General features: G+C 39.8%; 4 protein-coding genes and 3 long non-coding RNA genes across 9 annotated transcripts; 4 read left to right on the top strand and 3 right to left on the bottom strand.

The window, feature by feature from the left end:
* Positions 1-60,015: 60,015 nt before the first annotated feature.
* On the bottom strand, positions 60,016-67,008 carry LOC127472581 (maestro heat-like repeat-containing protein family member 7). Its single transcript, XM_051791005.1, has 15 exons — positions 65,506-67,008; positions 65,202-65,266; positions 64,677-65,087; positions 64,361-64,509; positions 63,983-64,130; positions 63,550-63,737; positions 63,325-63,462; positions 62,932-63,046; positions 62,624-62,761; positions 62,115-62,291; positions 61,828-61,983; positions 61,568-61,669; positions 61,074-61,176; positions 60,890-60,946; positions 60,016-60,591 (listed from the first exon to the last, which is right to left on the bottom strand). The coding sequence occupies exons 1-15, from the start codon at positions 65,618-65,620 to the stop codon at positions 60,386-60,388; spliced, it is 2,268 nt and encodes a 755-aa protein (XP_051646965.1). The 5' UTR covers positions 65,621-67,008; the 3' UTR covers positions 60,016-60,385.
* Positions 67,009-69,217: 2,209 nt separating this feature from the next.
* Positions 69,218-75,068, bottom strand: LOC127472577 (uncharacterized). Its single transcript, XR_007905064.1, has 3 exons — positions 74,733-75,068; positions 70,676-70,738; positions 69,218-69,338 (listed from the first exon to the last, which is right to left on the bottom strand). It is a non-coding gene; the product is annotated as an uncharacterized LOC127472577 (long non-coding RNA).
* A 21,748-nt stretch (positions 75,069-96,816) lies between these two features.
* Positions 96,817-230,011, bottom strand: LOC127472633 (uncharacterized). 2 transcript variants are annotated; one of them, XR_007905095.1, is made up of 4 exons: positions 229,800-230,011; positions 107,453-107,541; positions 106,194-106,314; positions 96,817-97,006 (listed from the first exon to the last, which is right to left on the bottom strand). It is a non-coding gene; the product is annotated as an uncharacterized LOC127472633 (long non-coding RNA). The 2 variants fall into 2 exon arrangements; XR_007905094.1 differs by lacking the exon at positions 96,817-97,006 and having other exon boundaries at positions 105,979-106,314.
* Positions 230,007-231,749, top strand: LOC127472634 (uncharacterized). Its single transcript, XR_007905096.1, has 3 exons — positions 230,007-230,071; positions 230,766-230,881; positions 231,648-231,749. It is a non-coding gene; the product is annotated as an uncharacterized LOC127472634 (long non-coding RNA).
* A 2,289-nt stretch (positions 231,750-234,038) lies between these two features.
* On the top strand, positions 234,039-245,227 carry ZC3H15 (zinc finger CCCH-type containing 15). 2 transcript variants are annotated; one of them, XM_051791139.1, is made up of 11 exons: positions 234,039-234,262; positions 236,803-236,904; positions 239,026-239,137; positions 240,742-240,894; positions 241,293-241,384; positions 242,073-242,255; positions 242,950-243,096; positions 243,291-243,395; positions 243,620-243,746; positions 244,057-244,152; positions 244,431-245,227. In XM_051791139.1, the coding sequence occupies exons 1-11, from the start codon at positions 234,185-234,187 to the stop codon at positions 244,622-244,624; spliced, it is 1,389 nt and encodes a 462-aa protein (XP_051647099.1). In that variant the 5' UTR covers positions 234,039-234,184; the 3' UTR covers positions 244,625-245,227. The 2 variants fall into 2 exon arrangements, with proteins under 2 accessions (XP_051647099.1, XP_051647100.1); XM_051791140.1 differs by lacking the exon at positions 244,057-244,152 and having other exon boundaries at positions 234,041-234,262.
* A 12,377-nt stretch (positions 245,228-257,604) lies between these two features.
* Positions 257,605-303,027, top strand: ITGAV (integrin subunit alpha V). Its single transcript, XM_051791142.1, has 30 exons — positions 257,605-258,540; positions 261,985-262,112; positions 273,315-273,406; positions 273,889-274,003; positions 275,220-275,281; positions 276,798-276,843; positions 278,664-278,789; positions 279,476-279,520; positions 279,676-279,719; positions 279,807-279,863; positions 280,269-280,321; positions 280,707-280,909; positions 282,960-283,151; positions 283,273-283,318; positions 283,897-283,998; positions 284,248-284,306; positions 285,299-285,453; positions 286,754-286,891; positions 287,614-287,681; positions 288,809-288,956; positions 289,650-289,742; positions 290,769-290,848; positions 291,957-292,037; positions 292,393-292,498; positions 293,342-293,500; positions 294,400-294,513; positions 295,753-295,866; positions 295,960-296,067; positions 297,085-297,207; positions 297,557-303,027. Exons 1-30 carry the CDS (start codon positions 258,173-258,175, stop codon positions 297,650-297,652), a joined length of 3,321 nt encoding a protein of 1,106 aa, XP_051647102.1. The 5' UTR covers positions 257,605-258,172; the 3' UTR covers positions 297,653-303,027.
* Positions 303,028-305,907: 2,880 nt separating this feature from the next.
* Positions 305,908-335,806, top strand: FAM171B (family with sequence similarity 171 member B). Its single transcript, XM_051791135.1, has 8 exons — positions 305,908-306,229; positions 326,224-326,457; positions 327,161-327,253; positions 327,548-327,706; positions 329,495-329,662; positions 333,286-333,402; positions 333,945-334,068; positions 334,339-335,806. The coding sequence occupies exons 1-8, from the start codon at positions 306,061-306,063 to the stop codon at positions 335,672-335,674; spliced, it is 2,400 nt and encodes a 799-aa protein (XP_051647095.1). The 5' UTR covers positions 305,908-306,060; the 3' UTR covers positions 335,675-335,806.
* Positions 335,807-467,167: the final 131,361 nt, after the last annotated feature.

The raw sequence follows: 467,167 nt of genomic DNA, 5'->3' as shown, positions 1-467,167 counted from the left end.
GTTTAATTCACAATGTTTAGCAGCTGGCACCTACACAGACAGAGTTTGTGTACAGCCAGAGGAGAAGAGTGCAAAGCAGAAGCTTCAAAAAAATACATCATGGGCCTGCTCACCACCCACAGTTTTACTCAGCAAAGCTCAGCTGCTGCTCCCCATGGCTTGTTAATGAAGACACAGCTGATAAAACATTCCACCTAAGCAGGAAATGGGAGCTCTTAAAACAAGTTAATGAGAACAATGTGAAAGACTAACTCACAGACTACACTGGAGGTGGAACAACTAGAAAACCAAACAATACCTGTGAAGTTTCAGGAAAGCAAGAGGATCAAAAATTGATTTTTGGCAGTTCCATGCAGTGGTAACACAGTGCACCTCTACTTAGCTCAAATATTAGAATAATCCACTTAACTGGAGCAAACCCGACAAACATCCCTCCCTGAGCCACTTATTTTTGTCTAGCAAAATTTGTCTTACAAAGGCTACAAAAATTATGCTCAGATACCCTAAAATCAGTTGGGTTCTTATTCTGTTCTGTCAGGGAGACTGGTGATTATTTGTATGCTCTTCTGACAGTGACCTCTGTGAAGAAGCTGACTGTATGACCAGCAAATCTTGGTAATTTGGGGGGAGTAAATGAGGCTTCCAGAGCCAAGTAACTTTAGAAGCAAAAGTCAAGGGATTTGGTGTCTGGAGCTCAGCTGACCAATGGCAAGGCAGTGCTGACTTTCTCCTGAGGCAATAATATAGGCCACAGATTAAACTAATGCATGAGACAATGCTACTGGCTCCTTCTTGCTCCCTAGAAATCAAGCAAAATAAATGAACTTGTTTTGTACCCCCTGGAGCACGTTCCAGATAAGTAAGTGACAGACAGTGCCAGTGCAAGGAAAGCAGGTTGAGTTGACGTGGAATTAATCTTTAAATGAAGTGGATATAGAATCCCTTTCCTTCCTAAGCACCATTTGTCAGCAGTAGTCACTGGTATAACCAGGGGTAACCAGGCCATAAAGAAGCTTTGAGTTCTTAGGGGAAGCATTTCATCAGACAATCTCACAGCAGTTCACTCCACTTCTGCCTTGCACTTAAATGTGCATTTAGGACAGTGCTACATTCATTATAATTTCTAAGCCAGTATGGAAAGTGATTTCACAGCAGGAAGAAAACTGTGGAATCTGCAATCCAGTGCAGCAACACATTGAGCTGCTGGTGCCTCCCCCCCCCCCACCCCATAATAATATCTCATTTCCTTTTATGCTCTAAGGTTGAACAAGAACAGATGTGAGATGTTGTGATCACTGCTTTTTCTGCAAGGAGAATAGTTTAACGGTTCTGTATGGCAGGCAACAGCTTCCCATGTTTATTTCTTTGTTCTTCTCAAGGTTGCAAACTACCTAAGCCAAAAAAAAAAATGCATTTTGATGTCTACAGCATTCTTCACAGCATTTTGGTTTGCACCGATTAGCAAAAGCAGCAAGTTTTTATCTTGATTTTTTTAAGTGTAAATTGGAGCATTGGCAGCATAGGAAACTCCATGGGCAGACAAGTAAGCTTTGGGGCTTTTTAATATTAATAATTTTAATATTAATAAAGAAGCCTGCAAAAGTTTTGAGCCACACAGGATGTAAAAGATTGAAAGCACATTTCAAATGAGGACAGTAACAAAACCACTTCTAGACTAAATGAATAAATTGAAACAAAGCAGGATGTGTGTGTGTGTGTCGGAAGGGGTCCTTTAAGCTGTCACTGCAGGAAACCTCTGAAAAGGGAACACAGAAGGATAATACAGACTCAAATAGCACTTTTCTGGCATCAGTCACATCAGTTGTGCTGCTTATTTTATCTTAGAGAGGAAGAACCAGCCATAAGGACATTCACCCATGTGTGTTTTTTTTTAGAGTTACACACATCTCCAAGCCCACCTTCCAAGACTGGATGAAACTTCTAGTTCAGTGTATTAACATCTCTGTCTCTGCCAATTACTACAGGCAATACCCAGCACCTTAAAACCTGCTCATATCAGTATTACCTTGAACACTGAACACTTGCATTGTGTCTCATTTTATCTGCAAAAGCACAAAAGCTCCAATCTAGACTTGCATGCTTCGCCCATTCCCAAGGTTTGTTTCATTAAACTTCAGGCACACGGTGTAAATATGAGCTGCACCCTCACTGACAGCCCCCTGGGGGTAAATCTCAGCGTCCAGAGGGCAGAAACAAAGATCTCACTCATCATAACTCAGCGCAGAAAGCACCAAACCTGGCTGTGCAATGCTGGTTCTCAGTGCCTCGTTTCAGAGCTGAATTGAGACAATCACAGTCAATAAAATACAAAGTACAAGGGCAGAACACCCTTGACTTTGTGCCCTCTCTCTCCCAACAGCTGACTTGCTAGGAAGCTCTGCTCATGCTGAAGGCTGTTATCCCTTTATCTAGGCACAGGAATCACATCTACGGGATTGTCAGCTTTACTTTTAAATGCATTTGTCATTCTCAGTAATCAGGACAAAATTATGAATTGTGAAATGTTTCTAACAGCATGTTTCTGTTTTCAATTTACTTGATAACAGTGACTTCAGTTTAATTTAGTACAGCCGAAGTTACATCTCAGATTCCCTCTCAGTGACTAAAGTCACGCTGCTTCTGCCCTGATTGCCCATCCATATTCTCCACCACAGCACTGCACTTCTAGCACGTTCTTTTTCTTGTGTCACATTGATTTACAGCTTACTTTGGGAAATGCTCACACTTCAACATTTTGATTAAATTACGATTCAGATATATTCCTCACCCAGAAATTCTCTTGGCTTCAGTAGGAATTTGCATGTGTAAGGAATGCAGAAGTAAACCACATTCATAACCAACACGAAGAAAAATATCACAGCCCTTCTACTGGCCATTTGCCTTATTTTTATCCAATTCTAACAGAATAAATTGATGGAAATTTTTTATTTTTTTATCAGTTCACTGAAGTTCTGTTAAGTGCAATCTTGCACATTTGAATAGTTTCATTAAGTGTTTGGGGGAATATCACACAAATACATTCATTTTCTCTAGAAGTGTAAAGGATTATCTTTTCTGTTCTACTGTTTTGCACAACTGTTTATAATAACAATATATTTCATTGTATTGTCCTATTTATGACATCTCTTTGTTCTTTCTGTGTTCTTTTGAGAAAAATACCTTCATACAATTTTTACTTTTACATACATTGAATTTGGTTTGTGTGTACATTCCAGGGGGACCTTTGCCCTTCATGACTCAGACTTGATGGAGTTTTGTTTTCCTTCAAGATAGACAGCATGCAGTCATTCAGCCAACAATCAGTAACAGAATTAAAGGCAAGAATAATTAAAAACTCACATGAAAATAAATGGAATAATTGACATCTCATAGGAACACTTTGGATTTGCTTTCCCTGAAATTTTTTCTGATTAGAAATCTCTCCTTGTCACCTCCTCTCTCTAGAGATTTTAGATTTGTGTGAGCAGATACAGATATTTGTGCATGCAAGTGGGAAAAGTGGGAGTATAGTGGTCTCTGCATCCGTATTATTCACCCAGCATGCCCAATGATAAGTTATCTGATTTCAGTACAACACTTCACAGAGGTTTTGGCTGTTTAAAGTCACGTGTATTTTCCTATTTTCATGCATACCAAAAGCACTGTATCCAAAAGAGAGCACTGACAGTTTATGTCTCCATTCTCTTGCTATTTTATATTCTCATAATTTATTGCTCACGTGAAGCACGAGGATGCAATTCTGAGGATGGAAAAGGGTAAAGGAGGGCAAGTTACATTTCTGTAGAAGAGCTATTATCATGCTATGTGCCAAATCCCAGTCAAATGGAATCCCCTCTCCACTTTCTGATGTGGGCAGGCAGTGACTGGCATTCACTGCCCCAGCCACATCAGCTGCTCGGTGGGTGCTGCTGGGCCTTTCTGGCTGTTCAGACAGCTGATGCCTTCAAAGTAATTAACACCATTTTCCTAAATACCAGGGAGGATTTAAAAACTCAGTTGGCCGCAAGCACCATGGGTTTGATGAGCAGAACTCAGCTTTGAGGCAGAAATTCCACAAACGCACCGCTAATCTATTTTTCCTTTTGTTTTATCTTCCTGTAAAGAATTTCATAGCACCAGATGCTGTTTTCTTTTTTTTTTTCTACAAAATTCCACTGAAAATTCTTTTGATATATCTGAGCTTTCTGCCAAAGCCTCAGAAACAGATGAGAAGATTTTAACTGCAAAACCTCAAGAATTATTCCAAGAAAACATTTCAAAGAAGAGCGATATCTTTTCTTACTCTTTTTTGAAAAACAGGAAAGCCTAACACATTCCTCTCCTTTCTTTCATCCATTTTACTAGCTGGAGTAGTTCAACTCAAGGACTTAAAAAAAAGTGTGAAGTTCAGCTGGGAAAAGATCAGACACAACTTCTCAGTGTGTCTTAGAAGTCTGAGGTTTGGTGAACGAAGCTAACACCAGGTACCACAGCCCAGCCCTCCGAGTTGCTCAGTGCTCATTCTGAAGATCTCCTTTCTACTTCTTCCAATTGTTTCAAAATTTATTTCCTTATTCATTCCGTTCTGATGAAAGGCTCTGCAGAGCATTTAGAAGCAAAATGCCTCTAAAACGCTCCCAGGGTTTCATTTATAAACAGCTGGAAAATGAGCTAAACTGTGAATTGCATGTGCACTCTGCAGGGACCGAAATTTTAAAGTGACAGCTGAGGCAGTTCAGGGAAAACAGGAAAGTAGCCATGAATAATGGAATTAGATGAGATGCAGTCAAACCTCTCATTCAATTTCTACCTTTAAATCACTAAAATTATTTCTAGCAATAATAGTATAGGAAGTCATATGCTGTTTCAGCAATCCATTCATATTTAATTAAACTTATAAAGTATAAGCCCCAAGTTATCATTTTTGCCTTTTTGATTCAGGCTAAGGTTCATTTATTTTAACACCTTTGGGAGTTTTGCCAGTTAATAATTGAAGAGGTCATTTTGTTATGAGCTGCTTCTTGGTTTTCCATCCTATGTATGTATGTGTTTATTTAGTTTATAGTGAAGGGAATTTTCCAATTTCTGAAGGGCTACCAGAAGGCAGAGCCAGTGCCAGCTCTGGGTTGTTGCAAAACAGTGAGGGTCTCAACTCATAATTTAAAACACAAGGAGAGACACTGTGCAGATCACTGGATTCAGGTACCTGTGTGCTCATCTTTGATTTGTTTGCTAAAACGTGGTTCTGCAACTGCTGTGTCATAACCCATCAACATCTGCAGGGAAGTTGTTGCTAGCAAGGCACCATCCCTGCAGGATTTGCAGTCAGCAAGCAAAGCCCAGTCATGCTCTATGCTCATGAATCCCTTCTGTTTTTTTTTCCCCCAGGGCTTTCTAAAACAATGTATTTCTAAACCAATACCTCTAATAGCAAGATGCAGCAAAAGATTTTTTCAAAACACAAAATGTCATGCTACCAAAAAAAAAAACCAAACCAAAAAAGCATAGAGATTTTTTTCAAGGACAGGACAGGGGAAGGAGAGGAGGAAAGAAACAGCCACTATTTTAATTTGCTTCATAATGTCTTCTGATAGCAGGAAATATGTTGTGAGAAACCCTATAAATACATTCAACACCTAGAAGATAATATGGGCCACCTCATTTCCTACTTACAAGAAAGAGGGGCCACATCAATAACTTGAGCAGCAAAATCAGCAGAACTTCCCACTCTTCTGCCTGTTACTATAAAACAGGATTTATGTGGCAAAGTAATGGCTCTAGTAAATACGTTTCCTCAGCAATATCAATAAAACCACAGCCACAGTTGTGTTCTAGAAAGGCCTCTGACTGTGCATAGTGGCCATTTCTCATTTCCATCTTTGGACACGCAGGCTTCCCCACCTGATTGCAACACACCACTACAGGATATTGAAAAATTCATTGCAACACTCCTCATTTGCTAATAGATGTGAATAAATTAATACAACACAGAAATTCTTAATGTTTGGAAGACTTGGGGATAAATGATCTTTTGCTTGGTCCTACTCTGTGTTACTCGGGAGTTCTGATACCCAATAATCTGAAATCACAAGGCTTTCACTTAAATCTGATATCTTGGCTTATTTGCATTAAAATAATTTAAAAAAAACCACCTTTTGGGACCATCAAATGTACCTTTTCCTTTCACCAAAACATTCAGGAACATAAAATCTACCAGCAAAGTGCACATGTGGAATGGTCACTGGTGCCAACACACTCTCCACTTTCCCTTTTAATGACATATTCATGAACCTACTCATTGAAAAAAAAATGATTTTTTATCTTTTTTTTTTTTTTTGCCTACTTTCTTTCAAGCACAATGGCTTTTGGCTGTCTTTCCATCTCCAGTAGACACACCAAGATCTGCCAAACCCAAACCTTTGATTTGGATAAAACATTTATTCCTCCACCAGTGGCATTTGAACCACAGCCACCACCAATCGTGCTATAGGGTATAAACATGAGGAACAGCAAGAGGCTTTAATTGCTACACACCAATTACAAGGCACTTCTCACTCCAGCTTTGCAACCCATGATGTTTGACTTCTTTTGGAGGTGACACTTTGGGATTTATCTAATATGCTGTTGGAACAATCACAGACTGTTCGACTTCTTTGGAATATATTAGTCGATGCTGCTGCTAAATTAAATTCCCCACAGGGATTTTTAACTGCCACACTAAAATGTACAAAGGAATTTTTTTTTTCTAGCAACAGTGACTACAGTAATGACTGTTAAATTTCGTTTTGATAATGACAGATGTTACAAAGACAAAATAGGAATGCTTAATGAGATTTTGGGTGCCATTTTCCCAATTTCACATACGCAACATATTTTGAAATTTGGTAGTAATAAAACTGTTTCCTACAACAGGATACTGCTTTTCTTATTTAGATAAATTTTCTATGTTGCATCAGAATCTGTCAATAAGTTGCTCCAATTCAGAGCCTTTTGCTTGAAGCATTATGAAAATCTTTACCTTCTTGTGGTAATATATAATCCTAATACATGGAGCAGTAGATGAATGTAAGATTAGAAGAAGGGAATTTATACAAATCCCTGGCTAGATACAATTTGTTCTCACTCTGTCGCTATTTTATGCGTGGTTATAGAAATGTGTTTGAGTAAAATGACAAAGCATTCTATTTTGATACAACAAGGGATAAAAACACTTCATTTTTTTGACTTAGAAGTGCAATTTCCTTTTTCAAAAGAGTGGAACACCTACCTAGTGTAGGAGGAGAGATCACAAAGTTCCAAAAAGACAAATCCTGAACACACTGAATAAAACAAGCAAATAAATAATTAATTAAATTTGAATTCTGATTATATTTAGAAATATAACAATAGAGATATAGGTACCAAGGGTTTTTAATTTATTTTTTTATAGTTAAATGCTTTTAAAACCTTATCCCTTACCTTTTGCCCCTCCTTGTCCATTTCCATCTCTTTTACCAGAACTAAAACACTCTAGCTTACCAGGATTTTAAGAAATTCCACTCATGGAATAGATTTTGGAAGCTACTGAAATCAGCAGCCTGCCTGAATGCTCCCCAAAGTGTTAGCAATTCCTTAAAGCAGATGCTGAAGGTTCCATGTGTTTTAAATTACAACATATTGTTTGATTCCCACAGAGTTTAATTTGCCAAATCCCACCCAGGTCGTTGCATCTGTGTCATCAGAACAGAGCCCACTCCTCACTCCTGTCTGCCAACGAAGGAGGGGTGTCCCAGTCACCCCAGGAGCACGGGTGTCACTGCTCAGGTGGACTGAGTCACACTTAAAAATAGGAGTGAGAATGTTTACCCTTACATGCATAGAGCTGATAGAGAAGAACAGGAAATTAAGGACTCTGAAGACCCTTATATATGTTTTGAATATTGAATTCACATCACCTCTTTTTGAATCTATGAATTTCTGGCTGAATAGTTCTGTCTACTGTGCTTCCCTCCTGAAATGCAAGCAGCATAAGGTTTTTAAAAACAGTATTCCCAAAAGAAATTGCTGGGTTCTATCCACATCCTCAAGTGCTGTTTTCCCTACACAGTAGCTCCGGAATCTGATACAGGGAGTATGAGGAGAGATCACAAACTAATGGCAGCCATTTGAGTATCCTCTGAATTATTAATAAATGAGATCTATGGAAGCCATTTAGAATGTCTCATTAAGCTGATTAACTCCCTATTTCATGAGCAAACACTGGGTGTTCTAGCAGAATGGAAGGTAGGAACTAGTAGATAAATAACCATTATTGGAATAGCAGAGATTTTTTTTAGTGCAATTGCAAGCTAGACAGAAAGTGTTACTTGAAAGACTCAGGAAGGACTTTCAAAAATTGGTGTGACAGAAAATTTGCATGAACTGGTTAAAAAAAAAAAAACCCAAAGATAATCTGATTACATAAGAAATGCTTGTGACAATGCAGTAAATAAAGAACACTATCTAATTTGTTCAGGCCCTAAAATATTGCAGCTGCAAATTAAAGCTACAGGTATATCACTAGTTCTGCTGAGGACTTAATAACAATGCTTAGGCACAAGTGTAGCCCTGAGGGAATAAACCTGCTCCATCCAAACTGGGAGAACTACTGACAAGAGGGGATGCTTCACTTTGCATTTTGTGATTTGTGTTTGCCTGTGTAGTTTCAGCATTATCTTACCACATTTTTTATTACATTTTAACTGGTTAAAGAAATAAACCTCATACACAAAAAAATCAGACTACATCTTTGCAGACTTTATGAGATTTTTCTAAACTACTTTCATCTCATTTGTCAATTCAAATGTGAACTGGTTGAAGAGGAATTAGCCATTTTATGGTGTACTGGAATTAAATTAATGACAGTTATTTGGTGATATAAAATTAATGCATTTTAATCAGCTAATATTAGTGCATCTATTTACATGCAATTCCTTTCCTCAAGTATTAAATGCAGAGTAAAGAAATAGCAGATTACAATTTTGCAAACAGTAGCATTCTGTATCACAGAATATATGTTCCTCTAATCTTGGAAAATTTCATTACTACAGCAATTTATTTTTTTCTGAGTTCGAGAAATTATTTTAGAGGAATCCAGAAAGAGAACATCAGTGTAAGAAATCAGTGATGTTCTGTGGCCCCGTTTGCTTAGCAGCTTTTCCCAGGCTAATTGGAATTTACATTACATTTCCTGACATCATCCATGAGAGCCCCTTAAAATTCTTCCAAAACCTGCACCAGCACACTGGGGGTGCTATAAAATGGGTTACAGATACCCAAAACAAGTGCTACTCTCATTACTTGAAACCAACACAAAACAAGTCTCATATCAACAACGATGATAAATAGACTATAGATTCTTACACAGTGAGAAGAACTAGTCCTAAGAATTTAGAACACTCATGAAGATTTGTAATAATTAGCTATTCAATTATTATAAAATTAGACAATAATTGCTATACAATTGCCCTTAAATTACATATATATGCACACACCAAAGTTATTATACTCTTCTAATATATCAGTATAAATATTTACTCTTCATTGGCTTTTTAAGCCCTGCAAGTTAACATGAAGTAGTCTAAATTTTAAAGATACGTCATTTTTTGCTAATTTCTGTTTGATCATACAGAGATCACCAAATGAGAGTAAGATCCCACTTGGTCATAGGCTAGCCTGTCCAGGCCATTCAGGGAAGTGGAGGAATCACCATTCCTGGAAGTGTTCAAACAACACCTGCATGTGGCACTTGGGAACGGGGTTTAGTGGTTCTGTGTTAATGTCTGCACTTCATGATCTTAGAGGTCTTTTCCAACCTTAATGATTCTCTGAATCTATGATCTTACCTCAGCTGCCTTAGCTGCTAACTGCTGAAACCGATTTTCAAAGGCAGGGTTTGGTTTTTTTGCTCCTTAAAATAAATCCCCAGATTCATCCTCTTTTGGATAAATAAAAAGCTGCACCTACTTTCAGTAGGGATCAGTGCAAGGGAAGTTTGTCTCTTGCAGAAGGCAGGTCCCCTCCAGCTGTATTTATGAATGAGTCTCCAAATTATTGCTTTTATTGTCCCTGATGAGCACTACTTTGCATTCCAGTTTCTGTTATTTATAGCCCAATGCCTGAGGGAGTAAGTACAAACAACATATGGAAGATCTACCAACTCATGCATAATACTTCAGCTTGACTTGTGCTTCCATGGGGATTTAGGTACTAATACTGAATTACTTCGTTATTGGTCTGGAACTCTCTGAAGGCAATCCTCATTTTTCAAACCATGTGATATTTATTCGATAAGGAGGAAGCAAAAGAAAGGAGCACAAGCACAAATGAACTTGTTTAGTTGGTTAAGAAGCTACACAGCACTAAATGGTTTACTGATATAATTGTGATGACTTTGGTGTTATCTTGCTCAGCACACAGACTATGAATTTGACATAGTTTTGGGACCTCCTGAGAAGCAACACTGGCAAGGCTATTAACTGTTTAAGCCAGAAATCTCTCCTCTCATTCTCAATAAAAGAGAATTAATACTCTCAGTTGAAGGCATAAAGTATATTCTGTCAAAGAGAATATACTTTATTGTATGCTCCTTTAACAGCCAACAGTGTTCTCCAAGATATTTCAAATATCAAGTTTGTTTGAGTTAAAACATGGCCTTTTCTGAAAAGCTGTTTCAGAAATGTATTTATCTCTTACTATAGTTATTTAAAATATCTATGTGTATCCTGCATTTGTAAATAAAAAGTCTCAAATCCTACATTTGATTCCTAGTATTTTTCAAATAGAAACGGGAAGCAGCTTTGAAACCTTTTTACCCCATTTTAAACAGATTAAGGATCATATTCTCTAATATTTTGATATTTCTCCCTCTCTGTCTTTCCGTAAGATGTATGATATGACCAATACCTGATGCTGTCTCACAGCTGAAGGCTAATCTTTCCTCTAGGGTATCATAAGATCACTGTGGCTTATTTATAAAATGGAAACTGTACTCAGAAACTGTACAAATGCAATGTACTTAACCTCTTGCTCTTTCCCTCCCTTCCTCTCTCCCTCCCCTCAAAACTTGATCACAGGCAACTATTCAATATATTTTTGAACTACCCCCCATTTTTCCTGAGGTCACTGAAGCCATTATTCCTTCTTGGCAATCATATTTTACAATTTGTCAACCATTTTACTCCCTTTACGATGGGAACTTTTATTTGTTCGCTTAAGAACAAACGCTGACAGATAAACACAGAGGTTAATGTGCTGCTGGTAAGTACAGCTCTGCTAACAAAGGGGTTCTTCAAGCTTAGACAAAGCCCTGGTTCTGATAAAATGCATATTTCAGTGTTTGTCCTTATGCTTCACCATATGTCCTTGCTGCAATGATGCTGAGTAATACAGCTACCACATTAGTTGATATGGTTGCTACTTTAATGGATTGAACAAAGAGAATCTGATCACCTCAAATTAAATATGGGCATTTCTGCCCATATGGTATTTTGCAGGGCTATACACTGACTGCAAACACAGTCACTGTCATAAAATAAAACTAAAAATCCTAGAGAGACTATTTATCTAAATACCAGCCAATACTGTCTCTGACAAATGAAGTGGAACTTCAGGCATAAGGCAACTTTGCAATCAGGTTTCAGTGTCGGGGGAAAACTTATTTTGTAATGTTTTATATGGCTGCAAAAACAACAAAAATGTATTTTAATAATTTCTTGAAACGATGGCTTCATTTTTACGATGAATATATCTGAATACTAAATGTATACCAAAATATATGAAGTATGAAACACAATGCTTGCAAAATGCCAAAATTATTCTCTTGTCATATAAACAACTTTGTAGTTACACAGTGATTATTTTTCTTTTTAACTTATTTTGTTATTAATTTGTGAAATTCACTGCCACAATTTGTTTTGGATACCAGAAATGTAAATGAAAGAAAATCCACTGGGGACTAGGCTATTAATATACACAAACCAGTGCAAGAAACCCCAGATGAGAGGACATACCAGCTAAACCATCATTCAGATACTCACTCCAACATTATTTTCCCTCTCCAAGTATCAGTTATGGTCTGGTGTTGAAGAAAGTGTAACTTATGATTAAGAGTCTCAACTTCTCCGTTTCCATTTCTTCATAGTAATTGGCAAAAAAAAGGGAGCTCAAGGGGACAGCTTCCTAACAAGAGCAGTTATAAACACATCTTAAATATCTACATGTCTTTGCAAGGAGCTTTTTCTCCAACACTGCTCAGATTTAAATCTCTGTACTGTCTTTTGTAATGTACTTATTAGTAATTTCCAAAGATATTTGCTAAGAATGGTATTTATTTTTTACTCCTTAAAGTTTTTTGTTATATAATCATATAAGAATGTAATTTTTTTAAATGAAAACTCTAAGGATAGATCATTGGGAATACTGAATTTAAAAGAGAATTTTCAAATCTGATAAATTATCTAAATTACAATGCTGATTAATTGTGTTCCTCCTTTTACAGTCCAGATTAAGCTTGCAAAGAGGAACTGCATCTTGGTTTGAGTCTGTAACCCTCTCCCCAGTCCTTGAAATGCAATGAGAGCCAGGAGTAGTAGAGAAATTTGGTATAGTCCTACCCTTAGACAGTGATTCAATTTTCCAAAGAAGAAAAATTGCTCTTCTGTGAAACTCTTATGCCAATATTACAGAGTGGATAAGAGTTTAAAGACCAGGAGGAATACAGAGTATCACATGTGGCCATTAACAACACAGCACTGTAGACAACTGTCTTGTTTAACACTTAGGAAATTTTTTTTTGCTAATAATTATCAATGTCAGTTCTTTATTGTCAAGACATAAAATTCAGGTTCTATTTGGGGGGGAAATCAGAGGCCAGCAAGAGGAAAAAGAAAATGTTTATGAGACTCAACTAAAATATAAGCATACTGCTTATTAATTTAAGATGAATTGATTCAGACAGTTCTCCTGATAAATGCAAGAAACTGGAAACCACATTTTAAAGCAACTATTTTCTAGAAACTTATTTCAAATAATAGTATTAAGTACCAGTTCAGGAACTGGCAGAAAATTTGTCAGATGGCAAGACTTCATTGATGACATTTTCTGTAGAGATTTCATTTAGCACTCAGAATCCAGATAAATACAGGAGGCTATTGCTTTGGGGTGTGAAGGAAGATTTCTTTTTGTGACACTGTCAACCCTGTTCTTTCCAACCCTTCCCACACTGAAAAATAGGACACAAGGCAGCAACAGGATCCTGTTTCGGAGAGCTGTCCTAGAGAAAAATGAACATGATCTCTGCAGCTACAAGAAATTAATGCATTCTTTAGCCATTTGTGGTTCTTAGACAGGAAAATTTGGCATTTTTGTTTTGACAAATCCAGAAGTAAAAATAATTTTAAAAAATCTTTCTTGCCTTTTGGCCATCCACTTCGTAACATAACATTCTCTGTCAGCTCATGGATATGCTGCTCAAAGATGAGCAAAGCTTCATCGACATTTTTATTGCCATAAAATCTCCCAACTGCCGCCCTAAAGTACAGATCTGATCACAGGTTTGCAGGAAACAAGAGAAGAATGGGACAGACACTTGAGACAGGGCAGTGGGAACACGAAAGAGGAGCCTGCAGAACTGCATTTCTTTGCTCCTGTCATTCTTGAGGCTGGGACCAACCACAGACTCACAGGCCCTTGTGGCTCTCTTTGATTTTTGGGGAGGTAAAAACTTCCTGCTCTCTAGAGTGCATTTCTTCATACAAAAGACCTGCCAAGGCAACGAGGGCTTGGGAATGTTCTGCAGAGCAGAGCCCACAGCCAGGTGGAAAGGGGAGCTGCTGAAGGGGGTGCAGAGAGGTCTGGCAGGGACAGGCAGAGCCTGAAGGCCATCCTCTGTTTAAGGTGATGCCCTCTGAGATCTCACCTCTCCACTGCAAAATATTATCACATCACTGTTGAATATAAAACGTTGTTGCTGCTGTTAAAGGCAAGAAAGCCAGAAAGACAAATTGTTAAAAATATTTAGTGGCTTCTAAAGGAGCTAAATCAATGGGAGTGAGAGAAAGGCAGCCCATGGTCCCATCAGCCAGAACCTGGCTGGATACAGCACGTCCCCAGCAGCAACAGCTGCCCTCAGTGGGCAAGAGGAAACAAACTCTTGCTCTTTTTAGGAGATGCATTTGCTCTTTTAGGGGAGACATTTCAGGTCCTGCCTCAGGACACCTTCCAGCAGCTGTGCTGGTTAGAAAGGCAGGCTCCAGCACACAAACCTCAGAAACATTCACTAAAAAGATATCACATAGAAGAGCTGACTAAAGAGAAAAGCTTTCAGACAGATAAAATTAATGGAAAATTGCAGTAAAATCTACATGAAGGGATGATTATTTTGGACATAATCTGACTGAGCAACTTGAATTTTATCTTTGACTTGTTTGAGGGAGGTTTCCTGTGCTCCTTTATCTGCTTTCACCTCTCTGATAAACACAAAGAGTATACAAGGAACAAAATAAAAGCAATAGTATGTTGTAGGACTTTATGCTATCTTTTGAGTGTTTACTTTGCAAACAAATCATGGTTACATCACAACACACTTTCATCAGCGCCAGAATATAATTTTATTCAGTTGTTAAATTCAGTAATAATATCAAAGTGTACTAAATCTCATTTCTTTAAAACATATAAGAGGACTTAATTCATTTCAAAAGTCAGACAGGCTTTTGAATGCTTGCAGCTCATGTTACTGAAACCATCATCCCCAATTCCAAATCACAGTCATATTCTGTTCACAGCTACTCCCCATTTGCAATCCCATAACTCAGTGACTCAGGTGGAAGCATTTAATGTTTTCCTAGCTAGCCTAACAACGTCAGTCCATTGTTCTTGTTTCAACAGGGAGAGGGGCCTATGAGAAATATTAAGTGACCTGAGTGGTATGAAAGGCAAAAGATAAATGCAAGTACTTCTTGAAAGATACGCCATGAAACAGTCATTGAACTAGAGAAGGAGTTGTGTCATGTTTTTTTCACTTAAACAGAGGAACAACACAGAACTGAGGTCTAAATTTCAGATGTATCAAAATGGTACAAATCCCTGTTTTTGAAGAACAAATCCTTGAGACACTCTCCTGAGGTCCCTTCTGACCCTACACACGTGATCCCCTAAGTTTTGAGCCAAGAGTCCTTCTGGAGCATGTAAAGACAAAAGGAAGGGTTAGGAGTCACAGTCATGACTCTATGTTATTGAGGTATGTCCAAGTTTGGAGGTGATAGAAAGGCAAAATAATTAGTTTGCACAGTTCAATGTCCAAAGAACATGACAGATGAAAGGAGCTTTCAAACCTCTCCTTCCTCATTGACTTTGATTCCTTTATACTTTAGCAGTTCATAGAGAGACTTACAAGGAGAACTGGATACCTATTGACAGCTGAGACTTGAATTATTAAGGTGAACTGAAAAGAAATGCCCTTGTTTCCTGCACCAGTGAACATCCCAAATGTGGCATCTCTTTTATTAGTGATGAAACTGCTCTGTTATTCTCTCCATTCCACAGTTTTCTGAATGTTGAAGATAGCAATTTCAATGGCAGCCAAGGACACTGAATACATTGTATTTCAGAGACAAAAGTTCCATTGTGATTGTTCACTGGTATTTCTACCCTGGAAAATTACAATGCCACAACCCATACTAAAGTTAATAAACTACCTATTATAACACTGATGTATGCTGCTGCATATTTATTAATCCCATCTGCAATAGTGAAATATAAGATGCCATAGGATAAAATAAAAAAGTCTCAGGACATTCACTAATCAAACCAACAAAATTAATTAAAAGTTAGTAAACTAGCAGCATTGGGAATATGATTCTAATCCTATTGTCCTAAGAAGATATTTGCTTTGCTATGAAACTACCACAAACATTGCCATTGTATCTGTAGCTTGAATATATTATGAGTGTCTTGGTATGAATCTACTCTGTTACGTGAACAGAACTTTCATTTTTTTTCTTCCCTAGTGGGTGGGGGGTTTTTTGTATATATGTAGAGTCATTAAAAAAAAAACACCCCAAAACATTTATGTATTCACTTCATCCAGCCAAAGTCAGAGGTATCAGAACAGATCAACAAAGCAATCATTGAACACAGACCAAAAAAACCCACGAAGATTAAGCAATTAGAAAAAAAGAATATTTGGAAACTGTATAAGGCAATGATGGACAGCAAACTCCTTATATTCTCCTGTGTAGCTCAGCACACTGTACTACACTAATTATAATTACCAGTGTATGACCAGCCTGTTTTTCTATTCCATTCTAGTCCGTAAAGCTGACTGATTTTGTCAGTTCCAACTGACTGAAGCTATTTTCTGACCTCTTGAAAATGTCTCTTCTATAGTCTTCAGATAACACATGCGGAACACTTGTCTTCAATAATTAGTTATTTTAGGGGAGTAAATGGGCAAGAATCCATCCAAGAATTCCAAATTCACTGCTTTAGTGCTTCACAGCATCCAAATGTATTTTTAAATGATAATTCCAAGTACAGCATTTTATATCTTTGATATTAATGCAATTTGTACTGTTGACAAGTTTATGCTCTATCATGCAAAAATCCGCTTCTTTTTGAGCCCATGGCCAAGTGATAAATTGGACAGTCCTTCTAAAATAAATTGATCATCCACATTTGACCATCACAGTGGCCCCAGAAATCATTGTAACATATCTCTGTGCAACTTCAAGCAGTGCCCATTTTCTACAATCAGCAAGTCAGAGATGTGTTTTACATGTTCCATTCACAGTAGCCTTTTCTAACATTCCCTGAGCTCCTCCAAAATGAAGAAAAAAAAAAAAGAATTCAAGAAACTGAAGAAAACCTGAAGCTGTTGAGTTAGGAAAAAGGATTCCATCTTGTATCACTAATGGATATGCCAGGAATAAACAATTAATTAATTTTAAATGACTTTGTTTGGGAACACAGGGAGTTTGACAGCATCTGAAAAAGTTACTGGTTTCCCTGACAGCCTTGAATTCACTTTCAGGTCTTTCATTTTTTGTCTCTTAGGACTTTCAAAATCTTACATTTACGGAAATAAAAGCGTGCATAAAGCATTTATAAAAGTATGATACACTTGCTTAAAAAATTCATTGCTTTTTTCAACTTAGCATCTGTAGGCAAAAAGCAAACGTCTGACAAACATGGTCAAGGGGAGGAACAACAACTAGAATCAGCTTTCAGTAAGTTAGCAATTTCCTTCTTTATATCTCAGCTAGACACCAGTTAGATGAAACATTATAACGTGCCAAACGCTGTAATCGAGGAAAATAGCTTTTTACATTTTTATCATTTTTGTCCTTCAAGGAAAGCACCTGTGATCCACTCAGAGTCCCAGAGGGGACCTCTACCTGACACAGCTTTGAAGAGCAATCAGGTATCGCTCTTTAAAAGGAGGTTTTAACGTGGTCAAAACCAAAGGGAATCCCAAAGGGACGACATTCCATTAGCACACCACCCTCAGCCCCAGTTCATGCTGAACTCAAATAAAACACGATTTTTAAAATCACCTCAAATAAAATGTGGCGTCAAATAAAACACCATACCTAGTTTAGTTTTAATTGTCTGACTTATATATCAAGTTTAAGAAAATAAAATTCCCTCTTCAATTTTTTCCAATGCTAAGAGAAAAGAAATAGGATTTCTAGTGTACCTGTAGGAATTATCAGGACTCTTCTAAAGATAACTAACGTTCTTAGGCAGTCATCACACACATTCATGAATCTGGAAATGAACTCTACATTACAACTCTATACAGCATCACCAACAGACTGCAAGATGTGAAGGGCTCAGGATCACTTATTTTGAGTTAAAAAAAGAAAATACACCTCCATTCTAGTTATTGATACTGCCAAGGTCAAGAACTGAGTATACAAGTAATTATATACTTATATAGTATAAAAGAGTTTATTGTAAGCACATCTGAAAATCAAGTACAACAAAACTATTCAAATATTGTACAAGGAATTGGAAAAAAGTAAGTTTACTAAATGTTCCTTTTTTTCCCCTGACTTGAAAATAGGTATCTTCACTACAGAAATAAACTAGTCCACAGTCTCCTTCTGTACCATAACAGTAAGAACAGCAACTTACTGTGAAATGCAAATAAATGTTGCATATTTTTGTCCCCATGTATTCCAAAAACTGGATTACATTAGTGAGTATTCATCAAATACATTTTAATTAAAAAATTTCCTATTACTCTACATTATTTTAAATATCTCTAATAATCAAATGCTCCAGTATGTTATACATGCTCCAGCATGTATAATGCACTCCCAATGTTAAAATCTCTTTACACTTCATTAATATTGTGACCATGTGACATTTGCTTTTCTTGGCAGCAGAATCACATTTCAAATTATTTTTTCAAGACTCTGCTAGATACATCCTAATGCCACTTGCCATAGACACAGGATTACACACTTTATGCCTCCTTTTTCAGTTACATACATAAAATAATTGACTAAATAATGTAAAAAAGATTCTTTCTCCCAAGTATTACATGTATGTTCTCATTTCACTTTTTGAAAAGCACTGTTCCTTTGGCTGTGCAGCTTCAGGGACAGCATCTCGTTTGGAAATGGCACAAAATCACTCCCTCCAGTGAGATTGGACCAAAGGAAACAGGGTCAGAGATAGAGCTGGTTACACCAGGGCTCGTTCTATCAGCAAATCAGCAGCTCCACATGTGTGATACCTCAAAGATCTCTTTCGAACTATTTATAAGAGTTCACCCCCATTTAGTCTCTGCCTCACAATCCACTGACCCATTTGCTGCTGAAAACATGACCCACCATGGCAGCAAAATCCCAGCTGCCCATAAGGGACTCAGCCAAAATAAAGCAGGTTTCTACCGAAAACTAATTTATATACAATGAGGCAGTGTAGCTATTTTGGAGGTGTTTTCATTTATTGATAATTAATTTTGGTTTAATCGGGAGTAATAAGTACCTTAAATTGGTGCAAGCAGAAATTAAGACAAACTATATGTTAGTCCTTTCAGATTTAGTCAAGTTTAGTCAAAACTTGACCTGCAAGTGCTCAGAAGCACCAAGGAGGTTATATTTTCCATGCAGCCAACAGCTCTAATGTCACATTAACAGTCACAGTTTTCTGAGAGCTCAGCTTCTCTATTACTATTTGAAAATGTAGTCTGCATACTTCTATTTTCCACGTTTTATTTAATGCTAAGAATTCTTTTCTTGGGACTGTTGGTTTTCGTTGTCAGAGGTGGCCTTGACTGACTGTTAATTGGAGATTTCACCAGCATGACTATAAGAGCACTTCTCCATAAGAAAGGACCCAAGAAAACACAGTCCAAATATAATTACAAAGAAAGAAAAGGGATTGTTAAGAAGAAAGCCTTAGGAATCCTCATCTACTCCAATTGTGTTTTCTAGGTCATTGACATCACCCTACTGTTTTGACACCCATTCAACACACTGATTTCAAAACCTTCCTTGACTGATTTTTCTATTCAGCACAAAAGCACATAAGACCACGACCTGAGTGGGCAGTTAACTTCTCAAAATACTTGTTTTGCACCTAACTCTCAGAAACACTTTTTAAAACTATTTTTTATAAAAAAAAAAATCAAAAAGTTTAATTTAAAACATTTCTTCCCTCCAAATTCTTGCAAGAACATTAGGTGAAAACAGGACTATTACCTTTCATTACATTCAACAAGAGATCTAGTTGTAATAAAAAACATTTTATGTCCCTTGACTTTCTCATAAAACAGTATTTATGGAGCTTATTTGTACAGTACAGTTGCCTATTCCATTCACATTCCTGTATCGTCTACATTATTATAGTTTCTAAATACTTAATAGACTAAGATACAACAAAATTTTGCTGTACCTAGAAAAAAAGAGATAATTCATTCACCACAAAATTCAGTTCATGCCTGTCTTTTGTTAACTGCTTCTAGCAATTCCTTTTTCCAATTGAGCCATCGCCCAGAAACATCTATTGCAACAGATAAGAAAATGATAAGTTTTAATTATAATAGTTGCTTGCATACATCTTTTTTTGGACAGTGCCATGCAGGACTGATAAAGTTTTTCCCCTTTCTAAGATAGCACTTTCAATAGGATATAGCAGTTTAAGGAAAACTGACTGGAAAGAGAAGCTTCTCAAGAGCCTGAAGAAATTTTCTGTTCCATTATGACCATGTCTCTTTTCATGATGCATTACTGGTGTTTATTTCCAGCCTCTCTGTGTAGTGAAACCCAAACACATTTGAAGAGGTTGGAACCAGTAATATTGTGTGAATATTACCAAACAGTAGTGATCCCACTGCCAAAATCAGTGCACAGTGATTGCTTCCGTGTTTAATTCCCTGGTATGTGGACAGAGACCTTGTTGGGATCCTTGAGAACCAAAGATCCCTGTGGATTGTTGCAGGGGGTGATGACTCTCACACACTTGGGGTAGACATGACTTTGACCAGAGAATGTGACCTGCTTTTTGAATTGCCTGTGGGAATCCTACAGAGGCCATCCTGCAGAGTCTTCACCCCCAGCGTGCCCCAAACTCTGTCACATCGGGTATTTGAACTTTTTCTCATTGCTGAAAGTCTGCTGAAATTTTCAAAACCAGATACTTTTTAAACTACACTAGTCAGCTTATTGTCCTCAGGCCACCACAGTTCCAACAACATCCCTACATAAAATATATGGGACGTTTGCCTTTGCTTTCTACTGGATGAATGCTGCTAGATCTACACATTCAAATAAATATGTTTTACTGGAGACACCTTTTTAGCATTTCAGGTCCCAAGACAAAATGCAATATTATCTTTCCTGTGGAAGGACAATTCATCAGCTAATACAGAGCTCCATAAAATGAGCAGAAGATGCAAGACACCAATTCTCCTCTATTCTTCACCTAAAGCACACAACAGCACAGTAAGCATTCTGTTCTGTCTCTCCTCACTGAAACAGTACTGAGACAGGCCCATTTAATTAGAGCAGAAAGGAGGTTTTTTACCCTGAAAAACCTTCAGCCTCACAGCACATGTTCACCTGCCTTCATTTCAATTTTCTGACAGCAAGAGTCATTGGATTTATTTCACTGAATTGCAGTAGTTCACTAGTGAATTATACTACCATTTTAAAGTGATCATATTTTCCAGGCAGATAATAGCACAATCATTAGATATGTCCAACTCCTCATTTATCAGCATCTTATTCAGGTAACTCTGAAGAGAGGAAGGTATATTAAGAACCGAGGAAAAATTAAAATACTTACATTTATAGAGAAAATAAATTCCTGCCATATCTTTGACGTGAATATCATAATACTTTTGTTTCAGACATCTAGCCAATAAAACTTACAAATCTCTGGGAAATTTTGAAACCTCCAAAGCTCAGTTGGCTTAAGGCTCTCAGGACAGGAAGAGTTATCGACAACATCCGAGTTTAAATTCCACTCCACAATGTAACAGAGGAAAACAAGTGGGAGAACGTGGGATGTAATATCTAAATATCTGCACACACCCTACCTCGTTTGCAGGGGCTGCTGCTGCTACCAGGCAATAGAAACCTCACAAATTACAGCAGAATTCATGACAGGCTGGGGGGCAGGAAGCAGGAGATGATGCTTAATTACTCCCCAGAGTAATAAAATAGCAGAGCAATAAAGTAGATCGTGTAACTTCTCACCCTGCCTTTTCCATCACTGTTGCCACAATTACTATCCCATTTTCTACTGCTGCTTCAAACAAATGTAGAGTTGCACTTCAGTTCACATTAACTTCTCTCTCTAGTACAGGAAGATGTATTTTTTGGAGCCTTATCTAAAGTTTCAGCACTCTGATTATTAAAGAAAACACGTGGTTAAGTGCACACATATTGAAAATACGACAAACCTTGACCAAACCCATGTGAAATATTTTTAAGGCCCTCAGAAGAGCCAGGTTGAGTCCGGGAATGTATCCTTTGTACTTAACTTTTCCAGTGCCAGGTTGCTGCTGCTGTCACTAAGATCTCACCACCTTTATTCCCTCATTCATTCATTCTCCAGCAAGAACTGCAACCATGCAGAGTGACAGTGGACATCGTGCCACTCAAAAGGATGTTCTGGTAATTCTCTAGTTGCTCTGGTCTAAGCAACAGGCAATTCAAATGTAATGGGTATTCCAGTTAGATTTTGAATTTAGGGAAAGTTTGTCTCACTATCAGGGGTTTCTAGAAAAACTTGTATTCATAGTAACACATTCAAGGATTTCACTCTTAAAGGTTAAACTCATGAATGAAAAAATTCTGCTAATGAAATACCAGAGTCCAGAACTTCCAATAATTTTGACATTTTATACTCTCCTGAATGTAGTACACTTTGCAAAACTGTTTATTTCACTGAGTTAGGAAAGCCAGATATAAGAATTTGCAGGTGCCATGCTAAGCCAGCTGCTTTACCTGGCTTTTAAACTTCTGCAAGAGCAATCACAATGAAGAGATCGAGGAATACTTGTTTGATTTCAAACTTTTTTATAAAACAATAGCAAAAATTGGTCACGTGGGCAGCAGTGGAAGACAGTGAAAGAAGAAGCACGGCTTAGCCCAAAGTAGAAATGACAGTGTCTTTACTTAGAAAAGTCCATATTAAATTGTCATACAAAAGCATTTAAGAGTATTCATTTGTAAACAATGATTTTGTCACATATAGCCCTGCAACAGCTGTAAATATTCCAGGTAAGTAAAAACTAAATAACAACATTTTAAAGTAATTCCAGCAGGTGACACGTCACTGAGTAACGGCGAGGGCTGCACACACTGCTCTGATGTTCTGCCAGGTTGGCTGAGGGCACCTCAGCACTTGCAGCTCTGGACAAATTCTACATGAGAACACTGGGAATAAGCAAAGCACTGCCAGATGTAGCGAGGTTTTTTTAGCAGAAAGGGAACTTGGGGTTCCCTGGATGGGCTTTGTTTTTTCTACTGCGTAAAGATCTGCCAGTCAGGTAATTTTATGGGATGCCTTTGCAGATGGGGGAGAGAATTCAGAGTCAGCACAGCTGCCTAAAAGTTAAGAGCAAGAAAATCTCTTCTTTTTGCTTCCTATGCAGAGGTAGATCAAACATATTTCAAAACAAGCATCGTGGGTTAATAACCATTTGTTGTCACCCTAAGCATAGTTTTCTGTCAAGCACACAGAGATGGGATTGGTGGTGACAGAACTAGTGCTCAGATTCACAGTTTATGTCTCTCTGTCACCTGGAACAGAGACTTTCAATAAATGCTTGGAGAATGAGTATAACTGGCTCTTTTTAGTTTTAGTTTCTTTGCAAATGTTTTATCGGTAACTCTTTGAAAATAAAGTTGCTTAACTATGATTCAAGGGAAATGGAAACCATTTAGATCTAATGGAAAAATAAGTTTAAGTGTACTCAGGTGAGGAAAAAGAACTGTTGAAGTTGAGTCTACAGATTAATCAGCTTACTTTCCCCTAATAGATCTTTTCCCCCCGGGTGCTTTGCTCCTACCATTTAACCCATTCCTGCTAAAGAACCTTTGAGAAGCGAAGGCTGTGGAGCCGCTGCTGTCCAAAGCCTTCCATCAAGGGGTGTTGATACTTGCTGAGATTTGAAGCCTAGATCGTGATTGGGGTTATTGTGTTGTCTTGGTCTAGCACTGCAACAGTGTTTTACTCAAAAGGAGCTTCCAAAACACAGGGATACCTTTCGGTTACTGCTCGACTGAGTCGGCTGTGAATCGGTGACCGAAGAATGAAGTGCTTCGAGCCCATGTCCAATTGCATGAGCCTCCAGCCTTCCAGAACTGTTGGTGCTCACCTTTAGAGACAGCAGATTAGGCTCACTTGCAGTGCCTCACCATCTGCCACTGCATTACTTAATGGGTGATCTTTCCATCCTGCTCGCATCAAAATAAAACAGAAAGTCAAGCTTGCCTCAAACGCTGTGCTGTGCACATACCACCCAAAATATCTGACTGAAGAAACACACTGGTGTGTGAAAAACCTGCCATCTGAAAAGTAAGTTGTGCTCCACACATTTTGCTGGTAAAAGTCACCTGAAGTACTAGAAAACTGGACACTTAATCAAAATGAAGAAGTTATAATAACTACAGAAATTAATTATTTTAGAAAATAATAATTCCTTTCCTCAGTAGTATTACTATGTAAAATCTTACTTATTCATGACTAGCCTATAGAAAGCTCTTACTCTAGAAAACATTATTACTAGACATATACATTAAAAATAGTTTAAATCAACACTTACTAAATTAAAAATACACATCTTAGGCAGTACCTCACCAGAGTGTATGAAAACTGCTTTTTCTATTTACCACTTCCTTTTTAAAGTAGCATATTTTTGTATTGTTGATAACTAGTTTTAACTATTAGATCATTATTAGATTAATTATTAGACGTACAGTTGATCAAAGTAGCTACACTGTACCACAGTAATATTCTAGAATGATTTTGTTAAATGAAATCAGGTCACATTTGTCTGTCACCAGACCAGGCATGGACTGGGTTTTATTTCTCCTTGCTTTTAGATAACTGGCAAAAAATTTTATAACTACCACCTTTGTGGAGTGGCAACGACACCTCAGAGTCAAAAATGATGATTTATTTTTTTAACTTATTTTTAAGAGTATGTGCATAGGGGAAATGTGATTTTCCTCCAGAGATTTATTTTCAGAGAGGGAAAAAGGATTGGCTGATAACACACACTTTTTTATCTGCCCAACTCCAGAAAAAAAACTTCAAAGATCACCTTCCTGTACAGTTTTATGGGAGATGGTCTTTTTTCACTCTATTTTCATATGAAAATGTGACAACAGTAATTCCGTATGCATGAGAGTTTGATGCTGCAGAGAGATAGATGCTGAGAAGCTGTTTATCCAAACTGACTTAATACCTATAATGGTCAAACTGTATGTAAGCAAAACACAGGAAAAAATAAAACAATTAAAGATTTCATTATTCACAGCATAGAAGCTTTTTCCAGGCATGTATTGGGTCTGACAAGGCCAAGAACAAAGTCTGCTTTTCTGTCCTCTCTAAGCAGTTTCTTACTACCAGATCAAAGGCAGACCTCAGCTTTAATGCTCCACAGGAGACAGGAACCTCATTCTGTAGGAGCACAGCACACAAAGGTCACCTGGATTCATCTGACACACCAGAATGCAGAGGGGTGAGGACAAGGGGACCCAGACAGACAGCACTAAAGCTCTGGACAAGTGTCAGGTGGGACGTAACACAACAGTGTCATCGAGCATTTAACTCAAACTGCTGACTCCTGAAAAAAAAAACAAACAAACCATAAACTGGCACACCTTCAGGGGGATTTATTTACCAGGCAATTTTTTTTTCCTAACAAAAATAAATTAAAAAAAAAAAAACAATCTACACAACCCCCAAAAACATAAATCAAGACCAACTAAGTTTCACACTGCCAAGCTCCTCTGCTTCTTAGGATGTACAATGTGTTGTAAACTTCATAAAATCATAGAATCTCCTGAGTTGGAAGGGGTTCCATAAAGGTCATCGAGGTCAACTCCCAGCCCTGTGCAGGACCATCCCCAAGAATCCCACCACGTGTCTGAGAGCATTGTCCAAATGCTCCTTGAACTCTGCCAGGCTTGGTGCTGTGACCACTGCCCTGGGGAGGCTGTTCCAGTGCCCAACCACCCTCTGAGCGAAGCAGCTTTTTGTAATATCCAACCTAAACCTTCCCCCCGTGACAATTTCAGGCCATTTCCTCAGGTTCTGTCACTCGTCACCAGGGAGAAGAGATTGTTCCCTGCCCCTCCTCTTCCTCTCATGAGGAATCTGCAGCCCACAGTGAGGTCTCCCCTCCACCTCCAGGCTGCAAAAGCCAAGTGACCTCAGCTGTTCTGCAGATGGTGTCCCTTCTGGACCCTTGGACACCACGTGGATGTAACATTTTCACATGTGGCACCCAGAACTGCACACAGCACTGGAGGCTGCACCAAACAAAACATGTGCTGCAAGTCAGTCCCCCAAGGCTCGTTGGAGGCTGAAGATTCACGGGCAGTTTCTCAGGGCAAAGAGCACTGTGGCGAATTTTAACTGACCTCCTTGTGTGAGGAGTGAGTTGGGCTTTTTTGTAGCAGCTTTCAGAGGCCACATCCATTTCTCAGACACCAGGCATTTAAGAGAGACTAAACTAGCCTGCCTCATGCACCTCTCCAACTTTTGTCCTTAATACATCTGCTGCAGGGAGGCATAACAATTTTTTGTTGATGTTAAAATTTTACTTGCTGCAGGAGGGAAAAACCTGAAACACTGTCCCTCTTAAAAGTAAAAGCAAACAAAAGAATTTGTAATTACACAGTTCCTTGATATGATTCCTTCCTGGGAGCCTCCACTCATCTACTACTCTGCATCAGACTAAGCTCTGTCTCTCTCATCTTTTTAGGTCTGGATAAAACCCACTTGTCATAAGAATGCATTTGAAGTATGAACTTACATTCAAATATATTTAAAATATTAATATAGAGCAACACATTCAGACTGTAAATACTCGCTAGTGAGTTTGTGTTATTATATAATCACCATTTATTATAAAACTATGTTTTGCACATTGCACAAAGCACAGTACAAGTACTACACTTTGTACAGTCAAGTACAACTGCTGTAAGACAAAAAAAAAAAAGGAATGAGCACCTTCCAAACTACTTTAGTGCCCCTTAGTCCTTTACCACTGTAATAACTTACAGGGGTTTTTATTCATTTCAAAGAAAGTGGATTCAAAACTGAGTTTTCAAAATAATTCCATCTTACATGTGATATAAAAATCTACTGCTTTTTCAGTAGATTCAGCCACAATTTGGAGAGCTTTATAACACACCTGTAGAAAGTTCTATTATTGCTAATATCTTTCAAGAATATTACATGTGAGTAGGAATTGCCCAACACACTAATCAAGAGCTTCCCTACACGATTATTTTCTCAAGAGCCTGTATTTCAGTACAAATCCCCAATATCCGAGCTCCAAGAAGACATCTTCCAAAATAATTTGCTTTAATCGCAGCACTAACAGCAGTTCCTGGAAATGAACCACTTTGTGTTATCTCCGAATAACCTTATGCATCCAACCTTTTAATCACTTTTGCACGAGATAATTGTTCCTGCTGTAAGTTAATTGGCCAATTATGCCTAATGACATGGTACCTTAAGAATAAAACATTGATTCTTGTTTTCTTAGCCCGCTATTTGTTGGTAATTTGAGTTTCTGTGAGTTACTGGCATTCTATAACACATTTTATGTAAGTCAATTTTTAATGATTTGACAGAGAATACTATGGATCACAGGACTAGAAGGAACCTGAAGAAGTTGTGTCCCCCTGCCCCAGGGGAAATGCTTCTTTGTTTCTGCCGTTCCTGGCAGGTATTCTAGTCAGACCAGACACTGTTCAGTGGCCTCTAATGAGAATGCCTTTACACTGCTCTGAACAGTTTGCCCACTACCCATGCCATTAAAGCATTTTTCCTAATTCTAAATTAATGTTTTCTTATTCCACAGCCGTGGGAAAGACACCTTTCTGCTCCACAGCAGCCTGTCACGTGCTCGAGACTGCTACAGACGTGTTTGAAGCCAAACAGTGGAAGTTATTCCTTGCAGTAAGACTATCTAGATATCAGTCATTCCCATTTCTTTTCTATGGAATGGTTACTCTCTGCCATGCCCTGGCTGAGAGCTGTGCCATAGGGGAGAGATTGTTTCATGATGACATTTATGGGTTGGTTGGTTTTTTTTAAATATTATTATTATTCACTACAGCCAGCTATATAACATATGGAGCTATATAGTACCTGTAATAAGCTATTTTACTTGGTGATGAAAACTTACTTATGAAGTCAACCAGGGCCACAGTTTGTAGCAGGTCAGCCTACAGAAAGCAAGAGTATTAGACTGAGTACTGTCACTTGTGCTGGGGGTATTGCATGTTGTTGTGGTCTGACATTTATCTGTACTTGGAGCCAGAGAAGCAGCTCTGCCCCAGGTTCAGTGCACAGCACTGGAAAAATCTCTGGCTGACTGAAGGGGAGCATTAGCTTAGCTGGGTTGCTGCGTGCAGTGCTATAAACCCCACCAGAACCTGTCTGTGACAACCTGTGTCCTGGCCAAGCAGGGACCAGCTGCAGTGACCCCATCTCTCTGATTGGGTTTTGCAGCCATGTAGGATTTTGTAAAACTGATGCCTCCACACTGACAACATATTGACAAGGAATTCAATTTTTTCATGATTATTATTCTGAGAAAAAAAAAAAAAATCTTACTTTCTTCCCAGTTCTCACACACCAGCAGAGATCATGCTGCTGTAACAAAATGGATCATAGGAAACTGTGAGCTGGTCTAAATTGGCAATGACATTACAGCTGGCCCAGCTCTATTACTATTTTTGATGAAAACCTGAGAAAGATTTGTACAGACTTCCAAAACTCAGAGCAGAAGTACCAGTAGCTTATAAAACAAGCAGTACAAGCACACGCACTCAGCCAAAGATGAATGGGTCACCACCCACTGTCACTAAAACCAAAACATTTATGGCAATGGTTTAACAGGCAACATGTTTCATGGTTTTCCAGAACCTACACAAATTATGAAGCATTAAATTTCTGTATCCAGTTTTATTGTCTGCAAAATGATGTAAGAAAGAAGGGGGACCTGTCAAAAAGTAAAGATACTACTATGCCCATTGTGGTAATACTGAGTCTTACATGTTGAACTGCATCATCTCCTGAAAAAAGGACTTGGTTTTGAACTGCCAAGGTTTTATATTCCAGCTGAAAAGCTGAGCTCTCTTCTAAAGAATTTTCCAAACTTTCTAGTGACTATGAGTCAACAGTTTTATAAAAGGAATCTGAACCCTGAAAAGCAAATTTATTTGGATGTACTCAACAGAGCCTCAAGTGAACCATAAAATTTTATTCATTAGACTCACTGACATAATTTAAAACACTTCATCCAGATAAATTTCATGTCAAGCACAGTTTGTTTTGTACCCATGTGAAAAGTCCAGTCAGCAGAAGTTCAAATGGGATTTAATAGAATGAGCCAAGTTATTTTATGATGGCTGGCAAGAAAACTAACAAAACCTTCAGCAAGCACGTTTCTTAATCTAAGCAAGAGATCCCTATGCATTAATAAGAAAACAGGTATCCCTCTAACATGTACCAATACATTCACCCCACAAACCCTGAATGAGGTTTGAGGTCCTCTGTGCTAGTCCCACACAGTTAGTGGGCAACTCTCCAATTCCAGAAACTTGCCCACCCTGCCACAGTGCCCTCACTTACTGCCTCATCCCTGTAGGGGCTTTATGCCCATTTTATGAGTGTATCAAAATTCTGAATCCTCTAGACGTTTATTTACTGAGCCACCATCCATATTTTGGGTGTACAACTTGATCTTTAATCCCAGGTTCTGCTGGAATTCTAAGTACCAGCAGAGAGACCAGGGCATGCTCAGAAGTAAACATCTTAATCACTGGAGTGAATATACTGAGACTGCTTTTTTCAGGACAATTCTAACACCGTACAAGCAATTTGGGAAAGACTGGCAGTCAACTCCTCCTGAGCTCACACCTCACAAGAGGTGGAATGTGAGGAAGGACAAGGAATGAGACATTTTTTTCTTTGTGTGCTCTCTGTGACAAACAGTGTGAAGTGGGGACAGAAGCCATGGGCAGAGTGCAATACTTGCTTTCCTGGACACAGGCAGAACTCCCAAGCGAAACCCAGAAGGCTCTAACATTATTTTAGAAAGCTCTCTTATCTCTTGTCCTCTGTCATTGTATTGAAAGCGCTGTCAGCTTTAATAATTTCGGACAAAGCTTATCTTTTCCCACACACTCCTTCTCCCATGTGCTCCCTGAAGAACTATTAGGCAAGTTCTGGAAAACTTTTATTAAAAACACTCCTAGAAGTGTTTGTGAAGGCCACTTCACTGAGCAGGTTGGGCCTTGGAGTGTCTGCACAGATTTAGTGTCTACCCAGCGATTTAATACAATTCCAGACTTAGTGAAAGGTCTGACAGTGCTCTAAGGAGTGGGGTTGTAGAATGCATTCTTGGCAAAAGGCCATAAAACCTGCCTTAATTACGGAGACTGACAACCCTTCTTTACTTCTCTCCTGACATTCCATGCTGGACCTCAAAAGCACTACTCAGTAGGACTGTCAGCAAAACTAAGACATTTCTGTGAAGATTTTCCTCTTAGGGAAAATTCAGGTTTCTGCAATAAAATTTTCAGCTTTCTGTATGTTACTCATACATTTGCTTATTTAAATTAATCATTTTAACACTTGGTATTCAATTTTCAGTCTACAACTCTACTTATGCAGTGTATATTACAGAAAAAATCCCGTAAGAAATGCATTTCTCAATGCAACAGCAGTGCTTGAGATAACATTCTAAGATATGTACATTCTTATCAAATTGGTCCATAGTATTTCCATATCTTACATGAGTTTTATTGCCAGGGACAAAAACTAAGAAATATAAAAAAGTGAACACCTGTGAATTTTCCCTGATAATAACTACTTCAAAAACAGAGTACAGTTCTTGGGAAAGGCAAATACTATCATCAAGACACTAGTGATGGAAACATTGAGCTCCTCAGTTCTCAAGATCATTTTGAAATAAAGCAACATGGTCAAAAGACAGACTTTTTACCCTGATTTACCCTGTGAATTCTTCAGGCTTCATATGAATACATGCAAGACTCAGCTTCATCAGTCCACAGCTGAGATGCAGAAAAAGTCTGTATGTCTCGAGTCATGATCATACACACAATTTTGTCTGCATGAGCTCTTGGAAAAGTAATTTTTGTGCTCTCATTCAGATTCACGGTTCAAGTCTGGCAAGACAACGAGCTTTTCTGTGAGTCTGCATATTAGTCCTCCAGGGTCTAGATGGTGTGGTATTCTTTAGCAATCAGGTGTCTAGAGATTAATTAGGAAGAGAAAGCACTCTTCTGTATCGAATCCAAACCAAAAACAAAAACACAAACCCCTGGTTCTCAAAAATTACAATTGGAAACACAGTGATGTTTTCTACACAGTCAGCCAGTTGGAATCAGTGGAATCCTTTCCTCTCCGTTTGCTACATCTCCACATTCCCAGGCAGGCATAGAACAGACTTGGCTGTCTCAGAAATAAGCGCTGTGCATTTGAGCCTCAATAGTCACCTTTTTTCCAACCTGCTGTCAAATTTCAGACCACGAACTACATGTAAATCTCTCAGTATTCCAGCTCTTTTGAGAAGAATGGGCAGTACAAAATATTTACGTATTCCATATCAAGAGAAGGAATTGGCACTGTCTTGGATTGTTTTTCCCCTCAGTAGAAATATAAAACAAAGTCTAAAAAGAAAGAAAACTACACAGTTGTGAGGACCAACAGAAATCTGTGTTACCAGGCAGTAGGAAACAAAAGACAATTTATAATCGTGGCACCGTACACACTTAAATACGTAATTGATTCACATTTGCACATCTTGAATTAAATGAACATTTAGAAAACCATTCCCAGCCTCACTATTAACACCATAATAGCAAGTATGTTGTAGAGAAGATGATCGGGTTTAGAATAAAAACCAGAAATTTACAGAGATAGAAAACAGAGCTGGACAAGTAAGAATATGATTTCTTGCTGTACTCCCTCCATCTCAGAAAGGAAACAAGGGGATTAAAAAGCAAGAAACACTTAGTAAAGGAAAATGAAAAAGTGAGGGGTTCATTTGTTTGATGGGTATATATACAGCACATGACAGTACAACAAATTATTTTACTGTACCCAGAGGTCACCAGCACATTCTTTACCTTTTCTCACAAGAATGCAAAGAATGTAAAAATAAAACACAACTATAAACAAACAAAACCAAAATTAATTTTAAGTGTGCTATGCAATCCCTGGAGTGTAATGGACAGTGAGAAGAGCAAGCATACAATAGCTTTAAAAATTACCACATATTTACACACACATGCAACATTGTGTGTTTGAAGTATCCAAAGAAACTCTAGGTTAGACATAAAATTATGAGGAATTTAAATTCTCATGCTTCATGAGCATAAGACTTGTACTAATTGCTGTGGTTAGAAAAAAAGTAGACCCAGGAGGCAGTAATTGGATTTAATCCATTACAAAGTTTTATAGTAATTTTCTCTCTGAGGTATTTGACACTGGACAAACTACAAGAGCAGGCAAACCAATAGTCTGCTGTAATGCAAAGCTTATATTCCTTCAGCAAAGGAGTTTAAAATGATCCTGATACTGAACTTATCAACTAATCGTCCTTGTTAAAATGAAAGAAAACTATTTTGCATTGCATTTGTATAGAATATTGTATTTATGGACATAAAAATCACCATAAAACCAACACAGATTAAGTAACATCTGCAGTCTGGTATGAGTCCATCATGAGCACATCTGAAAGGGATGTGCTTTCAGATACATAAATCTAAAAAAAAAACATAAAAGCTTTCCAAGGATGCATAAACCCTGGAACCAACTGAAGAGACACAAATCTTTGGGGCAATTGAGGCCCCCCCAAATAAAAAATTTGAAATTTCCAAAAATATTGCAATATGTTTTTAGTTTTTCCCCACTTTATCCTGGACCAAACCATCTGCAGGAGTTGACACAGTTAAATGAGTGGTTTCACTTCACTCAAGAAACACTTTGGGGGAGGTATTCACTGACCAAAAAAATGCACGCTGATCAAAAAATCATGATAAGTTAGAGCTGCTGTGTCATGAAGACGTGAAAAAAACCATATTTAAACCACGCTTATTTAAACCAGAACATAAATAATAGGAAGTATGGATTGCACTCACAAAAAATATTTTGGTAATTTCTAGGTAGTCACTTTTCTCCAGTTTGCCTCAATGAACTCCTTCCTCGTATAGAGGGGTTTTTTTTTCATACAAACTTACACAAAGTCATTTTTTCCAGTCACCTCCATAACAGCTCTCCACAGCATTGCTATAAAACAGCTTGTACTTCTGCTGAGGGCTGGGGCTGAAATTCTGGACCTTGGAATCCACAAGCATTTCTGCAAACAACTCACTGTGCTCCAGATTTCAGCTCTTGCAGAGACAACAGCTCTCCTGGACTCGGAAGAGCCTCTGTTTACTCAATCCAAACTTTTAATAGTTTTTACTTCTCCAAAGTCCTCCAAAGTTCAGTTAACAGGATCAGAGTTATTTTACTTCTACTGCACACATCCTTCATCAGAGAAAAGCTATGAAGAGGACATCCTAAATAACACTCAAAGGGCACTGAAATGTACATTATTTATCTTTAGCTAACGAAAAAAGTATAGCAGGAAAATGAAACTCAAGTCTTGAAAACAGGGAAATTATCTTTTAAATCTCCTCCTGATACGTTAAATATTCTTTTTTTTCTGAAAGAGCAACACAAATGTTCTAATCTAACCCAAAAATAGACCAGTTTAACTGAATGAATCCCCGAGTCAGTGACACACACAAATCTCTACATGTAAACCTCCACTAGAGGGCACAAGGACAGCTTGGAGAAAATCGCTTTATGTGCTCGGAGAAATCCTGCTTTGCTTCCAGTTTAGCTCCACAGGCATCAGCCCTCACAGAGGACTTGGTCTGAGCCCCGACTCACTCTCCTGATAACACCCTTAAAATTCATTACACACAAGTTACATATTGTTCTCTCCCTTCTGATGCAGAAACCTTTTGCTATGAGAGTTACCATCAAGTAACAATCTGCACCCCAGTTACAAAAATCACAAGGAAGAGGAATAAAAAAATAAAATGCCAATAAACCTTCAACCAGACTGATATGAAAACGAGCCCATAATTACTTCTACCACTCACAATACTTTTTTAACATATTTCTATGAGGTAAGGTCCACCAATTATTATTTAGATTGAGAAAAGTAAACCAAACTATCTCTTCTAATCTCACATCATATACAAGTGTAACGGCTTTGCAAATTTTGGACTCATTCAGAACGTGTGACTCTGAATTTTTACTTGACTTTAACTACCAAATTCTCACCCCTGCTGCTACAATACCTGATCTGAGCCCTGAACAAAAACAAAACAGAGAAACTTAACTTACACAGGAGTTCAATGGCAGAATGTTTTAAATATTTAAGAGCAATTTGAATAGGTACTAGTCATCTTAATAGCACAATTTATAAATGCTTGCCAGGAAAGGAGACCTTCTCATGATAAATGCTTCTATTAGAATTCAGTAATGAATTAATTTTTAATAAGGTAATGATCTTGTTAGCATTAAAGGTGACTTCCCTTTCTTTTTTACATTAAAAAAAACAGGCCAAAATTCTGCAAGTAGTTAACCTCTAATTGTTAGGTATAAAGAATTATGATTTTTCACACAGTCTAAAGCTTGTGTCTGCAGCATGGCAGACATACCACAGAAACAAAGAAAATGGATAATTTAAGCATGCAAATCGGGTTCAACTCACTGGAATGAGTTACTTTAGAGATTTATTTCAGCTGAGGAACAAGTCTTAGTTTTCACATTAAGTTCAAAACACAGTTACTTTTTAAGACATTTTCCATAACTGTGCCTTAGCATTACAATTTTTGAAATATTTTTAATAGTCTACATTTTAAAGGTTTCATAAGTATATTGCTATATGTGTGATAATATATTCAAATTCTACATCAACTTATTATGTATTTATATCATTAGTTTTTAATTATGGCTTAAGTTATTGGTTTCATAATGTTGGTATGATAATTACAAGTCAATATTTTCTTTCATATTTTAGTCTACCTTTTCTAAATAGTACAAATTACAACCCCGAAAACCATAAATCAATTAAAATCTAGATTGATTAATGAATTTTGCTGGGAACAGAAAGGAAATTCTCTCTCTGCAAAATGTAGAAGATTGAAGTATTTAAGCGTGTGGCAATAACCAGAAGAAAGTGGGGAATCACACAAGGACTTTGAAATATATAGCAAACTTTGCTGCAGTGTGTGCCAAAAATCAAAGACATTCACTCCAAATGGAGAAATTAATTCATGAACATTTGCTGTTCATAAGTTGATAGAAAGGCACTCCAGTGGTGTAATATAAAATAAACAATCCAGACTGGAATATTTTAGAAATATGCGTGAATTTGTATTTCCTATTGTTTGAGGAAAAGATAGAGGTGTAGGGAGAGAGAAGAGCTTGAAAGCATTTTCACAAGGCTTTCATTTAGATTAGAATACAGCAAAATATCACTGGGAGAATTTTGAGGTGCCAAATGTCACAAGTCTACAGGTACTGAATTAATTAGCCTGATATATAAATGACTAAATAACTCAAGAAGAATTTACACATATTATTTAATAACTTTTAAAATATACACATATGTGCATACATGGATATATATATATATATATAAATACACACAGGGGTTTTCAAAAAGTGGAGGCTTTCTGACCTTTGTCACATTATTATGTACACATAGTTCTGTTGCAAATATACACATTTTACCTAAACCTCAAGGGAAAAAAATTGAGAATTGAACTGACATTTGCTGCATAATAAAATGTCTAGGTTCTATTTTGAGGTTTTTTTTCCTTTCAAAAATCATTGTAGGTCCTAGGGAAAACGTAGGTGCTGTATTTGAGCTTGCACAGCTCTCAGTCTGAATAAATAAAAAGAGGGAAAAAACCAAGAAGCAAGGGCACACACTAACCGGGGTTTTTAAAATTCCTGGGATTTAATTTTCTTTAAGTTAATTCCAAATCAGATTGCCACTGATTTTTTAAAGACATGCTGTTGCTTCCAGATGTAACTACACTTCTGACAGATTCACAGCCTTATTATTTTCATGCTAGAGAAAAATGCTGATTCAGAGTTTCTAAGCAGATGACTGATGGGTTTAAGCTGCTTTATTTATTGTGAAGGGCTAAATTTGTTGGGGTTTTTTTGGTTTGCCTTTTTTGTTTAGCCATGTATTAATCTCTCTTTATGTTTTTTAATAAATTCTATGGGTTAATCTTGGTTTTACAGTCAATCCTGTGAGTTACATGACACTTTACTGCCTTCAGACTTTTCTTTCCTATCACTTGGGTTTTTCCTCCTGGCAAATTATGTGAAAAACCTTCAGAGAAGTACAGACATATTTAATGGTGCTTCATATATAATAAAAATATAAGTTATTTATGTTGCCTATATTCACCATTATAGTATGTTTAAAATTGATTAATATTTATTCAATAAAAATATTCAATTAAAAATGTACTCAGTGGAAGGACAAGTATAAACCAAGTAGGTAACATACAGTCACACAGGTTTTGTGGCTCATTTCCTACCAAGCCTCTCATCCTGTTACTTAGACCTCGAGAAACACATGCTTTGATTTATAAACATAATATTAATGTGTACATAATAAATTGATCTGAGGTACTTACTTGGATCTGAAAGCTCACATTTTCAAAATCATTTTCGTAGAAAAAACCCCTTTGTGAACACGAATGGGACACAGCAGCCTTGTTTGTGACAGAAAACAGCAACCAGCACGAACATTAAATTAATGCATAACACTTGCTGAACTCTAGCTCGTTTAACTGTCACGTTTCACCTGAAGGCAGCAGGGCAAGGACTGATTAAAGCAGCTCAGGATCTGGCCTGGTGGGTAGAGAAAACCCCTGCCCTTAGAGAGGACATTGAGAAAATGTTTCCAGCTCCCCCCACAGAGCTTGTGGAGCTAAACCAAAGTCTCGTCTCTTAGCCCGGACCCCAATTTCTTTCTATTTGTTTTAGAATTCATAAAGAATAGCCTCTTGTTTTTATCTCCCCTTTCTCTGAATAATGAGTTGTTTGCAGATTATCAGGGAAGAGAAGGTCCCGTTTGCCACTGTCCATGGGACACCCTGTCACATCTTCCACTTCACTGCTTTACACCGTATTTCATATGGACAAAAAATGAACTTCAATGGGGAAAAAGCAGAAAGCAAGAACAAATATTTGAACAAAGTGATAAATGCTGGAGAAATAGAAATGTGGACACTTAAATGTATGTCAAGCTTTTCATCTTTGCTTTACAGTAGAAATAGCATAGGAGGGTGTGGCTGCACTACTTGAGAAGACACACATCAAAATATTTTTGACAAATTCAATAAGCTGTTAAACAAGACTAAAATGCTAAGGAACTAGATGAGCTGTAAGGAAGAAATATGTCAATATGGCAGGAGACATGAGCTGGGTTATGTAAGAAGGGGATGACCACTTGCTTCTCTTTTCCTCCTGTGAAGAAGCAACAGAACTAATATAAAAGATAGATAATGGAAGAAATGTAACTTCCCAAACCAAATCTCTTGTCACCAGCAGGACAGAGCCCATCCTACTATCAGTGAACCAGTAACAAAGCAGGAGAAAATTTAATTTTCTTCTAAGGGACAAAGCAGTATATCTATTGGACCAAATGTAGGAACCTGCACGTTTGCTGAACTGCAGAACCCCAAGTGTGCATGTTGTTTCTAAATACTCATTTACACATTCATTGAAGGTATGATTGTCCAGAAGGATCAATGCTCTCATCATTTTTATGTCAGATTCTGTTTTCCTCCTAAAGCACCAGTTTCTAAATATACATATATATATATTTATACTGTCACTACCATTCATACAACAAGCTTTAGCCGGATTCTTTTTTTTAAAAAAAACAGGTAACTGCCTTTCAGATGCCTTTAAAGACACAGATAATAATTCCTTCCAAAGACTGCCTCTGATTTAAAGCACTGCGAAGGAACTGCAGTTTGGCTTGTCAAGAAATAATCCTGTTCCTTAACAATTTGCAGAAAAATGTTTATCCCAACACAAAAAGCACGCAGCTACAACTCTTCTGTCTTCTGCCAGCAGGAGAGCTACACAGATAGTTTTTCTTATATGAAAGCAAGAGAAGCTGGATGAGAAAACTGGGAAAATGAAAGAAGAAAATAACAACCAGAGCAAAAATATGAAATCTCTGCCCTGCTGACCTCGGTGCAGCCCAAATTGACTTCAGTGTGGTCAGAGTTTCACAGTCATCTGGCGAGGCTGAACTCTGAGTGCTCAGTGTCAGGAGCCATCACAGCCAGGGAGCCAATTCCAGGGTGTCACTTGCCCTCCTCCTCTCTTTAACAAGCATCCACTTTTGTTTCTCTCAGACTATTTTAATTCAAGGTCACCTTTTGCCGGCGTCTTTTCATCTGACACAAATCCATAACTTTCTAATCAAGGCTCCCATCTCTTCCAGACCTCCTTTTCCAGCCAGCACTGCCTGCCTTGTAAATCAATGAGACACTCAGTTCCCAATCAGCTTCTCTCTTCCCAGCTTGCCTTCGGTGTCTGACCTTATTGTAACCATCCATCTGGGTTAAATCTCCACTCTTGCACCACTACTGCTCACCTGCTAAATTAATCCTGCCATCCTATATCCATGCTGCCTGAATTTAATAATATGAAACATTTTAGAAGTCCCATTTGCATCAATGTAAATACTTTTAAATTGCCTGACTAAACCACTGCAGAGATTGGATAAATAGAGCTTTGAGGATGGGGCAAAAGCTAAAGGAGGAGGAAAAAGCCCCTCTTTGACATGATAATAATTTCAAATTAAATGCAATCTTTGGGAAACAGATTTGGGGGTAAATGTGAAAATATTGAAATTATCAATTTAATGCAGAATAACAATTTAAAAAATTGTAAATGACACTAATTCATGTCAGAATGGGGAAAGAAGGAGTAAATTAATGTAGCAATATTATGCAAGACACCCTTCATAAACCTGAATAAAATACTAAGTCAGGAAGATACTGACTTACAGGACCAGAAAACTGGAGGGCTATTGATATATCCAGGATCCTTAGTAGGTAAAAGTGTTATTCTGATGGAAGACGTATCTGGAAGGAGAGGAGGCGGTTCAAGTTAGGTCCAGGAAATACTGCAAAGTTTATTTCACTGAACTTTAAAAGCTTTTAATATCAGCAGGTTTCTATCAGCAATATTTTATGAATAACTTCTCAATCAGTGTGTATTGCTCAGCTGGTGAAAGGAATCCTAATTCCTAACTGCTGGAAGGAATCCTAATTTCAAAAGCACACGTTTCATCAGTGTGTAAAACAAATAAACTTATTATGGCTATTTCTGCGCCCCAAAATAAATATGCCTATCCACACAGGAGTACAGGATAACAAATATTTACTGTTGTACACACACTCTGATACTTGTACCAGCCTAAGACAAAAAGCCTCCAGCTAAAGCAAATCCACCATCAGTTGCTGAGATAAGAAGTTTGCGGGACATGGAACGCAATCTACATCATGTCACACTCATTCCTTGATTCCCAGCATAAAGAAGTGGATTTTGTGCACAAAACTGCCTGTAACCAAGGCAGAGGTAAGAGCTGATATCCACACACCCAGCCAGATGCTGTGCTCTCCTCTGGCCTTCTTCCTAAGTGCACTGAAGTTTAGATGAGTGAAAAAGAAACGTGAAATCGGTACAGTGCTCGTGAAAAGTGTCATAAAAATTCTTGTTTAAAGATGACTTCAGGTAGAATAAATATATAACTTTAAGGAAAAAAAAAAATCCAGCATTTTTCAAAACAGTTTTTCAGCTTTCCTGTGTCTATTTTTAGTTCACTACATTTACCCCAGTAATGCCACATTTGAGTGTGCATTAGCAGTTTGATAACAAGCTAAGCATGGAGCACGGGTGGGTGGCAGCCCATGGAAGGGTAAAGGAGGTCTGTGAGATACACTCAGTATTGAACAGTGAAAAATAGCAGATGGTTATAAAGGAATGCACTGAATATGCAATGATCAACACTGTCAGAGCTTAAGTACATTTTCAGCACATCAATTAAAATATACTAATTAAAATCGTATAGTGAGAAATAATGCTAAATAGAAAAACACATCATGTAACAAAAGAATTGATCATATAGTTATAGAGAGGAGTGATTGCCAAATTTCTCTGACCTCAAGCTGCCCCACAGCTGCATAGACCATGTGCTGGTTGTTTCTGAGAACACGCATTGCTTGTCATCCTCACTGATTAATGGAAATTACAGTGACAAATCCTGAATCTGAAGCTTACTGAAAGGTGACACCTAATCAATATATTTGCATTCCTTCACAAGCAAGGACAAGGAGCAGTATGATACTCTGAACTTATGCAAGAATAAATAGTATTGGTTATAAGTATAAGAGCAATCTATCACTCCTACTTATTTTCCCTGTCAGCTGCCTGCCAACATTTTTTCAAGTTGGAACCAGCATCCCAGACATGGTGCACTGCCTGAATTGCAGGAACAATGTGAATGGGTATCAGGTTATAAATTGCTGCTGTAGTCCCATATGGCACATAATCCTCCTGCAAGGCCAAACAATGAACCACTGGATTTCACATGGCTCTTTTATGAGGCAACAGAATCAGCAAGTTTGAAACAAGCAGCTCCTATAAGACATGAAGCAAAGCAAACTCAGCAAAAGGGAGCTCTAATACAGCTCTCTGATTGTAGCCTGCTACTCAATTATGAATCCATCTTTACCTGAAAATTGCCACTAAAGCCAAAATAACCAACAGCAAGGACCTTTTTAGTACTGCTGCAACCTGAACCATAAAACTCATACAAAAAATCCACTACCCCACTCAGTGTGAGTAATAGAGCCAATGCATCTCCTGCTTGTGATAAGGGACAAAAATTGAACTTGAGGGACTATTGACCATCAGGCCTCTGTGCTCCAAAAATCCTTGAAGCAGACATTTTTCAAAGCATCAGCAAGGCAGAGAGGATCTCTGATTTCAAAGCTGAGTGAGCACTGTCTGCAGCTCATCGTTAGTCTGCTCCCAGGATTGAGAGCAGCAGTCACTGCTCTGCTGCTCAGGGATCTCCCAGTAAGCCACAAGGAAGAGATGTGGGAGCATGAAGATTTCCACCCAATAATCCCTGTCACTGAGAGAGAAAACAAAACTGTACAACAAATTATGTACTTCTATCCAACTTTTAATGCACAGAGTTGCATTAAAAATACAAGATGCTCATGGAAGGGAAATGGGCACATCTGACTACACCAGGAGTTCCTTCCCTCACCCAGCCCCAGTCACCATAATTAAGCACCACTATGATGATTCAGGGTTGAAACCTGCACTTTTAAACTCATTCTTCATCCTGAATTCGCAATAAATTTTTCTGTCCCTTGAGATTGTCGATAAGAGAAACAAAAATTGAACACAGAACATCCCACTGGTATTAACCTGATGGTAACAAAAGTGTCCCAGCAGCACCTGCAGCAGCTGACACTACTGCTTGGCCCTTTTTATTTCCATAGTCACAGGTGGGGAGGTATCCAGCTTACTTTTGGAAAAGATGGAATTCACCTGTCCATTTCCCAACTGTAAATTCAAAGACCAGGATTTCTGTCCTTTCATCTGCTTCAACTTCAGAGGGAAACATTAAAAATGCTTCAAAATGTTACTTCACTAAAAGAGATGTCAAAACAGATGCATCCCGTTATAGTGTGAGCGAGAACATTCCATTCCTTATTTCCTGTCACTTTGGCAACACTTCTAACCTCACTGAAGGTTGCTAGAAGAAACCAAATATTTGGGCAGTGCTTGCAAATATAAAGTGCAAAAAGAAGCAACAACAAACTTAAACTCTCTTCCCCACTCTCATGACTTTAACAGCTGTACACAGATCAAATCACAAGGTACAGATTTAATTGATTCCTAAAAGCACATTTCACTGCTTTCTGGCAGGAAACCATTTTTAGTTGGTCATCATAAGAAGGCACCACCACCATGGCTGTCCCTATGCTGCAGAGGGTCTGCAATTTCTTTTGTTTCCAATTGAAAATATTCTTAACCCATCAACCTGAAACATCATCCTGAAACTGCTGCTGGCACAGATGTGCCATGGGAGTCTGAATAATAAATTTGAGTAGGAACCCATCTGTCACTCTAGGTCTAAAAGCAAGTGTTGCCCAACATTTCCAGTGGCTCTTGATGCTCCCCTGGGACTGTGTGAGCTCTGCTCACCAGCTGAGGTAGTTTTAAGCCCTCTAATAGATGCCTTCCCTTCATACCAGTTATTAATCATTAACTTCACTTGGGAGATGACAATGTCTAAACTGCCTCCAATAAAGTGTGTGACAGTAACCAGCTGGAATGTTTGAGGGATTACTGAACACGCACAGAGATCCTCCAAACCCATCACTCGTGGTATATCATTCACTTGGGAATATCAGACTTTTACACTGTCTCCCTCTAACATTTAAAATATTCACAAGCTTGAATAAATAATCTGTTGTCAAAAACATGAAAAAAGTACTAGAAAATTTATAGCTCAGCATGAGAACTGGGGACCATTGCTAAGGACTGAAGCAACTATATATTCTTCTTGACTTCTTAACTCACTTTAGAGAAGTGAATTATCTTGACAAACACATAATGAAGTAATTCAATGTGTTCTCTTTATGCAGTCTGGCTCTTACTTCCAAAGAGTGCATTAGATATAGCTACATTTCTCAAATATTAATCACCATTTTTGTCAGTCAGAGGTAGCTCAGTTCAGGTTTAAATGGGGATTATTTTCCCTAGACTGCTGTTTTTAAATTATTTATACAGACTGAAGAGATTTCCATTAAAATATTTGATGTTTCCATGTAAATTTTCTAAATGTGAAATAGTATATTGATCATTGTGCAACACATTTCAGGGACCAGACATAGCAAAGAACAGCTACTACAAAAAGAAATGCTGAACCTGTCCTCTAATTCTAGGTTATAAACAGATGGCACGATGGGGAACTCTGGTGAAGTGCCAGTGGCATTGAAGAAGTTAAATGTAATAAAGCTGCTTTAGCTGGATAGGAAGCTGCATTCCAGAACTACATATTTCAAAAGAGGAGAGACTGGGAGAACTGCAGATCTTGCATTGCATGGGATATTAGGAAAAAAAAAAAAAAAAACAACAAAAAACCAAACCACAACAAGCCCTCAAACAAACTCTTCTTTAAAAATTTTCTCTGGTCCTTATATAAGCTCTCAAATTCAAAATAGAATTTGATTTAGGAATGATGCAGAGTATTATTTTTTAACACAAGGGGAAGAGCTCTGTGTGTTTTTTTGCTGACTATGACCAGAAATGGCAACTGAGAGCTCCAGCTTTCTTCTGGGCTGGCAGCTTCCACAAGTGCAGTGATTCTGCTTTCAGTGTAAACAGGTATGACAATTTTTTCTCTCTTTTGGCAACTAATTAACCAACTGCTTTTTTCTTGAAGTCACTGAAACATCCCTTAATTAAGTTAATTTAAAACTTGCCTAATTGACCTGAGGTATTAACACCACTGCACCTGTAGAAACTGCATAATTAATTATTAGGTGCTTGGAGCTGTGATGGACTCTCTTCTCACACTAAAAGATACAAAGTGTGATGGTGCTTGTTTGCCTGCCTTTTGAGAAGGTTTTGGATAAATACAGACTGATATAAGTCTGGTGTTCAGAGTGTGGGATTTGCAGGAAAACAGCACCATCATTCCCAAACTAAACTGGCAGCTTGTTGCCTGATTCCTTTAGAGCCATTTAGGTTTGTTTGCTTGGTGGCTGGGTCCCGAATCTCCACAGAAGCAGAGGAAGGGAAAACTATTTTCAGCGGAAATAGCCCTGAATGGTAAAGTCAACAAGGATTTCTAAAACTAAACCCCACCTTAAAAACTCGCCTTCTCCCAAGAACCATGCTGTCCTTTTAGCTGTAACGTCAGCCATCCAAGAAGGGTCGAGGATTTCACTTTAATTGCTTTACCAGAATCTTTTAATAGCAATTAAAATTTTACCTTAATACATCTTTAGATTACAAGTCCCTTCTTTTTCCCCCACTCACCATCATGATTTTTGCTGTCTATCCCCAAATCCTCATGCTACATCACCACCAAGATGGGTTACAAACAAATCAGTTCAAAGTGAACCTCCTAACAAGTCATTGCTTCCTCAGCTTCACTGGCAGGCAGCTATCATTGTGCTATAAGGTTTTGTCTTTGCAAAATAATGATTCTTCTTCGGTCTGAGCATGGAAAACAAGAAAAAATGCACCTTTAACAAGGAGGAAGCCAGTACACATTTCTAACTGAAGAGCCCTAAGTACATCCTATGTTTGTTCAGAGGGATAGATCCTTATCAGATTGCAATTATTTGGAATATATAAAAATCCATCTGAACTAATGCAATTCCAGCCACCACTGCTCCCTTTTCACTTCTTTCTCCACAGTTCTGTTTTTCTGGATTTCACCCAGAGGTACTGAAAAGTAAAATAAAACCCAGAATATATTAAAAGAGACCTGTTCCTTCCTACACCAGAGTGCATTTGAAGACCACTGATAAGTCTCTCAAACATTTGACTTTCAGTAGTAGGAGAAAGATAAATGTTGTCCATGCCTTCAATATAAAAACAGAAAGAGATGGATTTAGTCTCAGTCTGTAAGACAATCAGAGCAATATCAGCACCTAAATAGGCACAGACTTTGGTATTTTATTTAATGTACATCCAGTAGGAGAAGGTGACTTCCACATGACAAACTTCAAGCGCCCTTGCAGCCTGTGAGGGGCATCACTGACTGCATCTGCAGATCTGGGACACAGTACCTGTTTCCCTGGGTTTTGGAATGCTGGAAAAAACTACATGGAGATGGTGGAGGGGGAAGAAAGATGTGGCAGATTGACCTGGTGCAGCATTTTCCCTTGCAGAGTTTCCCCCTTGGAAGTCAGAGACAGGAGGCAAAGCATAAAAGAACACACCCAGCTCTAACACCAGTGCCAGTCTGATATCCTACAGGCCTACAAAGCTAAAGATAAGGACAGCAAACCCCTGCAGACTTTGGAAACTTTACAGATAACACAGCCTGGAAGGTTGGGGGTGTGCACATTTCTAACTGGCCTCCATCACAGTGCAAGTCCATATCACAAACATGGCAACTGCCTTTATATATGATTAGTCCCAAGATAAAGATTCCCTTAATAAAAAGTAAAATGGCTTGATTTAACTTACAGGGCAGCATATAGTCCTGAACTCTTTTATACTAGAAAATATTACTCAAGGTCCTTGTCCTAGTTAGGACAGCTGAGACCAGTTCATCACTGGATGGGTGTAACCCAAAACTGTGTACTCTATAGCCTTCCATGCCATTTCCCAGAAACTGTTATCAATGAACCATTTACACTATGTGCACATAGAGCCTGACTCCTCAGGCTATAAACTAGGTGTTAAGAGGCCTGTGAGATAGGAGGATGCTCTTGTCCTCACATCCATTAAGGAAACCCCCGCCCTGAGGGAGGTACTGAGCATTCCTGCCTGAACTAGAGGATACATAATCTTGGAGTCTTGGGACCTTTTTAACCACTCGTGGGATCCAGAGGGAGACTGCAGATCACCGCTCTCAGCCAGACTGCAGACCACCACTCTCAACCAGACTGCAACCACCACCCTCAACTGGACTGCAATCACCACTTTTGACCAGACTGCCCCAGCACTCTCACCAACAGCTTTTCCCCTCTCCTTTTCCTTTGGACTCAGGGGGCCCAAAGAACACCACTCTGTTCATGCCCCAGGGTGCTGGGTTATATATTTGGGTTTTGTGGGTTAAAACCAATTGTTTGTCTATATAGTCGTACTTATTGTATTATTTTATTAAATTGTTATTCTGACTTATAATCTCTCTTTTGAGTTGAGTTCATTTCCCCTGCTGGTTTACCTTTAAACCAGACCAGTCCTATGCATCAATCTTTATATGAAAGATGCTGTAATTTAATGCAGAATGCTCAGAATATTGATATATCTTCTCTCTGCCATTTGGTCTAAAGAGAAGTACATCAAGACTCCTTTGCACTGTAAAATGTAAAGTCTATCTCTGGACAGATCCTTTGGAAAAGTCACAGTCGTTTTCCTTAAACTTCCCATCACTCGAAAACCAAAACCACCTTCACATTATCTGCAAAGCTTAAATATTGTGTTTGCCTGAAAGCAACATGTACTCTCATGCCTTTTTTATATACAGTAATTTTATTAAGGGGATTTATTTTCAAAGGCAATTGAACGAGGCAATTGAAAGGCTCCCAGAGGAATAATGAGCAGCAGTGAATCTTGGTGGATGAAGGAATTATTTCCTATTTATTTTCCTATTACATGTTCACATCAGAAATATGCCCAGGAATGATCAAGTAGGAAACAACCACAATCTCCAGGATAAAATGATAACAATAACTGGCACAGAGAACCAGAGACTTACTAATAGGTGTTTTGGTAAGATAATCAAAGTGAAGTTGAATCTGCATGGTGAAAGAAAATCTCTGTTTAAGAAATGGGAAAAAAGCACCAGTATATTTGAAAAAAAAAATATGACTGTGCAAATAATGTTCAAAGTGGGATATATAAGCAAATACTTTTTTGGAAAAAAAAAAAACCTGAAAAGAGTTCACATCAAAAGAAGCCACAGAGAACATATCTGAGGTGAAAAGCAAAAACTGAAAAAATTTATTTGTTCCTAAGAAGTGGTGTCTGCAACTGCAAATTAAGGAGAAGTGACCTACAGCTGGAATGCTATCCATGCTTCCCCCAGAGAACTCGAGAAATGCAAGGAACAGGGGGCAAAAAACCCACGTTAATGGAACAAAATACTGGTCTGTGAATGTAATGAAGTAATACACCAAACGAGAATTGTGGAGATCGTGAAAAACATCCCTGAAAATATTAAAAAATGAATTGAACATTCTCTCTGTATTATTAAGGTGAGGAAAATAAAACCAAACAATGCCGTTTTGAGGAGAAATCAAACCTGAGCTGAAAGAAAAATCTGCATTTGGCAAACAAGGGAAAGAACCAAACAAGACTGTATGGTCTAGATTTTCAAGGAAAAAGTAAGGGAGAGAAAAAGAGAAATGTTATTGGCAGACAAAGGGACTAAAGAAAGAAAAAGTGTTTTGTTTTGTTTTTTCTCTTGTTAAGTGTCAAGAGAAAAACAGAATTGTAAAATTAACAAATTGTTGCTAAGGACTAGACCTCACAGGTATTGCACACGGATCAGGAAAGACAGCACGGAAAGATTAACACCCTCAGGGAAATAAAGACAAATGTGCAAGTGAGGAGGTCACTATTTTATGAAATCTGTTTTTAGATATAAGTGGGCAGGAAAATGATTTAATGCATTAGGCACTGGAGAAGTTATTACCTGAATCAACAATGATAACAGCAGTAAAACCTCCAAAACTGCAGTATTTTTTGCAGCTGTTGCTAAGGGAATACATAGAAATGTTGAACTGGACTTAAATTTGGTGGTTTTTTTTTTAATGGCATCTAAGTCAAGTAATAATTCCACCATCTATTTTATATAAAAGCTAAGAAAGGTTCAAGAGGCTTCCAGGAATAAAGAACAGCAAATAGATTAACTAAAACCAGCAGGGGATGATCTCCTCATTCTCTGAATCTCCTTTGATCTTCCTTAGATAGTGGCCAAATATCTGGAGACTCAAACATCTAGAGGGCCACAGCACTTTGTTCATATTTCTGCTACAAGCCCTTCCAGGTATATTCCACTTGTCTTTTTTCACAGATTTCCAAAAAATAAATAGAATGGAAAAATTATTCTTTAATGCATTCAGTTAACTTTCAAAGACTTCAAAAGGGGTCCCAGGATCACTTTAATTCTGAAGCAAATAACTAGATGCTTCCACAAAATCCAAAGTTTAGTCCTGTTTCAACCTTGTGATTTCAGCGGACAGCACAAACAAGAAATCAGTGAAAATGATCAGTAAATCATTAAATCAGTAAATAAAATAATCAGTAAAATTAATCAGTAAAATAAATAATTAAATTATAAACTGTTTCAAGCGACAGTGAAAAGATAAAATGCAAATAAAATTATGAAAAAGCGTTCATGGATAATTTACCTTTGGACCCTGATCCGAATCTCGTCTAAACCAACAGGAGTATTTCTGCTGGTCACAGTGGACTTCATGTGCACCTCAAAATGGGATTTCCTAAGCTGTAGGCAAAAGAAAAAAATAGTAAGACGTAAGTATTCTGTGGGAGGAAAGAAGATGGAAGAACTATGCTGATATGTTTAAGAACAGGCAGAGTTAATCCATCTGACACAAACTATAGTCAGCAACCAATTTTAATAGATGCAGATGCAGTTTGAGTTTTAGAGACAAAAACCAAACTTGTGACAATCGTGTTTCTGGTCCAAGTCCCTCAATTTCTCTAAACTGTAATTTGTTATTTAAAGAAACAAGAACTTCTTTCATCTTCAGCTGAAAGTAATATTCAGTTTTTAAACGGACAGTGAAAGATTCAGATGAGAGGATAGAGTTTGAAACCTATGCTCATCAGAAACCCACTGAAAGCTGCCCATAAAGTCTCCTTCAGATTTCACCATGTTTTCAATGACTTCTTAACCAGATTGTAGGAAATTTGCTCCTGAGTAGAGCAGGGCACCATTTCAAGTTGCAGTAGCCACGAGGACTCCACTGCTGCTCTGCAGTGGTCTGGCAGGGTGGAAGGAACCGTGAAAGCTGTGTGTGACTTCAGGTTCTGCTTAAGGAAGGGGAAAGCAACATGGCAAGCACATTTTTGAATTCTTTTGGTTCCTGGAATAACGGAACATTATCTCTTTATTTCTATATTCAATTGCTCCAAAAAGTTTTGCTCAGCTATTGGAAACACTACAGCTTCCAGAGTTTAACTGTTTGAGGTAGAGAGAGAGTTAATGGAGAAGCAACTGTGCTGCTGGAGGTTGAAATAAAAGACAATTTTGAGAAACCATGCTGCTATGACCACATATCTATGATCACATAACTCAGTGCACACCATGGCAATTATCTTGTAAAAAGCTAGGGGAGGGTAAATAAATAATTTTTTTTTTTTGCTAAGTCTCTTAATGCTCAAAATTTGCAGTTTGAGCCTGTTTAGAGCTGCAACACAAGTTGTGCATCTATTTGTAGTAAGTTAATGAGTGAGCAGAGCTCCCAGTTACCACGGGCTTAATTCCAGTATTATTTCTGTAGAAGAAATAAAGACTTCATCAGACAAAGACATGCATAAAGAAGAATGCTTAATATTTCATTCCTTTTCATTTTTATTTCTTTCGGTGCTACAGTGATCAGAGAATGTAGTTAATAGTGGAATATGTTCAGGTAATAGCAATCAGTTCAGAGCACTTCAGGAAGTTGCTGCCCTCGACAGCTCATTCTGTGCAGACCTGTCATCCACTGCAGAGCAAAATGAAATGATTTTGCATGTGTTTCTTGCAGGGACAGACTGCTGCATCTCTGTAGCCACAAGCTAAAAATTCAATATATTTCCACTTTTTCCAGTCTTTAAGCACAATGCATAACACATCATTAAAATATTGCTAATATTAAAACTGATCCTATAATAATTATTTGTTCCCACAGAGGTTGTGGCAGGCACAAAGGCCAAATCACTTAACTTAGTCATGTAGAACAAGCGTTGTGTTTCTGCCAAGAGTGTCGGCACCTCTGACCCTCTGCCCTCTCTGCTGGTAAAAATGACAGATGTAGAAGGCTCAAAGACTTGCCTGCTAAGCAGTGACTTTCCATTAGCGTGACCGAAAAGTTTCCTTAGCTTTTTTCTCTTCCACAGAAGCATCTACTTCAGCTTAATAACACAGTAGGACAGTCACAGAAAGCACGTTCAGAATTCCCTGGTTATCCAGTATTTGGGGGGTCCCACTGAACCAGCCATGTTACTGTTGCAGAACTCCTGCTTGACTACAGACTGCATTTGATTTGAGAAATTAAACACTGGTGGCAAATTAAACGTTCTATCCGGGAAATTAAACATTTTAAACGCTGAACTGGTTCTTTTAAAAATGATTTAAGGGAGTGGTCCAATGGAGAGGGGAGGAGTACGGTACTAAAAGACACATCAATACTGAAAGCAGAGAGAAGCAGTGCATGAATTGAAGTGCATTTGTTCAGGAAATAATTAGTTGCCTTTTTCCCTCCTCTCATGGTGCCAGAGAAAAATTTCTCTTAAAAAAAAAAAAAGACACAGGCTGACATGTCTCTGGAACTGGGGAAGCCCAGGCTGGAAGGGCACGGCAGGATCTGCTGCAGGAATTCCAGACATCCATCCAAACCTGGCTCAGATCTGCTACTGGATAAATAGCAAACCTCTGCTTCTCTTTCCTACGTTCATTTCTAAGTAGAAGTCAAGAATTATTAATGGTGATATCTTAACATAAAGATGACACTTCTCCAAAGTGCATCTGACAACCCTAAAGTCATCCAAGTCTCTCCCTGCTGAGAAAAGCAGCTTCTGAACACCCGTCTCAAAGATCTTCATGATGATCATTGTCCTGTGCAGGCAGAAACTCAACTTTAAATTCTGTGTTAATATTTGAGCTGAATTGATATTAAATTAAGATTAATTCTGAGGTATTAAATATGTATGAATAAAACAACAAGGAAATCAAGTTCAAGAAACACATGAAGTTTTCAGGGTCTGACTCTCACTCCACTTAACATTATATCAGTTTTTGCAATCAAATTGTTTATTTTCTCCAGAGAATCCTGTGCCCCATTACACTGTATATCAGCCACTCCAAGTCTGATGAACAAGACATATATTTCAGTGAGGGGTTTTATTTTAACTCTTATTTTTGTTTTCCTTCTCCAAATGCTATTTCCAAAGGTTCCTATCCATGTTATTAGACAAAAAAATACTGAAGTCTCGTCTCAGTGAGGCAAGAGACATTTTTTCCCTTGTTTGAATCCCCCAGTTCTTTCTCATAAAGCTTTCATAAGATGAGAAACTGTTATTTGTTATTTGTTACAGTAAATGGTAAATTAGCATTCCAGTAAGACTTTCAAATTTAAACAGATCATCTTTGATTTCTGCAGTTAAAGTATTCATTAACTGCCATTTTACCAACTGGAAATTAGAAGCAATTATATATATATATGCAAATAGTCACAGAGTAGGGACATTTCTCCATTTAAAGCAGTTATTTACTGTTGGCATGAAACAATGCAACCTGTTCCTGTGCTCTGGTTATGTCCCTGGCACCATTAGCAATTATGGCAGCTATTGCAATTCTTTCAGCACACTATCTCCTATAAATCAAGTTGTAGCACACTATAGGACTTCTTAGAATAAGTAACACTACATAAAGCTAAGGCTCAGCTTTGAGAAGCACCTAATCCCTCATCTCACTTTATTTTTATCAGCAGAGCCACTGCCTTCAGCAGCAGCTGCAAAAGCCCCGCTCTGTTACATATGTGAAGCCAGGTAAAACCTGGCAAGTGAATTTAGTAGAGCAACGTGAGGATTAGAGAGAGTTAAACACAAGACACGAGCTTTGAGCAAGGCATAGAAAACTTAGCATTAAGAAATAGCAGAGGCAATAAATTCACTGGAATACAGGACACTCTGACACGAGGGAACATGGGCATGAACGGGGAGAACTAGAAATGTTAGCACACACAAAAAAGGACATATGGAAGAAAACAAAGGCAGATAAGAAAAGAGACAAGCCAAGAAACCAGGAACTTCTGCCAGACATTGGAAATCCCTGCCAAATGCACAAGGAAACTACCCAAATTAGGGAAGGTTCAAAAGTTTATGAGGAGGATGATGAAAGGACATTGGGTTCATGATGAAGGAAGACCAGAACTACCACCGAAGTTCTCCCCAAATTGAAGACCACGCCTCCAACTCCGCCTGTTATGAATATTAAAAACAGATGTTGCAATGTAATGAATATTCATAATATGTGATGCAATTGCTTGGCAAAAAGTGTATAAAAGCTCAAATTGTAAGTTCCTCATTGAAGCAGTTTTGTCCAGGGCGACCTGGCTGCTTCCCGGCCGTGAAAATAAATACCTCCTGCTTATAGACTGAAAACTCTGAGCAGTTCCTCTACGCCCTCTTTGGGGCATAAATTTGGCATCATATGCAAGATGTGGATCAGCGATTTGAATCCTCAGACTCCGGAGTTTCACACATTCCCAGGGACTGATGATCAGAGTTACCACATACAGACCCAAAAGCTGAGCCAGCACTGCCTTGCATGGAGCAGGTTTCTTACACTTCTTCTGGATCCACTTTAGAATTGACTTTAACAATCATCACAATTATTTTACTGTTGAATACTCTACAATCTACAGACCCCAGGGTCCAAGGCTGTGTAGCCAAGGGAATTACAAATACTAAATTGCTTCAGATTTCTTCTGAAACAGAGAGAAGCAGTGTTACCATCAGTTTGTTGCTCGCTTTAACTACTCTGCACTGACACTTAAACAAGTCCCATATTTACAATTAATAATTAATAAAATACAATTCTAAGTGCGTCACTGCAAAGATGGTAATTTCATTACAGTGAAATACTAAGATTCCAGCCTGCTATATTAATCAATATGGTTGCCTTGGTTGCACAAAGATAATTAAAATTTAATTGAAATTCACTAAGAGTAAGATTAGGTATATTTCAATAAAGAGGATAAAAGATTAATATTTTATTCATCACGGATAACATTTTTAAAGCATCTTACAAAAAAACCAAAACAAACAGTCACAAAAAAAAAAAAAAGAGTGGAATGCAAGTTTTTTCTGGATCTTGGTTCTTAAGGAGTAATGCAAGAGGTATGAAGATAAAATTCTGTACCTAGATACTCAGTTTTTACTTCATGCTCAGCAGAAGAGTTTTTTGCTTATCACTACAGATGACCTCCTGTCCCTGTGAGTACCTGGCAGCAATGTTCTGGGGAGCAAGAAGAGACAAAACAAAGCAAGGAAGAAGACATGTCCGTGTTGCTAATGATTAGGATCAAATTCCACACTTGCTTAACCTGCCTGACTTCAGCAGGTATGTGCAGCATTAAAAGCTTCATTATTATTTTTCTGAGGTAATCACCTCGGGTTTGAGTCCATAGGTAAAGAAAAGACAGCATCAAATTCAAGTGATGTTCCCATTAACACAATTTTGATAGGAAACAGTAGGGAAAGCACTCTCAAAGCACTGAGTGCAATTTCTGCCACAGCACTACCTGTAACTGGAATTATATATACCCTTCCAAATCTCACACTTGACTTGGAAAATTTACCCTCAATTGTTCACAGCGAGCAGAAACTACTGATAATACCTGCTACTTCAGCTCATCCAAAAGTTACCAGTGGAAGGGGGATTTTAAACCACTTGCACTAAGGGTCCTTGGTGAAAGAAGTGCATGCCAGCTGTCAGGCACACGGATTCTATAACAACTGTGCCAACTGGTTCCTCAGAAATGCTCTTGGAAAAAAATATTGTCACTCGCAAACAGATCAAAATAGCTCTAAATAACATTTTAAAATATTGATTGATTTTGAAATCATAAAAAAAAAAAAAAAAAAAAAAACCCAAACCAAAAACCTAGAACCTTACCCCAGAGTTCAGATGGTAAAAAATAATACAGAAAACTACCATGGTACACATCTGGGATACACTATCCCTAGTAGGAATGGGAACAGATGTCTGAAGTTTGCAACAGCAACTGCTATTCCCGTGCCAGTGCCTGGTGCAATCATGCCTGGCCTGATAATGTACTTCGTGTGCTTTCTGTGCTGCACACGCTGAAAAAAATGATACAGAAGGAGCAAAACAACAACAGACAGGAGGAAGGAAATGGAGAACAGAACTTCTGTTGTCTCTTTTCCTGCTGGGAAACGACCTTCTGCCTTTAAACCATGCATCTCATCAAGCACATCCCAGTTTCTTGTGGGACATGGGAAGAAGAACTTTCTTTTCCTTTATGGCTGCAAAGGTTTCTCAATAACAGAATTAATAAAATCAGATCTATGATAAACTGTTGAAGAGACTAAATAAAAGTCTCTTAAATAATACCTGAAAGGATCTATTACACGTTTAAATAATTAAAGAGTTCAAATAATTTCGGTTGAGAGGTTATGTAAAATGTCTTATTTCAGAGACAAACATTCGGACACCTGATCAGTGTCTTTTTGGAATTAAAGGAATAAAGGAGGGTTAAAGAAATTACAATTATCAACTGGCAAGCTTTAGCAAGCAGATTTCAGTACATTATATATAATTCAGGGAAAACTGCAATACACGGATGGAAAAGATCGTCTTTGTTTTTTAAAAATCAGATTGTAAATATTTCACTGGGGTTTATTTTCTGTGTTGATTGTGTGGTGTTCAAGTATCCATTGCATTATATTTTTTGAGGCACTAGTGGACACCAGCAATAAAAAAAAACACTCCTACTTACAGCAATTTTGCCTTATCCATGTGGAAGCTAGACAGTTTATTTCAAGATAATTGTCATAAAATGTGCCAAATGAAAACCATGGAAAAACACAAGAAAAACATATACTTCAGTGAGCAGAAAAACCAACTAAAACAAGAAGCTCAATCTAAATAAACAACTCAAGGTATTTAGTCAGTTTTCAGCAGTTTTAGCAGATAAAGACTTTAAGAGCCATGCATGCATCCAAGCACCCCTTCCAATCCAAACTATGTAGTTTTATTTTACTGAGACCACAAAAAAATGACTTTTCCTTCAGATTTTTATGTATCCTAATTTAATGTTACAGTACCTTATTAATTTCACTATTAAACTAGTACTGCTAATTTATTTGAGATTTATGTTGACTGATTTTACAGTAAGAAGAAAAAAAACAGTATTAAAAGGAAAAAAAGAGAGATATATTTAAAAGCTGCACAAAAACCACGAGTCTGAATTGTGCAAGAAAACCCACATTAAGTTTCTTCTGAGCTGCTGATCAGTTAAATTATTTACTGATTTCAAATATATAACATAGAACAGAAAAACATATTTAACATTAACTCTGAACATGTACATAGAGAATGGCCATGGCACATCTGCCTTTCAGCAGGGATATAAAGAAATGGTAAGGGTTCTTTCATTACTATTATTTCCCTGTCTTGCAGAGTCAGCAAGGTCTCAATTCCTTAAGTGCTATTAAATTTTTTAAGTAGACAAAATGCCCTGATTCTCAAATCAACTCATTATTCAGAACCAGTAAGTCTAATAAGAATGAAATGCCCCGGAGTATTTGACAATTCCCTTGCCAAAAGAAACTCAAAAAATTAAAATATCACTTAAAAATTTCTCCCATAATTAAGTGAAAATCATTTTCCATTTCTTCCCCCAAGCCCATAAAATTATTATATCCCAAAGAAACTTTAAGGAGTGATATTCATTCATTTCTTTTGGTCTTGTTGCATCTCATAGCTGTGCACAAGGATAAGGATTATTGCATCTCTTGAATATGCATTTCCACTGATACTGTTGCCTGACTTGTTATATCTGAAGAGCTAGAATATTTTAATTTGTGATTATATTATGTCTAGGGTATTAGTCCCAAAGTTCTTCAGTTCTAGGATAATTCTAAATTGTGCTAAGCCTCCCATTTGAGTAATTCCTGTAGAGAGCATTATCTCTTCATTCTAGCCTATGCAGTCATGATGGGCACATGTCTAACTAGGTGAAGTTGTAAACTCTTCCAGTATGTAACATTCACATCTCTGGTAGCTTTATCCCAGCTTCAATCCATTCCTCATTCCTAAAGTCACATTTAGAAGTATCCCTAATATTCAGAAAATGACAATTAAAATCAGATTATACAGCAGAGTTATGGGAAAAGAGAAAGCATGGCACTTAATTTAAATATTTTCCATATTCATGCAGGAATTGCAGAAATATATAAAACCCCAGAATAAACAGATTCTCAGGTAAAGCTCCTACCCAATCTGTCAGACACTAGAAGCAGGGAAGGAGGAGTACCTGCAAATGCAGTTTATCAATAGTATGAGATTTAAAGGAATTCAAAACTTTATATTTGAAAATACAGCAGTCTGCCTGAAATTAAAGGGGTTTTCGATTGAAAAAAAACAAAGAAGCAAACTTTAGAAGCAAACAATTTTTTGCCTAATAAGTGAAGAAATACATTTAACCCAAAGATTTCTCAGCAGGACTAAAAAGATGCAAAGGAACTCTGGTAAAGAGACATGAACCAAGTGTTTGTGATTTGTTGGGAGTTTTTTTGTTGTTTTGTGGGGGGTTTAAGGAATTTAAAGCAAATTACTGAGCTTGACCCACACCTCATACTCCCAGAATTCCAGGGAAACATAAACAAGAGTTTTTCCTCTGTGATTTCCAGATAATTTGGCTGCTGCTCCAGTTAATAGAAAAACATCTCTCTTCATTCTCTTTAGGACTTCCAGTCACAATGGTCTGTTATCAACTTCTCAGGGTGACACTTACCAATGACTTCATTCACAGGGAGCATTTGGCTTTTCTAGTTCATCAATCTTTTGAGTAATTACTGCATTCTCTAAGCCAGGTTACCTCAATACAATTGCCTCAGGTTTCTATTTCACATTCTTAAGAAAATTAGAAAATTCGAAGAGTTTATAAAAATAGGACCCAGTCAAAACATTTAGAACTTCATCACAGTTTGGGTACAACTGATAGGAACAGAATTTAGATTTAATCTAGATTAATCAGCCAGCTAGGATTGTCAACAAAAAGGGACTACATATATCAGATGGAAATACAACGTGATTTTCATTGTCTGAAGCAAACAGAAGCAGCCCAGGAGTGCCATGGCCTCAGGCATGAGGACAGAGTTCCTAACACACACCATGCTCTTCATGGACTCTGCTAATGCTCCCTAATGTGTCACTGAAATTTTGAAGCTCCTGAATTTTAGAGTATTACTCAAGCTTTCTGTTACAATCTCATTCCATGTGAAGTCTTAAAGCCCTTGATCATGGTAATTCACCTGAAGCTCAGCCTTTCTTTCAAAATTAGCTGACTTATTAGGCAGCAAGGCAACCTTTGATAAGAAAACTCAGGAAGTTCAACACAGAAGTGCAAAATATATTCCAAACGAATTATTGCTGCCTCCAGTGAGTTAATATCGTATATGATTTATTCTAAAGCTGGAAAAGGCAGAATTTCATCTGCCTTTTTAAACCAATTTTCTACTGAATAACAATATCTGGAGCTGGCAGCTGAATGAACTGTCACTTTGAGCTCCCCCCACCCGGCACAGCCGATGACAATCTCGCTCTCGCAGGTGAGCCACTTGTCAGCTCTACTGTCAAGACACTCCGAGATGCTAACGCAGGGAAACAATTATTAATGAATCATTTGAACCTTGTTTCTCGTTCCTCCCCCTCTGCTGAGCTCAGCGAGTTCTGTTCCTTGCCTTTACAGCTGCACAATGACATAGAACCACAGAGCGCGATGGGCCAATACAGGGAGAATCTGGAGCCCCTTCAGCAGCTGGGGATGTATTAGGCATTGACACGACATAGGGTGGAATATAGCAGTTTAAACCAAAAACATCTTTTATATCAGGTGTGAATAACCTGAAGTCAACCTTAAGGACACCCTGACACATCTGCTGAAGGCGACACTGGAGGGATGACAGCGCAAGCCAAGTTTTGTCTTATTCATCTGAAACTGTGAGCAAGGATTCACTGCTAACCGTTGTAAATTAGCTATTAATGAGGTCTATTAGAAGCCATTCGTGGTTCTCTGTCTGCAAGCTGCACCAAACCTTAGCATAAGATTAATACGTTTTCCAGATTCCTTAACTGAAAGCACATTGCGTTTAAATTCTAATTGCTGTACTCCACGTAAAACTTACGCAGTTGTTTTACATGTGTCACATGCCAAGAGAATAACAGTGTGCAGAAGAAAGGCAAAACCAGTCTGGCATATGTTTCCTGCATCTCACTGAAGTACCATTTTCCTGGGCACTGCCTGAGGCAACAATCACCGACAAAGCTCTGTGCAGACATTGAAATAAGAAAAATTAATGGTCACAGCCACTTTCTCAACATCAGACAGATCAACTAAGCAAACCTGACTCACATTACTTTCTCCTTTTGCTCTGACCCAGTGATTTAGGATTCACATCAAAGAACATCGATCAAAATAAAGAACTTGCTGTTTTGCCACTAACATGTATTTGATCCACGAATTCACAATTCTTTTTAGAAGGTAGTGATGGAAATTTCAAATGTTCTATAGGAAATACCTTCTCAAACGTCCTCAAGTTTTTAAAACACCGCAGCTGTAATCAATTTTGGTACACAAACCCTTATTTCATCACCAAGACAATCAAGTAACTATTACTTGCTGTCAAGTCCTAAACACGTGCACACATTGAAGGGTATTATAAAGTCAGTTAACTGGCTGATTACAGATGTGTGGGTTTATTTCAGGTTTTAAGTAATTCTTTACTTAATGTTTCCACCTTACAGGGATTTTTAGAGTGACTGCAGATAAATTTTTTGTTGGGCTACAGAAGTTGCTATGGAAGTTGTCTTTTCATTAGTCCAGCACACAGATGGTAGACAGGTAGGTAGCCTGGAAAGCACAAAATGCTCTGACATTTGGTCAGTTTTTCAGAAATATCTGGGGGATTTGGTTGTTGGCTTTCGTGTTTGTTTGGATTTTTTCCTTTATCTAGTTTACATCTACAAAAAGTAGTATGTCTAAAATCTTTCACTGGAAATAACAAAACCATTATGAGAAACACAAAACCACACAGCACTGAGAATATTTTACACAAATTGCAAGGATTAGTGAAGGAAAACTGAACTCAACTTTTAACCAAACCAATAATAGGTTCCATTTTAAAAAATGCTATTCATTTTAATGTGTTCAGCATTAATTTGCTTGTAATTTTACAGTGTTGGTATGAGACACTATGAGCTATTTGAGTTTCTGCAGATGTTTTCTGTCTGAATTTCTAAACTTGAAATCCTCATCATGCTGCTAGTGACATTCCTACCACTCTAGAGATACCAACACTAAGACACGTCTGCGTATGCCTGTTGAAAATCTAGGGCTGAAAAAAGAGAACAACAGCATTTATCCAAAAGAAAGAAAGCCTATAAGCTTTGGTTGTTAGGTGAAGTTAGTAGGCCAACCTGGGGAACTCACGGTGAGCAAGAGCCTTCTGGTGTGGCACACTTTCTCTGGGAGGAATCTTCGTCCCTATGCAATTTTGGCAGTCAGACTGCCAATTCCAGCGCACTGCTCCTGCAAGTGAACAACTGCCTTTTCACCGAGGAAAGAAAGCCCTCAGCCTCCATCTCTCCTGTGCAGTGTGTGGGCCACTCTTGGCACTCCATGGACACAGAGAGCTTTCTGTGCTGGCACCTTTTATCTGGGAGGAATTTTCGTCCGTATGCAATTTTGGGAATCAGACAGCCAATTCCAGCTCAGGGCTCCTGCAAGTGAACGACTGCGGTTCCACCCAGGAAAGAAATCCCTTACCCTCCGTCTCTCCTGTGCAGTGTGTGGGCCACTCTTGGCACTCCAAGGACACAGAGAGCTTTCTGTGCTGGCATCTTTTGTCTGGCAGCAATCTTTGTCTGTATGCAATTTTGGGAATCAGCCCTGCCCCTGCCCCTTCCCCTGGCCGGCAGCACCAAGCAGATGTGCCCCGTTGTCCTCCCTGTCCCCAGCCAGGCCAGTCGGGCCCCCTTGAGGGTGTGCCCACCCTCCAGCCCAGGCTCCAGGCCTTCTGCTGCAGGCATGGGAGATGCCCCGGGCGAGCGCCACAGCAGCCGGCTGGCAGGGAACCGGGAGGCTGCCTGGGGGCTGCTTATGGCCTCTGCCCCCCAGTTGCTCAGCCCTACCCACAGCCTGTCCCCTCAGGGCCTCCTCTGCCCAGCCTGTCCCCTCGCAGCCTCCTGCCACCCACCCCCTCACGCATTGCCCTCGCTGCTTCCCACTCCCTTGTCCCGGCAGGGCCTCCGCAGCCCCTCAGCCCTTCAGGGCCTCCCAGCGCCCCGTCCCCTCAGGCTCTCCCCCAGACCCCACAACCAGCCCGGCAGCGGCGCAGCCCTGAAGGAGCTCCACGGGAGCTGGCTCAGGAGGCACCTCCCAGCCCTCAGCAAGCCAGACAGCAACACACGGGCAGGCCACAGATGCTGCTTCCCGGCTGGCACAGGGCCTGTGGCCACCTCCCAGGACCAGCTTCTCAGGGAGCCCCACAGCTCCAGGCTCTGCCCATCCGCTCTGCTCCAAGTGTTGAGGCTCCAGCAGAAGCCCCCAAGGCCAAGGGCCTTTGGGGCACTTTCCCCTTCCCCACTGCACCTTTGGGCAAGTGTTGTGGAGCACAAGGGCCCTTTTTCCCCTCTTCCCAGACGCCCCAACGACACCGGGCACCAAAAAAAACTCCCGAGCCTCTGTGTATGCTAAGAGGGATTTCATTGTCTCAAGTTGGGGTAACAGGAACTGGTTGCATGGAGGGGTCTGTCCTGCAGGTTCAGGTGGTCCCATCAGACAGGGTTCCCAGGATCAGTTCTCCGCTGACCTCCGGCAGCTGCCCCACAGAGGAGTCTCCCTATTCTAGACATTCTGGAGCTGATCTTCAAACTGCTGGAATCTGGAGAAGACTGAGGTCTTTGGACAGCTCTTAGGATTTCCTGGGTTTGAAGTGCCAGGCTTTTGACAGCAGCGCTGTCGGGAGTCATGCCTTCAATAACTGGAAGAGAAAAGAACAGAGCCAAGCTCAGAGAGCAGATCTCTGGCGAGCCAAGAAGCCCCTCCTGGCAGGGCCATGCCACCCAGCTCTTGCCATGGCCAGGAGGGAGCAGGGCCCAACGGGATCAGCCAGCAGGTGCTGGCCACCAATACCCCCCGTGCCCCTGGAATCTCCCTCTGCTCTGCCCAAGCCGTTCCTCATCCGGGCAGGGAGCAGAGCCCTGCGCAGCCAGGGCAGGATTGCAGCTCCCTGCCCCGGGCTCTGTGCTCCCCTCACCAGCCCCACTGCCCTCACTCACCGTCAATGACGATCTGCAGCTCTTCCCGCTGTCCCTTCAGGTACCTGCCGGCGATCCCTGGGAACACAGACCCTGTCAGGGCCCCAGCGGCACAGCTCCCCCCCGGGGCGCTGCCGGCTCGGCCACGCACCCTCCTGCCCTGGCAGGGCTGAGCCAGCGGGGCGGGAGGGACCTTGTGGCTCACCGATGAACCTGAGGGCCGCCTCTCGCACGGACTCCTGGGGGCTCTCCAGGTACGGCAGGGCCTGGTGCAGGTACTCGGCCGCTCTTCTCTTGTCCTTTTCCAGCTGGAGAGAGCAGCAGGGCACAGAGGGAAGGGTTGGCTGGGGCTCTGCCCCTTGGCCGGGCGCTGCCTGCGCCCAGCACTGGCCTCCCCTGCCCGCACAGCCCTGAGGCCCGGGCAGCAGCCGCAGGGGCCGGCTTTGGAGGGAGCAGAGGGCTGGCTGCTCCCCGGCAGCCGCGGGGCCGCCCTGCCCCACAGCCCAGCTGGGCCGGGGCTCCAGCGGCACCCTGGCTCGGGGGCAGAGCAGCCTGCAGAGGAGCCCGCACGCCCCAGGCAAGGCAGCAGCGGGTGGGGCGCAGGCTGCTGTCCCACGGGCGGCTGCAGCAGTGGGCAGGGGCACAGTGCCGGCCCCGCACTCTGGGCATCGGGGACTGCGGCTTTGGGGTCGTCCTTACCAGGCACTCACTGAACCTCCAAGGCTGCTCTGTCTTCAGCAGCTTCACGAGATCCCTCCTCTTCAGCAACCACGCTGCACAAAGCAGCGCTTTCCGAGACGCCTGCAGAGCAACAGAGACCAGGACATGGCACTGCAGCCCAGGGCACGGGACCCGTGTCCCTGGACCAAGGCCAGGAGGAGACTGGAGCCTTGGAGGTGCCAGGGCAGGAGACAGCCCAGCCTCCTGCCGTGGGGACACCAGACCCTGCAAGTTCTCACTTCTGCCACGTCCTGGTTCTCATCATGCCAGTGGAAAAAAAGTGGGAGCAGGCTGAAGATGATGTGTGTCTTCAGGGGTTGTTTACTCTCCTCCACTCCCAACTCCATCACCTTTCGGAAGAGGTCAATGGAGAGCACTTGCACGTGGATGTTGTCCTGATGGAAAGGAAGTGGAAAAGACCTCAGCACCGGCTGCTCCAGGCCCACCGGGGCACAAGCCTGCAAATCCACAGGCCACAGTTTCCTGGCAGCACCCAGCGCCTGGGGTGGGGGGCACAGAGCCTTACGTGGCCAAAGAGTGGCTGGAGCACCTCAGCCAGCCGCAGGGCAGTGGGGGTGGAGATTGGGATGTCTCTGTCCTGGACTTGATTGATGAATACAGAGAGGGCCGCCCAGACCAACTCTCCGTCTGTATCCCACAGTACTTCCACGAGGCTTCGTGTCAGGCTCCGCATGCCGTCAGCCTGTGTGGAACACAATGCTGTGGAATCCTAGAATATCCCGAGTTGGAAGTGACCCACAAGGATCACTGAGTCCAGCTCCTGGCCCTGCACAGGACCATGCCCAACAATCCCATCGTGTCCCTGAGAGTGTTGTCCTTGAGCTCTGGCAGCCTTGGGGCTGTGACCTCTTCCCAGCGGGGCCTGTTCCAGTGCCAGACCACCCTTCACCTCTGAGTGAAGAACCTTTCCCTACTCCCCAAGCTAAACCTCCCCTTGGCCCAGCCAAGCCCAAGCGATTGCGCTCCCCAGCCCCAGGCTGCCGGCACAGCTTCAACCAATTGCCCCCTCCTCACCATCCCAGGAGCCTTGCTCAGCACCACGAGGCCTCTCAGCACCAGGCGACGCATCTCTGTGCACTGGCTCCACAGGCGCCTGGAAAGGATCTCCAGGACGCTGTCACTCCACTCAGTCATGTTTGGGCAGTCCAGGACCTGAAAGGCACGGAGCAGTGACGGGATACCCGGCTGGCAGGAGCCCAGACCCGCACACGGCTGGGCCCAGGCAGCAGCACAGGGCACGGCACCGTCCCCGGCAGCTGCGGCTGCGAGAGGGCAGAGAGGTGGAGGGGGGTCAGCAAGGCAGCGCTCGCCATCAGGCTCACCTCCACAAGGAACGCCATGGCAGGAAGCTCCCAGCAGGTCTTCTCCCTGCTGAGCAGCCTCAGCAGGCAGCGGGCAATCGGGTAATACAAGGGGCTCGAGGCACGGCGCATCTCCCTGCCCGGGGGAAACAGGCACCATCAACCCTGAGCCGGGTGGGCCAACCTCTCCCAGGACTCACTGACAGAGTCCTGGTCTTTCCCCACCAGTCTGGGAGGGGATGAGGGTGCTCTGGGAGGCGGCTCCTCCTGTGCCCCCACCTCTCCCAGCCTTTGCCACTCTGCTCGGCCATCCCTGGGTGACAAGGTCCTCTGGCCCACGACCACGGGCACTGCGTGGGGTGCCCCGTGCAGAGGGCAGAAAGGACAGGGGCAGCGGGGACAAGGGGGTCTCACCTGGCCAGCAGACCCACTGCGTAGTGGTGAGTGTCAGCCCTGAGGAGAGTGTCCCAGCCACGCTTCCGTTCCATTGAAACCATGACATCTTCACACCCCAGATGACAAAGTAGGGCCTTCATGGTCAGCACTGCAAACCTGGGTGCAGAGCAAAGCCCGGGTCATGCTGGGAGCCCTGAGCAGCCCTGAGGGCATGAGAGGGTCAGGAGGACTGGGACTGAGCACCTCTTGGAGTTTGTTGGAAGGTCGTATTCCTTCTGGCATTCCTTCCACAAGGTGTCAACTTGCTCTGGCATCTGCTCTGGGCTGATGGAAATCTGGAAGAGCAGGTCCACGAGGAGACGGGGGGAATACTTTTTCAATGGCTCTGTGCACTGGAGCACCTGGAGAATCTCCCAAATCACCCTGGTTGCCTGCAGAAGATAAAGCACCCGGACACAGCTGTCAGTGCCCAGATGTCCATGTGAAAGGGCCCAAGTGTGGGAGGGAGAGGCCAGGGAAGATGCGGGGGCAGCCCCCAGCCTGGTGCCCCTGAACCCGCCCCTAAGCCAGGTTTCCAGCCCGGCGCCTGAGGCAGGGAGATGCAGTGCTCGGGGAGGATGGAGAGCTGCTGGAGAAGCGACCTGTGGGCAAGTAAAGTCCAGTTCCAGAAACTCACAGCCAGGGCAAGGACATATGTTTTTTCCCCGTCGGAGGTGGACATGCTGAGCCGTGGCCAGTTCTGCATCACACGGAGCAGCGCTGCCAGCACCTTCGCCACTGTCCTTCCCGATGAGGCGATGGTCTTCCACAGGGTTGCAGCAGCTCTGTGGGGCCAGAGTTCTGTGTCAGGGGGGTGCTGGCCAAAGTGCCTTGAGGAGCAGGGAGGGACCATGGCAGCAGGATGGAGGCTGACATGGCAGGGCTGGGAAACAGAGGCTCCAGATGGTCCTGGAACTCTCCATCCCTCTGGCAGACCATGTGGGACGGGATGGACAGGGTGATGTGCTCTGAAGGCTGGTGAACCCCGAGCCGTGAAGGCAGGGAGGCCCTGTACCTGTCACACGATGGGGCACAGCGCAGGAGGGTGAACACAGCATCAGCAGGGTGTTCATCAGTCACCCTCAGAAATTCTGCCAGCAGCTTCTCGTCTGGAGTCGCGCTGGCTGTCAGTCTCTGGTGCACATTCCTGACGAAGGCTGGCACCTGGAGGAGGCATGGGGGAAGAGCTGCCAACTTGCCCAGCTTCCCTGACGAGTGCTTCCCTTCCCACCACACTGTGCTGGCCTCAAAGGCTGAGAGGGCCCAGGGGAGCTGGCTTGAGGGGCCACAAGCCCCTGGAGTGGCTTGAGCCTTGGGCACAGGCTACTTACTTGCTCTGGACTGGAGACACCATTCTCAAAAATCTCTGGAGTGGGAGCATAATTCACACTCTCCCTGGGCACGAGGTCAGTGTCTGCAGTGCCCTCGGTCATTGCAGTGTCGGCCTCAGCACTGAGATCGGGTGGTGCAGCGCCAGAGTTTGTGGGTTCATCGCTCAACGGGATGTCAGAGATTGCAGTGCCATTGATGGATGGGCTGTCAGTGTCTGTTGTAGCATCAGGGTCAGACTTTGTTGCGTGAACAGTAGGTGGGGTATCACAATTTCCTGTGCCATCAGTCAGTGTGGTGGTGACATCGGGGTCTGCCTCGAGCTCAGTCAGGCTGGGGTCAGGCTGTGCCATGACCTCGCTTGGTCTGGCTGTGGTCCTTTTACGCCGAATGCCCAAGAATTTCAGAAAGCTCTGCAGAAGAACGGAGAGCAGGGAAGAGCGGGATGTGCCATGGAGAGCTCTGACAGCGGTGCCAGGCAGAGCAGGGACAGCAGGTCCAGCCCAGGAGGCCGTGGCTGCAGGTACCTGTGCTGCCCTGCGGAAGCGGCCACGGGCACGGTCCTGTTCCTGTGTCTGGTCCTGTCCTGGATCTGGCAAAGAGCGAGCGCGGTCAGAGCTGAGGGGCTGCGGGACAGGCCGGAGAACACGGCCCAGCCCTGCGCTCCACAGGCAGGGCCAGCCCCGCCATGCCCAGTGCATGGAGCTGCAAGGGATCAGCCCCGGGCCCTCCTTCCCCCTCCCTTTCCCTGGCCATGTCCACAGGGGACGGGGTGGGATGAGGCAGAGCCGGCTGCAGCCACCAGCCCTGTGGCCCAGTTGTGCCACTCACCTTCCTGCAGGGGATGCAACTGCTCCATATTCTCCAGGTGCTGGGATGGGGCAGCTCCAGGGCCTTTCTTCTTCATCCGAAAGGGACTGAGCAGGCTCAGGTGTCTTCCCGCCATCCCACAGTCTGGCCTTGAAGGCACCTGCAAGAGAGAGACACCTCGGAAGATCTCCGGGTTACCAAGTCCGGCAGGCTGCCCTCGAGGCCACCTACCACAGGGATTGGAGACTCCGGAAAATTTCCGGGTCCCCAGTCCTGCGGTCTGGCCTCGAGGGCACCTGAAAGAGAGAAAAGCCTAACAAACGGTATGGGTCAGTGAGTCCTGCAGTCTGGGCTCAAGGACACCTGAAAGACAGAAAAGCCTAGCAAACACTAGGGGTTAGCAAGTGCTGCAGTGCGGCCTCAAGGGCAGCTGCCGCAGGGACTGGGGACACCTCGCAAAAGCTCCGTGTCACCAAGTCCCGCGGTCTGGCCTCGAGGGCACTCGCAGCACAAAAACGCCACCAAAACGCTCCGGGTTAGCAAGGAACGAGTTGGCTGCACGGGGGCTCCGCACAGCACCGCTCTGTCCCGTCTGTCCCGTCGCCGGCTCCGAGGAGCACTGAGGCGTGGCCACCTCACCACCACTACTAAGTCATCACGTGTCACAAAGGGCCCGGTGACACCCTGCCCCGTGCCATCCCACCGTGTCACAAAGGGCCCTGTGACACACTGCCACGTGCCCTGGGGCCTCCCCTAGCCCGGCCAACGTGCCCCAGGCGGGAAGGAGTCCATTCTCCAAAGCATCCAAGACAGCTAGACAAGGACTTTAGGCACAGCTGAAAAACTAAGCAAACCCTCCCCTGCTGTGCCTGCCCATGGCAGCAGAAGGAGCCCCCTCGGCTGCCGAGGCAGCAGCGGGAAGGCCACGGGGCCTCCACACGAGCTGGCACGGGTTCCTTGGGAGAAGTGCCGGCTGGTGGCCCTCCCGAACACGGGGCTGTGACACACAGAAGGAACGTGGGGGCGAGGGCACCAATGCTGCTCCCACCCCATTGCCCGGGGCTGCACCAAAATCAGCAGCTCTGGCAAGTCCTCGCCCAAGGAGACCTGCCACCGCCCCCAGTCCTGGCAGGGCTGGTGCCCGTCTCCTGCCCCACACAGCTGTGTGCCCGGGGCACTTCTCTGCCCCAGGGCAGCCAAAGCCAACGGGCACTGATGTCTGTGCTCTTGCAGGGGGCTGCTGGGAGTGGCAGCTGGAGCAATTGGTGGCCCTGCTCGGCAGCTGTCAGAAGGCAGAAACACATTCTCCTTGTGGGAATGATTTTTTTCAGGCAAGTGATGAGCTGCAGCACAAAACTCCCCTCAGTTGCTGAGTTTTGCAGGAAGATTAGATTGATCAGACATCCTGTCAAGTTTCCTTGTGTTCTTTGGACTTTTTTCTTGCATTCTACAAAATAAAAGCTGCCCAGTCTGATGTTCAAAGCTCCAGTTGCTGTGTGTATGGTTGTGACTCCCAGCTGATAGCCAGGGCATTGGGGAAAGTGGAGGGGACAGGGATGCAAACCTGTTCCCTGTCTCTGATTAAGGTGCCAGCCTCCTGAAGGAGCAGCCAAGACAAGTGCTGGCAGCAGACGTCTTTTGCCGGTTGCTGCTCCCACGTGGACACAGGGCACACGTGTTGCCACGGGTGCAGAACACTTGATACAAGAGCAATGGGGGGCCATGCACTGGCAGGGAATGGGCTCCAGCAAGGCCAAAGTAGGATCCTCCAGCAGCAAAACCTGAGCTTGTGAACTGGGCCATCATTGCAGCAGACAGCACAGCACTGACTTCCCTCCATCCTGCAACCTGAGCCAGAGGAGGCCTTGCTTCAGCTTCTGCTGCTTCTTCCTTCCACTCCAGAAAGGCCTGCGTTTTGAGTTCAGAATCCCTGGTCCCCTTGGCTGTGCGCCTCTAGCCCTTCTGCTGCAGGCATGGGAGATGCCCCGGGCGAGCGCCACAGCAGCCGGCTGGCAGGGAACCGGGAGGCTGCCTGGGGGCTGCTTATGGCCTCTGCCCCCCAGTTGCTCAGCCCTACCCACAGCCTGTCCCCTCAGGGCCTCCTCTGCCCAGCCTGTCCCCTCGCAGCCTCCTGCCACCCACCCCCTCACGCATTCCCCTCGCTGCTTCCCACTCCCTTGTCCCGGCAGGGCCTCCACAGCCCCTCAGCCCTTCAGGGCCTCCCAGCGCCCCGTCCCCTCAGGCTCTCCCCCAGACCCCACAACCGGCCCGGCAGCGGCGCAGCCCTGAAGGAGCTCCACGGGAGCTGGCTCAGGAGGCACCTCCCAGCCCTCAGCAAGCCAGACAGCAACACACGGGCAGGCCACAGATGCTGCTTCCCGGCTGGCACAGGGCTTGTGGTCGCCGCCCAGGACCAGCTTCTCAGGGAGCCCCACAGCTCCAGGCTCTGCCCATCCGCTCTGCTCCAAGTGTTGAGGCTCCAGCAGAACCCTCCAAGGCCAAGGGCCTTTGGGGCACTTTCCCCTTCCCCACTGCACCTTTGGGCAAGTGTTGTGGAGCACAAGGGCCCTTTTTCCCCTCTTCCCAGATGCCCCGACGACACCGGGCACCAAAAACAACTCCTGAGCCTCTGCGTATGCTAAGAGGGATTTCATTGTCTCAAGTTGGGGTAACAGGAACTGGTTGCATGGAGGGGTCTGTCCCGCAGGCTCAGCTGGTCCCATCAGACAGGGTTCCCAGGATCAGTTCTCCGTTGACCTCCGGCAGCTGCCCCACAGAGGAGCCGCCCTATTCTGTGCATTCTGGAGCTGATCTTCAAACTGCTGGAATCTGGAGAAGACTGAGGTCTTTGGACAGTTCTTAGGATTTCCTGGGTTTGAAGTGCCAGGCTTTTGACAGCAGCGCTGTCGGGAGTCATGCCTTCAATAACTGGAAGAGAAAAGAACAGAGCCAAGCTCAGAGAGCAGATCTCTGGCGAGCCAAGAAGCCCCTCCTGGCAGGACCATCCCACCCAGCTCTTGCCATGGCCAGGAGGGAGCAGGGCCCAACGGGATCAGCCAGCAGGTGCTGGCCACCAATACCCCCCGTGCCCCTGGAATCTCTCTCTGCTCTGCCCAAGCCGTTCCTCATCTCTGCAGGGAGCAGAGCCCTGCGCAGCCAGGGCAGGATTGCAGCTCCCTGCCCCGGGCTCTGTGCTCCCCTCACCAGCCCCACTGCCCTCACTCACCGTCAATGACGATCTGCAGCTCTTCCCGCTGTCCCTTCAGGTACCTGCCGGCGATCCCTGGGAACACAGACCCTGTCAGGGCCCCAGCGGCACAGCTCCCCCCCGGGGCGCTGCCGGCCCGGCCACGCACCCTCCTGCCCTGGCAGGGCTGAGCCCGGGGCCTTCCCGCCTCGGGACGCCCCAGGGCTGGGCTGGCACAGGGCGGCAGCCACCAGGGCACTCGGGGCTCCCCAGCACATCCCTGGGCTGCATCCTGCTGCCATTGCAGCAGCCGGGGCTGGGGCCGAGCTGCAGCGGGGCGGGGAGGGACCTTGTGGCTCACCCATGAACCTGAGGGCCGCCTCTCGCAGGGGCTCCTGTGGGCTCTCCAGGTACGGCAGGGCCTGGTGCAGGTACTCGGCCGCTCTTCTCTTGTCCTTTTCCAGTTGCAGAGAGAGGCAGGGCTGGAGGGAAGGGTTGGCTGGGGCTCTGCCCCATGGCTGGGAGCTGTCTCTCCCGTGCAGTGTGTGGGCCACTCTTGGCACTCCATTGACACAGAGACATTCTTCTGCTGTCACCTTTTGTCTGGGAGGAATCTTCATCTATATGCAATTTTGGCAGTCAGACTGCCAATTCCAGTGCACTGCTCCTCCAAGTGAAGGACAGCAATTACACCCTGGAAAAAAGTCCTTACCCTCTGTTTCTCCTGTGCAGTGTGTGGGCCACTCTTGGCACTCCATGGACACAGAGAGCTTTCTGTGCTGGCACCCTTTGTCTGGGAGGAATCTTCATCCGTATGCAATTTTGGGAATCATACTGCCAATTCCAGCTCAGGGCTCCTGCATGCGAACGACTGCTTTTCCAACCAGGAAAGAAAACCCTTATCCTCCGTCTCTCCTGTGTGCTGTGTGGGCCACTCTTGGCAGTCTGACTGCCAAAATGGCATATGGACGAAGATTCCTGCCAGAGAAACGGTGACAGCACAAGAATCTCTCTATGTCCATGGAGTGCCAACTCCTATGCATTGCTTTAAGCAAAGAACTGCCTTTCCACTTAGGAAACAAAGCCCTTACCCTCTGTCTCTCCTGTGCAGTGTTTGGGCCACTCTTGGCGCTCCATCTGCTCTTGTCTTTTACTGTAGAGTCACCCTAGTGCACTATGTCCTCAGTCAGGCCTCTAAATTTTGTACCATTAATGAAGAGTCTTCATAGTCCTCTTCCCATGTATGTTCAGCCCAACTTCCATCTGAAGCTTTAATGAAAGATGCAATCACAGGCATCATCTTTTCATAAATTTTCATTGTCTTTTCTCGTGCATGAGCTTTAACTTTGAACACAATTGCGATTTTTACTTCGAAATGGAAATTAGTCTCACTTTCCCTACAGGAATCCATCTGAAATGGGTTCCCTGTTTCTTTGCTTGTTTTGAAATTTCAATAAAATATCTTGAAGAAGGCATAAGACTAGCAAAATAAAGAGGTCAATTATCTCAAGGTTGCGAACCAAACAACGAATTTTGGCAGGAATCCATCTTTATGTGAACAGCAGATTTCTCTGAATTCATCTCTTCTTTTTTAAATCAGGAGCAAAGCAAAATGAAAGGAGTTATATGACATAATGCCAGTAAATTAAGGACATTTTTATTGAATAACATCTTTTCAAGTTAAATGCACAGAAACATCCTTTTTGTGGGACATTTATGTGCTTTACATAAATGGGTGACTAGCAGAATGCTGTAACTATTGTAAGGTAGAGTTTTCTGTAATTACCAATTCTATGCCGTTTAGATTTGGGTTTTTTTCATAAAAGATATAAAGATATTACCATAAATTTCATGAACCATGTATTTATAGCCAAAAAATAATAGAAAAAGGACAGTCTCCCTTCTGGTAAGAAAAAAACACCAAAAAAAATTAATGAACAACAGTGAAACAGTTCTAGTTGCCAAAAAATTCTTAGACTCAGGAAGAATTGTGATTTTTCTTACCTTGAGCTTGCAGAGACCACCTCAGGGAGGAGTGCTGAAGGAAGTCTTGTGATGCCTGCAGAACTTGATGGAAAATTGGGGATTGTCAAAGGAGAAAGCCACACTTTCCTATCGAATTCTCTTTTAAACAATCCTTTTCTAGGTCCAAGTGCATTATTTCAGGGACCCAAAGCTAGGCCTGGGAAAGGTGTAAGCTATGTTTTATAGGACTATTGCATCTATTTCAGAACCTGCAAATGTGGTAAACCAGAAGTTTTGTGGGGAAATTAATGAATTCTATATTCTCATTTCAGTCTTTAATTCATGATGTTCACCAACAGCACATTTTGTTTAGGGCTAAACTCGGTGGTGCTTGAGCTGAGTTTGACCATCAGTGAAGTGGTTGGGAGGCAGAAGGAGGAGGGTTTGAAGGTATATTTTTACCTGTGCACTGAAAGAGATGATGTTTTAGTGGAACAGAATTAGTGTGTATGGTATGTCCTTGCTGCCCAGTTGATCACCACCCACTCTCCATGCTGAATGCATATATGCTTTCACACAGAGAGCGTTTTGAATTCCTGATCCCAACACTGAGTTGCTGTTGCAACTGTCTGGCCAAGAGTGCATCATTTAGCAGCTGGATTGATAAAGACATGATCAGGTTCAAAGCAAGACAGGACTGCACATGTTGAAACACACTTTGTGTGAACAGAAGACTGCAGGACCATTGTAAACAAGCCAGACGCTTTGCCACCAGAGATCAGTCTTTCTGTCTGTCACCAGGGAAGGAGCAAAGGGAAATTTAGCCAAAAGAATACAAGAAAATCTTCCAGATTTCCATAAAAAACATCTCACATGGATAATATATTATTTTTTACTTTGTTTTCCTGGGGGAAAACAAAGGATGAGACCTGTAGAAACACTCATCCAGCATTCATCAGTCTTTATTGCATGTTATTCAACCCTTAGTTTAAATACTTTGACACCTTAATATGCTTTATAAAGAACAATAAGGATTAAGCAAAACAATAACTGCTAGGTGCTCAATTGACCAGCATTCACTCTGAGCAATAACTGGCTGGAGTTCTTTGGGAAAAGCAGTTGTGATTATGTAATGAAAGATGATTACAACTCAAGCACAGGGGAATGGATTTGTTTGCAGAGATACCAAATGTCAGAACTAAGATCAATCCCTGGGGGACACCACCAGCTGGATGCAGCACCATTCACCACCACCCTCTGGGCCCGGCCCTCCAGCCAGTTCCTGACCTAGCACAGTGCCCCATCCAAGCCATGGGCTGCCAGTTTTTTCAGGAATATGCTGTGGGAGACGGTGTCAAAGGCTTTGCTGAAGTCCAACCTGGCCTTGAACGCTTCCAGGAATGGGACAACCTGGGGTCACAACCTGTGCTAGCGTCTCATCACTCTCACAGTCAAGAACTTCTAAACTTTATCAGTTTAAAACCATTATTAAATATACATTTACATTAATAAATATATAGAAGATATATTTCATAGTTACTACGTAACACTTCCAGCATTTGCGGAAAGACACCCACAGAGCAGAGGAGCTCCCAGCAGATCTCACTTGAGCAATCTGCTCCCCTGACATCCATCAGAGTAAGAAGTGACCATCCCCTCCCAGAGCTGGAAAAGTGCACAATTTTCTAAAGATTTTCCAAAACATATAACCTTGTCGTCAAAAAACCTCTTAATTTTTCACAGACAGAACAAGGCTCTTAAGTTTCTGTAAGCTTGATCACTTCAAGGGACCTCAGTTCAGGAAACCATCTGATGACAACCAAGTATAAAGTATATTAATTATGAAAAACAGCCACAAAATTTGAATGGAGGATATATATATATGTATATATATATAAGTCAAGTGCCTTAATTTCACTTTAAAAATCAAAACTGCTTTTAAAGAAATTTAGTTTAATAAACTACATTTAAAAAACAACTACTGGACAATACTTCTTCCCTTCCTTAAATATCATTCTTTGACCCTTGGAGAAAGGCTTTAAAGCAGCAAAGAGCTAGTTAAGCAGCAACTTAATCAAGAGTTCAAATCAATAGGACAGGCAGAGACTGATTTCAAAAATGTCAGACGAGGGAAGACAGGGACCCTCAATATGAGAATCAGCAAGCTTCGTTTATTGATCATTGCTAACAGCTTAATATATGCTTTATAATTAGTTCATACATATTGCAAAAGCTCATTATTGGTTCTGCTTAAATGTTGATCTCACCTCTTATGTTGACACTTAGATGTTAATTCTGTCTCTCACTCCCTTCCTTTGTTGACACAGGTGGTACTCATTTGCTTTTTGTTTTGCTAATCGCAATGTCCTGTTTACCAGCCAGCTAACACGGTACGAGGGCAATGTAACCTTGCTATCTAAGATGTTCCCACGGCCTAGGCAAGCCGTGTTCTATAGCCAATTCCCTACACAAAAACTATTTTAAAACTAAATTAAAAAGCAGTTGCATTGCCAATTGACAAGTTTAGAAAGGTTTCCTTAGCAATTGTTGAGATTAAAAAGTAATGAACTGTGGAGAGAGCAGACAGAGCACGGGGTTCAGGGGAGGAAACCTGTGTGAATTTGCACTTGAAATTTGTTGGTTTTTAACGAATAGGATCACATCTCAAGGACCTGCAGAAACCATTCTAGCCTTAGAAAAGGAAAAGCTTCCTGGATGTTTTTCATTACAGCAAGTGCCTATGAAGCCCTCAGCAGTGCCAAAGTCCAAAACAACAGCAGCAGAGGGAGATTAAAAGAACTGCAGGGATGGTTTCTTGAGCACAGGGTGGGCTCCCCAAAGCCAGACCTTCATCCACAGCACTCAGAAGGTAGAAAAACAAGGATATGACAAAGCCTTAACTGGGGAACTGGTTACCAAGGGTTTATAGGGAAAGAACAGGCTCTGGAAAACAGGACCTGGAAGGTGAGAGAAGGAAATAGAGCGGCAGTGGAGGCATCTTGAAATTCCTCTCATGAAGAAACAGCTTTCCATGTCAGCTGGGGGGAGATTTAGAAGTAATGGGGGGAAATTGCAGCAAGAGGAGACTTCTTTACAGCACTAAAGTGCTGGGACAAATTCACTACAGAAACTGAGAAATCTCTACCAGCAGCTCCTTGCAAAGAGGTCAGGCATCCACCCATCACAGCAAAGCCAGGCCCAGGGAACTGGGCCAGGCAACTTCTCCAAGTCAATCCCAGCCGTATTTTCCGACACTTGCACAAAACTTCATTGTGCATTAACACAGCAAAGGCTTTCCCTCAGCTTATCAGGCCTTGGGACACCTCAGATTGAGATGTAAACCCAGCTTGTATCACTTCGCTGTGCTCAGACTCTCCCCCCGACCATTGAGCCCCCCTAATGTAGCTATGCTGAGCAACCAACAACTTGTCCAAGCCATGGGGTTATTTCACAGCCTGTTTTAAGCAGCAGGAAGGAGAAAAAAAAGGAAGACAAAAAGGAGGCTGGCTTTGCTGCTCTCCTGGAAAATGCAGCCTGGCAGCCTCCACACAATAAGACATAAAGAGCACAGACAGCATCTTGCAAATGGGGGGCTCATGAGCCTCTCCGAAGGGCTGGTGGGGAGTAGCTCTTTTTACATATCTCATCCCTGCTGTACACTGTTTTCCTCCACACAGATAGCACAATCTCTGTGTTCTCAAATTCCTAAGAAATTGCCCAAAAAAGAGGCTGGGAAGAGAGCATTTCTGACTGCCAAACCCAGCTCTAGGTGAGCTGTCTTTAAAAGGGCTGGGCCAAGACCAGACCTGTGCATAAAAAAAATAAGACTCACAAATAAAATAGCTCCAAACCTTTCAAAGGCCAATATTCACTGAGCATGTTCAGCCTTTTTCTTAATATTGTTTGTTTTTTAAACAGGTAACAGCAGCACCATATACTTCCCTGGTGATAGGGAATATTTGCACAGTGTTACGCCTGTTATCTCATGACATTTATATGATGAGCTCTAGGGGCAGAGTCAAAGCTCAGGTGCTCAAGATACCTTCCCAACAAAAACTGTTGCACAGCAAAGTATCAAAGAACACATCCCACCTACCTCAGAGGCACATGCCATGGGGAAGCAGGTGGAAGAGGCAGACATTTTGGGAATGATAAGAGCTCCTTGGATGATCCATGGTCCCACACAGTGCAGCGGGACGAGTCAGGGTGAGCCAGTACAGGCAGTGCCCTCTCCACCACGGTCTCTCCAGAAGCATTTGAGGCTTTCCCGCTCCATCAGCACCTTCCAACTCAGCAGTGGCACAAAGGAGTTTTGGGTCCATCCAGAAACAGCAGCTATGGAGCAAACAGAGGAGTCACCACAGCTACAGCACAGGCTGAAAAACCCAGCCAGCCTGGAGGCAGAGCTTAAATAAGCTCCTGAGCCCAGGGGTGTGGGTGGAGACCACAGGTGAGGCTCCTTAGGGCCCTTAAAGCCCATTAGGGCCCTCAGGTCTACATTGGCCACACCTGGGTCCTCTTGACCACATACCACCTGTCCCATACAACCCCAGGGCACCTGGACTGTACTGTTCCTACCCATCTGACAGAGACTGGAGGGAAGGCTCCCTTTGCACAAAAGCATGGATTTTAGCAGGAAGAGAGCCTGCACACATTTGAAAGCACACAAATTAGAATAGCACTGAGGAAGGACCCATCAAGCACACCTGAACAAAGACAAAATACTTTTTCGTGGTTGTATTCACCTGTAATTTCTCTAATAAAGCTTGAAATAAAATTTGGAGGACAGCAAAGGCAGAAGGTTAAAACACAAGGGGGAATCTCTCCATTCAGGGATTTTGGAGACTTTTAAGTGCCACCAGTACAATTTTGTGGGAACTGCTCACGTCCCTTCAGTTTTTCTTTTGGAGGGAAGGATTGATGCAGCTTGTTGGCAGAGTCAGTTCTTTCCCTACCACTGCAATGGCAAAAAGGGAGGTGGCAAAGATGCTGGGGGGGAGGCATGATAGGCAGGCTTTGCAGCTGAAGGTCACATAAAGGGGAAGAAAGTAATAGAGGAGAAAAAACCTTAATTAAATTCAGTCAGATGATGCATCCCTTTATCATGTACAGACTCGTACGCTCCGGAGCCTGCAAACCCCTTCCTGTGGCCCTGGAAACCTTCCTTCACCACTCAAAGCCAAGACCTCCAGCAGCAAAAACCAAGGGGCTGAGGCCAAACCAAGAACTGGTTTGATGCAGCAGATCCATTCTTGGATCACAAGCCCAGTCCTGCCTCAGCACACAGCTGAGCTGACACGGTCCCGACTCCGACATCCCGGACACTGGACTAGGATCCATCAGTGGCTGCAGATGAAAGGCAAAGAGGACCATGAGAAAAAACCACAGAGGATCACAAGGCACAGGAAAGCTGATCTGGGGCAGGAATTAAGAGACTTGAGTAGAAGCTGGAAGGAGAGACGTCTGAAAATGAGGAGCAAAGTATGGCACAACACTCAGCAGAGAACAAGCCATCCTCCCCTTCCAGCACCAAGAGCTCATGGTGAGGAAAAGAAATTGGAATGAGTGGAAAAGAGCTGGAGCTGAGGTGGCTGTGACAGATAGACAGGCAGACCTGCTTTCACAAGCTTCTGGTTCACGGTAGAAAAGACGAGTGGCACTGAACAGAATGTAAAGCCACTATAGGTTGTTATAACATATCATCTGCTGTGTTTAGCAGAACTGAAGAATTTCAACTGCTAGTTTTGTGTTGTTGAATGTTTTGCAGCAAAACCATCCTCCTGGCTTTGAGGGAAGCAAGGGATGGGGTATCCCCTGATTCCCTTGGCAGTTTGCTCCATGGTGAATCATCCTCACTGCTAGGAGGACCTGCTGCCAATTGTCCTGTTAGGAGTGTTCCTCGGGAGAATGACTGTTTCCTTTCTTTTCCTTTGCTACTTTGCCATTGCCTTTTTTAACTGAGTCATCCCATAAAGGCACCATAGCAGGGCCTGCTATGTACACAGTTATCTCCTGCTTCCCCCTCTGGCTGCATATTTAAATAGTGAGGGGTTTTTTCTATTTACTTCAAGGTCTTTCCTAAAAACTCCTGAATAATAAAAGGCTGGAACAGGTGTCTAACTAAACACTACCAAGAAAAAAGAATGAGAAAGCAATGGAACTCGAAGGGAGCCTTTGAATCCGGAATTGGTCAGACTGCCAATTCCAGAGCAGAGATGCTACAAGCAAATGACTGTGTATCCACCCAGGAAAGAAAGCTCTTAGCCTCTGTTTCTCCTGTGCAGTGTGTGGGCCATACTTGGCACTCCATTGACAGAGACAGCTTTCTGTGCTGGCATCTTTGGTCTGGGAGGAATCTTCATCCATATGGAATTTTGGGAGTTGGACTGGCACTTGCAGGCAGGGCTGAACAAAGGGTACAGCAGCCCTTCTCCCCAGCCAAGAAAGCCTGCAACCTTTGGCTCTCTGGTGCACTTGGTGGACCAGCCTGGGCACTCCGTGGGCAGCAAGAGCTTTCTGTGGTGGCACCTTTTTCCTGGAAGGAATCCTCATTTGTATCGGTTTTGGGGAGGTGGGACCAGCTATTGCAGGGCAGGGCTGAAAAAAGGCAACAGCAGCCCTTTGCCCCAGGCCAGAAAGCCTGTGAGCTTTGGCTTTCAGGTGCAGGTGGTGGGGCAGCCTGGGCACTCCGTAGGCAGCAAGAGCTTTTTGTGATGGCACCTTTTCCCTGGGAGGAATCTTCATTTGTACTGAATTTTGAGAGTGTGACTGGCAGTTTCAACGAAGGGTAGACAAAAGAAAGCAAACAGCCCCCCTTATGTCCAGGATAGAAAGCCTGCAACCTTTGGCTCTCTGGTGCAGTTGGTGGGTCAGCCTGGGCACTCTGTGAGCAGCAAGAGCTTTCTGTGGTGGCACCTTTTGTCTTGGAAGAATCTTCATTCGTATGCAATTTTGGAAGTGGGTCCTGCACTTACAGCAGCACAAGGCTGAAAAAAAGCCAACAACAGCCCTTATCCCCAGCAAAGAAAGTCTCCAACCTTTGGCTTTCTGGTGCACTTGGTGGGCCAGTCTGGGCACTCCATGGGCAGCAAGAGTTTTCTGTGGTGGCACCTTTTGTCTGGGAGTAATCGTCGTCCGTATGAAATTTTGGGAGTGGGACTGGCAGTTGCAGCCCAGGGCTGAAAAATCAAACAACAGCCCTTCTGCCCAGCAAAGAAAGCCTGGAATCTCTGGCTTTCTGGTGTATTTCGTGGGCCAGCCTGGGCAGTCCATGGGAGGCAAGATCTTTCTGCTGTGGTACCTTTTGTCTGGTGATGCCAAAAAAATTCTTCATGAAGAGCTGCTCAGAGACTTTTTTATCTTTAAGCAGTAAGATATTTGTTTATTCAACTTTGAGAGCAAGCCAGCTCACAGTGGACAAACTTCCCTGACCTGATAGTGCAAAACCAAGTCATTTTATACCCATTAGATGCTTGGTTACATCAACTAACTTACATGTTAATAAGTTGGGTAGTCTCTAGGTGTAGTCTTTCCAGTCCTGTGCAGTCTTCTACTGACAGGTCTTCTCCTCAAGCCTTCACTCCTCTGGTGGTCGCCATGGATGTCTTCCTCTATTTGACCTCTTCAATCAGGTGACCTGAATTCTTCAAGCTTGCAAAATCCTTGCCCTGGGCCTTCTATGTCTTGTTCAAACATCTAGTTTACCTAATTTATTACCATGTGTATACTACTCCTCCTCTTTCTATATTAAGCCCTTTGGTCCAGTGAGCAGAACGAACATGATATTACCCAGTGATCCTAAAATGTTCTTCTAGGAAAACAGGTATTGGGCTTTCTTACCAGGCCAAGATATCTCAGTTAACTCTTTTAGGCCTGGCTCCCGTTTCACTGAGAGGAATCTTCATCTGTATGGAATTTTGGGAGTTTCAGCACAGGGCTGGAAAAAAGCAAACAGCAGCCCTTATCCCCGGGAAGGAAAACCTGCAACCTTTGGCTTTCTGGTGCAGTTGGTGGGCCAGCCTGGGCACTCCATGGGCAGCAAGAGCTTTCTGTCCTGGCACCTTTGGTCTGGGAGGAATCTTGGTCTGTATGGAATTTTGGGAGTCGGACCTGCTTCTTATGAGAATTTATAACGGCTGAGACTTGCTTGTCTGGTCACCAGTGGGAATGCTTATTTCCTCTGCACAGTTGCTTAAGGTCATAAAAGTTGTCGGATGCAGTATTATAGAAATATATTTTTTTTCCTCCCTATTTTGATTTTGGTGACAGTGGGCACTTAATTTAAAATTCTTAATTAACAGGTGGGGATTTGATTACATAATTGTCAGCTCTTTTAAAAGAAATCAACCAAAAAATGCATTACTTTTTCCCCTTCTTGCATAGACCATATTCTACCAGTCACTTGTAACTGTAGAAATCTGTAGTCTGAATGTTTAAGTCAGGTGTACTAATTTCACTGTCAGACAAGACCTTTCATCAATGAAATTCAAGTTTCTCCCAAGGTAAGGAAAGGTTTCAGAACTCAGAATTGAAATATCCAGTACTCTTATAAGTGAAAAAATCAGCAGCCTTTTCATTTTTTGTATCCTACACCTGTTGTAGAAAAGAGGAATCATCTAAGCTTAATGGGAAGAACTCAGAGGCAACAGAATTTTCTTTAGACATCCCAAAATGATCACCTTTAAGATAAGATCCACCTGACAATTAGATTTTCCCCCACTCTTTGGAAATGCTAGTAGAATTCTAATATATATAAAATGCAATATGTAAATTAATTAAGAGAAGGTTCTTACTATATTTTACAATTAATTAAGTCAGAGTTGTAGGCTCCCCTAGGTACAAAGTTAGGAACAGATGGTCATCTTTTCACCTCAAAAGAAAACTGTTGTTTGATAATGAAATCTTGATCACCTACCATCTGTCTGCTAATGATTAGGAGCAACAGGATCATCTGTCTGAAGAGAAGTGCATCTTGGACAACTTTGAGGGCTCTGATGATCTCAGTTCACAAAGTCAATTAGACAGCAAATATTAGAAAGGTTATTGGTGAACTCAAGGTCTTAATTTCTTCTGTCAGGTTTTGAATCTTTGCTGAGATCCTAACTGAAAAATATACATATATTAAAATATTTCATTTGCTGTGACTCTGTAGCCACAATTTCACAAAGTTTTGGCTTCCCAGAGACAACGTGAAACTTGAGCAACTCTGCAACAATAAGCAAACTGATCAAACATGTTGATTTCAAAGCTAATATTTGAAATATCAAGGCCTGTAGCTGGCCCTTAATCAGCCACGCATTTCACATGGAAGGGCTTGTCCCCCACCTAGCTGTTTCTTTGAGGTAATCCCTGCTTGCAGTTGCTACAGGAACACAAAAATACCCAACTGCAGCGGTGTAACCTTACACAGGGAAAACTCCTCTCTCTCAGCGGAACACAGAAGATGGTTTTAAAACAAAGCTCTTGTACACACTACATCTATAAAGGGCAAGACTTCTGCTCTGATTTTCCCGTGGAGTTCAGAAACTTTCACACGATTTGAGCTTAACAAAGGCCAAAGAGTCGTTTCTGTGGATGCACAGGACATAGAGTCTTCGCTTCTGAGGCTGGCTGGCATCGCTGCCAGCAACAGCCCCCGAGCCTTCCTGCCGTGCCCGGCTCTCTCCAGGTTACCATCCTGCCCCTGTCCCTGCCCAAGGCTCGCTGGAGCCCAGAAGTGGCACAGCCAGAGCGTGGCAGACGAGCAGTTGTCCCCTTGGCCCTCCTTCTGGGCCGTGGCACACACAGGGCTGAGAGCAAACACGCCGTCGAGTTCTGCCGTCTGCCATCCATCCCTCTCCCTCCAGGGATCTGGGAGGGATTCTCTCCAGATGTGATGCAGAGCTGTGTTTGTGCCCTAAAGGGATGTTCCTGGACAGTCAGAAGCATCAGTACTTTTGCTTGTCGTGTTACTCCTCACATGCCAGATGTTTGACAAGGACAAATTTACCCTCATACATTTTGAATTCTCTTTCTGCACAGTACCTTCCCATTTTAGAAGTGTATCTATAATAGCAGGCTTCCCATACAAGCAAGACAGCAGTCTCTCAAGAGATTGCACAATTACCAAGTACTTCTCCTTTACCAGATACAGAAAGGGATGCTTTTTTTCTGAAAAAAAGTGCTACAGGATATAATATTTCTATTTCTCTAAATGCACCAGAGCAGATTCTGATGTATCGGCAGGTACAGCAGAAGGATTTGTTTTGGTTTGGTTTTGGGTGTAAAGTTATGTGTTCATTTCATCTGAGCATTGGATTTTCCATACTGCAGTTCTAGGGGTGGCTACAGTTTTAACATTTGATACATCTCGTTTACAGTCTTATTTTTGCTTGTGTCTTAGAAGGCAAACCAGTACAAATAACTGTATCTTTTTTCTATTATTTTCAGCAACGCAGGAACTGAAATCTGCCCATTACCTTTTTTTTAACCACACTGTGCTATATTCCAAAGAGAAACATGATACCTGTCCTTAAGGTTTCAGAAAATAGTTCATTTGGTTACTCTCTTCTGAACCAGTTAATCAATATTCTCCAATAACACTGATCATCTCCAATAAAGCCATTCTCCCACCTGAAGGAAAACTGGCCCCTATTTCTGCCCTCTCTAGGTATTTATATTTTCTAAGAGTGTGCATACTGTTCCCCTTTTAGTGCACTTTGCCTCTCAGACTCCTGGCACTCTTCCCAGCAGCCTTGCTTTCCCATTTGAAGTGGTACACTTGAGTGTTTTCCTTCCATTTCTCCTGCCTTAAGTTGAGGATACATTTCACCACGAGCCTTTTCTTATTGCAGAAGAAAGACTTGTCTCCCAAATCCCCAAACACCATTTCAAATACTCATGGGGTGACTCTGTTTCAGCAGCTTTGGGCTGAAAACCTTCCTCTGTGAAAGATTTTTTCTTTCTTTTTTTTCCCCTCTTCAGGCTTTCTGTTCCTCTTGGCTCATCATACATAATCCCACCACATTTCTCTAGAGTGGACTGTCAGCTCTCATCCCAACTAGTTACCCCCAAAATATATGAGATAAACTCCGGTTAATTAAGTGAAGTGTCTGGAAAAAAAATAACACAACAGTGATTGACCTTTGCTGATTTTTTTTTCCTTAAGTTTCAACAGTTTTTCCAGGAACTATCTTAGGCCTCATCTATTCAGAGCATAAAACACTAGAGATATCCTCCAATAACAATGGTGATAGATGATAATAAGACTGATAACTCATCACATTTCTTCTTACTGGGTAGATTTCATGTATCTAATTATGTAAATTCACAGTGGAGAAAATCCTGGTAGGCAGGGTAGTTGTAGAGTGGCAAATGTCCTCCAACATAACAATTATTAATGCCTATGGAATTGCAGGTTATATTCTTACTAATATAAATGTCAACCTTCAGAGGGAAGACATATAAAGCTATTTATGGCTTCTTCTGAAAGCTATTCAAGGTTTTAATACCTAAAGACAAATAGTGACATATCAATACCTAATAAAATAAGCAAAAAATATATTGAAATATTATACTGTATATTAAAAAATTCAGTGATTTAAAAGAACTCTACCACAAATAAGCTATAGAGTAAATTTCCAAGGAATAAGAGGTAGTTGAATTCTTTTTATACACAGTCTTTATTCTGTGTATTAATTCACATTTACATAGACCATTTGCCTTTCACATACCTTTGGAATGTCTTTTAATGACTATTTGAATCATCTCGCCATCTTTAAATAATTAAAAAATAGTATATTAAGTGACAAGCGTGGAATCTAGCTCTGTTATTTTACATTTCTCCCTCAAGGCACGACCACCAGCTTTATGTGATAGAAAAAACATGACCTTTCCCTTCTACTTCTCCCCCATTTTCAGCTATGTACTCTCGTGCCAAACTGTAACTAAGAGCAAGAAATTAGAGACATTTACTATATTTCAAAATATTTTTCCACATATCTTCAAACGCTTTGGGCTGCAAGGCATTCCTTAATTCTGCCTTATGGAAGTGCAAAATATGGAAGTGCAAAATATTTTATGTAAAACTGCCTGGAATGGAGAAGTATTAAAGTTGCTTAACTTGGGAGGTTTAAGGACGTGAGGCTTAAAAGCAGCATTAAAACTCATTACACTCAGCAGAGTGGCTAAAACCAGCAGATTGTTGGGTGCAGAACCACTATTTCAAGTCTAAAATGCAAACAGCAACTTCTCATGCTGATTACAATTATTAGTTCATTTTTTTGCTGTAAACTTGCCCTCTGTCACCAGCATGAATTTGCTGGGGTTCAGTCTCTGGCAGCTTCTCTCCCGTCCCCCACAACTGCTCCAGGTTTTACCCTTCCCCAACACCCATCAAACATGATCCAGACAAACAAAGATTATTACTCACATGAGAGAAAAAAATAAGATTTTCATACTATGTTTGATCCAGAGCTGACCCATTTCTGTGGCTTTTGGATCAAGCACCTTTACCACCTTTTAATTTTCTGTGACATTAACGGAGTTTGGAACCTGAGACTTCCTGTTACCAAGATGACAAACAACAATAAGTTCTTCTTGATTAGTTTTTCATTTTTTTCCCCCAGTATTCAGCTACAAGTCTACATATCCAACATAGTGGAACTAACTCCCTCTTAAACAGACGAAAAAAAAACAACAAAAAACCAAACCAACCAAACAAAAAAACCTCAAAACCAAAACCCAAACCAAATCAAACCCACAAAAACCCAAAACCCTAAACAAAGCAAAACAGAAAAAGTCCCAAAGAATAATTACAGTTATCATGACATTTGAAAGCTCTGATGTGAACACACATCCTGTCACACAGTAATAAAAAGGTTCAGACTCTTTGAGAAGAGAAGGTTCTCTTCTCAGTGGTCAGGACAAGGTCATGGGCCATTATGTCGTAGATTTTAAGAAACACCTCAGAAATAAATCGCAAAGGTAAATAATCAGTACACCCCATATACTTTTACTCCTTTAGGTCTTTAATCCATAGATGGTTAAGTGTCAATTTAACAGCATCTTGGTAAAGAAACAAGAACATACCAACTGCAGCTTCAGGAAATGCAGAGTTATCTTGCACTGTAAACTTTTGAACAAGGGCACAGCTTTTATATATTCCTCAAGTTATTGGTTCTATTGCTTTAAAAACAAATTAGAGCCAGAAAAGTCAGGCCTATATCTCCTGCACAAGTGTTCTACTTACAGTGATAAATAATTCCTGAAACTCAAAGGCAGTCACCAAATGCTGCCCCACAATACCCATCTGTGTCTGTACAGCAAGACAGACTCTGAAAAGTATCTCCAGGCAACAGCATGTGGAAAGACCTCTCTCTCTCAGGACTCTCCCAACCATCCTTGCTGAGATTAATTAGTTACCTAAGACTGCTTATGATTAAATACTGCAAAATTAGGTTTATGTAGTACATTTTCCAAAATATATAGGATAACAAGTCCAACCCCAAAGAATAGAATTCCTTATTTCTGCAGGGGTCTGACTTGAGTCTTACTGGGGATACACAGTTATTTTATTAAATTTTGGGTTTTTCATAGCAAATGTTTTATTCTGCTGAACAGGGATACATTAACCCAACGTGCCCTGTTAAAACAGTGACTGCACAGCTTGGATGCTGCCCTGCCCCAGCAGCCACACCAGCCTGGTGGCACCAACTCTGCCAGTGAGCAGGTGGCACACACCATAAACACAGCCCAGGGCACGTGTAGCTTTCTAAAATTATTATTAAAGGAAACATCCACACAAATGCTCCGTTGCTTACACACACAGAAACCCAATGGCCTTTCAGGAACTCGGTTTTATTTCGCCTTTTTTTAATGCACAGAGTGAAATTTGGGAGGGGAAAATGGAACATGGGAAAAGGGACGTATGATTCTGCTTATCCACATATACAGCCATGCATATGGAGTTACATCCTCCTCCTGTTAACCCCTGGGCAGCCAGGAGCACTTCAAAAGGTACCTAGAGTAAGTTTGGGAATGACAGCTGACTGGGTATAGGATCTTCTGGAGCACAAATACTCTTTGGCAACAACACCTGACAGGCAGACCCACCACCATTTCTGGTGAACAAGGTGACAGAAAAACTGGTAACTGAACAAATATCAACACCTACTCTTTACAACAAGTGATTTTCATATATTCTTAAAGAAGGTGAATTGTCTGAGCTTTTCCAGTATATTGAACACACTGAAATAATTTTAAATCACCCTATCAGAAAAGCAACAAAGTCTTCATCTCTATTTTCTAATGAACACCACCACCAGTATCTTCAAAGGAAGACTGCCTTATGCCTATGGCCATACTGCCATTTTTAGCCTAATTTTCTACACATTTAATTTTTTGTTTTCTTCTTTTGCTGTTCATTTTCACTCTGTTCTGTGGTGCCATTTAGTCTTGCCTTTGCCATTACTGTTTTTAACTTCTTACCAGATTTTTCAAGGTATCTCAGTCCTTATCAACCCAAAACACTCCTGCTCATTTCACTTATCTCTGGCAGTTGTTTCAGTCCAGCAGTGCTAAAATTTGAGAACATCCAGAAATGAGTTATAGTGTTGTTTCCTGAGGTGGTCAAGCATGTTAAAGAACGTGCCTGCCCATCACTACCAAGAAAATTAGTTGGACTCTTATCACCTTAATTCTAATACATATTTATTCACAAAAAAAACCACCCAGTGCATGTTATTGGCATAGGAATTGTGGCAGGCTGGCTGTGTCAGCAGGGAGAGCACAGGCTGTTTGTAGTCAGAGGTGAGGGTCACTGAAATTATAGACAGGCAGAAAAAGGTTGCATCATGCAAGCTACTGCTCCTACCTTTATACAAGTGGGAAGGTTGTGAAAAAGGCCTAAAGCATCTTGGCCTCTGAGACTTGTTCTCTCACATCCAGCTAAAGAAGTTACAGCTTTTAACTTCTCATGTGTTCCCTTTGCAGGAAGTCATATTTTTACAAGCACTAAAAAAAACCCCAAAACCAAACAACAAACATTCAAAAAGAAAATCAGAACAAAACAGACAGAAACACTTGAATGAGTAATGAACAATAAACACCTGGAGAGATGGCACAATCTAAATAAATTGATGTAAAATTCTGTATCACTCGTTCAATTTTTCTCTCTCCTTCCTCTGATTAAGTGAGAAATATCACAGTCACTTCTGTTCATCAGAATTAATCCTCTTCTGCTTTTTCCTCAAGATTTTTCCCTTCCTCTCCCTTGCACAGAGTGAGTTTGCTAGTCTGAATGGAGCAGCATGAAAAGAAAGCTCTGTATACGCTGGTATCAGCTCCAGTGGATATCAGTGAACTCGATACCAGCTTCGATGGACTTCAGAAGTTTGCCCACACCCCCCATGTGTGCCAACACAAAGCACAGAAAGCAGCAGCATAAAAACAAGAGCAACATGCCCGAGGGCTGGAAAACCAAGGGAAGCCAAGGAGGCAACTGCAGGTACACAGGTGGCAGCAGCAGTGTGGAACACCAGCCTCCCACTGCCTGTACATCCACACAGTCCCCTCCTCACCAGTTGAAGGAGACTTTGGGAATCCCATTCCACAGAACGACTGCTAGAACAGGACAAACAGAAGTTGTTTGGTGTGCCAAAACAGGCTTCAGAAGAGCCTGGAATACTAATATCAATTAATTTTCCATCTATGTGCTTCTCAGCTTTAAAACCCTAACACATTAAAAGGTTTATTACTGAAAATAGTGAAAATCCACTCGTTGAAATGATCGAGTACATGAAACTCCTGCTGTGCTCGAACGCTATGGCATCAAAATTAATTTTACAACTGTTTTTGAATCTGCTTGTTATAATTACATAAAAGTACATGCTGTGACCTATTTTCATGCTAATCTCTTAGAGTAAGTAATTCCTCTGTGATTTGACATGAGGTTATGAAAGATATAGGGGGTGGGTGGGGAAATAGGATGGGGTTTGTTCATGTGCTCGAGTTCCCTACTCAGAGGTGAGCTCTATCTGCATTGTCATGAGATATTTCCTCCCATAAACTTGAAGCCATTTACCTGTTGAGTGCACAGTCTTTAATAGTGATTACACAATTTAGTGTCTTTCCTGAAAGCTGAATTACCACGTTGTTTATGATGTAGGCTTAAGACTGCCTGGTGAAAGGTTTATGGATTGTTATTTATAACTCTTCTCGATCTTTCAGAAATGCCTAGAGCAGCATTATGAAGGATAATGCCATTCTGAAGAGGACAAAACTGAGCACAGGAAAGTAGCAAAATTAATTAGGTGGTAATGCTTTTCCAAAGAAATTGCCCTTTTTCCTTGTCAGACATCTAAACCAAAAGTTACGGGGAGAAGCAAGTTTCATTTTAAAAAGTTTTTCTACCACAAATGCTATTCTTTAACAAATACCATTAATTTTAGAAATTTTAGGCTCAAAAGAAACCAAGATATCTTATTTATCCTGAAAAATTGTTGCAAGAGGTGTTGCTTAATAGTTTGCTTACATCAGTTCATGTTTTTTGTTCTGCAGAAATTATCAGGCCCTTTGGCATCTTGGTAATTCCATTCAGAAGATCTGGAAGATAAAATGGAATAAGCAAGAGGAGGACATGCACAAGTGTGTGTGTGATACATTGCACAGAGGACAACAGGAGAAGGAAGAGAAGGAAATCAATAGGGGGGAAAGAATAGGAAGAGGGCAAGCTAAAAAGATCAGTGGCAAGGAGCCAGGGAACAAGAACCCTTGTAAAGTAACCCTTGAAAGAAGAACAAAGATAACAGTAATTTGGTAAAAAAAATTCAAAAATTCCATCGGGCAAAGATTCCTCCCAAACAAAAGGTGCCACACCAGGAAGGTCTTGCTGCCTGTGGAGTGCCCAGGCTGGCCCACCAACTGCACCAGGAAGCCAAAGCTTTCAGGCTTTCTTTCCTGGGGAAATGTAACAGTAATTTGGTAAAGAAAAAAATAAGTTGTTAAGATTTTACGGTAGAAATATTTCAGCTTAAACATAATGGAAACAAAACACAATGAATCAAAAGTATCTAAGATGCAAAACAACAACAACAAAAAATGAAAACAGTCCAAAAAAAAACCCACAGAGGAGCAAAATAAGTTAAAAGATGTCATAACGAATACATCTGTGTTAAGGAAGTTTCACATGAGGAATCAAGGTTTTTTTTGTGTTTTAAATGCATCTAGACCAGGGTGTGCTTCTGAACTGGCTACCAGAAGTGGATCTGAAGGGAGATCCAAGTCCACAGTTTGATTACACACCACACATTTAATGCTAAAGGCTTCTGAGCACAGCAAAAGGCTTCAGTCATGATCAGTGCTCCCAACTTCAGTGGAGCAATTGCACAGTCAGGCATTTTACAGGATGCCTCGGAAGAATTTGGGGTCTGTAGTGCCAAGTCCATAGGAATGGCTGAGAAAAAAGGCAAGTATTATAGACTTAATAGCTGGTTACTTTGAAGATCCCACTTAGGTATAATACCCACTGATTGCTGACTAAAAGGCTTCTGAAATGCCAGGAGCACTGAGAAGCAACAATGAATGAAGGAAGAAATAAAGATTTCACTGCTCTGGGAAATTACGCCTCCGTTTGAGTGCTTTGTTGATTATATAAGAATATTTCTGGGTTGTTAAGAAAGAGAACTAAACATCTGATGGGTGTGTGTGGGGATGTGGTGCTCCATCCCCACCTTCTGTGGTGTTATCATCTTTGGCAGAGCCAGTGTGAAGATTCCTAAGTGCTACCTTATGCCTTTTGGTCCGTTCCTGGATCCAGCCCAGGCTCCCTAATTTCCCTTGCATTAGCTTGCTCCTTCAGGCAGAGCTAATGGCACTGGAGGTGATCCATCATTCCCACTGTGCTTGGAGAGTGGGAGGGAACATCTGAACTAGTAAATGCCTGTCTCCTGCTCCTCTTCATCACAGCACATGCCAAATGGGAGCAGTTCTGCTCATAGCTGGAAAATTGCAGTCTCTGATATTGTTAGGAGATTATTTATGGCAGATTTCCTTCCACCTGTGATGCTAATTGTGAACATTTAGAGCCATCATTCAGTGCAGCTACAAGGGATCACCAAGTAATGAGGTGACACGCAGGCAGTTGGGCACCCACACTGATACCTTTGCACTTCTTATCCACGAACTCGTGGCTTACAAGGGCTCAACAAAAACCAAAAGTTTTAGGGGCAGCTTACTGATCTGAATATGGTTTTGATCCAACACTACATGGTATCCTTCATTCTGTGAATCCAATTACAAAGGTGGTCTTGCTAAATACTGCAAAATATTGAGTCTTCCCTGACTCGTGATTATCATTTGTACCCTAGTCATAAGGCAGCTGCCTTTATGAAATTTAGCTGTTGTATTTTTTTCTTTTCTTATATTTTACCTTTGCACACAGGCAGGTAGCTACCTGCAGTGTATTTATTCTGGTTTTATCTTTAGTTTCAAACTTCACAGAAGAGCCTTAAGCATTATGCATTGCTGTGCTTATTTTTATTTATTTATAAATTTGCTGTTTCCACGTGTAGACAACTGCCTGATGATTAAAGGTATTAGAGCAGACCTAGCAGTATTTTTCTAATCATATTAGTCAGCACTGTGAGCTTTCAATCCCATTACCAAGACCACACAGGGATTCTGCTGCTTATCTTTTGTGAGCAATAAAGCAGCTGGGAAATCACCCCTCCGGTGTCCAAAATGATTTACCTGCAATTCACCAGTGGTGGTGAACACAACTGTTCCACATCCCTTGACTCTTATAGATGACACAGGTAAACAGAGCAGAGTTTGTGCTTTAGGTTCTCTCCTTCTTCCTATTTATGTCTTTGATTCAAAAAACAATATTGTCGCAGAATGGAGGAATTTGCTTTCCCGTGCCCTGGATCTCGGTGCAAGCAGCACTTGAGATAATAAATTGGACAACTAAATAAAGTATTGACTATTGTGTCAGAACACTAGAAAAAAAAGGGTTATTTCCCTTCATCGGTCTAGAAAGGATGTACCCTTAATATCCCTGAATTACAAAAGAGGAGGACTCTTTTCAAATCAGAGAATAAACAGTTGAATTTATCGTGAGCTGTTTAATGTAAGACAACTGTGTATTAGTAAAATACACGTGGAAGCTCTAAGAACCAGCATGGCTAATATAAAGTGTTGCAGCACTGAGAGCAGTGCTGTATTATAAATATTCATTCAAACAGTAATTTATTACAGTTACTTCACAACTGCAGGAAACATGTATTCAGAAAACCTCAAATGTTTTAATAAATAATGAAGGCAAACAACTTAAGCACCATAAAAATGTATGGGATGCACTGACTTTGTTACCTACTGACAAACACAGAGTGACACAGAATACTCCTGTGCTTTAAAAATTAATTCTTAATGACCACTATAGTCCCAGGGCAACTGCATCTGTTTTTCTTTGTACTCACTGCAGTCTGTGATTCCCTTCTTGGAAAACATATGGAGCTGTACATCACACTCCAGCTATAACTTCTTCCCTTGCTGCAGCTCCTGTACAAGTTTTCCTCACACAGTCCACCTCAGCTGATCACTAAGTGACTCACAGATGCTCCCTGTCACCCATAATTGGTTTTATGAGCTCACATTCTGTAGGACTGAACTTCTCCTCATGGCTACTCCCCTCCAGATCCTTCTGTTTTCCCTATGGAATATTCTAATCCTGTTCTATACTGATTATCCCCTCCTGACTTTAAAAGGACATTTTGACTAGCATAGACTAATTTCATGGTCTAAGATCAGCAATGAAAGCCAGATAAGACTAGCTCTAAAACAGCTCACTGAGGTGATCCAGCAGTAACATTCTTGCCATCTCTTAAATGCCCTTTTTGGCTCTGTTTCAGAACTCTCTAACATGCTCTTCATGCACTTCACTATTTTGTTTTACACAAGTCTTCATTATTTTGTACTACACAAATCTTCACTGCCACACTAACCCTTCCTCCAGAACAACAACAGTGTTCTCCTGAAAGCCCATGGGCAGCCAACCAAAAGACTGAATTTCTGTCCAAGTGGTAGTTTTTCAGTGCTCTCAGGGGCTCTTTTAAATCAGAACAGAAGCACATTTACCTAAGTTTTACTTATGAAACCTTAAGAACATGGCAAATAAAAACGGTGAGGATATGGTCTGTCAGAAACACCAAAACACAGGAGGGGTTTGGGTTGGGATTTTGGGGGAGTGGAGGGGCTGGGGTTTCTGTGTTTGCAACTGCTCCATAAATCTGGAGAGAGGTCTGCAACAATAAGGCACTAAGAACAAAACCCAGGCTGGAGCTGACAGTGCAGGACAAAATCTTGGAGCCACAGTGCAATCTGGGCCTTTAGATCTGTCACCTTCCTACCACTGCTCCAGAACAGCCTCCTTCCTTTTCAACAGCATCCTCTACGGTGTAGCATCTTACATATATTTATGTGTACATATATATATATATTTATGCATATTTGCTTTGTGTTGCCTGGATTATTTAAATTTGAACATAGACTGTGAGTTTTTTTATACTCCACTCATCTGGATACCAAGTCAGACTTAAAACAACTTGCTCCTTGACCTTCTTTGTATATTCTGAACAATACCTATCCAGTTGCCACAAAACAGAAGCACTAAATTCTTTGAGCTTTTTTCCACTAGAAAGGTGATATTTTCTATGTTTGTTCATATTTCCATTAGTAATATGGAAATATTACTTTAGTAATATTCTTAGTAATCAAGCACAATATTCACTTGCTTTGTGGCAAAGTCAATATTTTTATACTGAAAAAGTGTCCCATTTCTTCTTGTTTTTTTGTTTTAAAGTACTTTTAAGGCAGCTGCCAAGTCTGTAAATATGCTGTTTTCCATGATGTATGTAATTGTTGATCTTAAAAGGATTCCCTTACGGCTTTCTCGAGAACACTTGGTTTTAAGATACTCCCTCCATCTCCTTTATCTCTCTCTTATTATGTGAAATTATCAGTCCACATTATTTCACAATAATCCATAAATACATATGCACCACATATACAGAAGATTGTACTTACACCTCCAAAATCAAGACAGCTAAACTTCATTAATCACTGATTACCTTCTCATGGGTTACACCAGTGCAAATATCGTTTAGCTCTAAATAATATGGTGCCACTGATACTCATGAATGAGAAAAACACAAAGGTTTGTAACAACTGAGAAGCAAAAGAATCCCAAACTCTCAACAACATATAAAAGACAATGGAAGTCTTCCTGAAAAGCTCCGACAGGAACATGATGTAATTTGACCATTTCAAAACTGAAAGCCCAAGGTGACTGTGGTCATTGATAAATCCAAAGAACATATGTCTATCTATCATTTTTGGTATTCTGAACTTCTTTTTAATCAGAATTTTTTCATACTAAAGTTATATGACACCACTGCTTTCTGTAGAGTTTTCTTTCCTTCGGGATAAAACATGGATTATTTATAACCTCTTCAAATGTGTGCAGGAACTGCACCATCAAGCACTGGAAGCAGACTCTCAAACAAGCTCAGCTGTTCCAGACTTGTGTCCCTTCTTTTTCTGCTTTTGGCATCATTTATTCTTTAACACAGACAAGCAAGAATGTATTACTATTTTTCCATCAGATACTCTGACATTCCTAGCTGGGAATCTCATGCCTTATGTTTCCACTAGAAAATACAACATGTGCCATGTCAACTAGCAAGTTATAAATATTTACAGATTTAATTTAAATATTTGAAATAGCTAAAAGTGTTTTCAGGTTGTTTTGAAAGTAAAGATTTACAGTTGATTTTTTTGATGGGAGGGAACACACCATCGAGAGGTAACATTATGGATATTTGGAGCATTGCTATTAAATTTCTCAGTAAATTGCATTGCCAATAATAATTATTAATAGAATTGATTCCCAAATCTTAGTCCATGTGGACACAATTGATCTTAACTGAAGGCAGCAATTATTTATAATTTCTAAAAACTATCAAAGTATTGCAGTTCTACTGTCTTGTTCATTTGAACTACTCAGGCTAAAGGTTATTTCACTCCTCACTAAACAGTGAAGAACTTTTGCAAAGTTGGAAGAAATTAGAGAAATCAGAAATTAGAAAAACTAAGGTATAATGGAAGGATTAAGTTCTCATTCCTTCTCAGGTTATGGACTCTTCAAGTAACCACAAAACAGCAAGTAACTTACTCAAAAAGCTTGGTGACCAGTTGGTTTGTTTGGATACAGGTACTGTGTTACCCAACAAACCAAATATTGCCAACCCCAAAACAGATTAATGGCATTCATGGGATATATCAACACAGTAAAAATTCTTAATTAAAATTAAAAAAGGTGAAGGTAGTATTTAAAGTTAAACCTTTACCAATAGTAAGTTAAATATAGAGCAAACCACACCTGAGAAGGGCAACAGTGTACATGCACACATAATATCCATACACATGCTCAGACACCATCAAAATAGGAGCTTTAGACTGATAATTATAACAATTTCAAAATCTCAGTGACATTAATATGTATATTGGAGTTTTTAAGAGATCTCACCTCCTTGAGCCTCTGTATTATACACAAAAATAATAATGACCTCTACTTCCTCGTGGGACAACTCAACAGAAATTCAATTAGACCAGTCACTCTTCCATTAATGTAAAACTAATGAATTGGGATCTTACAGCCAAATTCTGTCACTAACTCTGCTTTTTCAGCAACTTGTCCTGTAAGTGCAGATGCTTAAAAAGGCAAAATGACAAATTACCACCTTGTCCCACTTGCAAACTTTTAGCATTAACATCCATGCTGCCAAGGGAACATTGTTCACAGGGGGCTTGCCAGGCACACTCACTTCCAACACCAGCCTTGACATCTTTCCAGACTTTCAATCCCAGGAACACTAATGAGGCTGTTGCAGTCCCAGTCACAAAGAGGGCCAGGACAGTGGCAGTATGTGCTTTCCAACAACTCCACGACCAAATCAAAATCCACACTAGAAACAGTGGGTAGGAAAGAATCATATCAAGAAATACCCTTATATTATCCTTTTCCCCTTGAAAACTTTGTCCTGGATAAATGAGCACTGTAGACACTTGTAAAGAGTTTCCACACATCCAGAACCCGGGCTGGAATAGTCCATGTAAGCTGTACAGTTGGAACAGCTGGCCAGGATGTGTTCCACATGTACTTCAGCTGTGCCAGGAGGATGCAACGTGCCTGAAGCACAGCCCATCAGATCAGTGCACACAACCCCAGTCCTGCCCAGCTGAGGCACTCTGGAGCCAATACACAGCAAGTTATGGTTTGGTAATTCATCCCCCCCTTTGAGCACATTTGGAGCCAGCATCAAAACCACTTAGAAACTACCCATAATACTCACAAGTGTTTGCCTCTCTACCTCACTGAGACCTCAATTATTTTTTATTTCTTCTCTCCACGGTCAAGAAAGCAATTTCAGTTTATTTAGTATTTGAATATAAGAACAGTAATAAAAGCAAAGTCACAGGATTATCAAAGTGATGTTTCCAGCAAGGATCTAACAGGAGAAATAGGCCATATGGGTGGCCAAGGACATGGCTGTAGGCTCAGGCAGGAACAGGCAAGTGAGAAGCCAACTTGAAAATGGACAAGTCTGGCATGTCCTCCAAGGGGAATGAACATCTCATTCTGTTCAGAACCTTGACAGGCAAATGCTTTGCCCACACTGCCTGTCCTTCTGACACCTGCTGGGCTGGGAGTGTGTTCCACTCACTGATCTCAGCACTTCACATGCCTGCAGGAAATCACATTGCTGAGGAGATCCCAGGACATTTTGATTTCAGTGTTATTTCTATTATATCTTGCAGGTGGAAAAATTTGAAAAGCTCAATTGCAATCTCACTGTTCCTTTCCCAGGATTTTGTGCATGCATGGTCTGAAAAAAGAAAAAAAAAAAGCCCAGCAAATCTCTGCTTCTCAGCAGTGGGGCAACTTTCCGAAAGGTCTGTGCAACAGCTCTGGTTGTATTTTGTCATCTCCTCTCTTGCTTGGTACCACACAACTACTGTGGTCCTGTTACACAGTATTAGAGGAATTTTTCTGCAAGAGGTGAACATGTTTTTAGTCTTGGGGGGAGAAAAAAAAAAAAAAGAAGGTATAATCCAAGTTTTCATCAAGATGTTGCCAGCCACAAGTTTCCTGTTTTCATCTCTCCAGCTCAAAACAGGTCACAAAGCAGAAATATTTCTAGGAAACTGTTACCATTTTGTTTGGGCTGTAAGAAAGCACCGTTCCATGCTGCTTGTGACCAGCTTTCTTCACAGGATCAAACCAAATAAATTGCAGTAATATATATAACAAAGCAGCATTGGCCTCTCTGAGAAACACGTTCTTGCAAGGCTTAAAACTTGCAGCAGCTGCTGAGCTGCTCTAGCATGAGCTGCTGCCATGCCTGACCTTGGCAGAGATTAAAGATTGTAAAAGAAACGAAAGTAGATGGTAAAACAGGTTTAGAAATATGAAGAGGTTATGTTACTTTTTTCACTCCTGAATTTATTCCAGCATTTGAATAGATTAGCATAGAGCACAAGCTATTGTGCTGGCCCCTAAGCAGGCAGAAGCTGAGGAAGTAATGTAAATTACCTGCCACTGAAAGAGAAAATTATTTAATGCCTTAAGAACACTTCACATGATTTCAGAACCCACCACTGTCTCTGCTGTATGATAATGAGAGTTCAGCTCCAGGGAGTGGCAGTTTTTTCACAGAAAGTGCTTTATTAAGTTATTATAGCCCTTCACCTGAGTTTCCTTTATTTTTAGGGATAAAGATTTTTTTTTTATTTGGGGCAAGGATCATCAGTAATGTTGTTTTGTTCAACATTATGTAAAATGCATTTGCCATTATCTGTTTTCAACAGGTGAATTCAAAAGGCCAACGGAAGCAAGTGAAGTGTTTTCAGTCTGTTGATCACTTCAAGACAAACTGGAAAACTGCCTGGATTCAACCTGATGGCAGATGTATTTATTCTCTATTTGCTTGTTCCAACACAGCAAAACAGGAGCTGATGTGCTGCTTGCATTTCTGCCTGGGGGACAGAGGCTTTCCATTGTACTTAATGGACCATCTACAAACAGAAAATTAATTTGGCAAGAACTCACTGATGCTGTGGCAGTCAGAGGAGTACAGTCCATTTTGAAAGTAATTAATCCAGCCAACAGAGAAATAAAATATTAGTTGTTTGGAGCATGAGAACTTTGACACATGGAAAGCAAGAGAAACAAAGCCCTTTGGAAAGATCTGAGCTGCAGAGGGACGTGTCACATTTTGGAAATGGTGCACACAGCAGAGTAGTTAACATTTCCAGGAATGGAGCAGGGATGAAACATCAGTGAAATAATATGCACCTAAATCTGTTTAAAGCTGTGTTGTCTAGCAAAGTCCCTTCTCTGTAGCTGCCAACACACTTGTGTTCCCTGACAAAAACGAGGGGCGTGTTTCTCTCAAAAAGACCCAGTTGATGAACTACTGGAATCATTTTGCTTTCTCACTCATACCTGGGGATTTCCTTCCTGTTTTTCTGTGGTCACCAAGAGCACAGGGAACCCTCTGATAAAGAGCAGTAGCACATTCCACTTCTCTCTGTATCCACGGCTCCGTGGAATGGATAGATCCTTGATGCCAGGATTTTCAGGCATTTGAAACCCTGGATTCACAGCACTGCAGAGAATTTCACTGGCAGTTCCTTCCTGAAGGGATGCACATGTTTCCAGCAAAAATGGATTTCAAAGTCAGGTATGAGTCACACTGATTATACATCCAGGTCTAGAAGCTGAATTTGCTTAAGCAGTGACTGGACATTAATGTATAATGAGGTGAACAGTGGGAATACTGATGGCTTTCTAGTCTATTCAAACAGTGGCATGGTGAAACTTCAGTCAAAATTATATTCTACAGAGTTTTCTCTGATGTGTTTCTAAAAAGCCATCTTGAACACAACTATAAAAATAATTTTACCAAGAGGTAAAAATCAGCATACACAAAACTACAGAACACTGAAGTGCCAGATAGAGGAAGAGGTGCATGGATAGATAGCCAGCCACCTGAATTTGTCCTGCTTCCATCAGAACCTTCAACTCTGCTCTGAAAAACAAGCATAGAAGGTGGGTTTAACATCCAAAAAACCTTAGGGTCATATTTTCTCCCATTTTAGTCATCAAACACACTCTCAGCAATTCTGTGTGTTGACTCCCTCTACATTGACCCTTTAATTTGGCTGAGAAGGAGGTGAAAACAGCACTTAATGAACTCATGGAAGCAAGGAATAAAAGCAGTTTGGCACCTTGCACATCCCATGCTTCAGCTTGAGCAAAGTTCCACCTGAGGGCTAGAAACAAATTCAACAGTGAAACTGTTGGTATTTTTTGGCCTATAACATCTTCACTACTGGTAATGATACATCAGCCATAAGGTCATAAATTCATTTTATAGAGTCAAGCTTGGATGGTAAGCCAATCTATTTATTTCAAATAGAGCAAAAGCGAAAATTGTCATCGAAACATAAATGGACAAGTAACAAAGACATCTCAAAGAAATTTTTTTTCCTCTTAGTGTCATGCAAAACTGTATTTTAATATGATCTCTGATCTCTCACAACCAGTGCAAAATAAGCAGCTCTTTAGGAAACAGTTTGATTCCCCAGAGAGACACACTGGCTAAAAATAACCTCTTGGTCAAGCAGAACATGGATTAGCAGCTCAGTTTTTCTTTGCTAGGCTACTACATATACTTTGATGAAAGTAGCAACTTGGAACTTTTAGAATTAATTTATATATATAGACAAGAGCATTTTCCCCTCGAGGTAGATGCAGTGAGACACCATGAATTCATCAAGAGGCTCTCTCTGCTCCTCACTCTATACGCTGTGGTTTCTCATTACCCTCTGAAGACAGGCATGTCTTCCCTCATTAAAAAGTGGCAGAAAATTACAAAATAACAGTCTAACTTCTAATGAACAACTTGCATCCACAGCCAGCTGAAGGAAAGAGATTACAAAGCAACTTTGGGAACAACAGCCGTTAAATCAACCTAACATTGATTCGTCCTTTTTGCGATGAAAATTCATCACAATCGGATTTATGGCGACGTAAAAGTCAGAGTCAATCACTTAACAGGATTCTAAAAATCTGCTAAAAGATCACTACTCAGAAGCCAAGATAGAAAAAAATAACCTCTGAACTTCCATCTCATGGATTGTCTAACGAATTTAAACTGTCAGTGAGGGTGTGAAGCAGCACAGGCACAGATGAACAGATTTGGCTTCCATGGGAGTAGAGGAAAACTCATTTGCAGAGGGTACATTTGTAAAATAAGTAGACAGCGTGTATCCTAATTGTATAAATCTAAAATAATAGCCCAATGAATGGGAGACAATAGTGCACAGTTTACATGACAGATTTCTTCATCATCCAAGTGCCAAAGCGCCTCAAGAAAACGGTGGTGGCATTAAATAAGGATATATTGCTCTTACTGAGCTGCTAATAAACAGCATGATGAAATGGCAGTTTGTCCAGTTCTGAGACTCACACTTATAAGCCACAATGCTTACAAATGGAAGAAAACCAAAGCATTTCATATATTCTGTGGCTGTCACCTCCAGCAATAAATGAACACAGGCACTCTGCCTGGAGATGCTCAGACACGGCTCTCCCTACATGAGAAATAAAAATGTGGTTTTTTATATAAATAGGTGTATCGTGAAGTTGTAAGATATCCAAGTTCCAAGACCTGAACTTGGGTGTCAGGGTCTCTTTCAGTGGGATAAGGGAAATGAGAAACTTCTTAAAATTAAATCTTTTCAGGCCATTTTGTACACGAGGTTCTTCTTCTCTTTGGGCCAAGAACAAAGGAAGATCCATCACCTTTGACAGGGGATGGCTTGCAGCCAGTTGGGATAAAGGGAAAGCCCCTTCTCCGAGAAAAGAAACCTTTTTAGGTAAAAATGAATACATAAAAACTTATCTGAAAAGGGTGGGGATTTTGTGAAACTATAAAATGTATGGAATTAAAATTGAAGGTGTCTTTTTCCCTGGAAACTCGGTGTGAGAAAGACCCAACGTGTTGAATAAATTCTTCCTTGTTTCTTTGTTCCCTGAGTTTATGCCATCTTTCTAAACTTAAAGAGAGGGATATTTCCCACACCTAGACTGAAGGGGAAAGCTTCTGCAGGGACACAGAAATGCACAGATGTACAACTGAGAAACATTTTGGGATGTGGACCTTAAAACACTAAGGTCCTAATCCTGATGGGTATCTCAGCAATGCCTGAAGGGTTTGTCTGAGAGCATGATGGAGTTTTGGCAATTAAGCATTTCTACAATATTTTGGACAAAATCTATGGTAATTATAAGAGGACTGGCAAGGCTGGAGTGAGGAAGGGAAAGGGAAATCCAAGTTTCCTCTTTTATTTTCCTAAGCAGAGCCAAGAACCTAATTTGCTTTTCCTACTGCTGCCGACAGTTGCTGATTTTTCCTGGTTCATTTTGTACTCTGCTCCTTAACAGATTGTTAAAACCCAAAGACGGCAACCAAAAACCATAAACAACAACAAACAGCAAACAAAACAAAAAACCCACCAAACCTAAACAAAACACCCACATCACAACCCAAAACCCCCCTAACTAACCAACACTCAGGAATTCCAGAAGAGTGTGTTTGTCAGGGAAGTGAGACAGGGCACACCCGGGACTTTCAGTCAAACTAAAGCTCTTCTCACAAACAAGAGCACTAGAATTAGGGAAGCAATTATTACATTTACTGATAAGTGCTCTGCTTATTAGAAATCTGAACAAAGGCAGGTGTAGGCCCATGTCTTCAGCCACCCCAGAAATGTCTAGAAATAGGGTCAAAAAAATCCTAGAGAGAACCAAACTGCCAGAAACTTACCCCACTTCAGCTGTACATATTCCCTAGGGAGATAATGTTGATTATCAATATTATCTGGGCTGAATATAGAGTACAATACAGTGGAGAGGACAGGGTTTATAAATTTCTGGGGTTTGCTTCTTTAATTTTTGCCCGGCTTTATTTAAATATTAAACCTCTTGGCAAACAAACATTTTAATAAAAATAGCCTCCTCATTAAATCTTCCTTGTGCATATATTATTTAAACCCCACTCCTCTTTCTACTTAATTATGCAATGACTTATCCATACAAATTCTATCCAAAAACATCCAAGCCTAGAAAAATCTCATTTTGTTAGAAAAATTGGAATTTGAATTTTTTTTTTTTTAAGCTAACAATTTAATTCTGAAAAGCTTAACTTCCTACAAGCATTTTATCAGGCAAGGAGGGGAGAAATCACCCAAGCATGGTGCCAAGTGAATTAATATTTTTAATTAAAATTTTATCATCTAAAAAGATTGAGGGCTTATTAACGAATTCAAACATGTTTATGGGATGGATTTTGATTGTGTGTGTATTTGCTCTTTCTCAGCTGATGAGCAAATGAATCTAATATAAAATTAAAGTCTTCATTATTACTGCATTTCTTTCCCTAGTCAGCATTCTGCTTCTCCCTTTCTCCAGGTCAGGGCCAATACCTACTGATAACACAGAAACCCAGAGAGTTGCTGGTTTGGGTAAGTGTGGCCACAAGGGAGATCCTGCTCAGGAAATATTTCAGCTTCATGTGTCTTCCTGAACATTATCAGCAACAATATGAGAGGGGGAAGAACTTGGACAGCAGTTTGGACTTTGTTTTCTCATACAGAGCTTTCAGGACCTTCCCATCTAGGCACTGAATGGAAGCACAACCCCCAAAACACACAGATATGGACAGGGCTCATCTTAGAACAGTAATTTTTTTTTTCTCTCATTTTTGGATTTAAAGGTCAAGTCACCCAAAAAGCCAAACAAAAGTAGAATTTATTAGGGAAAGACTCTCTTCGTTTAACCTCTTATGGGGTGAACAGGCTATTTTCAAAAGGCAGCTTCACCTTTTCTACCATTCCATCATCTCACTGGTAAGGCAGAAATGTGCCAAATCAACACCTGCCAGAGCCCCTGGTGGTACCACTGAAGGTACAGATTTCTCACCTCAGAATAAAATAATAGGTGGCAGTGGGTGCAGAGTGAGTTTGCAGACAGAAACACCCTCTGAAACCACAGCAAGCATGGAGGTTTGTTGAAATCTGCTGGAGGCAGGAGACAAACTGTAGAGTTTTTAAAGACTGGCACGTGTCAGAGTAACATATACATTTAGCAAGAGATTTTGCTTTTTTCTTCTTCTTGAGCACCCAAGGTACAGCTCATATCTTATCTGAGCAGTGAATGAAATGGAGACACTTCTGTCCCAAGCATCCTGACACATAACCTGGGGTGAGTTGCAGAAACATCCTTGCAAACCTTGCACTCCCCGAGGGCTGAGACTGTCCCTGCTGCCCTGGAGCACCCCACACACAAGAACTGGCAACAACCTGTACCAGAGAGAGCAGCTCCTTTAGGGCAGGAAGCTCAAACTTCTCAGATTAACCTAAGAAATAAAACTAAAACAGACCCTGGAAAGAAGCACCTTTCACTTCCATAATAAAAACAGTGTTAGATAACCACACTGTATAATACAGATGAATGAATTCCTAACTTGGTCTATTCTTTCTGCCAAGAAGCTCAATACACCAAAATTTAGAAGCTATTACTTGAATTGTACCCAAAAGAGCCATAACAGCATATCAAAAGTCCCTATCCAAATAAGCTCCTGGATATAAACAAAAAGTATTTCAGCAAAAGTATAGGCAGTATGTTACAAAACTTTTTTTCATGAGCTTTTGTTCATTGGGCTTTGTTTGTTTTGGTTTTTTTTAACTTATCTCTTCATTTTTTGTTAGAGTTTGAGGAACTTGCTTAAAGACAAGGATGCAAAGTCTTGGTATTCAGGTCTGTGGCAGGCACTTACAGATTATTCAGTTTTTCTCCTTTTAACCAACATTGCCAAAGAAAGAGTAGTAAACTCAAGATAGTGTTTAGATTTGTTTTTTTTAAAAAGTAGTGCTAATTAATGAACACATATAAACTTGAATATAATTGGCAAGAGCAACTAGGAAGGATGTTTTTTCAGTTTCCATCCCTCATGACTTAGAAGCATCCTCAAGAGCAAGCAGAGGCTGTTTTATATCCCAGGTATTTATCCAGATCATTAATAGCATTCTGAAGATCAATACCTGTGAAATCACAGAACATTTAATTTCTTACTTAACTTGCCTGAACCAGTGTCACTGCAATAATTCAGACGCACAACAAAGAGGAGAATATAATCTTATCTCTGGCTCCACAGCTCCAGGTAACTAAATTCTGTGCAAAATAAATTCGCTACAGCTGTTTCTACAAGTTCACAATATGCCTGGTGATTGTCTTTTTTTCTTTTTCCATAACACCAGTATTAAGCACCTGATCCAAATCCCACATAAGTCGATGGAGTTCTTTGTGTTTACATCGATAGATTTGGAGCGAAATTCCGTGTCAGGTTCTTGCTGTTATCTCTGCAAACAAGTGCAGAGCTTAGGTAGGAAGAAAATAAATTTCTTTCCTCCTGAATTCAGAACAGTGGGCAAACCACAACACTGCTGGTAGACTGTCTTTTTTTTTCTTCCAGTTCACTCCAACTGTTGTAGTCCAACAGAAAATCCTCGAGATCGGCGTGAGCGCCGAAACCCCAGAAGAAATCAAAGCAAGGCAGTGAGCTGTCTCTGAACTCAGCTCAGCTACACAGAGCTGAGCAAGGTAAAGCCCTTTAGAACAGTATAAACAAGTTAAGTCCAGAGGATAACATAGGTAAAAAAAAAAAAAAAAAAATTATAAAGCAGCCCGATGAGCCCTGTGTTTCCTGAGAGTAACCCACAAAGCAAATGAGAAATGCTGGCTGGAAAGGACCTCTGCCAACGCAATTTATGTTGACAGAACCTCCAGATCTTGGATTGGGGTTTTTTCTAACATCAGACATTACTAGTAGTTTCCTATTTAATAATTTTAGGCACACAAAATCCAAGAGCATTGTACCAAAACACATAGATAAGATACACACAAACTCCTCTGACTCCCTCTGAACCATTTAAACAGTGACTATAAAACTCCCTGTGCTAAAGGCAGGTCTACTTTTGTATATATAGAAATCGTATCTCAAACCCCACATTTTTGAAGTTCTTTCACAAAGAGTCCTCAGATAATTGTGTATCAAACGACCCTCACGCTCAAACCAACCTGGCAATCAGGCCCAGAGCTGGGAAACAGAACAACAGAAAAGGATCAAAAAAGAGAAAAATCAGCAATGAGGGTAACAGGCAGGAGTAAAATATTGGTACAAACCCAACCCAACCCACCCCACACCCTCTCTGGGGTATGTTTCTTCCTTTACTGATGTACCTTGGTATGATACTACCTTACTTTGCTCTCACTGTTTTATTCTTGCCTTTGCTTTATTCCCTCCCAAGTATTAAATTGTTTCCAAGGAATGCAAAGAAACTCTCTCCAAAAAATCAAACTTGATGGATGAAAAGGAGAAATGTAATATGATACTGTAAGAGGAGATAAAGTAGGTTTGACAATTTGGGAAACAAAACGTGTAATCAAGAGAAGTGATGCAGAGGCAGAATCTTAGCTGACTTAATAAAAGAATATACCATATTTTAAGAAATCATTTTAGGAGGAAAGCAGCAGGTGGTGTCAAGTAATACCAATTTACTGAGAGCATCCTGTGCTTTTTAATAAACTAGTGCCTTACCAGCAGCAAAATCATTCAGATGAGAACAAATGGTATTGTGGAAAATAAGCCAGACTTGACAGTTTTATATTAAAACAAAAAATAAATAATGCATTAGGAAGAAAAGGAAATTACCAGGAGTTGAGGACATTTGATTAATATATTTTATGGTCCACTTATATCATGGTCAAGTCCATAATATTTTCTGTGAATTTCTGAGATTGCTTTATAGCTTTCTAGTGAGAAGCCCACAGGATTCAATACAACACCTGCAGAAATTTCCAGAAGATTTTCACAGGCAATCTCAAAGATAGCTAAAAAGTTTGGTTTCAGTCCATTAAAATTTGGGTTTAAGTTAGTTTTAAGCCAATTTAAAAGACCGTTTAACCACTGGAGGTTGCTTGAATTTGCACTCCCACACGGAAGGAATTTTATCTTAACACAAATGCCCCCAGATGAAGCCTAAACCTTCCTGTTTCAGTGAAGTGACTTACCAGGATGGTGAGCAGTAACTGGATGACTAAGAACAGAAATGAAGTTGTCTCACCTTTATCTGCTACGTTGCCATAAAAGCTACTGCTTAGACACATCTGATGTAAGGTAAAAACAGTTAACAATTTAATGACTAACAATTAAAACCCACAAGATCAATAGCTAAGTTTATCCAATCCCTTCCATCCTGCTTAGAAATTAATAAACACACCCAAAAAGGAAACCTCAGCTCCTGCCACTTCCTCCCCCCCTTTGGGACCAGGTGCAGCAGCCAACAGTGACTTACCATTGATTAATCCTTCAAAACAATTATCACTGAACAGTTTGGGAAAGGTCTAACAGGTGGGAAATATAAATTGCTTACTGAGGTTTTGGAGGGCATTTGGACCCTTCAAAGCTGTCTGCTGTTACCTGTCACCTAGCACTAAAAAGATCAAAATCAGAATAGTGTAATAAATACATTATACATTTATCTTGCATCTGTTTGGGTTTTTTTAAGATTAACAGAACGATATGATAGGTTAGGATTATTGATTGACCCTCTAGGCAGGAAAAAAAAGCCACAGACATGGCCAATGGTTTGGCCAACGCATCAAGAAAAACATTACTGTGATTTGTATGTGTCCTTCCACTGGCAAAGCACTTGCTGAATATACAAAGACATAATGCGTATTTACTTACCCCTCAAATAAATTAACAGTAAGCACTTCACCAGGCCTTTTAGGTCTTGGCTGGCTCTCCCCTTCACGATATATTGCTGCACATTAGCATGGACTTGCTGAGTTTTCCAAAGAAGAGGAAAATTTTCTCGTTTGTCACCCAAGCTCCCCCCAGAGTACTCACACTGGCTGCTGACTCAAAGGGCAAGTGCAGGTGATTTCTCACACATCACTTGTTCTCGCTGTTCATCACCCCCCTCCCAGTTTCCTCAGGGCCTCCAGCCAAGGGTCCAAAGCAGAGAGAACTGAAGGACTGGGGGGATGGCACGTGGTGAACACCAGGGCTCAGCGTGAGGGAGAAACATCAACAGTCAGGGGAAATGCTGACTGCTGAGAGACAAGTGAAACCAGGAAATAAAAACTTGGCAAAGGTATAAAGAACTGTGGGAAATATCCCTCTTTTTAAATTTAGAAAGATGGCATAAACTCGGGGAACAAAGAAACAAGGAAGAATTTATTCAACGCGTTGGGTCTTTCTCGCACCGAGTTTCCAGGGGAAAAGACACTTTAATTCCATGCATTTTATAGTTTCACAAAATCCCCACCCTTTTCAGATAAATTTAACATATTCATTTTTGCCTAAAAAGGTTTCTTTTCTCTGAAAAGGGGCTTTCCCTTTCTTTCGATTGGCTGCTGGGCATCCTCTGTCAAAAATGATGGATCTTCCTTTGTTCTCAGCCCAGAGAGAGAAGAAATCCTGGTGTGCAAAAATTCTCACATGATCCAAAAAAATTCTAGTTTTTAGGAACTTTTAGGTTTCCCTTATCCAGCTAAAAAAGCCCCTGATACCCAGTCTGGGACTTGAATATCTTAATACTTCACCATATGCCTGTAAAAACCCATATTTTTATTTCTCACAGAACCACGCAAGGCAGAGGAAAAAAAGGTGCAAGAAGTGATATTTCAGAGGATTTTACTCGAAGTGAGGCAGCAACAGAGTTTAGCAGTGCAGAATAAGGGTTTGCATACTTCTGGTTTGTTTGATGTGCAGTATTTGACTGCTTTTGAAAGCCATATTAAATATTTTACTCCATGAAAAATCTTAATCTACAACCTCTCCCAAATCTGGTTTGTGATATGGCTGATGGGAGTTGCCAGCAAGTTAAATGGCTACATAACTTCACTGCTTCACTTGTGTTCAACAAGTAGTTGCATTCAAAACCCACAAATATTTGTAAATAATATCTTGCAGTTTCAGGACATTTGCTATGTGATAATATAAGGAGAAAGGCAGCTTTGTTAATATAATTCTGTCTGATAGAAACCTTTTATGTTAATGGATTCTCTCCAAGTTTTGATAAAATACTATTCACATGAAAAACCACTGAAAACATACAACAAGAAATGAAGTAGGAACAGGTCTCCACTGACTGAGAAAATAGCTGTAGCTGAATGATTTTAATTATATGTATAGTTAATAATGTGTATTAATACATAATAATACAGATGATCACTGTGTAGGAATGAAAAGCACACACATCATGTATTTATTTTAATGATCCCACTCTCATCTATTACTTTTACATGCCCCAAATTCAACACATTTTTCACAGTTCAACAGTGACTCTTAGCAAACTGTTGCTTTAAAAACACTTAAGCAGTACAGACTTATCACATGTGATATTTTCCTATGATGAATCTGAGTCACTTCTCTACATGTTATCCACATTCTACCAACAGGGAGGAAACTCAAATCTATGAAGTCTCTGCTGTATTTCTCTGCAAGGATCTATAACAAAGAAAGCTTTGTTAGAATCACACCAGTCAATAAGTTAATTAATGCAGACTACTGGAAAAGTAAGGGGAGAAGAGCTTGATGAAATGGGGAGTCATAATGACTGTAAAATTATCCTTCTCTCCCATTTAACCACCCTCAAGTCATATTCCCTTCTCTAGGATTGCTCAGAGCACAACCACAGATGCAATGTGGCTTCTGGGTCCCCTTTGCTGCCATTCTGGACCAGAAAAAAAGTAAAGTTCTATGTAACAACATCCAGGGGGAGTGGGATGTGGTGGTGTCCACAGTGCTGATTCCACCACCCTTCCTCACTATCAAGTCAAGATCTGCTGTGCTCTGTTACATGAAACACTTTATTATTCATTTAGAAACACACAAAAGTTTGGCTTCAACGAGAACTTCTGATATTCCATTATTCATTTTCTGATCTGTTCTGATATTATGTAACACCAAGAAAATCATTAAATTAAAAAAAAAATGTCAGTTCACATTCTTTGCTCCAAATTGATTCTCTTCAGTAATTTCTAATCTGATGCTTCAGAGGTGAAATGAGCCATATTAAATGTCTATACGTGTCTGGTATAGACAAGATGTCTCCAGAGGCTCAGACAAACAAGCTGAACCCAGTGCACTCACAGCTGGCACAAGTGCTGCATCTTTACTCTGAAACATGGAACTTGTTGTCTGAGGAGGAAGAAAAAAATGAACTTTTCCAAGAACTAAAACTTCTTGACAGAAGACAGACTACCTTTTGCTGAAGGTCAGGGGGTTATATGTTGTCGTTCCCCCATCCCGACCCCAGATTTAAACTCTGTTCTCAAACATATCAGTGTTCGAGGATGATATGTACAAAAAAAGAGACTGCAAGCATGAATTCCTTCTGATAATTATATAGTACAGCAAAAAACACAGGAGCAATTTGGAAATTCGTCAATTATGTTTTTATTGAACCTAAATATATATCTGTGTGTGTGTGTATATACAAATATATATATGTGTGTATACACAAATGTGTGTGTATATACAAATATATATTTGTACATATACAAATATATTTTTTATATACACACAAATATATATATATACAAATACATATATATAAATGGATGGTGTAAGAGTCCACACTCACCCACTTGTTTCTTGTGCTAATTTTTAAGGTATTTTCCCAGTAGGATCAGAAAGCACCCAGTGCAAAGAGGGATCATTCTGGACTTGGCACTGTGAAAATCCATTAGTTGGAAAGCTTTAAAAAGGTTTCAAAAATACTACAAGGCTTCACAAACTCCAAAGTGCACTCTTGGTCACCCTTCTTGATACATGGACATGCCTAATACACAGACTCAAAACACACCTGTGTGGAAATCCTTAAAATATCTGCACCATGTTAAAAGGAAAACAAAGCCCACATAGATCAGTTCTGTGGACAAGAAACAGCTCCATCAAATTCTGTTTGCTTTTGCATTTGGTCTCATCTCAAAGCTCAGTGGCTTCACTGTGATATATCTGCCTTCTACTAAAGCCCTTTATCTGGGCCCCAGCACATCACTAAAGCTCCAGGGGACTGTTTGTTTGTATTGTTTTTCCTTTGTAAGAGGTTTTTTTTGATTTCTTTTTGCCTTTGCTTAAAAAAAATAAATAAATTATTATTTCTTTCTATACAACAACATGTGTGAGAGTACCAGTTTCAAACATGATTTTTGGAACTTGTGAATTCCTACCAACCAAGAGTGGCAGCTTGGATGTAAATCTGCTTCCAAGCTGTGTATCAGAGCTGACTCTTCAAGTTGAAATCTGTAAATACAGCTAAAATATACAAGCCAATTACTTTTTTAGGCAAGTTATCAAGTAGCTGTAGAAGTAAAATCAAATCAGATAACCTGCTGCATCTGAATTACCAGCAATGTTCTCTCTTGCTTATGAGACTCTAAATATTCATTAATTCTGAGCAATTAGCAATAATGAAATGAAAGTCTGTGAAGCTGAAGTTTAGAATTAGGTATGTCAGAACTCAGTAAAAGATACATGAATTCACGTCTGCACATTTTCTCTCAAGAACCCTTCACAAGCACCACTGTGACAAATTATTTACTACACATGTCTGGGGATCAGGGCACAAAGGCTGAAGGAGCTCCCAAAGCAAATGTTTGTCCTGGACACAGGATGGTGACAGCTCTGCATCTCAGTGGGTTCAACTCAAAGTACAAGAACTCAACTCTCCATTCCCAGTGTGCTCAGGGTTGCTAATACACTATGCCAAAAAAAAAGTAGCAAAAACCAATTAATTAGCCAGGAACCATTTGTTTATATATCCTGTTTAAGCCAAATAAGCCTCTGGATCTTACTTGCATAAATTCCCCATTACTTGGGTCTGTCTGAATTGTAAAGTATGATCAGTCTCTCTTTCAAAAGTATCAATAAATGCAAATACAGCCCATGAACAATTTGCTGCACTTTTAGAATAAGGTGTAATCCAACCTTCCATAAGTATCTGCTATTAAGGCATCAGTGACATGACAGATTGTGATTCATCAGGATCATAGATTTCCACAACTTGTAGTGCATAAAGTAACAAAACCAGGAAAGGGAAACCAGAACCAAAACACATAATTCGGTGTACAGCACTGATTTTCCTCAACCTGCCTTATACAAAGGAATTTAAGATTCTTTTAGGCAATTTTATCTTTTCTAATAAACTAATGCAACTTCATAAAAGATTTTCATTATTGCCATGACCTAAATTAATGACAACTTAGGTATGTGACCATCCAATTTTACCCCCAGAAGCATCTCACCTGCAAGAGAACTATTTTTACCAATGTTGATATTAAGAACACAAAACTGTGAAAACTCTTGAACTTCTAAATTTCTCCTTGGAATTGGAAATATATTGGGACTACTTATGTAATTTAGTGCTACCAATAAGAACACTAACGAGAAGTCCCCCAGGAGATGTTAGGGAATAATTTCAAACACTGAACCCTTTGAATAATCAAATTTCTTTTCCTAATCATCAGAGGCACCTCTACTTCTACAGAAAGACTTGTTATATTCAACTTGGAGCTTAATTAGAAAGTAGGTTACCAAGGGCAAAAGCTTCTGGAGGTATTATAATTTTTCTCTTAACTTTCAGTGATTTGATACGATCCATGATAGTTTAATCAAGAAACATTGCAAATTGGGAAAAATATTCTTTGCAATGATATGAAGAGACCACCCTCTGATTCAGGCCATTTTTACAGACATAGCAGTGTGTCACATCTACCAAGTTTATCACTTAGTGTTCCAAGTGATGGAATTAGATGCCTTCCCAAGACCTTCATCTTCTCAATTTCTTAATAAAGGTTTAGGGAACACACCACCTGCTTCCAGGTGACTACAGTTCCTCCACAACCACAGACTTCTGCTGACTGAGTCAGTCACTTGGTGGCTTCTTCCAGGCAACACACAACAGCTTCTCCTTGAAGAAGCAAAGGTTTGTTTTATGTTTTCTATTTCCACATTCCCAAGTGAAAATATCTAAGCACAATGCTTTGCTTCTCTGGATATTTTACTACCTTCAGTCTTTACACTCTAACCTCTTTCAGTTTGTGTAGTTTCTCTGCACTAGTGATTCTGTATTTTTTCCATAACTTAGAGAGAGACAGGTAGATAGATAGACAGATAGATGTATAGTGACATGGTAAAGTAATTTTTTGGTACAGAACACCTGCTTAAGCATTCTCTGGGTCAGGTCTTTTCATAACATGAAAATACAAAATTTATGCCTGTCTGAGCTGACTCTTTGTCACACTGTATAAAGTATCACTGAGGGAAACACAGTCCAGCATTTTCCTTCCAAATTAGGCTTCTTTAAACAGTTATAAAGTTAAAAAATACATGATAGCTTCCACAGGACTAATAGTTCAAACAATACAATTTATGTTTCATTGAGATACTTCAGAAATTAATTCATTGAATCAATTATTGTTTAGATTGAAGCATAAAACATATGGTCCTTCAATGATTTACTGAACTATTCTTCTGCACTTTTGCTTTGGGGGGAAAAAAAAATCATATCAGAATTTTAACCAAGATAATTTAGAAAATTGAAATGGAAGTTGGAATTGAGCACTAGCTAAAATGCCAGTAACACAGTGAGCCAAGTCCAATTTAAAACTCACCAATCAAAAGCAAAAACTATAAATTAAGGCACCTCCCTCTCTTCTACCCCACTCCTTTCACTGACATCTGCTAGGGAAAATCAATCCTAGCAGAGAGTAGGGTGAAAAAAGTGCTTTTATGACTTGGTCAAGAAACTCTTCCATATTTTTTTTGTAGAGACTCCCGACCCTACAAACGTGTCCCTGATATGCTGATGATGAATGGATGAAAATCCACTGCAGGTTGCACCACCAGCCATTGGTCAGCTGAGCTCCAGACACCAAATCCCTTGACTTTTGCTTCTAAAGTTACTTGGCTCTGGAAGTCTCATTTACTCCCCCCAAATTACCAAGATTTGCTGGTCATACAGTCAGCTTCTTTGCAGAGGTCCCTGTCAGAAGAGCATACAAATAATCACCAGTCTCCCTGACAGAATAGAATAAGAACCCAACTGATTTTTAGGGTATCTGACCATAATTTTTGTAACCTTTGTAAGACAAATTTTGCTAGACAAAAATAAGTGGCTCAGGGAGGGATGTTTGTCGGGTTTGCTCCAGTTCAGTGGATTATTCTAATATTTAAGCTAAGTAGAGGTGTACTGTGTTACCACTGCATGGAACTGCCAAAAATCAATTTTTGATCCTCTTGCTTTCCTGAAACTTCACGGGTATTGTTTGGTTTTCTAGTTGTTCCACCTCCAGTGTAGTCTGTGAGTTAGTCTTTCACGTTGTTCTCATTAACTTGTTTTAAGAGCTCCCATTTCCTGCTTAGGTGGAATGTTTTACCAGCTGTGTCTTCATTAACAAGCCATGGGGAGCAGCAGCTGAGCTTTGCTGAGTAAAACTGTGGGTGGTGAGCAGGCCCATGATGTATTTTTTTGAAGCTTCTGCTTTGCACTCTTCTCCTCTGGCTGTACACAAACTCTGTCTGTGTAGGTGCCAGCTGCTAAACACTGTGAATTAAACCTTGCCCTGTAAATTTTTCCATGAGCTCTATAGGCAGAATAGTCTAAGAAAAAGACACAAAGAGCAAAAAGAAGCATCAGTTCAGCACGTGTCCCCTTTGTGTGTTTACTGGTTCAGGCTGTTGGATTACAAATAGCTCGACACACACAGGCAGCCAAACCAACTTTGAAACCCATTACAAGTCCCTGAAGTCACTGGCTTTTATATAAATTTTCCCTTCTCTGGTGAGTGCGATGGATTGGTGTGCTGGGCTCTGCACAGCCCCACATGCCTGCCTGGCAAAAGGGTTAAATAGGTAATGGATGTTATTCATACAGAAAACTTGTAATTCTTCCCAGAGAAAAAGGAAAACCAAAGCAAACTAACTCTGCTCTGCAGGGATGTTTAACTTTTCTTCTCTGGCTGCTTATCCAAGTCTGAAACAATCCACTTTTACCTCAGGGCAATGCATTATTGAAGAGAGAGCACGGTGTGGGTTAAAAGCTGTGAGACTGCCTTAGAGGAGGCTGATTGGCTTGAACCTTTTAGAGCCATGAATTTTGGAGACACCACTGGAGATTTACTTCCATTTGAAAGCTCAGCTTAGAAAGAAGCCTGTTTCAGTCCTGGGGATATTTAATCTGGGATATTTTGGAGCTTTAGGTAGTTTCTGAATCTGGCAGAAGAGCTGTGTGTCCTCCTCCCACCACATCCCCCCTGGTTTTTTTGGGGGGATGAAGATTCATGTGGTTGTCAGTACCTATGCAGTAGACAACACAAACTTCTCATGAAAAAGTTACCTTACAAATGTATCACTAAAAATTCTGTATGAATTAGATATTACTGCTGTACAGGAACACTTCATCTGGCCTAGAAACCACTCCAGCAATGCCTCACCAACTGTGATCTCCAGCCAGCTGCACCAAACACCAAGTGGGGATCAGTGGTCACTGTTTGGTCATTGCCAAAAATTTGGCACCAAGGTTTTGGCATTTAAAAGGAACAACGGTTTGGAAAAAGCATTTCCTAAGTGGGTTATGAGCACACACAGTTTTTTTAAGCGGATTAAGAACCAAGTTTGTGCCAATTCAGAGGGATGCAATACAGAGCTGGACTGCACACGGGTACAGAAAAGGCAAGGGTGATTAGGTTACACATATATGTACTTTGCTATGCCAATTTAATCATCAGAAAATGTGAGAAAAAGGCTCGTTTTTCATTGGGAAATTTCCACGAGGAAATCTTTTCACTACCTAACTAATGAAAACAGCAAGTAAAGTATTAAAAAGCCTAAGGAAAACCTCCTATATTACTGAAAATACTGCAAATCTTGTTATCAAAGTCACTACTGCTCATGTAACTCAAAGCATCTTCTGCTCAGACAGTTTTTCAAAGAGAGTAGTAATAAAGGATTTAGAGATAAGCAAAAAATAAAAGACCTTAGGGTTTACCAAAATGAAAATAAATGCAACTGCAAGACAGAGACACGTCAAAGTGCTTCCAGAATGCTCCTGACTGAGGAATAAAAATAAAGAAAGAAATAATATTGGTACAGTGTTTCTCTTTTCTTTACCAATTTCTGCTTATTACTAAGTGCCAGTTACTCTCACATATCAAAACTTTGAACAGTTTAGGATTTTCATCTTTGGGTTCCTTTTTTCGTTTTGTCTTTGCATCAGTGAAGTCACAAAACAAATTATCCCCTCCCCTAACAAGAACCAAGGACTCATTCCACTGATGGAGAAGCCTTTCTGCAGATACCACTATTTTCATCTGTATTGATTTCATTCCAAAACCCTTTTAAAACTGTATCAGTGCACAGTCCTAACAACATTTCTCAGAGATACCAGTGTGAAATTAGAGAAGGTATCCAAGAGAGTATTGAAGGAGCAGTTCAAGTTACCAGTGTTATCAAGATTCCTTTAAAATATTAAACTAGTCTAAAATGGAATTTCTCATTATCTCTCCCAGTTAACCCTCAGTTGGATTTAAACTTTTTTTTCCATTACAATTATCTAGTGACTAAGAAAAAAAAGGGACTCATAAATCTATAGTAAAATTTTGGTCCTGTTTTCACAGGTTTAAGGAGTTTAGACCGAGGTGATCCTTGGCCACACTTCTGTTCCTCGCTCTTCTCCTTGGGAGAATGCTGACTAAAACCATTTTAGAAGATGCCTAGAAAGTGGTCAGATGAGTTTTACATGCCTTATAGTTTGTATACACTCGAGCCAGTGTGCACACCAGCCACAAAATGAGTGTTAGCCAAAGACTGGGACAGGTTTGCTCAGAGATGTTTGTAAGATCTGTGCAGATATTCAACACCCAGATAGGGTCAGTCCTGGAATTCAGCTCTAGCTGACCCTGCTGGGGCCTAGGGGTTGAACCAGATTATCCCAGGAACATCTTTCCAAGCTCAATGATTCTGCAAATCAGGAATTACCTTAATGAGGCAGGAGAAAAAATTGTGCCCATTTCCTCATTAAAAAACAGGAATTAGACAGGAATTCTCTCTGTTCTGGAATAGTCTTGTTTAAAATCCTGTTAAATCAACAGCAGGAACAATCCTAAGTCTTACTTTCCTGTTAAACTTCCAGTGGTTAAAAACCATCAGTGGACCAAAGGTTAGATTTCTCATGTGTTTGTAGAAGCTGATATAGACTAATAAATCTAATAATCCACATTTAGGTTGCAGAACTGTCCAAAAAGATTGATATCACTTTGAATATTTGTTTTCCTTTCATTCAGTAAAGCAATAGCTAATGGGTATAGTTACTTAGTAGCCTTTCTTAAAGATAACCAGTTTTAATATTATTTAAGGATCCAGTACATCATGTTTCAACCCAGCTTGGATCTTGAGAAGCTTCAGAAAAATCAGAGTGTTGGCTCCAGTTTCTGAATGGTGGACAAATAATCTCTATTTGCTATTCAGAGAGTTTAGTATTGAAGAAATACCGGATTCAAAACCAGCCTGGGAATGGAAGATTTCTCTTTTGCCCCCACAGAACGAGTATAACACTTCCTTCTTGTGCAAGTTTTATAGCCAAAATAATATCCTGAGTCACTGCACAAAATTACCATGCAAGGGATCTCACACAGCATTGCTCATGGGCAACATCCTTGTGTGCAATCCCTGAGAACATACAGAGTACCCTAAAAACCACCACCCAGCACAACTTCAGGTCACCACCAGTTTTCTATAATTGCTCATTAATTGTGTAGTTGCAGACACTCGTGTAGTGGTTCCAAATAAAGCAACAGGAACTACTGCAATCCAAGCACAAAAATAATTTCTTAGTCACAGAAATTGGTTTTCTAATACTTATCTAGAAATCAGATGTTTCAAATATGGTTTGGGTTTTTTTTGGTATAGTCATTGTAAGAGCCATAAAATTTTTTACAAAAAGAAAAGCAAAAGAAACCACCAAACCCCACATTGACTCTTGGGACACAGAAACAGAGAATTTGTCTATTCAGTAGATTAAAATCCACAAAGCAGCAAAAGAGCCTGTACTTATAATATTCACCACCTCTTTCTCATCTTCACCTTATCTCCTCCAAAAGCCTTGGGATAAGAACTGATAGAAGGAATAACAGCCAAATATTTCCTTTCTAATGTCTTTTTCATACATTTTTGCTTGTGTATGCATATACTGCTTATGTATATATACATATAAATTTCCAATTCATTTCCATGATCACTGCAAAATCTTCTCCATACACTGTAGTCCAATGAAGTATTAAGTGTGCAAAATAGCAAAAATAAATAGCAACACTTGAAATGGATCTATCTGTGCTCATCTGAATCCCTGCACTTCCTACTGATCTGCAAATATGCAGTACAGGAGCAATCTTTACCCCTAGTTCAGCACTGGCTGCCTAAAAATTGCCATGGTAATCCTGAATCCTTACAAAAGCACCAGCCTAGATGTTTATGCGTCTGTTATATGCAATGTACATCGCTTGAAATCTGAATACTTAAATTCTGAACCAAAATAAGACTTGCTGAAGTATATAGGAAAATATGCTGCAGCCAAGCAACCTATTTCAGAACTGCAGTGAATATATTGTCTCGTTCTCCTCACAAGGAAAAAAACCCAAAAAAACCAGATGAGAAGCAACGTAATCTAATCTTGACAACGAGACTGATTGGTTCAAAAATATTAACAGTATAAAACCGGCATTACAGTTGCAGCTTTCCGTGGCTGAATTCTTTCTCTGGTGACAAGAGCACCACCTACAGACTTAGAAAATCGTCCTTTCATCGTGTTTGCCCTTAAAAACAGCAGTTGAGCTTTTTTGTCTTGGAAACTGCAGGATGTTCCAGCTGTCACAAACTGATGCTTAACAACAGTGCAGTAATTGGGTGGAATTTATATCAACAAAAGGTTTGGCCCTATTTCCTTAAGTACAGTTAAACGTTTTGAGTGTTTGAGCTCCAGCAAAAAAAAAAAAAGTGTGTTGATCAAGCCTGTGACATCTGGCTTGAAAAGGACAGAAAAGTGACAGTGTTAAACATGTTCTGCTAATACTAAAAAATCCATCAGTACAAGTCCATTTTCCTTGAAATGCCAGTCTTTTCACTTTATAAATCAACTACAGAATTTTCTATTTCTACAAAATATATCAAGACCCCACGTGGCTGCAAAATTTAATTTAGATTAAACAAAAGTGGTGAATTAGGGAGAAAAAAAAAAAAAAGTCAAGCAAACTGGTTTTCCAGTAATCTAATGGACACACATTAATGATGTTAACTTAATCCTAATTACCACAGTAATTTTCTACTTTGGAAAAAGTTTGAAGTAAACCATATGAGAGCACTCTTCAGAAAAATTATTCTCTGTAATTATTTCTAAAAACCTTATTTTGAAAGAGTAAATCCCAATTAGCACTAGGCCTAGGCAAGTGTAGTTTTAATTTTGTGCCTATTTACAGGGAGTTGGTAACATCTGTTGCAATACACTTTATATTTGCATCTAAGCCACATAACAGAGCATGAAGTTTCCCCATCTCAGCTGTGTGTCATGATATAAGGAGAAAAACTCTCAGATCTTTGTCTTTTTCCTGTCAAAACAACGCGATATTAACATCAAAAAAGTGTCTGATGCCTTTCTTAGCTGCTAAGAAAAACCACATGTAAAATCCTCTAGTGGTTTTCTTCTTTTGGAAGAACAAATTTAAAAAAAACCACTCAATTTTTTCTCATCAGTCATCTGAGTAAACTCATCAAGACCAGACTGCTTAAGTGCAAATTTTAGGCAAAGAGATTTGCAAAGCTACAGCAAATCAGCACTAGAGTTACCAGGCTCTTAAGTGATTAACAAAATATGATATTTCCTGCACCCAATAAACCCAGTTTCCCTGATTTATTCCACTAGGATAAGAAGGTTCAGTGCTTTTTGTACTCTGAATAAGTTTCTCTAAGTCATCAGTGTTCATTCACTGCTCTTCAAGACTGTATGTAACCAAAAAAAGGAATTATACTTGACCACAAAGCCTTCCTTAGAAGACTATGAACAAAACTCAGGGGTTCAGCCACAGGTAGATCTTCAGGATCAAGACTGTCTTTCACCCATAAGCACCTCAAGATGCTTTTGCAAATGCACAGGTGTTGAATTTTGGTCACTGCTGAAGAGTTTGACCCCCACTAAGCGGGAAATGCAGGAAAGCAAAATAAAAGGAGAGTTGTTGTGGCACGTGTAAGTCCCTACCTGTGGTCACATAATGTTTTATGGAAGACCAAACACTTCAGACATCATAACCAGACCAACAGAGGAATAGAAAAAAGCAAAGATCACTTGGCCTACTTGACAGCATCAGCACACCAGGTAAATGTCCATGGTCTCCTCTGGCCCTGCTCCAGCCCCTCCATGTCCTTCCTGAGCTGAGGGCCCAGAACTGGACACAGCACTCCAGAGGTGGCCTCACCAGTGCTGAGTCCAGGGCAAGAATCACTTCCTTGGACCTGTTGGCCACACTGTTACTGATCCAGGCCAGGATCCATTGGCCTTCTTGGCCAAAAATAAAAGAGTAGCTCTGAAGATATTATTCAAAGCTCCTCCACCTTCTGAGACAGGGAGGTGACATCACTGGTAAATTTGAGAGGAACAAAGACCTCTGAGGTATGCAAAGACACCTCATAACAGCAATTAAGGGCTTGTATAATAGAAACCAGGAAGGTTTGGGAGCCAAAAGCCAGGAAGGTTTGGGAGCCAAAAGCCAGGAAGGTTTGGGAGCCAAAAGCCAGGAAGGTTTGGGAGCCAAAAGCCAGGAAGGTTTGGGAGCCAAAAGCCAGGAAGGTCTGGAAGCCAAAAGCCAGGAAGGTCTGGAAGCCAAAAGCCAGGAAGGTTTGGAAGCCAAAAGCCAGGAGGCTGAATAGCAGATGATGTAGATAAAATGACTAGTTTGGAAAGTCACCCTTGCAGCAGTAACCCTGCCAGAAATGGGCAGGAAAGTGTGAATGAAGAAGGATGGAGTTATGAAATAACGGGATTCTGGCCGAGAGTATCAATTGTATGAACTGAGGGGTCAGGGTAGGGTATAGAGGTGGTTATGCAGGAAGAATGTGAGAGACCTACAGATGGCCCTGCAGGTGACATGCCAGGCAAGTCCCTGTCAAAGGGCCACGATTCCTACACTGAATAGTTGCAAGATTCCTCACAGCTTGAATCAAGCTGTTGCTTCACCCATACACCCTGTGAAAACCCAGAGAATTCAAACAGTTCCCATAAAATACTGTATTAGACTTTCAACTGATTTCATGTAATTTCGTATTAAAGAGCAATTCAACTTTTCAGGTTGTTTTATTAACTTAAGGACACAACTACTAAATTTAAGTACTGAAGAATTCATGAGAGGCCACTGGAGCCTGCACTGAGATTCCAGTTCTGAGTAAGAAAATACCAGCTTTCTGATTTGTTCAAATTAATTAGCAGTAACTTCATAATAAATCTATGCAAGCAACACTAAATTTGTGAAAATAACTGCCTGGCAGTGAGAGTGACTGTCTAATGAGACTTCAATAGAGAAAGCTCAAAAGCAATGTCAGAAGCTAATAGAGTCTCTTATAAGCAGAAAAGCCAAGGTGGAAGAAAGGGTTTTAATTACTTTACTCTTTTACAAGGTAGACATCTCTGATGATGAAAAATGCCAAGAGAGGAAAACCACCACACTTTTATATTTAATTCCACCCCATCCCATTTATACTGGGGATTGTTTCCACAACCATTGGAAGAAAATACCCTTTTTCCAATCTAAGCAGGAGAAACACTTTTCTTCCCTAAGCCAGGCACACACTGAAGGCAGCTATTAGATTTTCCTTTGATGGATTTTGCTCATTTATTTAATCCACCAAGGGTTAGTGGGGTAGTTGCAGGAAGTACATTTGGCAACAACCGAGTTGTGATTATCCCAGTCCTGACTTTCTGCCTTCACCTGCTCAGGCAGCAAACAAAAGAGATTGAATCTGGACCACTGCACAGCAGGACCCTGTAAAACACTGCAAGACCTGTGTGTGTGCTTATATTCAGCAGGACTTTTTTTTAAAGAGGTGATGAAATTTCTTTTTAATACAGCGTCATGGACGTGGTCTGATTTTTGGCACGGATGGAAATAAATTGCCAGCAATGTCAGAAGTCAAAAAGAGCACACAATTCAATGTCATTTCCAAATCAATGAAAAGCATTTCAAGTTCTCTAACTGTCAAGGTTTTTCTTTATCACTTGTCACTAAACATATATATATATGTATATGAAATATAAATATTTCTTTATCTCTTGTCACCATAATATATATATATATATATATTTCTTTATCATTGGTCACACATGTATTTTATAGAGAGATATACATATATGTCAGCTCTGTATTTCAGGAACACTGTGATTCTGGGTTTTCTTCTGGATTTCATGAAATTATTGGTGTGAAAAATTCACCTATTGTCTTTCAGTTCTAGATAGTTACTTTCAGAATCTAGTGGATAGTTCCAAGCAGAAGCAGAAGTTGCTGTTTGGAACTTCGTGTTAGTGCCATGCACAAAGTATAATTCTGAATAATTCTGAATACAGATGGAGCAAAAAGCCTCTAATCATCAGAGGAGAAACAGAAATGGTAGAAAAATGGACACATTGCTGTTGATAAAGACAGCACAATTTTTTCAGAAAGGTTTGTACTTCCCTAGATCAGCCTGGGGTTTGTCTTTTGAGTGTTTCTCGTGGTTCCAGCTGTCTTTTCACCAGGATTACTTGCAAGGTAGAGCATTGCTAACATGGTTGTTAGATTAATCTGACCTAGTTAGACAGGCAACTAGAGGAAATCTCAAACTTAAGAAAAAAAATCCCACCATCCCATGGCCATTTTGCCAAACTTACTGAGCTTTTCTTCCAGAAATGTTAAAATTTTGGACAAAGGTCACACCGTTATAAGACAGATATAACAATAAGTGTTGCAATATAATTTGGAACAATTAAAAATAAAATAACACACAAAAAAACCCCAATCTATTTTACACTAGGCTGGTCAGGATATTTAACAAAGAATTCCTATGTACCACAACTCAGAGTGCCATAAAATTGAAGGAAAATTAAATAATGTCTCTGTGCTTCAAGTAACAAAGAAAGCAGATTTAGAATTCTATTTGTCAGGCAAAGTAATCAGCAGTGGAATGTGAAATGCATAAAGACTGTAAGAATTCAGTGAATTTACAATTTAAAACAGGTGTTTCCACCTTTGATGGCATAAACAAGTAGCTACTTAGCAATTTTTGTTCAAATCAAGTAAATCAGCATTTTTTCTTTGCTTGGTTTGAATCAGAAAAAAAAAAAGCAGCTAAACTAATAGGTAAAGTTCTTCTTGAAGCTTGAAAACTTAATTATTCTGAAAGATGTTCAGCCTTCAGAGAAGACTAAGAACAAACCCAACAAAATCTCAGCAGATTCCAAGGAGAGGTTTTCCTGTTGGATGTTTTTTTGGTTTTTTTTTTTTGTTTGGGATCAGGGTGTTTATTTGGAGTTTTTCTAAGCTTTTTTCAATGAAGTCAGTTCAGAAGACTGAGATCACACCCAAGTACTGGCCACAATGTACAAAACTGTGTTCAACCTCATCTTGAAATGTCATTCAAATAAGTTTTACCTTCTGGGGGCTGTTTCTAATAATTTTGACCATGGAAACAGCAAAAACGGTGTCAAAAACAACAAAAGGGGGGTTTTTTTATTATGACTATCTCAGCTGAAAGCATTTTAAATTAGACCTCTGGCTTAAAGAGCATTTGCAAACCAAAAAAAAAAAAAAAATCAGCTAGCAGGACTGAGCTGTAAAACACAATACTGGCTGAAGTGATTATTAAAATAAAGCACTGTACCAAAGCATCTTATCTGTGGCTGCAGAATAATTGCTTATCCAAACCAGATATTTTCCTCCTAATACTTGTAGAGGCTGCACGAAGGATGCAAGTAAATTGGGAAAAGCAGTGAATCCAGGCAAACTGATGTGGGCAGGGGTGGATGTATTCCAAGAGCAGATGAGGGCACTGCTTCCAGCCCACAGCCCCTTTTCAGGACTCTGACACAGCACACAGAAAGTCACTGCTCTAAATAAAAAAAGCAAGAGGAATGGCTTTTAATTTTGGTGAAATACTTGTTTGGGCAGTGTTTGCTGCCATGGGATTGTCCAGTCTCCACTGGTGTTTAGTCACTGGCAACAAATGGAAACATGAGAGTAAATAAACTCAGTTTTATTTCTTTTTTTTTTTTAATCTAACGTGTTCAGACATTCAGCTTTTCCATTACTGCTGTCAATCTAGCTGAGGGAGCTAGAGAGACCCTCCAATGAAAATGTTTATTAAACATCTCAACATAAAAACATGGGACATCACATCTGTCCAGCACTATATTATATAGAAATTGTATAGCAAAAGTACTACATTAAATCAAGTCTGTACCCCTGCCAAGGATTATCAGCAGAGAGATGCTGCTGGCTCAACAAGATTAGGTCATTTTCTAATAGTGTAAATAATATGAATATACTTACTATTACACTAGAACTTTTCTGTTTGTTTTTTAAACAATTCTAAATAAATTTCCTTTCAAAAGCAATTATGATCCTGAAGGGTACATAATGTCCATCTACCCACCAGCTTTGTATCCATTAGACTTCAACTAAATTGATACATTTCAAATTGAATGAATTTACAATTTGAAACAGGTTTTTCCATCTTTGATGGCATAAACAAGTAGCAACTTCGCAATTTTTGTTCCAATCAAGTAAATCAGCACTTTTTCTTTGCTTGGTTTGAATCAGAAAAAAAAGCAGTTAAACTAATAGGTAAAGTTCTTCTTGAAGCTTGAAAACTTAATTTTGCATCCATCATAATTTTGGGGTACTGAAACGGTAAGATTTTATTATACTAAGCTTGGTGTATATAAATAAGTCATCTGTTTGTCAGGAAAAAAATCGGATTAATTTGTAACCTCTGTATTTAAAGCATAAGCAAATCTCAAGCTGATGAAATTTTTTTGAGCTACCCTAAAAAAATACATACAGTGATACAATATCCCAGTAACAGTAAGGAAAGGTGCACAGAGTCTTGAACAATGTAAGATTGTGATTTGCAAGTGCATAAAAAAATTGACTTACTACTGAACAACCAGATACACAATTTAAGAATTCAGTTGGATTGGTGTAACAGTCCATGTCATCCTTCCTGCTGCCAGCTGGGAAACATCTGGAGCACATGTTTGAGCAGCAGGCACTAAAGCCTGTGTGCAGGTTTGACCAGTCCTAGGAATGTGCACAAATCCAGGCTGTGCTCAAAGGTGAGAGGGAAATGCTCTTCCCTCCTGAGAAAACATTCCACTGCCCTAAAAACACATGGAATTTACACAGGCATTAGTGGAGGCATCACTCCATCAGGCTTGGAATCCTCCTTGCTAAGGAGTCAGTGTGTCAGCTCTGAATGCTGGCTTAAAAGCTCTGCCTTAAATACTAAGAGCTGCTTAAAGAGGAGAATTTCCCCTGAGTCAAGAGAATTCTCCCCTCCCCTGCTATGTTTGTTATGCAAGAAAAAGGAAACTAAACTCCCTGGTTTACTTCTACTTTCTTCCTTGACTTTTGTTATGATGTTCAAGAAAAGAAAGTTGCTTGGACAATGAGGAAAACAAAGCACAGTGTTGGAAGGAACAGTATTTGCCTTGTCACTAAGGCTTGCAGGGAACAGAATATTATTGTTCACAAAGTGCAGAAAACCAGCTTTGCTTTGGGAACTTGAAAAGGGAGTGGATGGAGGGAAGCTGACAAGTTTAGTAGCCTGAAACCCTATCCAAGACAGTGACTTTGCCTGGCAAAAGCTGCACAGAAATACTGCCCCTTTGGATATTTGAAACTAAAATTGAGAGGAGAGAAAGAAGGTCAGTTTAGGGATTCAAATATTTCTGTGCAACAAATAAAGATGAAAGATTTCACTTTGCCTCAGGAGCTGTGCACCCGATGAAACTTTTGGGACTCCCAGGAGTGTAAGAATGGAAGCCCCCAGCTCTGCCTGGGAGAGATGAGCACATATAGCACCAACACAACACAGGCACTTCTGAGATGTCCAGGTCACTTCAAACACTTCAAATTTGCCTTCTCCAAGTGCCAAGCTCAGTAATATTCTGAGCAAAACACACCAGAGATCAGAATGCAATTGAACCCTCTCTGTCACTCTGACACCCCAAACATTAGACCCACACACCAGAAAAATTAAACAACTCAGACTCTGACCTTTTAGCACCTTTCATAAAACATTCTGAAACAGTCTCAGTCTCTGGGTCTCAGTGAAAAAGCAAAACTCACATCATGGGAAGGGAACAGCTTTTTCATTTAGCCCAGTGGGGAATGGAAATTTTCTGGAAATTTGAAAATTACCACCAAGCCCTGAATGTTTGTGCACAGCCCCAGTGTAACACACCCAGTTACTCTGCAAAGTCACCTGGCCACAAACCTCAGCCTCCAACAAATGAGGTGCAACTCAGCTATGATGGTTCTTCTGTAACCATCTTCATAACACAACAGTTAATTAAGAACAAGTTATGTTGCCTGGTGTTAAAAAATGGATAGCAACTACATGCAGTAACTGCTTTAGATTTCAGACTTGTACTGCATAAAACACTGCCCCCCCAAAAAGCCTTACAAGGTAGTTTTAATGAATCTTTCATGGTTCAATAAACTATTGTATTAGGTCACTCTCCTGATGAAGCAATGTTCCAATCTCATTATATTTATTCAGAAAGGAATAAGCTACTAGTGTTATTGGATTTCTTATAATTAGTTAAAAAGCAATTTAAAAAAAAAAAAAGGGGGTTGTGAAAAGTAATATTGTGCTGTATTTAAGTAAAATACAGTGCACACAACAACCATTCCTTGCCATCCTGCAGCTGGGATGTGCTTTAAAAGCCTCAGAGCAAGCCAGCATCTTTCTTTTACATCCTTCCCCCTCCTGTCATCTCTATTTTTCCAAACAGCAAACCTGAGAATGAGCTCTAATGGCCTGAAAGCTCTGAAGGAAAAGCATCAGGAGGTCCTTATAGCTGAGGGTAATTAATAGAAAGTGAGCCAGGTGCTTTGTACAGGGGATAAAGTAAGAGCTCAGTCAAAATAGCCAGCCTCAATCCCAACACTGCCTCCTACAGAAATTAATTCTGAGAGCTGTGGGAGTTTGAAACAAACCTGTGAGGGCTAAAAAGACCTAATGCCATCATCTCAGCATGGAGGGAAAGATTGAAAGGTACTTCAGAGGAAGGGTTACAAGTCCCTGGGTATGGACAATATTTTTCCCCTGTGATCTTTATGAAAAAAGAGCAGCACAAATAGCACCAAATGCCTTCACAGCTGGAACATCTGTGACCAAGGGGTTGGTACAAATTTATAATCTTACATGGCCATATGAATCCAACTATAATTGACAGACAGGGCTGTAATGACAAAGCTCTCCTGATTTTCCCTGGGACCGGAGCTTCTCAGGCTTGAAGTACGAAATTGTGCTCAAAGAGCATGAGATTTCTCAAGCATTCACAGAGCTAAAGTGTCCTCACATTTTATAATCTATACCTGATTTTTCATATGAGCCCAAGGGCAGCCTGCACAAGTTGATATAAATGCATCTGAGGAAGGTTAATAAATACACAGGCACTCATTGAGTCCCTGCTTCAAAATAGCTGAAGTCTGGAAAAGCCTTAAAAAGTACCAAAAATGCTTCTCCTGCTCCTGGGCAAAAATCTGCTGGTGAGTACTGCTAGAAATGAGCTCACTGAACACTATGGAATTCTCTCCAGTTCTTGTTTCCATGAGATACAATCTAAGCAATGGTAAGTCCTTGTACACAGGTGATAAAGCAGCATGTCTATAGACCAAGAAATGCTATTTTACACACCTACAGCTTTTTATTCAGCACACTTAAGGCATTTAAAGTCTTAAAGTGAAGCATGAACTATATATTAGTCAAAGTAAACAGCATGAAAACACAATTGATGGGAGCCAAAACCTTCTCAGATTTTAAAGACCTCTCCTCCCCATACTCAGGTTTTCTCTAGACTCAAGATCACTCCAGTATCACTTCCTAGAGACTTTATTCCATCTCTATATCTGCCAGAATTTTTCATCCCCTTTAAAATATGTTTTCCAGAAAAATATTTCTCCTAAACATTTGAAAGACACACTTTATCAGAAAAACAGTAGGTCTGCTAAGGAATTCACAAGCATAACTACAAACCTCTTTCAGCTGTGATCAACACATCGGTATCCATACATTTCAAAAGTGAAAAAGGTCTTTTATTTACTGGGTAAAAGCTTTTTTTGTATAAAAGCCAACAAAAAAACATGCTGTCATAAGGCTGATAGATAAATTTGTCTCTTGCTTTGTGGAGCAAAGCCTTTGTGTTGTAGTTCCACGAGAGATTCAGGGAACACACTAATACTGCACAGAGACACAGAGGGACCTGCCTTCCCTGTGTCCTGGATTCCTGCACCTGCTTCACACTCTGATAAACACCTTTGAAGAAAAGAATTTATGTTGAATATTTCTCAGAACTTCTTGGTAACACCACAGCTAAATTCCAAGAGGAAACAAAAAATTTTTAACTGGCTTGGATTTATATGTGAAACAGGGGCACAAAACCAGGGAAGGGTGAAAAGTCCTGTTCCAAAGCAGCTGTGCTTTTGCAAGGCCCAAATGAAGGAAGGCACACAAATATTTTCAGGAAGACTGAGTATGGAATGCAAGTACTTGGAGGTGGCAGAAGTTTTGATCTCTCATTCTTGCCCATGCTCAGGGACCCCCAGCACCACATCAGTCTTAAAATGGAACTATTGCTTCTCACAGAATAACCATTCCAGAGAGATTATTCTGCAATATTTCACAGGAATTTTTCTAAGGAGTCTGCAAAGCAGTATCTCTTTTCTACTATATTACATTCATTGATTGAAATTTTAATTGTTATTAATGCAAAAATATTTATTAACAAAACCTCTTCTCCTTAATTTCTCTGTCCCTCTCAGACCTGACAAGAGCTACATAAGTAAGCACAGGAGTGCTCCCCTTCAGTGCACACTGACAAGTCAGATGTGATGGGCTCATCCTCAAACAGGGGATTAAAACAAGATAAAATTCAGAGTAGGCAGCTAAGCAGTTTGATTCCAGCTATTGAGCAGCTTCCATAAAAGAAAGGGTTAAGTAGATGAGGGCACTTCAATTTGGAGAAGAGGTGGCTGAAGTAAAGGTAAAAAATCAGGCAGCTGTGAATGCAGGCACTGCACAGGGAAGGGAAATGGCAAGCAATTATTCACTGTCTTTTATACAAAAATGTGGAAACCTCAACCTAAACCAGCAGACTGAAGATGAAAAATGAAACCAAGATTCTTCACAATCTGGGGATTGCACTGGGGGGACCTGTGGATGATCTTGCATTCCAGGTCCATAATCATGGACTGTTCCACAGCCAAGAGAATAAAGTGGAAATATCCTTAACTAGATTTAGTACAGCCTTGCAGCTTCATTGTGTTCAGAGACACGTTCACCACACAGGTAAAGTCCACCAGAAAGCCACATATACCACATCATGGAGCAACTAGTTTGATTTTAAGCCATTTTAGTTCCTTTGCAATGACCCAAACAGAAATATGCCAGTATGGTGGGGGGTTTTCTCCTGATGTGCCTTATCTTCCTTGAAATTAAATGTATTTTCAAATCTTTTTAACAGAAGGGTTAATTATTACTTCTACCACTGTTAAAGAAAAAAAAAAATGAAATTGTTTCAACTATTTTATTAACAATAACTAAAACAAGATCTTCCTCAAATGAAGTAGAAACTTGTGAGGGTTATTAGTTAGGACAAAGGGTCTCAGACTTCTGCTTTTCTTCCCAAGTAGTTCACTTTTCCCTGAAGCCAAGCAGCCCCATAATTCTGCTGAACAGCTAGCACAGGAACTGTTTGATATATAGGGGTGCTTGACCTCATCACTTACACCACATACATACCCAGGCTGCTGCAATTATAAACAGGGTTATTTTTAAAAGTTTGCTTAATATTCCAAATTTGTGATTTACCTGCAGGAGCAGTAACATGGACTGTGTAGTTCAGCATGTTCCTGTACTAATTCAGCTCACATACATCCCTGCCATTCACCCAGGGAATGCAGTGATTAGGCAGCTTTCCAGCAAACAGTCCTTAAAACAGTTCATAAAAATTCCATTTGGAAAAAAAAGTTTTATTTCTTGCTCGTGAATTTGATAAGATACTGCAAATAACTGCTTAGGGATATATTTTCAGTCCAACAAATGAGTTAAAGTCCCTTTCCACAAACACCATCGCTGCTTTTTGCAGTTTAAAACACCACAAAGTAGTTCTCGTGTACACACAAGATGCAATTAAATTTGGGTGCTGTTTTTCGTAAACACACATCTACAAAACTCTAAAAACATGCAGTGGAAAAGGTGAAAATATCCATAAAGCAGTCCACAAAAGGCAGCTTTCCAAGCAGGAACCTGCTGCCATTATCTGAATCAGAACCTGTCCAGACCAAAGACTGTTGTTGATAATCAGAACCCGTATATTCTTTTGACATTCCACCCCTTAATGCAAAGCTTCCAGAAGTGACCAGAACCAGCCCATTTATAGGTTACAAAGAAATCAAAGAAATCCTAAATTTTAGGCACAGTAATTCTTAAACTTAGTGCACCAGTTTGTTATCCACAAATGGAAAGCACTTAGCTTTGTTTTAACAGCATCCTATAAAAGACAATATTTGATTGTGACATTTATTGTCTAAAAGTGTTTTGGTCAAAATCAAAGTAAAACTCAATAATTGTGATCCTTTTTTATGATAATAGCTGATACTTATCATGCAATAAACTCTTGCTTTCTCCTACTTTTATTTTCTAAAAAAAGGCAACATAAACCAAAACTCAATGCAACCTCACATGTTCAACCTCCAATTTTTCTTTGTTTTGGGAAAAGGTTTTCTAACTGCTTCATTGAAAGCACCTTAAAAAAACCAAATGCATCTTTCTAGTTTAATAGAGTAATAAACTGCATATGAGAAGAGCAAATGAAAAGGAAAATGAGTTTTCACAATAAAGTGCTACTGAAAGCCTTGCTACAAACTGCATGAGAAGTTAAAATAAAAAGATTGAATAATTCTGCTGCTTTTACTTTGACCACAGCCTTAACACTTAGGACATGGAAACCACTGCCACTTTAGAGTCAATCTATTTCCAAGTGGATCCAAAATGTCATGGTTCTCCAATGGTCTGTGCACAAGCATTAATCTACCCACACTCCATCAGAGGAATCTTGTAGTCCATAATATTTTACATTCTTACATAATGACTATAATTCAGAACCTTGCAAGCCGGTTTCCTAAGATAAATTAACATGACAAAAGTATTCAGCCTCCCTTTTCTAAGGGTAAATGCAAAGCAGTTTGTAGCTCAGTGTAGTTTAAATACTCCAAACGCTGATGGTTTGCAAGATGATTACAGTCTGCCCTAGCAGAGGAGTGGAGTCTACTTCAAATTAATTGGTCTAAACATCTAATAAAGTAATTATGTTGGGTAAATTACACTGTACATGGAGTTACACAATCTATTAGATTATAAAGGCAACAGTCTGAAACCCTCAGCAGGTTCAGAGCTAAATGGTGCTCCAGCTGATGAACTTGGATGAGGTTGCTGTGGCCCTTCTACCATCACAGCCACAAGAAGTCCAGATGGGCCATGCCAGGAGTCATGTTAACCATTTCATAAAGCAGCAGGTAAGAAGGGAGACATGGGAATTTGCTGTTTGTATCTCCTTTCAACTGGCAGAAGTGTTGCATGCTTCAAAAATAAACTCACTTTTCTATGACATCATTCCACTTGAATATTGACACTTTTCTTAAACACAACACTGTGTACATGAGTGTACAATTTAACTTCTCCTTTCACAGAAGCAGTTCCCAGCTTTAGATATTTTCCTTTGTTGTTTCCTCAGATGATAATTCTAGAATCCTTTTTCATTTTCATGCCATTTCCATGGCTTAATTCTTCAGTGTGGGGAAGTGCCCCTTCTCAGTTCCATGAAGCTACAATTACAGCAGTCAAGACTCTGTGAATTGCCCAGTATATACTGCTTTTTTCCCTTCCTTACTTGTGATTAGATTTTTAAAACACTGAATTTGAACTCACTAACAAGTCAAGTTAATTTAATTGATATATAAATAGGTAAAAAGCTGAGTTAAGCTCACTACAGAGGGTTTGACACTTCAGGAGGACTAGAACCCAACCTAGGTTTCATTTTCTGTTTGGCTGCTTTTGAAAGAGAAGGAATTTGGAAAGTGATACATTTATTTAGGATTCTTACCATGGACCTTGCAGGGCAGTGTAACTACAGAGGTGTGGCCTTGTATTAAACAACCTAATCCTGCTGATGATTTAACTGCATTCCAGCATCAATCCAACAGAACTGACATTCGGCCCCAGCAGTGCAATGGAGTGACAAGAGCAGGAAAATGCAGCATTACCAACGTAGAAAAGAGTAAATACCATCCAAATCTTACTATTTCCTTGGTAAGGTCACAAGTAATGAGACAGTGAAAGCAAACACATTATGAGATGCAACCCATTTTCCTCCGGGTGGGTCATGTGCTGATTCAGTTCAGGTCTGAAGGCACGGTTTTTCCACTATTGCAGTTAGATTCCATCTGACATCCGACTTTAAATGGAAAATAGAGGACAAGCAGGGTAAATACAGGTAAAAAAATAAAACTTTCAATATCTGCCTACACCATATTATCAGATTTCCCTCAAAACCATAGGGAACAACACCCAGGAGAAACATGTTTGGATCAACGGAACCTGGATGGACTGTCCCAGTTGATTGATACACTCTGCTGACACAGATGCCATGAAAGGTTTAGCAGCATAGTGTCTAAAATTCAAGCCATCAGAGTTCCATCCAGCTTTGGGAACTGACCTTCTGCTTGTATCATCCATTTCTTCCTTTTCCAATTGGGTTGCCAAGTGGCAGGCACTGCAGCATCACCAAATAAATGCAGCTGCAGCACTGATCAGCCTGACTGAAAGAGCTTTCCAACTGAGCCATCAGGCACTCCAAATGAAAAGCCAGGGCTAGCCTTCTCAGCAGTCTGTTTGGAGTGGTCAGACCCAAAATTACTCATCAGAAGTGTTCCCTCCAGGGTCTGAGTTTGTTTAAATACATTGGAATATATATATAGATAGAGCAAATGAATCACAGTAAACCTGTGGTGGAGCACTCAGAACTCAGAGGGGACTTTCATCTTAGTCACCACCCTTTAGTTGTTTGGTTTTCTTCCCTTAACCTTCATTCTTGGCCTCTTCTCCCAGCTTTCCACCACCAACTGTGATGGAGAGCCACACTAACCAATCCAAATAACCATTTGTGATAAATGATTCTTTTAAGATGGGATAAATCTATACTCAGAATTCCTTAAAAAAAACCCCAGATCCAAACCCCAGAGTAATTAAACCAGACAATACAATATTATTACTATGAATTAATGCCTACAGCCATGGGTCATTTTTGGTATTACTGAACATGGAAGAGGAAATATCAACCCAGCCTCCTGGTCTATACTGTAAGACTGCTTGTTATAAATCACATTTTTCCACTGTTGTATTCAACACATGCATCAATATCCAATAGACAGTTCCTTAAGTCACAGACACACCCACAAAAACTGCTTATTGATTAACATTGCACAAACACATTGCAAAAAAAAAAAAACAACCTAAAGAAACTTTACAGGAGAGAAAATGAGGACTTAATAGGGGTTTAACATTAAAGATCCAGTCTTCAAAATAACAGATACTGATTTTAAAGTGAGGTTAGCTTTTTAAATGTTAAGAGCATAAAACTGAAGAATTAATTGAATTTACTGTCAGTTGAACGTTGCTAATGTAAATTACAGATAACTGTATTGGGTCATTCTTGACTGAATTAAATGCTATCCATCATTATGACATTACTAAAGGCTTTTAAAAATTCTATTGTTCAATGCAGTCAACTTCAAATTAAACTATGTGCATTCAGTCAGTGTCTTGAGCAATGACGATGCAAATAAGTCTTAAGGTGATAGTAGGGATTTATACCTCAAAACTTCTGATGTGAAATTTAAAGGAGCTGGAATTTGAAAAGCAAGTGAAGTGTTACTGCATTTTGCCCACAAATCTCTCAGTTCCTTTTTGATTTACCACTGGTCACCAATCACAGAGAAGCTCCCTGAAAGTACCAATCCCTTTTGAGACCAACCAGCGTTTTCAGCCTGATTTAAAATCCACTGAATACAATGAAAATTACTTCTGTCAGCTTCAGTGAGGCCTTCCAGGACCTTGAAGTGCTCAGCAGCTACAAGAAGTAAGACTGAGAGGGCTCTGAATAAACTTCCATGATGCTCAGCATATCTGGCAAACAAACATCTCTTAAAAAAGGTGCTTCAGCATGGCAGCCTCTGCTCTGAGAAAACTTACTGTACAATGGGAATAGCAAAACCTGTAAAATTAGGAATTTTATATATAGCTGTAAAGTATGGAAAAGTTAAGGAGTAAAAAAAAGTTAAAATTTAACTTATGTGTGTATGTGAAAACACATGTTACCTGACACATCTGACACATACACACAGATATTCATATACTAAAAAAGCCAGCAATGACTTCTCAAAACTCTCCCTGGGGAATGTCAGGCAGCAGTCATTTGAGCCAGACTGGTGCTCACACATTCTCTTGGCTCTGGGCACTCTGGGTCATGCCCATTTCTTTTACCCCTTCCCTTGTCATGTAAGTGAACATGGCACTGACATTTGTTCTCTGGCAAAGTCACTGGTTCCCTCTGTGTTGGTAGAATTACTCTATCACGTATGATATCCTGTGTTCAATTTTTCAGCAATTGTCATTAATAGTATCTATGCCTATGTCACATGTCTAGTGATACCTCTGCCCATCACACTGGAAGATCATGATATCCTTAGAAGAAACTTCCTCTCTAAACCCTTGAAAAGATGTTCCTGATACAGTCAGTAGAATCAGAAAACATCAGATAATTAGAGTAGGAATTCACCTCCACAATTTAATCACAGTACATCCTCACCCCTCTCAGTCTGAAGGATTTAAGAATTGAAAAGCCTGCTTTTTTCCAACTCTATTAGTCCTTGACCATGTAATTTCCATCTCCTAGAGTGGCCACTGACAGCTTTTCAACACAAAGTATGTTAAGCAATCATCAACCTGTTTAAGTTTGATTGGTGAACACTGTCACTGAATATTAACAAGAATTAGACATAATTAATTTTGCCCAGGGGCAGGTAACATTCCTTATCACAATTCCCTTAGCCCCCCCCGTTTTTAAGTGTGACTTCCACCATAAATCAAACACACAGCAAATTCCTGCAAGTGAAGGGTTCAGAGCTCTCCCCTTTGCCTTCAGGGAAGGAGGAGGCTGGGAAAGCACAGATGTGTTTCCTGAGGATCAGACACACTGTACACAAACACTGAAGAGACACGTTAGTCCTCTGAACCCCTGTGAAATCCTGGAGCTCAAGGCACAGTGCACTAGTGGATTCCGTGGATTGTGCAATATTTGCTTGAGGATGTGTCTCTAGAGGACGGATCTGCCTCCAGAGGACGGATGTGTCACTGGCTCCTGCAGGAGGAACTGTCAGACCCTCCCTGCATTCATCAGCTTGCAATTTTCACACCTTCCAGTGGCTGATCTGCCAAACGGATCAGCCACTCATCTAATGGATATAAGCCACTAATATCCACAGATTGCTCAAAACACTTGTCAGGCAGCTCCTTCAGTATTACTGAAGTGCTGTTCAATTGTGTTCAGTGATCATTTCATCACTGAACTGACATTTCAACAGGACAGTGGCTTGTGCAGTGCAGACTTTTTGACTTTCTTCAGTTGTTTGTTAGATCAAGTGTCCAATCTATCCAAATCAAACACAGAAATGCTTTTGAAAGATTGCATTTCTCTCCAGAGATCAGGTTGGGATCAGATCAGCTGCAAAGCTACTGGTATTCAGATCTGAAACTTTTCAACTGAAGATAATTTGTTTTGCCAAAGACAAGGAGTAAGTACAACAAATTGTTTATATATATCTATATATTTATCTCCCAAGGTTGGCAGGTATCCCCCCCAAATCATTCTGATGAAACCTGTGCCAAACAAATACTGCCCTTCCTTTGTCCTCCTGCAAATTGCTGCACCTCAGGCAAATGTGGAGATGGGTAACTAAAAAACTTCACATTGTATTTTTTTAACCTTCCATTAGCAAGTGTAAATGTTTTTTGTATGTCCCCAATTACGTACAAGGCGACAGAAATTCACTTGAGGAAATATTTCAATGCACACTGAATAGAATTGCATTCCAGAAGCTTGGATTCTTAGTGTCTATTTCTGTTATCTCATGTGAAGAACTCTGCAGGAAAGAACACACTCAGTAGTATTTGAGATTCTGCTTTCAAGAATTCCATCATTAAAGGGAATTATTTATCTGCTATTTTCTACAACTTCCTAAAGCCATATAGTTTATACCACACACTGATATTATTTAGACTGAGAAGGACTATTTTCAACATCAAAATTGTGTAGTCATCTCAATTTAGTCCACTTACTTAGTCCCTTTAAACTCACATTAAAAGAATATTTAAATCCATAGAGAAAGAATTTTAAATGCAAAAACTGTGACAAATACGTTGTTACAAATGTACAACAAAAGCTTAGCCAGCCATGAACATATGCATTATTTGTCTCCCTTAGCTTAACTATGTAACTTAATAAACACAAAACTGGCATCAAAATTAAGGAAAACATTGTGTGTGAATGTTGTTGAAAGATGGGTGACAAAGTAAACAAATCTAAGTAAAGCAAGAAAAAGGATAATTGGAAATATTAAAAGACAGCAGACTTCAAAAGTGTTGCTAATGGTATGTTGCTACTGGAAATTATCAGCTCTGTTTTTAAGGAAATATTTCATGGTTTTGTAATATCTATATATCAGGAATTCAGACAAGAAATTTTGAATGAAATTTATTCTATCTTGGTAATGTCAGAAGGTGGAAGACAGTAAAAAAATAAAATGGAAAATCCACAAAATCAAATATGCAAAAAACCAATATTAACATTTAGATATTAATAACAAATATTAGTTTTCATTAAGAACTTGGAGGTACCATTAGGCAATATTTTTTATTTAACCCTGATGGGAAATTAAAACAACTTTTAATGAACTCTTGCAAAACAGTTGAACCAATCAAACTATGCAGTTCTCTGAGCACAGATAAGCAGGGTGTGGAAAATATAAAATTACTGATCTCCTGAGGGCCATCAGGAGCATGAAGAGCTGTGACAAACCTTTAGCAAGCAGAGGACACAGTTCTGGGGTTAATGGCAGACCAAGTCTAAACCACAAAAGTCATAGAGCTCTGCTAACTAGGCAATCAATTAAGCCCTGATTTCTGAATTTACGCATAAATTTACAGAAAATACAACTCCCAGAGATATTCCCCTTCTTTAAAAAGGTATATATATATAAAGATGTGCAAAACCTATACACAGAGCCTCATGCCCAGTCCAGTCACACCAACTTTGGCCTGGACATACCACCAACAGGTAATTTTAGGATACATCCAATTCACCCTCAAAACGAGCACGAGAGAAATCAAAAAATCTGGTTGAACTTCCAGCATTCCTTGAATATTAGAGGACTGAACTGTTTTCCAACCTAAGATCAGCCACTGTGTGAAAATGGAGAGCGACATTCCTCCTAGCTGGAAGAAAGCCTGTTTATATTTAGTTTCCACGGAACTGTGATGTTGAAAGAACATTTATTCCCCCAGACGTGAACAGCTCCCCACCTCGAACGATCTGTTCAGCTTTTCAAAGGAGGGTATGATAATTTTTTTTGACAGAGCACTAAATAACCTGGAGAAGTCAGTGCATCAGCAGCACGGGACTGTTATTGCCTCTGACACCTGACTCTGGCAGAGGCATTCCATACAATTTAATCAGGAATAACTAACCCACCCTTCTACTGACTACAGCTGACAGTCAGCTCTGCCAGCTGGATCCATCATCTCCACACAGCTTGGGGATGGAGCCGTGGCACCACATTGGAAAGAAGATCAGCAGCACTGTGACACTGGATTTGTACAGCCAGAGCGACGTGAGTGGTGAGGTACGAGCCAAACCCATCAGAGAACTTAAATTGCTGTGGAAAAAGTAGTAACTGAGGCTACAAAACCCAGCAGGTTTGTAGACCAGGACTGATTTCAAAGAGTTAGCTTGAAAAGCCACCCTGCTGCCTGATTAGAGACCCTGTGAGCAACTTCCCCTGTGCAAAAGGCACAGAGTGATGAGAGCATGTGACAGCACAGCCTCCTGTTTACAGGGATTTTCTGCACTGAATTCATTAAGATTATACAAAACAAAAAAAATCAACTTTTTTTTTTATTTCAAACAATTCACTCTGAAAACTCTTTTCCAGCACCTCAGTTACTAAAACAAAGAACTAAATTGTACTCTAAAAGTATTTAGAAATGTATTCTAAAATGTATTTAAGTTTAAATGACACACAAAGAAAGCATTCCCCAACAGGCAACGTGTTCTTGTAGCTTGGTGGCTCTTTAGTCACTCTATCAGTTGGCTATTTCCAGTACCAGGACAAACCCTTCCAAATTACACCAGCAGACCCCTGGGATAACATGCACAGGCAGATCTACAAGGTGATGCACAAATGGGAGTGACATCATGCAAAAATTACTGTGCTGGTCTTTGGACTGCTTTATTCCTGCAAAGAGAACTGTCAGAACTCATTCCTATGTCTCTGCACCCATCCTCATAGCACATCTCTTACCCATGTTTTTCCTCTAGTCCATGGGTTATACTCTGAACCATTATCCCAGAGAACTGAGAGCTGACACATTTGACAGAAGCAGAGTGTGACTCTGCCATGTTTTCAGTGGACTTCAGGGGGGGAAATGATTGGCAACTCCATTAACATGCTACATTCCAGTGCTCCCAGGCTCCCAAGCTGTTTTGTTAATTTAGGCATCATTCAGCCTGAATAAAGTTGGAAGCCAATATAATTTCTAATACAGTTAAAGAAAGAAGTAGACATTTCTACCAATGCTAGAAAATTCCAGCATTCCACTTATCTACCTAAAATCAGACAGTTACAAATACTCTCCACAGGTATCTCCTATTACAGAGGGAGGAAAAAAGACTCCTTAAAAATGCTACTGGGATTACAAGGGACAGAGCACTCAGAGGAGCTCCTCCCCACGTGCTTTGCACGATATCAGAGCTGGACTCAGAGCCCTGGTGCCACTACCGCAGTTTTAAATATTTGATTTTAAATATTATATCACATAGATAACATGTTTCTGGCATACACTGGTTGAAGACATAGATTAAAATAATTAAAATATATTAAAAATAGAGCAAAGATGATTCTGTTGTATTTCTATCTAATGCCTGACGTGGCTTGTGACACGAGGGTTATCAAGAAAGAGAGGAACTAAACTTTGCTTTTCTCTCTCTGTTGCAGAAAACTGATTACCAGTTACAAAAAAGAAAAAGATCAGCTATTCCAACACAAGCAGAATATTGTCTCTTCCTCATGGAAGCACCTGGCTGTCACTCCCACTGGCACCTATGGAAAGCCCCCTTTGTGCCACCACCTGAAGGTCCCAGGCTGCCAGCACCAGGAGCTGCAGCACTGTGCTGGGACAATCACAAACATCAAAGGGAGCTCAAGTTAAAAGCCTGCCAGCTACAGGGTGATAGCTCCCATTAAATAAGGAATTTTTCCACGGCCATTTAGAATCCTGTAATGGCTCACAGGGGGATTAACAGAACAAGAGCAAAAAAGGTATCGAGTTAGAGGTCTCTCTGATTTACTGGACTTTTCAGTGAGGTTCATAAGAAAATTGTTCTGTGCAGAAGATCACAGAGCAGCTTAAGTCAAGATAAAAGGAAAACCTGAGAGAACATTTCCTTTTCAAAGGCAGGCAGCTGTATGTGGCAAGTGGAGCACAAGTCTGGGTATTACACTGTAATCACATTAACTGTCGGATGCAGGAAACCTTTTTTGCAGGTGCAGCTTTTACATTTTCTCCTTTGGATCCTTATAGTTTTTCATCATCAATAGTATGTAATAATCAGATGTTGCAATAGGAATAATGTTTTGAAGAGTCATTGCAAAGGGTAAACATTTAGAAAAGGCCCACATGTTACATATTCAGCATGTCATCACAAAACACACATAAATGCAATATAAACTAGTATATTATCAGATAGGCTTCCAATCAACTCTTGAGTTTAATATTACAACACTATCTTTTTTTGGTACAAGAAGGGGTGCATTCATTGTGCCTTATGATTTTCACATCAGTATTTTTTGGTGTGTAACTTTGATCATTTAAGCTTAAAACTAAACACACATTAGAAGGAAATACTACTTACAGAGAGTATGAAATAGTGTAATTAAAGAAAAATTGCTGCAGACAGGAAAAGGACTGCACTTGGTCCCAGTAGCTACAAGTCATCTCTACTTAGATCTAAAAATCACTGATACAATTCAAGTCCAGGTGATTTCACTAAATTTCAAAAAAACCCCCAAACCTGTTATCAGAAATGCAAACTAAACTTCTGACACCCAACTAATTCTGTCCCCTTCAATGTGAGGCACAGAAGCAGATCCCAGGGGCTGGCACAGCAGCAGGGATTGTGTGTCCAGTTAATCATCACTTCCAACTGAAACACAACAGCACAGCAGGACCAACAGAGACCTTCAAGGTCTCATTCAACTGGTTTTGGATGGAAAAAAAAAAAAGCTCAGATCTGTTGAATTTTGTTCTGGTAAGGTTTGTATGCAGGAAAGGAAAATAAAGTTCTACCAGAGGACAGTCATTTCACAGACTTTAAGGGAGAAACAGATAAACAACTGAACGAAAATTCCACGGATCTGCTATATCAATATCCACACTAAGGTCCATTTCATCAACACACACTTTTGCACTGGTGCCTTTCAGTGCTAATAAGTACAGAAAGAACCAACATATCTTTCATTCAACAACATTTTCTCCTGAGCTGCAGAGGAGAAGCTGCCACTGTAACAGGAAGGACTAAAATGCATTCTGGCACACCAGGGTGGGTACCAGCCTGTTTTAAAGGCACCTGAAACTGTGGCATGTTATGTGAGTCTGAAAACATCTGCTGACATGGACACAGGAGACTGAGACCTACCCTGAGACTACAGAAGTTTTCCTCAGTGCTTTAAGCAGGAATAAGGAATGCTGCAAAATCTTTGGAAATAACTTTTGAGTGTTTGTAAACTGCTGCTCAGCGTGCTGAAACCACAGCTTTTTAAAGTGCTTCAAATTTTCTCAGTTACAAAACTCTTCTGAATCAATGAAAAACAGTTATTGCATCTTGATTTGGCCCTTTTACACTGTTTTGTTTTATCTCAACCATTCCTACTTTATTTCGCTCCATAATTGTGAATATAAACAGCTCTAATCTATTTAATGAGTCATCATTGTGTTATTTTTCAAGTTAATTCTGTGTTTTTCCAGTTCTCCAGGAGATTTTCCTGTAGGCTACAGAACACTGAATGTTCTAACACCAGATAAGTGAAGCAATAATTGAATATTAGTCTAAATGCTTGTGGGCAGGGTACTTAGGGACATGAAAAAAAAAGAATCTATGAGCAAAAAAGATGAAAAATGTTTTATCATTGTGCAAAGCCAGAAAAAAACCCCATTAAAATGGCTACTAATGGGAAAGGATTTTTTGGGGGGGTTTAGTGCAGCCATTTAAATTGAATTTCACTCATCTCTGATACTTCCCCTACTTGTATGTGTGTTTTCCAATTTTCCAAAACAGTGCAATAAGAGGTTGGTTCACAGACACTCCATTCAAGGATGTGCATGAAAAAAATTGATCAGATCTCTAAATCCCAGAGATTTAGTCCTCAGCCCTGCAGTAAAGTACAGCTGGGAAAACCTGGGGCTCAGGTGAAGCCTGTGACAGTTAATGAAGCTCCTCAAACTTCTTTATTAGTATGGCTTTCAAAGTACTAATTTCACATTAGACTGAAAATTTGGCACTGTGCTCGAGGATTTAATTCCATATTCAAAAGCATTTAGTAATAAACTAAGTATTACTCTTCCCTTTCAAAATATTGGTGACTAATTAATGCTCACAGTTTGGATTCAGCCAGCAGGGAAATGAACACAGCTAAATGCAATCTTTCAAATTAACAGGCCATCTCTATAAACTATAAAATCATTCCTTAAACAGAACTACTGTTTTATTACTACTGGGATCTTAGGTTCATTATGTTCTCATAATGCTCTCAAACATATCTATTAATCTGCATAATCACAACTGGCAAGAATTAATTTCAAACAGATGCAATAAGTTGCTTATTCATTCTTGATTTCAGCAACAATTTTCACTACAGATATTTATACTTCAGAGAACATTTCCAATGCATAATGAAAAACTATGTCTTATTCCTGACATCACAAGTGTAGTTCCTTACACAAATATCAAATACAACTTAAAAAAATTAAGTGAACTAGGCAGCTCTCCAAGCCCCAAAGCCCACAAAACTCAGTGTTTCCACTGAATTGACATTAAAAAAAAAAAAAAGTCTTAAAATTCTCTAAGCTTAGAGGTTCAAGTTTTCAGAGAAGTTTCCCTCTGAAGTGTCCAGGTTATTTTCCTACCCACACACACAGCAGTGCACCCTTTAAAGTTGAAGTGAATCATCCTTTGCTCTTATAGCAGGAGACAGGATTGTAAATTCTGAGGTGTTTGCATGACAACGAATGGAATCCTGCTATTCTCACGGGGAATTTTTACAGTCCAGGTCTCAGTTGAGAAAAGATGCTTTTCTGGGGGGGTTGAAGGGGGTTTGTGGCTTTTTTTTCCAACCCTGAATTCAGTTTAGCTGAGCCAAGCTCAGAAACAGCCGCAGGAAAAAGTGAAAAGCTTGGAATGCCTGAGGTCATTCTCATGTGAGCTGCAAAACACTTTGTGTCCAAAGCTCTATATTGTGTTATTCCCTAATTTCCTCCTCAAATCAAGGACAAATACCAGGAGCATTTTGGCTTTTCTTTCCCCTCCCTTACCAAAATGCATTTATTTATATCTATTGCACACTAGGCACTTATGCTGGTACAGGAGTTGAAGCACAATGACAGTGGGATGGATGAAAGGGGCTGTACAAACCCTTGATGTCTATGGACATATAAAGGGTTTTGAACACAACATTTAAAGGGGAAGAGAGTGGACAAGGGAAATATGTTCACACTGGCAGTATCCAAGTGAAACTCAGGTTATTTGTGCCCAAATCCAACTTACTTTTGCCAGTTTTGATAGGGCCACTTGCACAGTCAAATACTTATGGACACTTACTAACAAACCATCAGTAAATGATAACACTGCAAAGACAGAATTCAGCTGAAAAGGCAATATAACTCTCCCCCTTTAGTGCACAAAAATAAAAACCACATGTTGTCGTTGTGAGAAAAATGTGAATATCGACTTCAAAACCCACCACAACCTGATAGCTCTCCTGCCTGAACTCTTTCCATCACTCTGAACACTCCAGACAAATCGTTTCTGTCTTGGCATTCTTTCTGCTTTACTTTCTGGGCTGAGAAAAGCCCCCGGCGTTTTTGCAGGATGCTCTTTTCCAGAGGCCCAACTGAATTAGTTCCTGTTATTGGCAATGTTTCCACGATGTGAACCGTGGTTGGGAGTTAACCAAGGTCTTATAACGAGAATATTTTTTTTTTCTGTGTAGTCTACTTGCCTAGTTATTATTTCAGCACGTCAGTTTACATTGAGGAGAAAATATAAGGGAATAAGGATACACTGAAACAAGGAACTGAGTAATGGGGTGGGGGAATGAAGTCAGAGCTGAAAAATGAACATATAATTACTGACTGCAAAAGGATCAAGCAGGGATTACTTTTCTACTCCTCCCTCCCCCCATATTTCAATTCATGACTAAAAAAAAAAAAAACCCAAACAAGTAAATATTAGGTGCTGTATCTGTATGACAGAGATATGTTAATCCTTAGTTAATCCTTGCCATCGCCTGCAAACAGTTTAATGAATTGATAAAACAATAATAGAGTTCCTAGAGCATCTTCTGTAACACAGACTTCAGAAGTGGCTCATAAATATTGAAAAGCTTTACATTTACACTGATAGCTAGGAAAAAACAAATCAAAAAAATCCATTTAGCATCAGTCCAGAGGATCAGAACCAGATTCTTCACCTCCTGACACAAAACAGAATGTGACACACAAATCAGTTTGTGACTGATTTAAACAGAAAATCCAGGTGTTTCTTGCAAAGCTGTATCAGTATTGTGTGGTGCTGTTGGTTGTTGTCTACCCTGATCCCACCAGCTATTTCTGCAGTCTGTCAATTCAACCCCTCCTTTTATGAGCTGTATAAAATTAGCAAAGTTGAACCATGATCAAAGTTGAAGCCATAGCTATACATGCCCTTTTAATTTTCCTCTGACGGTTTAGTGTACATAACTTGTGCTATTTCCTAAATTTAGTTTCAAATTTTGAAGGATTTTTGCTTTAGCTATTGCCTTCACCTCAATTTTACAATTCCTCACAGATATTTTCCCCCTTCTAGGTAAAGCACTTATGCATTTCTTTAAGTATCTATGCGTTTAATACTTAAATATTTAATTATTCTCATCTTTGTGTTTAGCAGTCTTTTTTGAATAACACCCTTGCTCAGGCCTGGTTTTTGGTTCTAGGGTCATAGTATAAATTTTGTTTTCACTATAGTAAATGTAATTGTATTATTGAATATACTTAGGACTATTGTTATTCTGCTACAGAAAACACAGCATATCAGAGAAACCACGCATTACATATGTCAAAGTGCTTTAACAGTCATTCACTAACAACTTGGTCTCTTTCTTAAAAAACAATAAATATGCATTTCATACATTCAAAGCCACTTCCCCTCCTTTCCAAGGGCACAGATGTAGCTGTAACAAGCAATCACATGGTACTGGCAAAGGTTTATCCCAAACCTCACACAAAGCAATCAGCTCCAGCTCTCCCCCAAAAAAAAAAAAAGAAAGAAAAATCATTCTGTTCAATGCAAAATGAACTGAGGTCAGAGGGAAGATGACACTTCCACTATAATAAATAAATCATTACTCTTATTAGATTTCTCTTTACAGGAGACAGAAGGCATACATAATCTGGCACATTCTTTGAATGCTGTACCAAGAGGCCTTCCCAGTTGTCAGTCAGGGTACAAAACAGCTCTCCAGAGACATTACAGAAGGTAAATTGTTTAATAATTTATCAGCTGCTGCTGATATGAGGGACTTCAGCACACTGAGTCTTATTATTACTTCTTGTTGCTGAGAAGCTTTTATCTGTTCTCGAGCTGGGACAGTTCTCATCTGCCATCACTTCTATGACTAAATTAGCTAAACTAAACAGGATCACCTCACTCTTGATGAGCATCTTAAATGGGAGCTGAACAAATGCCTGCAATTTAAAAACTGAGCTGCCAAAGGTATGAACAGACCGACAGGCAGGTGGGTATTTGGGGTGTTTTGGAAGGGACAGGACAAACTCTTCTCCTACAGGGAGAGCTCAGGAAGCTCACTCCCAAAATTAACGAGCTGGCAGGGGACTGCAAACTGCTGGAATATTCTCTTTCAACTTTAATCTTAGCAGAAGAATGCACTAGGGAACAACCACAGGGCATCATCCCCCAACATTAATAAGCACACCAGGCCACACATGCATAGAGACTGCAGTTGCTATAAACAATAGATATGAATTTCCTGTCAGCTCCTTATGAGATCCTCAAGTCCATCTTCCCTGCAAGCTACAAAATGCCTTTTTCAATGAGTTGACAGCAAGATATACAAGAGTCATTCATCTTTGAACTGAGTCTGGAACTGCTCAATTCCATTTTTTTCCAGCTGTATAAAAGAGACTGATCTTTCCTGCATTTTTAGGTTACTGTTCTGTACAGTCAGCACTCGTGGCTCTGGTCCTCAATGTTCTTGGTCTCCAGAGTCAAGGCAATGAGACTTGGGAGCTCCTTTACAAGGGAAGTTTGAGATAAAACAGTTCTTTTCAGCTTTGTGCATAAAAAGTTTGTAAAGGAGCTCCCAAGTCTCATTGCCTTGTCTCTGGAGACCAAGAACATTGAGGACCAGAGCCACCAGTGCTGACTTACAGTAAACTCGTAGCTCATATAGGATATAAATTAATGAATTTGTCTACTAAAAGTTTAAATTTAAAACTAGTATAATTTGTTAGTCTTCCACTCTCTACAGTAACCTGGATTCTCCAATAAAACACGTGCATCTTGTTATTCCTGTTACTCCCAAGAGATGTTCACCTGTTCATGGTGGATCCAGGTCAGCTGCAGCCTTCCTACACTAACATCCCACAGAAGCTTTAAGAACAGTAAAGGAAGGGGAAGGCAGGTGCCCAGAGTTTTCAGTTTCATACTCAAGGTCCAAAATATCCAGCTTCTTATACAACTCTCAGTAGGTAACTTCCATCACAGTTGACATTTTAGTTCCCTAAAAGTTTAGGGAATTGGAAGATCTCCCAAACAAGATGAAAAAAGGTGAGTGAATTTTGACCATGCTGCCTACTAAATGCAGTATCAAAAAAAAAAAAAGGAGCATAGGACTTCCTGAATATTCACCTGAAGCTTGGCAGTGATTGCTCTTTTAAAGATCATTTCCTTGATGCTGTCCCAGAATATGTCAGTACCTAAACTTAGCAGTCTTATTTCAAAAAAGGGGGTTACTGTACATTCTCTACCTGGTTTGCAAGTAACTGTGACCATACTGGGATTAAGAAGCATCAAAGTGTCTTGTCCCAGCTATACTGACAGCAAATGGCTTTCAATTTCCTATATATAAATCTTTGATTAAGTTGTTACATTAAATATTTGGATGTTTTTAAACTCAGGCATTAAGAGACCAAATCAATGTCTTATCACTGGAGTACTGAATTTCTCAGAACTGTGATGGTGGCACTTCACTAAAAGCCATTCTAGTTATTGTACAAATAACCCAGACACAAGATATCCACCTCTGCCCTGACCTTCCACTTTATGAATAATAAGCATATCACTGTGCTCAGCAAAGCAGAACTTCATGGACTTATTGCCATGCCTTTGACTGTTCCTGTGCCCTCGTGTTATGTAGGAAAAAAAAAAAAAGAGACAAAGATCTGTTTAAGGAAACAAACTGCAACACATTAGGCTTATGATCCCATCTTTGGAAGTTAAGATCATCATTAGGTGACTGTTGTATAAGCAGAACTAAAAGTGTTTTATTTGGTCAGATTTAAGCCTTCATTTCCAAAGTTTTAATGTAAAACAGCAATTATAGCATGATTAAGACACCAAATACAAGTAAACACCGTACAGACAACATTTTTTAAATGGGAAAGCAGATATTTTAGGATTAATTTAATAAAGAAACCTCTAATTAGAGAAACAATAAATCTGCATGTATTCTCTCCACTATTCCAGCTGCTGTTTACTATCTCTGCCATGCCTTTCTATGCCCAAATAAGAAGGAGATTTAAATTCTAGTCAGTATAAGAATGTATTCAAGAAAACAAGAAAGAAGTTCTGTTTTCTGGCTAATTGTTGTGATTTGCAAGACTTCAAAAGCTGCACTTCTTATTTACCTCAGTTTTTCAGGAATGTAGATTGCTGATAGGTTCTTTTTCTCTAGAAAGCCTTTAAGTTTCCAGCACTGCACTTTGGAAATCACCCCACATGTCTAATGGAGACAGGGAAAAGTGTTTACCAGCAGAGATGGCATCTCCTGGCTCGATCAGAGGAGAAGTAAAACAAAACCCAAAAGCAACAGCCCAAAATAAGAGGACAGACACCAAAGTAATGCTAATCTGTGTCAGACTGAGCTCTTGAACATCTTGAAAATACATCACCAGCCTTCTGTTTGCCATTTTTGCTCTTCACTGCTAGCAAAAACATGTAAAAATGAGTTATAGGTAAGTGACAACATTCACTTAAGAGCAGCACTTCAAGTTCTCTTTGGAAGGAACAAGGAAAGACACATCTTTTGTCAGCTGTGTGACTGAGCCACAGTGTGATGGCTCACAGACAGTCAAAGCAAGGCAAACAGAAAACCCACTTGTGCACCTGGTAACGTGGCACAGTCACAGAATACACCCAACACTGGAGCAGCAATTTAATTTCCTTGGTTTATCCCCTTCCCTTCTGTGCCTGGTTGTCCTTGTTTTATAGGCCTTTCCAGCCTTCACTCCTCCATGGAAATCCAATACACTGCAAGCCTTCCTCGGTCTGTTTTTCATTCCCAACTCAGACATGAATGACCTGTTCTTTCCAACAGCTTTCACCTGCCCAACTCCAGCCCTCTGGCAGAAAATTCCATCTTTCTCTAACTTTTCCCTCGGCCTAGGAAATATTGCTGCTACATTCAATGGGAAGACTCTGCATTTCAGTGTGTAGACTGGCTATGGAGCTATTGACCAATGCTTAAAAAGCCATTAAAAGCAAGACCCCCCCAAAAAACAACAACAACAAAAACAAAACAAAAAATTAAAGACTTGAAAATTTGTGCCTCTATTTCCCAGCCTCCTAATTTCTCACTACAAGTGTTTTGCTCTCCAGTTGCATTTTAAAGCCACTCCATACAAGACAAACTATTTGTTGCAAAGTATGAACAAAACAAAGTGCTATAGCACATAGCATGTGACTAATTTAAATTTTAAAGACTGTATCTTCTATAAACAAGAGTCTATTAGGTATCTTCCCTTCTGCCTTTAAGAAAAGATTTCAGGACAGTCAACTTCTGGACATGATGTGATATTTTAAGAACTGAGGTTTTTCAGTATACATTAGTGTAACTGCTCAGCCCCTAGGTTTGCTGCTAAATAAATACTCCTGCCTATTAAAATTATTTCATCACTATCGATCCTCAACTTTGGCTTCTCAGACTGTTATATTTTAGTACATTTGAAGTGTGAGTTCTGAAAACACAAGTCAGTACAGATGTGTTTAAACCACTTGAAAACACTCAAGAAGTTACCAAAGTTCACACTCCTCAAATGTCACCTAAAGCACTAATTAAAATTCCTTTCCAGAGGAGTTGAAGAAACACTGTTATACAATGGCACCTACCCCTGATTTGCTAAAAGTAGGGGATGAATTTCAACCTCTATAATCTAATGCTGACAGTGAGGTTACACAACAAAAAGGTAAAATGTGCAAAGATCACAAATAAATTGCTGAAGTTCAGAGTGGGTAAGTTGGATTGAAAACTGGCAGAACTTCTGGATTCAAAGGGTTGCACAAAGGCCAGTCAGTGGAGCAGCCAAGGGGGCAACTCTGCAGCCAAATGGTTCATGATGGTAGGCCTGATGGTAGGATCAGGAATATCTTAGCCAGTCTGGAAACACCAGAGCAGAAGGAGCAGTGGATAGATCTGATGGCTGTGCTGCCCTTCAAAGCCACTTTTACAGGCTGGAGGAATGGGCAGACAGGAACCCTGTGAACTGAGAGATGTGGAAATACAAAGCACTGCACCAGAGAAAGAACAACCCCCTCCATCAGCACGTGAGTGTCAAAGTCCCAGACCCTGGAGATATTCAAATCCCAACCGGACACAGCACTGAACCACCTGCTCCAGCTGACCTGCTCCAAGCAGGGTGGTTGGACTGAACCACCTCCAGCAGTGCCTTCTAACCACAGCCCTTCTGATTATACAGGCATTTAATGCTTTTGGACACAAGTGTGGGCACTACCACATTTTTTTCATTATAGTCCAATTGGATATAAAATATGGATTTTCTGTCTTTCACAGAAGTCCAACAAAAACCAGACTAGCTCATTTGTCACATGTCTGATATAGCACATCTTCAAGTTCAGCAACACGATCCTACAGTTATTCAAGCAGCATATTATGTACCAGTGAGGCTTTTTCACATGCATTTTAGAGAACATGAACAGGAAAACATTCCACTGCTAAACCATTTTTTCAGGGCTAAGTGTATTCTTAATATTTTTTGGTGAGAATGCCATTACACCTCTCTTTCCTGTTACTTCTATGAGGGCCCTCAGGGAGTCTCTTTGCTAAGAAACCCTGAGGCACATCCCTCCATCGAGCTCTGTCTGCATCTCTGCCTCCTGAAAGGGTCACACAGCTTGTTCTTGCTGCTCCACCCAGCTCCTTGCATACAGGATACTACCTGCACAAAGGTGAAGCAATCTTGTTCCTCAAACACATAAAAAAAATAATTGGAAATACCCGAGAAAGATACCTTCCTTCAAACACCCATGGCTTTATGTGGCAGTCAAGATCCATCTCACAGCAATGACTGACATCCACAGAAGAGAGAAACAAACCTGTCTCTTCATAATCTACAGTTTGACTTGTTGATTTGGCATTCTGTTCTCAGCTCACACTGTATCTGTGCCACATCTGAAACTTGTCTCTTCTCCCTTATCCATTTTTTCCTCACAGCCCTAATCATAGATGACCCCTTGTACCTTGACTACCTACCAGTGGACAGGCAATTCATATTTACTTTAATCATTCTGCAAAGCTGGGATGCCCTGGTCTGTGTCCAAGAATAAACTGTAAGCAGAGCAGTGGCTGAACAGATATCACTTCTTTTAAAAGCATATTTAGGAAAAACGCAGACTTCTGATCCATTAAATGTGCATATAAATGAAACAAAACAGACTAATGAGATTAGGCAATGAAATTTTCATGAGAATAGCACATTCTGACTAGATTCCATGTGCTAATTAAGGCTACATTCTGAACCTATATGCTCCATCAATTTTATAGTGAATTAATTGCTTGGACAACTCGAGTATTTCTCATACATACTCCATGGTACGTGTCCGAAATGCAGACTTTAAAGTCAGCAGGGACTTTGAATAACTAAGCTTAAAGAACTGGCTGCCTCTGTCCCACCCCTAAAATTCTCAGCCACCTCAATTCCCATCCCAGCAGTGCTCCTTTTTAAACCCCTCATGTCCAAGGTATGGGGGTCCATCCCTATCCCAGGGGTGGGAGACAGGCACAGGGCTGATGCTCAGCCCGGGGTATTTGCCTAGTTCCACCAGTTATTCGGATTGTTACAAACTGAGAAGTGTTTGAAACAAGCACAAGTGGAAAAAAAGCAATTTTGTGCCATCACACAAAAGACAAGACAGGCTTTTTACGTCAGTCCTTTGACCTGAGCAGCCCATACACCTTCCTTTGCTCATTTCTGCTGCGCTCTGCACGCGAGCCCTGGAATTCAGGCAACTTGGGCCTCTGACAGGAAGAATGAACTTGCACAACTACTCAGGGCTGTGTTTCCCTGGAGGAGGCAATTTGATGCAATTTGTTAACAGCCAGAAGAGTGCTTTAATGGACAATTTACTTCAAATGACTGCAGCTGTTTTCAAATAAAGGAACAGAGCCAAAGGATTAAAAGCGGTTCTACTCACGCCAATATAATTCTCAATGATTAATGAACAAAATATAACCTTTGCTATTTCCCCCTTTTACTCAAAAGCAATAAAAGTAATTAAAAGTCTTTCTCTCACTTCTGTGATTTGCTATAGCTGATGTTCAATCGACACCCAACTGCTTGGGGAAAATTTCTGTGGGTGGTGTCAACAAAATACATGTACACGTTTAGAATTTATTGCTTAAATCTTAGATGCAAAGCCAGACATTTCCACTTCAGTCATAGCTCAAAAAACATCACTGAAAACTTCTCTGAAATTCCACCAAAACCAACCACACAGCCAGAAAACCCCCCAAAACCAACCACACAGCCAGAAAACCCCCCAAAACCAACCACACAGCCAGAAAACCCCCCAAAACCAACCACACAGCCAGAAAACCCCCCAAAACCAACCACACAGCCAGAAAACCCCCCAAAACCAACCACACAGCCAGAAAACCCCCCAAAACCAACCACACAGCCAGAAAACCCCCCAAAACCAACCACACAGCCAGAAAACCCCCCAAAACCAACCACACAGCCAGAAAACCCCCCAAAACCAACCAACCAATCAAACAAAAAAACAAGCAACACAAAAATCCAAGCAAGCTAAACTAAACAGGGGGAAAAAATAAATAAATAAATAAAAAAAAAAACACACCAAGAAAAAAATCCCCAAACACATACAAACAAAAATCCCATACCAAAACCCTAATCTGGTCCTAGTAGAGCTCAGTCTCACATGTGATACTTGGCTATGGTACAATATGGTTGGAGCATACAAAATAAAAGTAAAATAAATGCTGCCATATGAATATCATTTGTTTTGAAGACCTTTCTTTGCCTTCATAATTTCTCTTTGTTGAAAAGTTAAGAATGATAATGGTTTTTAACAGCAAATGCAGAGAGGTCAGAACTGGAGCATCTCATCATTCCACAGGGAGTATTTGATAGTTCAAGTTAGTGAAGGAAGCAGATGTGGCTAAACACAGAAGACACAGGGAACCACTGGATTTGAAAATTATTCCCCCCCACACACACACACACACCATGCAATCCCACCCTTCAATCCAATTTTAGTCACCCCTTGGAATATTTAGGCATATTCATCTGCAACCACAGAAGAAACAATTCAGCTTGATATTCTCTTTAAAGGTTCCAACTACAGTTTTCACTATTTCTCATCCTGGAAAGCTCTTGTGTACTGGAACAGCCTCACTGCACGTGTTTATACTTTCCCAGGACTGGCAACTCTGGGATCAGGGGCTCTTTGGTAGTACCAAAACATTTGGTGTCCTTGAATTTTGTCTTCACCTGATCAAATACCTGCCCAGCATTTAACAGAGAGGTTGATTAGGCACATAATTAATTCTCACTTTTACCCACAAATTTATTTTCAGATGTTCCCAGTATTGCAGGAAGTAGAATACACATGGCAGTGTGCCTGAAAAATGGGAGCTGTGAGACTGGAATGTCATTTTTGTTGACTACTGTCACTCCTCAATCAAACTCAAGAGCTTCCATTGGGCTTATGAATTAATTTGAAGAAAGGTGCTTTTTTTCTTATTATTTATTATGCTTATTACTGACTTGCCACCAGGATACCTTTTTTTAAATTCCAAAAACAATCCACCTGGAGGCGCTCAGAAGAAAAATTGCCTTTCAAATGCATTAAGTACAGCAAAACACTGCTCAATCACAGTTTATAAATCCCTGTGCACAGTACAAGGATATAATCTGGCTTCAGGCACGCAGGAAATCATTGCCCACAACAGCACAACCCCCGAAGCTCAGTGCTCTGGCCATCTGTTCAAAGCACTGCTTTCAACTCTTCAAATTTGTGATGGTCAGGCAGTTATAAGGGGCCAGTTAACACTGGTTTTTTTTAGTGAAAAGTGCCAGTCAATTTGTAGTTAAATGTTAAAAAAATAATAATAATAAAAAGCCATAGTTAATGAATCCTGTCCTGTCACAATCAGGAGGACCTTGAATAAAAGAACCAAGTAGAACCTAACCAGCTTCTGTGCAAGTAGATTTGTCCACATTACACTGCATCTAGTTGGGTAACTGCATAGCAGCCACTAACACCCCAAACACATCAAATTTACATCAGATAAAGGACTTTTCTCTTTAGTATTATATAAACACAAAGTTGTTGGTCTGAAAGCATCTCTGAACATTTACACTTAATGTAAAATACCCTAAATGCACCATCCTTAAAGCAACAGGCAGCATCAGGTGACACTCCATCAGCCACTCACAGTTACAGAAAGAACTATTGGCTCCACTCTCCATTTCAGAAGAGAAATTTCCAGGTTATTAAGCAAATTCAATGTTATAGCAAAGCTAAAACCCATCTAAGAGTTCAGTTTCCATTTCAAAGTATTCATAGTTTTGATCCACCTGTAGAATAATAAAAACACTTTGCTTGAAAGTCGGAAAAATAGTTATTATCTCACTGTCTCACGCTACTTCCAGAAATTAAAGGCTTTTACAAAGTGCAATAACCTGATTACTCAGTAAAAACACAGGCCTTGGGATTCAGCAAGTCTTTCTCCAAAAGCTCCATGGTTTAAAGTCATATTTCCTAAGGAAATACCAGCTACTACCTCTCTCCCCACTATTCAATACTGAGTTTGCCAATTCCAAAATTCAGCACATGGACAGAGGTTTTAGGGGCATGAAATTTGTGCAAAACAGATACCTGTGAAGGGAAAAGGCCTTACAGCTTTTCAGCCAGCAGTAAATCCACAGCTCAGTATTGTCATAATTTGAAGGAGCAAGGTTTAGGACACAACTGTCCTAACTTGAGGATCATTTCTTTCCTTACTCTTTGGAGGTTCAGTTTTCCCATAGAATTTATTCATTTCCTCTTTTCAGCATTAATGCTACAAGAGAATTAACTGGTGCAGCATTTCTAGAGCAGCAGGAATTAGATGAAAACAATAATAAAAAACGTTATCAAATGAGATCTTCAGAAAAGTCCCTGGATCAAGTCAGCTTATTGATATCAGACACACTTTAAATAAGCATTCCAACTTCTATATAGTCATGGAAAGTATTTGTTCCAAATTGCAAAGTCACTGTCTACACGTTGTGTCCAAGTAAAATCAAAGAACACCAGGATACCTTCCAAAATCATCTTCCATCAAGAGGAAAGCAAACCAAAGTTAACTTGTCACAAAACAGAGCAGTCAGAACTACATAAACTCCCTAGAGAGCCAGGAAGGCATCACTAACAGCATCCCTTGTTCACAGGAGGAAAAAAATAAAATAAATTCCTTATTTTTCACAAATGCAGACATTTGGTGGACCAATGGACTACTATATTTCAACCTGAATGATGAAACAACTTATCTCCACAATATTGTGGGTTTTTTGTCTTATAGCAAAAAAAATAACACTCAAATGTCACTGTTTGTGTCGTAGAACCGACAGATTCACTTTGACCTGTGCATTCAAATTAAGATTGGGTAAAAATGTGTAACTATTACCTGGGATGTGTTCAAAGTATCAGAGAACTCTGATGCTTCAATTCTCACAGTAGAGATGGATTTATACACATGCTCAACCCCCACAGAGTTTTTTTGCAAAATATCAAGTACTTTACCAAACTGAAACTCTAAATTGTCTTTTCATCCTGTCATGAAAATCGTCACATCCAACATTTCCTACAATCAGATTCTCTCTTACTAGCTTAACCATATGCTTATTTTCCCCACTGTCACCTTTAACAGGATGATTTCATAGATAGTAGTTGGATACAAAAAAAAAAAAATCAGCTTAAGTTGTTCTTTAGACTGAATGAAAAACAACTGATCCAAGTTCAACAATGGCAGTGTGGGAAGCACAGTGGTGTTCTTGCACTTTCCAATAATAAATCACTATATAAATCACTTTTTTTTTTTCAGACTTATCTGGCACAACAAATGGCTACGAATTAAATCAAACCCATATGGTAGAGGATAAAGGGCAGAGCACAAGATGAATTTTATTATACAGAACCATATGCTGCACTCAAAGTCTGTGATGACTTCCCATTTCTCCACAGAAGATGACTACAAATCAGCCCTGGGGATGGCAGAGCTCTGCTAAACTCTACCATCCAATGATCTTGAGCACAGTTAATACTGTATATTCCTTTATGCCACAGCATCAGAGGGTGCAGTATCATCTGGGCTGTGCATCACCTGTGTACTGTCATGGACAGGCATTTTTAGTGCTGTCACTTCTTCAAGTGGCAGTTTGACAACACCTAAAGCAAAACTGGATAACCCATTCCAGGACCAGGGCTCCTTAGAGTTGCCCACATGGGTTGTAGAGCATTTATTCTACAATACTGGTCCTCAAGTAATATTTAGTATCAACCAATTCAGCTGGAATGCAAACAGATTTTCACCAATGAAACCAAAGCTGACACAACCTCAAAGCTTTGAGATTACTGCTCCTGACAAGAAAATAAAACAAAATCCTTACAACTGACAGCACTTGAGCTGGACCATTATCCACAATGCTATTATGAGGAATCTGTCTCTGCCATTGCAACCAGTTGGCTCCAGGGAAGCACAACAAATATAATAAAATCCAGGTCTTGTCTCTCTACTTCATTGTTCTTGTCCTTCAATCATTTACCCGAACATGGGTTAACAATACTGGAAACATTAAAGCTTGGATCTAGAAAAGCCCCCCTCCACCCCCCACTGACCTTTATCCCTACCTTGCCAACACTAATTCTTTTAGTCTTTCCATATGAAATCAAGGTTTTAATTACATGGCATCTTAAACCAAACAGTTGGATATCACAGCCCAGTCAACTTCCAGCAATCTCCATTCTATCAACAATCAAGTTTCACAGGGCTTAGAGAACTAAGGATGCTCTCTTTTATCAACTGTATTTGTTTGCAAGTGCACTTGCACTAGGGAAAGCAAAGATATAGTTCTTTTCCTACAGCTTCTTAAAGAAAAAAATTGAGAGGAAGAATATACTCCTTGTGAAGGACTTTCTTAGGAAATTGTGTAACTGAATAGGCAGATTCCTTCATAATTTCAGAACACTTGATTTCAGTTTCTGTGTCTTTCACTCAAAAAACGTTCAGCTTCATGTGAAAAAGAAAGAGCTTGTTTTTGCTGCTCTGAGAAACTGCATGGATATCCAAGGTATTTTGAGAATTACTGTATTTTTAACCAGATCTCAGAAAATACTCAGCAATTGCTGGAAAACTGTTCAATTGGAAATCCAGGTAATGTTACTGAGTTTGCTCAGGAGCCACCAGCACTCCCCTGACTGTACCTCGTGTTACCTGCTTACTCTGGGACTGCTTGTACAGCAGGTACAAGTTTTGGAAGTGCTCCTTCTGCTGCAGCCAGCACCATGCCAAGGACACAGAAGCTCTCAGGAATTAGAGCCATGTACAGCAAATTAACAGCATCAGTGATCCCCTGGACTCTGCTGTACTCGTGTCCATGCCTCATTCAACCCTGAACATGGTCAAGGTATCAAAAAATCATCAGCAACCACATCCACCTTGAGGCTGAGCTAACCACCTGCACAGGGAGCCAGGAATGGTACAGTTAGGTTGAAGCAAGGGGTTTTATGGTGTCTTATTTTTTTGAAATGGTGCTCTAGTTTGGGAACCTCTGTCTCGATGACACCAGAAAACCTGTTAAAATTGAATATGGCAGCCACAACAAGGATTCATCTTATTCATGTCTTAATTTTCAAAGCTGCAAAGATCAGACTTTGGACAGCTTTCCTAAGCAACACTTAGAGGCACAAGCCAAAGGGGGGGGTACAGCTTACAGAAAACATTCAAAATAACTTTACAGCAGCTTTACCAGGACCCAAGGTAACAAATCCAGTTACAGCAACAGGTTCACTAAGAAACATGAGCAAGCATTCAAGGGTTGAAGTAGAGCTTCACAGCTGTGTGCAGCTACAATGGTTACTGCCAACCAAACTAGGGCAAACATGACCATAATAAATATGCCCAGAAATGTCCATATACAGTTACAATTTTCATTACAGTCTATAATTCCAGGAAGTATGAAGTTAATGCCAAAAAGCAGGAAACTAGATCATGAAGCTTCTTTCTATAAGGAGATGTGAGTAATTCCCAATTATGGAAGACTTGCATTTCTTCAACTCAGATACAAAAAACCCCTTCCAACTTGGTTTTATCATACTAAGCAAAAGCAGCACTATAAACAGGTGAAAATAACTTTAAATCCACTGACTCCTAGAACCACACTAGCTTAGCACCAGTAAAGTTAGAGCAGACCTGGGAGAGAGACAGAGAGGAGAACAATCACTGAACAGGGAAACAAGGTTGGTGATGCACAACCCTGCCCTGAAGTACCCAGCTCTCATCCCCATCTTGTTCCTGGGAAGGGCTCACAGAGCTTTTCTCCAGTGAATTCTTTGACAGCTCCCAGGTATCATTGCCGTGGTGTTACTGAGTGACAGTGCATTCCCTTCCAAAATTTCTCTTCTTTTGACATCCCCCGAGCAGTCTTGAAAGGGCTGTTTGTAACCCAGACCTGGTCTGTTCTTCCACTGCCCAACAAACCCTTGACTTTTAACAAGAGGACCCGAGGAACGGGAGATGAAGGAAACACAGTCCAACATTCAGCCTTTAGAGTTTGCTTCGCAACGGACAGATGTGAGAAAAAGGTGGAAAAGTAGTTCCAGATTCATAATCACTTCAGTTAAAAAGAATTGAAACCTCCCCATCTCTTCCACCAAATCCTGGGCTTATATTTTCAAAGGGTAAATCCAAACATATACATGTCTTGCATCACCTTTTATTTTACTGCACGTCAGATACACTCTCCAGACCACAGAAGCAGCTTCACTGAACTCAAATGATCTAGACACTAATTGCCTACCCTGGGAACAAATACCTGAGGTGCTGCAGAACTTCTGTGTGTGCATTGATTATTTGTGGGTTGGAGATACTGTTATTGAGTTTATTTTTACGCCTTTTTAGTTTCGAGTTCATTTCACAGTTCTCTTTTGATATATTGATTTTGATGTCATTTAGAGACTACAAACTAAAGGTCTGGGACCAGACAGCTAAATACGATAGCAATTATTTCGCTCCCTTTATGAAGAAGTTTTTAAGAAAATAAGCACTTCATCGTGAAAATAAGCTTTCATTGCCCTCATCTCTATTGGTATCTCTAAGTGGCATTCACTTGAACTTAATTTTAGAACAATATCTCTATGTAAGAAGTCCTTAACTTTAGCAAACAATTTTACTCTAAGTACGCAGAATATTGGCCAGAATCTCACAGAGAATCGATGTTGCTGCACAAAAGGAGCTGAAATTGTGTGTGCATGTGTATGTCTACATGATTGGGATTAAATGCTCCGCTGCAAAGTAGTTCTCTTTCCTGCAGCTTGGTATTCCAGAGATTTAAAAAAACAACCACCAACACTCCACAATAAAACTGCTTTGATGTCAGGCAACGAGGTTACCTCTAAACAAAAAAGGAGAGCTTGCCCACAGCAGCCTGACACCACCCAGTGCAGCAGCAACACCAGCAACAAAAATGAGCCAACTACGTGAGGGGAACATACTGAGCTGGGGAGGTAAAACTATTGCTGGGAATTAAACAAGTTATCCACAGTCAAACCATTCCTGCTTCCTACACAGAGACTACAACACTAGAGGTACATGAACAATTACAGAACAACACAGAATCCTTTCCAATGGATTTCCAGTTTTAAGAAATAAAAATACTAAGGAGAAACAGAAATACAGGAGAGCTGATTGTTAAAACTGGAAATTCATGCTCGAACTGAAGCTGTTTTCAAAGAAGTATCGTAGTAATTTCTATTTTAATGGTATCTAAAAATACATTGTGTTTCCATTGGACAGTGCCACTGGGCACATCCTGTGAAAAACGTTTCACAGGAGTGCTCACAGCAGAGGTCGTACCTCAAGGTAAAGCATTTGCACTACCCATGGAAAAGGCACTTTCCAGAAGGAAAAAGTGAAGGTTATTTTGTTGGCCCCCCCCCCACCACCCCCTTCTTGAGCCAGAGCCATTTACCATTTTTACTTCACTTGACCAGTTGTCACCATTGCCAACTGTTTGCTGAAGAACAGCTAATTTTATTTAGCTAAAGCAAACTCCTACAAGGCAAAACCCTCCCTGATTTTGGTGCAATCGAAGGAATCAGTAACAAGCTTTGATCTCTCAGCCTGCCTAATATTTCCTGTCTCCATCCCTCAACTGTAGTGGGTTTTTTGTGAGTTTGTGGCACTGCTACACACCGTGCCACACTGCCTCCCTAGTACCACGTTTTACCCAGGAAATACTTGAAAAATGCCATGGTAAGTATGTCCAAGAACCAGTTTAAGAAGGAAGGGAGACTGCATTGAGCAAATCATCTTCCTCCTCCTAAATTCAATTCCATCATCTCCTCTTAATTGGAATAAAATACAAAGATAATTTGACAAGCAACCATCTTGGGAAGAACATTTATGCAAACAACAGAATTCATATATTTAAGGGTTTCTGTTCCTGGTTAAACAATTAGTAATGCAAATAGTGACAGGCAAGGGGTGGATATTCACCTTTCTAGACTTTCAAAATACTGTCCAATCTGCCAAAACATGAGCAAGCACAGAAAGAGGAACAAAAACCATCTTCCCAGTTCCTGTAATTCTTGACTCTGCCCTGAATCAGACAGTGCTTTGAGCACTTCAGAAGCACAGTAAAGATTATCATTCACCATTCAGGATTCTCAGAGCCTAATTGTTCCAACACAGTAAAATGCATCTGACAACAAAAGCTTCCCAGATTCTACAAAGACTAAAATCAACATTACTAGAAAACAAACAAACAAACAAACCAACCAAAACTAAAACCACACCTTTAACCCTCTAGAACTTTCCCATGACTCCCAACACACTTCACACAGGTCACTGAGCAAGTAGCAGTCACACAGGTCACTGAGCAAGTAGCAGTAATCACCATATTTTATAGTTACCTTAGAGCTGTATGTCATCTTATTGCCTATGAAGAGTTAGTGACAGGTTTTATATTTTGTCTTGCACCTGTAATTAAGGGTAACAATTCTTCTAAAAAAACAACCAACATGCAAACAAACCTTTACCAATCTCAATGAACGAACAGATCATGCCCTAATGCAAAGTGTAGTAGCAAAGATACCTGCAAAGCTTTGTTTGTTCACTGCAATAAAGTGGAGTAGCAGACAAGTGTGCTGGCAATGGGGCAAAGTGCCCTGCTTATATTCCTGTACTCCAAGTTCTCTCAGGAGAGGCCTAAAAACTCAACAAACAGAAGATCACAATATACAAGTAAGCTTGTTCCAGTCCCCCCTGCAGGATCTGTGTGTTGCCAACCTGAACCCTCAATTACCCTAAGAACAATTTAGTAATCAGTTACCCTATCCAAAGGCAGGTGGTTTATTTTTGCCTATTTGAGAGCAGACTAGCAAGAATTGCCTGACTGGCAAGCAGTGTCCCAAAAGCATTCTTATTTCATGCCAAGGACACATGCACCAATCCTACAAGAGTCCCAACCTAGAAAAGTTTGATTATACTGTTTTGAAATGCATAGAGGGGAAAAAAAAATAACTTGATGTTGCACAATACTCCAACTTTTGGAGGTATCCTGCACTCTCAGGGTGGGGGAAACAGGTATAAGCAATGACCCACAGCCTAAGCCCAGTCCAGCTCACCCTGGAGCAGCTCCCACACATCCAGCTGCATTTTTTTTCCAAGGAGACTGTTGCTACAGAATCAAAAAAAGTATAATTCACAAAGACCAGTGACTAAGCACACTGTTCTCAGACATTTTCAGCATCCATCCATAGAAAACTGCTCTGCCAATTGGCTCTCTTCAGTTGCAATAAAAGCCAGTAATGCAGAACTGGAAGTCAAAACGGCTCAAGAAAAGCAACTGCAGCTGCACATGTTCATGTTATGAGCCCTACCATTAACACCTGGGAAGTATTACACAGGAAATCCAGCAGAACACAACCATATTTTAAAATAGCTATATTCCATTTAGCAACACTACTAAAACCCATTCTAGCCATCCACTGCAAGACCTGATTCTTCCTTTGGAAGAGGAACCCCAATCTGGCAGCTCAGTGCTCTCTCTTCCAAGACACATTCCTTCAGAAAACTGCAGGATTAAAGCCTGTCCATCCCTCCAACACAGAGGGTGGAAGAACAAAAGATTCAGTGTTTCCATCGTTCCCACAGGTTCTGTCATGCAAGTATGACAAAATATATCTCTTGTCTGCAGTTTTCTCATTTAAGATTTCGTTTGTTTAATAAATCTTTCCTTGGAGGAGCAGTCTCACATCAGCACTGGATTTAGAATACTTTAAGTGAATTTATAAACCATGTTTCAGTAGCTGCTTTTACAGCAGGGATTTCAGAGGAGACCAGAGCAGACTAAAGGCACCCAGAATGGTGTTTTGTAGCTGAGGTCATTCACTGATTCCCATGATCCAGGGTCCCAATGTCAGGCTGCACCTGATGTTCCTTCCCACCCAGGGGAAACCACACAAGCCAAGATCCCTCTTAAGATCTTTTAGTACCATTTTAATACATATTTATGTACACACACACTCAGGGAAAATAACAAGTGTGGCTGCACCAGAACCACAAAACTCACTGTTTGGAGTTTACTGCAGTTTCCTCAATCTTTGACAATTAAAAAAAAAAATAGGAAAACACAGTAGTAGGAGGAAAACGTGCATTTATCCTGCTCAGCATCCAAATTCATAGTGACAGCATGGACTTTGCCACTTATTCCTAATGCTAATCTATGCACATACAAGGATTTACTAGTTATATCTGCAAAACAGTTAAACAAAAGTCCACAAAATAAAACATACCCAGTAATTTACATGTTGATTTTCATCTCTGTTTGTGTTGTCCTCTCACGATACATAATTTCAACTGTCAAATACACCTTTTCAAATGTATTAGTGGAACATCCCTCAGTCCAGAGTCCATGCTTACTTCTTGCTGGGAGTCACAGCTGAGTAAACAGCCAAAATTGTATCAGGTCACTTTAACTAACCCATTTCAAGTCAACTGTGGTTCCTGTCTTTCAGTGCTGGGAAGAAAAAGCATTCATGGCTGAGTTTCAGAATATATAAATACTTATGTAAAGCAACGTTTTCAGCTCCAGGAGTGTGTTCATTAGGAGACAGTGAAGCATCTCCAGTAACTAAGAGATGGGCTGTTCAAAATCTGAGCCATTTTAAGTTAATATTAAAAAAAAAGTAGACAGCAACATGCTATATGTCCTGGCTCTTAAGCACTGCATTGACCATAAAAACCATATTTAGCAGGAAAATTCTTCTCTCTCATGGTTTGCTTGAAATTTGCTGTTTCTACAAGTGTTCCAGCTTGTTCTCACTCACTGTAACACCCTCAGGTTGAAATGCAAGTGGGGTGTGACTCTTCCATAAGCCAGTTTATTCATACATCTGCCAAACTGACTGCAGTGATGTTGTGACTGTTCACATACTTTACAGCCTGAACACCAAAATGCTAAATAATTAAGAAAGGCTCCAATGAATTAGAAACATTCAGAATGATTTGTAAAAACTATTTCAAAAATACATAATAAATAACTAAAATAATCAATGCAAATATTTGTTGATGCTCTTAGTACCATCTTGATGCCTAAACCCCTTTGAAAAGACCAGTTTGAACTTTTTTTAACACCTTAACAAAATGCCTTTTCCAAACACAGGAATTACTTTACCCTTTCAAGGTATGAACTCGGGTTCTGCATTTCACTGGTGCTTGGACAGACTCAAATGCACCCTCTGTCCTTACACATCAAGCAAAGCATTGCAAGTCTCTGCAAAGTTTATTTCTCCTGACTGGTTGTTCTCTCATTCCTTGCATTGTGGCAACAGGACAATGGCACAGGAACCCACAGGATACCTTTGGAGCAGCCCTCAGCCCTTGGCTACTGGCTAACCACGGGACCCTGGCAAATCTCAGCTCCAGCATTTCCTAAATACCCTCAGTACACTGATCTAGAGGGAATTCCCAAAACACGGGAAATTTCCTCTAACACCAGTGAGCACTCGCCAGAGTGAGCGTTCAGACAGCTATGACCAATTAAAAAAATAATCAAGGGATCGCTGAAATCAATCATTCTTACACTCTCCATCTCATCTGCTGACAAAATTACGAAAAGCAAAGCCTTTAAATTGCTGTTATGTACCAAAACCAATGAAGATGCACAAGACCCTGTGTTGTGTTGCTGTAATTTCCTCATGCAGCAAGGGGAGGACAAATTGGGAAAAGCAAACTCTTTGTCATAGTGTGGTTTCATGCTCAGAGGAAAACCATTCAGGGTGAGACTGAATTCACGTGATAACGAACTTGTACTTTCCTTTGTTCCCACAATTTGTCCCTTCCATCACCTTCTTCCTCCCTTGAAATAACAATCCTTTTGTTCAGGCAACATTTCCACTTTCTGTATGATAAACACTTCCAAAATAACTTTGAATATCTGAGGAGTTAAAGTTGTTGAACACTGGAGCCAGGAGGAAAACAAATTAAACAAATTAGTTTAAACCCAGTGTGCTTCTGAAAATCTTTCCTTTGGCTTTCCACAGCTCCATCTGCATGGTGATCTCTGTAGACTCACATACAGATTTAAACTTGACATTATCTAACGTATCTTGGGAAAAATCCTGCACAGCAAATTGAATTTTAGAAGTAGTAGTGCATCCAATAAGGAACTAATGCATTATATTTATTTCAATTGCAGCAGAAAAACGTTAAGGATAATAAACTTATTTGGAACTTACATTCTTTAGCCTTCATTTGAATACATATCTTACATTTTAATGTTACAGTGTTAGAATTTTTTTTAAGTCTAGCTTTTGTGAATAAACAAACTACTCCAGTCAATTCGGTGAGTGAGGGGAAAACAGCAGAAAAACCCATAAACATCCTGTACCCAACCTATGGCTCGTTCAATTCTAGCAGAGGTCACTGCTTTCACTGAGAATAGCAAAATCAACCCTTATTAAAAGTGAGTGCAGACGACTTCCACTTAGAATTTAGTTTCAGTCCGGTTGCTTGCCACTTTAATTCAGCCCTTGCTCCCGCTCTGTGATATGCAAATATCTCTCCTCTGAGCCCCCACGGCCAAGGCAGGGTTTGAAAATAATCCGAGAGAACAGTGTGCGATTCAAGGGCCTGACAGCGAGCCCAGAAACGCTGTTTTGTGCTCAAGGGAACCGTGCACAGACCATCTGCTGCCTCCGTGATTCCCCGACGCCTGTCACAGGGAGTAGGGGGGAAAAGGCTCGGGAGGGAAGCAGAGGGATCATCCCTGAGAGGGGAAGGAGAACCTGGAATCCAGCAGTGCCTCGGCTACAGAGCACTGGGATCATCAGATCCATGTCATAGAATGTTGGAAGGGATGTCCAAGATCCTCAAGTTCTTGTTCTACTACCGCTGCAGTCACTAGACCATGGCACTGATGCCACATCCAGTCTCATCTTAAAAACCTCCAGGGATGGAGAATCCACCACTTCCCTGGGCAGCCCATTCCAATGGCTGATCACCCTCTCTGGAAAGGAATTCTAATATCCAACCTAACCCTCCCCTGGCACAGCTGAAGACTGAGCTCTCTTGTCTTGTTGATCGTTGCCTGGGAAAAGAGACCAACCCCCCCTGGCTCCCCCCTCCTGTCAGGGAGTTGCAGAGAGTGAGGAGGTCTCCCCTGAGCCTCCTCTTCTCCAGGCTGAGCCCCCCCAGCTCCCTCAGCCTCTCCTCACAGTACTTGTGCTCCAGTCCCTTCCCCAGCCTCGTTGCCCTTCTCTGGCCCTGCTCCAGCCCCTCCATGTCCTTCCTGAGCTGAGGGCCCAGAACTGGACACAGCACTCCAGGGGTGGCCTCACCAGTGCTGAGTACAGGGGAAGAATCACTTCCCTGCTCCTTTTGGCCACCCTGTTCCTGAGCCAGGCCAGGATGCCTGTGTCAAGGGCTGTGACCTGTCCTCTGGGACATGGTCCCTTTAGGAATTACCCCACTGTGCTGTTGTGTCACCAGAGCAGCATCACACATTAAGATACAGAGTGATTTCGGCTTATAGGATCAGACAGCACAGAATCAGAGAAAAATAGAGATATCAGGGGAAAATACAGTTACTGGAAACACAGTAGGCTTGGGTTTGATTTTTTTTTTTAGTATTTTAAGAAGGTCTACGTAAGGACGAGCTCGTTCTGCTTTATAACCTTGTGCCTTACCCCTTTCTCCTCTCTCCCTCAAGAAATGAAAAATGACATTGCCCACAGAATCCAAGAATTGTTACCCAATTGCCTTTGTTAAGGCCATCAAAATGCTATAATTCACAATTCTAATGGTTATCACAGTATATCCCAAAGAAAGAGGTGTTGGGATTCCACTCTGCACACAGACTAAAGGATGTTTTTCAAGTCCAGGAGCACCAAGTTCAGAGAATTGTTATTCTTCTTAGAAATAACAATTCCTCTTGTTATTCCTTCTAGGAAAGGAATCCTTTTTCTGTAGTAGTGGGGTTTTGTGAAAAATCTGGAACACTGAATGTCAAAACCACTGCAGTGTTCTCATCCGTGTTTTATCAGAGAGAAACAGGTAAGTGAAATTTAAATGAAAGCAGAAAAAGAAAATAAATTCCTTCAGGATTATATTTCACATGAAAGATACATAGATTTCTTTAAAGCATCCCCACTCTTCAACACATTCTATTATTTCTTCTACGTGATACATCCTTGAGCCCAACATGTTCTACTGATTCCTAAACTCTGTTTATAAGAAGGATGCCAATCCTCCCCTGTGCACACATGCTCTGATAAGGATTTTAAAGCTGTTGCCTATTTTATTGTTCAGTTTGGAGATTTTAACCAGTGATCTGATATTAGATTAACTAATATTTTAGATTAGTTATATTAGATTAACTAATATATTAACTAATTAACTAATCTAATATATTAGATTAACTAATATTTCTCTAGAAAACCTGCCTAACTTTGATCAGCCTGTCATGGAGATAAACAGGACATATCTCGAAGTTTAAACTCCTCTCCCTTCCTTATACTTTCAATCCTCTGTCCAAAGCAATGACAGATATACTCCAAGGAAGAGAATAATCCTTCCTTTTACATCTTGATTTTACAGGGGCAATACTTTTTTCCAATTTCCTTCTTTAAATAAAAATCACTTCTGTTAATCTTCTCCCCAATACAGGTCGATGAAGCAAATACTGTTAAAGAGGAGAAAACAAGTTTGAACTATTCAGATTTGAACATCAAAGGGTTGCAAGAAGTGGAATGCAGCTATGAAAGAAAAATACAGCCTCCTAACCCATTTTATACACAGCGGGACCAGAGTAAAATTCAAGTTCTTGTCTCTCCTACAATAGTTGTGACAACAGGTGATCTCTGGTGCCACAGTAAGGTTCTCCCCACCCCCAAATGGAAGCACTGGACAGAAGTAAACAAAAAAAAAGAACAAAGTAGACAGCCTAATTTCCTAATTTATCCATTTCGATCAATTTTCTTGTACATGTCACATTTGTGACACTAAAATTGATGATCCACAATGAAAGAAAAATACATCTTTCCAGAACTACTACAAATATGCTTTGATTGAACTAAAACCACCAGGTCTTTAAACACAGCAGTACTGGAAATTTTTTTCCTGAACCTTCCAGCAGCTATAAAGTTTAGGTCAATAATATACTTCAGTTAGGGAGAAAGCCAACTACAGTAACCTGGGCAAGCCTGGTATTTACCTGCCAATCCCATGTGTGGACTGCAGTGTTGCCAGCTCCCCATCCTAAAACACTGTCTTTCCTTTGCATTGACACCCAGACTTTTCCAGAGCCCAAAAGTTATTATATCAAGTAAAAAGGCAAGATAGATCCAGCACAAGATGCTTTGGAAAAACACCTCCCGTCCATTTAACTATTTGTCATGATGTTTGCCAACAGATTTCACCAGTCCCTAAATGTTTGGTTCATAAGTAAACAGAAGCAGAGGGAGATGTAAACATTTCTCATGAATATGTTTAATTCCCTGTTTCAGGCACATCCCTCATTTGGTTAGTTTGAGCTCTCTGCACTTCAGGTGACCTCCTGCACATTTATAGAGACTCAAATACTCCTTTCCTTCTCCCCTTTCTCTGCCCTCTTTCACCCCCCATACACACAAGCACACTGCTGTACGCACCAGATTAAAAATTAAAATGTCCTGGAGTAAAAACAGGTCCTTGCAGTCTGAAATTTCATCCTTCCAAATAAAAATACATGAGAACACTGCAGTGGTTTTGACATTCAGTGTTCCGGATTTCCCACAAAACCCCACTGCTACAGAAAAAGGATTCCTTTCCTAGAAGGAATAACAAGAATTGCTATTTCTAAGAGGAATAACAGTTCTCTGAACTTGGTGCTCCTGGGCTTGAAAAACATCCTTAAGTCTGTGTGCAGAGTGGAATCCCAACACCTCTTTTTTTGAGATATACTGTGATAAGCATTGGAATTCTGAATTCTAATATTTCAAGTTCTGTTCAGTTTAACAAAGGCCATCCTAAACTGGGTGTTTGAAACACTTTTTTTTTTCCCCCCAGAAATTGAAGGCAGATAATGTATTCTTCTTGTAAGGTTTTTAAAAAAAGACTTTTTGAGCCAAACTGAATCTTCTCATGATATTTGCATGAGAAATAAATCACCACAGCTCTGACCTGTTGAGTGTGCTACATAAAGGACAGGCTTTCCATCAGAAATGTATCACAGATGGCATTTGAACAGGCAGAAATAACTCTGCTTGCTCACAAGCATTTTAGAGAGTGATGCTTGTTATTTCTTTTTGAAGAAGTCATGCAGCTTTCATGAACAAGTTACTTCAGCCTGCAAAGTAACCTCTGAGTAAAATACTGTGAAGTAAGGGACATACTACAAAGAAACATTAAAAACCACTTGCACATAAAAAAATAAAGTGAAAATCACCTATTAGAAAGGATAGACAGGAGTCAGGAAAAAAAAAGGGAACTTATAGAAAAATCTGTTTGCTTAAATAATTAAATGTGTTTCAATACAAAAACCTATTTCTATGTTTCCAATTGTCTAAATATTTGTCCAGTTATTAATCCAAATATGGAAACAAACCAAAGCACTGCACTTCAAATCCTTTCAGTCTGCTCCTTTATCCCTGGAGCTGCCTTCTTGAAATAAGAGTCCAAAATGAAATCTCTCAGTTCCTACTGACAACTCATTTCTTCAGAATATCTTTAAACTGAATGAGACAAACCCCATGGAACAGAATATATTACCAGATCCAGAAAGTTATCTTGAATCCTTTGAAAGCATCGAGATTAAACCTTTTTTAATATCAAAGTTCAAGTCTGTAACAAAAGGTATCATTTTCTACTGGACATTTAAGGGATATTTGGTAGCTAAGTCTTTCCAGGTCTGGAAAATCTAATGTTTTTAAATATATTCCTTCAATAGATTTGTCCATAGTTTGGACAAAACAATAAGTGCATGTTGTCTCTTTAATCAACAGGTAAACACAATGATTTGAAGAGTATCAGGACAATTCTGAAAACAGAAGTCCACACATCCTTCAGTCCTTCTCTTTAAGGAAAAGAGTGGAACTGTAAATTGTCAGGAGAGAAATTTGCTCAGCCTCAAAGTTGTCACAAGTTCTCTGCTGCATCACTGCAGTGCCCTCAGCTCACAAACCAACAGGCCTTCAAGTATTTTTAGCTGCACTTTAGCACAGGTGGGAAAAATAGTGCTTTTGTAGGCAAAGCTTAAGTCAGAAGTTCTGAAACACTTTCAGAGACATATACCTAAAACCCCCCAAATTAAAGCAATGGGGAAAACTCCTATACTGTAGGGAGTGTACCCTCTACAAACACACCCCTGCACATTAACAAGGGGAAAGGAAATAAGGTTGAGAGAACACTGCAAGGACTGGAAAGCAATAGATCCCTATAAATTGTTTTAGTTCTAGCATGAAGTTTTTCACTTCTATAATAGTGTCTTGCTTCGTGCCTGAATTCCCCAAGGGACAAACCAAACCACCTGAGAAAAGTCAAAAAACCAGTCTGTTTTTTCAAAACCCAGTAGGAAGTGATTTAATTGTTTCCATGACTAAGCAAAACAATCCACATTATTCATTACCAGTCGTCACCTTTTCCCCATTTCCTAGTGAAACCAAAGGAGATGGATATAATCTCAAAGAGAGGAGTTATCATCCAGCATCGAACTTGGGCTGACATGAGGTCTGCAATGATTATTCAAAGCTGCAGTGATCGATACCACAGCCCAAGTGTCTAATCCAGAGGGCACTAAAATATCCTGTTACAGTGTATCTGAAGGATCACATCTGAGCTTCAGAGGAGATCAATACCGAGGGAGAGAAAAGGGAAAATTCTCAGCCAATAGAAGCTGCAAATAAAACCCTCTCTAAGCAGCTTCAGCTTTCCATTTTACATGGAAACTCTTTTACTTAAGTTTTACGTTTCCAGATGAAGACACAGGCTTGTGTTATGGAAGACAATCCCATCACAACCATCCACCACTCTACATGAAAGTATCTTTTTGCAGATGAGTGTCTACACATTTTACACACAAACAATTGCAGGTAAACACGGAATAAAGTCAATCCAGTTCAGTCTGGAGTGGAGAAGGAAACACAGACACAGTCAGCTGGCAATACTTAAAAGCTCAACACTAAAGAGAGTCGTATTTTGTCAACCCAGTGAAGAACCTCTACTTGCAGAAGATACAGCATTTTGTTCAGTGTTACAAAGCACTGGGTTTTTTCTGCTGATTTAGCAGATGTGCCATTCTCTATTTTTAATGCAAAGATAAAGCTCATGAGTCACCTCAAAATCTGCAACCGCTTTTCTTTGCTTTCTCCTTTCCAAAGTGGCAAACATTTCAAATTCAGCTCTAATACAAAGAATACTCTGTGCCCTAACACCTGTCTGTTCCCATTTAGTGTGTCAAGGTATGAAAATGGAACAACAGCATTTAAAAAACAAATTGGCCTCCAGGACACAAATATTGAGAATAGGCTAATTTTTACTGTTATGACTTCACAACAAATCACTTCTTTATCTAATGAAAAAATAAAACGAAAAAGGAAAATAGTAGTACCCTCAAACTAGACTGATTTACTTGCCAAGTCAGTCACTGAGTGATCTTTGAGTTAAAAAAGGAACTTTTACCTAAACAGCATATTCACACCCTCCTATGTACAAGGATTGACTCATTTGCAGATCTTCTCCTTTACTGCTATCTGGAAACTTTTTCTATTCCACTACTGGCTAAAATTATTTTTACATCTTTAAGTATATCTGATATCACAGTACTACTTCATTAGGTTAAAAGTAGGAGTAGGACTTGTCTGGCCTCCTTTTAATAAATTTATTCAATTAATTATTTATTTTCCTCTGGAAAAAAAAATCCCATTCAACAAAATCCTTCCTCAGTCCCACACCTATAACTTCCCCTCAGGTCCTTTGCAGCTCCATCCTCTGATGCCTCAACTCCCTGCTCCCAGTTCACCTCCCACCCCACTGTAGGAAACCATCACTTGTCTGATTCCCCAATTACTGTCCATTTTCCAACATCTGCTCCTGCTTAGCATTCACTGCTAACCCTTTCTTGTTTGGTTTGTGTCACTTGTTTTGCTCACTCCTTTTCCCACCACACTGTCAGGCTCTCACACTTGCTGCTTTCTCTCTCCCCATGTCTGGACTCCAGGAGGATTCCTCTACCTAGGGTGCCACTCAACCTTCCTGTCACATCAGCATGTCACCAGAAAAGCCACCTATCATCAGTGTAGATGACTTATTCCACCAGCAAGACATGAAGGAATAGAGTTACTTTATGATTTCTAAATATACATGTGACAGATTTGATGATTTTTCTACCTCGTCCTTCTCCAGAGGGGAACCTCTGATTATGAAGGACTGAACATTCTTCTCTGTTCAGAAGAGTGTGAGCCTACTGCAGGCACAGTCCATCATTTCAATGGTATATTTAATTAAAAAAAAAAGCATAAAGTGTTCCCCACCATCAATGCACATCACTGACCATCAGCAAAAACATATTGCAGGAACAACAGCATCAAAGTTGCAGGCACTTTCAAACCTGATTCTGCATCCTGGCCATGTGATTGACACTTTACACAGGGCATCAACTGTTAAAATACCAATAAATCTGAATCAAAATCTCCCAGCTGGCCTTTCCCAGTAGCCAGGAATAAAAGTTTGTGCAGTACATGAGTGAAACTGGATGACTTCTCTGTGCTGAGAATGATGGTCACAAATCACATCTCACTGCTTTCCTGTATTACAGAAAGAAGACAGTACTATAAGTTCCAGCTTATTTAGAACCTGGTTTTCTCTGCCTTCAGGAAAGATCCAGAAGGAACCCACTGCAGAAATTTAGCAAGTGCAAGAAATGGTAACTGCTGCTAGAAATATCAATTACCATCTTCAAACAAGGTCTCCCAAGTCAAGTACTAAAAGTTTCTTCCTCAGATTTCATGGCATATTTTTCTAAATTCATTTTGACGTGGACAGACACAATTATTCCCTTGCAGTGGACATGCCTAATGCCAGTGTGATGGTGACAGGTGGATCACTCTGACCAGTTATGGCCATTTCCAGAGGCAAAATGTTACAAAATGACCAACTTATTTTGTGTGCCTGCTCCAGGCCACTGCCCAAAGTGAACAACTGAGAAACCAGGCATGGCACCCCCTGCCATTCCAAGTCAAACCAGCTTAGAGAGGACAAACAGCACATGATAGAGGACTTACAAAGTCTAGCACATCTTTTTCTTTACTCTAAGCCCTTTCCCAGCAAGCTACAATTAGTTCTGAAATGCCCTTCAAGCTATTGATGTAACCAGCCAGGCATTCCAGATTGATGGGGACTCCATAATTAGAGCTGTACAGGCTCTAAGGCAAGCTCAGTTTTAACTCCAGCAGGCAAACAAGGAGAACACAAGCCTTGGTAGCTCCTTTTACCTTCTGTATTCAAGAGTCATGGGAGTTTGCATAAACAGATAAACACCCTTCAAGTTAAAACAGAAAAAATGAAGATTTTTGAGGGGAAAAAAAAAATTGTGCAACATATTTTGCAAAAACAAAGAATGTGCTGAGTTTTATTCAGAAAATATTAAAGGTTTCCTTTAAAGTCATCATAAATTAAAGTGTTAAACAACTTTGGAAATCTGTAGGGAAAGTTCTCAGGTGTCCCTGAGATTTTGACAGAGTTGTTCTATCATTGCATAATTTCCCCCCCCAAGATTTAATCTTTTCCTTACGTATATGGGAAAGAAGAGATAAGCTTCAATAGAAGTCGGAAGTCCCACTATAAATTAGTCAAGAGTTTAAAGGCTGAGTTGCTACTCATGGATATCCAGGCACAAAGCATATGAGGTTGGTAAACTGGAGGTCTGACATCCAAGAAATCAAGATTTCTGAGTGGTTTTTCACATGCATCTCAGTGGAAAAGCAAATATGCTGTATTAAAAATAATAATTAAAAAATCCAAATAGCATATAACAGAGACTTGCTTTGAACTTTCCAAAAGATGACAAATTGTTGCAAAAAAACGTGGCAAGCACTGAATACCTACCAAAAAAAATGCTTAGGAAGGTTTACAAAGTCCTAAATACAGCATTATTCTGCCTTCCTGCTTTAGAGCTAAAGACAGACTTAAAAAGAGTCAAAGAGTCCATTTGACATATCCAGCCTAATTGCACTGAATTATAGTACTGAATTATAGCCATTTTTCAGCAGCCAAGGACCCAGAAATGGAATGAATTTCCTGATGTGAGATGTTCAGTAATCTCTCCTCATTTAAGCAGTTCCACAGTCTATGTTTTTGTTATTTCTGCTGTGTATTCCATAGAGCACTTTGCTTCCAAAGGATCACAGAGAGAGCTCTAAAAGCAGTATTTCTGACAAGAAAAGGGAGGAAAACACAAACACAAAGCCTGTTTCAGGTGCTCCCAAGCAGGGACAGGCTCTGACAGACACTTCAGTTGGTTGCCTTGAGCACAAAAACGTGCAGGGGAAGAGATCCCAAAGCTCTCAGGACTAAGGCAGCAAGTGTTAAACAACCAAAAGCTTCCCCACGAGACCTGAGGGCAAGGTATTTTTCAGCTTAGACCACACAATGAAAAAGAAATTCCTCAAGCTATCCTAACTAATGGGAATAGAGTGAAAATTCAACACCTTGCCCAGAAAAGACAAAGAACAAGTATCTTAGATTTTCAGCCCCTATCAAGTACGTACAAATATCTTCCAACACATCCTTTGCCTCTTCAAACTCATTCTGTGGTAAAATCTTGATTGCTACAAGGTCACACTTCATGTATTTCAGGGTTTTACCTCACATAAAAGAGCCAGATCTTTCTCACTTGCAATGATTTGCCCCACTGGAGGGTACAGAACTACAGACAGCAGTAAAATTAACCAGATTTGGCTGCATACAACAGCCCCAACAGGTTTGTTATTTCTAGTTATCAGAAGTTTGTTTAGTTTGATAACCTGATAAAAATATTTCATGGCACTGGATAAAGTACCTTTACAGACCAGCTTAATTCATAATAATTCCTTTAGATATTTTCTCATTATTAGAATTTCCTGGTAATTTCCATTAACCAGTCACCTGGAGATACCCTGTTACAGCTATAACCACAGAAATACCTCCCTTATCCTGCTGTCAAGATACACAAACTCACTGCTTGGCTTCCTACTCTGCTTTGGTGCCACTAAACCCCTCATCCTCTTCTCCCAGAAAAGAAAACCTAACCTGTTGACATATCAAATTTGACCCCTCACAAGCCACACCTATTCAGCCTCTGGGAGCAAGATGGCACTTCAGTTTCTCAGAATTATTTTGTTTAATTCATCAAGATGATTTAAAAGACTTGAAAATAAATAGATTATTTGTGTTAGAGTACTATTTAGTAACTACTTGTTAACTGAGAGTTAGACCTGATTTTTTCCCCCATGATTCCCAAGGGATACACCCCTTTAGTAGTGCTCAAAGATCCACAGCCCAACAAGAAGTTTTCCTCAATGAGAAAATGTTGCCCCTCCAGAGATACTCATGGGAGGTAATGGAGATGTTTAAGGTGATAAGGAAATACTCCTTGACCCTGGAGAGCACTGAAAAGCAGCCAGGTAAAAAGCAGGCTCCCTTCAGAGCATGAAAACCACGAGCCAAGCCCATGTGATGCTCCTTTCAGTGGCATTCCAGACAGATCATGGTACCCACAGTGACAAGGTGCAAAATTCCTTTGCAACTTAGATGGAGTTTTTGCAATCCAAAATAAAAGCCAAGAGTCAGTTCCAGATCCAAAATGTTGCTCATTGATTTCTTCCCTAATGTCTCCTAAGCTGGGGCTTCAGTGAGTGTTTCCAAAATTTTCCCTGCAATTTCTGAAGCACATTTAGAGTGCAGTGCCTACATCAATGATCTTTTTCTAAGTGACAGACTTATAAGATCTTCTGAGAAAACCCATATCATGGGCCAATCTGTGTGCAACTGTTCCCTCCTAAATCAAAAGCTGAGAGCCACTGTCCTCCCAGCAACCCTCCTGCCCAGTGGGTTTAGTTTTTAAGCAGAGATATTCACCCCTAGCTCTTCACTTTCCTCTTTAGATTCTTTTTTTTTCCATTAGGAATGGGAGATCATTTTTATGCAAATCAAAGATCCAAAGGAGTATTTAAATTTCCAACACTTCCATTTGTACAACAGGTACAAAGAGAGCAATACATCCCCCAAATGTGTAGAGATATCCTGCTGTGCTGCTGTTCAATCATTCTCCAGTTTTGCCTCAAATAACACAAGGAAGAGTATTCCCAACAAGTTCAACTTCATCACAAGTAAAAGTTGTCCTATTCCTTCCTATAATGAACTCTGGATCCCTGGTGAGTAACTTACATTTAACTGGCAACATTCTGGGTTGCTTATATGAACTGCAACAGCCTGAACAGCTTGAACCTCAATAAAATGTGCAGTAAATGACTGAGCTAATTTAACCTCATTAATCCTCGAACCAATGGAATAATTTGATGTCCATGCAGCAGCTTGTGCACAGCCTCCAACATAAACATGGCCCTGTAGGAAATCAAGCCCAGAGATGTGCTGCAGCCCCACTGTTGGGGTTCTCACGGTTGGGAAAACTTGATTTTCCCGTGATTCCCGAGCCCCAGCACCAGCTGCATCTCATGAGTCACACGCTTTGTTTGGGCTTGTTAACGGCCAAAGTGCTTTTTCCAAACTGGAACTACCCTGAAATCCCCCCGTGCAGCAATTTCAGAGAAGAGACTGTTTTATCTGTAAACTATTTACTTTGAGTTTCAACATTAATGCAGTAAGCATTACCAGGAAAGGAAAACACTCCAAACCAAGCAGGATTGGCACTTTTAGGTGGGGAATTAGTTGGATTTAGCTCCCTAATAGTCACTAATTACAGCAGCATTTGAACAAGTTAGTCTTTGAAGCAGTTCGAAAACTGCTTAGTTCCAAAGAATGTAAGGTCCCCCAAAATATTGATCAACATCTATTTTCAGAGAGACATTTAAAAGTACTCTTTGTACTGTTTGTTCTCAGAATTACTGCTGAAAGCCAGGTATTTTACTTCATTAAATACAACACATTTAAAACAAGATCAGAGCCTAATAGCAAAACACATCCCCCACAAAACACTGCTGTGTGGACTTGGGTGGCAAAATGAGGACAGCTTCTAAACACAGAAAAATAAATCAAGAGGGGAAATATTTCTAAGCACATAAACATTAATTTCGTTACCACATACAAGAACTTGACTTTTGAAGGAACTTGGTCTTCATTTTTAGGTCCTGTGACCTTTTATTGGGCTTGGCCAATCGGGAGTGTGAGGCAAAACCATTTGTGTAAGCACCACCCTCAGATGAGCAATTGTATGCAGATATACAAACTGATGTTCGCTCTACATCGAATGTTTTGGAAATAGTTTTTGTGGAAGAGGCTCTGCTTTAGAAATATTTGTTTCCCAGGCTTTGCATGTGATCTTTCTGAATCAAAAACACTGAACTTGACAAGGCTTGGAAAGATTAACAGGCAAAGCTCTTCTAAAACTACTAAGGTTTTGGATTGCTTCCTCAGAAATCAATTTAAATGTATTCTCCATAATAGCTAACCAGCAAAATGAGTGAATTACATAATTAAATCATGTTTAAGAAAAGTTTTAGTAGTGTACTTTCTTCCTGTCACTATACTACTACCTGGTTTATAGGTTGCTATTAGAGACAAAAAGAAAGTACAATATTTATTTGCCTAATTTAATTTCCTTATGGGCATGCATTGCCCAGAAGATTCAGTCCAAACTCTCTAGTCTGCCTTCTATCAGTGAATATCAAACACCGAAACAACATAATACCAATACAACCCCCCAATATAAAGTATCTGCTGTTCTTTCTTCATCAGCCACTTGATACTTCATGGAACAGGAGAGCTTTGTCTTTCCTTCTAACACTTTGACAAGGCAGGTTAAGTGTTTTAAAGAGAATTCTGAACTCACTACCATCTGCAAACACACAAAGAAAGAATTCTCCAGAATAGATGTCAAAAAACTGGAATAATAAAATTGAGGTCTAAATGGAAGTTAAAAAAAAAAAAAAAAAAGCCTTTCTCCACCAGGTTCAGGTTCATCTGCAAGTAAATCCTCTTGTGGCAGGTAGTTTTAAATAGTTATTTTACTCACAAATTCTCCTGTAACAAGTTTTTCTTGGAAGTGAAACAAACAATGTCTACTTACAAACATAACTCTCCATAACTGACCAGACAAAAGAGCACTACATTCCAAATTACTACAGAAAACAGGCTGCTTTTTTTAGAAAGATGATTTAATATGAAAACAATTTGGACAGTAACTTTACTCAGGAGTGATAGAATCAGCCATGTATCTTGTGAATGGGAAACTTCTGAGGAGACAAGTTTCCCCTTGGAGGGGAATGAAATAAAACAATTTACCTTTTCCAACCACAATGCAGGCTCTTGTGCAAAGTTCATCCAAAAAACTTGGAGCATAAATCAAAGGCATGGATCTGGTTCTCACATCCACCTGATTGCCCAAGAGATTTTGTCATAATCCTTGTATTGCAGTCACTGGGTTTCCTAAATATTCATTTCCTTCACATCTATCTCGTGCATCTACTTGTAACTCATTTGGGGGATTTTGCTCTGGTTTCTAATGGTTTATTTGTTTTTCAACAAGGCCATAGAACTTCAACATGGTATTCAGGAAAACTAGTTTTGATGCCATTTTTACATCAGAACCCACATTTTCAATACTCTTTGTCTGTTTGTCCACATAACAGAAGGACCCTAAAAGCCATAAACCCATTACTTCAGTAGCCTTATGGAGGAGTAATTCAACTAATTCTTGCAAAATAAACCACCAGCTTACAAAAAAAATGGGAAAAAGAGTCTTCACTGGATTAATCATCACAGTTATACAAATACTGTGCTCCCATTAACATCATGTCTACTGGAAAAGCACCTTGCCCTGTAAAAGAGCAACACTGAAGGTCAAAGGCTTTAAGAGAAAAGTATGAATTTAGTGGTAAAGAATCTTCTCTACACTCATCTCATAAATATTTGTTATTTCAATAACAAAGCATAACATTTCATTACAGGTGGTAGGGTAATATAGCACAGACTCAGAGATACAGAGCAACTTCTGCAGTGGAATTCTTAGTTAAATTTATAGCCATGTATTTTTACTAAACCTAAAGAACTGCAGGTATTGAGCAGACTTCTGTGCTGCACTAAAAACTGCTCACCTTCAGTTAAGTGACAGCCACGTCCTACAACTCCTGCAGTCTGTCCTGCCTCTTTGTCCACTAATAATCACTGCCTAAATGGTGTCACCACTTCAGGATGATGCAGAGCTCAGGTATTACTGATTAATTAGTGACAAAAACCACCTGCCCCCTTCAGAAGATGAGACACTCATTTACAGTCACAACTGTGACTGAGCTGTTTCATACTCCAGCTGAAATGTTATTCTGTGCAAAGGAAAAAAACATTCCTTACTCTGACATAGCAAAGCTGATTTGTGTTTTGAATTCCAAAATTCAACAATATTACTGCAGTATGAGAACCTGTGGGCTAAGCTGTCCCACACACAAACAAGCACTGCTGACTTTTTTAACTGGTTTGCTTTTTGTAGAAAGCATTTGATGAGAAGACACTGCATCTGCAAGCTTTACACAGTACTGTGGACTAACACACATTATTAGTAATACAATACCTTGATTAGTCATTATTAGTAAGCACATCTCTCCAGTTCCTCACTGAAGTTATTAGCCCAAATTATTTGACTTCAAAACTACCCGATTGCATTTCAGCTAACTTAATTCTTTTAAAGGTTTGTAAATTCCTCCTGATCAAACTTTAAGAGATTCAAAGTTTCGACTTGAATTTTCAAGTCTTATAACTTATTTTTAACAACAGAAGTGGGCCAGTGACTTCCTCCATTCCAGCATCAGTTGAAGTGTGATTAACATCTTTTCCAACTGGTCCAACAGAGCTTCAAAACAAACCAAGCATATGCCATGAGGGTTCATTGTTCTACTTGGATTAGAGGTAAAATTTTGGTCCTTTTGAAATGATCAGGAGGGTTTAATCACTCAGTTGAAGCATTAGGTCTTAAATACAAGTTTCACAAGTGTTTGCTACCATTTCCTATTAAAACTTCCCAACACCCTGCCAACCTCTTTCAAACTTGCAGTTTTTCATTGCACAGTTGTCAAATCTTCCCCTGATTTCTGAACTCCCATTAAAATACTTCCTCAGCTTCGAGAAAAAAGCAGGATAATTCATTTTTAGTTTTGGGACTGGCCCCATTATACTTTTGGGACTCCCCCCCCCTATTATACTTTTGGGACTCCCCCCCCCATTATACTTTTGGGACTCCCCCCCCCATTATACTTTTGGGACTCCCCCCCCCATTATACTTTTGGGACTCCCCCCCCTATTATACTTTTGGGACTCCCCCCCCCTATTATACTTTTGGGACTCCCCCCCCATTATACTTTTGGGACTCCCCCCCCATTATACTTTTGGGACTCCCCCCCCTATTATACTTTTGGGACTCCCCCCTTAATCATCAAAGCTGCTATTCACTTTCAATAATGACATATATGCTGGAAAGTCTGTCAGTCACATCTGGGAACTAATATTTTACATATCATAGAAAATCAAGATGTAAAATTAACTGCTGTATTGTCTATATTTATGCACATGAACATGCATGACACTGGGCATAAAAAGGGCAAATTTCTGGCTGCTCAGTGTTCTCTGTACAACTTCCTTACAAAGTCTTAATGTAGGACAGCAGTGGAGTTTGAAACCAACTGTGTAGTGGCTTTAAGGAATAAGATGTTTTTGCAATCCAGCTAAACACTAGATCCAGATTTGTAAAATCCAAAGCATTTCAGAGAAGAGCAGCTGCACAGCAGAGACTGCAAGTAACCAAAGGGCAACATCTTCTCATTGACCCTTCCATGAGGGAACCAAAACCCAGTAACTGCTGTGTGTGGGATGGAACTTGATTTATCCAGGAAGTGTTTTAAATGCCCAGAGTGCTTGATATCTACGTTCACTTTAAGAAGGGGAAGCATTGGGAGCAAAGTCCCTCCTGGATTTCATGTGGAATTGCAAATCCCTCTATTTGGTTGTAGATTATTTTGTGTTTGATAAGTTGACTAATTTGTGAGTTTTCACCTTTCATTCCCCTGTTCCTCCTGCATTCAGTTTATTGTCAGAAAGGGTAGAAAGCAGTTTCTTCTCAAAGTACCATTGCTATAGCAGAAAATTATTTTAAATGCTGGCTCTATTGAGCATCCCAGCAATTGTCCTATCCCAGAGACTGACCTTATCTGGAAATGTCTTTCCCTTTAAGCTCTGAGAATGATTTATTCCTTTTTAATTAAAGTTTTGCCTCTGAGCAGCTCAGTTTGTGGACATCAGAGAGTTGAGGCTGTTCCAACAACTCACTTGCTTTGTTCTTTGCATTATCTGAGGATTGGCTTCATTTTGCAGGATATTTAAATCCATCACTCACCACAGAATCTCAAAGCACTGATTTAAATAACCACCTGAAACAAGGAATTCAGGAAAGGACACAAAGGGCAACAGAGACAACACTTGAAGCAGTTTCTGACCAGTGACATTTGGTCTTTCTTGCTCAGTGCTGGATATTTCTCATGGGACTTTCTGTACCAACAGTCACTGCTCAGGTGAGAACAAACACACTTTTGAGTGTCATTAATATACTGATCTGCAAACATCTAAAGTATATATTGATCCACAGTCTGGCTTGAGAATAACAGCCCGTGGACCAGAAAAAGCACTTAATTACCAAGACTATTTCTAGTCAATGGTGTACATGCAAACAAAAACTGAAAGGTTTGATTAAACTCATTTTACTGTCATTCTTCAAAGGTGAACTAAAAGCCCCTTGGTTCATTTGAAAGCACAGGGATAAGTGTGCTTGCATTTAAACTGTCATAGGATCACAACAAAGGTTGCCAGAGGCACTGAGAAAACATCAACTCATGAAGGATAAAACTTGAGGAATCTCAAGTTCAAGACACTGGCAGAAATGGTTTATCTAGTTCTGCTCCAGGAGGCTCATTTGCAAAAGTTTTGATCACAAAATGAGTCACAAATTGGTTTTTTACCTCACTATTGCTGATTCCTAGGTATCATAATATTAATGGTACCTTATCAACTTCTGCTTTTCCTCAAGGTGCATAAATCACTGTAAAATCTCTTCATCTTATTTTCCAGAAATATGGAAGGCCAGTCCTCAGACATTTTAACAGGAATCTTTCCATTGCAGGGCTGCACACTTCATTTTAATGCAAACAACACATTCATCAGAACATTTTACCTCCTGATACAAAGCCAGATGAATTCTCCAAAGAGAGAACCAACTCCCCAAATTCTATACCTGATATATATTGACAGCTTGCAGATGGGCGTGATCAGTTTGTACTATTGCCCTTTATAAGGGTTTTTGGAACATCCCAGTGAATCCAAAAGGAAGCAAAGCAACTTTTCTAAAACAGCTGAATCAACTCTCACAGAAGATATTTCTTCGTGCAGAAATCCAAATAATTTGTAAAAACAGGCAATGAGATTAATTTTATGCATAGTTTTGGAGCACAAACTACCACTGATACCTTGGGGACCTGCCTTCAGTGACTCTTACTTCAAACACAGTTGAAATATTTCTCTTCACTAAGTGTTACTGTCAGTCAGTGCCCACTGATACTCCAAAACATGAAGTTCTCAGGATTACTTGGCACTGTTCTTTCCTTCCCACAGCTATACATGGAACTGAGATAGCTTTTACACAGCAGAAATATTCTCTTATCTCCCCAAAGAAGTACCTCTCATAATGAAGGAAAAGGTGCCAAACTGCTCTCAATATGCAGGAAGGAAGAAGAAACCAGCACAGGTCCCTAAAAAACTTTTCCACACCAGCTCTGGGAGATCAAAGAGCCATTCTTTTTTTGCAGAAACACAATATGCAACCAAATGGCATGAACAAGGTGATCTTTTCAGCCAGAGAAGGCAAACTTTGTGAATACTGGGTGGAGATGTTCAGGCAGACCTTTTGAATAAGAAGTAGAAATTGTATGGCAAATATCACCACTACACACACTTTCAGATTAGGGCATTCACAGAGACAATTTAACAGAAAAATATATTTGAAATACTATTAAGCACAACCTTTAGCTCTAGACAAATTGCCCAAGGTACCAAGACAGGGCTCAATTCAAGTGATTTTGAGTGAAAAACTCCTTTGAATGAAGCACATAAGAGGCTTGACCTCAATTTCCCATTTCACAAGGCAGGTTATTTTTCAGAACATCAAATAACCAACCAAAATACGGGTCATTTGTTTGGCCAGACTATGTTTAGTGAATGAAATCCAACAGCTCAATTACAGCTTAGCAAACTCAAACCATTTAATCCTAAAATCCTAAATCATGTTGGACACCTATGAACTGCAAAACTGCAGAAGGTCATGCACCCTCTTCTGATCCTTGGCCACTTGCAAAAGGAAAGGATTTGCAGAAAGTACCCATGGAAAAGTCCAAAATTTTGAGCATTTTTTTCTTTTATAAGCACATCATTGTCTCTGCTGTCTCACTGGTGACAGTAAGTTTACTTTGGTCAACAAGTTTTCTGAAACAAGCAAAAAAACCAAGTTATGACAACTTTTTAAAGTTTCACTTAATGTTTATCTGGTAATTAAATCTATTTTGCTATTTTAGGACAATAAACTCTTAGACCTGCCACTTTTCTCTTCATAGCATTCAGAATGACAGCAACCACCTTATTTTTACATTTATTATATGTAAATGGACACAAGTAGTGAGGACCCAGAGTTTTGACATTGTTGAACTTACTGCTGTAGCCAGAAGGGGTTCACCAATTTAATTAGATCCCTCCTAAAAAAGCTCCCAAGCTTTCAGATCCCTCCTAAAAAGGCTCCCAGGCTTTCAGATCCCTCCTAAAAAGGCTTCCAGGCTTTCAGATCCCTCCTAAAAAGGCTCCCAGGCTTTCAGATCCCTCCTAAAAAGGCTCCCAAGCTGTCAGATCCCTCCTAAAAAGGCTCCCAAGCTTTCAGATCCCTCCTAAAAAAGCTCCCAAGCTTTCAGATCCCTCCTAAAAAGGCTCCCAAGCTTTCAGATCCCTCCTAACAAAGCTCCCAAGCTTTCAGATCCCTCCTAAAAAAGCTCCCAAGCTTTCAGATCCCTCCTAAAAAGGCTCCCAAGCTTTCAGATCCCTCCTAAAAAAGTTCCCAAGCTTTCAGATCCCTCCTAAAAAAGCTCCCAAGCTTTCAGATCCCTCCTGAAAAAGCTCCCAAGCTTTCAGATCCCTCCTAAAAAAGCTCCCAAGCTTTCAACACGTTGGACATAAGGAAATGTCACATTTTCTTCATTTCACGGCACAACCACCTCAACCCAAAGTATCTTTACCCACAAATTGCTTGGTCATTGCATTACAACTTTCAAGTGCAACTTGTTCCCATCAAGTACAGAGTTTAAAGAGTGTTTGGGTGGGATTTTCCTTAACCCCAAACACAAAGTGCACACTGTCAGTACATTTTATGAGCGGGGTGTTGTTGGTCATGGAAAACAACAGGCCCCTATAATTGTACTCAGGCTGAAAGCAATTCTCTTCCTTTGGGAAGGGGATTATTGGCAGCAACACCGAGGATCACTGCAACAAAGACAAAAGGTGCTGACAAGGAGAGGTAGCAGGTTCCCATAACTGAACAATTCCTCCACACCACCAGCTCTTACTTGGAGTTATTTATTCTACAGCACAAAGAATAACAAGCAAACTTGAAAGTACCCTGGTTAAGGTCTGATACAGAATGGTGCTTGCCAAAAATCCATTCAGCAGAGACTTTAAACACAGAACAACAGTACATAGTTGTTAAGTGTAACAACTCCTTAACGTAACTGAAAGAAACTATTTTGCCCTTCTGTTTTGTCTTGCACAGTTTCAGAGTTACAGAAATGAGAAAAAGTGATAAGAAAAGCAAAACAGAAGTTTTCAGAACAGTTCCCACAGCTCCCTTTCTCCCACCAACTTGTGGTTCAAGTCTCTCCAGACTGTTTCAGAGCTGCAGATCTGTGGCATTTTGTTAGAGATTTACTGACTTTTCTCAGCTGTCTGTTCCATTAGATGTGACATAATTTATCCCAGGAAGATTTTCACCTCACAAGGATTTTCTTTCTAAGGATGTTCTCATAAATCTGCTTAGTAGCTGGAATGATTGTGCTTAGTGGTTACACTGATGATCAAAAGGAAAGCAAGACAGGATTAAGACTTATTGGCCAGTTTTAAGTTTGTCTTCTCTGTTTTCAAGCAAAAATTAGGAGGTTTTTGGTCAAAAAGTCAAGAAAAATAAAATAAGAAACTGTCCAAGTACAGACAGCCCAAACAAGAGATTACACTCAAACTAAATTTTTAGGCCAGGTAATTCATGCCACTCTCTCTGAGATTATGCAAGACAGGGCAAGTTCTAATAACTAAGGGGGAATGAGGAGGAAGGAGGGATAGTTTTTCCTGTTACATCATGGTCAGAAACCCCCACAAGCATGGATCACAACGTTTGCACCCCATCTCACAGAGGAGCAAGGCAGTACAGAGCGACAAGTTGCTGCCCCACAGCCCACGTTGCACTGGATCAGCATTTATGAATTAAAGTGCTGGAACTGCTTTCTTGGTTGAAGGTGTGTATTGTTCACAGTGAAGTGGGAAGCAGCATGGTCCATTCAACTCCAGTAGAACAGCAGGCAACCCTACAAACTAATATCCTGAGGCTTATTTGTCTTAGCATCACAACAAGGCACATTTGATATGCTGCCCCTTTGGTGACTCGGTTAAAGCACCTTTTTTTGCTGCTAGGAGTCCCCTGGCTCTGCAGGCAGCAGGCCCTGGAATCAAGTGTCTGGGGAGAGTTACACAATCAAAGATAGTTGGGCCATGTGACACTTTAAATCAAAACAGGCTGGGTGCCACATAAGGAACACTCCCAGCCAACTGCTCACAAGGTTGCAAGAGATTCACAGAAGCTTAGTCAACAATTTCAAGGTAATAAACAAACCCAAGGGAAAAAAAAAAAATCACCATGATTGAACAAGTCAAACAGTAAATATGAGATGTATTGAGTAGTGATTATTTATCTAGTCTTTCTATTATGATTCACCATGTTTTTAGTTATACACATCCAGAGAAAACACAGCCAGTTTACTGTGCATTCCTTGGCCCAGCTTCTCAGCTCATGTTAAGCAGCTTATTCTCTCTGACTTCAGCAGAGCTATTATGAATTTCACCAACTGTCTGATCCTCCTTTATTATTATTCTTGTTTCGTACTTTACAAGGTGATTTTTTTTTTTTTGCTTAATGTTTGCTGTTCAGAACAACCTCCAGAAAGCACAAAAGTCTAAAGGTGAGTTTGGTGCATTTTTCCCTGGGCCTTTCGTTTTTGGAGACAGCAAGGGAACCATGAAGGACAAAGTAAAAGGAAACCAAATTGGATGGGCATTATTGACTGAATGGGAACTGGCATCTTGATTTCAGTGGCAGCAAATTGACCTCTTTTGTTTCACTCCTTGCAGTAAAATGTGCTGGAATTTTGCTTCGAACAGGGAGAGCTGAAACACCCATTCCAGTAGCATCACTTCCAATGGCATTTTCCTTCCTCATTTTCCCAGTACAATGCAATTTCTGAAGCAGTGGCTTGCTGTCCAGCCAGCTTATGAAGCACATTTGCTAAGGAAGACCACAGGATCCAAATGGAAATAAAAGTTGCCACCAGCCACCCAAAATCCAACTGAATTCTCTCAAGTAGTCTCTCTAAGGGAAAAATCACACTTTTCTGCAAGTTTTTTTTGCAAAAAAAATAAATCACAATCCTACTTCCAAGCGCTTGCTGCTGTTACATTAATGCCCCAATACTTCTGTGATTTCCTCAGTTCACATCATTGCTTGCCCCCAAACATCACAGCCATTGATTTCTACCCCATGGAAAAAGTGTTTCAGTTCTAATGGAAAAGAATAACTGGGATAATTGTACTTCTCTACCTCTGGGTTTATATGAGCTATATCTGTAACAAACTGCTTAAAACTGCCTGAGATGAGTGGTTGTTCAAGTAATTATACTTGGACAGACCCCAGCTTACACTGAATAATTGCATTCATTACATGAAAAGTGCAATATATCCAATTACTACATAAGGAAACAAAAAGGTAAAATCCACTGATCCACATTTATCTTGCTCTAAAATGATGCTTATGTTCCCAGGACAAACCAAATAGTATCAGTGCCTGGGTGTAACCATCATCTCCCACAGAAACTTGTAACCTTCCACTTGATACATGATATAAATGTATTTTTGTGCAATCCAAAACTAAGAACACATTCAGAAGCAGTCTAGCCCTGACGGAGCAAATCTATCCAACTAGTTTGGTTACTGTACATAAATCACTTCAAAAAAAAAAATCCATTTTTGAAAACTGCACTGAAAAATCCTGTGTATAAATCTGAGCAATATCTTTTGTAATCAGCATTATTTCCTCCTGTTCCCCAAATAAACAAAAGCACCCCAAACAAACAAAAGCACCCCAAACAAACAAAAGCACCCCAAACAAACAAAAGCACCCCAAACAAACAAAAGCACCCCAAACAAACAAAAGCACCCCAAACAAACAAAAGCACCCCAAACAAACAAAAGCACCCCAAACAAACAAAAGCACCCCAAACAAACAAAAGCACCCCAAACAAACAAAAGCACCCCAAACAAACAAAAGCACCCCAAACAAACAAAAGCACCCCAAACAAACAAAAGCACAAAAAAATTCAATAGAGAATGCAATTAAGACCAATTAGACAAGTTTACTGTGGAAAGTGCCGACTTCCCAGTGCAGAATAATACCCAGAATAATTCACTAAATTGGGACTTGAGTAAAGTCCAGCTGCATTAGTGGCATAACAAAAACATCTGCCAGAATTTAAAAGTTAGAGGTTTTTGCAAAGTCGCCAGAAATGGCAAGTAGTTCTACTATAGCTCTACGTAGGCTCTAATAACTGAAGTTTTATTCCAGCAAATCTCTGATACTATTTAAAAAATTCTTTTTTCTTTTTTTTAAACCTCAAACACAAGGATCTCTCACTCATCTGTTTCTCAAGTAACAGGAGAGCTACAAAGCCACACGGGTGTCCTTGTGCCTCTTTTTAAGGGCAACACCCAGCCAGGAGCCTCAGCACAAATGATGTATTCTGGAGAAAAAAATAGCACTTGTTTTGCAGAAGTATCAATACAGCCCCAGAAATGCAATGTAATCTCTGACAGATGTTATGTTTTGAATGCTTTCATATAACTTCACGTTTCAACTGGTAGAATATTAACAGGACCTACGCAGTCATTGCTTCACTTAACCTTTAAAACAACAACTACAGCAACTATTGACCTTGAGTCACACAGACCCACTTTGTAGTCCTCAAGTTCCTTTGACAAGAAACAAAATGGTAATACAGGAAACTAGAGGCAAAATGTAATCATTGACACACGACAAAGAGCAGGAAAGTACTTCTCAGAAAATAGGATACAATATAAAACCCTCATGTGGAGGCAGCAACTAACAGCAATCCAGGTTGGATATGCCCACGTTGGGAAGGAAAGGTTGCTAGCAGAGAAAAAGATAAAAATCAGAAGTGATGAGTTTCCCGCCTCTCCAAAGTTTCTCTGTCCTCCTTTGAAAGCTTTTGTTGAAGTTAAAGTTCCTGAGAAGCTTTAGCTCAGGTTGCCATCCTCCAGTGACGTGAAAAGGCCAGAATTACACTGCCATGCTCAGAGTGCCCAGAGCCACATCCCCTTCTTAGGGTAAGGTGATAGAAGGGCTGCACAACAGGAGAAAAAAAAAAAAAAAAAAAACCACAAAAACAACAAAAAAACACACCTGATGGTTTCCTGGACCAGGAGCACCTGGGAAGACATTCCCAGAAACTGATAAGAGGATTAAAGGAGGAAAGGATTGATATGGAGAGAACAGGGCCTTTTTCACAAAAATGAAAACAGAAAAACAAACCTTGGGCCTCTGCCAGCTATCACCCCAAAATTAGTTTATTAACTATAGCCACTCAAACTGCCTATGAAAAAAGGTATAAAAAGAGATTGGATCTGAGGAAAAATTGGGGAGCAGCTCTGTGGAGGTGACTGATGAGATACCTCCTTGGGACGCCTTGGGGTGAGAGTGATCACTTTACACACACACACACAAAGTTAATTTTTGCTTCCTAGTACTTTAAAGTTTTTATTTATCCTCTGTAAGTCGCTTTTGCTTTAGCATGTGTACCTATGCTTTGCCTTATTACTACTTAGTTTGTGGGTTTTTTTGCAGTTAGACCTCACACCAGGCACAACAAACCCCACAAATTACTATTAATAAACATGTTACTTTGTGAACTGTTAGAGTGAGTCTGTTTTTAGGTGCTGAAAGTTTTGTCAATGGCAAAATAACTCCCAGGAGAAACTTGCTGAGGGGTTTCCCTATTGCTATACAAAGGTATCAAATGTCCTGTCCATCTCAGTGAACCTGTTAAGCAAAGCGGCTCCTCTTAATGAGACATTAACAGACTGTGGTGGACATTAAAAGGCTTTGACCTCCTTGTGGGGAACACTGATAGACAAACATTAAATTAATAAAAGTTGGACAAAAAAAAATTCTTCTTTTGTGCCCCTTTTAACGTGACAGTGTCTGGTTTGGTTATTTTCTTCAGCACCTTTGCCATCAGGGTGCCCAACACAAGTGTTGTAACCCCTGCCACACAAGTAGAGGTGCTCTGAGAAGGTTCTGAGAGCACATGCCCAACAGCAAAGCTCCTGTAATGCAAGCTCAGCCTGCATTTCCCAGCTGGAACGTCGACCTGTTGTCTTGTATCCACCAGAGAATTACAGAAACGAGAGGAAAAAAAAAGGAAACAGAACAATTGATGTCTTTTTCTCTTCTCCCCTGCCTTGTTACTCCTGAATCATAGGTCTCAAGTTCTTAAAATGAATTGCAAGAGCTTCTAATTTGCACTGCAGAGCACAGCAGCCACGGAATCTACCTGCACTCTCTCCTTATTACAGTTCCCTGCTTTTAAATGAATATACCAACAAATCTCAAATAAGCAGCTTGCACTTCCCTGTAGGGATCTTTGGCTGTGTCTTACTTTCTCTTAGTTAGCTGCATAGACCCCTTTGTGTCCCTCAGTGCAAGCAGAGAGACACAAAACACTAGCAAAGAGAAAACAAACCAGCAGCAAGAGGTCTTACTCTCTTCTCCCTCTCTCTCCCTTCCCTCCCCCCAAAGTCATCTAAAGTCATTGAAACATTTATCAGCCATTACAATTCATTTATCAGTTCATTACATCGGCAAGCAAAGAAAATAAATCTGCATTTTGGGTGATTTTGACCAGACAGCTTTTAAGGAAGAAAATAAAACAGCCAATAGCACATGAAGTTTTTTTTAGATGCTTGATTTTCCTCAGCGTGCCATTTTGTCCTTCTCTTCCAAACACTAATGCTCAAAGTCACTTGTGCACATCAAGAGAGCTACAGGACAACACATGACATCCTCTGTTCTGGTGGTTAATATTCTGAAGTGCCTCCTCACACCATAATGCATTTCTGAGGCTAATGATTGCATAGGTCATAAAATACAGAACCTGCTCAACCTGGAGGTCAATAGATGCCTTTGTAGCCACATTTTTGCCACGTCACATGGTACATACCCCTTGTGTTCACCCTGCCATGAAGTGACAGCCACCCCTCTGAATCTGTCATTACCACAAAGTGTCAAGACCCAAGAGCTGAACCAAGCTGCTGGAAAATGACCTTCAATTCACCATTACAGGCAGAGAGGGCAGTGTGCATGGGCAGGAGTATTTTTCAAGGGCAAGAGAGATTGTCTTATCCTCCATGTCAAGGTTATTATTAAGCCATCCTACATTCATCAGATAAACAAAAAATTAACACTTTCAGACACAGTATTGTAAAATAATAGCTTTGGAGTCATCAAACTCTACCAGGCACAATATCTGTGACTTTTTAGGGATCATCCTCCTGGCACAAATGCCAGCTGCTTTCTCACCCAACCTGAGGAGGACTCTGAAGAACATTTTACCCTCCCTTTGGAGGGGGATTTTACTGCAAGCAACAATTTCCATCTTGAAACACTAAGTCGTTTGCTGCATCTTCCTGTCTTTGCTTTATGAGAAATTATTACTCGGCTCCAGGTGCCCAAGAGGAATGGTTTCGTTTCCCTTAAATTACCGCTATTAAAAGGTTGGTGGCGGCACACAGGAGATGGGTACACATAAAACAGACTTGATATCAGGTGATTAGCCCGCTGGTGGGACCGTGTGAGCCCACTTATCCAGGCAGCTTGTCAGAGAGCTCGCATTTCTGTTTGGAGCAGCACAGAGGCAGCGCTGTGAGCGACAGCCAGGCCAGAACCTGGAGTCATGTCCCGGCTCTTGGCAGCCTAAAGACAAAGCTTCAAAGCGCTGCCGTTCGTAGAGCACAGCAAGAAATTTGGTGGGATTAGGAAAGAGATAAAAAACGTGTGAGAGGTTTGTTGCCGCTGTTTCTCGCACGCATTGCTTGAACGAGGCTGACATCTCCTGGCAAGCTGCGGTCTGACTGCTTTGGTGCTGCCCATGGGCTTTGGGGCTGGAAGGAAGCAGAGAAGTACCAGCACCCCAGCACGGAGACACCCACACCACTACAGACACCCAACAGAGAGCCAAAGGCGACAGCTGCTGGAACAGGCTGGCCAAAGAATTCACAACAGGTTAAATTTCAAGTGATCAGCAGTACGAGGTGAAGCAGACCCCCTTCTAAACATCTGCTTGTCCCCTCCTACTAGTCATTTAGGTTTGAGACCTCTGAAATATGGGGTTTACAGATTTATTTCATCAAGCAGAACTGAGGATTAGCTTACTGGCAACAGGACTGCCACAAACCCCAACTTTATTCCTACACAGAGCCCTATTCAAGTTTTGCCTGACATGCATATCACAGACTCAGGATCTCCAGGAAACCCATTCATTTGCTTATTAAACTGTGAACAAGATCCAAATGGAAGGATGAGGAGACAATCTCAGTACTTGGCAGCCACGGAATCACAGAACAGCTGAGATGGGAAGGAAGCTCTGGAGATCACACAGCACAAACCCCTGCTCAGATAAAAAGCAGAGCACAGGTATATGCTTAAGAGCAATACCCCACCCCAACCAAAACTGGTGAATATTGCCTAGTTGGTATGTGCAAATTCCTTTTTTTTCAAATACTTAATTAGGACTTCCTGTGCAGTTTGTACTTTTGAAGTTTGAATTGATAATTTTCTACCTTAAGTTATACACATGTTACCGAAGTTCAACTGTGAGCAGCAGTGCAAAAGGATATAACAGTTTCACTCCTGTTTTGACCCTCATGGAGCAATGGAATGATTTGATTAAAATGAAGTTTGAAGTGGAAAAAAAGGTCTCAGAATAAATGTGATGGAAGAGTAATCTTAGGCAAAAGGCTGGTCATCTTAAAAAAAGCTAATCTGAATCAAAACCTCCATGCTCAATAGCAGGTCTTCTCTGGAGGCACATGCACGAAATGAGAGCTGCCACTGGGATTTAAAACATGCTGGAATAGTGGAAAAATACACGGGATAGACATGTGGTATCTGGTTTTACCCAGGTTTGCCATTGCAATGCAAGTAAAAGACCAGCTAAAGCAGGGGGAAAAACTTCCCTCTGGATCAAGGCATAAGTCACCTGTGTAAAGTCACACGTCACTACTCCCTCAATATTTGTTTTTATCACAGGTGTTGCATCCTTTTCTACAATGATAAAGATAAACAGCAAATTATCTCAGAACTGAGAAGCAAGTTAAAGGTTTTCCCTTCTGTGTTCCAAAATCACCTCTCTCACAGAGGTATCAACGTGGCTTTTGTGGTAGCCAAGCATTATGAAAAGCTGTCCCAAACTCTTCAGTCAGTGTCTAACTGAGCATGGCAGCATAATCTCCCAAGGCCAACTTCAGAAAGTGATAAAAAAAGAAATCTTTCTGAAAACTGTGCTGTTTAAACTATAACCTTAATGAATGGTAGTTGACAGCCCACAAGCTTTTTTTCCCCACGGTGAAACTCCATTTACATTCCAACCACCATTGTCCCATTTCTGAGCTAGAAATGCAGCAGAAGAAACACTTTGCATCAGCTCAAGGCTGATTGTTCAGTCAAAAAAAGGAAGAGATTTCCATCAACACTCAAACAGTGTGAAATTTGGAACACTTAACAGCTAGCAGGTATGCAGAACATGATAAAGAAATCTGCACAAAATAAAAACCCCACAACTTATTAGCAACTTCTTTACCTACAAACTTCAAGCAGCAAACCAAATCCAGTTGGCAACAGACACAGAGGAACATGAAGCAGTTCATAAAAGCAAATTCCTGTCTTTCAAGAACATTAACAGCATAATAAGGGCCAGCTAAAGGTAAAAGCACTTGGCTGTACCTTGATCTTTAATCACTGGTCTTGCCAGGAGCATATTTAAGCCAGTTGTATCAGAGTAAAAAGTTATAACAGAGGCTGCACACCAGGCACAAGCAGATGTCTTTGCAATACAGAAAAACCCAGAGGAGGAAGTTCTTACACCCTCCAGTTCAGTTCCTGCTAGTGCCAACTGACCATTTATCCCATTCACACCCACGTGGAAACAGAAGAGTTTTCCACCAGCATTCATTGTATTCCCCACGTCCATCCCTGCTGTTTCAAAACTGAGTTGCCACTATCCTCAAGAGCCTACATTTTTTTTTTTAATATCCTCTGGAAAAACTCCTATAACCCAGAGCACAAGGGAGTACCGTGCTTATAGAATGATCCTTATGATCATTCTAAACCACTCCTTTCCTTAACTTCTGGATTTCCCTTTGGCTTAACTTCTCTTGCTATTCTAAATTATCACTGTCCAATACTTTGGAGAACTCTAGCTACAGAGCAGTTAAGTGAGGAACAACTTTTGATTCCTTTAAAAAAAAAGTAACTATTACTCTGAAAGTATTGTTTGCTGATTTTGGGGTGGGTTCCCCCCCCCCCCAATTTTCATTACTAAGGAACCCTGGAAGCATTTCTAACTGTGTTCTAACTCCCTCAAAGAGTTCATGCAGAAGTCACAGTGGATGCTGGCAGTTTTTTTAGGCACTTAGAAATTTGAAAGTGACTGCTGATTAGGCAAAAGCCATGTCTTTCAGGACTCTGATCAGAACTACAGCAAGAACCAGGATCCAGAGAAGGAAAATTAATCTTTTCACAACAGCATTTTTTTTTTCAAGCAGCCTAAGCATTTAGCAGCAGCACTTCCAAAAATAGAGTAATACAGGACTGCATGGAAAAGATTGTTCAGGAGGTTGGTAATTGGATGCAAAGCATTAGATCACCAATGACTCAAACACAATCCAGCACAGTGCTGACCTTTAGTAGTTACTATTAGGAAGCCTAAGAAAATAAAAGCTGATGATCTCATTCCAGTCTTTAGCAAGATGGTATCAATTCCACAAAAGCACAGACACATTTGGAATTAATTGTCACTCTTGTTGTCAATCACCATCGAGTTCATGGATTATGTGAGGCTCTAGTCTACTCAGACACTCTCTACACTATTTAAAAGGTACATTTTTCTCCTTTAAAACAACTACAAAATATAAACCATCCTCAGACAGACAGCAAGGCCAGATAGTTCAGCATTCCTCCTACAGTTAAGCAGCAGCAGAGTTCCTTCACCCAATGAATGCACTGATTTGACTCAGTTCCATAAATTGTGTTGGGGGGCTGGTTTTTGTTTTGCTTGTTGAAGAGGCCAGAGGAAACCAAAGGAAGTAATTTGGCAAAAACAACACTCACTCCTGTTTCCAGACACAGAAAGATTCAGAGAGATAAAATTCAGGAAGAACAACTCCAGTACTCAAACCCTTTTCATGACCCAAAATTCGTGTCATCATTAGTGCACTAAGCCATTATTTTGGAATACGGGGAATTTCTATCCATCTCATTTCTCCTCTCATTCAAAACCAAACAGCAACTAAACCATTCTCTTCTGTTGCACGAGTTAAATGTGCCCAGGAGCATTTTTATACTTTGCTTTTCAACCTCTGACATTTAGGATGTTTTGATTTGTTGCTGAACCTAGGGTGGAGATGGAATGTTCTCAAGGATGAGAGAAATCAGGGGTCTGGAAACTGAAAAATACAAAATCAGTGCTTAGGAGGGAAAATAGGCTGCCCAAAATATTTAATATCCTTGTAGAACTTAACACTTCTTACGTTACAGACAAGTGATGCAACAAACGCACACAGGACTTGACCCAGAGCACACAGACAAGGAGGAGCAGCACAGAAAGGACACGTCATGGAAACATTTAACTCTGCTACTGGAGTCACAGTCTGCAGCTGAAATCACTAAGAGGCAGGGAGGGTGCCAAAAATCACTGTATTGCTCTGATGAGAGCCCAGAGTCTGTTGAGCACCACTTGGGCACCATTACCAACTCCAGTAAATAGTGATTCTCTCTCCCAGTGTAAGCAGTGGCTGTTGGGGTTCAGAGTCATTGTTTACACACAACACTGTCCTTTCTAAATATTTATTAGCTTTCAAGCTCAAACATTACTCTCCTTATTTTCCCATACCACTAATGAGCTGGATTTAGGACAGATAGTGGCATAACAGTCTCTCCTGTTATCTGGAAATACTGTTGTTTCAACTACAGAGGCTGCAGGAAAACTTGTTCTGAAAGTGTTAATAAAACATCAGGTCCATCAGTAACCCAGAGACCTCTTTCTCCAGATAAACTGCACTCTGACCAAATGCACCCTTCCTTGCCATAACTATAGAGAAATGCCACACAAACTTCATGTGGCTTTGTACACATCACCAAAATATTCAAGAGCCACTGCAAACAATTTAAGTGAATTTATTGTCTAACGTCATCCTTCATATAATGAGGACAAACTTATCACCATCTTAAGAAGGCCTGTCTCAGAAATGGACCCCAAAGGCAAGGCTTACAGAGCTCACAATCAACAAAAAAAGGTTGTTTTATAGAGTTTTACAAAGGCCTTGTAAAGCTTGTGGGTTATATTTTAAGACAATACAATCAGTGACAATAAAACCAATTGAAGTGGCCATAAGCAGTTAAGCACAGTCTACCAGTCAGAATTACAATTTATTCTGGGGGTTTATATGAAAGCAGCATGAAACAATATTTGTGTAATTAGTCACAAGGATCTTTTGGTCTTGGCTCAATCAAGAACAGCTAAACACTCACTAATGCTCTGCTGCTTTGGCTCTGATGCCACCCATCCTAACTATCCTCATTTATCCTTACCCTGGATAAGACAGTCTGACTGATTACAAGTGCAGTTTAACTCATTAGTACCATCTCTGGAAGTAGCCTGCGTGCCTGCTTTTAATGATCAGAAGAAAATACCATTCTACTTCAAAGACACATCACATAATGATCTGCATTTCTGGATTCCATCTATAAACTAATTATTTGTTTGATGCTCTAAGCAATTAGTTCTTATTGCTTGAGATGCTATTCTACCTGGGGGAAATTAGTTTCTTTATCCTAACTTCTCTGTCCCTTTGATAGGGGGCTTCTATTTATATGTTATTTTTTGTAGAAGTACATGGAGTTTGCTGTTTGAGGAGGTTTTGTTACTTTTGTGTCCTTAACAGCAATTTTAAAACATTTCCATCTAAGAGGTATCATACAATGATATGGGAATTTAAAGGTTAAAAAATATCTGCTTTAACTATTTGCTTCTGATACTGCTCCATTTTTTTGACTTTGGTTTTTACTTTCAGCTGTAGCTTCCTTTGAAGTTAGACCTAATTCCATTGAAGGGTGGGGGAACAGCTATTCCAACTTAAAAATTTGCTTAGTATTGATAGTTCTCATTACCATTAAAACAAAACACACGAGATGCAGTATTTTCCCTTCTCCCATCACTCATGAAATCCAGTAGTCCCCTAAACAACATTCCTTTGTCCATTCAAAAGGCTCTTGCAGGCCACAGGGGCATTTTCTGCTGCTCCTAACTCCAGGATGCCTTTGTGTGTTCCAAATATTCCCAACATTTAATGCTTTTAAATGTTCCAAGTTCCATATTTGTATTTAAAGTTAATTTCAATTTCTTGAATACAGAGAGTTTACCAGTTCACACATCCCTGTATCTCCAAGCTCTATTAAAAGCAGTGGAATTCAACAGGTTTAAAATAAACAGACACCAAGCCACAAAACATTGTGTGTCACATCTCCAGAAAGTTCCAGTGTTTCGTTATTTTCTTTCACAAAAATGACAGAAGGTAGAACTGAGACTCTCTTGAACTGTAAAAGAACAAACAAATCTCTAATTCCTTCACACCTGCAGACTGTGCCAACACAAATCACAGTTCAGATCCTCACTCATGTCAGTAAATACAAGATCACACAAATCAAACACTTTCAAAAGACATTTGCTTATTGTGCAAGTTGTTATGTATATGCAAGGGTGAGTTAGAACTCTTGTGTTCCTAGTACAGCACTATAAATTCCTTTTAAAATTCAACAGTCATCACAAGACACAGAAAAAGTTAAGACAGTGACTTTTAAAAACCCTTTCACCCTGCAGTTAACATGGATTTGCAAGCAACTGTATTTCCTGAGTTTAAACTAGCAAGGATGGTCCATATTTACTACCCTTGGGGAAAAAATACGTGGGACTAAAACATCCTCCAGGGAATTACTAATTGCTCTTGACAGGCCCAGTTCAGAGCACCACTGAACTGAGCCCAGTCTGAAGGGAATCACCACAGCCTGAGTGGATTTGGGAGGCAAACCCAAGTCTGTTGGAGCAGCATCAAACTGCAGCTGCTTCCAATGGACACACTGCTAGAACTGTTCTGGAGGAGGTGACTGGAACACACAAACTTCTCAGGCATCCAGATTAAATTCCCTGCTAAAGTATGAGTCAAAAACCTTTGCTAGGAGTCAAATGAGAAAGTATCACTCAGCTCAAGAGAGTATCACTCAGCTCAAGTACATCATGTTCCTTTCCACACCTTCCTTGCAACAGCTGCACTCTTTAAAGTCCATTTCTGTATTCATGTCTAATTTACACCCACATCAGCTCTCTTGACCTTTTTTGCAAGTACAGACAGGTGAATACAGCATGACAGAGATGCTGCAGGAGCTGTGGGATTGTGTACATTCATACACACATTTTCCAGCAAGATGTCCAAAAATTCCTTTTACTGGCAGGAACCTAACATCCTTATCACCTGTATAATATGTTTGCACATTACACAATTACTGCTTGTGAGTGTGCACATAAAAATAACCTAGAGAAAAATAAATGGGTAAGGCAAAGTCAAGAAGCAAAGTCAAGAATCTTTGTATCATTTTTGAGAAAGTGATAGGAAACAGCTGGACCACATAGCTCCTTGTCAAAAACTTATTCCAAGCTTCCCATAGTCCCTCTCTAAAGCACACATTTGTAAAGCAGGGAAGCACATTTGTGGGATATGCACTACACCTGCTCCAGCTGAGTTTTTTGTCTCACTGAAGTTGTAGAGCAGCTCAGTTGAAAAATCATTAACACAATAACAGCCAGGAGACTGATGGACCCACAACCAAGGCCTTGTTGTTCTGCAGAGCTGGAAATTGTGAACTGCCTGCTACCTTTCACTTTTAATCTTCTCTGCACTTCCCAGTGCAAACACAGCTGAGCTGTCTTCAGTTATCAGTGTCATCTTTGCCCTTCTTCCAAAACATAATGGGAACATTATTCCTGCCCCACCTGAACCTGCTTAAAGCAATGTTGCTCCTCGGCAGCTTTCTTAAAACTGCTTGCAGACTGATCCCCATTTATCCAGTCTTTGCTCTAAAGAAACAAAACCCATAAGATTACATCTTTCTAGTAGCACGAGGTTTATATAATTTTCAGTGCTTAAGAGCAGCAACTGAGTACTGCAGCATCTTCCACCTTGCCCATCTCCCTCTCGTGCTCTTAGCAAGGCCTCCTCTGCAGATATAACCTGCTCCTACAGGACAGTTAAACAACAGCTGGCCCAAGACAGAAATTAGAAATAAAAAGCTAAATTTGGGTCCACAAGTCAGAGAACCTGGTCTTCTTGCCTGTGCTCCACAACTGTTCCATATCCACAACACCACCAACCCTCCTCAGCTGGTTTTAGATGCACAGTCTCACATTTAACTGCTGGCCACCAGGAGGATTTAAAGGAATTCAGGCACACCTTCTCCAGTAAGCACTTGAACAAAAATAACCTGGATTATCAATCACAGGCTCCAAAGATGCCATAAGTGATCTTGGTCAGCACTGTGCCCTGAAGGCTCCTGCAGGAAGGGAGCAGTTCAGCAGCAATAGGATTTCACCTCTTGCACATTATTTGGAAATATCTGTTTACATCAATGGGGGGATAACCCTTAGCAACACCAAAATCCCACACCCTTCATCCCATTTCTTATTTTCAGTGTTTTTCTAACAGTTCTTTAGGTGGCCCATCCCCAGCATAAAACCTGTCTCCCAGAAATGCAAGACTAATATTTTAAAATTACACCCACACTTGCCTTCATACCAAATTGCCTTATATTCAGTATGGCAGATGAAATTCTGATGGATTTGAAATAAAATCATTGTCTGCACAAACTGTAATAAAACACATTGGTGCTAGGAGAGGCTTCAACACCCCCAAAATAAAGTATGTCACCACCCTGACACACATAATACCTTGATTCCACTCAAGTCTTCCCTAATGTTACCAGACATGTTTCAAGCTCTGCAGTATGAGATGCTACTTCAATGTGAACATTCCAGTGCACTACTAATTGCTTAAGCTGTGACTGAATTTCAATCACAATTGAACCTGACAGTTCTCAATCCTTAATTTTCTCATTAATATTTCCATAGAGGCAAACAGAAAACAAGGTCCAACCAACTTGGACCTGCAGTAAAGAAAAACACTGGAAATAGTTCAATAAACCACAGGTTACCTTCAGGACTTCTATATAAGCATTCCCACTTGGATCAGCCAGGGAAGTATATTAATTCTAGACCTCTGGAAAAAGGTACCAATTAAAATGCCTACCATTGCAGCCACCAGGTTTCTCATGTTTTTGTGGCTGTTTCCTGAACTGCAGCGCAAGGAAGAGTTGGCATCCTTAATTTACAAGCTGCAAGCAAACTTGGAAGATGTTATTTTCCACTGGCAATATTGGCTGTTCAATTTGCCCTCTTCATATCTCCTTCCTTCTTCAACACCTTTCCCCACAGAGGAAAAAAAAAATCCCCCAAGTACTCTTCAGAGAAGAGAGACCAAATCACAGACACTTCACAGAAGGAAGTTTGAACGACTAAAACTGTTCTTTGCAAGTTTTGTAAAAGCTGTTTGATGCCATTCCATATATATTGATAGTGACATTTTTCATGGGCCACGGGAAACTTCTGCATTTCTCCCCCCACACCTGAAGCCCAGCAGAGGGGTTCTGCTCTCTCTGCCAACATCCTTGGGAGCAACAGACTCTGCAGCACTGTTTTTAAGAATAAAAGACAGCCACATGCACAGCATGTGCTGGTTTGCCTTTGTATTTTATAATCAAGACTTCCATTCTTCTGATGATCAATTTGAAGTGTGTATATATCTCCATATAAGAAGGATATGTAATTAAAGAGTGCCAGCTTTAGCCCCACAAAGCCACTGAAACTTTAATTTCTCTCACAAAGGAAAAAAAGAATCCAATGAGATATCACCATTTCCTTCCCTCCTGGATACAGATCCCTTCACACAGATTTGGCACATACAGTTGCTTTAAGAGGACAAGGTGGAGCAATTTTGTCAGTGGAGCAAATTAAAAAAAAACTGTAACCAAGAAGCTTTATTCCAAACCCAATTCTCCTCTGGCTCACAAAAGGTCTGTCTGATTCCTTGCTTTGCCAACACCATCTGGGCACCTCTGCTCAGGTTTTTTCACTTTCTCCCAATAGCACACTGAGTTTGAGTAAAAAAAAAAAAAAAAATATCCACAGCCCAGATCTCTTGGCCATCAAATCTGTAACATATACTGCCCTCACTAAATACATTAATAATTAAAGATACAGTTATGTGAAACTCTCCTACTTTTAGCAGAAAAAAATTAACTCAGCAAGACTTCAAATGAAGATAAAGCTCTTGCAATAGCACATTGCATCTCTTTGTTCATGACAGTCCCACTGTCGTCAGAAGTTTGGAGAATTCCTGTCAAAGCAGCAACGTGTTTTAGGCCAAATGATCAACAGTGTTGTGCTCCAGCCCAGGGCAGGACTGACACCCAAATAGTGACCTTTAGCAAGTTACCAGAACCCAGCAGTCTGCAGCTGGCTCCTCTCAGGCAATTCCCTAAAGAACCCTGGCTTCCAAATCCTGCACCTGTCAGAGCCAAGCTCATGCACCCTGGGATCTGCACATATGAACAAAAGGACTAAGTGGCAGTGCTCAAATCCTGTGCACTTGCTCAGCTATAATAAAGATTTCCCAAGGGAACTTCGTGCCAGTTCTGAGTTGACTCAAAAAGTCAGGGAAAACTGGAATCCACAAGTATTTCAACAATTAAGTTTTCTTCTGGAATAGTATCAACCATATGAATCATAGAATATAGAACATTTTCATCATTTTACATAAAAAAATCCAGCCACTAATAAAGGGACCTTAACACTTGGATAAAGCATTTACTAGCTCAAGGAATAAAATGGTCAAGGTTTCTCTCAAAGGGAGAAAAACAAGTGTAGGTGGGAAATTGTAGCCACAGTGTCCTGTGTCACATTTTACATCTTGAAGAAGAAATAATGGGGATGTTATGCCAAGTATTTATCAAAACAAAGCCTGTAGTGGCCTGTGAGGATAAAGGGTCACACTTCTCAAACCCCAGCTTGTCAGTAAATCGTGACTTTTTAAAACTGAACTCAGGGACACCGGGCAAGAGGAGAATTTGGGAGCTGTAGCTACACTGTCTCATTTCTAACGTGTGAAACCTGTTTTGGTGGCTGTATCCAGCAATACTCATTTCTCAGTGCATGCATTTGTAAATGCTTGGGTTCATTATGCTGGGTGATCCCAAGTGACTCTGCAGAAGAACTTCTGCCTTGCAGAGGCAGCAGGTGAGCAAAGTGTAGAGGCCACAAAGAATGGAAGGGGAGAAACTGGAAAAACCCTGGCTAATAATAACAGTTCAGTTCACCCACTCATGTATGCAGATACAGCCAAGTCAACAGAAGCTGAATGAACAATTTCAAAGTAGAATTGAGCAAAACTAAAAGAAAAAAAATAATTCTATCTCTGAAATTAAAATACAAATTTCACATGCATATGACTCTGAACATTTTAGAAGAATGAAAATAATTGAATGTTGAAGGGCGAGGAGAAGAGTCCGTAGCATTGACTCAAGATTATTTTTTTCTCTTCTTGAAGCAATGGGAAAAAACCCTCTTCAATTAAAATAATTATTTTCTTTAGGACTCCTCAATTGCACTAAGTAGTAACCTTTCTAAAACTGCACAATGACAAACTTGATTAAAATAACCTTGGGACAGAAAATCCAGAGATATGTATGAGCACAGTTCAACTGATCTTCAGAGGTTCCTCTTCTTCAGAATTTGGTTTATATTTGACCATATGTACACATCTATTTGAAGACCTGACTTAAATCTCTAGTACAAGTTCTACTTTTCAGAGTTCTCTGTTACATGCCCATTTCACACTTGGCTTGCTATAGGAAGTAACAAAGAGAGTATTGTTGAGCCACCAATATAAATAGGAAAAGACCAAGAACTCTTTCTTTAAAGAAGTGTTCTCAAATGACACCAGGAGCCTCCTGAAATCCTAGAGACAATCAAGTTCTGTGAAATACACTGTTGATAAATCTCACAGATCAGATAAGATAGAATTTTACATCAATCTCAGTTTTCCATAATATATTCCCTTTGTTGAGACAGGGCAGGGCACCCATTGGAATTTGCATCTTGCAAAACAAAGATGACTTAAATTAGTGCAACTAGCACAACAAAACACCTTTTAAACTTCCACTCAAGAGGAAAGAGTAAGTTTCCCCTCACAAAGAGTGTAGCTTGAGGGCATCAAGAGGATTTCTTGGGCTTGGGGGACAGGGCCAGGGGGAGGTTGCTTGTTTGTTATTAAACTTTGTGGAGCTCCTCATCTGGATCCCCAGCTATCCAGAACTGACACGAGTGTCACCTGTCTCATCTCAACAGCTCTCATCCCCTTTTTTGGCTTCTCTTGAGACAGGCAACAGTACTTGTTACCACTAAAGGAAAAAGTGCTGTCTGGTAACTCTGAAAACACAGTCTCAAAAGGGAGAAAAAACCCTTAGTTTTATACTTCAAAAAACACATTTTTTCTGCCTCAAATAATGCTTAGTGTATTTTCAACTCCTCAATGCTTACAAGCAAAGCTTAGGAATTAAACACATTAATGTTACATGTTCAAGCACTTTTCTAACTCGAGCCAAAATATATATAAAAAAAATCATTTATATTTACTGCAAGAAGTCTCAGTTTTCAATGTGAGAAGGCACGTTCTCAACAAACAGATGATGGAAGAGTCAACACTACTGAAGACAGTGAAAGCAGGCTGCCAAACCACCTTCTCTCCTCTGAGGACATGCACTGTTCCATCAGTACATATCTAGTTCTCACATTCAGAGCAGAAGATCCAGGCCCAACAAGGTCCATGGCACATCTTTGTGGCAGACACATTGTTTATGTCTGTCACATAATGTCATTAAACACGAACTCTTACTTGCAGGAATAAAAACTTATCTAATTGAATCTACTCATTTAGTTGCAACCAAGAGGGAAAACAGGAACAAATAGCTTGAAATTGTATCAGTTCCAAGCTTTTATTAATTATCAGGCAGGTGCTGACAGCAAGAGAAGAGGTGACAATAGGACTTTCAGTAGCAAAAGAGCAATGCTTAATATAATTATTGCATTAAAACAAAAGTTAAAATACAGGAAAATTATGTATATTTAGTAATTTGACAACAGACATCCAGCTGCAGATTCCTTTTTGCATGTGGCTGAATTGAATGCACCCTTAGCACGTACAAAAAGCCTTGTGAAATGAGAGGTGCTAACATTTTCTAACAAATTGGTTGGCATCACAGAACAGGATTCTTTTTGTTACTCGAGAAAAGAACATGCTCTTGGTGCGATTGATTTCACACATAAAAGGCAACGGTTTGAAAGACCAACATTGCTATTTTTGGCCAGTTAGCAGAAACCCATTTCCAAGGCTGATAGCGGCTCTGACAATTAATTACAACTAAAGATCAAGCGTGTCAAATCCCTGTGCAATCCCTAGACATGAATTAGAATGACTCCCAAGGGCCTCCATAGAGTTCAGAGGAACTATTCCCTCTTTTTCCAGCCCATCTTTCAGTGTGTCTGAGCTGCAAAGATTATCAGCAGGAATGTTTTGTGGAATAAGATAAAGGTGAACAGAGCCAGGAGATCAAAAATCTCCTCGATTTATGTACAACAGACTTGTAACTGGTAAATAACTGCTCAGTTATATGAGGAAAAAAAAATACATTTTTCTATATAGGCGTATTGCAAAGTTGTAAGATATCCAAGTTCCAAAAGCTGGACTTGAGTATCAGTGTCTTTTTTGGCCAGATGAGGGAAATACAAAAGTTCTTGAAAATTAAAATCTTTTAGGGCCAAAAGGTTTCTTTTCTCTCTCTGGGCTAAGAACAAAGGAAGGTCCATCATCTTTGACAGGGGATGCCTTGCAGCCAATCAGAATAAAGGGAAAGCCCCTTTTCAGAGAAAAGAAACCTTTTTAGGCAAAAATGAATATATTAAACTTACCTGAAAAAGGGTGGGATTTTGTGAAACTATAAAATATATAAGATGTAAGCCCAAAGGGTCTTTTTTCCCCCAGAAGTGCAGTGAGAGAAAGACCCAGAGCACCAAATAAATTCTTCCCTGTTTCTTTGTTCCCTGAGTTTTGTATCATCTTTCTAAATTTAAAAGAGGGATTTCCCCCACAGTTAGGTGCCTACACGTATTACAGCCAGGTGAGTGGTGGGGAAAGATATTCACAGATGAGATTAAGACAGATTGCAGTGGAAATTGCAGTTGTACCCACCCGCATCTGCCAACTTCCTTTTCCACAACCGCGCAAAGCATTTCATAAAGGCGCCTCAGGAATTTGTGCAGCACGGTACAGGTGTACAAATACATGAAGGATAAAAATAAAAAAATATCAGAACTTTTATGCCACACCCCAGTTCAGTTTGATATAAGTCAGGGTAAGAGCTGAAAGAGGTTTTGTTGTGAGCTCACAGCCCCAAAAGGAGGGCTACTACATCAAGTGTGCAGCCTCCACTCCTTCAACAGGCTGAGCTCATTAACACATCTCAACAATTACTGCACAATTTGCATAATATCGATTGAAAGAATAAGAAATCAATTGAAATTGTTTGCTGTCGTGGATTCTTTTTCACCAAAACGTTCACTGCAGTAGGTTGGCACAGCAATGACTTGAAGTTTTCCACAATATCACAAAGTAACTGATTCTTCTGGGAAAACAAAGTGGATTCTGATGGGCTTTGGAGGCTTCTTGGAAAGTGAGACACTTGGCAATTTTGATCTGGCAATCTCCAGATTTCCTAAGACTGGAGAGAAGGTTTGAAATGTGTTTGGACTCTGATTAAATGCAGCAATCAATGCAGTAAAAAAGATAGTAGAAGAGCTTTTAAATAGACAAACTGTGACAGTGTCTACTTATTTTCTCCCATCCTTCCTCCCTTGAGTCAGGCACTTATAAAAAAAAATACCTTAGGAAACTTGTGCTTACTGCTATGAAGGCATACTGACTTTTTGACACTGATAATTCCAGTCAGCGTGGAAAATACGAGACAAAATAGAAAATCTGGGTTCTGAAAGGAGACATTAACCAAGACGTTCTTGAACTTTTAAAAATAAAATGCTCAAGAAATGAGTCCCTCACCCATCCCCAAAACAAACACAACAGGAAGGGCAATTTCTTATTCATTTCTAGTTTTGCATTCTCCTCTCCCTTTATTTATTTTAAAAGCAAGCCCTGCATTTTCGGACGCTGCCTTTTCCAGCAAGGTAGCTGAACAAATAACTCCAGTTTACAAGCCTTTAGTAGCAGGGTAAATTCTCTTTTCTCTGCTTTACCCAACAGCCCAACCTTCTGAAGAGGCACCAAAGCAGGGCACAGCTGTAGAACTGCATTTTACATTTGAGAGTCAACTCTGTGACTCTTCAGTACTGGTGGGAGGAGCCTCCCCACTCAGGGTCAATTAACAGGCATGTGTCTACTCATTAGGAGAAAGGAGAAAAGCACAGGATGACTTGCTCATCCCTGATGTCTTTCAGAAGTTGGAGGGTGTGAGAAGCTAAGTCTCAAATTATAATTGAATAGGAGTTTACTATATGGAAAAAGCAAACAGCTGGCTGGGTGACAGAAAGGAGGACTGATTCCCCAAATCTGTACACCTACTACAGTGTACATTTGGCATTTATTTTAGCTACTTCATGCCTATTAATTGTATCATATACATATACATTTTACAGCTAAGTATTTAATATATGGGTTTTCTTACAGCTAAAGATAAATGGTTATCTCTACAACCAGTCATAATTCATGCATTCTTGGATGAACAGGTGCCTAAAAAGATTTAAAGTTCTACCATATTTTATTCTTAGGATAGCAGGGAGGTTTAGGACTTGCTGACCTTGCAAGGGTCTGTTTTATTTCCTTATGGGGGTGTAATTAAGTTTCACAATCCGTTTGTTTTATTTTGATGTAGTCATCCATTTGTTTCACAAATCACAGCTATCCATCACAGAGGGAAAGCCAGGAGAGAAAAAAATGGGCCAGCAATGTTTTTAAGTGCCTGCATCAGTGCCCAGTTCCAGCCTGACAACAGAAGTTTTTAAGGCACAGTGACACATTAAAGCATTAGTGCATTCCTAGAACTACATTACTGTGTTATTATGGAATAGTGACTCCTCAGGTTTCCTAATGATCTATACTAAAGAGTTGAAATGCTGCTTTTGGAGAACAGTTAAAGTACACATGACTCTAAAACATGAAGGAACTGCTGAGCCACACCAGCCTCCAAAACACCTGCTGTACAGGAGGGGAAAAACCCACATCCAAAGTGTGCACATAAGAACATCCCCTCCCCAAAACAAACCAGCACTCCAGCAGCTCTGGCTTGCTCCCATCCTCCAAAGGACACGTTTTACACAGAAGATGGTTCATTGAGATGGTCCTAAAGTGTCCACAAGGTACAAGTCAGTGCTTATATGAAGGAGACTTGGATTTATAAGAGCTGTTTCCAACCAAGAACATCAATCCTTCATGGCTTGCTGAGTCAGGACCCCACAGTCCCATGTAAAATCTGCAGGGGTTAGCTTTTGTTTTCCTCTCCCCACCCTGGAGCCACTCGCTGTTTAATGGGGGCTCTGATACAAGAACCTGTGCCAAAAAGAGGAGCTAATTCTGGAACAATCTTTTATTGGCAATTTCACGTGATCCAAAGCCAGCCCTGAAACAGGAAATGCCTTCTAAGCCAAGCAGTTAGTTTGATTTCCCCAGGTGTCATTTCCACAGCTAAGCAAAGGTTTCTAGCAGGAATTATGAAGTGATAAGTTCTGGCAACTGCTTGAAGTGTTCATCAGCTTTGTAAGCAAACCCACAGTCTGTTGGAAGATATTCTAACAGGCACTAAGCAAGGAAAATAAATAACCTGTCTTCACATCCCTGATGGTATTTACAGCAGAGAGCATGGTCTACATTAAAGTTTATAACACTCCTACTGAAAGACTGTAGATTGAAGGAGGAAGTGGTTCCAAGCAAAAAAGGTAACAAAAAGGACATATACTGAAGACTGATCACTTGCTACACGGTGAAAAATATAACAGGCAGTTTAAACTACTTTAAAATTGCTTCATTTAACAGATTGCCACATGAAACTGTTGCCACTGTGCCAAACAAACAAACACATCACACCTGGTAAGCCTGCTTGGGAGATAGCAATTACAGATGGATTAAAGGACAACCAGCTAAATAGTTTACAGCCAAGTACCTTACTATGCTATTTCATTTTAAACATTCTGTTAGAAAAAAAATACTTGACGCAAAATATAAACACTCCAGATGAAGGAAATTTAAAAAAAAATAATCAAAACCCCAACCACTTATTTCTCTGACCATAGTTTCTCAAATTAGGAATTCCTCTCTCTTCCTACTGCTGCACCTTTTTCTATGTTGAAATCAAAGTTCAAAGGCCAGACAAGAGATGAAATTAAAAACAGAAGATACTGAAAGCTGCATCTTTTGCTCATGTAATTTGATGGTATGTGACTATCAAGCAGCAGATGATGTTTTGGCCCAGAATCCAAAACAATTAAGGTGTATTTTGCTGCTAATTAGAAGGCAGGTCAGAAAAATCAACAGCAAGAGGGGTGAAAATTCTGTTGCATCTTGGGGAGCTCCCTTAGAGTTAAAATTGCTTTAAAGGCTTCACCTTCCCACCTTGATGCAGGTGATCAGTGTCCCCTTAAAGAGAGTTGTATTTTTAGATTATCAATTTCTATGCAATCATTTTTTATATATAAACTTCCTTCCTTCCAAAAACAAACAAACAAACAAAAAAAAAAAACCCAAAAAACAAAAACCAAAAAACCACCAACTTTTAAGAATGCTGAAAGTTAAGACAGCCCACTTTGGATCAATCCTTTACAAAGAAATACTAGAAGAGAAATATGCTCAGTTTATAAATGGGGTTTGTACCTTGGTTTTATCCTGAACAGAGTGCTTGCTACTTTCCCCAAAGATAGCACAAACAAACACTAAGCACGGTCAACAGCTGAAAATCCTCCCCAAACTGAAGACCAGTGTTTCACTGCAGGTAACCTAGATGACTAAAGCCCTTGTAAACACAAAACCTTTGAGCTGCCTTTGTTTGATATTTCTTTATCAAAACACCATCTATCCTTGTCCTGAAGAGCCACTCAAGGAGCTGCTATTGATTCATTGAGAGGATCAAGGTTGCAGTAACCAAATTTCAGTGTCCCACAGTAAATTTTTCAGTTTATCATGTCATTCCTAATTGATAGCCCATCATCTCTCAAATAGACCTTCTCCTCTTGTTTCTCTTGTCTGAATACACCCTAGGAACATGGGAAGTTCAAGGAGAAGTTGGGCTGTTTCCCAGGAGCACAATCCTTTGAGAGGTACCCTGTGGGCACAAACTGCCTCAGGAAGTCCCTGAGCTGCAGCAATTGGACACTGTCACAGTTCTTGGGAATTACCTGGCTTTTCTGGTGTTACACTTTCCCTGAAGTATCTGCTGGGGTTCAGTGCCAAGGCCAGAACACTGTTTGAGGTGGAGCCTGGATGGGACTCAGCAGGACACTGGTGTTTATTGGGGACCAAAACTCACCCATCCAATACAACGCAACACACTGCCAGCTCAACACCAGGTGAAAGCCAACCTACTGCACCCTGTCCAAGAGGGATCCCTACAAAACACCAAATTCCAAGTCCTTGCAGGATGTGGCATTTCATTTCTCCAGCACATACAGCATTTTTAGGAAAAAAGGTAACTAAGGGAAGGAGATGCTCACTGTCTCACCCACCCCCTCCAAACCCAAGATCCACCACCCATCCTCCTTAAAACCTTGGTGGGTTTCACTACAGTCAACATTAAAATATGCTCTGTGAGATAAGTAATTATTTTGCTTACTCTTGATTAACATCTAGCTTTAGGCATTACCTTTAATTTCCACACCACGAAATTCTTGAGAGAGTTTTTAGGCAAAAATACACACTCAGCCACATCTCCTAAGTGACTCCCTGGGCTCTTTTAATAGGAGACAAAGGTGGGGTTCAGGGAACTTGTTACATTTCTAGGTGTAGGAGGACTTTAAATTAAAGAGAGGCTTTTCCCCCTGAGAGATAGGTTTTAGTTCTGTATAAATTCAGTTACAAGAAAACATTCCATTTTATAGTCTCAGAGTAAGAAAACGCCTTTATGCAAGGAAAAAAAAATGCTTTTAATCACAAGAAGACAGGTCATAAATATGAGCCAATTTTGTTTCGTAGAAAACAAACAAAAACTGTAATTACAAGTGAGAGATGAGCCCCGAGCTTTTTTCACCAGTTAGTGTTTTACTTCCCACACTATTCATGAAGCACTCCAAGCATTCTTCAGCCAAGCACCTGCCAAACAATAACCCCCAGAAACAGAGCCATTCAGAATGCAAACACACAATTGTATCATTTATATGTGCTTGGCTACAAGGAGTACAGGCAATATCAAAGGCTTTCTCCAATTCTGGATAAATATGCACAAGGCAGAACTCTGGCACATGTTTATTCATAGCAATAAAACCCACAAATAATCCCCAACCAACAGCATAAGTGGGCATATAAGAACTTAATATTTACTGAGTCTCCTGGCCATAAACCTGCCCAGGAAAGACAGCAAGAAAAACTTCATACCTGTAGAGCAGCCTAAACTCAAAAGGATTGAAAAATATACCACATGGACTTACACCACCACAACAACCAAGTCAAAAAAAAAAAAAAAGAAAAGACAAACATCTCTGCCGTGAATTTTCTACAGCAGCTCACACATTTTGTTTTGCCCTGCTTTATGAACCACTTCTTCCTAAAGAACCATTTCCAGTTCAAGCCCACTGTTTTTGACAGATCAGCTACAATCATTTCTTCCATAAAACAACAAGAGTCGTATCGAATTTTACTCAGCCACAAAGACAGAAAAACTCATGTATAATTACCTTACACTCCTTCTATGAGGCTCTTCTCCCACAAAGCACAGAGGTGGCAGAGCTGAAGCACCTCTGGAACTTTCTGCTGTTCTGAAGGCACTTGTTCCAACTGCAGGTGTTCCCACTTCATAACCAAACCAGCTTGATTGATTATCACCTGTGCCTCATTTGTTTCAACATGAGGTTTTCCTGCCAAGCAACACTTTCTCCAAATTTTAGCCCTGGGGGGGGGGGGCTCGAGCAAAATTATATACAAAGAGAGAATAAATATGTATACTCTTTACAAATTTAGATAAATATTCATAATTTGCATAACACAATTATAAATTTTAGCCCTCTAGGGCCTAAAATGAAATGGAGAATGAGTAGAAAGGCAGGGCAGGCATGGTCTGACCAAGAACTGAAACCAGCTCATGGCCACCCAGGAGATTGAAAAAATTTCCCTCAAACATAAAGATCTCACAAGCAAAATAGAAGTTTGCAAAGAACCTGATAGAAACACTTTGTATAATTACACCTGCATGTGCTCTGTTTAAGTAACTAACGTGTTAAAAACCTTTCTTTTTATCTTCACAAAGACTAATTGTGGAGAGAAAAGACAAGAACACATGGAAACACAGAAAGTCTGTGGGAGACAAACCTTTTGGGGATCCCAAAGATAGCAGCACAATTACTAAGTGAGCTCATCAAGACTCAGCTGCCAAAAGCACCTGGGGAAGCACCAAAGGTGTTGCTTTTGGAAGCCACAGCCCGGGGCTGTCCCTCCCAGGCATAATATGGGACAGCTGCAACTACTTTAGAGGAGCATCTGAAGATGACAGACCCATAAGGAACATGATTCTGCTTCAAGAAGATTCAGCTCTTAATGGATTGGTAAAAAGAAATGTGCGTGTGTTTGCAGATTTTACACATAATATTTGCTTGAATAACCCCCCAAAAGTGTTTTTCATTAAAATTTGTCATCTGATACAACGAAGAAGATGTCATTAAAAAAAAAAAAAAATCTATTTTTCTTTCAAAAGTGAAATATGCCCTGATGTTTTAGGGAAAAAGCCTGCCCCTTTCCAAGTACATACTGTGGGGGTTTTTTATGGTAAACTGAAGGAGCACACAATGATAAATGACAAAGTGAAAAGTATATACATGTATTTTACTTGTAGTAAGCAGATGTCACTCAACTTAGGCTTTCAACTTAAACAATTCTGTTGACCTTTGCTAAGGCTGTAACCCACGTGAAACTCTCATTTTACATGACACAAAACATTTCTCGTGAATCAGTATTCAACAGACCCTTACAAGTCCTACTTCCCTGCAAGTTCACCCCCAGTAAGGGTAATAAATAACTAAAGGGAACATACAATGTACAACACACACACCTTGAGAGGGATGGAAGGGCAATTTGTCCTTCCTGCTCGAGAAGATCAATGGTGATGACCTGGAAAATACCACGGATTTGCAGATCAGGGCAATTTACCACAGCTCCTACTTTTTTGCCAAGAAACAAGGAGTCCCAATGAACTGGTCAGAGAGTTTAAAGCTCCTGCCTTGCCAGTCCAGGCTTCTGAAACACCAGCTGGAAACCCCGGGAGGAGGGAGGCCACTGGCAGCAGCCACTGCAGCTTTTCAGATGCCTTTGCAGTGATTTGTTCAGCGTGGCCACACTCCACAATCTCCTTCCAGAGAGATTCCCTTTAGGTACCAATCCAGACATGATGATGAAGGGGCTCATTCTCTACCACAGTAAGAATGAATCAGGGAACTTCACTGTGCTAATGGTTCATGTGCTCCCATCACTTGAAACAGCTCCCACAAGACCTCGACAGAGAATTTGCTTGAACCACCAGGTGGTCAAACTACATAAATCTTCAAATATTGTCCTTTCTAGTGTATTTTTTTCATCATCCTACCCTTGTGAAATCTGCCTGTGCTGCAGATTATCTGGCCTGAACAATACTGCTATTCCTCTTCCCTATTCTTAGCTCACAGAGCTCATTCTCATCTCTCTCCATGCTCTGCTCCAAAATGTGTTCAAATCAAAAGCTCTCATTTTTTTCCCTCTTTCCCTCAATTGTGTTTAATTATGCTGCTTTTTTTTCTTTGAAGTTAAGGGGAAGAGTCTTATTTATTTCAGGCAAGATTAAGCCTGGCCTTCTCCTTCAAGTGTTCCACCTCACTGTGTCTTCAAACACATTTTTCCATAGGGACAGGGGTGCATCCAAATTAAAGATTAATAAAAAGGAATTATTAATTGAAGAAATAGGATAGCATTTTTTAGAATCACCAACCTTCGATACACTAATTAAAACAACAAAAGAAATAATGAATTGTCTCGGATCTAAAATAGAGACTTTTACACTAAACAAATAGGAATAACTTTCTCAAATGCTGGGTAAACAGTCAGATATACTTTAAAACACAAAAATGTTTCCAGTGCTCTAAAATGAAGCTGAGTGAACTTCAATGAGTGAAACGAGAGTGGGCATTATTTGCACCTTTTAAGTATGCAAAGTATTGCAGTCCTATTCTCATCTTAGTGTTTAAAAATAAGGAGAATACCTAGTTTTATGTGACTTGCCTGCTGGGGAATTACTCTTTTCACACTGCAAGTCGGGAATTACTGTTCACTTTGACAGACCTGCCCCTGATTGCACCCTGAGGATGTGCCCTCAGTCCAGCTCGTGGCACTGGCAAGATAAATGTGTGGAATGAGAGTAGGGGCAAAACACTAATAAATGTTGCTTAGCTCAAAGAGATGCAGTCACACCCTTTCAATACCACCTGATGTGTTCTCGACAATATTATGAGGCAATTAACGTCTCTGTGTATTGACTGATGGAGGAGAAGGATGATAAGTTCCAGGAGGCAGCTGTCTGAAACAGGAGATGCTGATGAATTACCCTGCAACAATTCATTATTAAGACATCCAGGTCTTCTTGTGCACCACAAAGTCAGAGGGGAGCAGGAGACAACAAAAAAGTGGTGTAAATATTACTCAGACTAAAGAGTTTGCAGCTACAGACACGGAGGAACATGCACCCAGGGACAAGAACTCCTTAGGAAAATTAGACTGGACAATTTGCTTTTGAGAGACAAGCATGCTGAGGATCTCCATGCCACGTGGTGGATGTATCAGCAGATGCAGCAGGAGCCCCTACACTGGAATGCTCAGTATTTCCCAGGTCTACCTGCTTCCCACATGGAACAGTCACCACACGCCCAACTGTACAAACAAGGAGCCAGACTCCACAGCCTCAGGCTCGTATCTCATGCTGCCAAACTGCAGCAAATGGACATGGAAATATATAAAGCCTGGATCCACCTCTGGAAATAAAAGATCTGCGTGTTAATACTGATGTTAGTTGACTAAATGTAATTTAAAGCAGATTGTCAGCCTGGTATCGCATACAAATCTCTTTCCAGGCGTATACAAAGACAATGTGTCTCACAGCACTTCTTGCTTTCTTTTTTTCTCTCTCTCTGGATCATACGAATGACATCTTTCATTGCTACCACCCAATTGTTGCCCCTTTTGTGGATTATTCCCTAAAAAGTTGAAGTATTAGAGCAATGGGCTACAGCCCAGTACCCAGTTTGAATTTTGACCTATTTTACAAAGGGAATTTATGACAGTGACACTCCTCAGGAAATCATGTTTTAAATTTCACTGACACTTCTCACTAACAAAACAGCACCTCTATTTTACCAGTGATTCTAAAATATAAAATTTCCACAAAACCTTATTTTTTTTTTCCTTATTGGTGTCAGAGTGCTTTCCTCAAAGTCTTTCTGGGTTAAAAATTAATTGGCTGACTGTGTCTAACAGACCCAATGTATTAGTAATGTAGCAAGTGAAGAGAATATTGCATATGTTGTTTCATCAGCTGCAGCAGGTACCTTGCACTGGCCAGGAAAATAAAACTGGTAATGACTGAGGAATTATAATACATTAAAAACTTCCAGGGACATCCAAGGTAAATAAGTTGCAGTTACCTGGGCAAACACTGCTCCTGCAGCAGGTCATTCCACAGAGCCTTTCATGATGTCCACATAATCAGCAAGGAATTACAGCAAGTTATGTGCCTGTTCCCTTGAACCCTTACCACCATAACACCTGAAGTTAGTCCCAAATTATGTAGACTCTTCTCCCTCCATTTCAAGAGACACTAGAAATTAGACACTGTAGCTTCTAAATAAAACAGCAAACAACTTTGTATCCACAAAAATCTATAACACAGAATTATTTATGTTTAAAAAGCAAATAACAGTGCAATTCCACAAGGCTCGTATCTCCTCACAATGCCAATTTTCTGGAAAAACACTTTGCACTGTATGTCATCAATTAAACAAAAAAATGAAAAAGAAAATTACCTAAAAGCCAAAGTTTTTAGATAGATAGATATATCTAAGACTTCTCATTGTGTTTAATCATAACCCTTTTATTTATCCCATGAGTGCTTATCAGTGCCCACACAAAACTAATTTTCAGGCCGCCTTCTGTTATTTTCATCAGTCTGAAAGGGTTCTGATTCTGGGTAACCACCAAATTTAAACTGCAGGAATTTTGCAATGAAATCAAGAAATTATTACAATACAGGTGATCTCAGTTTTCATGAACCTTACTCTGCTTTGCATTCCAAAATGCAGCAGGTAACTATTTATGGCAACAGCAGCTACATAACATGGTTGATAAAACCTCATATGCAACAGCTATTACAGAATTTCATCACACTCTTCCCCAAAACTTTCACAATACCTTCCTAAGTATCAAAAATACTTTTAATTGAGCACACCAAGGAAGTAATCAACAATTTCACTTCACACATTGAATTTCTGGATCATTTGCTCGAGAATATGGAAAGGCTCCTAAAACATACCCCAAGGAAAGAGACCAGATTTCTTATTAGTGCAAATGTAGAAGAAATGCATGGCCATGTGCAGAGTTATTCCTCCCAGCTCCAGTCATTCACGTGTTCCTCTGCCAGCTTTAGGTTCATGACTTGTTTGATGCCCCAACTGATTTCTTGTAAATGCCTTTTTCTCCTTGTGGTGCCCAGAGAGCTTCTTGTCAGTTAAATAACTCGCTCATCTGTGTGACATTCCCCACAGGATTTTGATGGCCTAGAAGGATTATCGGTATTCTGTGACAACCCCATTCCTTGACAGATCCATTTCCTAGTCTATGATGCATCCAATAAAATCACATTTCAGGAGCCTCCATTTCTTATGTAATCCACTATTCCTTTTTTAATTCATCAGTGTAAACATCTACTGTTTGAGTAAACATCTACATATGGTTGAGTGTACAAAATACATTATTTATCAACATGCACAGTTTTTTCATACCAATGTTTTCTGAAAGTAAAACGTCACATATTAGTAAGTAGCATCTTCCCAAATTTACTTGCTGTACCCTGGAGTCAATTGGAGAAAAATCCCTTATTTGCCTCACTATTTCCACCACTATCAGCACAGCCACAAGCCACAGAACAGCAAAGCAGAAGTCACTGGTACACAGAAGATGCCCCCAACTTGGCAAAGAGCTGTTAAAATGTTTCCCCTCTGCCCCGGTTGCTTTACAATTTTTTTCCACCAAAACAGAGATGTTCAACTCAAGAGTCAAATCTTAAACACAAAATGCACAATTGTTCAAGTAATAGCAAAGTAAAAAATCACCCATAGCATGATTACTTGTATAACTTTCTAAGCTGCTATGTAGCAATTAAAGAATTAGCCTATAATAATTACCTACAGAAGGTTTTATATTGTTTGAATAACACAGCACAGGCCAGACTCAACAGTCACTAAGTAATGACAAAGTTACTTAGATAACTCCTGAGCAATTACCATAAATCAGAGCTGCACCACAACTTCTAAAAACAGAGAAACATTCATGATATTTGGGTGTTACGAATTTCCTGGCTAACCTTGAGCAAAGGTCAATCATACAGAATTTTGTTATCCATACATATAACATATATATATTATAGGGTATTATTACAGGGATTTTAAGTAGTGAATGCAGAGAGCATCTGGTTAATAGCTCAGCTTTATAAGAGGTATTATTCAAGAATATTCTTGCTATTTTTAACCTATTTGGAGTCTCTATGCCATAGCTGTGTTGAGAATCCCTTCACAGGTGACTTTTGCAAATAAATAATCTAGACACACAGAACCAGATGTAATCAGAAAGGGAAAATACATAGACCTGACATACATATATATGCTTTCTGCTGCTTTCAGATGTTATTTCTATCAGATTTGGAGAGAAACTCAGCAATTAAGGAAGAAACACTACTTCAGTTTTCATAATGTTAAAGCTTATTCACACATATGCATACTCAACTCTTTTAACAGAACTATTCAATCTGCCCTTTGCATCTTGAATATATAATTGCTGGCTCTTTTCACGTAGTCACTTAGATGAAGAGGGGTTTTTTTTTCCCCCCCTCAGCAAGATATCAAAGTCTCACAATCACATGAATCTCTCATTCATGTACAATGGATTCGTCATTTACAAAACCAAATAAAAACAATTGCTCCTTCAAAATGGAAATTCAGGATAACTTACTGTCATATATTCCAACAGTAAATGAAATAGATTGTTTTAAATAGTAATTAATTTAGAAAGTCAAGTGGCTTTAAAAGAAGAACCCACTTAAGCTTCAAAGCAATCCACACAAAAATGCAAGAAGCTTAATAGACTGACTGATTATTAATTCCATAATGCCAAGCTATGATCAGGATGTTATGACAACCTACACAGTGTTAACTGTAATTTGCAGTCAATATTTCCTCCTTCAAATCCTTAATTTCATGTTGCATCATTCTTTTAACTCACCTAGTGCAAGTCATGGGAAATTCCTCATCAGCTACACCTCCTAAACTCCAGGCACAAGAGGAATGTTGAAGAGGGTTTAAGAAGCTAGTCCCAGGCCTAAGCAATTAGTGCAAGACAAAGCATCCAATCTGCTGATCTTAAATAGGTAAATTCAGACAACTCAACAAGAAGTGCTCCTGAATGCTGAAAATTTGGTTTTCTCCAAAACTGAAATGAGAAATGGAGCCTGAGTGATAAATAGAATCTAAATATGTTATTTTCCCAGTGTAGTTCAGTATGCCTTATACTTAAAAGTACTCACTCTATGTAGCTTTTATGAACTGAAATAACGATTAATTTCTTAGACCTTACTTGGTAAAAGAAGCAGAGTTTGTACAAGCCAAATAAAATTGAATAGGCCCCCCAAAAAATACTAAAATATGCTAACACATATTAATTGGCAAAGGAGAATATTTGTACCACCTGGCTCTCCATCTTTCCCTCAGCAATTCAGGTCACATGTTAATAAAATTGCCACTGTCTGTTCACAGGTCTGAGGAGGCAATTCAGGGGTGCACCATCAGCAACTGCTGCTGTCTTGGGTATCCCAGGGCACCTCCAGTTTTTTCATAATAGGCAACATTTTAATTATTATATTTACCACTTAGTTCCTAGCACATTTTTAACATGACCCTTTGCCAAGCTATGTAGAATCTTGAGAAACTTTGCCTTTTAATAAGCTGTTGCTTGTAAAGATTTTGCCATTTCTGCTGACAGAAGAGGCTTCCAACCTATTTTGCACAAAGACTTCATCACTTAGTTTGACAAATGAGATACGAATGCAGTTGGAAGAGTGTACCACTCTTAAGTGCTTGGTGACCAAGATCTCTATTGGGACAACATCAGGGGCTGTCAAAAATAGCTGAAGTTTATATTAAGGCAACACATTATTATTTTCCAGCTCAAAACTGCTCTCTCCAACAGAACCAGACCTGAAGTATTTGCACATCAGGAGTTTATCAGCAATACAAGCTTTGGTATGGACCATGCTCATGAGAAAATACCTTTGAAAAAATGCAAGTGGGTTTTTTTTAAAGGGATTTTTGAGTTCAAGGTGGTGTTCATTGGAGTATTTTAATATACATACATGAATGTATATCTCAAATATGCAATCCAAGGTCATGCAGTTCAGACAGCGTCTAATTTTCTGTACTGATTTCAATATTTAGTTAAAGAATATGATTGAGTTATTTACAAATTTTCCTTTCTGAAGTCATGGAGCATACTTAAATAATTATCAAAAAAAGATGCTGGTCCATCATCATCATACCTATTCTATTTTTCCTATGGGTTACCCAAGTCATCCATACTTCTAGAAGTTCTAAACTACAGTAATTAAGAGAGAAGAGAGTGGATAGGATCTTTCAGGTTTGATCCAATGAGAACTGTAAGGTTTACTTTGAAGGCTATGAATTATTCTGCCTCCAAATCGACTTCAGAATGATTCATATTGATTTTAGGGAATGTGCTTCAGCTTATAAAAATTTACAATTTTGAATCCATTTAATTTTTCAACATGATTAGTTTATCAAGCATCAAACAATACAAGTCCAAACTGAAAGAAACCCACATTTTGATTAACTAAAATCTCATTACTCTTACTGCAATGGGCACAAACTTATAAGCCAGCAAACCCCTCCAATTTCCATGAACTTGACTGAATACCACGCCAACTTTGCACAGGATAAAAATCTTGAAAGAATTCTACAGTGTTTGACTAAGTGCTCAGGTCTCAATCTTGCTTTTAAAAACACTTCAAGAAAACTGTACTTTAACTGCTGTTTGCCTCATCACCTCATGCCACACAAATCAGTGTAACCTTTTCATTTCCCCAGGATACAGGAAATATTATCATTATTAAAATTAATTGTTGGACACGCTTTAGGAAGGTTAAAGAATACTCTGTTGCCTTTTAACTGCAATAGTCTGAAGCATGAAAAGCAAACAGAAATCAAAGAGCAGCACTAAAGGAGAGTAAACAAAGCTAATCTCATTTATGAATCAAAAATAGCTTATTTACTATTATAAGAATGGTTCCTATCAATTAGTTGTGCTTACTTGATACTTAACAGAACAGATGTTAATAAAACTAAGCAAAATAATGCCTCTGATCAAAGCTTGCAGCATCATACTCTTCAAATAGTTATATTTGGGGGTTTTTTTCCTCTTTTATTCCTGCCAATTATCTTTCACCCTGGTCCTCCTTCCACCTCTGACCATCATTCATCACATATTGTTTTATACTCCATTTCATGTACCATAAGAGAACACAGTGCATTCACCAGCAGGTGGTCAGATTTAAAGTGCTCCATGGAAAGACTCTAAAAACCAAAAGCTTAAAAAAAAAAAAAAGAAAAATACATCCTTTCTTCTGGAACCAGCAGAACCAGAAAAAAAGCACATGTGCTTTCCTCACTCCCATTCTGACAGTACTTCTGATCTCACCATCAAAATCAAGTTGTTCCTTCTGCTCTTTTCCCCAAAACACATCAAAAAACCCCACCCCAACATCATCCAGCTCAACTCTGCAATGACAAGTACAGTGACAGAGTAGGGCTACCTGAGCCTAAAAATGGCAAAACCTTAATCCTGCACTAAGCCCTCCACAAAAACTGGCACATCCTTTCAGATGCAAAATGAAAACCTGAACTGCATGAAACTAAAAGTATTTCTTCTCTCCCCTTGAGCACACAGCAGGGGATGTTCTGCTCTGCACCCATCTGTTCAGCCAGTTAAATATCAAGGGTTTCTAGCCTTTACTGGCATGTGTCATTAACTTTAGGGGGTGGGATGTTAAAGACATGCTCTATTTTACCACTAACCAATTTTAAAGGCATGTTTTCTTCCCCTTTAGATCTACCTTGCACCTTCAGCTTGATTTTGACAAGCAAGACAGAGTCTTAAGAGAGAAAAAAGAAAAAAAAAAATCAACCAGAAACTTCCAAAGCTCAATGTGACCTCTGCAGATCACATCCTGTTTTACCAGCTGCTTCATCAACATCTGTGCACACAAGAATGTGGAAGCCCTAAGAGGCACTGAAGGACACACCTACTGCTAATTTTGATTCTGCTGTAGTACAAATTCATTAGGAGGTTTGAGGGGGACAAAAACAACAAAAAAGTATGGAATAAACAGTCTATAAAAGTATATTAATACCTCTAATGTGGAAAAAAAATTACATATGGGCTAATAAAAGCCCTCTTATTCCCTCTGTAACACCTCCCCATGACTTGGCCATCTGTACATTGATGTATGAGTAAAAATACTGGAATGTGCTGTGCCAAGGGACCTGTAGATTTGCAGTAGCTGCTTACAACAGCCCCATGTGGAGAACACCCCTTGGACAACCTTCAGCCCTGCACAGGCAGCCAAAGCTCAGGATTTCTCCCTTCAGCTCTTCCAGAGTCACTTTTGGTTGGTAAAGTCAGAGTATTTTTCCCAGCTGTCTTTTGACCTAAAACAACATGTGAAAAGAAGCAAGGATAGTTTGAAGGGAAGAGAACTTGGAATGATCTTTCCTTCCTGAAGATGCTACTACTTGCCCACTCAGCTCAAAATATGCAAACTTGTCAAGCATTTTTCTTTCACCCCTCCTTTTTTTTTTCTCCTGGAATAAGCTACACATATTCTTGAGAAAATAATTTGAAGATTATGGTTTGTATGGGATAAGTATAAAACACATTTTCTAGTACAAAACTTATAAAACTTCAGATTTTTTTCTAAATTCAAAAATATCTATTGGAAACTTACTCTGTAGAGAATGTATGACATTCTCTTCTTAGAATGCAAACTTCCATGAAAAAGTGTTTACAAATACTTTAAATTGCTCTAAACAGGAGACTATAATAATTCTTTTTGGTTTAGAGTCACAGCAAAATGATTTTTACTAGGAAATCAACCTCTGTACAGGCTTGAACTGAGTCTTTCACCAAGGCAAGTGGTGAGAGAGGGTTACTGTAAATCAAGGTCTAACCTTGGGCTGTATTATGCAAACCACAGGCCATCAGGAGCATCTCTAATTTCAGTACCTGTGCCCAAATAGTCCTCCTGGGATTTCTGACTCACTCAGAATATACAAGGACTAGAGCCAAGCAGGGAAAGTTCCTGATAACCATCTGTTTTTGAAACAGGAGCAAAGTGGTCCTTTTACATCTTTCCACAGTAGTTCTCTTTTTACCCAGCCTGAGTTATCCCACGTTACACAGAATTTCTAACTTTGGGGTTGAAATTAGAGCTGCAAAATCCTGAAATCCAGGGATGCACTGTGTCCTTACCAGCACAGAGAAACATCAAAAGCTAGCGCCCTTTGTGCCAAATTAAAGGGTTTGAGTACAGAGATCTAACAACAGAAGAGTTGAACTGTGCTAAAACAAACAAACAAAAAAATGAAGTGTATTTGCAACCCAGGGGTTGGAAATTATTCATTAACATAAGAAGTCCCCAGCCCTTGATACTGTTTTGACTTTCGTCTCTTTTGATCTTAATGTGAAACACTTTATAACATCAAAATGGTGTTATATATCAGAACTTTTTTTTAATTGTAATGCCAGCACTCATAATAATTATAAGTTGCTTTTCAAACCATCTTTGAGAAGAAAAGCATATTAAAGTTATCCTAATAAATCCACTGGAGGATTATTGTTGCACTGGAATATCAAAGAATTGAAGATGCATTGAAGATTTATTGTCATAAACATTGATGTGTTAATGATATTAATCTGAAACTGGGTGTTCTTCCTTTGATTAGATGCTATACATCAGCCTGACAGCCCTAATAATTTCTGCTTGGACTGATAAATGAAATCAATTTTGTTCCATTATTCAGTATGACTGCAAGTTAATACAGAAATAAAATTATTTCCTTATAAATTTTAAATTACAAACTGCAGAGGTGCAAACACAGTACAGCTGTTTCTTTACTTCAGTGTGCCCGTGCTATGAAGTGGATTAAGCAGTGTGGGCCCTTGCTGATTCCTCATTTATCCTTCATAAAAAATCCTAGCAAACTAAGCTTTATATTGAAAACAGTTAAGCAAAAAGAGAGCTATATGCAAATAAACCCCCTTAATCCATTCCACATTTCCTCCTGCATACCAAACCTTGCAAAGCAGGCATGAAAACACTCACACCTGGGCAGGAGGCACTGGTGCTGAGAAATGCAGCCTTTCACTTGCCCACCAGTATAAGTTAATAAAACTCTTTAAACAGCTTCCTCAGTATTTTTCAGTCTTCAAATATCCATTTAAATAATATCCACCAAGAATCCACACCCAAACAGAAGTGGCACAGCAATAACAAATGAAAAACTGACTCTCTGAAGGAGAATTTAATTCATAGCGTGCAAGATAATCCAAACGAAGCTAAAAGCAATGACTAAAAATAGGCATTATTTTTTCTTCTCATCCAAAGCTGATGAGACCAGCATGACCTCCACAGGCTCCAGTGTTCAGTGTAAGATACAGTGACATTCCTGAGCTGGATTCACAGATGGATTTTGACCAGAAGCAGGGCAGGTGTGGCAGTGGCTGTTCAGTCACACACATACCACGTGCTTGAGGTGCAAGGCAAGCACAGATTGTGCTGCAGGATGTCATGCCATGAGATTTGTAACGAAGCAAAGGAAATCTGGAACTGGGGGCCTCTCTGATTTACAAGGTTCATTTCCCACAGCAGCATCCAGGCAGGTTAGTCAACTCAAGCACGTTCCTTTCAATAATGGAATAGAATAACATGCTGGCAGAACTGGCTGGAAATACTTAATTTCTCCCTCTTTCATAAGGGTGTTTAATGTGACTTCTAAATAACCCTGCTGAGAAAGGCATTCTTTCCATACATAAATTATATATTACAGGGAGAAGAAAAAAAAAAAACATTTTTAGAAAGCAACACCCCCTTAAACTATATTAGCTTTTTGCCATCAGCCTTTGAAATTCCTGTTCAACAGAAGCTTAACAGCATGGAAGAGCCTAAAAATGCATAGGGCAAAACCTTAGTCCTATGCTAAGCCCTTTACAAAAACTGGCACATTCTTTCAGATGCAAAATGATAACCTGAACTGCATGAAAATAAAAGTATTTTTTCTCTCTCCAGGTAATTCCATACTCAGAATTAAATCTGAAAATAAACAAGGGAGGACCCAAAATTTCAGATTCATACATTTCACGAAGTTCAATTTTCCAACTCAAGCAAAGACAGATTCTCTAAGTCCCTCAGCCACTGGAATGGGCTGCCCAGGGAAGTGGTGGATTCTCCATCCCTGGAGGTGGTACATGAAACAGTACTGACCAAATAGAAGTGTTTAAATCATCTTATATATAATATTTACAAATATTTTTCATTAGAAGAGACCAGAATCCCTCTGTCCTGCTTCTGAGAGCAAAAAAGTTCACACTTAATATAGCCTGCAGCATAAGAGTAACCACAGAATTTTCTTTTAAAGTTTATTTCATTTATATTATCACTGATAATAATACAATACTCTCATTAACTGCAACTCATAGAAATCAATATAAGCTGCTTAAATTAACATGAACATTGTTTTATGCTAGTTTAAAGAAAACAACGCTGAAGAACTTCACAGACTCTGTTTAGGTGATATCAGTAGATCCTTCTTGCCAGTAGGCAGGTATAAAACTTGCCTGGGTCTGGTTTAGCTGTGATATACTTCTGTAAATAACATAGCAGGAACAGAATTTGCCTTAAAAAAAAAAGTCTTTGGTTTATATTTTCTAGAAATGACTCCTGGCCTTCCTCAGAAGTTCTTCCACACTCCCTAAATGCCACCAGAAATGTGAGACACCTGCTCTACAGCTGGCCTATTCAGGAAGGTATGATGGATTTTCCAGAGAACACATTCAAATAGTCTTTGCTAAATACAGCAGGATTTCTGACCACAACTCCTATTAACTCAGGTGAAAAATAAAAGAAAATGTTGCAGGTTTATACATTATTACAAATTCTGGTTTTTAAGGCTCTCTTAGGATCAGAGTTTTCCCAAGAATGCTCAGTCATTCTCCTGCAGCAACAGCCTTTTGAACTCCCCCTCAGTCACTCTGAACCAGCCATGGTTCATCATGGAACTAAAAAAACCCCTGGTAGCAACAATGAAAACTCATCCAAAACCCCACACTTCTCATCCTACTGCCAACTTCCTCTCAATCTCTTCATTACTTTCTGGACAATCCTCTATCAACTTGGTTTTCTTTTTCTGTATTAAGGGAAACAGGAATGGCTCCTCCTTCATTTGGAGCATCTTAAGAGCTAATTTCATTAGAACAACTCAATTTTTATTGTTACTCCAATCTCATAATATATAACTCAATTGATATATATTGCCTCTCCATTGGAATAAATTTGCTGTCACCACTGATCCGACCATTCCACTTTACAAACATCAAAATAGGGCCAATGGTAGATCTACTTGATTTATTGTTCTAATATTGAGAAGAAAGATGAGTCAGTTTAAAAGCTGACTGCTGGAAAACTAATGTTCCTATGATGCTAAGTGAATGGAAGAGAGACCTCACTTGAAAGGAGGTGACTGGTTAACTGGCTTCTCTAATTCACACTTCCAAAGAAGCCCCTTCTGACAAATGCTCCAAAATAAAACACATTTTAAATGAGAGCCCCGTGGCTTATTCCAGTGTTCACATGCACATGAAAACTTTCTATTCACATTAGGAAAAAGGAAATATAAACACATTGGGAGGAAGTGTTAATATTTCCCTTTCTTTTCCTACACAGGGACTCCACATGGCATTCCAAGAAACACTTCAAGGGTGGCCATGTGCCAGTTTTCCTTCTCCTATCACTGGAATCCTTTTACTGACAGCTCAAAGTACCCAGGGCCTGCAGAGCCACCTTGCACTGGCCTTCAACTTCCCTCACAGAAGTCACAGAAGTTTCCTTCCTTACAGAAAGGTGTTGGTTTGCTGCCTTTCCAGGAGTCCCATCTCTCCTTCCTGGCAGCACCTTGTTTTTTATGGTTCAAACAGAGGCATTACTGAAGGTGGAGGAAATCAAGTGCCCTCTACCAACAAGTAGGATAAAACCAAACCCAACTCTGCCTCCTTTCTCCTTCACAACCAGACCCAGGTGCAGCACTGCTGATACAAAAAACAGACTCAAACTTCATGTAATCACACCAAAGACTTGAGGAAACTCCAGAATGAAGAAAAAGAAATGTTTTGAGTCCATTGCACAGACTCTGATTTCTTATACACTCAAAACATGGGAACATCAGGAATCTCACACAAAACCAGCAGACTCCAGTAGGGTACTTAGGGCAGTTCTCAAGCCAGCCTGAACACTAAGAGAGTCAGTCACCCTTTTTTTTAGGGCAATAAAACTTGGAACTTACACACACAACAGCATCCTGCTCTGCAGAATTTTCTGACAGAAGCTGTCCGCAAAGTTGGAGACAAATTTTTGAATAATTTCATTTTCTATGTGCAGTATGAAATAGTCCTGCTGCACTCCAGAAAAGAAAAGCATTCAAGAGAGCCACTTATGCCATACAGGGGAGAAGTAAAACATTATGCACCTTAACCCATTCTGGTGCTATCAATTGCCTTGCAATTAAGCAATGATTCTTCTTTCTTCACTTTTCTACACCTTCTGCACTCTGGATAAATACTAACTCTCAGAGAGGTGCTCTGCTGGCCTTGGCAAACAATCCTGACAGACACCCACTTCTGTGAGCTCTTCCTAGCCAGCTCTTAACACATTTAATATGGGATAAGGACCAGAGGTGTTTCACTTTTCTAAGTTAGGAAATCATGTGGTATTTAGACTTCACAAATATTTATCAAATAGTTTTTTCACCTAAGTCCGTGGTGCTCATTAAAATGCCTTCCTTGCAACATTCAATGCTGTTAATACCTCCAAGCCAAACACCACTGACACTGGATCAATATTCTGAAAGGGTTTGGTTTTGCTGTCACAAATGACACTTAAACCAGAGGTCTCAAAAAAATATACAGTACCAGGAGATGACAAACATAGTCTGTAAAACATGAACCTTAGATAAAAGCAGCTATTTCAGTCTTAAGACTGATTAAAAATTTTAACTCTGTCCAAAATTCCTCCTCATTTATTTATTCTTTCATGCTTAGGCAATGTTATTCTCAAATAATTTTGAATTTATAACACACAATTCAGAGACACTACAATATTCTAGGATTCTTCAGTATGAACAGCACAAGCCCAGAGAATCCAAACCCAAATTAATATATACAGCAAACACCCTTAGAGCACTCAGCCTTTGTTGGGAAGAGGCAGAAACATGAGACAAAGGGCACAGAACGCTTCCCAGAGCCCAAACCTTGGAGTGGCAGCACCACCCAGTACAGAACCTCGGAGAAGATTCAGGCTACAACAGGATTCTTCCAGACAGGGAGTTGATACTCCACTAGTGCAAACCTAGGAAGAAGCTGTCCTTTCTTTTCAGTCCCTCATTCCCGGTGTGAAAAGACATTTTTTTGAAAGCTAACATTTATTGTAAAAATTCATAGACGTGTGTATGGCAGCCCTACGACTTTTCAGCGATTTGTGAACCCTTGTGATCACTGTAAACGAGCAGAGTTTGACCATACAAGGGACACCCTTTTCTGGAAGGTGTACTTGTAATGTGAGGCAACTGTGACACCTGATGGCTGTTCCTGTAATGACCCAAGCACGAGCAGCTTAAATGCTCTTTGGATCCCTGTGAATTAACTTACACTCTCACACACCTTGCACAGTCCCCTGATGCTCGAACAAAATCAGCTCAGGGTCCTTTTGCTGAAGCTTTAAGTTCCATGATCCTTTCTGTATATCGAACATATAGGACAGCCAAGACTCACCAGTTTTTCAGCACAGAATTAAAATGCCTCTCCTCCCAATTCCAGCATCTCTTTCCACATCAAGTTTTGCCTGATCTGGCACTGCTCCTTCTGCAGGACTCTGTTCTTGAGCAAAACTGCAACGGCTCCTCTGAAAAATTCTGACATTTCCTCCCCACCCTGAATAGCTGCACAATTACCAGGGGAAAGGTAAAGTAATAGTTACTGGGACACATATTCTGTTGTCAAAACTGAGTCCTGTGCCTGGAGAGCTCCTCCTAGGAAAGCTGGCATCCACTCAGTCTTGCTTTCAAAAAGGTTTCATTAGATTTGTATACAAATAAAAGCAAAACAATGCATTTCACAGAACCGTAGATGAACAGAGTCTCACAGCTTCCCAGAACGCCACATCATTCTAAATCCTCCCATTTCATGGGCACAAAGGACTGAAAGCAGACTGCTTTTAAAGGCAACTACCTGCCCCGTGCATCATAAAGTAACCACTGAGAAAAACCATTCTAAGGAACAGCTAAAATCCAGGGAAAAAAACCCTTGAACAGCACAAGACATATCTAATTTAAACAGATGTTTTAGGCTCTAAGACCCAGCAGAAATTACCAGAACTGTAAGTTACCAACCCTGGAGTGATTTCACCAACACACCTCCCTTGAATTACCTTCAGCAATTGTGTGGCTGAGAAACAGCTGTTGGTAGACACAAAAATAATTCTACTACTTGTGTAGCAAGACATGTTCTTTCCCCACAGTGCTTTGCTTAATGATCCAATTAGTGTTGATACCACTGGACTACACCTTCCTAAAACAAATCCTGATTAACTGGAGAATAACTTCTTCCTACAGCCATCTAGGTTTAGACTTGAGCACATATGTGACAATTCATCACAAACCTTCCCAGTGGGGAAATTCAGTGTTCATTTAATGGGAAGAAGGTACATCAAAGATATTAATATTATTTAAGCATACTTAAATCCATACTTCTCATTTCTGCTGTGGGTTGATGAACAGAACCAGATGATGGCAAACAATGACAGGACTAAGACTAAATAGCTTTATATATGTCTTGCCTATTTGTTGCTCGAGCCTCTTTCAAGGATCCTCCTGCACGTCTCAGAAACAGCATGAAAATAACAAATGCTATTAATTGCAATGCATCCTAGCCTGGAATGCCCTTATGACAGAAGTCAAGCTTGTCTAGACCCAGCAACATCTTTTTAGAGGATTTCATTCCAGCTGAAAGAATACTTATTTCCACCTACAGGAATGCTAAAAAAATCATTTGAGAGAAAAATAATCACAGAAGTAGCAGAAATGTCATTCATTGAGTGCATTACATCGTGAAAGCAAGTTTCTAAACCACCATTTTTGATAGACACACTGCTACTGCAATAAATATAACATTACTGTAACAATGGAGAGAGTATTCTAACAATTATGGCTCCTTCTAATTGCCCAACATTTTGGCATAATGTAGAAACAAACCCTCCTTCCCCTTTCCTTCAGTCCTGTTCCAGGTGCAATACATTAAGTTCCAAGAATATGTCACATGACAAAATTCACCAGGGAATAAAGTGTAGGTTCATATCTGTTTGGATCTTCCCTGTTAAACTTTGCTCTGGATCCTGGTCTCTGAAATTCCTTTGTTGAACTCCCGTTACTTTCATTATGTAACCAGAAACTATCTGCTTTTTTCTCTCTGTCTCCTTCCTGGTATAAAAAGACCTTGTCCTAAAGCTAAAAATCATGTTAAAAATTCACATACACGTGTATGGCAACCATATGACTTTTCAGAAACTCAACTTGCAAATTGTGAACACTTGTGATCACTTTGCAAATGGCAGCAGAGTTTGTACAAGGGACACCAGTTTCTGGGACATGGTCTTGAAACGTGGGACAATTATGACACCTTATTGCTGGTCCTGTAATGAGGTCCAACATTTTAAGGGTAAACAGGTAGAAAAAGCAGAGACTTAGGAGTTTTAAATCCTGGTGAGGTCACAGTGCAGAAGTAACTCACCCACTGCCACAGCCTTGTTTGCAGAAGGGGCTCCCCAGGGCAGGAGATCCCATTTTGTGCCTGGAGAGCCTTCTCAGAGCTCCCTTCACGTTCAGCCACGAGGCTGCTCTGAGGAATGCCCAGCACAAGTGGTTGGCAACAGGCTGGCACCCCAAACATTCCGTGACCCCACTGCTACCATAACAACAGGCTGGCACCCCAAACATTCCATGACCCCACTGCTACCAGAACAACAGGCTGGCACCCCAAACATTCCATAACCCCACTGCTACCAGAACAACAGGCTGGCACCCCAAACATTCCATGACCCCACTGCTACCATAGCAACAGGCTGGCACCCCAAACATTCCATGACCCCACTGCTACCATAGCAACAGGCTGGCACCCCAAACATTCCATGACCCCACTGCTACCAGAACAACAGGCTGGCACCCCAAACATTCCATAACCCCACTGCTACCAGAACAACAGGCTGGCACCCCAAACATTCCATGACCCCACTGCTACCATAGCAACAGGCTGGCACCCCAAACATTCCATGACCCCACTGCTACCATAGCAACAGGCTGGCACCCCAAACATTCCATGACCCCACTGCTACCAGAACAACAGGCTGGCACCCCAAACATTCCATGACCCCACTGCTACCAGAACAACAGGCTGGCACCCCAAACATTCCATAACCCCACTGCTACCAGAACAACAGGCTGGCACCCCAAACATTCCATGACCCCACTGCTACCATAGCAACAGGCTGGCACCCCAAACATTCCATGACCCCACTGCTACCATAGCAACAGGCTGGCACCCCAAACATTCCATGACCCCACTGCTACCAGAACAACAGGCTGGCACCCCAAACATTCCAGTCATCCACTGCTACCATAACAACAGGCTGGTACCCCAAACATTCCATGACCCCACTGCTACCATAGCAATAGGCTGGCACCCCAAACATCCCATGACCCCACTGCTACCATAACAACAGGCTGGCACCCCAAACATTCCCAGCAGCGCTGCCTCCTGGGAACCAAATGGTGAATCCATGGTTACCACAGGAACAGCCTCTCACCAGAAAGCAAAAATCAAGACTCAGTCAAAACACACCCTTCTCATCCTGCTGCCAACTTCCTCTCAACCTCATCATTACTTTCTGGACATTCCTCTACCAACTTGGTTTCATCTTTCTGTATTAAAGGGAAAGGGGAGGGCTCCTCAATTGTTTGCAGCATCTTCACAGCTGATTTCAGTACAACGACTCATGATTGTTACCTCAACCTCATAACATAGAACACTATGTAAAATGGTCTCTCCACTGGAATAAATTTTCTGTCACCACTGATCAGCCTATTGCACTTTACAACTGTCAGAACAGGACCAACGTTAGATCTACTTATTCTCTCGTTCTGATGCTGAGACAAATGAAGAGTCAGCTTAAAAACTTATTGCTGGAAAATTAACGTTCTTACAACATTAAATAAAAAGAAAAGACAGATTGCAGCTCACTCAGGAATGTCATTGCTGGGTTACTGGTTCACCTAATTCACACTCTCAAAGAAGCTCACGAGTGCTCCCCAATAAAACACGTTTTAAAAATGAGAGCCCTGTGGCTTATTCCAGTGCTTAAATGCATCTGAAAACCTTCTAATCACAACTCAAGAAAGAAGTATAAAGACATTGATAGAGATTGTGCCTATTTCCCTTTTTTCCCCATCCAGCTCAGAACAGGTCCATATACACACAGCATGTACACATATGCAGCAAGCTCTAACTACTGGATATGATTTATGAGTCTATCGAAGTAAATATAGAATTTTATTACCATTTTAAATTGGCTCCAAGCCACCTAAATTCATTCCAACTGGATGTAAAGCTAAAGAGAGTGCAGAACACTCAATATTAATGTATGTCTATGTTGGAAAACGTGAGATGTTTCTCCTTTTCTCAAACGAGTCCACAGCATTACTGGAATAATTCTGAGCTCTAGCAAACCATTGCCTTTATATTTCCATGTACAAGGATTTGGGCTTTGTTAATGGAGATACTTCAGTTTAATTCTGTTTTTCTTCATTTACAGCTAAAATATTTCTATGAAGATCAAATCTCTTTCAGATGCCATTTATTCCCATCTTGAATCCAAATCACTCACATATAACTAACTTACAATATCCACATTTAACTGGAAAACAAGTTTACTGTATTTCTACTATAAATGATACCTTTTTCCCACCTGCAATTTAGTTTCAAATACAGACTTTAATTTTTGCTCAAATTTCCAGCCTTGACAAAGCAGAGTTTCATTTGTACTCTGGATTCCCATCTTATGTCTATCCATAGAGTGTAAAAGTAAATATATAATGCATTCAGCTCCCCCGACTTTTTTTATACATTAGAATGAAAAGGAAAAGCCACCAAAACACCCCAGACTCCAAAAGCACTGAGAAGTAAGAAAACCTTTTGCATTAGCACAGCTCACTAAATGGTCCAGTTATTCCACATAGCAACTGCATCTTGCCCATTTACCAAACTGGTCATTTTTGTCATGCATAATATATTCATCAATACATAATTATTTCCAGTTGAACAGTGAAAATACTCAGAGAGGTGCTCTGCTGGCCTTGGCAGATGATCCTATTTCCCCACAGCACCCACTTCTGTGAGCAATTCTTAGCCAGCTCTTAACACATTTAATATGGAATAAAAGACCAGAGGAGTTTCACCTTTCTAAGTTAGGAAATCACAAGGTATTTAGACCTTTTGAACATTTGCAAAACACTATTTTAACCTTTAAAGATCAGAATTTTCAACTTGTGTTGTCAGTGTTCATTAAAATCCTTTCTTTGCAGCATCCAATGCTGTTAATATTGCTAATATCCATCAGCTTATAAAGGACAGTCCTACAAAGAGCTTCTAAGCCAAACACCACTGAGACTGAACCAACAACATTCTGAAGGGGTTTGATTTTGCTGTTGCAAATAACACTTAAATCAGATGTTTCAAAAAAATCTACAGTACCAGGCAGCTGAAAAACATGGTCTTGGAGATGTGAACCTTAGCCAAAAACATTCATTTCAGTCTTAAAATTGATTCGTGTTTTAAACCCCTATTCAAAATGCCTCCCCATTTGTTTATTCTTTCATGTTTAGGGAATGTTACCCTCAAATAATATTGTGAATTTATAACATTCAGTTCCGCAGAGAGATTACAATGTTTTAGGATTCCTCTGTAAGGACAGTGCAAGCCCCAAGAATCCAAACCCAAATTAATATATTTATAGAGAGAACCCTTAGAGCACTCAGCCTTGTTTGGGAAGTGGTACAAGAACAATACACAAAGGGCACAGCACACTTCCCAGAACCCAAACCTTGGAATGGTAACACCTTCCAGTACAGAACCTCTCAGAAGATCCAGGTTATAACAGGTTTATCCCAGACAGAATGCCAGTCTTATCCCAAGGATGCCACCATAATGCAAATCCAGGGAAAACCACGCTACTGCCTCTGGAGACACCTTCCCTCTGCACTCCTGTACTGCCACTGGTCCTCTCCCAGGAACAAAATATTAAGTTCCAAGAACATGGCACATGAAAAAAAAAATCCATCAGGGAGTAAAATGCAGCTTTGGATCCTCCTCCTAAACTTCTCTCCTAACACTACAGTCTTTGTAGAACTCTCACTACTTTTGTTATGCTACAAGAAGCTCTCCACTTTCTTCTCTGTCCCTCATTCCTGGTGCGAAAAGGGCCTTTTTTTAAGCTAAAACCAGTTTTTAAAATTCGTATACGTGTGTGTGGCAACCACATGACTTTTCAGGAATGTGACTTGCGACTCATGAGCCCCTGTGATCACTCTAGAAATGACAACAGTTTAAAGCAACACCATTTTCAGCGACACCTTCTTGGACCGTGGGGCAATTGTGACACCTTATGGCCGTTCCTGTAACAGCCTTCAACGTTTTAAGGGTGAACAGATTGAAAACTAGAAAGTTAATAGTTTGAAATCTTGGTTTGGTCACAGGGTACGAGTGCCTCACCCACCACCACAGCTCTGTCTCCAGAAGGGGTTCTCCAGGGCAGGAGATCCCACCAAGACCATTTTGTGCCTGGGAGCCTCCCCAGGGCTTCCTCCACACTCAGCCACGAGGCTACTCTGGGGAGTGCCCAGCACATCTGGTCAGTAGTGGAGTGTCACCCCAAACATTCCAGTCACCCACTGTAACCATAGCAACAGGCTGTCACCTGAATATTCCCATAGTAACAAAAACGTGTGGGTACCTGGTACATCCTGGGCTCCTCAGCATGGACTGTGGGAGTTCATTCCAGCCTTTCCTCAGGCTTCCCCATAAGCAAAAAGAGATTATCCATAAATTAACATGTAGAAAGTCACCACAATACTCACTCTCCACTAAATTTCTAACGGGAATCACAGGCTGCTGCCCCAAGAACACTATTTATACCCTGCCTTTCCCTCAGGCTGTGAATTTACCCATAATGTTATGCAGGTGGCTCCCACCATCAGCCAGAATGCCTCCAGCTGACTTAACCAATTAAGTGAGGTTTTAGCTTATAAAACCCTTCACTGGAAGCTGGGCCAGCTTAGGAAAAGGTGGTATGGCTTGAAGAGGTCTCTGTACCTTTTTAGGCTATGTTAGAGAGGGCTTCTTGAAAGGAGAGGAAACAGCGTCATGTTGTCTTTGTCAGGCTTTATGTAACAGGTTTGAACTTTTACTCAGTTTCACAGGATAATTTAGGTTGGAAAAGGTGCTCGAGATCAACAAGTCCAACCCCAAACGATGCACCAAAGAGCCACATTTTAACTGTGTGCTTTTTAAGTCTCTCCAGGAATGCTCACTCTGCTTCCCTGGGCAACCTGTTCCACTAAAGAAATTCTTCCTAATATCCAATATAAACCTTCCCTGGCACAACTTTAGTCTGTTTGCTTTTGTCCCTGTTAGCTGGGAGAAGACATGAACCCCCAGCTGACTGCAACCTCCTTTCAGGTAGTTGCAGAGAGGGATAAGGTCCCTCCGAGCCTCTTTTTTCCAGGCTAAACACTCCCCCTTTGGAGAAATTCTGTCAGTGGGCTAGAGCCCTAAAATATTCTTTAAGCACAAATGTGAGAATGGGCAGCTGGGGAGATGAAGGTTAAATGAGTGTCCTTGCTGGTGGGGGGGTGGTGCATTCCACAAAGGCAAAAGAAATACTCAGATGACAAAGAGTTACAGCTCTACAGCTGGTTTCTGACAGAGAAGGAAGGATCTGAAACCTGCTCCTTGTTCTGATTTGGATGCAAACAGCAGTTCTTTGGCTGTGCTTCTGTAGGTTCATCATGGCTTAATTTTCTCACTTGGAATAAATAAATAAATACATGGCTAGATTTTTATTTGTGGGAGAAGAACAGTACTTTGTGTTAAACCAGGTTTATTTTTTTAATTGTGGCAGATGCAAACGTACCATAGTGACACACGACGTTAGTGAAGTACAATGGGCTCTTGGACTGCCTGCAAACACCTTGAAGTTAATTATTCACTTGTCATTCATTCAGTTATTCATAAAGCAATTCATGTTCATTAGAACCAGAGTAATTGTTGAGGTATGGCAAAGAAAGTGGCAAAAACTCAAGGAGCTTGAGTTATGCTAAGCCTGATATTTCTAAAGTTATTTAGGATTTTTAAATTAAATACTGTAGGTATTTCTCACTTGTGTTTGCTCATAATTCTAGCCTCAACTTGTTCTAAATCTAATGCTGGATGTAGGTTAAAACATGGTTGCATAAATTCCTAGAAACTGGAAATAAAATACATACTTTAGGCTTAGATGGATTAATATTTTAATTATGTGTTTTATTTATGATAATCCTCATTTCCACTGTTTTTTTTCAGATCACAATGAGAGGAAGCAACAGCATGGGAATAATTTTTCCTTTGAGTTGGAAGATACAATGAATTATACCACAAAGAAAATATTTTTCACAAGAGATTCAGACATTACAGCCTGGCTGCTCATACAGTGGGCTCACAGTGACATTAAGGAGGGTGTGACTGACTTAAGGCAGCAAGTTGTCCCAACAGCTCAAACCAAATGGTCTCATTTCTAGACTGAATTCCACCTGTGTTAGGTTCCCACCACTGCGTGCTACCATGTATTTGCTGATGGATCAAGGAATCATTAGTTATTAGAGATCTCATCCAATGTAATCAAGCAGGGATGTTAACCAGTTAACCTCTTATACCTTCCATTGCCTCATGCTTCTTTGTGATTCTGAGCTTAAACATGAAATCTGGAGTTGTTCTCTGGTATCCTGCAGACTACACAGATCCCAAACTGAAGAACCAAAACATTCCATCCTTTCTGAGCATACAAGCAGCGACATGTGTGACAAATGGCTGTTACAGTTATCTAGCTGTGAAAATTAGGATATTTTATTGAACTCGTTGGATCTTTCGTGCTGCAGATCTGTGAGTGCTGAAAGTCTTGTAGGAACAGCTCACTGTTTGCTTACAGAACAGTCTGGTTTTTACCTCCGGCCCATGGGATAATTTTAAAAACATGCCTTATTATTAAAATATTTTTGGATGCAGATTGTACCAGAAACTGTCAAACTTAGTGAAAAACAGAAGCTTTACTCAATCTACAAAGTATGAAACTACATCCATCACAGCAAGACTGAAGCACCTTACTCAAAATGAGAAAAGGGCATTTGTGCTATAGTGGTTGAAACAGATGGACCTTAAAAATCTGTCATCAGCAACTAATATTTTGATATTGGAACATTTTTCAGAAATCAAAAGTTGGCAAATCTGGATATGTCCCATTACACATCCCACTTGTTTTCTTCCAAAGCATTTTTCTTCTAGTATCCAGGTACCACTCTCAAGCAGCAAACATAGGACTAAAGTTTTGCATTTCTTCCTGTTGCAGAAACTCCTATACCTGTGGGAATGAAAGAGCCATGAAAGGCCATCTCATAGAACCAAAGTGAAAATTACACTTGTGGAATGCTCACAGAACGTGCATCCAAGCCATAGCATGAGAAAGCAGCAGTGCACATCAAGGCTAAGAAATCCCATGGGACTTATGTACCAGATCGTGATCCTCCTTAGCCATTTGGAGTCAATCTGGGCTTGTTTCACCCCTTCTGCAGAAAGATTTGTGCCATCCTTGGTGAAACCCAAACCCAGTCTTGGCTTTTTGTGAGGAAATGGAGAGGAGAGATGTAAAGCTCGTCTCCGCTCAGGCTGACAGCCCGTTTCACACCCTCAAACCTGACCCACGTCTCCTAAAGCACAGCTCCCCTCTGCACACAGCTAGGCTGCTTATTGCCAGGGAATGGCTCCTGGGCACAGTTCCCTGGGCTGCAGTAGCTCATGTTCACACACCAGGGCTCCCTGCACTACCAATTCCCCTCCCGTTATTCCCTGGTGAGCCTGTCAGAGCACCCAGCACACAATCGGAGCTCAGCACTGTGGCTGCCTCCGAGCCTGTCCTAGGGAAAGACTTAGCCCTCAGAGGGAAAACACATCACGGAATACTGCAAGCTGGAAGGGATCCACAAGAATCGTCAGGGTTGGAAGGGACCTCTGCAGATCACCCTGTCCAACTGCCCTGCCAGGGCACGGCCACCTGGAATCATGGAATCATAGAATCATGGAATCATAGAATCATGGAATCAGCTGGGTTGGAAGGGACCTCCGAGATCATCAAGTCCAACCCTTGATCCACTACCGCCGGGGTTCCCAGACCATGGCGCTCAGTGCCACATCCAGTCTTGTCTTAAACCTCCGGGGACGGAGAATCCACCCCTTCCCTGGGCGGGTTTGGAATGTCTCCAAGACAGGGACACTCCACGACCTCTCTAGGCAGTTTGTTCCAGCGCTCTGCAATCCTCGGCGCAAAGTTCTTCCTTGTGTTGAGGTCAAACTTGTTGTGTTTTAATTTACGGCGATAAACATGGATCATGAAGCCCCTGAACAGGACCGTCCCCAGCAATCCCAGCCCGTGCCCGAGGGCGCTGCCCAGACGCCCCCTGAGCTCTGCCAGGCTCGGTGCCAAGCCCGCGGCCCGGGCAGGATATATTGACCGCTTGGCTGTGCACAGATCCCGTTTTTACCCTGACACGAGGCTCTGCGGTCCGTACGAGCTTCAGGACTCTCTGCCCCCTCACACCGCACCCCCTCTGCCCCCACAGAGCTCCGCCCCGCCTGCCCCGCCCATCAGTGACGTCACGAAACCACGCCCCCTCCGCGGACGTCACTGCGCGCGCGCCTTCCCGTCGTGCCCCGCGGGACCCGTTGCGCCTCCCCGGCGGCGGCGGCGCTGCCCGGCCCGGCCTGGTCCCGGTCCCGAGCCATTCCCGGCCTTTCCCGAGCCGTTCCCGGCCTCTTCCCGCAGCCCCCAGCGGGAGCCGCCCTGCCCCGCCATGCCCCCCAAGAAGCAGCAGCAGCCGGCGGGGGGCAGCAAGAAGGCGGACCAGAAGAAGAAGGAGAAGATCATCGAGGTGAGGGAGGCCCCGGGGCCGCTCTCCCGCCGCGGCCTCGCACCGGGCCCGGCCCGGCCCTCCCGGCTCCCGGCGGCTTTCCCGGCTGGAGGGGCGCGGGGAATGGTCGCAGAGCCACGCGCTCGGCGTTCCGGGGGGTGCCGGGGCGGTGCCGCAGCGCCGCCCGGGCTGCTCTGGGTCCAGCGGGGCATTTCCAGGCCGGAGCTGCGCTTGCTCCGGCCGTGATCTGGCAGCGGCCCTCGGCCTTCTTCTCCCCTCTCCTTTTCCCACAGCCCTCCCGGTGCCCTGCGTGTTCCTGTATTCCCCCAGTCCGGCTCGCCGAGGTGTAGGTTTGCGTCCTTGCGGGTCGGACCAGGTGCTCTCTAGAGGTTCCTTCCAAGCTTCACAACTCTGGGATTTCTCGCTCGGTTTAAAACACGGGTGTGGTTTGTTTTGCGGCTTCTTGTTACAAGTCGACCCATGTGACCAGATTTTTTTAAAAGGCTGCGAGAGGGGTGTCTGTGTGTCTATGTGTGTGGCTGTGTGTCTTGGTTATTAGGACAGTCACACCTTATGCTAACAACGACAGAATTTATGCTGAGAGCACACAAGCAGGGCAGTTATAGAAAATTACATATTTGCCTGAATTTATTGGCATAAAAGACAACAGCTGCTCAGCTGTTAAGGCAGAACATCCATGTGATGTGAGTGTTCTTTGGCATCTGAGGCTGCAGGATGTTGTTTCTGTGCTCTTTGGAAATAAGAGGTTAGAGCAGTTGGTCTTGCCTTCTCTTGGCTTTGGACTTTCTTATGCAGAATCTAGCTGCATAAGAAAATTCTACTTATTGCAAAGACATACAGCTGAAAGGGGAAAGGCTTGCCTTGATTGTTAACAATAACTTACTGTATAATTCAAATATGGAGGGATTATATCTTCCATATGGCATTTACAGTGGAAATCAAACGTGTGAATGATAGATTTTCTTCCCCAAATGATTATTTCGACTTCTCACATTAGCACAAAGTAACAGAAGACCAGCTGGTGTTGACACAGGATGTGTTGTAAGTGAATCAGAGCTGTTTATTCTGTAATTATTTTATCACAGATTTTTGGATTGTTAGGGCTTCCAAAATTATCTTTGAACTGAAGTGTTACCACTGGATGAACATCTGTTACTTTTTTCTGGAAGGAAAGGAACGTTGATATCAAATCAAAAGCACAGGTGGTTTTTAATGCAGGTATTTCAGTAACTGCTGCCTCAGATGCTTGTGTGAAAGTGAGATGTATGGGGGTTTTTTTTGTAAGTTGTTTTTACTAGGTTTGGTATGGAAACATCTCATTATCAGTAAAACTGAAGATCTAGAGGAAGAATTGGTTCGGGCAGTAAACAGAAACTTCTGGCAGTGGGGTTTAGGAAGTAGAAACACCTGTCAGGACTTCATGTAGGGGAAAGACTTAAGTACAAATTAGTACAGTTAGAAAATGAAAAGCTTAAAATACTTGGAGTTAAGAAGTGGTATGTTACATGTGGTAACAGGCATCTGCATAACATACATCACATTTATATGTGCCGTGAAGTTTTGGTGCTGAAAAAAATCTCCAGAGCAGTTAATTAGGGGTGAGATAAGAAAGGGTTTATTTTGCCAGGGCTAAGATGTTACAAGACACACACCCCTGTGCCCGAGAGGTTACATTTTGTAATGCCATGCATCCAATCCCAGATGTGCCCACCCTGTGGCCTGTACTCTGGTCCACCCTGGGTCCACCCCCTGAAAATGGGTCTGGGGGTTTTGGGACCCCCTGTTCATCCCACCTTCCTCTTCATCAGAGCACAAAGGGTACAGAGTTACCTAATTCTTGACCGTGTTCTGTGGTTTAGGCCCTGATATGCTGTTCTGCCAACAATCTAGGCCTTGCCTTGACAAAAGACTAAACATCTCTGCTGTATTCAGGGGTAGGATTGATATAGGGAGCATAGAATGGGGTAAGAGGGTTAAGGAATGTGTAAACAAGGGTGCTAGAGAGAAAGGGAAAGGGACAAGGGACAAAGGAGGGAGGGTTGCTGCTTTTAAAACCTACTTATAAAACTTACAAGTCTTACAAATATTAGAAAAATAAAAAAAACATTAGGGCATCAGAATACTTGAAGACAGAAGTAATAAGTGATTTCAGGTAGATAGAAGGAAAAAAGACAGCATTTATGGCTAATCAGTCTTCATATTTTCCTCAGATATTACTTGGGTAGTGTCCAAAAATATCTTGTCCTGTTGCCTTGAGAATGCTGTGTGTACACACTGACACTGGGACACAGGAGAGCTGGTCATAAAAACAAGAGCTCACACAAGGCAGCATTTAGGAGGTTGTGTCAAAGGTTTGTTCTCAAGATACTGTGAGGAATCCACATTTTGTCCATACTGTTTCTTGAATTGCTTGTGTTGCTGGAGGAAATGATCTGTGTTTCACTGAAAACTTGAAAGGAGTGGCAAGGGTGGGATTTTTTTATTGTTTTGTTTGGCTTGTTTTTTTAATTCACTATGGCTATGTTTATCTCTTGATTTAGGACAAAACATTTGGCCTAAAGAATAAAAAAGGTGCAAAGCAGCAGAAGTTTATCAAGGCTGTGACTCACCAGGTGAAGTTTGGTCAGCAAAATCCCCGTCAGGTAAGCATTTATTGTCCAGTGTTTATTGTAATTTTAAGTGGAAACAAGTCTGAATCTATTTGGTAAACTCTTTGGTCCAAGAAACTGAAATTCTGAGCCACTGCCTGCTACTTTACTCTTCTGTATGATGAAATAAAATGAGGTACAATGGTTAGATTATACTTAATCAGAAAACGTAGATTTAATGGAAATATTATAATGGAAATGATGCAGGTCTCTTATTCTCTCAGTGCTGGGGAGGCTGGTTGTTAATTATTTACAGAGCTTTCTGTTCTATGAATAAGCCTGTAGAATAATTACATTTTGTCAGCTAAAGTCATGAGGTCATGTTGCATTCCTTGAATAACATAAGGATGAACTAACAGATGTCAGGTACAATTTGAAAAGTAAAGCTGATATTCAGGTCATTAGGTCTAGGAATTTCTTGTAGTGGAAAAGATTCTTAGTTCTTCTGAAACTTGTCCATGAAATCCCTGGATCTGTGGCATGTATAGGAATACCAGTGTGTAAATGAGCCAGCCTAAAGTCATTTATTTCTTAAATGCTGGTAGCTATTGACTGATGGATGGCAGAAGCAAATTTTTAAACCTGTTTATACCTTTCTTACCTTATAAAATAGCTTTCAGTTAGGGCTGTCCTTGAGAAAGAAGGCATTTTAAAGCAGTTTTCCTCGTGTCCTGAAATGAAAATGCTGTCAGAGTTTTGGCCTTGGTGTTTGGGGGTTTTTTTTTGTTGGTCTGTTGTTGGTTTGTATTTTTAGTTTCTTTGGCTTTTGGGGGTTTTGTTTGGTTTTGTTGTTTTATTCCTTTTTTAAGACAAGCTTCATCTTCATGCCTTTAGAACCCTAGGGTGAAACAAAAGCATTCTGAAGTATTACTTTCTGTAGCTGACATACATGGGTCTGCATGTTATATAGAATAGCATTTGTTAACCTTCAGTATAAAAACTCACCAAGCTGCTAATTCCCTTCTAAAATTTTTTTGAGAAATTCACAGAAATTCTAAGAACAAAGATGCTTTTTTAACATTACACTGTATTTCAGAAAAAAGTGCCCCACATACTCGTACAGGGGTGTTAGTCTCACCAGCTCCCCATAAGGATGAGTGTCAAATAATCACAGAATCACTGAGGGTGGAGAAGACCTCTGAGACTGAGTGCAGACATGCCCCAGCACTGCTGTGTGCATCACTAAACCTCATTCCCAAGTGCCATAGCCACACATTTTTGAATACTTTCAGGGATGATGACTCCACCACTTCCCTGGGCAGCCTGTTCCAATGCTTGACCCCCCTTTCAGTGAAGGAATTTTTCCCAATAACCAAGCTAAACGTTCTCTGGTGCAACTTGAGGCCATTTCCTCTTATCCTGTCACTTGTTACCTTGGAAAAGAGACTGCCCCCCACCTTGCTACAACCTCCTTTCATATCTAATATAACAATGTTTCTCCCATATCCTCTTCCATCTGGTTTCAACCCACTCTGGCAGGGATACAGGCCTTCTCTGGCTTATCCAAAAAGGGTGAGGCAGAGTCAAGTTTTTTTCCTTATACATAAAGTTTTTCTTTCTTAGGTGAGCTTGTTTTCCAGTCCTTGGCCCCCGGGGCCTATAGAATGTGCTGGATTATAAACCACTTGAGGCTGTGGGATTGATGTAGATTGCAATGGTGCTTTAAAAGCACTTCCTAAATTCTGTGGAGAGCTTTCCTGGGACTGCTGCTGGTATACAGGAAGAGAAAAGAGCAAAGCAGCGTGGAGGGGGCTAAAAGGAAAAGGCTTTTTGCACAGTTCTGGAAGGAGCTGCCCTGAGTAGTTGCACTGCAAAAGAGCAATGAATCTCTGGCTCTCAGTGACTTTCCTACCTTAAAGGTGGAGTAGAGGTCACTGTGGCACTAAAGGTATCTGCCAGCATCCCACTGCTCTGACAGATTTGCAATCCCTCCTGTGTGACAGGTCAGTGGACACAAGGGCAGCACTTCTGAGATTTCCAGGCATCACAGGGTCTTTCCTTTCCCCCCTCAAAAACTAATTTAGAATGATTGGCTGTTTTAACGTGCAGTTCTTGGGAAGTCAGTCCTGGCATTCTGATTTTACATTTGTAACTTTGAATTTGGGGTTGTTATAGGCTGCTCAAACAGAAAGTGAGAAGAAATTAAAAAAAGAAGACAAGAAGAAGGAATTACAAGAATTAAACGAGCTCTTCAAGCCTGTGGTTGCTGCACAGAAAATTAGCAAAGGTATGACTGACTGATTTCTCTGCATTTATATTCTCTTATTCATGTAGCTACTTGAGGTAGAATAAACCTTCGAAAACACCAGCTGATATTTTAATAAAGTAAATGTGACTGTTTCCTTCCCCATCTAGTGTACCAAGGAGTTTGTCAGTAATTATTTGACCTTTTTTTGGAAGTTATCTGGGGTCATTAGATCATTAGAATATCAAAAGCTACGCTGATATTGACTGGGAAGCTGAAGATACTTTGATGTTTCTGGTTCATCAGTTGGATGTTTCTGGATGTGTAGCATGATTTTTGTCTGTGTGATGGTATTTAAAGCAGCCTGTCTCCTCAGGGAAGTGTGAACATCCAGGTATTGCAAGGCATATAAGATGGTAACTGTTGTTTTCACAGAAAACTGCTACTCAAATCAGAACAGTAAAAAATTTCCAGTTCTTTCTGTCTGACCTCACAATTAGCAGTGGTGCTTGGTTTTGTAAGTGTGGTTTGTCTTGAGCTTGGTTATTGAACAAACTTAGTTTTGTGATGAAATCTTAAGTTTTTGTTATAACAATTCTGTGTTTAACACTTGGAGGAAACTCTACAATTGGCTGCCATGTGTGAGGAAAAAATGTAATACCTGTTGGAGTGAACTAAATGTTTTCAACTCTGTTCATTTTCTGGAACACACAGAATCATGTGCAGTAATTTTTGACAAAAGAAGTGTGATTTCCATGCATGTTTTTAAGACAAACCTGATACTTGCTCCTTGTGATCAGGAGCAAAGGACAGTTTCCTGTTTATGATCTGCAGTGATCAGCTTTCTCTAAATAAAGTAGCTTTTGACTTCAAGTAATTTCAGAAGGCTAATGTTGCCCAGATTTTTAGATTACATTTTAAACAGGTGTTGCTGTACCTGCTTTTGTCACTGGTGAGTCTCACCAAGAGTGAAAGCAGAAGGGAAAAACTAGAGCTTAAAATCTTATATGTGTATTTGCTGAATATTACAAGTCAAGTATTTCTCATTTGATCATGTCTCATAAATACATTTCTCTCTGCTTTCATTACTTTTCCTAATGACCTCCTAATGGTCAAATAATTCTTTAGTGCCATGGCTTTTACTTAACCTGTAGTTAGATTGATTGAATTGTTTGTTCTATTATAAAAGTTGTTTACTTTGGGGACTATGAACCCATCTTATTTCTGTTACTGAAGAAAGTGGTCTGAATGGGCACAGGTTAAATTGTTATAATTTTTTTCTAGTGATTTCTTGATCTGTTGGGGAAAGGGTAACATTCAGAAGATGCTTTACTGTGTATTAGAGACAAGAATGGGGAAGAAGTTGCACAGTGATCTCTCATCTGTTGTATTATATAAATAAATAATTTGCTCAGGCACACTGCTGTCCATATGGCTTTAAATAGTCAAGTGCCAGCTTTGATACTTAATGCAAATATCATGCAATAAAAGTAAGTGTGACATGTTATTTTAAGAAAGCATATATATTCATGCTATTTTAAAAAGGCATTTCATTCTCTATAAATCCTAGGTGTTTTTCTCAGAATTTCTAATGTATAGATTTTGCTGAAAAATAATGTTAAAATATAAAAACTTTCTTCACTCAGGCGCTGACCCCAAATCTGTAGTTTGTGCTTTCTTCAAGCAAGGACAGTGCACTAAAGGAGACAAGTGCAAGTTTTCTCATGATTTGTCTTTGGAAAGGAAGTGTGAAAAACGGAGTGTCTACATTGATGCCAGAGATGAAGACCTTGAAAAAGGTAAAATACTTTTAGAAAGTTTGATCCTCAAGTTATATGATCTGACCTTCTGGATGTCACCCTCCAACCTTACCTTTTTTTCAGTTGTCTTTTTTTTTTTTATTTATTTATTTTCCCTTGTTCATGCTGAGTACTGTACAGATGGAATGACACATTATTTAGTCTTTAACTGAAACACATTCTATGCATATCAAAACTCAGGCTTTTCAGGAAATTGTCTTGTGAGTGGCATTGGGGAATTTGAAAACTTTCGGAGCCTGCATTTATTTTTCATTGTATAAGCTAACTAAAATAGAAGAATTGCATACTTTATAAAACTGTTACTAGGCAGAAAAGCAACTTCACAGCAGTGTTCAGTACTTGGAATTTTTGTGCAACCATCTGTTTTCTTTTTCTAGATACAATGGACAACTGGGATGAGAAGAAGCTGGAAGAAGTGGTGAACAAGAAGCATGGTGAGGCGGAAAAGAAAAAACCCAAAACTCAAATAGTAGGTGGTCTGTCTTTCTTTTCTTTTCTTTTTTTTTTTTGTAATTGAGCTGTAGTAGAGGGAATTAAGTTCAGACTGGTATTAGATATGTTAATCTAAAGATTTTGGATGGAATCTCATAACTATGTTCTGAGGGCTGGGCTGATAGTATCTCTAATAATATGTTTTTAAAAAAGGCAGAAAGCCCACAACCCCAAGGCTCTTTTCAGTCACTGTGTGTTCTCATGTAAGTTACAAATGGATAGTAGGTAAAGTGCTTTCAAAATAGAAATGCTAAAGGACTCAGTAATAATGTAAGGCAACCTACTTGGTTAGAAGATTCACATATTGTAATTAATTAAGTCTATGATCTCATTGCAGTGACTGCCATATATATTGGCTTATTTTTGTACTGGGTGACATACAAGCACTAGAAGTTTCAAAATTTTCTCCTTTGTGTTGGAATTTGCTGATTGAGTCATTTGTAATTCCTGGGCTCTAAGTTCAACAATATTCTTCAGTTTTGCACTAAATGGTATAATGTTTTAATCCTTTTCTTGTTCTTCGTTTACTTTTTTAATAGCAATGCATGTCACACGTTCCTTCTGTTTTGAGCACAGCTGACTTTTTCAATTACTCATCTTCTGGGGTGTAAAATGCTGGGGATGAAAAGAGAAAACACAGGATTAATCACCATTGTTTTATACAGGTCTGCAAATATTTCCTTGATGCTATTGAAAACAACAAATACGGGTGGTTTTGGGTCTGTCCAGGAGGAGGAGACAACTGTATGTATCGCCATGCTCTGCCTCCGGGCTTTGTATTAAAGAAAGACAAAAAGAAGGAGGAAAAGCAAGATGAAATTTCCTTAGAAGACCTAATAGAAAAAGAGGTAAAGTTGTCAGACAGGTACCTTTTGGTGGTAGTTGTTTTTACTGTCGTTCTACTGGGAAGAGACAGATGTGAAAGACCTGCTAATTTCTAATTAAAAACTGTAAGATGTTGTTGCAGCTGTAAGAACCAGGGGGAAGATGTGTACTATTGGTTCATGGCTTTGTCTAGAAAGCATTACCTAGTGAAGAGAACTAACTATAGCAGCATATGCAGCTGTTGCTTATGCTTTTTTAGGAGCCTTCTATTTCTTACTGCTATTTCTCATTTATCTATTACAACAAAGGCTTCTGGGGCCTTTCTCATCCCCAGCTCAGTCTCCTTAGTTCTGCCATAACTCTCTAATGAGGAAGCAACACCAAGAGAACAGGGCCTTCTGAAGGTGTTGCTGCTCTGCTTATTTCTGTCCCCACTGCTTGGCAGTGTCATTGTGACAAGAACTGAGCTATTATTATTACTTTCTTTCCCCCTTCACTTTCCCTGTTAACTTTCAGGTCAACTCATCTCACTAACTGGAAAATCATGTGTTGAGTCAAACAGTAAGATGATGGTGCAGGTTTGACAGTGCTAAGAGTCAAGAAAGAATTGGAAAGAAATGCTTGCTATTGGTTCCTGGAAAAGTGTAATTAAATTTTAATTTGTTAGAGCCTTTGGAAAGAGTTTCTAGCATTAATCAACCTCTTTCCTTGTGACAGCGTGCTGCCTTAGGACCAAATGTTACCAAAATTACTCTAGAGTGTTTTATTGCATGGAAGAGAAGAAAAAGACAAGAAAAAATTGATAAGGCTGAGCAAGATATGGAGAGGAGGAAAGCAGATTTTAAAGCTGGCAAAGCATTGGTGGTAAGTTCTACAGTCCATGTCTTAATGTAAGGAGAGGGAGTAAATACAGTTTCCTAATAAGGTAGCTGGCCTGGAATTGCTTGGCTTTTTTTTTGGTGTCCTTTTATTTTCTTTCCTTTTTTGTGGTTTGGGGTATTTTTAAGCAGTATAAATTCCTTGAAGTAATACCTGAAGATTTCTTCTCCTGTGAACAGATTAGTGGACGTGAAGTATTTGAGTTCCGGCCAGAGCTGGTTGATGCAGACGATGAAGAAGCAGATGACACCCATTATGTTCAAGGAGCAGGAGATGATGATGAGGTAAAGAACAGGATTAAATTCAAATTTGCATTAAAATTTGAAAGCTTTTCATTTGAGAACTCTTACAGTGCAGTTAATAAGCTTGGTTCTTAATTTAATACTGCCACGGAGTAGATTTGATCAGAATGTTCGTATCGAAGGTGGGAAAGGTTGTTGCAATTGTGCAGAAGTGAGGACTTTTGTGGAAAAGCAGTTCCTGCAGAGCACCCTGGTGTATTTTTCAGATGGAAGACCCTGTGTGCATAAATGATGTGGATTTGAACCTGTATGTCCCCAAGGCAGTGGAGGAGACTGGTATTACAGTGGCTAGTCCTGAGCGATTCAGCACGTACACTTCAGTAGAAAAAGATGGTAAGTTCTTCACTGAGGCATCACTAACAGAGCATTGTTAGTTAGGAGATTGCCCAAGGTAATGGCAATTTGACTCCTCCACCCTTTTTAAACCAATAATTCAGTTCTGTTAGTGGTACATGTAGTTACTAAAGCAAAGGCTTATAGTAAATGCTTTGTACTTACCTTCTTCGTGGCCACTTCTAGTACGTCTCTAAGGGGCTTGTTCTAAGTTCACCTTTTTTTCTTTTTTTTGATTTTTGTAAACCATAGGATGAACAATATAAGAAAGATCCCAGCTTTTATTTGTTTGGGATTTTTTTCTATTTAGCTTGTAACTTCTTAGAACAAAGTCCTGATCTTGATGCACTTGTGGAATGCATGCCCCGATCTTTAAGAGCAAGAGACTTTCAAGTGCAGACATTGGGTAGGAGCAGCTCATTGTTTGACCCAGTTATGAAAATAGCAGTTTGAGGAGATGGGAGTTGGAGGGTTTTTGTTTTTTTTTTTTAACCTGTTTTCATAACTGGTTATCCAGACCTGCATGTTAAGCAGGTACATGCAATTTAACCAATATGAATTTCAAATAAAGTAACTTCTACACAGTCTCAAAACTTGAAAGCAGGTTCGGTAGGATTGTGAGTTCGACTTGGTGATTAGGAAACTTGTGACACTGAAATCCCTAAGAATTATGTTTATTTTCAGATAATAAATTAAGTGAAGCTTCTGGTGGTGATATAAACAGCAGCGAGCAAAATGATTTAGAGGAAGATAATGATGGAGATGGGGAATTGGAAAATGGAGTAATTGATGCTGTTCCAGTTGATGAAAATCTGTTTACTGGAGAGGACTTGGATGAACTAGAAGAAGAACTAAACACTCTTGATTTAGAAGAATGAACTAAAAAGCTCAAGTGAGGAATTAAATCTATGTGACAAAGTGAAAACTGACTACATTTTTTCTCCTTTTTGAATAGAATTCTTAAACAAGATGTTTTTGGTTATGCAGCTGAATATGATGGGCACGTGGTATCCCAGGAATGTTTTCCTTCAATCTCATCTACTCCAGTCTTGACTATGCTCACAGTAAAACTTTCAGAGTAGGTCAGAATTACTCAACAGCTGAATTTGCAGACAGTGAGATTAGAACTTTCAACTAAAAGTAAGAAGTGTAACTGCTTTGCCAGTATGCAAGTGGGCAATTTGACACCAGGTACAGTATAAAAATCCAAGTATTCGTTCTTCACAGAAGTTGCATTTTTATTAGTGATTGGTGTTGATCTTGAAACTGCCTGAAGTGGTTTTTAGGCAGGACACTCTAATGGAGCTGATGCAGATTATGCTTCTTTAAGTGGTGATTAGCTTTACTTGATCAGCTGGATACTGAAGATTGTCAACTGATAGATCATACAGTACAATGTGGTGCCCTCTGTTTAAAATATTTTAAACTTTCTCACCACCTTTTGCCAATAAATCTGTAAATAAAAACTATCAACTTTAAAATACCTGTGTTGATTTTTCTCTGCTGAGTTAGGATATCAAACCAAACCGTTAAGAACTGGGTTTTCTAATAGAGTGGTAAATGTTTTTCTCTGCAGTCTTGATACAGAAGTGATGATGTTGGCTTCAGTTAAATTTGGACTACCTGTAATTACAATTTTTTTGCTTACACTTGATGCAGTGTAAAATTCAGCAGCCAGCTTTTCTCCCTTCCTGTTCTTCCTTCCTGCCCACCTGTGTACCGATGTGATACCTGCTGTGCATCACTCCCTGCCATTCCAGCCTCCTCCTTTCCCCACTGTCTTTTGTAGACTAGTGAAGACTCCAGGCTCTGCAGAGCAGGGATGTTGAGGTCCAGACCATGCCTGGCTTGCCTTTGGAGTGCTGGAAATAGCAGGAGGTTGTGCAGGGCTGAGTTGCCTGAGGGCAGAGCAGTGCTGTCAGGCTGCCACCCACTCAGTGTGTCCTTTCCCAAAGGATTGAGGCCCTGCCATAAAGGTTTCTCAGTGGTGGTGCTTTCACAGGCTGTGTCTCCTTGCCATAATACCAGTAATATCTGCAACAATATTGCTGTACTAAAGATACCATTTGTATCAATTTTTCTAAAGCTTTTAAAGTGCTACTTAAAAGCCATTAAGAGTCGAGGTGTTGTTAGTGAGCTCTCCCAAACTGCTTTTGGGTGGGAATATTGGCTTTATAATGGTTATTTCTGGCACTGCTGAATTGACTCTTGTACCCTGAATGCTATTTCTAAATTAGCTGACTTAGACTTTTTTTTGCCCTTTTTGGGATCTTTGTGGAATTCGTTTTCTCCTGTAGGAACAAGAAGCAGTACTTGGGAGAAAGAGACCTGCAGAACTTGACTTCTAAATGTAAGTGTTTAAGGAAAAGCTAAATATCGGATGGAACTATTTATTTATGCAGATTTTCCTCCCCGTGGCCATAAATAAACAGTGTTGACAGATTGTTGTATTATACTGGCCAGCAATAAGATGCCTGGCTATTGGGACACTTCAGAATGCAATTCATTTGAATGTATGTTGCATAATTTTTCAAAGTTGTATATTTTAAATGGGAATAAAAGTAATTTAATCATTATCAAGGATGAGAATGGCTTTCTATATGTTGTGACTTAAAGGCTGTTTTTTTGCATATAAATACTCATTTCTTTAGTACTGATCTGCTTGACAAGTATAAATAGCTTAAGCCTTTGCCAAAATTATGTGTTTGTTACTTAAAATTTGTATTTTACAGTGGAGGAATGACAGGATGACTCATACTAATTTCAGCTAATAAAACACAGATGAGCAGAAAGAGAGTGTCCTTTTGGGTCTAAAGGGCTTGGTTGTGGTGCACAACTCCTTTTGTGCAGGTGTTGGTTAGGCATTAGGACAGTCACCTTGCATAGTCCTGAAATACATTGAATATCCATGAGTTAGTTGAAGAAAACCTGATTTTTCCTAGGCAGGAGTTGTTGACATATGGCTTCATGTGGGCAGGAAACAATAGTTCTCTGTTCCTGTTTGGTTTTTACCCTCTTTCCTCGCAGCTTACTCTGGCTGAGCTTGTTCTGGCCCCTTGGCTTGGTTGCTCTGCCTGGATTTCCACCTGTGAAAGCAGTGACTGCTTTTAGAGAGTTCCTTGTTAGTGCTCATTCAGACAGACTCCTGAAGGGGAGGTGCAATGTGTTGCTGCATGTTCCTTCTGCTCACAGACAGGCTTGAATATAACATGCTAAAGGTCCTGAATTTTCAGAGTTAAAGAAGCCCAAATTTGCAGCTGACGGGGAGTTTCAGACAATAAATGTCAATTAAAAATGAATGCCAAGGCCTTGCTTGGGGTAGGTGAACTATTAATGTTTTGGAAAGGAGCACTGTGATAGGAGGGAGTTCACCTGGGTATGACATCACTAAGTTGTTCCTGTTGATGCAAACTTCACCAAATTAGTCTTGATATGAAGTGAATGAGTCACTTCTGGAAAAACGAGATATAATCTGAATCCTAAAATAATAATGTTTTCATTTCAGTGACCGTCCGGTTATTATGGGTCAAAAATAGAGTATTTCCTTGTTCCAGGAGCAGGAAGGCTCAGTTCAGGACACACTCTGGGTTCAGGTCAGGCTGTAAAGCACCATAAGCTGGGTGAGTTTGTAGCCCTTGCAGCCTGGGCCCTGTTTGTGTCATCTTGGTGTTCTCCTACCTTAGCTGAGCACTCCATGAGCAATGGGATGGAGCTGTGGTTTGAGCATCTCCTGAGGGAACACGCTGGTGTAGCACTGCCTTCACAGCACCTTTGGCACTGGGCACCTGTGGGGACAAAAAACAATTTAAAAAAATGCTGCAGTAAAGCCATGCCTTTCCTTCCTGGTGTTTGCTGTTGTGGGGGTGGAGTATTTGTTGACTTTCAACTTGAGTGTATGTTAAAATCCCATTTCAGTCACGCACACAAACTGCTTGCCCTGCTGTAACTGGTCAGCTTTAAATTCAGTCAAGTTTGGGGGGTTTTCTGAGACCTGTATGATTGAATTTTATGCTTGTCACTGCTTTGTTATTCAGAGCTCTCTGCCTTTTTTTTTTCCTTTATAATAAACACTGTGCACAAAGGGCTGGAAAAAATTTGGTTAAAAATTAAAGATAAAAACTGACCTTAAATATTACATTATCTATGAGTTGTTTGTAATAGAAATGTTGCTGTTTTTTTAGTGGACAATACTCCCCAACTGCTTTTTATCAAGGGGAGCTTTTACTATTGATAAACTTTGGACCAAGCAGTGGTACTTTTCTTGTCATAATAGCTTGTGCTTGTTTGGTGTGTTGGTTACAGAAAGAATGTACACATACAAACTAGTATGTTTATTCATCTTTCCTTTCACAGTTCTTTAGTCAGATATGGAATAATAAGTGCCAAAAAAACCCCTACATCTCAGAGATTCTGAATGCTGAGTTCTAATTCTTTTGCAATGCTAATGCTCCTTTTTAAAAACTACCTGAATGTAGTAAGTAATGCAGGCTTAAATTTTTTGTAAGCTTATATATCTTACAGATAGCCTACTCAGAAGTTTTACAAACAGTGTTTGTTATTCCTGTTCCCTGTGCTGCTTTGTAATAACTTACTGAAACTGCAGAGTGATCAAACAACTAAACTAAAAGATTAAGTCTTTGTTTTCCTCACAGTGAAATTATTGCAGCCCTAAGCTGAGAGGAAGGAATTGCTCTCATATGCAGATATCCCCATATATATTCACCTGAAGTGTCTCAGGAGAAATACCCCCTGAATAACATGAATAAGAATTGGAAATACAAGATCTGGGAAGGCCAGAGGAACTGCCCAAAAAACCTGTGATAGCAGCTGCACTGGATCAGCCCAAGAGCCTGTTTATCAAACTCCAAAAAGCAGAGCCATGGTGAGGGAGGAGGTAAGAAAAGCACAAGCCCCTGCACTGCTTGGGAGTGCTTGTCATATGGAGCTTCCAACAGTTCTTAATCTGTAAGGTTTCCTCTTCTAGATGTTACCCTGTGGTGGCTTTCTCTTCTCAGTGTCTTCCCTCTTTCTCCTTTGAATCCTTGTACATTTTTATCATCTTTTGGAGACTTGAGGGTTCCACAGCTCTGCTGCATTTTGTTTTGAACATGACTCCTATTGCTGTTAGATTTCAAGGGAAAAACACTTGAGAAAGGCATATCCTATGCCTTTGGCTTGATGCCAGCTAGAGAAAGTGGCTATAAAAAGAGGAGTTAATGTCTTTCAGTTGTGAAGAACACAGTCTCTTGATGTATTTCACTGCTAGAAACAGGGGTTTTTTTCTAAAATTAAAAGCTTTCTCTCTAAACATGTTTCATTTTTCTGCTACTAATGGGCAAAATAAAGGAAATGCTTCATGAATGAAGTATTTGAATGGAGTCTTTGCTTCTGGTTGGGTACCAGGGGTGTTTTATGTAGCTGTGACCACCTAAAGTGCTTTTGCAGTGATATCTGCAAATCACCCTTCTCTTTTTTCTCTCACACTAGTATTAGAGGTTCAGAAGAGACCTTGGCTTAGCCTGTCACACTTAGTTCTTCCCTTTCAATAGATGCTCTGTCTCTTCACAGAGAGCAGCTGTTGCTGGTGTTAGCAATAAGGCCAGGATGTTTTATTCATTTATGATGTTACAGCCCTAATATGTGACCACAATAGGCTCCTTCATAGCACATTATTGAAATGAATGCCAAAAATAATCAGTTCTTTCAATCATAAAACAGCAGCAGTATCTCATTTGTGTTTAGGGATAGAGACCTCAGAGATAATCTCATTATCCTACATTTTTGATTTGAAAATGCTTATGGAGTCTTGTAATACATTTGGACATAAATTTGAGCAGGGCTGAATTAATACTGAAGAGATGTTCCTGAAGTTACCCAATGAGACTTTAAAAGCACAGTGGAGTCCTAAATTAAAGGAAGATGAAATGGAAAAGAAAGCATCACAGCTTTCCTTTATTTCCTAAAGGAAAGAAGAGGAAGCAATCCTGAAGGGAAGATAGGAGAGAATTACTATAAAGCTTACCAAGTCTAAACAATATTCTTTGGACAGTCAGCCATTAGGGAAGTGTGTTCTACAGATGCTGCATCCTTGGACCTGTGCTGGAATGAAACTGTGGGTGTAGCACATCTCTTGTAGCTGTAGAAATTCAGTTTACACCTTACATTTCTCAAGCCTCTAATGCATTTTGACAGGCTTGCTACTCTAGGGGAACTTTTGTCCTCTTCACATCTCACCTCCATTCCTGTTTTGTTCCTTGGTTTACCTTCTTGTGCTCTTAATATGGCGTATAAAGACTGGATTAAAGACATCACAGGACTTTGGTCTCTGCACAGTAACACAAATCCATTGCAACTCTCATTCACTGTTTTCTGCCAATCTTGGTGTCAAGTAGTTCAGCTGTCTGCTTTGGGAGCAGTGGACTACTTCAGAAAGATTAATTGACCTCTACTGTAAAAATTCCACAGCTACAACTTCAGGCCTCCTTAGAATCAGCCAAGTTTCTGGGCAAGAAACCTTTTTAATCTTTGCTCTCCATCACTTCCCTTTGCTGTCTTCTCCCTGTGCCAAGGATAAACACTGCAGAAGGGGGGCTCTTCTGGCTGACCTCCCTAATCCATCCCAGCTCTCCTGGCAGTGGCTGTGTAATCCAGCTGCTGCCTTCCCCCTCTGGGCTCTCTGCACAGAGCAGGGCACAGTCTCACCCAGCACTCCAGGGCTTTGGTTATCAAAGGGAGAGAAGGAGGATTAGGGAAGTGGGACAGAATGAATAGAGCAAAGCTCTAGTTCCTCAAATGTCTGGCAGACTACAGTCAAAATAAGAGGGGACTATGAACTGTGAGGGAGCAATAGAAGTTTAACTGCTGTTGTCTCATCTTGGTGAACTGTTTCCTTGAATAAGCTTCCAGGAGGTGTCAGAGCTGCACTTTGTGGTGGTGCCACCAGCCCTACACCACGAGCTCTTCAGTTCTTTTTCTTGTCAACACAAAAAGACTATTCTGTAGGCAGTGGTTCCAAATACTGTGTCCCACACAGTGCCTTCCACACACAAATACCGAGCTGCAGTTCTGCACACTTGTTATACAGGAATAATTGCCCATTCTTTGTGTGTTTGGGGGGAGCAGGGAGAGGCAGAATGAGGAATCTTCCCCCAAGACAGCAAGAAGGAGGAAGCTTTTAAATGTGTTCTTTATTCAGGGCACGGAAGTGTCTGCAGTTTCCAGTTCTGATAGCTGTTGTCAGCATTAACTGGCAGACTTCAGTCTGATAGCTGCAAAAATAGTTCTTTCACCAGCAGCACCCAAGTGGGAATAGATTGGAGTGACCTCCTGGCCATTGCAGGCTGATGGCTTAGAACCAAATGGTAAAAACTTTGGGAACAAAACAGATCCACACCAAACCCCCTCACCCCTCTGTTAGAATGGTTAAAGATCTGATTCTGTATTGGTCAATGTTCTTTAGAGAGAGAAACACTTGAGAGAAACACTTTTCATTTAACTTGGCAGGCATAGTCACTAGTTCTTGGTCACCATGCCTTGGTTTAGTATTTATGCCAGACAGGACAGGATTCCTTAGACACAAAGGAGCAAAATATAATGGCTTCAAGTTATGGGTGAGTTGAGGTTCTTTGGGGAAAAAAAAGGGTATTTTTGCACAGGGAAGAGGGAGGATGTTTGAACTGGGGCATTCTGTAAGATGGAAATGTGCCTTCTGAAGGCCAGAGGCTGGAGCTGATGGCTGAGCTGCTCTCAAGGCCTGGGGTGCCTGGGCTGGAACACTTGAAACATTTCTTGAGAGAGAAGGGGAAGGAAATCTCTCTTTCCATGTCAGTTGGTCTTACTGCCATCTTTTAGTGCTTTTGTATTTGAGTAAAAGAATATTCAGAGTATTGGATAGAAAGGAGCCTGGCCCTAGTTTGCTCCTCCACTGCCTTTCAATAATACTTGCTCTGCATCCTTGTTATTATTTTGCTGTTCAAGTCTTCAACATGTTTTAAGTCTGAGCTTGTTACTAAGCACAGAGCAGTTTGAAGAATTATTTCTTTCCCAAGGAGTTCCTAAGTTTAAACTTGGTTTTGTTCCAAATCTTTTAGCAGGAACGTGGAAACATTACAGGAACACTAGAGGACAGATGCTCCCAGGCAGATGTGGCTTTATGTGCCTGGAATGATAAATTAAAAAGTCAAGATGACTGCTCTGTGAGTCTGACCTTTGTTAGATTACTTTGAAAATGCATGATGGAAAAAAAAAATCATGGCAAAAAAAATCAGTGAAAAATTCCCCAAAAATAGAGAGATTAAAAAGTTGTACATAAGAAGCTGTCACTTGTGCTAAATAAGAGGTTATTTGCACTAAAGACAGGGGTGGCAATGTCTCAAGAATATGACAGGAAGCAGTGGTCTCTGTTTCTGTATAACCAGAAGCAGGCAAGAATGTAAGAAAACAAATGTGTTCATTTTCGCTGAGATTGTGCAGAGAATATTACAGAGCTTGGTTTTTTGGTTTGTGTTTGTTTGTTTGTTTGGGGTTTGTTTTGTTTTGTTTTTTGGAGTCTTTTTGTTTGGGTTTTTTCTCTGATCTGTTTCTCCCTCGTTACATTACTTCCTGACAATCCTTTATTCTCTAGAGTGAAAAATATTGTTTAAAAATATCTTTTAAAAATATTTAAGTCTTTGGGGGCGTTTACTGAGCGACATCTGGATATGTGTGTTAATCTGCTGAAGTGCTCTGTGATGCAAAAAACATGAGTCACCCATGTGACTTATAATGACAAACTCATTCTGGCTGAAGAAATATGAACCCCTGGGTATGTCAAGCAGTGCTGTCCCTGCACTGGATGCTATGGAATCCTAATGTAAAAAAAGGCCTGGTGAGTAAGGAGTATTCTGTAAAAGAAAAAAAGGGGATGGTGGGCAGACGTTGACTAACACTGGAGTAATACAGATCTCAGCACTGAGCAAATCAGAGAGGAACCCTGGCACGACTCACTTCCTTTGGAACTGGGAGATTCCAGGCTCCCTGCTGGGAGTTGTTCACCAGCAAATCCAGCCATACCTTTGTTGTCCCAAGGGGAAGGTTGCCCTGTAGCCCCGGGCTAAGGACAGCTTTTGCTGACAGCTGAAGGAGATGGGGCTGATGTGGTGCATTGCTCATAGGAGCAATAAAGCAAATCAAGCCTAAACATCTCTGCTGGTCTTATGTTTCTCACCCAGTAATGCTTCCACAGCTTTCACATTTATTCCTTCTTCCCGAGAAATGAACATTAAAGATAATATTAAACAAAACAGAAATAAAAGGCAGCCACTGAGCACACCAGAGTAATATGTAAAGTCCATCTTTTTTGGTTAGGTTTGGCTTATTTTCTACTGCCTTGTTAGAAACTGAGTTATTTCTTGAAAGATCTCTTCAGAGCAGCTGAGCCTCCTCATAAATCCAAGCGTCTGAGTGGCAGGAGAGCAAAATATTTACTGAAACTCTCCCATCAGTGGAAGCTTTTTCTGGGAGAGTAACAGCAGCATTGATGAACAAAGCAGTGGTGATCCTTCCTGTGCTCCAGATATTCATCCTGCTGGGACTGTAAAGCACTGGATCTGCAAAAAGGCTGAAGCTTATTGCTTACACACAGGACATCTTGCTGAGGCTTTTCAGGTAGGACCACTGTGGTTTGCACATGTGCAATTTTTACTGAATTGTAGCACTTTGTCCCTTTCTTGCTGTTGAGTGTAATGCCATGAGGAGGAGATGTAATTGCAAAGGAAAATGTTCTGAAATACCTGACCCACGTTGCACACTCAAAATACATGCTGGACACTCAGGCAAAAAGTAGGCAAAAAAATAATACCAAAAGGTGCTTTGCATCTTGCAAAGTTTTATTCAGCTGTGTTAATAACTTATTGTACAAGTTTAAAAACTAACAAGACCGATTCCTTGAGTTTGAGTAAAAGTTAGCAAGAGTAATAAGTTGTAACATAAATATTAGTTTCATGTGTTGAATAATGGAAAGCAGTTCTTTGGACGCCAAAGAATTCCAAAATAATTGTGTTTAACACTGAATACAGACAAAAATTTTGGTGTCTTAGAAGGAATCCCAGCCCTGCCCACTTCTTAGTGGTTGATTTTCACCACTGAGTATCTCAGCTTGTCAGTCAGAAAGGCAGGTAACAGGAGAGTAAATATGGAAGCAGGTAATTCATGTGTTTACATTCTGTGATATGATCTCGGTGGCTGTTGCTTATCTGTTTGTTAGTCATGCTGAGAGCTGAACCAGCCAGGAAAGAAAACTCCCATCCTCACTAAAGGGGTGTTTCTTGCTCTGTGTTAACACCTAAGTCTGTTTTTTGGCTCTATCCATGATTGTGTCAGGCAGAGCAGCTCGATGCAGGCCATGGAATGAATCCCTTGGCTTCTCCTATAGTAGAAAATACGTTCCCTTGATTTATAGATTGGCTTTAATTGAAAGTGTATCCCAAGCCTGGGATATGGAAAAAGCCTTTTTCCCCTGTTGGGGCTGGGGGGTTAAATTTAATGCCATCCAGGGAGCTGTGGCTCCACTCTGGAGCTGTCTGGGCTGCTTGGCTCTGCTTGGGCTCTGAATTAAAACTGAAGTGGTGGGAGCAGCCAGATATGCACCCAACAGCTGTCCAAGGAGCAGCAATCTGGAAGGGAGGAAATGGTGTGAAAAGAGACTTCCCGAGGGCTGAGTAACCCCTGACTCTGTGTAAAGTCTGAGTTAAGGCTGAGTTACTCCTCTGGCCCATCTCAGCAATTTGTTGGCAACAAGCAGTAGGGCTGCACAGCCAGTTCCTAGGAAGCCAAAATTTATCATATGGTAAAAAAAATTCGAAGGTCTTAAAAAAATTCGAAGGTCTTAAAAAAATTCGAAGGTCTTAAAAAAATTCGAAGGTCTTAAAAAAATTCGAAGGTCTTAAAAAAATTCGAAGGTCTTAAAAAAATTCGAAGGTCTTAAAAAAATTCGAAGGTCTTAAAAAAATTCGAAGGTCTTAAAAAAATTCGAAGGTCTTAAAAAAATTCGAAGGTCTTAAAAAAATTCGAAGGTCTTAAAAAAATTCGAAGGTCTTAAAAAAATTCGAAGGTCTTAAAAAAATTCGAAGGTCTTAAAAAAATTCGAAGGTCTTAAAAAAATTCGAAGGTCTTAAAAAAATTCGAAGGTCTTAAAAAAATTCGAAGGTCTTAAAAAAATTCGAAGGTCTTAAAAAAATTCGAAGGTCTTAAAAAAACCTTCTCCTTTGCTGCTTGTGTAATGCTATGAAGTTATACAATCAAGTAGAGCAAATAAATCCTCCCTTTCCCTAAGCTACTTTCTCAAGGTACTCATAAACCCCTCTTTTCTTTTCTCTTTTATTGCCCTATTTGCTAGAGTTTGGGAACTTATTAACTCATATGCTTCGATCAGGTCTGTAGTACAAAAGCTGGGGGAAAAGTTAGTAAATAAAAGTTAATCTTTGGTAATGTTTCTTCTTTTACCAATAAGGAGGCCACAAAGTTATGAAAATCAGTAACAAGTATCAAGTCTAGGTATAGGAACTCTCCCCCATTTCTTGATAATAAATTATTTTTGAGTTGGCTTCCTGAAGGAATTATTATCAATTAATAGGAAGAACAAGTGACTGGAACACAGGATTACCTGGTGGGTTTTGGTGGCTCTGCCATGGATTTACTTGAACAAACCACTTCTCTTCTGTGTGCTGCTGTTTGCCAAGCTGTGACAGACTTTTCTGCAGACAGGGAAGCTGTGGGAGCAAATAAATGAAAATGTTTGGGAGTTCTTCCTTTATAGATCATGAGATTGCTGCTTAAAAACCTACACTTGAAATATACTTTTCTGGAAGTATAAATATATGAAAATATGTATTCATGTATGTATTAAATATGTCTAAAATATTCTTCCAGTGGACAGTGCCCCAGGGTTGTGTGAGAAGGAAGGTGACTCATGTCTGTCTAGATGGGTGGAACCAGATCAGACATAAAGCATTTTTAAAGTGGAAAACCCTTAATTCCCAACCTCTTTCCAATGAAATCCTCTCTCGCTTTCTACCCTTCTATTTTTCCCCTTGTATTGGTAATTTTTCTGAATGAACTTGTTAAAAATAACCCAGCAGGTAAGTAGCAGCAGGCAGGAATCCACGGTGTACAATCCAGCATACATATTTTACATCCAGCTTTTCAAAGGTTGCTATGACTCAGTCTCTTAGTTAATTGTGTTTTCTGACAGCTTCAAGACTACTTAATTTAGCTTTCACTGCTAACATAAAATCTGACTGTATTAAAATAGAACAATTAGAGCAACCTGGTGGAAGGTGTCCCTGCCCATCTTTAAAGTCCCTTCCGACACAAACCATTTTATGCTAATATTGAAGTTTTTAAATTAAAGCTATTTTCTCTTTTTGTTTAGTGAGAAACTGAAGAGATCACCCAATATCAGTGTTCAGTGCTTGCACTTGGAACCTTTATACCTGACACATTTTTTTTCTTGTGAGCCCACCTACCATGGCTGGGTGAATGTAGGCTGCTGGCCATCACTAAAGAGGAAGAAAAGCAGGCAGACAGCAGTGACTGTAAATTTCCACTGAAGGAAAACAGGAACCTGCTTCTGAGATGTCCTTCTTTGTGGTTTTTTTTCTGTTAAGTCCTTGGGTTCTTCTAAGGAATAATTAATGAAAAGACAGTGTTAATGCACACAGTTGAAAGTTTTAATATACTGCTTTTGTCTACGCTGAATTAACCCAATTCCATCACAACTTCGGGAATACTCAATGATAAATCCTGTCTCTTTGGTAGGTTAACTAGCAGTTCTGTAACAAACATCCTTCTTCTGGCTGTATTAAGTGGCCTGCCATTATTCCTGATCATTTTAATTATTTTCTGCCATGATGATTGTTCTCCATTGAAAGCATTCTCAGTAAGTGGCTTTTATTTTGCTCACTCTGAATCTTGTTGGCTCTGCCTGATGCATCTGATCTTTTTAGAAATGAGCCTGTAAAAGTCCACTTACAGCCAATTTAACAGATTTAAAAGTAAAATGATCTCTTTAGAATCTCAGTCCTAAACTTCACCAGTGGTACCCATATCCATATCCAAAGAGTGTATGGGAGTTATACCAGTATTTTAGGAAGTCTTTCTAACTGGTGTAACTTCCATTCTTTACACAAACCCCTTAGGATAGAGTTTTCACCTTCTTTTTGCAGCTATTGTGCTACAATTAATCCTCTCTATTAGAGGCCTCAGCACAGACTCTCTACATGATGTTTTCTGAGACTTTTTCTTTGATTGCTCTGTGGGTTTTCTTGTACTTATTGCATAAGTGTTTTTCTTTTGGGACTCATGTAACACTGAATCTATCCCTTGGTAAATATGTGTGGGATACTTTAAATTTTTATTTAGGGCTTGAAACATCATTATTTATTTTTACTTTTTATCATGCTCCCATGAAAAAAAAAAAGCAAACCTAAAAGTTAAGACTTCTTGTGGCAATAGGGGAAAGATCATTAAACTACAATCCTGTTAGGGTATACAAATTAATATTGTGAATTAATATGAACTGTTTCCACTTTATAGGTGTTCCAGCATGGGTTTTTTTACCTGAAACACTGCTGTGCTGAGCACGTTTGACTGTGTTGGCTGATGCTGGGTTTGATAGCAGCCTCCAGCTGCCTGAGCTTTGCTGATAGTGCTGGAACATTATTAGTGACAGATGATCCGAGGGCCACAAACTGTGACTGCAGAGACTGAGCCTGCACCAGATGCTGCTTCCCCAGGTGGGTAGGAACAGGAGCCAAGATCTCCGTTAGGGAGGATTTACAGACTCAGCTCTTCCCAGCTCTGCACCTGCTGCTGGGCATCCCTGTTGCTGAGGAGGAGCTGTGCCTCTGGGATTTAAAATCATTTAATAGCCTTTGTGTTTGAAAATATGGTTTTGGGTGTTTTTTTTTCCTCCATGGCTGGGTCCACACTGGCCCTTCCTTCACTCTTTGCTTGTGTTAACAGCTTTCCTTAAAGACCCTCTCCCAGCCTTGTTCAGAAAGGCTTTACCAGACTCAGTGAGACCAGGCACGGATGTGTCCCACTCTTATTTCTAGCGCTGTTTTACAGACTCACAGAATGGTCTGGGTTGGGAGGGGGGACTTTGAAGATCATTTATTTCCACCCCCCGTGCCGTGGGCAGGGACACCTTCCACTGGGCCGGGTTGCTCAGAGCCCCATCCAACCTGGCCTTGAGCACTGCCAGGGATGGGGCGGACACAGCTTCTCTGGGTAACCCGTTCCAGCACCTCAGGGAAGAATGTCCTGGACTTCTCGCAGCCTTCTGCTCCAGCCCCATCCCGGTCGGGCAGGGCCGAGCCCCCCGCGCTCCCGGCGGAAGGAGCGGCGGCCGGGGCGCGGAGCGGAGCAGGGCCCGCCCCCGGCACCACATGATGCCGCCTCTCCTTCCTGCCGGCCCGTCCCGAGCCGAAAGGGGAAGTGGCTGCGCTCCCTCCCGTCCCCGCCCCGCCGCGGGAAACGCGGCCCCTCCGCCCCCTCGGCCGGGGCCGGCCCGTCCCGTCCCGTCCCGTCCCGTCCCGGCAGAGCCGCACCCGGAGCAGCGGGGCCGGGCCATGGCGCGGCGGGGGGCGATGCCGCTCCGGCTGGAGGCGATGCCGGTCCTGCTGGTCCTGCTGGGAGCCGCGCTGTGCCCGGCCGCTGCCTTCAACCTGGACGTGGAGCGCCCGGCCGTCTACTCGGGCCCGGCGGGCAGCTACTTCGGCTTCGCCGTGGACTTCTTCGCTCCCGACCCGTCTTCGTAAGTGCCCGCCCCGCTCCTGCCCCCGCCGAGCCGCTCCGGCGGCGCTGGAGCCGGGGCGGTGTTGTCCTGGCGGAGGACGGGCAGGGCGATGCGGCGGCCGGAGCAGCCCCGGTGCCGCTGGTCCAGCCGGGCCGGGAGCGCCGGGATGCTTTGCTCAGGCCCCCTCCGGGGGCTCGGATGGAGCCGCGCCCGTCCCCGGCCCTGCCCAGCAGGGACCGGTCCGCATCCCTCCCTCCCCGGGGCGGCTCTGGATGCTCAGACCCCCTTCCCGGGGAGCCAGACCCAGTCCCGGGCTTCGGCACTGTGGAATTCTCTGCCAGCCTGGTCTTATGCAGATGGTGGTAATGGCTAATACAGTGTAGGAAGGTGAAGGTAGGAGATTTGGCTTCCTGAGGTGGCATTTCAGGAGTTCTGCCGTTCTCTGGTTTGACTGCTTTGCGGTGGTGCCAAGTTTGGGTTGTGCGGTGTCTGTGCGGGTCACTGACCTGCTGAGGAGGCAGCAAGGGGAAGGAAAAGTTCCATGTAAGCACCTTCCACATCTGCTTCCTCCGTATGTTCCCGTTTCATGTTGAAGATTAGGCAGTGTGTAGTAGCTGGTGCGTTTCAGACCCTTGAATCCTCGTGTTGCCAGAATGAATCAGGCTGTGGTTCTCAAGTGCGGGGCTGCAGTAACATCCAGATTTTGCCACTTTCCCCCCCACACATACTTCTTTCCCATCTTATGAAAGTGCTGTAAAACTGGAAAAGCTGCTGGCTTTTGTCGTGCTGAGGGGATATTCTCTCTCTCCCTCTTAATCTTTAGCTCATAAACAAGAATATAAGTATTGAGCAAGTCTTTTTGCAGTACATCGTCTAGCCTTGTTTGCATTTCATTAATGCCTACATATATTAGAAGCCGTCCTGTCTTAACTTGCACGTGTTGCACCATCTTTCTGTGCTATCTTAACCCTGTAAGTCTTTGTACCAAAGGAAAAAAGGTTCTATTTTTGTCCCTCCCTGTATTTTTAAGTCAGCATGTGTGGCTGCAGAGTTATCAAGAGACTGGTAAATGCCCGTAATAAACTTTCTTACTTGCTTTCTGATAAGGAATTATGTGACTCAGGTCTCCATGAAATCATTATTTGGAAGCTTTCCATTATTTTTATAAGAACTATTGACCTTAAAATGCACTGCTGTAAAAGAGAACAGTGTGGTTTTCAAGCAGCATGGTAGACTCCTGCGTATTTGCAGGGGAATTTTCTCCTCAGCTTTTTTGTTGTCACTGAATGTTTGTACTTGCTAAGCTAAGCACTTTATCTTACATTTAAGCTCTTAGCTGAAACAAAGTAGCTATGCAACTTTTACGGGAACAGACTCCAGTGGTGTTCAATTTTGAGTTTATTCCCGTGGACACTGATATTTTGCCTCCTGAAGTAGCCAGAAATACTTGTATGCAGGGTTTTGTTGAGCATCATGTGTGTCACTTGGTTGGTTCCTATGCCTTTCTTTTTGCTTTGGTGAATTTTTATCACCTCGTTCTTTACATGAGTGCGAGAGATCGAGTCAGTTTAGCCAAGCTAAAGCTTGACTAAAGGGTTGACTAGCCTGACAACAAAGACATGTTATTAGTTCTTGAATGCTCAAACTGCTGTTTCATAGTCTATTTTGACCTGCTGGATGCCAAACTAAAGCATATTTAGAAGTCCAGGATGGAAGTCCTATTCCAGGAGTGATAAAATCTGCTTGTTTGGTCTATGCTGATAGAAACGAGTTTTTTTTACTTTGGGAAATGACGTGACTAAAGCTTTGTTGTGTCCCATAATGATTCCTGTGTTTTTAATCTTATGAATAAACTTCATCACAAAGACTATCCTAAGAAAAATTTGAAATGTGTTATGAGAATGGTAAAGATTTAAGTCTTTAAACACACATCTCATTTGGGGGTCTTCTGAGAAGCTAGCGGTGCAAGAGTAAAACAGGAGGCGAGCTTGGTAGCTTGTTTAATGGATTGTAATTATAGTAATTGATGTTTTTCTTTACTTGGCATTATGATGTTTATTTTTAAGCACAGAGAGAACATTGTAAGTTGATTAAAGCGTTTTAAATTCCTGTTCTTGAAATCTAGACAGTCTATGAATGGCAACTAAGGAAAACAAATGGGTTGCCAACGAGCCTGGATTTTCTATCAGGGTCCACACCAGGAAATTTTTGAAGGTTCTGAAAATTCACACAGGTTGAAAACTAGTAGCTTGTGTTGGTCTTTGTCTGAACTGAGCTTTGATGAGGTGCTACGTGTTTATACCTGGTGTTTACATGTTAAGAAACATAAACTCAGCTCTGTACCAAAACCAACTTGGAGCTCTTTCCATCTCCAAGCCTGGGGATGACTGTGAAACCAGAGCAAGTTTGATAAGCCTGGATTTGCTTGCCTGTAGACATTCTCTCCAACCAGTCCTGCAGCTTGTCCAGGTAAACCAATTTCAAAACTAAAGAACCATAGTGCCTGATAAGACTTGCTCTTGGAAGCTGGATCCTCTTTTAGGTACTCTAAGGGGAAGCAAGGAGCAGACAGGTTCTGAGGAAAGGAAGCATTTGATTTTATGTCTTCTATGCACTTCTTTATGCTTCAAATTGACTTCCTCAAGTAAGTGCTGATGAGTGAAGTGCGTCTCAGACGTCCTGAGGTTCCTGGAAGGTTTTGGAAGACACCAAGAACCTCGTTTGATCCGTTTCTTGCTTTGCAACCTCTGAATTTTGCCAGCTGTGCAGGCGCAGTTCCCGCTCGGGGTGCGCTGAACCCTGTGCAAGCAGAGATGTAGGAAAGCACAGCAGATCCTAATAAGAAAACGATGACTGCCTAATGAATTTCGGTAACGACTCATTAACATACAAATCTGCGGCTGACCGGTGGCTTGGGGATTGTTTTTACCAGAGCACTCTCTCGCAGGAGGCTGACTCATCACATTCGGGACATGCTGAGCTCAGAGTGCGCTCCTGCTTTGTTTATACATCGCTTCCATTTTTGACTGACTTCCTCGAACTACCCTTACACACAAAATTAACCAGAAATTATGTCAACTGATGACTTTGGTAAATTACAGAAGTACATGGTTTCCTGTTCCGCTGCATACACAGGGTTTTTTTAAAGAAAAAAAAAGAATATAAAAGGTTTTTATTTAATTTTAGGTATCGTTTTAAGTAGGATCTATCTTCTTTGTCTTCTTCTTCTCTATCTTCTTTGTCTCTTCTTTATGGTAAACATTTCTGGGGGTTTTTTTGCCTGCTTAAGGACCCAAGATCTAAGACGTCCCATGAATTTCTCTGAAACTCAGAGTAGTTCTACTCAGATTTATATTTGAGTGGGCAAGGCTTTTGCTGTATTAACTCTTCAGGTGTCATAAAGTGATAACACCTGTGCCTTAGTTGTCTAAACTTTGGTTTTATTTCTTCTTTTTACTGCAGGACATATCTTCTGGTGGGAGCTCCGAAGGCAAACACCACCCAGCAGAACATCGTGGAAGGAGGGCAGGTGCTCAAATGTAACTGGAACTCCAACAGGAACTGCCAGCCCATCATATTTGATGACACAGGTAACCTGGGGGTCACTGTGAGGGGAGATGAGCTGTCTCTGCTCTACTGCTGCTGTGGGGAAGCAGAAGGGATCTGGATTCATGTGAGGTTTCTTCACCAGTGTTAATGAGGCCAATTTTTGACTGGCAGCTCATCAAGGCCTGTTTGTTTTTTCTTTTTCCTCTAGTCTCTTTTTTAGAATTTTGTTGCCCTTGGTGTGTGCTGAAAGCCTGAGTGAGCAAACATTGTTCTTCTTGTGGTTTAATCTATTTATATTTCCCCTCTGTACTTTACAACGGTCATAAAACATCTGGCAACCTAATTAATTCCCAATAAACCCCGAGGGATTTTTTACCTGTTAAGAATGTGACATGTGAGAAAAGATACTTTTCAATATCAGCAAAGGTGGTATGGGCAGAAATAGAAGTTTCATCTGAAACCAGGAGCATAAACTAACAACTGTGGAAAAATATGGGATATTTGTGGCATCTGTGATAGCAGCACTCAGGTGCCTCAGGTCAGAGGCATTCCTCACCCATTTTCTGAAGCCCAGAAAAGCCAAGCAGCAGCAATGTGGACATTAAAGATTTCAGTCACTCTTCATGCTCTGGTGCACCCAGTGATTCCCACAAGCTGTGGCAGGTCATGTGAGAACACACTGCATGTGCTTTTCTGCTCCAGCCACTCAGGGTTGAATCCTGTTTTCCAGTGGAAAAACCTTCCCGTGTCATGGGAGTGGATTAGCAAGACCCATGTGGTGAAGGAGAGGAAGCACCTGTGCTGTTAAGGTCTGGTTGATTAAAATTCCTTCTTGCCTCTGCTGCTGTTTTGACTTGTCAGTCTAAAGGCTCTTAGTGATGCAGCCTTTGTAAATCCTGATGATGCAGAGGAGAAGCTCTTCTTCTTACCCATTTGCCAAGGTGTGCCACAAAATGTTGTTGGTGTTCAGATTCAATTCTCTTGCAAAAAGAAAGAAAAAGAAGGTGGTACATAATGGTACAGACAAAACCCAAGTTGTCATCAGTCTCCTTAGTTCACTCTGCAGGAACATTTCTGTCACATTACTGAAGATCTCTCCTAAGCTGCTAAGTGTGACATTTTGTCTGATCAGTGTCAGGCAGAAAAGTTGCTTTTAATTTGTTGTTTGTTGTTTTGTTTATTTCACTTTGGGCTTATTGTTAAACAACATGTTTGTATTCTAGGAGGTTGGGTTTTTTTTTCTTTAAAGAAAGAATCTAGCTGTCCCTAATTATTAAACATCACTAATATTATAGCAAAAAGAAAACTTCTGGTGGGGAAAGATGGGCCGCTCAGGTAGGTTGTAGGTGCATCTTCCAATGGGAATTGCAGTGCATTTGTCTGTTTATACTGTGAATATTTGCTTTTACATGTGCCAGGCAGAGTAGGCAGCCACAGAGGCTGTGCTGCTTTCCTGTGTGTCTGTGTTTAAGGTATTTGCTACTGGGCAAACAAACAATGTTTTGCTCATCATTTGCCTTTAAGTACCAGGCACGTTAATCACTTGAAATTTAACAGTAAAAACAGCAGGTCATAACAGGCTTGAGAGGATTTATTTCGGGCCTACTTTAACTCATTCCAGCTCTGAGGCAGGGGATGGGGAAATAATGCATTTGTCAATTATTCTCCCGGTGAAAAGGGGCATTGTATTTCAGCACCATAAAATAATAAAGACCCTGAGACAAAAAAAAAATGTCTTTTTCTCTGTCCATAATGACAATGGTCGATTCCCTGCGTTCTGGTGACAGTGTCACTGCCCACACAGTGTAAACCCCCACTCCTGCCTGTCCCTGCCTCTGGAGGGAACAGGGGCTGGGGAACACTTGGGATCCACCTTGAGGAAGCTGGAAGTGGAAGATTTGACCACTGACTTGTGGTGCTGATGCAAAGGGGATTTTGGCAGATGACTAAATGCGACCTCTGCAAGAATTCAGGTTCATCCATCACTGCTTGAAATGGCTGTAATATGATTTGTAACTCCAGAGGTATTGCTTAGCCCTGCAATACAAGGCAGATTTTTTTATCCCCCTCCCCAGATTATTTAGCTGGTTTGTTAATGGAAGAAGCAGCACAGGTTCTGCATCATTACTTACATATGTTTCTTCAGAGTTCTTTTCTGATTTTTTTACAGCTAGTGTGGAACCTGACCTGTGAAAATAGGTTGTACTCATGACTTTCCCCTGTTTACTTGTCAATGCCAAACCCCATATGTGGAGCTGGATCCCCCATAATTAGTAGAAGTCATGCCCATATTCCTTCTCCTGCTCCCCTCTGCCAGGTAGCACAGCTGGAGATCCTGGGCCAGTCCAAGGCACTGTGGCAGTGTGTGAGCACAGGGCAAGGCCGTGGTTCTGTGCTGGGAACATGGCAATGGAGGAGAGAGCAAGGCTGGTTCTGTGTGATGTTATGTTTGTCCCCTTTGTCTCGTGGTTGTATCACAAATAAATATGACAGTAGGGTTTTAGAGCAGTCCAGCAAGCAAGTTTTTTTTCTCTATATATTGTTCTTAATACTAATAGTATTACTATTACTTCTTCTTGAACATTCCATGGTTTTTATTGGAGCTTTTCCCTAGCTTTATGGGTCCTTTTCTCTTCTACAAAGGCCACACTGAACTTAGCTGCACAGCAGTGACTGCATGGAATTGGGTTTTATTTTCTAACTCTTGCTCTTACTCTTTAATGTATTTGCACAGCAGAGTGGTCATTTATGGGAGCAAATGCCAAAGCTCTTACATAGCCCAGGAGGGAAGGTGCCAGCTGCTTGATGTTAATCTTTGGAGGAGTTGTTCCAGCCCTTAGGTTGCTTGTTGCTTGCATTTGCCCTCAGCTCCCCTGGAGGAAAGGGATAAGTCATTAAGCTGATATTTCCTGTAGTATGGAATTTACTACTTTGTTTATTCCTTCCCGTGGGTGACCACTCAGCTCTGCCAGGATGGAGCTGGGCAGGAGGAGTCCATTAGTGGAACTTGTGTAGCTCTTGTCCTGAAAATATATGTATTTCCCTCTTTCTCATGCTCTCCTCCCTGCCCCCCACCTGTGACATAAACAAAACCCCAACATTAAAGCATGTATTATAATTTTTAAACTTCTGGCTAAAAAAAAAAAATAAATAATGTTTTTTCCCTGTTCCTACACAGCATATTTTCTCAGTTGAAAAAGCAATATGTTTCATAGAATCATAGAATGGTTTGGGTTGGAAAGGACCTTAAAGATCATCTAGTCCCAACCTCCTGCTGCCAGGGACAGGGAAAATTCTCAAAGGGGGAAGGGGGATCTCCCAGCACAATGGTTACACTCACATAAAAAAAGTCCACTGGAGAATCCTCTTGTCTGTGTGTCTGTGTGTGCTGCTGTGCATATTATACTAATTGCTTTTGGCATTCTGGTCTCTTATGGTGGCTTTGGAAGGCAAAATGTTTGTATCACACATTAACACTTCCCAAATGTAAAGATGCTTCGCTGTGGGGCTTCTCAGCCTTTGAGCACTGCCATCAGTTGGGTTTGATTTAATGTAGTCATGATGACTGTGTCAAAATTGCACAGAGGACACGTGTGGTAGAACGTGCCCTCAAATTCAGGGGTGCCTAGAGCTGTGCTGCATGTGCTCGTGTCTAGGTGGCCAGAAAGGGAGGATATTTTCTAAAAAAAAAAGGTTTCCAAGTATCATTAGGCATCTCCTTCAGGCTGCCTTTTGCTCTCAGAAGCATGTAAAGATTAAGACTGAGAAAGGACCCAACCACCAAACCAGCTTTCTCACACACACCACGCACACCTTGGTTGGTCCTGGTGCCAAACTGAGCTATGAGGCAGGGCTGCTGTTACTGTAACAGGTAATCCTGCAAGCTGAGGTAGAATCTCATTGGAAAACTCTTTTTTTACTTTGTTTCTGTTCACCTCCTTAATTCAATAGCTGAACGTGGCTCTGTCACAGAACTGAAGTTTCTGCTCTTTGTGTTCTTGTGTATCTTGACCTCTTGCTACAGTTGCCTCAACATTACCACAATTTCAATTGAATCATTATGTAAAATCCTTGGGATTTTTCCCCCTCTTTCTCAGTTAACTTTCAGAGTTTCAGAATGTGTAGGAGGCCACATTTTTTCAGGACAACCACTGAGGGGAAATTTATATATACTCAAGGTGGTGTGTTCTTCATAATTGTCACAAGCAGAATCCCTTATAGCAATAAATCCCTTTCTTTGCAAGATGTTGCTAAGATTTCACATTCAAATTATCAAAAATCATGGGTTATAGCTCAAGGTGGGTAAATATTTATCTTCATGCATTCTTATCCGTTCTCCACACTAGATAAATTTGTGACAGAAAACTTAGTTTATTTTTTTGTTTGTTTGTTTTAATCTACAGAAATAGGGAAATGTTCTGAATTTTGTCAAAAAGAAAGTATCTGGGAAAGCAATTGGTGAAAAAGCTGCTCTTATTGCTGGCCAAGCCCTTGTACTACTCTTTCTGCAAGGCTGACTGGAGAGGTGGCTCCACTCTTAGAAAGCTGAACAGTTGCTTCATCTGGCAGCTGCTTCACAGCTTTTTCCAGGAAAAACACACTTCTTGTGGATGAACTGTAACGGGAATTCACTTCGTACAGCAGCCCATTTTCTGTTTCTGATCAGTTCTGAGAAAAAGGTCCGAAACCTTTTTAAAGACACATCAATCTCCCTTCCCTTGGGTCCTTCCACAGCCTTCGTGGGCTGCAGAGCACAGTTTTCACAGGTACTACCAAATATTCCCAACAGGTTTTCAGTGATCTTGCTCAGGAAAGAGATTCTTCAAAACTGAAAAGGTTTCCCACAAGCTTAACTTAATTTGTATAGCTGTCCATTTTTTGTGTATAAAATTAAACGTGTCTTTTTATGTGCAAGAGGAGGATCAAAAGTTCACTGGGCCAGACAACAAAACCAGTGAGCAGAGGGGGGGTCAAATGTGCTTTTTAGGAAAAAATTGACAAGTCATCTTTATGTTTTTACCAATGTGCTTTACAGTTTGGCATGCAAGGAATGGCAGGGTTGGTGCACTTAGCTGATTGTCTGACATCTAGATAAATACCTCCATTATTTGGCCATGGAATTTTAGAGAGCAGAATCACCCTGAGTTTCCATTCCAACAAACAAACAAAACAATTCTTCACAGGCCCATGTAACCAGTTGGAGTTAATCAGGCTGTACACACGTGTAGCAAATTAATGTAAATCAAAAGATTTTGTTTCCCAAAAGGAAATAATCTTTGTAATTATTCATATTATTTCACTTTTCATCTTTGGGGTCCTAGCTCTTCATCAGTCAAGAATGGGTTGGTAGAAATAGCATTTCTTCATGTTCCTGTGGCTTTTCGTAAAAATATAACAAAGTTATTTTGTTACCTGCTGCTTTTTTAAAAGAAAACCTCAAGTGAGAAATGTACCTGCTGCATTACAGGATGCTTGAAAACACAGCTCTTTGTGTCAGCATCAGAAAGTGCAGTGCTGAGACTGTTTCAAGAGCTGCTGCATTCAGAATGATGAAATGCAGACAGCTCTAGGAACTGTTACAGAGGAAAATATGCTCATAAACCAACTTTGAACTTCTATGCTAATGAATTGCAGATTTCTCGAGCAGATTTCATGTTTAGCCCAGAAAGATTTGCTTGCTCAGACAATGCATTGTCTTGCTCTTCTGAGATGTTTGGGAAACCATGGATGCATGGCTGGATGGTCTTCCCTTTTCCTGGGGAAAGCTTTCCCTGCTGCCTTCATTCTCCGTGGTACATCTCAAAATTCAAGACTGAGGAAACTTAACAGGAGCTGTTGAATACTAAAAACTAGGAGCATTTCAAATGTTTTCAGCTCTAAGTGGTGTGTTTTCATTACTTTGGGAAAAGAATTCAATGTGCCCTGTGGCTGGAGAAAGTTTTGTCCCTGACAATTGTACTGTCCCTCCTCTTGCCCCTTCCCATGTATTTGATGCAGCAGAGTGATTTTTAGGGAAATGGCTTGTTCTTCAATGCTTTTGGATAAAATTCGTTGGAGACTGGTTGTTTTGATCTGTGCTGATGGAGGAGAAGGAGGCTTCCGAAAAGGAAAATGTTTATAAAGAACTCTCCTGATTCCTCCTTATGTTTACGTATTTGGCTTTTTTCTATCCCCAAGTGGGTGATTCTAAACAATAGAAGGCTTTGTTTGGAGGCCTAAACCACCAGTTTGGCATGGCTGGATCTATCTGTGACCTATTTAAGCTTGAAGTGGGTATTTTAACTGCCTTGGGCAGCTGTGAGCTGTAGGATTGCTCAGCCTGAGACCTGCTGATGTTGAAGTTGTGACTGGAGCGGGTGCCACGAGCTTACATTTGCCTCGTGGAGATTTTGACTGTTCCTAACTCCATCATCTCCACTTATGGAATGAGGAAGAGTGGGATGGGTGAAAACAGCTTGCTTTAACGAAGTGCTTTTTATTTTTAGCTGGTAGTTGTATCGGTATCAGTGTGATTTCAATCTCAAAGGCTATAGGTTTGGCCAACAGCAGAGCGATAAATCTTGTGAAGCCCATTCATTCATCTGCGCTGAAGTGGATTGCTTTTTATCTTGCTAAAATCTGCCGTTGCCTCGGTCCCATTGTAGTTGGGTTGCTATCCTTATCGATGTGCTTTGGGATTTGGGAGCTGCTCCGAATGCAGAAGAGGGCGGCAGAAGGTATCAAACCTCCTCCGCTCCTTGTCGGAGCTGACAGCGGAGAAATGCTCGTGCTTTTGTGATTAGCTCGACTCCTGCATGAATACTCTTGGCTCTGTCCGTGGGTGGCTGGATCTCAATGGTATGACTAGTTGGAAAAAAAAAAAAAGGGCTTACTTATATTAGACTCTGTTCCAGCACCGCCCGGGGAAAAAATGCGGGATTCTTACCTCAGAAGAGGGAAGGGGAGTAGTGGGAAGGTCTGTTTTCTCCCTGAGTCATCACGAAACACTGGCTAAACCCAGGCTGCTAAACCATCAGCTGTCTCGAAGCACGAGGAGTTTCTAGTAAAGGTGTATAAAAACGTGCTGGCTCCTGCTGCGTTTACTGAGATTTGGGATGGAAGGTGCTTTATATACCGCATAAAGGTCTCATATTGTGAGAGCGGGGCTTTTTCTTTTCACTGGCTACGTAGTTTCCTTTTACCTCGAAGTGGCGACATCGTTCACTTTGAATCGGCGTAGTTACAAAGAGGTTTATTTTAACCTGAATTCCCTGAATTAGGTGACTACTTGCGTTTTACAACTTCTTAAGTGTTCTTGGTATGATGACTCTGAACCAGGTTTCATCAGTTCAGTGCCTCTCCACTCGTAATTATCTCAGTTAAGTCCCGCACAAAAGATCAGGGGCAAGTGTTTGAGCTGAGTTTGCTCCTTACCATAAAAACAGGCGGGCTGCAAGTTACAACTCGATCCACTTACTCAATGGAGGCATTTTGTAGTAACTCCATTGTTTCTGTAACTGATAACATTTACCTTGGGAAAAGAAGGTGCCAACTATCCAAAGCTGATAGCTAAAAGAAACTCGGCAGTGAAAAAACTTTTGATCTTTTAATTATATTTGGAAGATGGGTAAGACTATTTTTTTTTTCTTTTCTTTTCTTCAATTTCTACCCAGCATCTCTCCACATGAATTTTCATTTACAAATTTAAACCCTACGTAGTGCAGTAAAATGAAAATGTTCCATTGGTCCGTCAGCAACAACACATCTATTTTTTTGAAGGGAAAAAAACCAATCTGTTGCTGCCTTGACTACCCCATCACCCCACCTGGAAACTACTTTGTGAGACACAGCACTGTTGGCTTGACATGTCAGCCCTTTTTCCCTGATGAAAGAGTCATGTAAAATCATCATGTGATGCCTACTACCATGAGAAGGAGCAAAGGAAAAACCACAGCAGAAGCTGCCTTTAAAGATAGGAAATAATACCCTCTGGTCAAATGACATAATCCTGGAATTAATGACCCATGCAGGAGGAGTTCATGCAGTGGCTGCATTTTAGTCTTGACAAATAGCATTGTATAAAAGCTCTGAACGTTTTCCTGAGTAAATCTAGTCAGAACATAGTTTGTCTTGCCTAGATCTATTTGTTTGAATGCCTTTTAAAGGCCTCTTCAAGGCCAGGCTGGATGGAGCTCTGAGCATCATGGCCTAGTGAAAGGTGTCCTACTTTATGGTGTAGCTAAACTACTTTACTTAACTATGGTTTGTTTCAGTGAGGGCTCACATTTAAGTGTTTTTATGTTTATTTTTACCAGTCATTTCTTGTTTAAATCAAAGGGGATTTTTGACAAAGAGGTGTTTTCCGGATTCCCTCAGAAAATCAGTTTCTCTTCTGGACCTGAGGGAAAAGCTTATAATCTGTTTACACTGTTCTTCCTGGGGAGAATTTTAAATGGGTCTCAGTAAATAAAGGTTACTTTTCTTCTTAAATGGAGAGTTAACATCAGATTTGGACTGTATTTAAAGTTTGCAATTTTTTTTATTGGAGGCATCTGTAAATGTTTCCAATGTCAATACTTTCTACCTGATCATTTTTTTATGTCCTAATGCACTTTCCAGTGTTACAGCCAATTTCAAGCCCCTCTCCCTAAGACCCCCCCCTTCCCCATTTGGTTTTACAGAACCCAAAGAGGCTTTGAAAACAAGATAAAGTCAATATAAGGCATCTTAACCTTGGAGCACGTATTGGTTTGTTATGTGCTGACATTGGACAGTTTGACTGAGATGTTGGCAAAATATTTTTTATGATAGTTGTGTGCTATAAATAAATAAAACCCATTTAACCAAATTGCCCAATGGAGCACATTTTACCAGGGGGTGTGGAGGGGCTTTGCAAGCATAAGAATTCCTAATTTGTTATTTAGGCATTCAGAAATTATGGTGCTGGCTTCTGAAGCCATGACACTTGGAACATAAAGTGCATTTGGCACATAATCAGCTTTGTGGTCGTGTTAATTTGCTTTTTGGTTTGGAGATTTTGGGTTTTTACATGCCAGCTTCTGACTGTAGCTCAAAGCCCAGAGGTTTCGAACATTATCCTCCATTTCCAGCTGAATCAGGGATCTTTCAGTGCTGTAGAAAAATATTTTTGTCCCCTAAAGGCTAAGGGAGAGACAGGTTGTTAAAGCTGCTGTCCTGGACACAGATCCTTCCCTGCAGCTCAGGAGTGCACAAGGAAAAGGCACAGAGGGGATGTTTTGGCAGCAGGTGCTGGTTAATCTGCTGGTTCCCCTCTTCTTCAGAGTAGTCAGCACAGACTATGGGCAGGGGGGCACCAGTAACCAGTACTCTTGTCTTTTTTCTTAAATAAAAATTGAAATTATAATTATCATTTTTATTATTGCTTTGTGACGATGTGTTCAGCTGAAACTGGAAGGAACTAATTTCCTGAACATCTGTGATAAAATCACATTGCTGATAATGCCAAATGGCTGCTGCTGCAACGACCTTTCCTTTTACTTGCTGCCTTTAAATTTAAGTGGGAAGTTGGCTTCTTAGACACTTTTATGGTGCCTAGGACAGTGGGATTCTGCTTGACACGTGGAACTGTTACACCAGCTTTCATTTTTGTCATAGATAACTGGTGTTGTATAAGTGTGCAACAGTAGGAAAAAGTATAAAACGTCCCTCTAATTATTCCGAAGTTTTAAATTGCTTAAAGCTTTGTTTGGCGAGTGAAACCGAGAGATCTTTTTGTATCCAAGAGGAGCTGGAGGAGTAGAGGGCAGAAGCCAAATGTGTCTTTTCAGGGCTACGTAACCTCGGGTGTGGTTACAAGATGAATTAACCATTTTGAAGCCCCTGATGCTGCCAAAAAGGATATGGATCCCAGTCCCTGGTTCTCCCCAGCAGGTTAGCACTACTTCCCTCCCCAGGCAGGACTGGACTCTCCTCCAGCAGAAGGTTTTCTTAGCAGGGTTGGAGGAATGGAAAAAAAAAGGGTGATAAAACACCGGGATTTGGGTTTGCTGAAGACAATTCCCTTTTTGGAAAGCATCTTGGTCTGCTTTTGGTTTCCTGTACCTTGAGAAGGTGACTTGCAAGTCTTCAAACCACATTTTGGTCTGTGCAAGGGTGAGAGTGTAGATGTTCAAGGTGCAGAAATCTGTGCAGATGTGCTAATCCATCAGACCCTCCGTGTCTTTAACACCAGTCCAATAAGAATGGAGGGAGAGCAACAGAAGGAAATGGGGTTTTTAATCACCTTTGACGAAATTAGAAAAAAACCCCACAATAGTTCTCTGGTTGCAACACCCTTGGCAGTGGTTTCTGCCTGGTTCTAACCTGAGAGCAAAAATAGTCCAGATATTTGCTTGTTTTGGCTGAGTCGGCGGATTAGAATCTCTTTTGTCTTTCTCATGGGATTTTCCTAAAGGAAGTAACACAATCTCTGGAGACAAAACATTCTTTACAAGGTGTAAAACCAGCAAGGAAATTTGGATTCAAGTGGTCACAGGTCTCTGATTCATCATGGGCTTGGGTCTGGGGATCCCCCTGGCAATCTGGGAGTGACTTATGGCTGTTGATCTCATCTGTTCCTGTAGCTTCAGGCTCTGGAAACCAGTGATTTAGGGGACTTTTAAGATATGTTTTTCAGAGTGTTGCAGTCATTTTCTCATCAGGCTGGCAAAGCTGCCATCAGTTTTCTGATGAAAGTACACAAGAAACCCTGGATGATTGAAGTTGCTGTGCTCTGTGTACTGCAGTGACATCCAGAGTCGAGATGTTGTCACCAGAACAGGGGAAGAATCTCAGTCCCTGTTCCAACCAAAGGCAGAGCTCACATGATTCCATGGGGGCAATATTTCTTCTAGAAGTGTTAGTCCTGACTGGGCTTTGGCACTGCTGGAGCAGTGCTGTCATCTGCTTGGAAGTCAGATGTTGTCTCAAGTATGAGGTATTCACTGTGTCGCTCTCAAACACGCTTTAAACTTTCTGCTCTTGCAACAAGCCAGCCTTTCACTAATGCTTCACATGTAAAAAGGGCTGCATTTGGCCCTAGATGTGAAAAAGAATGATAAATCCTTGATAAAACCTTTCTCCATCAAAGGGTGATATCCTCCAATGCTACTGCTTTCTGATTTTCACTGTATGTGTCAAAACCAATGACTTAGGGTTTGGTTGTTTGGTTGGGTTTTTTTTTTCCCATTTTTTTGTGTGGTTTCCTGTGAAATTATGTTTCTTTTTTATTTTTTTTTTTGTAGGTAACAGAGATTTTGCTCCCGATGATCCGCTGGAATTTAAGTCTCATCAGTGGTTTGGAGCCTCTGTGAGATCCCAAAATGATAAAATTCTGGTGGGTTTTCAGTGCCCTTTCAGTGCCTCAGTACAGAGATACTGTAGTGGAAAAAATGTGAAAAGATAACTTAGAATTTAAACAAAATCACACTAATCAGCATGACTTGTCTTTTTTTCAGGATTTCTTAGCTAGGCTTTGCTTAACTCTTTATAAACAAAGGCTGTAGCATTTTTTTGTCTTGTTTTAAGGAAAGTAGTAGAGTTAATTTGATGAAGTTAGAATGTGTTATAGATTCTCGATGACCTCTTTACAAAATATCATTTCTGAAATTCCTGATGTAAATTGTCTATTTACAAAGTACAAACTGGTGATACTGCTGCCCCAGTGCTGGAGGTATAAATCTCCTCTAATAACACATGATACATCTCTCAATTTTTTATTTTTTTTTTTTGTTGCTGTTCCATAGAAAATTGGAATTTTATACCCCACTGCATCTGGAAAAGGAGTTTGTTTCCTCATTGCTCTGTGTTCTTCCCTAGGCCTGTGCCCCACTGTACCACTGGAGAACTGAAACAAAACAAGAGAGAGAGCCTGTAGGAACTTGTTACCTGCTTGCTGGGTCGAAATTCGTGGAATATGCTCCCTGCAGGTCAAGTAAGCCCAGAGCACCTGTGTTTCTTTTCTGTTTGGAATTCTTGTGTCATATTTCGTGTACACTTTAAAGTTTTAGAGTTATTGCCCCCTTCCACGTGTAGCAATTAGAACAAAACCTGAGCTAGACCTAGACACCTGAATCCTCCTTCAGTTGGTGTTCAAGGTGCTTTCTTCTAGGGGGAACATCCTAAATCCAAGTGTCATTGGGATTGAGGGCTTCTGATTTTGAAGGTGCCAGTTCTGTAGTAATCATTCAAGAAAAATTATGTAGCAAGTGCTTTTTCAGAGACCAACCCTACAATTTTATGAAGCTCAAGTATTATATTGTCACTCAAGTACTGTCAAGTGTAAGCTCATTTTAGAAGACAAGGTTTTGCACAAGTAGTTTCTGAACTGTGTGTGCACATACACAGATAATGATGCATTGTTTTAATTATATTAACTGTTGAACATTTTGAGTCCTATTTTCCAACTGCTTTGCATCCGTGTCTTCTAGTTGAGTTGGTAGATTATTCAGAGGCTTAGAACCTTTCTTAAAATACAAAACTCTAAAAGGATTGTTGAAGCTAGGATTGTCTTTTTATTTACTGAAAGTCATTTTTTAACCGCAGGAATAAAATCCAGTGTGGTCCAACATAACAAGAAGTTAAATAAGCATATATTAAACTAAATCATGCTAGTTCAGTAGTCACACTTTCAGATAAGGGGGTCTCAACATTTCTACTCTAGAGCTGTATAATCCTAAGATTAACTCAGTCATAACAATTCTTGCTGGGATGAGTCTCAGTAGAGAGATATTTTTTTCAGCCAGGTATGCCTTTTTTGTTTTAAGCCAATTCAGATTTTTATTCCATACCAAAAGAAAAGCTTGTTCCCTGTTTTCCATTTCCTGGATATAAATTGCAAATATTTTTCCCCCTAAATTTTGAAGATGAAATGGAAAAGGAATATGGAGTTGCTGTTCACTTTGACTGGGGCGGGCTAGAACACATGTTAGTGTTACAGGTAGCCAGACCTGAAGTTGTTACAGCATTTGGTTGTGAATTGTTGATAAAGACAAAATACTGATTTAGGAGTAAAGTATTCCAAGGTTCAAGTTCAGGAGAGAAAGTTTACTTAGGAAGAAAAGCATCCACAGAATCATCTGATCTAGTACTGATAATACTTATTTATTTTTCTCCTCTTTCTTTTCTATCCTTTTTTTTTTTTTTGTCAGCAACTATTGATGCAGATGGGCAGGGATTTTGTCAAGGTGGATTTAGTATTGACTTTACAAAGGTATGTGGTTCTTTCTCAGTTCCTGTGGGTCAGCAGACAAAACACCCCTGATGCAGAGCACTGACAAGCCCAGCTATTATGAAGCCAAATGTAAAAACCCCACAACCAAACAAAATCTGTAAATAGAACAAAAATAGCTTCAAACCACTCAAACAGCTGTTCTAAACCTGTTTCTGCCTGTGTTTTCACAGCAGCACACTTTCACCTCCTGTGGGAATCACATCCCGAGCAAATAATCTGCTTTTCCAGCTTCCTTCCATGCAACTCTGCTGGAGCTGCAGTAGTCAGGATTTTTGAGACATGTGCTTTGAAGGGATTGGTGCACAGTAGTGTTACTTCTTCAGGAATAATAACTTAGGGAAGTTAGGTAAACAATGTTCTTGTGGGTCATGTTTGTTTTTCTCATCAGCCAGCAGAAGTGCACTTAAGTTTCTTCTCCTTTCGTGTTCTCCCTGCCTTTTAGAGTTCTTTTTTATTGTTCTTAAATTCATGATTACTTCTTGAATCCAAGCACAACAAAACTGTGGACAGATCTGAGAACTTACTGTAGTTTTCATGTTGTACAGTGAAGTTGTTTAGCACAGTCTGGACATGTCAAGACTATTTTTTGGTTAATTCACATCTTATGGTTAGGTCATGTCCCTTAGCTCTTTGCCCAAGACCACTCTTGTTTTTCCTCCAGAGGAAACTGCAAAATGCAGGATAGGACTGTAGGTGTTTGAATTATTTTGCACACATCCCTCAGGGCTACTGTGCAGACTCCAGCCCCAGTTAAAACCAACCTCAGGCTCTAACCCCAAACCCTCACTGAGTGGGCAAGCCTGACTCTGAGCTATCTCCAAATCTCTGACCTAGATTTTTCTGAGTGGTGAATATGAGACTCTTTAGGATTAAAATCTGAATAAGTGCTTTAATTATTCAGCAAAGCCTGTGGCCTAATCCAATACTTACAGAGCAAGTTCCCAACACTGGGATAGCTAATGTGGTTAAGTTTCATAAAATGGTTTGTGGATTGCAGTTGGGCCAAGGAATATGGAATGGGGGAATTAGGTCACAGTTATTCTAAGTTAAACTTTTCTAATCATAAGTTAAGAAAAGTGGCAGAGGCAGAAGATGAAACTAGTTTTGGGTGCTGACCTAAAAACGTGTTATGGTTGCCATGTAGCAGTCCTAAATTTTTCTCCTAACTGTATTCCTGTTGCCTGAGATTTATGTAGTAAGAGGGATCTCTCATAACAAAAGCATAATTCTGCCTAGAATTTTAAATGGATGAAACAGAGCCACAAGTCACTGAAGGCAGATAGTTTGTTATCTTAACAGTTTGCAAGATGCATTTGTAATTAATCACTCCTTCAAAAAATAAAATGTACAGGGGTTCAGTGAAGCTACAGTGATGTAGATGCATGGGATTACTTCCCATAAACATAGGACATGTTCTCTTGATTTTAGATGTGCTTAATGTGTTTCTAATTTTTGTTTTCTGTCTTTTTTGTTTTTTCTCCCCTTCCCTTCCAAGGGAGACAGGGTGCTGCTTGGAGGACCTGGAAGCTTTTACTGGCAAGGTGAGATATATTATTTAAATCACAGAGAAGCTGATCTCTGATTTTTCTTTTTGTTCTCTTAGTCATTTTTATCCACACTCTTCCAATCACTCTCAGGGTCTTTGCCAGTAAAAAAACTAACAGAAATACATTCCTTCATCCTTCAGAATATCTCCTGAATAATCAGGGCAACCACAGATTAAATCTGAACTAATAATTGTGTAGATGTCCTTTGTCTTTTAAGTAACTCCGTGATAATTTTAAAGGCATTTTCCCAGGAAGGTAGGATTTGTTTCCATCAGCAGGATGAGTTTCCTTTAGGACATTTTGCTTCAAAACCTACACGCTTTATAATTTCTGACATACACATACAAAGTGTGCATTTTCAAGGGGAAATGTCCCCTGCAAAGAGAACTGCATTATTTTCAAGGGGAAATGTCCCCTGCAAAGAGAACTGCATTATTTTCAAGGGGAAATGTCCCCTGCAAAGAGAACTGCCTTATTTTCAAGGGGAAATGTCCCCTGCAAAGAGAACTGCCTTATTTTCAAGGGGAAATGTCCCCTGCAAAGAGAACTGCCTTATTTTCAAGGGGAAATGTCCCCTGCAAAAGAACTGCATTATTTTCAAGGGGAAATGTCCCCTGCAAAGAGAACAGCCTTATTTTCAAGGACAAATGTCCCCTCTAAAGAGAACTGCTTTATTTTCAAGGGGAAATGTCCCCTCCAAATAGAACTGCATTATTTTCCTCTGGCAGCAGAGATGTTTTGTGTTGGTATCAGTTGGTTTGTGCCACGGGGCACGTTCTACCTTTCCCTGCACTTCTTGCACAGAGCATTACCTGTGCACTTTCCAAATGTGGACTTGGTCAGTATTTGCAGGATAATTCAGCCTTTAGCTACAGCTCTCCACTCCAAAGAGGGAGCAGCTGCAATCAGGACACGGCTGCCACACTCTGCTGCCTGCTTTTAATGTAAATACCAACGTTTATTAATAGACTTGCTGTATCAAGCCAGCCTACACATAGATGCAGCAGCACAGGAGGCTTGTTCCAGTCCTGTGCTTTAAATTCTGAACAGAATGGAATGATTGAAGCTAAAACTGCAGCTACAATACAATATAGATTATGACCCTGTATTCATTTTTGGCTGAAGTGACCCCTCGTCTGCCAAAACAACCTTATTCTCTCATACTGCTTCCAGAAAAGAACAATCTTGGCTCTGAATAGAAGACAATACTGTACTCCTAAAAACTAGATTTTTCATCCTAAACTTTTATTCCGCTTTCTGAGGTGCTGGAGGAGTAGTTTTCCCTACGCTTCGTTATATGTTCGAATATATATGTGAAGTGAGTGTTATTCTGAGAATTTTTCTGTGATGATTCAAGTTTTATTTTAAACTCAGAGTAAAGAACGTAGTGCAGTCACCACCTAGTGGCTAGTGAAGTGAGAATGGAGGATGTGGGAATGCACTGTGCTCTCCTCATTTGTGGTCATCTTCTCGGCCTCCTGTCTGCCAAAATAAGCTCTTGTGTTCTGGGGTTTGGGAGCAATGACTCAGTTCTGTGATGCCATCAGCACATGATAACTGAGCATTCCCATTTAAGTCCTGCCTTATATGTAGGAGTAGCTTCTATTTTCAGTGAGAGCTTTTCTTTGTCAATATGCGCATACATTTTTTTGAGGTGGGATGCAAAGTTCCTCTTATACCCCTCCTGGTGCTGCTGCAGTATTGTGGAAGAGTTGTTGCCTTAGAAGGCAGCATCCTGTAAATGAGTCCTGTAACTTTACTGGCTGAGGTCACACCTTCTGTTTGAGGTTTTAAGCTGTTTTCTCTCTCTTTAGGCCAGCTTATTTCTGATCGAGTGACGGAGATCGTGGCTAAATACGACTCCAAGGTCTACAGCACCAAGTACGATGACCAGCTGGCAACCAGACCTGCCAGTGCTGCCTTTGATGACAGCTACTTGGGTGGGTAGTGGGAAACAGGAACACCCAGGTGTACCTGGAAAACTCCCTGGCACTGTTCATATTCCAGTTTAAATCGCAGCACCATTAGCTCAGCATTGGACAGAAAACTAAAGAGCAACATACCTGAAAATGCAGTAATTTATGTATGATGGAACCTTAGTTGTCTTGCCACAGGCTTGACTGAAAAAGCACCTGATGACAAAATAAATGGAAATATTTCCATGATTTTTCATGCTCTTTGATTTGGACTGAACACAGGAATGACCAAGGTGTGATTTTTATGTGAGAAGTTAGTCACATATGTGTTTTTTTGAAAAGCAGCTACTTCTAAATAATCTACAAAAACAAAATAAAAATGGAAAATAATTACGTTTGGGAAGAAAAACCGTGAAGAGGGTCCTGTAGAGGAGCCAGCCATCATAATTTAGCTTCATAGGTGTCTAACCAGGTTCAGAAAAAAACAAGGAATAGACCAGGGCAATTCCCAGGATGATAATTTTAAAATTTTCATGTTCTGATCTCAAATTCCTGGAGCTGTTCATAGTCTAAGCTGCTTTGAGACAATATTTATTCCATTGCATTTTAAGAAGGAGAAGAAGGGAGGACTGTGCACAGAGACCTGTGAAGAGTATAAAGAGAGATGAAAGGTTTGATGAGGTTTTTAAAGTCTCCTCTTATCTGTCCAGGTTACTCGGTGGCTGTTGGAGACTTCAATGGTGATGGCATAGAAGGTAAGACCACTTGCTTCACTTAAAATCATATTAATAGGTCGGGCAGATCTTTCAAATAAATGATACAATGCACAGGAAAATGCATCAGGCACTGGGAATGAGCTGCTCTGTGCTTTGGGACCTGAATGTTACCTGTGTCTTGCTTTATGTTCCAGACTTTGTATCAGGAGTCCCAAGAGCAGCGAGAACTCTGGGAATGGTAGGAAATTCGAAACATTCAACTTTAAAATAAGTGCAAAAGGTGAATATTGCTGGTGTGCTCTAATGTGTGTTCCTTCATGTGCAGGTGTCCATCTACAATGGGAAGAACATGTCTTCCATGTACAACTTCACTGGAGAGCAGGTGTGTAGCTTGACTGAGTGTAGTGGGTGACCTGGAGCCTGTTCCTATGTTGAGACAGTATTTAGGGGACTAGATAATAGGATACTCTCTGTTATTGGCTTAATTGCCAAAGCAAAATTTTATATAATCTGTAGGAATTCAAACCTTATTTTTAAATAAAAGAAATGCTGCCTATTTGGAGAGTTGGGAGAGAGGACTGGATCATGAAAGGGGAGAATGGGGAAGGGAACTGATCTGTTTACTTTCTGAGTAAGAAGCAGAAAGGAAAATACAAGAAGAAAGGAGACCAGAAAAATGTTGTGGTGTATATTATCATCTCCCTGAGGTATTTTCTATACAAATTTGTGTAAACCTGTGTTTGTATCACTTGCAACTCACAAGTTTGGTTTGAATTTTGTCTTTCAGATGGCTGCCTATTTTGGGTATTCGGTGGCTGCCACAGACATCGACGGGGACAAGTAAGTGCCCTCCTCTCACCACTGCCACCCAAATTGTTTCTGGAAAGAAAAAGAAAAAAGATGCTTTTATTAAAAAGTCTTTTCCACAATCTAGATTTCTGTCTTCATTACTGGTTTAGCACGAATCTGCACAACACTCTTACTAATGCTCAGTGTTTGTTTTAACAATTGCAGGTTTATATCAACACACGTGCATTCACATACTTGAAATGCATTAAATTCTGATATATTTGTGCTTACTCTGTCAATAAATATTTGCCTTCAGTGGAAATTTAAAGACAGTTAATTTAGATCTTAGTATTGACTTCAGTGCTGAGCTAATCAGATGCTTAAAAAAATGAGTTTTTATGCTGCCACTGAAGAACCTTGTCCTTCTTTGGCCCAGTTTTACAGATCTGTTTATTGGAGCCCCCCTTTTTATGGATCGAGGCTCAGATGGGAAGCTTCAGGAGGTCGGCCAAGTGTCCATTTGCCTCCAGAGACCCTCTGGAGGGTTCCAGACCTCCAAGCTGAACGGCTTCGAGATCTTCGCGCGGTTCGGCAGCTCCATCGCCCCTCTGGGGGACCTGGACCAGGACGGCTTCAACGGTAGGACATCCCTGATTGCTCAGGGCTTCCCCTGGGTAGGGGGCTCAGAGCCAGCACCCTCCCTGGCTGTGGGTTCTGCACACAAACACTCAGCATTTGTGACACCGAGGTCCAGACTCCTTTCGATGCTTGTGTGCCGCTCCCAGGAATGCCAGCAGGAGTTCCATGGGTGCATCGAGCAGAGACTATGCCACTGCAGCTGCAGCATGGATGACTTGAGCTGGCACACTGGGCAGCTCATTGCTTTCTGAGTGACAACTACAACAGAAACTTTGATGAAATACTCAGCTCTCCCCTTTTTGACTTGTTAGGACATCTGCAGTAGAATTTTCCCGTTTCCATTGCTTAAAGCTGACTTTCTGCTCCAGGAACACAATGGTGACTGAAAGGAAGGTTTTGTTTCAGAGAGCTGGTTAAAAATGTTCCGATAAAAGTGATTTTCCTGGGACAAGTCCGTTTCAAAATGGAAAGGTTTGGTGAAAATATTTCATTTCTGTCCCAAGAGCTGAGTGTCTCGAGCAAGTAATTGGATGAGAAGTCTGAGGCTGACACAACTAAAGCTGAGGACTCTCAAACTCATTGCCTGTACTTCTTGTTACTTTAGGAACTTGCTACTTTCACTTAGGAATTCAGAGCAGTGAAACAGGCAAGAATCATGTAGTTTTGGGATGGAGACTTCCAGGAGTCCCAGGGAGAACACCTTGTTACACACATCATACTCCAGTGTTGCCTTAAGAGTTGTAGGAATTTGAGTTTCACCAAAAATGCTCATTCTTTTCATTCTGCTTGCAAGATAAGTATTTTCTGAAAGATCAAAAATTACAATAGGCCGATATTTCAAATCCTCAGGTGGCTCTTAATTTATTTTCTATGAAATCATAATGTCATAGAATAGTTTGAGTTGGAAGGGACCTTTTTACTTGCTAATAATATGCAGAATCAGTGTGAAGATGTGATATCACTGCAACTATTTACAGAAGACATTGGAAAGGTTACAGCTGATAACCAAAACTCTAGTGCCCTGATGAAGTTATCCCAAAAATGTTTCCATCATACTTCAATCTGAAATAAACTGTGGGCTAGAAAATCATAGCAAAAGCTGCCTCTTTTTAATTACTTTGCTGTTATTTAGTCTGTTTGTTTTGTTTATTGCTCTGCCTCACTTTGGGAGCGTTAATTAAAATACTTTCCATCACAGTATGGTGCAAGATTGGAATTTTTACTGGTGCCATAAAGTTTGTAAATATAAGTCAAAAATACAAAACAGTAAATTTTGAGTCCTTACTCTCTTCATCAGACTTTCTAAAATTTAAGAAAAGAGGAAGGAAAAATGAAATTACTCTGTTTAGTGTTTCATATTTGGTCTTTGACTTTTGTTTGTTGAATGTACATCATATTTGCACTTCTAAAGCTGTCCTTACAGTCTAATTAACGTTTTGTTTATTACTGTTTATTAGTCATGGAAAATGAGTACTCTTAAATTTATTAAGCTTTAACAGATAGAATAATTGCACTAAACGGGAGTTCTCCATAAAACATATTGCCAAGCCATGATCAGGATAGACTGGAATTTCATATTTACCATTGGTTTAGGATGATTTAAATTTTCCAGAATTATTAAAATGTCACACCCTCTGGAGGAACATGAGAGTGTTAACGAAATGGGAAGATAGCCCCACTTAGTTTTGTGGTTTGGCACCAACAATTACTCATTCTGGTTGTTTTAGTAATCTCACAAACATCTCAAATCCATAAGATTTGGCTGCAAGTCAGTTGTTGAGGTGCAGAACTATTTCTTTCCCTCCTTCCCCTCCCTTCCAGTCTGTGAAGGGTTCTTGTTAAACATTTATACTTTCTAGAAAAAAACAGCATCCAGTTAAAAAAATAAACAAACGCAGGTTGTTGATGAGGGTTTTAAAGGCTGGTTGCATTTCCTCCCTCCTGACACACCTTGAAACTGTAAAGTCAGAAGGGATTGACTGATGTGAGCAGAAATAGATTCCCCTACTCTGAGCCTGGAGACGCTGATGGTTCTTCTCTTGGTTTGCAGATATTGCAGTGGCTGCACCGTACGGTGGAGAGGACAAGAGGGGACTTGTCTACATCTACAATGGAAGAGCAAGTGGTTTGAATGCAGTGCCATCCCAGATTCTGGAAGGGCAGTGGGCAGCTCGCACGATGCCACCCAGCTTTGGGTACTCGCTGAAAGGAGCCACGGACGTGGACAAAAATGGATATCCAGGTGCTTTGCTCCCAAATGCCTTGCAAATCACTCAACCCAAATAGCAGACCCGCCTCTGACAAACAGCATACTATAAAAAAATAAATGGTGATGTGTAATAATGTGTCTCCTTTCTTCCTAGACTTGATTGTTGGAGCCTTTGGTGTCGACACAGCTGTTCTGTACAGGTGAGGATCCTGCCGTGCCTCTACCCAAGTGCAAGCAGAGGCAAAGCTCAGGGGGGTTCTTGAGCTAAAAAAGAAGGCAGGCTCAGTGTGAAATTCTGCTGCCCCACTCCATGCCAAAGCGCTGGAGGTGAAAAAAAGGTTATACTGCTGTTTTCACTGAGTATACCTACAGTCTGCTCTCTAGAATTCATCATTACCAATGTAGTCAAGAGGAAATATAAATGAGCTGCTTCGAGGCTTTCTGAGTGACAGTTCCCTAGATTCTGACACATACAGGGTGCTGCTAATTATTACACTGAAATCCCAATGTTCTCATCCAGACTTGCTCATTTTGGGACATTTTTGTTAGTGCTAGAAAGAGATAGGACTTCCTCTTTACACAGTTGTCCATGTTCTGACTGATGGGAATGAAAGGGCAGAGAAAAGCTTCCCACTTCTCCCTCCTCTGCTCAGTGATTATTTGTTTTTCTTGCGGTTTCACTAAATATTGTGTGTTTGTATATATTTCACAATTCGATGGGGAGGGTATTGTCTAATGTGGTGTTGAATGCTCTTCCAAGAGGATGTTTTCTTTGCAGGGCTAGACCAGTTATTAGAGTAAATGCTGCTCTGGAAGTCAATCCAACCATTCTAAACCCAGAAAACAAAGCCTGTTCACTGGGAGATGTAAAAGTTTCTTGGTAAGCAGGGTGTCTATGTTTTCCTTTGAGGGGAGGGACTTTGTTGGGTTTTATTTTTGTAAGCTTCCAGTTTTAAAGGATTCAGCAAGTCCAGTCAGCTAATAAGGAAAAAGACAGACACGGATTTTTTTTCTGAAAGAACAGACAATATGAAATAAGACCTTTGAACAGAAATAAACAGCGAAGAATTTTAGAAGAAAACAGGAGAAAAAGTGTGTGAAATAAGTATTTTCTATTCTTCCAAAACAGCTTCAAAGTCAAGTTCTGCTTAAAGGCGGATGGCAAAGGAAAGCTCCCCAACTCCCTCAGTAAGTTCTGCTTGTTTCAAAACTTTAAAGCCTTTGTGTACTGTTAGCAGACATGAGCACAGGTCGCTGTTATTTTCATTATTGAAACAATTGGCTGCCCTTTCCAGCACACTCCTACCCCTTGGTAGGAGTACATCTATGTGCCTGTCTTCAGCAGGGTTTTTTTTTTTGCCTGTGGTTGTGTAGAAGTTGGTGGCATCTGGTCATACTTTAAGCATATGTTCAACCATGTGGTTAACTAGTGTTGGAAAGCCCTTTGTATTTTACAGATTGTAGAGTAACTCTCACTGAGGGGAGTTTTAGACAAGAATATTCAGGTATTCTTAGGCCTGGGAGATACAGACAAACCACAGGGGACTTCTCCCATCTCTGTTGAAATCATAACCTTCAGATTGATTTCACTGACTTGTTCTCATCAGATTGTCTGGATCAGAATCAGGAAAAGATTGTTTCCAACAGGTTTTTTTTAGTGGTCTCCATGAGATTTTGTAGAGTGGCAGGCAGCCTGCTGCAATCAGGTTTTGTCTACTGATTCTAAAAGCTTTTTCTTGTTTTCTGTATGGCATGAATAGAGGTGCTGTGATCTGAGAAAGCTCCTATTTTGAATTTCATTATCTGTATCAAATATTTGAAGTAATTAGATTAGCAGTAGAGTTTAAATATATAATTGCTATATGCAAGATTGCTTTAAAGATTTCTGTGGGGGGGAAGATTTGACTTTTGTTCTTGCAGTTCTATAGCAATTATAAATTCTAAATGTGTCAGTGCTCTTCCATGTTTCTAGATTTTAAGGAAAAAGCAGAGGACAGCAACAGTGCTTGAGAACTAATGTAGTAACAGATTTTACACTGGAAGAACTTGAAGTTTTAAAAGTGGCAAGTACTGGGTTGTCACTGTAGCTGAAATCAGTGTTCAACTCCATTCCTGATGGGAATCTGCACTGTGTTTAATGGAATGAAACATGCCTAACCCAAATGCTTTGCCTTGCACAGATTTCCAAGTGGAGCTGCTGTTGGATAAACTTAAACAGAAAGGAGCTATAAGGAGAGCTCTCTTTCTCCACAGCAAACAGCCCAGCCACTCCAAGAACATGACTATTACAAAGGGGGGCAAAATGAACTGTGAAGAACTCGATGCCTTCTTGAGGGTAAGTAGCCATTTGTGGGTTTTTTAGGCAAATAGTTTTTGATGCCCTGTCTATTACAAGTTCCTTGTGTCAGTTGTTTAAAAAAGAAAAAAAAAAAAAAAAGCTGGAGAAACTTGATATTACTGGGACTGAGGTCCTGGTCCCTAAATGGATTGGAATTTTAATTCAGAATTATGTTAGCAAACTTCTTGAATGAATCATCTAGGCACCAAATTAATTGTGATTTCCAAGGAATATGAAACTCAATAACCAAAGGTTGTCCATCTACTTTGGAGGTAAAAAAATAAAGAAAAATATGGATCTGCAACTAAAAAGCCAAGACCAGCAAATAACAGAGGAGACAGAGAAAGTTAAAATATTAAGCTTGCTTTTTCTCAGTCTTTCTGTTTTAGTCCCCACAAATGTGCACAGATACTAACACAATTAAAAAGTGTAATCCAATAGGAGAAACACTGTGTGTAGCTATGTAAGTTATATGCAGCTGAGATTTATCTCTGAGTCCCTGTAAATCAAACATAAACATTACATACTTTCCTCTCAAAAAAGCCCTAGTAACCCAATAAAAATACTAGTAATCATTAAGGATTCATGGAGGATAGGTAAAACCTTTCTTTCACCTGCCTTGTGTGTGGGATGGACACAGAATTAGACCTCTCAGATCTCAGTGTCAGTAAAGCTTTAACACTTTTCCACCTGAAATTTTCATAAAGAAAGTAAAGATACATGACCTCCATGAAATTACCTTAAATGGGATGCAAAACCAGTTGAAGACTATATGTAATCAATGGGTTTCTGCCCACAGAAGATGTGTAAGATCCTGAAATGAGCTGTTCCACAGTCAGTAATTTCCATTGGTCTCAGAAACGAAGCAGAGTTTACACTGATCTGACATAAAGCTAAGAGCTGGTTTGTAACTAATCTGAAAGGCAGGATCAACATTTGACAAACAGGATGATTTGAAATTATCAAGATGAAAGTCAGCAGCTCCAGAGCACAAAGCAATGATTTTAGGATAGGAAAAAAAAATCCTAAGTCCAAAGGTGAGGATCTTGGAAGCCAATGGAATTTTGCCTGACAGGAAAGTGTGGAATTGTTGTAGCCCTTGGTTTCCTTGCTATTAGAGTTCTGTGACTGAATATTCCTGTATGCTTCAGTTTTCCATTTGTTAAATGGGAATTTTGCTGCAGGTTTCCTGACAGGACATTTTTCTAGTTTGGAAAGAGCTCAGAAGTTTTCGTGTTGTTTTGGCCTCCTCGTTCCTACTATGTTTTAACTGTTCTGTTTAATTGCTTTTCCTCAGGATGAATCTGAATTTAGAGACAAGCTAACTCCCATCACTATCTTCATGGAATATCGTCTGGATTACAGGACAGCTGCAGATGCAACAGGATTGCACCCTATCCTCAACCAGTTCACCCCTGCTAATATGAGCAGACAGGTATATATTGCTCACACAGCCTGTGGTGACAGAACTTGACCTTCAAAACTCATGTTTACCTTAGGACTTCTGAAAAATTAAGATACCTAAATATACAGCTAGGCTTTGGTCTTTGAATTATGGAAATATTGATGGTTATTGTAAATTTGGTCTGCTCTCTTTGATATTTTTTTTTTGTTGTTGTTTTTTTCATCTCTCTCTGTATCAAATTTCTTTTAGCACTGGACTTCCTTTTCACGCATCCTATTTAACAGTTTCCTGGAGAAAAGCAGTTAGAGTAGTACTGAAAGTGTTAATCTTGAAGGCTTGGAGTGTTTCATCCATTGCTCATACTGTGCTGCTTTATGTACATTATGTTTAGCCCTCTAGTTCTCTTAAGGCAATAAACGTAGTTTTTTTCTACTTCTGCCCTTTACACAAATTTTTTTCACTTGATTGTAAAGAGGATAGTGGAGGAGCAACTCCAATATGAACAGATTATTCAAAGTATGGAAAGATGGTTAAGGTGTAGACACTAGTCCTAGAATTGCAGTGGGGCAGGATGAGGCACAGTGCCCTCTATGTACTCATTTGTTCTCTTCTGAGACTAATGACATGAAAATATCTCCTAACCAGCTATTCAGAATTTTTTCTTTTCGTGGTGGTGAAACAATATTATTGGAAATGTATGTTGGAACAGATGCAGGAATTACTACAACAATATGCCTTTGATTTCTGCATAGGCACACATTCTGCTGGACTGTGGGGATGATAATATCTGCAAACCAAAGCTGGAGGTGTCAGTAGAAAGGTAAATACGTGAGAAAAATACCACAAGGAAAAACAATTTCCCTACTTGAATTCTAAAACTCAAGACCTTGTAATACTTTTGTTTGAAGGATGTGTTAAAATAAGGAGGACTCCTCAATGTGTTCTATCTAAACTCATGCTTATATATTTTAAAGAAAACCCATTTTCTGTTTTGCAACCTAAAATCTTTAGCATGTAATGCTGGGAGAGCACACTCCCCACTCCCACCTGACCTCCACTCTAATGTTTATTTGTCCATTTGCTAAGCAGGACATGCATAGCAAGAATGACCCAGTGTTGGCTGCCATTGTACCACTGTTCTGTTGTTTCATACCAGATAAAATCACAAATTCATGTGTCTATCCAGGAAAGGGAGAGCAAGGCTCTCTAGTCAGATGTATAAAAAAAACCCCAGTCACTGGTATTGCTAATATCTTTTCTCAAACCTGGAAAAAAGAAATAAGTTTTAAGTGATAATTCATGGATCTGACCATTCTGTGCTTTGCATGCCCTAAAACAACTCTTAGTGTCTTATCTCTACTCATAACCTGGTTTTTTATGCCCTTAGTGCAGTGCTATAGCATGTGCACATGTAGGATACTTCCCCAACACATTCACTCATGCAGACACTTCAGAAACATTGTATGTACATCAGTGCAGGTACAGTCGGGTTTCCTTGTAGCTGGTGAAATGAAAATACATTGTTTGGACAGACAGTCTCTTTGTATCTGGAACAAACCCACTGCAGAGGTCTTGACTGTATTCTGCAGTTGAGTTTTGTTATAAATATGTGCTTGTACCTCTTCAAAGTGGGCATGTAATTCCAAACATGCACAGGGATTTAGCTGCCCACAGTTGTTTGTTCCTCCTTACAGAAAGGTGTCGGTGGTTTGCTGTAATTGGTAATTTTGTAGAAAGGATTCTTACAAAACAGCATGTAATATTTGCTCCATTTTTGTGATGGTAGATATGGGATTTTTTTTAAACAATGTAGAGCTTTCCTGATGCTCCTGGAGCATAGGTACTGCCTCGAGATTTCTCTGATTTCCTGGTGCGATTTCAGAACGTCTCTTGTTTCTGTAGGCTCAGCTACTTCAGTAGCCTTTAAAATGTGAACTGTTTTTATAGTGACCAGAAGCAGATCTACATTGGTGATGACAACCCCTTGACCCTCATTGTCAGTGCTCAGAACCAAGGGGAAGGAGCCTACGAAGCAGAGCTCTTTGTCGTTGTCCCACCCCAAGCGGATTTCATCGGAGTTGTTCGTAACAACGAGGTACAATTCCAACTGGCTTCTTGGGATCATCCTGTTTCATCTACCACAAGTCTTGGTCTGAACAGTGCCCTTGTTCATTTAATTTAATTTAGACTTAGCCTTAGACTTTACCTTAGGGTAAAGAGCTGGGCAGCTGTGAGGCAAGAAGTGATGTTGGGTGTCACTGTCCTTCTTCCACCTAAGTGTGTGGAAAGTCGTGGGTTATCCTGACTACACAGAATATTAAAATCTTCTTCCTGGCTTTTCTTATCTCTTGGGCCATGCTTTGGTTCGGTTCTCCAGTTTATCTCTGCTACTCATGTTATTTTGCCTTCCAGTCTTTGGATTGGAGATTCAGTTGCCTTCCCATCTTTATTTTCCTACTGAGAGTTTGCCCAACTGCCAAAGTTCTTCACACAGGTTATAAAGAATCATGTGGAGAAATGCTTTATGTCAGAGAAATCACAATTGCTAACCAGTATAACAGTATTGGAATTTCTCTTTTTATAACCTTGGAAAGAGATCTATCTTGTGTCAAGACCATTTGGCTTAAGGGAAGCTTTCACATTCAGATTTTATTTGACTTTAGTGCTTGACTGACTTAGGGCTGAGAAGTTACATTTAAAATAATGCAGAATATCTAAAACTTCTCTCCAGATTTCATCCAGGTGTAAAAAATCATATTCCTTAACATTTCTTTCTGGTTTCTTGCAGGCTTTAGCCAGACTGTCCTGTGCATTTAAAACAGAGAACGAGACTCGCCTGGTGGTTTGTGACCTGGGAAATCCCATGAAAGCAGGAACTAAGGTGAGGGTTGGTCCCACAGGTGCCTGGTGGCTCAAACAGGAGGGCAGGTGGCATTTCTCTTAATCACAGTATTGTTTGGGCAGGATGTTTACTCACAGGAAATTAAGATTTGATCTAGCTGGCCTTTAGCTGCCCACATGTTTGGTTAATACAGTGGTAGCTGGTTTCAACTTTCCAGATAAATTAAAGGCTGAAAGGAGTGGTCATGAGTTTTATGATGCAACTCAAAATAAGTAGTTCATTAAATACTGGAATTAATGAATTCTGGTCCCTCATGAGTTTGTCTTTATATTTATCTGAAATGTATTTTTCAATATATAATAAAGAGTTTGCTCATGGCACACCTTTCTCCTAGTTCATCTCTATTCTGCTTAATTTTGTGAAGACTGAGAGGGAGTTTTGTCTGGTTGAGGCCTCTACAATTCCACCAAATGTAGCTGATATTGGAAGAATTAAAAAACTATCAGTGGGACCTGACAGATTTTATGATGATATGATGCAATAAGTCACGATTATAAACACTTTGATGATGCTTTTCTTCCAAGGGAGGTTTGTATAGATGAATATAGATGAACCATTTCCAAAGTTTTTTGAAGTATATCAAGCTGAAGGGTACAGATGTTAAAGCAACTATCAACCACCGACTTAGTACAAACCTTGGGAATGAATTTGGAATCATTTAAGTGTGTCCTGTTCTTTAAACTGCAGTGGTTTTTGCAACACACAGAGAGGCTCAGCTATGTGTAGAAATGGCTGAAGCAAGGGCAAGGAGCATGATGTAACCCTTACTTTTCTGTTTTATGGCAGTGATGCCTTGGCTTTGATCTGCAGAAAGGGAGGTGCATGTCAGCCTTGAGGAACTGAGCGGGTTTTATTTGCCAGTTCTACGTGTGCTCTCTCATGGCCTCAAGCCTCAAGCATCATATTAATAATATTATTTATTGTTGTAATATTAAGAGCATCAAGAAGCAGTTTATTGTGTGTTTTGTGGTGCTTCCACTGACCCCTGGTGATGTTTTTCTCCAGCTGTTGGCTGGCCTGCGTTTCAGTGTGCACCAGCAGTCCGAGATGGACACCTCTGTGAAGTTTGACTTGCAAATCCGAAGGTATGGAAATCTCTGTGTACCTCACCTGCTGGAAAACATGCACAGTAAATAGACTGTGAACTACTCAGGTTCACTCTGGACTAATCTCCTGGTCTTTGCCTCATATTTGTTTGAAAAATAAACACAGAACTGGTTTGTACCCACATACCATTGTGCTGCCTTGGCACTCCTGCAGTGCCACAGAATGGCTTTGGGTTTACAGCCTTCTTTTAAAACTGGGGTTTGAACTCTGAATTCCTTCTGATGTCAAGCCAGAATTTCACATTTTATAGATTTTGAGGGTGAGAGTCTCTCAGAAGTGGCAGTGCAGAAGCAGCATGCAGTGAACCATCACAGCAGACAGCATGAAAGAGTCTGACCATTAAATGGAGCAAAAGAGTTGTGTTTGTGTTAATCATCAGAGAAGCACAGCACTGTCATATTTATATGATATTTATAAACCTGCATTTTTACCTTCTGGAGATGATGTTTAAGATTTGGAGGTGTGATCATTGGGAGTATCTTTACCTAACACAGTTTTATGTTGCTTAGTGGACAGCACAAATTCAGCTGTTTTGTTTTTTCCCCACGTTGAAACAAAAGCTTTTTTATTTTTTTTTCCTTTTTAGGACTTCATTTTTTTTTATACCGTAGTGACTAAATTATTCTCATCCACAGATGCATTTTTCACCTACGAGAATTAAATAAATTTAAACCTGCCATTCTGTTTTAATGGTATAAATAGATCAAAGGCCTTGGCAGCTGTCTTTAAACTCACAAAGCTCCATTTCCAAGGCTGGCACAGTTCCTAGCAGAGCAACTCGAGTCTCTCTAAAAGAGTGAGGTAATCACAGGTCAGGAGGAAAGCCCAGTTGCATGTATGTTTTAATTACAGCAGGAGCAAAGAATAATTAGGGGATTTAAGAAGGCCTTTCTAAAGGCAATTGTTTGATTAGGTAGACAGAATAATCAGATGTGTCATTTAGGTGAGCACTTACTTGACTCTGCTCCTTAGTTTTTAGCAGTTGTGCTCACGAGTCGTGTTATGATGTTACACAGAATTATTTCAATGTGTGGGTTTTTTTATTAAATACTTTATTTAATAAATTACCTTTTATTTTCTCTGCAGTTCCAACCTGTATGACAATCTAAGCCCAGTAGCATTCTATCAGGCTGACCTTGCCATTTTAGCAGCTGTTGAAATTAGAGGGTAAGCACTGATACTATTTTAATAAACATTGTTAATGAGATTTGCATATTTTCTTCTTTATATTCACTGAACTGTCAGGTCTGAATTAATTTTCAGGAAGTCTTAGGGAATTTTTGATCATAAAGACAACATGGTTCTCTCTAGCCACCCTTCGGATTTTCAGATCTTAAATAATTCTAAATAATTAAAAAATCAGTTCCAAAAAAGGAATGTTGTGCCTCCATTACTAGACATTTTTTTTGAAGAAAAAAACCACTCCAAGCATGTTGATTTTTTTAGTTTTTTTAGATACTCTAGAGAGTAATGTTTATGGTTTCATACCTGATAATAACAACTCCTTTGCTCCCCTTTTTAGTGTGTCATCTCCTGATCACATATTCCTTCCCATTGCAAACTGGCAGCCGAAGGAGAACCCTGAAACAGAAGAGGATATTGGGCCCCTAGTTCAGCATATTTATGAGGTATGGAATTACTGCTAATTTCAATGACATGGTGCTGTGATAAATTAAATCTTCTGCTGTAGTTTTTCTCTGTAGTAAATTATGATTTTTTTTCTTGCATGGAAGGAAAGATGTTATTTTTTTTTAATGCTGGGTCAATAACTGCTGTCTGCAAGAAGGGGTGGAACAAACAGAAGGGGCTGGTTACTTACATAATTACACATATTTTACTTTCTCAGCTTTTAATTCTAGGTAAAACATCTGAAGTAACTTTTTCTGCTCAGGAAATGGCTCATGGCTGTAAATAATTCAGTTATCCTCAGTTGTACTGCAGTTGTTCTAAATCATTCTTGTGAAGTCTTTTTGCCTTGAAAGAATTCAAGTATTTAAAATTTCCACACAAGAACGATCACAGCTTTAATCTAGATTGTTTAATTAAACAAAACTTATTGAGAGCTGTGTGAACAGTAATAGCTAAAAAGTTGTCCTAGAACTTGAGAGACCATTTATCTGATGAAACTTGCTTCTGTATGTATCTGTACTCAGAGTATCTTGGCTCAGGCTGTGATTCATTTAATCGACTTAAAAAAAAACAACCCATGTTTTATCAACGAAAAATTACATTAATTCAAGGCAAAAAGCCCTAATGCCATATAGCTTTTCTTCAAGATACAATTTTATCAGATCACAGAAGTAATTTGAAGTTTTGCCTGTTGGGGAACTGAAGTTTGGCTGGCACTTTTAGGTGAAGTTGTTGATGCTATTGCTCAAACATCAAATAACAAGCTTCATGCACGTTAACAGAGAAAGTAGCATTGTTTGGGTGGGGTTTTTTACATCTGTAAATTTTATTTTCATAATCAGCTGAGAAACAATGGTCCAAGTGCATTCAGCAAGGTGATGATGACCCTGCAGTGGCCCTACAAGTACAAAAACAACACACTGCTCTACATTGTTCAGTATGAGATCGATGGTCCCATGAACTGCACTTCTGACATGGAAATCAATCCCTTGAAAATTAAGGTAAGCAGGACTTTCCTTTTTTGTTTTTTGAGTGGAATGAAGTATGTTTGGTTGGTTTGTAAGCCCTCAAAACAGCCAAATCCCTGAGAATATCTAACACTGAGTTAGTTTTTTGTCTCTTATTGATGAATAAGGCAGGAGTCTTTGTACATGTCAATGTATACAGCTGAATTTTAAGACAGTTTAGAACAAGTAGTAAAAATCAGTATATTAAATTTAAGCAAACAGGGAAAAAATTCCATGTATAGAACAACAAAGAATAATACTCTTGTATCTTTGACAATCAGGAAGCAACTTTAGTGAATATATATAAATAAAAATCTTCTGTGCTTCTGCTAGACCATTTGCAGTAATATATTTTTTACAACTCTCTTGAGTTTTCTCATAGAGATTTGTTGTGTAGAGGGCAAGGAGCGTGGCTCTGCCTAGTCCCATATGTAAATTTGTAATTTTTGCATTGGGAATTTCTAAGGGATTAATGAAATAATTAATTAATCTACTGTACACTTCTTCAAGCCCCTGTTAAAAAAGATTTTTGTGTATGTGTGATCATGTGTACTCATGTACAGTGCTGTAATACTGCTGTGCTTTCAAGTTTAAAACTGAAATGTTGAGGAAAAGTCTTAAAGATTGCAGAACTGAATTACCTGTTGCAGTCTAAGAGCAATTTTTTCTCTATCAGTGAAAAAGTTTTGAATTGAAGAAGAATTAAGATACCTGAGGTTCTGGGTTAGCTTCTGGTATAAATTTCCACCAGTGATCTAGAAAAGACAGGAGTAGCATTTTATTCACAGCTGTTGGAACAGCCAGGATAGAAGGAGAGAAACCTGCAGTTATATGTTTTCTTGAAGTCTGCAAATGTCTAATTTATTATTTGGGTTCCCTTGGTTGTACCTCAGATTTCTGCTTCTAAGGATGATGAGAAGAATGACACAGTTGCCAGGGAAGATAACCGTGACCATCGTATCAGCCGGAGGGATTTGGCTGCTGCCGAGGGGGACGTGCAGACCTTGGTGAGCTCTTCTAAGCCCTTTAAGCTCCATTTGGGCTCTTCATTCTGGGTCAGTCTTCTGTATGGAGCTATTTGGAAATCAATACTTAAAGGAGCAAGGCTGGTAAAACAGGGCAGCTGGAGGGAGCAGGGGAGTGCTGCAGGCTGCACCTCTGCTCCAAGGCACAGCTGAGTTCACAGCATGTGTTTCCTAAAGGGTCAGTGGACCCTGCAGTCAGCCACGTGGAGGACCTGGCCTTGCTGAACAATACTGGAAATAATCATAGAAACATAGAATCAGCTGGGTTGGAAGGGACCTCCAAGATCATCGAGTCCAACCCTTGATCCAACCCCGCTGTGGTTCCCAGCCCATGGCACTGATGCCACATCCAGTCTTATCTTAAAAACCTTCAGGGATGGAGAATCCACCACTTCCCATGGCAGCCCATTCCAAAACCTGATTACCCTCTCTGGAAAGAATTTCTTCCTAATATTCAACCTAAACCTCCCCTGGCACAGCTTAGACCGAGCCCTCTTGTCTTGCTGATTGTTGCCTGGGAGAAGAGACCAACCCCCCCCGGCTCCCCCCTCCTGTCAGGGAGTTGCAGAGAGTGAGGAGGTCTCCCCTGAGCCTCCTCTTCTCCAGGCTGAGCCCCCCCAGCTCCCTCAGCCTCTCCTCACAGCACTTGTGCTCCAGTCCCTTCCCCAGCCTCATTGCCCTTCTCTGGCCCTGCTCCAGCCCCTCCATGTCCTTCCTGAGCTGAGGGCCCAGAACTGGACACAGCACTCCAGGGGTGGCCTCACCAGTGCTGAGTTCAGGGGCAGAATCACTTCCTTGGACCTGTTGGCCACCCTGTTCCTGAGCCAGGCCAGGATCCATTGGCCTTCTTGGCCACCTGGGCACACTCTGGCTCCTGTTCAGCTTCCTGTCCATCCCCACTCCCGGGTCCCTTCCTGCCTGGCTGCTCTCCAGCCACTCTGTCCCCAGCCTGTAGCGCTGCAGGGGGTTGTTGTGGCCAAATCTGTCGTAGGAAGCAAACATGTTGCCATATCACTGTCTTTCTAACTGCAAACTATAAGTAATTATCTGGTACTGCAGGTTATGTAATGTATTGGAATAGTTTATGGTGCTTTGCCAGGAAAAGAGGACAATAGGGTATGTGTATGTATGTAAAGTAAATGTGATTGAGTAAATGTCATGCCATTTATGGCTTTTCAGATATTTTCATACTTGGGATATCTGTCCTGTTTTTATGTGCAGGGCTGTGGAACTGCTGACTGTTTGAAGATTGTGTGTCAAGTTGGCCACCTGGAAAGGGGAAAGAGTGCAATATTGTATTTAAAATCACGCCTTTGGACCCAAACTTTCATGAATGTGAGTGACTGTGAATATTCTGTCCTTGTTTCTGAAACATTAAAAGTGACTTTTGTATCCACATGCAATACTAATTTTGTTTTTCTCACACAGAAGGAGAATCAGAATCACTCCTACTCCCTCAAATCATCTGCTTCTTTTAGTGTTATCGAGTTCCCTTATAAGAACCTCTCCTTTGAAGATATCCACAACTCCACAGTTGTAAGTCATTTACATCCAGCTTGAGTTACTTAATCACTTAAAAACTAATACAAAGACAACTATTGTTGAGGAGCATTTTTGTGGCTTGCTCTAACTGTAATTTTACCAGCTATCTGATTCATATATTCATTTCAGTTATACACATAAAATTGAGGGTAAAACTAAGACTAGAGTTGACAATATTTGTATCTTGAAAGACTTAATTGAAAATGAAAAGAAACTATGGTGAACAGTCCTAATGTTCTTGTCAATGCCACTGTTGTTAGAGAAATATTTTACCTGAAATTTGTTTTCTGCTATAGTAGTACTTAGAGCTTGAATAATGGACCTTTATTATATTTTATGAAGTATTATGTGAATGAGGAACAAAAAAAGCATATGTGCCCCAGAGGGTTTCCAAGAGAAAGCAGGCAGGGTGCAAACAGAAAGGAATATATAGGCCAGTTGTCTGGACTGCCAAATTAAAAGTTTTTGGTAAGCACTGTAGCATTTAAAGGTCTGAAGAAAAAGGTTGAAAAGGACTGTGATGGATTTATTTTCGAATATGGTTCCTAATGTCTATTATTAACTGGGGTTTTTTCTCTCATAAGCCTTGTGGAGTTGATTTTTGTTTCGAAGAATACCACTTTTTAAGAAAAAAAAAACAACCAAAAAACCCCGAATTATTTTTCTCTCACTCCCAAATATTTCCAGATTCCTACAGTTTTACTGAAAATCATCAAGCATTACAGAAGATACGTTGCCATGTTATCACTGATGGCAAAAATGCAAAACCAAACCAAACAAACCCCAACCCCCCATTTTCATTTAATTTTAAAATCCTATTAAACTTGGGTCAGCGAAGGCTTTATGTCACCATTAATCTGTAGCTTTTTACTCACGTTGGAGTGAAAAAGTAATTTATACTGGATTAAGATTATAATGTCTACAGGATCAAGATACACAAGACTTAAAGTGCATGAATGAGCTCAGCTTGTCATGGGGTGCAGAGTGTGATTTATTGTGTTTTTCTGTCAGGTTACTACAAATATTACCTGGGGCATTCAACCACAGCCTATGCCAGTGCCTGTGTGGGTTATAATTTTGGCTGTCCTGGCAGGGTTACTGCTCCTGGCTGTTCTAGTGTTTGTTATGTACAGGGTAAGTATTGTCTTTTTTTTTTTTTCCCTACTAGTGATGTGTTATTTCTTAGAATGCCAGGGGTTTGCAGAAGTGCCTTGGTCCCCTAATCATCTGAACCAGTGAAGTTTTTGGATAACTAAAAGCTTTTCAGCTTCGTCAGGAAGAAGCTGAATAAAAGAGGATGTGTCTGTGATTGTGCTGACTTATTTGGTTTAATTTTTCAGCCGATGTTTGCTGCCTTTGGAAGTCAAAAAATGAGGAAAAAAGGAGTAGGAAATAAAAGTAACGTAATCAGTTAAGAAGGAAAGAGAAAGGAAGTGTATATTTGGCAAATCACAACGCAATTTCTTTATTCTCTTAATCACAGATGGGCTTTTTCAAACGTGTGAGGCCACCTCAGGAAGAACAAGAAAGAGAACAACTGCAACCACATGAGAATGGGGAAGGAACATCAGAAGCTTAAGCAGAGTTTTATCTGTGAGACATTCTGAAATTTCAAATTGCCTGCATCTTGGTAACAAATATTGGCTTCCCCATCAACAACAACAACAAAAAAAACACTCACAACTGCAGAGCTGCTGGTCTAAGCATCAGCACCTGCAAAATAAGAGCAATATATTTAAATCCTCCTTTTTGTATTAATTTCTGTTCATACCTGCAACTAATGCAGCTGCACTGAGTGGTGGGTGAGAAAAACTCACCTGCTGTGCAGTGCTTTGACTTTGCTTACTGGGATACAGGAGACATCATCTTTTTTGGTTCACATACCGACTTTCCATGAATTTCTACATGGATTCTGCATTTGCTCTTGAAGCCAACAGTTTCTGTAGGTACTTGTTGCATTACATGTTTAGTTTCGGTTGATTTTTGTTGGAGTACACTACATTTCATTTTCTAGCTCTTCAAAGTTAGTTGCACAAAAAAAAAAATGAATGTAGCTTGTTTTACAGAACTGAAGAATGTTCTTTGACCCGTTAACTCTGATAACAGTTTTTTCTCCTGCTCAAAAAAATATGAAATATTCAGTGGAATCATTCACATCTGATAGCTATTCTTGCTGCCCTGCCTGCTTAGTGATCTGTCTTGTGGTTTCCCTCTAGATTTTACAAATACTCTTCTCCCTGGGTTTCTGACTGTGGGGATTGAGCCTACAAACACAAAATGAGCAATAGGAAGCTGGGGCTGATGTCCTTTCTGTGGGACCTAGGGAAAAGATTCAGGGCAAGATCCGAAGACTCTGCTGTGTGTTTCCACAGAGCAGGATCCAGGTGTTGCACAGAATTCTTGGCAGCACAGACTCATTCACGTACTGCCAGGGACAAGATGTTGGATTGTGGCTGCCCACAGACATGCCTGAGGAAATCCATAGCCTGAATGTCCACAAGACAAACCTCCACAGGGTTTGAAATGAAATCTGTATATTACTTGGATTGAGTTTCAGTTTCTGGCAGTGGAGGGAATACCCTGTGACAGGTTACCTGATGCAGGAGCTGTTGTTCATTCTCACATTTTGTGGTTGGCCATGCCTGAGTGCAGGATGGAATAACACAGGGAATGTTTGAACCAGGCTACCTGCCAGCCATGTGGATCCTGGCCACACTCACACCTGCCTTGCCTCCTGCCCTGAGAGAACAGTGAGCTTGTCAAATGAGGCAAAGCAGAGCTGGCAACATGAAAGGATTTGAAAAGAGAAGGTTGATGTGGCTTATTTAATTTCACTCATTCATTGTTTCATTGGCTTGTTTCATTTCACTCACTGCACTGTTCCACTGCACAAAAGACATTTCATTGCACAAGACATTTCATTATGTTCAGTACATTTCATTACCAGAAAAGACACTAAATATTTTGTTTCATTGTTGTTTCTTTAAACTTACCGAAGGTCAGTGGTTGAAAGCCACAGCCTTACATCATTCTTAGCCTATTTCCCTCACCACTGGTGTATTAAAGTGAAGCTTCTTACACTTCTGAGAGAACACAAGAATATTGTCTGTGCTCTTCAGTAAACAAGTAACTACAAATTAGGAGGTGGTTCAGCTTGTAACCACAGGTAACTGTGTTGCACAGATCTTAGAGTGGATATAAACTGTTACGAAGGTGCCATCTATGAGAAGTTTATAATGTAATTTATTCCCCTTCTGGGAATAAATTACGTTATAAACTCCCTGTGTGCAGCCCACATACACAAAGGAAGTCTTCTACTGTATTTACACCACTGAGATTTCTATGTAGACAAGCTCTTAAAAGGACAAAAAAATCTAGTTGGTTTGGTTTTGTACCTTGGGGTTTCAAAGCTGCTTCTCCCCCATAAATACTGCAAATCCTGCTAAACCCAGAATTCTCTGAAATTAACAGTTTGATTCAAGTCTTATTTCTGCATCCTTTCAGAGGTTTAAAATCCACAAATGGATTTTGTTGTTAAGTCCATTCTTACTCGTTGAACCACGATGGCATCTGAGCCCTTAAGGAAGACAGCACAAAGTCTGTGGGGGCCAGTAGGTACACCAGATATAGGCTTGCATATTTATCCATTTACATGGGTTTGTTTTAGACAGTTTGTTTAGATATGGTTACTTTATATGAAAGGCCATAGGGCATAATTTTGTTTTAACTGAATTTTCGAGGTCTTCAGTGTGGCCAAAAATGTTTTATTTCTTGCCTTTACTTTTAGTGTTGTTACTAGTTCTGTAGTAAAACATCAGGAGTGAGGCTTTAATCCTGGCCTCAAAATGTGTCTCTGATAGAACAGCATTTCACTTCCTTGTAGTTCACACACTTTGTCAACTGATTATCTGTGTGCAGGGAGATTGGTTTTGCCCAGTCTTAATCTTAGTAGGTTAAGAGGTTTAAGAGACTGGCAGACAGATTATAGCTCTAATTCTTACATGTGTGCTTTCATTACATGTACACACCACGTTGACTTGAAATTTATGAGACTACTTGCATGTCCAGGCGTTATAAGGAGATTAAAAAACTGTTTTAGAGAAGCACCATCAAGATCTCTCCAGCTCACGTGGAAGGGGTACTGCAGCATTGTTAATGCCAGTGCTAACTGCATCCTCATTTTACTGTGCAAACTGGAAACTCATTTTGCTGACTTTCAGGATAAAAAGGTACATTTTGTTGGTACAACTACTGTAGCTACAGAAAGTTTCTTCCTTTTTTGAAGTTACATAAAGTAGTACTTATTTAAGTGATTTTTTTTTTATTTCCTGCATTCTGCTGGAGAGCAAAAGCAAATAGTTGCTTCTCTTACCTCCACTGATTTCCAGTTTGGTTAAAAACCCCACAGGAGCACAGGAGGGTACAGGTTACTTGGTGAACATAGATGTAAAACCTCAAATTCAGGTTAAAGTAACATTTGTGTTTCAGGGAGGTTCCGAACTGGAAGTTTTCCCGAGTGGGGATGCAGGAAACATTTGGCAGCAATAAGATTCCAGACTTTGTATGTCCTCGTGTCAGTATAAATTTCATACTGACTTCCAGGTGTCAATGTATTCTTATAGCAAATATTGTAGAACAATGGTAAATTTTTTAAAGAAATTTTTAGAAAATGTGTTTTGGAATGAAATTAATGTCTTTGAGTGAAAATTGATGTGCATAAGATGCATACTGGAAGCATTTTAAAAAAATACAAGTACAGAAACAGAGAATTAGCCTTCTTTTGAGAGTTCTGTTTCAGAAGCATATTTTTTATGAATATAAAATCAACAGCTATGTAATTATTTAGACAATAAAAACATTTTAAAAGAGCTATATCTTTTATAATGGAATATTAATTTATATAAGTACTCCAGTTTGCAATTATTGCAGCATCTCATGATCAGTGAAGTGATTTGTATTACAAAATGCATATTATCTATTACTATATCTGACAATATTTTGAAAATGTAAAGCAAGGAACCTAATTTATAGGTTTACATCTCTTTCAAGAAATGATGAAATTGTGGAGAAAGTTTTGGGTTTTTTTAAGCGTGACTGTAAAGTCAAGTATGGTCTATGTTTATCAATATAATTTGAAATCTTTGAGGAAATTTTTTGTATCAAGTTCATAATTTTATTTGTCCCATTTTTCTGTTTTAAATTTTGATTTACGTGTTGAACTTTGATTTGCATAGTGTTTGTGGAAACTTTAAGAAAGTTTATTACATGTGCTCTTTCTTTATAAAGCATTTATTCCAAGGAAATATTTTAAATATTTAATTGTTTCTAAACTCGTGTTAACACTTAAATAATCTTTAAGGTACCCTGTCACGGGTATATTGAGAATATTTTGGCCATAATCAGCATTCTCTTGGTTTTGAAGGATTCATGTTGCACTTATATTTTTGCAACATTTGGCTTTGTTGGTGGTTACCCTGATGGTATTTTTTTCCTACACCCTCACAGTCACAGAGCAGTGAAAATTGGGTCAGGTTTTGTCCTTGGTCCAGACTAACGTGATGCTTTGCATTCAACACTGCTGGCTGTTAACGAGGGGGGAAAAAAAGGATTTTATAAGAGCAAAATGGAAATCCAAACAACGCAAAGGCAGTGGCAGACACCCCACATGAGCCCCACAGCAAAAAGGCTGTGGTTTGCCTGTCTGGGAGGTGGGAAGAACCCGTTGGTTCTCCGTTGGCAGTGGCCTCCTGGCAGGACCAAATGCCAGTTTGGATCACAATGATGTGCTGTGCTCGGATCTGGGTGCGATCGGAACTCTTTGGTACTGAATCTCTCCGTTCTAATTCCCACACGAGCAGCTCCAGTTGGCTGCCAGGTTGTTCATTTTTGTTTGCCTGCAAAGGGATGTGGCATTTGTTGGCCTACACTGTCTGTAAGGACAAACAAACCCAGTGTGTCCAACTGAGGTGAGGAATGAACAGAACAGGATGTTTTTGATCGCCCACATTGGGTGAAACACGATGTATATTCTCAAGTGTATCCATTACTAATTGAGTTATTGAGGACTGGTACAATTAAGTCCATTGTGGAAAGTTGGAGTAGAGGCTGTACAACAGTGGTTTTGAATCTGTAGTGTTACTGCTGTTTCATATGTGATTATGGTATTTAGGATTTTGGTGTATTTTTTTTCCCAGCGTGTAGAATTTTAATGTAACACAGGAAATATAACCTTTCATGCAATGACCTTCTCCAGATATGCTGCATTAAAGTTGAGTAACTTGACCCCTGGCTTTTGCAAAGTGATTGAAGATTTAACGTAGCATTTGAATCTTCAAAAAAAACTTGGACAGGTTTTACTTTTCTAGTCCACGAAGGAAACCTGTGTTTGCTATTATACAAATATGCTGAAAATGTAACATGTTATTTCTTTGTAATGGAATTGTTTTGCCTTTTTTGTTGTTTTTTTTGTTTGTTTGTTTTTGCTCGTGCATTAAATCAGAAGAGCATTGTTTGCACAAGCAGGAACTTAACACACTAACAAGAGTGCTGCATTTTGTGTTTCTTAGTCATGTAGTAAATATTTGTAAAATAAATGGGAATATTTTCAGTTACTCTGAACTTGTTTCCAAGTACATTCGGTACATTTAAGGAGAGCAATATACATTTGAAGTCACCTTATTTTGTATTAAATTATAAATTTTCAAAAAAAAAAAAGTGGGTATTGTGGCACAGTAATTTTGTACTGGTATGAAATATATAGCTATTAAGCTATGGTTTTCCTTTCAACCCATTTGTTTCACCCTAATGCAAATCTGATTGTTTTTATTAGGTTGTATTTTTCTACATATGTATACAATTTCCAAATATTATGATTGGGTAAATTGCGAAATGTAAGCATTGACTTGATTCTGATATTTAGAATTTTGGAATAAAATACCTCTTAATCAACAGGAATTCTGTGTTTGGTTTTTGTTTTTTGTTTTTTTTTTTAATCTGAGGTGTATTTTTTTAAATGCATTAATTCACCAGCAAATATTTTGTAGTATATGTTTGTAATATAAAGATATCTGCTCAATCCAGAAAGATCACATTTACACAACTTTTACATTCTCAGCTCAAGTGGCACATATTAACCTTGAGTCAAAAAAATTTCTAATCACAAGCAAGAAAGAGGATCTATTCACAAATTATATTCTGCCATGAGAAAATTTGATTTCCGACAACAATTTTTTATATACTGCAAATTAACATTTTAGATTTTATAGCTGCCATATCACTGTAGAAAAGGGTGACAGTTTGTCCTTTGGTTAGGAAAATTCCCAGAGACCTAGTGTTTCTTTTCTTGTTGTATTATTAGTCTAATTTGATCTTAGCATTACATTTTCTTTTTCTGATTTACAGTCACACCTTTGTGAGTGGGCTGGCAGTAACTATTTGGTGTCACAATAAAGGCATACATGTTTGTTACATTGCTAGAACATATATTTAGAAGTCTATTTTGATACTTTTGAACCCTTTAGAAAAACTCCAAACTGCTGAGTTCCCTTAATGACTAGTAGAGAATTTGTTAACCTGAAGAAAACTGTCCATGTCTTGAGGTTATTTATGTTTACACAACCCCACTGCCTCCACTGGAGCTGTGCTGCTTTACACTCTCTGGATTTCTGACTCCTTGCATACATGGATGATACTTCATTGCATGCTTTGATAATTAGTTTGTAAATGAATTACTGATTCATTAATACTTTATGACATATTACTACGTTAATGTTTTTAAATTACCAGTTCAAGAACTTTTAAGAACACAGAGAACAACTGAAAATATTTTTTTTTAAGTATTTCTATGAACTTCTCATCAGTATATTATCTCTTACAAAGAATTAAGGTCAGTGCTGCCAGCCCATCTGAGTAGCCTTGAAAGACTGCAGGAGTTACTGCTGGACATAATTCCTCTGGGAAATACTCAGGTAGTTGAAATAAATTCCTTACTATCAGCTTTCATCTCTTTTTCAAAGAAGAGTTGGTTAAGAAAATATAATCTTGATTATATTTTTGCTGGAATGAGTGTTATTTTGTCCTCTAGTTTTTCTTTGTAATTGATCTAGGTATAGTACAAACAATTAATTTCCACATGTGTTATTCCCCCTTTTGGAGCCATTTGCAAGAGAGCTTTTATGAAACATTTAACAGACTATTTTTTTTCCTCCCAGACCTCTATAAATGAATAATTGCTCATATTCATGTCATCAGCTTTAATTTAAAATGTTCCATCTGCCAAGTTGGTTCAACTATTCCTCTCAAAATAAGATTTTATCTTGTTAAAAGCCCAAGCCTGCAAACATTTGGAAGTGAACATGTATGTGATCCACCCTTTCTCAATACCACAGATACTCATCAGACAAATTCATAAAGAAAGGAAGCAAATTGCTCAAAGCATGAGCAAGTAGACCCTTTTCTTCTACCTGAGACCACACAATGTTGCAAGGAGTCCAAAATGACTTAATTGTAACAGTGGCTGTGCAGAAACAGAGGCTTTTTCTTTGCAGTGCCCAGATAAAAGGTTGAAATAGGAAGCTTGGTGAGAGGATGTTAATTAGGATGTTAATTCTATGTCAATCCCAAATTTATTTGAAGTAATTGTTAATGGCAATGAATTTATTACCTTGGACTTTACAGAATGACATTACATCATTAGGAGAAATACATTAGATTTTTTTTTTTAGATTTTATAACAGATGTGTTGGAGATATGCATGGTAACCCAGCAGTTTTTCCTTTCAGTATGGGAAAATTTATACTCCTCTATAGTTTGTAACTCTATTCCTCTTCTTTTCCCTGCAGTGAAGAAATGTTCTGCGATATGAAAACTACAGAATTCGGCCTAGTATGTTATTGTGGATAAAATTAAAAATTTTATTTGGCTAGTCTTTTCTTATTAAAGGCCAAATCAAGCGATCTTATACTTTTCAAAGAAGTTTATATTCACTGCTCAAACATACATGACAAATTTAGTATCACCCAGTTCTGTGACACTAACAGTCATCATAACTGTATTTGTGTCTCCTAAAGCTTTGATTCTCCACACAGGCATCTCTTTACCTTATTTACATGTTTACTCCCATTAACAGTCCTGATGCCAAACATTACACGCATTTTAGGACAACGGGTGCACATGAGTAAAATCGGAGTGGGGGTATGTTCGTGAAGGCGAGTCCAGAGAAGAGCAATGAAGCTGGGGAAGGGTCTGGAGCACAAGGAGCGGCTGAGGGAGCTGGGGCTGTTCACCTGGAGAAGAGGAGGCTCAGGTGGGACCTCATCGCTCTCTACAACTCCCTGCCAGGAGGGTGCAGCCAGGTGGGCACCGGGCTCTGCTCCCGGGCGACAGGACGAGAGGACATAGTGTAAAGCTGCACCGGGGGAGGTTTAGGTTGGACGTTAGGAGGAATTTCTTCATGGAAAGGGTGATTAGACATTGGAACGGGCCGCCCGGGGAGGCGGAGGAGTCACCGTCCCTGGAGGTGTTCAAGGAAAGACTGGACAAGGTGGTGGTCGGTCACGGTTTGAACTTGATGACCTCGGAGGTCTTTTCCAACCTACCTCACTGTGTGATTCTCTGAATCGGCGGTTCAGTGACCGCCAGAGCGAAGGCGCTTTCCGAGCCGCCACCAGGCAGCGCCGGGGCCGCCACACGCGCCCTGCCCTCGGCAGCGAGCGCCGGGACCGCCGCGAACGCCGCCGCTCCTCGGGGGGCTGAAGGGAACCGAGCACGGCGGGCGATCCCCGCTACCGGGGCGTGAGGCGGCCCCGCGGCCTCCCCTGCCCTGCCCTGCCCTCCCCGGGCCCCGCCCGCCGCGGGCCCCGCCCCGGCACGTCCGTGGGCGGGCGGTGCTGCCGCCGCAGTGCCGGGGCCGCGGCCGCCGGAGCTGCCGGAGCCGCGGGAGCCGCCGGCCCCCCGCAATATGCCTCCGCTGCCCTGGGGCTGCTCGCCATGCCGGGCTCCTGCGGGCGCCTCTCCCCGCTGCTCCCGGCGCTGGCGGCCGCGATGCTGCTGCTGCTGCTGCTGACGGGGCGGCCGCCCCCCGCCGCCGCCGCCGCCGCCCCCCGCCCGCAGCAGCAGCGGGCGGCGCTGCCCGGGGGCGCCCCCGCCGCGGCCTCAGGTACCGAATCCCCTCCTGCCCCCGTCCCACCCTCCCCGAGGGGATGGCCCCGATCTCCCCGCGGTCCTGCTCGCCCGCGGAACCGGGCGGGGGGCGGGCGGAGGTCCCGCAGCCCGGCATGGAGCGCTCGGGTTGGAGGGAGCGGGGTCTCCGTCTTCGTGTGCCCCGCGGTGGGATGGTGCGGCCGGGGTGGCCGGGAATGGCCCCGGCGACCGGGCAGTGACCTGGATGGGAATGCGCCCTCGGGCGCCGGGAGAGTGGCCTCGAGTGATGGGGCTCCAGGGATTCCTGTTGGCTCGCAGCAAGGTGTCTGTGTGTACATAAATATATATATATATAATATTAATATATTTGTTTCTATATATATTTATATCACTGTAAAAATAAACCATCTCGTACGTGTTCAAGCGTCTCGAGCCTGTCAAATGAGTGATGGGGCTGGTGAGCTCATTAGTTTTTGCATCCCTTCTGCGAAACAGAGAAATGCATCGTTTATCAAAGAGTATAAAAATAATGTGCTTACTTCAGTATTAGGCTTTAGTAATGTGGTCAAATATGTGAGGTTATCCATTTGCATGACTGAAGCAAGTGATAAGGTGTCTGTTCTGTCACTTAGTTTAAAAAATATGTGTATATCCTGAAGTTTAGTGGCTCAAATTAGGATAAACCCAGTATTTTTCTTTCACTGAAGAATTTCAAGATGGTTTCAAACATGAATTATTTAAGACCTCTTAGCACCAAGGCTCCGTTTGGGCATATCACTAGAGCATATGTTTCATTTTTAACATATATGCATACTCCTGTTTCCATTTCACTTCAAGAAGGTATAAAATGTGCTTAGCTTTAGGCAGATGGTTAATATTTTGCTGAATTTAAGCCAATTTGCAAAGCTGCCAAAGTATGTGTGTTAATTAGGAAATATAGGCAAAGATATTAAATTATGGTATTTGCTTGTAATTTCTTAAAGATTTAGAACAAGTAACTAGAATATGAACAGGCTTAATTTTTTCCTGATACACTCTTGAAATGCCTTCGTTTGCTTATTGGTTTCTTTCTTGTGTAGGTTTGGGGGTTTGTTATTTTCTTTCTTTTCCGAAGATTTAAACTGTAGAACTTTGAAGAACACCTTGGGTCTTGTTTTTCCTTTTGAACTGTTGATTTCTCATCAGTTTGTTTCTTACCACGCTTTTAGTAGGATATACCATTAATCACCAGCAAACCCCACTTAAAAGGCATTGGCAGCATTTCTAAGTTGTACAGTGAACATTTTGCTCATTAAAAATTAAGAGGCAAGAAAAAAAAAAAAGGACATTTTTTTTTTAATGCAATGATCCTCTTTGGTTTCAAGTATTGATTTCTATTCGAGAAGCTCTGTTCCCTCGTTGCCTTCAGCCCTGGCCAAAGTCTTTGTTGGTATCTAATGTTTTGATGTCATGCTATTGGTTTGCTGTTGTTGCTGTTGCAGACCCACGTGCCCCGTTGCTGCTGCTTTCTTTTATTTGCTTATTTTGCTTCGTAGGTTTCGAGGTATGAGAGTCAAGAAGTATCTTACAGCACACAAGCTGTAATGATCTGCCTCAGTTTAGGACTGTTAAAAATTACCACTCGAGTTGGCCGTGTTTGTTTGTTTGTTTGTTGTGCTTAAATACAGTGGAAGCTTTATTTCACTTGTTGGCTGGATTTCTAAATGATCTTGATTAATTTTTTCCATTATGAAAATCGAAAAAAAAAAAAAAGGAGCAATCTTTTAAAAAGATTAGCTAATTACTGCTATCGAAGGTTTTATTATTCTGAAGAAGCTGCTGAGCACCTTTATTTTCTGTGAGGTATTTTCTTTCAGGAAAGCATGTAAGTAATTTTTGCTTTATTTGTAGAAGAAGAGCCTGACTCCAGGTCTATGTGTTTAACAGATACTAATGTCTTTTTAAGTGAAATCATCGCCTGGTGGTTTCCAGCTGTAAGGTAGGCAGGATAAACGGCTGTTGCCTTTCCAGCAGAAGACTGGCAGCAGAGTAATCCCTAAGGGAAATGCTCTGAAGAGGCCACTCCTGCAGCAGCTGCAGGTCCTGCACTGGGAACTGCCAGGCACGCAGTGGCTTCTGGAAGTGAGGAGGAGTCTGGCTGATTTTTGGATTTATGCATCGTGTTTGTGACCCCAGTGTTGCTAAAGCAAAGGAGGCTTATCCTCCTTAACTAGGCAGGGTGCAGAGCTAAGGCTGGAGTTCACAACCTTCTGTCACTTGACGTGTGTCCCCGTATCGATGTCCCTGTTCTGTCGAAGCTCATTATACCGTTTTACAGATCAATTCCCCCCCTGGATTAACTGACTCCTGCCAGTGTGATTATTGTGCTGTCTGAGGAGAGCTGCTGAAGTCAGCACAGCTGTGTTCCAAGGTTTGAGGGGTACACTCTGCTCCTGATGTCTCAGTGCAGCAGTGAGAAGATGGCTTGCACGTCACCACTGAGAAGGGGTTTTTGTTCATCTCTTTCTTTTCCCTTAAAAACAACAGCAAACTTACTACTGCTGAGAGAAATAAATTCTTATGACGAGGCAGAGAACGTGTACAGGAGGGACCCAGCTCATGGAGTTGCTCTGACTCGTGTCCTCTAACAGATACAGGCATTCTTCCAGATTTTAAGAAAAAATAATAATAAATTTGGAGAGAGAGAGAGAGAGAGAGAGAGACAGTCTGGCTGGGGTGATGGTTGCTGAAGTGGAGAACCTGCCTTGATTCTTCCTTCATCGAAGTGAGTTTCTCCATTTTCTGTGTGGCAGTTTAGAAATCTGGACTCTGTGCAGGAGCAGTTGAAGAGAAGTCACTGGGAGCTTTGAATATTCAGCATTAAGGTCAGCGGGCTTGAGCATGGAATTCAGTAAATTATAGTCCTGGCTTTGATCCAGGCAAATCTGGTTTTGTTTTCCATGTTCCCTTCTCTTTATCTTTATTGAGATGCATTCTTTACAGGAGATGAGGGCTGTGTTCTTTCATATTCACGGGATATTCTGATGTGGTGCATTATTATTCTCTTTATAATGCAGATATTGTGCTATAAACAGAGCAGAGACCACTAATTGAATAAGTATAGTTATCTGCATCAGTTCTATGGCAGGTCTGACATGTGCTGAATGAACAAGATGCTTCTGCAAAAAAAAAAAGCAGCTGTGTAAGTGGAAACTGGCACATTACATATAGACAGCACATGAGATGACAGACAGCATCTTAATGTTGGATTTTTTTTTTTTAAATAAGTGTTGTTTCTTCAAGTTTCTGTCATATACCTTTTGTGATCCCAGCATAAACAAGAAAAGACGTGTCATGCTATTTGTTTTAGACCATTCTCAATCTGCCTCACATTCCAGAATTCAGGGGGAAATTCAGTTTATTTGTTTGTGGTCTGGTGTTTTTGTTTTTTTTTTAGGCAGATGGGTTTGTACAGGATGGGAAGATGAGCTTGGTTCTGTAGGGTGAAATTCGAAAGCAGCAGCAGCAGCTAACAGAGGTGCTGAACAAAGGAGAGGGGAGAATTGGAATTGCTGTGTGTATTTATGGAGTTAGTCCTATCTGTTGAGACAGATGGGATAAATATGTGATTGTTGACCAACTCAGACGAAAATCAGAGATTACTTTTTTACCTGCAGGAGACAAATATACTGTGTGGATGCTGCCTGTGGAATTTGATTCTGAGCCCATTTCTCAATACAGTCCTGCTTGCATGTGATGATAGCTTGCTGTGTAATGCAAAAGCCCTGTTGTAGACAGGACATTTCTAATTAAGAGTTTTCCTAAACTCTTTTGTAGGTTATCTTATTCTTCCTGATCATTCCAGAAGGATGAAACTTTCCCATGCAGAAATATTTCCCCCAACACATTGTTGTATGACTGACTGCTTTTCTGACCTTGGTTTTCCGTGGGTTTTGCTGTAGAATATTTTTTCCAATGACTTGTATATTGATGTGCAGTTGGTACTTAGGTATTTAGAGGAGCATTTGGTTATGATAACTTGTTGTGCTAGGCTGGGTTTGAATTTGAGCAATAATACATAATAATGCACTTAAAAAACCCCCGAAACATAGTGCAGTGTGACTGGCCTGTTTGTCACCTGATGGAACAATCTTTGTGGTTTACTCTCTCCATAGTCACTGGATTGGGGGTTAGTATGGCAGCAACAAATCCAGTTTTGTTTTGGACCTTTTGTTGCACTCAGATACCCCAAGAAATGAGTGAGGAGTTTAAAGCTGTATGGGAGATTGTTTAGCATTCCAGTAAAGAAGGAAATTCAGTAATTTTCATGGCTGAGTGATTATGTAGGATACAGTTCCTGCTCGAGAAGTCAGGGCTGTCTAACTAGGGACTTCTGGTCAGAACTGGCATTGTTTGATACAACCAGCAACACAACCTTCTTATCCTGTAGATTTTGGAATATAATTGGTGTCAGGGAAAAGGTTTCTTTTCAAGTTAGAAGTCTTATATGCACACCCCAGCAAAATGATTTAGTGCAAGCAGTTAACTCCACCTATAGAAATAAGCTCAAAAAATGTCCTTTGCTTTGCTTTTCTCAGGGTTCTCAGCCTCTTCACAATAGTGTTTTTTCAGCTAGGTGAGGAAGAATGCAACACTTACACTTGCCCTGATTTATTGGAGCTGATGTGTCTTAGCTTTCCGTGCTGATCTAAGACTTAGCAAAGCAACAAAATATCAGGAAGGGCATTAGGACACTGAGAGGTGATAAAGCATCTGCAGTTTGAAATAGAAATTAATAATGAAAAAGAAATATTCATGGATTCACGTGTTCCATTATTTAGGTCACTTTGTTGCTAATACAAGAAGAGGAGGAGTTTGGGGTTTTCCGCAGTGAAGCACACATACAAAAAATAAGTACTTTTTTATTCTGCCAGAAGAGAATCCACATAAACACAAAGGTGCTGAGGAGTTCTGGAAGCTTGGACATCTCTCCTGAGCTGAAAGCTGATTTTTACTGAAGCCTGTAACACATTATACAGCATCATGCTCTGTGCTTCAGAAAACTTGACTTGGAGAAACCTGCACTGAGAGTGGCTTTCATTATAAAGAACTGAGAGACAAGGGCAGGCAGTGCCAATGTTTGAGCATTCACTGAGACAGAACCCACAGTTACCTGGTGAGAAGGGGCAGGAGGCAGTGAGGGATGATGGCAGGAAACTCCCTGTTGCAAGGTGGTAGGTTTTGTGCTTCTTATTTGTTTTGCTAAAGTTTCCTGACTTCTTGTCGGTCTGTTGGCAGAGAATACATCATCAAAGGCAAATTGCTATGTAAAAACATTCACAGAGTTGCTGTGAGGCTGAGAAAAAGGCAGGTTCAGGAATTGGAATGCAGCTGCTATCTGGGTCACTGGGGATCTGTAGCATGCTGTCTGTGTGAAGTAGCTCAGTAGATGAAGCCTTTGAAGACAGAGGCAAAGATCTGAGAGGGAAGCTTATTCAAAATAAACTTAATTTTTGGCATGTGAAACTTGGAAAAACACTGCAGGTTACTTTGTTGTCTTGAAAGTTGCATAGTTTTATACTGCTATATCCTTTAATGAATGGGGATTCAAGGCACAGAGCAAATGAGCCCTCTTTATTACTCCTGTTAGATTTAATTCCTAATTCATAGATCTGGCTGTGGGAGCACCCAGGTTCTGTGATCAAGAATTTCCATTGCCCTATAGGAGTTAGTGTACTTTTGAGTAACTCTTTTGTGTTCAGCAGGATGAGACTGCCAGACCTGGCTCCTCCTACCTAATCCTGGCTTGCCAGAGGTGTTCCAGCACACTCCCTGCATGCTCTTAAACTGTCACCTTCCACACAATGTCCACAAGAAGCTGTATTCAGCAGGTTTGAAAGCAGCTATTACAGTTCTTGCTTTGCTTTTCTGGCACTAGCTGTAGTAGAGAAAACACAAGGCTTGAAAGCACTTTTTGTGCTAGCACACGTTTGAGGGGAGGGGTAACACGTGGCACCAGCAGTTCTGTCCGGTGAAAACCTGCATGTATCCTGTGCTGTGAACTTCACAGGCAGTTGTCAGTTGTCTGTAGATGATGTGAAGAAAGTCTCCTTCTCCCATCTCAGCTGGACCAGCTGCTGTAACTTTCCAAATGCTTCAGTGTGCTGTCTCGTAAACGTGTCCTTGTCTGATGTAGCTCCTGGAAACCATCCTAGCAATCCCAGTGTGAGCTGCTGGGCTTGGCAGGAGTGATGTTCTTGCCTGTCTGTGACTGCACAAGCCCCTTAAGGCTCACTAAGTGAATCCTGATCCTTTCCCCTCTATTTCTTGTCCTTCTTTCTCTTCCCTGAGGTTGTGATTATGCTCCATCATGTGGACTCGAAGAGAGTCTCTTCTGTCTGCAAGATGTCAGACTTCTGGGCACACTTGTCATGATGTGGAAATGAGACAGTTGAAGGAGATGGATTACAGGGTCAGTTCCTCCTGCTGGACTTCCCACATGGCCCTTTTCCAGCATTCTGCATGTACTGTTGATAGTGCCAGGGACCTGAGACAGTGCAGTCCTACCAGTGGAAGAGGCAAGAGGTGGCCTCTCATTGAGATTACATGGAAAGAAATCCTGGCTTCTGGTGGGTTAGAGGGCAAACAAAATCCTGGCCCTTTACCTTCTGGTTTTCCTAGTCCCATTTTGAAAACTCTGGTTGTTTTGGTGTGGGTCTTACCTGAGCTACTGGCAGCTCTAAGAGGTGAAGCTGCACGTGGGGCCATAAAGCTGTGGTGGGGAGTGTCAGGGTTTTGTGTGTGTGCTGAACATGATGCAGTGCTTATAGGTGCAGGTGTCAGGTACCTATTGAGCCATGGGCATTAGGAGGTCATGAAGCAGGAAAATACAGAGAATTTGGGAGGGAAGAGTTGAATTTAGGTGTTGTTTTTTTGTTCATCTGCCTCGTCTGAAATGTTTTTTTGTATTCAACATACTTTTATTTCTTTATTTATCACGATTCCTTTGCCTGTATTCAATGACTGAGCTTTCCCAGTGCAGTGTGCACATAGCTTTCAGCTTATTTTAGTTTCAGGTCTGAGCAACCCTTTAGTGATTTGACTTTCAGAGTCATCATTATTACTGTTTTCATTGACTGCAGGTGTTATCAAGTAAGGCCATGCTAAATAAAATATATCTTTTTCATCCCATTTCCTTAATGAAGCATCGAATATGCCTCAAGTTGTGAGCCTCAAATTATGATAGGATGATGATGTTCTGGTAAAACATCCAGCCAGATTTGCCTAATGTATTAAAACTAGCAGCTGAAACAAACCACAGTCAAGTGAAGATGAACTTTGTTGGCTTTTCCCTCTGTGTTTTCTGTGGTTTGAAAGTGCCTGAGGATCTGAAACGTGGTGGGGCAGTTTAGGCTGGAGGGAATATCAGGAGCATTCCAGTCCAACCTGCTCAAAGCGTGGTTGGCACTGAGTTCAGACCTGGGAGCTCTTTCCTGTCAGGCCATGAAAGGCTTCAAGATTGAAGAACCTCTCTGGGCAACCATTCCAGTGACTGTTTATCCTTACAGAGAAAAAGCAATTCCCTCGTGTCCAGTCAGATCATTCCCTGCAGATTTTTACTGTTGCCTTTCGTTGCCCTGGCCTGCATTTCAACAGAGAGCTTGGCTTTCTCTTCTTGGTCAGCTCCTGGGTGGTAGGAGATTGGTTTTTGGGTCCCCCAAAGCCTTTGCTTTGCAAGGTTAAACGAGGCTCACGTCTTTCATGTACTTTCCCTCGACACATGTAAATTAGAAGGAAGTGGAATTACATCCTCTGCTGCAGATTTGAGGCTGTTTTTATAAATATGATGCATACAGTTGGCTCAGTCTGTTGGAACAGATACAAGTGTGCAGCATGGTTATGAAATTTGGCAAGACACCAAATTTGTTTATTATTAACAACTCTACATGGGCAAGGCTCCCAAATGAAACTGGTTGGAACATTCTCATGCAAGTTATTTTCTGTGAGGTGGCAAATCTGGTTGATAATTTGTCTGTGCTAATGTGACCCTAACTGGAGAAAAGGTCAGTGGTGGCAAGATATTTGAAATTATAGGCTATTTTGCTGGGATGAATAAGGAGGTGCTTGCCCACTCCAACTATTGTAGACTCTAATGGAATTATAAAGAGTTTTTTTTCATGTGACTGTGGAAAATATTTTTGCTCTGGTTCAAAGTATATTTCATTAAGGGCCTGAAGAGGAGAAATGAATAGTTTTACGTTGGGTAAATGCAGGACATCAGCAGAGTGTATTTTTGAACAATGAAAGCTGTTAATAATATGAATTAGGCCTCGTGATAAATATCAAAGGGACTTACTCCATTTTTTATGTGAGCAGGGGAGAAAACTTACTCTCACTGGGCTGCAGGAGTGTTTTGCTTTGGATTATGGACCACTGATGTTGAGAAAATCCTCTAATTAAATTGAATGGAATTGAGACCCAGCAAAACATTTGTGAGATCCTGCATAGTTTTGGTGCAGTGTTGGGCAAAAGAGACTGTCATGGCTGTTTGCCTTTTAATTAGTTGTCAGGTTCCTTTTCCCCCCCATCTGTGTTTTTGTTGTTTTTTTCCCTAAGCACAGTATAGAAAACCTGGCCATTCAGGAGTCTGTCTGCTGGATTCCTCAGTGTTTCATGGAACAGAATGTCTCAGGAATACTGAGGTGGATTTGTTTCCCCCCAGTCCAGCTGGCACAATATCAGAGGTGCTGAATGAATCTCGAGTATTTGTGGGGAAGGAAAGAGTGTTTACTGTCCTGCTTTTAGTCTTGGTGTCAATGAAACCATTTTTCTCATCCTAGAAAGGTTTCCATGGTGCTAAGTTGTTTTCCAATTACTGCCCTGCAGGACTTTGGCCACTTGCTGAGAAGGGAGAACTTGTGTGTGTGTGTTGGTGGTGCTTGTGCTGGAGACAACACAGCTGGTGGGCAACGTGTTCATCCCTGACAACTTTGGCTGGATCCTGGAGCCCTTCCTCTGGTGCTGAGCTGTGGGCAGGCAATAGTGATTCCAAGCAGAATCAGGATTATGTTCAATTTTGACCCTTACCTGGATGGCATCCTTGTAGGCAGAGGACTTCTATTATTGTCTTGATTCAATTGTTTTGCTTTATGCTGTGATCTGATTTGACAGAACTTTCTCTTTTTTTTTTTTTTTTTTTTTTTTTTATTTCCCAAACTCTTTTTATGGCATCTCAGGAATTTTACTTATTTCAAATTAGTGAGAATCTGCCATCATTTTTCTAATACCCAGTGTCACGTTTTGAAACCCAATTCCAATGAAAATTTACTTGTGAAAGAGGCTGTGGCTCGTTGGGGGCTCGTTTTGTCCCTGCAATCTGGATTTCCCAACTAGTGCATTCAAATTTCCCATCCCACGTGTGCAGAGCTAAACCTGGGACGTGTTGTCCTGCAAACTTTGATTTCTGTTTTCTCCTTCTGTGTCTCTACAAATGGCCTTCCTTCAAGGAGTTGGATGATCTTTTCCTATAAATTAAAGAGAGACATTGCTGGGATGTTGCAAATACCTTTCTTTAAGCGGGAATGTGAGATTTTTGCAGCTTTGGGGGGTGGGGGGGGAAAGTATTTTCAACCAAGAATAGTGACCACTGTGTTATTGAAAATGAACTCCTGAGTGCAGCAGGGCCTTTCCTTCCTGATCAGTGAATAACGTTCCCTTATGCTTGAATTACTGCTTGGTGGGTTAGACCAGAGAGTTTATGGACACATATCTGTGTTAGAGTTTCACAGCATTAAATGTCATATTTTAACAGGGTATTGCTTTTTTTTTCCTGTGATCTTCTTCTGCAAAATTAAGGAGATGTTTGAAATTGCACAGCTTTTTTTTTTTTTTCAGCTAATTCCTCTCACTAACCACCACTTAGAATTCCACAAGACAAATCCTGTACCTTACCCATCAGGATAAAAAAACCAAAAAAAAGATGATTCATGGCACAAGGATGCTGGAATATTCTTCCTATCTGAGTATATTGACCATTAAAGGGATGGTTTGACAAATCATTAGAAATCCTCTATAAGAAATGGTCTCGTTTTGTCAAGGAGATGATGCTGAATGATTTATTTTTTCCATTTAAATAATGAAGGTTTAATTGTAAAGTTGCCTTAATAGGCACTTGCCCATTTTTCTTGAGGGTGTGTGACATAGTGTGGGTATTTAAAATAGCATATTTAAAAGAGAGTATTATGCAGATTTTAGTTTTCCCCTTCTGTACTTTTTTCCCCATTATTCTTTAACAAAGTGTGAATTTTTAATGTTCTTTCTTTTTCATACCCTCGACTCTGATGCAAGGTAAAATGATAATGGTAGTCATTTAACAAAATGAAAGAGCAGCATTACAGGTTTAGCATTAGCTGGTGGAGTAAACTGAAATGAAAAAAATAATCTTATAATGGCCTCTGAAATGCCTGGGGAAAGCTGTTCTATTTTCTAGGCCTCAGGAGCTCTTAGTAGTATTTACTTGCTCATTTAAATCTTCCACTTGCAAATTTATCTTAATTTGAAATAAGTTTTATATAAGATTTTTTTTTGTCGTGTAATACTGATAATTTATCCCACTTGTCTAGAATTGCAGAGAACGATATTTAAATAATATTTAAAGAAGTGAAGCAGCATTGCATCTTGTCTGCTGCCTATCTCTCTTGCCCCAGGAAGATGAATTTCAGCTTCAATCTTCCACAGTAACAACAGTGCTGAGAACCAGGCTGGCTGATTCAACAGCACAGCAGCAAATAGAAATGCAAAGTTGCTATGGTAATTGTAATTCTCAGAGGTTTATTGTGTCCTGTGGGTTCTGTCCGGGGGGGGGGGGGTATGAAACAGTCTGATTTTAACATATCAGTGGAGTGAAAAAGGCATCTAATGGTGAAAAACCATCTTGCAGCTACTTACCAAATGAGTCCTTTCCAGCAGGCACATGTTGTGCACTTAAAAATATTCCAGATGATTTTTTTTCATGGCACATGTATATGGCATAGAGGATAAAAAAAAAAATCCCCTCTAACCTTCACAGCTGCTTGCGTGTCTGAATTTCATAGCTCTTGCTTGGGTAGCCCTTAAAAGCTGGTAAAGGAGAATGTGCATTTCCTTTCTATTTAATACACCTTCCTTGGAAGTGTTTGGGGGTGTGTTCCCACTGGATGGGTGAGTGAGTCATTAGCAGCTTCGTGGATTAGCCTGCTGACATTCTTGTGTAGTTCTTACAGGCATGATCCTTCTGGAAAGGTGTTTATTGATTATGCAGCAGTAATAATGACTGGGACAGCCTGTAATGATCTGCTTTATTTTATGGATTTTTTCAGAACCCTAATTTCATCAATATTTGGCTCCTGTCAGCATTTGTGGTGTGATTATTGTGCTTACTCAGTTTCTTTATGCATCTGGCCTGAGATCTTGGTTGGAAGTGTAACCACTTCTAACGGCAGGACACAGCTGTTGGTCGTGGAAGAGGGTTGGTTTCGTTTATTTATTTCAATAACTCATTAAATTACTCCATTCCTGTATACAACAGGAATACAACACATCTGCAGATTGAAAAAGCTGAAATGTTGATTTGCCTGTGCAGTAGTACAGATTTTGAACTCTGAGGCCATCCAGATAATAAAATAACCTAAACCCAGCAAAATAATTAACATTAAAAGTTTGAATTTTTTTTGAAATGTGGTTAATTTTTTTTAAATTTTTTTTTTAAATGTGAACCCAAGGTAGTGCTGCTGTATCTGTACAAGTGTGTCATGGAATGAGATAGGTGGGATGCAGTGCAGTGTCTGTTGGAAAGTACTGGGAGTGTCTGAAATCTGAATAATTAGCTCACACTGGGCAAATATCACATCAAAATGTGAAAGCTCAGGTTTGCCAGTGTTGAACGTTGGCCATGGTTAGTCCTGATTAAATTTAGTCTTTCTTTTAAGTGAACTGGGAGGAACTGATTCCAAAAGTTGTGGGGAGAGCAGTTTATTGATTTACACTGACATAATACTTTGGAAATTATTTCAGTGCCTGAGTACTAATGAGGCATAAGTTAATATTTCTCAACTAAGATTTGAGGGCAAGGTTTCTATTAAGATATTTTTTTTGTCATTTCCTTTACCTCCCTCTTTGAAAAGTGAACATCCTGGTCCTTTTGTTATTTGGTTAAGATTTGTGTTTATATATGCACACACACACATACACAAAATGTAACCCCCTGAAATATGTTGGTACAAAAGAAAAATAATTATTCTGTTTAAGTGAAAGAAAGAAAACAATTCTTCTGCTGGAGTGAAACAAAATGGTTCTAAGCAAAGAAATTCAATTAGCAATGTTGGGGGTTTATGTTGTTTTGGTTTTTTGTTGTTTTGTTTTGGTTTTTTTGTTGTTGTTTTTTGTAAAAGCATCAGTAAAAATTGAGTGTTAATTCTATGTAAAGAAGTGGTGCCAAATCTATAAATACTTTTGCTGGGAAAAATCCTACAAGGTATGACTGAGAAAAACAGTTTCTTTTGTGTGCTGGGTTTTATTCTGTCTTAATTTATTTCTCCTTACTTCCAAAATCCCTTTCAAAAGGGAAAGCAGCCTTGTTCTCATCTGTAAAATAAATTAACACTTGCTCCAGTATGTCAGTCGATGGTCAGCTTCTCCACACTGTCTGATACACTTTTATTATAACGTGAAACTGGATTTTGGGTCTGTTTTGGACGAAATCAATAATTAGTCTTTGACCTACTAATTTACTTAGAACCTTGAATTTCCTCTGGATCATGTGCTAATTTGCTAGAGGCAATCCCCTGCAGTTTTTCACTCTGCTGGATTAGAAGTGTCCCTTTAAAATGTTCATCCTGAAGGGTTTGATTCAATGCATTTAATTTCATGTAATACATTTATCACTCTTTTTAGTTGGAGGCTTGCAAAAAAAAAAACCCTAAACCTCATCTTTAGAAAAGTATTGATCTTCCTTCATGATCAGTGACAAATATGACAGGAACTCGTCATCCCAGAGATTACTCCAGGATGGGATGAACTCTGGGAGGAAGGAGACTGAACAGAGCCCTGCCAAGGAAAGGAAACAGTATGAAAGGCAAGGAGAAATAGGAGGTGGGAAAGAGAGTTTTCAGAGCACAGTGGATGAGCAGAGAGCAGACATTTTCATTTGTGATGGCAGCAGATGTAGTCTGTGCTTGAGTGCATTGTCAGGAAGGAGCTTCTAGGAAATAATTTCCATTTTTTTTCTTACCCATGTACAGATGCTTGAGGACTGTGGTCTGTATGTGCCTGTCACAGTGTATGGTAGTGAAGTAAGGAAGTGTTTCCATGTCAAAAAATGCTTTATTTGAAGCAAATATACAAAAAAAAAATGTTTGAAAACATCTAAGTGTTAGAATATAATTGTTTTTTTCCAACAGAACTCATCAGAGTAGCCTGATGGGTGACAAATCCCTCGTGTGGGTAACAGTGTGTTCAAGTTTTGCCTAATTTTAATCTGTTAAAGTTTCTCTTGACTATGAAGTGCCTACCTGCTGGAGACACCTGGATCTGACTACATTGGGTTAAACTGTCTCCTGTAAAATAACTGTAACAGCCTTTCTCTGTGTAAAAGGCACTGCTTGTCCCCCCAGGATGCAGCCTTAGCTCCTCCATAATTGAGATTTTGTTGATGGCTTCTGTGGAAATTGGACCAGAAATAGGGCAGTTGGGAATACTGTGATGTCCTACTTTCCCAGACCCTGTTATGCTGCTTTGTCTCTGGAAATTGGTGATGTGTTCTGTGTCACTGCAAAAAATTTTGGCCAGAGCTCTTCTTTTAAAACATTGTAATGCAAAATCCAACATTAGGATGCATATTTAAGGGAGTGCAGAGCTACAGGACTGCACTGTGTGGGTTGTGTGGGTTGGCAGTTCATACAGAAATGCAGCAAATGCTGATTAGCCCTGAGCTCTGGTTTATTTAATATTTAATTTTTTTCCAATACCTTTGCATTGTCTAAAAGCAGTTTTCTGTAAGTCTCTGTAGTCGAACACTATTGACCAGCACCCCCTGACACGTGGCAGTAAAACATCAATATCTTTTCACCAAAGTGCATTTCAAGGAGCAGCTTGTGCTTGCTTTAAAATCAGAGCAACGATGCTGCCATTCTGCCCAAAGGTCAACCTAATCAAGGGCAATTTTTAGCTGTTGTTGCCGTTGGGTCTGTCCTTCTGCACCCCTGTGACTTACCCATCACTTCGGGGCTAGAGTTGCTTCCCTGGCTGGAATGTTTTGTCTCCCAGAGTTATTCTGGACAGGGGTGGTGCAAATTTAACTTTCTGCCCAGTGCTAGAATGAAACTGTGTCAACTAGTTGTCAACTTTGAAGTGTTTTCTTTTTTTTTCAGCCAGGTGGAATAGTTATATTTATATTATGTTTATATCCCAAGTGTGTGTTGTTCTTATCTGAATCTACGGTTCTCTTTTCCCGAGAAATTGATTTTTACAGCTGGTTAGATATTTCCTGAATTTCCCCAGACCTTTTGTGAACAGTGTAAGGTTCTTTGTTTCTCAATTCAGTCATAGGTTGTTGAAAATCAAATAGGTAGATTGTACTTAAAACTAACTAGGAAAGATAAAATTTCACAGGGCAAAACATTTGTGGCATATTTTTTATTTTAGTAGTGTTCCTGTGGCACTTAATAGAAGGAAAAATATTTTTCTGCTATTTATTTTATGCTAATATTTTAAATCAGAGGAAGAGCATATAAATAGCATATAAACATCTTTATAAGAAATCACATAATTACTTTTTAAATGAGATATTGTTTTCCATTTGAGAGATAGAATTGTTTGTGTGGAGTTAAAAAGGTCTTTATACATGTATGTGCCCATCTGTATTTTGGTGTATAAATGACTGCCTGGAGTATGACAGGGTAAAAGAACAGTGATAGCTAACAAATTATGACTGCATTTGGCTGTGGGCTTATTAATTAGATTTGCAGGTTATTTGATAGCTACGAGAGGCATAATTGAAAACTGGTCAGAGTGCTTACCCTGCTATCTGACAATATCTGTCACAGCACAGCCATAAAATAGTTATTGGAGTTTAGGGGTCACCTATTAGGGCATGTTAATGCACTCTGCAAGGCAGGAAAATCCACCCTGTGTCAGTGCTTTGGGCATTAATAAAGAACAAAGGTAACTGCAGGCTGAGGGTGTGCTGTGGGGAGGAGGGCTTGGGCCGGCATTAAATCATCTCCACGACATCACAAGACGTGGATTTTTTAATGAGCTTTAAAGGTGTAACAGGCTTTTAATTTTTCTAGATATGCTTTTGTAGTTTGTCACTGGTGCTAGTGTAGTTTTAAGAGAATTTTAAGTAGTAATGATTGGTTTCTGTGGGCAGGAGGATGGATTGCTTTTACATGACCTTTTTTTTTTTTACTAAAGCCAGATGCATGTTGACTGTGTAGTTTATATGTTTCATTGATTTCCACCCCCCGTGGCAATAGCCATTGCAATGCTGCATCTGTAGTAAAACCTGATATTCTTATAACTCGTGGTTTCTTCTTTACAGGTCGGGGCACATTTCACACCCCTAATTGCATTAAACCAAAAAATGTGGTGTTATATGAATGTAAAAGATGAGAAAAGGATTGCTCAGGGAGCTCAGAGCAAGCAAATTGCACAGCCCACATTTTCTCTGCCTGGTTAGTGGGGAGCCTGATAGAGCTGTGTAGGCAGTTTCCATGAAATTCGTGAAGTGCTTGCCTTTTCTGGTGGGGGTTTAAACACCTCTAGGCAAGGGTGAGAGGAATCTCCTCCGAAGGAAGGAACTAATGAATAATTTAATTGTAGTTACTGTTCAATCCATAAGATAATTGCTTAATTGGGTAGTTGTCTGTGTGTTTGAGAAGAGTAACTGCCTCCTTCAACGTGTAGAACCTTTTTGGCTATAGGGAGATAAATAGGAAAAGGGATTTAGGACTGGGTTGCAGGATGGGTAGGAATTGTTCCAGGCATTGCCCTGTGTGTGTGTGTGTGTGTGTGTTCACTGCCATGTCTCACAGTTAATGACACGTGAAGTTTGGAATGTATTGGTGCCTGTATTGGCCTTGGCTGTGTTAATTAAATCTCACAGAAATGGTAACCAGATGACACACTTATCTGCAAGGAAGAATTAAGAACAAATTACACGGGGTGTAATAGAGATTTTTCGCGCTGTTACGTTTGTACCCAGCTTGCAGTTCCAAGCAGTTCTTTGCCTTAATTCTGGGATATGAAGCCAAATTCATATCCAAATTCATATAACACCAGGTATTTCGTGGTGCTGCTCAAAGAAATAAGGTGTCATTTTAATGGCCAGGATGTTTCTCAAGTAGCTAAATGTGGTGGAAGGCTTTGTTTCCCTTTGTGTATATAACTGCTGCAGTTGTGTGGATGTTTTCAGCAAAGGTTGTAAATGCTGTAGGGGCTGGCATTTCCAGGGGACCTGCCAGGAGAGGAATCTCCTTCCTCTGAGGCAGCACAAATCAAATTAGCGAAGACTGAGTTCTTTCTTCTAATTGTGAGAGTTCTGTCAAATCTGTTTAATACTGAGATGCAGCTGACCCACTTGTGTTTGGCACCTGTTAGTGACCAGGAAAAAAAGCACAAGTTTCAACTATTGTTGAAGTTTTCAGCTTTGGTTTTGTTAAACACATAACCTGCAGTTTGGTTTTTTTGCAACTGAAATGGTTTTTATGGGTGTATTTTAGTGTGATTAAAATATCCAATGGCAGCCACTGTCATATTTGAGACTTAAAAGTGTCCTTAAGGACTTGCAAATTAAGATCTTTGCAAATCAGAAGTCAAAAGTGTTAATATGACCTTGTTAATAACTCAGTGCCAATAAATGTGTGATAAATTTGCACGTTAAATGCATACAAAGGTGTGTGAGGGGGTCAGTTTAAGGAGAGAGCTGTCAGGTTTGGAGTGACACAGGTCAGGGCTGTAGGACCAGCACTGCACACACAGTCTGAGCTCTTAGGACCTTATGGTTGTTTTGCTTTTCCCTAGACTGCAGCTACTGGTGGGATACTCTGTGGGATACTCTGGTACACTCCATTTTCTACAGAACAATAGTGAGCGTGGCTGTACCAGTGGGAAGTTGTTGTTATTATTGGATTCTGACTTTTTTTTGACTAGGATTTTTAACCTATAATTTCCCAAGCATTTGGATAGGGTCGCAGTGTGTGCTCGTGTCTTCTGTACTGTTACTGCTGAGGAACGGAAAGATTCAATTAAAAACAAGGTCTTTCCGAAATTATTGCACACAAATTTCGAGTGACTCGCTGGCAGAGTATATTCTGCTTGGTACTAGAAAATCCAAATGATTTGCTCATCTGCTTTACTTGCAGGGAGGACACAACTCCCAGCCATCAGCAGACTTGCTCTTGTCAGGAAGGCTCTTGTGTTAGCACAAAAGATAAGGCCAAAAGCACCAAGAGCCAGGGATTGAGTCTCCTTTAATCTGTGTCTGAACATTACTGGGCATGAAGGAGCTGCTGCCTTGGTGTGACAGTGACACCCAGGCGGGGACTCCTGCAGAGCCTTCACTGCAGAGCCGTGTCAGGAACCCCCTGGGATTTCAGACCCCACATCTGCGGCTTCCCAACAGCCTGCCAGACACAGCATCCCTTCTGGGAAGAGCTGTGGCAATTCCTATACCCACAGGAGAAGGAAGTAATCAAAGTTGAGTGTGGCTAAAAGCAGCCAGTGATATTTGTCATTCCCCGTTTCATTCGCTAATGAAAACTGCACAGCTTTCGGCAGTTTTACACTCTGGTTTTTCCAACCCAAAGAAAGTGGGGTTTTATATATGGCTGTAACTGAAGGAGATGAGAGGAAGAAATATTTGTGCACAAAACAACCCTGGAATTTACTAACAGCTGGAAGGGAACTGTGGCGACTGGCCCCATCCCTGTTTTCTTCTGCTGGGCTTTTTGTTAGCAGGAAATGGGAAATACACATTAAAAGTAAGAAATGACTGGAGAGAAAATATCTTTCTGAATACATTCTAGGTCTTAATTTTTCTGTGTCTTAAGGCAAAACTTTTTTATGATTTATGACCAGACTCTTTTTCTCCTGATTTGATCCCAGCTGTTAAAATACTAGTTCATAACAGGCATTTCTGGTATTGGTTCCTACTGGCATGAGCTTGAATTCCTTATTTTTTAAATACCATTTCATGAGATACTCCTGGCTTCCAAGTGATTCCTGGATAAGAATATTGTACACAGCCTGTTTTCCCTCTTCAGTAGCCTTTTAACTAAGGGCAAAGGACCTGTTTTTCAAGTTTTGGAAACCACTGGAATGATGCAAGTATGTGTGTAATTGGATCCATGCCTGGAAGAGCTGTTTAGAAACCATAATTTGCTGACATGACATAAATTTTTTTTCCAGTCATGACGTGATTTGAAACCCCTCTAGCACAGCAATTTAAAGCAATTTTGTTCTTGAAATATCACGCGTAAGGAAAAATAAGTCAGACGACATTGTTCTGAGATTATTGTGCATTTTCTGTCAAATACTTTGAGTACCACTGAGATTTTTCTTCCTTTTTCTGAAAGTATAGATTAATTTGCACAAGGAAATGTAGATTTTTATATAACACTGTAGAGAATCAATCTGGCACAGCTGGTAAGGTTTTGCTGTGTATGTGATAAATAGTAAATTGAGGCCAGTGGAGCTTTTGTTGTCTGCAGGGCCATTTTTTGCATTAATATATGGGGTGCCCCATGCATACAATAGACCTAAAGAAATACTTGGTTCAGAGAGGCCTAACTTGGATGTCTTCACTGCATAGTGGGTTTTTTTGATGGGTTGCACTCGGCTTCTCAAGGCCTATTCATTGAAATCAAGGTCAGTGGTAGTAATCTCTTGGTGCAGTGTCAATCTCAATTATAGTGGAGGTAACAAAATGAAATGGAACTATGATTTTAGGTAGATAAGTTCCAGTAACTTAGCCTGACATTTGACCTAAATAGAAATGTGTGTTCATAATGAAGGTATTTGAAAATATCAAGGTATAAAGTAGTGCACTGGTATTGTATGGTAGCATGTCTGTAACCAAAATACTGGAAAATTGATGGTTTTTTTCAAATACTTTTAACAGTGGTCCATAGAGATTTTCATTTATAATAATAACTTAATTCCTACCTGGAAATAATGTGGAATTCTGTCCTTTTGCATGTACCTGCTGCGAAAAGGCTCCCTAATAGTTTATTTACAATCAAAGTGGGAGAGAAACAACCTTGACACTGTTGTTTGAGTGGATTTATTATTGTCAACACACTGCTCAGTCACTGTCATTATGATCTCTGCAGGACACTGGCTGTTGTATGGAATAGCAGATCCCCTAATTAGCAGTAGAAAAATACTGTTTAGAAGGTGCAATACAGGAAGGTGAAAACTAGCCCAGTGTAAGTCTGGTGGGAGAAGGCAGATTAAAACAGTCAGAGTCTGGATGCATTCTGTTACTGTATAATAATTTTACACATGTAAATACAGAAGTATTATCCCACTGCCTGTAAGACATTAGGTTCCTGTTTTTGGAAACTCAAGGTGCCTCTTTAAATGTGTGACCCGAGCCAAGGGTTGGGTAACAAGACCATCTGTGTTATCAGTGTGACACTGCAGAGCACATTAAACCTCACACTGTCACAGGTGCATTGTTCAAGCTTAAACAAAAAGGGGAAGATTTTTTTTTTGTTTGGTTTGGGGTTTTGGGTTTGATTTTTTTTGTTTAATTGGTTAAGTATTATATTTGCTGAGTTTGATAAACACTTTTTGACACCTTTGTGCCCCATCTTCAGGCTGTTTGCTTCCTTTTTCCCCGTGGTCTAAAATTGCAAGGTTATCCCTGATTTTGGCCAGAGATAGAGATCCACTGAACAGCAAAGACATGAACTCTGGGACTTCTTTACAAATTTAAATCAGATCCTTAATTATGACGTATTATGACCTCCTGTCTTCTCCTTTTGTTAACAGGATCTGTTTTTACCCTCAAAGTCCAAGTCAATGACATCATCAGTCACCAGTACCTGCGACAAGCAGTGGTGGAAGTGTTTGTGAACTACACAAAGACAAACTCTACTCTCACTGGAAACAATGGAGCAGTGTTAATAAAAGTGCCCTACAAACTGGGGTTAAGCCTCACCATTGTCTCCTACAAGGATGGCTACATGCTGACACCTCTGCCTTGGAAGCCTGCGAGGATGCCAAGTGCGTAAGCATCTTACAATCCTATTATTAAACTCGATCTGCCTGTAATTAAATTTCTCCACTAAGCTGTCTGGGTAGTTGCTGTCAGCTCAGCGTGGAGTGAAGTCAGTCAAGGGAGGCAGAGCATGTCAGTGTGCATCTAAGGGTGAAGGATCTGTTAGTCTTATCAAAATTCTTGTTAACGGAAGACAGAAAATAGCCCTTTTTTAGCTCTGAGTAGGTTATGTGGTGCTACAGAGTGAAGTCTGAGAAATTGTTTGCCTAGAGTTAGCAAAGAGCTGGTAGTGTGTTTAGACAAAAAATCCTGTTGGCTTGAGTAATTCCTGGAGTGCCAGTGCTTTGTGTCCTGTATAACAGGTACAACCTGTTGTTACAGCTCCCTTTCAGAAGTGTTTCCTCACAAGTTTTCCTTTTAACTATTACATGCTCTTAAAAAGGCACATGTTTGGTTTTTTTTAAAGAAATAGACTTTTAAGAATTCTAGCCTCCATAGAAGGCATAAGACAGGAAACATTCAACAGAATTCTTCCTGCCTAAACACTAAAATTCCTGCTCTGGACAACAGGAGTAATTTATTTATTCAGTCTTCATATGCTCTTTGTTTTTTTTTAATTGCTCTGTTCAATATTCCTTCAGAATCAGGGGTCTTAGAGGATTTTTTGTTTTGGTTGCACACTGTAACAGATATTATCATTTTCCACAGTATACTCGTCCGTGACACTTTCATTATTCCCACAAAATCAAGCTAATATATGGCTGTTTGAAGATACTGTCTTAATTACTGGAAAACTGTCTGGTAAGTTGAGTGCATGAAGACTCTAATTAAACACTTTGTGATAACCATCTGTACACACACCAATGAAAATTAGTCATGTTCATATTCTCATATAATACCTGTCTACTGTGAGCCAGATTTTCAGTTAATTATAAATTTCTATGTGAGGCTGTGACAAGTGCTAGACTAGAAATGCACAAATCATGGAAAAAATGGGTGAAAATGGGTTGTTATGCTAAGTGGATTTCTGAAGGGTAATAAAAACACTGTTGGTGTGTTTTACTGTGGCTAAGATAAAATATTACTCTTTTACAGATGCCAAATCTCAGCCAAGTGTTCAATTTCCAAAATTTTTAATAAAGCTTCCAACAAATCACCATATTACAAATGTTACAGCCTATCTGACAGTGCCAGAGCAATTTCTGAAAGTGGACAGCTTTCTCTATACAACAGGAATTCTTCTAAATAAATCAGGTATGTAAATATGTTGTTTAAGAATTTTGTTTAAAATAGAAATCTTCAAATTACAATGCATATCAGTGTACAGTGTTTCAGAGAAACATCTGCTTAATTTAAAAGGTCCTGAACCTGCTTCCATTGTATTGTATCACAAAGCTTTGTTCCTTAGGAGTAAGCTATAAACACAATAAGCAATATCACTCTTTTCTTTTGTTTCGTGGAGTACAGAACATAACATACCTTGCTGCACTGAAATACTCCCTCAGAGTCTACTTTTAACATGTATGCTCAGGATTTCATAAGGCTGTGGAATTGGTTTAAACACCTTAAAAATCAGGTTATGGCCAGCGTAAACTAGATGAATATAAAGCAATCAGTGAAACTGCAGCAGTTGGGGTTTTCTGCATTTTCACTGCAGTGATTGGTTCTAGGAGCTTTACACCCAGCACAAAGACTGTGTGGAATCTCTTGCTTGGCTCACAGTCAGTCAGTCTGTGCAAGCCTGTGTGGGACCAAGTGGCCACTTGCACAGTTGTGTCATAGAGCACAACTGGAATCATGTTTTCTGTGCATCTGTTTCACTGGAGAAGCACTAAGTGGTTTCATGAGTCATAACACCCTGCTGTTCTACCAACAGATTCTTTAGTGTTTGTTTAGTATTTTAGTATTTTTTAGTATTAGTATTCTATCAGACAGTTTTCCAGTGTGCCTAAACACAGTAATCTCTGTTAGGTTGTACTGTGTGCAGTCCCATCTTTCTTTTGTTCTTTCTATTCCCAGCAGATCTGAAGCAATGAGGCTCTTAAATTCATTGCAGTGCATGAGAAGGCCACTACATGGCTTATTTGAACTTGGCATGCTCTCTTCTTTAATATTAATTGAATTAAATTCATCACATATACTGATATTTTGACGTGCATATTTTAAAATCTCTCATCTATATTTTACCTCTTCAAATGGAAAGCAGAAGGGAAGAAGCACAAGAGAATAAGCAGTGTTTCTCCTCTTTGAGTTTTCCTTTCAATCTGTCTGGCATGTGTTTTAAATTATTCATACACTCCTAAAAGAATAGGCTTCCTTTCAGGGCAGGTGGAAGCTAATTGATATGTGATGTGCCAGGAGTTCTCTCACAGCCAGCTTCGAACAGCTTGCCTGGGTTTAACATTGTTCTGCTACTTGCTAATTCTCTTTCAGCTTCCTTCACCATCTTGTCATATTGTGCATTCTGAAGTATTTGCAAACTGGTGAAAGGAAAACAAACTTTCAGACTGCATTGTAAAGCTTTGTATATGAAACATTTCCTTTTGAGTGCTTTGACCAGCCTCGTGATTCAGTTAATTATAACTGCCACTCTGGAAACTTAATCCTTACAGGAGAGTTTGCACACATCTTCAGTTTGATTCAATGTTATGTACATTGCAACTGTGCAAAAATTCTTGTCTTATCTGTCTTTCACATAAGGTAGCTAGTTTGTAATCTGATTATCTGAGGGGAAAAACCCTTCTTCTGCCCACTCCCAAACTGTGTTTTGCTTCATCATTAGTTCTACAGTCAGCATTGAACCTCGATATCACAAGTCTGTTTCTCTTACAGCACTGGGTTTTATTTCAATCATAAGATTTTGGGAGTCCAAAAGAAAAGAAAAGCTGTTTATTTGGCCGAGTTGGTGACAGCTGACTGCATAGCTGGATGTGGAGGAGGACTTGAGTTTAGTTACAATGAGGATAGATTCTTAATCCTAAATATTTCTTTTAAAACAAACTGTAATTGGAGAATTACAGACAAGCTTTTTCTCACCTTTAGGTTTTAAAAGCATGGAATTAACTCCTCTTGCTGCCATATGTGTAAATGTTCTTTTGACTGGGAAAGAACTGAAAGTAAACGGTCCCATTCAGATTACACTTCCTCTCCCCTCAACTACTGTAAAACCAGGAGATGCTGTACCTGCATGGACATTTGATATGAAAACTGGTAAGTGGGCTGAGTTATTTGTTATTCTGCCTTCTTACACATGCCTTTGTTTTTGGACACGTGACACTGTGGGTCAGGGAACACCGATAGCACTAAGATATGAAGTGGTGGTCAACAAGTTTTATTAGGGGTTCAGTTTTGGGGTTTTTTTTAAATGGACTAGCTTGAATTGTTCAGAAGTATTTCCCTGCTTTCACTAGTTAAAAGAACTTTGGTAAAATTCATTAGCATTCCTGTTGCCCAAATTTTTAGTGTACTGGATTTTTATTTGCATGGGAGTCTAAGTATTCACGGAACATACATTTTAGGTGACGATAAATTTTAAGCCTGGTAATTTTGTGAATGCCTTCTTAAGAGCAAACCAGTCAGAACTGAAGGTTTGGCTGCTTTGTTTCCTAGAGCGTAGCTCTGAAGCTGCTTTGACGTTGGAACTGGAATAGATGTTACTTCAGTTAACAAAAGCAATTGAGAGAGTGAAATGAAGGGGAAATAGGAGTTATCAAAGGGAACAACATGGTTCTTGCAGTGTGCATGCAAAGAGGAGGCTGGGGATTAGTCATTCTGAACCTTTTGTCATCCCTTCATGTCTAATTTTAGTCAAGAGTGAGTAATGAGCTGTGTACACTTAACCCTTTTAGGTGTCCTGTGTTAGGTGTGTGTGCATTAGTGTCCTGATTACAGTGCACCTTAAACTTGCCATCACACTTGGTCTTGAAAAATGCAAGTGAGTGAAGAGGTGTGTCTGCTCCTTATTAAGGCAAAAAGTTTTTATTCAGCTGTTGGAAGGACAGGAGAGGACACCAACTCCAACCAAGTGTTGTTTACATGTTCAAGAAAGAAACGGATCATCCTAATAAAGAACAACCAACCTTTAGTTCTTTGGTTGAATTTGAATTAAGAACATGCTAATAAAAAATTGTCTAGGCTAATAAAAAATTGTGGGGAAAGAGTAAATAAGATAGGTTTTGGCATAGAAGGTTAACTCTGTCTAAACACTTGGGAGGCTTCAGAGGGGCAACTGATGGTACAAGATGGCATTTTTCATCAAAGAAAGGGTTTTAGTCTGATGTGGTAAAACAGCACAAGGGGTTTTAATTTCTTACTGCCACAGCCACTTTTGCCAGCTCCTGTGCCCACCTGTGCAGAGTTGTTTTAACTTACTAAACAAAGCTAAGTCAACAATGTTATTAAAATAAAAAGTTGACAGAACTGGACCAACTTGGCACAGGGTCGGGTTAGAGTATAAACCAGGGCAAGAGCAGGGAGCATGGTATGCTGACCCATAAAAATAAAACCAGTTGGCTTTTTCCTCCTCTGACAGAGGTTCCATAAAGGTAAACCATTTGTAATGGATGCTCACTGAGGGGTGGTGTTCACATGGAGCCTTCACTGCTGCTTGCTGAGGAGAGCACAAGGAGGGCTGTGAAAAAGGAGAGAAACTGCTGGGGCATAACTCTTTAACTTCCACGTTTTCTTCCATTTCCTCCTCTCTACAGTGAAAATTTGCAATTGTATTCACTCTTCTGGAATTTTTATACCTAAATACGTTTATTTAAGTTTTACCTTTTTGATTTGACACGTGCAAAATGACAAATGAAGGTTGTGGAGACAACCTGTGGAGCTGAACAGCTCAGCTCTCCAGCAAGCATTCCAGAGCATCCATAAGTAGCAGTAGGCCCCCATCTGAGCTGAATGCAGAGCTCCTGCTGCATGGAATAATGAGGCTCTGGCATCCAAGCTGTGGCATGTGGGATGTCCCCAGCAGGACACTGCCACACTTTTAAACCCTGAAGTCCTTGGGTGATGTGTGGGGATGGTAATCAGAGCTCCCGTGTCAGTATTGGTAGCGGGAGGGGAACGTGTCTGTGTGTGGTGTGGGCTGATCCATATGCACCAGGAAGAAGACAGAAGCAGTGTTCCCTGGGGTTACTGCAAGTGTAGTAGTGCTGAGAGTGTTCCTGGAAAATGAGCTTTGGTAATTATATTCCAGCTGCTGTGAATGCAGAATTTATTGGAGGATACTGAATGCGGCTTCCTTCTCTCTAAATATTTTACTGTATTAGTGCTAAGAGTACTTAGTGGGTTTTAATAAAATTACACAAAACCAGAAAGCTTGTATTGCAACATTAAATTGAGAATTATATCCTCCTGTTTGAATGGCAGTAAATCAAGAGAAAATGAGCTTACTCATAAGTCACATTTCAATGTTTTCCTTAATACCTAGTATTTTCTATGGAGTATATTGGGGGGAGATGTAATTTACTGAAGAGGACAGCAAAGATTGTATAACTACTTATAGATTTGTTCAATCAAGATAGAACTTCTGGACACCTAGAAAATTTTTTTGCCTTCTGTATGTGGTGTTTTATGCTTGTTTTTATCTGCCTGTAAGTAGCCCACTGTCTGTATTTGTAAAGCAATAGTTGTGCAGGGTAGTGTCCACTTGCCCTAGAGTAGGCAGGACAGAGAATTTGAGGATCTGTCTGTCTGTAAGAGAGGTAGGGATGGAAGACTTTTCCAGCTGGTCTTTCTCCCAACTCTGGACAGGAGATTTCTCAGGTAGCTGAGAAACCAGCACTTCTAGGGCTTTGGGTGGTTGCTGCTGCTCTTCCCCTCTGCCAGCCATCACCAGCAGCAGGACAAAGCTGCATGTTTTACTGCCAGGTGATATTTTCTCTGTGTCCCTGTGTGTGTGTGTATCTGTGGCAGGTGTCAGTTCTCATCTTTACATCCTGGTTGGCAGATATTTACTTTTCTGCTTTGCTGAAAAGAAGGGTCCTGGAAGAAAATTGGATTGAAATTCATATAAGCTCCAGCTTATAGTTTTGATGCTGTGGTTATTGTTCTTTTAAAAAAGCTGGTGGTTCTCTCTCCCTCTCTGTATTTGTATTTGTTGGAAATATAAGGTTGTTTATATGAGGTTGTTTCATGTCCTTAGAATTTCACAGATGGCCCACAGTAAATGTATTCAAGTGAGTTAAATATAATTCTGTCTCTTCTAAGGGATGCTTTATTAACTGTAGAAGCTGGCATACCATAATACCTGTCCTTTGAGTGTCCAAACAGATGGTGTGGAATCTGTGTCCTAACAACAGCCCTTCCTTGGGCTAACTGAACTGTTATTGCCTTGGGGCAGGGAGGAGGAGAGAAACATTCAAGACAAACATTTTTTATTCTATTGTAGTTTATCAGATTAAAGTGGTTTCCCACTAAATTCTGCTAGCCAGTGTTAAACTTGTGTTCATATGCTTCAGTTACCTGCTCCTTCATTTTTCAGTCTTGGCCTTCATACATGCTTAAGCTCATATTAAGCTCATTTCTCAAATTATCTGTGTGCATATCTATGAAAAACGTTTATAAACAGAAAAAGAATGATATTAAGCTTACCTTTGGTAAGTAATGTTGATGCTTTGTTTCAGAGTAAATGGCCACAGAGGGACATTTGCAATGAAAATGTGAGCACAGAAAGTTTGCACGTTTAGATAAAGGTGTGGAATAAATAGTGTCTGGGTCAGAAGTTTCAATTTTTCTTGTGTATTTTTGGTAAGAGCTTCATGGCTGATGGTTTGAGGGCTGAGAGAATTCTGCATGGCACGTGCAATATTTTGTCCTTGTCGTTGCAGGCGCTTGGGTGAACCGCGGGCTGGGAATGGTGAAGGAGGCAGATGGTCAGTTAGTGTGGACATACACTGCTCAGCACCTGGGCTACTGGATAGCAGCTCCACTGCCTGGAACCAGAGGTATTGCCACAACTGCCAGCAAGGGAGCTGTGACCAGGGGAATCTAAAAATGAGCAGGATTGGATCCCTTGCTGCTGAGGGTCATGTGCGACAGGAGGAGATACAACAAGAACATGAGTCTTGGGTAAAACAGACCCACTTTATGTAGACTTGTGGCATGTGTTGCAAATTAGCATGAAGGGATCTATCAGAGAAATGGTCTGTCTAATTTTAAACATAAGACATCATTAGACATCATTAAAAAAGACCATTTTTCTAAGTCAGACAATTAATACAAATGTCATCTGACCGGAATCAAGTAGATGTCATGGTAAGGCTTTAGTTCTTGAGATGAACCTTTGAAGGTGCATTATTTTGTAACCACTGTATATTTTCTAGTTTGCTGAAATAGCAAGGTGAAAAGGGAAGGATGAGCACAGAGGCAATGGAACTCAAAATCACTGGAAAAGGACAGTTCAATTTATTAGCTACAGCTCTGCCCATCAAGTGGAATTACTTGGTTTTGAGATCTAATTCTTGTTTGGTTTTGTTTGACAATCTAGAGTCCATTATTAGTGCAGTTTCCAAGGACATAACAGCCTATCACACAGTGTTCCTTACGGCCATACTGGGAGGTACTGTTGTCATCATCGTCGGATTTTTTGCTGTTCTTCTCTGTTACTGCAGGTAAGCAAAAAGAGAAGCTCTAGTAAGCTCATCAGGAAGGGAATTTAAGGTTGATAAAATAGTCTTTTGAAGCTGAGACTTGTTTCATTAGCAATAATGTGTAGCCTAATATTTCTTCAAAAATTCCTGTTATTACAGAACTTCATTTTAAGTTTGTGATGTCACATTACACTGTAATTTTTTAATCAAAATGCAGTCTTCAGCTCTGTTGGTGAACAGCCTAATATTTCCTAGTGTGCTCTGCAGTCACTTTGCATCTCTTTTGCATAGGGATAAATGTCATCGGACACGAAAGAAGGAGAAAAATACGACTAAGCTGGAGGTCATCAAAAGAGACCAGACAACATCAACAACTCACATAAATCACATCAACGCTGTCAAAGGCTCTCTAAAGTTGGAGGATAGCTCCCAGCTGTACACACCGAAGATTTCCTCGTACAGCCCTCCGAGAAGGGTGTCCACAGACACAGAAGATGGAAAATCACGGGACAACTTTAAAATCTACACCGAGGATGCTTCTTACCAGTCATCCTGTCAGACTGGCCAGTCCAGAAGTTCAGCCCATTCCCTGGAGCCTAGTGCTGGAGTGAGGCATTTACAGCAGCCAAAGCTCAGTAACAGTGCTATTTCCCAGGCTCCCCGGGACATTCCAGACCCAAACAGGTACCTCTCAGTGAAAGAGGAGATGTATGGGCTTTCCCATATCCCTGAACATCTCATGCATATTTACAATCAACCTATTGCTATTCTTCAGCCCTCTGACCTTTTCCACTCCCCGGAACAACTGCATCCTGCTAAATCAGCCACTTTGCCAAGGAAAGGGCAGCTGGTGTATGGCCCCATGATGGAGCCCATGGACCGGGACAGTTACATGCAGACACTGCCGAAAATGCCAGGGCATTCCCACCCCCAGCCTGCTGCCTGCAGGGATGAGAGCAGTGCCCTGGATGGGGAAGAGGGCCTGCCTTCCCAAACCTCCAACTGGGGCCGCTACACCAACAGCTTGCTGGAGTCTGTCTCTGTTCCCGGGACGTTGAACGAAGCAGTTGTAATGACTCCGTTTTCATCAGAACTCCAAGGAATTTCAGAACAAACGTTGCTGGAACTCTCCAAAGGAAAACCATCTCCACACCCTCGAGCGTGGTTTGTGTCCTTGGACGGGAAGCCAATAGCTCAAGTGAGGCATTCTTTCATAGATCTGAAAAAAGGCAGAAAAACAGAGAGTAATGATACCAGTCTGGACTCTGGTGTGGACATGAATGAGCATCATCCTAGCAGGAAACTGGAGAGAGAGAAAACTTTCATTAAAAGTATGCCACATTCTAAGATTCTTTACTTGGAAGATCTGGATCTGAGTAGCAGTGAAAGCGGGACCACGGTTTGCACTCCAGAGGACCAGGCTGTGAGGCACATTATGGAAGGAGGGAATGGGCCAGTTGTAGAACAGCATGATGAGGAAGGTCTAAGAAAAAAATCTGTATCAGGAAGTCATGAATCTGGTATCCTTTCTGCTAAAAAAAGGGATAGACCACCTCTCACAAAAAGAGATAGCAAAACCAATATCTGGAAGAAAAGAGAGGAGAGGCCGCTTATTCCTATAAATTAAAACACAGTGTGCTTTGTGCTGTTGCTCTCCCTGCTAGTTGTTGACCTCTTGGCTGCTTCTGTAATTCTGCAGTGTTGGGTTTACAAGGAAAATGTTGTTTTCTAGTATCAAGAAAAGTTTCATTTTTGTAACGTACAGATTGAGTTACTAAACTTCAAGTGGGCAATTGATATTCAACGTGAATTGAAAACAGGGAAATGCTACCACTAAAATTTTGCATTTCCTAATTTTACTGGCAGTGTGGAGAAGGCCCACATTTTAATTAGCCCGTCATTCTTGGATACACCCCTGGGAATGCGCAGCGAGAAATGTAGGCACATGCTTTAATTTTTTTATACTTGTTGCTAATGCATTGGTAGCCTAGTTAAAGCCATTCCTCAGCCTTGTTCCTAATCCATGTGACCATCTGTACAGTATTTTATATGTGAACTTTTCTAGGGATCTATTACTACTTCTTTGTATGACGTAAAACGTTCCATCCGCCGGTCCCGCGACACCAGCAGAGGAGCTCTGCTGGATTTCTCAGCGGAGCTCTGTGGCATTCCTGCCCTCCCTGTGTGCCCATCCATGTGCAAATTCCACGCAGCAGTGGCAGAAAGGGGCAGTGCACGAGGTCTGTGGCCGCTGCAGTTCCTGGTCCCCGCTGTCTGAGGTGTTTCCCATCTGCTTTGTTACGAACCCTGGAGGTCGAAGACTGAGATCTGCTGGGAGGTGTCCACGTCCAGCAGGAAGGGACTGGTTCTGGTAGCATTTGGAGCTGCAGCTGCTGCTGAGCCCATTGTCTTGTTTTGGCTTCTTTGCCAGTTCAAATCTGCATGCTGTTGGGCCAACTGTGCCCCACAATCTTGAATCCCTGCTTATTTATAAGAGAAAGGTTGGTCCGTGATGAAAAAGTGTGCAAGTTTAGACAAAACCAACACCTTTGAAATAGTTTCTTTATCAGGAAAGTTTGGCAGCATTGCTTTTTATTTTATGTTCAGAATGATGGAAGATCACTGGAGGTTTATGTGCCTACATTTTTGCCATCCTGAGCTGCTTTTGTCTAGGTTTGCAGAGGAGTTAAACAGTCTTTAAAAGCTGGGGGGGAGGGTTATGAGCATGAGAGCAGATGGCAAAATTTGGTCTATAATGCAATATAAATACTACTTACGACTCATCTTAGAGTTAAATTTACCAAAAGTCATGAATGCATGAATTGTAACAAAGATATGTATAGAGGAAGGAAAGGCCATCAGAATATTCTTTATTTTTAATGTTCATCTTGTCAAAGTGATCATTTCAGCTTTGGCTAACAGAAAAGTAGATGTATCTCTTAATGTGCTTCATGTAGTATACAGAATGTATTTCTGTGGCTTTGAAGCTGTTTCCCTGATGAAATAAGTTCCAGCATTTTGGCTTTGGCAGTTTGATTAAAAATCATCCTAAAGAAAGCTTTATGAATATTTCCCTTATAGCTTGGTTAAAGTTCTGTACCAAGACCCAAACACAGAATGCCTTTATGTGAATTGTGGGGTGAGATGTGCTGGGTTGTCTGCCCTGTAGTACACTCAAGAGTTAGGGAGTATCCTATGCAGCTGGGCTTCTGGGAATATTTACTCAGGAAATGTTAATGTGAAATATGTCTGTTATGTTGGGATTGTCAAGTGGTCTGCTGTTGTTTCTAGAAGAATATGGAAGGTAACCAGGATGGTACTAGCAATGCATCAATCCAGCTTCTGGTGTGTAGTTGCTCCGTGAAAGAAATGTTCCTGTTGAGTTCCAAGTATGAAAATGTGAAATAAGTTTGAGTTAGGTGTGCAAACAGTGTGTAATTAAATTGGCCTAAAGAATCTGATTTAATTATACAGTTCATCTACTTCAGAGGTGAAGATGGCTTGTCATATCAGCATGCCTTTGGTTCTCTTTTTAGGTAACTGGAATTCAATTGTCCTATACAAAATACATTTTCACAATACTTTTTTTTTTAATATGCAGTTTCGTTGGACTTTGTGTATGACTCTCTAGCCCCAGATATTGATATTTTCATCCCTTGCTTTGTTATATACATTAGTAGGAATCAATTTATATATTCACATTTCTTCTGAAAGCTGCTGTGACTTTTGAGGTTCAATATTGCCCTGTTTGCATCGGTTCTGGTGGCTCCCTTTTCAAAAAGAGACTATTATATATTCTGTTGCACATAACAGAAAATCCTTGACAAGCTAATAGTTTTGAGGAGTTAATATTAAATTCACGTGTCTCTGCTTGAAATTTCAGATTTTTTTAATGCATTTTTTCATTGTATATACCAAAAAGACCGAATTTCTCAAACTCACTTGTATCATTAAAAAATATGGACTACTGTAAATGGCTTTATTTGTGAGTTCAAAGGAAGGAAGTTTGGCACTCTGTTGTTCTTGTTCTGCACCAGGATATCTGGTCATTAAAGAAAAAAGATTGGAAATCCAACTCTAAAATTCTTAAAATTATGATTTATATTCAGTATTTACAGAATGTGTTATTTGAGTCTTCATGTTCCAGCTGCATGTTGGAATTTATGCACTGGAAGAACCTGTGACTAAAATTCTTTCTGGTTTTAGATCATTTAAAAAAGGAGTTTGACTCCACTGAGCTCTAAAATTTTTAATTCCACAGATAACCAGGCAGTATGTGTACCGTGGAAAAGACAGAATATCACAATGAAATTTGTGTTCGTAGTCAAACTCGTGATTTTCTGTATATGACTTCAACATACAAATTTATAGGAATCACTGAAGTGATTTTTTGAAGGACACAAATGTTTGCAAGAATTACATCTCAGTTCTTCTCAAGGCACTTCTCTGAGCTGTCAGCTCTTGCACCAGGAGAGCCACATCCGGGTAAATACAGTTTTAAGTGCAACGTGTCAGCTAAACACAACACTCAGGACCAAATTTGGTCATATATTTAAGGTGAAAAGCAGTTAATAAACTTCAGGAAAGTTTCCCCACCATGGTTATGACACATGATGTTGAGGGGGTTCTTGCAGAAGGATATATGGCTTCCAGATCTTACCTGGTTTTAATAAGGTGATTAGTGGAGTTATAGCCAAGACTTGTTTTTGTTAATTAACTCATGTGGCTTAGGCCAGTACTCTGATGTAAGTTAAATCAGGCTGAACAGTGTGCAGCTGTATGCACAGGAATCTGGATATGAGACTTAGAATAAGCTAACTGACAGTATTTTTCAGATTGTTAGCAAATGCTAGATATTAGAGAATAATAAAAAAAAAAAGGTGGGGGAATCACTTAAAGATTCCATTTGATTAACAGGAAAAATCTTTATAGAAAAGTCCAGTATGTCACAAACCTGCCAGCAAAAATGATGTGATGCTGAGGGACATTATTGACCAACACAGAGCTAGAGGTGACACGCCAAAAATAATTCAGGATGGAGGAGTGTTTAGTTGTCTGCTTTGTTTTATGCAGTAATTTGTACCAAAGAGGATGAAATGAAGGGGCACCAGTCTGAACTCTTCTGGTTGGTTCAAAAGTGGCACAGGTTCACCACACTGCTGCTCTACCACTGTGCAGATGAAAAGGCAGTACACTACATCCAGTGCTGCATATTAAATAAAATCTGAAGATTAATTAGCCTGCTGAAGTGCCTTTCTCTTTCATCAGACTTATTTTATCAGTGGGACATCTGACTATCTGAAAAGCACATTTTGCTTTTTTTTTTTTCTGTTAGCCAAAAAAAGCCTCGATTCATACGATTATGTAGCTTTTATAATATTTTAAAAGACAGATCTGGTGTTTTTTTTAATGTTGGAATACTGACTCCTGCATGTTGATGATGATGGTAATTGTTGTAAGCCCTAGTTTTTGTATCTTCTGTTTGAAAAGAAATTAAAAAAATATATCTTTAGCAATCTGAACAGTAGTATCTTTTAAAAAATGCACAGATGGGATTTGATTCAACTTCATATGTCAAGAGCGAGTGTTTTGAAGGCACTGGACTTACAGGTATCAAACTGACTGGGATTTTAACTTCAAAAATGAAATTAATATATGTTTATATATAAAAACTAATATAAAAATCCTTTTTTTTCAGCTGCTAACCTTCCTTGCCAGTAGCAGCAGAGAGTTTATGGAGATGGGTATTTAAGTCTTTTTTTCTAGAACCAATTTTTATCTCAATTTGGGGCCTAATCTGCATTGTTTATATAACCTAAGCTTCTGGTTTTTAAGTATTTTTTTTTTTAAATTCAGTAGAATTATACAAAACACAGTACTATGCCTACAGAGTTAAAATGAGCATTCTTTTGTAGTAGTTGGCACTAATTTGTGCCACAGTTCTAACAGTAGGCAGCTACATTTGTGATAAAGAATTTATATGAAGGGGGGGCTTGATTTAAATCTGAGCTTCATATTCTTTTAAAAGCAGCATGCTTTGTGTTCTGATTACAAAACAAAAAAAAACCTTCAGGTTTTTTTCTTTAAGACTGGCAGGGGAAAACTGTGTCATTATTTTTCTCGTTAGCACTCTGAGCTTGAAAACTGTTTTACCAAATGCATTTTTTTTTCTGTCGGTTTAAGACTTGCTGAACATTCCTATAATTCCTTCTCCCCAAAATGTCCTGGTACTTTATTTCCCAGTTAACTGATTTAATTCCTTTGAAGCGCTTGTTGCACTTCAGCCCATGTTAGAACAGTAATATTTTTACATGTTATTGTGTAGAAGGGCAGTTTTTAGTGCTCATTAGAGCATGGAGTTCATACAAAGCCTGGCTCTGGATAGTGCAAGGCAGGGGAACTGATGGCACTGACTGTGCTCCCCACCTTGCATTTTGGAGCCTTATCTTCAACAAACACTTCATTACCTTGGCTGGCAATCATTTTCAAAAGCCCCCTGGTACAGATATTGTTTATGTAAAGCATTCTTGATATTCGGCATCCTGGTTTTCAGTATTTCTACCTTTTTATATTTTGTCAGAGGTGTCTTTTCATCTCTGTATTTAAATTCAGTATCAGTGTATCTGTTGCTGAAAAATGTAACTAAGATTTGTAAAATGTTATACCTTATGCAATATAATAAAAATTTTGAAAAGTTCTCTGTGCCATAACTTTGATTTGAGTATCTTTGAAGTCATACGTTGTTTAGGAACATACATCTCTCAGCATTTTGTTTTCTAAATATCAATTAAAAAATGTGTATTCCTCTCATCACCATAATTGCAATGACAAAAGAGTGTTATCCTTAAGGGTACCACTTCTAATGCAGTCACATTCTCTGTTCCATTTCTTGTGAAGAAAGACTCCTGTATCCACCATTAAATCTGATTCTTGAGTCCTGATTAGTGCAGCTACGATCATTCCTCCTGTAAATTGATTTTGTTGCAGTTGGAAAGGGGTACACAGAGAAGAATATTACTTCAGGTTTTGTTCTTATGTCTAATCTCTATCTTCTCCATTCTTTTATTTAGAGACTTTCTGTCACTTAGAGACTCTAAGAACAAGTAAAAGATTATTTCTGTATGTCTGCACAGTCAGAGGCATCAATTCCAGCTACAAATAAGATCAAAGCCCTTAAATCCAGGGTGAAGAACACGACAGTATTGTGACATGGAAAAGCTTAAGCTAAACTTCAGCATGTAATATCCTATTCTTAATTGCATCTAACACTGATTTTTCTCAAGCTTTTTTCTTTTCTGTGCTTCACAAAAGCCACATTGGGGTGTTTACACCATCATTCAGAAGCCCTGCAAGACTGCAGACAAGCACATTGCAAAGGTTTCCCTGCCTCAGGGGGCATTTGCATGGTTTTTTTAACCATTGCAAACCCATTAGGTACTTTAAAATAAGAGTTCCTAAACTACATGAGGAGAATTAGTTTCCAGGTACATTTAATTTTAACTACGTTCAGGTGAATTGTTGCTTTATTAGTATTCTTGATTACTGTCTGCTCTTATTCAGACTCCTTTTATTGCTCTTTCTGTTGAAGTAAAGAAACTGTTAAAAGAATATTTCATGTTTGTCATAATGGACAGTGTGGAAAAAGGCAGGCATCTTGTTTCTCCTGAAGATACAGTATCTCCAGAATTATTTTCTGAGTTAACGCTTTTAAATATTCTTCCTTGAGCTGATGATTCTGAAAGTTGTGGAAGACCCCTAGGTTTCTTATTTTTCTTCTGTAACATGCCAAATAATCGAGGTAAATTGAACTCAAGATGGAAACAATGAACACTCCTGTAAATTATGAAAAGAGCAGCTGAGAACAATTCAGTGGATGTGTTTCCTAACTCTTTCTGGTGTGGCAAATACAATTAACCACCTTAAGTGAAATCTCTTATTCAGGCTTATGCAAAGCCTGGAGCAAAGAATGGCTACTTGAAGTCTTCAGCTGGGACTTGTCTCATGAACAATGAGATTGTTTCCAGCCCTCACACTTGAAATACTGCTATGTCTGGAAATCTAGAGACAACACAGCAGCAAAATTAACTTCTAAAACATAAAACTGATGGGTTATGCCTGTGTCCTTCACAAGCAGAGTCCAAAGAACCTCCAAAATATTCACAGTTAATGTTGGTTACTGTGGCCCCTTTTTTTTTGCACCACATTGTCAACTGCAAGGGCTTATCTACATAAAGATATGAGAAAGGTAGGTTAAGGTAGGATATATGTGCACCTGCTGTCTCTATAAGGGTGCCATAGTGCAAGGTATACAGGGAGAGGATGATCAAACTTTCTTATTTTATTGTGCTATTTTTGCTTATCTTTCTGTGGCTACTTAGTTTTTAGCTGAGTAAATTCAATGTGAGGTCTACATGATTTGCAAATGAGGAATTAAAGTAAATTATTATATAGAACAGAGTAGGAGACAAAAAAGGAAACATGTTTGGTACCTGTCTAAAAACAAAGAAAGGAGGATGGCAAAAGCCAGAGAAAGATTCATGTCACAGGTGCCAGTCAACACACGTGGTACACCTCAAAGGAAAAACAACTGAATAAAGAGCTGGGTTAACAAGCATCTCACACTTCATGATAACATAGTACCTGAATTATTTATTTGGCAAAGACCAGTCCGAATATTTACTACAGAATTGTTTGGAGATGCACTGCACTAAAAGCAAGCTTAAAACCCCTTTGCTTTATTTACCAAGGATGTTTGTTTGTTTACAAAGAACGTGTTGTCTGCTCTCTGGGTGAGATCAAGTACTCTGTCAAATATTTGCAGGGTGTTTCAGACCAAAAAAGTTGTGAATTGTTTTTTTCTAACTTGCACAGAAACAGTTAAGAGTGTTGCATGTGCAAGTTCTTACCTGAAGTGGTGTCCTAGACAGTTATTTATCAAAAATGTTTCTGTATGTGAAGTTTTCAGTAAGGTAAATTTTGTTCACTGAATATATTGAGCAAGTCAGGATTTTATCCCAAAAGGCCTTTATAAATATGTTTAAGTCAGAGTAAAAATGTTTTTGCTTCTAAGTACTGGACATGAACTATGGAGGATTTTCTAGGAAAATATTTCTTCAAAAATTAAACAGCATAGTGCTTTTCTCTTCTTTTTTCTTTTTTTTCCCCTTTATTTCTTTTTTTCTTTTTTTTTTAACATGAGAGAGGGAGAGGAAAAACAAGACTATAAAGGAACAACAAGACTATAAAGACTACATGATCTATAAAGAAGGCTTTGCTTCATGAATTTAAAGTTCATAAGCTCTACATGCAAGAGAGGCCAACACTTAAACTCATGATCTGTTGGTAATTGATACTTTTTCTGCAATATCCTAGAATTTATAATGAAAATATCCAATATGTAAAAGCATCAGTGAAAAATGTTGTTCGTTTAACTTTACAATTTAAATGGAGCAGACTTGTAAGAATCTTCAGCAGTTTTACAGAGGATGTAAACTGTGTGATTAGATGACAGAAACTGAGTAATCTTACTGTAGTAAATTTAGTTTAAAAACATTTAAATTGGTTTTAAAAAATTAATTTAAATCAAGGGCTTCGTCTTACTCCTAGCTTATATTCTTCAGTCACCTGGCCCCACTCTTTAAACTGCCAAAATAACTAAGCTAACCAAAACCAGTAATTTTCTGTTGATGTGGTGGGTTCCGATTCAGCCTATTGAATCCAGAGGTAAGTAATGTATCCCAGACAGTGAGGAGAGAATGGGATAACTTGAATTCTGTGATGCTGCATGGCCGGGTGGGGTTCATGGGTCCATTTGGGGTGTGTCAGGGGCTCAGGTGGGAGCTGCCGGAGTTTCTTTTGAGGTGTGAAATGGGTCTTGCCTGACAGTTTTTGACACCAGGGTTGTCTTCGCTCCAACTTAAACACACCTGCTCTTGTATATAAACATATATATTTGATATACAAACATCTCCAGTCCAGAGAAGGGCAGCGAAGCTGGGGAAGGGGCTGGAGCACGAGGGTGATGAGGAGCGGCTGAGGGAGCTGGGGGGGCTCAGCCTGGAGGAGGCTCAGGGGAGATCTCATCGCTCTCTACAACTCCCTGCCAGGAGGGTGCAGCCAGGTGGGCACCGGGCTCTGCTCCCAGGTAACCAGAGTCTAAAGCTGAGATACAGCTGAGAGGACATAGTCCAACGGTGCGCCAGGGGAGGTTTAGGCTGGACATTAGGAAGAATTTCTTCGCGGAAAGGGTGATTAGACGACGGAACGGGCTGCCCGGGGAGGCGGTGCGGTCCCGGTGCCTGGAGGCATTTAAAGGAAGGCCGCACGTGGCTCTCAGTGCCACGGTCCGGCCGACACGGTGATGTTCGGTCGTAGGCTGGACCCGATGATCCCGGGGGTCTTTTCCAGCCGGGCCGGTTCTCCGATTTGCACACACCCACACGATTCCCGAGGGGAACGTGCCCACCCGGCCCGCACAGCCCGGCCCAGCTGGCGGGCAGTCGCCATGGCAACGGCGCGGCCGCCATTGCGCGGAGGCGGCTCCGCCTCAGGGTCTGCGGAGAGCGAAGGGGCCGCCGCTCTGTTCCCCTCCCTCGGCGCTCCTTCTCCGCGCTCGGAACACACGTGTTTTAGTTTATTTTCATTTTTCAAAGCACACCAGCTCTGAGAGCGCTGACCGGGTTTCTGCTCCCCGCGGCAGCCGCCAGAGGGGGCTGTTGCACTCCCCGTAGCCCGTAAAAATGCGCTGCTTTTCACTTCGTGCTAAATGTTTGTGACAGTCCTTCAAACGATTGATGGTTACGAGTCTTTTGGTAATAGAAGAGTCATTTGTTTCGTTTTTACTGGATATATAAAATATACAAAAATAAGTATATTGTTACGTATCATAATACGTATATTATGATATATATTATATGTAATATATACCATAATACGTATATCATGATATATATATAATATAATAATATAATATAATAATATTATACATAATATCATATATAATATTATATAAGACATAATATATATAATTTAATATAATATAATATAATATATATTAAATAATAAATTATATAATATAGTATATTATATATATTATATAATAATATTATATAATATATAATATTATATAATGTAATGATATTATATATAAGATTATATATAATAATATAATATATAATATTAGGGAAATGATATATGATGGGTATAAAATTCGGAAAAAGTTCTTCCCTGTGAGGGTGGGGAGGCCCTGGCACAAATTGCCCGGAGAATTTGTGGCTGCCCCATCCCTGGAAGTGTCCAAGGCCCGGCTGGACGGGGCTTGGAGCAACCTGGGCTAGGGGAAGGTGTCCCTGCCCGTGGCAGCAGGGTTGGAACAAGATGATCTTTAAAGTCCCCTTCCAACCCAGGCCATCCCATGATTCCAAGATAAAGTGTTAATGGAAGTTGAAGTCCCATGTATGTTTTTTTAAGGCATAATAAATCCTTTCTGTCCTGTGCTCGGTGTCTCTGAAGTGCCCTCTCATGTCAGAAGTGACTTGAGCTCTGCTGGAATGTGAATGGGATGGGGGAGTCCTCAAGGTGTAATTTTTAGCTGGGTATCACAGACTTTGTATAAAATCTGCTGGACCAGCTTGCTCATGTCCTTTTCCTTGTCTTTACTCCTGTGTTATCTCTCCTGAATGATGTTTTAGGAAATAAAAAATTATATTTCACTTTTTTCCCCCCACTAGACATGAGATGCCATTCAGTTAAAAGCCTTTCAGAAATTTGTAGTACCTGCTCTGAGGGAAGAGGAATTCTAAGAGTCGTTAAGGCCAAACCATGGTTTTGTGATGTATACAATTCTTAATGCTAGGTTTGAGAAAGGTGTGTAACAATGCACGTGCCTTGTCCAACTTCTGAAAGATAGGATTATGAACACATGTAAAGGACTAAGTTACAGATTTTGTTGAACTTCTTCAGAGAAAGAGCTTCGGAAAAGAACCTGTTGCAGTAAAATGTTAGGGATTAAGAGCTGCATTGGGCATATTTTGGACATGTTTTTCCCAAGTAATGATATAGGGAGTCCTTCTGGTGAGAAAATTGGGAATATTGTTCTGCTCGGTTTTCATATGTAACCCATGACAGACCGTTCCCTTTTGCAGTTAAAAAGACACAAGATGTATCAATTTGCTCCTGCAAACTGTTTGCCTTCTGAACTATTGCTGTTCTAGAGCCAGCCTGGTATTTATTGACTTTTCATCTGACCTGGCTTACTGGCCTTGGAGTGCAAATATTCTTAACCCTCATCCCCTTATAACATCACAGAATGCAAAATGACTCTGTTTTATTCCCCATTGGAGCAGATCAGCCTGTACAGATCTTTGCCAGCATGCCTAGAGGCTTAAATAACATATTCCACGTATGGTAACCCTTATGCTGTGGGGCAGAACTCAGCTGTATTAATGGTCTTCAGAAATAACTCTGTTTAAAACTAATAACACCGTGGTTGTTTTCAAATGTCCTTCGAGATGGCACGTGCCTCTCCAGTTGTTTTATTGTATTTTAAAGCAAGGAGAGTTTCATTTTAATTGCCAGTGCACTAAAGCTGCTTGAACTCCTAAGGTTTGTTGGCTGGGCAGGAGGTACAGCTCGGTGGCATCATCCATCTGCCTTCATCTCTCTAAACTGTCACCATGAAGTGTCCAGCCAGTGGTGGATTATTTTGCCCTCATGGGATGCAGTTTTGGATGCTGTTGGAGCCTGGTTCTGAATTTAATTTTGAAATGGAAAGCTGAAGAAAATTTCGGTTCCCACCTCTCTGGAAGGTCAAATCTCCATTTTCTCTATGCTTGGAAAGTCTCTGATTTCCCAAATTTAAGCTACATGAAATAATATAACAAAGGGAACTCTGGCTCTTTCTTGTTAAGATTTATTGGACCAGAGAGCAGGAAGGTAACTTTTTTATCTTGCTACTTTATGTACTGGTTTTGGTTTTTTTTGGTTTGGTGGGTTTTTTTGTTTGATTGGTTGTTTTTTGTTTGGTGTTTGGTTGGGTTTTTTTTAAGGTTTCTATATTAAACATAATTAAACAAAATACGAGCAAGCAGAAAACAGAAATGTAATCCTAATATTTCTGAAATCTCCTGCGAATAATGAAAACAGAAGATATAACTCCTGTCAGAGATACTAACTCAGTGGTAAAAGCCCTAAATATTTTAAGACTTAAAAAGTAGGATGAGCTTGTGGTAGAACAGGAATGAGGAAACTTAACCATCCTGGTTCTTTTATAGGCTTCCTGAATGACCTTGAACAAGATCACTCAGTGCCTCAATTTTCTGTCAGGACTGTTTCCTTTCTCCCCTTCCCTGCTGAGACCAATCTCCCTTTTAAGGAGTGGCAGTTCAGGTCTCTCAATATATATTGACAGTGACAGAGCTACTTTCTGCTTTATTAATGATCATTAAGTTCATCAGCGGTCACAAGTTTGGGATTTGAATTTGTCTGATGGAACACTGACTTCTGTGAGCTCCTGAAGCCAAACAGAAGTTTCTGAGCAAAGCCACATGGGCACAGATCTCTGGCACACATCAGCCAGCTGCATTCTTTCCATATAATTTCAAAAGCTGTAAATATAAGGAAAAAAGCCAACAAAGACCCAATATCAGAAAGCCCACCTTCCCCTCTTCCTCTCTACCAGAAAGATGAAGTTGGGTTCTGACAGGTCCCTGGAGCAGAGCACAGCATTGATAAATTGGGGCAGATCTGCACTGCAACATTGTGTGTTCAGTCCTGCCAATAGTCCTGCCTGGGTGTTATCCTAAAATATATTTTAGATAATATGGGAAATAATGTTTATTCCTGCTTACGTTCTTATGTTGACACCATTAGAATGATCTCCAGTGTGATTTCATGACTACTAAAAGATTTAACAATTGTTTCAGAGGAATAGGGTTCTGAGTGTGAAACACAAGATTTTATTACATACTGTGTATTAATGCTGATATAGGGGCAGCAAAATCCCAGCAAATTAATATCTTTTCTGTGAGAAGATTTTGAAGCACTTCAGCTGCTGATGCTTCACCTGATAACTGCAGATTTGGGGTTTTTTCCTTCAGTTACCTATTTGAGGATGTTGTATTATATTTTTTCTCTCTTTTTTCCCCTTGCAGTCATTCCAGATGTAATGACAACAAATGTTCCCTGTTATGTCAGTGAAGATAGTGAAAAGTTGCTTTGTAACTGGTGTGTAGTGAGCACATCAAAAGGAAAAACTGAGTTCCCTGAATCTCTGCTCATAATCTTTTCATCCTTGTGTTTATCAGTGTTCTGTTTGGATTTTTTTTTTTCAACAATCATATAAAAAAAAAGCCCAAGTGAATTTTTTTTTTTTGCATTTACAACTTTTGTATTGGTGCTGTTTAACTGCTTTTGTAACCATATAGTGCAAGGTATATCAGGTATGTGTTTTATCCATGTCAAACATGATTCCTATTACAAGCTTTATATACTGATGCTGCCTACAATGTCTGGCAGGGCAGTAAGGACTTTATCCTAACACTGGCCTGCAAAGACACCTTTTGTAAGGTGTGGGGTTTTTGTGGGGGTCAGTCCATGCTCTTATTTTTCTGCAGTTCATGTAGAAGGCTTTGCAGGTAATCACACCCCAAAAAGAATTGCTTAGTGGGAAAAGTTGTGTGTAATGTTTAATACAATACGTGACCTTTAGAGCTCTGCTTCGGAAGTGGACCAGAGAAATAATCACTAAGAAAAGTTTATTTTGGCACCCCAAAGTGAAGCAGTCTTGGTACCACTGGCTGAGTGATGTGTATTTAAGTTTAATGTGTGGTCTGTAGTTCTTCCTCTCCACTTTTACTTCAGTTCAGTTTGTACAAATGACATTGTCTAGCAGGGACTCAGATTTGCAGAAGTATGTTTTTAATGACATTTCAAAAAGACCAGTGCTGACAGGTTTTTATATATATTTCCTATGTGGGGCCAACTCTTCCAGCCCATTTCCTTCAGTGATATCTGGAGAGGATCTGATAAGCTTTATACTGCTTTTCACGAGTCAAAGGGCATTGTCTTCCCCTTCACTCCAGCTGCCAACAACAAAGTCAGACATATGTTATCACCATCACACAGGAAGCTGTGAGCCTGCTTGTGTCCAGCAAAGTACAAATACAGGAAGAGCGTCAGGATAGTTAAAAGCTGAGGGAGCTCTGCTAAGACAGTATATAACACTATAACCACTAACACCATTCTGGATGCTGGGTATCTTTCAGTATAAGGTGGTTATCTCTTATTGATTGCTTTAATATTATTACAACCTGAATACAGGTATCCAGTTAAAGCCTTTTACAGGTGGTATCATCCCCTGAGGCTGGGCTGCATCATGTTAGAAGAGCTCTTTGGTAAAGAGCAAAGCTGCAATGGGATGAAGTGATAAAGTATTGAGCTTGAAGTGGATCAGAACAGACACAATTTCCCACTGTCAATTAATAAGCAGGTTGTGAGCTGCCTTAAATTTGTGTCGGATTCCCTCATTTTCACATGCAGTGTGTGGTACCTCTCGATTAAAACGATGTACGACGTATCGGCGAGCTCGTGCAATGAAATGCTGGGGCTTGTGACAGCTCAGTGTTGGTAAAAGTAGGTTTCCCACTCCTCTGTGATTTTGCAGTGTGGAAGGTGGCTCAACAGAAGCTTTATGTTCTCGGTGTTTTGGAGCCAGGCTCCTTAGTGCTGAGTTGGGATCTATTTGCAGCTCCTCTTCTGCTTCCCGTCTATTGTTTACTGCCTCGGGGAACTCTTCCCAACACATTAGACTAGTTCCTACCCTCTGGCTTTTGCTCAGCACAGAACAAATCAGGTCAGCACACTGAGTTCCAGCTCCTGTCTCCAAGGACCAGCTCAAACTCTACTATGAGGTACTGCTGCTACCTGGAATTCCTGGACCACGCCATGAATAACACACACACAGATCTCCGTGCAAATAGAGGATGCAGAAGTAGATTTAAGCCCACTGCTGGTCCATGCCTTCAGGGAAGTGAGGAATGGGGTCTCTGGTCTAATGACCAAAGTACAGCACTGCTTTCTCATACCCTAAATAGGTCTCTGAAACATTTCCATTGACAGCAATGGAAATTGGTGCTGGTGGTTTCCCAGTACTCCAGTGGTACAGAGGAGCTGAATTTCTCCATTTGTAGAGTCAGTAAGTCAGTGCAGTACAGGCTGGTTCATTGCTGAACTGTTCTTTCGGAGATACAAAATCTGCAAGTGGCTTGATAGATGTATCTACATAGATGCAGATACAGAGATATGTCAGGCCAGGTCAAAAATTAATGGGCATTTTTGCACATGTTCCTCCATTCTAAGTCCCTTACACAAATCATATTCATCAAGAATTTATGCTAAAAGTGCTGTGATTAAAGAAATGTGGCTAATGTTATGGCGGTCCTGAAAACTGTGTCCATTATGCACCACTGGAAGAAGAGGTTAGACCAAAATTGCTTTTTATATCCATGAGACATTTGGTTTACACGTGAGGATTTCCTTGGTGTATGCCATTCCTAATGGCATGAAGCCAGTGCAGGAGGTTGTTTTGTGTCCCCTGTTTGAGATATAGTGGGCTTAACAGTCCTTATGTGAGAGAGGTGGAAGGAATTCATGCTGACTGGTAAAAAAGAAAACCCTTCTCGTTCTCACCTCGTGCAATTTTATATGAATGCTACCTTTTTATCTAAGTTGAGGCAGAGAGAGAAAGAATTGTGACTAGAGGAAGCAAAATCACTATTGCCCAGAGAACAAGCAGAGACAGAATTCTGTCACTGTATTGTGATGCTCTTCCTCATGTAACATCCATTCTGATGCTGGGAAGAAATCAGCAAAAAGTTGTGCAGTCGACGTTATTTCATTCCAGTCTCCCGATCTTTCCAAAGGAATTTGGTTTGGATGGAAACTGCTTCCAACAGCGCGGTATCACACTGAGAAACTGTGCTTGTCTTCTGATGGGTCGTCACAAGAGGGGGCTGGAGTTCTTTGCAATGTATAAAAACTGATCTGCTTTAACTAGGAAGGGTGTTTTGGCTGTTTGGTTGGTCCTTTTTTTTTGGTGAGGATAAAGGAAGTCCTGCTCATATGGGCTTACTGTTGGGTTGTACTGGTTTTAAGTCATAGACTGTAAAATTATTGAAAAGCTTAGATCGAAAGAATGGGTAATAAAACAATTGTTCCATTCTGGTTTTTGTTTTGTACCTCTATGGCAAATTTAGAATTGCAAAAGTTATGATGTAAAAGGCATTTTTGGGCACGGTCATTCTGTTCACTGGTGAAATTCATAGAATAAGAGCTGGGAGGAAATCTCTGTGAGAAACTTTATTTCTTCAGGGAACCACCATGAGGTGAATTCGAGTCAGGATGCTTTGTCCACTTGAGACACTATCCCTGTTTATGCTGGTGTTTGTAGGATGACAGAATCCTTTATAAAGGCTCTGCTCTTGTTTTGCAATGGGGTGACAAAGATCACTGCCCTATTTCAGAATCCTAACTGTGAACGGGTTTTGGAAAATGTAACAGTAGAACTCTAGGTCCAATTTTAATTAATGGATAATCTCTGAAGAACATGACAGTTTAGTGGATTCCATAAATCCTTGGCTCATTCATTCACCTCTCAGCACTCTGATCCAGGAGGAGGAGTGCATTTTATAGCACACAGACACTGCCACAAAAATGGTTAAACCTCCACTTTTTGTAATGCAACAGGATGATGTGACTGAGGAGATGGTGCCTTTCCCATTTGATGAGCAAAAGGTTTGGAAAGGTTTATTCTCCAGTGTTAGAGAAGAACAAAATCCTGTCTCCAATGACAAATGATGGCAAAGTCTTTGTTCCAACCAGTAGTGAGTTATTATGATGCAAGAAAGATAATGCAGAAATCCTGTTTCTGCCTGTGGGGAAATCTCAGCTTCCTTGTTCTTTCTAATTCTGGGAAGAACTTAGTAATTTCTCTTTGAAAGATTTGTTTATATATCCTTAATTCTTAGAAAAAACTTTGTCTTTTATACCTACATAAGCCACAATCTGTGTTTCTCTTGTGTTGTATTAACTGCCTACAAGCATCATGAGGGTTGGACCTTCCTCTAGAAAATCTCACCATGCAGCTAAAAGCTGATTTCATATCTTGCCCATATGGCAGCAATTCAAGATTTTTTAAAAACATCAACAATGCTGCTGGAAGATCTCTGTACACAGCTGAGTGGCTTTTTGGGGCTGTGTTAGTGGTGTTTTCAGTTTATTCATTTACATTTTCGGCATCTGGGAATATTTATTATGTGAATTTTCTCAGAACTAAAATAAAAGAATACCAAAAAAATGCAATATTTTTAGGAAAGAGATGGTTTTCAAGGTTACAGCACATATACTTTGAGAAATACTACCTTAATGAATGCCAAGACAGGAAGAATAATTTTTAAATATCGTTAATAGGGGTAAAAGTAGATACATTCCTTGTGAAGAACAACATTATGGAGGCCCTTCTTTTGTTCCTGAAAAATGACACAGCTTTATTTTTTTATCAGCTTTTTTTAGTTCACTTTGATATTCTGTTGAAAATCTCGACCAAAGGAGGAAAAATGGGAGAGGAATAAAAAAAAGAATTAAAAAAAAAGAAAAAAAAAAAAAAAAGAAAAAATCTCTTGGATGTTGTGCTAGTAAATATAATAGCTCACACTTAAGGGGGTTTTGTCTTAGGATTACTGAAGAAGGGCATCATAAAACCCTGCCACAATGTGAGCTGCAATTTGCTTTGTATTTACTCTTGGGAACTTTGAACCAAGGTCAGCATCAGTTTCGTTACCCCTCCCATTTGTATTTTCCCACACTTTTCTTTTTCCCACACTTGAACAGATCTATATAGTGCTTCCTTGTGTCCATCATGTTGCTTTTATTTAAAATATGACAACTAATATTCATAACCGGAGTTTCATGAAATACTGTCATTAATCCTGTCATGTTTCTGTCAGTAAAATGAAGACTCTTGTTTTCAAGTCAGAAATGCTTTCTCTTTAATTTGCAATTGATTCTCCTCTGTAGAATTTTTTTGATTCTTTTTTTCTCTCTTTTTCCAAAGTGTATTTTATTTAGAACACAGCCTGAATATGAACATTTTCTTCGGTGCTGCTTTATTGTGACCAAAAATATGAAATATTAATGTAGGCACTGGCTGTCCACCATGAATTGTAGACTGCACCCCATTTACCTCCTCCTGGCTTGTTTTGTTCTGACCTTGGTCCCCAGCTGAAAGATGTGAAGAAGGCTAAAAAAACCTTGTTATTTTGACAGGGATTATCACCACTAAGAACAAGATCCATGGAGAAAAAAAAAAAAAGGAAAAATATATTTTTAATTTTTTTTTTAATTGCTCTTTGAAGCATCAGGAAGAGACTTTGACTTTACTAAGTAAGAAATTCCTAGTTCTTTGTTATATGTGATAGAGTTTCAAATTTATACAGGTTTTAATAACAGCTGGTAATAGAGAAGATCCTTGTAGGTCACAGTCAGCTGTCCAAATAAACATACCTTTGCTTTTTTGTCTGCCTGCTGAGAAAGGAGTCCATGATCCCAAAGGAACAGGTGTCCTACTACACTGCCAGGCACAATGGCATTTTGTTTGGAAGACCTCTCTATTGATACTGTTAGTTTCCTTATTCTCTTTAATATTAAAGGTATCAAGTTTTAAAGAACTTCTACATTTTCTCGTACACGAGACATCAGACAAAACACAGAAAGTTTTATTGGATCCTGTTCTGTTAAATAAACTTCTTTGCTCATTTTCAGCACAGCTGAGATGCCATTATAGTAGCTATAATACTTCTCTGAAGTAAAAATGCATTCAGAGAGAAGAGTGAAAATAATCTCTGTAATGTATTTTAGTTCTACAGTGAATAAAGAAAAATCAGGAAGCAAAGCTCACTATCATTAACCTGAAGCTTTTTAGATTACTATTATTCTGATAGCCAAAAGTAATGAAAAAATGGGTTAATCTTCTCTCTGAAAAATGCCATAGAAATTGGGTACTTCAGGTATTTTTTTCTGAAAATGAACCAATCAAGATTTCTCTGCAAAAAAAAAAAAAATCAGTATTAATAGTAACAAAAAATATTGTTTTCTGAAGAAGGGCACTTAATAAAAACTTCTTGACCAGTCTTAGTTTTAATTATTTTATTTGATAATGCCTGTGTTACTGCAAAAGGATGCTCTAGGTAAAGAGCAGGACATTCATGACCAGTTTGTCTCTAGGTAAAGAGCAGGACATTCACGACATTTATTTATTAGCTGTGGGAAAGTCACCTTTTCACAATTAGATTTTGCAAATGTAACTCCTGTAGCAAAAAGACCATAAGCACTGAGGTTTCTATAATTAGGGTTACCTTCACTTGCTCTTTATTGAATTAGTTCTATTTTTCTATTATAAGGCTGTTATCTCCAGGATTCCGTTCCCGTGGGAAGTTTTATTTATCAGCCTCATCAGATGCCTCGTTATGAAGATGCATCCCCCAGTCTTTGCTAAGTTGGCTGATTAGTTTGTATCAAATATCACCATCTGCTCCCATTATCTGACAAAACCTCAGGCTGGAGGTGCCTCAGCGCCGGTGGGAGTTGAAAGTTCAGATGTGAGATCCACTGGCATCGACCGTGTCTTCCTTCCTGCCATAGAATTGGAGCAAGAAAAGCATTCGAGGTGCTGCTGCTGGGGCTTGTTCCTGTTTCTTTGGGAAGACACACCCTCAGAAATGTGGGAAGCAAGTGTGCTGGGATTATCTGGATTCCATCTCCAGCCCAGCTCGCTCGCTGCAGATGTTTGCTGCGTGGACACTGAGGGGCACGGGGAGGATGGAGTTAAAATCTGGGAAAGGAGCCTCTGGTGCTGCTGAGATTCACTTTTAGTTGGCAGCTGAGCTTTGCATGGGGCTGTAAATCAGGTAGCCATAAAAAGAAAGGTGGTCACAGAAGGAAGTGGAATATGATAAACTCCTGTTTACAGCCCAAGTGACTTCCTTTCAAGCCCTCATTCTCCTTTAGGAAACAGAAAAATCACCCTAAGCTCTTTAACTTAGAATTAATGTTTATTGAATATATTCAATACATATTCATTCCTGTTGTGATGGAGCACAGACACTTTAACTGGGGACTCTGGGGCTCATTGTGCTGGGTACTTTCCAAATGCATATTAAAAAGACTGAGCTGGCTCTAAAGGCTTTAGGTTTTAATTACCAGAGAGAGAAAGGAAAAGGGCTTTCTCTTCCCCTCCTACTCCTCCAAATATAGGGTATTTGATTCATGTCTGTAATTCTGCCTAGATGCTTTTCTTGATGGAGAACCACACAATTACAATATTGTTACTCAGGCTGTAAATGGATTTTCAGTAAGAGCAAAGCTGTTAAAACTTGTATGTAGTTGATCTGCTTCATTAAAATCCTAGAACCCAACACAGTTTTTAAATCAAGGCCTGAAGCATTGAAGGTGGGCTGTAATCTTCAGTTTGACACTGTTGTCATTCATTCAAAGCTAAGTTGATATAGTGTGTTCATCAGTGAGATACAGCTTAACTGATGACTGTCAGTGGTACTTCATGGTGTTGTTGTAGTGTTTAGGATCTCAGTTCTTGGGCCCTGCATCCATTGTGCCATGCAGGGGAGTGATTGGCCCTGCTTTAATAATTTTAATTTACAGGTAAGAGAAGTAATGACAGAGAGGGACAGATGAGGCATTAAATAAATGGTCAAGGTGACGGATGAAAAAGTCCCATAAAAGTCCCTGAATCCTAGAGTGCCTTTTATCCCATTTTCCCAGAAACAGAAAACTGTTAAGCTTCAGCATTTTGGTGAAACAAATAACTTACAATCACTGACTCAGTGATTTAATATCCAATCACTGAAACAGTTTCTCATGGCCAGGCAACAATAAGTTAGATGACTTCATGTGACTTCTTAACAGTTTTGTTCTCTCTGTTTAGTCTTCAAATCATAAAGACTTCTACCTAATGCTGTGGAAGGATGTGAGAAGTGTTCAGTGTTTTAATCATGTACTGTCTACAGAGAATAGTTTCCCTGTCCACCCGAGCTACTCTGCCTACCCCTGTGAGTTACAGCATTCTGACTAATACATCACATTTTCCTTTATTAATAGTGCCCTGTCTTAGATGTGATCATAAAATATATGTCTTCATTGTAGCTTGGATTTCGGAAATCCCCATAGACCAATTGAGGAAGTGTAAAGAGACCAACCCGAAATGTCCTGGGAGAATTTCCAAAAAAAGCAAAGCAGCAAGAAATAGAAAAAAATTCTTAGAACACAACTACTGTTTTACCTCTCTTGCAAAATCACAGTGTTATGATTTTGTTATTTTGCAGCTACTGTAGACTGAGAAATATTTAAGGCTGGAGCTAGTAACTCTCTCTGTTTGTCCCCCAGCTCCTTAATCCTGAGTGCCTATCTTGAGCTTCCTGAAGAACAGGTCTGATAACTGAGAGAGGAAATCCATGCAGCCAGTTGAGTCTCCATTCTCCTGACTTCCTTTCCCAGTTCTGCAGAGGACTGAGACCTGTGCAGACTGGAGTGGATGAGGCTTGTGGTTTTCTCTTTGTTGCTACCCTAGCTTGTGTTCTTGCCTGTTCATGGTCTGCTTTGATTTCAAATCAGTTTGTGATGCTGGCCCTACTTACAAGACACTGTTCCAAAAATTAAGTTGCAAGAGAATCTAAGATGAAAAAGTATTCCCAAGGGATTGCTCAGAAAGCGTGCTTATACACTTTGGGAGTGGGTTCCTTAATTGTTATCCTGGATTTTTAGATAAATCTTCTACATTTATGAGACTTCAGAGACATCAAAATCACCCTCACAGATCATGGTAGCTTGAGTTATCCACTGTAATGACCATAGAGTTGCTTTCTCTACTGGATGGAGTTAATTTGTTTTAACTGATGGAAAGGTGGCTCCCCGGTGGAATGTTGCTGTGTCAGTGTCAGGATTCTGTAGTCCTTGTGATTTTTTTCCCAATTATTCAAATCATTAAAAAGGTAGGATTTAAATCTGACATTAAAACTTCCCATGCTAAGCAAAAGTTCCTAATGCTGCACCTGTTAAAGTAAATAATTTTATTGCACTTAGTGGGACTAGGCATGTTATTTACAGCTTGCTGTGCTCTGAAGTGATTTACTGAAGACTAGCCAATGTATTTTATAGCTCATGTAATGCATCTTTCCTATAATGCTGTTGCAGGTGAATATATGTGGATAAAGAATAAGGAATTACAGGTTGCTGTAATGAGTATTTAGAAGACTAACCTTACCAAAATAAATCATCAACAACACACTTCTTGGCAATGATTAATTCTTACCCTTTATTAACCACACAGTTGTTGGTTTATAGCACCCACATTAGCCCTGAGCATACAATACTACAGAGCTGATGCTTTATAATTAAGACTATTGATTAAATCCTTTGTGGTTCTTAGTATCAGAGATCAAGGTGATCCCTTCTTTCTTCTCTGATATTCCTTGGCTGTGTGTGATGTTCTTATGCTGTTGCCCAGTCCCAAAAGGAGTGTCACAGTGCTGCTCATCTTGATTTTGGCTTTGCTGGTCATCCTTTTTGTGTAGTAAGGAGATTGTTCTGTTTGTCTTGTCTGACAGTTTGGGTTACTTGAATGCCTGCAACCTGTTGTCATGTATTTGTATAAAATGTTTGTACATTATATAACACATGAAAGCCATGTGGATAAATTGTTCTTAGATTCAGTTCAATCTCTCTCCTGGACATAAGAATAAAGCATTACAGGATAAGTTTATTTCAGATTAAACATTCATATGAGCAAGCCCTGCAACCAGTTAGGTGAATGTGCTTGAATCTCACACAAAGGCAAATCTAAATGTTGCTCCATCTCCCCGGGACATATTTTCCTTCCTTGTATATATTTTTCTGAAGGAGGACTTTACATCTCACTCTCACACCAGCACCTGCTTCTTTCAGTGTTTTTTTTTCTTTTCAGTGATTTAAGAACAGGCTATTGATTGTCAATATAAAGTAATTTCTAAACTGCCAGTTTTTTTCTTCAGTTCTATGTGTGCATCTTTTTTTTTTTAATTAATTTTTAGACACAATTGCAAACTATTGTTTAAAACATATTTTGTTCATTCCAACTCAGCATATTCTATGATTCTAAGCCTTTTCTTCATAATACCAAATTTGAATTACAGTACTAGAGATAGAAGTCTGTAATATGCTCACTGCTAGCAGCTCTTCATTTTAATGTTTTTTTTTTTCATTAGAGCACTAACAGAAAGAGCAGCCCACAAAGGGAAAGCAAGTGGCATAAGAATGTACCAATATCCCTTAGTAAGGAAAAAAATTAAATGCAGGCATCCACTCATTTTTCTTGTTCGAGACACAGCAGCTTAAAAGCTTCCTCACAGCCAGCCAAGCAGTGGTTCAGCTAATTGATTTGTGATGTGTGTGATGGAATTCTTTTCCACTGGCTAGTATGAATTTTCCTCAAATTTTCCTCAAAGCTAAGTAATTCTATAAGACAGGCAAATGATTAAACTATTTCAGTTTGTTTTTATTTTTTTTAACAGGGTAAATAATATACTTCTGTAAATTCAGACTGTTGTATATAACAACTATTAGATCTCACACACAATTAGGTTTTGTAGCTAGCAGGTTATCTCCAGTGGGTACAAGCAAATAAGTAATATAAGGCTTTTCAGTGCACATCTTGCATAGTCTCAGACAGATTTCTCTCTTTGAAAATAATGAGTGGTTTATATTGGTTGGTGGCTTGAAATGATTGGAAAAAAACCAAAATACCAGCAAACCCACAAAAAACCCAGCAAAACCACAAAAAAGCTCTACCTAACTTATTAAAATATGGTTTTACATGAGAGAGGAAGGCAGAGGAAAGAACAGTGTCAGCAGAGAGACTTGTGTTGGGTTGCTGTATTTTAAATGTTATGTTTATCAGCAGCAATGGAGACCACCTGCCCCTGAATCACATACATTGTATGTTGGGTGAATGTATCCCCAAAGCAAAATCTGGTGGATTGTTCTCTTTGACAATCTAGCTGCTAATATTTCTAGTTCTTTACTTAATGAACCATGCCCATAAATAATTATATCAGCTATGTGCAATAATTATACAGTTGTATTGGCTAATTAATTTCATTTTTTCTCTACCAGTGTAAAGTTCAAACATTAATATCAGTAAGTACCCCAATATAGCCTTTTAATTCCCTAATGTGCCCCATAAAATGCATCTCTATAATACCTTAAAGGAAAGTATATCTGTATTTTCTCTTCTGACTCCTTAGTACCTTCTCTTGAACTAGAGAGAAAATACAAACTTTGAGACATTTCCAAGAACCTATTGGCAATCTATGTTAAAATAATACTTAGCATGGGAAGTGGACAATAAGTAATAACTATAGTTCCCCTGAACCAATACATAGGGAATAATTTATTCCTGTATTGTAGTTCACAAGTTCGATGAGCTTTATGAGTGGAATAAAAATGTTGTTCTCATTAGCTGTTGGTGGTTTTTAACAGTATCTGCTAGAGCCTTTGGTTTATTTTTTTAAGGGATCTGAAGATATACCCCCATGAGATTCAGGCATGGTTAATTAGATTTTGAAACAATCCAGACCCATGCACTGTTTCTTCTAAGGTTCATTTTTATTGGAATATTCTGGGATCAAAAAAAGGGCATAGATTTTGTTTGACCCTCTTTTCTACCCTGCAGGCATATGACCATCTGGAGTGTTTGAAAAAAATCTGTTACAATTTAAAGTTAAGAGATTGTGACTAACATTAATACTGGAAATCTTCATAGTGTGTGTTTGGCCTGCAGTTTATTAAGAAACCATATGACATTTGTACCAAATGCAAAATCATTGCTATGGATCACCCTGATGCCTTTAGATTCTGTTTCCTGGGGATGTTTGTTTGGTTTTTTCCCCCTAAGTTAGAGAATAAAAATGGCACTATTGGTCCTCCGTGGTTTGAAATGGTTGTTCACTAAAATGCAATCTGCCATGTAAGTCAGAACCACAACGGAAGGATTTCCCTTGTCTGTTCCTTCAGAGGATTCTGAGAGGGGTGGTGCTTTCAGAGTGCTGTTCTGCAAGCTGTGAATGCCCTCCTTTGAAGTGTTTGACTCTTCCAAATCCCTTGGTAGCCTCTGGGTGCATCCCATGTTCTGTAGGTGCAAGAGTTTGGTGTGCACGGGTGGCTGGGTCAGAAAGGGGCTTTTGGTCAGTCCCTTCTCCCAACATCCCTCTTTGGCCAAGGCTCCAAGGGCTTGTTTCTGTGGGAATGCTGTGTGGATGTTCTTGTTGTGCAGGTTTTGTTTCCTTTACACCACCAAGGCATTAAGAGGGATCCACAGAGAGCATGTGATTTACTGTTGTGACTGGAATGAGAACATAGGCTTTTCCTGGGAGTGATGCATTAAGGTCCTTTTGATTTTTGATTTTTTTAATTTTATAAGTTTTAAAAAGTAGTTATGTAGAAAATATAGGTTTTAGAAACAGCTGCATTATTCCCTTACCCATAGCACAGTAGACACACAGATACCCAACCCTCTTACCATATTCCATGCACTTCATATCAATTCCCCCCCTGAACTCTACTAAAATATTTAGACTTCTCTTCAAGATAGGCCTCTTCTGTTTAAGAGCATTTGTACTCTAGTCTGAACTGCTGGGTACAGTCAAGAACTGGGTAACCATGTGCCTTTTGCACTCCAAGGAAGATGAAGTGATGAAGTAGGTGGTCTAAAAAAGACCTCAGCCCCAATTCCCAAGAGGTGGATTGGGGGTGGATCTGAGCAAAAGCCAGGGGGTGGAAAAACCTGGGATTGGACAGACAGTATTATAAATTGTAACACCTAAGACAGAGAACACATGAGCACATCTTGTAACCCCTATGCCTGAGAGGCACCATTAAATCCTTTCCTTACCTGACCTCCAAAACTAAGTTGCCTCGGAGTTTTTTTCTCCCTGAGTTTTCTTTTAGGCATCAGGAGAAAGGGAAATAGTGTAAGCACTCATGAAAGGACTCACTCATGAAAGGGGCAGACACAGAGCACACTGAGATCTGACTCAGAGCTGATCCAAAGAAAATACCTGCAGCTGAATGTGAAACAATTGCAGATAGAAAAGGTTATAGACCTGCTCAGGTACTGCTCTTTGGTCTATGGCATTTGTTATTTCCATGGATTTGTGTTGATCTCTGAAATGGTTTGTTGTGGTAGCACTAAATGCCAGGTAGTTTCCCCACATCCTCCTCTGGCTTTTTTTTTTTTTTTTTTTTGAGGCACATTTGTGTTTTAAAATCAAAGCTATGCATGTAAAGCTATCACCAAGCATATCAGGATTATATATTTAACTCACAACAGCCAGTTTTAAATGTCACTCATAGAGAACTCTAATATTATTTAGCTGTATGGGTTTATACTGCTTGTGAAAGCCAGTCAATGAAGAACTATTTTTGAACTAAATGCCAGAAGTCTGCATTTTGCTTTTCCACCGGTGAGCTCTTCACTGGTTTATCTTTTTTATTGCACTGAAGGTTATCCCTAGCAGTTAACAGAATCAGAATCGTTTTACCTTTTTTTTCCCCTAATTTTACCTTGATAATTTCTATAATAGCATCCTGCTTTTGTAACATGGCCATCAGTGCATTTCATTGTATCAAATATTAGATATCATTAGACGTAATTATTTTATATGTTAAATCCTGTGCAGATTCCTTACATGACAGATCAACATTTTCGATAAGGGACAAGAATACATGTTTGTTTGGTATTTTTTAGACATGTTTTGTCCTGAGGACCTGTCTTGTAGAGCTAGCAATTAAAGGTTAGGTTGCTCAGCAAAACCTCAGCACTTCCAAGGCACTTTTATGTTAAGACATAACACAAAAAATGGGCTGTACTATTTATTTCACAAGGAGATGTTAAGCCATACAAACTTGTTCTGATTAAGTTTCCTAATTAAATAGTGCAGCTTTACAAAATACTTGGGACCACAACTGAAGCTGCCTGAGTTCTGCTTCGGTTTGGGTTGTGGTTTTTTTTAATAAAGGTACAAAATTCAAAAGCAGGTTTCTTGGAATGTGAGAAATTTTTTTGAGTAATCCATGGGTAATTAATGATTCTGCACCGAACTACAGCAAAAAAATAAACTTTTAAATATGGGAACATGTTGGTGTTATGAATTTGACTGACTATTCAGAGAATCTCTAGTTAAGTCACCAAAAAAACCAGTCTTGCAGTACATGTTAAATTTCTGTTAGGCCCATTTCTACAGCTGGCACAGTTGTTTTTCAAAACAGTTTCTTAAATTCAGAGAAGTCTAAACCAGTGAATTAATAGAATCTACCTTCCAACTAACATTAAAATATTTAAAAGGAAATCTGTTAATTATTTATAGGAAAAAGTTATGAAACTGTGGAAGGCAGATTTAAGCACACATATTAAAGGCAAAGATTGAGCAAGCACTTACAAAGACACCTCTACTATCTACAGGGGTTTTATTAGATTCACAGTTCCACTTTGCACGTTTATTGAAATAAGTGCAAACTATGAGATCCTCCTGTCAAAATACACGACTTACAGCAGACATTTGTATGAGTGTCAGCAAAAAAAAACTTTCACTGGCTGGTACTTTTAGCAGTCACACATCCAAGAAAGCTGTAATAGCTTGAAATACATTCCTCTGACGTGCCCTAGTGCTGCTCTGAAGGAGAAATGCTCCTGAAAATCAGCCCTATCTGATGCAACCCCACCCAGTGCAGCCCTTGTGAAGATGCTGCAGAGCCATCTCCTGAAAGGATATCTTTAATTAAAGAGATTCCCCGCTTGGCAAAATGATCTCCTAACCCCGCAGAACCAGAACAATGACCAACAGGAAAGAAGCAACTCTATTTTGATACCAGGGGCTACCATGCAGAGGAAGGAAAAATCTCATCAGGAGAGCTTCCATCTGCTCCAGGATGTACTGACACTGAAAGGATTGCATGTGCCAAGGACACAGTTTTACAGACTTTTAACTGTGCTGTGGGAAGGGATTTCTTTCTCTGTGTTTGCCAGGCTTATAATAGATTTCTCTAGATCTGTTGGTCTAAGAAATTACTAGAAATTCCATTTGTGAGCAGCTTCTGATTTAATATCCTCACCATCATCCTGTAGTGAATTCTGGTCTAAGTCTCCTGTACTTTCTTTGCTGCTGCTGTTCCATTTTGTAGGATGACAATGACTCAGGACTACCATGGTGGCACTAATACTCCTTTGGTAACAGGCCACTGTGGCCCACTCCCTCACTTCCCAGCGTGATTTCTGAATGAGCATTGCTTACAAGTGATTCAAAACTAAGCAGTTCTAAAAGGAGGAAAATCCTTCCCCTTACTTTGTGCATATGTTTTATTCAAGCCCTGGGTGAGATGTTCAATACACAGTGGATAGATTTATTACTGTAACAGTCTTTGTGGTTTGCCTGGAAAACTGAAAGCTAAAATTCATATAGAGTAACTTACCAGTAGAATCAGAATGACAAGAATTTTGGGAGAGGGAGAATGTTAAATTTTGTAAAAAGAACAATTTGTTTAATCTACTCGACACAAGCCCTTTCTATTTTCAAAGTTGATTTCCTTTTCTATTGCACACTTCAGGCTGGAAATACTGTAACAACCTTGTAATTAAAAACAACCTGAATTGTCATGGAGACTGAAAAACAGAAGTGCTTTCCACAGACCAAGTAATGAATAAGCCGGACTAGGAATGTCAAGATAACATTTCTGGAATTTTTATACGTGTAAACAGAGTTCCATGTGATTTTAAGTGTCAGACTAATATTCTTTAGTCCTGGCAATGAATGAATGTCATCATAAGCTATGTGGTTGGCTGTGGTTTATCTGTGGATTGATTTACAATTTGACAAATGATTTCCTTCCTATTATTTTAGGCAGAACACAGAAATTAGGTCGGGGATTATTAGCTCTGAAAACTGTGTTACTGTGCTGGAGGTGCACCTTGAATGAACAGCTGCCTGTTGCTCAGGATCTTCAGTTTGCCTTTCTGGGAATCCTTCCTGCCCCAACCCTCTAGGCTGTGGTCATCCAGATGCTCTGGGCCCAGAGGGGAAGTCCAGTGGTGGAACCACATAAAATATTTGGGATGGTCAGCATTGCATGTCTCCTGTTGCATGATCTTGTGCAATGTCCTCACCTTGAGTCTCTGGTGTGCTCATCCACACATCCACAGCCCGGGCTGGATCAGCAAAATGTAACCAGGGATGTGATTATTACACTCTGCACACATGGAACACTGTCCAGTTTAAGTCTCCCCGTTTCAGGAGACATTGTAAAGCTGGGAAAGATCTAGCAGGGAAATACCAGGATGATTAAAAGGTTCTAGAGCTTGAAAAATGAAGAAAGGTTGAAGGAAATTGGTTTGTCCAACCTAGAGAAAAGAATGCTCAGGGCAACCTTATCACAGTGTTGCAATACTGGAAGGGATTTACAGACAGGACTGAGGTTCTTTTGTTACTCTTCCTCATGAGAACAACCAGATGCTGGAACAGGATACCCAGAGAACTGATGGACTGTCTCTCACAGGGAATATTTAAGACCCAACTGCACAAAGCCCTGGGTAACATAATCTAAAGCCCCATTTTCAAGAGGAGGTTGAACCAGATGATTTCTGGACTTCTTCCCACTCTAGGATTTTCTAGGATTTTCTATGCTCAGGAGAGTAGCCCAGTCAATGGCAAAGCAGATGGGATGGCAAAGTCCATTGTGGGCTAAAGTGATCAAGTCTCTGAGATCATCCTTCACATCTTTTCCCTTCTGTGTGTGTGTGCCTTTGCTGTCTGAAGGTATTTCAAGGCCAACTGTGACCTGGAAAACCTGAAAACAGGACATTTATGGAGTTTTTATCTTCCTTGATGTCTCAATAGTTGAGTAAAATACCTTATTTTAGTGTAAGATGATCAATGATACACAGAGTAAGAGAAGAATAATAGGTAGAGGCATGTAATTGCTCTAATATTTACTGCATTTATTGATTCCATTTTTCTGAATGAGAGCAATTGAAGGGCACTATGAATTATGGAGGCTGACTGTGTGAAGGAAATCACCTTTATATTACTCTAAAATATTGCACTTAAAATTTTAATGTACCTGAGAACAGCAGACAGCTGAATTCCTTCTGACCTTGGAACACAGGAGACTTACACATCATCAGAAACAGGTTTCTGATCATTTATCCACTATCATTTACCCAGAGGTGCTGTTCTGTGAAGAATATATTTGTAAAATAGCTGCACAGGACTCTTATTTTCTTGATTTCTTTGTGATGCATAGAAAGGATTGAAGAAAGACAGGCTGCAAGGATGTTTTTCTGTGTTGGGCCCCGGGTATTAGTGGTGTCTCAAGAAAAAAATTGGACTATTGTGGAGCACAGCAAGTAGGAAGATAGCAGTAGAAATCAGGGGAGGTAAATAAATAAATTGAGGAAAGGAATAATCCTATATATTATCTTCTTGGAGGGAGCAAATACTATATTCCAAGTGAAATCCTCTCCAAGAGGTCTGACCAAATTTCATTCTTGCCATCTCACCTGACTTGTTTTACATTCGAAACAGATTCAAAACAAGTCAGTGTCTTGGGAAAAATAAGAATGAAGTTTTCTTGGTTTGTAAAGTGCTGTTTGTTAACTCTGTTGAAATTGTTAATTTGGAGCTCTTTTAATTGAAAACGGCATAATTTACAAAAGGCTTAATGTAATTCCTTATTAAAAAGGAATTTAATTGCACAAGTGTCCTGGAAGCCTGACCACACCTCTTGTGTGGTGAGACAGACCCACATAAAGTAAGAAAAAGCAGTTTTGTTTCCGAAAACCAAGGGTTTCGTTGCATGACTGTCTGGCTTAAAACCCATCTTGGGGTCATATTGTTACTGACAACAATCTCACATTTCTGGGATCTCCCATGGATGGCCTTTCATCAGGTCAAATAATTAGTTCCTTATCTCCTTCCTAGTCCTCTCTACCCCATTATGGGGAAACTGTTTTCCTCTACATTTCTTATCTGTGCAAATGTTGACCTTTTTTAAGGTTTATCTTTTCCTTCTCACTATTATTATGAAATTCTTGATGGGTCATTGCTTATATGAGCACTTGTAATAATTATAATAATTGTAATAATTGTAATAATTTCTGAATCTACTCTAAGGTTATGTGATCAGTAACAAACTAGTCCTTTGACTCAGATTTCCTGTTTCTGCCCTTTGAAGGTAAGCCTTAACCTTTGGGTGTTTTTTAATAAAACAGTAAAGCTATTCTCAGCCTGTTGACTTCTGCAGAGAAATTAATTCCTTTCTTTATGATAATAAATTAAAAAAACTAACAAATCCCCCACTCGAAATCTCAAGATATAGCCATAAGGAATAGATAGAGTCTCATTCAAGAAGAAATAAAGATAAAGAAGTGAGCTACCTTCCCACTGGAAGGGAAAATAATTTTAATGCTTACTGACATAAACCTTCCTACACCTAACAAGTGTGTACACTTCTGTGAAATCTTTCTAAACAACTGCTGTGGAAGGAAAAGAGCCAGCTTGCAGACAATGCCTTCTGTGACCTCAACAGCCAAATTCTGCCCAGAAAACAAATGTTTCTTTACTACTCAGATGTTCTCAGCAGAGTCACAGAAATTAGCCAAGAACTTATGCTGAGGGCTAATGTTCTTTTGGGAACAAATCTTGTATTTCAGAAAGCCGAGACATCTTCTGCAGACAAAATTATTGATATTACAAAACATTAGTGTAATTACTCATGCAGAACTCGATTGATGCAGTATGTTCTGAAAGTTCCCATCATGTAATTAGCAATTTTTTTCTTTCGAAGAGCAAGAAGATGTTCTGACTATACAGTTTTCCTTCTGGGAAGAAGTATTTTGTGTTTGGCAAGAGTTGTTTTTTTTAAAAAAAATGTTTATGCACTGAACAATAACACAAAAGGATAATTTTGGTTTAGAATTGCTGAAGTCTGTGAGTTGGGATGGGCTGCCTTACTTAGAGCTGTCTGTGCTGCACAGAAACGCACCTTGAAGTGTGAGGAGGTTGGGATGTGTTTCCATGTATTTACACAGTGTAAGCAACCCCAGCAGAGCTGAATCAGTCTGTTCCCAACACCACACTTTTAATACTGCATTATGAAGTCTCAGAAAATCAATCTGTTCCCAACACCACACTTTTAATACTGTATTATGAAGTCTCAGAAAATCAATCTGTTCCCAACACCACACTTTTAATATTGCACTACGAAGTCTCAGAAAAGAGAGGTGGGTGTTCTCATCCTAGAGGCACATGGGTTCATATGGAACCCCATCCCCTTCTTTCATCCCCTCTTTCACTGTTATATTTTTTGGGGGGTTCATTTGGTTTTAGTAATGGTTAGAGGGAGCCTCATTTGATCAGTGTTGCGTTTTCTAGATGTGCTATTTTCTAGGTTTGCTCAGATTTAGAAACTTTGGTGCATTGTTTTCTTTTTTTTTTTTTTTTTACCAAGAGGGAAAACATAAGCCTGGAATGAAAATATCACCTGTTTTTTCCAGAGTCTGAGGCAGAGGTAGACTAAAGGCAGCTTTACCTGTGAACATTCTGTATAGTGCACTAAACCAGCAGTCACTGCCTAACCAAGGGCTATGGGGAGTGATGTTGCCTTTGATATTATAATGTCAGTCTCCCCTCTGTGACAATTTTATCTTCTTTTGAAGAAGGTATTCATAATACTTTTGTGGATAGCCTCTGTCTGCTTTATCTGTGGAGCTCCTGTGGATGCTGGCATCTAGTTTAGTTTTGATTTGTCAGAACATAACAGAATGGCTACTGTTATCCTGCTGAAAACAACTGTATTTTCTTAATGACTGTATCCCAGTTTTCTCATTCTGGGGTGTTTCTCTTCACTCCCAATAATTTAGTACGATGGTCTTGCAATATTTTTGGAGAATGTTTATTGCAGTTGCATTTTTGTGAAGTAAAGGGTACGAGTCCTGAGTTAGATGAGAACTAGACTATAAAGGATATAGTTACATTACAGAGGGCAAAACAATCCTGAGGCCCCCAGATAGTGCTACTGAGCTGTCTTCTGGAAAGCTGTAGCATAAAGCTGTTAGAAACACTGACTGAGGTCCTGGAAATGACACCGTTGTGTTGTTGCAGCCCCACAACAGGACTCCTTAGCACTGTTTCTCAAATTAAGGTGTCTATTATAGCTGCAGGTTTGGAACTTGGGTGTCTCTGCCCCGTGCTGTCCTGAAAGAATGAGCAGTGGCACTCCTGGTGGCTCTGGTTCCATGAAGGATCAAGGTATAGAGGGTGTGCACTTTGGGATTGATTTGGAACATGGGGAAGGAAAGCGTATTGACTAAGAGCCCAGAGCACTCCAAAATAACAAAATTAGCATTCTAGACTCAACTTGAGTGATTTTCCCAAAGTTACCCCAGGAATCCAAGGAATCCAGTTCCCTCTCCTCTGCCTGTGCCCTGAGGACAGACATACTAGAACATTGCTTTTACTCCCTTCTGTTTTCTTCCCTCGCTGTGCGGTGTGAAAAGCACATTACTAATCATTTTGCTGTGTGGTTCTTTGGACTTTTGTGGTTTCCTAGTATTAACAGGATTGTCTGAAAGGGGAAACAATGCCAGGATTTTCAAGAATTCCAGCATGGACACAGGGGAGTCGGATGGAACATTTCCTCTCTAGTATGTCATGGAGTTTAATGGTCAGCTTTGATGCTCTGGTGTCCAGGCTCCACTTCTGCCATTCAGTGTAGTGAAGCAATACCCTGGTTCAGATTCCAACTACAGCATGAAAATTTTAGCATCTTTCCAGAATTATAGGAATGTAGAAAAATAGGGTTGGAAGGGGCCTCAATAAATCATTCAGGCTATCCTCTTGACAAAATCTCTCTGTTCCCTAATCTTTCTGACAGCGTTAGAAATTATTAGGTAAAGCCTGAAACAAAACCAATCATATAAAAAAATCAGATTTTGAAATTTGCCCTTATGCAGAAACCAGCAGAAAACATACAGTTTTCTCTCTCAAACTTGCATTCAGGCTGACACAATCCTTCATAATCTTTGTGGGTGGGCAGCTTCTGGCCAGAAGGGTTCGATCCAGAAAGGAATGAAGATCCAGCGGGAAAGAGCCTTTCACGTTTTAGCCCACGACGTGGGGTGCTTGAGTTAGGGTTTTTCTTCTGAAGGATTAAACTTTCTTTACCTCATAAATCATGGATTTCCACACTGCTGTCAGTATAACGAGTCAAACTGAGGTTAACACAGGGATGGTTAGCCCATAGCTGGCTGTAGGATGGAGAACTGGGATCCAGAGCTGCTCAGGCTCTTGGATTTTAAAGTGGATATACCAGTACTTTAAAGCTTCCTAGTTTCATCTAACAGCAGTTTTCTAGAAGAGTTAAGAACATATAACTCCAGAATTTGTATGCTGCAAATGCACTTGAACTGTATTCAGAAAGATTCATTTTTATGCTTACTCGGCTCTGTGTTTCTTTATTTTAGGGACTATATCTGGGGGTGCAGGTATAATATATTTTTAATAATAATAATTTTTCATTAAAATTTAAAGAGCACTCATAATTTTATAATTAAAAGCTGTGTTAAGGATCCTAGAGGGACAGGAATAGAGAGTTATATGAATAAGTATAATATTCACTCCCGTGCCTTTGAAAATTCATACCAGCTGAGGATCTACATATTTCCTTCCTCTGAAGAGCATGAGGATAAACTGGCAGCAAGTTTGCAAGATCTCTGGTAGCCTTTGTGTACCAGGAACATTCATAGATGGTAGATGTTCTCCTTCACCATGAACATGCATTTACATTTATATCAGAGATAAGGTATAATATTTGGGTGGGAAAGTACAGCAATTGTACTGTTTATTTAAAGTCACACCATGCTTGGAGAACTGAATTTTATAGTAATGTAAACAGATCCTAACAAGATTTTAAATAATTACATTATATTCTTTGGAGGCAGAAAAGGCATCCTTCCTAAAGATTTGGAAGTTTGAGAAAGAATATATTTTTTTTTTTTCATAACTCCTTGCTGAGCTCTGTAAACTGGACTTTTAATATAAAACTCATTCTTCATGTGGTACTCACAAATGATGAAATGCAGCTGCCACAATGGAGCAGCTCAGCCATACAACCACCTGCTAGTCTTCAGAACAGTTATGTTGTCACCTCCCCAAATGTATTTATTATTTTAATGTTATAGGTATGATGAGTGGAGCTTTCCCTAAAGGGGTGTCACAGGGAGGGTTATGTTTCTTTGTGAAGTGGATGGAAGGCAGCTATGGCAAAGGGATAAATAAATTTGTGCTGTTATTTCTGTCAAATGTGTGCACAGCACATAAAGCCTCCTTTAATATGCTTGGAAAAATGCAGGCAAGAGCTTCTCAATTTCTTTGTGGCACGTGGTTACCTCAAGGGGAAAGGAGCAACTACAGTTACTGCAACACCTGTTCCATTTTATAAGCTCAGGAAGGGCTGGAAAGAAAAGCTGTCTAGGGTTTCAAGCAGCGACCTCAGCATAGATTTCTATTAAGAATTACATATAAATTAGGACTATGCCTGCAAGCTGACGAGAAAAAAAGAGTTGCCAATGTGAAATCATTGCCTCTTAGTTGTATAATTCTTCTAAAATAGATTAAGTTGTTCCACATGCTGGATGCTTGACCCTTTTAAGGCTTGTGTTTTATTATTTGTCAAAGCTACTGCACTGTAGCAAAGGGACTATAGAGTTTCCTGACACTGATCTCTGCTCTCCAGTGTATAAGACCCTGCATACTTTTCTTGTGATATAAAAAGTGGAGCTATAAATACTCAAAAGCCAACATTATGGTGAGGGCTTGTAAGGTATTGGTAGGATTGGTGAATTTAGGCCATCACAAAACAGGTTTGAGAAAATAAGTTTGGTGGTTTTGGGGTTGTTTTTTTTTTGGAAAACAATAGGGCCAGGTAAAAAACTGGCATTTATTCCCTTCCCTTGCTCTCTTCACTGAATTGAGAGATTAGACCCAAATTCCCAGGTCAATTAATCTCTGGAACATCAAAGTCACACTCAAAATCCCTCATTAGGTAAACACACTATTCCATTTCTGGATTGGTCAGGAACAACCTCCAGAAGTAGAACCTTCCTCTAGAATCCTCAGGGAATCAAAGTAGGATTTTTTTTGTTTGTTTTTTAAATGTAAAATATTGTATTATCTGACCTATAAGTATAGTAGGCTGTTGCTAAACCAGTGGAGTCTGGTGGGGCAGTGTGTGTGTCTTAAGGTGCATTTTGGCACTGAAAAGCCTGGGAAAGGATTGGCAGAAGGGATATGGCTTCCCTGTAATGAAAAGAGCACGCAGGCAAGGATTCATTTACAGATTAATTTGTCAAATTTCTGCTGATTAAATATTTCCTCACTAAATCTTTTACCCATCTGTTTCTCTGGAAGTCTTTAAATACCACCAGTTTCAGTTTAAGATATCCAGTAAGCTGGTTTCTCATCCACATCCTAGTTTCTAGAGGGAAGAGAATATCCTGATCATTTACAAGTGCTAAATCCCACCTGTTTCTCCAAGTCTTCTTGCACTGCATAGGCTAAAAACAGGGAAATTCAAGAATATTTTATTTACAGACAACTATCAGAGTAGTAAGAAATTAAATAGTCAGTAAGAATATCTGATTTCATTTTTTTTTTGGTAAGGAAGATAAAAGTACATGTGGCATTTTAACATAGAGAGACTTAAAATATGATGGAATTTCTTTTATTCTTTTTACTGCACCTGGGCAGTAATACAGATTTCTTGGATTTATATTTAGCCTCAGGGAGTGAAGATCTAACTACTCAAAGTGGAATAAATTCAGTATTAAGAAATAAAACTGGCATGCTAAGATTATGATTAGTATTAGACTGAGAGTTTTGGCTTCTAGTTACGTTTTATCACTACTTTTTACACTTTTTTAAAAATCCTCATCTTTGTAGATCATTTAAACTTATAAAGGATGGTACTGATGTGAAAAAAGAATGCAGAAAAATGCTATAATGTGGTATTTATTATATTCATCATTATTTATTATATTCAACATTAAAATTAAATATAGACACCTGAGCACTTTAAAGAAATTTACTTAGACCTTCTTCAGCCCTGCAGCTGTGCCAATTACCTGCTGAGAGGAGCACAACTCACTGCTGGAGAAAGGGCAGAAAGAGAAGGAATGTGTCTTTATTTCAGAAGGGATATTACTGCTAAGGAGATTAAAAAATGGAGCTAAATGCTTGGGGTGGGATGCTAAAGCTTTTGTTCAAGTACTCATGTCTCAACAAAGTAAGATTTTTCTTACATGCACTGGTATAAATAGAATTATTCTCAAATAACATCATCTGAAAAGCTGATATAATTATTTTACATATTTTTAAAAATTTATCTTTGAAGTCTTTGGTGAGTTCTCCATACATTATCAAAACTGGACAAATTCTTTCCTCTGTGTTCCCTTCCCCTTCAAATTTTGCAGAAGTAAGACTGAGTGAGATGGGTCCTTGGAAAACCTTAAATGTGTGATTTTGCCCACCTTCCATTAGAAAGAAAGCCTTCCTTTTTAAGAAGGAAACGTGAAGTGTCTAAAGGTAAATTCTTAATGCTCAGGCCCCAAATTTTCAGATAAAGGAGCAGCTTTTCTGTCTAGATGACTGTATATGTTTCCATAAGTGTAGTATTATGATTAGGGTGTCATAAAATTCTTGAGGACACAGCACTGAGGAGTGCAGTTGCATAGTAATGAAAAGACAAGGAAGAGCTCAAAAAATGCTAAATCGATGCTGCTTTTTAGGCAGATAAGCCTTTGAGTGTCGAAATTACATTCAAATCATGCTCTTTGTATGAAAATAAACTGATCCTGAGAGATGTGATTAAAAACTTACCATTCTTTAGCATTTTTTTGTTTGGAGAAAAACAGTGTACAAACCTCCTGTGTAACTCGCCCCAACAGCAAGTTTTCATTTCTAGCCAAATTAAGTGGCTAAAGGTTTGAAGTTTTCTTAACACCTTTATTTCTTCCTATTTTTTTTTGTTTGCTTGCACATCAGGGAACGTGTGCAGTATGGTTTTTGGTGTAACCTGCACGGACTAGAAAGCAGTGAAGATAAAACAAATGGCCATAAAAGCACACTCTGCAGTGCTTCTCTAGCTCTACCCCTCCATAAACTTCTTGTTACCCAGCATTTTTAATCCTGGGCTCCTAAGCTGAAGTATAACTGCGAGGAGCTGTGCAGGTGATTTCTCTGGGTGGAGTTGGGAAGATGAGCAGTCAAGGACACATCAAGAACACCTTTTCCAGGCCAGCAGCCTTTGCTTTAGGAGTGGCAAAAAGCAGCTCCTGGAGCTTATACACCTGGCCCCTACCTGCAAACCCTTCCCCTTTGTTGGCTGAAGAGGTGACTATTTATTTCATTTTTTGTCTTCGTCAGAGTTTTCCAGCTTAGTCTTACTGAGAGTCTTTATTTGCTATCTGTCCTAAGCTGAATCCTGTTTGTTACAGCAGAAATTAGATTCACTAAGTGATTTATGTGCCTGCTGAACTATGTGTGTCTGTGTGTAGCCTGAAATGATTCTACTGCAAGCTCAGAACATTGCAAACAGCTCTATATGAAAAGTGTACTTTATTGCCAACAATTACATGTTTTCTGAAGCACTTGATAGCTTTATGTAAAACTGCATATTTCACTTGTCAAGCTGCAGATATTTTAATACCCACTTGTGTTAATCTATTTAAATAAGGAATGATAGTCAAAGTGGTCATGAATCACCCCTAAGCTGTTAAGCCAGTCATTCTTGCAAGTGTTTAGCCATGAAAGTTTTGAGGGCCAAATTGATCACCAGCTACATAAGCTCATCCCAATTCAGTCATACTGCAGGAATTTGTTAGTTTTGTCTGAGTTTATCAGATTAGTTCTCAATTCATTTTTAACGTGTGTGACTGAATCAGTCATTATTATTGCTAATAAAAGTCTGGAGCTGAAGGAATCTGAATTCTCTGTAATTGATATTTATGCACACACTTAGCATGTTCCATTTCTTACTGTCTTTGCTCCATAAACTTCTTTTATCTCCCTTCCAGTCTTTTCCTGTTGCATTCTGTTTCCTAGTCACTTTAATATTACCACTCCTCTATTATTCACTTTATTTGTATCTGTATTTGGTTACTTATGCCACTTCCTGTTCTACTGCAAAACTCAGCATCCTTACAAGAGTTGCACTTCTTTGCTATCATTTTACCCCCTGCTCTGGTTTCTCCTGCTGTAACTTGGTCTGGATGGTTATGAACATCAGAACCCTGCTAATGTGATAACATGTGCTGACCCTCTGCAAAAGCTCAGGATCAGCTTTCCATAGTCCCAGTTGGTTTTGATGGAAGAGCAAATTACAGCTGTGGCATTGCCTTCCTGTGATTCCTGCTGGGATATGGATCCAGCACCACTGGCTGCCAGTGCAGGTTTATGAGAACAAAGTGCCTTTGTCAGAAAACCAGCACAAGAGCAGTAGTTTCAGAACTGTTCTGATCTAATCCCATGTCTCTGCTTATCCCAGTCATTATCAGATCCAGCACATGGCCTGGCCTTCTGGCATGAAGAGAGATGTAATTCCTTCTGGGATGAAGAGAGATGTAATTCCTTCTGGGATGAAGAGAGATCAGCCTTTTCTCAGATTAGGGATATGCATGAAATGATACTTACTGGAAAGGTAATTTCTTATATATTGTAAATATGAGCTTCTTTCATGCTCCCTGACTCCAACAACAGTGGCTGTTTTTGACAGGTTTGTGTCAGGCCAAGTACTAGGTTGTTGCATTCCTTTGCATTCTGTCTGGTCTTTGGGTAATTCTTAGTGAAAGAGGTTAAATCTTTCCAGCACAAGTAACTTTACTGACAGAAAAGATGATACTGCAACCTGGAGAACTGTGTGAAATGAACTGTGTGAAATGAACTGTGTCCCCAGTGACGAGGAATTTTTAAGAAATGTCATATGTTAAAAACAACTAGACAGCAGAGCAGAGGTTCTGTGGAATATAATTCTACTGAAGCTCTTGATTTTTCATTTCTAATTGTTGGAACTGTGTCTGACAGTGTAATGTAAGTGGTCCAATTCTAAAGACTTTAAACCAGGACACTGAAACAGTGAGTGCAGGCCAGTCAGCTGACAGAATCTCTCAGAGAAGAGCTGTGTGACTTGAATAAGATTGAACAACGAGTAGAACTACCAAAACAGCAATACATTTCCCCTGAAGGCTGTCCAGATTAGTCTAATACTCATCCCAGAGCTTTAAACCTTCACAATTATCAAGTTGTGTTTATAAAGTTTATAGCTGTTGGAAAGAATCTACTCCCTTTAAGCTTCACTGTTTTGGTTCATATCCTCTTGTTCCATCACAGTGAAGTTTAACCACCCACCTGCTTTGCCAGCCACTTCTGTCACTCTCCAGGCACAGCTGAAGTTCTCCTGTTGTGTTTGCAGTCATGTCAGTGATGTCAGATGCCATCCTTTCCATGTTCATATTGAGAGCACGTGACCACAGAGTCTAACTTCCATAAGGAATATTTGCCAGCAAAAAATGTCAGATTGACCTAAAGATGTTTTATTCTATACTTCCTCTTGGCTTTATTGTCTCAAGCTAGCTGGATAAGAGTTATTTCATTCGTAATTAGGCCGATATAAATCATGTTCTGCTGTTTTATATTCCCTCGTGAATGCTCGAGGGAAAACATAAGGTTGGACAGCCATGGAGCAGTGAGGACCAACAGGGCCCATGGGGAGGCACAGGCTGGGCTGCAGCACAGCAGGAGGTTCAGCTCAGGTCTGGGGCAAATGGTAGAGGCTCCTCTTTAAAAGCAGCTCCCCCCAGGAAGGGGGTTTGACCCCGGGCTGCGTGGCCAGGGAGGGAGGGGACAGCCTGCAGCTGCACTGCCTGCCTTGGCCCCCAGCCCAGGCACACGAGCCTCCAAGGGGGATACTCTCAGGGCCCTCACAAATGCTTTGCTGTTTTTAAACTTTTAAGAGTTGTTGAACGCTGATATATTTACTTATTCCATTCTTTAGTAAGGTTTCTAAATCCATATTTAGAATCTTGAATTTTTTTTTAATTTTTTCTTTTTTAGACTACTGGAGGCTGAAGGTCCTTGATAAAATCCAGTAGACTGTTATGAATGTTAGACTTTTCTTCTCTGTTTTACCTCCCTTGAGTTAATTGTTGTTATTTTCCTGTTGCACTGATACTTGAAGCATTGTCACCTGAGGCATGACCCGTGCCAAATGACAAATGTAAATTATCTTTTGTTTACTCTGTGTTCCATTTTATCGATATTAAAGTAGCAGCATCTGTGGGAAATGTCACCAGCTGTGCAGAGGAACAAAACCACAATGCTGGGCTTGTTTTCTCTCACATGTTCTGTTTAGTTCCATGAGATGCCTTTCTTGTAGCAAAGCTGTCATAAGTTTTGTGATCACAGTTCCCCTTGTGTCAGCTCTGCCAGATTAATTGTTTTTGTAGAACTTTGAAAACTGAATGCCGGAATTAATTCAGGGTGAAAGCAACACTTCAAGAAAGAGGACTTTATTTTTTTTTAACCCTGTAACATTTTAGGCTTTTAATTATACTAGTTATTCTGGCATAAATGAGGAGGAGAAAGATAATGGGGTGAATGTGGGAAGGCTGAGAGCATCAGGGAAGGCTCCTAAAGCCAGCAGTTCAGCTATCTGCCTGCTGGGTGCATGAGTCCTTAATTTTGAAGCACTCAGTGCTAGTACCAGTTTAGGGTGTTCTCTCCATCTCCCAGCTCTGCCCCTGCTGCTTCTTCTGCTGTGTGATGTGCCAGCACTTCCATCAAAACAAACTGGCTTAAGGGGAGCATGGAGTGTGTGGAGAGCAGGAATAACTTGGGGATAACTTGATTTCCCCCCTGTGTCTTGTTTTGAAACCACGTATCTGGAATGCACCAAACCAACCATGGAAGCACTTGTTGTATGCTCAGCACAAGAAGACCATATTGTATGCCAGTTATAGATTCTTAATAATATTTCTGATGTGACAAAAATCTCTGTTCAGGAGAAATGTGAAGAATCAATCAGCTTTCTGCATCTTTTTACTTAGTCTGACTTAAAACTTCTTTACTTAGTTTTAAACATTACTGGTGTCTCATTGCTTCCAAAAGTAAACAGTGTAACAGTTAAAACTCACATTTCTCTCCCGAGCTAATTTTAGCCTTTCCCACAGCAGTTGGTATTTGCTTTAACTATAGAACTCATATGTTAAAAGAATTTCAAATCTGCCACCTGTCATTCTTATTTTTTTCCTCCACATTGCATACATAATTTCTTTTTTTTTTTTTCTTGAAACAAACACTGTAAATCTTCTGGATGATATTTCTCCTTGTGCAATGTAAGGCTGGTAGCTCTCTGAGTTGTGCAAAATAAGGCAGAAGCACACCCTGTCACAGAACAACAACAAATGCTCCATATTTTACTAGTGGCACAAATTTCCATGCTGCATGTTAAGAAGCTCCTTTATCAAGCCTTCAGGTTTATTAAAAAAAAAAAAAAAAAGGGTGTTTGGAAGCTTTCAGTAATTCAGTGCACAGCACTTGGTACAATTGTCAGTCCTTTTATCTGCGTAAACAGTTTAATGACTACAAGGGTGAGAAAAACGGGGATTTAGTGCTGCAGCTCCAAGTTCCTTTGCTGTTGTTGGATCCCAGCCAGAGCAGCGTGGAGTAAACATGCAGGATTTCTTCTCCTTATTCCTGGCATTTGATAAAAGTGGCTCCAAAGTGATTTTTTGCAGCCAGCAAGCAATTTGAGGACCCTCTGGAATTCCTAAACTTGTCTGCAGTGACCTGTGGCGCTCCTGATGGAGCGGCAGCACGGATTTACTCAGACTCACTGTGTTGGAGAGGGTGATTACTGCCTGTTAATTTTACTCTGACCTTATCTCAACATTTTAAAAGGTCAAAATAAAAAAAAACCAAAACAAAACAAAACCAAGAGTAGCTCCCTTTATGCTTCTCAGCTTTTGGGGGGGGGGGGTATTTTTAGACCCTAAGCATTATACAAAAATGTTAGAGAAAATGAATTTAACGATGAGTTGTGCAACTTTGTCATGAGTTGATGCCACTGAAGTTTTTGTTTGCTTCATAGTTCAGTCTTGATCACAGGCCTGTAATCTCCAAAAGGGCAGACAGAAGTTTCCTTGCCTAGCTGGAGCCCTAACTAAATTTAAAAGCAATGAACTGTCTGTCTGTCTCTCTACATGATAATTATAGAGTACCCAAAGCACATGAACTTCATAAAAAGTATCCTAAAATATCATTGATGATGTAATATATTATTTTATCAGAGATTTTTGAGAATGTATGATATTCAAAGATAATTTTAATGTATTTTTTTCCAGAATGTGCATGCTCCTCTTTTCTAGTCGTTGGTTACTGGAATTCTGAGGAATTAATATAGGTATTTAAAATGCTTTTCCTTAACCAGTGTTTTGGACTGAGACAGAAACAACTTTGAAAATTAGTAACTGTGTGTTTCTTGTCACCTGGAAAACACCTTAAATGAAGCAGGACTGTAAATGTTATATGACAGAATCTAGCAGAATGCCCCCACACTGTCCTCAGAAAGTTAAATGCTACATCCCAAGTATTTTTAGTCTCTAGGGTTAAATTAGTCCTGATTTCCTAATTAGATTTATTCTCAGAAGGTAAATTCTTTGTGCATCATCAGCTTCTAAGATCCACAGTCCAAGCCATCAGTGAGAGGTGTGTTCTTCCCTTCTCCAGGTGTTGATGTATTTTCAGAATAATGGGGTTGCATGGAGGTTTTAAACATGATGGTTTGGATTTCATTTGAAGGTCAAAACTTAGCAGTGCAGAGAGTTAGAATGGCTGTCAGAAAAAAGCAATTAAAATGATAAGTAAAAAGGTAAAACACATCCAAAAGTTTAACCCTTGACAAAGTCACTAATTGAGAAACTACTGTCACCCAAAAACGTTATTAGGTTTTTTTCCTCAGCACTCATAGTATTAAAGACATTAATCTTTTTTTTCTCTTATATGAAAACTTGGGAAATTTTTGCATGTCTGCAGTTCAGTTCTTGACCTGGGGCCAGGTTTTCACCCTGTGTGTTCTTGATATCTAGGCAAGCCGAGCTAATAAGCTGGCAGGACCTATCCTGGTTCTGTGTTAATTATCCAGTCTTTTGTCACTTTGTTATTCATCTTTGAGAATGTGTTCCTCTAGTGTAAAGCCTAAAGTGTTCATACAGGACTTCAGAACCACACTTTCAAAAAATCAGAAAATATAGCAAAAGACAATACAAGAGTCTATTATATATATTAATCTAATCAACAACTGAAATTTTGTATTTTTTCCTATCTTGTAAGTTGAGATCATTTCCTAAGTTGGTATTGCCTCATTCATTGAACCTTGGGTAACCTTCCCTCTTAATTAACTTTGAGAAAGCATGTAAGTGTAAGCCTGCAGATTAATTTTTATTTCTGTGTGTACTTTACTGTCTGCCAGAAGAAACATTTAATTTCCTGGTGACAGGAAGTCCTCTTTGAGCAAAGAATCTCATTCTTTCTGCTGTTATTATGAGGTCCAATCAATAATTACTTTCTCAATCATGCACAAACAAGGAATCTCCATGAATTTGAGTGAAATAAATACACAGAGGAAAAACATTATCCATCACCAGGTTGTATTCTTAACACAAATATAGTAATCTAGAATTGGTAAAACACCACTTTGAAGAGCCATAAATGTCCTATACTTCCAAAATAGATAAACCATCTCAGAAGCATTTGCAAGTTGAAGTTATCAAAGCTTCCAAAGGGTGAATTAGTGTTTGTCAGGGGGTGTTTGGTGTCTCTTCACTTCTGGCAAACGGTGTCAAATGGGAGCCTGGCTCGGGGTCAGCTTCTGCTGATGGAATCTGCAACAGCTTCCTATAGATAGCAGTCAGTAAAGCCTCTGTAATATAAGCTGGGGCCCAATAAAATGTGAAATCCCTCCCTGCCAGGGCCAGCCACGACAATTGAGTGCTTTGAGCCAGCTCTGAGCTTTGCCTTTTGCTCCCCGTCAAGCTCCATGTCTCGTCCCGCTCAGCTTCGTTTGCTCGGGGCTCCCAGATCTTGGCTCTCTGCTTGTACCCTGCTTGTCTGCTTGCTTGGCACTTGGCTGACACCTGCAGAGTTTTTTAGGCCAATACTTTCTATAGAAACACAAAATTTTTAATAGTTCAAGCCAGAAATGTCAAGTATTTCGCTGTGAGGTTGCGCCTTGTCTATTGATGTGTCTTCTGAAGACAAATCCAAGTTGTATTAAAGGCAGTTGAAAGACTCCCATCACTCAGTGAAAAGTGATTTTCTTTCCTTTTTTTTCCTAGTTATGGTTTTAGATGGTTTTTGTTTGGGTTTTTGTGGTTTTGTTTGCTTATTTGTTTGGGTTTTGGTTGGTTGGTTTTTGTTTGGTTTGGGGGTTTTTGTGTTTTTATTTTTAAAACATTGACACCTTTGGTGTTTCTGGTCCATCACCCTCCTTATCCAGTGTAGGCAGAAGGAGTTTCAGTGTAGACAGAAGCTGTATTAACTAGCAATGATTAATGCAAATAAAACATTAAACTAGCTGTGTCATACTCTTAGAACAACTGGATTGGAGACAAATGCTGACTGAATGCCTATTACATTTTAATTCTCAGCTCTTTTACACAGACCTTTCCCTTTGAGAAATCTTCCCTTTCTATTCCTCTCTACCTAAACAAGGGTGAGCAAAGACCACTTAGGTTCAGAATTATCAAATTATTGCTTTATTCATGCTTTGGCATTGACCATCTGCTTCAGAACTGTCCAATGTGAATGGGTAGAATTTGACTTTATATTGATAAAAATTAAAAAAGTTCACATCAGTTAAACAGGTTTTTTATTATCCCTTGCTAACATGGACCTAAGCAAATTATTGAAATATTAAATATGAATGTTCATAAATATTCATGATAGGTAAATTGGAAATGGATGTTAAGGGACTGACTAATTGTTTTAAAAGAAGTGTAGGAGTTTTAAAAGGTAAGGCTTTAAAGGTGGAGTTGATGGGATTACACAAATGTTAAATACTGGTAAAAAAAGGAATCCTGTGGAAGTATTTGATGGAAAAGAATGCTGCCTGAATACTTAATATAGAGAGATAAGTTAGATGTTATCTAGGAGAGAGTTCATGTGCAAAGCTACAGCATGAATTCCTGAAATAAAACAAATTTTTTAAAAAAATATTAAAAAAAGCTATAATGCCAAATGCACATGGTTTTTCAAAGAGAAATCAAATCAGTACCATCTTGTTTTGATCTCCTGTTACATTCTACTTGTTTCTGGTCATTTTTCCAGTGTTTCACTGAAAAATCAACTTTTATTGCCTACTTCTGAAGAGTAAATATATAATCTTAGAATGTAGAAGTTATGAATATCATTTGTGATCTAGGGATTCCAATATTACACAGCAGAGCCTGAATGTCTGCTTCTAAGTTCAAATCCAAATCAAACCTTCTATCATACATTTTCACCAGTCAGTAAAGAGAATATAATTGAGAAAATGGTGGATGAAAACTAAGATACACTAGAGGAGTCAAATGGAAAAGTAAAATCCCTCCTGTGGGAAAAGGCATCTCTGAACATAAAGCATTCCTGGACCCCGCAGGAGTAAAACTCTCTTACATTTCTACACTAAGTGATGTTTTTCTTCCTAAGTATTGTTATTAGAGAAATAAGAGTTAAGAAGTTGCTCCTGAGATCTGAAGCTCCGACTATTTGAGGTAACCCTGAGGTTCAGTATAAATACAATAATGTCCCACTTGAGATAAAAACCTCATTGTCACGTAGATACTTTATATTTTAATTTCCATTCTGAAGGGATTGTCTAAGCCACTTCTGGACTTGACCATAACGAGATATCAAATACATGGTACAACTGTGCTCAAAAATCCCAGTATAGCTGAACACCCAAGCAAGAGGTTCTTTTTTGACTCTATCTGAATTTTCCAGATCCATGTTTTCAGGTTGGGTGTCCCCTGAGAAACAGGATTTTTTTAATTAGTATTTCCTGCTTTTAGAATTACTGGAAGTTTTGAGCCTTTCTCCTAGACCATTGTAGTTCTGACTCAAAAAAACCCAAACCCAAACTAAAGGGAGTACAGAAAAACAAAAGTAATATTTAGGCTTTTTATAAGCCTTTGCTTAATAAAGGCATCAGTGACCAGAGCTAAGCAATACCTGCTGTAATTCCATAAAATAACAAACTGTAAAGGATGGGAAGAATAATCCAGCACAGTGACACATCTCTGACACAATGACATGGCCTGCAGCTTATGGTCAGGGCCCAAATATGTAAGGAACAGAGCTGAGGGTAGAAAACAACACCTAAATTAAAAATTCCACCCTTTAGCAGCATCCTAGTGGAGCAGTCTGGCAATCTTTTAGGCCTCCCTGTAACTGAGTTAACTCAGGATGTCAGTTTTTCCACTTTAAAAATAGGGATACTGTATTCTGACCTTGTTGGGATATTGTGAGGGACAAATATAATGAACTTCAGAAAGCCACTGTGATGCTCCAGTGTTGGCAGAACTTGTTGGTAGATATGAAGAGCTGCACTATTCTAGACTAAGTTTAAAAATCACAGATAACAGGATTTACAGAGGCAGCTTCACAGGGAAACCACAAGAATTCAACTTTGTTTATTAAATCCAATTAACTAAGACAATACAGAAGCAAAAAAAAAAACAAAAACAAACCCCACAACATAACAGAACCCCCTAATGTCTACCATTTGTATGAAAAATATTTTGTAAAATTTTGGACAGCATCTGGGATTTGAATGAGAATGATTGCAGGGTGAGAGCTGAGGGAAGTTGGAGGCATTTTTTTTTTTCAAACCAGTTTGCTTGCCCGAGCTACATCCACCAAGTTAATCTCGTGTTTAACCTGGATGGATTCTTGACTAATTTATGCTGAATTACACGTAGAACTTAGACCAGAAAAAAGTAAAAGAACATCATATGGCTGGCAACTATGTTTTATTAAGACATATTTCCTTGTAAGGTTTTGTAGTTCACTGTAGGACAAGGCCTGTAATCAGGTCCCTTCTGTCATTATTAATATCTTTTTGGCTTCATCTGATAAACTTTAAGCTTATAATGAAACTTTTTCTTGTTTTTTAACAATGAAACTTTTTTGTTTCGTTTTTTACATGAAAGGAAACCATACTAGTGCTTTTAGGATCTGCCTTATGATTTCAAAACAAAATCAATTTTTAAATAAAATTGCTCATCACAACAGCTGTTTTAGGATATTTTGTCCCCACTGAAATAAGTGACAAAACCCACCAGAATGTCTCCTTAGGTGTCAATATATAAAACATATTAAATAGCTAGTGGTTCCATAATGCTTCCTTGAATATTGGGGCTAAAATATAAGGGATAAACAGTAAATTCTTACTGGTTTCCCAATCAGAGTATTTTTGTGGGTTTTTTTTTCCTTTGTTTTGTTAGACTTTCGGGGGTTTTTTGTTTTAAACAAGACAAGTCTGATATATGCTAAGAGATATTGAGAACACAGAGGAAATTAGCTCTGTAGAGAGATTAAGTGGTTAATAATTTTCCTTATTCTAAGAAGATCATTGACTCCATTGTGGGGTTGATGTCTATTACTTTAGTCAAAAAGCTGAAATTGTTTTTCTTGGCATTGCTCCCACGTGAGACCTGGTTTTTTCATCCCTGTGAAAGCCAAGCTGTCTGTAGCAATCTGATGCACGAGACATGTAATCATCCTGAGCAGGACCTTCCTCATGACCAAAAGGCTGTCTGCTGCAAGAAAATTGGAACAAGGTGTTGGGCATCAGAGAGAACACCTGCAAGCAGAAAACATATCAGAGTCAATCAGTCCTCCCCTGAAAGAAAACATAATCTGGGTGGATGGGATGAAGAGCTGGGCAAAAGTAAATGTTAGCAGATGGGACAGTAATTGTTCTGATGTAGAACAGATTTGTGATAATTATACACTTTTATTGTTTGATATATGGATTAAAGGTTAAAGAAAACTGGGTGAAAGATGGTGGGAGGGAGTTAATTTAGACCTTCATTGTCCCTTTGCTCACCTTTGAAAAAGCTGTTCCATCAATTGCCCTTTGGGGGTTCTACCATGAAATTATATATTGTTTGTGAGAGAAAGTCTTTTAAAGAGAAATATCACTTTCTACATTTTCAAGGTTACAGACGTTCCTAAAGGTTTTATTTTTCTCAAGTTGATACTCCTACCCTTTTGCCCCTCCTACTCCTTTTGCCCCAGTTAATGTCAAATGTCCCACAAGAGAATGGAAGTCACAGAAATTTGCCGATGCCACAATATCTGGAAGGTGAATTACCACATGTAATAAAGGGATCAGAAGCACCACTGTGAGGTGGTTTAAGTGTAAAATCCTGTTTGAGAACTTAAGCCACTGTTTTCTTTGTATTAGAATAAGAAATGCTGGGCAAACTCCTGGTATTACACTGTTCTGGGTTTCCTGTGGCATCTGAAATATTAATAAACCCAAAAGGAAAAAAAAGATGGAATACACTTAAAGCTAGTGATGCTCTTAACTGTGAAGTCTACAAACACCACTAAGCATCAAGCAAAATGAAAAGACAAAGGAATAAGAGGATGCAAAAGACAAAAATTTTAAATAGCTACTGCATTTTTCTTCATGGAATTGTAACATTCAAAACACTTTAGATTTTTTTTTTTAATGTCATATCAGTTTTCTAAGGCTCTATTTTCCAGAGAAGATTGTATTTTTATGGATAACTTGCTGTAGGAATTATCAGTGGATGATCCATAATGCTGATGGAATAGTAAAGTGAAACACATTCCATAATTCCCAGCTCCTTTGCTGGAGAAAATAAGTTGCCTTCATGTGACATTTTGAGGAAGAATTGAAGGTAGGATTAAGGAGAAGTTAAGGGGTAAAAATCTATCTTAATTTTTGCTCCTAGTCTGCTTTATGTAGGGTATTTCTGTGAAATTAACTTCGTTAAAAGTAAAATTAAAAAGAACAAACTTAAATTTCTGAACTGTTGTATCAGAAAGAAACTTTTCTCTGTTGATGTAATATACCTTTTATTTCCAAGACTTGCTGGTCCTTTGTGGACTAACATAGCACTGTGGTGTTCTATACTGGTTGGTGAAAGCTTAATGAGATAGAAGTTGGAAATTACTGGAGTGAGGAGTGGTTTCAGTCCATAGGTTACAGGAAAACAGAGTGGAATAAAACTTGAAAAAAATGACATTGTAGGAAATAAAGTTAGCTGGTAGGGCAGTATTTCCTATATTCTTTATCAAATCTCTGCAGCTGAAATCTTAAGGTGGAATGCCATGGATGGCATCAGCATCAGCTGCATTTGTTTCTCTAATTAACAGAGGAATACTTTGTGCAAAAGTTTCATGGTCATGGTAATTAACAGTAATATCTTTCAGAGCTGAAATATCTTACTATAGAATTCTAACTCAATTTTTTTCTTCCCTGTCCTTTACCACTGTAGCTGTTTTTGCTCTTGTAATTCAGGTATTTTTGAGCACAGACAAAGATGAGAAGTTAGGAGCCTTATTCTGTGCCATGAATGCTTCCTCTTGTGTCTGGCCAGGACAAAAAGGGCTGTTGTCATTTCAGTGAGTTGTGTCAGGGCTGTTATTATACCAGTCAGTGTTTAACAGAAAGACAGAGCATTTTCAACTTGTCCTTTCAGCAGAGAAGATCAGCTACTCAATTTTACAGCTGATGCCTAACAGAAGGTATATCCACATGGCATTCTTAATTCCCTGTTGTCATTCTTCTTGGATTTGGTGCTATATCAGCAACCAGGAGAACATTCTACCCAGTGGCCCAGTTCATATTTGCTGACAAGTACTAGGCAGTGTCCTGTTGCAACTCAGTTCCTGGGTATAATGTGTTACCCAGGAAAGTGAGAACTGATTTATAGAAAAGATCACATATGCTGTTTGCAAGACTTGTTATCTGTTATAGTGTTACAGGAGAAGAGGCTTAGTAATGTAGAAAAGGAAGAACAGAGCTTTGAATGGTTGGTACATTTGCCACAGACTTGATGTGTATAAAGCCCTGATGTTCTGTCTTATCCACCACATGTAAATCTTTCCCCAGCCTGGTTTCTCCATAATCTCAACATCCTGGAAACACAGAATTTGGAGTTCTTCACTAAGAACCATGTGACTTGCATTTTATTTTTTTCTCCTCCTCCTCAAGCGTGTTATTACCAGAAATAACATATTTTTAAAATAAAGAATAAAAAGAAAGGAAAAAACTGATCTTTTCTGTTTCTGTTTTCCCCTTAACTTGTGAGACTTTTCCATTGGAAAAACCCAAAGCACTGGGGGATATGTAATAGGGTTGCAAGGAATGCACCTGCTGGTTTATAGCAGAAGACTTGCTTTGTGACTCTTTGGGGAGAGGGGGAGAGAGTTATTTCAGCCTTATTTTAGTCAGAGTTTGCATTGCTCAGAACCCACACCAATGGCTTTTTGGAAAAAAGTTTCAAAGATATGAAGTAATGTGTTCTATATTATTGGTTTCCTTTTGTATGGATAATTCATTGTGAATGACAATAGCAGAGCCTACTTTTTTCCCCTATTATTAAGCCAAGTTGAAAGAGTCCAAGTTGAAAAGTGGAACTTGGATGGTCAAATATATTTTAAAAGAAATTATTCAAAAATATTAGTTGTTTTAGAAGACGACAGATAATACACAGAAAGGAAGATCATCTCTTAGATGGAAATCTGATATTCTGTTAGGGGATCTGTGATTTGCTGAAATTCATGAGAGTCAAATATTCTGTCTATATGTCACTCCCTGAAGAAGAAAAAAAGTAAGGAAAATGCATTTGAGAACATTTTATTACAATTCTATGTGCTTTCAAAATTGTATTTGTCAATGTTCATACAATAGTTGGAATATAGTTGAAGCTAGGCTTCTATTTAAACTTTGTGATTAGCACGTACCTTCAGTGTCCTCAGTGAGTCTTAGAGCCACTATAAATGTCTTTTGAAGCAGAAAAGCTTTGAATTTTTTAGGTAGAAAGCAAACTTTGAGAAAAATACTGAGGGATTTCTTGTACCATAATAACGATGTCTGATTTATGGTTCTCCCTCATGGTTATCTTTCAGGGACAAAATAGCCTGAAGGCAGAATCCTCATCTACTTCTCCAAGAAAATAAAACTTTGGGAGAAAAAAAAATTTGTAAACACCCTTGTAAGTGGAAACTTGGTTTCCAGCCTCCTGCTTGGATTGCTCCCAAATAGGGCAGAGAGTGTGTGAAGGCAGGAAAGGTAATTACCATTGCTGGAAACACTGGATGTTCCAATGAAAATTGCTGTGCCTTGCAAAGGTTCCTGACAGGGGTGTATCCTTTTCTGTCCCTTATTTGTTCCCCCAAGGGAACATTCCCTTTTCTCTGCAAGTAGTGAGATTTAATGCTTTGGAAAGATTTCCCTATTCCCGACCAGACATTTAAAAGCAGGGCTTATTAGAAGCTTTCCAGCTCATTAAGCAAATTGAATTAACTTATTTAGTCCTCAGGCCTGGAGATGGCAAAATTCAATTGTGCAGAGGTGGCAGCCTGGTCAATCTTCAGCCTCTCCTTCTGTGCTTGCTTCCACTTCTCCTCCTGCATGCCCAGCCCTTTTGGAGGGATGCCCTGACAGCTGCATGGCCTGTTCCCCCCTGAGCTTCCCACACAACCTCTGCTTTTGTGGGGAATTTTTCTGTCCCATTTGAGACCTTATGCAAATGCTCTCTGTTAAAACTGATACAATGGATCAGCCCTGCTTAGAACAAAATTCTCCCTATAGAAAAAAAAATTATCTGAGGTACAATGCGTGCTGGGAGAATATTTCTCGAGAGGTGGAGGTGAACACCCAGCTTCCATGAAAATCTGTCTGATCCCATATGTTAATGAATTGCTTCTATTGAGAAGAAACATATGGTATTGTTTGGTATCACGGATTAACTGCTTAAATGAACCAAGCAAAAGGAATTAATGTCATTGCTTTATGTCTGCATGCACGTTCATTTTAAAGACACATTTTAATTAAGAGTTTAAAATAACTGTGGCCTAGACAAAATCTGACCCAGCCAAAAGCATTCTGTAGCTTGTCACAAGATGGTGATATCATTCACAACATACAAACACATCCCTGCCAAAATTTTTCAAAACACAACAGCTGCAAGTTTTCTTTCAGATGAGAAAGTTATTGAAATAATATCTTAAACAAATTTATGGCTAGGGGAGCTTCTCTCACAAGTGCTTTGATAAGTCTTTAAAACAGAGAATGAAAGAAATTGTTTTGTTAAAACATTTGCTAGTTAAAAGGTATAAAAACTAAGATGGTCTTAGCTAAACTATTTTACAAATCTTTATTTAATTGGAGTACAAATAGAGGTTGCACACTGGTGAAAATTCAAATCTTGTTACAGAGATGGGGACTGACATTTCCTTTTGGAGCACAGTAATGAAGCTCCAAATGAAGATCTCCAAAACTTAGTACCTGATAAAAAAGAATATCACAGCTCTATTGTTTCTCTAGATTTTCACCTCGATAACCATTTCTTCTGGATTTTAAAATGCTAATTTCCCCAGCCATTTAGCTTTCTTTCTGGGATCGTCATATACACTTAGGCAAGACAACCATAGATAAATGGATTTTACAGGAATTTCATATGTGGAATCAAGAATTCTGCAAAGCTCTGAATGAATACATGTGTTCCAGTCATATTTGCTTCAGGCCATGGTTTTGATTTAAAGGAGCCTTGACATATTTTCATGGCAGACAGTACAGAAAAAGAGAGATGTCAAGGAAAGGAGGAGAAATAAGAGACATGCAAGGCCTGGAAGGATGTCTGAGCAGGGGCAGGGATGCAAACCTGCTGGAGCAGGACTTCAGAGAAGGCACAGGAGAAGGTGCAACACCCAAAGTGACAGTGGCCAGTGGAGGAACCCACACAGTGGAGGAAGAACTGAGGAGCAGCAAACCAAAAGGAACCAGTGTTAACTGGCAATTAATTAAATTGTTTGGAATTCCCCAACTGCTTTTTGCCCATGACAGCATGCCCTTCCTTCTTCCTCAGCATCCAGAACTGTTGTTTTGGGCATCTTAGAGTACAACTCTGTCCTTTGTTGAAACTTTTCTCTGAACTTTGATTAAATTGTCCCCTTTCAGATGGTTCAGTCTGTCCTTATAAGGCAGTTGTTCCATCCACCTGATATTTTCAGCTGCCTTTCATGGGCTTTTTCTAAGCTGATTACATCCTTTCCAGAGGCATCCCTCTTCTCCAAGATGACCAGACCCTCACTCAGGACGTGGATACAGCGAGATTTCATAGTCACAAAACGAAGAAGTTGTTCTTGTTTTTTATTTTCATTCCCTTCCCGAATGATGTCTGATGATCTGTCGGCTTTTTTTGGCTGTCACAGCCTGTTTGAGTCACTGATTTCAGAGAAGAGCCAGTGATGATTCCAGTGTCCTTTTCTTAAGCTGTAACTGCCAGTCCCAAAGTCGGTGTCATCGTGGCAGGGTTCAGATTGTCTCGGCCTCCACCCCGCCCGTGTTTCCCCACCTCCCTCCTCACAGTGCCTTCCCTTACACTTATTTACATGGAAGTTTTTCTGCCCTGTTTTTTCCCTGCCCACAGAGTTTGGTGACTTGACCTGCTTGCCTAGGGCATGGCATTTGCTTGCCTGAAAGAGCAGGATGATAGTCTGTATATTTTGGTTTATGCCTTTGGAAAAGACCATGGAAGAGAATTCCAAGCCTATGACTGCTTCATTTCTTTAATAACATAATAATATAAAGCAAGATCTGTGCAAATTGCAGATCCATGTCATTGTATCCACTTGTAAAACCACAGTTTAATGGATTATGCACTTGCTGTTTAATGAGTACAGCTAAGCTTTGATTCTGATTTTTGTCAAAAGAGGCAGCACATAGACATGAATAAAGAAGTAAAATCCCTGAAGATGTAATATTTGGAGCACATAATGTATGCATTCCTGCAAGTATTTTGGACTCATGTGGGATGTGGCTGTCAGAGGATACCGTCAGAGGGGTTTTTTCCCTCCCATTAGAATTAATTCATTAAGCAATAATAGTTATAGCATGGTAAGGAAAATAAAATTTCCTGTCACACTTGAAACAAGCCTCAATCAAGTAAAAATTTTATGATTATGTACAGTTATTAATAAAGGGAAAGAGAATATTTAATGGAAGTCCCTCTTCTAAAACATTTTTCATGTAAACACTTTTGTTGAATCAGTTAGTAGTTTATAATTCATCATATCATGTGGGTGTCATACCTGACACGAGCAGTACACAGGTATGGTAAGAGACAAAAAGTGAGCCTGTTAAAGCAAAGAGAAGCTTTGAAAGGCCACTGAAAGGACCAGCCCATCCCTATGGTCAGTGTGTGCAGAGACCACTGTCATAGTCCCCCAGACTGGGAGAGCTGGCAGCCAAGCCACAGAGATTGCTCTGAGGACAGCAAGGCCTTTTCCCTTGTCCTACTGCTATTTTAGGTGAAATAATATCCTAAAATCATAACCAAGCCTGCTTGTTGTCTGCTCCCTCCCTCCCATCTGCTAACATTTCTATGCAGGCAGATAATAACAAATTATCTGTTATCTGATTTAGCAACTTGCCACTTTAGAATCAATATTTTAAAAATTAGAACAAAACAGTATTTGGCAAATTCTAAATCCCCTCTGTTATTGTAAAATAACTACAAATTCTACTAGTAACAGACCTACACTTGCTTTTGTCTTTACAGCTGGACACTATGTATGTGTTGGATTGCAAGGTGAAAGGACTGTTGCAGTAAAGTTGGACTTGTACTGTGCCACAGCCACAAGCTAAACAGGTATCAGAATTACTTTTTTTTTTTTTTACTTATGAGTTGTGGCAAGAGATATTAATTTTCAGAAGGATTCCAAGTTAATATTGTGGCAAATAACAGACAATCTCTATTAGACCATGCAGCAAAGCTTAAAATTCCGTATACATTAAAAAATCACAGACACTACTATATTTTTCTTTTTGTGGTTATGTCAACACAAATTATGGATTGCAGGTGCTAAAACGTGGGATTTGCAGCACAATTTTTCAGTGTGTGGACACTCACTTCCAAACTGTTTGCTACTGAATTTTCTACTTCGACTTTGTAGTTGGCTCCTCGCTGCCGTTTCCTCTTTATCTGGTTTTATTTGCATGTTTGCCACAGATGCTGCATTGGAGCAACAGCTTGCAAGGACAGAAAGCTTTTACTATCCTTGTAACACTGCAGAACTTATAAAATGTACTGGGTTTATTTGTTAAGGCAAATTGTTCCTCACCTCAGGCTTCCAGATATTTCTAAGTTCTCTGGCTGCTGTTTGCCAAGTTGCAAAGAAATATAGCATGACCATTGGCATACATTTTCTTCAACATTTGGCTGAAGTACTCTTGTTAATCTGGTAGCTTTCTCACTGGTGGTGAATTTTCCTAGTTCAAGGACTTGTTAGATGTTGATGGCATCGCTCCAGTGCAATCAGTAGTATTCTAATGATGTTTACCAGCTGGGGAAGGGAATCTCATGAATTAAACTGCTTGTTCTCAGACATTCAAAGTAACCCACAATAGAATCCTTAAAGCCAATGTTCTCTTTTTTTTTTTTAATTTGTCCTGATGAAGGAGAGTTTAAATATATGAAAAAAAATTGAGGAACAATAACAAAATATTGTTAAAATTTGTTTAGCATAATGCAAACCAGACTGCTTTGGAAAAAATGGCCAAAATAAATGTGTGGTCTCTTTTTTTTTTTCTTTTGTCCAAGGCTAGTTCTGAAAATTGTGCTGCAAATCTCACGTTTTAGCATCTGCAGTCTGTAATTTGTGTTGACATAACCACGAAAAGAGAAATATATTCGTGTATGTGATTTTTTAATTCATATGGAATTTTTAATCTTCACCGTGCAGCCTGAGATCGTCAGTTATTTGCCACAATTTATAACAAAATCATGCAAGCATTGACTTACACAAAAATCTTGCATGATGTTCCAGATGACTTCAATTGCAGTTTAAAATGTAGACTAATTCTGATGATGCCTGTCACCTGTAGGACAAGCCAGGATGAAGAATTTTGGGTTTTTTTCCATTTTTTTGTTCATCCTTGTGCAATGATGTATATATTAAAACACAGCACTAAGAAAACACACTTAAAAACCCCTTTCTGATGCCAGTGTTTTTCAGAGACTAGATATTTGAATGATTCTCTACAGTCTGGATACAAATGAACAGTAATTATGCCCCTCAATGAGTCTTTGGTATCACTGAGTGGGTGGTAAGAATTAGGTGATTTAGACCCACAACTGAATCCTGTACCAGAACTGCTCCTCAATGCAAAGATGTTAAAGAAAGCAGCAACCAGCCCTAATAATTTTGAGAGTAAAACCTGAGGAAGTTGAAAGGTACATTTAGTACTCTCTAGGAAAGATGTTCTGGTCTCTGGCAATTTTTAGTTTTAATATTGTGTAGAATAACCAGATGGCTTTTCTCTAGATATTGGCATTAAATTAAAGCAAAACAAAACAACCCCAAAAACAAACAAACAACAACAAAAAAAGAGTTTTGGCTTCTAATTTCTCAATAAATCTAACAAGGGAACAAAAGCCAAGTATTGTGTTCAGTTGTTTGTTTCTACACAAATACTATTCTCTTCCTTAACTTGATTTTGTAATGTACTTAGTTTGAAGGGATTTGAATTTTTTTTTATTTATGTGGATGCTATTGTGCTGAGCAAAATCATAAGCTTGTCCAGATGAGCCATGTTGAGAAAGATGGGCTGTTTCTTTGTGTTAATACTGAAGAGATTCTGAATAAAAGAAATACAAGTCTGAAATTTAGGAGAGCCATTGTTTCCTACTTGTCTAGCCACTGTACTCCTCAATACAGGCTCTATGCCTCAATTAATACAGTTATGAAAGTGTTATGTGACCTCTGAACAGTATATGAAGCATAAAAATATGATAAATGAAAATGCATTTGAATGACAGCACCGTTATTTAAGTTGGAGAAATGAATAAAAGAAAGGCTCTACAGACTTGTCAGTATATGAATGTCCTGCAGAAGCAACCAAAATTCAACAGCCCAAACCAGGTATAAATGAGCTTCACTTAAAGATAAAAATTCTCTGCACAGTGAAGAGCAAAGGAATAGTTACTCGATGTGACTCTTCATGTTGTCAGGTCTTTTCTCAAATATAAAAATTTCCATTGGTATATTTTCTCTCTGGCATTCTTCTTCTTTTTACCTTGCCTGATGCCATCTCGGGTGTGTTGGGTTTTTGGTGCACTGCCTTCATATTCTTCACAGCTGTGTCTTTGGAGGGTTTTTTTGTGTATGTTTTCTTCAAATGATCTGTAAATGTTGTCAGGTCTTCTCTGCTGCAAAACCTAAGTGGGGAACTGCTGACTGAGTGATTGTGGTTCATGGAAGGCTTTTCTTGGTTGAGGGAAGATTAGTTTCTGACCTTTTTTTCCAGGGCTGTGATGGCATGGAGTGGATTTTCCTACAAACTATTACCTGTTTGCAGAAAAATGAAAGCTGTGTACAGGCTTGGGCTGAGACTGGCTCTGCCACCACCATGGCATGTCACAAATAAGCTTTATTCAAATTATTTTCCCTGTTAGGAAATGTGGGTGTAAATACCCCTGGTACAAATTGGGGAGCTGGGCAGCTAAATCATTATTAGGCCCTTTAAAGCTTTAGGAAATAAATGTTCTGCAAACATTTTATTGACCCCTTAACCTAGATTTAATTTTCTTTATCCTTCACTTTACCCGAACATGTTACATAATAGCTTATGTGAAGAAAGTCCTAGGATGAAATCCAAGTTTGGCTGAAACTAAAACAAGTCAGTAATTAGCTGTCCTTACATTCCCATATGGCTCTGTGCTTGTTTGCCCTGTTTATGAGCTGAACTGATGGACAGAAATCACTGAGTCAAGGAGGGGAAGGTAACATGCAAAATTAAAAACTCAGATGGTACTTATAAAGATATGAGCAGCAGACAATGAAAACATCCATTAAGTAGGAAATGATAAGTTCAAAGACAATGGAAACAATACTTGATCTCTTGAGACTGTTTTTTCCCCCCCTCAAAAATAAAGTGCTGTATTCCATGAAATCTGGGGTTTACATGAATCATCTACTTCTGGAAACTATTTTCTTAGTCAAAATTCACCAGTCAAGTCCATCACTCAGGAGTAATCATATCCTGTATCTTGAAAATGTTTTTATGAATATATTTTTTTGTAGTCAGCGCTGAGGGAATTATATTGCTCAATGGTTGAGAAATACATGAGATTAGGCAAGACTTTGCCCATTTATCCCAGATAAGTGTGAAATATCTATAAAATACCCAAACCCTATTGACACTCAGTGAATAACATATTGCTCTACATAAAAACAGCGAAGAACTTTGGCAAAAACAGCAGAAGCTTGATAGTTCTTATCTGAAATGAAATGAGCTGTCAGAGCAATGCTTGCAGTATGTGCCAGATATTAACAGTTTGGGGTTTTTTTTTGCTTTGTTCTTATCAGTTTCCTGATCAGTGGGTTTGGAGTTAGTGATGGTTTTTTGTTTATTAATTTCATAAAAGCCCTTTTTGCTTTATGTTTGGTTCCGAAGTTTCCTGCTGTGTGCAGTCCTGAGAAAATACAGCAGCTGGGTTAGAACATAAGAGCAAATTCTGACTTTAAAAACTGAAAATTCTGCTAAGTATTAAGCCTTCATCACCTTATTTCAGGCAACTTGCCTAAGGTGCTTGAAGCAATGTTTTTTTTTAATTCATAGAAGATTGTTTCTTGTAATTGAAAATGTTACATATTTATGAAAGCTAGGATAGGGAAATTTCTCCTTCAGATTTAATACTTCATCATGACAATGCAGAATATACCTTATTTGGGGAATCCCTTGAATCACAAAGATCATTTTGGATCCCTTTGTTGCCTCAATAGAGGGAGGCACCTTTCACATTTGTGTTGAAATAAGATGGACCAAAGGAAATAAAAAAAGATTAAATCCCTTCTCTTTCATGCTGCATAGAATGTAATTGGTTTAGCCTACCATGTTTTGTTACAAGTACATGTTATTCTTGCCTGTGAAAATGTTTGGTTCAAGAAGGTGCCATTGAAGTGAAGCCCAGGGACTCTTAAACAGGAACACAAACACTGTTGGAGTTTCTGCTGTGGGTTTTTTTTCTTATTCAAAAGACAAAACGACCTTGAAATCATAGCTGAAAGGAGGGCTCTTCCTTAAAGGTTAGACCTAAAGGTGATAATCAAAGAGCTTGTGCCCATGGATGAAGTAAAACTGTGCGAGTAACAAAGAGAACTAAGCTGAATAGGTGACTGAGTAAGTCCAGTGAAGGTGGCTGGCTCAGTTATATGCTCTGTAATAAAGACATAACCATCTCCAAACTCAGAAGACGCTGTGTTAAGACTTTCACTGTAGGCAGCCTTGCTTAATACAGATGGCATTTTCTCTTTTACTAAGTGCCTGAAGGATTGTTGTCTCCCTAAGGGTTATTTTGCATTCTGTGCCATTCTCATTTTTCTATACTGTGTGCAGAAAACCAGGAGCTTAATGACTGATAGGAGCAAGCAAATACGACTTGTTTTGCACGACAAAGGGTTTTCATTTTCTTATCTGTCAGACTTAGGTGACAGGGAAAGCCTCCCTTCATTCAGCCTGTGGCACTTGATGTTGATTTGATGTCTGTTTTGAACCTTTGCTGCAGGGAGGTTTTATGGAAGGCAGTAAAATTAACATCAAGCTTGTGCTTGGATGTGTGGAAGTTTGCGAGGGGGGAAGAACTGAAAACGATACCAGCACTCTCAGGCTCGTGGGAGAGGGGGGGATGGTGGAATTCCTGACAGCTACAGCAAAACAGGAGGGAGGGGGATGGCAGGAGGGAAGAGGATCTGCGTTTGACATGTTGATTTTCACTCGGCAAGAGGACATCTGGAGAAGATTCCGTAGGAGCAGTTTGAATTACAAGTGTGAACAAAAGGGAAGTGAGTGAGAAGGAAAGAAATCTGGGAATCATTGACACAGAGACTGCAATTCAAATTCTTGAGAATAGCTAAGGTTGCCCAAGGACAGCCTATTTAAGCAGTGTGCATAGTATAGAGCCTATTCCTTCTTAAATGGATAAATATTCTCACTTGGTGACTAATTTTTTGAAAAATGAAGTAAGAATGATCTTGAAACATGGTTATCTGTTATTCAAACTTAAATTTAGAATTCTTATTTCTAGTAAAAGTATGGATAATTGCATAAATCCATAATGTGAAAATATATTTTCATTGGACCGTAACCCATCTTCAGAATTCCAAAGGGAAACAATCAAGGTTATTTCATTACACAAAATTTCCCTGAACACACGACGAGCATCATGGTAAAACATTTCTGGTTTTGCATTTAAGAGGGAGCATCAAAATAATTCTTTTGCAAAGACAGTTGATTTTATACACTGCATTTTCCTTAAAAAAAAAAAAAAGGCAATAATTCCCCATGAACAAACTACTTTTTAAATATGGAGAATTTTTGTTACGGTGATTGTCTGAGAAATGCATCTGAGTTTCACACGCCTGGAAGTTGCTGTTCACGCCCAGTGATAAAGGCCATGCAAAATACTGACATAACTGGGTGTACTGTAGTTCATGTCCTGCTGACGTGTCTGCCTTTTGGATTCAGAAAACATCAGCTGTTCAGAACACTGCAGTTAATAAGAAATGGAGAAAAAAGTACCAAGAGAGTTCGTTTCTTCAGACAGTCAGGCTTGTGATAAGAGTCAGGTTATCTGCTTTTCATTAGAGCTTCGTTCGTCTCTTTTCCACAGAATTAAAAAAAAAGAAAAAAAGAAAAGGTCACACAGCCTTTCTTTCTTGCATAAATTTTTTTACTGGTAGACAGGGTGTAGTTTTTTCCCCTTCTGTCTAGTCCAAACTGCTTTTTTAAAGTTATTTTATCTTCCATAATTTGTATACTTTATCTGTCTTCTGTTTCTTTTGGAAAGGTACACAATCTGATGTCCATAACATACCTCACTTGGAGCATGGTTAATTTTCAGTAAATACAGACCTTGCTTTAGAAACATAATGATTTTCTTAGTCTGTGGCTGTTGTTGGTATTTACAATTTCAGGTTTTTGTGGTTTTTCCCTTGTTGTACCTCCTCGTGGTGAAGAATGGACTGATCAGGAAAACGAATGCTTTATTTTTAATATTATTCAAAATCTGAAATGTAAAGAAATCAGTTGTAGAACTGATTCAGACAGTTTCTGTTCTGATTAATACCCCACTTCATGCTGAAATCAATACAATTTCATGGAGAAATAGTATCTTGATGTTGGATTTCAGGAAAGAACCTAAAGTACATTTACAGAATCATCATGTGGTTGCCATCCTTTGTCATAAATGTGACTGGATATTCAGAGATCTCTGTTAGTATTCAAAAATCTGTAACTCTCTTGTGGGTTGTTACCTGGAGGTCTTTGTTATTCTGAGAAGTGATCTCAAGCTGCAAGATGTGAATCAGATTTAAAAAAATCCCCAAAGCCCTGGCATTCAAATTCAGACCTGCATCCCAACTTCCCCCAACTGCTGAAGGTCAACTTTTGTCTCTTGTTAGTTCAACTTTTGTGTCTCTTTCTGAGCCTGGCAGCGGAACTGAAAGGAACATTGGCTCAGAACTGGAGGCTCAGAAATAGAATCCACTCTGTTTATTTATATCCCTGCATGAAAGGTAGTTGGTGGCTTCGTTAAACAGCTGCTTGCACTCCCCACAAAATGGATTAACTCTCTTCTTTGGTGTGCTGATTAAACTGAATATCTAAACTCTGAAGTGAGATTTGTCTAAGTAAAAGAAAATGTAATTTCCAGCGCTTTGGAAGAGCAGTATAATGTGGAGCATTATCCTGGTGCTCCTAAACAGCAAAGGATGTGGTTACAACATAAAAAGCACACAAGAGAGCAACCTACTTTGTTCTTTATTATTTTTTTCTGAATAACTGGGAAGGCTATATAGCACTCAGCGAATCCTTAAATAGAAATCCTGGTGACTCAGAAACTTCTTGGATGTTGGTGTGTACTCAGTCACCCTCAATTGTTGTTCCAGAGATTTCCATGCCAACAGTTGACACCCAGCCCCTGTGGTTACCACCCAGGTGGTGGATTTCTGTATCCCCTGGAGTTTCTGGATAATCTGCCCTCTCAAGAGCAGTTCAGTGGGTCCTTTTGGCTGGAGTGTTTGCATTTATGTTCCTGGTTTTTACAGAGAGCACGGCACTGTAGCGTTGAAAACTTTATTCTGAGAATTAACAGGCAGTAATGATTGTACAAAGACTTGATGATGGAGCAGAAAAAAATGTGTTCTAATACCACCCAGCTTTTTTCCTGGATATCTCTGACCATCCTTTCCCACTTAGACTGCACTGGCGCCACTCTATCTGGTTTGGTATCATCCCACATCTCAGCAGACAACAAGCAGCAACCATCACCTTCTCTGTAAAGTGCACTTCATTATTCTTTTTGGTTTGTCAGCTGCTGTTTCCGGAGGCAAAATGGTCTCACTTCTGCCCCTTAAACCTGAGAAAGTGGGATAACACCATGGACAAACCCATCGACAGCAACAGCACTCTGATCCTTTGTTCCTTTTCAGTTTGGATCTGGTTTGAATTTACCCCCGAGATGAGTCAAATCTGGACCAGAATATCCCCAGTTTGGTTTGACTGCTTGTCTATGGAGATGAGACAAACAGTGTAATGCCATAGGCTTTTGTTTCTGACATCCTTCAGTTTTCACATTTTTTATTTTATTTTCTCCTGTCTAATGATTTTCTTGACGTTTCTTTGAAGCACAGCACGGTTTAGGATATCTGCAGTTTACCAGCAGATAAGAAACTTGGCAACAAAAAGATTTGTATGGAATTTCCATCCATGTTCTTTTTACACATCAGCAAGTCATGCAGTGTGGTAGGACAGAAACAGAATGGCACTACTGTCTATGAAGTACCTGCTGCTAATATGATGGGTTTTTTCCCAGTTGACTCCTTGGTTGCCCAGCATTGTGCAAAACAGCTCCTTTATTTCACCCTCAGGTTTTGTTCCTGCTGGGATAAACTAGTTCCTTTTCTGGCCCCGAGCATTAGTCATTAGATTAGAACAGGATCTGTGTTAGGCAGGAGAGAAAGGAAAAGTCTGCAATTGAATTAGTCCCAGAGCTCTCCTCATGAGAGCAAAAAGGCAAAATTTCACTCAGGGCACGAGAAGGAGACGAGTCTTGTCTGCAGATGTTTTTTCAGCATTCGGGGCCGCACCTGGTGCAAGAGTTACATCGTGTATGGCAACGAAGCTCTTGCCAAGAGGGGGAAAACTCCACCCAGCCTGCTGGAGGAAGGAAGCAGCCTGCATTTTGGGAAGTGGGGTGTAGCTGCAGCCACATTCCACAGGTGCCTCTGTCAGCATTGCTGACAGGTTTGGGGAGGAGCGTGCTACCCATGGAGAAGAGTATGGGCAGCTGGTGGCTCTTCCCATGGAGGAATACAAATGTAGGCAGTCTCTCAGTAGAGTCCTTGTATGTGTGTTTACTGTAATGTGAAAAATTAGGGAGGAGAAAAATCGCTGGATTACTGATGTGTTGTAGTTTTAACTATGTGAAAGCAACCCTTGATATTAAACAGAACCGTCAACTCACAAAAATATCTTAATTTGTTTTAAATATCTTAGTTGTTTTTTCAGTTCCACATTGTTCACACGGTAATAATGAAGCTGTAGACTCTGAATCTCATTTTCAGGGCAGTTTGTGGTTGGTGGCTGTTGAGAGGATTCCTGTTGAACTAGCTGATCTCAAGGAGCTGTGTATTTAGGCTAAGGTGACAGAAAACCATGACTGTTGACCTCTGTTCCCAGTCTTTAATGTGTGGTCTTGTGTGAAACTTAAGCTCCGAGGCTCAAATTCTTTATGATGAGCATAAAAATTAGATTTCCTCTGGGCTATTCTGGGTATGAGAGTGCATCCTGAGACTGGAATGCAAAAGTACCGCTGAGGTGCCAAGTGACTTTATTGATAAACATGCCAAGTAGGCCAATGACATTGTGATTTTATAAAAACCCCACAACATTAATAATGAAACTGAGCTCGTGTTCAATTCCTGCAGCACATAAATGCCAAGCAGTCTTTGTCTGGGCTATATAAAATCTATATAGAAGCTCTGGAGAAGTGTTGCTGCTAATCCCTAACAATTATTGATGAGGTGAAAGCCTATTATTCTATTTTGATTATCTATTGTTGTTTCTAGAAGAACATTCCTGTATAAATTTAAGGCAGTGACTTGCTTTATTCTCCTTCTTTAGGCTGAGTGTATCAGGTTAGAAGTGGTAGCATTGAAGGGCTGTGTGTCCTTCATCCCTCCATGTCTCTCAGGGTCTCTCATGAACTGTGATGTGGAGGAATCCAGGTGATAAAATGCAGTGCAATGTAGAAATTCCCCCTTAGGTTGCTCTGTGCAAAGCACTGAACCTGGGGCAACTGAAGGAAATTAGTTTGCTTTATTGCTCCTCGATTTGGGTTGCACATTAAGTCAGGGTATACTTAAGTCACACTCAGGATACACACATCCAAAATACTCTCTGTTGTTTGCTGTGGGCATAGTAGGCTTTGTGCACCACACCATCAGTCTCTGTAGTTTGGAAAGGCAAAATATTGAGATTGGGAGAGTACAATATTATTCTGGACCAGTGTAAGTTTAAAAAAAGAAAGGAGAAAAAATACTGTATGTATTTAAAACAGCTATTTGAGGGGTAAAACACATTCAGCTAAACTTCCAGGCTAAATTCAGAACTGGTTATGTCTGGCTGAATGTGATTAAAGGAGGAAATCTAGTTTTGACCAGAGATTGTATTTCTCTGAGCAGACATTTAAAACAGGAAGATGTGTAGAAATAGATACAAAATGTCTGTGCTGTAGCCTGACAAGTGGCAATACCATATGTAATCTATTATAAGATGAATGGCATGTTGAGAAATGATTCGAGCTGGCTAATTCACAGAGCTCTAATTCTGCAGCAGAGTCCTGGAGAATACCAAGGCAAACAGCAAGTGCCATGTTAAGAAACACCGAGGAGCTGCGTGCTGGCGTGTGCATATTTAATTGTCATATTACAGCAGCAATAATGATGGACATTCAAGACATTTCCTGGGTCTTAGAGATCAGCTGAAGCTCAGCCAGGTGCCATCAGCTCTCACCAGACAGTCATTAATCCCCAGGCAATGCCTTGTGCTTCAGTCACTATTCCTTATCTGAAAGCTCTTTTGCTAATGTTTAAACTGTGTCTTAGGATTTTGTTAATAATTACTTTTTCACAGGAAGTAGTGGCTTGCAATAAAATAGACTGTTCTCCCCCTGTGTTTCTAGCATTTAATGAGCTCCCAGTTATGTCTGATTTGTGAAGCTGGGGGGTTGTGTTATCTCCAAAGGCTTTAGGCCCTCACTGGGGTGTTCAGGAATATTTTTGCATCCTCGGGCAGTGAGCTCGTTAGGGTTCAGCTGATTTTCATACTGGATGCCTTCTCCATCTGCACTCAAAGTTTGCTCTCCCTGTGTCTGTGTTTTGATGTAAGAGCTGTAATTCCCTGTTACACGGAATGTGTTTGGGGGAACAGGATTTTTGGGTGCCTTTTTTCACGTTCCTGCACTAAACTTTTCTGTGGAGTGCAGCGAGTGGGTTAAAGGGGAAAAAGGAAATGTCAGAGGAAGGTGCATCTGAGGAGTGTATTTGCCCATCCCTTTTAGGAAGTGACAGCCTAGTTCTCTGTCATGTCAGTCAGCTTAAATCCACTTGATGCAACCAGTTTCCTCCAATTCATGGTTGTGTAAGTACAGCACTGATAGGCATTTCTTTTCTAAGTTTCAAAGTCCCCTTCTAGGAAAAAAAAAAAAGGTATAATTCCACCATTTCCTGCCATTGTTCTACCTTAAGCTGAAGAAGATATGTGCATAGCTGGGAAAAGGCAGGATCCTGGAACTCTTAATTGCCTTTGTTACCTGACTTGTTGCCAGAGGGAGGGGGAATATGATGAGCTGTGACATCTTCATTGATAATGGAATTTTACAGCAGCATATGACACTGGACAGCCAGCTGAGCAACAAGAATTTGAATGTACCTCTCCATTCATAGAAGTGCAGAAGGCAGAGTCTTGCTGCCACTGTTCTGAAAAACCCATTCTGGTACTTTTACTTTGACAGTCACAGGGTTAAAATTAAAATTTAAGATGGGTATCTGATGTCCAGGCATTCCTTACTCCAGTTCTGCTCAGCAAGCTGAAAACACTGCTGAACTGTCACACAGCTGGGAGCTTCTGTGTGTGTCCAAAGCACACTGGGAGAGAAATATCTGTTATTGCACTGCATGGGATAAACCACAAACCCTTCCAGCTGCACACTGTTGAAAATAGGAAACAAGGAACAATTCTGGTTTACTTTGGAGAATGTACCTCCAGGTAACTGTTCTCTTAGTGTAAAGCACAGTTTAGAATTGAGTGGGCATTTTTATAGGACTTAAGAGTTATTTGATGATATAAACTTAGTGGAGAGAGATTAAACCCAGTTTCTGCATTGCATGCAGTGAAAATTTAGCCCAGAGCTCACAGATCAGAATTTTTGGGAAAAAAAAAAAAAAAAAATTAAAACAAAAGATCTACAGTCAAAAGCAGGTCAGAAACAAAGAGAAAAATTCTCCCCTCCAGTCTGTGTAGACAGGGAAAAATCAAGCCTTTCCTGGAGTTCCAGAGATGAGAGGCCTTTCTAAGCTAGACATCTAAAATGTCTCAAACCTGCTTTGGGGAAATGCTCAGAGGTTCTGTTTTTTTTTCCCAAAAAGAAGTTCTCTCTCTTTTTTTTTTTTTTTTTTTAAATCAATGTAGAGCCTACACAAGAAAACAGCACAAAATTCTTTCTGAGAGCCTGATATTTCTTCCCAGCTTCGTAGCAGAGACCAAGTACAAGCATTTTCTTTGTGGTTGACTGCCAGTGCCTCTGGAAATGTTTTGAACCACGAAATGATGAGCGATTTACCTCTCAGTAAGTGACCCTGTGGGAAGTTAGTAAAGGATATCTCTTAGGCTTGAGATCGACATTCCAGCTTGTTTTGCACTTCTCTGGCTGGGCCAGCCCTTATAGGAGATTGTTTTGATGTGCTGGAATCAAGGTACGGACCTCGTTAGATTTTGAAAACTGTCAAATCCCTGAAATTGTTGTTGTTGTTTTTCCACTCAATGTCTTTGAAATGCAGTCAAATCAGTGCTAATGTGCAGTGGCAGGACTCCAGGTTTCCACTTTCGGATCTCAGTTGAAGTTAGGGAGGGCAGTGAAATGTCAGGTGTGTAGGCAAAGCTGCGAGGTCAAAAATTAATAAAATAATTCTAGCTGGTGCTAAGAATTTAGATATTCTTACTCTTGGACAGAAATCATTATTGTATCCTAGCTAGTTTGTTTATGTTATATTGTTTGTATGGGTTTGGGTATTGTTGTTTTTTAGTTTTTTTTTTTGTTTGCCCTCTATAAAGATTAGAGGTAAAAGAAGAATTTCCTTGGAGGTTTTTGGCATTTTTCTCACTTAATTTTCTTTCAGAAAATAGTGGGTGTGCTTCATCTAATCAACCTTTTAAGTGAATGTCTGGCTACTGTTTTAAAGGATATTTATTTTTTAGTTGAAAACTGTGGTTTACCTGCAGAACAATAATTTGTTACTTCGAAAAACATGAAAGGAAAGTGCTCTCTGCTCTTGTTTAGATGAGCCAGTAGGGAGCAGTATCTTTCTTGGCATTAATTTTCCAGTCCCAGTATTTTGCAGGGTGCACCGTTCCTCAGTCGTCTGTGGAACTGTGGGCACTGAAGCAGTCACCCTCACAAACAAATCCCCATTATGGGAAGCTCATTCCACAATGGAATGTCAGCAGAACCAGGTGGAGGGTCAAAACAGAGCAATTTCTTTGAAAGTTAACATGGCATTAATTTTGAATAGCAAGTTTTCTCCTACTTAGCTCCCTGGAGGAACTGATGATTTTATTATGTCAGCTGTGAGGTGTGATCCAATGGGATTCCTTGGATAGGGTTCCTTGAATAAAACAATCACTCACAGGTGTAAATGCTTGCAGGAGTGAAGCATAAAAGAAAAGCTGCTGCTGGTAGCTTCCCTATTTATAGATTTAATCCCCGTTAAAACTGGACAAGGGGGAGAAGAAGTTAATTTGGAAGCAGAATTTTCCAGCAAAATAAGTTCATATTTTGACTTAGGTATGTTTGTTTTCTTCTCTTTCTCTGAGTGGGTTCATTCCTTCACCAATATTAACAGAATGAAAATTCAAAATTTTGTCTTTTCTCCCTGAAATATCAACTTATTACTTTAATATATAACAATACTATAGAAGGAACAAAGTAATAGTTAAAGAAACCTAAAAATCCTCACTCCCAGTTAGCTTAGTTTTTTATCTTTGCCCTCACTTTTGCATCTTTTTCAATGCTATGTCATTTCAGCTATTTCATTTTGACAGTTTTCAAGATGTCTGATACTGTAGCACATCAGTGAGAGAGTATTTATTTTTGCTTGAAAAATAAGTGCATGATGAAACCAGACGAGGAAAGTGAGGTAACTGAAGAACCTTTTAATTCAAGTTTGTATTAAAATAACTTCCTTTCTTTTCATGACAACTTTCAAATCCCATGTTTGTTTACTTCTCACTGTGAACAGGTCACAGCAGGGAGCAAAAGCAATTATTTCATCTCTCTAAAAACTACAGATAACTATCCCAAGGGTGGAAGAATTTTACTTGGCTTCTTCATTCCAGAAGGTGGCAAACAGCAGAAGTAGGAAAAGAGATGCTAATGGCAAATTCTGAGAATCTGCAGGAAAGGGAATTTTCTGGTGCTGTTTTCATTTTGCTTTTGTGCTTCCACCTCTCCCTTTTCCTGCCTTGCAAGAGACATTCCTGCTCTCCTGAATGAGATTCCCTCTGCCTGGAAAGCAGCAGCCAGGGAGGAGCTGAGCAGACATGAGCACTGGCTCAGGCCAGACCGTGTCCTGATAAGATTTTCTCCTGAGTATCCACTTGATCAGCTGCACTGCAGAACAACTGGGACATGGGTCAACCCACCTCCCAGTTTCAGAGTAAACACTGAAGGAAGACCTTGGTGAACTCTTCCAAATGAATTTAGGCTGGTTCCCAAAAAGGTGGGGAAAAGCTCTGTCGCTGCAGCTGCTTCACCTGGACATCTTTTCTGAGAGAACTGTTTGATGTCACTACCATAAGAGCAGAAGGACCATGATGTCAAGGACTGAGAAATTATTTGCCTGAGTTTGGTTCTTCTTGGTTGTGTGTGTGTAGCTTTAATTTATTTAAGAGAGTCTTAAGAAAACAATACCTTGAGGTTCCCAAAACTGCTGTAGGCCTGGTCTTAAGCCAGATCTTTAATTACCTTCCTGCCTTTTGATTGTTGACTCTGCCTTGTAATAGCAAAACAGATCCTCTCTTTTGGATTTGATAGGGCTCGTTGGATCATGACCTCGCTACTGAAATACTGTTTCTTCTGCCTCCTTAATCCTTAGAAATATAGGTTATTAAAGGCAGCAACTTTTCACATTATTCAGTCTGCAGAAGTCAAAATACAGAACAACCTTTTCACATGAAGAATGTCTGAACGTGCTGTGTTTTCATTCAAATAAAAGCCAAGACTTTGTCCTCTGATTTGCAAGGATGCTGTCTCCTTCATAGATTGTCAGTAGAGTTAAATCTTGGAATATTTAGGTATGACGATGTGTCCTTTTTTGCAATTTGGCATTTTAACATTTTGGCTGAGAATTTTCTTGGTACAAAATAACAGATCTTTACCATTTGACCTAAAAGCTGCTCCCCTGAATTGGATAAACAGGATGAATGTGTTTCATAGTGTAAATGAAAATGGGCCCTGATGAGTTCATGTGGCTGCCTCTGCTTGTCTTAAGCCTGATTTTTGCTCACAGACTGTGCTGAGACCTTCGAAATGTCAGTAGAGCTCTTGTAGAGAAAAATTAACAGAACCATCTTACAATAGCAGGAAGGAATTATAAGATTCCTATTAGCAAACACAGATGCATTATTATTATTATTATTGCCCTGAAGTAAGGGCAGAAGTAAGTGCCAGATGTCCACCCAAAAGAACTCAGTTCTTAAAGTCAAAATACAGTTGCCATTTTCTGAAAGATTTATTCACTCTTCATTGTGTTGTCTGAAATCGCATTTACGTTTAACAAAAGACACTATTTCCAAATGTAAAGGAAATGAACCTTATTTGTATTGTCTGAACAGCTGTCTGGGTTTCTAGAGTATAATGCCAGTCCCTTAAACAGATGACAAAAATTAAAGAGCATAAGTGATTGTAAAATTAAAGTGTGTTTTTTGGTGTGTTATCGGCTATAAAAATCAGATGAAGCATAATAGATGAACATATTTTGATTTTAAGTGGTTTAAATAAAGGGAATACTGTATGATATTCCCAGTGTAATTCAAGAAAAAATGTAATAAAAATCTATTGTAGGCCAGACAATTGTTGCTAGAAAAGAGAAATATATGACTGTTCACTTGAGGCAATGACAAGGAGTTGGTACTTTTTGGTGGTTCCCAACCATTGGGAGTAATTGTAACTTTTGTTATGGTGCTGTGTTTGTTTTCTGTAGTAAAGAGCTCTTTCCAAAAGGCCTGAAAAGCTTGGTGGAAGGAATCTGTTAGCTAACAGATTCCTTCAACCAAGTTTTTCAGGCCTTTTGAAAAGAGCTTTCCAGTGTAGTAAGAGCTCCTCCAGTGACAGTGAGTGGTTTTTTTTGGAGGAATACAAACATTGAGGAGCTTTTTAACCCTGGTTGGTGAATAGTTATGTACAAATCACCACTGGTTTGTGTCTCGTGACCTTTTCTATGTGTTGTTATATTCCTGCAGTTCTTCTGTGGCAGAATGTTCACTGGTGATTTTTTCAGCTGCTGAGCTGTGGCTTTGCCCCTCTGAGTAAAAAGAAAAAGTGTTCCAGTCATTATTCAGCACTGTCACTGTGTCCTGAGCAGTGTTTGGGTTTGGCAGATGGCACATGAGTGGCCTTTGGGATTGAAGGGTTTTTTTTCCTGGTGTGATAGCCATGCATGTGTGTTGTTGGCAGGGATATTGGGGAATTAATATGCAGTGATTCTTTGGCAAGAATCAGAAACATCCCACAGAGTTTAATACTAATGTTTTGAACTTACTTAATATATTTTTGTTTGCTTGTGGACACACGGTAGAATTTAATACACAGTTATATCATACCTTCGGGGAGGGACAAAATACAGGGAAATATTTACTATAAAAATTAAAAAAACAGCTTCAAATAAATTTCTCCAGAATGCAACAGATTGCAAATAGGATTAATCTGTATTTCTCTATGTAGTTTTTTTATGCTTACAGAAGCTTTTAAGATAATGGAATTACAGAGACCTCAGAGCAGGCTTTCTGGGATTACATCAAGCCAGAGATTCACAACTATTTAATGCATAGTGCTCAAAGAATATCATTTCAGTTAGTTTTAAGAATTCAAATGAATTTTGGTTATACGTCTGCAAGCTGCTGAGAATATATTTGGTGCAGAAGTCACCTTAGCCCTCACACTGGTTGATCTAGAATTGCCTAATTTATATCCTGGAGTATTGTTTCATTGTGTGTTACTGAACTCACTAAACTAAGGCTTGAATGTCTTGTTACTCTAAATAGGAGTCTTTGAATTTTACTGGTGTAAAACATCTGGGATGTCTATTCTGTTGGCAAAAATGTTTCTGGGCACTGGAACTGCTTCTGTCATCAGAGAAATTACTCCTCCACATTTGTTAGAGAAATCATTTCCCCCACAAGCTGCATTTTGGTCCTACAGAATTTCCCATCCTTTAGGTTGCTACTCAGGTTTTTAGGTCATATATTGTGTATCTTCAAACCATGTGATAGCATGACAAGTTTTTAAATGGGTACTTTATGACAAATGTATTTAAGAGTTCATTTTTATCATGTCTACTATTTTTTTGCTTCCAAAGGGAGACCAAAAAAACGTAACCTGGAAATAAATACACAGCAGTTTCTCTTTCCCTCTTACTCTACATCTCTCTCCCCCTTCACGTAGCTGTTGAGAGTATTATCTAAACTAAACTACATGTTGGTAATGGTCAAATAAATGTATTAGCCATTAATAAATTTTGACTCTAAATTGGAGGGTTTCTCCAATAACAGTGGAGAGGAAAATCTCCCAGCTTGCCTTCAAGGTGGACCAGGAACACTTTGTGAACAGGGATATATTCAGGATTGCTTACATGAGCCAAGTTTTGGTCACCTAATGAATCTCTGTTTAATCCCTGTTCCTATCCTGCTTAATGTGGAGCTTTAACTTTGGTCTTTCCTAATATTAATGATTGCAGGTGCATAGATTGTATCAATTTAACTCAATGGTGTATTGAGTTAAAAAATTATCTTTTTCACCTTTGTTTTCAATCTTTATTTTTCTCCCTATTTGTATTGGATAGACCCTAAATTTGGATGTGGCATGAATCTGATGGTCCAAAAATGGTTTCTGGAAAAACCTAATTAAAGAATTGGAAAAATGTTGCTTGGTATCATTGCAAGTTCAAAGCCTGGTCAAATTAAATGTGAAGAATCTCAACCTCCAGTAATGAATTTGTTACAGATATTAGAGGCAAAGTCAAGAATACAGTGTGATAATTCTCAAAGGGACATATGAAAACCAGCATCAAAACATTAACTAATATAATACTAATTAGAACACTAAAGTATTCACTAAGTGAGTATCTACTCATATTTCTTGAAATATAAGTAGTTTGTAATACAGTAAAAGATCATGCTGGAGGGCTGGTTTACATAAAAAAGCAGAGTCTTGTTCAGATTTGATAACATTAGAAAATGTTACAAGCAGAGCATTTCTTTATGTTGAATATAATTTCCTTGAGTAACCACCAGATGGTTTTTAAGATAGGGAGAAACTGGAGTGTTTGTTGAAGTAACAAATACGTGTGGGGCTGGTCCAAAGCCCAAGTTGTCAATAAACCAATTTCTACTCATTTAACTAAGCATTAGGTCAGGCCCGTGGGCTCCCTCAGCACACAGCACAAATCGGGCTCTTTATGTGTCTGTCCAAACAGTGTGTTTGGAATGATTCCAGCAGAGTCTGGCTCTGATCTGACATTAATTTATTTCAGCTTGTTAAGCCGCTACTATATGATTTAAATAAATGTTATTTTAATGGCTGCTGATAAAAAGAGACGTACTTCGTGACATGTAGTTCAATTTCTGAGCCCGGCTGCTTAAATCTCTCAGTTTTGCCAGCACATAAATAAGTTTTCATTAACAAAAAAAAAAAAACCCATGGATAGCTTGTAAACATCTGAAAAGCCTAGGAGTGTATGTTAGGGGAAAACATAATTTCAGTTTAGAGTTTGAATCCTTTGTTGAGTGAATTTCACAGAACTGTTTCATATAGAAACCATTTGGGAAGGTTTGCTGGTGTAATCCTTGAGTGTTGGGTTTCAATTGCAATTTAGATCTCTATGGAATTAATGAAAGTAGTTGCTCACATGGAGGAAGAAGGTTACATTGTAAACACATAAATACAGAATTAACTAACAGTCCTCACCAAAAGTCTAAGTAGCCGCAAATATTTAAGTTAATGTTTAGAAATTTTGGTGGGTTTATTTCCTAAAAGATTTTAAAACTTTGGTAAGAGTGGGAATTGGAACAAGATAAAGGCTTTCAACAGGGTGCAGCTTGAATTGAAGGGATTCCCCCACTCTTCTGTGCAATCTGCTGCAGTGTTGAATTTTTCTCATCATGAGGAATTCTTTCCTTATACCTACATGGATTTCCTCCTGAAATCACTCGTGTCTCTTTTCCCCTCATCCTGTCACCATTTATTCTTGTGAAGAGAACATCTCGATCTTCTCCATAACTACCTATTAAGTATTTTAAGGCTGATTAGATCCCCCAAACCTTCATTTCTCTTGGCTGAGCAAACCCCGCTCCTTCAACTTCTCTTCGTGCCTCAAGTTCTGCATCATCTTGGTAGCCATTTGTGTGTGTGCATTTCTTGATAGCCCAATCTAAGCCTGCTAAGCTTTTTCTTCCTAAAGTGTCTCATCTCTGCTGGATCTCCTTCTCCTTCTGGCTTGGTGTCACCCCCAGACTCGATAAATGTATTTTTAATTCCGTTATTCCAATCATTTATAAAGATATTAAATATTTATGTGCTTTTCCTTTGGATGTCTAGCCAGGGGATGGCAATCTTCTAAGCATAAAACAATGTCCCTACTCTGTAGAGATTTAACAGCACTTAGAGAATCAAAAACATCTGTGACGTGTGAAACATAAATGCACATATATATGTGCACATACACCACCCCTCTGGCAGCTGTTTCCCAGCCACTGACTTCCATAGGATTCATGCTTTCCAGAACCTTTGCAGTGCTCTAGAGATCTGTACTAAAAGCCTAAATTGTGCTTTAAAGCAGTGCATGTATGTCAGGATATTTTATTTTATCGACACGCATTTTTTTGATTCAGTAATTTCTCAAGTACCATCTTTTTTCTTTTATCGTGCTTGTTTTTTTCTCTGCATTGTCTGATTTGAAATGTGTCGTTAGGAATAAAATGAGCACAAATAATCTTCCTAGAGCCATAGATGTAGATGTAAATGGACATTAATGTGTCAGAGAAAGAGGGTGCTGATTAATTTGCACCATTCATGGCACAATAGACTTGGTATCTCAGTTTTTAGTAGTTTTTTTTCAGCATTCAATGAACTAACTTGTTCAGTCTTGAATTGTATGTTCTATTGAAAAGTTTTGTTTTGTAATGCCCCATAGGATATTTATGAAAACAGAATAATATTATGGTGGGTGGCCTGATATTCAAGATGGATCTGTATCAAAGTTCTTTAGCTAATTTTGAGGAAAAAAAAAAACAAAAGAAGTGGGATTAGAGGACTTGAAATCCTAGAGGATTTTAGGTTTATGGCTTTGGCCATTAGAAGTGAAGAGAAACCTCCCTTGAATGGAGAAGTTTTCAATTGCAAATTACAAACTAAAGTTAAAAATGGAAAAGGAAAATAGCTCCTAAGTAACGTGCCTACAGGCCTTTTTTTTATAAGATTGTTAAAGTCTTGGCCATGAGAGTGGCTGGCATCTGTTTCTCCTCTCTCTCTTAAATGTTTCTCATCTGTTTATTCCCCATTCCAGGTGAAATCTCCATGTTCATTTTCTCCCCAGTGAAGTCACTAGAAAAATCTTAGTTTGTCTTTGGGATGGGACTTTGCTCTCCTGGTGTGGCATTGCTGATTCCTGGGATACATTTCCAATGACAAAAGCATGACACTTGCTCTTTTGATCTTTAGCTTCAAGCACTGCTGGAAAAGATGCAATTGTCTGCTGATTTTTTTAAAGTATAAACCCATCAAAAGTAAGTGTTAACATGCACAAGGGTAAAACTGCTAATGCAGTAACTGAGCATCGTTTGGTGACACTGGACAAACATCCTGCCTGTATCTTAGGAACAGGGTTTTTTTCCACTTTTCTCTTCAGCTGATTTATTACACTCAGTCATGTTGGAGGGTGCCTGGACTGGCTTCCTCTTTCCTTTGTAGCTTCCTTATTTTAGCTCAGATGGGACTCTGCTTTAAATCACATAGTATAGGAGAAGGTCTGTTATTTAACCTGGGCCCAGGGTCACACGACCAATCTTGGCTAGGCTAAAATTAAATGTAAACAATGCTAAAATATATGGAATAATTCTCAACTTAAACTTGGGAGCTGCCAAGTAGAACAGTATTTTATTATTCTACAGTAAAACATAATTAGAATAATGACTGTTTATGTTTTAAGTTTTTTGTAAAATGAATATACCAAACCTCTCATTCCACAATACTGTTATTGCAGCTGTACCCTATTTGTTGAGGGCTTGAGGAGACACTTCCTATTTTGTTTGATTTATGGCCTATAACATCACAAATATTGAGAATTTTCCACTGAACAATGGATGGAAAGGACAAAATTATTTTTAAAATCGATCATGTTTCATAAATTGTTACTTCTACTCTGTATTCAGGTATTTCCTACTTCTGCAGAGCTTTTTTTTCACCTCTTGACCATGATGAATGTATTTTCAGTTAGCTTTGAAATTTTACTTGTCTTACACCAACAGGATAATATTTACAATGGAATTCATTATCTAGGAAAGCTGAAGTTAAAAATAAATAACCATAGACCGTGGTTTTAAGACATAAGCTATTAAAACTTTAATATCAAGATTAAATTTTTTATTTGTGGTTTTGGTTTTTTTTTGCTTTTTTTTTTTTTTATTGTTGTCCTGTCTTTATTTGGTTCAAATTTCTAGAGGCAGCAGTTTGAGCAATTCCATGATAAATTGCCACTAAAGGATAAGAAAGGCTGGGAAATGTTGCATATCTTAATCAATACTCCATGAAGGCACTTAGATGCTTAAAGAGAACAAATCCACAGTTGCTGAGAATTAATCCAGCTTCCTTGGTGAAGCCTCTTGAGTTCAGTACTGTGTTTGTGGTTGTTCCAGAATGTTTCCAAATATATTTGAGACTAGACAGGTATCCAGGCATATTGTTTATTGTGTCCCAAAAGCATCTGTGGTTGTTTTTCTCCATGGGATTAGTTCCCATTTGCATCTTGCTTTGCTGGATGTGTGTGGCGAGCAAGATGGTTTAAGAGGCCGATTTTATTGAGTTGCTGTAATTCATTTGGGGCAGACAGAAAAGAGAAAAAAGACCTTTTCCCTCAGTCAGAGAAAACAAATTAACAATACTAAAAAAAGTGAAATTCTGTGAGGAGATGCAGAGCTTCTTTGTTCAGCTGTTAGGGTTTTTATGTGGGCTGCCTCATAGCTAGGGAAACTTCAGGCTGTTTTGCCAACATTTGTATTGGCTATGGAGTCCAGACGGGTTTTGTATTCCATCACAGGCCCAAACATACATGAAACACTTCTTTTTACAATTTAGTGTCACTCTTTTAATTTTTATTATTTAATGCAGCGCTGCTCGGAGAGACTCATGAGTAAAAAGAGCCAAAACTAAAGCTATTGTTGGTTGGGAGGCTGCATGTGCCAGAAATGGGACTTTTCCTAAAACAATCTTCATGTGACTGTGATTCACAGAAATTTCAGTTGGTTTTTTTTTAAAAAAAACCCAAACAACAAAACTGTTAAAGGTCATACACCACTCACCTTTGTGTATTAGTGTGAAGGGAGTAAGTGGTTCATGAGCAGCGTGTTCCAGTTGTTTGCAAGACATTTTAAAGGGAAATCTGTGGGTTCAGTGGGACAGTGTGACCTCAGTCTCACAGCCTGACACAGAAGAAGCTTTCATAACCCTCACTCACTTATTGCATAAACTGAGAAGGGCAGTGTCACTTGCAACGGGGCCAAGGAATCAAGACCCTATCTCTGTTTACATTAAAAAAAAAAAGAAAAGAAAATCTAAATTATCTATCATCATTATCCCTTTTGTCATTGTTTTATCTGTTTCATTAGAAGTTTCCTTCAGGAGTTCAGAGGAGGGTCGTTGCATGTGTGTGTCCCCGTGCCTGTGCTCTCCCAGTATGTCTCTTTTATTTGCCGTGGTTTTTAGTTCAATAAAGCTCCCAGCAAAGTGATGAAAGCTTGGACAGCAGTTTTGAAACTTTGTCTCTCAAGTTCCACAAATGCAGCTATTGTGAATTATTGTTCTGCAAAAAGAAAAAAAAAAAAAGAAAAAAAAAAGGCCAGTTTCTGTCGTTTCAAACAGAAAAGGCAATTTCTGCACTGAGAGTGAAGTTTTTAAAAGCCTAAAAAAATCATTTTTTGAAATGGGTAGAGATTAAAACTGGATTATTCTGGTTAAATTTTTTCATCTAAAATATTTGCATGGCAGTGCTGGTATTTTGTTTAAAGATTAAAAATGCAGTGCAAACAGATTATCTTTTTAATGGAGAGTCAATATATTTAGAACAGAAAATGAAACGACTTAATTTTTTGGGGAGTTAATTTTTAGAATAAAAACTGAACTTTTGAAATAAGGATTTTTCCAAGCCCCTAGAAATGTTTATTGCTTATGTATAATACATATTGCTTATGTATAGAAATGTATAATGCTTAAAAGAAATACCGGTGATGTAACTTTTGTTTTTACCAAGAGCTTCAAGAAACATTGGCTTTATAGATGATAGTCATTCACTTTGATTTTCAAGTTTATGACAGGCACAACAATATGAAAAGAACCTTGTTTTGAGTTGAAGATGATGAAAGCTGAATTTTCATTTGGCTGAAAGTTATTGTACTGCACCTGCACAAATTATTATGAATCTGTGTTTGTTCTTGCAGAGAAAGGGTGGTTGGGCAATCCAGCATCTGGTCATTAAATATGTTGTACTTGTGCCTGAAGGCAAGTACAAAACCAGAAGTCCTGCTTCATATGAGCTGCTCTGTTCAGGAAGCCTCATCCATACATTGCTCAGTCTTGCAACACTGGCTCCAATCTTTTGTGAATTGAGATTTTTGGAACAAAATCTAACTAGTGAGGAAAAAAAAAAGTCTCAGTGTGTGAGATGCACAATGCAAAGCCTTGGAGAAAACTGTGCATGCTGTCAAAGTAATCCAAGAAATCTTTTGAGTCAGGACATAACCTTTCCCTTACCAAGTTTTAATTTATTATATTAGCTGTGAAATTAGCTAAAACTCAGATGGTTGTTAGAAACAGAGATGGATATGCTTCATTTTAAAATAGATTGGTTGATCTGCTGCTTAAGATTACATAGAAACTCCTTGTCCAGGAAACAGAATAATAATTTAATTGTGCAGATTAGAAACAATACAAAGAAGTTGTTGCACTGCAGAAAAACAAATGTTGGTGTATGCTGACAGAAGTGGAGGAAGCTTTCCCAGGCCATGAAAACACAGTATGGTTGAATGTGATGATAGGATTTGAATGTTTGGTTGTGTTTGGGAGTTCTTTAAAATGAATGCAATATTTCTTTAGTTGGCAGATTGTTTTCTTCCCGTGGATAAAAGGATTTTTATCCTGGCCAGTAATTTAGAAATTCAGTAGATTTAACAAGAATATGAAGTGTGAAATCTTAATATAAGCAATGTTTTAAATGCCTTAAAGGCCTGTTTAAGTTGTGGTTTTAAGGAATAAGGTTTCTTACTAACTTATCCCCGTTTAAAAGACTGGAGAATGAGCTATGGAATCTTTGATTTAATGATATAAAATCTACTTTAGTCTTGCTAAATGTAAGGTGGATCTATGCAGTTTCATTGCTAATTATTCAGACAAAACAGCCACAAAACTAATATTTACTGTAGTAAATATTACCAGGTCTTTGAAATATCAAGAGAGGCATGCTTTGCTGCTATCCAGCTTCTTGTTTTGGTCCCTGTCATAAAAATAGCTCACTGTTTAATCCCTTGTAATTTTAAAAATAGAATCTTGGTGTTTTAATCAGTTGATGGGAGTTTAATAACTCCCTCTAAATATAAAACTGCCCTCAGGAAAGAGGAGAAAATGTTGTTCCTCAAATAAAGCAAGGGGGAAAATTATTGTGGAAAGGTAGGATTTTACATCTCTCTACCTATATATCCCCATTTTTGCATCATATCTTCCTTTGATTAGTTGCTGCCATGTTCTTCTCCCTTTCTGCAGTGAGGATGTCCCTGCCTTAGGCATGTGGCAGTCTTGAAGATTTCTTTGTAGAGCTCTCTCCAGAAAAGGGTTTGAACTGACTGGCTGGCCTGTGGAATGAACAGGAGCCCATACCTATGGTGATTTTCATGTTTGCTGAATACTAAAGTCTATAATCCAAATATAGCCTCAACTCTAATGGAAAAACTTGGTATAAGTATTCAAATCTCTGTAATAAGATAGAAAGAGGGTGCACCTGCACTAAGTCTTTGTTTTAGGTCAGGAATGCAGTTTTGAAGTGAATCTCCCTGTTCTCCCTTACTGTGCAATGGCTCATATTGCAGAGCAGCCAATGCCTAATGAACAACCTTACAATGGAAAACGTGCTCCAGAAGCACACTGGGAAAACTTGCTGTCGTGTTTCCATTTGTACAACCATTTCGAGACCCGTGTGTGAATCCTGGGAGGGGCTGAGAACTTTTCAAGTGGCCTGGGTTGCTTTGAAACTTGCTGAGTAGATGGCCCTGGAAGTCTGCCAGAGCCACAGCCAAAGGCTCAGAATATTTTGCTGGAGAGGTACATGTTTTTTTTACTGGAAAAACCAAGAGCATATTCAAAGAAAACGGCTCAGAGACACTATGCTTTTTTTTTTTTCATGGAAAAGCTGGCAGCTTTTCAGGTAATTCATAGGCTGAGAGAGCGGTGTGAACGTTGAGTAATAAATATCTGCTGTTGTTTATTTTCAGGGAAACAATTTTTTGTAAATAGGATTTTATTAAGGAAATATGAAACACTCTTAGCAGTACTTACTCCTAGTAGTAGTGCTCTTTTTCCTTTGCTCATATAACTGGGAGTATAGGTCAGAGAAGCATAAGAAAGTTGGAATGGCTTCTCTGTGTAGATCCATGCACACAGCAAGGGAACCAGTCCCTGGGCATGCTGAGGGCATTTTGTGCTAAAGAGGCTGTGTTTGCCTCTGACTCCGACACCTCCAAACAGTCCTTTCCTGACTTGGCTCAGAAAGAAAGAGAATAATTACAGAATGATTTAAAAATAATTGGAAAACATCTGACTTGTGTTTTACCTTTCCCCTTTTCGTTTGCGCCCCGGTCTCCTAAAGCAGCAGCTTTGAAAGCATAAGGCATCTTTATTGTCTCAGTTGGCAAATAATAGGTCACAAAAACCAAGTGTTGGGCAGCTCTTCCTTGCCTTTGCTTCCCCCCCCCTCCAGGGTGGTCTTCCCAGGGCAAGACTCTGTGTACAGTAAATCTGTGTTTTGCTAAAATATCCTGTGTGAGACAAAAGACCTCCGAGCTGTAGTTCCCACTGCTGCTCAAGAGCTAGTGGTTTAATTGTTTTTGCTGGGGCCCACACGTTGCCTTTTGGCCAATGGCAATAGCATTAAGAAGTTAGAACTGCTGCTGATTTACTTTCAGCACGTTGCTTTAAATTAATGTGTGACAGGAAAATCAAGCACCCACTACTGTAATTGCTTTTGAGAGACATCACTTTGGATTTAGAACAGTCAAGTGTGCCAGAGGATTTCTTGAATACATAAATTTCATTAACAACATTTGTAAGGTTTTCTTTTTGTTGGCTGTGCTCTCTGAACTTAATTACCTAATTTGTGCTGGGACCATTCATTAGGAAGAATAATGTCATATTTCTGTGATGCCTTCTTAAAATCCTGTATAACCTGTCATGTGATAGATCTTATCTCAATTCCAGGAGTAGATTTCTTCTGTATCATTTCATTACAAAACTCTTACACAACTTGATATCAAAATTAAATTAGTTAAATGCTATTATTACTTCTTCTTTCCTGAAAGAGAATTGTGAACTGTCTCTTTCAGTTGTAAACTTCTGTCTTGGAGAAAGTTAATTTCATTAAAACAGTTCTGATGCATCTTTTGGCTGATAGGTGATGATATCACTCTGAATCTTGGGTGAAGAAACCCTCACCATCAGCCGAAAACTAAACCAGTGTTCGTTTAGTTTAAAAGATTTAAACAAAAACACATTTAAAAGGGGACATTTCTACATACCTTATAAATCCTATGTGCTTGCTGCAGGATCCTTTGCAATTAGTTGTCCCAAAGAATCTTTCAAAAATAGTCTGTTTAAACTTTTATTGCCATTAATTCTTTTTTGTCTTGTTGTAACATCTATATTTGTGAGTGGGTGCTGCATGTTCACTTTGATAGCCAGTGTAATCACAGAATAAAAGAATGGTCTCTATCCTTAGAGAATTCCTCCTAGACCTTATCTGCAGTGCCTTGTGTGTGCAGTAAATCACAAAATCACCCCTCTTCTAGTCCAGACTTCAACCTTCTGGAAGCTGAATAGGCATTGTCTGTGGTATCCTTTCTCTTTAATTTCTGTTTCATGCTTGAATGCTGGTTTCTAATAAATAAAATACAAGTTTCAGTCCCCGTGCAGTCACTGGGGCTCTGAGCCTAAGAAATGTTGAATGTAGTGATCTCAGGATCAACACTAAGAGCAGTTAGGAAGATCCACATGTCAGCTGAACATTGTCTTTCAAAACTTCCAGCTTTATCCATGGAATTGTTTTCCTTCATGGTTTGCAAAAAACAAAGGAGAAGCTAGGTATGATTATAGGGAGTTTTTAGTCATAGGAGAGCGAAGCTAATTGCATTTGCTGTGGAAAGCGTGAAGAATGAAAAACAGAAATTAAATTATAATCCAAGAGATGAATCCTTGGCAGGGAAGGATTGCCTAGTTTCTGACAGAAATGTTAACTACTCTTGTAATTTTGCGTATTTAATGAATCTTTATAAAAGTTTTTAAATAAGTTGTTTGATTAAGTCAACTCTTTGTTCTCTTCCCACTGAGCCAGGGAACACTGGGTTTGCCATATACTCACCCATACAAGTAAATTGTATCAAACAGACTTTTTTTTGTGCTATGCTTGCAAAAATTCCGGGAGCAGCCCCAGCTCTGAGTCCACTTCCTACCATTGTCATAAATCACCAGCTCCATGGTTTGCCTTACTTGGGAAATTCTTCTGTAAATCAGTGGCTGCACTAAAATCTGTTGTTTATGAAAGTACAGTGAGAGCTTTGCTCGAAGATCTTTAGTTTTTTTCTAGGAGTCACACACAACATATTTATTTTCTTCCCTCTCTATCCAGTTTGTGTAATATTTGAGTTTCAAAGGAAGTTTTAACTACTCTAAACCTGTAATTACTGATGTTTCAGTAACGAGCTCTGAGCAGGCTAATGTTGCATTAATTTGGTAATAATTTACTCTGATTACAATTTTTTAAACTCTTAAACTCTTATTCTGAAATGTAGATTGTTCTGCTGTTAAATAGCTCTTATTTACAAAGTTATACAGATTTTTCATATATATTTTGCCATTTTGAGTTTAAATCTTCCATGTCTTTGTTAGGTGACTTTTTAAATTCACCCATCATGTCTAGATCTTAACAGAAAGGGTTCTTGGCAGGTTTTGTCATTATAGAAAGGGAGATTTTTATTTGTTCATAAAATATTTAGCTTTGTTGGGAGGGCATTGTAGAAATCACATAGACTTAAAACAACTAATCATAGTTGATCATATTTTCTGGACCAACATTCCTATAAGTCCAGCTGTTTTTCTTGCTGTAATTCTTCTGAAATAAGCCTAAATAATGTAGAGTCTTCACTGCTATTTTAATGAAAAATGAATAGTAGAAGTATTCTTGCAGTGTTTTAAAGTTTTGTCAGTTATTAGTAGATGTGATTGACACTGGAAATCTTTGCTGATTTAAACAGGCTTTAACTGTGACAAATTTTCTTCTCGGTTGTGTTTGCATTTCCCAGCACCTATTTAACAAATAGAATGTATTTAATTAATTATCATCCATTAATTAGCAGCTGCACAAAGTGTTGAACCCATGCAAATGAGGAGACAATAGCATCCAGAATGCTTGAGTCAGCAAGATGGAAGGTCTTGAAACATGCTAAATTCAGAATAAAGTTTTATGGGCATAAAAAAAAAAAAAGGCCTTTATAATGACTTGGTTTGTCATAATTACTCTTTGGGTATGTACTGATCAGTGCAAGCAAATATTCCTTAGGGCTTTATCCTGTTTTCATTGAGATAACAGCAATTCCTGTTGATCACAAGGTTTTCCCAGTCCCTTTCCACAGGCCATTTAGGGATATTATTGTAGCATAATAAGGCAAATTGTTTTCCAGAGAGAGGAACGTGCTTTAATCTGTGACCTCATACATGGAAGTGTTTTCATGATGTATTTGCAGATTCATTGGGAGTAAGTATTGACACCAAAAGGGGCAAATAGATTCAGGCCATTAGGATATAATTCACAGAGCTTCAAATAGTTGAACTCTGTTCCTGCTGGTTATTTAAGGAGCTGTCAAACTGACTGTTCTCTGTGGTCACTAAGCAGTTTAAATCATTGCACAGTATTTATTAAGAAAGCTCAAAAACAGCAAAGTAGCACTTTCTGAAAACTCTGTAAATCCTGCAACGTTCTGACAGGCACCACTTTCCAAATGTGTATTTCAAAGAAAAATAAGTAAAATAAAGTGGTTACCTGTGGATCCCCCACACCCTGAGTATGTCAGGTGTCAGACTTACATGTGGCAATGCAGTGCCTTTCTCTGAAGGTCATTAATAGCAGGTGCTTGGAGGGGTAATAGAGAAGCACAACGATGAGTGGAGTGGATTTGAGAGCAATTATAATCCTTTTCAGATCCTTACACGTCAAACCAAAACAGCATTTCAGGTATGTGGGATCTTGCTATACATACAATATTTTTACCATCAGAACACAAGTCTGTTATGATGGGCCTAAACCCTTTTGTATGAGGCACTGTACAAGCACAGAGCAAGAAAACTTTACTCTCCTCCTTCTTTTTGTTGAGCACGAAAGCTTTGATATTAATAGCACGACCCCAGTGCCAGCAGAGCTTGTTTCAGCAGCAACAATTTGGGAAAACGAAAGTCGACGGCAATAAATTTTTAAAAACCCGACTTGTTTCTGCAGCTTCTGAGAATTCTCTTTCATTCTTCGTTGTCCTCCTTGGCAGGAATGGAATATGTAATGAAATAATATAGAAGACTTTTCCAGAAGGGAGGTGATTGAGATGTGCCTTAAAATTGGTGGCTTAAAAATGTCTTTTTGACACTTCTGTGAACTCTAATGCCTCTCAGACTAATATAAACATGAGATGGTGCATCTAAGAAAAAACATCCTGTCCAAATCTTGCACTGAATTGAAGTCATCAAATTGTGCCAAGCTGGTTTATTATGTCAGAGGACAGCTAGCAAGAGCATGTCAGAATACAGAATGGGAAATGTAGAGCTTTGCTGGCAGAATAAGCCTGAGGCTTATTGATGAAATCTCTGCCTTTTCATTCAGGCCCTGGGCAGAAATTTTCTTTTCTAAGAAAATACATGTATTTTTAAAATACTTCTAAAATATTTATTCTGAAATTGGAAGCATTTCCTTCCGAATTTACATGGTTACCTCTCATGCAAGGTCCATCATTCAGGTAAGCACCTTTTCTTACAGGCAGCCTTTATATTAATCAGAGGGAAAGCACAGTTCTGTAGACTCAGCTGGGTCACATCTGGTCATTTCATGCCAGGCCTGCAGCACTACTTTACCTTATACTTCATTTTATCAGAAAGGTTTGTCAAGTATTCACTTGGGAGTCTTCTTTTTCTGCTTTAAATGAAAACAGAAGTCTTCATGGGGTGGATGTTTCTTTAAACTGCTTCTGATTAATTATTTTAACAGGAATCTTTATAATACACAGTAGAGAGAATCTGTGTTCTTTTATCTACCTTTTTCCTGGAGTATTCCCCTATAGATGGTGCCAGTTGTTAATACTGAAGTGCTTCATTTCTTCATCCTGTAGGCCAAACACGAACAGTCGTGCCAAGAGTCCTTTTTGGTAGTACTGGGTAGTACTGTCATTTTTTTCTTTTTTAACTGAGCTTTTTTTAGCTTTAAATTTGAGAAGAGGAACACAAAATATCACTGAGAGGGCAGTGCAGTTTGGATGAGCCTCCTCTATCCTGTGTTAATTGTGCAGGTTAGAGCCCCTTTTTTTATTCTCCTTCTGACTGGGAGTTTGGAAATACATCCTGTGTTACCTCTCACACTAAAGTCACTGGCTTTGTACTGTCTGAAAGTTGTCTGTGTGCTGACCTAAGGCTTTATTCAAGGCTGTAGTGAGAGATCAAGTGCTGCATATTTGTCTGTGATCTGTCTTAATATAGTGACTGAAATCGTTCTGTTGTGTTGAGGCTTCTAGAAATCGTGGCTCTCAGCCGGGTCACTTGTGGCTGCCCCGTTTTTGATCACACACCTGCATCCCAGTGCACTCTGCAGCAGCCTCATGATGTGACTTTCGAGTTGTTGTCACTAGCAAAAATAAAAAAAACCCAAACATATAAAAGATGTATTTAATCACAGGTCGACATTCAAGACTCCAACCAGCTGTACCCTGTTAAGAACCTGTGGTTGTGTAGATCTGGTTGGGAATTCACCAGGATTTCTAGAATTCCTTTATTCTGGCAAAATCAAAAGTACATAGAACACCACCTCTCTCAAGACACTGCACTGCTGACACTGTTTTGATCCAGCAAGTGGGAAAAATAAAATCAAGTAGCAATCAGCAGCACTTCCCTGCCTTTCTGACTTTTGGAAGTTCTCTGTCTCATTCAGACAGAACTGGTTGCTAAAGATATTGAAAATAGAAAGGAACAGAAAAGGATGAGACACAGGTGTATTTTACCTGTGTCCCCAGAACTTAATCTTACGGGAATTTGGCTTGAATATTAATTCTTAGGCCTCTTGGCTTGGCTCTTTTCTCTGTGAAGCTGAATTTGCAGTTGATAAATCCTTCACAGAGCTAAACAAAGACCTAAAGTTTCAACAAGTTTAGCATCTAGTTTAGCAGTTACAATTTTGAAAAACAAAGTATTAAGGATGTATCTTTCGGACTACAGCTCTGTAATACCCTGCCCATAAGGGCAGGCTAATAAAAAGAAAAAAAGCCATTGTTGTAGGCATTATTCTGACAAGAAGTTTTGTTATTAATGCTCTGTTTGGAGAATTTTCTGTTACATCAGTTTGACTTGGATTTGAACTCGGTTCCAGAGGTGAATATTCAGCGCTGCAAAGTGAGTGCTCCACCCAGTGCACTGATTATTCAGGTTCAAGAGATTTCTTTTCCAAATCTCCCACCCAATGTGTAGGGACAGAACACTTGAGATGACACAACTACTTTCTGTATTTGTGGGAACTGTTGCTATGAGCAGATCCTAATCCCATATGTAATGTTTCATCTGCAGAAAACAAAAAACCACTAACAACTCCCCACATGCCACCCAAATGATCAAGAATTATTTATGACTGTTCTTAAACCATTTGAGTTTGTTCAGACAATTTGATTACTTGATAACCTTGAAGCAACTTTTATTTGATAACCTCTGCAAATGCTCTTGTCTCAGACTGAATCCTCACAGCAAAGAAATCTGGACCTGTAATCTCAATTAATTCCTGCTTTAACTGAGGGATTTAGTAGCTGTAGTCATAGGAATTTCCTTTTCATCTTCAGTACTTTCTCCTCAGGCCATGGATGAGAATCTGTGCCGTTGTCATAACTCTGAACTTCTCCGAGCAAAATGCTGACTGTAAGAAATTTAAATTTATGTCAAATGCAGGTGAGTTTACTGAGTAAGGCAAAAAGCTTGAATCTGTACAGTGTGCATCCTTTAGACAGTCAAAACCCTGGACAACCTACTGTAGTTGCTGGACAGGACAATTGGATTGAATGATCTCCAAAGGTCCTTTCCAATCTGAACCATTCTGTGCATCTGTGATTTATTTTTTTTTCCCTGTAAAATTGAATTATTATTTTCCCCTGCATGGGAATGTGCAATTACACACATGATCTTTGCAGTCTGGTGTCTGCTGTTACGCATAAAGGAGATGGGATGACAATAGGGAAGCAAAAATATGTAGATCATTAGTAAAACACGATTACATTTTGCCCTCCGACTTCTCTACCTTTGCAGGTTTACAGAGTACAAGTTGTGCTCTCAGGGGGGCCTTCATCTTGCCCACATCATAGACTGTTTAATAGTCATATTTGCATGAAGCCCACAATTTTGCACTGTTTGCATACACCCTATTTTAACATACACTGCCCTAAAAGCTCGCTCAGTGAGGCACCATTGTACAGAAAAAAGGCACTTGGAAATTACAGTAATGGATGTGTCTTTCTGTAATGGTTTGAAAGCAAAAGTGTGGTAGGAGTGGGAGTTATTTTTTTTCATAATTGGTGTCATTTTGTTCATTATTTAATGCTAAAACCAGGAGGAGTGTAAGCAGGAAGGTTTATGTGTGTAATTTATGGAATGGAACCAAGTGTTTAAGTTGTCTGAATATAGTGTTTTACTGTGAAGCCCTAATGATAGTCCATTTTTTTTTTCCTTGAGGATTTCTGTAACTGCAAGTTTGACAGTTACCTTGTGAGTTAGAGAAATGTCTCCATGGAAACTGCATGACCTGTAAAAACATCATTTAAAGAGGGAAATTACAGATTCTGGCTGGTCACTAATCACAATCCTTTTAACATCCCTTCACAGTGTAAGTCTTTTGGGTTATAGGTGTAATTTTTACTCTTGGGATATCCTTCTTTCTTCTTTCTTCAGGTAGTTTAAATAGTCTCTTTCGTTAAAGTTCACATTAGCAGTGTATGTCAATCAAATGAAATTAAAAGTAAGACTTGTACTCTGTCTGGTAAATTTAAGCAAAAAGGGTGATGGTTCTTACTGTCTTGTTGTTTCAAGAATATGAAAAAGTTACAATTTTAGACAGTTTCTCATATTGAGTTGCAGTCTTTTAAAACCCATTATTACTTAAAAAAAATTGGAATAGCTATGATTTTTTTTTTTTTAAACAGTGCTTACCTGTCTTGATTTTCAGCTACATCTTAAATGACTTTATCGATTCCATTTCTGGAAGTGTAATTGAAATAAGAAATAGATATTTAATGGTGTTTGGTTTTTTAAATTATTTTATTTTTCCTGATGTTAAAAGTTCCCCATTCCAAACTTTCTTATCTTCAGAATGAGACTGAAGGCAAATTGGGAGCTTATGCCAGCACTCATGAGGTAATAAAAATAGACTATTCAGATGTACTTTGAATTTATTTTTGATGCCTTGAGTTTCAGAATTTATACCTAATGTAGCTACTTTACTTCTTGGTCTTCTGTGGGTTTCTTGGTTTGGCTTTTTGTGAGAGGTTTGCACTGCTCAGGTGTGAGGATTTGTGCTGATTCTTAGGTAAAGAAGATGTTTCTGGGCTAAGCTTCCATAACCATGGACCAGCTGGTGTGGCAGAGGGCTTAGAAATGTTTCTTCTGACTGGAATGAGAAAAGTCGAGGGAGTTGAAGTACAGAACTTAGGAAGAGGTACCTTTCTTCTCTCTTTCGGTGGGTCCTGAAATTTTTGTGATGTTTTTGTCAGGATGGCTTGTTAACTGTGAAACCTGGAGATGTTTCTAAATAAAGTTACTGCAGAATTTGCAGGCTGTTGCCACAGATCAAGCTCAGCTCTTTGCCCCAGAAGGTCTGCCAGGGAGTGCCCAGGCTTTGCTCAGGGAAAGGAAAGCTGGTGCCAGCAACAGCACAGAGTGGGGAAAAGGCAAGTTATTCCTGCAATATCTCCAACAATAACATCTGATGGATCAGACTCCATCCCCAGAGCCTGGAACTCTGAGGGCATCTTCTTGGTATCCTCATTACACAAAATGAGGATAATGAGGCAAACGAGGATACTTGGGGAGGGGGTTACAGGGAATATGTAACCAGATGGGGTGGGTTCCTCTCTGATGCCAGTTGTTGAAACCTGGCAAGAATTGTGACATGAAAATTAGCAGTTGGTTTCTTTACATCCCACAAGTGCAATGGAAATGGAATGGCTGACAGTTGGAGGCTTCACTTTGTTATCTTTGTGTTGCTTGAGATTGATGATTTCTAGATAAATCAGTTTTAAAATGCACTTACCCTCTCTCTCTCCCTCTTTCTAGTATATTAGAAAATGCTGGCAGTCGGGGAAGGAATGAATTGTGCAATATGTCCAATATGTCCAGTGCCCATAGAAAACAAACCCAGAGCAGAATTACATGCACTTTGAGGAATAATCTCAACCTTTCTGTTTTCAGCTTCCATATCAGCTGTCCAAATGAAATTAATATCCCTAGAGAGATGTCCAAAGTATTACATCCTATTCTCCTACAATCTTGGTTTTCATGGCATCAGAAGTGTTTTACTCTTAATGTACAGGAATAAGCTTCCTGCACACAGGAATATTGTGTGAAGAAGTAACTTCAAAAAGTGCTTTGTTGCATAGGGTAGCTGCACATATTGGTTTTCTTCTTTGAGTATTTTAAGTTACTTATACAGTTACCTCCTAGTCTGCAAAATTAGCCTCTCTTACTAAGAGCCACACTGGAATCCTTCTGATATCAAAAGCTGAGCACACGAAACCAGAGGCAGGAAGATGTAAAACGTTTCCTATAAGCGTGTCAGAAAGGTTGGGGTCACATTAATAAAAGCACAGTACCAGCTACTAAACTGAGCTCTGAATTGCTCCTCCAAGAGCTGCTTGCATTCTAGATGCTTGAGTTTAAAAATATTGGAAGAGAATCCCTCAGTGCTTCTTACTACTGTAACTACTTGGCACTGCTTTTGACTTTTGGATGGTTTGCTGTCCTTTAGTACAATGACCTTTGCTTGTTGGGCAACAGAGCTTTCCATGCACCCTTAAAGAACATTTTTAGATCAGAGTGAAAGTTAATGGCTTTTAAAGCTGAGTCACACACGGGTGATATTACAGTGAAGAAGAATCAGGAGGGTTGTTTACATCTTTGAACCTTTAAGTCCTCATTTTGTGTTCGTTATTTACATAAAAGCCAAGAAGTGCCTATAGCTGAACTGAACAATGAGGAACTTGTGTCTTTTTCTCCAGCTCAGCTGTCAGTTTTAGTGGTGAAATCAAAAATATTCTTTGAACAGCTCCAGAATGTTGCCCATATTTACAGGCAGCTATTTTGCTCTGCATGGAAATGTTTCTTTATTCTAATTTTCTCGAATAATAAATATTCTTAAGCCATAATTGTATGTTTGCTCCTTCAGCATGAGAAAACCTCATTATAGAGGAGACAGTGACAGTCAAGGCATTTAGTGCACTGTCATGGCATGTATCTTCTGTAGGCTAATGCTTCCACTGCACTGCATTTTTTACAAAAATGAACCTTAATATCTGAGATAGAATCCAGATTGAATATCTATATAGGGAGTAATTTTATGTATGGAGTGTTTTTAAGTGCGAAATGCATCGGTTTTGAGGATTTAAAAAAAATGCTTCTAGAAAACTATAAGGGTATAGTCAGAGTAAAAGGTACATAAGTTGTCCTCCCCAGTAATCAGTAAAATCTCATCAGTAAATGTGCTTATTTATGTCTGATTATATCATGGGAAATTCAAGGTCATGTCAAGCTTAGTGCTAAAATTGGAAATGTAAGAGGAAGCATTTCCCTCACATTTTTTTTCCCCAACAGGCAGCTTTTTTTTCTTTTTTTATTTTTTTTTTTACACTATTTTCAAATATACTGTAATGCAGGCCAGGCTCATTTTAAGGTCGTAAATGAAGATAAAAATGTCATTATAGTAGGCATCTCAAATATAAAAGTTGGTCTCACTAGAGTAGTTTTAGTTATCCCCAGAAGTTCTAGTTGTAGAAGAACCAAAGGGAAATGAGAAAAAAAAAAACAACAAACCCTTTGTCTTTTGACTAAGAATGTCAGTTCTGTACCTATCAGCATATATTTATAGCAAAGTTTATTAGTTTTGCAGTGGTACACTACGGTGTAGATCAAACTGTGTATGGCAACTGTGTGCAACCAGGAGGTTGGCTTAAGGTAAATGGTTTTTTAAGTAACCATTTGCCCCATTTGCATCAATGGTAAATAAGTTCAGTATTTAATTATTGTTTGAACAATATTTCTAGCTGGTTTTTTTTAAATTTTTCCTTCCCTCTCCAGCTTGGCCTTGGTTTATTAGTTACAGGAAGTGGAACTTAATTTCCCAAAAGCACCCAACTTTGCTGTTTATTTGTACTTTATGTCATTATCTGAACTTTCCAAGTATCTTGAGATTGCACAGTTGTACTGTAAACATCATGAGAACTGGTTTTCTTAAGGCTTAATACTTTGGGCTTGCTGTGCTAGAACATCACATCTCTCACTCCCCTCTTCTCCTTCAGTAGTACCACGGGGAGCATATAGGGTTTTATGTCAGCTCCAGGGTGCAGCTCACCCTTTGTGGGTAGTTTTTTGTGGTAACACACTTCAGGGATGGGCTTAGGAACATGTTGCTCCAAAGTCCAAGCAGATCTGAAGGCACTGAGTCCTTGTTCTTAAGTCTGGCTGTAAATATAACGTAGAATAATTGAAACTAAACCAAATATTGCCTTGATTTTACGCTGCACAACTGCAGCGTTTGTGTGCAAAACACGTGCAAAAACATCACACAGGGATGCTTAAAAAAAAAAGGAAAAGAGAAATATCATGATTCAATCGAAGTGCGTTTTTAACAGCATGTGCTTTTTGGTCAGCACACTCTGGTTTAGATAAACACTGTGTTGGCAAATAGTGAGTGACAAGGAGTGGCCAGTTAGCAGTTAGCATGTAATCACTGAGTGAGTCATGAAACCAATATTATAATTATGCCACTATGAGATCAGGTTTGCAAAGCCCCGTGTTTGCAAATAGACAAGTCAGTGACTGTGAGCGCGTTTGTTGTTCGGTTGGTTTGGTTTTTTTCAGTGTAAGTGAATCTGAAAAAGGCACCTGCAAAATGGATTAGTTACACCAAAATGGGAGATGATTAAATCCAAGTGCCTCCTGGCTGCAGATGATGGATGTGCTGACTGTTGCCTTCACGGGTGATTTGTGATGCAATGAAAAATACCTGTTGTGTTTTGTGGTTACAAGCACGTGGATAAGGTTGTAAGGCCAGGCTGGGATTTTCCAGTGGTTTGTGCCATCCTGGCAGTGCAGAAATTCCAGAAGTCACATATATATGAGCAAGCTGGACTTTTCTTTCTCTGAGGGAAATCCCTTAATGGTAATAAGTCAACAAGGCTCATGACATGGTTGTATGTGATGTCAGTCTGCAATATTCAGCTGCATATGGGAAAGACAAAAGGGTCTATTCAAAGGACTAAGGGACAGTTCAGACCCTCAGGACTCTCAGGCCTTGATGACCTTTCTGTTATGATGGTTCAAGAATTTTCTATCAGGATCTGACCCTTAGCACTGTATTTTTATAATCACAGGTCATCACACTGTGTGTAATGCTCTAAGAAGGGTCTCAATAGAATAATTGATACTGTTTCCAGCCTGATCAATAACATAAAATCCTGCATATTTGAAAAGAGAGGTGTGCTTATCCAACCTGAAAGTTTCTGTTTCTGTGTATATTTAGGAGAGTTTTTGATATGTGTTTTGCTTTTACTTTAAACAGAATAAGCCTGTGCAGGATCCACCTCTGATTAAATTTATGGGAATTCCAAAGACGAAAAAAGAAGGGAAAAGTAAAGGTCTCCTTATTCATATTGCTATTATTATCCAAATTTTAAAAAAATCTGATGGGGGGGGTGGATTTAAAATCTATGCCCTCCAAATGTTTCAGTTTAATTTACTATATAAGTAGACAAACTTCTGAATTTCTGAAATATGCTCATTCCTGTGTGCTAGTCATTACCAATTTCACATGTGCAATATGAAGGAATGCAAATGTGTAAAAAGATGTTGCAGCTTTTAAAAGACTATGAAGATGCATTTGCACATCATTTTAAGCTGGGAGGGCTTCACCATGCCTGTCATCCCTGAAGGATCTAAGTCAGATGGAGAAGGACTAACAGCAAGCATGAATCCTAGATGTGAGATCAAAATTAGGTATTCAGATTTAATCCTTCTTTTTATGTTTGGCTGGATGAGAGTAGTGTCTGTTTACAAAGAAGCAGAAGCAATTAGTTCTGGAGAACTACTTATTCCCCTCATTAAATCATATTTGTCAAAACAGAATCATTTACATAGTAATTAATTTTGATTCTACATATAGTGGGCTGTTACTTTGGTTGAGAAATAGGCCCCTGGAGCAGATGTACTCTTGCTGAGAAAAAAAGTTTCCTTTTAGAATCATAGGACAGGCAAATGTGGAAAAAATAATGTAGAAAAAGAGTCGCAAAACAATCATTATGTAATAAATTCTTTTACTAATTTGTTTTGAAATATATGAAGAGCAAATGACCAGCTGCATCTTTGCTTCTTCAATCGAGGATTTCATGACCTCTTGGCTGGCAGGTCAAGTGCCTGTTTTTTTTCTTTATCCTAATTCAGAAAACCCCCAAAAACATCATACCAAGCAAGAACTTACTACTAGAAAAGAGACTTATATGCTTGGAGCAGCACATGCATCACAGTATTTGGAGTTTGTGATTATCTTCCATGACTGATGGGTAGTTGCACAAGCAAAGGGTTATCAAAGGAAGCAGCAACTCAAGTGACAGTAGGTTTTGTTTCTTTCCAAAAATTGTATAAATTGCATATACTTGGGAATGCTGGTGGAATTATGCATTGATTGCAAGCTCTAGTTACAGAGCACAATTTTGGAAGATTATAATCCCAAGAGCTGCCATTATTTCTGCCATTTGGAATGAATATATCTGCTCCTATAGTGACAGTAAGTGTTAAACTAGGAGAAGTTCACCAAGGAGGGAATTCAGAAGCAGACTGTAGAATCAAATCACACCAGCTTCTGCTACTCAAGAGGCTGATTCCCATTTTCTGATCCATACATTTTCTAAAAATGTGTGTTGTTACAGGCCAGCCATAATTTTAAGGAATAGTTGATTTGGAAGTATGAATTAATCTGGTTAAAAATAACAAACTTAAAGTGAAACTGCAAAAACATTATTGGAATAAAGTGTCTCCCTGCTGCTTCTGGGGAAACAGAAACTGGTGAAAGAGGTAAATAGGAGACAAAGTGAAAGGAATTCTCTGGTGTCAGTCAGTGAGTGATCCAGGCTACTCTGTTCCTTTGGTCTGGCTTCATTTTCTCACATGAAAGCAGCAGCTATAAAAGCAGATTTAACTTTTTTGTCTTGCTCTTTGGTCAGGTAATTCCCTTTTTGTCTTACAGGTGTAAGCCCACACGTTTTCTGGTGGCAGTCAATCCCACCCCATGATCCAGTGAGAGGTGGGGAGCAAGTTTGTGTCCTGGTTTATGGCTTGTTTCCATCCTGCTGCCCATCCCTCCCCCTGCCCAAGCAGAGTGGAGATCCTTTCCAGCACTGGGCTTTTTTGTGCCATGTGTTTGAAGTTTGGAAATCATAGCCCAGCTGTTCTTCCCTGCCTGATTTTCGCTTTCCAGGAATCTCGTTTCATAGAAAGAAGCTGCTGTTTCTTGTGAGGTGTCCATCCTATTTGAAATAATGACATCAGAATAAGAGCAGTAGAGACTTTTGCCTGGTTCAAAGCCTCGTGTGTATAGACATGTCATTACAGTCTGAAATTTCCTCTTCTAAATTATGAAACTTCTCTTTTGTTCCTAAGGAGTATTAGGGCTCCTCCTTTCCCTATAATGTGAAGAAAGAAAACAAAAAAAAAGTGGTTCTGTTGAAGTATATTGAGGTGTTTTGAGTTGTGAAACAGTCCAGAGAACATAAAGGCAGTCATTTATTTGGCTGGGAAGGCAAAGAAAAGTAAATAAAAGTGACTGTAGCAACAAACAAAAACATATGAGCAAGCCTTTCCCAAGATAATTCCCAGATCATAATCCTCTCTGTGAGAGGAGGGCCTCGTTTGTTCAAAGAGAAAGAAATGCTGGGCTAATTGGCCACAAATGCAGCCTAATAATGCATCAATATTGCCTTCATGCTTGCTTTGAGTAAACATTTAAAACAAGACTTCTCAAAATTCAAAATGAGACTTAGAAATGAAATTATTTATCTAGGTCTTTTCCCAACTTTTTTTGTTTATCATGTCAAGACTTTTGAAGCCTTTTTCTGTCTGGATTTTGGTTTTGTTGCTGTTCTATCATCCTTTGAGTCATTTTAAAGTGGGGAAACCTATTAGGTTGGTTGTGTTTCAAGACAGATTTTTTAACCCTTGACTTTGAAATGGTAGTGATTGGTCAAGTGGAACCAAGCAAACCACAGAACTCATTTCAGAATGTTTTTATCCAGATTACAACAGGAGACACTTACTGGGATGTGAACATAATCTGGAACTTGGTGGAATATTCAGTTAAACCACCATTCAAGTTAATTTTGCAATATTGAAATGCCTTTTTTCCTATCACTTTTGCTTCTAGATGGTGAAGAGGTAAATACATTAGTCTTTTTCAACTTAATGATCATGAACATGCTATTTCCTTTGCATGCAAATAAATGAGCTACTTTGCTTTAAAGCTTTTTAAGACTATCTAATCCTGGGAAGCTGGAGCCTGTAATTTTCTGTATCCCAGCTTTAATAATGACTAATGAATTCTGGCTGTGGTGAAGCAGCTTGTCTTGTGTAAGCAAGATATCTCAATATAAACAGCTCACTTTTCTCATTAATTATTGAATCAAAGCCAAAGCAATTGTTTCAAATACACTGCAGTTCTGCTCCGGAGTGCTGTTCAAAATCAATGCAGCAAAGCACACTAAAAGTACTTATGAATGGATCCTCAAAAAGAAATTTGGAGAATCCCTATAGGCATAAGGGCCATTTGGACACAAGTGTTTTGCTTGTTTGCAAGCTCCCTTTTTCATTTTGTGATCATCTTTAGTTTCTCGAAGCAGGGATCCTGGAGGTCCATGCAGCTGGAAAAGCTTCCTGCTGCCTGCTCCATATAATGATCCTGTCTCCTCAGGTGGGAGGCACAGGAAACTGCAACAGGTCAGCCTTAAGGGTTGAATTCAGACAACTTCAGCAGAAGAGGATCACTGTGAGAGATGGAAAACAACTGGTGACTGTTACTCTTCAGAACCAGCCAGGTAACATCCACAGGACCCTGGCAAATATCTGTCTTTAAAGTGAAGAGAAGGTTGAGGACACAGATGGAACATACTTTTTCACTGCTCTCCTTCTCTCATAGGTTTCCAGCTCAATTACCTGTGCCATTTTATTTATTAATCCTGTTTAATTTCTACAGCAATAGAAAGCTGTGCCTCCCCCTACAAGAAATAAAACAACTTGCACCCTGACAACAGAAGTCAACCTCTCACAAAGTGCACAGGTAGTTCAGAAACTATCACACAGCAACAGTGCCTGTAATTAGGTCACAAATTTTCAGATTCATAAGCCAAATTGAAAGGGATAATTAATATTAAAACAAGTCTTATACAGAAAAAGCAAAGATGTTCATGAACAAGGAGGATTCAGTCTTTGAACTATCCAGACTTGAGCTGTCATTCAGTGCTCCTTCTTTTTAAATGGAAGCACTCTACAAGCACTGCTTCTCAGTTGCACAGAGGCAGGCTTATGCAGATCAGGCTGCTTATGGCATTATATTTGCCATAAGAAATGATCTTGAAGGCCTTTGCCATCCTTTGAACAACATGTATTATGCTTACTGCTGAAAGCCCAGTGAAGGCAAAAGAAACTATCTTGAGTTACAGTATGCAAATCTGGAACACAGGGGAGTAAAGACACTCCAAAATAATGGAGAAAAGTGTAGCAAAACCCAACATCTGGTACCTGACAAGGGAAAAATTAATAGTGAAATTAAGTGCAAATTAGGGACAGCAAGGGACAGTGAAATAGCTTATGATATAAATAATGATTTCTCCATTCCCTTGTCTCTACAGTTCAAGACTTGCTGTTCCTTTTTCTGTCTGAATTAACTTTTTCTCGTTACAAAAGTAAAACTACACAGCAGTCAACCACGGAATTATGTTACTGAGCAGTTTGCCTTAAATGCTAGTCCACAGAAAATAGCAAATGTGCAACTGGTTCTTGTAGGCCTCTGCAGCCTGTGCATCCTCTTGCAGGGTGCATGGCAGGTCTTGGTTAAACTTCAGAGCTGCAATAAACTGTGTTTGTGAATCAGAAACCCTTAAGTTAATTAAATCTGAAATCTCTTCATGTTGTTTCCAGAAATCTGAAGAAATATTACTTCTTCAAAACTCAGATTCAGTCAGATTTCTGCTAGAATGCAGTGACTGTGTTATTGTTACCAAAGGTGAGGGATCACAACAGTGTGTTTGGAATGTCACTGGGATGTTTAAGGAGAACTGAAGTGTGAAAGTCTGCATTTATCTACATTTTTTGAAGAAAATGAAGAAACGTGTCCTTCTAGATAAGAAGGTTCACCTTTGCAGCCACCACGGGAAGGTAGTGCTGTGATTAGCAGAAGCAAAGTTTGAAATTGTCCTAGAACTCTACATGATCTGACTTTCAAATATACTTGAATTCATCTTGGGGAAAAGAAAAACCTGTAGATGCATCAGAGTACCCAGCACAGGACTGGGTGCTCTGCACCCCTCTCAGCCACACGTGTGTTGTGTTGTTTTGTGGTGGTTTGTGCTTCACAGACTGCAACCCATGCCATGGTGTTGGCAGTGCTAACAACCTGCTGTCCTAGCTCAAGCAGGTCATTATTACCCACAAACAAGTACGTAGCTGACAATGAGTGACTGCTAAGCTTCCTTTCAGTTATTCTCTTGGCCTACATCCTAAAGGCACCGCATTACCAGTGCAGAAATGGAGTCTTGGGGATTGTTTTAAGTGCTGGAGACTCCCTCCCTTAGCTTACTTCCTCCTTTATCAGAGCCCCAGCTGATTAGATAGGGAAGCGTGCTGGCTGGCGCCTTCCCATCCCTGTTGTTTTTGTACCTCACTGCTCTCCAGCCCTGGGTCACGTTCCTATTCATTTTTCACGACCTTACCTCATTACACCCCTTTCAATTGCAGCTTGTTTCTCTGACCTTGGGAGTCCTTTGGATTGGACCAGGCCAACCCAAAAGATCTGGGACTGTGTTTTTAAGTTACCTCCTGGAAAGGCTGGAAACACGAGGACATTCTTCTGCAAAGAAGTTTGCGTGTACGTGTAGCTTTTGCTTTTTTACCATATAATATTTGGCTCAGTGCTGTAGACTGTTTTTCCAGCCTGCCAGTACCTTCATGAATTCTAGTCTTGAATGATTTTTCTTTGACAAATGTTTTATATTTGGTATAAGTGTGGCTGTTTCACAAAAAAAAAAGTGTGAATATCTGTATTTCAGAGGTTTTCAGTCCCACTGCTTTGCTGTTTATTTCTATACTGACTTCGTGTGTTTCTGCCTCTCTAAAAATCATGCAGTTGTAGTGGCTTTGGACTTACACGTGTTTATTGCAGTCACAAATTAGATCATGTGTTGAACTTATGCTATGGGCAATAAACTGAATTGAAAATATATACATCTATGCATTTTGATGTGCTTTACCACATTTAGGTGCCCTTGAATGGATATTCTGTTCTGATTGTTGTGTTTGTTTAATGTTTGACTCACAAGTTTCCTACGCATACTTTCAGTTGACACTCAAGTGGTTTAACAAGCGATCCTTTATTGATGACGAAGTGGATTATTGCTCATTAAAACTACTTCCTTCCTGCACAAAAACCATCTCCCTACCAGGTTCGGAGCCAAAAAAGAAAGATGTGGAAGTTGTTTTGAGAAACCACCAAGTACGTCCACCTGTAAGAGTCCAAGAACATGTTGTTATGGATCTGTTCTCCCTGGATCCCAAGTGGGCCGGACGTGAGGCCCTTCTGGCCGGGAGCTGTGTGGCACTGAGCCCCTCAGCATCAACTAATGCCGGAGCTCCGGCTTCCGCATCGGAGCTCGCTCGGCCCCGCTGAGCCGGGTGGGGCTGATGCCTTCAAGTCCATCTGGTTTTTTTCTTATTTTCCTAATTTTTATAAGCTTTATAAGTAGTTGTATAGCGGAAGTAGATTTTAGGAGCAGCAACCCTTATTCACTCACCCTTTAGCGCAGTAGTTTACACATTGCCCTACCCCATCACCCCATTCCATGCTCCCATATCAATATCCCTGAATTCCAGTAAAAAATCTTTAGTCTCTCTTTAAGAGTAGTCCCATTTTGTTTAGAGAACAGTTGTACCTTGGCCTAAACTGCAGAACACGGTCAGAAACTGGGTGACTGTGTACCCTTTGTGCTCTGAAGAAGATGATGAAGATGAAGAAAAGCCCCCAGCCTCAATTCCCCAGGGGCGGGCTGGGAGTGGACCAGGACAAAAGCTCCAGGGTGGAAACATCTGGGATTGGACAGACAATATTATAAATTGTAACACCTGTCTTGTAATCTCATACCTCAGAGGCACAAATTAAAATCCTTTTCTTATCTCACCTCCAAAACTAACTTGCTTCGGAGTTGTTTTTTTTTTCTCCCTGCATTTTCTTTAGGCATCAGAGTGGATGCCCCATCATCCATCCAGAGCCGTGCCAGCATGCCCTCAGTGCTCCCTGCCAGGGGCTGAGAGCTGGGCAGGGAGCATTTGGGGTGCAGACAGCACAGGCCTTGTCTTCAGGTCACAGGATTTATTGCCTTTAGTATTATTGCCACAGTATTTATACCTTTTATTTATTACCTTTAGTATTATTGCCACAGTATTTATACCTTTAGGTTCCTGATGCTTCTGGGTTCTGACAGCTCTCCCTAAAGCTGGGAGAGATGAAAGAACCTCTGGTTGCCTTAGCATAGGTGTTTAAATCTGCCAGCTCTGATGCTGATGTGTATCATTGCAAAATTCTGTCCTAGATGCAGAGGCAGATGCAACCTTGATGTAAATGAGAAGATTCTCAGAGCTAAATGCCCTCTTTTTTTTGGTCTCCACGCCTCAGAGGTAAATTGCACTTGTTTATAACTCAGCAATGGTCATTCCTTTCCATAAAATTCCACTTGTTTGTACGTCACCAGTGGTGATTCCTTTCCATATCTCCTCTTGCTTGCCTAGCTCATCTGCAGAAGGGATTGGTCAGGATGTTTCATCCCCTTTTTGTGCATTTTTGGAGCCATTGACTGCTGCTGTAAATCTGAATAGTCTTGGGATTGAAGTAGAAGGACAGTGGTCATGTGATAGAGTGATGCAGTCACTTGATTTATTCAGTGTGGCTCCACTTTCTAATCCCAACAACACCTTGAATCATAATAACACGAGTAGTAGAGTACCTAACTGTAAAATTGCTTTGAATAAAGCTTTGCTGCTCAGTGTGCATAAAAAAAGGTAGGTTTTTCTTTTCCCCAAAATGAATTCAAGTATATTTGAAAGTCAGAATTTTAATGTAGAGTTCTAGGATAATTTAAACCTTTGCTTCTGTTAATCATAGCATTACCTTCATGTGGTGGTTGCAAGGATGAACCTTCTTATCTAGAAGGACACGTTTCTTCATTTTCTTAAAAAAAAAGTAAATGAATGCAGACTTTTGACACTAATAAGTAGCATTTTTCTGTGGCTCAGTTACTTGGGAATGAAACATGGTTTTTAAGTTTCTCAGAAGATTCATTTTAACAGGATAAGTGACTGCAGTCCAACCTAACATTTGTGCCTGTTAGCCTCTACAGTGCAGAATTGTTAAATATTGGTATGTCATGTGTATCAACTTTGTGTCTGAACATAATATTGGCTCTTAGGTGACCCACTGGCCCCAAAAGATTCAATTCCACTGACTCAGAAGTTCTGTTACAGCAGCTGCAAGACATTGTTTGACTTACAGCTAAAACACAAATATGAAGGAAGAATTTTGGAGGCAACTTAGGGTTAATAAAAATACGCCGCTACTGAAGTTAAAGGGGAGTTTTTCTTGTGTTTCAGATGAAATGTGGCAAGTCCCTTGTCAACAGCTTTTGAAAACCTCTCTGAAAAGATGAAAAGAAAATTATTTAAAAGAAATGGATTGTATGTTCTGTCAACCCTTCACTTCTTCTTTTGCAACTCGAAAAACCTATTAAACTTGATTAACAACAACAAAAACTTTGGTTAATTAAGTGCTGTCAGTTCAGGGTCTGTCACTGACTCCCTAGGCACTGATGCAGGCTCCTGCTAATTAAGCAGGTAAAGAACACGTGAGTTGTGCTTAGAAAGTAATTTTTACAGTTAATTAAAGCAATCTAATGAAAATGTCAAATTTTTCTAGCAGGAGATCTCACTAGGTAACTAAAGGAGCTAAGTAATGTTTGATAAATCTAATTCTTTTTCATTTTTGCAAAAAGAATACGAGAAACACATCTCTTTCTTTACGTTCTCTTAAAACACATGACTTGGTGTAAGTCAAGAGCTGAAGCAAGAGCCAGTGTCTCTTCTAAGGAGGTGAAAGCTTCATTTCTTGTAATGACAGTGTAGAAAGAGAGGTTAAAAATGAGTAATTACCTACTTCTCGAGGTGCTAGGCAGTGGTAATGACTGCACCGAGGGATAATCCAAACAAAGCTTTCCTCCCCATTCCTGGAAACAGCTCCCATTGTTCTTGCTCTGGCTGCTTCTGATGATGTCAGCTAGGAATAGGCACTGATGTTTTTAATGCCAAATGTTTCCAAGAGTCCCACGTTTGTGAAAGACACTGAAAGGTGATAAGAAAGTCAAAAGAAGTTTTGAGTGTTTTCTTACCCAATCCTGAGCATGGCTGAGCACATCTCCTGGGCAATCCCTTTTAACAATAAAAACTATGTTTGATGTCTGCAGAAGACATAAACACACAGGCTAAGTGCAGTGGGTTGGACATTTGCAACAGTGAGACCTGAAAGTAAATTCCTTTAAATGATTGGGCTGTATGAATATGATTTATTTACTCAGCTCACACACAGACCGATTTTATTTTTATGAAAACAATTTATTTGAATATGTGACAAAAGAGGCAGATTTATTTCCCACAAAATGTTAATGTTTTGTTAAACTTGTGTATTTTTTAATTCCCATTTCATCCAGCTGCAATAAAAAGAGGCTGCTCAAAACCAAGCAGTTCGAGATACTCCCTTTTGTCTACAACATTGTAAATAAGTAGTTGATGGGATGGTTGGCGTGGCTGAGATTCAGTGTCTGTGTTAGCAATCATGCTTTCATTCTTTGGTGTAAATAACGCTTTTGCATTTTATCTAAAATAGAATAATTCCTGCAAGATGGATTTTTTTTATTCAATATGTTCTGTAGAGTATAAGAACCTCCTGTTGGAAACCAAGAGATGAAAGGAATTATTTTATTGTACTATTTGTTCTGACTCAGGCACAAAGAGGTGTTGAACCAAAGTCCCAAATGTCCTGGCTGTGCCATTTGATCTCTGAATTGTAAGGTGGAAGCTAAACAACAACATTTTGCGTTCAGTTTTTAAAATGGTTTTGTGAATTTGGTCCCTCAAAATGAGACCCATTTCAAGACTTCCCCCCACACACTCCTCTTGTTTCCTCCCTCTTTCCTTCTCTTTCATTTTCTTTATGTCCTTCTTTGTCTTTAGCAAATACAGGTCAAATACATGAATGTTTTCAGTTAAATATTTGTCTTTTCAACATTTGTACTCGGTTGTAAAGTTATCACGAGAAGCTGGATATAAGCAACATGTATATTATATTATATATACCCATACTCAATAGTTATATTGATTTAATAAGGACAGGGTTTGTAGACAGAGTTGCCTGTCTTTTATCACCTCAATTATATTTTTCATTGTTATTTTGTAGTCTCTTTCCACCAACAAAAGTGGTCACTGCTACACAATGCAAATTGCCTATTGTTCAGACTTTAGGCACTAGAAGATTTAATTGATTAATTTAATTGAAATGGACGAAACTAAGACCATAAAAATGTTGTTTGCTTTTGGGTATTAGCTGCTTAATTAGTAATTTGGCAGATAGGATAAGTAGGGAGGGTGTTTCCTGATGGTTGACAATTCATTGAGTTGAGTGCCAACAGCAAATCTAAAATCCCTTAACTGCCATTAATTAATTACCAGGAAATACCTGGCTCGGGTGGAGTGGGTCGTTATGCTCGTCCTCCACGTAAAAGGTGAAAAGAAATCAAAATAACACACAAAGTGTATGGTGAAGAGCTGGTACAGAGCCCCAGCTGTGTGTATTCACTGTCCCTGTGCAGTGACACAAACAGGCCATCACGGGTGCCCTGCTCACAGGCACAGCTCAGACACAACGAGTCAGAACTCCAAGTGCCTTTAGCTTTATTGCTGACACGGATGTGACCAGGATATGTGTTTACAGTAGGGTGGTATGAGAAATAAAAATCCGGGGTTTTTATATAGTTGTGAGATATCCAAGTTCCAAAAACTGGACTTGACTATCAGCATCTTTTTCGGCTGAATGAGGGAAATGTTCTTAAAAATTAAAATCTTTCAGGGCCATTTTGTACACAGGGGTTCTTTTCTCTCTTTGGGCTAAGAACAAAGGAAGATCCATCATCTTTGACAGGGGACGCCTTGCAGTCAATCTTTTCAGCAAAAAGAAACCTTTTTAGGCAAAAATGAATACATTAAACTTATCTGGAAAAGGGTGGGATTTTGTGAAACTATAAAATGTATAAAAGGCCCAAAGGGTCTTTTCCCCCAGAAATTTGGTGAGAGAAAGACCCAGCGTGCTGAATAAATTCTTCCTTGTTTCTTTGTTCCCTGAGTCTCTACATTTAAAAAGAGGGATTTTTCCCACAGTAGTGTTCTCTGAAATGCACAAGTGGCAATGCAAATGTCCCCTGAAGGCTGCCTTCTAACCCTAATGTGTGTTATATTTGTATTTGAGAACAGCTTTGCTTGTTAATACCTCAAAGCAAGGGACTGCTTGAGTGCTGTAAGAACACTCAGGCAGTGGCTTCTTCCCCAACACTCGTTCACACAGGGTAAAATTTGTTAATTACAAAAATTACAAAACCTGTTGCAAGATATCAGGTTGCTAAAGTGAGTCTCTGAGTTTTTCTTCTCTTATTTTAGGTTATGGTCTACAGTTGTTTATTTGTTACTGTAAATTGCTTTACTAGAGATGAAAGAATAGATAGTCCTTGGTAGCAAATCATGTCTCTCTCACTCTAATTATACCACTGTTTTCCAATATATCAATGCAAATGGGAGGGGGAAAAAAAGATTTTTTTTTGCTAACACTCCTTTTCCTGAGATGTCTGTGTAATCACTAACCAAGAGAAATCTTATTTAACATTAAAATAGAATCTATAGTCTGAGATGTGATGAATATGTGATTTAGAGACTTCATGGTCCTAAATTAGGAAAGGTGTTTTCCATTTATTTCTGCTTACACAAGTCCAAGTCAGATGAGGACCAAACCCAGAGAACTACTGTTAGTTTCCTTTTAATAAGGACAATAAACACAGGTAATCAAAAATGGATACTAATGCTATTTCATATTATCTCAGACTGTGTAAGGATTTTTCTTTGGGTTTGTGAATGGTTTGTTTGGCTGCCTAAGCATTTCAGAATAGGTTATAACTTAGTATTTTTTGAAATAGTTTTTATTGAATCAGAGAATCAGATGGGTTGGAAAAGACCTCTGAGATCATCGAGTCCAACCCTTGATTAATTGTTTAATGTTATAATTGTCAAAGAAGATCTTCTCTCCTTTCCTCCTTCCTTCCACAGCAATAGAGAGTTATATTTGGAGTGTACTTACATGCACGTAGTCAAAGTTCAGCATTTCCAACACTTTGGGAGCCCAAATCTATTTCAAACTACTCTTACAAAGATTATTAAAGGAAATAAACATAATTATGTCTCGCACATTTCATAACAGGAGTGTATATATATGCAATTATACTTATGATTTTATTTACATTTTTTAATCGTCCCATTAGTTACAAAAACCCCATCTTAAATACAAGAAATCCTGGAGTGCAATTTAGACAACAGAGACATTCTAAATACTTAGGACTTTCACTTAAATTTTTATGACACAAAATTGGAATCTGATGAGGATTTTGTGAGATCTCTTTGTGTGCACTGAAACACTTTGCCCTGTTCAGAAGTAGATTTGACAGAACATCCGAGTTTGCTTTAGTCAGGGAACAGTTCCCCCAGTTTTATTCACCTGGATGTGCAATCATTTTTTTCCACATCCTGACAGGTGAGCCCTCCAATTTTTCCTTCCCTGGATTTAAAACAGAATGCATGTGCAGAGATAGGAAAGCCACTTTAGGCGATGGAGCAGGAGGTGGAGGCACAAATGGGACTGAGAAAGAAAGGGGGAACTGTAGGAAGTGTCCAGCAAAGTAGTTCATTTCCTTATATTTATGAAATGAGTGAGTTCCCACACATTTTGGCCAGACTTGGGTTATATTTTTTAAATACCCTTCAGAATCAGTTGATACCAGGCTTAGATAACTCACTGAGCTGCTTTGCCTTTTCTTTGGTAAAATAAATCAGATTTGTTTTTCCAGGCTGCTGTGTCTCAGCAACGTTTTAACGCCTTTAGGAAGAATAGGGGAATTCTAACATATCCTAAAAACCCCTAAAGAACACTGGTTATTCAATGGCTGGTTGTTTGAGTTTAAACAGTGTTCCCATGGGACAGGAAAAAAGCTGCTGATAAGGAACAATGTAGTCTAGTGGTAAAGATCTTGTGATTGTGAGCTTTGCAGTGATCATTCTAATAATTCACGTGCTTTCATAACAGAACAAGCTATCTCGTGCTTATAAATGAAGGGTGGATATTACTGCATAAACTGCAGACAATGCCCTTCCAGCTTTTTGTTTAGATGCTGTTTAAATACACAGCTATCACTGAAGTGAGGGAAAGAACTTCAAAGAGAGCAAGAACCTGCTTTATCTGATCTAGTAGAGATACAATGGCACAATGAATACAAGAGCATTTTTATTTTTTCAGATGCAAACCCAAGGATAAGAAAACAATGTATTGTATTGCTCTGTTTTCCTCGGGGGACACACCTAGTAAACATTATAGTATACTGGATTTTTTGTTAAAATGTCTGCAACCAGATCCCATTCAGGACCATACAGCCCGTATTTCTTTCTAAGTATACCTCTAAATTATATTTCTGCTGAAAAAAAATCTAATATTCTGTGGTCAAAAACTCAGAGGTACTGACAGGCTTGTCCTAAATCTTAGACTCACCAAAGTGGTTCATATCATACCATTACTAGGTAACCTGGTGTTTGTTGGAAGCCACATTTAGGAGTTCAGATGTACAGACAAAAAAGAATCTTAAGTGATCTTATGGTAGCTGCAATACATTCTTAATGAGGAAAATTGACCAAATATTTAAAATTTGGTTATGTTTCCTATAAGATGCAGGGACGGTTCATTAAGTGCCATTTGAGATAAAAATAATTAATATTTGAATTGTTAATTAATATTTTAACTAATTAAAGGTATGCCTAAACTTGGGGGTGTTGTTTCAGGGTGATTATGGTGGAGCTGGGTTAGGTTGGACTGGATGATCTTGAAGGTCTCTTCCAACCTTGATGATTCCTGCAGTGCAAAGCAAAAAAAAAATCTCCTTAATATATAGTGGGCAGATATTTTGCTGATATCCTAAAGTTTGCAAATGATGCATTTGGCTGATTTAAAAAAAACCCGAGCATTTTGGACCTGTGAGACTTTGAGGATAGAAAAGGCACACAGAAAAACACACTTTGTAACTTACCCAGTGCAATGATTAGAGTTACTGTTACAGCAATAATTGAGACAATAAACAGGAGAAAGGCCCTGAAATCGCTAATGGGAATCTTGGAATTGGGTTTCTTACAGAAACCAAAGGAGTGGTCGTCTTAGCATTTTATTTCATTATTGCACACTGAAGCTTACTAGGAAATTAGATAATATGTGGATTTTATTTATTGCACCCATTGTAATACAATTAAGTCTGTATGATTCAGTTTGCAAACATAACGTGGCTTTTTATGTTCAGTTCCCCACGCGAAGCGTGTGGGAGCAAACATGAAGATATTACTCTCATTTTTTTTTGTATGTACTGTTAGGCAGTAACTTTCCTGTCATATTGATTTTGTGCATTTAAGTGGGTGCAAATTACCCTGGCACTTAATTGAGTCTGGGGATGTGAAGTGTTCAAGGCCTTGTTTTTTTAAACATACCTTTGCTACAAATCTCTACTAAGATTTTTCAGCTTTAACTTTCTCTTCACCAGTATCACGTGCTCCTGTATAAGTATTTATTCTCTAGCATAAATGATGATAAATGTCGTAAAATACTCGTTTTTTTCTTTTAACAGTTGGTAAAGACATATTCTATTCAAAGGACATATAATTAGAGCATGTCTGTCAAATAGAAGCATTTTTATGAGACAATTTTAGGCCAGTTCCTCTGCTGGTGTAAATCAATGGAACTATATAAGATGGTGAGCTAACACTAGCAGGACTTCCCACATCCCTTGGAAACCAGAGAATAAAATATTTTTTTACTTACTTTCAATTCCACTGTCTTTTTTTGTCTACTATTCATAATTCTTTTGTCTTAAGGAACTCTCCATGCTTTAAAGAGAATTGCAATTGTCTGGTATTACTTCTAATTTTTTAAACAGAGCCAACAGTACCAAAACATCAGTGTATTTATTGTGTGAGTTGAGAAAATGTCAGGCTTAATCTGAAGCCATATTCCACAGGATTATGGGTATGCATATGCACATATTTTACTGGAAATAAAACAGACCAAAGCAAGTCTTCACATCTCTACATCAGGCCGCACAGCTCAAAGGCAAAAATATTGAAATTTTTAGAAGGTGTAAAGTATTTAAACTTTTTTCTCTTTTAATGTTAGCTGGAGGTATAAGGGCTGGACTGAGCACGGTGGTAGTTTTGCCTGAGATTTAAGTTCTCTAAGTAGACTCTAGATGTAAGGATAATTTACTACAAAGAACACACATCTTGAAGAAGTGACAGAATGAAAGGTTTATGTGAGTGGGCTGTAGCAATTAGCTGTCATCTTATTTCACCATGTTAAACTTTTTTTTTGTTTTTAACTCAAAAAGTGAGGCAGAGGCATGCCAGCTGCTGTTAAAGCTGAAAGGAAGAGAGGTGTATTTGAACTGCTGTGGTTGGAGAAGAGATTTGATTGTTGTACAAATTCTATATTTGCTCACCTCCCTATTTCTTTCACTGCAAATGGAAGTTGCAGTAATCGTATTTTGCTGGACTCAGATCATGTTAGTGTGTGTTAGACAACGTGGTGAAGCCAATGATTGAATCAAATGTCAGAAGTTAGAGGACAAACATTTAATTTCTGATTCCTAATTGTGTTTAGGTGAGCACTGCATTGGAAGTGAACAGGAAGCTTCTCTGAACTGTGGATTTTCTGGAGCTGGATACAAAAATCTGTCACTTGTGTCACAATGTACAAACCACTCTGGTTTCAGCAGCAAAAGTGAGTATTTGGTTTGTCAGCACGAAATTTGAATGACTTCATACAGTTTTTCCACGTGGTATTTTTGAATAGCAAAGAAACTATTATATTCCTGATTGTTATTTAGTTTGTTCCCAGCTTTATAAAACATCAATATCACCTCTTCAGCCCAAATCAGTGCTAAAATTTCCCTCCCTCTTTGCATTTCTGATTTAAATTAACTAATAGTTTATTCAGAACGCAGAGACTTCCATTAAGACATTACAATGAAGGAATCACCACTTTTCAGGTATTTTGTCAAATAGATACAATACATGTGACTATCTGACACTCAGGTGCCAAGCCATGGGAATGTTCTTTGCTTTTGATTATAAAGTTTTGGGCCTTTGTTCTGGCAGGTTCCTTCTTGATATGTGAAGGATCTGCAGCATCCACTGATGATCTCACTGTGTCTCATCCCATTGCCCAGGTTTTCTTGTTTTACTTCATCAGTTATGTCATTCTTTGACGCTTTTCCTATTGCATTCTCATCACTTTCCTTATCTCTCCCCACATTTGTTTCCTTGTGCCATTGCCTCATTCAGTACATTACGCTCTCCCAAGTTCCTTGACAGCTTCTGGATTAATCTCTATTTTTTTCTTTTAGGTAAAGGTTTTGTTTAGCCTTTGATTTATTTTCCTCTTTTGCCGGCTCCTTTCCTGGAATTTCAGTTATACAGTCCTCTTGAAGTGGTATTAACAATTCCCCAGTTTATGGGCTTTACACTGTTAGGATTTTTCATAATGACTTTCTGGGATTTTGTATTCCTCTGTTTCTAGCATTTGCTGGGCTTAAATTCATGTTAACCTCAACTGCCTGAGTTTTTAAAACACTCAGTGAGTTAATCTAATCAAAACTTATTTTTCAAGTTATTTCTCCAGCAAAGATCTTCCACACTCTGCTCCATCCTCTCTCCCTTTCTCCACCCACACCCCCAATATATGACTTGCCCTTCTTAAACTGCTTTTTAAAATTGCTGTAACTCATACATAAAAATTTCCACTAGTACTTTTAGCATAAATTATGGGCAAAGAACAATTTTTGAGATTACCCAAGGCTGGTAGGGAGCCTGTGCTAAAAACAAGGGAAGAAATCTTTCCCCCTTGAAACTGTTGATCTGTAGAGGATTACTTTGAACTCTTGTTAAAGAAAAATCTCTTTTTTTCCATTGTTCTAAGTTATATATTAGCAACATAAATTTTTCATGGGCTTATTAGAACTTCATTTGCATATTTGTGTCAATTCAAAGGTGTTTGTGATGTTGAAGATTAGGAAGAAAACATGGCTAACAAAACATTTATGGCAGGGAAGCCGAGGAGAAATTCATGATATTAATGTATCTACTCAAAGTAAATACAGCTTTGAGAGGAAGCAGGTTTAGTCTGACTTGTGACTAAGAAAAAGGGAAATCTGTTGCATTCAGAACTCCATATTACAGTGGTTTACTGCCATTGAATTAAATATATTTTACTTGTTCTACAGCCTTAAAGATAGCATAACATGTTTTGATAATAATATGCTGTAATTTTTCATTAAAACACAATATAGAGAGAAAATTACACCTTTCACTTCAATAGGAAGGCTGAGAAAGTTAGTTGGAAATTATAATCGAGGTTTCAATTCAAATAATATTGTCAAAAAATAAAAAGAAGCTGCACTTTCCTGTGATGGGTATGAACTTACCCTTGAAAATTGCAATGAAATGTTAGAGATGTTAATTGTTGGAAGTGAGTGATGCTGCACACTAAAGCAACCTTTACATACAGTCTGCAACTCCCTAAGTAGAACAGATCACATTTCATGAATATCTGCACTCTCACTACTATAATTTTTAAAATGTTGTATGCATTTATGCGAAAATGGCATTTTTTTCCTCTTTATTTATTTTATCTAATCGTGGGGCAGGTGAAAAGGCAATTCAAAGGTTGTAGACACAGGATTTAATCTGTTGGAAGAACAGTTCCACTTTTTCATGCCTCCCTTTCCTCCCCCTGGAGATGTAGACCAGAGCAGCGTGGCTAAAAAATGACACTAAATTTGGAATCTCTACTGGAGTTCACCCAAGCTACCTTGAGGCACAACCATTCATTAGAAAATATAGAATATGTAGAAATATATGTGCTAGTTTCAAATTCTTCATTGCTTTAGGTAGAGTGAATACTTTTTCCAGAAATATATTTTTCTTCTTAGTGTTTGTTGTGCGCTCTTTATATTTTCGTGTCTCTGTGTTTGTATTTCAAGTTTTGGGAGAGGAACTAATGATTTTATTGCTACAGAGAACACACTGCAACAGCTTTTGTGGGACAATCATGTTTGGGGTTTGTGTGGCTGTTTTTAGGCTTTTGTAATTTTTTTTTGTCATTGAATTTTTGCAGTGAGACCACACTGTATATACTATACTGTGTATATATTGTGTATATATATAACTGCAAATCCCAGGGAAAGGCCAGGGTAGTAAGGGATAAACACAGTATCCTGTTAGGAAATACTGCTTTGTAGGCAAAAAATCCCCTTCCTATCTGGCCCAGAATACAGTGCTACCCCACTGCTTTGGGTTTTGCTGGGAACAGTGAAAAAAACTGGTATATACATCTCTCCTAAACCCCTGCACAAGGATTTAATTAAATATGCTAATTGAGACTTGCATCAATTTTAATGGGATTTCCCACTGGGAGTGTTAGCCTGTGAAGCCAATAGTATTTTTAGTGCACTCAGACTGATGTTCCTTAAGGCTCCTGGTAGATCCATAATGGAAATATGTTGACAGCAATCAGGATTCCTGTGCATCCATGGTAAGTCTGAGGAGTCCATAATGGGGCCACAACAACCCCCTGAAATGCTACAGGCTGGGCACAGAGTGGCTGAAGAGCAGCCAGGCAGGAAGGGACCTGGGAGTTTGGATTGACAAGAAGCTGAACAGGAGCCAGAGTGTGCCCAGGTGGCCAAGAAGGCCAATGGGTCCTGGCCTGGATCAGGAACAGGGTGGCCAACAGGTCCAAGGAAGTGATTCTGCCCCTGGACTCAGCACTGGTGAGGCCACCCCTGGAGTGCTGTGTCCAGTTCTGGGCCCTCAGCTCAGGAAGGACATGGAGGGGCTGGAGCAGGGCCAGAGAAGGGCAACAAGGCTGGGGAAGGGACTGGAGCACAAGTGCTGTGAGGAGAGGCTGAGGGAGCTGGGGGGGCTCAGCCTGGAGAAGAGGAGGCTCAGGGGAGACCTCCTCACTCTCTGCAACTCCCTGACAGGAGGGGGGAGCCAGGGGGGGGTTGGTCTCTTTTCCCAGGCAACCATCAGCAAGACAAGAGGGCTGGGTCTAAGCTGTGCCAGGGGAGGTTTACGTTGGATATTAGGAAGAATTTCTTTCCAGAGAGCGTGATCAGGCATTGGAATGGGCTGCCCAGGGAAGTGGGGGATTCTCCATCCCTGGAGGTGTTTAAGGACAGACTGGATGTGGCATCAGTGCCATGGACTGGGAACTGCAGCAGGGTTGGATCAAGGGTTGGACTTGATGATCTTGGAGGTCCCTTCCAACCCAGCTGATTCCATGATTCTATGATTCTATAATCCTGGTTATGGACAAGTTCTCAGTGCAGGCAGGAAGGTCTCACAAGGGTTCACATGAAGCAAAAGCAGACATGCTCCGAAGAAAACCAGATAAGGAAGACAATTCTGAGAATGTGTTCTTGAGTGAATGTGACTCTGTGTTTGTTTGTAATGTGTGTAAACATGAAAGGATAAAAAAGAGGGGCCTGAAGGAGAGCTATTGTGAGCAAAAGCAAAACTCGCTGCAGAAGAGGAAAACACACCTAAAGAACCAAAACAAACTCAGGAACAAAGGGTGAGCAGGTGCAGAACTTGGAAAAAGAGATTTAAAAGTAAATCTCTGTTTCCTTATTGTTCTGAAGGATCAGAATATAATTTTCAGTAATTTACTCCCCTCCCCTTTGATGCTTCTAACTACCAAGTTGCAACTGAAAAGGATTAATTTAAGTGAAAGGGATGAGAGCATAATTTTCCCCTAATTTTGAATTCCCTCCTTTTTCTTTGCTTACTTTTTGCATGGGTCTTTACTTCTTCCTTAATTAGGCAGTTTTAGGAACTTTATTTTGGGTCTTAGACTTAAAAAAAATTAATGCTGCCATGAATATTTCCATTGTTATTTGTAAAATGAGGAATCATTTAGAAAACCCAAACAAAATTCAAGTCACAGGAGAGTTAGACATATACAGTAAGAAAGTGATTCTGCCATGGAGAATTTATATTTTGAAGGGACCAAATAATAAGAGAAATGTTGTTATCTCATTTAAGAATGTGGGATGGAGAGCAGAGCAATGAAGTGACTTGCCTAATGGTTTAGGTCTGAGCTGGGAATAGAATCCAGACTGCCTGACTCCCCAGGCAGAGCATTAAAAACAGATTTCCCTTCTTCCCTCCATGAAAAATAAGTGAGGGCTACCTATTTAACAGCCTGGATTTGATGAAATATACACTGTATATTTTACTTAATGAATTGTGTTTTATCACAGTGAGAGTATTTTCTAAAAGAATCAATATTTTAGCTCACTACTGATAAATCATTTATAGGTTCAGTGTGTCACTGCTAAGAATGACTCTTCTTCCTAATCAAAGTGACTGTATCATGTCAGAAGACACTGATGTTTATTTTTCAGGGAATGAGCACCAGAAAATACTGCACAGGATGTTCTTTCTCTGCAGCCCTTGTTAACATTTACCCCTGAAACACATGGCCTGAGCCTGAAGGACTGAAAATAAATCTATCTCCTGTAAAATAGTTTAAAATACAGATGAAAAAAATCCATTTTTTTGGACTTTACTATTACCTAGTGTGTGCTGCAGAAAGCTCATCCTTTCAAACCAGCCATGGTTTTATGTCCTAAGGAAATGCTCTTACAATTTACCTCTATAAAATACATTCTCCAGTAGGGAATTAGAGTTAGAGCCCTGATAGAGGCTGATTTGGGCAGATTTTAACCTGAGAGATATCAAACCTGGTAAAACCTGCCTGGCATGCTGTCTCTTTCAACAAAAAAATATCTAAAATTAAAAATTAAACCAAACAACATTTAGAACAAACTGGAACTCACAGAAGAGAAGAAATATGTTACTTAATTACATAGCAAGTGCATAGAAAGGTGCATTGTACAATATGCAGAGGTGGGATTTAAAGTGGAACCTCCTTTACTGAGCACAGCAACTGTAATAAAGGTTGGAGTTTGTGCATTATGTATTCCCAGACATGTCCCTAAGCTGTCCTTAATGAATGCAGCTCTCATTAATTTAAATGCTACTTACATGCAGCTAGCAATAAGGTAATTAAAGAAGTTCTTAATTTAGTAGCATTTTATGTGGTTATTCCACGTGAAGTAGCAGAGATGTAAATTGTTAAAATTGGGACAGAGAGATTAATTTTCAGAGATGCATTTAACAGCTTTGGGGAGGGGGTATGAAGGTGATATAACATTTCAAGGGCACTATATCAAAAGAGAAAAATTCCTGCTTTCTGCTGCTGGTGAGCTCAGGAACCTTCCATGTTTGTCGTTAGGACACCTGCCATCCAAAAATTTGCTTTGTGCACTCTCTTGTCATTCATTTAGATAAGTTTTCCCTGGGTTCAGTCCTGAGTTTGCTTTCACTTGCCTCTAATTTCCATTTCAGCAGATGTGTGGGAGTGACCCAGCATTGTAAAGCAATAGGTTTTTGTCCCCATTTTCATGTAAAAACTTTTAGATGTAGAGAGGTTCAGCTGAACTTAGCTGGGCTTGGCTTTGAGCCATTTTATGTCAGTCTTTTCCAGAAATAATTGAATTCCTCATTTTGAAATGTTTCAGCAGAAGGAGCCCTTATTTTAAGTGATGTGAACATGTGAGATCTGATAATGGATTCTACCTCTGTGTGTCAAAATCAGTAGTGTATTCATCTCTTTCAGAGTGTTTAAAAATAGAAGACCTCTGGGATTTTGTTTAAAAACAAGAGAAACTCCCCATACTTTTGTGGTCTGTTTTTGTGATAAGTCAGGAAAAAGAGTTCAGTTTATAGTTTGCATGATGTAAAATAACTGAATTTCAGCAAACCTGGCTTCTAGCCTGGCTTTGTAAGTCCATATTTGCCTAATACAAGTAATTCAATGTTTAATATTGTAATTGTATAGTTCTTCATGTCTTTAGGAAAAAAATCCCCAATCAAAACAAATAACACTGAAAAAGTGACATTTAATGTCATTAGCTCTAATGTCTAAGTGTAACAAGCCTATGGGTAATAAACTGATTTTTTAATATACCAGGATACGTAAGGAAACTATAATCCCTATCACCTATACAAAAATCTGTTTTTCAGTGTTCTGGTTTTGGGTTTTTTTGGGAAATCTGGTTTATCAACTACTCTCAGCCAAGCATTGCTGACTGAACACTCTATGTACAGACTCCATGTACAACTTTGACCATTATAAATGGATTTTAAATATGACTGTGAAGGTTTTACAGCATGAGGATAATGAAGAGGTGAGAGATCTTTCAGTGTGGTTTAATGTTAATGCAATGAACCAATCCAGAGATAGTCGGAGATTGCATTTAGAGTGAAGCATTTATGTCTCTGAGTTGCTTTACCCAAGTTTTCTTAGGAATCTGCTGTAAAAGTTGATGTAAACATCAGGACTGCAGAGAAAAGGTTTGAAAACATAAATGAATTGTGAACTGAAAAGTAAGAAAAACAGAATTTAAGCAAAGGAGTACATTTGTGGTTTTTTAAAAAGTGGTTTTGATGCATGTATTGGCAATATTCCATAAACATGCAAGTTTCATATCTATATAAATAATAAGATGGATGAGTCTAAATCTGGTTGAATTTCACCTTTTACTGTTATCCTATTAGTAGTTCACATTTTTTTGATCTTCAGCGTTTTGGACCCAATTTTATAATCTTTATAATCACTTTTGTTGCTGGAGTCAGTGGGATTCATTTTTTTAAGGGTGTGCTCAATAAAGGGTTCCAAAATTGAGCCCCTGGCTTGCCCCGTGTGTGACACGGGCCCTTTCTTGCCTTCCCTTTAAAGAACTCTGCTTGCATTTACTAATTTGCTGGGAAAACCCTGTTCAAAAAGCTAATGCATGCAATAAGTGAACAAGGAAACGTTAAGAAAACAGAAAAGTATTTGTAGAACCGCCAAGTTATTTTAAGGTTTGGAAATGACCTCATAATGTGAAAAAAACAAATAATAAAAAGGAATAAAATGATTTATTAAATGAAAGGTGAAAAATGTCAGGAGTTTAACTGGTGTAATTTTTCTTCCTCTTAGAATTTCCAGTCTTTTTGATGATTGATTCAAAGGAAATCGTTGTGCTTATAGTTTAAAAATGCATTCATTGATTAATTTTCAGATTTTTTGGTAATCATATTAGCATATTTCCCATTCTAATACGTTAATGTGTCTGACAATGGGTAGAAAAAACAGAGCAATACAAGAAACAACCCATTGTACATTTTTTTTGGTGTATTTGAGATCACAGTTCCTGCCCAACTATCAAAAATCTCTTGTTTGCCACTGTGGGTTGTTCTGAACAAGCCCCATTTTTTCTCCCAGCATTTGAAACCATTTTTCCCCCACACCCAGGTTACTCATCTGAGTCCAATTCTCCCCACAACTATGGTAACTAATTAAACAGCAAATTAACACATTTATTAACAGATTACAAGCCTTGGTAACAGTTCATGAGATTCTGTAATTCTTTCGTTATATCTCTGCTCTTCCTCTTGGATTTATTTTTAATTAATTGGATCAACTAAGATTATAAATTCATCTTTGGTTGTTATCAGAAGAAAAAAAATATCCCATCTAGGGAGGTTATTGCTTAAAAGCAGGAGAATGCTCAGGAGAATCACTGAAAAGAACCTTTTTCCTGAGAATATGTTGGACAGTTTTGAATTTCCAAAAACACAAGTATTGTCTCGTTCCTGGAAAAAATCTTGAGGCCTTACAAATTTCTTCTTCAGCAAACAGGCGAAGTTTGGACAAAACAAAAATACTTTTGACAAAGAGAAATGAGTCCCAAAGTTAAATTGCAATGTTTGAGAAGTGCATGTTTTTAATATAACAATTCTGCTCTTAAAGCAAGTTGTGAAATGATAGTTTAGAAATCAAGTTTTTTTCACAGCCTTCCTGGCTTCTCTTTTTCTCTGCAGCTGGCTTCCAGTTGGTTTAGTATTTGACATCAGGCATACTTTGAAATGAATTCTGAAGAATGACTTGGGAATTTTCTGATGATGGAAGATCAGTCCTGAATGCCCTCAAGAAAAGGCAGAAATCCTTGGGTTTGATGCTTTCAAAAATACAGGTATTGGCTGATAGAGCAGCATTACATTAGCACATCAAAATGTTTCAGGGTAAATTTGCAAAGACATTAAATACATATTTTCCTGTTTAAGAATGACAGTAAATGAAAATCCACTTTGACTTTTGTTCCATTAGACAGCTGCCTTGGGAAAAATCCACCTGAGTGTTTGGCCTTTGAAAACACGGAATTCGGTTGCTAAAAAGTCCATTTAGCAAACTCTGCTGCCTCTTGTCAAAACATGGGCTGAGAGCTTTATGTGGCACGTAAAGCCCTATTTTTACACTGGAAAACTTGGTGAGTTTCCCACAAAGTCACTCCGAGCCTGTGAATGTTCAGGAATTCTGTCCATAGCGGGACATAGCAATGGACATGGTTTTGAAACTGGTGCTCAGAGTTATGTGTAATTTTCTTTTTTTTTTTTAATCATTCTTTGACAGAAAAATGGTCCGTGCTTATTTTGGGTCTTTTATGGCATCTTGAGCACTACCTATATTTAAAATCAAATCCTTTGGGATCACCACCCAAGTATAACAGGGTTAATGTAAAGACACAACCTCTGGCCTTTCATGTGGCAGTGGGTAAGATCAGCTGATCAGCACATTTGATCCAAACCTTTTTTAAAGACACTTTCCTGAACATTCCAAAGCAACCTATTTTTTGCCCTGGCATTACGTACCAAAGAGACTATTTTGGGATGTTACATATCCTGGTATTTATAAACACTGTGATAAAATTTCTGCGCCGAATGACATTTCCACCGAAGGTGAAAGAAAGGAATGATGGATGTTCCTCATGTTAACATATTCCATCTTGGAATTCAGTCCCTGAGTGTTCCCCATCCCTGGGGTTTGTAGGCATTGCAGAGCACTGGCTGCACAAACCTGTTTACTCTGCCTGGCCTTGCCTCCCTAGCCCAAGGCTGGCAGAATATCAGAATATCTCTGGTAGGATCATTTCCTCTGCCCCTCAGGCAGAGAGTATCCTCCTTCTTAATTATTTCTTTCCAACCCCTTGAATGGCCCTGATTTTCAGTGTATTTGGCTACATACCTACAGGCTTTTTCCCAACTAATTACTAGTAACTTGAATACAGTAACAAAAATTATTATTGGGTAGAATTTTTGAGATTTTCCTTATTATTTTTACATTTGGTTGGGTGTTTGTTTGGTTTGGGTTGGGGTTTTTTTGGGTTTTTTTTTTCTTTTTTTTTTTTCCAGAGGGAATGATATTTGGGGTCCATTTGTTTTCTGATAAAACTCCAAACACCTCCAGTGCAAAGGCAGTGTCTCTCCAGATTGCTGCAGTGTTTAGTCCTGATTCTTTATGGGTTTTTGAATATTACAGAATACAAATAAATCACTATATTAAATCTGCTCATTCAAGCACCAGTTATCACTCTTAAGGTGGAGCTAACAACAGTTTTGTGTGAGAGTTCAGTCTGGGTGAAAAAAAAAAGCGAACAATAAACCACATCATCTCTTACTGCAGCCAAATATTTGTAAACTGAAGTTGCTGACAACGTAAGTGGTAACAGTCATCTTGCAAACAGATGGGACAGTCCTGTGTTTGTGAACTTTTGCCCTAGGAAGCCAGAGGGTAAAGGAAAGAGGAGAAAGTAGAAGAAATGCTTAGTAATTCTTACTTGTTACTCAGTATTACCTTGCAGTTATTGTTTCACTCAGGCACACGTGTATAACGAATTTACAGAAATAGTCTCAGAGTAATTCAGATGCAGCAGGCAGGTGTATTTTTGAAAACTGCCACTGATGTTTGCGTAGTTGTTGGGTTGGTTCGTTTTTCTTAGTCATAGTACACGGAGTGACAGAGTGCTCACTGGACTATCAATGATGTCATAGATTAAACTGCGTTCTCCAAACAGAAATTTACGCCCTGTACTTTCAACTGAACTGAAAAATCATTTCAAATTTACAATAGAGTCTGCACTTTTTATCTTTTTAAATCTTCTCCTTTGAAATCTAAATAAATTAAATTCACAGGGCTTGTGAAGGTGTCTCAGCGTGGTCTAAAATTTAGGCAAGAAGGTTATGTGCTTAAGAAAAGTCACTTTGCTGTGCATGTTAAGTGCTCATCTACTTTAAAGCATGAACTTAGTTACAGAGTATTTTAAATTTTAATGTTCCAGAATTCCTTATACACCTCGACTGCCATTAATGCAGCATGTTGGTTTTCACTGCCGGGTTTTTTTAGCTCCTCTTTCCTAACTGGCAATATCACACTGTTTCACACACAGTGAAATCACCAACACTCCCAAATGTGGTTAGGTAGGAAATATTTTCTACAGAGGTTAGTACATGAAATCTGTTGGTGGTTTTGTTCACCACCTTATGTTCTCTGAAATGTGCTTTATTACTTTGCAGCATCCTTAACACGCTCATCCCGTCTCTCAAGCTCCACTGACACAATTCCTCCAACCATCACAAACTGCCCACAGCCTTTCAGCATAACCACTGAGACACACCCAGTACGAACCAGCCTGGGACAACCTGAAATTGGTGCTAGTGGCAGAGATATTTCTATATTTGAAGCCTCCTGCTTCCAGTACAGAGCTGGTCAGGTTCAGGATACAGCCCAAGAAGAAACTGGAAATGTAGCCTGTCAATGTTGCAAAATAATCACCAAAAGTAAGAGCTATTTTAAGATAAGGCTTAACAAATTTGGCTCTGGGTGCTGCTGCTTCTTCCACAGTTCAGTTTGTGGTACCAGATTTGGTGCCTGTGTTTATTTCCATGCAGAGTTTGATATCAGCTCCACTGTACCAAATAGCGGGAATATTTTAAGTTTAAAAATAATTTTCTGCCTAAAATTTGCTAGTGAACCAGCTCCTTCCTGGAGTATCAGCTCTTTAGTTCAGGGAAATGCTTAGTAGGAAATAATTAGTGTAAAAACTGGTATTTTACCATTTGCTTGAGTTGGGGGCTTCAGTGACAAGTGAACTCTAGTTGTCTTGCCTGCAGCCTGACTTCTGTGTCTGATGCTGTGGGCAGGCCCCTGTAAGGTTTGTATTCTCCTTAACAGAACACCACATTTACACAGGGAGGATTTCCAACATTTTAAGTTGCAATGGGAATGAAGCATGTTGAGCAACAACGTGCTGATGCACTGTCTCAAACACAATTTTGCTGTTGTTGCAGCTCCTCTGTGGAACATTCTGCTCATGTGGATGCTCTCTTTAAGCACTTCATTACAAATTCTGGCCCTTGTTCAACAAAGGTAAATTTGAAATACTTTAAGCTGTGTGTGCAGGCTCAGACTTTGTGCCTGACTGAAGTAAGTCCAGAAAGGCCATTACGTCTGTCTTCAGCAGGAGAGGGCCAGGAGGGTGGTAGATTTGGTAAAGAACATTTGGAAATCTTGTTGCTTCCACCTGAGAGTCCATAAATTGCAGTAGCACAGAGTTTTTAAAATTAATTTAAGGGTGGCCCCATAACGGATTGATAGCTTTTAAGCATTAGGTTAATTATCAGCCCTAATTCTGTAGCTAAGCACCCTAATAGGCAGAAACAGAAAGCTTTCTGGTCAGCAGAATTTTTGGGAAGGTTTTCGAGCTCATTGCTCTAAACTGAATGAGCTTTTTTAAAGTGCAACCAAATGTTCTAATTCAGAACATTTCGGACCTTAATTCAAGGTCATAACAGTGAAAATGTACTTACTAGAAAAGTGGAAGAGAAGAAAGCTCCTTCCTCTGGCTTGGTTTCTTACAGAAGACAAAGCATTGACTCCAAAGGGTCATTGCCATGATGGCAGAACACAAAAGAACTTTATTGAGGGTGGGAACTACTTCCAATGTAACAGCAGGAATGGCTTTATTAAAACTTTCAGGAAAGTTTTTTGAGCTGTTTGGAGTTTGTGTGTTCCCTTTGATTTCAGGAATACTGAAAAGTCCTGCAAATATATTCAGTGCTACTTAGCCTTATAGTCTATAGATATCATAATTCAAATCTCTTTTTATATTCTGTGGGAATAATCTTGTGCTTATTTCATTGTGAGTTTCAGGTGGAAACTGTGGTTTCTTGGGTTTTTTTATGCGTGTCTGTGTTTTGAACATATTTTATGAAAATATGGTTTATTACCTGCCAAACCTGCTGAGGTGAAGGCTTCACTTTGGGAAAGAAAATAAAAACAAAGGTTAAGGTTGAAGGCAGTGTTAAGATCTTTGACAGTGGTTTCTTGTAAATGGTTTCACCCCTTTGAGTGTAGAAATCTGGATACTTCAAGACATTCATAATGTTCTTATTTGGCTTGTACATATCGTTTAGAAGTAAATAACATAGATTGTCTTAGTCATAATGATACTGCACCAGTTGTGACTCTCTCGTTCATTTTAGCAAATTGGTTTGGCTGCTTATCAGGAAGTGCCTTCAGTAAGGAAGCACAGTAATTCAGTTATCAAGCACTCCTTTTCTAACCCTTTCGACAAAATGCATATGAACTCAATGTAAGAAAAGCATTTATTTTCAGCTTCTTGTCTTCAATAACTCATTTTGTTACGTGCATGATTCACCCTAGAAGGTTTATCTGTCATGGGGGAAGCAGGAGGAAGAATGAAAAGATCGAACAGCATCCGAAATATATCATTGCATTGTAGGCAAGTAATACTATTTCCAGGCAAAATAGCTCAGTGATCTCTTAGGAGGAAATTCCTCCAGCCCCTGGGCCTTGTACCCTTTGATCCTGATCATCTTGAGACAAGCAATTAGAAAATCTCCAGCTTGGGAACCGTGTTGCCTCCAGGGTGGCTCTTGCTCATTGTGAGTAACTGAATTTGGGTTGCTGAAATTGCTGCGTGTCCTCTCAACATTACTGTTAGTGCAGTTTAAGAAATTGAAATAATGGTAATAATCTGAGAGTGTTTTGAACATTTCACAGTCACCGTTCACAGTTCGCATTCCCTCGCTGTCAGTGAGAAGGAAAAAAGCCATATAAGAGTAAATTGACAAAATTACATGACAGGCAGTGTAAGGATCTTTCTTAGGAGAAAATCTATCTTTGTAGAAAACTTCTGATGTCTTTGGGTAATATTTTTTTGCCAGTTTTACTTGTCTTTATTCCACACATATAAATTCACTATGAGTTGAAAAAAAGCCAGCGTCGAATTAATCTGTATTTTCATCTTGATAGACAAGGCATCTTCATTCCACTTTGAGTATTATGCATGGCTTCAACATACAACTACCTGACCTAAGCCCATCATATTGGAAGCTAGAAAGAATTTCTTAAATCTTTTTAATATCAGTTTAATACAGAGAGATCATCTGGAGGTTTTTGTGGCCAAGAACACTTAGCCTCTCCAGTATGCTTTTCATTCATGTTCAACTATGGGCTAGCAAGATTTAAGTATCCATTCTGCAGGTGACATGAAGAAAGCTGTAAGCAGAGCCTAGCACTCCTGTGTCCACAGTTGGATAGTTATCATTCTGTGGAGAAATACAGAGAAACAAGAATGAGCCCTTGTTGTAGGAAAGAGCAAATTCATCCAAAGGGCTGTGCTGTATGAAAAGACTCAAAAATAATGAAATAAAAAAGGGAATATTTTCACTTCTTTAAAAAATATTATTTGAAAGATAACCATGTCAGATATTTTTCCAACAGTTGGTATTTTTCTATACTAATTTAAAGCAACAGAGCGCAAACTTGTGGCCTTTCAGACTCTCCCTTGCAGCAGGCTATGATTTGCCAGATACATTTGCCCTGTGCTCAGCAACAAAATAATATAGGGATTTAGTTAGAAACCTAAAAAAGGAAACAGGAGATCCTCACAGAGGCTCAGAACAACACTGGAAAGAAACAGGAACGTCCGTGTGTGGCTAAAGGATAGTGTAATTTATGACACTGGATGTAACAACCCTGGGAAAGAGGTGAGCCTGCAGATTTACGAGCAGGTCAGAGTAGGTCGAAGTCCTGCCTGGCTGAGCTGCCAGAGTGTATCAGTTCCCTTGGAAAGGTGCCTTAATGGAGACATTTTTGCCCAGTGCAGCTGTATGAATCAGCAGTGTGACACTGCTGCTTTGCAATGGGATGGGAGCTGGACCGAGGTCTGGGTGACTGGTTGGAGCAGTTCTGTTACCCGGACAACACGGGTAAACTTCAGCTGTTTGGAGATTTTTCCAAGAAAACTACTGGCACTGTCCAGCTGCAAGCAAAACTGGACTTTTGTGGGTTGTGCATCACAGGCACTAACAAATCTTAGTGCTATTGTGATCAGATGAAGAAAAATGTTTGTAATTTAATTGGGTTGGGCTGGGGAAAAGAAAGTCTGGCGTCACGGACGGGCCACTCTGTTTGAAACTGTCTGAGAGGAAAAGAATTCTGTTACAGAAATTATTCTGGCAAATTCTTCTCTTTCGAAGAGTAGACAGATGAGTGTTTTAGATACAAAAGCAGGATTTGCAAATTGAATATAAACCTGGAATTGTTTAAGGATTTGAGCACACTGGCTAAAAGGACAGAGCCCAAAGCACTTCTTTGCTTTTAGTGACATCAGAAAACATTGAACAAACACACAGTTTTCTCATTTTTCCTAAATTATGAATGCTATATTAATGATTTTTTGATAAAATCCAGGACTATTGTTCAAGGTAAGAAGATCCAAAATGTTATTAAAGACATTAAGCCAGTGTGCTGTTCTCTCTTGTAGGGTGTTCAAACTGACAGAGGGCAGGCTTAGATCAGATATTAGGAAGAAATTCTTCCCTGTGAGGGTGGTGAGACCCTGGCACAGGTTGCCCAGAGAAGTTGTGGCTGTCCCACCTCTGTCCAAGGCCAGGTTAGATGGGGCTTGGAGCAACCTGATCTAGTGGAAGGTGTCCCTGTCCGTGGCAGGGGCTTGGAACAAGATAATCTTTGAGGTCCCTTCCAACCAGGCCATTCTGTGGTTCTATGCATATAATGTTATGTTAACTGTTATCAGATTAACAGTAATATATAAACCCCAGGTGTGTTGATCTTAATGACAAAACACCAGAGGGAAGGGGATATGGGAAATTTCTAGCATTTTAGAATTTTGCATTTTGTGTTCTGTATTTTTGATGTGCCAAGTATTTTACCATAGCCTCTGAAAAATAATGAACTTCACTCCCAACAAAATGATTTTTTAGTGACTAACTTCAACTTGTTCTGAAAGTAAACAATTATTTCCTTCACTATCCTCAGTACTTGGAAACTACAATTTAAATAACTTCAATAAAAGTAAATAAAGTAAATAACTTCTAAAAAACCCCCACTTTAGTTGATTGATATCTTAGAGGGGTGTTTAATTACTGTATTTTCTCTGGAGTGATGGAAATGGAGTTTAGTCTGTAACATTTTATTTTATTGCTATACCATTTAGAATCTAATCTTTCATGCGCTAAAAAATCACCTCTGATAAAGATCCCAGCAGCAGATGAACCAAGAGCAGCAATTCTGCATCCTGTCCCATATGAAGGGCACTGATTTCCACCAAAGACTGCAGGTCTGGCATATTTATTTTAGACCTCTTATACAACGTATTTCTCTCTGTGTGGCAAAAGATAAAGTATGATAGACCAGGAGCTTGCACAGGTAAGGCAGTCTTGAAAATTCCTGTGGATTTGATTCCTCAGAGCTTTTTGCTGATTGAAATCTCGCTGGTTAGCATGTTTGACTGATGTTAACAGGAAAACATGTTGAACTCGTGTGGCCTAAATTGAGAAAAGAATAGGTTTGTTTCTTTGTCTCCAAGTAGGCTCCTCCAGGGTGAAGATTCTGATGTCAGATACACTGAAGCCTGTTGAGTTCAGAGGAGTTACACGGGCCCCAAGCCAAAATTAGGGGGGAATTGGCTGGAGCATCCAGCCTTTAGTGCTCCTACAAATGCTGTTTGCAATATCTGTGCTTTTGTGCATTTGTAAAACACACAGATTTTTAGTGGCACGGTCCTTGAGGGCTTATAAATAAATATAAGCTTTCTGTAATATTTTTTTTTTTCATTTTGTCTTTCAACAAACCGAGATATCTTCCCTTTTCTTTGACTAGGAAAACGATAAGCTAAACCAGTGCATTTTTACCATCATGGCTGTTTGCTGAATGCTGGGCCATACCAGACATGGAGTCATGTGGCAACCGTACAAGAACAGTTAATTTTTAGTACAAAATTACTAAACAAAGATTCTTCAAGGGCCTAATACTAGGGTATGCTGATTTATAGATTCAAAATATGACCTGCACTCCTGGAGAGCTTTGTTTTGCTTCCCCATTAGCTGCTGATGGGACAACTGTGCTTGGAATTCTGCCAGAGTAGATATTCCAGAAAAAAATAGTTTATGGTTTAAAATGTTTTCTTACAACATAAATAAAGCAATTTAGAGATGAAAGAAACACGACCCTTTTTTATTCTGGAGGAACAGTGTTCACAATGGGAGTTCTGGAATAACTAGTCTGGAATAGCTGTTGTGGTCAACTGCCAGTGTGTGAAGGAAGCACTTGCTGATGGGTGCTGCAGAAGATTTACAAAAAAACTTAAAAAAAGATACTAGCTGTTGAAAAGAACATCTTGGCTCTTAGAACAGAGCCAACATAGACTCAAAGGAGGCAAGTTAGCTAAATAAACTAAATCTATAAACAAAAGAAGATCAGAATATGTTTGGTCCCATTCACATGAGAGGTGGAAGCTTTCCTCTTACAGGTGTTCCTACATGGCTTACAGGAAAGAAGAGGAAAAATCCAGTGTCAGACAGTGTCAACTAAAAAGGATCCCTGAAGTAGTTTACTGCCAGGATGGCTGGGTGGTCAGAGACCTTGAGGTAAAAATGCATCCTGTTGTGAGCAATTATCTTTGAGAGCTCAGGGCCTGCCTGCAGCTTCTGGAGCTCTGGCAGGACAGGTCCCCCCCTCTGTTGCACTCCCACTGCAAGGCTTGGTAGGTCTGTGGCTCACAGCTTCATGTGCTGCACACCTCAGAGGCCCTTACACCAATCTGCAGAGGAATTAACTGTGAGCCTCAAAGCAGAGAGGAATAATTTTAATGACACATAGTTGGAGGCGCTATAATATTGTAATTTCCTATCACATGCCCATGCCAAAGATTTAGAGATGATGAAGAGAGCTTACAAAAACATAATGCACAAGTTCAAAGCCAGTGGGGAGAAACGAAGCATTTTTTGCTGAACTGTGCTTTCTGTCATCACTGAAAATGAGAACATGCTGCTTTCACCATCTATTCGTAACTGAGGGCATCTCATGTTCTCAATTTTTAAATAGTTTTTTATACTGTACAAGAGGAAAAGCCAGTTTGGCATTTGTCTGCATTCAAAAGAACATACTGAATCATGTTTCATGTGTCTTTAGTATGTCCCTTGAGATGTGTTATTTGAAAAACAGAGTATGAAGATGATGACACAGAAATATCTGCCAGGATTGTCCTTTAAATTTAATCATCTCTTATGCAATGAAGTGTAATCTTAGACCTGTAATTATCAAGCCAGTCCATTATCTGGACTGTTAAAAATCACATGGGGTCCAGAAAAGGAGATCCACTACAGTATCCTGACAATGATTGCATTGAGGCAGCAGTGATAAAAACCCTCTAATCTTAGCAACAAGGGAACCCATTTTTGTGAGGTACCCCTTTTCTTCTTTCCAGCTGTGCCCTGCAGCCATGTGAAATCACATACATTGTGATTTCATTGCATCACAACTTTCAGTTCATTCTGGACCTGAAAACATAATACAACAGGCCTGGAGAAGGTGATAATTTTGGTGTCCGTTTTCTGAAGACATTGTTAATTTTATATTTCACTGTGTATTTTAATGTACCTCAGAGCACATTCTCTCCCTTTGGGGTAACTCACATTTCCTGCCTGTAGGGTGATAATGCACTTTCAGAGGCTGCTTTAAATAAATGCTTTGAAAGAGATGTATAGGGCCTCAAAGACAGTGCAGAACACATATAAGAAAGTTAAAATGAACACAGAGGCTGCAGGGTCAGCTGGTCAAATGCAGCATTGGTTGAAATCTGTGGTCTCCTTGTGGTTGTTGAGAAGCCAGTGAATGGAACGTGCCAAGGTGTTCCATGGGTAGACTGCAGAGATGCTGCTGATTTGTGACTGTGGCAACAGTGCCAATGCAAGGATTAAGTGGAAGCAAGCAAGGAAAACGATTTTTTAAAAAATTCTATTTATTTAATGATGCATACCCACAAGTATTTAATCCAAACCCATGCCAGTTCTCTACAATTTACTTAGTTACAGTTCAGAATGAATCATTACTAGGCTAATCAATCTCATTATACTGTTGCTTTCAGTTGCAACCAAAGGAGGTATTATTAGAAAAGAAAGTATTTTCAAGCTTTAAATAGTTTGTGCTGACTTCAAGACAGTTAGGATGGTCCAGACATCTTATTTACCTATTTACTTTTTTTTTTTACTTATTTACTGTTTTACTTAAGTCTGTGGGAATCTCTTTCTTATCTAGTCTAGAAACAGGAGATAGTATTTAAACTTGACAGTCAATACCTTTAACAGAAAATGTTGCTTTAACAGAAATAGGAATGATTTCTTTGTCTTGGCACCCATTGTAGGGAACTGGGCTGAATGGCTGAGTTCATCACCATGTCTAATCACTGCAGTTGAGGCCAGATGATATTATGTTGTGCATAAAAGGGAAATTAGGGAAGGAAAAGGAAAAAGAGAAGTATGTGTGAAGTTGCTACCCTATCCTTTCTCCTGAGCAGTGGGCTGTGCCCACTGGTGCTGGTGGAAAACACCTCAGCCTCCCTTTCAACTTTTCAACACGTCTGTGTTTGCAAAGCCAGTGGAGAATGTCTGCAAAGAGAGGGACATGCAATTTTCCTTTATTCTAAAGTACAATTCTTTTGCAGTGACAGAAGGGAGACTCTTTTTGGAGTTAAATCAGTGACAGTCCGTATCTCTACGAGTATCTTTTTTTGTTCATTTTTCTCTTTGGTGTTTTGGGGTTTGTTTGTTTTTAATAACACCGCTCTATGGGCTTTGCACTTTCCTTTAGAAAGTGGTAAAGCTTGGTGAGGGCAAGAAAACCTTAAAATAGTCTTTAGGGGTTGTAGTTGCAAATAACTTTGCATTTTAGGGGTGAACATTTTTATTTTGGGTGTGGTGATAACACTGAGTTTAATTTAAAAAGCAATCCTGTATGCCATTTGTCTCAAATGAAGCACGAACTCCATGTGGATGAATTGAAATTGTTCATTTGGGCACTATGGTTAAAAAGGTATTAAAGACATACAGCTGTAGGGTGACTGATAGATAATAATTCTAATTATAAACAGGGGTCTGTCACCTCTGACCTTCCAGTCAGGCTCCTGCTACAGTTTAGAGCTGGGCTCTTGTAAAAAAGAGAATGTCCACAGCACGTAAGGATGGAATGACAAGAAAAACCATTTGCTTTGTTCATTGATGATTATTTATGTGAAACCATGTTTGCATGTTAATATTGTCTTTGGTCACACTCAGAGAAGGGAAGGGACCCAGTTGGAAGGGACCCAGAAAGACCATCGAGTCCAACTCTTAAGTGAATGGCCTGGACAGGGATTGCACCCGTGCTCTTGGCGTTGTTTGCTTGCAGTGTGTTCATGCTGTCTATGTACATTCAGTAATTCCAGGCTTTATTTATTTTATGCTTCTGCTGGATTAGAAATATGACGAATTCTTAGATTTTTCTGGCTTTCGACTCGCAGCTGCCGCTGCATGTTAAAAACTGGTGGGGATTCCTGCTCCCTCCAGTTGTTTCAACAGCATTAAAAAGACATAAACAGGGAGTGATTGAGGAGAGGGCCAGAGATTCCACAGCACAGCGAGGAGAGCACAGCCAGCAGACCAGCTCAGTGCATTCTTCCCTGCTGGAAGGAGCAGTGCCAGTTATTCCAGAGTGCCAGAACAGCTTTGCTGGGGAAATGGGTGTGAGTTAATGAGTCTCTGAGGCTCCACCTCCTTCATCCCTGTGCCAAGTGCACCTCAGCTGAGATCAGTGGGTGCTGGTGACTGCCCTGTGGTCCTGGCACAGCTGGCAGGGCTGGGAAAAGGTGCTGGCCTGGAGCAGGATGACCTCCAGTTTCCAAGACCTTTGGAGATAGCTGGTGGAATGGAAAGTATCTTGCAGCAATGTGGATAACTGCTGGGTGCTGATCTTTGGTGAATGCTAAGAAATGAGAGGAAGATATAATTTGAAATAATAACAAATCATGCCAGTGCTAGTGAAGTACTGAGGCCTGAAGTGATGGAAAAGACAGCGAGGTGCAAAACTCAAAGTATTTTGCTAGAACTTACATAAAGACACGCATTTTACCACGTTAAGTGCTTGTATTTCTAAAAAACTGCCACATTACATGGCTTAAAAGATAAAAATCTTTTTCCATTATATAATGAAAGAACATAAGTGTAAGTAGTCCTGTAGTTGTCTGCAGCAGAGTTCTGGTGCTAGCATGTTTCCATTTTTACTGTCAATATTTTTCTTATTTCTGTGGAAGCTTCTTGATTCAACCTCCTTCTCTGAGAATTTTTCACATTTCAGCTACGGATCATTTTAATTAGCTTTTTAATTACAGCTAGAGTAGGCTATTTACAGCACTCCTGTCATAAACAAGTCCATGTGAGGAAAAATAAGAGGTGATTAGCTACTACCATTTTCCTCTCACAGAAAGGGGGAAACGTTTTCTCTGTCTTGTAGCAAATACAAACCCGTTATGATTTTTCAGGTCATCTCAGACTGAGATCTCTTGCTGTAAACTTGGTTCTTGTCGCAGATTCTGAACTACCCTGGTGGCTAAATGCCCAGAGAGCACTGAAAGAAACCCTTGAATAAGGGAAATCCTACTGTCATCACCTGCCCAAAATGTGACAGGAGGGCCCAGTGCTTAAGGACAGCTCCTGGAGTCCACCAGGAGTCACAAGGTGGGAGTTCTTTGTGAGTAGCAGGAACAAATTGAGCTATGGACACTATTCTGTGAAATATATGGCTGCAGATCCTTCTGGGAAACCCAGCCAAATGTGCTTTGGAGCTCTCTAAATGCACGTATTTGGTTCATATTCAAGGTTAGCTGAGGAAAATGTGAAAGTATTTGTGTTCCCAGCTCTTCTCTGAGGTGTAAGGTCTTACATCCAGGGAACTTAAAGGACCAAGTCATGATAATTTGTCTGAGTCTATAAGTGTATGGTATGAAAGGTAACAGTACTCTGATCTTAAACCTCTTTATAGCACATTAAAAAAATGTGCTATATACCAGGCATAAAATAGTTTATTCTACTTTTTCCCCCCCTTTAATTCCATCATATCCTGCCAAGTTTTTATTAACATCTTTATTGTCT

This window comes from Manacus candei, unplaced genomic scaffold (genome assembly GCF_025592945.1).
Source record: "Manacus candei isolate 608988 ecotype Guabito, Panama unplaced genomic scaffold, ASM2559294v1 h1tg000029l, whole genome shotgun sequence".
Taxonomy (NCBI): domain Eukaryota; kingdom Metazoa; phylum Chordata; class Aves; order Passeriformes; family Pipridae; genus Manacus; species Manacus candei.
The sequence above is the reverse complement of the archived record's forward strand: the minus strand, read 5'-3'. Positions and strand labels throughout refer to the sequence as shown.

Excerpts from the sequence above, each read along its gene's own strand:
- LOC127472581 (XM_051791005.1), bottom strand. The coding sequence starts at position 65,620 with ATGGCGGGAAGACACCTGAGCCTGCTCAGTCCCTTTCGGATGAAGAAG. Across the intron at positions 65,088-65,201 it reads GCTTCCGCAGGGCAGCACAG|AGCTTTCTGAAATTCTTGGG; the intron begins GTACCTGCAGCC and ends GTTCTTCTGCAG. Across the intron at positions 61,984-62,114 it reads TCCAGCCACTCTTTGGCCAC|GACAACATCCACGTGCAAGT; the intron begins GTAAGGCTCTGT and ends CCTTTCCATCAG.
- ZC3H15 (XM_051791139.1), top strand. The coding sequence starts at position 234,185 with ATGCCCCCCAAGAAGCAGCAGCAGCCGGCGGGGGGCAGCAAGAAGGCG. Across the intron at positions 242,256-242,949 it reads AAGACCTAATAGAAAAAGAG|CGTGCTGCCTTAGGACCAAA; the intron begins GTAAAGTTGTCA and ends TCCTTGTGACAG. Across the intron at positions 243,747-244,056 it reads CACTTCAGTAGAAAAAGATG|CTTGTAACTTCTTAGAACAA; the intron begins GTAAGTTCTTCA and ends TTTTCTATTTAG.
- ITGAV (XM_051791142.1), top strand. The coding sequence starts at position 258,173 with ATGATGCCGCCTCTCCTTCCTGCCGGCCCGTCCCGAGCCGAAAGGGGA. Across the intron at positions 275,282-276,797 it reads TTAGTATTGACTTTACAAAG|GGAGACAGGGTGCTGCTTGG; the intron begins GTATGTGGTTCT and ends TTCCCTTCCAAG. Across the intron at positions 278,790-279,475 it reads CTTTGATGACAGCTACTTGG|GTTACTCGGTGGCTGTTGGA; the intron begins GTGGGTAGTGGG and ends TTATCTGTCCAG.
- FAM171B (XM_051791135.1), top strand. The coding sequence starts at position 306,061 with ATGCCGGGCTCCTGCGGGCGCCTCTCCCCGCTGCTCCCGGCGCTGGCG. Across the intron at positions 329,663-333,285 it reads GACATTTGATATGAAAACTG|GCGCTTGGGTGAACCGCGGG; the intron begins GTAAGTGGGCTG and ends TTGTCGTTGCAG. Across the intron at positions 334,069-334,338 it reads GTTCTTCTCTGTTACTGCAG|GGATAAATGTCATCGGACAC; the intron begins GTAAGCAAAAAG and ends TCTTTTGCATAG.